Source organism: Molothrus ater, chromosome 3 (assembly GCF_012460135.2).
Source record: "Molothrus ater isolate BHLD 08-10-18 breed brown headed cowbird chromosome 3, BPBGC_Mater_1.1, whole genome shotgun sequence".
In the NCBI taxonomy this organism is placed as follows: Eukaryota; Metazoa; Chordata; class Aves; order Passeriformes; family Icteridae; genus Molothrus; species Molothrus ater.
The window spans coordinates 44,659,715-45,236,430 of record NC_050480.2 but is presented as its reverse complement, the minus strand read 5'-3'; the positions used below and the strand labels follow the sequence as shown (position 1 = coordinate 45,236,430).

Genomic DNA, 576,716 nt, shown 5'->3' with positions numbered 1-576,716 from the left:
TGTAAGGCATACATAAATATTTTGGGAAAAAATACATTATAACATTTAGCTTTGCCTGGAAAATTATGGTGCAATTTAGCATGTGTTTCACTCTGTTTCCCCATACTGACTGACAGTCACATGGATAGGCAGCATGCTAGGGATTTCATTTGTCAAGAATGTTCCTAGGGAAATCGATCTTAAGGACTGAGAAGCTCCTGGAAGCTTTTCATGCACTGAGGTGCCAAAAGAAAACAGGAGATCTGAAAACTGAATGCTGAAAGTGTTTGTGCTGGCAGCCAGCGTATGACTCAAAGTTTGCTGTTATCTTTTCTTTCTACATGGAGACACAGTCCTGCAAGGATTTAAAGAGCGCAGCTGCCCATCTCAAATTCTCTTAAGGCCAGAAGAACTTTGCAATAGGACAAGCACAGAATGGAGCAACAGGATGGCACTAACTGTAGGCCTGGCAGAGATCTGGTTAGTACAAACTGTGTAATGCATCCTTACAAAAATTCCCCCATGGCAAACTGTGTAAAGAAGCAACTGCTTGTGTGCATAGCACCAGTGAAACAAAGATCACCCCAAATTATGGGACAGAGTGCAGCTGTGTCCACCACTGAAGCTCACCCCCCCAAATATGGCTTGAAATTTGAACTGTAAGTTAAGCCACCACAATGGCAACTTGTGATAAAGGTAAAGGTGGTACTTTTGTCCAGAAGTTATCTCAGGCCTAGGAGGAGGTTAACAAAGATGGGGAAAAAGGATGTAGAGACACCTCGCACCAGTCAGATCACAACAAGCCCTTATGCTCTACCCAACTAGAAATGCCCACCAGGTCACTGTAATACTTGCTCTAATACATGCACCCTTTTATACAGTTGTTGACCAACTACAGCCACCACTAATGATAGGAGTAGCTGTGACCTGATGCTACCACATCTAAATATATAAATATAGAGGTATTTTAATAAATATTGATAAAAATCTTGACAGTGACAGTGCTTCTGAGGCTGGAGTGTGCTGCAGTGTATATGTACATATAAGAGTTACAGTTTTGCTCCTGCTTATCAAAGCTTTAAGCCTTGAAGGGCTTTGCTCTCTGGTAACTGTTTTCCACGCTATTCAGTATCAATCATTCTGCTACAGAGGAACAGACACCCTGTCCTTTCATGGACAACTCTGTTCTGCTTTGAAGTGTTACACAGTCTCTACTTCTAAAAAAAAGGTCTGATTTAAAAAACCCGATACACATTCTGTCATTGATTGCACCAGTATTTCCTTGTACTTATAAACATCTGCAGCTAAAAAATTGGAGATTGCCCCTAACTTCTCTTCAGAAACCGGGAAAAACTGGGATTAACCGGAGTCTTACAATAAATAATGTATCACTCATTACCCTTTTGGAAAATAAGGGGACTTGGATCAAAGCACTCATTTGTATGATATATTTTGGTCTAAGAAAAGCACTACTATTTATACTGAAATAATGGTAATAGAGAAGATTTCAGGTGACCAATGAGGATTTTTATGACTCCAAGGCTTATTTAAAATAATTATTATTTATTGCCACTTTAAAAAGCTTTTACAGCATTACCATGCCAGATTTTTCTCAAGGATCAACAAAACCATAAATATTTTCTGCCCTTTAATGTACATTTGGAATAAAGCTCCTCTGAGGATGCAGATACTATCTCAGCATCCTTACACTCTCTGACCCCATTCCTTCCCACCCCTAGTTGCCTCCTTGTATATGCACAGGACCTTATCTGTGGAAGAGTTTCCTCACTGCAGATGCTTTGATAACACAGAAATATAGGAGTGTATTAGGGAGAGGAGGGAGGCAAGTCAGAAAATGGCTGCAGTGTTTTGACCTGGATACAATAAGCACCTACACATGAAATAAAACAGTCATGAGAAAGTACTTTAGTCAGATTTCAAGTTTGGGTGGATTTCAACCTCCTCCATCCCAAGCAGTTACATACCAAAAGATTGTCCCTGATTTATATAGAGAAGGGTAGTTAAGCCTCTTTGTATTTAAAAGAATAAACTAATGTCGTATTTACTGCCACTTCATTGTTTAACAACTAGTTAAATTCTTACCTAGAAAATTATGTTTCTAGAGACATAATTTTCTGCTTCAATGGTATTTCTTTGTCTGGTGTGGGAAGATGGTCCAGCTTTCTCTCCTGTGCTACACATCATATGACCAGCCTGAAGACTGATTGGAATGTACAGAATTAAAATATTCTGATCCAAATCCATTACCTAACTGTCAATTACGCATAGGGTAAATGTCTGCTCACCAGATGGCAGATTTTTTTTTCTCCCTATTTGTATTCAAAATATAACCTCAGTTAAGGATACTTCTGTCTACCAATTGTATGGCCACTCACAACACAAAGGAAGCTCTGCTATTAGCCACAACATAATAGACAGAGCTTTCTATATATTAAATTAATCTTCTGCTCAAAATGGGAATCAAATCAAAATAGCAGTGTCAGAACAGACCAATGACTCCATACTAAGACACCAAAAAACCATAGTGACTAATAGCAGGGAGAGAATAAACCCTTGTAAATTCAGAAACTATTTTATCTCCTCTCTGACTCACTGATACCTTGTTTTCATGTTATCTATGATAGAATTTAGCATTTATGACCAGAAATTAAAAAATCATGACAATTAACTGAAAACAGAACAGGACCAGGTGAGGCACCATGCTTTGTCTTCCATATTCAAAAGTTATTTTGTCATAGATAGCCATTCCCCTCCCATACACTCAAGGAAGATGGTATTCATATCCACAGCATGTGAGTCAAGCCCTCAGTGACTGCAATGCCTTCTGGAAGCAGAGATTCAGAGGCTGAGGTAGGGGCTGCTGCTGGCTGTGCTTCCACAAGTGGACAGTTCTTGAGGCTGCAAAGTGAGATGAGGCATCACCTCCTCCCTAGCATCATGATTCTTTCAGATGGGGAGAAGAAATAAAGAAACTTGATAGAAGAAATTTTATGTGTTCCTGTGCACAGAAAATTACTTTTACCACTGGTAGAAAGTAGCAACCAATAGTGGTCTTAAATTGGAATAAGCATTTCAGCACTGCTCATTGGGATGGATTTTGCATGAATTAAAGGCATCATATGAACTATAGTCATTACCACACAGCAAGTTACAGAGGCAAAGTTTAAAAAAAATCCCAAAACAATGACAAAAATCCACCACCATCAAAAATACAAACAAAAAAACTCCCAAACCAACCCAAAAAAACCCCCAAAAAATACAACATCCCTCCCCCCCCCAAAAAAAAACCCAAAATAACAAACCTTGAAAAATTACACATATTTAACAGGTATTTCTCAGTGCTGTGGGACTCATTTTCTCCTTTCTTTCTATGCTGTAATTTATATGGCACCTTGTTTTGCAGAAATCTGAGGTAATGATCAGAAGCCAAATATCTTTCTTGACCTGGAAGAGGTTGGAACCTATAATTTATTACAACAGGTAAACAGAAATTTAATGATATTCAGACATGGAGGTGATCCCCTGGGCATGCAGTACAAGATGGGAGAACAAAGAAAAGCCAAGAATTTCTCACTACCTCTCTGGTGTCTCCTGGTTTTTCCTACAGTTGCTGGAGAGCTTCAGGTAACTCCAGGGGTACATTGAAAGTATTCAGAGCTCCTACCGTGAATTTCTCCTCAATAACCTGGGTACCTGGGGAAAACAATCATGCAAGAGAGAGCACATTTTCTCCTGAATAAAAAAAAATCAGAAGCAAAACACTCAAGACTGAAGATCTCTGAGTATACCCCAGCCCCATATGGCTGGAGTGCCTCACCTTACTGCTGGGAAACTCATCGTTCCCTGAACTCAAAAATTACTCCAGGGGCAGAGTCCTGCAGAGTTAGAGCTACATTTACAGCATATGCTACACAAAAGATTAAAAGTTAGAACCTTGCTTTTATTTCTATATTTTGTGGGTTTCTGCATAAAGATTTGAGGGGGGAAGTAGTTTGGTTTTGAATGAGTGGAATGAAGCAGGGCCACAAATCCCTACCCCAGCTCATTTTTAATGATATGCTAAATCCAGTTCTTGTTCATTCTGCAGTCTCAGCCTTAACTGAGAAGAATTACAGGTGGGCAGCACCAGTTTGATGAGTTCTTACTGCAGAATATAATAACAATATCCACTTGTATTCTAATGAATTCCCATTTATACAGTGTTCTCATTCCCAGAACTTCCAAAATAAAAACATGCACATAGCTCCCCCTTAATTTGTGCAAAATCCCCTGAAAGGTATGCAACAGAAATATGCAAATATGGCAGGCAATACAATGACACCACTGAGTGAAAACAAATAAATTAACATAGTCTTTAGCAAATCCTCTTACTTGGGCAAATCCTATTCTTTCAGACTAAGAAAATGTCTCCTTTTTTTTTAAATAAAGAACTATCTCTGAAAACAAAATGCCTCTGCAGGCATAAGCACAGGATTTCTTTTTAGTAATCACAACTAAATTTATTAGACCATTTTCTATTCCACCACATGTCCCACTGTACCTCCTGGCTGTTTTGCGAGCACCTGAGAGACTGGAGAGAATTACACTTTCAAGCCTATAAATTGCTTTTTCTTTCAACTCAGCTGGGTTATGATTTGCTTGAACAGAAAAATGCCCAGTTTGGAAAAGAGGAAAAAAATTAAAGAGACCCTTAGCAGACTCAGAGGATGGAGAAGAGACAGCAAAATCACTTTCTAAAAGTAAACCCTGGATTAAAAAAAAAAAAAAAAAAAAGGTTGTTTTCACCAGCTAAAACTGCAGCACACTGTTTCTGTCTTGAGGCAAAGCCAAGGGGATCTGTCTTCACCAGGCTTTCCTAAGGGCTTCTTGGGAAATTGGGAATGCTTCAAGGACGGATCCAAAGCAAGGCAAAGCAGAGAGCACACAGAACCTAGGGATATGACTCATTTATTTGGACTAAGTGATAAACTGTATGCAGGCTCCCATTTTAGCGTGATCTCCTGAGCAGAAATGTGAGCAGCTACACCATGGAAAAGAACTGGTGGTAAATGCCAGATTTCCAGAGAGCACTGGACTTGCTCTGCCCACCCCAGCCCAGCTAAGCCTGTGTCTGCACTGACAATTCAGTGCCTTCAGTAGGCATCTAACAGTACCTCTGCCACCAGCCGATAACCAAACAGGCTTTTACCTGAATTCAGCTTTTAGCTGAATCACTCCAAAATAACCAATTTCCCCTTCTTCCTCCTGGGCAGCAATCCACCTGAAACTGGGATAAGGCTGGAAGGCACTGAGGCTAAGTAAAGCTTAATCACCATTTTCATTCCCAGCTTTCAAAATATATGCATCTAAAGCCTCTAACACTTGGTAGAAATCTTTCAACCATGGATTTTATGATACACTTCCCAAGGACTTTTGCCACTAATTCAGTTTATTCTTAAACATACACACCTAGAAAAGACACACATATAAATTCTGTAAAAATTATTTAAGGCTTTTTTTCTACTTCTTGACCTATTTTACTCATGTTTAGACTTATTTGATCCACCCAGCCTTTGCAAAGGTTGCCAAAACATACCATAATACCAGAAGCAGGATAAAGCCTTGGACTTTTTTGCAGGCTTTTCTGTGACCTTGAATGTCCAAAAACTTGAACACCGTGTTACACAATGAACTCTTGACAGGGGAAGAATTATGAAAGAAATAAGTCTGTACTTAGACTTTGGACCTGTCTTAGAATGTTTGTTCTAGATTCTTACTCCCATTTTGGACGGGGAGAAACTCCAGCACTGGTCTCTGTGACATCTGCTTGTGTCAATGATGGGTAAGAGGCTGCAAAACTGTACAGATCTCTCACCCTTACCCGTGACTTTCATTACAAGTGTTTGGTTTTATACAAATAATGTTGCTTCTAACTTGTTATAAAAAACCTGTATGACAACAAACAAAACAGAAAGTAAGCTGGAAAATTACAGAGCTCTTTTGGTTTTGTTTTTTGGTTTTTTTTTTCCAAAAAGCCTATTCTCGCTGCTGGGCTTTTTTTTAAGAAAGATCTGAAATAAGACCTAAAATTAAAAAAAAAAAAAAAAGAAAAACAACTTTCACAGATCTAACTTATGAAACTTTGTTTACAAGAAATTAGAAAGAAATGTGACAGTTTGGCCATATTTGCTGGTGCTATAGATCTGAAGGTCAAAACCAACAACCTATCTTTCATTGCTATGGCAAAATGTTTCACTAAGCTTTCACCAACCGAGTCTTCGATACATATATCAGAAGAACTAAGAAAGCAAGACATGGTTCAAGTCCCAAGTTATCTAATCTGCTAAGCCAGACATCAGACCTGCTTTCTCTGTTCTTCAAAACTGTAAAAATGAGACTATAAATTCAAATATATATATATATGTAACTTTTATAGAATATATAATATGATCTAAAGCAAATAGTATTTATCAAAAAAATTACTATTTATGAAAAATAAAAAAGAAATACTACTATAAAGATAAATGTGATTGGCAATGCAGGTGACTGGCATTAGGTGAATACTGAGGAACAGTGTTGCATTGTTTTGGATGCCTTCTTTGCAATATTTGCTTTTACTTAACAAAATCTTTGGGACTTTATGATTTCTTTGTAGGGATAATGAGTTATTTTTTTTCTCCCTTGAGCAATCTTTTTCAATATTTGGTTAATTAGATTTTCTCCTATTTTGCATGGTGCATACTGAAGATAAAAAATGACAGAAGAAATACTGCCTCTAAAAAAAAACAGAAAGAAGAGAGAAAGGAAAGACATGCAAAAAGAAAAGAGAAACAGTGTCACTGCCAGCACTGAAAAATAATGACATCTGCAAAATCTATTTATAGCTTGTTGTTTAAGGGTTTAAATTATCTTCAGTATTTTTAAACCAATAGTGTACACATTTTGGTGAGAAACTCATAATTTGAAAGTTAATTTATCTTACATTGTAAAAAATGCTCAGAAAGGAGCATACACTTTATGAAAAATATGGCTGTACCTTTCACTTTCCAAGTCAAAGAGAGCACTGCTCAGAATCTTCCAGTACTGAGATCAGTGTAGCTTTACTTATTTCAGTACAGTCAAAACCTGACAGCAGGATAAAAATGCATTAGGTTCTAATACTAATAAATCTAGGAAGAAGACCCTGAAAAGAACATAAATATTTTGTTTTCTTTATATTCTTGACCACTGCACTCAAATCTCACATTGGTTACAAGTAATCTCTTTCATTATGTTCAATTTTTGGCATTTTGGAAATTACATTTTATTTTTCCTGGCTTAGGAACAAGGCTCAAAAAGAGAAGGAGGAAGAATTTTAACTTTGATCTTACTTTTCACAGTGCCAGACTTTCTGTCTCATCTATCATGCACTCTTTTCTTCATGTCCTCTGAAGATTTTCTGAAGTCCAGAGATCTTTTGGTTTTATTTGAAATTTTTATTTCCACATGTAGTAAACCTCTAAATTGAACTGAACCAGCTTTTTTGACAAAGACTTATTTCACCGATCATAAATATATTCAGTGGTAGCATTTTTGCTTAAGTTAATCTTGCCCTTGAACTAACTAATATTTTGCCTAGTGCAGTCAATTCTAAACTAAGTTAGCTAATTTAAAAGAAAGCAGACAAATAAAATATTCACATATTTTGTTCAAGTTGATAGATTCATATTTACTTGAAATACCTAAAAAGCTTAAATATGATACAGCTGGCCCATATCTAGTTAACCATAGTGAGATTTTTGTAGAAAAACCTAATTACAAGATAATATCTTTATAGGAGAGAGTTTAATGCAATACAAGGAGTATTATTATAAGTGAAGATAGAAAATTAACAGGTTTGGACTGTGCAGTACATAAAGGGAAATCTTTTGTCGAACAAGAATGTATACTTGTTAGATTTATACTTTCAGATAAGTTGCTTGACTGTTTCCCATCAAACACGGCACACACTAGTGGGTAAAGGAGGAATTCAGGCTTGCATACAGAAGGAATTCTTCCCGGATTTCAGTAAAAAAAAAAAAAAAAAAAGTTGCATGATGTATCTGGTCAAGCATGTGTTTCCCAGATAAACTATTCTTTCTTCTCATTCAGTCCTCTTTCATGCTGATGAAAGTTTTGAGAAGTATTACCACCTGGTCTTTTTTTATTGGAAATCCCAACCACTATAGCCACAATTAACCCATGTAGTTAAGAACATCTATGCTCTAAGCATCTGGTACTGTACAACTCCACAAGTGATGCTGTAAGCAACAGAGGCAGTCTTGCATGAGCAGTTCTTTCCTAAACAAAGAAATCCTTATCATGTATTTAAAAAGTCTCATTCCTCGGGAAAACTCTCTATTGCCTTTCCAAATCTGTGGCATTTGACCTCAGTTCCTGCTCGTGCTTTTTATTAGAATGCCAAATTATTCTATGTCCCTAGCACCCTCTTCCTTTTCCTTCAGGGATCATGTGGAACATGAAGAAAAGGAAAAAAAAAAAAGACACATCATCAAAAAACTAAGGAAAAAGAAAAGGGTCAAAGAAGAAATTGGACATGAGAGCTTCCAGCAGGAAAAAAAAAAAGACATTCTATCTATCAGAAATTTTAAAAGAAGCCCAATTACCAGCATCCTTTACCAAAAAATACTTTGTTTGTTTAGAGAAGCATACAGTAATAGAAATTGTATGTCCAGATGTTCACGCAGGGAATTCTAATTGTTTTTTAAATAAAGAAGGCTATTTGGGTGACAGAAACCAAACAGGGTTTGGTTCCAAAATAGGAACACTTACCTTTGCAACAATGCCAAAAAACAGTGTTTACATGTCTTTTTTTATTTGAGGTCTTTTAGGAAATAAGGGACACTTGCCATTTGCCCCAAGGATTGTCTGGAATTTAACAGTTGCCAGGTGCACAAATAAGAAAAAAAATTCCTGCTAGCATATGTTTTATATTTGCAATGTCACTGCTACTTGGCACATCTGGCCCATGTCAAAAATGCCTCTTTCTGATATCCCTTGAAAACCAGCCATCTGTGATGCAATGTGTAAGGAATCTATAAAATGACCAAACTTCATTAAACAAGAATGATAAGGAATTTTGTGATCCATGCATACATTTATCAATAGAGAGAACAGGACACATGCCAGCTTCTTCAAGGGGAATGGACAAAAGTACAGTACAAAAGAAAAACAAAGGAGCTAAACAGAATATTGCTAGAGCTTGCAAAGTATCAGTAAACCTAAGCAATATATCAGCCTACCCTTCACCAATTTTCCATAGCTTCCAGTTCAGATGACCTGCTCCAGAGGGCAGCTGCTCTAGTCCAAGGGCTGATCCTAAATGCTTCAGTGGGAATTATGGTACAGTACCATGTGAAATAATTCAGGGGTTACTTTCCTGTCACTGTTATCTTGGGTATATCAGGACAAGTGCATTTCTTTCTGATCCCACCAAATCCTTTGAAAATCAGAGTTTAAAATAGAATGTTCTACCATTCCAAGTGTTTAAATTACCCGGATTATTCTCACAGACACCTAAACTCTTAAATTTCTTCATCTGTACAGTACTTTGACTTAATTTTTAATATTCGGTAAATTATTTCTTGATAATAAGTGGATTTACTAATTTGAAAATTTTATGGCTAATAGCTAAATTTGTGTACTAGAGCAGAAATATTGTACAAGATGTCCCTATGGAATTCCCTATATTTGCAACAACTTACAAAGGGAAGACTTATCATTCTGTTGATGCCAGTGTGTCACATTCTTTGAGGACAAAATACACAATTATTTACACAAAACATTGACACCATCAAAGCCGCAATTATTCAAGAAAAAAATTTCTATTTCACATTGAAAACATTAAGATATAGTCCAATCTGGGATATTCATCCAGGATCAGTCATTGACTGCCCTCATAAATGTAGATGCTATTGTTTTTTCTAGCTGATCCATCCCCCACAGGAGGCACAGCAGCCCTTCCGCTCAGTAATCATAGAATCATAGAATTGTAAAGGTTAAAAGACCTCCAAGATTGTCAAGTCCAACCATTAACCCAGCACTGTCAAGTCAAATACTAAGCCATGTCCTTATTGTCACTAAATGTCACTATGTCACCAAGGCATATAATGCAGCTCATGCCTCAGGCTGTGCCCAGGGTTTGCCTGGTGTCATCCCCGAGGTTTGCTGCTTGTCCCACTCTGCACCTGCCAAGTTCTGTGGCTTCACTGCTGCTTGGCTTAGCTGTAAAAGTCATTCTTTGTATGAGAATAGCACCTACCAAACTCACCATCTAGAGTACTGAGTGACCTGGACTTTCAGACCAATGAAGAAATAATGGGATGTAAAAACCTGTAAGAAAAAAATGTAAAAATTACACCAAGCAGATCCTAGAATGAAGATGAGGAAAGCACTTACTTTAACACTATCTTCCTCTTGGCAAAGGACTCAAGATGCTGATTTCCCACTGTACTCTTTCAAAGAGACCCCACCATCAGCCTTAGAACACAAAGGACAGTGTCATGAGGAACATAACATCTGGGAAAGGGCTGAATATGACAAAATATGCATATCTATCTTCACTTACTTTTTATTGTTGAGACCTTTTCTGTGTAGTAACATTCTTTCATTTTGTTCTGCTTAGATCTGCATTAACAAGTTATCTCATTAGAATGTTTAGGTTCCAGTTATATAAATTCTTAGCCTTATATGTAAGAATTCCTTTTCTTCTTTGAATGTAAAAGCAGGCACAAGAAGTTATCCAACTTGAATAGATGTTAACTGAAATTCACCTTTTTGCATCTGTTGGCTTGGGTAACCTGTTGGGATCTGTAAAGTAGGATTGCATTAAATAACCATTTTCAACACAGTGATCAGCTGGAACCAGAAACTTATTTCCAGCTAATTCAAATATGGTATTACAGAAATCTCAAACTAAAATAATTTACAAATCAAGCGGTTTAAAGAAATGCAGTTGAATAGTGTGACTTAGCCAGCCCCAAACTTCCCAGCTTATGCCTTCACTTCAGGTACTTAAAGTCATAATTTTTGAGCTTCTGGTTATCCACACCAAGCACAGCAAGTATGGTTAGGTTGAATCACTTAGTTAATTGTTAAAATTATTTTTTTTATTGATAGACAGTGTGCTGGCATGAAAAAGCACAGTGCTCTTTACATTACAGTAGATTGGAAAGTGTTTGCCTTGATAGGCAGTAGGTAATTTCAAATAAAATCAGCTTTCTCTGAAGTGAACATAAACCATGAACTTTTCCCATCACCTTTACAATCTCCTTCAGATAAATCCTGAACTTTGTTTGCATACCATAATTGAATTGAAGACAAGTCCCTTTTTCATATCAAAACATATCTCTCCTGGGAGCAATCAAGGAGCAATTGATTACAAAGATCAGTGTTAGTTTATCCGCTACATGACGTGACTCCTTACACAAACTCATTGACCAACACTTGAGATCAATATAAGCTTTCTTCTTCCTCTCTCTGTAATTTGCAAGAGAGATTAGCAAGGAAAGATTCCCATAGAAATTGGTTAGTAAAACAGCAGGCAGAATGCAGTTGCATTCTTCCTTAACAATAATCTTTATTAAAAAAAAAACCCTTTCAACAGGGAAGCCTTAAATACAAACCCACTTATTGCAAAGGAAAACCTCAAGGTCTCCTCTTCCAGCAAAGGTCACAATCACCCATCATTCAAACTGTGACAGCCAGGATTTGTCCTATTGGCTTGAGCTTAAACCAGACACTGTGGCATTAAAAAAAACCAAAACACCAAAAAAGACTGACTCAAAATCAAAGCTCAGAAATTCCCTCCTAGATTCCCTTAATATTCGGCTTTGTTGCACTCTCCAGTTTCCAAAATGTGTGACCACAAACAGCAATCATGGCACCTGCCAGCTGTGTAGCACATCACACCTGATGATTTTCCCCGCCAGCAGCTCAGCAGGCTTGGCTAAGGGCTACATGCCCACGCACCCCCAGAGACCTTGCAGGTGTCTGACACCCCTACCTGCACCTCTGCTCCCTCACAACGAGGGACCCTTCTCAGCCTTTGCAGCAGCTGAACAGATCCTGCACCCTAGAGGGGGACTGCACAGCTCCCACTGACATCCCTGATCACCTTCCAGTTCCAAAACAGGGAAACAAGCATAGATGTGGAAATTGTGGGGGTGGCAAGCAGCAAAGGTGAATAGAAGGTGAAAAAATGCTCCTGTCTGCCTGGCGGTGAAATCAGCTCTGTCCTTGTCATGCTACAGTGAATAAAATAATCATTTAGCAGCATATTGGGGTTTTTATACTAATGCCATGATTTGCAGCTATGTTTAATGTTTTAAGATAACAATTAGACTGGCACAAAGTTAATAATTAAGTGTTATGGTATAAAATTGACTGAAGGCATTTTATTTGAACATAAGGGCAAAATGTTCAGTCTGTGACACCAGTTTAGCTGTGACCTCCAGTTATGAGCTTGAGGTTCCTCTGCTTGAATTTTCAAGAGTGCAAATCTTGAAAAAGAACAATTACATTGTGAAGAGCAAAGACACCCCTGTAAGAGAGGGAACACATGCTAATGCAATGCAGGGGGAAAAAACCCAGTGCCTCAGATTCTTCACTAGCAAAAGAGCGTAGTTGCATGGATCTCTGTAATCTCTTCTGTTTAGCTGCAGCCATTTACATCAGCTTCATAAGCTGTCAATATCATTAGCACCTCTTAATGTCCTGAAGGGTGATTGATTTTCATGCTATTTGCAAGTACAAAGAACTGCAGAAGCCAAGGTACTCACTGTGGCATCTGACCTTAGATCTGTTTCCAAGACTTAATGAATCAAAGATCACTGTGCAATGCATCCACCTAAAATCTACCAATCCTACCACCAGAGATGTTAGCAGTCAAATAGTACAAGATAAAAAAAAATACTAATTATAGGTACACTGGTGATTTGGTGTCAATGTCATTGTACATAGGCTTTTGAAGAGAAATGCCATAGAAGCAGCAGAATTTTTAGAGCAAAAAGACTGTAGAATGAGTGAGCTGTGTGAAGTACATAGAAAGAAAGGAATGCAAATAAAGTTATAAAGAGGAAGATAAGTGCTCACTGGATACTGTTAAGATTTACAAAGACAGATAAGCATCAGCTGACTCAGGTGTGTGACTTGATATGATTTTCAGTACCTTTTAATTATCTCCATAACATTAATTTCATAATCCACATTTTAAAACATTTAGAAAATTCTGGGCAAGTGGGATGATTCAATCTAGGTTTTTGTCATTCTTTTTTTAATTTTAGGATTCATTTTCCTTCCTATTTCTAGGATAATTGCAATATAAACAATCTTATGTTATATTTCTCCTGTGATAAGATTTCTGAGACATTTCTTATAGGTGGGGATTCTGTTTATGTGAGAGGTGTCACAAACACGGGACAAAGATCCCTTGCTCTAAAAAATTATCATAACAGCAGCTTTCAAGTGCACTCAAATAATAAGTGAATACTTTTTAAGAGAAAAATAAAATTCACAGGGGACATTTGTCCTCAAGAATTTGTAACACCTTATGAAAATGTCTTCTGTGTTCCACCAATCTTCATTACCAATGTGCATGAGTCTTTTTTAAGAGTCTTAAAAATCTAGACGAGAAAGAAAATGTGCACAGGGCATCCATGATGAGGATTAAATATTCTCAACCCAAACCATTGGAATAAATTTCAGAAGCTTAAATGAAAGACATTTACATGATGTGAGGATTGAAAGGTGAAAATTACCTGATCAGTAGTATGCATTTTAAGCTCAAACTAAAAGGTTATGTGGTTAAGTCAGACTGAGTTTTTTGCCAGGCAGTGTCCCAAGTCTTTCACACCAGACCATTCTGTTTCTCAGCCAGTGGAAAGAAAATAAACTAATTCAGACACTGCAGCACATTTCATTTCAAATTGACTGGTGATTAACTAGTGAAATATGTACACAAACCAGCCCAAATGGGCACCACGGTTTTTACAGCATTAACTGCTTCCCCAATCCAATTTATTTATACTGAATGAGAATTTATTGATCCTCAAGAGCTTATTAACATGTGAACAAATTAAGTGATGCATTAATTAACCCAAACACTGTAAAGGTTTCCAGATTGCCATCTCTGGTCTAGCTAGAATTAATTTTCTGAGCAGAGGCTTGTTAATGACAGATTATCTATAAATAAGATCACAAGTTTAAATAAAAGAGAGTTTCTCCAACATACAAAGTTTTAAAAATACAGAAATACAAATGCTACATCCAAAAATGTCAGTTATGATCATACCTTGAAATTCTGGCATTCATTCAGTATTTGTGTTATATAAACAAAACAGGCAACTTAATTAACTGCTTCTGGTTTCCTTAACACAAGTAAACCTTGGGTATTATATAATGTGAACATAATGCAGACCAACATAGAAACATACTGGTGGTTATTTCAGAGATCACACAGTCTGGCACAAGACTGTTCCAAACACACAGGTTTAAAATAACCTATGCCTCTGTCAGGAATCAGCAGAGACCCAGGCAAGACTTCCTAGCTCCATGATGTACAGGGAAGGAAATGGTTTCAAGTCCAAGTAGAGTAGGATTTACCAGAAAATTCACTCTCCTTTTGGAATACAGACCCACATTCAGTATCCATCACTGCTATATCCTTATGTCTCAATCTGCACAAGTCCTGCTGGACAGGAGCATTCTGCATAAAGTCACTCTGCATTCCAGGCTTTCTTTGCAAGTTTTTGGTGGATTTTTGGGGGGGGTTTTTTGGGGTTTTTTTTTTTGGTTGGTTTTTTGTTTGTTTTTTTGTTTGGGTTTTTGTTGTTGTTGTTTTTAGTTTATAAAAAGGTTACTCTACACTCTATGAGTAAAGACAGAAGAATATTCTGAAATAGGCAGTCAAAGACAAGTTGCCTTTCTCTTATCAGGCTTTCCAAAGAGCACAGTGCTGGATATCAAAGAGCATTTTGAACCTAAATATGTTTTTAATCAATGAGAAATTTAACATTTTTCAGCTACCTGTAAAAAAATCCAAGCCTTTTGGGTTTGTTTTGACCTTAAAAATAATTAAATTAATTCTCAAAGGTACAATCTTCATTTCAAATCAAACATTTAAAACCTTATTAACTTCAAATTTGAAAAATTACAGCTAGTTTTCTTCCCCTTTGCCTACCCTAAAAACTTGGTGAAATGAACCCCAGCTCACCAAACACAAGTTTGTGTTTCTTTATTAGGAAAGTGACACCTTCACTCAGTGCCACTGCCAATTCCTTGAAAATCTAGTTTTAAACATTGTATAAGGAGTTGCTGAGTGCTGAGCTCCACGGTGTGGGCTGAGCAGCTGAGACTCTTCTCCCACATACACAGAGGTGTCTGTGTATCATATGCATGCTTTAATCCAAACCTCCTGGTTCCCTGCCTCTCCCTCTCTTGAGCCTTATTAGTAGAACTTTTAGATCAGCTTCAGCATTACCTGCCAGCCAAGTTTCTGTACATGGGTTTTTTTCCTCATTCAAGAAAAAAGGAGGCACTATTGAGAACTGCTGGGCTGATTTGAATATTCAAATCCATCATGTTTGGAGGAGCTTAAGAGTGGGGGGGGGGGGGGGAATAGTTGACTCAATTTTACATTTATTGCTAAAAATATTAGGACAGATTCTGAGAGAATATGTGAACTAATATGATTCAAACAGCTAAGTTAGTGTAGTGGATGTGCTCAATCCCCTTAATCAAAATAGCCATAGTTTGGTACAGACTCCAAAGGAAGCGAAGGCCTGAGGCATAGCAGGCCAACAACTCCTCCAGAAATCCCACAAATTAATCCAGTGAGCAGCAGCATGTATGAGCTTGGAACACTGTGTGAACAGTACATGAATAGCAGATTCTTTTTCTAAGACTCACAAACAAAAAATGTCAGTAAACAGAGTCTAATGTATACCCTTCCCATGCTCTTTACTAGCCAAGCACTTTATCCCAAAAATATGAACAGCTGTCAATAATTGAGCCTTCTTTGATCTCTCTGAACAGTAGTGTGGATGCATGGCTGTTGTCTCCCTCACTGCTGGGACAATTCTTCAGTTTTGAGATTCCTTATCTGAGGCTGAGATCCTTCTTTCCCCAAGACAGAGACCCATTATTCACAACAGATCCTTGATAGGTTGCTGATAACATGCTAAATCAACACTAATGAAATTCATACATTTCTTCCACTAGATATAAACCGTTTTCCAAGTCTGAGACTAAGATTAGACCTAGCTTGACTTAAACTCTATCAGGAGTTTAGAAAATAAGGGGGTCTGCTCTCTGCCTCATGACTCAACAGGAGGGTGGGCCTTACCCTTTTGCATCTTCAGTCTGTGTAATTCACTCTGAATCAGTTGGTACCATATTGTCCTTTGTGTGTTTCACCCATGCAGTAAATTACAGGACCTTGCCATGGAGTTTTGTCAAGTCTCACTTTTATAAATTCATGTTAAAATTACTTTTGCTAATACCTTTGCTGGCAATCCTACATCACTCATTGACAAATATGGAGACCACTTACCTGAGAGGAAGAACAAAACTCAACAAAATTAGTAAAGTTTCTTTTTGTCAATAGTTATTCAAAACAGCATTTAGCCTTTTGGAGAAAGGTTTTTATGCTTATTATTCCATTGTTAACTAATTGGCTGCTTTTTTGACAGCTATTCTACTAACACCTTTATTAAGCACTCAAATGACAGCTGGATATAAGTTCAGCATTTTCATACCAAAATCCACCCCTGATATTTGCTTCCCAGTTCTAAGGGATTTCTATAAGTCAAAGAAAGGGTAAAATATTCCCACCAGATTTTAATGTTCCAAGGAGGTGACCAGCTGTGAAAACTAGGAAATAATAATTCTGAAGCAAGAGCTCCGCAGAGGAGTAAGCACTGTCATGCAGCAGCTGTGGTGAATGTCACTAATGGGGTGGGTGGCAGTGCCTGGATTTTGTACACCTCACCATGCACAGCCAGTGCTGAAGAGGTTTGGAGGTCATTGCTGCTCAACTAAGTGCCTGTGTTCAATTAGACATTTTTCAGTGACAGGGAGACAGACAGGTGGAATGAGTTGATTTAACTTTAAAATCACCACCCCACTCTGTGTGTTTTTAAGTCTGTTATTTTCATAGGTCCTTGCTTCCAGTGAGAAAAATGGATAGAGCTGGCATCTGTCTGGAAAGCGGAAGACTGGAAAAAATAATGTGTAACTTGTCTGAAAGTTTTTATGTATTGGCAGATTTGAAAGAAAGGAGAAACCAAATGAAGTTTAGTAAGCACTAAAATGACAAATCATATTAACACCAACAAGTCTCACAGCCCACTAAGAGAAGATCTAAAGGCAGAAAGAAGTCAGTGTCAAATCTCTAAGATCCTGTTGTCTGTTCTTCACACATTTCTGAGGCAAGGGAATTACTTGTGATTAGTTTTAATCTGTCTCTATTGGCTGAACCTCATTATTGGGACACTTCTAGTTTAGTTTAATTAAAAGAAATCTAACTTTCAGACTGTGAAACCATTCTTTGATGTGAGACAAAATACCCCAAATGGGGGGAAACATACAATTATGTCCAAAATGCATTTTTGGTTGAAACTAAAATGCTTATGGAGAATGACTGAAAATTTTCTGAGGTCTGTTGCTAAATTTTGAAAAATGATTGTGAATTCCCTAATATCAAATAAGTTTCAGTTTCTTCTTACATCACCACTGTTATCTTGCCTTATGACAGAAAATAATTGTCAAACTTAACCCTTTCCTACTTCAGTGATAAAGAATCTTTCTGAGCTATAGTGGTGCCATCAGGATAGTAGTACCTGATTAGCCCTCTTTCAACCTGGTGGCTATTTCTTAGTACTAATTTAATCACTTCCCTACAAAAACTTAAATTTTTAAAGGCCTTAAGCAGGTAGGAGATATAGCAACTCTAAACTGATATTGCTTCACTGAACCAAAGCCAGATAGAAGCTTGTCCAACAACAAATGAGTGGAATCCAGTGGGGAATTATTTCACAGATCTATGAGGAGTCAATTTATTGCATCCCTCGTGCAGAACAGTAATAGCTGCTATCAAAATATGATGCATTCTGAAAAATGCCAGCACAAAACTAGTCTCTGTTTACAGTAGTTTTGTTTGAGAATTGTTGGCAACTATCTACACTCCGCAAAATATAATGTTCAAGTATCAAGTGCCCCAGACGTAGGCTCACAGAAAGATACAAAGGAGAAGACTACATGATTACTGTTGGGTCTTCCAGCAGTTTTGATTTGTGGCAGCACTTTTGCCATTTTACAGTAAATAAACTACCTTAGTATCACAACAGACTGAGTGCTTTTGCTAGCAGTACTCATCTATAAGGCATGTGAAGTTCTCAGGGCCTCAAATCTTCATTATTAAATCCTGTGGGAGGGAATGCAGATGCACCTTTCCCAAGAGAAAACTAAGTGGTGTACCAGCAGGCATCTCTAATAGTGGCTGCAAGGAATAACAAGAACTGGCTTTTAACTGCAGATTTTGCAGATTGCACCAATCTTGATAAGTGCCATCTATGCTTCTGTGCATGAGCTCCTCCACTTCCCTACCCAGAAGGTGGAATAACAAGACAGAATGAAAGTTAAAGAACAAAGATATTAAGTAATCAAAGAGGATGAAACATCTTTTGACTGGTTATGTTTGGTAATTAACCTATATTGCTAAAAAATGACTGAGCTGTCTCCCTGGCAGTACATTTTGGAAGAGAATTGCTGGCCATGTAGGCACCTTTACAAACATTAACAGCCCATAAGGCCACAGGCAATTCCTGTGCACTCAGTATAGGCAGGTGAATTACTTGCATGAAGAGGGCTTGGCAATTTGGTCCATAAAAGAGAAAAATAATTAATATCCCAAAGTAATGAACTCTCAAGATCTCTCACAAAAATGTTCTACTGGATTCTGATTTCATTTGCACCAGTGAAAATTGTTCCGTTTGTGTCAGCAGAGATGAGAATATCTCTCTGCTGATTAGGACCCATAAACGTCCTAATGATGATTACACATGATTTTTTTTTTTGTTAAAAACATAGTTTTTCTTTGTTGTGCAATATTTCACTCTCAGGGAATCTGGATCTAGAGCTCCAGGACTGCAGGGACAATAAACCACAAATGCAACTGTGCTGTCTGCATTGTCTGTCTGTGTGGTGCAACTGCTGTGAATCTGGCATCCCTCCAAGTCCTGAGTAATGGCTTCCCAAGTGCACAGAGAGAATCACACTTAAAAAGTCTGTCTCTGCTAGAAAGAGCTGCTCCCTCACTCTGTTTGAAAGCCCTAACCTGCATATCATGGTCATGCCTCTGGCAGCCTTTGCTGTTTGCATAGATACTCCCTGCCTGGAGAACTGTGTCCAGCTGTGGGTCCACAGCAGAAGGAAGGCAGGGACCTGTTGGAGCAGGCCCAGAGGAGAGGCACAAAAATTAGCAGCTGGACAGAGCACCTCTCCAGTCATTGAAGTCTGAAAGAGTTAGGGTTGTTCAGCTGGGAGGAGAAGAGGCTCCAGGGAAGCCATATTGAGGGTTTTCAGTACTTAAAAGGAGCTATGGAAAATGGGGACAGGATTTTCAGCAGGGTCTGTTGTGATAGGATGAGGAGTATTGCAATTCCATAGCACTGCATTTGCATTTGAATGGCATTGATCTGACCACAAGGGCTTCAGACTTGTCATAGCATCCCCAGCAGAACTTGAGACCTACCCCTGCTCTATTCTTCTGCCTTTTGACATTTGCAATCAATATTTGCCTTGTTTGTTAGCCTGCTGCCATTGCAGTTCTTCCATTACAAATCCAGCTGTTAAAGAAACATTATTAGAAAAGATTTGCTGTAAATCTTACTTTTCCTAAGAGCAATCCATAGAACAGAAAAGCCAGACTGTTATAATTCCACATAGGATGTATGTTTCCCTTTTTAATTTAAAAAACTTGAAAGAGTAAGACTGATGACATCTCTATTTTTCCCTTTTAGTCACCTTTCTTTAAATTTCTTAGGTAACAGCATAGAGGTGCTGAAACTTTTGGCCAAGTTATGCCTCATATCCTCTCATAGGAGCATTCAAGAAGAACACAGCACTGTAAATTTTCAATTTTTGACCAGATGTGTGCTTGTCCCAGAGCCAAAAGGCACTCCTCACAGCCATTCGTGATGTGCAGTTGTCTAATGAGCTGGAGGTTCATCTCTAAATGGTTCATTTGCAGTGTGATCAGGGGGAGGCTGGTGCATCAAGTCGTGCTGCCATGGGCCACTGAGGAAAGAGGTGGGAAGGAACCAGCTACTAGACCACTGAACTGTTTGTACAGGCTGCATTTGGCCTGTGGCAGAAGTCAGCTGCTCTTTCCTGTGGCACAATTTGCAAGGAGAAAAAACATGTGAGTTCTCATACATACTATCCTCTTGCTAGTGTGAATGTTTATAATTCTCACCTAAAAGCTGAAACTGTGAATGCAATCCCATCGCACCAATGAAACCTTCTGGATCAACAACTTGCTCCTGCCAACAAAGTGTAAAATTCTGCTTTATGACAAACACAACAGTGTCAAAAGAGGCAGAAAGGCATCAGCAATTACAGACTTAAACATAATAGAGTAGGTAAATTTGAGATATAGTAAACTCAACAGTGAACAAAATCAGTGAACTAAATCCCCTTCACCTCCTCTGGTCCATCCCAGACAGGTGAAAAGAAGGGCATACAGCAATTTCTTCTTGTAAGAACCAAAGTGCTTAAAATGGTGCTGCAAAATTGCAGTGCACCAGTATTAAAAGTTCAGAAGAGCATCGCTGCGTACAGAAAGAACTAACAAATCCTGAGGGCTGACATAAACTGCGTAAGAACCAAATGTCTAAGCATTAGAAACACAGACAGAACTTCTGCTGTGAGCTTCAGCCTTTGAGATTGGAAGCAATGAAAGAGGAAAAGTATCTCTGTGTATTTGTCAGGCAAAAAAAATCATTATTCTTTGGTGTGATACATTCTTGGAAAGATCAGTTCCAGAACCTGTTTCAAATATATACAGGAAAGAAGAACCCCAAGCAGAAAAGTAGTATTATAGAATGAATAGGTGGATAGTGGCTTTAAAATTGCACTAAAAATAGAGGTATTTCCAAATTGCTTATGTTTTGGAATAGTGTTTAATTGAAATTTCTGAAAACAAAGCCAAAATAAAAATAATCTTCAATAATATTTTTTTAATATGATAGTGACTAATTTACAGAAACAAGGTTCTTAGCTTGGATTCAGGCAGTTTGGTCTGGATGACTAAAGTTTGTAGTCACGAAGTTGTGCATCAACAGATTTCCCCACCCACCTCCCATGCCTCCCAAAGCACCTGTAAAGTGGGTGGCAATGACTCAGTTCCACATCTTTGTAAATCAGCCTGAAGTCCTCTCCTTTTTCTGCCCCTTTGTCCCCTTTGTGCTGCAGATCAGTCAAATAAGTCCCTGGGATGCAGAGGAGTCCTGCAAGTGCACTCACAGTCAGCCTGTGCTCATACCCATCCTCATAAGAAGTTCTTGTAAATAATTGAAGAGATTAATGATGTGGAGTCTCATGCTCAGGAGACTCAATATTTAATCATTAATCTAACACATGCTTCACTAAGGCACGAGCCTATTAAAGACAAAACTTAAGAGGAATATTTATTGATCACTGCAATACTTCTGTGATATTTTTAATTGCTAGTTTTTCTTTGCAGTTATAGTCACTAGAGCTGTGAAAACAGCCAAGTAGAACTGGTAACACTAGTTCAACTAATTAAAGTTTAAATTCGTTTGATCTCCATGTCTTTTGCAGTTAATTATCACTCTAATACCTACAACAATAAAGTCAAATTTAATCTATGAATCACACTGGATTATCTCATGGTAATAACAGCAATAAAGGAAAATGATACACAGTGGGAACTTGGCTCTCAGAACCAAACAAGCTATCAGGAATAAAGTACTAATGAGTAATACACTTCATTACAGACAAAACACTACTCCCCATCAAGAGTACCATCAAATTATACAGTATTACTGACAATGGTATTTGAAAAGACATATCATAGACATGAAATCCTTCCAAGAAAAAGGGTTGAGTCATCTGTATGCCTTTTTGCTGAAACATAATTATTTCACCCTTGGAAAGCAAGGAGCTCTATAACAGCAAGAGCAAAATCTTTAAATATTTCCCTACATGTAGAGTGGATTATAAGAATCAGTGTGTCATGCTGGGGTTTTTTCCCTCTTTCATTCATATTTAATTTTTCTTTTTAACTCTGGGATTTCAGGCAGTTTATAGATTTTTCCCTTCAGAACAGAGGCCAAAACACAAGGTTTCCAGAAACTAAGCTGGTAACTTCCCACAGAATCAGACTCCATTTTGTTCATTCTGCAAGTAGTTTTATTATTTGGCAATTTCAGATGGACTATGCTCTACGTTCAACTGGACAGTGTAATATATGGTAGAGATAATTTATGCTATATAGATAGATATATGTGTGTATAAAATACTGTGAAAGTCCAAAGTTATGCCTTTGACCACTCTGGCTGGGAGCAGATTTCTATTCTCATTGTAACCAGTTCCTGGACAGCGTTAAGATAATATCAGGTCTGTTACCGTATGAATGGGACAGTCCCGGATCATCATAGATGATTTCCCCTGGCATCTGCACCTGGGAGATAGCATCTAAAACCTCCTGGACCATGATTAATGGAAGGTCTCAAGAAACTCACAAGACCTGCACCTGGGTATGATTACATCTGCGGTACTCAGGAACTGGTATCACTCTACTACATGTGAATACAGCCTCTGCCTGGATACTCAGACATTCGTCTGAGCCTCCAGATTCGTCTTTGTCTGTTCCTGCACATGTATGGATCCTGCTCTACATGTGAAGAGACACAAAGAAACGTGTGGTCACCTCTGCCTCAGGCAGAATAAACTGTCTATAAGCTGGCCGCTGGAAGCACTCGGGGTGAACTCCTGGGGACACACTGTCACTTTGTCAATGGACCCTAGCTCATCCAGTGCCTGCACCCGGGGCTGACGCTGTCTTGGCTGCGGTGGTTCTTTTTCGAAATTCTATTTTTTTGTTATCGATCCAATAAATCTTTGTTAAACTTTTCATAAACTTGGCTACCGATTTGATCATTTATAACAACAGCATGAAAGTACCCTGCTGCCTCATCTCTTGCTTTATTGCCCAGAGGTTGGGGTACTTCTAACAAAGAAATTTCAGCCTCTCAGGGCTGGAGTATTTGATCCACTGCTATCCCTGTGCTAAGGGCAGTCCAGCCATCACAGTGGCTAACTTATTTCCAACTGAAAAATTCAAGAAACTTGCTGATTAGCACGTACAGTTTTCACATCATCACTAGACTCCTAGGTCTCCCCATGCACATCCTAAGGGGACAAAAAACACTTTCAGAGCAGGGATCAGATTCATCACATCAGTTTGCATGATGACCCTGGCAGTTCGAAGCATTAAACAAGCTCCTTACTCAACATATAGCTTTAGATCACTTCTCTGGTGAAGGGCCTGGTTTTCCAGATGCATTACACCAAGCATGGCACAGGCCGGGCTTTGAATTCCACATGAGCACGTGAGAATCAGGGACCTTTCTCTTCTCTGCTGGGAAACACTCTACAATTGACTGTAAGATAAATAGAAGGCATTTCTTACCTGCTATAACTCATGTTTTATGACACGTTTAGAAATGAGCAACATATTGCTATTTAGGCAGCTAGCTAAGATAGTGATGGAGCCATCTCCATACTTATAGGGAGGCATTGACCTCAATTAATGAATTATACTTTAAGCCATTATAGAATACATCTCCTACTGTGAATTACCAAATTAATGATGTGCAAAAGTGACAACATATTAATTATCCCAAGAGCTCTGGCAATGTTAACGAGGCAAACTGAACATAGAGGAGAAGGTAGTATAGCATTTCTTTTTCTTTTTCTTCTGGGAATTACATTTTTTCAGGATTTGGCATAAGAGCAGTGATTGTGCAGATTGTTACACTGTTGGGTTATATTCTCTAATCACACTGGGCATTTGTAGGAACTGAACATAAGGAAGAGCATAAAAGTTGAACATTAGAAAAATGCCTGCTGAGCCCTTTCAGTGGGAGTTAAGAGAAATGACCATGGAGACTGGGATGTATAGAAAATCCACTACAGTACATCCCACAGGCCTGCCCTTTGGAAACAGATGATTGCCTTTACCAGTCCCTTGACTGCAGAGAAGCCAAAGATGGTGGCATTCCTCAGGTGCTACACCTCTGTGTAAGGACGAGGATCACCCCCCCAGCTTGTGGGAATTTATAGTTCCCCTCCTGATTCCCCTTGATTCCTTCTGAGTTTGTCCACTCTCTTTGGATGGGGCCTTGAATTCAGGGGAGAGTCTCATGGTGGAAGTTAAATATCAAAATGAAGGAAAATTGCTGCCTAGCATTTTGGGTTAAGCCCTTCTCCTATTTAATGGCTCCACAACCTTCTTGGGCAGCCCATTCTGCCTGACAACCTCTTCCATCACGAAATCCATCTTAACGTCCAGTCTGAATCTCTCCTGCCAGAGCTTGAGGCTATGTCCTTTTGTCCTGTCATTGGTTGCTTGGAAGAAGAGGCCAACCCCCACCTAGCTACACACTCCTTTCAGGGAGTTGCGGGGAACAATAAGGTCTCTTCTCCAGGCTAAACACCCCCAGCTCCCTCAGCCACTCCTCATACGGCTTATCCTCTAAATCCTTCACCAGGAAGGAAGGAATAAGTTGCAAAACTGTCACCTAATGAAAGGAAATAGAGGAATAAAGTAAAAATTGCAATTCTTTCAATTCAACACAATCTAAAGGTCTTTTCTGAACTTTGTGAAGCAAAACCAAAAAAGGTTATTTGCTAAATCCTTTCTCAGTTTCAAGAGAAGAAGATGCACATCAAAGACAAAGATCATCTCCAATTTTCACAACTAACTTTCCCACAGCTAATTATTCCTGCTAAGACAACTCATTACTTCTTTTGATCTTCTTGAAGCAGCAGGGACATAGCTTAATATGCATCCTTTTTTATCTAGAAAGAATTTAAATACTATTTTCTTGATCTATTCCCAGCTGATTTGGAAATAAAACTAAAATTATTCAAGGAACACACAATCTTAAAGAGCAATGTCATCTTGCATCAGAATTTGAAAAGAAAAAACAGCCAAAAAGATTACAGAATTTTACTGCATTGTGTTGTTTCAGAGCCAGCAAGAAGGATTCCAGCATAGGGAGCCAACATTTTTCCTTTTTTTTTATCCAGATCACTGAGAAAAAAGAGCAGAAAGCTAAGCAGCCCAGAGGGCAGCTGATCCAGACCATATGTGCAGCTGCTCTGTGGACACAATCTGGGGATCAGCAGGGCAGAGGGGCTCAGGCAGGGGCCAGGTTGGCGCCTCCTCCCTTCACACCTGCTCACCTGGCCAGGAAGCACCAAAATTTCCCTGGCTAGGTGAGGGAAGGGAGAACATCCTGGAAACCAGGGAAGACTGGAAAAACATGAGACAGGGGACAGGGCCAGTTGGCCCATCTTCCCAAATGATTTCATATGAAGGTTTAGATAGAATCAATAAATTATCATGAAGCACTTTGGATTTTGTGAGATTAGTATTTCTCAGCTTTGCTGAGGTAAGGAAAATGTGCAGGCTGAACAGGAAAAAAAGGTCAATGAGGACTGCAGTTTTCTTATAAAGCTTTAAATAGATTGGCAGAGAGTGCGTTCTAACTTCACTGCCTTAACAGCAAGTCTCTAAATGAAAAATTGTTCCTCATCACATTCATTTTGTGACATAAATGACACAGAGAGGACTGGGCAGGGAATTCATGTACTACCACTCCAGTATCTTTGAGCATGAGGCAAGGGGAACAGGGCTTACTTGGAGTCTGATTTTTGTATTGGCAGGAACGTCAGTTCTCAGATTCCCTGGAGAAGACAGAGAGGGAGAGGAAGGAAAAGAAGGCAGAGCTGTCTATCAAATAATTTCCTTTTTTACTTTGCAACCCTGAAAGTAAGACAACTTACCCTTGTGCTGGTCATGACTTCTGCTGCTTTCCTCTGCCAATATCCTGCCCTCCTGAAGTCTTTTGTCTCTGGACAGGAGGAAAACATCACCAGGATACATCTGAAGTCTTCCCTGTAGCAGGGCACTCCCATCAAGCCATGGGAAGAGACAGAAAAGGAATACAGTTCTCTCAGTAATGTCCAAACTGTCCAAACTGGACATGTCAAACTTGTTATAGTAATAGCAATTATATCAATAATTATATCAATGCAAATGTGCAAGAGCTCATCAGGTTTACTCTTAGGAGAACTAATTTAGAAAAATTAGTGACTGTTAAATTTGGGAAACCTGTAAAGAGAAAGAAAAGAATCAGCATACAATTTACCATGCTAGATAAAATCACATCCACATCTAAGAAAATCCATTAAAATGCTACTGATTATTACAGAAAATATGCAGCTCCTTCACTAATACAAAGAAAGACAGAAAAAGACTCTTGAATTTGTATGCTAATGAAGATAAATATACTGATGTGGAGTTATTTTTCATATGCTAGAAACCTAATATCAGATCATAATTATCCAGGGGCACCTCACTGTTCACACCTAGCATACAGAAAGCAGTCTCTTGTGACCATGTTCACAGGGGTTCTTGGATGAGGGAAGAGATGAGAATGTTGACTCCATGATCAGAAGGTTTGATTTATTATTTTATGAGATATATATATATATATACATTATAACTATACTAAAAAGAAAAAGAAGGACAGGTTTTCTCAGAAGCTAACTAAGCTAAGAATAGAAAAGAAAGAATGATAACAAAGGCAGCTCTCTCGGACTCTGTCCGAGACAGCTCGGTGCTTGATTGGCCATTAATTATAAACATCCAAGATGAGCCAATCACAGGTGGACCTGTTGCATTCCACAGCAGCAGACAACCATTGTTTACATTCTGTCTCTGAGGCCTCTTAGCTTCTCAGAAGGAAAAATCCTAAAGAAAGGATTTTTAGTGAAAAGATGTCTGCGACAGTCTCTATGTAGATAGACATGGCCACTGACAAAGAGGCTCGGAGGAAATTTAATCTAATCTCAGCACAAGGTTAATCTTCCAGTGAATGACTGCCACCTTGTTCAAATAACTCTTTCTCAGCTCTGGAGACAAAAAGTGTTAAACAGTATTATTTTATGATGACAGTTGCTCTTTTATAGTACCAAGCAATGTTATTTCTTTCCTCTCCATGCAATCCTGTGTTTTCTCTGTGTGAGCTGCAGAGCATATGCAGATCCTGACTTTGGGAGGTCAGGAGTCTGACATAATCTTTTTCTGTGGGAGGTTTTTTCTCAATTTGCATATGCTTTTATTGGTCTTTTTCTGCAACCCAAGTAAGTGAGTCCAATTATGGAACCCTGCTGTGATCAATAAACATTGGAATTGTTGCAAGTATTTGGGGAATAAGAGATGAGGCTTTCCAGCATGAAGTCTGTTCAAAACAGGAGAAAATGCAGTAGCTGAAAAGCCTATTTCTAAAAAGGAAAAATCTGTTTATTAAAAACCCTGAGATTTGAGACTTTGTGTTCTTTTTTTTTATTTCAAAGAAGTCACTCTTATGGCTGATGAAGGACTTTTTTCAGTGCACTTTGTATTTGTAAGAAATCAGGAACTAAGTAATAGGGACATCTAGTATTTGGAAGGCCATTTAAATGCCTTAACTTACACTGTAAAAATATATACATTTACAGCAAGCATATAACCCTTGTTGCTAATTTGTATTAATATTCATTATAGCTACTATAATGAATGTCATATTAAAAATCACCAAATTATTCAAAATTCTAAGGAAAAGACTTGTGTGAAAGAAAGAAATAAGATTTTTTTTCTGGTTTGTTCAAACAAACTCGTGGATGTGATCCATATGATCATGTGAAGTCAGTTGTATGGCTATGAGAGCCATATTTTCACTGTATTTTCAGGATACAGACTCCCTTCAAAACAAAGTCACAGTGGATCCATGGAATTGCTGGAACTCTCTCTGTACCGTACTTTTCACCTAATGGAGTGGTATTTAAATGAATGACTTTATCTTTAGGTGGACTTTATACCCAAACCCCAAAGTTAGTAGGCCTTTGACAGGTTGCTAAGAAGATATGGTTATCATTACTGCAAGCAGGTACAGTTTTAGATGTTTAAAGAGATAAAACACAGAAATCAAAAAGAGAAGAATTTCAAGCAGCACAGAGCTGCAGTCAGTCCCCCACAAAGAATCAATCCATCAAGGACAAAATCATACAGAATAAATGTAGATCAGCTTTGAAACTAATTCTAGTCCTCCTCTAATCCCTCCACCTACCCACCTGTGCACACACCTTTTCAAACTGCTTCTCCCACGTGGCCATGTATCACCTCTGTTAATGACATGAGTAAATCTCAGAGATGATAGCTTGGAATCTCCCTGATGTCACCATGAGCGATTTACTCTCCGGTAACGACTGGCAGCCAACTAGCTGTCAAGCTGTTGCTCTTGCTTTAATACAATGGAATAGGAAAGAACAGGCTTAGGAGAAATGGTTTAAATAAATCTCTCAAGTGTCATGAATACATTTGGTAAATAGATGACAGTGTAATGCATGGCAAATTATAACAGTAGAGAAATTTCAATTTGGGGTCAAGATCCTCACCCCAGTACAGTTTCAGTAGTGCTTTGATAGTACTGAAAGAAAAATTGCTCAACATGCAATATATGCTTTTAGCAGGGAATATCTCTAGCCAAGGTAATGATGCAATAAATCCTTTCAGCTTTGCTATATAGTTTGGAAAGTCCTAAGAAGGTATCTCCACTGTAATTCTAACACAGACTCAGGCTATCATCATTCATCTCACTGAGAATCCCAAGTAATTTTCCTGAGATGTGTTCTTAGACTCCTTTTGTGGGGCAGGAATCAAATGCAACAAAGAGTGTGCAATGCTCCCTTCGGGTCTCAACATCCTTCTGAAATTATATAGTTAAAAACACACTCTTCACTCTAATCTGCTATGTAGGGCAAGAAGACTTCTGTCCATTCAGCCATGATTTGAAGCAGATTTTAGAGCCTTCCCCCTTTCCTTCATCTCCCTTCATTTACTTCATCACTTTTTTGCAATGCCAGCAATCACTGATTGTGACACTACACTGAGAGCCATGAGGGAACTGATCCAGCTTAAAAATTATTTTTGCTGTTATTGCTCTATTGATATTTTTCAAACCCAGAGCTGTTCCCTGACCAAGTTTTTTATTTTGCTTTTATATGAAAGTTAAGCTACTCTCAACTTTTTACACAGATATAATATTCAGATAAATGAAATGCAATTTTACTCTCAAATCAATAGAAAATCAAAGGCTTAATAACAAATCAAACACATTACCCTTGAAGTTATATAAATATTGAGAAATAAAGAATTTGACTAATAGCTTAGCAGTGAGGTCAAATGTATTATGTGATGTATAGACCATGACCTGGGTACCCATTGCAATGCTTCTTACATAGATTTTAATCCTCACCCAATAAATAACTTCTTCTTGCTTCTGCCTCAGCCTTCTAGTGATATAATACTCCCTTTGAAGGTTCTTAATGAACATATTTGATAACTCTTACTTACCAGAAATCAAGGATGACAGCTTCAAGTTCCTCAAGTCTTTAAGCTATAACACTCCGGTGAATAACTTTTTCAACTACTTTCAAATTCTTAAAAAAAAAAAAAAGAATGATTTTCAAGCAGCATCCTCATCCAAAATCAACACTGAAAGGATACTGTTGTTCTGAGCTAACATGCTAGAAGGAGAGAAATCCCTACATATTCTGCTCAGTAGATTTCCCCACTTTCCCCCTACCCACAACCTTGAGGTAGATTTGAATCAGTGCATTTCAAATTAGGTATTTTCTGGCCATGAATGCGTCCAACTCTGACACAACAACAGAGAAGTATATGACACTTCAATTTGTACTCACCTGCCTGGGAACCTACACCTGCCTCAGTCATTTGCAGCCTGGAGAAATCTCATTAAAGACAGTAATTTTTTAAAAACCACATTTTTTAAAAAAGTGCAGTCTCCCAAAACAGAAAATGGTAGCATTAAATAAATTATGAATAAACTTCAGTGAAAATTGTTATGATCTATGATAAGAGAAAAAAGCTGTTTTTCATTCAGCATCCCTACATCTCTACATTGCCATAGGCACTGTGATCTGTCCCTTATGTGCTCTCTCTGCCTTAAATCCTGCATCCCTTTGCCTGGTGCTACTATGCTAATTCTGATGGAAAAATAGGCACGAATCTTAATCTCCTTGTCAAATCTGTCAAGGATAATAAAGGATTCTACAGCCTGATACTGCCAGATAGTGGCACTACACAAATCAGTGGAAGAGTGTGATATACAGAAATACATAGAAACATCATCCATCTCAGGAGCTTTCGGCAAGTTTTCACAAGAGAAATACACCTATCTTACTCTTGACCTGTTAAGTATCAAATTGTGGCTATTCTTACATTCCTAGTGTTCTCATGCAACAGGTCCAGGCATTTAAATCCTGGTTAAGATTGTGAATGCAAACTCTTGATCTCCTTTGTAAGTGGGAAAACAGACAACAGTGTCTATTATTCTTATATTATGCTTCAATGAAAGGAAAACGAAACATTTCATTGAAGTATTAAATCTAATTTGAATTTTAACTGTACATTGTGATTCTCTATGAATGTAGAAGCTGAGAGCTGATGGAAGAACAGGAGAAAGGACTTTCCTACTTCTCTTCCAATGGTTCTATGGATGATACCTGTGGGAGGCAAAAGTGTGATATCTGCTGTAGTATATTAAGCTCCACTTAATATTGTTACTAATGTAAAATCTACACATGAAGTCTAACAAAAACAATTACAAAGATGACAAGGCAACTTCTGCCTCTTAACCTGTGATGTTTACAATGCAGTTTGGGGAGAAATATTGACAGAGCACAGTTTTTCCAGGCTCCAAGACGTGAACTGACCTCCCCTGGGCCATACCGGTTCTCAGATGGTTTAGGTGTTTACCTCTAGCTCCTTTTTTGGCTACAGATACAAAGAGGCATAAAAAAAGTTTTAACTCTCCTGAGTGCCAAAGCCAGACTTCTGTAAAGTCTGCAGGGAGCCCTAGGGCAAGGTAAGGAATAAGGAAGAGAACAGGTCAAATGACAGTGAAAGGACAAACAAGGTCAAGGAATCAGCTTTCACTTGTGTGCTATTCAGGACTCTCTGACACAAATGGAGGGGTAACAAGCACTGTGGTGCAGCATGCAGCAGGCTGCAGCTTCCTGAGGGGTGGAAGAGCAAAGACACACAAGTTTTAGACCCAGCTCTCTTAGACTTTCTTCCTATGTTAGATGCTCTGTGATCTTCCACAGGGCTCAATCCCCTAAAGTTTGTCTTCTGCTGAGGAGCCCAGAACTGGACCCAGCACTCACTGCTGAGTAGAGACAAAGGACCACTTCCCTCCACCTGTTAGCAACACCATGCATTAATGCAGCCCCTGATGCAGTTGGACACCATTGCTCCAAGGGCACACTGCTGCTCATGTTCACCTTGCTGACCATCAGGTCAGACCCCTGCAATTTTCTTTACAGAGCTATTTTTCCATTACAACAGCATATGTTCCAAGGGGATTATGCCTCCCCAGATGCAAAACTACGCTGAGTTGTATGAAATTGCTCTTAAACCTGTTCTCCAGGATGTTGAGATCTCTCTCAATGGCAGCAAATCCACCTGGTGTATAAGCCACCCATCCTTCTTTTGCATCACTTGTGAACTTACTGAGAGTACATTTTGCCCCACTGTCCATATCATTAATGTGTACTGTTCCAGCATTGACACCTGGCAAGCACTGCTAGGGACTGGCCTCCAACTCATCTTTGTGCTGCTGGATCACACAGCTTTGAGCTTCACCATTCATCCATCCATCCAGTTTGCAGTCTACCTCACTGTCCACTTCTCTAGCCGTGCTTCATAAATCTTTTTTAATGTTGCACACACTTGCGCGTGTCCACTTTTTTAAAAATGTTACTTAACCAGGCCCTCTTCCACCAAGAGTGAGGCATGTTTCTGCCAGGATCCTAAAGGCCAAGCTTCACATTCCCAACCAGTTCTTCTGAAAGTGTAAGGTCCAGCAGAGCATCTTTCTTTATCAGATTCTCCATGAATGTTCATAAATTTTCCACAATGCACCACAGAAACCTCCTGCATTATTTGTGTCCTGTTGCATTGCCCTTTCCCTGGAAAGTGATTAAAGTCCACCAGTTGGCTGCCATATTTTACAGTTGTTAACCACATATGAATTTAGGCCTAATGTTAAGAGAGAGTTGTGTGCAATTTGTTTGCAAAGCCAAGTCATCTACAATCTCATTTCCCACCCTCCCCAAAAAAGCCCTTTCTGTTCGTTCACTACATCTTGGAATGAATTTTAAATTTCCTTGGATGCATTCAGTTCCACAGCTGCTGAGTTGCTCTGGCATGTACTTAATCATATTTATTGTCTGTGAAGTGATTTCTCCTTAAGGCAGGACAGCTTTGAGTTTACACACATAGGATAAGAAATTGTTGAGTGACTGCTTCATACCTTCTCACATTTCCCTTTGATTGCTTCGAAGTCTACATGAATATCAGCCAAGACATCATTTGAAAATATTGTCAATACTGAAATTTAAATAGTAGCAATCACTCTCGGCTGCCTGTTGGATAATACAGAAAATTTAAAATATAGAGATTGAATATGTTTCCACTAATGGAATTCAAGTGTCAGTCAACATTGGGGCAGGAGTGTTTAGAATTTTGAATTATACTTTTTACCAAAATACCAATCACTGCAATTCAGTCATATAAATATTTATATTAGAAAAATTATTTATTTTTATTTTACATAAATTTATCTTGTTTCCAATTGAGGATGAGCAAAACAGCTACAAAAATATAGTAAAGCCACCAGTCATTCTCCCAGGCTTCAGGGTGTGTTTGTTGAAGTGCAACACATCTTTATTGTGCACCACTGCTTCTTTTAGTCAGAAGGGAAAAGAGATCAGCTTTGCGTAATATTCCTGCCACCCCTGGATTTCTGGCCACCATCTCAATAAGGGCTTAAAGCCTTTACTGGCCTGAACATCTGCCTTAAGGCAAAGTTCATGCTCCTGTGGATAAAGCAGCCTTCTGCTTTCTGCCCTCTGCGGGTCTCCCCTGCCTTGAAGGGGAGCAGCAGTGATGCTGCTCCAGTGATGCTCAAAGCCACACCTACCTGTTTCACTTCCAGGAAGATGCTGACTCAGAGATTTATAGGTCTGGGAGAACCCCCTTAAGTGAGAGGGGAACCCCTGTGGTACATCAGTTAACCATTCTCTGGCTTCTCTGTTCCAGCAAGAAAATATATGTGACAGCTAAGGGATTGTCCTGGCTCAGAGCAAATTTGGGAGAGAATCCCCAAAGGGGCTCCAGTAGGTAAGAAGATTCAATCAGCCCCTCTCCCCAACCACTCCGGGAGAAACTACCTCCTTGGAGAAAGGTGGAAAAAAACTGTTTATTAAACAATAAAACCTAAACAATATTAAACAATAAAACACCTTGCCACTCCAAAAGAGATGACAAACTGAGGAAGTCCCCTCCCAGGTTGCAGCTGAGCTCACTCAGTCTCTGACCAGTCCCTCCAGCCCTGGAAATGCTGCAGGCCAGACCCAGCCCGGTGGGCCACAGGTGTGAGCTGCCAGTGCTCTTCTGGTGTTCAGTCCAGAGCAGGTTTCAAGAGGTCCAAAGAAAAGGGAAAAAAACCCCAGAGTCCAGGGAACCTCTCTGCCTCAGCTAGCTAAAGCTAACTAAAAGCAAAGGAGAGCTCTGTCCCACTCTCTGTCCATCCACAGATAACACAGTCAGGAGCAGGAATGTGTAGGAGGAGTGCAGTGTCTGAAAACAAACTGCAGCTTCTTCTCTCCCCCCTTCACTCCCTGGAACAAGGCTTAAAGGTGCAAAACTTATTATTCAGCATTAACAGAACGAGACAATTGGGGATAAAAGCATCATATAGTCAACCAAGGACAGGGATCAGACTAAGACCATTTCCCAGCACCTTGTGCCCTATTGCTCCTAGTAGTTTAGCTGCTTCACCAACAGAGTAGTATCTTACAAGGGACAACAAGAGTAGGAGAACTGGTAGCTCAGAAAGTGGAGCCTCATTACCATGAAAAAAGAATCTTTATAAATAATAATAATACTAAAAAAAAGTAGAAGTAAAGTAAACTAAAAGTAAAGTATAGATTTCTACTGTTCTCCTAAATGAGATCAGGCAATTATAGTTGTTCAATTCAGTCAGCACTCTAAAACTATGTGAGTTTCTCTCACTGGTCACAGCCAATAGCAAGAGTTATGTATAACTAAAGGCAGATTTCACAGTACCTTATTACAAGAATTCTTATGCACTTTCTTCCAGATTTCTGTTGAAATTTTTCCAGGTAACAGCCAAGAAAGAACTGTGAAAGAGGACAAGTGATTTTTTTTTCATTAATTTTGGGCTTCAAAAAAAGGCTAACAAAATCCCAAAAACACAACACTGTCAAACCCTACACTTCTGCTCAAATATGGCAGGAAAATAAAAACAAGACTATTCCACACTACTCTGACAGCTATTTTAACCAGGGCAGTTTTTATTCTGTAACCCAGCTGAATCTTGTCTCTCGGGTTCATGAGAAAGCTTTACTTCCTTCCAGAAAATAAAGACAGCTCTCTCCTTGCCTGGAGGCAAAAGGGATTAAAGAACAAAGGCACAAACCAAAAATCTTCTCTTTTGTTACTGCATCTCTGTTTATGAAGTGCAGAGGAAACAAAAAGAGATACCATTGGGGACGAAGAGAAAGAATTGCAGCTCAACAAGTTAAGCCTGCTTGTCCCCACCACTCTGCCTGATGCACCACATTTCATAAACTGTACTCTCAGACCTCCATTTTCAAAGGCACTTCAATAAACTCATAACTCAGGACTAGACCAGACAGACTAGAAAGGAGGCAGACTAGTTCCAAACTCATCATTAAAAAAAAACAACAACCTCTTGTCTGGCTTCAATCCTTTCCTTACTTCTGTTCATTACAGACACAAAATCTCAAACCTCCATTGCTGCACTGAATTGATGGGAGTCTATCCACTTGACAGCAAAGCTAGGATAAAGAGGTACCAAAATATATGTATGTCATTTTAAGTTTTTTATTTCACACCTGAGAGTTCAAAATTGATTTGGAAATTTGATTTCTCTTGACATGACAGGACCAACTGTGAGTCTGCCTCCCTACATAAAGGTCACAGGCATGCAGGATGCACATGCAACCCAGAGTTCAGAGCTGAAAGGCACAGACCATTTTGTCCCAGGGTCTAAAGGCTTCCACTAGCATTGACTGCAAGAGTTGGTAGCCATCAGCATGTGAAAGAATCAGCCACAAAAACAAATAATCACACTTTTTTTTTCCACATTGAAATTGCAGTACTTCCACCTGGTTATATCAGAAGGAATATTTAAATTTTACTGCTCTTGGTAATGTTCTCAATTACAACCAAGCAGGGTGCCAAGTTATTAGAATTCAACATTTGACATTGTGTTTGGAAATAATTGTTATTCATGGGTTTAGATTTAAATGAAGTCTCAGCAAAATCGGAATAAGAGCTATCTAAGTCCAGTAAACTGCCATGCAGCATATATTTGGAGGAACATATGTTCAGCTATAATTGAAAATTATTTCAAACATGTCTTCAGGTTACAAAAAAGCATTTCCATGGGAGGATAAACTGAATTTAAGCTAGTTATATACACAAAGGTAGAACCCTTTTAATTTAAGCTAGTTATATACACAAAGGTAGAAATCCCTATTTTCTTGGTTTTTTCTTAAGAAGTAAAATATTTCTTGTTTTTTTCTTAAAAAGTAAAACAGCATCCTTCTATAGAGGCAATGGTGATAGTTCAGACAGTGAGAGTATAACTCAGTCCCTGAAACACAAGGTCTGTTTGGAAATAACTGGAACCATGTGGCTGAAGACCAGGCCTGCCCGAGGATCTGGGAGAGGCACATGGCCTGCCAGAGTGGAGGCTGGACAACAAGCAGGATGCTTTAAAGCCACTGCTTTAAAGCCATCAAACACAGTGTTTAAGAAACTGAATCCCACCGTGTCTCTTATTTTAGTGGTCTTCAGTGGGAAAAGGGGTTTCAAAGTGCCTAAAGACCTCTTCTCTCTGTTTTCAGTAAACAATAAAGGATATAAAAAGTCCTTTGAAAATTAAACAGCAAATTTCTATTGACCTGAAAAGGCACTGGGTCAGTCTCATAAAAGCCAGTCATCTGGGCCATATTATTTTTTTAATTCTGATGTTGCTTCTTAGATTATTTGGCTGGATATTGCCAGTTGTCTTTGTTGTGAGGAGCAACATACCTTCAGATGAGTAACATCTGAACAGCTTTTCAGAGAAGAGGTTTGCAGGGATGAGTGTTGAGAGTAAAAAAACCCCACAATTACCAGAGTAGATGATAAATTTTCAGTTACTCACATTCATAAACAAAACTAATTGGCCAAATTTGGGTATTTTCACACAGTCTCTCTGTACAAGAATCAAGACTGGAAAGAGCAACTCGTTCATCTTGTCTGTTTCTGGCATTCACATGTGTAGTAAGAAAAGCAAAACAGCAGGTTGATTTGTCTGACTTTATCTCCTTATATTAATTTGAATTTTTTTTATACAGGAAAACTCATTAAATATTCCACATATGAACAGAGATAAAGAAAAACCTATAAATTACCAGAAACTGTAAAAACCATTTTTTTCACACAAAAAAAAATTACAAAAGCAAGGCAAAGAAACAAATACATGCCATACTATTTCACAGGTCTTTTTCCTCTGCAAAATATATGCAAATATTATTTATCCTTAAAAGCTGAAAAACATAGATTAAGCAAGGAATCTCATAAATCATCTCACATTATCTTAGGAATAATTTTGTACAACCATGTCTTGATCTAATTTTGAAGTCATTGATTGGACAAATGATTTTTATTTTGTGGTGCTTAAAATCTCAGCTCAGAATCCTAGCAGAATTGTAAGCCCCTTGATGCACATGCCTGAAAATGTGTTAAGGACAGTGCCTTTAAGAGATATTAGTGAAAAGGAAACATCACCTGGGTGGCTGAATATTGATAAAAACAAATCAAAGAAAGCCACAAGGACAACCATAACACCTTGCTTACTGTTTGTCTTCTGTGTCTTTAGGACTGCAGGAATAATTTATTGACTAAGCATAAGCATTCCAAGTGATCCACCCACCTGAGGCAAAAACAGATTTTTGAGGAGAAAATAAGGGAGCTGCTATCCTGAAGAAATACAGAGTAATTTATCTTTAAGAAAAAGTAATTTTAATCTTCTTTCATTCTAGCTCAAAACTAGAATCTTTAAAACTATTGTGGACATTTCAAGTTCAGTAGCAAAGGTATCTATCACCTTTCTTATCTGTGTCTACTTGTCCACACTGCTTGCAAAAGCAGAGATAGGCAATGCCTGTAGAGAGTTTCAGGGGTAGAGACTAAACAAATTTCTCTTTACTTCAGGAGCAAGATTCTGGCAGAGGTGGCAATAGATGGACCCATGGATTTCTCACAGAAAGTGAATGGATTAACTCTTATCTTTGTGGTTTGCAGAGTGTTCTGCAAGAGGAAAAGCTAAGGTGTAAGAAAGCAGTTCAAACATCTCCAGTAATTGGTCAGTAACAGACCACAGGTTGCAGAAGAGCAGCCCCTTACCTGGCCACAATTGAGTCACTTGTCAGCAATGACACTGTGCTTGTCAAAAAAGTAAGCAATAGCTCATCAGCACCAGCTTGCAGGGAATTCATTCCTTTGCATTTAAGATGTAGAAAGCTGAAGCAGAAGACTTGGACCATCTTTAAGAAGGCTTATTTTATAGAAATAAAGCTGGCTAATAAAATGTTGATCTGACAGCTCCTGTAGCACTAAGGGATTACTTTCATTCAAACATAAAAATGCTTAAGAAAAATGAGATGGACTCTCTCTCACATTTTTTTTACACGAGAAAAGCATTCAATGAATTGTCTACCTTTTATGAGACAGCCCTATCAAAATTGCCATCACTTTTTTTCTGTTAACTCATTTGTCTTTGGAGTTTTCTTCACTCCAGCTTTGTTTCCACAGAGTCAGCATGTTACCCTTCAAAAATCTAGTGACGCACTTTGACTGCTCTTCAGAAGCATATCTTGTAGAATCTCTTCAAAAAAGCCATCAGCAAGCTAAAAGATTCCCTGTGAAGAGAAATAGTCCATATTTCTCCAAGGAGACTAAGAAAGAATAAAAGAACCTCAAGCCTATGAAATTAAGACATAATTCTTTCCCATTTTATATGCCGTGCTTCATTTACCATGACCAGATGCTGCCATTCTAATCATGTGAATGAAATCATATTTAAAGGGAAAAAAAAAAGGCTAGCCAAAAATTTAGATACTCTAAGGTTGTCCTGGTTTCAGTACTTATGTGTTTCAAAAGGAGTGTGCTGTATCACAGCCATGTAACTTTGGAATTAAGTGCTAATCACAATGGGGTTAAGGTAAGCCATGTAATAAACAGCTGTCATGATTGGTCTGAAAGCAAGTGAAGCTTTAATCAGCTCCAAAAACTGAGCTCCCTGTCTATTGCTAGATAGATAACTAAAACTCAAGTGCAAAGGGGGTGACATTAAAATTAATATGCTAGAAAATATTTCTGAAGTAATTTTCAGAACAAAATTCCATGTCCCACAAAGTCATGAAACAGCACTACAACAATACTGGGTTATTAAGAGTAAATAATATTAAATAAGTTTTTGATCAGACCATTTTTCTAGTAAATGGGGTTTTTGTTCAATTTTACAAAGTATAAGGAAAACATCCCTTTCATTAGTATCTCTTGTTCATTAATTCCATGCAAATTGCTTTTTTTTCAGCCCAACACAAATTTTATATAAGGCCAAAATAATACCTGCAAGATTTTAATTTGTCTTCAAAATTTTCGTGTCCACACAAATGACACAACAAAATTCTTTAAAGTGCAATAGGCATCAGCATTTCTATATGGGGATAGGAAAAATAGAGTGTTTTACATTAGCAGTTGTGGCTGTGCTTGTTAGCATTAACCCCTCTAAATCAGAACACATTATTAGTCTACACTTGAGCCCACTTACCCCGCAATGCAGTAAATAAATTGTGTAATAGTATGTCTTATTAAGCTCCAGATTGACAGAAGCTTGTTGATATGGAGCACAGTAGCTTAATGGGTACATTTACAAAATCATTACAAAGCCACAAAGAACTTTCCAGGTGAAAGATCTTTGCTTCTTTCCTTTAATGTTCTACCAAACATCTGTTTCACCTGCTGCATGTTAAAAAGCACAGGTCTCCAGAGTGAAAATCTGTCACCTTACATATCCAGGAGGTGCCTTTTTTTCATTACTAAGCCTTGGCCTCAGACTCCTTCTCATGAACTCAGGGTGCCCTATCCTTAATTTCAGTTTTCAGTTAAGACACCTTGAAGTGTTCCTCACAAAAGCTCCATTTGAGCATTGCTACTTTCTTCTACAGAAAACAAAGAAAAAAACCACACAAAACAAACAAAAAATCCCCAACAAATCTCCACAGAGTGCACCACTTCTAGCAACACTGTTCCTTCTGAATCTGTTGTCTCACAGCATAATGGCCTGGGGATAGGTTGCATCTTACAATGTTCAATTAGGGTAAAAACTATAGCTTAATAGGTTCATGTGAAAGTTAACCATGTATAGCATCACACACACTGGGAGCTTTATAAGCACTTTAACTGCCTTTTTTTTTTTATAAAGTCCTTTCCTCAGCTGCAGATGGGCTCAGAATAATCTGAAAATCCCTGGCAAGCTGTTTCTTATGTAGTATCTCCTGCCTAGATGGAAGAGCACTTAGCAGATCACAAAGGACTTGGTGTCAGCATGTGCGACGCAGACATAACAAGCAGGGCTGCATGAGCTTTTTTTGGGAGAAAACAGTAAGAATAGAATTCCATGCTGACTCTTCAGTGGAAACAAGAATTTATCTACATACATGCACACAAAGTAGGATTGTGCATTTAACACCACCATTTTTTTTTTTGTTCATATCTCTATTTACTTAGTGGGGGAAAAAACAAAAAAAAGCCAAAAAGAAGATCTCCAGAGAGCAAATACAAGGATATAAAATCAGCTTCTGCTTAGGCTGACCTTCAGTAAAGATTTACCCTTTCTATTGACCATCCCATGCTGATAAGCTGGACTACCTAGCCAGCAAAAAGATGGCTGATATGAATAAGCACTGCTCAATTGCATCTTTTTCTACACACAAGATAGCAGACTCCAGGGGCACTACAAGATTCTTGATGGCCCTAACAAGGACAGAAAAACCAGAAGTGATCAAAAACTGACATCGTGATACAAACCCTTGCACTAAACAAAAGAGGATTTCATATCTCTCTGGAAGGTTTCCTAATAATCTCCTCCCTGTTAATCATCCCTCTCAGGGAAAATGAGCCAGAGTTTATTTTTTCACCTGGAGATTTCTTTCTACAAAATCATTAGCTGAAGATGATTTTTTCTGATTTGAAAGCAGACAAAGAAGAAAACTCAAGAAGTAGTCCAGTGCTTTATCAGGCTTTCCCTATTAATAAAATTTGCTCTTTAGCAGCTCCCATACTGTAACTTTGCCCTTATTATGAGTAAAAATACTATTTCAACACATTTAAACTGCTACCTAAATAACAGATAGAAAAAGAAAAACATTAAGATACATTTTTGGATGCTAGTTTCTAATTTGAGAAGATACCATCTAATTTACTACTTGAGTTTTAATTAGTAGAACCTATCCATCCTTCATTAATTTTGCAGCAAGGTATAAAGGATATAATTTTTTTTGCATTTAATGTTTTTTTTTAGTTTTAATCCAAGGACATAGGAAGTGGCAAAAGGATTTATCCTATGCAGTTAAAGTAAGTTTACTCTCTTTTCAGTGATTATTTAATTGGTATACAACAATGCCTGATTAAATCCAAAGAAAGTTGGTTACAGGTGGTACAAAGGTGGGCTACAGCTTTGCCAATGTTCAGTCTAAATGGACTACTTAATTTGAAAATTTATTAGCACTTTTTTAAATTGAGAATGTTTGATTATTTCTTGCTTTATTTGTTACTGGAAAGAGAGAAATGGTCAGCTTTCCCTACCTTTTCTCTTTATTGTCATCCAACTTCTCCAGTATATGCTGTCACCATTGACTTCTGTGTTTCCCTGTAGCATCACTCTCAGGAAATTCTCTATTCAGTAGACTCTGAAAATTTATTCTTCATTCACTCTTATCTTTCTGCCCTATTAAGCTCATGACAGCCATGTTCAAAAATAGGAAAGCATTGCACTGACTTCTGGCACAAAAAAAGAAGTGCTTGGCAAGAGATATGAAAAACCAAAGGGGGAATAACTGGGTAAGCAACAGGTTGGAGAGCTTTACAGAGTAGAGTCCCTGCCTCTGGCTAGGGGCCACTATCTGTTGTTCAAAATGCATTGGAGATCTGAAACAAGAAACTGGTGGCCAATTCTAGCAGCTGAGCAGTATGTTTCTGCCATTCACTGGCTAGTCATGTGCCATAAGATGGAAAGAGAAAATGCTTGTAGCATTGTCTCAAACTCTTCTTATGGTTCACAAGATCCTCACCAATCTAGCTTCAGAGGAAAACAGAGGAAAATCAGAAAATCATTTTCCTCATTGGACAGCATGGCCATGCAGTAGCAAGACAGCATGACAGTTAATGAGAAAGAGAAAAGGCTAATCTTTCACACTTTTGGTTATCCATATTATCTACTCTAGCACAGTCACAGAAACCCACAAATAAACTTGAATGAAAGTATGAAAGAAAAACATGTGCTATAACACATTATCTGTTCTAGATATTCTGAACAAATTTTAATCTGTTTTCCTTAACTTGACCTACACGTAGGCTAACTGAATGGAAACAAGGCACTCCTCAAAGGAGTGTAGCAAAATTACAAACGGATAACTGGGACACTGTAGCTGGTCTTCCCAGCACAACCGGGATCCCCAGAAGGTGATGCATCTGAACTGCCCAGATGCATCTGGCAGAAAGCAGTATCAGGGGCAGGAGGCTCAGAAACATCCTGCAGAGGCTGTTGGTAACATGTGCCAGCTCTCCAACATGTAGTAAGAAATTGGGGGACAACTTCAGTCTTAGGGGTATCCATGAAAGTACATCTTTGTGCCTTTGCTCTGTCCAGCTGACATATTCTCTCTCATTTTTTTCCCTTAAACATGATGCTCTTTCTTTCTATTCTTATTCTGCTATTGCTGATGTCATGAACTAGACTATAGCATCAGTTCAGTGACTAGAATAATAAGGCTTTACACATGAATGTGGGAACATTAACACTTGTTATAGTTAAGGTTAAATTCCACAAATGTTATGCTTTTAAGAAAAATAATGAGGGGAAGACATTTTGACAGCATCAAAACATTTTGTTTCAGCATGCAGAAAATAACACGCTGAATTTCAGCCTTTTGGAACACTCTTGTCATTTCAATGGATTTGCAAGAGTCAGAACAAAACATGTAGTTGAGGTTAAACTAAAATCCTTCAGTGTGACTAACAGCTGTCCTCCTCAGATTTAACAGTAAAATTTAAAGAGGATTTTGTATGCTATTTGAAATAGAGCTCATCTTCATTCAAATGTATATATGAAACTGTCTGTGCAGCTGGATCCAACTCTGGTGTTGCAGCTTTTGAAGTGCACCACAACAAGAGAAATAATGAACTTGGGAAGTGGACTAAGAAAGAAAAATTGAACTTTTATTTTAAGGCTGTTATAACATTATGTGTTTTGGTTTTGAGGTTAAATTAGAATTTTAAATGGTTGATGAGAAGGTAATTGTTTAAGTAAAACCAACACTGTAAGGAGGAAGAAACACAGGGGAAAAAAACTCTAGAAAATTGTATTTTAGGTTAACTTGAAATATTTCATTTAGACATGAAAGAAAAAGGTTGCTTTCATTTCTCTGTTATGTGACTTATTTCCCCACCCTTATCTTTTAAGGGAGCTGACTTCAATCAAATTTTACATGAAAGATGCAATTTCTAATGGAAAAAAGTCAAAACACTGTAACTGGCTTAGAGCTCGAAGGATAAATATTTGTACCTCAATTGCAATTACAGCTTGTTCTCATTCCTTTCCTACAGACAAATTGAATTTTGTCTGATTAGAACTGTGGGAAAACAGAAATGCTGAAAGAAGGTAATTTCCTCAAAAATAACTGAGAACTCCTGGCCTCCTTTTCTCGTTGCTCAGAGGCAGCAACACTCCCAGCTTGTCTGCTGAAACGTAATTTATGACATCTTCAACTTTGTCTTTCTTTAAAATAATCAAACTTTTACTCTTTTAGGGAAGGAGAACAGAGGAGCCAAAAATCCAGCAACAACAGGTTATTCATGTAAATCCAAAGAATGTGTGCATGTGTACTTCTTGTCATTAAACCTTGGAGCAGCTATGTGAAGAAGCTGCTTGCTCATTCTGCTTCCTCACAGTGCAGAACACCCAGCAGATCCAAGCTACCACTGGGCCTCATTACTTAGAGGGGAATCTCTGCTTTTGTTTCATTTCTACAGTAATCCCCATATTGTTTTCTGTATTAAGACCTTGTTCTCAGAAATCCAGATAACACCTGACAGAAAAATATTCAATGTTTTTTCTTTATTTTCAGCAATGCTTATGCATCTGGATTGAATCCCTGAGTCAATGCAAAAAACGCTTTTGGAGTATTAAATTTCAATTTTTAAACAAATATTTTTCCTAAAGCAGCATTTAATTTCTTTACAGGCTCTGTAAACCACTGTTTTTCTGGCTTGAAGCGTTCCTCTGGGTTGCTACACTACTGGCTGGTGGAAAGATTGCTCATTTGTCTCATCTTTCTGGAAGAAACACCACCTTATACTCTCAGCCACATTTTAACTCTGTGGTTTGGGTATCCACTTAACTTTTCAGTCCCTGCACATCCAGCTGTTTCTGCTGCGAAGAATTTACAGTATTTTGAAGTGGGACTTGTGTTATAATTACTGGATTAGATGCCCAAGTACAACGAAGATGCTTCCAGCATATCTCCTGGGAATAGCATAGAGACTGCTGCAGGTCATCCTGTCCCATCCTGTCCCTCCATATAATCTCAGCATATCTCAGATCCTCTCAGATCCTGCTAGATCAACACAGAAGGTATTTTTTACTGTAGTTCTCCCTCCTCACACTGCCAATGCAGGAGCACTCTGGAAGACCTGCACCACCGGGTTTTTGCTATTTGATGAGAGACCCTCACTGTAGAATAAGGCAGCTTGATAACTCTTAAGTCCCACAGCATGAATTCTCAAAGCCAAAAAACCCCACATTGCTTTGGTACAGTAAAGAAGAGAGTGGCAATTTAAAATTAGTTACTCCAAACAAATTTTAAATAGTACTTTGAAGAGGAAATCTTTTTATTGTTTCATGTGTTTGCTTATATTTCCCAGAAGTATTATTTGGAATTTTCTTGTGCATTACCATTACTTTAATATGTGAAGGCTTCAATTGTATATGGATTTCATTCTGATTGAAATTACTCAAAGTTTTTGAGTGTGAATATATGTGCATGTGTATAAAACTGAAAAAAAAAGGTAGGCAAAGAGAGGTGAAGTGTTCTGCCTTGATCATATAATTTATTCATAGTGTGTCCTTGTACACTAGCCATTCCTAACCATTTAAAAAACATTTGCCTTGGTCTTAGAGTCCTTTTGCACTCTGTTCCTTCACTACAAATTTAATTTAAGCTAACAAATTTGGGCCAAGCTTCCCTCAACAATTGACATCAGATGTTGCTGCAGAGTGAACTAAAGAAAAGAAAATGCACTGAAAGCCTTGGAAAAGATTAAGGCACAAACTTTTCCCATTGACATATATTTTACCTTCTCTCAGCAACTTGAACAGCTTTTAAGGTGAATGGCAAATTCATGACTCTAAGATAGCCATATAAGCTGTTTAAGCATTTTAGAGCAACTCAGGTTATATTTTCAGAAGCACTAAAACCATTTTTTTGTACCAAAACTCTTTGCCTTTGGGGTTTTTGTGTGCGTGTCCCCATAGACCTTGAAGGAGCCAGCACTCTAATAAGCAGACTCACAACAAATCCTTGCCTTTCCAAATTATTTAAATTATCTGCTTGGTACAAATCTTCTCAGTGCTCTTTCATTCACATTTCTTCAGGTATGCATGGATTTGTTTGCAGATCTGCCAAGCTATCCATACAGGAACATACCTTCCCATCCTTTATTTGCACTATTAGATACAGACAGGTTCCAGGTGCCAGTATCACCAATTGGCTGCTAACTCACATCAGCTGATTGCTGAGATACTAACTCTCACTTGTTTTCAAAAAAGAGAAAGGAACTTGATTTTGGATGAGGAGGTTGTTTTCAGTGAGAGTCCTTTTGACTGCTTGCTGTTCTGGAAGAGTCTGTGCTGCAGTAAGTATCCCCCAAGTGGCCATAACCCCAGGGCACACACATTAGAGGCAAGAGGGAAAGCAGCATGACTTGCAAATCCTACACAAACTGTTTCCTACACTAATGCTCTTCTAGAGACATGAATTAATTCTCCTTTCCTAGTCTCAAGGAAAAGGCTAACTTTTGTTTTTTCTCTTTTCTCTTGTATCTCAACTTTGTCATTAGGGCTACTGACAATTTCTCAGTTTTGCTTGTAAAAGGAAGCAGGATGATTGTTTTGAAAACTCTATCTAGTCTATAGTAGCTTTTCAGCTACTAATTTTCACAAACTGGTACCTAAACCAAGAGCAGAAATTTAATCAAATTAATTGCTCTGAAACTGATGTAATGAGTGAAGCAAGGTTTTCTTTAGTAAGTGCATAAAACAAAATGTCAAGAAATAGTGAACAGTCTCAATGATGAAAACTAAGAAATATTTTAAACATATGCTGGATTTCTCACTGAGATTGTTTTCTCTGATAATACTAAATGGTTTCACTTACCTGTGATTTTTGTCCTGATTATTAGGAATTGAGTTTGAATCTCTTATGAAAATAAGAAGCTAGAGTAAGATGGTAAAAGAGCAGGAAGGTAGAGGGGAGAAGATATTTGATCACAAGTAGAAGTGAAGTGAAAGTCTTTTGACTCTTATTTTCCAGGGAATTATTTCAAGGGTCAATATCCATGGCAGGCTTAGGAGACAAAATTTGAATTATAGGAAAGTTTAAAGTGAAAATTCAGTCCTGAGAAAAACTCTGATATGTCAACTCTTGCTTCTGTCCTGTACAGAAAGGGAGGGTTTTCATTGGAAAGCTAGCTGGTGAGAGATTAACAGCCAGTTCTTATTAGACTGAAATGCCATCTGATGCTGCCTAACCATTTTTCTTGACCATGCAGAACACTACAAACTGCCCTTAAATTTCACTCATGCATAATATAAATTTACTGCCTCAGTGACCCTAAGAGATTAACAATCCTAACAGTAACACTTGTTTGCCTAAAACACTGTGAAAGAATTCAAAACTATAGCCACTTTTGGAAACAGAAAAATAGGTAGTTTTGACAATTCTGTATTTTAGAAAAAGAAAGGTAATACAACAGAATTTACTAAAACACAGCAAGTTTCAATGACCATAAACTGAAACACAGGAAGTTCCAACTCAACATGGGGGAGAACTTCTTTAGGTTGAGGGCAGCAGAGCACTGGAACTGGCTGCCCAGGGAGGTCATGGAATCTTCTCCCTCTTTGGAGACATTCAAAACCCACTTGGACATGTGTGTCACCTGCTCAAGGTCACCCTACCTTGGCAGTGAGGTTGAACTCAATGATCTCCACAGATCCCTTCCAACCCTAACTAATCTGGAATTAATTGCAACAGAGGACTGTGAGATAATATTTCAACCCAGACCAGACTCAGTTTTGTGGGACATCAATTGTAAGTCAGACAGGAAGACAAAGGTCAAAAGAGAGTGGTTTTTACCATGAGTATTTGAGAATGGGGTGAGAAAGTGTCATAAGGACAATCAAGAGCACATTGTGAAAAGATTTATCACTGGGGCTTAGATGAAATGTCCCAGCAACAGTAGCAAAAACTTGAAGAAAGCTGCAATAAATTTCCTGAGCTAGGTAAGGTACTAAAAAGAAGATACTAAGCCAGGGAAGACATTAAAACCTCAGCTTTTAAAGGATAAAAAGGGCAGATATTTTTCTTTCTGCAGGCAGTGCTCTAAGAGCTCTCAATCTGCCAAGAGTCTCTCAGAGCTCCAGCAGTCACCACCTAAGATGATGAGGGCAAGGATCAAACAGAGCAGCCAGATCTGGAGGAGGAAGAGGATAAGATGCATGAAGAAATGAGGAATAAAGGAGGAAAGTGGCCAAGTTATTACAAGCAATAACAAATGTTTTTTTAAAGCATTTTAACTGCAAGGTTTTCAAGAAGGGTGAGGTTTAAAAGGGAATAGAGTAGTAGGAAAAATAAAACTGATGTGAAATGTGTTTCATTTTCAGGTTTTGTTGTGAAGACGCAGCACATAATTCTTTAGTCCTTATTATTACAGGTGTGAAAAGGAAAAAATCTTTTCCATTCCCATACAGCTGTGCAGCCTTTTGTCAAGGGCTGTGAAATAGAGTCATCATAGGAAATGAATGAAACAAAGAGTATGCCAGGACAAATGCAGAATCATAATCAGATGCTTAAGGGATCTGGATTGTCAGGGGAGCAACTTCAACACACTTCAAGAAAGCAGAAAGTAGAGAGACACATGAGAGATGATGTCATTCCCTGGGGTCCCAGACAAGCAACTGGTAAGATAATAGGGAGTAATTAAGGAAGACCAAAGTCAGAAAAGAACAGAAAGGAATTAGACAGAATCTGGGAAAAAAGCAAAAAGACCAGGCATATGAGATGTTTCTAGCATGGGGAATAAAAAAAAACCCTTTAGGTCAAAAAACAGAAAAAGTGATAGACCCAAGGAGTCCTATGGGTAGTGCAGAGTAGCACCATCACAAGAGAACTGGGCAAACAGAGCTGTAGGTGTCAGTGAGGACACTGTCAGAAAGGAGCCAGAGTCAGCACAAGATTGGTGGCAGGATCCTGTGGGTGAGGTGATAAGTGGAAGTAGGCATAGGGACATTTAGAAAGCAAAAAGCCTTTGCATCAGTTAATTTCTTTCAGAATACTGGAAAAATAACATGCTGAATAGAGTGATTTAACCCCCTATAAATGATGGTGGCACTGTGTATAATCAACAACTGCATCTACCATGCTAAGTAATAATTCTTCTGCATCAGTCAATAAAGAATCCTAAATTCACATAACACACACTAACTGTGCCCAAGGAACTATTGCAGTGTATCACATCAATATTTAACAGTCTAATGTCTCCCTAAGCAGGCATTGTCAAGATATACCCAAAGGGCCTCAGCAGAGCTGTAACAGCATCCTGTATACAAAATCTGTGGACTAAACATTCATTTAATAGGCTGCAAAGTGAGAGAATGTAGCAGGTACTGCCTATAACACCAGTCATCCATGGGTAATGGGAGAAACTTCCAGATTCAAACAAAACAGATTCAAACTAATGGCAGCAACACAATCATTCTAACAGTGCTTTGCAAACACCATATTGGGCACAAATTCGCTAATATAGCCTGAATTAGCTAACTGGTTACGTTAACTTGCAGTGTAACCACAAAAGAAAAAAAAGAAAAAAAAACAAGAAAATCCCCAACTTCACAGCATCATGGAGGACTTGAAAGGAGCCCTTGAGAGGGAAAATTACTAATTAATGTAGCCTTATCCTTCTGTTTTTATTTTCTGGAATGCACGGTGGTGGAAGAGATCATGCTGTATCATTTCCCCCAGTGAAGATTATTTTGTAATAAAAACATGCTCACTTTCATTCAGAAGCATTTCAACTTGCAATAATGGCTTCCAAACCTCTCCTAAGCTTTCCTCAGAAAGGAGATGCTATTTTGTAGGACATGGAAGTGGTACAAATGCAAAAGAGCTGAAAATAAAAACTGAATCTTTTTTCACTGAATTCCTGAATTCCTTATTTTTCACTATTAACAATTTGGCTGCCTCTGAAGTACTTAAAAAATTATGTTGTTTCCCTGATTATATATGTATCTCTATAAATCTATATAGCCTCTTATTCCTGCAAACAGAAACTGTACCAGCTCATACTGCAGGAAGGACATGAACAACATCCAGAAACTTCAGAGAGCAGTTTGAAAAAAAAAAAGAAGAAAAGAAGGAACCAGCCCATTTTCCCAACAATACTTAACCTAGATGAAATACACAGCAGGAGTTACATTACAGACCTAAACCAGCACCCTTCCAAGTAATCTCAGTGTTACTGTGGTACTACAGAAAGAGTCACAGAACAGTGAAGCTGCAGGATTGTGGTTCCAAATGGTTGGAGCCATTCAAACTAGACTTTGTGTCCCTCTCCAGCCAACCTCAGCAAACATTTTCAGATCATAAGATATTCTGAGCTGGAAAGACCCACAGGGATCATCAAGTCCAACTCTTAAGAGACTGGCACATCTGGGGATTGAACCCACAGGTTTGGCATTTTCAGTATCATTCTCTGTTTCTTCATGGAGAACTGTCATTCCAAGAGTTCTTTCAAACATTTGAAGTTGCACTTTGACAGAGGAAAGGGGGCCTACTGGGTTTAGAAATTTGAGTCAGATGTTCTTCAGAATATATCAAGTCCACGTATGTTGAAATCTCATTTCCAAACCATCCAGTTTTGCTCTCTTTTTTTCCTTCATATATCAAGTCCATTATATGCTGAAATCTCATTCTCCAACCAACAAAGTTGTGGTCTCTCTTTTATTTTCTTGTGAGCTCTTAGAATTCAAGATTTCCACTTACTTTCTACAATGAGAAACATCTTTTGAAAAAAAAATATTACTCAGATTCCCACAAAATCACCATTCCAGTGTTGAACATACAAGTGTCATGAGATTCCTGATAAAGCAAGAAATAGCAATCTCCTAAATGGCAAAGCCCAGATTTCTTTAGGTGCTACAGAGACTTAGATAGGTTTTATCTTATTTGTTTACCCTGGCCATCAAAAACTGCCTGCAAGCCTATCTCAAAAGATCTGCATACATCATTTATGTTTGGATTCATTTTCCATGACTTCACAAAGAAATGTAGTGTGGTTTTGGGTTAGGGTTTTGGTTTTGTTTTTTTTTTTCTTGTTTGCTTCATTCTCTATTTCTAATGAAAGGGTAAAGCAGGAAAGAAAGTGTGATTGTTTCCACACTTGAATTTATTTGCACAGACTTTATGCTTTGGGACTGCACAGCCAAGAATACAGAAGTACTAGAGAGGCCTCTGAAAAATGTAACACAGTTGCTTTTTTTTGTTTCTCTTCAACCAGCCTCTTCCCCCAGACCTCTGAGTTTCTTTAAGACTTTTAATTAAGTCATCTGGTAATAATTTTTTTTCTTTTCCTAAGTCTGTTCAATCGAAAATAAAAAATAATAAGCAAGTATAAAGGAAGATTCATCTGGTAGGTTCCTGCCACAGATAAACCCAACCATAGCCCAAATGATTTGCAAATGCTAAATATTTTCAAAAGTGAATGAGTAACCTGGGAGTCTGAGTTCCATATTTAAGAGACAGTTAGGAATCTTGCTTCCAGTGATTTCTGGTGAAACTGTAGGTACCTCTTTCTGCATTAGTAGTATCCAAAGCACAAATACCAGTTTTGCCAAGCTTACTTCTGCCCTGCCTGGCTCTGCCACTAGTCACACCCTCTATATCCCTGCTAGGGTACCTTTCTTCACCCAAACAAAGTACTATCATCCTTCCAGAAAATCCCTGATATGTGTCCCTCTGTCCAGGAAGTTTAAAGTAATTGCAAACCCCCTATAAGTAATTATGAGCATATCAGTGCCTATGCGAGTTTCTGTGGGAGATTTGCAAACCATCTTGCACTGGCCCTTCCTCCATGATTTGGATATATATATCAAAATATATATTTGGATATATATATATAGGGATATATATATATATAAAAATATTTGGATATATCCATCAAAACACACTTTTAAACTGACTTTCAAATAAAAATATCTATATCTGATGTCACAAAAACTTGACAAAAAATTTTTTTTGTAGAGGTTTTTGAAGGACATATTAATACAGCTCTCTGAGGGATGCTTGATAACAAGAACAGTTATAACAGCTGAGAGGAACCTCATCTGAATGGGAAGTTGGGACTTAAAAAGAATTCATATGAGGCAGCTTTACATTGTGACATAAAAGAGAATGACACAACAGCAGTGTCCTCTCAGACTGAACTTTCCCCTCAGAGTGCGAAGACTTGATAGCAGAAGTGAAAAGAAGCCTTAGTTCCCAGCACGCTTTCCCCCTCAGCAGTGTACTGAGCTATCACACCTCCCACAGGGATTCCAGAAGCCAGGAGAAGGTTATCTGCTCAAATTTGACTACTAATCTTTCTTCAGAAGCAATGCTTAACCTTTATTTTCTGAAAAATGTCTTAAAAGTAACACTTTATCAGCCCACAAAAACTGCCAGACTATCTAGAAGCACAACAATGAATATGTAACTATGATTTCTTTGATGCTGTGAGTGAGGTTTACTCCTTTTGAACTCATGGTCTCAGTTCAGGTCTTACCAGGGAAGCCAGCCTCACAACTGTGTGAGGTTCTTGTGCAGCCAACCCACAGAGCTGTCACTGCTTTAATGTCTCTAACACTTTCAAGCACTCCCAACAGATGAAGATCCTCAGCTATTTTAGCACAGCTGCCTGAAATACGTTCTGAAATACATCCTGAAAACAGAAATAGGACAAGCAGAGCCAAAGATAAAATAAATTATTTCACATCCACTGAAATCTGAGTAGATTTCACACTTTGAGTTCTGCACAAGGTCCTTGATAACACCAACAGTTCCAGCACAGGAAACCTCACAGTTACTAGCTGTCAGTGCAGACATAACTTCTTTTATCCAATGTCACAGCACACTTGTGAACCAAAGGTGAGCCTTGGCAAACAATGTCTCTAACATTAGGTTCTAAAGAACAATGGAGCAACAAAAAAGATATTTGAATACCCATAAAAAAGCTAATTATTTTTAATATTATGCTACAGTTTTGAAGCCCAGCTTTAACAAAACAGATAAGTATGCCTGGTTTTTGCTTGAGATTGTTACTGTTACCAAAATATGGCCATAGCAGAATAATGGCACTTAGAGCAGCTCCCAGTGGATATTTCTGTTCAGCAACAGATGTGTGTGTGAACATATAATGAAATGCTTAGCAGAGGAAGCCAATGGTACAATGAGGGACAATAAAAATAATCCACAACATCAAGAGAACCATGCTTCACTAAATTATGTCAGAGGACTGGTGCTGAAGCCAATTATGGGGCACCAGTGGAGCTGCCTCAGCGATGAGATTTAAGGGCCTGCATCTCAATTGCTTTGTGGTCCACAGCGCTGCTATTGCCAGCACAAGGCAAGCATGACATAAAGATTGCATAGCGTTTTTTCAGTTATACAAGACGATTTAAACTCCAACCCAAGAAGCCAGCCACCACTTCACTCTTCTGACATGACTGTGCCAAGTTAATCATTTATCCTGTCTCTGCTGGTTAACAGCAGGAAGAAGAACAACAGCTTTGCTCTTGAATGCTCTCTTGAATACTTGGCATCAAAAGCTCACATAAGCACAGAAATGTCAGATGATTATCCAGAGAAATTATGGCAAGGAGGGTGGAGAGCAAAATGTTGCTATTGTTTCTCATCTCCATTGGCAATAGAGAAGGAGAACTGAATTAAGTACTCAAAGAAGGAGGACAAAAAGGCTGCCACTTTGAAAAAAGGCAGAAAGCTCCAGATGGTTGTCACTTTCACAGAGCTGCCTCAGCTGTTTGTGACACATAGCCTGTGCCAGTGCCAAGCTGTCAGAAACACAGTGTGAAATGGACAACCAGAATCATAAATGAGGTCCTTGAATGTACACAGCGGAGTGTCAAATATGAACACTTTCCCTCTTGAGACTGCAGTCTAGTATGTCAAAGTACATACATCAAAGGAATTCCAAAAGGACGGGAAAGGGCAAAATATTATTTAACCCGTAGGATAATCTACAGTGGAAAACTGACCTATATTATTCATAGATTATCATTAGCAATTTTTTTGTGCTCCTATTTACATACACTTGCCTCTGTGTGCTCTGGCCCTTACAGATTTGATGGTAATAAGACTCATCTATAGCTTTTATATTTTTCATGGATTTTTTTGCAAATACTTAACTGTGATTTTCACACTGTTTTAAGAGGTGCAAGGGAAAGGAACAGAGGCTATACCCAATACGTCTTGACTGAGGGTTTCTGCAAAGAAAGTACCTACAAAATGGTTAATCAATGACTCATTCCATAAAGGAAAGATGTGATTTGCACCATTAAAAGGAGTAGTTCATCATGGCCATATTGGACATGCTCCTGCTCTGAATCAGCCACAGCAGGAGTTTTGTCAGGAATAATTACCCACAGGACTAGCCACAAAAAGCAGACTCATTTCATGGAAGTCCCCTAAGGATAATCACCTCACTGTGAATTTTGTTGACTACTCATGCAGAATGAATCTAAACAAGCATCTCAGTGAAAGAAGGCTCTAAAACTTGGTTCAAAGCTGTGAAATTAACTTGTCTTTCAGTCAGCTTTAAAATGACTCTTCTCATATTCAACCAAGGATGAAAAGAAATAATGTGAAACCCTAACATATGCCTATGGGACTTCTAGAAGGACTTTAGGGTCTCTATAGAATGGTAATTATGGTAGAGTTTCACATTCATTCAGAGAATTAAATATTTTCTTACTTACACAATAGGAAACATTCCGAATAGGTAGTAGAAACTCAAGTAGTAAACCAACATCACTGTAAAAAGTCCTTAGAAAGACAGAGGGAAGTCAGAAGACAGCACATCAAGCTTCAAACTGTGCTAAGGAGCAGGCAAGGCTGTCACTTCTCCACCTGGCTGATGACTGCCTTCCCAGCAGGAGTTTGTGCTGGGGTAGTCTGCACAGCAGTGTCTTTATCTCAGCCTCTCACTCTGTGTTAGCAAGAAAAAAACCACAATTGTGCGCTTATCGTTTGGGTATGACCCTGTTTGCAGACAAGTAAAGCTTGCCCAGGTGTGTACAGTCCATAGAACTCCAGATTCCAAAAACAATGAATTTCATGCCTACTACCCTTTTTTGCTCTCATGTATCCTACATACTGCAGAGCAGTCTGGCTGCTACCCAATTAAGCACTCACAAGAATGCTGCGCTTAAGTCTAAGGGTAATCTATGAGGGGGATATGTGCATACGTACAGAAAATATGTGATTAATTTCTTGAGGGTAATGGTGATCAACCATTCTTTTTTTGCCAGCAGACTTGAAAGCATGAATCTTTTCATCAGTCTGACTAAACCCTCTAGCTTAGAAGGTATACAAAATATGAGGAAATAAAATACAGTCTTCCTGAAGAGTCACACACAACATGTACTTTTTCTTAAATCATCTACCTGAATTAATAAAGTCATCTTTATGGTAACTTTCTGAGCAACAAAACCAGAAAACCCTTTAGCCACATTCAGTTCTGTTGTCAGCTCTGGTTCATATCTCTGGTACTATAGCAGTTCTCACTGCAATACATACAGAAATCATAAGAACAATAGATGACATCTGTCAGACTGTAGCGCCTTTGTCACATAAACCCAAACTGCTAACACTGAGGGAATTCAGTGTTCAGCAAACATGTTCTACAGAAAAGTTACTGTAGGATCAGGATTCAGAGTTACATGTCACTATAAAATGGGCTATCTGCCCCATGCACTAGGAGAAAAACTGGAAGATATACATCAGAGGATAAACCTGCTTTCTCAGGAGATTGCACCAATGACCTGACAGGGTATCTGTTTCCATCAGCAAAGTCTCATTCACTCATTATATTGATTCATGTGTCTCTCCTGAACCTTGTGCTGAATCTAGCACCTGTAATTTACTTTGAGTTTAATCTCTGGACTTTTAAAAAGCAAATCCTTAAAGAAAAAAAAAAGTCTATATACAAAAGGCAGCTCCTGGATTTCTAATCCAGGGGTTTTAAAAGATTCCCTAAGCTTATTCAGAGCTAGGGCAGTACAGCTAGGCTGTACTGACTGTTCACTACTTTTATTAGCAGAAGAATTTATATTTTCTCCACTCTTGCTTTCTCCAGCACCAGTATGCCTGTGTGTATGCAGGCACACACCTGTGCATGTACAGCTGGCAAAATATTTTCAGCTTAGAAGCTGAAATTTTAATTGTAAATGTTTATACGTCATTGCCCATCACAGCTTTATACATAAAGTTCAAAAAAAATTTTGCTATAGGAAATGAAATTATTTGAAAAAATTAAGAAAAGGGGAAAGAAATAAAGGTGAATTATTAAATGGCCTGATTTGTGGAGGACGTACTGTCTTACTCTGCTAAGTAGCATTAACAAATAATAACAACCAATAAAGATCAGCTAATTGAGAACAATACCTTTGTTATTTCTCAGCTGCTGAATGAAAAGTAGTGAATTAAATATACAGATTAAATTAAACACTACCAAAGAAAAACTTTATAAGAGCTGCAATGTGAAAGCATATGTAAACTTTCAAAATTTCATATATTCTTCCATATATCTGGCCTTTACCACTTCTAAATCATTCTCTACAGTGGTAGATAGGATCCCTGGTTCATAGTCTTTCACAAATCAATTTTTTTTTGCCTTGTTGCTGATGATCTAACAGGGACCCTGTCCCCATTATGCAATAAAATTATTCCCACTCAGGTGGAAACTACAGATGGAGCTGGAGCACTCAACCAGAGAATGGTATCTTAGGAATAACTCTAGCATGACATGTAAACTTGGCAGCTTCATTTGCGTTTTTGTGGGGATTTTTTTTGGTAGGACAGTCATGAGATCTGGCTCAGTTACGTGTAACTTCCATGTTCCCACAGAGGTCCAGGATATAGAAAGAGAAACACATAATCTCCTCTTCAGGCAGCTGTAAACAGAACTCACCAGACAAGTACAAATGGCTTACACTTGCACTCTTCATTAGGATTAGGAGATTCAAAAAAGCCAGACAGGAGCAACCTTATTACCACACTCTGGTCTTCCACCTAACACTTGGACTTTCCCTGAATTTCTCCTCGCAACAAAATTTCTCCTCGCAACAAATTTAATTGCTGTTGTTTGAGCCCTTTTTTTTTTTTTAATTTCCAGTGAGTGACAGAACACAGCAAAAGCATGTGTGAGTTGTTACAACAGTTAATTGACTTCTCAGCTAAATATATTGTCTGAAGTTTTCTTGTTTCCACTTCCATGTGCTGCGTTTTACCAGACAGTAGGGTCACCACTCTACCTCTGATATCATTATTTGTCTTTTATACCAATATAATCACAAAAGAAATGTTGCCACACATTCTGCTCAAAAATAAATTACATTTTAAAAGCATCTACAATGTCTTCTTTTTTATATAGAGGTATATTCTTCTTAGAATATACCTCTCTTTATACAGCAGTATATTCTATTCTTTGTAAAATGGTTTGAATTTTCATAGAAAATTAGCAAGAGCAAAAATCTATAAACACAATGATTGCCTCTTTCCTCAGAGCCAGTTTGAACTTCATAATCTTAGGAGTTCACAAAACAAGTCCAAAAGAACAACCAACTTTTTGCTTGTCATGTGAGAGTTAACCACAGCCACAGACCCTTTTTCTCCATCAAGGTACTATGGAGGGAAGATGTGGTGCTTATAAATAGTGAATGGCAAAAGAATTTTTAATATTATTCTTACTAATTTCAGTATTTCTTTGATGAAATAACAACCTGTAAGTTAGTACATTACAATTGTAGAACTTCTAATAGTTTTAGAACTATTGAGACAGAATGAATCAGCTTTTACATGCTTACTGTGCCTCATGATTTACCTCACAAAGCTCAAGAAGCAGTTACTGTGGTGCCCAGGCATATCATGGCATCACTTCACATATTTTCAGCAGATAGGGTTGGTCTGCTACGTTGCCATGGAAGCACCGTGTCTGGAAAAGTATAAAGTTTTTCAGGATTTGCTTCGTTTTCCCTGGCAGTTACAGAGCCTCATGGCTGGAATAAAATACCTTCTCACAAGTAGGGAGTTCACTCACACAATGAATTTCCTGCTGCTCATTATTTATCTGTAGAGCATTGGTCCAGGGCTCACAGACAAATACTTTGTCTTTAGTGCTTTTTGACTAAATTACTATAAACTTAATAAAACAAAAATATTTTCTTATTAGTAATATTTTCATACATCTCTGTTACCATTGTCCTTTGAAATTTGGAGGGAATGCTGTGAAATCATTGATGTGAGAAGCTACAATTATTTATACAAACAGTTGAATAGGAGGTGTCTAGAAGACATTTTGCTCCTTAAAAAGCAATCAGTAAACTGAATAGCCCACTGTTCTAACCATGGACTTTTTCACATCATATCCATAACTAGAGGGATAGATGCTCTCAAAAATGCAGAATGATGATGGAAGGAGCAAGCAAAAGCAGCACCTGAGCTGTGAAAGATAATTTTATTAAGAGAAACTTGACTGTCTGACTCTGCAATATTACAAACATGATTACTCTGAGGAAATTACTTTTTGTAATCATATTTTCTCATTGTAAGATTATTGTACCATGAAAGCCTCCTTTTCAAGGAGCTGAGCACAGTCAGTTTGGGGCTTTTTTTGCTTTGACTACTCAGGATAGAAGTACTTTTAGAAGAACTAGAACCTACAATAATCCATCTTCCTCCATACTGACCGCAGCAACCATGGCAGAGCCCCTTCTGATGAAGCTTTCTGATGAGGCTCAAAATGTTCGCTGAGATGGAGGAGATGGGGCAGGGGATGAACAGTGGAAGATCACATTCTTTCTTAATTTGGTAGGGCATAGATTAACACATCTAAAAGTTTTTAAAACCATATTAGTAACGAGCACTTGCATTTGCCTTTGAAAGAAATACTTTCAGCTGACATTTGAGGGGGTGTGTTCAGACAACCAAGTGTGAACAAGAAACTGGAACTAATACAAGGATTTATGCCTGGCTGTGAGAAGAGCTATTTGTCTGTCAGAGGTCAGTAAGTAGCTAGCAAGCTAGCTAGCAGATAGATAGATAGATGTTATCATAATTTAAGTATCAGCCTCCAAATGACATTTTTCCTCAGCTGTAACTTTAAAATAATAAGGCAAGAGAGAAGACAGCTAGAACACCTAATGAGGAAGCCAGTGGTATAATCTGATCAACAAGATCATAACTATACCAGATGCTATATTTGTCACAACATGTCATATCTATAACTGCGATCTCTGCCACTTTACCTGAAGCAACAGAATATAAACAAGTCAGCATTGTTCAATCATCAGGTCTGAGTTGGGCTAGTAGCATCAACTAAGAATCCAAAACATTTTTAACAAAGCCACTTACCAGATTTGAGAATTTATTCTCTTTGCGCATGTGAGAGGACTTGAAGACATTTCAACTAGAGGAGGAAAATTTTTTCATCAGGTCTTTTTTGCTCTTTGTGGGGTTTTTTGGACTTGGTTTTTGGGAAAGTGGGGGGCATGGGGGGGGGGGGGAAGGTGCTGATATCACCTAAATTAAACATCATCTGTAGTTAAATATATGTTGCCTCACTTCTTGCACAGTAATTGTCATTCATCTCTCTCCTGCTCTTGATTTTATTTCTTACAGAATGCCTTCATTTCACAAGGATCATCAAAAAAAATTTTTAGCCTGTGAAGATTTCTTAGCCTTCACATTGGTGGAAAGGTTTAAATGTTATTGGCCTGCTCTGGATGCAATCCTACTACTCTTGGAGGACTCTGCATAATATCTGAACTTTCCTCAATGCATCAGTTGAAAAGTTACTTGTGTGTAACTTTTATGAAATTTCTCCCTGCAGTTTCTATTGCCTCAGGGTTGTTCTCTTCGTTTTAGTGAGGTTCAGAAAACCTAAAGGGCAGGTCTGAGAAAAGTATATTCTGAACTTTAAAGTTCAAATAGTTTTTTGAGTTTCACATACCTCTACTCTTTTTTGCATGATTAAATTCTTCAAAATTCCGACTCTGTGCAGTCATTTACAGTTGTACAAAGTGCAGTCATGCTTCTATAGCAACTTGTGTAAATCAAAAGAGGCATAGCAAAATTAATTACAAAGCTGGATTTACACATGTATACTTCATCATATAATTTATTTACCAAAGGTTCTTATAACTGAAGTGCCTGGAGTATTATTTACCAAAAGGTCCTGTATGATACCAAAGGGAGCAAATACTTCTGAAAGGCTTTAAGTTTTTTTGCCAGGAAATTCAACAAACATATGCCCAAAAGAAAAAAAAAATTCATTTCACAGACATAATAGCATAGAATTTTCAAATTTAAGATATTACATTTATACCTTTTGTGTAAAGATATGCATCACATATCATAGAATCACAGAATAGTTTGGATTGGGATCTTAAAGATCAGTGAGTCCCAGCTCTCCTGCATGGTATGTGTTGTCCTCTACAATGAATACAGTCTTTTTTAAATATGGTAAAACCCAGATGGATATTTAAGGTGTTTGATTTTTACTTTTCTTGAAATTTCTACAACTTGAAAAGAGACATGCACATCTAAAGCACCTACACTTTACACCGAGGACACCAAAACAGTAAATCAAACAGTAAAATTATCTGAAGTGGCACACAAATTTGCCTCCTTTCCAGAGAGCTCTAGTCTCAACATCATAGCTGTCCTACAATAAGAAGGTTATATTCACAGTGAAAAAGCAGCATTTGTAAACATATGTAGGCATAACCCCAGAGAAAGCAAGCACATGCTAGGAGTATGTGTAAGATATGTGTCTTAAGGAAGAAAACTACAAATATGTGAAAACAGAGGAAGTAGTTTTTCAAAACCTTTAGTGGCACATCAGTTTCCATCTACTGGTATCTCTGTTCTTGAGTAATTAATACACTTGTCCTTCTCTCACAAATAGAAAATGGAATTAAGAACTCAGTCATTAAATTTACAAATACAGAAGGAACTCTACCATTCACCTCAGCAACATCCCCAAGCATATCTGATTTTGTACACTGGTGCTCTGCAACAACAAAAATTTTCAGCAGCCATAATTATGGTTAATCTTAATGGGATCCTTACTCTCTCACCCTATAGCTTCTGCAAGAGGTGACAAACTATAGCACTATGGAAACACACTCTTGCCAGATTCTTCAGCAGATGACAAAATTATGCAGTATCTATCTCCTAGTCTATAAGATACTGAAAGTGTGAGTTGTTTGTCTTCACATGCTGTTAAGAGTACACACTAGTAGCTCTACCAGTAAGCCAGGCCTAATGCAAATAGAAACAGAGATCTGTGGTTCTGGAATATATAGCTCAGCCACAGGCAAAAGTGCACTGGGAAAAAGGGAGACCATGTAAAATATATATGTCTCTTGAATTGTTGTGGTTTAGTTAAATTATTTTTATTATGAACACAGTGTTTATAGCCACAAATAAAATAATTTCTTCAGAGGGATTTGAGCTATAAAGGATTATGTTTATACAAGGCTTCCCTTTTTGCATTTAGAATTACCTCTAATTTTAATAGTGACAGGCAACCGCTCTAACTCTCATTATTTTACAGGTCCTTCCTTGTACTTATGTCACCTCATTATCACTTTCACTAGGCTAATGTATTAATAAAATTTAATCTGCAGCTGTGGTATGCAAGGGAATAATATTTAAGTTAAGCCATTATGCCATTTGTCCTTATCAAGCCTTTAAACTGAAGTGAATACAAGTTCAATCCCTTCATGTTTTTCAAGTTTAGATCCAAGGCCAAATCACGACACTAAAGACAATCTCTCAGATTAGAAACTGTGCTTACATAGGCTAGATATGAGGACCCTGAAAATTTTTGAAGATTGGTTTTTGAGTTGATTACAAGTAACTTTTCCTCTCTAATTTTTCATATCCCATTTCTCAAATATACTTCGTTTCAAGAATCTGCATTGCAATGGAGGAGCTTCTGGCAAATGAAGAATGTTGTAAATCATGCAGCCATAATGAAAGGTAAAGCTACATTAAAATTCACTGTGCTTCTCTGCAGGAATTTGTAGCAAAGATATGAGTAACATAAGTTGATAGGTGTCTGCACTAAAATAGTCTCTGCTGTACACTCATGCATTAATGGAGGGAAACAGAGTGGTGCTTAAATAATGCATACAGATTCTACAACTGCCCAGGACTGAAAATGGATACCAATACAATAAATCAGTTCAAAAATGAAGACAGGAACTGTAAAATTTCAAATCAAAACTTTGTCACAACAGCAGAACTAACCTATGTTCTGAAGTGAAAAAAAGAATTAACTGGACAATTATGAGTTCCCAGTAATGCATCTAAAATCAAAATATCTGACATAAGCATTAGGACTCACTTTAATAATACCTCAATGTCTCATGAGAGTAAATCTACTCCATTACCGTAATCCATGCAAGTGCCTAAGAGGTCTTTTACCCAGACATTGATTGAGCTTGACTTTGCTTATTTAGGAATGGGTCACTAATCAGCATTATGGAAATTAAGGAAAACAGAAGACACGCAGAAGACACAGTCTCATCAGGAAGGCTGTATTTTTGTATGTCCTCTTGGGTTTGTGAACTTTCAGTAATCCACAATTGTGTCACAATTTTCTCACCTTTTTATTCCACTTCATTTTTTTTCTGCTCCATTTAATTCTTTGTTGTTTCTCTTGCTTTCAGTTATACAATAAAGGAGACAGTTCTGCATGACAGGAACACAAATACACAGGAGTTAGTCACATCCTTGGTGTAAAATCATTCCACAGATTTCAGAAACCTTAAAAGGTCAATATTGTTTACAGGGCATCAAGATAAAACATGAAGATCAATAAACTAAGTACAGCTTCAAGTGCAAATAATTCAAAATCCAAAAGCACAGCAGAGAGGTGAAAGTCAGAGGCAGTGTTGAAAGGTGTATAAAAATGCATGGCAATCAGACTGGTGAGCATGCTAGCTGTGTCCAGCATCCTTCCTACTGGGGAGGAAGATAATTCAATTCACCAAGCATTATAGATTGCCATCGAGCCTTTGTGTGAGGTCTCAGTTTATGCCCTGAAGTGTGAACTTTGGTTTCCCTGATTTTATTTGGAATAATGTTGCTGGTAATAGAAACTTGGCATTCTCACAAATCCAATAGATATATTATTTTGATGATGGAAACATCTTCCAGTAAAAAATATCTATGTTATGCACTGTATAAGTGCTATAAAAAGACTGTGCTTTGTGACATGGTGCATTGCTACACATATATTCACAACTTTGAAATATACTCCTTGGATACATTTCACAGATATAGTTAATTTTTTTTTAATACTTTTTTTTTGTTAAATCTTTTATCTTCTCACCTCCCATGTCATAAGTCAAAGTTTTACAAGACAATTTTGTTTCAAATTCTGGACAACTTTGAAGAGTCATCCTTAAAAAAAATGCCTCTCTGATATATATTTTCTCCCTTACTCACTGTATATCCATGTGGTGGTTTGACAGGAAATATGTTTTCTGGGATGCTGTGGTCAGGCCAATGGATGCTCAGATTTTAATATTGGCACCTGATGTGGCCATTGGGACATTGGATCTGCCTCTGAGAACACGGGGCTAAAGCAGGGCTCTCCCCTGGGAGGCTCTCTTGGGTTCTGGTCAGGGAAAGGTTCAGAGCTCCCCTGCCCGGCTGCGGGCTGGGCGGGGCAGGGGCAGCCATGGGGCCGGGTGAGGCAGGCCGGGCCTGGACAGAAGGGAGGGGAAGGCCCCTGCAGGATGGAAGGGTGGAGGAGCACTGAGAGGCATCGGGCAGCCACCCCCAACCCCCCCCAGGAGAGAGAGAGAGAGAGCCTGTGCCTGTGCTTGGCCGGCCGAGAAGGAGAAGGGGGGGGTGTGAGAAGGTGCCCAGCAGGGCAGCCGCGAGAGTTCTGGACAGACAGAGCCTCAGATTTTTAACCCTTTTCTTGGATGATGGAAACCTTACAAATGCTAATCCTCCTGGAGCTGAATGAGAAGAGAGATATAGAGGAGATAAGACGAAATGGGTCACGAGAGAAACAGAGAAGAACTCGGGTGGAAGAGATGATGGAGTAGCTTATGCTGGACTCTTTTTGTGTAGCCATGGACAGAGCCATGTTTCCTTGTGATACAGAGACTGCATTCTAGGGGGAGGCAATGCCTCAGGACCAAGAGGGTTCGGTGTGGGTACCCCTCGGCCCCAGGGGGTGGAAAAATATGGGGGGACAGATGTCCCAAAGTTGAGACTGTGCCTTTTTGGAGTGGGATGAAGCATCCTTAAAAGTCGACCCTAGAAGCAGCTCTGATCCATGTTCAGTGGTGAGAGCGCTGGACATGAAAGAGGTCACCATTGGCACAAGAAGGACTCCTTCTCCTCTTGATGGACTGAGGATTGAGTATTCTGAAGGGTGGTGCTGGACTGAGAGTCGATGATTTAGGGGATGTATTGTATTGGGAATTTGGTGGGGAGGAGGAGGAGAGGTATTTGTGAAGTTTTCATTTTCCTTGTGTGTTTCTTTTTTTTCCTTTCCCTTGTAGTTTAGTTAATAAATTTTTTTTTCCCTAAGTGGGAGCCTGCTTTGCTTATTCCTGGTCACATCTCACAGCAGAAACCAGGGAGAGGGTATACTCATGGGGGCACTGGCATTGTCCCAGTGTCAAACCATGAAAATGCTTAATACTATATAAATAGTATTAGTATAATATAAATAGTAAAGAGAAAGGAATAAAGAAAGTAATACTTCCCTTTGGTGTGTAATCTCTCCCTGTCTTTATCTCAATCCATGGCACCTTGGTTATATTTTCTCTCCCCTGTCCAGCTGTGGAGGGGAGGGACTGAATGGCTTTTGTAGGTTCCTGGAATCCAGCCAGCATCCACCCACTCCAAGTTCAAACACAGCAATTAATAAAGCTTCATGCCTACCTTAGTATCTTTTTCACTGATCAAAAAGTGATGGTGCTGCCATCACCCTCTTAACAATGCTGGGTGTTATTAAACTAACATAAAACAGCTAACAGTAAATGTAGGGTACTTTTGCTCTTCAGTTTGTGGTTGCTAACAAAAAATATACTCAAGCTTTATATCATTTTGCATCCTTTTTTCATCCAAAGATCACACACTTCAGCTGACATATCTTGAGACAAGTGAAAGTACAGGGCATTTATGAAATACAAAGAGTATACACAGAATGCAGGGTGACAGTCCTGAAAATAATCACTTCTTTTCCCTTCCCAAGGTCATACATAGATAACACTGAGAGACTCTTCACTGGAGTCTGTAAAAGCCTGCTAAAGGGTTCCCATTTGCCTTTGTCAGGCAGAACTGCATTAAGAAAAAATACAGTGATAATTACCACATTCTGTAATTTCTATGCAAATTATATGTAAGGCTTCAAGTTGTTAGCTGAAAAAGGCTGAGGTTCTCTTTCGTTTTTGAGTCCTTGTGACAGAAGTCACCTGCAGTAACCAGGGAGAAACCAGTCTCCCACAGGTTCTGTCTTTTTTGCCCTCAAACAGTAGGGCAAACCTTGCTCTTTTTCTCTCTTGCATCCTCTATTGTTCATAAAACTTTTTTTTCTAGAAACTAAGAAATTAATTCCAACTGAGTATCAACATTTCTTACACATTTAGGGGAGGCAAGTTGTATCTTCACATCTTTTTATACAATTCATCATTCTTTAAGTTGTAAAACTGAGGAAATACAGGCTGCATTTTTAAAATCTGAACCATGTAAACAGGACATTAATTTCACTTGCAGCAAAAATAGTGTCTTTGTGTGCAAGAGAGGGGTGTTCAATAAAATGGATGATGACTATGGGCTTTAATAAGTCAGGAGAAATGAACTTTTAATGGTTTTATGCTAGATGTAATTTTTAAGCAGACAGCCATATCTTGAGGCAGTCTCTAACACTTCTATTCCAATCTGTTCAGTGTGTTCATCATCTGATGAAATTGGTTTAACACTGTATAAATGTTCTTCCCCTTTACCCCAAAGCAAAGAAGCCCTTAAATTCTGTCTCAGGCATTCAGAGGTAATACTGCTCCCCTTCAGCATAACAGAAAGTCATCTCAGTCACCTGAGTGAATGGTACCTACAACAAACATCCATAAAAAATTCATGACAGGAGCCATTTCTTCTTCCATGGTTGGTGCTCTCAAGAGTTTCAATCCATGTTTCTCCATTCAAGAAAGTCAGTTATATTCCCTGGCTTGCCCTGCAGGACAGCAGATGCATTGGACTTGGAATGCCCTTTCATCACCCTGAACACAAGTTGCAAATCTAGCACAGACAGGCAGTGACTCTTCCTGACAAGCACAGTGAGGCTCATGGGTCCAGCTTATCACATGGGCTGTGGAAGCTCAGCATGTTCAGAAACAGTAACTCACATGTCAAAAGTGTTGAAGGGAGTCTCACCTGGAAGGTGTTTGTCTAATAACATGTTTCTGGAAATGTCCTTTGACTCAGAGATTTGCCAAACCTGACAATGAAAACAACAAATGAAAGAAGCATTACCTCTTCAATTTTGTCTAATTCAAGTTCTCCAGAGGGGAGAAGAGCAAATAGGAACGAAACAAAACTAACATTCCTATAGTATGCTAAAATAGAAAGCTTCCTGAACAATTCTTTGTTGGCAGTGTTTAAGGGCACATCAGTTCTTACAGCTGGGAATCCTGCAAGTAGTTTTAATGTGAACATTTTAAAATAAAAACAGCTTCTGCTACATTTTAGTGATGATTTTCTGCTGAAAATGTCTTATTTCCAGTATTGTTCTCTTACCTTAAAGGAAAACAATCTTCAAAACTCTGATTTCTGGCCTTTACTGCTAACAAAAAACAACACTTTTTATTTCTTCCTCAGTTCTCCTCTGACTGCACATGAATATGTATTAAGGACAACTTGGGCTTTGTGTCACCTGGGCAAAACATTTCTCTCATGTTTTAGTTTTAAAGCTGATTCACTAAGGCTACAGGATATGGAATTGAATGACTACAGCTTGACATCTACAATATATGACTCAGACATCTGAACAATTAGCAAGAGGCTCATATTGAATGCAGAAGTGTACAGCAACTCTTACAGCCAACTCAGTTTCAGATACTTTGGTTGTCATTAGGTAACCAATCTAAACACACTTTCAGAGGTAGTGAGTAAGCAGAGAATCTCAAGCTCATGCCCTGTAGTTTTCTGAAATGGTCTGAGGTGTCTTGAAGTATAACATATGCACTCACTAAGAAAAGTTTCAATGCTTAAAGCATAAATAATGGGGATAACTCACTACACCATATCATGGTTTAAACTGAGCCAAGCCCAACGCAGCCACTTGCTCATTTCCCCACAAGTGGGATCTGAGTGAGGGCAGAAGGGTGAAAGGTAGAGAACACATGGGCTGCACTAAAGACGGTTTAATTGGAAAAGCAAAAGCTGTGCATGAAAGCTAAGCAAACAAGGGATTTAATTCCCTGCTTCCCATAGGCAGGTGGGTGTTCAGCCATCTCTCCAAACATCTACTCCTTGCTCCTTTTTCCCCCCACTTTATATACTGAGTGTAATGCTATATGGTCTGGAATGTCCCTCTGGTCAGTTTCAGTCACCTGTCCTGGCTGTGTCTCCTCCCAGTGCCCCAAGCAGCTCCAATGTCCTCACCAGCATGGCCTTACAGAAAGCAGAAAAGGCCTTGGCTCTGTGTAAGCCTGCTCAGCAATAACAAAAACATCTCTGTATTATCAACCCTGTGCTCAGCACAAACCCAGAACACAGCCCCATGCCCGCCACTGGTAAGAAAATTAACTACCGCAGCTGAAACCAGCGCGCACCACCAGTTCTGTATCCTAATTTATGGGAAATTGCAGTATCATTTCAGAGGCAAAACTGGTGCACCAGGAAGAGGGGAGGAGAGGAGCCTTATTTTATTAGCTGGTATGCTTGTTATCTAGCCTTATGCAACCTAAACTGTCTCTGCTCTCACAAAAATGCAGCTTCTCCTTGAACACCATGGGTGTCCATCCTATACCATAACTCAATCATCTCTTCTGTCCCTTGAGCCATACAAAAACATCTCCAGTTTCCTCTCAGGTCCCCAGAGCTTTGATAGCAAGAGACAGAAAAGCCAACTCTTAGGAAGCCAAACTAAAGATAAATCTAATGTGATATGTAAATCAACAAATGCGATATCCCAGACAATTTAATTCGTTTACCTTTCTCTGATTTCTAGAGAGCTTCTTATCCCAGGAAGACATCCACATAAAAAATAGCAAGGAAACTTCATACCGTAATATGACTGCCAGGACAGAGATAAACAGAAGAAATAAATGGTCAGGAAAGTAGAATTATGCACTTTGTGCTGTCAGGGTCAGGAGGCGATATACTATCTCTGCTGTTCATACTTTATCTGGCCTCTTAAAGAGGAAAATGGGCTGCAAGTCAAATCAGATGTTCATTTTCCCCTAAATGCAGGAAACACAGGAAGCCTCATAAATTTATAAGTTTTGATCACTACAGAGAAAATAAAACACATCATGTCTAAAAAGTGAAGATCAATCCTTCAGACCTGCCATTCTTCAGGAAATAACAGACCTTTCTTCATGCCAAAAACTGAGCCTTCTTGAGTCATTATAGAGTAGCACAGCTTCAGAAAAACTGAGGGGAGGTGGGCACTAGTCAGATGTGCATTGCTAGGAAAGGGAAAAGGTGAGGTTTGGTAATTATGTCATGTTCTTTTCTGCTCTAGGAGTAAAATGATATTTTGAGGAATAAACTGAATTATTAAAAAGAGCATATTGATTCAACCAGCCAAAAAGACACTGCAATATTCATTTTTCATTAACAGCTTTCTTAATATACTCTGTGACATATCCTAACAAAGGTGTTTATCAAATCAGCCCCAATGTGGGGAATTTTAATAAGGCAAGCCTTTACTATCACACAGATTACACCCATTTATTATCTAGTACCTCAGCCAATTTCAGTCTCTTTTCCCAAAACAATCTGCCTCCAGCTACTATTCAAATTTGTCCCTATAAAATGTTATCATGAATCTTGAAAAACTGCGAAAAACAAAGGAAAAAATAGTTTGGTGCCATAAGGATTGATACAATGACGACAAGAGAAAAAGGCATATTTGTAGCAGACAAAAAGTGTCATTCCTTTGCAAAGTCCTCTTGTACACATCAATATCTTTAACTGTACACACATGCTCAAATTCCAGTGGCTTCAGGAGGACTTTATAAGTTAATAATTGCTGAAATATGTTTCAGAACACTGATGATTTTAATCATATGCCCCAGTGTTTTACCAGAATCAGTTTCGTGTTGGTAAATACTAAAGTAAATACTATTGGCTATGACTTCCCATTTAATCCAATTCAAGCCATGGAAGGCAAAATGTAAAAAGAAAGAGTCTCTGGCTTTTTGCCCATGAAACACAGATAGTTCCAACAGCCACATTGAAATGCAATATTAAGGACTGTGTGGTTTCAGCTGTTAATAATTATGGTAGGTTGATGGCTTTATCTACTCATCCCTCTTCAAGATGGTTTTCTTTGCTAGCAAGATTGTTTCTCTGCCTTTCTTGATGAAATGAAATGCTATTAATAAAAAAAGTAAATTGACTGAATACAATTAAACAGAATGAGAGGACAAGAGGTGCAGTGAAAAGGACCCAAACATGCTGAAATGATACTCATTGAAATCCAGAAATCAGTTAAAGAATTGAAAGGAACAGGAGAGGAATTATCATGACATATATTATAGTGGCACAGTGGGGCTGGAGTTTGGCATTTCATGGGGTCTGCACCTCTGGTTTGGCTCAGGCCAGGCCTGGTCCTAGTGTCTCTTCTCTTGGCAATGTCAGGGCCTGACAGACTTGAGTGAACTCTCTCCAAGATTTTTGATCAGAGAAAGTGACATCTAAAAGATGACACCACAGAGAAAATCTGTACATACACCCACACATCTCTGTGTTTATCTATGTCTTTTGTTATCACTTCTCTTTGCAGAACCTTACCTTATTTTCTTTCCAAAGTTTTAACACTTGAAGTTAAGTGAATAAGTTTTTGGGTTTTTTTCTTGCCTGATGTAACACCTGAAATAAATTGAGTGATGTCTTTCTTGCACCTATGCCTTTTGTGGCCATGAGGAAGGCATCAGAAAGAGAAAACTATTTTTTCTTTCAGCACAGTCCAGTGTCCCTAAATATAAAATAGAACACTGAAAAAACCCACGGTGTCAGAAATAGACTGGTGAAAGACTAATTTCTGTGGCTGAAGAGGGAATTCAGCTTTCAGTAAATTCACTGTAACACCTAGGAAGTCTTTAGCAGATATGTATGTATGTATATATTTAAAAACTAGATTTGAGATCTGGTGTTTTAAATAAAATGACATTTTCATAGGACAATTATTTAAACTTTTAACATTTCTAAACCAGAGATAAATTCTCTTCCTTTAATACATACATTCTTAAGAAAAAAAAACATACGAGAAGGTAGGAGACAATAATTTGTCTCTATATCTAAATATTTCTTTATTGCACTTAATTACCGTCAAGCCATTTACTAATTTCCAGCAAAGGCTATAAATCCTTTCCTATTGCAATTCATGCCATAGCCCTCCCTTGCTTGCAAGTGGTCCACGTGCAACCAGGCAGTTAGAAAGGTGCAGGGATTTTTGAGTCTCTGCAAGAACTTCTGGTTCCTTTGCACTTAGCTGAGCTCAGAGAGCATTTTAACAGTCTGTGATAAGCATGAATACCATGAATGTGTGTGGGGCGGAAATAGGTACTTATTTATACTAGCAGAATCATCAAAATGTTCTTTTAAATAGTACCCAAGATCTTTGTGTTTTACAAACCTCTGAATAGCCAGAGTGGATGTATAAAGATTATTATATTTACATAATAGAGTGAAAATTAGTCCTTTCATGTCCTGACAATTAACAACTTGATATCAGCTAGTTCCTTCTTAATGAAATAAATTATCAAGAATAAACAAAAAAAAGAAGCTAGATTTAGTCGGAAACAGGTGGGGTGAGAAAAACTAGTGGTAAAATGAAAACATTTAAATTACAAGGATTACTCAGACAGAAAGAACAGACTTCCTGACCTCTGCAAATATTTCAGAGAGATTTCTGACACTGAGGAGAAAAAAAAGGTAAAATTTCATATACACCTGTGTCAGACTATGAAAGATACCAAAAAAAGAAAGGAAAAAGCAGCTTTCTGTTTTCACAGTCCATGGTTAATTAGCATTTGATTTTGAACACATCTCAATGACCACATCATCAACATTGCTGACAGATGAGTAGGGTATGATATATACAACCACTGTCCTATTAATTTTTATCTGAACTTCAAAACAAATACTCGCCATTACTCAAAATTTGCCATTTACTCCCATTTGAGTAAATTTCATATTGAATTTTATTCTTAGCCTGGAATAAAATAATGGCTTGGAACTCATGCTTAGAAAGCTATTATTTAAATAACTTTCAGAAATTTTTTTGGTAACAATGAGTTTGTTGGATCTAAGCCCACTGATGAGATGTAGAGAACATGTTAGGGAGTATGGGTATGAAATTGATATTGTGACCTTTACAGAAAAAAAATTCCCCTAGCCAAGAGCCTCAGAAAAGCCAAACTGAGAGCATCCTATCAAGATAATTTATCTGGTTGTATGCAGTGACTGATTCATAAAGATTCTCTGTTTTTCTTCCTCAGGACATGCATATTAGAGCAATATAAACTACCTCAGTATACTCTGACTTACTGCTGTTGTTTTAAACACCTTAACTTCCACATAATCTCCATTAAAATATTTTTAAATTCAGTATTTTGATAACAGATATTTGCTTCTGAAATTAATGTGTGCAATTTTATCTCTAGAGCTTCAATAACAATATTTTGAGTTGGTTTGCTTCTAATGTCTTGCAATTTGTAGTACTATTAGACAGTCAGAAGCTTGCAATACCTGCTTATGAGCATTAAAAAAAGAGGAAGATTTGGATTAATGTTTTCAAACTTCAGACTTATAGGAACAAAAAATTATGACTGGATATTTGTTCAACAGCCATGAGGCTGAGAAATATCTCTAACAAAGCAAGAAATTTGCATAGAACAGAAAATTTCAAGGTAGCTAGAGACAAGAAACACAGCATGTGAAGAGGTCACACAGCTTTCACCCTGCTGGGAAGCACCAAAGAACTCCATGGAGAATAAAAGATTGAGGATCACTCTGATGTCTACATCACTGCAGCCACACTTTTTTCTGTCCCAGCTAGCAAGCACAATGGAAGAGGAAAAATGGCCATAGGCTGAACACAAACCACCAGAGGCAGAAATTACTCCACATCAAAGACAATGTAATATTAAAATCAGCAATAGAAGGCTCTTCTTTGTCCACCCCATCAAAAACCAGCTGCCAGCTCCCTCTTTCTTCACACCCTACACAGGAACTTTTCAAGTGACTATGAGACTTGTCTTTCTGTACTTTGCAGCACTAGCACATTTCTTGAGTCTTTCACTTTGAAGGCAAACTAGCAGCATGTCAATCTGAGCATCACAGACAGGTCAGAAGAATCTGGTGCAGTAGTCAGGAAAATGAAAGCAGAAATGGACTGACCTCTGGCAATAGAGCAAGCACCTGTTAAAAGGAGATGAGCTCATGGACAGTTTATGAGGGGAGTATAATAGGATTAGTAACCTTGCTCTGAACCTTGCTCTCTCAGTAAGAACTGTTTCTCTGATTTGCCAGTCATCACATTTTGCCACTGTATATTCAGCAATCGCATATAAAAGCAACAACTTTTACTTTATAAATAGGGCTAAGTCAGGATTTTAAGGAGTGTATGCAAATTTTTGCTTTCTGCTTCAGCCTTTAAACACAGCAAGATGGAGGAGGCTGCAGCACTGAGTAAAATTTGATACAGCCACTGCCATTTGGCTTTATCTATACCCTCACATTAATGTTTCTCCCAAATCCTATCACTATTTAATCTCTCCTGATCAATGTGCTGATGCCATCTAAATTCTGATTGCTAACCTGTCAGTATCTCAATGCCCATTATCCACTCTCACAAAGGGTAAAACTAGCTCAAGCTCGCCTGTGATGCCCAGCTCTGCCCCGTGAAGCTGTTTCCTGAGCCCTGCTGACATGAGATGGTTGGCATGGGAAGATGTATGGCCACAGGACCTGGATGACGAAGTTCTCAGAAGCAGGGGGAGAACAGCATGTATTACCTATCTCTCCTGTTCATATCAGGAGAGATAGGTAATACTTTCAGTACACCAATGTGGCTGACCATGCTTTGAGATGTGTGGTAGGTGTCAGAGCTGAGGGTGGAGGGACCAGCGCAACTTAAGCACTGAGGCATGGTCTGCTTGATTCCTGTGTGGAAATATGAATCCTTCCCTAATAGGGTAGAAAAGTACTGTATATTTTATTTTAGCTTATTTTTCTACTTGGCATTTGTCGTTCTTCTATTATTTCTAGAGTCCCATATTGTTGTTATTAGATTTCTAAAGTCCATACCTCTTGGGTGTATTCTCATGGCTGCAGATCTTCACAGCACGGACTCTTTCTTCTGCATGCTGTTCTCTCAGGTCAGGGCTCCTCCAAGGCTCTCCCTGACTGGCTATCCCACCCCCTTTTATCCCAGTCATCTTCATCAGTTACAGCTGCAGCCCAATTAAGGACATCACAGCTGCAGCCCATCAAGGGCAACCGGGACCTCTGGGGCAAAGCTTCTATACAGATATTCAAATACAATACATATCCTCTACTATAGGCATTTAGTTTGCTCAAGAGCTTGGCTTAAATTTCCAAGCCAATTCTGTCGTAGAATACAACACTGCTCCATCTGGGAATACTTTAATTCTTCCTATTGCACTGAAACTGCATTTGCAACCTAAGTCACATGAAAAGATGGGGAAGAAAGAATTTTAAACCTTGAAATATTGCATTTTTAGACATGTACAATCACGACGCAGAAGAAACAATTTAATTTTTTATAATCATATTTTCAGATGTCTTTCTCCCATAAAAATATTTCAACTAGTCTTACTGTTATGCCTGGAGAGTACTGTATGTTTACCATATAGATTTATCACAGTGTAACTAAAAACATATTTTCACTTTCATTTCTTACATGCCAACAGTAGTTTTTACACTCAAAGTTATACTTATTCCACAAAACTGTATGGGCAGCCATAGTGCCATGACAGTTTATAAAGATTCCATTGTAAATTAAATTGAATTTCTTTTATGTTTTCTATAGTAAGCAGTAAGCATTTAACTTTGTTCTTAATGATCTTAATTATTCAGTTAAATAACTTCATATCTCAAGTTTCCAAAAACCCCCATAATAATAGTAAGACCTGGTAGTTGGTAATCAGTCATAAAACTCAAATATATTATATTTTTAAAAGCCTTTGATAAACTAACAGTTTACAGCAATTTTTGAAACTGAATTTTACAAACTGGCAGCCATCACATTGCTTTTTTTCACTTTCATTTGTATTTTTCCTCTACTGCTGAAGCTAAAACAAACAGACAAAACAGTCTATTATGACAACAGAACTGCTTAGCCAAATTTATGTACCTGAGGTTATTTAATATGTAAATGTATATTTATATTTATGCATACACACTCATAGAAGTGTGAGTGCTTGTATATCCAAAGATAACTCCATCAGTAAGGAATGGCAGGCAAGCTATTTATCCATAATTTAATTTTCTATATTTAAATCAGAACCACATATAAAAAATTAATCTGTTACTTAGTTTCAGCCCTCTCTCTTGTGTTTCTCTAAATGAAGCCTTCACAGGAACCAAATTTCTGGACCAAAGGAGTAAAAGAAAAGGGAAGGGAGGATGATATCCATGCTAGTCCTCACAAAAAGGAGTTGAAGACAAGAAAAACCTGGAATTATTATTACCAGAAGAAATTCTGCACTGCTCCCTCCCTTTTGTCACTAGACTTAATGAACCCATAGCATGAACTGGTTTAAAAGAGGCTGAAACAGGAGTCAGACTTTTGGTTATTTCAGCTCTGCTTATAAAACACAATAAAGCAACAGACCAAATGGCATTTAGTTCATCCAGAAAACCTTTCAGTCAGGATATATGACTTGCAGTTAAGCAAATACTCAGAACAATTTCCTCAAAGTGAAGCATTTAATCTACAGAAATGGAACTAAATATAAAAATGGATTTAATACAGCAAATGATCTACATGCACGTAATTTATCAAATGTATTTAATTTAGTGGGTTTTGTAAGCTAAGATGGAATCTAGGTGCTTAAGGAACTGTTGCACAGGATTTGCTCATCAGCTTGTTCCCTCAAACCATACCCTGATACATCTTTATTTCAACGCCTCTGGGACAGACCTTTCCATTTAAATTACTTTGTTCCAGAAATCTTTTTCTTTTTACATCCCAAGACCATAAATGAAAGCATTTAAAGCTCCCATGCCAATAGATACAAAATTTCAATGGTTTCAAGTCCTGCACCTGCAGGTGGAAGCTGAAAAGATATAGAAAGTTGAAGAGTTTCAGCAAACATGGGACAAAATTTCAGTAACAGCAGGTGTTTCTGTGGGTTGTGAAAAATGTGTGAGGGTTTTGTTTTTTTTTTTTTAAGTGTATAACTAAGTGGACTAGGCTGTATTGTCTCAATATTGTTTAAAACTTACAAAGTCAGTTTTTAGTCTGTGTGTCTTCTTAGAGGTTTCTTTTCCAAAACATGGGCCATCTGTGTATTAGTCACTGCACACTCATAAAACTAATTTCCCTATTTTCACAAAACAATCTCATTAAAAGCAGGAGAGTACAACCAAAATGGTAATTTCTATCACTTCAATGCCCTAAACCAATTTCAGATTCTTTCTACTTTTCTGTAAACACCACTTCATTGTATTGACTTTCTCTCGCAGTTTACATATTGTGAAGAACCAATTTCATTATTATTTATGCCTCAGCATATGTCACAAATCTGTTTTCTGACATGGGGTGAAAAATGACTACAGGGGCTGTACACGTGCTAGGACCCTCAGCAGGTGCCACATGTTTAGGGAGCATTTGGGAGAAAATCAAGGGAGGCTCTGTCTCTGGGGAGATTCTGCCTGGCAGCCCCTCAGGGGAGAGAAAACTTCCACAGCTAAGCTGCTAGTGACTTATTCCTTGGAGGCAGGAAGACCCCTGGATGCCTGGGAAAAAATTCCCCGGGAATTGAGCTGTGGGAGGAGCATTATAACATAAAAGCAGTGAATCCTCCTCCAGTCTGGACCCATAACCTTTATCAATAAACAGTTCTCAGATACTGTTTGCTGCTTCTGGGCTTTATTTTCATCCAAGAAATGTATCTAAAAGAATCCTCCCCAACTCCCCTTACAGCGGGATGTGACACATGTTCCAGCAAAGAGGAGTAAAATGAAATTTTCCAAATCACTCGCATTTTTTGGGTTAGACAACAGAACTATCCTTTTGGCATACAAATTGAGATTTTCTAGCCTCAAGAACTTATTCAAGAGCTACCTGAAGCCAGCAGGCCCTTATTAAATAGGACTTAGTAAAAATTGTGTTAGATTGATTGATTGATTTAATACCCAGAGATCTGTGTAAGTCTTGGGATTGCTGAGCATGGCAGTATTTCTCTAAAATAACTTATTCCTACAGCTAGGTCCATACATGGTTTAAGAGAAGTTACTATTGGTTCTGTCCCCTTTACAGGTCAGCAGGTATCCTTTCCTGAAGACTGGAGAGAGCCTTGAAACTACCTGCAGAATAAATGCCATTATCTATGTTGATTTTGGATTGCTCTGCCCCTGTTACTGCAGATTTCCATCTTACCTCGCTTACCTCACTGGATTAGAAGAAGAGTGAAGGAATATGTGACATTTCAGCCTAGTGGTGAGATCCACCAGCAGAAATATTGGAGTTGAGATCCTCCTATCAAGTTACATGCTAAGTGCTTACATCAATATCATGAATTGGACTATGGAGCTGCACAGATGCCAAGAAATGGACCTTAAGTAGGTGCTTAAGCCCTAGTGGGTACCAGCATTCATATTACATTACTGCTTCTGACCAGTGCTTTCTGGCTCTGGTAGATCACTCTCTTATATAATACAGCATTTTCGGTCCACAGCTTTCTCTGCAAAAATACTGCAGTCTGCTTCTCTCAGGACCATTAAATACTGAAGTGCTTTTAAAAGTTAGGTGCTGTGCTTTTGTAATTAATCCCTGGAATTCAAATCCAAAAAACTTTGTTCTTCATCCTATTTTTAAACCCTACGTCCTCAACAGAAAGTGTAACAACGAGGATGTTTCAACCACCCAAGATTGCTAACATAATGAACTACTGTTTGAATTTCTCTCAGAAGACCACACAGATGAAATCCTGTTCTCCTGAAAGTCAATAATAGTATTGTCATTTCATTACCTTTGGAGACACGGGCTCAAATGCACCCTTAAGCGAAGAAAAGAAAGCTCACTTAAGAAGCTCTTCACTTCTTAAGTGAAGAAAAGAAAGCTCTCACCATAAGTAGAGCTTATGGTGACTCTGAAAACAAGGGGAAGAAAGCAAAAAGATTTGGACTGAAGGAGAAAAGGAAGACATCTCTAATTTCTAATATTTAACTCATAATTCTAGTTAGTAACTCACATATGTAGTACATATAGACAGAAGTGGAGCTCTGTGGACTAAGGAGGGCCTAGGCAGTAGCTTACCCACGGCACACACATAAAAGATTGTTCCTGTGTATTTCCACAAAACTCTTCATAGAGAACACAGACAAAACTGTTTCACTTGTGAAAACCAAGCTGGGAAAGTAAAAGTGCGTGACTACTGTACATATTCTAAGATTTGATTTAATTGCTAGCGCGAACTGTAGTCTTTCTCCCTTTTAACAGAAAAATGCAGAGTTTGGAACTAGATGATCTTTAAGATCCCTTCCAATGCAAAACATTCTATGATTCTATAATTTTATAACCTGGACTTAAGCTTCCTACTCATTGAGTACAAGACTCTTCTTGAAGGATTTATGGTCTGCTCTTTCTTCAGTTAATCGTTCCCCTTTACATAACATCTGACCCTTGAAATTACATTAACATACCATTAACAGCACCATTAATATTGGTATCTTAATACAGAGATTAATGTTATGGAGTAGAATTAAAACAAAACTGCACTTCTCAGCATTAAATGTGTGAGATAATGTACAATTCAGCCTCATGCTGTGAGACCACAATCATCCTGTCACTAAGACTCAAAGTTTAGCAGTGTAAGGCTGCACTGGATCAAAATTGTTTAACTGTCACTCTTTTGTCAGTGATTTTCAAGGCAGATGGTTGTTCACCTATGTATGTTAAAACCTTCTACTAAAATCTGCTTTAATTATATCTTGATTAGGATATTTACTTCGTAGGAAACATACTAATGTGTTTCAGGGACAAATATATGAAGTCACATCCAAAGGGCAGGAATTCTTCATAATTCTAATTCTTTGGTAATATGCATACAAATAAACAAAAGCATTGATTAGTACAACTTTTATAACTTAGGAAATTTACTGTAGTATTCCTAATGTCCATCCAAATATCTTTTCTCTGAAATAATATTAAATTCCTAATTTCCAAAACTGGGCTTCTCAGATGCCTTTTCCTATTGGAAAAAAACAAAATCTTTTGTTATTTTGAAAAATATTGGTTTTTATTTTCCTTGGCTAATCTCTGATTTTAGGATTCAGAAAAGGTCAGCACCTTTAACTCCTTCTGGAAAAATCCATTTCTACTTTGATTCCTTTCTTTATCCCTTTCCTCCCCCCAGTTCTATCCAATTATTAAAGATATTCTTTCAAAAGCAACCTGTGAAAAGCATTATATTAAAAAAAAACAGTTCAAATAAGCCACATCAATAACAAAAGAGGAAGTTAAGTGTTCCAAACATGGAGCACCTTGTACTGTTTGTTCTGCAAAGTACTGGATTTTGGCAAGCTTTTGGATAATGTAGAAGTAGTAAGACCCAAGTCTCTTGGGTGGGTTTTTTTGTTGGTTTTTTTTTTGGTTTTTTTTTGGTTTTTTTGCTACAGCTGCTCAATAATTGATTCTATTTGCATATAACCAAGCTTTTTCTGAGTACATGAAAGCCAAGAACATTCAGAGAAGTCACCTACACAGGTTAATTTTTCTGTCTTGTGTATTTCATGCAGTACATTGTGCTGTGACATCAATGACCTTATATTTGGCATTCCTTATGTTCAGATGACAGAGACTGTGTATGTGATTGTGCCTAGCTTATATAAACCTGGTTTATAAAAGAACAGAATTAAAGCAAATTCTTAATTTCTTTGGTGAATGAGCAACAATATATTAGTTGCACAAATTTCAAAGTATTTAGTATTTGAAAGCTGCTATAAGTAAAATAAAGATCAAAGAGAACACTGGATTTGGGCTGCATTATCTATTCCATGGAAAGCATATAATTTTCTGGTGGCAACTAAACCAGGAACTTTTCAGGCACAGAAACAGCAAAAGTGACTATTGAAAAAATCATTTTTACATCTTTTGAGAACTTGGGAACTTTTCCTCATGAGGCAAATGTAAACACATAGTGATAGAACTGGAAAAGCAGTGTTTCAGCACAGTCTCTGAATGTCTGGTTCTTTCCTGAAGAATTGAGGTCCTTTTGAGAGAGAAAAGACAAGTTTAGAGAAAACAGTTCTCTTGGACACATGCAGAAGATTCAGGAAACAGCAAGCATCTTTGGCTTCCTTCCTTGATAACTTATGAATTACTATTTTCAAGAATTGAAAATACTCTAATAATTTGATAAATACCAAAGAGAACACAAAAGAGATTTCTATGCCTGCCTTTTGTTAGGCTGCTGTTTTGGTGGAAAAAGTTACTATTGGTAGGAAGTTTCCCCTTTGCAGTCATCCAAAAGAACCAGAAAGAGTTAATCTTTCACCCTGAAAGTGATACTGAACCACCGGTCCTTCACTGGTCTACAAGATTATACCACATAGATTAGATGAAATGATGATTTGTTGAAAAATAATGAAAATCTGCTCCAGGGTAGAGATAGAAATTTCCCTGCTGCTATAGGTAAATATGTATAAAGAAATGCTTGAAGTGACAGAGGCTAACAGAAAATAAGTGTAGCATCTTTATAGACAGGTGTCTCTTCTTGGAGGGAAACGACTGAGCAAAGACATTAAGTACAGAGAAGCAGATTCCTGCCACAGTATAGTGGGTGTATTTGCCATATTTACTGTGGGACTATCTGAAGCACTTCTACCACAAACCAACAGGCTGTCTTTCCATTTATCATTCATACTCTGCGCAATACAATGATCCTTTGTCATAATGAAGACAAAGATTTGACAGCTCTGTAGTATCTTTCATGTAGGTGAATGACAAGTCACTTAAATTTCACACTACTTAAACATATTGCATTTAGATAATTTTTGCCAGCCACTGAAATAGGGCCATATTTCTTCTTGTGCCAAGATAAAACTGAAATGGATGAAAAATCCAGCTTAGTGACCCCTTGATGCATAGTTCTCTGCCTCCTCTTCTCCACAATACAGTAACTGAATTGTGACATCTCTTCATTTTGAAAAAAATTTCTGCAGTTCAGCAGTTCTGCACTTCAAGCACCATAAGATATTTCTTGGAGAGTCTTCTGTTGCAAGTATCATGGGCCCATGATGGGCTTGTATGCATGATGGCAGAAGATTCTGGCTATTCACACACGACCTTGTCTGAGACCAGTCTCCTAGAATAACTTAAAACAAGCTTGCGGTGATATTTTTGTGCTTGAGAAGCTGGAATTCAGATCTTTGACTCTTAGATTTTCAGAATGCCTAAAAGTATTACTTTTCTATTTTTTCTTCACATAATTTTAAAATTTGCTTTATGTCTTGCACCTTTTTGACAAAATATGTTTGAAGCACATAATTTTCCCAGGTTTTATCAGACTTTTAGTAACAGGGTAAGTGTTTATGTTTCCTTTTCAGTGCTGTTTTTGTTCAAGTTGAATTTTCAATCTTTAAGGTTATTTTTATTTTATTTAAAATTACTTCAAAACTCTATGGATTTGATTTTTTCCTGCCATTCTACCTGTTTCTGCCTATGCTAAAATAGCAGCTAAAGGCAGGTAGCATTTGTTAACCCCTGCAAACCACTTTTTTTCATCCTGTTCCTGTATGACAGTTAATTATTTTACATCTGAATGGTAAGGGAATTTTTTTCACAACATACTTGTGAAAAAAATTCCCTTACCATTCCTCTCAAAATTCCTCAAAACTCCTCTCAGATGGTTACCACCCAGGTACAATTGTCATAGATTAGTCTTGGATTCTTTATCAGTCTTAAAATCATAAAGTGTTTGATTTCAGCAGGCAGTTTCTTTTTGTGTTACAGCATAATGTCACAGAAGAACATTGCTCCAGCAGTGGTTACAGATATTTCAGTTTGGAGAATCCAGAAAACAAATTTCACGTCAGAAAAAGTGTTGTTAAAACCTGAGAGCGATTTAAAAAAATTAGTCATCAAGATCCCTTTTCTTGATGGAATTTTGCAAACAGGGACTTAGCAACATGGAGTCACTGAGGAAAATTAATCCAAATTATCTAAAGGTGCTCCTTCTTAATGTTTTTTATATACCACAACAAAGACTACTTCAGGATAAAAGGGCCTTAATTAAATTTTAGTATTGTTATTTTCAAAGCAAATTTAAGTGATCAGCATTGGAATAATTTCTGTTCTGACTTGAGGCATCTATATAGGCATTCAACACTGCATAACTAATCCATGTAGAAAATTAATTAGGCTTAATTTTCCTGAATGTTCTCACATAAACAAGCTGACAGATATGCACTGAGCAAATCCCACTTCATATAAAATATCAGAGTTGAAATACAAGAGTGGAAATGCCTACACTATGCTCTCAGAGAGAGAACAGAAGAAATCAAGTGTTGATGGTTGCAGTCAGCACTGCTTGAGGAATGAGCAAGAAGTGGTTTATAAAAGCCAGTTCTGTTGAGCCAGACCCCACTGTCTCCAGCTCAGACCTGCTTCCTCACATCCTTCTGTCAGAAAAACAGTAAGAAATTTTGAATAAGACCTATCTTCTAACCAATTCCATTGGTAAGGAGAAATTTGAATGGTTGAAATCTACTCGGAAAGTAAAGAACAGATTCCTTGAAGAGACAAAGCAGAGAGAGTAAAGGAGAAAGCAAGCTTACACAGATGGAGTTTAAAGGGAAAAAGGTGACACATTGCTAGTAAAAGTAAGGTCTCCAGTAAATGGAACAGATTGAAGAGAAAATGTAACTGAGAGGTTAGTATTGAGGCTTAGGGATTAATTTCTTTCATGACAATTTGAAGACAGTCTGAAGTAGCAGCACATTGATTTTCTTCATGGGAAACAAATAGAGCACATTACCAAATTTACTGTCTGCATATAACATAAAAATGCAAAAGAGAAGAGGTATAGAAGAGGAATTAGAAGCCCAGCCTTCTATTCACCAGACCCGTCTTGTTGGAAGAATTCTAAAAAGTTTGCATAGCAAAAGAATGGACCAATCTCAGCTGATTTGTTTAGAAAACAGGAACTCATAGCAAAATAAATATTTAGGTTTAATTAACAAATTTTGATCACCTCATTTGTGATAGCATATTTAGTACTTCAAATTAGAGCTTCCTATTTATTATGCCAATGCTATTTAAAGAAGGAATAAACAAAAAATTCACAGCGAACTAAAATTTACAGCAAAGTATCTGCAAAACAAAAAGGGTTACCCAATGGCCCTTAGTGCAATACAACTATTTATTAGAAAAAAAAAAAAAGCAGCTAAATTTCTTTACAGAGTGCTTCCCCTGCAATGCAGTTGAGATTTTCCTTCATCCCAGACTACCAGAATTAACTCCAATCATGCCTTTATCTCGACCATCTAAAGAGAAATAACACAGGTTTCTAATGCTAAGATGCTTAAGATGAAAGTCTGTTTGCACACTAAAAGTATACACTGTCTAACTAATGAGGAAATGAATTTCTAGATTTAGGAGCACTTTTCAAGCAACAGGCTGAGGGTCTTATAACACAAGAAATAAGCAAACACTTTTTTCTCCCATTCAGGTTAGAAAGAGTTTAAATGTAAAACAGAAATCTGGATCCAGACTGTATCTATCCACATATCACCTATTAATTCAGAAGGCCATGGGCTCAGTTAGAGATCAAATATAGTCCATAAGTTGATTACATGAAGATGTCAACAGTATAATGACTTATAAGAACGACGATGGACCTCTGTGGCTCCATCCAGTGTTTAAAGCCACTTCCAGGCTAAAATAAGTGCCTGAGTCAATTGCTTTTATGTTGATGTGTCCTTGGGACTGACTTCCTCTGCAAAGGAAGAATTCTAGGCACATTCAGTGCTTAGAGTGCACAGCAATTAGAAGCATGAATGGTGTGACACACAAGACAGACTCTAACTCCTGTATCCACCTTGTGGGGACAATCTTTCTGGAAGGTGAAATATCATCAATCCTATACATCAGTGCAGGCTTCCTATCACAGGCTCCCTACCACAGACATTACTGGCACCAGGTAGCAGCTGCATCCTTATTAAACAGAAAGACAGCAAAACACTGCCCTAGGATTATAGCACCAGATGATACATTTTCAACATGATAAACCTCTAGGGGTGGCTAAATTGAACCTGGCAAACCTGAACAGACAGTTGACCATTGTAAATCTTCACCAGCTTTCTCTCTTTGTCCTGGGAGGCAACCTGGGAAAATGATGGTCATTCTACTGCTCAGAAGTGCATTACTTGTATTCTCACTCCCATGGGATTGCTGCCCAGCTGCTCACAATTTGCTCCCACCCATGCAGTCCAAATGACCATACATCATGCCATGGCTGTGAGTCCACCTCTAAAAAGGGTTTATTTCCATCATCTGTGTAATAATCCAAGAGATAGTGCAGAAACCTCTTTCCTACTTCCCAAAAGTTTGACAGATGAGCTACAAAAGAAGTGAGTGATGAACATGGTAACAAGTGTTTCTTTCTTTCACTGTCCTTCATTTTTCTAGAGATTAGATGGGAATGGTGACTGATGCTTTGATTACTGCATTGAAAATAATGTAAAGGATACCTAGAGCAGAGGGAGAGATGTTTGGGTTTTTTTTATGACCAATAAGCAAAACATGGTCACCAGAGACTGCAACTTTTCCTTTCTCTCTTAATTGCTGCTTAAAGAGCTAAAATTTTAAAATTTTATTTCTTAGTCACTAAAATGTCAAGGAAAATTATGCAGAAAATAAAAGCCATAGGCATCTAATATCTAGAGAGATTACTGGTGGGTTTTGGAGGTTGCAAAAATTCTATTCAGGAAAAATCCCTTCTGGTGAGGAAATCTCTTAGATTGATCCACAGAATGGATCATGATGAACTCTTCTTCCAACAAACTTTTAGAAAATCTCCAGAAGTCCGCTAAAGGCAAAAAAAACCCCAAAACCCCAAGTCTTTGGAAAAGATCCACATCCCTCCTTCATTATTCAATCATTGTCTACAGGACTGTTAAAATAGAATTTAACAAGCAGAAAGATGCATAGGATTGGTTTTGAATTTTTGAGAGAATTAACAGCTTGAACCAAAGCTGGGTGTACCCATGAACTGATGTCTGGGTTGATTCTTAGGCAAGGAGTTTGTAATAGTAGAGCTCTCCTTCTCCATGTTATGCTTGAGTTACCTTAGTCTCACTGCAGACTGAATCAGCTTTACTTTGCTTTCAACTCCTTGATTAAGTACAAAAAAGGTTAAAAATTCAGCCAGAGGCATATTTCTGGCAATTGGCAAAAAGTATGTATCAGAAATAAGACAAGATTAATCCTAGCTAAAAAGAGAATCAAGTACTTATTTTATGCTCATTTTGCATCCTAAGGTTGCATTTTTTATCTTCATTATTGCACTGCTCCCATTATTGTCTTAAGCACTGTAGGAATAATTGTGAGACACTGGTTTGTAATAATAAAATAAAAGTCTATCCAATGTAATGTGATGAAAAAAAACTTTAACAAAGTTATACCAGTTTATTTCAACTAGGGAACTAGATTTGCAGCTTCATCATCTTCTGCTCATTTACACCTTTGTGAGTGAAATGAAACAAAACTGAGCATACATGAAGACTTTGATTGTTTCCTTTTCACCGTTGGTAGAACAACATAGTTGAGAGCTATACCAACAAAGAGATTTAAGTATCTGAAGCAAGGGGCATGAAGCCTAAGCCTGATGTTTAGATGTCCAAAGCAGCTGCTCTTAATTAACAGCTGCTGAATCCTGGAGTTAATTATGTGTCTGCCAATAAATGACAGTAAAGAACTTGATGCCTACTTCTTCCTCATCAACAAAAGTCACACCAGGCATTTTCTCAGTCTCTTTCTCTGTACTCTGAACACCTCAAATATTACAAAGCACAGCCTAAATGTCCTTAATGCATTTAGCTCTTAGACAGAAACTAATCTAGAGAGACTTTACAAGCTGCTAACGCAGGACTCTGGAATTCATATCCTTGATAGAAGACTTCAAATTCCAGGCTCCAGGAGCCAGAAAACTTGAGGATATTACACAGATTTGGCACAATCAAATTGTGAGACTCCTGTGCAGACAAGCAAATGACACAGCTGAAAAGTGAGGTGGTGATAACTGAAATATCTGGTTCTCAGTTAGAGTCATGGGCTGGACAGCACAGACCCAGCAGCTACTGGACTTTACAACTAAAAATTCGTAGGAACTGGAAGCAGAGTTGTTTAGCCACTTTCATTGAAAATGCTGCTCACTTTTGCATGAAATCCCACTCTCCCCACACCACCTTTAAGACCTTTCCTAAATCCCAGTGTATTCCACTGAGACTTGCAGCCAAGAATACAATAGAAAATAGCTAGAGAGAAGCAAAATTATGTGAAACCTTCTTCCATATGAGTTTTTAATGCAAAGCATAATACATTTAAAGCATAGAAAACTAGAGTTTCCAGATTCCTCCTTCTCCACTTTCATCCATGGACTTTAACAATTAAACTAGGCAGCCTAGCTTTTCCCTGCTCAAAGCAATATCTATGTGTAGCAGGGCTAAAGGTCATAAAAATGGAAGATAATATATTTTAAGCTATTAGATCACATATGCATCTATTACCTAGGTAAGAGGAAAGTGAATAAATAAGATCTTAAGATCTTTAAATGTCTGCAGAATCAGAGAAAAGGGAATGTTTAAAAGTAAAACGCAGAAATATAATCTTCTTCAGAGACACAAGCACAAATATATATTTCATTAAATCTAACCTTTTGCTGTCTTCTAGGGAAAAGCCTTGTCTGGCTGTAACATTTTTTACAGACAGTAAGGGATGCCTAAGAATAGGCCATGAAACAAATATAGGTTTTAGCTTTGTATTTTTCTAAATGAAAATGACAATTTATAGGCAATAGCAAGTGGTGAAGGATGTCAGGCTTTGTTACTCTTTTCCATTTTTTTTCTTAACAAGGTAACTTTGAGGAAAATTTGCAGTAAGATCAGAAGGCCCAACCTAAATCACTTAAGCTCTTTAAAAATCACATTGACTGGGAAGAATAAGAAAGAAAAGGTATTTAAATTGTTTCTTCTATTTTATCATCAATACGTACAAGATTCTCAAGGCTTAGTAACAAACCAGATGGTTGTAAAATGAAGCATTTTTTCACCAGGCGCTTTTTTACTCTTTAAGGCTAATTGGCACTATGCACTGAAGAATTATCCAATCTCAAATTAGCCACTTCTGATAGCACATCACATCTGTTTGTCTGTCATTTTCGTGATACACTGGGATTGTTGAATAATTTGTTTACAAATAAGAGAACAATCTGTGCTAAAAGTTTTGCAGATGAATAGGGACATCTGGAGAAGAGCAGCACTGCATTGATTGTTTCAGAATAGCCCCAGCAGACTGAAAAACAAAAACCTTTGCAGACCATTAGCCAACAAGATGGTATGTCTTCACAGCTCTGTTAGCTTGAGGTACAATTTAACTGTTGCTCCAAACTCCAAACAATGCTGTTTTATTTCATTTACAAGTTGTGTTTCCTGCACTATCAGTGTATTTTTTCCCAGTTTCAGTCTCTACTCTCAGATTGATTTTTGTGAAATTGCCTGCACAGTTGCATGCTTGACTGGACAGAAAGCTAAGGGCCACTAAGAAATAAGATCTTTAGTAAAAAATATCTGACTTGGATGAAGGAAAACAAGCATCACCATTAGGCCATCATTGTTGAGATAAAAGAAACGTTACTTTGTACGCAGAGAAGGGAAATGAAGCAGAGTGATTTCAATATACTCCATGTTTAATTGCCTTTCATTGTAAGAATGATATATCCTTCTGCCTTTTGTAATTTTTTGTGCCACCTTAAACATTACAGCCCATCACACAAAGAAAGTGTATAGGATATCCTAGGATTTCTCCTTTAGCCAGTGTTTCCTTCAAATGGCACAGCTACTATTTTGTAAAATTAGCAGCAACATAAACCTTTTCTTTCTCCAGTTCTCTACTGGGCAGGTGGATATCATAGATATCTTCATATTAATTTCAGGATTCAGTTATATCGGATCTAGAAAAATCTCATGTAATAAAGAGAACTAAGGTTCATTTCTCATTCAAGAATCAGCTTGAAAATAAAATCAAGTTTGCAGAATCCTGTGGATACATAAAAAAGAAAACATGCTTACCAAAATGTCTGGTATTACTTTTATAAGAGAATGTCCTCCCATAAGTTCAGCTTGCTTTATTTTTTGGAATACTTCTAGTTACCTTGCACAAACTAGATAAAATTTGACCAGCAGGTATTAGGTGGGAAGGAAGTATTTGACATTTATAAGATGTACCACTAATGAAGGAGAGCATGGGAAAATGAGCAGAAATATCAGAAGCCAAATCCCATAGAATATTACGTTATTTTGAATTCCTCTGTTTTAAAATAAAAAATTACTACACATTACCATGTGTGAACCCTATTCTACCTATATCTGTGCAAGATATGGCTCCTTTTTTCTTCTGTCTATACACTGTGATTTTACTAATACATATCAGAAAATTTTGAGCTCTAACTCTTCTGTTGCTGACAGGAACAAAGCTTCTGAGCATGCTAAAATAACATTAGAGTCTCAAGACAGAAATTGAAAAGATAATTAAATACCCAGGTGTAGCTGTTCTGGGGACATGACACCACCAACCAGCAGCACAAAGGGGATTAATGAGCAGGATCAGATGCACTAGTGAGAGTAAGAAAACAGTATATTAGTGGCAAACAGTTCACACAATGAAATATATACAGTATAAAAGGCTGCTTGTCAAAAAAAGGAAAAAAGAAAAAAAAACAGGAAAAATCTCTGTGTGTCTTGGATAACCTTTACAAACCTGAGGTACTGATGACCTAGGAGAGCACTTCTACAACAAAGAGATCAATAAGCCCTTTTCCCTCATTTGCAACTAAATATATATCAAAGCTGATCCAATAGGTGCTAATACTTATCACTGTGTGACCTAACCAGCACCTTCATTCCAAAGACATCAGGAATTGAGATTTATGTGCTAGGCACGCTTTGAGCATTGAGAAAATCATTATCCTTGTGTTGATGGATGCACAAAATACAGAAAGCATAAAAACACAGGATGAAAGAGGAGAATAGTATGCAACTTGTATTTATCAACCAGATCCACTTAAAGCAGCACAACTAAAGCAGTTATGAAAAAGTAATTTTGTCTAGAAAACTGAGCCATCTTGCAAATAAAATGCAATAAATTCTCTAGTGGAAGAACATTGTGGGTGAAATTCACACACAACACTTTAAAGACCAAAAAAGGAACTAAGTGAAAAGTTACATGTAGGAAGAGCATGGATTTATAGTCACTATGCATAGGTGCTAATACACACAAAGAAGAGGAACGGTACAAAGGCAACAAGCAGGGGAATATGGAAAACTGCTTGTACTTTCTTTACCTATTCTAGAGTTAGGGTTCTTCTAAATTTATGGCTAGAATTACCATGAAGTCCCCAAACAAGCTCAAGAACAGACACCAAAGAGTTAGGCTGGACTGCAGGACTGAAGAGATCTAGATGAGGTAGCACTGGAGACAGATCATCAATTCACCAGTGAGGAGAAAGCTGAACTGCAGCAGTGTGGCTGCGAGAGAGTTGTCCTCTTCGGACATCCAGCTAGCTGGCCAGCACTGCTAGCAGCACGGGGGGCACTTGTCCCGACAGCTCGGCTTCAGGACAGCGCCCAAGGCCAACGCCCAGTGTTAGAGCTGTAGACGTTGCCTGGTGCAGGACGTGGCCACATCAGAGCTGCAACCAGCGGAATAAAGAGGGTGGACTCCAACTGCGGTTAATCCAGGCTTTCATGGATGCCAGGGGAACCAGCAGAAGAAAACCAGGAGGGAGGGACTACAGCAACTTTTAAAGGGTGAAGGATATGAGGGAGGAGCCAGTCCCTGGACCAATAAGAATACACTGGGGAGTGGGATCCAAAGCACTGACATGGGGAAAACACCAATAGGAGCAATATGAAGGAGGGGCCCCAGTCCCTGAGCCAATCATTCAGCTCTCCAGCTGGAAGCTTCTAGCAATAAAGGTGGGAGTGGAGAGTGATGGCAGGGTACCGGGGTGGGGTTGAGGAAAGGATACATTGGTTACTAAGACAACAGAAGAGGGGTCAGGGTAACTGACAGTAACCAGGAGAGGAGGGAGAACCGGGGCAGAACCACTACACAACAGGGGGAAAGGAACAGTCCAACTTAGCAGAATGCAGCACTGAACAAAGTCACCTGAATGGACAAGATGACAAAGGAATTGATGACTTGATGACTTAACTGGAGGTGGAGACAGACAAGGGGTAACCCCTTAGGGCAGTCAAGCAGCCAGTCTACTTTCTGGGTGTGCTTTCTGGTGTCAGACATGAACACAAACTGTTATCAACACCCACACATGCCTTTCTCTCCTTGCACAGCTGCAGCACAGCTGTTTCTGCTTCACTGTCAGCTTGTGAGCACCCCAGCAGCTCCCCTGACACAAGCCCCATCTGGAGTGGCTGCATCCTTGCCATGGAGCTACAGCAATAAGTGCAAGCCTGGGAGAGTGGGGCTAGTGCTGTCTGTCAGGTTAAAAAAGAGTAGAATCAATCTGCAGTGTGTATTTTTTCCTTGAGTGCAATCTTTGACACCGTTATTGCTTGAGACTTAGAAGTAAGGAAGATAACGCTTTATTTAGAACAGGACTCCAAAATTACTATTACTTATCAAATAAAACCATTTGACATCAAAAGGAACAGAATAAGGTACTTCTTTGTTTGATCAGTACTACTTTCTACAACTACTAGCATAATTTCCTTTAAATTAAGCAAAGCAGTAAATAACAGCCCAATACCAAGAATCACAGCTGCTGAAAAAATCCTGCAGGTAAGTCTATGTTTATTAGACAATCGTCTTATTTGCAGGAAAGTACTGCTAATAAATGATTGTTACAGACAGATAAAATTTTAGAGACTTAAAAAAACACTTTTTGCTGTGAAACTAATGAGATTGACCTGTAGAACACATAACAGTACTAAGGCTGAGTGGTCATTCTCCACTCTGAGAAAATATATATGACTTGAATTTCACACACAATAACGTTATATTGTTAAAGGAAAAATATTAAAATTTTAAAAATATAAAAATTGCCTATATTTCATATCCAAAATACTTCAACAAGATGGAAAACTCCCTCTTTTGTAGGACATTTTCTTGGTCCTAATTACTAAGAATGAAAAGAGCCACACACTTAGTAATTATAAAACTTCTAGCAAGAAAGGCACAAAATGTGTTATGCTTGTTTGCAAAGAGCAACTTCTCAGTGTCCTGCCTTTGAAATTATAATTTGCAACTGTTTCAATGCCTTCTTATCCTGCCACATTATGTTAAACTCCTAAACAGAGAGCATTTCATTCGTTTCAAATAAATTCTTGAATTACTTGTAGTTGTTAAAAATAAAGTTCAAGGTAAGAAAACTGAGATAATCCTTTCTCAAAACAACCAGTTTCCAGAATAGACTAAAAAAACAATACTTTTGTTGGCATTTCACAGAGGAAGAACATTACTATTGTTAAATTTAGGTTCATTTTACTCTGTAAGCTTTTATTCTGCTCTTCTCCTTGTCTTTGTGTAAGCACAGATTGAGGGTTTTTTTTTGCTCATGTTTAAATGTTGTTAAGAAACCACTGAAAGCTGCGAGTGAAACAGACATCAGGTAGTAAAAAGCAAACTAGCTTCCTGAAATGAGACTTTCTAAACCTACAAGACAGGCTGGAGCCAGTTTAATGGATGGCAGGCCATGTATCCTTAAAACAGGGACAAACCCCAAGTGTTCAAGAGCTGTTTCAAACACACCCTAACTTTTCCAAAAACTGCATCACATCTTCTGCTTTAACATTTAGCAGAGCAAGTACCATCAAGCCCCTGGTCATCACATCTTGTACTTAGGCTTCACTGTGATGAAAAAGAAAAAAGACCCCCATAATGACTCATTCTGACATCAGTCTAGACCACATCCCTCTGTCAGACAGACCAAACTCTGAAGAACCAATCTCCAATTCCACAAAAAAACCCAAGACAAACATTCAGTATAGAGACTTGTATCATTTGGGTCATGGACATAGAGCTCATGGGTTTGACATACTTGGTCATACAGTAGGCAGATTTTGGCAAGTAGAAATAGACATTCATACAACAGAACAAAGATGCTGCAAGTGTTTTCTAGGAACAAACACACCACAGGTTTGGTAATAAAAGACAAAAGAATTATTCTTGCATCTCTGTTGTTTATTGCCTAACGTTAGAAAAACTCACTCTCGCAACCTGTGCCATTGCTTCTCAGGTACAGGCTGAAGACAGTTAGTTTCTTAAATTTAGGAAAAATCTTGGAAGGTTCATATATAAGATTTTAATGAGCAGGAAGTTTGAGTAAAATCTAATCTCGATCTCACAGAAGTAACACAAAGCTGCAAACAAACTGAAACATAACTTCTACAGCCTGCACCTTTCTCATCTGATTGTTGCAAGCCAATGCAGATCTGTCAGCAGCTACTGCATACACAACCACAGAGAGAGATAACATAAATATCTTTTTGTTCCATTCAAGCAAAGATTGCTATTTAAAAATCAATGTACTAATATCTCCAAATTATATCCTTATCTTGCTAGTGGCTATAATCCTCACTGAAATTAAGCCAGGATTTGGCACACTAATAATCAATAATTAAGTAGCAAAGATAATTATAGAGTCGATGGGGAATATACAGAGAGGAGTTATTAGTTTATAAATTGATTTGCATTCTAAAAAGAGGTTTTATAATGAGGCTTGTGTGGCTATCACTAACAGGCACCTGGGACATGATCCATGACTCTCTCCCACCCTCAGATTTTAGACCATTACAAAGCAGAACACTTGTGAAGAAGGAAAAGGCAAACAGTTGTTTTTGCTAACAAGAGCGATTTCCAACCAAAGATGAATTCTGGCACCACCTCAAAAGTGACAGAAGAGTGTCATGAAGCCAGTGAAGCAATGCTGCCTGTCTTCTGTTTTGCCAGCGTGATTCATTCTTTCACTATTATCCTGGGCTGCAGCTGCCCTGTCTAATAAGGCTAATGAACTCTCCACTACTTCTCTCTGGCATTACTGACATACAGAATTGCACACCACTTGGAAAAAGTAGATCTAAAAATGTGTTGAAGCAAATGAATACATGTGTCTGAAGGAGCAGAGCAGGCATTATGCTCCTTGCTCTTCTCATTTGAACATTCCTTCTTGCATGTTTCAAAAGATTCCACTGGCAATGCTTTCAAGTTTCTCAAATTGCTAGTGCAGATCTTTCATCTCAAAGTTTCCACAGCATATCCACCACTAAAGTATCCATGTGTCTATATAAATATGTAAATATATATTCATCAAGGATTTAATAACGGTAGTTATAAACATTCACTTCAACACTTCAACTCAACTTCTGCTGTACAAGAAGTTGCAATAGTTTCAGTGAATATTTTCACAGATGTCTACTTCAGGGCTGGTAACTCTGTTGGGGGGGAGTGTGATTCCCTGCAATGCAGAATGGAATAAAGACTAGTTAACACTCACTATCTTTCAGATTGATGATTATGTGAAATCAAAGTGACAAAAAGGTTTGGAATTAGTGTTAAGAGCAACAATCTTCTCACTGAGCTATAGTAAACTGGAAGGCTGTTCCACTGACAGGGGAGAAGTCCTTGGACAGCTTGTTGGACCACACCTTTCCTGCTTTGGCCTGCCTTGAGGTCTGGCACTACTGTCCTGCCTTCTACCCCAGTCAGACAGAATTGAGAGCAGAAAGACCAACCTCAGTGAGACCTCAGCTGGTACACAAGCAAGCAGGACTCACAAGACAGCTCACTTTGTCTATCTGATTCCCAGTGGAAAAGTGCTACCATAAGATTAACTTTTGCAACAAATGAATTTCCAACATTAACACAGCAGCAATAAGGACAAGTTTCCCCTGTGATCCACTAAAATGAGCACATCTGATCTCTAAAGCCAAGACAACATACTTCACATGCAGAAAAAAGTACTTTGAAACACCAATATAACCACTAAATGAAGCTAGATCCATCTCTGTTTAAGGGCAACAATTTACTCTAATGCATGCAGACTAACTCAGCTTCTACTGAATTAAAAAGTGGGATTCATTTTGTCTTCAGTTAGTGCCAGCATTTGATATATTACCTCTGACCACAAAACTAGGTCTTTGCTGGTGTGTTTATATTTATAAAGTCACCGAAAGAGCATTTCTCTAAAGGGCACTATGTCAAACTCTCATTTCAAATGATTTGTTGACCCATTTTTTCACAGGAGAAATCTGATACACTTTCATAGAAGAAAGAAAGCAGAAACAAGATGGGGGAAACAAGCTCTAGGTTGAAGAGAGATGATGAGGATAAATAAATCTGACAGATATTGATTAATATGATTTGACAAACATTCACTTTTTTGAGACTGAGTAAGTAACTATTATTATTGCAGGGAATTCAAACCATGCAAGAGTATTTTAAGATAGAGTAACATAACAAAAAATCCCAGAAGAGAATGAGCATTTTCTTCTATTTTGTTATTGTGTTATTGACTCAAAACATACCATTACTTCACACATAAAATAAGATATAATAAATTATGATATTGTATTTTCCCGTGTGAAAGTATGAGCAATTGACGGAGAGCTATATGGTCTGAAGTGAATGTAAAACCACAACCAGAGAAAAACACCCTTGTCCAGAGGATGGACCGGATAATCTGAAGGAAGCTCCATAGATGCAGCCTATGGAGACCACTTGGCTCTTATCACCTCAGCTTAACTAAAGTCAAGCAGTCTGTAAAGCTACTTTCAGGCACAACTAATACAGAAATTCAGAAATTTCAGTTCATTACCAGGGCTTGGATTCCTGATTTTGGTGTGCAGCAGTGTAATCCAATTCCAGAAAAATCTGAAATATCTGAGTTATTGTTCTGTTAGTATATCCTGGTCTTTAGCTTGCCACTAAATTTGGTTTTGATTACCTCCGAGTGAAATCAATGGATACTTAAAGGAATTAGCATCCAAAGGAATCTTAAAGGAATGAGCATCCAAACTCTTAGGCACACTTTGATAAAATCAGCATCTTTCATCTGGTTATATCTATCTTTACATTCAAAAAATAACTTTTAAATTCTCTCTCTAATTTTTGTGATTTCTCATATTAATTTGTTTGCAATTGAAATAATAATTACTCATCTTTCAAATGCTTTGATGTTCTCACAAAGGAATCTGTACAGAAATAAAAATTCTTCATATTTCTCAACTCTTCTGACACTGAAAGCAAGTATTTTTATTAACATGACATTTCCTCTAGGGGCAATCACCTCTTATGTTTCATGATACAAGTAATGTTTTCATTCAACTTACCTGAGACTATGAATAGTATTTCTAGTGGGTTCCACCCTCATGTATCTGGTATCAGCCATATGGTAGGAAGGAATAATTACTGTTTATTAAGCCTACATTAATTACTGAATGAGAAAAATTTTATGAGATGCCATAAGGTCGTATACTTACTGCAGTCATTAATCTTCTTTGGGCATCTTTAATCAAGCAGTTCTAGCAGACCCATTAAAAGATGTTAGGCCTACTTAAATGCTTAAATTATTATGCAGATTTTTGTCTTTAAGAACCAATATGCTACTGAATTATTTTCACATGTGAAATTGCTCTGTTTTAAGCTCTGGAATCAGGTTTCCTTTATAAAGGTAATTTTTTTAATGGCTTCTAAATCTGTAGTGAAAACACCATATGAACATGACAGGCTGGTTTTAGAATTACTGTGAAGTATTCACAGCAAGAGCTCAGGAGTTGGATACAACATTTCTAACACAAAGAAAAATAACAGCAATCAAACAACTAACATCTAAAGTCCGTAGCCAAAGTTTATGGAAGAGATAAGTACAAATTGTCCAGTAAAATAGCCCTGAACTATTAAATAGAACAGTTTTAGGGGTTATTGGTATTGCTGTATGGTACTTGCAAAGAAAGTGGAGAATAGAACACTGCTGTAAAGGATTTTGATGGCACCTCTGTGGTCCTGAACAGAGCTACTGAAGACATTGACCTCTATCTTCCTGCTCTGCTACACTATGGCAGGAATTTGGCAGTAAATGGCTCTGTTACAACTCACATGTGCTACCAGTGAAACAGTCTGGAGGAGGCAGGTCTGACACTTGGTCACATGCTCTGTCCCACAGAGGGCGCTGCCTTTCCTGAGGAAGCTGCTGTGGTTGCCACACTTCCACAGGGAATTAATTCATCTGGTGCCACAAAATATCAGCTAAAATATCCGTGCAGCTACACACACAGGAATTAATTTGAATGGAAACAAGAATGCCAGGCATCCCAAACCAAAAAAGAAATTAAGTTAGTAAAAAACCTGACTTCCAAATGTCAGCTAAAATGTCTTTTCCTCTGGGCCCCCTAAGCATTTTTAGAGGAATTCAGGAGGGGACAATAACAGATGTCAATGGAAAGATCAGATCCTTCGAAGAGAAGTGTCATCAAAAGAGGTGAAGTATGGCTTCTATTCATAATATAATTCTTGAAAATGCATTATCAGCCCCTTTGAGGAAACTCAGCTAATGTTAAGCAAAGCACCCTTTTTATACTAATGAAGTTAGTTCCTAAGGCTGTAATATCTAGAAGTCATTACCCAAATGAGGTCCTCCAAAGGAACCCTACAGAAAGCAAGCAGGAGGAAAGGAAGAGAAAGAACCTAGGGGTAGTTGGGCCAGGCAAGGTAGGAGCTGTTGGATTGGTGATGAATATTGATATCCAAATTTTCAGACACCTTTAAAAGACTGACTGCTTGCATAAAGAGAGAACATAAACTATCAATTATTTTCCTTTTATAAATTGAACCTAGAATATTTACTTGCGACATTTTAGAAGACAGAGAAGTTCCATAAAATATTTAAGGTTGGAATTACTGTTACCCAGCAGCTGTGTTTTAATGGAAATTAGTTTAAAAACTGTTGCCAAACAGCTCAAATCCTCTTACAAGAGGAAAACAACACAGCAAGGAAGACAAGACAGTCACATAAGGGTTTGTATATTGACTGGTCATTTTGAATAGTTTGAAATCACAGGTTCACAAATAACAAATACAATCTCACCTTAACCTGGAAAGCAGTGGGGTTTGAAAATATGCAAATGTGATAAATATGTGTTTGAGCAAATAGAGTCATGTTTTCAGCATAATGCTTTCAAAAGGATTTAACCAAACCCTGACAGCATAAAGTCATATGAGTGCTCACTTGATTCTCTGTGTATGCTTCTGCAGTGCATGTGGTTCTCCAGCTCATGCTTTTCAAAAAATTGATGAGATCTTAAGAAATCATCTTACAGAGAAAGATGTAAATAATTCAGCATGCTTAATTTATCAAAACAAAATTGAGAGATGACTCAATACATCTGTGTGGGCATGAAAAATAGAGTATGCAAAAGTGCTTTAGAAAAATGAAGATATGCAAAGTATAAAAAAATTCTTTTTTGTTGCACTTGACAAAGCACCTTTATAAATAAGGTTTTAATTTCTATAATTGAGGCTAATCAAGCATTGAAATAAATAAGGAAGAGTTTGTTTCTGTACAGTCTGTTACCTTAATATAAAAAGTAGGATGTTTGAGAGATATGCTCTCTTCAAATAAAATTTGTTATGTGCACTGTATAAAACATAAGTCCATTCTATACAGAAACCAGAACAAAATATTAAATTTAGGCTCTTTCTTTCAAAAATTTCTGAAAGAATGGGAGTTCAACATTTTCAGTCAGGGTAATCTTACAAAATTCAGAGGCCACTCTTTCTCACAACCTGTCCTCCTTTAAAGCTGTCACTGACCTCCTTGGCTGGAAAAGGCTGCAGGAGGTTCTATTTAAACCAAAACAAGCAATTGAAGGAGCCAGCTAGTCTGAATTCATAAAACAGTAATAGTGTGCAAAGAAATCTAAATATATTTCATAAGGACAACATATGAAATGCAAAGTCCCACATCTGAATGCTACTATTTTCATGTTCAAGATTTTTTCACTTCTTTTAGGATTTTTAATGTCTTTTTCATATCAAGAACTGGGATCTCAGCTTTATATATATATATATATTTGTATGTGTGTGTATATATATATATATATATATATATATATATACACACACACACATCTATGAGAAAATCCACCCCCCATCAACAAATCTGGAATTTTTTAAAGAATATTAAATTAGCAAGTCTTCATTGCTTTGATACAACATAATATTTGTTAAGCAAAGCATGAAAAGATACTAAGCAAAAAAAGTGAATTTTTGACTCATTGTTTCTTCCCTGTCGCTTTTTTTTGAGGCATGAAAAGAATCTTATAGAGGGAATTTTATTTCATTGGTTTATATTTAAATCTTTAAGTGAAAATGTATTAATACCTACACACAGTTGACATTAACAGGAACACTATAGCCTACTTAAGACATGTTTTCATTGCAGCTGTAAGTATGTGATAACATTCCAAATTTAGTGATTGTTGGAGATAATAAAAAAAATTGGAATGGCTTTGGATCCTTATTTTCAATTGCATTCTCCTTCTTAATGTCTGATACACAATACATTCATTTAAGTGTTAAGCATGTTACTCTAAATTTTCTGTTCTAAAACTTTGGTATCCAGAGAGCGTTTAGCGATTACTAAATAATAATAAAAAAAAATTTAACAGAAATAACAAAATAATAAATACAGATATGAGAACATAAGCCTCACAAATTTTCAGGTGAACAAGTCATAATTCTGTTTTTCCAGGAGACAGTTCAACAGCTTTGTGACTGGCAAAATCCTTGGGGGGAAAAGGTTAACCACTAACAAAGCAAAAACATATGACACAGAAAAAAGAATTAGCGTTTGAAACAATGAAAAAGGATTGGGAAAAGAAAGCATTTGAAGCAAATTAACATACATTTGCTATTAAGTTTCAAGAAAAGGTAGGTAGTTCTGAATAGAAATCTTTTTTACTCTTTTGATAGTCAAGAAATTATCACGAATTGAAAATCAGTGAACAGGAAAAATACCAGAATATCTTTGCACAGCTTGTTGACAATTGGGAATTGGTTTCCACACAACAAACAGAGAAAGTAAGTATTATGTATCTGCTTAGACAACACAGTCATATATTGCCATTGTTTCTTAAGAATAAAAATATTTAAGAATATAAGAAGCAACAGTTGCTTTTAAAATTATTTTCTTTCTTAAACAATGGAGTAAAAACTAAAATCTGTATAACTGTGCCTCATTCTGCTCCAGGGTGCCAGGGTATTCTTCATTTAATTTACCAGACTGATCTCCCTGAGGTGTGCAACACCTACACATCAGGGTCCCCAGGAGGCTCTACCACAGACACCCCACTCTGGTGCTCACCAGGGTCTCAGCCTGAATGGCAGCTCACGTTCAGCTGGGAACTCACCTTACTCTGGGAATCAGACATTCCACAACTCAAATGGACTTTGAGTTTTAAATGAAGGGGAAAAATGACAACCTGGTAATTTCGCCATGATTTTTTTTTTTAATAAAATATATTTCTGTCACTTTCCTAAAGCAATTATCACATTATTAAAAGGACTGAAATTACTTGCAAATATCAAGCTTCAAGTTTTATACACACAAATTATTTATTCATTATTCTTATGAATCAGAGAGCTCAGGTTACTTTTGTATCTTTCTATCTTGTATTGTAGTGTAAAGAAGGAAGTTTTCATTCACCACATTAACCATTCACCACATTAACCATTCATCACATTAACAGATAAATTCTTCAATATCCTTTCCAAAAATGAAGAGGTCTCCTCAAGCTGCTCACTGTCATAAGGCCTAGAAGCCTATTCAAAACTCTCTAAGATGTATGGAAGGCTTGTACTTTTTCAGTGGTTTTTTTTCCAGAACTCTTTTAACAGTTGGGCTGCATGGTTCAATTATTTCATTTTGGTTACAAAGCCTGCAGAGCTCCCAGTGGGTAAATCTTGGTAATAATTCTGTTCTACCTGTGTCTGTAACAACCCAGAGAAGCTGAGAAGATAATTTTTATGTCTCTAATTCCCCACTGGTTGGTCTTTGCTGCATGCCTGGTGATGGCATGCAGTCAAGCATATAAAAGAGGCTTAGCATTTCTCAGCATGTAGGGCAGCTGCAATCCATCCCACAAATTTCTTCAGCCACAAACACAAGGCATGCTAGAAATACTGGCACAAAACAGTGCTCAGGGGTATATCTGCTCTCTATCAAATCCTGCTCTTTCTAAAGCTAGGGCAACACAAACATTTTCTCATTGTATTCTAGATTTATTTTTCCAAGTCCTGTTTAGCTAGAGGCTGCTCCCTGTTCTGCTTAAAAAAAGAACCATTCTAAAGAAGTCTAATAGAAACCCTGTATTTTAAATTATTTTCCCCAAAGAAAAAATAAATTTCAGAAACCTTATTGCTTTATAAATGAGTTTTCAGTTTTGAATGCTTTTCTCCACTTCTGTAGAAAACATCTAATTGTCTAAGTCATTTAATAACTATTCTAAGTAATTTCCTTTTCCAAAAAAGGGTTTTGATAATAATTAATGATCTTTTTTTCTTCTCTTGATTATGATCTTTTGTGAGTCTTATTTTACTGAATTCAGCTATTTATTTCTGCAACCCCATGAATGCATAGACATGTTTTATCCTGTACAACCTGTTATGACCAAAAGACTCCCTTACACGTAATTTGCAATATTAGTTTCTGATAGTGTTATTTGCAATTAATCTTGACAGGGCGAAAATTTGCATTTTTTTAAAAGAATGTTGGTCATTTTAGCTGCCTGTTCTTTCTGGTTTTAAGGATAAACAGTTTCATGCAGTGAATAGTAGTGTAATAGGTTACAGGAGTATATTTGGGAAACAGAATTTTAAAGACCATGACAGCTGAAAGGGAGCAGAAGAAAGCAGAAATGAAAGTTATTGTCAAATTTGTTCCCTAACAGCCTTCTGTTAGGCATTCTAACTCTTCAGTCAGACACACTTCAATCTCTTTCAAACAGGCACAGATCCACAACAATGGCTTTGTCATCAAGAAGTTATATACCCAGATTATTACCTTCCAAAAGGAGTTGTGCTATTCCACATCATGGATTAAAGTAATAAAATTTAAGTCACAGGATAACTTTGAAATTTTTTGAGAACTTAGAGATTTATTTCAGATTAAAAAAAAAAAGTTAGTTTTTAAAGCCTTTCCCATTGTCATGACCTTTCTAAATCATAGAGAACTTCTGGAGAAAAAGAAAGTTCTATACAAACTTTTAGGACAGATAATAAAGCACAAAAGTACAGTGGCTTTACTATATCTGACTAAATGGACGTGAAGCCCAGTAATTTGCATCCAAAATTAACTGACCCTATAACTGGAGGCTTAGGAAACATTAAAAACACTTTTGATATCTCTGTCCAACAGAATCAAAGCAGTCTTGCTTGGATAGCACTTTTGAATAGCATTTAACCCCAGGCTTCTACTCAGAGATGAACTTTGAACACCTCCAAGGATGGGAGTCCTGGACAACTTTTAGAGTGCTGCACCCTTCTCCTAGTGAAAAGATTTTTTTCTAATTTCCAGCCTTTATCCCGTGATCCACTGTTTGGTCCCCTTGTCCATTGTGTGTAGGGTTAGGGTTAGGGTTAGCACAACCAATTCCCATACATTCTGAGCAGGATACTCATGACTTTCTAGATTTCTGTTTCTTTTATTTAATTGGCATGATATTTTTCCAAAGTAATCTCTTCTATAAATGGAAGAATCCTGTCCAATGAAACTGCCCTTCCTGCAAAGCTAGTGCAAATGGCTCAGAAGATGGTTAGTCAAACCTTTAACAAAACTAAGTATGAGATGCCATTATTATTATGATTTAACAAAATTAGGCTTCATATACTGTTATACTGTTGACTTCCCCCCACTACTCCCTCAGAAAAGAATTGTCTTTAAGAACACAGAAACAATAGTTTTCAAAGGCTGTTCTCCTTGGAGAAAAGTACGAAAAATTTATCAGATCAATACAATCCTCATGAATTTTCAGAAATTAAGACAGCGTTTTCCTTAGAAATTGATTTCCTTTTGTGGCTGCAACATTATATGTTCTCATTACTCATGAGAAAATCTGGGAAATTCATTCTTTCAGTTAAACTGTAAAAAGACTCAAAATGAAAAAAGCATTTCTTCCCAACATTATTCTTATGCTTATTTTATGCCTAGAAATTAGACCAGATTAATTAATTTGAATTATATTAAGAATACAGGTATATTGCAAAAGCAATATACAGAAACATCAATCTTATCAGATCCCATATTGAGTAAGTTAATTTTGAATATTGAGGGTACTATATCATTTCACCATGTAATAACAGTGATTAAGTATTTAACAATATCTGTATGCACCCAAAAGACTTATTTTCCACTAAAAATGTTAATTCTTCTCTAATTAGTATTTATGCCAGAATTCCCCTTTTCCAGCTTGTCATACCACACATGTTATAATACAGGTAATTGTGTTTTCACTGCGATATAGCTTACTGTGCCATCCATGCATAGCATAATCAAAATATATGCAGTAAGTCTGAGACTTCCCTAAATATCATCACACACATTAGTTCTTCTATGTTCCTCAGCTGTCTCTGGGTATATTACTAGAATAATGCTAGTTTTCTCAAAATAATTCATTTTGCCTGCTCCTGACCCTTTACTACCCTGGTTTGTATAAGGTTTTGTGAGTTGGTTCATTTATTTTATAAGGGATTGCCACTTCCTGCTTTTATGATTGTTTGAAACTGTCATTGCTCCCATGCAACTGGACAGGTTTGTATAATTATTCTGTGCATGTCTTGTCCACAGAAGAGGGCATGTGACTTAGAAATATGGTACACTAGGTCCAGTTGCCTGAGCCACAATCCATCTTATCCCAATATCTCCCTGTTCAGATAATTCTGGTGCATCACTTAGACCCCCTGGCTATACTCTTTCAAGTTTCTGGAGCATGTAACAATTTACACAGAGTGAAGAAACTTTAGAGCATCTCAGGTAATAAAAGTAATCCAAACTGTGAGAACACAAATTAAGCCACAGCAAGATACAATGAGGATGCAAAGCCAAAAAAAGACATCAGTAGGGCTCTGGGGCATCTGAACTTCACCAGCCTACAGTGGCAAGACCACAAGCAGAGCAAATAAGCTTGTTTACTCCATCTAGGTCAACTTGGTCAAAACAACACCTGCACAGATGTTGCTACACACAAATAATGGTTAAACTGCAAACTGTATAATTGGGCCACAGTTTGTCAAGAGCTGCTCATATATGCAAAATGTTAACTATAAAACAGCCTTGTACAGTAATTTCCTTTCAGAGTTACAGTTTCTCATACTTAAATTGCTGCAATTGACCAATTAAGCAGCAACCAATAGGAGAATTTGACGTGACTTGTTTTTTAGCAATTCTCCCAGGCAGAACACTTAGAGCAGTATTATTCAGATTGCTCCTCAGAAGCTGATTTTAACCAGCCTTTTGTAACTCTGTTGTATTCCTACGGCAAGGAACCTATAGCCTGCATAAAATGATGTAGTTGAAATGTGCATATTAGTCTTGCATGCATATTAATTACTTTATTTTGTTTTTTTAACCAAGTAAGTCCAGATAAGAGGCCACTGTAATTCAGACTGCACAAAGATTCCTCACAAAAACATTATAACTAATTAGTAAGTAATTATACATGAGCTCCATGATGCATATAGAAGTGAAAAGTTTATAGATTATTGATTATATACTTTGGAGATTGCTATTAACACTCAGTACTGGAAAGTCCCTAATTTATATTTGCATGCTTTTTAGATGTTAAGGATCATTAAGACAAATAAAGATTTGGAAAAAGATAAAAGAATGATTTCCAGTCTGTGACATACAAACGGGTTTATGAAAGCATATGCAGAAGCAAAATTTGAACAAGAAATGGACTTAATATATTGCCAAGGACTACTAGTTAGGAAAATTATATTGTATTTTTTTCTGAAATGATCCAGGATTATTTTGGCCTTTTTATACTATCACTTCCAAGTACTGCAAAGTATGGGGTATTAACCTACTGATATGGGGCAGAAGTCTGAACAAATAGAAATAAAAATTGCCTCATTACAGTCAAGAACAATGAAAGCTAAATCAGGGAGAGACAAATTCCTCATTCTCTGGATGTATCTTTACATTTTTGTACTTAAATTATTATTAATTCTACACTTGTCTGAGCATAAAGAACCAGTGACGAAAATAAATTCAGTGTCAGTATTTCCTGTCCAAAGCTCATTCCGCCAGATTTATTTAAACACTGAGTGGTCTTCCAGATGTGCACAGAGCACTATGAACCACTGCTCTTTTCTAAAATAAGGTTATTATATATTATCATATTATTATTTTTAGTACCATTTTATTATTTATTTATTATTTAGGATTTCATTGTAAATTCCTTTAAAACAGATCAGTAGTTACATCAAAACTATGAAGCTACTTATTCTAATATAGATTGTAGATACCTAAAAAGTTCATAGTATTTTACTAGATAATTGTGAAGTAAAATGGAAGGAGTTGCATGGATACATTTAAAATAGTATGCAAATGAAAATGAAAAGTGTAATCCAGACAAAAAACCCTACAAAACCTCCCTAAAAAAGGTATAAATATATCTTTCTGCTTAAATATCTTGCAAATTTTCCTTAAGAAATGATTTAAGATATGTATAGTCTGAAACTCTTTTCGTAACCTAGCTTCTATGGTTTGGCGTGGCTTTAGAAAAGAAAAAGGATGAAGAAGTAACTAATTATACAAATAAAAGCAGCTATGACTTAAAAGAGAGAGATTGCAGAAGCTGTATTTATGAGCATAAATATTAGACAGATTTAAACAAGGAACATACCCACCCATGCTCTCTGTGATAGATGTCTTATCATTTGACAAAGATTGTTTTGGACACCAGCTTTATTTGTTTTGGCTAATGAATAAAAAAAAAATATTCTAGTTTAGAAAATATGACATCCTATAAATACTTCACAGGTGATTATGTATGTAAACTGAATTATTTAGTGCCTCTAAAAATGGCAGGAATATTATCATAGCTATAGAAATAAACATTAATGCAATTCCTAGTAGTAAGAGCTCCAGAACAGTAGGAAGATAGTAGAAATTAAAATATTGAACAACTTAAATAGCATATTAATGCTATTAGAATTAATCTTGTAGCCATGCAGTGGCCAAGGATATTATAGAACCATTATCTTCCTTTCAATTTTCTGTGATTGTCTCAGTAAAAAAAAAAACCACAGATAGGCTTCAAACTTTAAGGCACAAAGAAAGACACAATAACAGATAATCAGAAGAAGGTGTAAAAATTGTCAGTTCAAAGGGAGAAATATATAAGGAGGCAACAACTTCCACAAATAAACCACACTTCAACTACTCTTCCATCTTACTTTGTTTTTCCGTTGCCTTTCATTTCTTCATTCCTTTGCTGAAATCAACATGGATGTGCTGGGATCATCGGTTTTGGAGGTCTTCTCAATTTTTTTGACATTCAGAGATAAACAGTAAAAATTCTGTTTTTACTTTTTTCAATAAAGGGTGGGAGACACTTTATTTGCCCCTGAAAGTTACTGTTTTACTGACACAATCAGTAAATTTAATTAACAGCTGAAAAAAATTAGCATACACAAATGGATGTGTAAGTACAACCTTACCTTAAATATAACATGCATAAACACCAATTTTTTAAATTTCTTGGATCTAAAACTGTAGTTTTCAAGTGACATGTTATTATCACCTGCTCTTGTACATTGTGCTAGTATACAGCACACTTGTGTCAATGTTGATTTCTTCTGATGCAACTATTAAAGGCGTGAACTGTCTGTATTAGTTGGCTGTTTACATACAACACAAAAATTCAAAGAAATTGCATTTGGAACAGTCTCAGGAAGTTCAATAATTTTCAGTAAAATCAAAGAATTTTTTTCAACTTTGTCTAAGGCTAAAATAAATTTAACTGTATTAAATTGTATCCCACTGTGTGTATTATATAGTATGTGGACTGCTTGAATAATATTATCCTGTTAAAAGTGCACATTAGAGGGTTTTTTTGTTGAATAACCTGTTAAGATAAAGGCTCTCCATGGCAAACTTAGTGCATCAAACAGGAAATGCTACATTTCTGGGACTCACAGAAAGCCTACAGCCACTGCAGAGGGGACTGTATAAACCAGAGTCTGAAGGTCTGCCAAAGAAAGTCCAAATCCTTTTTCAGCACTGAACACTAATCCTGTAAACTCTCCTGACCAGCTCCTAGATGTAGGAATTTGCTTCTGTTAAAGCTATAATTGATTTAATAAATGAAGATTTTTCATACCTAAACTTACTGCACCACCATATAATCAGTTGGTCTCATCATAAAAGAAACCTCTATTGTTTAAGCCTGGCTTCACAAGTATTTGTTAAACAGCATACTGGATTCAACAGGAAGGATGCCTCAGGAGTTCTTTGACTTGAACTTGAGGTTAAAGAAACATGTAACATTTATTCTGGTATTTACCCACAAAGCCCATTTGAATTTGTTTTGAAGATAAAGGAATCTTGAAATATCTCTCAAAATCATTAGCTACATATTTTTCTACAAAACGTGCAAAACTTAAATGGCCTGTGTACCTACGCGTGTCAAATAACAATTATTCTCATGTTGTACATCCAAAAAGAAACATCACTACAACTCCTCATTTCTAAATCTTAGACACAAATCCCAGAAAGGCTGAATAAAGGTGCTTTATGAAGTTTTTCAAAATAGGGAGGAAACAGAGCTGTACTGAACAGTCCAGTCTGGGTGGAAGTGGTTTAAAAACTGAATATAATTTGTGGTTGCTGTACCTGTCCCTTGCACTGTCACCAGCCTGCCCAGCCTCTGTCTTCAAATCTTGCAAGTTTGAGAATTTTACCCGAGCTGTGAATAGGATACCAAATTCAGCAAAATTCACAGAACTGAAAGCCTAGCTTTTAAGAGTACAGCCTTAGCATTTTTAAGTGACTATACCCTTAATTGTAATTTTTTTTCTTTTTTTTAGTTATAACTGAATATTGATACAGAATTTTTTTTATGACAAAAATGGGACGTGTAAAGAAATGAGGGAGAGCAACAGAATAGCAAGAAGTCCAGCAGAGAAGACCAAAAACAGCACCAAAACCTTTCATTAAGGAAAGAGGAGCTTAATCCTCGTTTGAAGTAGTTGAAATTAATTTAGGAATTGATAAAAAGACTCTATAACAAAGACTTCAAATGCTACCAAAACCAGCTTGTTTCCATTCTGAATGTCTCTTTTTATTTGTAAAGACTGGCATTACAATTGAAAAGGACTCAAAATGGAGTAATGTACACATCATTGGTGTTTCATGATGTAACTGATGGAGTCCCTGAATGGATATTGCTTCAGCTTTGCTTTTAAAAAATAATTTAACAAGAAAATCTTCAACTCCACTATCGATCACAGGTGGCAGAAATGAAAGAAAGAAAAAAAATAAACTAAAATTACTGTCAAATTCATAACATATATTCATATTGTTGGTTGATGACACTTGTTCCAGATGTACAATAAAGCCCACAACACTTTATTACTATGGATATAATTATTGTGAATGTTTTTTCATGTTGATCAACTTGTTTCTGAAGGTTGTTTTTTGATTGTTTTAAACTTGCATAATAAACATGCAATGAAACATTTCTTGTTAAAGTGTTTTTTGCAGCTGTCTTGTATTCATACAAAGATTTCATAAAGTAGCAGTGTTGTATCAGAGCATTACCAAAATAAGAGCAAAAAGCTAAAGAGGAAGGTAAATGTGAAATGAACTTGATGAGAATAACCTAATCTTGTCCTGAGACACTCAAGTCTTGTTAAAAAGATGTGCACAATCAAATCCCTTCCTCCTAAACCCACCAAAACCACAAAATAAATACTAAATTGGAAGGGAAGACAAAGAAAAAAAAATTATGTCATCATGCACTCATCTTCTGCATAGCTCAACCCACATATAGTAAGGCACTATTTCCCCACAACTTAGTGTCCACAACAATCTTTTTATGGTGCTCTGTGAACTATATATAGTTCCTTCCAGGATGATGAAATAAACAGACCAAATGAGTGTTGCTACCATGTCACCCCATGTGTGATCTTTTAGACAAGGGTATCATCTGGCAGTTTCAAAAATAAGCTGTCTCAAGTCTCTACTTGTGTGTGCATGTTATGTATAGGGACATCTTTTGTCTGTGCAAGTGGTTGGTTTGGTTCCAAAGTTGCTGTAATTTTTCATTGTTCTTTACTCCAGTGTCCTCAAAGCAAATACACAAGAAAATAAAAGCGCAGTTGGGTCATTAAAAACAGAGCTTTGGTGCTCCAAAATGCACACAGCTTTGGGGATTTAAGAAATCTTTTAGACATTCCAAAAAGAGCTGGGAAATGGACATTTTTGTCCAGAAATCCTCATTTTTGCTTAGTTGAGCTGGTCTTCATATTGTTTTCGGAAGCAATCACCAGCAGGGAAAAACTCCCAGCATCGTTCTTGATACATTTTCCAAACATATGATTCCTGAAAAAAACACAGTTAAAATTATTTAACTTGATTTAATGAGAAATCATCAACCATTACTTTTTTTTCTCTTTTATTTATATATCACTTCACTTTTTTGATTCTGTGCATGCAAGGTTGTTGAACATCAATCTTCAAGAATCATGTTAATGATTTTGATTAGTTGAGAATAGCTTTTAGGTTTTTGTCACCTGGTCAAAAAGCACTATAGAAATGCACAGAAGAGAACCAGGTAGTTTATTTCTTTTTGCACATCAAGGAGCACTGTAAAGCTCGTTAAAGTCGGCCACAAGACAGATAGGGTACGTAGAATATTTTCTGTCATAGAAATTTGACTGAATTTCTGCATCAGTCATTTCGAAACACGTCTACAAAAAATACATAAACCAAAATGACCTTTATTGTCAGTATTTTCTGAGTCAGTGGCGTTCTTCCTTTCTGATTATTTGTTTGTGTAGGGTTCTGTCTCGAGACATTCCAAAGAATAATAAAGAATATGTCATTTTATTTCTATTTTAATCGCACCACTTAAATGTGGTTTTTATTATGAAAATTTCATGGTAGAAAAGACATAGGTTACACCAGTTACAGATCCATAGAATTATTTAGGCTGGAAAAGACCTTTTAGATCATTGAATCCAACCATAAACTAGTGCCAAGTCTACCACTAAAGCATGTTCCTAGAAGTTATGTAGTATGAAGTACGCTCAATTTTCAAATTATCACCTATCAATATCACAGTATCAAAACTGAATAGTTAGTAGAAACCTGTCTTCAGTGAATACAGTAGGACATACTGCCAAGAAAACAGAAAGTGCATATAAAAAAGACCTTCAAAAATCTCAGCATGAAATTCTCATGACACATAAAATCTCATACTGGACAAGGCTGAGATTTATGCAAAGAAGATGATTACAGCAGACGTGTCAGAGTTCAGAAAGAGTAAACTATATAGATTTATAGCAAATCATCCTTCTGACCCAAGTCTGTAGGGTTATTTATGTGATACTATTCAGTTCTTTTGTGTTTTGATCTGCAACACAGGAACATTTGCTTAGTCAGCTGAAAGACTATCACTAGGAAAGAAAAAGACTGTAAATGTCATACATTTATTGGTCACTTTTAGTATATTTAAAGGAAGTTGAAGGGGGCACCAGAAATCTGAAAGAATGGAGAAGAACACAGTAGAAACCTCCACAGAAAAGTTCACATATTTTTCATTTTAGATATATGCACAAGTTCTTTCATATGGACTTATTCAGGAATGTAGACATAGAAGATTATATACAGATAATAATAAAAGACAAAGACTATTAAAAAAAGGATCAAAAAAGAGAAATTAAGAGTGTTGCTTTCACAGAATACTTCAATGTTCTGTTCATCATTACTTTTGTTTGTATTTATATTTTGTGGAAATAACAATTTAAAAATACCACATTCAGATACGAAAAAAGGAATGGAAAGTGCTTCAGAATTGATAAACCCTAACATAAAGCAACCAAAGTCTTCAGAATTGCTTAGAATGAGAATTAGGTTCCATACCATACAGGGGCTATCCATCAGAAAAATCTTAGTTTTTCCAAGCCTGAATGATTTTTATTTTAGAATCAGCTGACATTAATAGAGTTGTTCAACCTACCTGTCCTGTATGCTCGGTTTCATCTTTGTTAATAAGATACATCAGAAAAAACCTACAAGCAAAGAAACAGCTATCAATAGAGTGGAAACATAAGGCAAACCACAAGGAGAGGGAAATTCTTCAGCATGTACAGTGATAATGCTGTTCATGGACTTACAAGTTCCAGATTTTTATCTATGATAATATTCTGAGAAAGATTAAACACTTTCCTGTTTACATTCACTGTTCAACGAGTTGTATATTAAAATGCACGATAGTCAGTTTGATTCACTGTAGTTAGCAACTCAGTTTAAACAAAGATTTTCTAAACTTTCTATTCCAAAACTTACAACAGACAACATTTTCTTGCCTATGAAAACCCACTTGGAAGCAGACAGAAAACAGTCATTGGAAATTTCTTCTTTTTCTCTTCCCACACTGAATAAAAAATGCTGAAGATATCTAAGAGATTTCTACTGCTGGAATTACAGGTTGGGAATATTTTAGTAGTGTACACAAGATCAACATGAGCAGAAAAGAATTTCTAATTTAAAAAAAAACAACATTAGTCTTGAGGGTTTGAGCTGACATTAACTGGGTGAAAATTTCAGAATTCCACTCATAAGAGACATTCTCTCCAAATATATGTAAAAACATGAAATAGGATCATGCACAGAAAGAAAAAAAAACAATTCCTCGGGCTGAGGCACTTTAAAGCAAATATGCTATAGTATATTATCTATTCAGTATTTATTAAATAGAAACAAAACCCTGTATGGTAGTACTTCCAATGTATTTTGTTTGCACAACCTGTTTTTCAGGTGGAAGGTTTCTATAGCCATGTTTGACTTTGCAGTCTCCTTATTTTGTGCATATACAGTGCCAGTTTAAAAACACAAAGACACAATCCATCCCCTGCTTCATACTGACAGCACTAGTATGAAATACACTCTGGCACTGGATTTTAATACACGAGAGGAACAGTATGATAAAGTGGTTGTAGACCTGATAATTGGCTTTATTTAGTTTAGTGGTCACTGGTGCTCTGCTTGGATTTTCCAAAGGTGGACCCAATGCCCTTGGTTGATCCCTCTCATGTCTAGTTCCTCATTACAGTTCCCTTACCTCCTTTTGTCCCTGGTTCTCTTAGTCAGCCTCAGCACTCCACACAAAATATTTTGTCCAATGCAAGTTTTTTTTGTCTTACTGCTGTGTTTGTTCTCTCTTTCCATCAGTCTCCAGGCCAGGTCATACCGCTCCTCTGTACCTTACACCCCTCATTCAATTTTACAATTTATGTGACCTCTGCAACCATATATCAAGTTCATTTTTACCTACAATTTCATACAAACTTCTCGTGCCACAACCAAGCTGGACAGCAGGATATGAAACTTAATTAATTAATTCCTTGCTGTCACTGCCCCAGAATAATATATTCAGAAAGTACAAGTGCACACCAAAGCCAAATAGCACTATTACTTGTGCAAAAGAAGTAACCAGGTACCTGTGGAGGCTGCAAGGATTGTGAGTTAGTGAGGAGTGCATTTTAGTGTACTCACAAATAATTGGCCAAGTTGTGCTCCTGTAGTGTGTGTGTTTCAAAGCCATGAGGCACTGTATCAAAGTAGTCATTTCCTATTCCACAGATAAAGCACTTCGTCTAGAAGAAAGAATACAGAGCACTTCAACACTACATAAAACACCTGCTCTGCTTTCAGAAAAGGCAAAAAAAAGTGACAATTTTCTTGAAAATGGCAATGCAGCATATATATTATGTGCTGAACAAAAAGGCTTTTCTTTAAATTATTCAGACTGGATACCTCAGTAAAAACACATGACTAGCAGCTTAGCTACCATCAGAATAGCTTCTTACTGTTTAAAAAAACAAATCTTTGCCAGCTCTAAGTAAACAGGTATCAGGAGACAGAATGGCATACAATGATCACAGCTGACTTTTTTAATCTTGAGCAGCACTTACTGTGACACAGGACAATATTTACCTCAATGCTTGTCCAGCTGAAACTGAATATGCTCCAAGTTCACATACAAAGTGAAGCTGGTTTGCAACACTTTCCTGACTTCTTACACATATACTTCAATGACAGAATAGAAAACCACAAAGTACAAGATACTTTCACACATATATTAAGCAAAGAAAATTACATCTGAGATGAAATGTAACGTGACAGTGTTAACACCCTGCTTTAGAAACCTCTAGTTTGAGGATCCAAAAGATTTAAATAGCCACAGACATGCAATTCATTATAATTCACATTGTATGGTATCAGACCATGTACAGGACTGTATTTTTCTCTTAGTTTGAAAAACCATCCACTAGCTAAATCATATTTTGACTGAAAACATATACTCGTGAAATCTGAAAATAGGTATGGTTCAGCAACTGAATGTTCTTACCTCCATGTCTTCCTTAACTTGCTCTTGCTGATCTCTTAACTCACCAAAAGCATCAATAATTAAACCTAGGGTTTAAGTTAAAATGATGGTTAATGTTCAATAACAATCGTGACAAAGAATATCTGGAAATCCAGGGATAATAAATCTCTAATAAAGAATATTAAAGGAGAATCTTTGCAGAAAGAATAGAAACCAATATACATTCTGAAGACAACAAAACCATGAAGAAAAAAAAACAAGTCAAAGAAACACCAGCAACATGGCTGGCAGTACCGTTTTGAATTATAAAATGGGACAAGTAAACTTCTTTTTATTCCTAGTGCTCTAATCTTGACTTAGTACATTAAGATATACGTGGGTTTACAGTGGCCGAAAAGAAAAAATAATCCTGTACATTTAACAGAGATGAGATACTTATTACATGGCAGATGCAGAGAGGCCCAGAGCTCCATGCCTCCTCTCTCAAGATGGTTGTCATATAGTACAAGGTTCCACTATTGGAGCTCTGACAAAAGTAAGGGGTCATTTGAGGGAGATCCAGAAAGAAGAACAAAAAGAATCACAGACTATGGCTCGCTCTGTAAACTGCTTATAACTTTCCCTTCACTTACTCCAATACAATTAATGACTAACTCCACAATGACTATTGACACTCCTGTACCCAAATCTGGACAGTTAAGGACTCTATTCTTCAGCCACTCACAAAATGAAGAAATGAACCACATGAGATATGCCAACTCAGGGTATAAAAAAATCCCACCCTCCCCAAGCCCTTTAAAAAAACCCTGTTACTTGAATAACAGTAATAACCAATTTACCAGAAGTTAAAAGTTGCCTTTTGAATTTCCTCATAGTGAGGGTGAAAGCACCCTTACTGCTGTCAAAATTATCCTAAGTTATCTGTCAGCTGACAGAAAGCAATGAGGTATCAGTATTTATGACAGCAAGTGAACCCAGCAAAACTGTTCATCAATTTTTCCAAAATTGAGAATATAATTCTGTTAACTTGTGTGAACTTTCATAAAAAAATGACCTTTAGGGCATTCTTGACAATATTTTAAAGCTATAGAAGGGAAACAAACAGGGGTTTAAGTACTTCAGGTAATATCAATAAACACAATTAATGTAAACATAATTTTAAAAATCCTTTACATGCCAAAATATGTAATCCTTGACATGCCAAGGTATCCATTATCCAGATTATAACAGTGAGAAACACTATCAGTCAAATAGTATCACTGAAATTCCAAAGCTAACTAATGGCAGCTAACTTTCCACTGTCATTAACCAGGCTATACTAAAGCTGTTTCATATCAAGCACTTTTTTACTCTTATACATTGTTCAGATAAGGAAGCATTGTACAAAAGAGCAATTTTATGTAAGAAAAGATTTAACCACTTAAAGCTATGGTCCAAGTTTCACACCACTATTACCAATCTGAAGATCTGCCAGATGGTCAAGAACTTATGATGTTGGCAGAGGGAATACTGACAGCAGTAGTGATTTTGTCCATTGAAGCTCATGTAGGATGGGTTACACTGAAGGACAATTTGAAGTTGTGCCACAAGATTTCTATAGGAGGCTTTTAGAAAGAGCAATGACAAGACAGAAACTGCAGTTACATCAGTATTCTTAGGGCAAAACATTTATTTTGTTTCTATTGATCCAGTTAGAGCCTGTTGATTTTGCAGAGACCCGGAAGAGCAGTGTATGAGAGTCAGTCGGGTGTGATTTTCTATATAAACCTATCCTTTGTGATCTGCCCTGCTGTTCTGTCTGATTCTTAGGTTTGTGATTACCACAGCATTAAGATTTTTGTACTGCTAAATAATGCTTTCAGTCCCACTGTGGGTTACAAAAGCATACCTTGGATAATTGCTAGCAGGATGACAATCACAAAGAAGAAGAAAGTGATGTCAAAGATAATCCGATAGATTTCATATTCGTCTCCTGCTGGATCTTCTATTTCATCACCAATTCCTCCTCCTGCACGTACTCCAACATACATATGAAACATGTAGCACTAGAAAAGACAAAACAAAGGGGTACAAAGGCTGTTTGCAGCTAAAAGCAGAAATACCCAGTGTTACAAATTCAGTAATTGGTAGAACTGGTCTATGGTCTAGGAACTATGACACGTCAAACCATCTTTTTCTCTCCTCTGAGGTTATGCATATTTCTGATGGAGGGGACATGCTACTGTGCAGTAGCATTTCTGAAGCTGCAGTATTTAATGTTCTATCAGGATGTAGGAGTTCAATAAGATCAAAAGTTCAACTACCAGAAGCTCAGCAGCACCCCAGGATTCATGCAAAATCATTTCAGCAGTGTAAATAGGAAATATCACCACCACCATAATCATCTCCTTTTCCAATTTCCCAGCTCAAAAGTGAATGATTTTCCCTGGTTTTAGTGTATCAAATTCAAATTTAAAAATAAACAACCCTCTTCCTCAAGAAAAAATACAACAAAAAAAACCCCACAACCAAGCAAAACATCTTTGTGAATGCTTGTGCAGAGAATTAGCCTGTGCTAATCACTGAAAATATCTGAGAATAATACTGGGAAACTATGATACAAAAAGTGCTATAATAGGTCTGTCAGAACAGTTGCCTGGGATGCTGACAATACAAAATTTCCAATTTTATCATGTTACAATTTAATAGAAAATTATGGTATCACTCTCTAGAGGTCTAGAGCAGGTGATTGGTTTTTTTTTCTTTAAGCACCTTTGCAAACTATAGGTAAAGGGTTCTCACCCTCTATCAAAAAATAGAAATGACAATAAGTAACTCCTAAAACCTCACCATACAAAAAAATCCATTCTTCTATTTCTATGACACACTGTCCCCAAAATCCCTTCTGTAAGAAACTGATATAATACCATACAATGCTGAGTGACCCTTGCCTGAAAAATCTAACAATTTCCAAAGATAATTTATACTCCAAGACTAAAAGGTAATTATTAACTTAATGAGTGAATGTAGTGTTACTTATTTAAAAGGTTTTGGTTTTTTATTTCTAAAAAGTTATGTATATTAATTTTCTTTTAAATCCCATTTCAAGTCTTAGTGTTTTTACAACCCTGATTTTACAGCATATCACATGTTATTCTAACTAATTCCTGTACAATATTATAGCCTTGTGGTATGAGAGTATTTTCAGAGAATTACAGAGCAGGTCAGATCAGATCACTTCATGAGATCTCATGAGATCTCGACTCCAAGCAGGGCCCACTACAACCTCAGAAAAAATGTTTTAGACTTTATCCAAGTCAGTTAATTCATACAACTTCCTAAGGATTGAGACTGTAACAACCTCTCTGAGCAACGTGATCCTTTGGCTCCCTCAGTAAGAACACATTTTTCCACTTTATGTCCAGTCTCCTGCCATGCACATCCTGTTAGGAGCTTGGATGGGTCTTCCCAATAATCTTTCTGCAGACACTGGGAACTCCTCTTACCCACCCTCTACCCTGAGACTTTCTCTTCTCTAAGCCAAACAAGCCCAGTTCCCTCCACCTCTTCCCACAGCAAGTGCTCCAGCACCTGACAGTTTAACAGCCCTTCACTGATTCACATTCCATTTTATCTGGTTTTGGTGCGCTGAATGTCCCAAACACAACAAAAATAAACATATACTACTCTAGTTTGTCTATTTAGTTTAGTTTATCTATTTTAGATATATCTATTTATTTTATCAAATAAATAGTTTATCTGTTTATTTGGCTTTTAAATGTTGTTGACTCTCTGGAAGAGATTCAATTCATGTTGCATACACACTGAAATACATGTACCATGATTTTTTTTACTTTTTTTTTTTTGAGAGATATTAAGTGCAATGCATCTTGGAAATTCTTTTTGGTTTAAACTCTACCAGTCATAACCCCAAAGCCTGTCACTGTCTTAGTTAGTATAAAATAATTTAAGACAGTTCTGAACACTGTAGTTACCGAACTGTCTATTAAAGATAACTGTGGCAATTCATCTAAGACAAACTGACAGATTTCAAAGCTTAAACAAGCCTTTAAGTATTTTCATTACCTATGAAAATGCTTGCCTATGAATAACTTGTTGAATTTCGAGATTCAGAAGTGCTGCCCTTCAGCCAGCTCAGCTTCACAGCTTGTAGTTATTTTGCATTTTTTGAACAGCTACAGCAAAGTACAGCACCACATTTCTTCTACTCCTTATAGAGGAGTTTTTTGAGTGTACACAAGATCTATCTATTTGTTGAGGATATTCATCATATTTGTCCCTTTGTTTTCAACTGCAATATTTCCTGCCTGCTGGCTAATGATATCACTGTATGAATTCCAATTAACAAGAAGGTCAGGACAAAACCATAACAGCTTGAGGGAAAAACAAACAAGCAAACAAACCAAACTAAAAACTAGAAAGCAAAAACAAGACTTACTGTTAGCATATCATCACATTTCATGTCTGGCATGTCACCATCTTCACTCTTGTTGTAGAACTTGCGGAAAAAATTGAATGCCACTACTGTATACAAGTATACCACTACTGCCAGTAATCCCACTGTTAGGACAAGCTGGAAGACAAAATTACAGAATGGGTGTAACACCACTATGGAATTGTGATTTATCTTTTCTTTAAAAAAAAAAAAAAAAGGAAACTAACAATAAACTGTATGTAGTAGCAGCAGGACAACTTTTACTCTTTATATGTTTTTGTAATACAGAGTAATATATCTTCATATTCTCACACAAAGATTGTGTATTTCCTTTTTTTTTTTGATCAAACATAATTAAAAAGACAAATTACACAGAAAAATAATTACAAAGACAAATCTTATGGACAAATAAAAATAATCATTAATCCAATTATTAGAATCATATGAATTCCCCAAAATCAGATGGAAGATCTGAAAATTCACTACCTAATATAATACTACTATCATCTAGTACATAATTAATTGAAATACAGTTATCTACTAATTTAATAGGAAAGCAACTTTTTTTTTTACATGTATGAAATTACATATAGAAAGCACATTGTTCCTAATGTTTTGATATCTAAGAAAAGCAGCAACAAGCAGTCCATTGCTCAACTGTAGCATCATTCTGATTTTGCTCTGAGCTTAATGGAAGCAGCTGGGAGGGAGCTTCAGTATTCTGTAAATTGATATTTCAGTTCTGTAGCTCCCAGACTGAAAAAGTTCCTTATAAATAATGCCCCCAGTTAATTTTCTAAAACTTCAGGACTGTTTTCAGAAGGGAGAATACCTTTGCTTACAAATCCTACTGTCTAGCTTCATCATCAACTCAAGTTCTAGAGCTCATGATGAAAGAACATTTCTGTTGTCAACCTGCAGAGCGCCTGACTCAAGTAATGAAGTGATCTTTCCTGTGTACTCCTTAAGTAAAAAACTGGAAAGAAGTGACAGTTGATACCTGTTTGCCATTGTGGGTAACTGATGACAGGATAGTTCGTAATGTCTTGAATCCCATTGCAATGTCAAGGAGATGAGCAGCAAAGAAAAAATTGTTGTAATGGCCAAGGACTGACATGGTCATGTACCACGCTAGGTAAAGGAAAGACTAACAGAAAAAACAAGTACATTCAAAATAAAATTTATGGCTTTCATCTTAATTCAAGACAATAAGGAAAAGTAAAAATTTCTCAAACATGCTTTTCTTTAAATAGAAAAAAGTTCTTTTTAAAGAGAGCATTTTCTAGATATTGAGAATTTTCTATTCATGTAACAATATTAAATCCTCAAACACAAAGTCAAAAAGATATGGGCAAAATCAAGAAATTCAGAATTTATACTATAAAACTAATTTTGGAATTTTTAAACCCTTATTTGTAAATGTCTCTACTGTAAAATAAAATCTGATTTAAATTACTTTTAAAAATAATTTCTAAATAATTACATTAAAATATTAATGCCCAATGTTAGCTAATGACAATTACAGAACTGTGCAGGCAACAAAAGGAATTTCATAATTAAGTATATTTAAGTAACCATGAATGTTAATTTCATCTGATCCTCTATCAATTAATTTTTATTGAACTTAAAGACAAGTACTTATCAGAGAAATTATACTTCATCCCTTAAAAAAAATACTAGTCCCAAACAAACACTGTTTACAGATCATGCTGTCTCTAGACCTGGAGGCTTACTGTTTCCACTTTTCCTGAGTACCTTCAGATTAGCCTTTCATTTTCCATCTGTCATAGTTCCAAAATAATTTTCCCCAACTGTTTTCCTTACCAGTAAAATAAGTAAATAGGCAAACGAATAATTGTAAGACGGAAAAATCATATGATGACTGAATTAAATTGCATTTTAACATTCTTGCTTATCTCTTCTTGTTTTTTTTCTTTTAAAGACTCCCTTTTTCAAATTATTGGAATAATTTGTATCATTCTGTTGCACATCTTACTATTGGTTTCAGTAATACAAATTTAGCAATTCAAGATATATTAACTATATTGATCTGACTGTGCTCCAGGAATATTCAAGTGTTCATTATATTTATGAACAGGAAAAATGGCACTTAGCATTTATAAAGTAAATTTTCTAATTCTACAGTGCAGTACTTTCTTATTGCTTCTAATAAAGCTATCAGAAATAGGGCAGGAATTGACCGAGGTTCTATTAACTACTACCAATGTAACTGAAAATATTTTGACAATGCCTCTTTAAGCTTTCAAGATTTTCTTCTTGTAGTAAAATAAATACATTCCAGAGTATTTCACACCTCTCATTGAAGCACTTTGCATTAACACGTGCTTAGTTCATTTTAGAACATGAATATATACATGTATGTATAAACTGAGAAACTTACATTATCAGTGAAAACAACTCCTAATTTCCACATCTGATACTTAACATCAATGGAATTTAGCCTGTAAAAATGAAGAAAAAAAGCATTTAATAGCAAAACACAACTGGAAAACATTAAACACAATCTGTAGGAAGTGCATTGTCACATAGCAGGAGTCAACAGCTGATCAATTTCTTCAAAAGCTGAAATACAATAGAACCTTGTTCTAATTCAGACTTTTACTCTGGAATGAATCTGGCAAGAAACAAAAAAGCAAAAATCAAATTCAAAACACTGTTTTGAATTCATCAGACCTATCGTTGATTGATTTCGAAAATGTTATCATGCATACGAGTGACATAAGCTGTCTTTAAAATCCATGGAGAAAAAAATATTTTATTTTCTTTTTAGTGCAACCCACCTAAGTCTGAAGTAGCTAGTCAAAAAAGGTAACCGAATTTGCACCCTAAAATGCCAATTCTTTACCTTAGTTATTATAGCATACCTTGAGTGACACAATTGGATGACATTAAAGACAGACAAATTTATATCAGATGAATCTCAGAGCTTGTTCAGAAAATTGACCCATTTTTCTAAGGATATAAGGAAAATCATTAATGAAAACAGGATAATTCTTACCAGTTAATGAGTTTTAACATAGGTACTTAGGAAAATCTTCTATTAATGTTACTTTTTTAAAAGTAGAAAGCATCTCATCAGATAAAAAACATTCTTTATTAACTGTAAACTAGGTAGGAAATACCCTTTTTATTGCACTGTGTCAAAATTTTGTGCCAGACACTTAACAACATCAGCAGGTGATACTTCATCAAGAATGTTGCCCCTTGACCATTACAAAAAAGAAACCACTGAACCAAAACAAACCAATGAGTTATATGGTGTCTGTCAGCTTTCTGTGTGTCTCAAAGACAGAACACAGAACAGATTATTTTGAAGTATCCTGCACAAAGCCTCTGTAAGGATCCACTAGGCTTAAGATTCCCAAGTAAATAATCAAAGGAGGAGTTATTTTACATTAGCATCCATAAGGGGAAAGGTTTGAAACTGAGATTCCTTTATGTGAATCAAAGGAACAGGCTGGGAATTTGGATGTTAACAGTGACTGTGCCTGCCTCTCAACCACAACAGCTGAAGTCCCTATCCACCTGCAGATAGGCACTTCTACTCAGACTGACAGACACATCCACACTTTTGTAAATCCTATAGTGTCATCATAGCAAGTACAAATCTTGAGACTTCAGGTGAAAAAACTACTGCAAGTAAAAGTCCTTACTTTTTCACTAGCCAGATATACTGTCACTTGAGGGAAAAGTCTACTATTTTTCCAGGAATAATTCTGCTCTCTGAGAAACTACAACACTAAAAAGGGGGTTACCCACTCCAGAATATTTTGAAAACCTAGGTCATTGTTTCTCATGGAAAGGAAGAGCAAGACCTTTTAAATTCTTCCACATTCTGAGGCCAACTGCATTCATTGTTTGTACACTTCATATTTAGGATATGGTTTCTCACCAACCTATAAAAACTTCAGATCTTCCAGGAGAAAATAATTTACAATTTTTCTATTCTTGAAAGTGGATGACTTATGGGAGCATTTGACAGAAGCCCTACTTATTTTCCAATTTAGCCTTATGTCAAAGCTTGCTGCAGATGCTTAAGCCTTATCTGCCTCTTCTATTGACTCTGACTAAACTAATGATCCCACAAACAACAGCAGTTAGAAAGGGAAAGAGAAATAACAATAGCACCCTCTGAAAATTAACTTTCATGTTTGTGTCTTCCACATTATTTTCTCAAATATTCTACATCCATGATGCATCTAATTTAACATCATCCACCCAAAAGAAGAAACAAATTCTATGGAAAAACAGCAGCACTGTCTCCATCTCAGTGTGCAAAATTTAACTGTCTTTACTGTCTAATCTACAGGAAAGCTCCAACCACATCATCCTTCTAAGCTGGCTACAGTTAAATAATACTGCAACATATTTAAATAATATAAATATTAAAATATATACATTTAAATAAATACACTTAAAAATATTCAAGGCTGCATCAATGAGCTGGATGGCTTTTGAAGAGTCAGTAAAATGCATATGTTTTTAATGCAGTATTATCACTGCAGAAGCTTTTGAAGCACGGTCACCTGCAAGTAGGGTGCTTTAAGTCCCTTGCAAAAAGACAGATGCAAATCCCAGGCTATCTTTCCAAAGGAAAGGGAGAGAAAAAGTAGGAGCTAGGGGTCAAGGAGACTTGTTCAATTGCATTGAAGATGAAAATGCTGCTCAGTGCACTTCCCTCCTGTGTTGTGAGACACAGCTATCTGGGCTCTGCCACCTCTTCCTGGCACAGGCAGAAGCATCAGAGCTGAAACTTACACCAGGTTGCACCATTCTCTATTTTCTTCCCAAATTATTGCAGTAAGGGATCAGTTCCAATGCTTTTTTCTACCTCTTTCCTCACTGCAAGGTAAATACATGTCAAATTTGGAATATGGAATATGTGTAAGTTTTAGTAGCTCCATTAGTATTCATTTTTGAAACTGTTAAAAAGTGGATGAACATACCTTCCTGAAGAGTATATTTTTTATGCGACTGGTTCTGCAAATTTTTATAATAGTTTTTTATTTTCCTGCAACATATTAATCTGTTATGAATATGAAATGACTCCTCCAGGGAGAACAGGAAAGATGGATGAGGTCATAAATTTTTTTACTGTATATAACATGGAGGAGATATTAGAGATGTTAAAAAAAAAAGCATCCTTTAGACATGATTCTTAAATTAAATATTTCATCAGCCTTGTTCAACTGCTTTATTCTGGTCTGTTTTTTCAAGATTATTCACAGAAACATTATTTAAATATTTTTCCCCTCATATTAGTATGAGCACACAGGGAAGGGAAAGTAGTTTTATTTTGGTTTTTATACCAATAATAAAAGTAGTAGGTTTTTTCCTAAACTGAAGCATGGGTCCTACTGCAATCCAGCAGGAGCAAAACAGCATAGAAGAAAGCAATCAGGAAAGTACTACTGCCACAATATTAAATTTTATTTAGTACTGAAATGCCACAGAGTCCTTGAGCTTTTACACTGCACCTGATTGATTGTTCAGACAGACTCCTGATTTATTAATATCCATCTTTTATAAAGATGGATAAAAGAGCCATCCTTACAAAATCAGCTCTTGCTTCAATGCACTTCTAATCTACCAGTAGTCTCACTGCCTACTTCTCATAATTCTTGCACACCCATTGATAAAATGTTTTTAGAGAGAACTTGAAATAAACCATTAAATCAGAATCTCTGTAGCATTAAAATTCCATCTGTTAAAATATGTTCTATCTAGTTGAATACCTTTTTATAATGCAGAACTGGAAAAAACATTTTTTGCAGTGCTTTATAAAAGCCTGTTCTTCAAAGGAGAATTTACTACTCTGAATTTCTAGGGGCTTCTCTTCATTTCCGTCTCCCAAATGATATATAAATGCACAGTTTAGGGAAAACAAGTTATAAAAGGATGTGAAGATTAATCATCCAATTCCCAGATTTTACTGGTCACTAGCACTTAAATTTATTTCATCATCTCCTTATAATCAGAACAGACAGGGCCATTTTTGCCCATTCTTTCCAGCAGAGCTGAACTGAGAACTTGAAAAGGAGATTCCAGACCAGCTGTGATGACACTATCCAAAGAGTGGGAATGTAATGTATTCATGCTGTGCACTAAACTAAATCTTCATACATAAAAAACCAGAGAAATCCTGCATATACATTGTCTATAATTAATTAAATTTACTGTATCACACAACATAAGAATTGATTTCTTATGCAAGTGTACGTGAGCAACAGATGTTTTGTCTGAATGACAAACTCGAATGCTTGATTTTAACTTACAAAAAACCCAACAAAATTTAAAAAAAAAAGAAACAAACTAAAAATCCCAATTACAAACTGTAGGCAAATGCTTACACAGCAGAAAAGGAGCTATCCTTCTTTGGTTTCTTCTTTTCTCGAGCATCACTAAAATCAAGAGCAGCTTTGTCCATTCCTAGTAATTCGCTGATCCTGTCACGGCCATAGAACTCACCGTATTTATCCATTACCTAAAGTTAGAAGGAATATTCAAAAATATTCATCAGTGGGGTAGATCAGCAGTTATTTGGCCTGGATCTGAAGACAAGAGGTTTAACACATAAGGAGCCTGAAAACAGTGCTTCATGATTATGAATGACATTGTCATCACAAGATCTTGAACATAGATTGAACATAGAGTTGTGGCAAAAAACAATTTTCAGTGAACTCAAACTAGGCCCTATCTCTTTCTAACAAAATTTAACATGTTTCATAAGTAATTTTCCTGGAAATAAATATTTACTTGCTTTCATTCTGACTGAACACACAGCTCCTTCCTAAATATTATCTGTCTCTTCTCATTTCAAAAAGAATAGTCAAATACAAAATTTTTTAATAACAAGATCATAACTCAGTGACTCCTGTAGGTGAAGAGGTATTTTGCCAGCTTTCTAATAGGAAAGGCTTTAAATATTTATTGATATTTTTTCAGATTTTTAGAGAAGCTTTTTTTGTAGCAAGCCTGGAAACACTGCTTCATTATATGTATTATTTTGTAGACTGAGGATTAAAATACAAATATATATAAAAGAAGACATTCATTGCAAGTAGTACATTTCAAGACAGTTGAATCATACAGTGCAGTTCCTCAGCCAAAGCTAAAGTCTTCCACACAACTTAAAACCATACTCCTTTCCTTTTGATTTGAGCCTTTCTTGACCATATACATTGACAGAACCAATGTAGAATGGTATTTTCTTTCTCAAGAACTCTGTGAGACTAATGCTTCCCCTTTGCTTTTACAGACATGTAGAAATCTCTACATAATAACCTAAAAGCTGAAAAAAAATTTCCATACCAAAATGAGTGCACAATTCAAAGGAATTTTTTGGTCAGGTTGACCTAAGATTTACAAAGCAGAAGAGCTAAGAGTATTAAAAAGCAGGTTTCCAAAATTATGATACAAGATTGGCATTAAAGTGTGAAGGAGGGGTAAATCTGATCTAATAACATGCACTCTCTCTTTTTCAATTGTGACCAAACACACTAAAAAGATTCTTTTTGCTGTAAGCTATTGTACAAGCATTAGATTTATTTCTTAAGAGCAAGCTGAGAAAACATTCAAAATACCATTTGTAAGAATGCTCAAGCCTAGAGGACTACAGTGGCACAAGGGCAGGCAAGAACCCAAAATATGGATTCACAGTGAATGGATGCTCTGCCTGGTCCCTCCCAGGGCAGCCTCAGGAGAGCCTCAGACCCAAATCTGAAATCCATCAAAATGAGTCACTGGTAAAACTCTCCAGATCATCTGTGAGACTAAGAGGATTACTGCCAAGGGATGCATACACTATGCATCCCATAAATGGGATTTTATTGGATGTTACAGGGTGTTCTCAATCTTTGCTTTCAAAGATTGAGAAAGGGATGGATTTAGGTGACTTGGGGAAGAAAAACCATGGGAAAATAAAGAGGTAAGGGACAAAAAAGGCCAGTGCATGTATATCCCTTTCAGGGAGTTATGGTTGCCTGATTATGCCGTGTGCCTAAATATCTCAATTTTTCCTGTCTTCTTATTAATTACTTTTTAACCTATTGGGTGAGAGACAACACCATTTTCTGTGTATGGAGGTAAATACATAAATATGGACAAGACATTTTACATAATTTGCATTATATGTACAAGCACACACAAAATTCTTCATGTAATTTCATGAATGTATTTGAATTCCTGTTTTATACAAAATCTGCATGTAGAAAAAGTTCAAAATATATTAAAAAATAGTTTTAAGAATGTGGTAAGGAATTCTGAGTATTTCAAAATTGTAAATATTGAAATCTACAGTGAATCAGTTATATTTCAAAGAAGTGTAGTCCATATTTCTCCCAACATGAACAGAAATATGCATTAAAATTTTATTTTAACCTCATAAATCTCTTTAAAAAGAAGCCTTACCTTTCTTTTCACAAACTTGTCCCAATAGTTATTTGGAAAAGACCTGAAGAACACAGATAAACAAGATTACATTTTAGACAAATATATACAATTCTGTTTCTATGAGTCGCAATGTGGTGGCTACCACCAGTCAGTCACTCATGAACATTCTGGAGTGAAAGTTGCCAAATGGTGTTCAGCCTACCATGTAAATGTGAGAAGCAGAGCAGAGCCAATGCCTGCACACAGGATTCTAGAGCAGCTACATCCCACACACAGCCCCACCAGGCAAAGAAACAGAGCTTTGAGTATGTGATGCAAAGCACAGCTCACTTTTGAACTTACAGCAATGCACAACTATCATCACTGTCCTTGCCAAAACAAACCCATCCCTCTTCCTTTTTTCTTTTATGAAGAGAAATAATTTTAAGGCAAAAATTTGAGAATGCGTAAGATTAAATAGTAAGAGTAAAAATGACAGTAAACATTAGCCTTGTAGGTGCCTGAAAATTTTGCATATCCTTGCTAGAAATATATCTCTAATAATTATTTATTTTAGACAAGATGGATGATAAGTATGTAACTGGGGAAACAGAAGAGTAATTACTTGCAGGGTTATAATGGGACAGAGTAAGTAAAAACTCACTGTGTGTTGATTACAAGTCTATCCCACTGTCCCTTAATATCATCCTCTGATGGCTGCTCAGTTATATATAGCCCATCAAATTCCAATTTCCTTGCCACTTCCTTTTCTCTCTTAAAAATAACCAGTGGAACCTGCAGTTGAAAGAAAATACAGGAATTATATAAAATGCACTGATATGTCTGCAAACTTTAAGAAAAGCTGGTTGCTATGAAGAAACAAGTATCAAAACTGAACAAAGCAAAAAATAGTACTTGAAAAAATTAAAAGACTTAACAATTCCCTAGAACACAGAAAATATATTGATACACTAGGGGCAGGTAATTCAGATTCATTAAACTGCAGTGTGCTAAACAGTTGTAAAAAGATGGTCAAAATACCTGAAGAGGGATCCTTCAAATAAAAACAGTTTTTCAGTGCCACAAAAGGATTAGAGGTAGTCAAGCGAAAGAGACCTAAAATATTTTTTTTAATCCTTCAAAATTCTAGTTCCAAATATTATTTTGGGATGGTATTTTTTGATTTCATTTTGATACCCAGAGATGTTAGAGGCTCCTTTTATTTGTTAAAGGATTTTTGAGATTTCACAGTGGGAAACAAAGTGTTTTGCTGCAGAGACCAAAGACTGTGAGCAACAAAAAAGAATTGTCAGCAGCTGAGACACCTAGCCAGGCTATATCTACAACCCTCTTTCATCAGCTGGATGACTTCAAAAGTACATTTCAAGAAGGCAGAAATAGTGGTCCAAGTTGAGTGAATTTTCCTAAGAAATGTGCTACCAAAAAAAAAGTAAACTTTTTACTTTATCCTACTCTTTCCTGGAACTATTTCACAGATCCCCAAAATTCACCCACCTTGCATTACCCACCTTGACTGCAATAGTAGTCAAGATTGTTACTATTTCAGTATACTCATGGACATGAATATACCGAAATAGTAATAATGAAAATCAAGACTACTCCAGCAATACAATTACATTAGATACAATAAAAAAGAGTTCCAACACTATTTTCAGACTGCTAAATGAGAAAAATGTAATGGATTTCATGCTGAGCAATATTTAGAAGCAAACCTATCATACACTGGCCTGCAGTTCAGAAGATTTTGGACTTACAGATCTCCAAAACTGAGACTGAAACCATATTTGGACCATATTTTGGTTTCAGAATTGGAAAGAAGTCAATGAATTAAGATAAATATTGATAACAATGTTTTTCCCTTCTAGTCAGAGAATAAATGTTCCAAAAAAAAGTAATATAAAAGGTCATAGTAGAAAACAAACAAAAAAGCATGAGGCAGGAGAAGAAAACATCTAAAAATCCAGAAACCTAAGCTTTCATGTTGCATGGCAACTCATGCAACAAAAGAATGTTTTAGTATCTATTGACCTGTAGGCATACTTAAAGTAGAGATGAAAATCAACACTAAAAGTAGAGACATGATGAACGTTTCCTTGAGCTACAAATGCAGATTGTGTCTTTTAGCACAGGACAAATTACTAGCCATTGAAAGAGGAAAAGAAAAATATTAATATACAGAGATATAAGGACAAATGAGCAGCTGGGTCATATCAAGGGTCCATTTAATTTAGCACTATCCTGCACTTTGACTTACAGCTTTTGCCCTGGAAGTGTGTAAAAATGGGGGAAGTACATGTCAGATACACTTCTCCCAGCTCCAGAGATTTATGAAATTTGGTTTTCTTAAACCACAATCAGCATTTTGCCAGCCGAAGTGGCATCTTTACTTTTCAGATCCCTCACAGAGATCTTCTCCAAAATAGTCCTTTAAAAGATGCTTAGGCTCCTGCCAAAACACTACCAGCAGAGTGTGTGTGTAGGAACAGCAGGCATCTTATAGAGCCACAATATGCAGCAGCAGTAGTCCAAAATGCTTCATTCTTTTCAAATGACCTAACTGACAGACTAGTAATGCAGTATCTAAAACTGTCATCTGTGTCATGTGTGTTCACATCTTGTCTTTGGCAGTCACAAGCAGCTTCTGAAGCAGGTTACTGCTGTAACTGTCTGACTGACTGCAAATCAGACTCTGGCCTACAGCCTCCTGAACAGACACATCACCCAACACACACTTTTCTGTGTACATTACGCTAACAACTCAAGATTTTTTTCACAGAGTGCCCCAACCTGCTTAAGCAGGTTGACTTTAAGTTATACTGCTAGACAGATTAGAAAGTTTAGACCCAGAAAAAAGAGTTAATTTTTTGTCTTACTTTCAAACAATAATACCCTATGATGCAGAAGAATGAGATGACTGTGTGTAGGATGGCCAAAATCCTCAGTGTGGGCTCCATGTAGCCACTGCTTTCTTCCAGGACATAATGCACTGCAATGACCCTCTCATCATCACTTTCCAGGATGTTCAACTTGGTGCTTTCACCATCAGATACCACAGGAAGCTCCTTTTCTTCTGTCACAGCAGATGTGGAGACCTGTTTAAAACAATATTGCAATATTCTTTTGACAGGAGCTTTACAATACTACAAGTTAAGTTGTTGAGCTGAAAAAATGATACCAAAGACAATATAACTGTAAAGAAACTTTAAAGAATTTTTGCTTTTGCATAAAAATGTCCAGAAAGAATACTTCAGCAAGACCTTTTCATCTTGTTACACCAGTCTGTGAAAATGTGCTTTTTCTTTCCTTTTTTTTCCACTGTCTGTCCATGTTACCAAATCTGGTCCATGATGAATTTTATCACTTCAAATTCAAGAAAAGGCACAGGCCTCTTAGAAGAAATGCTTGACAGTAGTCTTTATCATCACAGCTTTCTGCCCAAAAATTATTCAAGTCCAAAGTCTCTAGAGTTGCATTAATGTTACTAAAATCTTGACAATATCAGTGATATTCTAGGTAGCTTAAGACCATGTGACTCTCGGCTGTAAAAACCCTTTCAGGAGAGCATAATGGCACAAGAAAACAGCTCAACTGACATGGATTCATTTAAGTTACTTATGAAGGCTCAGCTTGGCAGCTTCACTGTACTGGGAAATGGAGCATCTGAGGCAAGGGTGTGCCTCTCAGCCTGCTGCCTTTGTCCTAGCACAATGCTCTGTCAACAGCTATCTGTGTACTGGAAATCTATTTTTACTTCACACAAACATTTCAGCTGTTACCATGTTAGATTTCTGAAGTGGTAGGATGAAGCAGGTATTTAACATGTTAGGCTAGGCAGTTTTACCATAACATATTGACTACAAAATCCAGATGTTTTCCAGTGTACAACTTAAATAGTTATATTTTTAGAAATTTACCTTATAGAAAAGAAGGATGAAGTTGATGGCAAAAGCAACAAATAACGCCAACATCCTCATGTTGTAAAAGTTTCGTGCAAAATAATTCTGAAAAGAGGACAGAACATAAATACACTTTGCCTAATAAAGATTCAACCATCATTAGTAAGTTGCTGCTGAGAGGGGTTTTTTTGTGGGTTTTTTTTTTCCCTAATGGAACTTTTTAATAGAATTATAAATATAAAAAAAAACAACTAACAAATATTTTGAATGATGTACAAGTTCTCTCCTACTTGACATGTGCAATAATGAATAAAGGACCTTTCATTTCACTCCATTCATAAAAGATGAAGGATTTCTAATTGCCTCTTACATATTTTTCATTATCCTCTCAATACACTTGGAAACAACACAGAGACATGACAATATAAGAGGAATGTAATAATACAGAAGTCTCTATCTTCCCTGTAGTTCAATATTCATAGATAAAGCAAATTGCTACTTTTACCAAAAAAAAAAAACCCTCTGCATATAAGTTTATCTTAAACATCTTCTATTCCTAAATCAACTGCATTTTTAACAGGCCAGCAAAAATTCACATGTGACCTGAGTACCATGAATAGAAAGCTTTTCTGACATTTTGATGCTATCAAAAGGACTGCAGAAATGTACCTTTTCCCTTCCTGACAACACACAAACCTTTACAGTACACGTTTTGAATATTTTAACACTCCTACAGGAATTCTGCCATTTTTCAGCCCTAATCATAGATGACTATTAGTGAAATATAAAATGAGACTATTAGAAAAAAATTTAGCTAAATTCACATGATTGCAATGGGAATTGCAGCCTAAAAGTGAATCTTAGTTCAAAAGCCAAATTTAAACACTTAATTTCTTAATAAGATTTTGACTGCAGCTTTGTAGCTTTGCTATGTTCTCATACTAGAAGTAGGCCATCCCTACACAATTATATATTATATACATAGCAAAAATGTACTTCTTTTTGCTTTGCATTTCACTCTGGTCTCAGAGAATATGAATGGATTTTAAGCAGCTATGGAGCAAATGTTATCTGATATTTTACTGAGAGACTCTCAGATGCAGTTTTACATTTTCATATGGTCTTATTTTCTACAGGTTTTGAAAAGCTTGAAAAATACTGATCTGCTATTTCACAAAAAAAAAAAAAAATCTGCAACATCTTTTCTTATTCACTTCAGGTTAAGCATTGTATCTTAGTTGATTGTTTTTAAAGGAAAGCTTGTAATTTCCCAAAGGTGTCTCTCAGGGAAGGAGAACTCCTACTGTTTCACTGGCTGCTTTAAAAATTCAGGATTTTACTACCATAAGAATGCATGGATGTTTTCCATGATACACAGGCATCTCTGAATGTCTAGGTTTGAAATAATAATGGTCTTCCTAAGAATTAATATCCTGTATACTAAGTTATTTGCGTGTTTCTTTTCTCTAATATTCCCATTAAAGCTTTTCTTCATTGTTCTCTTTAAGGACAATGGTGGATAGAAGAATGTGGTCCACCATATGCTATTTGTCTTTATATTGTTAGAATATTGTGGTATGTGTCTCGGCCAACAGATAAACATGTAAGTTAGATAACAACTTACAAGAAGTTTCTGCTGATATGCAATGATATTCTTCCAGAAAACTGATTCCTGAACTTCTGGTTCTCCATATCTGTGCGTATGCAGTTGTCTTAATTTCTGTTTCCCTTTGTCTTCCTTGGTTTTCTCTTCTTTTTCTCCATCTTCTCCTCTTAGGATAAAAACAAAGGCAAAATAGTATGTCAAATTAATAAAATTGCTAAATTAAAATCACACCCTGAAATAGACTTTTTTGTGAAAAACACCCTGAAATTCTGTCTTTTAATGAGGCTCAAGTTGCCATGACTCATGCAGTTCATGCACATGACAAATATCCCTCTTCAGTCCAAAGTGCTGGCAAGGGTGACAGTCTGGTTAAGGCCACAGATGAACTTACTGGTTCAGCACCCTGAAGTGGAAATGTTAGCTGGTAGAGGCAGGTAAACAAAAATCTGCCAACCTTGCTATCAGAGGATCTTCATAACTATGCAGCTGATTCTTGCAGTGACAAAATGTCTGTAAGCTGGCAGCTCTATGTCTGCATGAGTGCCTACATGTTTAAATGCTCCCCTCCAACCTCATGCACTTAAACAATCCAGTTCCCACAAAGGCTGCAGAAATCTTTGGTTCTTCTTGCCCTTACAAGTCAAACCTCAAGTTTTAAATTCTGCATTTCTGCCCACCTGATGAAGTCATAAGTACCCACTCCAGGAGGAGATGAAGTAAGATTTTGTCAGCATCTGGTGTGTGAGTATCACCATGCTGTCTCATTAGAGAAAGTCAGAGTTCACAGGCTGCCTTCTCCAAATACATGATCTAAAGAACTGTGAATTGTCTTAGAAGTTAATTTGAACTGTCAGCATGATAGATGAAAAGATCACAGAAGTCTATTTGAAGCCAAACCAGAGTGAGAGGCAACTTCTAAATTACATTATTTATTTCTCTGTTCCTATCTACAAACAGAATGACTGATGTCCAAAGCAGGCTCCTCTTCCTAGAAGACATTTGATAAACTTTCACTTGAAAGTTTGTCATGTCAGGAGTAGCTTCAGGGCAGCTAATAGTGCCAGGTACTGTACTCTTGGCAGAGAATACAAGTATTACTGCAACTCACACAGTCAAGCAGAGCAATCAACAGTGAATGACCTTCAAAAGTCAGGAAGACTTCCCCTCACAAAGTTATAGTGGCCAAGTTAGAAATTTGCTGCACTGGTTAAGAAGACGAGTTTTTGTTATGGACAAGTGCTTGTCATCCCAGAAGAGCAGTAATTATTAGAGTTTGAGACTAAGGGATCTTCTTAGAATTTTGACAGTGATAAATCAGATACAGAAACTGTACATAGAAATGTACACGTATCAGGAATCATAAAATACAGGGATGGAGATTCACAGTTTTAAAACCAAGCACTATATTTTGCTTTCCACTATTTTATTCTGAGCTAATGGCATTAACATTAGATTTTAACATGTCCTAAAAGGGTTTAAATTATTATTGATCAAATATCTTCATAAAGATGTCAGAGTACTCTGTAATTCATTAAAATTGTACTGGAATGTTAAGGTTTTGCAAAATGCAAATAACTCAAAACATGTCATAGCAAATGGGAGAGAGTAAAGCAGATTCAGTCTCTATCACTGATGGATATCAGGTCTCTGCAACTCAGGTGCTCTTAGAAAGTTTTCAAAATTTTTTTTTCCAGTTTTAAGATTTGCCAAGGAAAAAAAAATCAACTAAGCACATTCTAAAAGAAATTAAATAGAAATTAAATGGAGATTACAAAGGATGCTTCTGGGAAGGGAAATTATAGAATCATAGTGGTGCTTATAGGGCATTTCCTTGCAAATGTGCACAGATGAGAACTGTTTAAAAAAGCACCCCAGCCTAATTGGAATGAGAACTGATAGAAAATTAAAGGCAAAGGAGTACAAACAAACCTGAGGTTTTTTTCAGTAAAACAAAACACTTTTTTTTTTTGGTAGGATCAGAGGTTAAAGTAATACATACTCAGCTTTTTCAGGTTCTGATTTTGTTTCTTCTTTCTCTTCCTTTTCATCTTCTTTCACCTTCTCCTACAGAAAACCAGGATTAAAAACCATGTGTAAACATTATTATTATACAGTACAGAGTTAATTAAAAGAATACCCTGAATGCAGAATCTTAGGGGGTTTTGAGTTTTTTTGTTAAACAATGGAAAACCTGAAAAAATATGATAATTTGATTTACATGAATGAAGAGAGGCAATTTAGCATTGAATTAAAAGCAATCCAAAACAATATGTCCTTAGAGAAGGCTGTAGAAATTCAGGTTTGTGACATCAGAAAGAGTAAACACTAGTAATTATACATGGTTCTTTAAAAAAATAAAGTCAGAAAACCCAGAAAAGCAAAGATGCAAGTATTATTTCAAGACTACATTTAATACACGAAAGAGAGAAATAGATATCAGAAATAGAAGATACAATTACCTGGATTTTTTCCTGTACCTCGGGCATTGGGGCTAAGGAGGGAGTGCTCAGTAAATCACTCAAACCAGCATTTGGATTGTGAGGGATCAATTTATACTGTCCACCTTCTCGTTTCAAATCCAAACCAAATATATCTGAGAGTAGATCACTCTCTTCTGTTAGAGTCTGCAGATCCGTCAAGTCTTCTGCAGGCAATGCAGCTTCCGATGGTTTCCTCTCCCCTTCTTCTTCTTCCCCACGCACTTCATCCTGAGTGGGATCTGGCATATTAGCCAACAGTTCAGCCACCTTGATTTTCTTGGCTCCTTCTACTAGGCTTCCTCCAAGAAGCAAACTGCATATGATGCGAAAAAAGCCCCGGACAACACTACAAGCAAAATATAGTAAGCCCACCAAAATGCTCCAGTAGGAAGAAAACAAAGCCATGACCATGTCCTTCATGGTCATTTTCTTCACTTTTTTCATTTGTTTCTTTAGACTCTTCATGCTGAGCATTTTCATAAGAGTCATTAAATTATACTTGAGAGCTACTAAAGCTGACTTCATGGTCACGAGAGAGAAGAAACCCATTCTAGGATCTTCTTCCTCAGAATTATCTTTCTCATTCTCCTCTTTATTAGCTGACCTTTCATTCAGATCTGACTCAGAGATCTGGGCAGCCAGTTGCATTTCAAAGATGGTATCCTCACAGAAGTTAACAAAAAGCTCCATCTTTTCTTTCTCTCCACCTTCATTTACAACATCAAATATAAACTGTCTCTTTGACTCTTTTACCTGAGGTTTTTCCCACTGAGTCCGACTTGACTCGCTTATTTCAAAATAAACTCGTTCAATGCGCTTTGCGCTGCCCATGATTTCTATACGTCCGAGGAAAGGCTGAAAGTAATTCAGCACACTCTCTGAGAGCTCGAGGAAAGTCTGCAAGCGCGTATCATGGGGCATGTGCTCTGACAGGTTGGTCAGGAGAACAGCAACATTGAAACCAATGTCTTTTGCAGGCTCGTGAAATCGTTTCACAAACTCCTCGTAGTCCAAAGTCTCATTCTCATCTGTTTCAGCACATGACAGCAGAAACTCCGTTTCAGACTGAGTGTAGTGCTTATGGCTTTCCATTGCCCTGTGAAAATCCCTCTTCGAAATTATCCCTTTACCATCAGGGTCATACTCTTTGAATGCATCAGAGGAAGTCAAATCTTTCAATTTTAGGAACATATCAAAAAACTTCAGAATCATCTCCACATTGTTGGATGATTCCACAAGCATATCGACCATCTGCTTTCCAATAGTTCCATTCACAACATTACCTAGAGATAATGACAGGATATTAGAGATAATATCAGCAAATATTTTGGCAAAGAAAAGTGTATTATAATGATCAGTGAAACAATCAAAGAGTAAGAATGATAAATTATTGGATAACACCCTTACATGAGGAAGCTAGCTATGAAATCTGGAGTCTTTTACTATCAACTCTACCCTAAGACTTGGAAAAAATGTGACTAAGTATTTGCAATTACAGAAAGGAAGAATTAACAAGGCCTGTAGAGAGAGATCATACATTTAATGCAGTACTACAAGTGGGGTAGCATATAATAAATTTCCCTATAGTGCAGCACAGACAGATCTAATGTCGCTAGTTCACTAATATTTAGATGAGCAGCTCAGTAGGGTCCATACAGAGCACAGCCTACAGTACTAAGAATTTACTTTGCTTTTCAGTAACGTTCTATGAGCCCAAAGCCTGGGGAATCAAAATTTCAGGACCTTGAACATAGTCACTAGATGAATAAAGGCTGTTCTTTATGGATAAGATCACTACCAAAATAAATGCAATATATTAAGGTTGTTAATAAAATGACTGCCCAACAGTTTCATCCCCAGAATTCCAGATTTCAACTTAAATGTAAAAGCCATTTAACCATCTAACCCAAAAGATAAGTTCACAGAAAAAACCCAGAACTTCTGTTAGCTCCAGATTTTATAAAGTTCTGGCATTCAGAATTAACATAACCTATGTCAACTACCCTACTTAAATCTCCCATTTACTTTCAGACCTGAGAGGTCTTCTCACAATTGAGACATGAAAATTAAAAATGCAAAGAAATATAGAGCACTATCTCTCAAATGAAGAAAATTACGAAGGTAAAAACTTTGCTAGAACAACTACGAAAGAGATTTCACATTTTTACTACCTTCCAGCATAGACAGCAACATGACAACCATATCTTTCTGAAGATCCATTAATTCCTTCAATAGTTCAATTTGACTGGAATCCTAAACAACAAAACAGTATATAAATATAAATGATATATTGCTTTCTTTGACATTTATTATGTGCATGCATATTTCACCTTGTAAAAAGCAGACTTAGAAGTTAAAAAGCTAGAAGTGTCAAAAACGGTAATACAGTGAAAATATAATTAATTGCTCAAATTCTCACAGTATATTTACACCATCATCTGTTTAGAAAGAGTAATTAAATAAAGAGAAAACTGAATCTGATAAAAGATTTAAAGCAATAACTGGGTATGTCAAGGTCACAGATGGTTCTTCTGTAATGTTTTGTGTCAACTAAAATATTGTCACTTTTGGTGTCATCACGTTTACAGCCATGGAAAATTGTAAAAACAGCAACAGCAGTAGCACATAGAGCTCAAAGTATAACGTGATTCAAAATGAGCAATTTCATTATAGGTCACTGAACTTTTCGGAGCGAAAAAGAAAAGTTGAAATAAAATGTTAAAATATTTATTGATAAAGATCCATTAATATATCTTTAGACATGCAATTAAATTGATTTTTAGCCACTTCTTATCTCATTGGGTTTACCGAGTTTACTATATCACTTGCCTGGAGTCTGTCTGGATAGAATTATTCAACTACTTAATTACTTCCTCAGTGATACACTGCTATATCATGCCATTGATAACAAATACTTGAGCAATGCTGGACTTCAGTGAGTGGTACAACAAACTCAAGGTACTCTATGGCTGTGGCAGGATGCTTTGCCCTGATAAAGCTTATCTGCTTGGCCTGGAACCCAGTCAGGAGATAAAGCAGTGCAAGCATCTGTGATGAGCTACCATAGTGCTGCTTCTTAGTGTTCAATATGCTAAAAGGCTGGTCTGGCTTACCATCTTTAAACACACACCTGTCCCTTTGAAGTCAGACTTGACAGATAAGCTGCTGAACTGACCTAGAGGCCTATGACTGCCAGCCAACTTCTTTCTGCTATCAAAAATCCATGCCACTTTCATGGTTAGATTGTTCCACAAACTTGATGTATGTGGCATTTCTCCCTTGGATTTGGGACACCTCTCCACAGTTACTTTACAAGGATTGAGAGAAAGAGGAAGAAGTACACCACAAAATGGAGTGTGATAAGATTCATTCAACTCTATGTAATATTTCTTCTGCTAGCTTGCATATAATTGCTTTAACAGAATTGCTTTCATATGGTGTGCTTTGACAATAAGTGTTATAGTTGACCAGTGGTTTTAGTTTTTATACTATGTAGTAAGTAATTCTGGTTAAGATCTGTCTGTTCAATTTTTTTAATAACTAACTCATCTTTTATAAATTCATCATCATTAAAACTCGCAGGACATTGATTTAATCATACCTCTGTAATTCTTTAAATTTAAACTGTCAAAAATATCTGAAGCTAAGGAAGGGTTTACTTTCATTTAAACCCCTTTCTATGAAGGAGTTTAAAATACAAAAAAGGTTTTCTTTCTGTTCTTCAGACTCAAATAAAAAGATTTTATAATAAACATTGTCTAAAGCACCCACTCCACCATCAACAATGACAATTTGGATCTTGGATTGAAAACTGCATAATTTGGAAATAACAAGATTTTTAATTGATTTGCCCTCTAAGTTTTCATTACAAAACTTTTAACTACAAAAGTTATTTACAACCCAGATTGTCTTTGTTCATTTGGATTGAAAACTGTACTTTCTTTTTCTACCTTAGATTCTTAAGAATATTACTATTATCACATTGTTCCTTCCTGGTACAAGATAGAGAATTCAAATGCAAAAAAAAAAAAGGAAAAAAAAATAAAGTGCAAAACCCAAACAAAACAGTGATTTAATTTTCTCCTGTTAAAATCTTGCTTCAAATATTCTCCAAAAGTGCTCTGGAAACTCATGATTGAAAAAAAACCCCAAGTATTCAGTCTAGGCAGGTCCCTCTTACAGACCAAAGCCATACAGCAACTCCTTATAACTCCACTTAGCCACACCACTTTTGAAAACTGGTATTTCAACAGAATCTGAAAAACACATTGAAATATTCTTGTAATAAATATAAATGAAAAAAAGAGCCCATAACTATTCTGATGTTTCCTGCTAGACTCTATAAAGAGCTTTCAAAAGCCAAAAGCTTGAACTCCAAGCAAGAGAAAGAAACCATCATCATTTAGAGTGATGCATTTGGAATTATACACTTGGAGTGTTTCTGTCATCCCAGAGAACATCAGGAGTAAGTGCACACTCCTGTTGTGCACAGCTGCTGGGCTATCTTTGAAGAGGCAGGATGAGTATCGTTATTTTCTAGATTCAGTAATCAAAGATGCTGTGAAGCCATTCTGGGCACAGCTGAGACTATAAACTTGTCATTACTGTAAAAGCAAATCTTGCCAATAGCCACATCTTATTTCATAAGCAACACATAGCTACCACGTGCTTGCCTTACTGTCAGTAACTACTTAAATACCTCTTTCCAGTTTGCTTTAGTGGAATAGGAAGAAGCATAATAGCCTTCACTGTGGCCTACCCAAATACTGACTATTTTAAAATTCTTTAAATAACAAAGATGTTTCAAAACCAGAACAGTATCTACAGGCACTTTTAAATGCACTTAAGGAGAAATTCAATGCATTTATCTTGAAAATCATGTTTTACTGTGATGCCATTTGTGGGAAGAAGACTTCTATGTAGCCATAAAGAATGAGAAGTGTACCTGTAGCTCAAAGTCCACAAGTGTCAGCAAGCAGCCTACTTTCATCCATTAAGTTCCAAGGGCAGGAGAAAAATAATTCGATCAAGACTACTTCAATTTATGCAAAGAATACTTACATGGACACCTCTGGAGACAAATAATGAAATCTAAAACCTCAGAGACTTCAGAGCTGTATTTCTAAATAACACTTTCACAAGCTTATGACATTTTTCTCTAAACATATTACATTATGCAAAAAATCAGAATCAGTGCATTAAATTAAAATGTGTAATTCTTTTAAAAATTTAAGAAGTTGAAAATTGCACTTCTTAAGGATAGGATTCCTCACACCTCATTTTCACACTCTAAATAAGTGTCTCTGCCAGTCCCCTTCACTCTTTCTACAGCTTATGAAATGAGTACTCACGTCCAAAAGAAATTCACTCATTATAAGGTCTGACTACTCTCTACTAAGAGTGAAAAAGGTTTATATGAAAAAGGTTTACAGACATGTGTTGAACTAGGATTTAATAATGATGAATCAGGGTTCAGTGCAGGAGCTATCAATAAACATGATGGGTCCTGCATAAAAGGAAACTGCAGAAAACACTGTGAGAGAATTTTGGTATAGAAGACCAGAACTGAGAGTTCTTTTTGAATATCAGTGATATACTTTGTTTGCAGTTTGATCTAATCTGCTTTGTACCAGTGGCCAGTGATCCCCTTATAGGTCTGCTATTCACACCCGTTCTAGTTTTAAAATTTTCTCCCTCAATTTTATTGTATTCTATCATCTCTGGCTTTTATTTTTTTCTACCAACTGCTTTTATTAATGTTTGTTTCTCTTTTACAAAAATGCTAGTGACTTATGAAGGAAAAAGTAAACTAAAAAGATACCTGAGAGAGCTTCATCTGCATGTGGGCAAATACATGAAGGAAACCAACTACAGCATCCCACAGCCTGCTGTGTGCCAGACTTTGCTGATTACCAGTACACGGCCCCTATTGTTCAGGCAACATAAAAAAAAAAAGAAAAAAGAAAACCAAAGTTTTGTTTGAAAGAAATTCAACAAAAAGAGGAAGAAATACACATAAGTGTATAGTTTAGGGTTGTCCTTTAGAAACTCCTATGAAATATTAAACATATCTAGAATTATGCATTTAATAACACCACTGACTGTAAAAAAATAACCTAATAATTACTCCTAATAACTTGGCCTGTTTTAGCCAAGTCTCAATATACTAATTCAGACCCCCGAAGTGTGTAACTGTTTGCAACTTCAAACAATAAGTGCTGAAAGGATACAAATCTTCAAGCTGTTTCTTCTTTATGTAGTTCTGTAAATTAGGAAAAACCTTAGAGAAGGTTAAAGCAAAATTCACATAAGGGATTAGAGAATCAGTTTCCTGGTTTTCCCCCCAGCATATTGTAGAGCACAGCGCTAAAAAATACTTAAAGAAAATTCTAAAGAGTAGTGACAGTTATATACATATATTTCATTCTTTAGCTTCATATATAAACAAATGCACTAAAATAATGTTGAAGAATAAATGCATCTATATTATATTTCTATGTTATACCTAGCTACTTTATATCTTCATGCTAAATGTATGATGAATTTTCTTTCAAGTTCATAACATTCTGAGGAAATTAATTTACCTGGATATACTCTGTGAGAGTATTGAAAACTTGTTTTGCAACCTGGATGGCTTTGGAAAAATTTCTTTGTCCTTGTTCATCAATAACATCCTTCCCAGAATAATACCAATAGAAATCACTGATGGACTCCTAAAGAAAAAACAGTTGTGAGAAGCATAAAGAGATTCTGCGGCCAAACTGGCTCCAACTGGATATTCATATAGAATATATGAATATAAGAAAAAACAGTGTTAGACAGCTCTAGTTCTAGAATTTATTTAGTTTAAAAAGGCTTTAAATGAACCACCCAGTGATTCTCAAATACTACTTCAAGAATTATAGTTTCATCTCAAGGGAATCAATAAGAAAACAAATACAGGGAAAGAAATAACTTAAATACCCCACAGCAAACCTCAAAATAAAATAAATTAAAATTAGATGACTTGGTATCTGATCTTAGAAATACAACAACCGGCATTTTGAAAGGGAGTGCTCAGTAGTACTGCCATGCTGCATGCTGTTCATTAAACAATGTCTCTTTATACTGCCTGCTTGACACCTAGTCAATAGTGGGAGCAAATGTTGCTTTGTGTGCATGATTCCTCTCTCCATCTTCCCCAAAGGCAAGCTTATTAAATTTTCAACAAAGTAAGCAATGGAATGAAAATCATTGTATTGTCTCCACAACTTCTACAGAGTGCAAAAAGATAGAAAGCAATGTTGATAACAGCAGCAGTGTAAACAAAAAAAAAGAAAAAGAATTTTCAAAGTCTGGAATTCTCAGAGCAAATAAATGAATGGCTAAAGGGAACTTAACTAGAGAAATACTTAAAAAAAACCAAACCATAATATATTATCATGTGCAGTGATTTTCAGAAAGAAGACAATTATAGGTAAAAATTATGAACATTTATAACAAAATATGTTTTTGCACCATTCACATGCTGTAATCTGGATACAAAGCAAATTTTTTTCATTGATTTCTACATTCCTGTGACAATTAAATGTTTTCATATTAAAAGGATTTGAGAGATAGTTAAAAATAGATTACTGAAAGGGTTTTTAACGCACTGCCTTCTGCAGTTTTTTTTCCTTTTGCCTTTTTTTCTCCTTCTCAGAAAATGTGCTATTCTTATGCTTCACTCTACTCCAGCACATGGGCATTCATTTACAGTGCTCAGCCTAAATCAGAATACGGATGAAAAAGCAGCTGGCTGAAACTGAACTTGAGCAATACAAAAAGCTTCTCATTCACAGGGTAATTTCAGTCAACACCTGTGCTCAGGGACCCACTGAGCATGGCCCCATCTTCTGTGCTCTCCTTGGTTAACAGCCTCCATCACATTCCTGCGGATAAGGCCTGGAACCAGTCTTTCACACCTATGCTGCCTTTCACTCTCCCTGAACAAAGTAGCAATTCTTAAAGAACTACAGCCACTAGAGAATTTCAGCCTTTCTCCTCAGCTTGGTCTACAGGGACCAGAATAAGTATGATGACAAATAAATGTGTTCCTCTAATAAAACTTGTATAGAAGTAAGTAATATTTTCATCTATGTCCTCATATATAAATTACTTACCTGAACTCTCAATAAGTAATCCACAGTAGAAATGATAATATTAACAGTTGTGTTGTTACCAGTTTGAGTTCTCAGGTAATTCTGAAAATCTAAAAATTCAAATAGAATTTTAATTTAAATTTATTTAAGTTTTCAAACAATACAGAAAATTAATTCTGGTTTACAATGGTCTAGAAAAGTTTAGCTTAGAGACATGGATTGGATGTTCTTCTCTTTCCTTGTTTTTATTTTTAGTTGGGTTTGTTTGTTTTTGTCAATAAATCATTGTAAGAGTTTTGACATCTTATTGCAGAGATCACATACCAGTGAACTTCTAAAGCCAGAACCTTGTCTATATACTTCACCTGTAACTTGGTCTTTCTTTAATCTATTTATGACTAGAACTACATCAATATCAATGCAATTATACTCAGAATATATTTTGTTAAGTAAAATTAAATCAAATAATTACACAAATCCTGATGACTAAGTCAGAAATATGTCTAATGCCTAAAAAGGAAAAATATCCCTTTTTTTCTCTTTTCATTCCTGAAGAATGACAGAGAGAACACATAGGAATATACTTAATGATAAAAAAAAATTAAATTATGCACTTTTAATGTGTTCTTTTATATTTAAAAGATATGTCATTTCTTCAAGAAAGGTATTGTGTGCCTTGTAACTTCACATACAATTCAAACTGACATTAGTGGAAAACAGTGTGCACCAGAAAGCAGACACATGCCAAAGGACAATCAATACAACTTCCTCTTACATTTTCCTCTGAATCTTCCATGTCTAGAAGTTACAAACCACATACATTTTCCTATGTAAATTTAACTTTCCTAGTAGGTCAAGATCCAAAACTCATTGTTTTGGAAACAATTATCTTATCTAAAAAATTAGGGCTGTTAAAAAACACTGGCAACTTAATTCCACTTAAAGATTTTCCCTTTGTGTACATTCTAGCAGCTATTCCACCTTTCATAATATTTTATGAAGGCTGCCAATCCTCCAACAATTAAGAGCTTTTATCATCAGTTACTGTCACCTTGATTTCTCCTGCCCACAAACCTGAATTGTGTCCTTCACAAAGCAGCTGGAGGAAGCGGAAGAGGTCACAGGTGAACTCATCATCCTGCATCACCTTTTCCCCTGTAGAAAGGCCAGATGGAAGCCAGTTATCACAGTCTGCCAAGTAACACCTCACAGCCCTGAAGAAAATCTCCATAATTAATATTAAGAGAGAAGGAGAGAGAAAATTTATAACCACCAATCTATCTGAAGCACCTATGACTTGTGCTTGGCAGATAGTTATTTGGTTATAAAAAAAATTCAATTACAAAACTTAATTTTTGATTTATAAATATGGCAGCATGAGCTTGGCAACATTTTACAAATAATCCCTGATTTACATTCTTGTTTGACTTCACTGGGCATGGAGGCTGTGTCACATACAAAGGTTAGGGTTGGATCAATTTCCTTCCCATTCATCACAAAAGAAGGTACTTAAAATACAGAATGAGATTTAATCAAACAGTTATGGAAATAAGTCCTCAAGTAAACTACTATATTTTAAAATTTTCTAAAACAACCCATGAAATTTACAGCTATATGCACTGTCAAAAACTATTTACACTGAAATATTTGAGGATTTATTATCTGTCTGCCGCTGACACAAAGTAGAAGTGTCTCCTTTGACAAAATAAAGCAATATAAATAGAATGAATTAAGACCAAGTGCCAAAATGCTAAAATGCTTTGCTGAATTAGGCCCTTCAGTTAATTTCTTGGTAAACAACTAACATCCAAATGAATAAAGCTTCAAGCCTTCCCCCCCCCCTCCGCCCCCGGAAACAGTATACTAAAAAGCCCTCAATTAACACATCATTATTTCAAGTATATCAATACATACAGTTAACTTTGTACAGGGACATGAGGAGAAATAACCATTCACCCAGGAAAACAATCACAACTGAGGAAAACATAGAACAGCTTATCAAATGAGACAGAAGGACAACACTATAGGTGTTAAAGCAGTAAGAGCCACCTATCAAAAGTCAGAAAATTCCCATATAGAACATTGGGGAAGTATTTTGACTATGTATGCAAAGGTGGAAGTCACGAAAACTTCTACTATTTAACAATACACATATTTTTAATATATAACAAGTACTATTTTTAAACAAGAAAAAAAAGGAGGGATATAAAAATGTAAGCAAACTGCAAAACAGTTTGAAAGAATTTTTCTTTGAGGGGATATAATTTAGGCTCTACTAAGAGAAGACCTTTAGTGTGTAAATAGGAGACCAGAAAAGTGAGTAAAGACATTAAAATTAAAAAAAAAACCAAAACAAACAAACAAAAAAAAACCAACGAAACAAAAAAAAAAACCTTAGTTAAATTAACAATTACTTCCATGCTGTTCTACTGGTAGATAATTCTAATTACAATATCCACATTTACAGATTACTATGTTATTATAATTAGATCATCACTGTTTGGGCTAGATTTGGCTATGATCAAGTTAATTTTCTTCATACTAGCTAGCTGAAATGTAAACAGCATTTAGTGCAATTTGGAGTAAAAATGGACATGATCAGAAGTTTAACTTTACATAAAGTCATGAGGAATTATAATTTCAAGCTAATGGACTTATCAGTCCACAGACTGTGAATTTTAAAGTGAGAATCTTCAGTACACTAAGAATAGAAATCAAAAGCATTTTGAAAACTGATGTGAGTATTTTATAGTACATAATTTCACACTCTTCTGTTGCTCTCAAGACAAAGTTTGGTACTTAGGCTATATACCCCTAAGGCATATGCCAACATAATTTCTTGTACCATAGGGAAAGATAAAATGCTTTTCCTCCTAATTCTAGACATGTACTCAGGGCAGTCACAAAAAATACCCAATTGTTTCTCTAAGAATGAGTCAAATACTTTCAATGACATTCCATTACACTTTTCTGCACTGAAAATATAAGTACCAGGCACACAGTTTTTCAGTCACAGGAGAATGAAAGCCCTTTAATTTAATTAAACAATGGAAAATAAATTACTATTTCTGTCGGTGATGATGAACATATACATGCAATATAGGCCCAAGAAGATAAAAAGCAGGAGGGGGCTGGGCTCCTAGAAGAATATTATTTAATGTTACATGAAGATTCAGTTCTGCAAGAGTGTTTCATATGCTGCTGGCCAAATACCATAGTATACCAAGTATACCAAGTATACCAAATACCAAGATTTCTCAGAGTTAGTTACTTCCTTCTTTTCAATATAACTGAACTCCTATCACACCTAAAGTTACATGTGGGGTCACATGCTTTGTTGAACTAGGTGCAAAAATAAGAATTACAGAAAGCCAAATAATTGGTGAAGCCTCTATCACACACATAATGCTTGTAGCTTGACTGCTGAGATGGCAATGACTTTATAAAATAACTCATCAGGAAACTTGCTTGGAAAAATCAAGCCCATGAAAGGCTCAATCATCTATTTCTTGTGTATTAAAGGACCACTGAATCAAAGCTATTTGTAGGAATAAGACTACAGAATAAGTTACAGTTTAATATTTTTGACCCCTGTATTTCTTGCTCTTAGGGAGTAAAATATTCAAGAACAAGAAGAAAAACAAGTCTTAAGTTAAAATGTTATACAGATCCTGTGTTTTAGTACAATTACTGGACTTCGGGAATTTTTATTAAATAAAGTCCATTCATATTATTGGAAGGGCCTGGAAGTGTCTTTTAATTATCTCTACTGTAAATAAATCACAACTTGAACACAAGTTATTGCAAAATTCTTAAAAAGCAGAAGGTGTTAAGTGCAGCATTGCAAAAAAGCTGAAAGGCCTGTTACTTTCAAAAATATCTTTACATATTTTAAAATGAAGCAAAAAAAGCCCATCTCAAACCACCCGGCCACACTAAGATTTACATTTTCATCTTTACAATTTTTACATCTGATCAAAATCAGACAAGAACCAATGTTGGTATGGTCAGGAATTTTCATTTTCAGATTGTACTTACTGACTACAAGTGGTACCTCACTGGCAACTACAGAACTGAAATGGAGATCCATTTCTTTCTATAAAATTCAGGAGAGCAACCTTTGCTGCTGTGCACACAAATTCATGCCAGTTCATACAAAGATTTGCAAAGAATTTACTTAGAAACATACACACTACATATAGAATTATTTAGGTTGTTATGAAAAAACATTCTTTAATTTTTGTTGACATTGGATATATTCTGGCAAATATTTGTTCAGATGTTAAAATGCTGCCATTGCTCATGCTGTAGGTAAATGGGATGGCTGTACACACAAAGGCTTTAAGCCTGCAGCTTTTGCAAAATTGGCAGTTTATGTTTGTGATATACAGGAACAGAGGTATCATGTGTAGGAAACAAAAATAAAAGTCAATGAAAAATTAAATACATGGGGTTTTTTTTCATTGAAAGTGCATGTGTCAAAGTTCAATGATTCTCTACCTCTTTCTTGATTTTATTTTTTTAAATCGCCAGTGGAAAAGATCTGGCTTCTTTTGCTACTCAGAAACATGGGTTCGATGGTACATATTACAGAAATATAAAAATACTTACAGCTTTCAAATGTGAACAGGACTTTTTTATGATGCCTGTTAAGATCAAATCTGCCCCATAATAAAGAAGTGAACTTATTCTATCACAAGATCCAGACAGTACTGGGTTGGCTTGTGAATGCTGCATGCCTTTGACATCTCAACAATCTAATTCAAGTAAGAAATACACTTGTTTCCTCAGTGAGTGAAATTCTCTTAAGTTATTTATGTCCCCTTCTAAATGCAAACACTGATTCAAATACAGTTTTATGAAGGTGGAAAACACCTCTCCAATACAGGCTACAGTGGATTACACAGAATCTAAGCAACTGCTTTAGGTGTAATGAGGTTGGTGAAGGTCAAAAGCATATTTATTAGTTCCACATTATTAATGGCTGAAAATAGCCCTGATGTGAAAACCCACAGTATAGCTAGTTATTATATCACATGTACCTTTCAGATTGGTAAAAGTCCTTTAAGAGCTACTATCTCATTCTAAAACTGTATTTTATAAAAATAAGACTTCTGTGAACTTACAGAGAAATTAAAAAAAGACATGACAAAGTATTAAAAAATTGAACATTAAAAAAAAGCTTTCCTGAAAAAGGGGAAAAGATTTAAAATAATCTAAGTGTAAACATAACAAACATCTTAAGTTTTGTTCTTCATAGAAGTAAAACAACGCTCTCCAAAAGAGAAAAACATTGCACTTTCAAGATTTTTGTGACTCACAGTGAAATGGCAAGGAGTATGAGTGTTAAATGAAAAAACATTGCAAAATAGTAAGTATTTCTACATGTCTTTGATTTTGAACCCCCCTTTTTGGAAAAGGAAACAGAACAATCAAAACAAAATACATACAGAAGAAACAACATTGAGTACACCACAAAAACAAGTAAGAAACACATTTGCTAAAGAACCATCAATGTTGTTACCAGTGGGGGTTCCAGGGTTTGGAAAGGGAAGGTAGTACCAGTCAGAGGAATATCAGGACAAGGCACTTACGATGTGGACAGCACAAAGAAACAATTGGAATAGAGCAATAAATTTCACATCCATGTTGACTCAATAAAGGGCTTTCTATCTATTGCTAATGTTGGTATGGGACCAGAAACAAGAACTGCACACGAGGAAAGGTTGACTTTATTCCCATAAGTTTCAACAGTTTTTCTTTGACTTTGGGAATAATAGTTTGGGGCTTGTAGGTTGCAAAGTCAATGACAATTATTCATGAATGTGCTTCTGCAGCCGATTCTGATGAAATGAAAAACAGGCGAAAATGCACATTTTACATCCCATAATTTCCTTGGGAATCAATAAAATTATTTTTAATTGAGGATTAATTAAATATTCATAGACTAAGCATAATTCTCAAAAAAACAAAACTAATAAAAACCAGTACAAAAATCTTTCTCATCTTTGGTACTTCCTTTGTAGTATTTACAGATGGTAATTTACAGGATTGCAGACATAAGAGCTCAGATATCCTATAAAATCTAGGATACTTTGAAACTTCACTACAGGAGTTCCCTCACAGACACACTGGCTTGGCTTTCTTAATGCTATCAGGTATTAATACCAGTACCTCTACAGCTCTTATGTAAACTACTGTTCAATTAACTGAAAAAGGTGTGCTTCATAATATAAAAAAAAAAAAAATTACTATTTGAAGGTAGCATATTATCAACGAACATATAACTCTGAAAGGGAAAAATACAGTATTTTTTGGTTGGATTGGGTTTTCTTTTGTCTTGAATTTTCAGTTGCTGGATATTAATATGTAGGAAAAGATGGTATTTGCAAATATTATCCCTTTGTGCCAAGTAATCTTTGACGCAGTGATTACTGTATCTTGACACTGCTACTGCTCACTAACAAAGAAAAAAACCAAAAAAAATATCTTAATCCCTGCGGAGAATTTTGTTAAGTTGCCAAACAGAAAATTTCCACTGAGAAAACAAATAAAACGCCAGATCATCCTCCTCGCCAACAGTTGGCTAATGAAAAGACATCTGCTGTGTTGGAGTTCATTGTTTCTGCTGACTGGTATACACATTTTGTATTTTAAATTCTCTTTTCACATGGTGAACATCTCATGGCAACTGCTCCTACAAAGCTCTTCTTTTACTTGAAGTAAGGAAATTTTGAGGTATAGCAACCATAACACACCAAGTAGCTTTCAGAATAAGGAAGAGTAAACCTGTAAACAGCATTGATTCCTCTAAATGAGCAATGCGCCACCTCCTTCTTGTATCAACTCCTGACTGCATTAGATAAACCTAGCCAGTGGCAAGTCCTCTCCTCACTATCCACCCTCAAATCCTCACTGGATCCACCACTGATTCCTGTGCTTGCACAAACCAGTGCAGCATTAAAGCCACATTCAATACACAACAAAAAGGCTACAGGAGGACTAAAGCACAAGGCTTAGTATATGTAGATATTACTATTTTTTCCTTTTAACATTCATCCATTGCAAATATTGGGTTCAATAAAATGAAAACAAATAAAAAAAGAACAGGAAAGAAAAGTATAAAAAAGCTTGTTGCTCTTACATCTACTGTGTCAGTCACTGTGCAAATCCTGAGAAAGAGAGGAAGACCAAAATGGGAAGTTTGGATGTGTAAACCAAGAATTTCAGGATGAAAAATTGTAATATTAACAGAAAAATCACACTAGTTTAGCAGTATTACAGGGGAAAATCTAGTGATATTCAGGAGCTGTACAATGCTGACACAAAGCTAAGAGCAGGGAAAATAAGGAATAGGCAGTTGTTTTTAATAATTACCACGCTCATGGGTGATGACTGAGGAAAGGAGGACAGGACAATTAGTTCAAAGAAAAAGAAACAAGAAAAAAAGAAAAAAGGTGAGAATTTGTTTTAGGAAATACAAAATATAGTTAGTATTGGTTTTGCCAAAATTAGTTCTGCACTAAAAGAGAAACATCAAATAAACAGAAAATAAAAAAAATCCCTCAAATGAGGAAGCACAAAAATACTCTTAACATCAGTAGAGTCAATTATGCAGCATTTAAAGATATATTTATATTTGCATGCAAAAACAGTAATTTCTAGAAACAGAGGCAGAGGTCAAAAGAATAACGAGCCAATATCTTGAGAGTCCATTTCAGAATCCAACATTTTGAATAAGTTTAGTTATGTACTAGTAGAAATGTTGTCCAAAAGAACAAAAGGTTGTCCAGAATAATCTTCAGTAAAACATGAGAGTAATGGCCGAAAATTATATGCCAGGTAGCTGTACCAGCGCTCGATTTACCATCTTGTAACCAAATTTTATCCACATGGGTTTGCTTTTTTATCATTCATGTAAGTCTAGAAAGATTTAATCTATAATTTAAACTGTGAGAGCACTTTTGGAGATGCAGAATTTTTGACTGGCCTTGAAATCATTCAGGCAAATGTAATAGTTAGTGAAAAATCATTATTTAAGCAGTTGAATATTAAAGAAAAAGGCCGCATAAAAGACCTACAGGCACAAGGGACAATGAGATATGCAGTGTTGCTGGTATGAATTATGATCCCTCAAATGCAATAGGGATTATACAGTCAAGCTTTTTTACCTTGCTTTTAAGATAAAAACATGTTAAAAGGTTAGGTCACTGTAGGATTTAAACATAAAAATGCACTGTAAAAAATTCTGAATATAAGGGAAGAAAATGTGCTTCGGTAGCTCTATTAAGCACGCAAGAACGAACTTAATGTACTCAGACAATCACAGTAAAGGAGTAGTAGAAGAAAGAAATTGACAAGTGAAGTAACAACACCAAGAGTAAAAAGCCAAATTGGTTCAAAGTCAAAAGTAGAGTGAAAATTTTGCAATATTTCCCCAAAGACAAATAGAAAAAAAAATTTCAAAGAAAAAGCTTTTCCCAGACTTTTTCCCACAGAGCAGATAGATTTCCATCAACCTCTTATATTTAATTTATGGCTTAAGTAAGTGGTGTGGTTTTCAGTTCAAGAAATCAGGTGGGAATTTTTAATTTCATTCTATGCTGAAACTGGATGGGGACTTCTGAAATGTTTTACATGCATAAACACTGCTGTTCGTAACTGGAATATGTTCTCAATTTTACATGTAATGTCTTCACTTCTTCAAAATGATGAGAAAGAGTCCTCTGAGACCATTTTGAAACTCAACACATGCTAATGATTTACTGTTGACAAGGACTGGCTTAGGTGTGTCAATTAAATATAAATCACTTTTAGGAAATCTGTTTTAGTTCCAGCCTCTAGATATATATTTACAAGGTTCATAGAATCATAGACGATCCTGAATTGGAAGAGACCTATAAGCATCTTCAAATTCTAAATCCTAGCCCCACATGGGACACCCCAAGAGTCACACCATATGCCTTAGAGCATTGTCCAGACAAACACTGCTTGAACTCTGCCAGGCCGGTGCTGTGACCACTTCCCCAGACAGCCTGTTCCAGTGCCCAAACACCCTCTGGGTGAAGAACCTGTTCCTTATGCCTAACTTAAACCTCCCCTGGGTTCTTTCAAATTCAGCTTGCTTCTGCAAAACTTCAAAAAGATCATGGATAATTTCTGTTGAATCAATAGTACCTGATCCCTCTTCAGTCACCATGCCAAGGCCTTCTGCTTTGTTCTGACGTTCAAATGCATTTAGGTCAAGAACACTGCGGTGAGAAAAATTACATTTGTCCTGTGATTAATTAAATAAATGCAATATTTAATTTTGTGGAAGTTAAAAAGGATGTGTGATTTCACTGAAGTTTACAAGCATACTAGTATGAAAAAGATACATCTCAGTGGCTTGATACATATGTCTGTTACGAGACTACAAATCTCAGCTCAACAGCCTGAACCTGCTTTTGCCCTGAATGTGACCACAGAATTCAGCTCTGTATGACTGACCAAAAAAAAGGGGAATGTATGCATTTAGGATACACATACTCATTTTTAGGTGCTGTAAGGAAGCCAAGTTATTGACTAATTTTGTATTATAGCCCAATTCATACCAAGCAGCAAGGTCCATTACTGTCATTATTAGAAACTGCTATTATTAGTTTCATTTAGTGTTTCTCTCCTTCCACATTCTGAAAAACTGAAGCTGCCAAAAGGGAATATGTATCAACTAACCAGATTCAAGAAGGACAATACCTGACATATTTCTTTTGTGAACCTGTTAGATTCTGCCTTTCAGGGCTTTGCATGTCAGCTGGCCAGGGATAACTTTTGTTTACAAGCAAAAATGGTTATAAAAGTTAGATTAACACAGAACTATGACAGAACCTCTGCTGGCAAGAAACCTCACTGATTTCAAAATGAAACTTGGCCACAGATAGCATTAAGAAAAAAGAATACATAATTAAGAAAAAAGAATACATAACATGATACCCTGGACATAACAAGAAGACTGAATCACCTGATCCAGGGGGCCCCTTGTAGTCCTATGTTTCATGTTCACTAATACATCATTTACTGATATGGTTTATTCTTAGAAATTATGTAAAAAACATTTAAACACATACATTTATATATAGAATGAATATAAATAATAAATAAACCTGAATGAACAAAAAAGTCATAGTATCACCTCAATTTATTAAAATTCATCACCTCAATTTATTAAAATTCATCAATTTAATATGAAATTAGATATTTCATTACTTTTCTGAGTTCTAAGAAGTCTTATGACTAATTCTAACAATTAGAATTAGTTATAGAAAACCTGGGGTTTCCCAAAATCTTTTGTGTTTACTTAACATTGATCATCAACCTGATCTCTGCAGGATTACTGGATGCCTCCAGAGTTAAGGATTTGCCTCTGAGGAATGCTCCTAACTCTGGAGCTGTTTTCTGCCACATCTCAGGTAGACTCAAATTCTGTAAATATTTTTGGAAAGAGCTTTCTTACAAAGGCAGATCCATATCACCAAGATTTTTCCACCACGAGCATCATCCTGTCCTTTAACCCAAATCTAGCTCTTTATAAACCCCTAGTGCTGTTTGCAAGGACTATGTAGAGCATCATTCCAGAACTATAAATCCCATAGAATAAAACATACATGCAAAATAATAAATTTTTCAAGTTGATACTTTCTTACCTACAGGACTGCATAAGACCAGCAAGGCTCTGAAAGAACCCCACATCCTTTTTATCCTTGAGGTAGTCAAGCATTTTCTGCAGCAAGCACAAATAATTTATACAGAGAGTTAATATTCCTATTATAATAATAACCTACGTAACTTAAGACTATATGTATTCAATACTATTAGTGATGCTGGTGTTTGGAAATATCTCTTATATTAAAGACCCTTGCAGAGAAAAAAAACAGATATCAAATCCAAAAGCAACATTTCTGATCTTAGGATCCAAAGGAAAATTGGAAAGTTGAGCATACACCAGAAGAAACAGGTATACATGAGACAACTAAAAAAACCAAGAATTCTAACTGTACTACTGATGCTTTGATGTTTTAAGAATCTAATTTTGACTAGCAGCATCGCTACCAATCTAAAAATATGAATTGTTTCCTGCATTTTGATTCATTAAGTCTTTACCAAATGATTTTTAAAAATAGATGGTAGGATTCGAAATTTCATGATTTTCCAATTTAATATTATGACATCACAAAGAACTGGCAGTGGCTCAAGCAAATAATTTCTACACTACTTGTAGTCTTTCATGTCAGTTCCTAACAATGATAGCCCCTGAAAAGAACATTATTTTGGTTGCAGTCAGCAGCTTCACTTGGGACCTTAACTGCTCCCAGTTGTCTGCATACTTTAAACTGCACTGCAATAATTTAATAATGGCAGTTATAAACCCTTCTCAACATAGGAATCTTCAGCTAGTACAGAACCCTGAACGTACCCTATATCAGCCTCTTCACTTCAACAATGCAGGATTCTTTTAACATATCAGACTTGTCCACTGGAAACCAAATTATCTTACAATGGATTAGTTCTTCAGGATTTTCTCTGCTTTTATCAGCAAGAGTCTCATTGCACAAGCTAAGGACTTCTGAAGTTGTGAAGTTCGTGAAGACTGGGGTCAGCAATTTTGCTCTACAGGCTATAGGACAATGGCAATCTCCCAAGAAAGCCCTCCTTCACTAAGAATTCCTACAGAAGTAACTGATATAACATAAAATTTCTGCCTTTCACCTGAAGTGCAAAACAAATCTTTTAGCCATGTAAACAAAGAATAAATACCCATCAAACAAGCTACTTTTGTATACCATTTTGTGCTGCAAACAGGAGTAAGAGGATAAACAGTGTGTGACAGTCACACTACATAATTTGCTACTACAGCAATAATGACCATGGTATAAAGACCTATACTGGCTAGAATGGGTAGAAGAAACTAGTACCTTACCTGCTGAACAGTAGAATTTCCTCCATTCAGGATTGCAATTCCTAGCTTTAGGGTTGCTGCAACCATTGGCCCCATCTCACCTTAAAATATTATAAAATATATTTTTGGATCATATAAAAAATAATAATGTTTTATTAATTATTTTATCCATTCAATGAAATGTAAAACTGACCTATTTTTCCTTAATTTCTTCATGAGTGCCTACGGACATAGTGTAATGCATACAAAGTACACAGAAGAAGCAATATATAAGGCAGGAATAACTAAGTTCAGTGAATATAAATCATGTTTCAATCACTAGAGCATCAAACAGTTGATTTAAGGGTGGGCTCACAATGATAAGCTAGCTTTCAAAATTAACAGTATGTCCCCTCTGCATGAAAATCTGGATGTTTCCTTCTGGTTTATTCAGAAAATGACAGTGACCCAAGCATTTAACTACAGTAAACAAAATTTGTAATCAGGAGGTTTTAAAACATCACTATTGTGGAAACAAATCACAAAAGAAAAAAATGAAAGCATAAAACCTTAGAATAAGATGGTTTCTAAGGGTAAAAAAATCATCATTTAAAGTTCTGAAATGTTTTATCAAAGTACACCAATAAAGCAGTTATTTGACAAATGGGAAATAACAAAAGAACTTAAGTCCACACCTACTTCAGAACTGTACACATTCCAGAATTTAAGGGTCATTTTGTCATTCAGTGCTGCTAAAGCTATGAAGTAATTCACACATCCTCAAAATTAGCACTAGAATAATTAATTAAAACTACAAAAGAAACAATAATCGCATGAAAATCATTCATTATACTTTTCTGGATTAGCTGTCAAAAATTTTGAAATTTCAAGTTAATTTTGAAAGGGAATCTTAGAGCCAAACATGTGCATGTTGTGCTCAATAAGAAATAGAATCACTTCAAAGTTTACTAGAAATAAGGTTTAAAATTTAATCTACACACCAAAACCTTACCTTTACTTGCACTGATTGTCTGCAGAACCATCTCAGCAGCACCCCGATCATGCAGTCTGGCTTGTTGATACAGAAGTTTTTGCTTTTCCATTTCTTTTTCCTGAATAAAAATTCCGGTCATTTAACATGAGATTTGAGTTACTATCAATCCTCCAAAGGTTCTTGGTTTTCTCTTAGTATATGGGCTCTATGGCAACATCATGAACCATTTCAATACATACAAGGCTATTGGACAAATAATTAACAGGTTCAAGTAATAATCTCCACTTGGTATTTTTCTTGATTATGCTTTTAGCAGTTTCTCTGGAAAGAGTCATCTCAATTGTGAATCATTAGGTTAGTTCAAAGCCCATGTTCATGATATATATACTGCATGTATCAAACTTGCACTTTTGTGCTGTGTTTTTGTGCAACAGTTCATACTCTTAATAATCTTCTATAGTGTGACCATAACTTCATACTGCTCAGTATGTGACTCTTGAGTTGTAAGTCGTTGCTGAATACCAGAGTAAAAGAAACATCTCAGAATTTTTTTCAAAACATATCATTATATTACAATATAGATTGCCCCCCTACTTACAGAATATTTGATAGAATACACTGTGCTTTTATATTTTGTATTCTCTAGCGGCAACAAACAATACTGCATGGCGTTGCTTGAGCAATGGTGAAGTTTCTTTTTTGTAATTTAAACTACTACCGAAAACATAACGAGCATAAAGAGCAAACATAAAGGCACAGTTAATTCCAGAAGAGTTTCAACTTTCATCACGTTAATTGAAGTTTGCTGGAGAATTGAGGATGACTAAGCAGTATAAGTTGCAAAATGGAAGTTGCATAGAGCCCTATGACAGTGAGTCCATCAGATGGCGTGGTAAAAAGCTTACTCAAAAGGAACATGACACAATCAGTTAGTATCATGTCCAAAAACACAACGCCCAAAACATGTATGACCTAGAAGCAGGAACAGCTGCAGCAGAAGTAGCCAGAATGACAGCTTTGCTGCCATAAACTTTCCATCCAAGTTACGGAAAAAATACATTGGAAGATGGAAGAGGTTTAAAAAATGAAGGCTTGCTAAATAGAGGATATGAGTAATAAATTAAAAAAGAAGAGGTAAAAAAGAGAAATATGTTCAAATGAATGAAAAAGAAACCTTTAACTCAAAAGCAAACCAACACAGACATTTATGCTGTTACCAGAGAGTTCTCGCCGAGGCTGGCAAATTTGTTTCTTAAATCTTTGATAATATCGTGCTGCGGAAACAAAATTCATCAGGGTTTTTTTTTTCACACTATTAGCTCTCCTGTGGTTAAATTGTATCTTTCTTTTTGCTTTAAATTATGTGACAGATCTAGATGGAGGCACAAAAAGGAAAAAAAAATGGCAGCGTTGCTTTGTATTTAGCCATGCTAGGGTTTGAAAGTTTTGCCTTCATGTTTAAACCTCTTCCTGGGAGTTCAACAAAAACAAAACAGAAACATACACGCACGCGCACACACACACCACACACACACAAACTACCAGAAAACCATGACATCACAGGTTCAGTATAGCTACAATAAAATATTTTCAATTGCTTCAGAAGCCACTGAAAGTTGATCAGCCTTTCCTTTCTTAAAAACGATTTCCTATTTCTAGATACTTTTAGTTTTAGACCCAACACCTTTTCATCCTTCTTTCATTGCAAAATTTTCTATTCGCAAGCCTAACACCAGCTATACTACTTTCACTGTGCAACATTTTTTATAAGAATATCAAATATTTATAAGAATGCTTACAGTGAGGATGAATCTGCATAATCTACAGACTAACTTCTTGCAATGGCAGTATAGAAGAACAGTAGAAAGAGGCATTGCCAAACAGCTTAGCATGAGAAAAGTGGCATTTCCCATGGAAATCAAGATGTGTAGGATATTAGTAACAAAACAGACCAAAAAAGAAAACAAAAACCAAACCAATTCACGAACAAAAACACCACAAGCATTTCTCTTAGAAGCAACCATTCTTTGATGATAACCCATAAAGATCATGGTTCCTTCTTCGGCTTCACAATGCATTTTCACTGTTGCTTTCTCCCTGCCAGCTCAATACATATATATAAATATATATGTGATGGTAGCACTTACATGAAGAGGGCCACCCATTGCCTACAAAGCATACTAAATTAATAAGGTTATCCCCATTTCTCTAAGATGTGCTTACTGTTTACACTGTTATCTGTGCTACCAGTTTCAGCTTTTTGCACTTTATCCACTTGCTAGCCAGTTGAAGTCAAGAAACGACCAAACTAATTAGCCAATGATTTGAGCTTTCTGTCATTCACCAAGCCATTACAACAATAGCAAAAATACTTCACTAAATGAAACTTAATTAAAAACTAAATAAACTTAAAATAACTGAAGAGAATTAAAAAAAAAAACCAAAAAACAAAAAACAGAAAAAACAACCAACCAACAAAAACACAGAAGAAACATACCCCAAACCCCAATCCTCAATGAGGAACAAATCTATTTCATCTTGGATGATTTCCACTCATATAGGAAAAAGTTGACCACTTATAAATGTACATACATGTGTATTATAGACTTTTTCCAGCATTCTACCAAACCAAGGAAACATCTGAATCATATTCTTTGAAAGTAGAGGTCCAAATATTTTCTACTTCATTCTGTTTTTTGGGGTTTAAATCATTATGAGCAATCATACTCCAAAATAAATCAGGCAAAACCACAAATTTTAGTTTGTATTTGTAGACAACAAACTTGCTAAAACTAAAAAGAAACTTTAACTGAAAAAGAATTTCAGTTGACAACTGAAAGTCTTAAACTTTCTTGTAATTCATACAGAGACTGATTATTGGAGTCTCCCTTTGAGCTAGGACATATGGAGAGGTTTGTTTGCTGCCACCACTAAGCTCCAAAATACAGACCGCTGGCATAAGATCCTACTTTTACAGAGCTTTTGTTTTAACATGAATTCTGAAATTAAGTTTAAGAAAATAAAAAAAATATATAAAGAACAGGAATTGCTTTCAACTCAGCTATTAGAAGATGAATGCTTCTCCTTTGAATTGTCTTCATATTTTTTCAAGACTTCTGCTTAGTCTAGAAAACAAATCCTATTATGCAGGACTTACACTGGCAAAACATCTGTTCATTTCAATTTTAGGCATGCATAAGTATAAGCTATGTAATTAAAATATCAAGTACTCATGCATAATACTTCTGTACCTTTTTATATATACATATTTGTAAACACTTCAATCCTTTAAGTTCAATATATGCTGGTTTCTGCTCTATAAAAAAATATGATTTTTTTCCTAAATCCCTCTTTTGGAGTTCATCATTGAAGTATCACCGCTTGTTGTGAGGGTTTGGACTCAAGGACCTTTAAAGGTCCTTTCCAACCCAAACTATTCTATTAATAAATAACGTATTCTGTAGCAGTAGGAGTGATACCATATATTGGGTTCCATACAATCCATTACATGTAGGGAAAACTGATGAAAACCACATTTTTACATAGTTATTTGAATGTTTACCTTCTTAGAATTGATAAATTGAATATGGAGTCTGATCTTAATTAACAGAATAAATAGCTACTTATTGTAAAAATGTGGCATATGGACACTCAGTGGTTTATTCAGGATTTGTGATAGTAAGAGATACAGGTGACCATCTTCAAAGGGCTGGACCTTATTTGTATGTAAAGAAACATGAAAATTTTTGTCTGAGGAAAGTGACAGCACAATGTATCATTTTGTCAAAAAATTTGTGAATAAAGAAGTCTACTAAAAAGTTGCTACCAGTAACAGGAATGAAAAGAACTGACATAGGAAGCTCTATTTCCTCAATTTCTTTTCTTCCTGTGAAGAGTCAATTTAAATCAATTTAATACAAATGAGTTTAAAAATAAGAGCTAAATTTTGATTCCTTCTTTGAATTACCATCCTACAAGTATTTAGTGCACATTAATATGTAGGAGTGACTCAAATGCAGAAAATTATTTGCATTTATCTAGTGAAACAGTTAGATTTAAAAGAATTTCTTATCAGATGGAATCAAAGGAGACAGTGAGACCAACTTTACAGGTTGCTCAATTGAGCATCTGTTCAACAAGACATAAAGTTAACTTAGAGGCAAAGGGGAAGGGGCAAAGACATCTGTAATAACTAAAAGCAAATACTAGCAGGTAAACATTGACACGAGCATACTAACATACAGAGAACATTATTGTCACTTCTATTGTTCACACTATTAACCCAATTCAAATTAATTGTACAAAAGTAAGACTACCCTGCATGAGATATGAGCAACAGAATTGTCAATAAAATACACTCAGCATTTTCATCACATTCTAAGCTTGCCCAAATATCTCTATTGCTCTGAGTGCAAAAGGATCCAAGACTTCCAACACCACACATTTTTAAAGTCTAGAGGAGCAGTAGACTTTTAGCCCCAAACAAATTGAACAGTCACACTTTTCACATGGATACACAGGATAGAATAAAAGAACTGCCTTCAACATTGACGTTTGATCACTAGACAGAAAGAAACACACAAATTCACACACAAACACACACGCATCTGGTATGTACAGTTTCACATCTGCACAACTGTATGATGCCATGTATGAAGAAAGCAAAGGTTATTTCTTGTTGTGCTTTTTTTCCCTTTTAAAATACTTCACAGTCAGCAAGAAAAAATTTTTTATGGAGCATATAAGATTTAGTGGTAACAAGGTAATTAGAGTGATAGATATGTAGCATTTGAATAGCTGAATTATTGGAATGAAAAAAGAAGAAATTATATTATTAGATTCCTTATATATTTCCTTTGGGGTTTTTGATATGCACTTTGTTCAAAATAATTACAATACCTTTTAAATAAATTTTTGTGACCATATTCATCTTCCAGAATAACGCCTTTATCATATGAAGATGGAACAGACCTGTGCAAATTTTTGGAGGTGTAAGAGTAAAGTTGATCCTGAAATACATCATCTCTCCCCAAAGATGCCGGGGAACCTCTTTCTTTTGGGGTCTGAATGTTAATAGAAGGCTAGCAAACAAAATACCAAAATCCCCTTCCTCCTTCCATGGAGAAGGTTACAATTGCCATAGGAAATGAAATTTGAAGTTACTGACTGAAGTCTGGCCATTAGCTAAATCTGTGCATTTCAAATCTCAAGCAAGTCATCTTTACTTACTCTAGCTGTCATTAACCACAGAACAAATAACTATATTTAACCACCTCAGAACCAAAAACTAGCTACTCTACACACCATACCTTCTCCCAGAATATTAGCCTTGCAGCACCACCAGCAAGTGGCCTGAGTCAACAGTGGGAACTGACCTGCATGAAGCAGGCAAGTAGTCAGCTACATAGCCATGGAACACCTTTCAGAAACAAATGGTGAGGCTTTCACGATGACACACAAAAGGCTGAGTAAGAAACAGAGCCAATAAAAAAATTAACAATGAAGTTTCAGAGCTATTGCCTCTATGTTCTTAGAGAAAACATAGAACTACGAATCATTTAAGGTAAGGAGTATCTAAGGAGTTTCTGTCAAAAACTATAATGTGGAAGGCTGAGAACTCAGTTCCAAAGGATCTAAATCAGACATGAACTATGATTGATGCTCTCTCTGTGACAAATATTGGAAACAGAATTCTACCCCTACATCAGAAACTCGTCTCTGCTAAGATACAGAAGAAAAGTTCAACTTTCCCTTGATAACCACATAAGTTGTTTTACTAATTAAAATTAAGTTAAAACCAGAAACATAACTGATGCACAAAAGGCATGAACAGCAAAACAACATGAACAAGCCAAACAACACTCTGTTTTCCCCAAAACAGTATCACAATTTTACACGGCATATTCTGCATAAGTAATTCCTGAAATCTTTAAAGAGCTTGCGCACAAAAAGGGTTTGGTAGAGATGTCATGCTGAAACTGAAATGTTAAAAATTATATCAAGACCCCTTAGTTGAACTTATCCAAGATGGTGGGCCTGAAAAAATCACAAAATTAGACCCAGACAAATACACACATATTTTTTTTGTTTTACCTTGCTGCGTTGTGATCCTGTCACCTTAAGGAAGGGCAAGGACAAGAAGCGAAATAGTAATAAGAAAAAGAAGTCCAAATTTTTTTCTGCAGGTGACTGACCAAATACATACACAAAATTGTCTTTTGAACATACAAACACATTACTTAAACATAAGTTTCACAGCTACAGGAAAAATAATAAAGAGAAACAAATGAATAGGATCTTCTCTCAAGACAAAAAAATTGAACGCTAAACAAAGAACCCGTTACAATTTACGTAAGGAGCACTAAAAAAATTCTTACTGATAGATTTTTCATACACCTCAATGACTTCCTATTTAAAAATTTTCATATCTATAAGCATGAGACTTTTGATATCTAACAGGCATGTAGAGGCTAACTGCTAAGACCCTATAGGAATGAATAGTCTCTGTCAATGGTATGTCATATACTGCATTCCCAGGGGAAAAGAAAAAAAATGCAGAAAAACACGCTGAAATTTGGGTTCATAATGAGATATTTACCCAGAAACAAAACTTTATATTTTGAGGATATTACTTGTAACTCAACTGGACTTCTGAGTGATTGAAAAGAATTTAGTATTTATATTCTTTCTGATTTCTTTATACAGTCAAATAGGGAATATGTACTTAAATAATTCAGTGCTATATCATGTAGCATCATGTAGAAAACATACAGAACATTCTATGTCCATAAAACAATGGAGTAAAAGTAAAAATGACCCAAACCACTCCTCAATAATCAGAACAGCACAGATAGTTTTACAGCAAATCAATCCTTATAGTTAGAATTAAAAAAAATAATAAAAGTATTTATTTCATGTTTCTGTGTTTTAGTAGAGATATGAAATGTAAATACTAATTGATTTGAAAGACACAAGAGACACCTTTTAATGTCAGAATTGTAATATGCCAAAACACATTAAAATATTAAAAATATTTAAGAGCTAATTCCCTCAGTGCCCCTCAATAGAGACAAATTTCTTTTTATTAATGGAAAAAGAGAGACAGATCCCAGAGCAAACACAGGACAAGGACTCATCTCTTACACTTGTAATTAACTCATGTCTATATCCTTAAACAGTGATGATCACTAAAAACTCGCCATTAAACAGTAATAAATATAAAGCTCCTATTGTCAACACAAGCAAAAATTCTTAACAGTACCAATGAACAGAAGTTCACCACATTTTATTAAGAAGCACTAACACATATATGAACATAAAACTACTGGATGAATTATAGGTACTAAATGTAAATGACTATGGCAAAACGTAGTATTATGGTATTTTAAAAACGTGAACTAATACTAGGGCAGAATAATTTAAAAGATTCAGTCTGTTATTATCAGACTTTTAGACTAAGTTACTATCTGTAATACCTAACTAAAAAGTTAAATTTAAATGAGATAAATGCATAAGATCTACAAATTATTCTTTATTTAATCGTATGTAATACTGTGCATGTTTTTATTTCACTAATATTAATCTGGGGACTTATATCTGCCATATCCAGCTTGTGACATGCAGTTCACTGGCATAATAAGCTGCAGTAAGCCATGAACCAAAAAACATAAATGTCAGCTGGAAGCTATGAAATAATGTCTAACATGACAAGAAAAACAAAACAAGTATAATCTTACTTCAAAACTCTTCACTTCTTCTTCACCATCATCATCTTCTTCATCATGGCAACTCTGATACCATGTAGAAAGAAAACATTGCTGATAACTCACAATTTACAGATAACACTTTACAAATTAATTATCTTGATCTTCTAAACTAACTTAATTAAAACACAAAATAAGCAATAGGTATCAAACAAGTTACCTTTGCCATAATGTCAGCATAAGCCATATACAGGAAATCTTCTTCCAGTTTGCTGGTTAACAGACAGAGGAAAGGTAAAATGAGGAAGATTATTTACAGTAGAACTGAAGTGCCAAAATATTTTTAAATATCTTAAAAATATTTTAAAATAACTTCTATGCTCATAAATAATTACTAAAGTTTTTTTGGAAAATGAAGACTTTATTAACTTATACAAATAGAAAAGTATAGCCAGCTACAAATACAGTACTCATTAATTCATAAACACCTTCCAGTAAAGTGAATATAGTTAATTTTTAATTATACTTGGAATGTATTTCATATTCAGAATGTAACTGTCAATAGGGAACATAGAAGACAGAGGAGTAGTGAGCCCTGAACACAGTATTCATAGCTGTGGAAAAAGTCATATTAAAATCTCTTTACATACCACAAGCTAAAGAGGTTTGAGTGTAACTCAAACTCACCGTATGTTCATACACACAGTTTGGCCTAGCTTATGCAATCTCACTTGAAAAGAGACATATATAACTCCAAATACAGGAGTAATCTGAAAATCTGCATACACTCTGAAGTGTCTCACACCATCCCTACCATTTTTCAGTCAAGGCTGTTCGACTGAATAGCAGAATTAGTTGATGTAAAGGATCAACTCTTTTAAGGCTTTCATCTTCTTCTGGTGGTTCCTCTCCAGGTTTCTTTAGGGAAAAAAAATAATTTAAAAATATATTTAATTCTCTATAGTGAAAAATGTTTCACTCTGTGCAATTTTCTAAACATTTAATATTAACATAGGTAATTTTGATTTGAACAACCAGGAGGAAGCAACTTCCAAGCAAAGTATGACAAAATTGAACCCCGACTGTGTTTATGACCATGAAGACTTACAAAGATGATGCCCCTTGCAAAGCTTTGGATTTCTTCTCATAAAAATCAACTCTCTTCCCTAGATTCAGAAAACAACTTCAGTCTTACTCTGTTATCCAGAACTAGTGGTAACCACATGCCATCATTTATTATTACACTGTCTGTTGCTATGTTAACAAGCTTCATCAGATAAAAATGAGAATCCTGTTTCAAGTCTATGCTAGGTATAATGTTCACTGAGAAACTCTGAGAGACTTTGAGGGAGAAGAAATCCAAACCTGAAGCTTACCAACAGTTTTAGACAGCTCCAGTCTACCAACAACACTAATGCTGGCAGGATGTAGAATTTTAGGACATGTACAATCAATAATGTACAAAAAATATCAGATATCATTCAATAATAAATATAAATGCATAAAGAGGGTTCTTTTTTCATGTGGTTATTTTTTTTCAGTTTTAGGCAGCTTCAGTTGGCTTTCTTTGAAAGAAAATGTGGTCCTAAATACTAGAATGACAACAACAAAAGGAGTGTTCTGAAAAGCATCTATACAAATCTCTGACTTCTTAATGTTTGCCAAAAGACATTTTCAGAAAGCAACTTTTGCCTATCAAGTTATTAACAAAATTGCTTCATCCAGACACTTTTTTCTATGAAGAATATAGAATCTCAAAGAAAATTGGTTGAATAAAATATGCCCACTCTTTGCCCTTGTTTTCATCTAGCGCTATACTCCAAAATACAGATAAAAAAAATTCCATGCATTGATAAGACAGGATGAGTAACACATTATTATATCACCATATGTTATCTGTTAAGCAATAAGGATGGGTTGGCCACTTCAGAGATACGAGGAAAATGGATTGTTGTCTATTAAGAAAACAAACTTTGCATGCCAGAGAGATTCCTGTGGGAATGCTTATAGCTTTCTATGAATACTACTATTTCTATGGGCCTGTGAAGTCCACCTTTCTCATGCAGCTGTACCAAACATGACTGGCTGCAGCTGAGAATTCCCTTCAGCTGATGCCTATGCAAAATGGTTGTTCCACATGCCATTCTATGATGGCCATACAAGGTTCATTTCACATTTTTCAGTATGTGATAATATTTACAGTATCAATAACAAGACCAGAACAATTATGGATGTCTTCCCCTGCTCTTTATTTCAATCTCACTTAGAACGCTGACCTTCTCTTTAATTAACTGGCAGTATTCTGTACTTCATAATGTTATCAACCAGGATATCTCCTTAATGCTTTAAAAACTGATGAAACAAAAGGGCAGAAGTTGTGTTAATGTGTTACTAGTTTACATAGATTTATTGAAATTAAATGGAGGATCAAATTCACCAATGACTGAGTGAAGGAGAACACATTATTAAGCATGAACACTAGAATCAGTGATTTTCTGGCATTTCTGGCAAAAAAGTATGCTTAATATTCATCGTCTTGAGACATTTGCCCTATAATTATTTAAGTGTAAAACAAAAAGCTTTACCTGAATGTAACATAAGAGGGTAAAACAAATAGGTTGGGTAAGTTTTGGCTGCCGTTTCTAAATCTTGAAGACTTAAAAAATATTATTTTATATAATTTAATTGTATTATTAATATTTTATATAATCTAAATTTCTATTAAACAGATTGTTCTTACAATTTATTATGTCAAATAACATCCACCAACAATTACGTCAAATAAGCTTAAGTGTTCATATATCCTATTTATTTAAGCGGAAGGATTTTTACAATTAATAAAAAGTGCTGAATACCTTATGATATTAACATCAAACATAAAAATCTAGTTGCCTCAGAGGATTGATATGTTGAATCAGAATTAAGAATCAGCACAATTAAACTCCTCAAAAAGAGCACAAGTGAATTCTTTTATCCCTTAACTTCATAAGTGGAAGAAGAAGATTCACTTTTGTATAACAGACTTAAGGAGAGAAGATTCAGGGAGAAAAACTGCAAGTGTAAATTCAGTTCTCTGCTTTTATGTGAGGGAAATGCTTAATTCCCAAATCCCAGAAAAAGCTTTTACCACCAGTCTATAAATCACCAGGTTCTGGCAAAGGCAGCAGTAAAATAGCTTTGACTGTATTTGGTCCTTCCAATAATTTTTACTTAGCAGAAAAGAATGGTCAAGGTTCTCAGTATTGAGAAAGAACTCACTATGGCATAAAAGATTGTAGTGTACTAACTAGAGAGAGTTAAAGGACAGGGATCTAGCCTATGGTTTCTGGGTCCTGGATCAATTAATTTTCCATTTAATATGTGAACAGTCCAGAAACTTCAGACAACCCTTCAAGAATACATCAGAGAGCCCAAGGCTCCCCCTTTCTCCCCTTCCAGATGAGTTCTGCCACCCTAGCCTAGGCTGTGATTCCATCTTGACAGTTCAATAAACTTTTAATTCCTTGCTCTACCAGGGTATAGTTTCCCTAAGAGGAAACTTCACCAGCAACACAAACACATCTTTCATGACGTCTACAAAACATCCTGTGTCAGATCCACAAAGCTGAAACTCAAACTCTCACACTTCTGTGAGTGAGTGCTGTAAGGCAGCAAGAATGTGATGCAAATTTATCTAAAAGACAGATGGAGTTTAGTGCGCTCTTATTAACGAAAGGTGCAATACACGTCTCCTGAAGAGAGCAATGGAAACACACAAATCCATATGTTTGAGGAGTTAAAAGGGAATTACTGTAGGGTTTTTTCCTTTTTTTAAATAAAGGATGATTAAAAAAGCCAGGTCAGTCTGTTTCTGTCCTCTGAGAAAGTTTTTCACTCAAGCTACTGGTTGGCAAGGAGTTATTAATAAACTTAGCAGATATATGGGGTCATCATGGAGGTAAGGAGATAATCCTTTATGTCAGTGAAGCCAAATTACCATGCTGGGCTATTTCCTTACATGCACACACCTGCACAGACCTGCACATACACGCACACGTGCAGAGACCTATGTTGCTCCACTGCACACTCATGCTCCCAACTGCTAAAATAGAATTATTTTTGAGACTGAACCTGCACTATTTAAAACACTTGCATTGTGTTGGGATACATAAGGATATCAGTTTAAAAGGCTGTATACAAAGTAAACATTTGTAGAAGTCTCTTGTATTTTCAGAGTAAGAATAATATTGTTCGTAAAATAAGGATGCCACTAGGAATTAATTCTGCACATGTGCTGGCAAAACTGAACTTCCAAAGTCTGTCTGTGTTGAGCTCATTGCTGCTGATTTCCCTTTCACTATTTCGATCCTAATTTTCAAAATTGTTTACAACTTGGGTGACTGGTTTTAAGCATAAGCTTTAAGCAGTAAAAGCAGACTATTAATTTTTTTGCTAATCGAAATTTTATGGTTTTCTTCCTCTCTCTATTACAGAGAGCAGGCTCCCCTTACAATAAAAATACTTATTTCAGATAGTGTTCTGTTGGACCTCCCAGGGACTGAATCAGTTCCTAGTTTCTTGCCTAAGCTGTGAAAAAGCTACCTTTCAGAGAGACAATTGCAAAGGGATGAGGACCCCAGACTTAAATGGAAATCATTGTAGGTATTTGCAAGGCAAAAGACATGGCTCTAACACTTCACTACTGGGAAAAATCTTCATGTCCCTGCCAAGAGGATTCTTCTGTGAAGAAGTAGACTCTGACAGGTTCTAAGGAACTGACTGATCTAAGACTAGATTCCTCTAGTTTCATATTCTATCCTTTTGACTTAAATGGCTTTAATGTGGATTATGTAGTCCTCAAATACACAAAAGTTAGCTGCAAAACAGGAGGGAATAGGTTGTTCAAGTTCTCCACAGGGCAGAAGATAAGAGATAGGGGAATGACACCAATTGAGATGTAATTTAGGAAAAAAAGCTTTTTAAAAGGTTATTGAAGCCCTGAAGCAAAGAGCCTGAGAGGATTTTGGAATCTCCATCATGTGTAATTTTTAAAAAGCTGTCAAAGTGACTTGGTTATAGCTCATCCCTTTGGGTAGAGAGAGCTTAAGGGATTTCTTAGCTACTTCAGAGATTTATAATTATTACTATACAAGGAGAATGTTAATCCATAATACATTCCTATGACCCTTTTACCCAGACGTACTGCTAAGTCTTCTATCAGTTTGTCTTCAAAGTAGTGTTCTTCTGTTTCAATCCAAGATTTGTCATAGCCTTGAAGAAAGAGATTGACGGCTCGGTGTCTAAAAAGGAACATTTAAAACAAAAGCTGTAAACTTGTAAAAAGAAGTTTTGGCCAATATGAATTTCATTTAGCTTGAACAACTGTCCAGTCATTACAATAATAATTTAAAAGGCAAGAAAAAGTTCTATGCTAAAACCTATCACAGCACCCATTTAAAAAGAAAATTTACATTAAAATGTTTTATTTAAAACTGTGTCACACTAACTTGCTAAAATATAGTAATAATTATTTAGGAATAGATAATAAATAAAACTGTAAAGAAATTTAAATGCAACAAATAAAAATAAATGACCGCATTGGTGAGTTTCATGTTCTTTATATATAAAATATTTTTATAATTTTTAATACAAATATTAAGATAACAGAAATGGATAACTTTGGATTGTGCTCAAATAATTGCATTTTTTAAAGCTGAGGATTACACTTGAAATTAGAAATTGAAAATTTATTTTTTTGTTATTCTTTTCAGAAGATGGGGAAAAGTAATTAAACCTAATAAATAAAGCAATATACAAGCTATAATATCAAGTTTATCAATTACTGGCTTTCTTTTTTTTTTTTTTCCCTTTTGAACTTGCCAAATAGCTCTGTATGAACTGCAGTGGATTTGTGAAAGAACAATACAGCTCTTACCTTGGCAGATTATACAATGGTGCCATTCTAAAGCAGGCCACTACTGCTCTTTTCCTCTGTTTAGACAGCAGCTTATGCCACACTGCTTTTTTGGACCGCTGAGGATGCTCAACCTGTTACATGAAATACACATGGAAAAATAATGTGGCAATGTCCCTAGTGTCAGGAAACAGTAATATTAGTAAAAATGTTAGTTAACAGATAAATCAAGTAGAAAAGCAACAGAAGAAGAATAGATCAGAAAAAGGGTTCTAGACAGAGTTCAAGCATTCAGCCAAATCATAGAATCAGAAATTAGAAAATAAACTTAAAGCAAAAATCTCCCTTTCTTGGTACGATATAGATATTCTTCTTTTCACTTCATTCTACTTTTGCTATCTTTTATATAGCACACTATCATCAATAAGGCCATCTCTCAGGAAGCCTTAACTTTCAATGCAAAGAGCCTTCTTTCATTCCAGCTTTTATGTGTAGCTCTTCACACATGTACAGGTAAATTGTACTCTCACATTGCCTCAGACAATATTGTTAAAGAAATTTTCATGGATACAAAAAATCTTTTATTTGTAATATTTACCATAATCAGTTATGATGGGAAGGAAGTAACTTCAGGAAAGAGTGACAAGTACAAAGACTCAAGACTAAATCTTTCCTGTGAAGTAGCACACACAGAATGTACATCAAATGTACATCAATACTTCAAAATACTTTAGCTACATTACAGAAAACTAAAGCTCTGTCTTAAAATATATTCTCTTTCTGCATCTTGGCTCTACAGCAGCATGAGATGAAATAGGGTGTGCTCTATCTTTATCTTTTATGCCTTTACGGTTTCTTCTTCCACCTTTAATTCTTTTTTCCATCCCAAGAAAATCACTGCTGTGGTGCTGAAGAGCACCTGCATACTTCTGTATATAACCTGACTGGATAACTGGGAACCATGACTGCAGACTGTGCTACAGATCACTCCTTTCCCACAGCCTATTTAGTCTCTGTGACTTATTTCACACATCTTCCATAAAAATTATATAATTTGATTTAACCTATGCAGCTATTGTAGAGTTAAGGGGAATTGAACTTTGGAGTGGGCTGTTTGGTTTTTTATGGGTGGTTTGTTTCTTTTACAAACAACTACACTGCTCTGTGTTCCAACAGCATCAAAAGAAGCCAGTGGAAGTTAGCATTTCTACCCCAAAAGTCTTGCTAATTCTCCCTTGCAATAAAATCAAGTATTATATGAAAAAATGCAGTGACAATTCTGATATTTATGTAGACTCAAAATTCAATCCAAATTTGGTTATCAAGTTTAGTGAAATACAAAAAAATATTAATAGTTAAACAATGAACATTTAATTAAACAGACAAAAACACTGCCATTCAGTGAAATATAGAATTAAACTTGTAAGATTAAATAGGAGCAATCTTAAATAGGTTCTTCATAAAAGGTAAAATAGAAAAGAAAAATATTTTTTAAGAGGAAAGACAAAAAAACATTCACTGCAAACATGTTTACAGTCACAAAAACAAGTGCCAGCACTACTATTTAAAAGTCAGACAAATCCAAATATGAAAGTTAGGTAATTAGTAATATCTTCACAAACAATTATAAAACCCTCAATACTTTCCCAAAAGAAATAGCCTCGGCCTACGCAAGCAGATTTCTGCAAACAGTAAAAACAAAGAAATTAGGTCTGCATGGAAAGAAAACACACAGAATGGACTGGGCATTCATTGCCAGTGCAATACAGAAAACTATTAAAGTATATATGGAGAACAGAGTATTTGTATACAAAGAGCAAAGGATTACTCAAGATTGTCATAAAAACAGATGCAGTGCTCATATATTCACTAAGTTTTAAAGAGATTTCCCATTTAGGTAACAAAAGCTCCTGAGAAATAGGTGCAAGGCAGCCATTAAAAAAAAAAAAAGGCAGAAAACTTGTCAACAAGTCATTGTTTAAGTCTGATCAGAAGTATTGATCTTTAATGTTGATCTGGATGGGAATCCATCCTGTTCTGTACTATTGCTGGATCATCTCGGTCAACTTTGATAAAACCAAGGTAGAAGAGAAAACCTTTCCCTCCTCCCCCTCATATTTCTAGCTTTTCTCTAGTCTTCTTTCCTCAGAGCAAACCTATATCCTTTCAAATCAGCACCCATTCTCCTCTCTTGCTCTCTCTCAGAGGCAAACCATGATTGACAAGGATTTACTTCCATACTTCTATCCCTTTTTGCTTGCTCCCTGCATATTCAGCAACAGGTAAAAATTAGTGACTCCTCTTTATTCTCTTCTACAAAACTGTGTAAGGCTGTTGAACTTGCAGCAAATCCATATCAAAGCTGGCAAACTATATGAAGAAGAGTTGTGTGATGCAACAGACAGGACACAGATATTCAGATCAACACACCTTCTGCAGAGTGTGTATAAGAGCACATTCACATATCTCTCAGGTTCCTATTGACTGAACCAGTGACTTCCTGACAGTGAGGAAACTTCTTGACATTGGATCTGAAAACTTTTTGAACGAAACCAACTAATCTAATGAGAATGCAAGAGAACCTTGAATTTTCAAATGTTCTTTGAAAAGGAAAAAATAAAAGTAAAATTTATATGAAGATAGTTTGTAACGTATGGTCTGCAACCAGATATATTCATGTCTGCTATGAGGAACACCTTCAAGTTATTGTCCTGTTTTTTCACTACATGTTAAAAAGAAAAAAAACATAATAAATCTTAAGTGCATAATAGGGAATAACTCAAAGAAAAGTCACAAAAATAACTTATCAGCTAGTCTTTGACCTGTAAGATGTATTCATATAGGAGATTTTTAAACTTCATATTTTAAAAAATATGGAAAGGACAGAAAATAAAAAACAAAATTACATAAGTAAAAGTTATTGCAGTTCAGGCCACATAAGAAGCTCATATATTAATGCAAAAACCATTAAATAATACAACAGAGTTTTTTGCCAGATTCTGAAGCAACTTAAAGTTTCTGACTGAGTTTTTCAGAAAAAAATAATTCCTCCAACCTGCTTCTGCTGTTTCTTGAATGCAGCAAGGAATATATGAGTTTTCCATATTGGCCAAACAAATTGTTGGAGCTGCTGCAAATACACTGCAAGATAGATATGACCATAATACTGGACTACAAAACACAGGATTAAGCATGTAAACAGTAGCTATCAAAAGAAAGAAAAAAGATTATAACATTAAATACAGCAGGTGAAAGTACAAATAAAAGTGTGAATAATTTTATTTAGATTAAGAAGCAATGAAATTGGTAAAATGTGTCTAACCTGTTCCAGGTGAAACAGCACATTAGCTATATCAAGGACCCTTTCCACAGTCTTCTCTGGATCTGAGGAATCTTCAGTCCTGTTTGGCAAATCTTTGTAAAGTGCCATCTGCCATCTAATGGCAGGATCCTCAAGCTGCAGGAGAAAGATTTCACATGTCAGCAAGGCAAGATGTTCCAAACAGTTTAATTAGTAGAGAAACAGCTTCAAAGGTAAACTGAAACACTTTATATGGCTAATTTACACATTTACATCACCCATCCAGCATCCATTACACTGTGAGAACAAGACTAATTTGTGCAATGCTTTGTAAGAGCTTCCGGAAAACAAAGTGTTTTGGGTTGGAAGGCAACTTTACGGCCATCTACTTCCAACCCCTCTGCCATACACAAGGACACCTTCCACAAGAGCAGATTTCTCAAAGTCATGTCCAACTCGGCCTTGAATACTTCCAGAGATGATGTATCCACAGTTTCTATGGGTGATCTGTCCCACAGAACTAAAACACTAATAACCATACAAATAGCAAAAAATCATTGGTCAACAAATAGCACTGGCACCAGCAATGAATATAGTATTTGAGGAAAAGTAATGAGTATGAGGTACACAGACATAATGTAGTATACTGCCTTTCCCATTATTAAATGAAACAACACTAAGAGTTGCTCTATTAGTTGGGATTCTTGGTTTTCAGTCATGGAAATTAGTGGTATTGCTATTATTTACATCTATTTTAAAATTTTTCTTTAATTGTTAGAAAATCCTCATTTTACTGATTATTAGCTAAAAAATTAGAAGTTACTTTGGAAAACTGAAATTCAGATGCATTTGCTTATCAGCCTACAAATTATAAAGAACTTTAAGAAGCAAAACGGTTTTTACCAAGTTTTTCCCTTAACATTTAATTTTTTCTACTCCATTAATTTGTAATTCTCTGTTTTACAACTGGTGTTTTCTTTTAGGTTTGTTTTGTCTCCCCAGTCCTTCTGCTAATCAAGACTAATGCAACACACTTTGCAACCATTTACCGTGCCAATGACACTGATGACCCATTTTACTGAGAACTGTGGCAAGTGATCATTCCTGATTCTGCAGCTGCTGTTGCAGACACATTGGCCCAGATGGCTTGAGAACTCAGGGGGCTTAACCCTACAGATTTCCCTAGGGCTTGAACTCAACACTTACTTGTCTAAAATTTCTTTGTGAACCCAGATTTCAATTTGTGCTTGAGACAATAATGCTAATTCATCTCCTCAAAACATATTACGATATAAGGTTTACTCAAGTTCCAGGAATGATTAAAAACTTACACAGTCGTTCATTAATAGTTTATTACAACCTAGAAAGCCACATTTTGCAGGCATTTCTTCCACCTTTCGGCTTTTCCATTTCTTAACAACTGGCACATCCACAGTCTTTGTTTGAGCATTTGACTGGATCATCATGAATGGATAGTCCACAAAAGACTTTTTAATCACAGGTGGAGATGTCTTTTGATCTGAGGACTCCTCACATTCTATCAAGGTACAGCTTTTTTGTATAGGTAGTTTTCTAAGGGCATGAGTAGTTGGCATTTCAAGGTGTGAATTAGAATGGCTGGAAGAAGATTTTGGTGACTTGAGCTTCATCCATGTCAAAATGAATGCAAGTTTCATCATCAAATTCTTGAAATAAAAGGCTTGGTACTGAGTAACAGCATGCAGGCATGCAAGGAAAGGAAAGACAGAAACAGGGTGAAGACAAATGTAGACAAAGGTAGACAAATGCATGAAATAGACGCCATAACATTAATAGCTAAAGATTCAGAAGGATGATTCTTTAACAGTGTAGTACTCCAAAAAGGAATCTAGATAAATTACATTTTAGCTCTTAAATGTAAACAACAGAATGTTAGGTGTCTGTGAGAAGAAGTGGTTAACAGAAAACACCATTTAAAGAAAGAATATTGCTATGGTTGGAAGCAAACCAGCCTTTCAAAAAGCAGTATTTTTCCCATATTTTGAAAGCCACTTTACACAAACACCACTATAACTAAGTTACATATTAATTCATAGTAGAAAATAATAGTTTCAATTTATAAGACCACTTGGCCCTCATTCCATTATATCTGATTCAATTAGACAACAAAAGGGCAGTTATGCATGATGGCATCATTTTTTGTAACAAGAAACATCATCTTGACTGTATAGTGACTGAACCTAACAACATCAGAGAATTATGGAATAAATTGTATTGCAATTTGTACATAATTACTGAATTTAACTTTAGACGTTATACTTTAAGTAATTAGCTACACACATTTAGTGTTAACTCTAGAATGTGTCACTGATAAATCACAGTTTTGTCTGCAGTTAACTACTTGTCACATGCAGGTCTAAATCAGAGCTTTTAAAAGTTATTAAAGCAATATGTAAACAGCTGTAAAATAAAGCTAACTACAACAGCAGTTTAGTTTTGTTATCTATGTTTTATGTCGTTCTCTTTCAGATTTTCATCTTCCACTGGGAATTCATTCAAATATAGGAACTTCTACAGTCACTGATGAAAGGTTTACAATTGGAAAATCCAACAGTGTGATTTTGATTTAGCTAAAATTACTTTTGTCTTAATTATCAAGGCATTGTGAAATTGCATCAATCTAAGACATTTAAAAGAAATTTTATTCTCATGTGGTATAAACAGAGAAGATGTAAGTTGCTTAACAAGAGCAAACTTTTAATTGACGCATAGGAAGCTTCTGAAGAGAAAGCACAGACCAAGGTATTAGGATGTATCATGACTTCCAGCAACAAAGCAGTAACAGACAGAAATTTCTTAACAGCAGAACATATCACTGAAGAAACAAAACAGAAACTGAAGTAGTTAAAACAGGAGGGTAAGTGCTAAACAGCAACATCCCAGGCAAGACTTGTAACTGCATGGCTCACAAAATTACAATGTAAACATACTGAAAATGCCAGAACAGAAATATCTATCACTTTCACTAAGAAAACAGTATTGAAGTTTATACACAAAATCACCTCATGTTCAAAGGTTTTATGTTCATGGCATTCACATTGTTTAAGTACTGTTGCTCGTTAAGATCTTCAGAAACACTGCTTTCTTCCTAGTACTTTGCCTGTTTGTTTTCTGCTTCTCAGTATATAACAATATTTGCTATATAAGGATAAGTATTTCAAGGTTTTAGGATTTAACCAAATCTTTTGCTTTTGAGTAAACTTTTCTATGTGCAAACTCTATAATTTAAAGCTACTGGATTAAATACTTTTGCTGTTAACATGGCAGAGACATATGGAAAATATGATGGAAGAAAATTAATCTTCACATATTATTCAGGAAGAACCATCCCACTACCAGCTCATCAAAAAAAAATTATTACTGCCATGCACTGATTGCAGTGGAATCTAGACTTCTGAATGATTCTTAAGTAACAGTCCAGAAAAAACAGCACCAGATTTTCAAATCAGGTTTACTCTTTTGTGACCTTTTAATAAGCATAGAAAACAGTAGTTCAGTTTTCTCTTGAGGTGAATAAAAGATGGGGAAGGGGGAGGAGGTAGAGGACAATCCTAAGTAAAGCAAGATCCATTGGTACGATTCCACCTTTCTTCAGTAGCAGAGACAGATGCATAATTTTTTTACACTTCCATATTCTGGCTTCTTTTTCTTTATTTGAAGCATCAATAAAACAGTTCCATTATGCTGGCCATTTCAAGATTTTCCCCTAAAGCTATTCACCTGGCACTAATTGGAATTCAGTAACAGAAATCTATACTTTTTCCAAAATACCTTATTTTCCCAGGGCTGAAAAGCAGGAACCAAACTGAGAAAACTGGAGACTTTTCACTTTACAGACTATGTCAAAATGGCAGCTTTCTTTTCATTCACACTTCCAGCTGATACTAAGTAACTTTGAGCATTTTGCAGACTTTATCTCAAATAGAAGCAGGTGCAGTTTAAACAGTGATAGAACTTCCTTCCATCTCCAACTTTGTATTAATGGTGTGAATGGAGAGAGATTTGAAGGGCCATATATCATTGTATATAGTGCACATAAACACACATTAAAAACCTAACATTTAACAGTTAATATTAACAAGTTACTTGACAGAAGAGAATAAGGAACTACAAGTTATCCTAATAAACCAAGGCAGGTTGCCATTATACAGCGCCGACAAATGAATATAAAGGAAGAAAAATCAAATTTAAAAGCTGCACATAGATTACCTTGCCCTGAAGGTGAAGATTACTACGGATGACATCTCGTACTTCATCTTCAGTGTCTTTCTGCCAATAGATTACAAATCATATAAATTAAGAATGGAAGGTAATTAGGAAACGTTATGATTCATATCAATATCAACCTTGGGCTTCATAAGATGATGAATGAAACTGACAATGTGAAAGATTGAGAAATATATCAGAGACAAACCTTTTCTTAACCAAGCTTGCAGGATCAAGTACTGGATGTCATCATACATATCTGATCACAGCAACACACTAAATGCGAGCCTGACTTCAAATTGCTAACATACACAGACAGAAAGTTTGACCAAATAAAGTCAATAACATGAACAGAGCCTTTTATGATTTGAGTTCTCTTTTTTTGCAGAGCTCTTTCATAGCATCCTTTATAGGATTCAGTTCAGCAGTCCAATGATCCTATAACCCCCTAGAGTGTATAAAGTATTATAGCTTGAGAAAAGGAGTATATTCAAAATTTAAATCAAAGTATTGAACTGTGAGTATATACCCAAAAGAATCACTTCTGAAACAGTCTATCCCTACAGAAATTCTTTCATTCACATGAGAGTGATTAAAAAGAATTAGTTATATTGGGCACAGAAGTTAGGAAACAGCTAGTTCTTAATTTTATGAGAGTCACAAAATCAACCAGATTAGAAAAGACTTTAGAGATCAACTCCAACTAAATTCAAGCTTCATAAAAATATAAAAACCACTATTTTGCATTAAAAATTAGGAGAAAGAAATAATTAGTTCAAATACTGAATGCCATCTCCGTTCATATCCTATTATTCTGAAATACATCCATACTGATCATAAGTATGTTCAAATTGAAATGTTTTAAGCCATGAGGAAAATATGTAGATATAAACCATAATCACCCACTGTGCCCTTATAAAACAGAATTATAATCTTGATTCTCTGCATCAAGCTGTAAGAATTAGCACAGGGTGAAACATTAAAAAAATTAGATTAGTAAATATTTTTAACTTTTAGAAGTGCAAAAAGAGCACCTACCATGCTAAAACGATTTTTGGCCAGTGCAATTAGCTCTTGATCTCCAGGAGCACAAATGTTTAGGCCTATTGGAAGCAATCTCTTCAGTGCTGCCACAATGAGAGAGGTCTGCATAGAGTAGCGGTCACCTTTCGCTTCATCTTCTTCCTTTCCTGGTCAGAAACTGCTGCCTGCAGAATAAAGTAAAGATTAAAAAGAAACCAAATCCAATATTAGATAAAAGAATTTTACTAGCAACTTTGCACTTGTCTCTGGTTTGACAATTTCCTTATTACCTATACAGGTGTGACCTCATCCAGGGGAACTGGCATTTTAACATTGCCAATATTTTGTAATGTGTTACTCAAATGTCTACCTTTTGCATCTCAACCCAGTGTTTTCAATAGATTTCTTCACCAGAAAAAAAAAAAAAAAAAAAAAAAAAAAAAAACCAAAAGCAAATCTCCTCCCCTCAAAAAAAAATCAAACAAAAAAATTAAACAATAAAAGCTGCTTCTCTGGAATCTTGCTGACTCCTTCCCGTCACAAAGAGAAAAATATGATTACGCTACCTTAGACATCTTAGATTTGGTGTCACTGATAAGGAAAGACATGTTGTTGATTTCATTTTGTACCACAAAGTTCTGCTCTTCCCTTTTGAAATTCTGAAAATACACAAATCTCAGTTAGAAGCATTTATATGAGTCATCTATCTAAACATACCTTAAATAAAAGTACAAATTAAGTAGAAATCTGTAAAATCCACAAGTTAAGACAAGGGCAGTAAAAATTAACAGGTGATCAACAATGTCCTTGAATTTCAGCTTCATTTACATTGCATAACTCAGGTAGTCTATGTTTGGGGATTTTCTCCATGTTAGAGAGAAGGTAATGTTTCTCTAGCTATGAAAAAGATATGATAAAAATCTCACCCCTCCTCCAATTCAATATTAAAATATTGTACAGGTTTTCCCTTACTAATAAATTCATAATTCATTTTTCCCCATTATAAACTTCCACTATATTCAGGTACACAAGAAAATACTTAAATAAAATACTGAAATTATGAATATACAGGTGATTTCATTATCTGGTATCTACCTACAGTGTAATCACTTTTTGTGCACAGTGTTGTTTACAATAAATCTTACAGCCAAATTCAGGCACAAGTACTGAAGCTATAAGGTATCATGTTCCCCAGACTTGAGACAATTGAAGCTACAGCAAATAAAGAAATTTCATATAGACAAGAGTCCATACAAAGATCTAATGCCTTAAAGCAATTTGATTCTTTTGTGTTTTTAATTCTTTGTGCTCCAGTATTCACTGAATCAGGTTTTACTTAAGAAGTATCAGTACTTACTAGGTGGGACTACAAAAAGGCTATGGGGTTAAAACAATTGAAAAGAAAAAAATGGTAAGGATACAAAATGCAATGAGTTTAACACATTAAAAACAAATCCCAAATAACAAACCCATAACAAACAAACTAGAATCTGTAAGAAAAATATCTTTAATCAATTTACTATGTTACAAAAAACCTATCCAACTCTCTTATTTTCTCTGCCATTTCAAAAGTATTAGAAATGTGACTCATTAATATCTTCCCATCTGCAGTTTCACTTGTAATTAAATGTGTTTGACAAATATAACCACTAAATAACTGATCTACCTATTAAGAAGCCTCATTAAAAAGAAGTATTTACGAAGGAATTACTTACATGAGATTTTGACCAGTAAATGAAAACCTCAGCCACCATGCGGAACAACTCCTCTGCTTCAGGATTGGGCTCTTTGAGCCATTTTGCCCTAAAATTTGGTAAAAAGGTGAAAAAGGGGATAATCCTCATTGTCTTAATGCTTTGAAATAATTTTTCAACATTTTACAAGGATACAAGTCAACAAAACCAATAATATATGCTTTTAATCCTTTCTGGTAGCTGTGGCTTTTTGATGTCCTATTTCAAACCCTTACAAACCTTTAATATTAATCCTAATTCTAATCCAATAGATCTGGACTGAAATTTTGTTTTGTTTTCTTCTCAAAAAGCCCCCAGCTCCTCCTAAAAGTCAGAAAGCATTAGCTTGAGCAACTGCAAGATTGTCAGACTGAGTAAAAGCCACTTTAATTCAGTGCTAGGCACATCAAGGGACAAGAGGCGGTATCAATAAAAAGGAAGGTTTTATGAGATTCATTGACCTATTCCTCTCCACATACCTGTTATAGTCCACAAATCTAATCAACAAAGGGTAGAAGGCATAGAGGTCCCGTGCCAAAGTGGTGAACTCATCTAGGATGAGCAGTTCAGCCTCCGACATGTCACCTCTGCCTTCTGCTCTTAGATGTTCTTCATCCGATACAACCACTGCTGCCTTTTTCTTTAGTTTATCCATCAGTGGAAGGAAGTGTGTCTTTAAGAGCTGTGGCTTCGCTTTACTTATGATGGGCTGGGAAAACACTATTTAAGGCAATGAATATTATAATATATACCTGGCCACAAAATATAACTAAAATCTTTTACCTTTTCCCGCTTTCTTGAATCTTACTTCTATGCTACAGAGCCAAATCCTGCCCCCATTGAAATCAGCAGAAGTTTTGCCAAGAATTAAATGTGGTCAGGATTTCACAAAGTCAATTCACTTTGTCTGAGGGCAGAAATTGCAACCTCACAGACTAAGGCTGCAAGATCATAAAACTTGAAACACCTCTTTACTGGAATTCTGTCAGCATGGTATTTGTCTGCATAGTTTTATTGAGCAATGCCAAAGTTGTTTAATGGTATGGATGGATACAAATATAGCTACATAGCGCACGCACAAGTTTTCTCAGCTGCTGGCTCCTGGTTTGAACCTTGCTTGAGCGAAGGGGAGCTGGAAAGCATGCTCTGGTTATTTGAAAACCCATGGAAACATCTTGCCTGTATTTCTTCTGCACACTAAGTCTTGTATGTAGACACAAATGGGAGTGATTCAATTGATTCATTTCAGACTTGTCAGTACAAGCTTTTTAAAAATCTACTCATAATAGCAGTTATGTAAATTAGCACTTCAACTGGGCCCATTGGTACCAAACCATTTGTAACACACTGATTAAATTACATAGAATTTTAGGCAGTTGCTATCTATTCTTAGAGTGCATTACATTGCTAACTCTCAAAACACTAGGCATTCTGAATGCTGCCATGAATAAAATTACTAGTACAGTAAATACTGGAAAGTCATAAGAAAGTCTAATTGAAAAATTGAATCTACACCACTGAAGTGACTTTTCCTCAGAGATTGTAACACTGAGAATTAAAGTGTTTTAAAATTAATTTCAAGTGTTCACGAGATGATAGTCAATGTAACTATTACTAAAATGACATGAGAATTTCAACATTTCTTTGTAATGAATATATGTTAGATATATGCCTTCAAACCCAGGTTTTAAGGATCCAGCACTCATACAGAACAGCAAGGAACTGTATAATGCCTGCAAATGAAAATTTGCTATGTAATGAAAATGGGGCTAAAATACTATAGTCCTTGAATTTAATTTACTGCAAAAGGTACATGTGTATATTCTATGGAAAAAGAAATGTTCTAAGGTACTTCCTACATTACTTATAGAGAGATTAAAACACACTGCTTACACTGCTTTTTCTTTATACTTGGTATTTCTGGTTCATCCAGATCTGTATTGTTTAAAAATGTAAAAATATGAGTGTTCTTCTATTCCAGCTTTAAAAGGGTAAATACAGAGAGATTCAGAGTCTCTCTGTGTGTATATACATTCTGAATATACACACACATTTGTTTGATAGTTGATTTATTTTCACATCTTACCTGCTAGCCTCTTCATCCAGGCTCCTTCATCAATACCAAGGTTGTTATAGATGATTTTCAATATGTTACCCAACAGAGTGTTCATGTGCTCTGACGTCAAGGCTGTGCAACACATTTCAGCCTTGTCAGGATTGTTCTCAGGCCCATGCTCCCACCAGTGTGACATGTAACTACACAGCATAGGCAGTATGACTTCCATGATATGTGGCATTTGTGTGTAACGAATACCGGATTCTGCCAGTTCCACTATTTCTTCCATCAGCTTCATCAAGGAAGGAATGTTTGGGCAAACCTCTTCTACACTAGTTGGCAGATTGAGAACTGTTGAAAAAAAAAAATCAAATGTCAATAAACTAGGTCATAAAAGGAGAACAATTCTCTTCAGCTGCTATTCAATACAACTTCTCTTTTCTGTTTTCATTTGCATCCTTGTGATACAAAGGAAACATACCCAACACAACAATAAAAAACACATCCTTTCATACTGTTGAGCAATAAACTGTTTATATTACCAGTTCTGTAATTAAAATTTCTATATGAAACCTTCAACAATGTAAATATTGTGGAATGAACTCACAGAAATCAGATGCAATTTTCTATATAAAAAATAAACCTTAAATTTCAAAATCCCTTCCCGTGTAAGTTTTGCTGTTGAGAAAACAAATTGATACAATGAAATATCTCTCACCAATACATCAGATGAGACCTGGAATTCTAATAGAACAAACAGAAACCATTACCTATCCTAACAAATTGAGCAGATTTGAGAAACTGATTCTAGAGATGAATATGTGACTGTAAATGTTTACTTTTGAATTCATTTGAATTTTTAGTTCCTTCCTCTGAAAAGGCACTGCAGTTGCCTTGATTTTTGAGGCAGTTTCTTTCATCTACAAAAAAAATCTCTGCGAGCACAATCTGTAGCTCCTGCATGTTTAACATACAGACACATACCATGACATACACAGGTATCTAGAGAGCAAAAATTTAGCCTGCAACTTGTGAATGCATGTGTCTCTACCAGCATCCCACAACTCCTTGTTGTTGTTTTTGCCAAGCAGTATCTTCTCCTATTTAGAGCAAATATATTTTACACTGACATCACATAGTCTCCTTAAAGATTATGCAATTTGGACAAAACATTCAAATTTCTGTTAAAAGTCATGACAGTAGAGTGGACTTTATATGTATATAGTAAGCATGCATAATTTTTGATATTTTAAAGTTTGGATACTAGAGCTCCTTGGAGAAAAAATCAGTTATGCTCCCTTTTTTAAAAATAAAGGTGAAGTTATAAAATTATTGCCATTATAAACTGACATCTTACACAAACATACACTGTCATCTCGTGTGTCTGTAGTATGATACAGACTCAGCATATATGCAGAGCTGGTGAAGTTCTACTGCAACTTCTATTTATTTCAGGAACAATTTGTGCATGTGACCTTATTCAACAATCATGTTGCAGCATATGAAACATCAAGAATGGAATAAAAAGATATATGTAAATTAAACATACATAATGTCACTGTAAAATATCTGTACTGCCCTTTATGTCAAACAAAATTACAACCAATCTACATACTAGTCTGCTATTTTTTTAATTTATAAGGGCATAATATGTAATTAATATAGCAAAGCTATTTTCCTTCAGTTGCAAGCATGTTTTAGGGATCCAAAACTGTTTATGTAAACTGAGGAACCAAAGCTCCTGACAAGAATGCTTAATTTTATGATCAAATATAGAATATCTGAGATACTAAAAATGTGCAGTCTCTTCATTAATTAAATTCCAAAATAGTATTTTGAGAATGGTATCTCAAAATTAACATATCAGTAGCATTAGGAACATATAATGATCAGTTTTACCAGACTGAGAAAAGAAATTGATTAGAAAATTGATTTAGAAAGAAAGATTTAGAAAATAAATTAATCCATGAAATTACAAGAAAATTCTTGCATTATAAAATGTATGCAAAATCACACATCTTAAGGCAAGCAGCATTTATAGTGAAATCATGGTTTCATAATCATGATGTCAGTTTCTGAAATACCTGCTCTATCTCTTGCATTCTTGGTATTGTAGATTGAGTAGATATTATGCTTGTTCAAATGAGTTTCCAAAAAAGCCACTGGAAATGCCCCTGAGAAAGCAGCCAAGCACTCTCCTAGTGCTGATCGTTGCCTGTGAATTGACAAACACCATTAGTGACACACATCTTTGATCACAGAGCCACAGAATGGGTAAGGTTGGAAGGGACCAGCAGCGGAGTCAGCTGTTAAGTACTGACTGACCACACCTTGGGGTTGTGTTCTGAGATCAATGCATTTCAAAGAGAAGCCATGACATTACTGGGATCATCAACACAAGGACATGTACTTGGAAGAGAAGTCTAGCAACCCTCTGCTAATATATGAATGATATGTAAAGACATAAAATCTCAAAGGTGGCCTACACAGCTTATAGAAAATGAAAAATATACAGGGGAAACCAAAGTAATTATAAAAATGCCTTCTGTTCTATTACTTTCCTGTCAACTTTACTGACTGTATAATTCCTAGTATTAAGAAAAAGCCACTGGATAGAACGAGAGAACAAAATCAACTATCATTTTATCTAAGTGATATTTCACTTTTCTAAGAAATAATGATAATCACTTTTATGCTTAGTCTAGTATGAAAGTCAAGTTCTTCTGTTAGTGGAAAATTGTTTCTAATGATCAAGAGCTCTGAAATTTTATCACAAAGCCATTGCTTTAATATCTTCAACTATATGACATTTATTTGATAATCAAAATTCTTTGTGTCTCAAAATTTTAAAAAGCCTGCTTCTAGGAAGAAATAAGTGATGCCCTCCCCATCACTTCACTTGGGTTCTTCATGACAGCTATATAGTCTTTCTAATTTTCAGTTTAATTGATCACAGCAGAATTTAGAAAGGTGAGAAATCCCTAGCTGAGACCAAATCACAGATGTGACAGAAATTCAAGAGAATTTGAATTCAGGAGAACCATGAACTTTCAAGTTAAAAGGAAAAAAGACCTCAAAACTGACCTTGTGATTTAACAAGGTTCATCCTTGGTCTATAGTTTATCTCAGTCTTGAAGATTTTATTCTTTCTAGATCTAACTCATTAAACTTGATTTTGTTAAATCTTACTTCATTCCCATTATCACTCATACTGTTTTCTCCTTCCTTTTTTCCCCCTTTTCATTAAGTCTTCATAAGCAAAACATACATCCATCACACACACCTGAGAACAGCATGTGCTTTTTGATTTTGGTGGCAGACAATCACACAAAAATTATTGGTTATACTGATATATTTTGTCTTCAAAAGAAATCCTATATCCTTTATTTGCCGAACAGGAAAATAAATTAATTTTATGTCCTTAATGAAATCAAGGAGACCTTGATTTTCCACATATTTGGGGGGTTTCTTTACTTAAATTTTGGTCCCAAAAATTTTTCATACTGTTGCATGTGATACCACCACCAAGTAAGCAAGGGTATGTCATAGGGCTGCTCTAGAGTTATGTACAGGTTGATCTGCTCAAGAGTGTTACTTCCTAGACACTGAACTTCCTAGACTACTGCTGCCAATATCTGAAATGAATGCATTCTGTTTAGCTGCCTTCAGAACAGTGTTAGTCACTGCAGTGCAACTCTTCTGTTTTAAAAATTGAATATTTCTAGGTGTCTCTATTTTATGATCAAACATGGCTTACAAAGACCAAATGTAACTTGAAAGGCGGTTAGCAGATACAGAGGTATATAAAACAGCAATTGCAATGCCTCATTTACCTGGGTAACAGCTAGAAAACATACAGTGTTTTACAAGTGACAAAATTAAATTTAGGGTAATGAGAAAAAAATATACATCACAATTAAACATTATAGAAGGAAGAATATAACAACTCCTGAGCTGAATGACATAATTTTACAATACCTTAGTTAACCCTCAAATCAAGTGCTCTTCATTATAAAGTCAGATAATTTTAAATTTTTATTTTAATTAGGAAAAGTATTTTGAAAAACAAATAATGCAATATTTCAAACATATTATAGTAAATGCATCTGCTTTCCACTTAACATCTGAGCACATCTATATTTTCTTTCAAGATATCTTTCCAATAATACTCTTCTATATTAATTTCTGAACTGAAAATTCATAATGCTAAATATAAATGCAAATATTAAAAACAGAAGAATTATTTTCCTGCTTACCTCTCAACATAGATACTCTTGCTAGTTCCCAGAGCATATAAACTGGCCAATATTCTGTAACACGAGACCTGAACATCTTCCACTAAAGAGAAGAAGAAAACTATATTTACAAAGAGATTTTTCTTTGCAATACGTTCCCAAAGAATTAAAATAAATTATTTCAGACAATAACGGAATTAAAAATATTAAGCTAACAAAGGCAATCCACAGCAATTACCCACTAAATACAAAGTCTTTGGATGTCCAAGTGCTAGACTTTTTACTCGAAATTTCCATTTACTTAAATATCATGTTAATACATAAAATAGTAAACCTATTTCACTAGTACATTAATTTTATTAAATTAATGGCATACCAACTGCTCACACATGACACCTTTACAAACAGAATACCACTGTGCAAAATAAAGGCAATCCTGTTAAACAGATATTTAATTATTTTAATAACAGTTTATAATTTTTTTTTTCATTTAGGCACGCATAGCAGATAATAGCATGTACTTAATTTACACTTTAAACTTACAAAGGATTAAAAACAATAATTAATTATTTATTCCATATGAATACTTCACCAAAAGATGTTTTAAAATTATCAAGTAATTCAGTCATAAAACTGTAAGAGTAACCTTAAAAACTATTTGAAAAAATGCTTTTTTAGTGCAGTCTGCAGTAACGGTGTAACAACAGTGTAAGTACAATCAAGAAGGACAACACTCCCATAGATTCTTGCCATAGATATCTTTTGCAGTCTCTCCTACAGTGCTAATTTCATCCCTCAACATGAAATTAATGAAATATTGTGAGTAAAACAGGGAAAGACGGCATGGGCTGGGAGAGCCTACAAGATACTGTATCAAACTACAAGTCCAGCCCTTTATTGTACTGTGATTTGAGTTCAGATCATCTCAGAGTTCAGTGTTTTTTACATCATAATAGCAACCTCAGGTAGATTGACCCATCCTTGTACATGACCCACCCATGGAGTATACTCTAACCAGTACTCTCAGGTACAAGCACCAGGTCAAGACGCTTGTACAAATAAGATAAATCTTACTCTTAACAAAATGTAAAGAGAAGTTGTGTGTAAGAAAAATTAGTCTTTCTTCTATGCTCTAGACACAATAAATAGGCCCAATTTTAAATAATTCTTCTTTCCCAGTTCATGAATTCTAAATTTGGTGGTTTACACCAGTCTGATGTATGTAGAATAGCTGATTAAGAACACCAACTTAAGTGATAAAGCATTCAAAGCTAAATATTAAATTCCAAAACATGGGATACCAGAGACCAAAAATTATACAAGGCATGAACATGCTGATGACTGGAAAAGTGGTTTATGATGAACCAATTACTTTTTCTGGATACCATCAAAGTCTCTGGAATTTTACAGAAATAGTTTAATAAAATAAGTGGAAGTTTACATCTCATTACTTTCAGATCCAAGAATTCAAGTCCAAATTTTTGAAGAGTTCTTTTAGGGCTACTTTAAATAATACTTTTTAGAGATTCTAAAAGGAAAAAAAAATGGAGCTCAGTATTCTTTTCCTCCAAGTACTTCTCATGGATTTTCATAACTGAGTCTCAGAGTTAGCTATGGAGGGTAGGATTTCCCCCTTTAGTGCCATCTGGACACTAATACTTCTGTGAGTTCCTGAAATACATAAAATGCAATTTTTATGTGCAGGCTGCAAAGTCTGCAAAATTTTGGCTGCAAAATTTTGGGTTCGGGAGAATAAAGGACCATTGAATCCACTATAATCAGAACCTTTACAGAAATCCAATATCCACACTTTCATATACATTCCCTTCTCTGGTGTCTGAATTCTTCAGGGTCTCCTTCCACTTCTCCCTTTTCCCTAGAATTTTCAGAATTTAAGAAGCCACCCAGATTCCCCTCTAAACTGAACTGAGGTGCATGTATGATGTTGCAACACCATTCTTGTAGTATTTATAGATGGAGTAAAGACAAAGTAACTTACACAAAGTGAATTCTCACATGTGAAGAAAGCCACAGTAAATCTATGATAAAGTTATAAACAAAATTGATCCTTCTGACTTTGTAATCATGGACACATCTGCTTCAATATTTATTCAGAGTCCACTAAAACCTGCAGACTGTTTTTGGTCAATTGCTGCAAATGTTTGATTAAATCAATAAAAATTTTGTCAAAATGACATAGGATTTGTCCTTCTTTAATAGAATTGAGCATCTAGTAACGCTTACTGCATGACACTATAGATATTTTAATGGCACGGACATTCTGCAGACATATATATGATAGTATGATACATACGTATCAAATCTTCCCCAAACTGGTGCTGTCCAATATGCTCAAATAATGAAGATAGCACTGGCAGGAGAGCAACTGTGGTATAATTAATGATTTGTGTAACTCCTTTTGGCTGGTTTCTGCTGTGTGTAAACTGGCCTTGCTTAAGATTTTCCATCGTTTTCTCCAGATCCTCAGCAGCATTGTCCAAAAATGCTCTCAATGCCATCCTAACAGATTCCAGACCAGTTTTCATCACAGTCCTGTTTATATCATGCAAAAGAATGAAAAGGAAAATTATGTCATACAAGCATGGAAGAAAGCTTAGCCTTGGATTATATGAAATAGATAACTGAGATCCGAAGAAAAATATTTCATCTTTTGACATTGTAAAATCTCCTCAGAGCAGAATAACTGACTGAAAGCAAGATTCACAGGTATCCTGCAGAACACAAGGATACTTTATCTGTTTTCCTGCCAAGAAAATGGTCTTTCAGAATTTATAAAGTGATTCATTTGCCTTCAGAGAGGAAAAAACCCAAAAACTACATAACAAAAATAAGAATTAGTAAGTCTGTGATTTCTGACTCTAGAAAGAGAAGAATTGTCTCAGATTGAAGTTAGAAAATCTTCCTAATTAAAGCAGTAACATTTCTATCTCCAGAACAACGGCATGAGAAAGGAATGAGTAAAAACAACCACATCTGTTAAAATCAAATCAATAAATCAATAAATGCATTTATTATGTAACTATAGCACCATAATCAACAATATGAAGATGCAAACCAAGAGAATCATTATATGATTTAACTAGCTCAATTACAAAGATCCTTTGTTTAAAGAAAGTATCTCTTTAGGCATGTGTGAAATAAATTTAGGTGATGCTCTTTTGTAATTCAGTATCAGCCCAGTTCTTTTAGTCTGATTTTTTATTTTAAAGAGTGGATATGTACAGTTTCAAGAGCACTATCTTTAAACTTCCATGTTACATCCATTAATTCCTTAATCTCCATTTGGAGCTATTTTCACATCTCTACCAAGAGCTGAATTAGTGACCTTCACTTGTGTCTGTATTCTGTCTGTGTGATTGCATGGACTACAGATAATTTAAGACAAAAAACCCAAGATATTGCAAACTAAAGGCATACCATGCAAGAGCTGAGCCATATTAATGGCCATGATCATGACTCTACCCCCTAGCAAATGGAATATAAAACTTTTCCATAAAAGCAACTGCAAAGATATTGAGAAAGACAACTATATGCACATAATACAGACAATTGTTTTGAGACTTTATGCAAAGTGAAAAAATTTTCCTTAAAGTTTCCATGGAGGCAGTTTAAGCTATCATATTTTGTTTAAAAATGCAAAAATCTAAAAACCAGCTCTCAGCAGAGATGGCTGACTTTACAGCAAATGAAAAGCAACATATTACTCTCCAATATATCAATGTTGTCTCATCACAAACCTCACAATAATAGCTCAAGCAGCTCAATTCAACATAAAAGTAGCACTGACTTCAGGCAAAGGATTTGGGTTTTTTTCAAATTAGAACCTGAATTAATTTGCAAAAAAAACCACTCCTTGAGACATATTTACTGTGCATTTAACTCCTGAATTTTTTTATTAAACAGGGTAAGGAAAATAATAAACTATTTCTAAATTTATTTTGGTTCTGAGAAAGTCACATGATTAAAACCACATAAACTAACAGTCAGAAGTTTCTGGACACCACTGATCCATAATGAAATTTAAAGTGTAACCTACAAATACTATCCTGTCAAATCCTAGTAAATGTCCTGTTTTGCAATGGGAATTCTTTTCAGCACTGTAACTTCTCAAGTGTTGAAATTCTGTTGCCTTACACAGGTAGACCAAATGTAACTGCACATTACTTTCTTCAGTGATTTTCCTTGTACTTTAGAAAATACAATCAGTGTTACCTTGCATCCAAGGTCTGTCCCAGTATGTGAAGACAGTTGACTATTGATGTTGCATCGTTTCCTAGAGAGGGAGGAAAATTATCCACCAATTAAGCTGAGCATAGCACATAGCTTATTGACACACTCCTAACTGTACCCCTGGATTTAATGAAAGAATAAATGACATAGTAGAAGAGCAACTGAACTTCTGCATCATTTCATGTTAAAGAACATGCAGTTTTTTGTCTTAGCCTTGTTTACACAAATGCAGTAACTAGAGGCAGGAAAGCATCTCATAAAATAGCTGAGGCAGTCAAGATGGAAGTACTTAAATGTGGGGTTAATTAGAGCTGCAGCATATTTTCTGGTTTCCATTTGATTTCTCTAAGTTTTGCTTTAATTAATTCAAGTTTATCTGATTATTTATCTTCCCCCTCTCAGTAACATAAAAGCTATTAACTTTCCAAGTTGCTATTGCAACTTCCTGCTATTGCAGGAAGAGAACACTTATAAAAAATGTCATTAAAAAAGTCCATTCCCTGGTGTACCCCATAGCTTACAGATATTTATAGCTTAATTGGGTCCACATAAATAACAGTCCCTGAAATAATACACATATTCTATAATTATTTTTCCCATTTAAAAAGAGGACATACATACAAGAAGCCTTCTATACATATCTACATATGTACTTCCCAAAATGCTGCCATGTACAAGCCTCTTTCCTCTAAGATCACTTTTTAAATCCAGAACAGATGTATGCTATACAAATTTAAACCACAGCCTATTTTAAAATTTACTTTTTGAAACAAAATTGTGCAAAAATAAAACTGCCTTTTCTTGCTTTTCTTTAAATTTTCTTTATTAAAAAAAAAAGTAGAAACAAATCAAATGTTTAAGAAAGACTTCTGAAAATACTTCTGTCTGCATACTCTATTTTCTCACTGCTGGTTATTTCTTAAAAATACAAGTAAACATTCAAGTAAAATTAGTAATTGCTTCAGTGAAGTAGAGATTTTAAAAGATAAAGTGCAAGAAAGGTGTGGGAGGTTCATTGCAGCACTGAAAAAGTTGTTCTATGCTACCAAAATTAGGAAATACTGTTGTGGTGTTCATCCACAGCAGATTAAAAAACCTGGAGCACAACTTCCACAGCTGCCTCAGCCAGGCAGCCTCACCTTTTTTTCACTGGCATGTGTGATCATGCAATGGTAAAGCAAGCAGATAACAAAGCTGAGGCAACCTAAAAAATCCTACCAAAATCACTACCCCAAAAGACTAAGATTTTTTGTCAGATCAAACTTTTTTTCCTTATTATTTTGATGTTCTGGTGATAGGAATGCCTGTGCTGATGAAGAGAGTGCAGACCAGTGCTAATGACAGCAGGTATGGAGGGAAGTGCTCAAAGTACACCAGACTGTGTGTTAGACCACCACAGAATCATGGAATGGCCTGGGTTGGTAAAAATCATCTAGGTCCAACCTCCTGCTGTGGGCAGGGACACCTTCTATTAGACAAGGTTTGATCAAAGCCCCATCCAACCCAGCCTGAACACTTCCAGGAACAGGGCAGCCACAAATTCTCAGCAACTTGCTCCAGAATAGAATGGCTTACTCAAAATTTATACAATCAAGCTACTTAAATTTGAGAAAATATAAATTAATATGCTCAATTCACCAAAATTATTCACCAAAATCTTTCCATATCTACCCAGTAATACTAACGAAAATAAATCAATACATTCTTCCTCACGTACAGCCACAGCTCTCAAACAGTAAATTATTGTAGCCAAAATCTGCTTTCACATTGTAAACAAATAATGATTCTATGTTGAATGATAATTCCATAATCTTAGTGACACTCTCAGATATCAAATGTGACTAAGTTCACTCTGTAAGACATGCTTAATTTCCCCTTTTAACAAACTACTATATACATCTTAAGCTACATGACTTTCACTAATGATTTTCAGAAATGCAGCTCTATATTCAGAAGTACCATTCATATTCACAGTAATATAAAGTACCTATACAGCAAAACTATATAGAATTTTGATAATTGTTATAGCAAACTCCACACTATACATAAAAGTTATTATTGAGCAACACTTGCTCACAGAAGATGCCTTCAAAATGCACAAATAACTTTCTAGGCCCCAGGTGTGCTCAGTTAGGAGCACTTTCTCCTCTTCTGCACAGTCTCTGTCATTGCTGGAATAAGTGCAACTCTCTTAATCAGATTTTCTCACATCATGCAATTCACTTGCAGGGGAAGGCAAACTGTAAGGGGATTTTGACTTGAGTTTTTAAGTCCATAGTAAACAACCCACTCATGCTCCATAGTCTCACAATCACCTTGTCACAGTTCATACCAAAACTACTGTGTTGGCATAGATTTTGTAATCTGTTGTTACTGTAGTCTGGGCAAAGAGTTAAAAAACAAACTGTAGCTGTCAAATAATCAGCTGATCCTATCTGACTTATCTCCTAGCCTTTGAACCCAGCCAAACAACAAGAAATAAGCAAGCTGAGAAGTTGAATAGAAAAGATCTTTTCTTTAGTACTGAAGAAAGTTATATTGACTTAGGTTTTTAATTTCAACCATGACTCATTTTAGGAAAAAAAAATCTGAAAACCAAGTGCACAAATAACAAAAAAGATTTCCAAAATGTTAATAGCATAACTGAGCTAGTTCATTCTTTGAAGAAACAACGTAGGGCATAAATCAGAGCTTATGTGTAGGTTTGTGACATATTCCGCCCTCCAGAAAAAGATGCAACAATGCCACACAGCTGCAGAAATAACTCCATTCCTCCTATCATCTTTTGGCTTTATAGGCAAATCCTCTCAGCTCCTTCCAAAATATTTCAAAGCAATTATGCTAAAAAACTTCCAATCTTTCTTCTTAGTTTAATGGTTTTCATAATGGTCTGTAAAATTTTTAAACGCCACACTGCTGCAGCGAGTTCTTTCCCTTCAAATTGAATGAAATATGCCAGAATTGAGTTAGGTGCATGTTAACATAATCAAATTCTAATTCACTAGATAATTACCCAATTAGGTATGTTCATGGATGCTGAAGTTTGCACTGCATCCATCATTGAAGCCATGTATGCATAGGACGTACTATTCCAGCTCTCCTAGCACCACGGCATAAGAGAAAATTGCAAAGAAAATATGCCAAACATTGCATATAATGTATACACTTGATACAGACTTCAGATTGACTTCAATTCAGTGATTTTCACATGGCATAAGACAAACACCAAGCTCCTGCCAAGGTCACATAATACCAGAAAGAGGGTACACATGCGTATGTGGAGTCAAGCACATCTGAGAATATTCAAGAATTCCACAGACGATAACTAAGCACCTCAGCCCACTTCTAATTTTCCTTAATGACTTTCCAATAAAAATGTGCAGTTCTGATTGTCAAATGTTTTTCCTAAACTATTCAGAATAACATAACAAATCAGTAATTTTAATTTACTCATCAAAATTCTTCGATATGATAATGAAACCCAAATATTAGTTCAGACACAGAAAACTAAAAAGCCCCAATCAGCCCCCCCAAACTGAAAACTACAAAAGCTTTTTATTCAATCTAAAATAGTCTTTGATCTACCAGTCTAAACAATCGGTGGTCTGTGTAGACCATGCATTTCAGCCATGCAGCATGCAACAAAGCAGCACTTAATACAATGCAAAAATGGCAAAGAAAACCAAGTGATGGCCATGCTAGTATTTGTCAAGGGTCTCCTTACCAAACAGTGAAATCCTATGCCTGACAAGAACTCCAAGTTTGCAGAACAGGCTGAAGACAAAAGAAAAATAAAAGAGAAGAGAAGGGAAAAGGAAAAAAATAAGGGGGGGGGGGGGGGGGGAAGAAAGAAAAAATAACAGCTGATATATGAGCAGGAAAAGCAACATGATGTCACGCAGAAAGAATCAATTGTCTGAGCAGAATGTGGGACAGAATACTAAAGAAAGAATTTTCAAGTGCATATCCTTAACAAACATGGTTAAATAAGCACATATTATAATTAAAAAAAACAAACAAAAAATTAAAAGCAAAGCTAATTAATATAAAAGCGTTCTATACAATAACCCACAAGGAAATAACCATCAAAGCTTTAAAAAGTAAAACATGGTCATTGTGCTACACAGGATACCACTAACAATTTGAAAACACAAGGCAACGGAATCAAATTAAGTGAGGTGTGTGATGGCAAATGTTTAACTAGTTCAATTAGGATTTTGTAAACTTGAACACAGTAAGAATTTTTCTTCGAATAAGTTGTTTTTTTTTTTCAATATCACCTCTTACATGGTTTTAAACAATATGATCAATGATTTTGTTTTGCATGTTTGAACTACTTCCTGTGCTGATAAACAGCACTCCATTGAGAAAAAAGAAGAGTAAAATTTTCTGTTAATTCATAGAAGCAGGAGCAAACTACCCTATCCAAATTGACCTGGGCTCCAGATTGAAGTTGGAATTATATCAATCTTCAAGATCTGGTTTGGCATGAGAATTTTCACCAGGAACATCCATTTTTGTGGTATTATTTTATGCTGCAAACCCTTTCATCTGCTATAAATGACATGAACAATATCATGTCATTTTATTAAGCTACGTAATTAATAGGTATACTAGCTATTTATTAGCCTCTGATTTAAAAGCAAAAGATACAATAAGCATGTCTGCACAGCCTATGGATGAGATCTGAACATGTTGTTCCATTGACAGACAAGAGCACAGTGTCAAATGGAAACATTTATGTCCAGAATCACAACAGCCAGATTAATGTGGGATTGAATCCAGCTAATTAGATAATGCATAGTGATCCACTCTAGCAACAGCAACTGCTCTGTTTTAGAAATGAGCCTGCTTGGTGCATGTTCAGGGATCTCAGTTCACTTTTTATTCCATGAAGCAGACAGACTATATATTGTTTTATGAGGATCTTGAATCACCAAATCCAACAGGAAAAGATGTAGAGAAGCATGTTAGCATCACATAGATTTTGTGTCCATTCTGGAAAAGACATAAATAGCTCACCACTCCATCTTATGTTCTGACAGACAAATGTTACTCAACTGACTGTACCATTCAGCAGATGCTATGCTTTCACAAAGTGAGACTGAAACTATCATCTACAGTGCCTTTAGTTGAGGCAAATAAATAAATAAATAACTCCAAATTTCCAATACCTAGATTGATATTTAGAACCAATTTCATACAACTACAGTAGTTAGATAACTTGTAACTTGGTCTACTGGATGAGAAATTCGAAAAACCCAATCATGAAGAGGTTGGTTACAAATACAACAGCATATAATGCCACCACATTTCAGGAAGAAGTCTGACCCATATTTGTCAGCAAAATAGATCTGGATTTACTGTATTTTCTGAATATGGAATGGTTGTTGCATATGCCAAGACTTTCACTGCATTATCAATATCCAAAATTATACTCTTCCACAGCTTAATGAATGCAAGTTTATTGTCACTGGAGAAGGAAAGCAGACAGGAATTGCTCTTAGCTTAAAACAAATTCTGTGTTGGAGGTGCACTCAATGGAATTAGCTATTACTCATCCAAGATTTCCCTGCATCTGTTTTCTTCTCCTTGGCTGACACATCTGGATGGCACATAACCCAATCAAGTATGGCAGAAGCTCTGATCTTTTTGCAGGACTATAAGTTCTGGAATCTCACACAGCTACAGAGCATATGTGCATAAATCCTGAATCTCTATACAGCAGGTATGCTGATATAGCTGACATTTTCCAGAAGGAGGGAGTTTATTGGCATGACTTAACATCTGTAAAAATACCGTTATCCAGGACATTACAGACAGAAAATTAGCAGCTCATAAGACTGGAAAATTATTTATATGCATGCATTTCGATACAGTTTTTAAATCCCTTGAAGAACAGCATTGAGATAAGCTGCCAGTTCAGATTAGTCCATGAGATGATGCAAAGTCAATACAGCCATTACTTACTTGAGCTTAATATTGTGATAAAAACTTCACTCAGCATTCACACAATCTTGCAAGCCACGGTGGTCATGTCTGAATGACCACCAACTGGCTGTCAGCCTCAAAATGCAGCAATTCAATATTGCATGGGTCATGCCCAAGAACAGCCAAGAAGGCAATCATCATACATGCCCACGTTACAGGTACTCAAGAGATCCTGTGTGAAGCTTGTAATCCACTTTACTAAAGGGGAAATGTGGGTTTCAATTCAACCAGAAGTGAAATTACATTAAAACATCTTAGAGAGATGGTCTGCAAAAAAGAGTAACTTCAGAGAAAGAATCAAGTATTTCTGTGATAGTACTACTCATTACTATTTATAAAACTATAGAGCAGAAAGAATGCAACTCCCTTATTTTTATGACATGGACATTATGGACATTAATAACGATACTTATTGAAACTCGGCTACAAATAAGTTTGGCTTATAAATCTAACAGAAAATTTTGCAGGAACAATGATTTCAGTGTATACCTATTTCTAACAGTTAGGAATATCAGAAAAATGATACATAACTGTATAGCCTGTGCCACAGAATGTGCAAGTGTTTTGCTGTTGAATATAAGGATAAATTGAAGTTCCCTGCATGCTAAAATCATCACCTTTTAAACAGCATATAGTAACTCTGTATTCCTCTCCATTTTATACAATGAATTTTCCTAATGGAAAAAGAAAGTGAAAAATGCTTAATTTCTGTGTACATAAAAATATCTCTGTGCCTCCCACTTCTCACTTGCCCACATTCAACTGCTGCTCTTTAAAGACCAACACACATATGCATAGACATTAATATTATTTTAAGCTTTACCTTGTCACCATTTCTTTCTCTTTATTAGAGGCATGGCCTCCACTGCTGAGAGGCCTACTTGCTGAAGATAAGAAATACAGGCGATGATTTTTAAAGTACTGATCAATCAAAGGAAGCACGACCTGAAATTATATCAGAAAGAGTGGTTATCTCAGGATGTTCTTTACTATGTTCTGTATTATACTTTGTAGGTCACAACTAAAGACAAGAGATTTCAAACAGGTTTTCTGTCTTAAAACTTTTGTCTATTTGGATTTTTTCTTTAAATTTTCTCTGAATTTATTTAATATTCAAGGCATTTAATATGTCATCAAGTAAGGCAGCAGAAGAAATTACATTATCACTGGGACTTATGTGTGGGGAGTTTTTAGGAGGAGTACAAGGCAGAAAGTATCATTTAATTTTATCTCACAATTTAAGATTTTTCCTATACCACATAACCAAATACAACTATTGCTTTTTGGTCCTTTTAATGTAGGTTTAAAAAAATTCACCTACAACTGTCAGCATGCAAACAGCACTTATTTCTAGATTTTTCAAAATAACATCACTTACTAAGGGCTTGTGCCACAGAAGTTTTTCTGTTTACTTTCTGTGATGATTATTACTCAGTGCCCACTACAGGTGTCAGACAGCAGCTGATCCAAAACAAATGGCCGAAAAGAAAATATGGAATTGCTTCCTTTTTGGAGCATGGTTCACAAGAGAGTGGGATGCTAGCTTCTGAGTCAATCAGCTTGACAAATAATACCACATGGAAGTACTCTAAGGCATTGAAATAACAACTTACTGCAAAGGACACCAGAGTTAGAAAATGCTGCAAGCAGTCACATCTTCTTACTCATTAATGAATTCAAAAGGCATTTTAAATATGCAAATATCATACAGGATTTTATGTTTGAAAGGCAATAGCAGATTTTCTTGGTTTATAAAGTGGAAAATCATGACAGAAAAAGGAGAATTGTGCTGAGAGGAATTTCATGGCCGTCAGGAGGAAGAGGAAGGGAAAAGTGCAAATTCCTGCATCTGGGGAGGAAGAAGTCCAGTTACCAGGACACACTGAGAGCTAATCAGCTGAAAAGCAGTTTTTCAAAGAAGGACCAGGGGATCCTCAGTGGACAGCAAACAGACCATGGGCCAAAAAAGCAATCTTATTGCAAAGGTAGCCAACAGCAGTGTGGATTGAACTAGACAGAGTGCTTGTCAGCAGGTCCAGGGAGGACCTGCTAGACCTTCCACTCTACTCAACTCTGGTGAGAGCACATCTGAAGTGCTGTATCTGGTTCTGGGCTCTCTAGTACAAGAGAACACAGTAGGTTCTCTCAGACCATCAGGAAACACATTTTTACTGTCAGAGTGACTGAGCACTGGCACAGGTTGAGCAGAGAGACTGTGGAGTTTCTAACCTTGGACATATTCAAAAGATGTCTGACATGGCTCTCTGACAGTGCTAAGCAAAGGGTCCTTCCAACCTCAGCCATTGTTTGACTCCGTGATGGAGACGACAACACGGTTTTAAAACAAGAGAAATAACTACCATGACACTGACAGATACACAGCCGTGTTAATTCCAATAACTATTGCTCACATTAACCCACCTGAAGATTGTAAAAGAGAAAATTCTTCAAAATTAGACTAAGCCAGAAAACAGAAAATGTAGGGAGCTTCTGAATAATATCATATGAGTAGCTGCATATCATGGAGCAGGAAATAATGAGAATAAAAAATATAGTCTTGTAATCTTCCCACATCTATATTTCATCCCACGTTGTTTTCAAGCTATTTTTATTACTGCTGTTTTTAATTAATAAAAGAATGAATTTAACACAGAAAAACACCACTATAACAATAACAGTTACTAAAAAATATGCTCTCACTTCTGTTAATCACTATGTTGACAAAGAATAAGCAAAAATATACTGTACTTTGGCAAAAAACTTAATTTCTTGTTCATATGGAAATTGCTCTCCTTTGCCTCTGCTGCCACCATCTGCAGAGAGAAGAAAAATAAGTTCCTTGTTATGTATCCTAATTACAGTCTACTCTGCATTTTTCTCTAGGAAGTGTACACTATAAACAAATAATACTGGTCATCTTTAGATGTAGATTTAAGGCACCTCAAACAGTATAGGCACTAGTTAAAGTGGCATTTTATGACTTCCTCATTAGAGGAAAAGTAACAGCAAATAAAATGTATAAATAATAACTGCCCAAATCTTCATAAAAGTGTAGGCATCTCATAGTACAAAGAGACATGGATGTTTTTGTGAGATAAAAATCTGGTGTTGTGTTTATCTGTTCCTGTTACACGTGACAATTTGGAAACATGAACTCAGATTCTAATAACACACCTTTCTCCAGTTGTTCCCGGGAGAAATGGAATTAATGAATTTTCATTTCTTATTTATGAACTTGGTACTAAAGAACAAAATTAATGGTTAGATCTATTCAACTAAAATTAAAAATGCTTCTCTCCTCCCCTACCATAAAAAACAAAATCTCTTTCAAAATAAAATCTCTTACAGCTCCCAAACTATTTCTAGTTTATTTACTGTCTTCTTTCCATTAATCTATTGAGGGACTCAAACAGTATTTGTTCCACCAATGTTTCTAGTGTTTCAGTATTTAATCATTATCATTCTTGCAGTTAGCTCAAATTTATGTAATTAGGAATGATGAAGCCATGGTAATCAAGCATTAGCAGCAGAAGTAGCCTGGTGAGTTATCAAGACCAGACTTTTGCTACTGTAAGTAACCATGGCATATAATAACTCCTAAATTTGCCAAATTTCCACATTAAAACTAGATTGGTTTTTAGGTGAGTATTGATTTATTCAATCGCCCTGATGTTCCTGTTACTGTCATTTACAGTATATATCACTATGAGGCACAGTATATGTTATATGTCATTGCAACTCCCATGTTCACAACAGAAGCAGCATCTGGCCAGGTGTTTTTAGCTTTTACTGCTCATATAAGAAGATGGCTTGGGTCACCAAACTTTTGTATTTTTTTATCTTCACCAAAAGCAGATAAATCTTTCATAGTGTTGTTCACAAAACATGTGCTGGCTATTTGCGAAAGAACATTCCTATTGTGGGAGTTTGTTGAAGATGTTTCTCTACTCCCTTTTTGAGAGAAAATTTCACAATGGTACAAATGACTGGTTTCATTTGCTCTCTGAAAAAGGGATTGCATGTGAATAGTATTACTGTGCACACAATAGGGATTACATGTGAATAGTATTATTGTGCACATGTGAGAGATTATAATTTTGTGCATAAATGCAAGGGGGCAGATAGTTTTCTTTTACAAAGAATGAAAGTCATAAATTTTTGCTGAAAATTTTTAATCTGATGAATGAATATGGGAAATTGCAATGAATGGCAGGTTCATAACTCCAAAATTCATGATCTTCATCAACTACAGGAAATTAAAGGGAAAACTAATCCAGAAATGTATCAATCTTTAAAAAATTTTTCTGGTTATTTTTATAACATCTGAAATATTAGCTTATAATTGTTTTAAAAAATGTGCAAGGGGTACTATACCAAACTCCAAAATGTACTGATGGGCTTCATCCACATATCTTATAAGCTGCTGAAGGAAACTATAGGCAAAGCGTTTCTCAATGGAAGGCGTGTCTAATTCCAGGTCCTTAAGTCCTCTGTAAAAGGAAACAAGTAAATTTTTACACATACAGAAGGACTCCAAGTAGTCTTACCTCTCCATGTAGTCTGACACCATTTTTTCTAGTAATGATCATGTGCTTATTAATATAAGATTTTTTTTGTGTTTAATGTAAACAGCACTCTCACACTTAGATTTTGAGCAATTTGTTAAGACACAAGTAGATTTCCCAACCAGAAGTCTAGAAAAAAAATTACACTTGTCAATCAAAATAATCCACTATTATTATAATTTCTTTCCATTACTTGTAATATCTTACATTTCCCTACAAGGACTGATTCTTGGGTGAGGAAGTTTGGAAGCTGAAAAAATACTTTGATTTAAACAATCAAACTAGAAATAAATCTAAATATCCATCACTATGACTTTTCCCAAAAAGTCTGCTTGCAATCACTTTTCCAGCATGTTCCATCCATGTTAGTTACCAGTCTGACAAAAAAAAACCATCTTTCTACAAGAATGAAACTCCAAAGCATGAATCCATGTCATGGGATGACACCCCTAGCAACAAGCTGGCATTGACACAAGCCTTGTTTATGCAGGATCAGGACTTAATTGATGGCACATGAAACAGCTATTCTTAAATAAGCAAGGGAATCAGTCACACCTCATCTTCCTGACTTATGCACCAAGTTAAATTGGTACTCAGCTAGGCTGCAAGTTGAAAAAGTATACCTACTGCGTACATACAGAATAGAATTGCCTGTGTATTGCACATTTATGCTTTAAATTAAAGCATATGCCTAGAGACACAAATCTGGTAGACAAAATATAAAGGAAACAATGCCGGAGAACAAAATTCTCAAGTTTACTAACTAAGGGACCATTGAGAAACTTCAGACACAACTTTAGAGAGGGCCACCTGAACTTTGGAACTCCTAAGAGAAAGGGACATGAGAATTTGGATTATTTGAGGCAGCTCAATACACAAAGCAACGATAGACTGTACAGGGGGGAAGAATAAAAAGCAAAGTACAGAAGGGACGAAAACTGATTTCAAAACAGCTGGTCACATGTAAACTGTCAAATCAATTGACTGGCTGAGCCCTGTACCTTATCACTAGAGTTTGTCCTAAATTCCTATTAAATGCTTTCATAGCTGTATCTCTATGTATTATCACTCACTATTCCATCGGCTGTCAGAAGTAGATGGCAGCTATCGGCAAGACCAGCATGAGCTGGATACTGGGCCAGCAACTGGAGTCAGGCTTGGGGTGTAGGTGCCCCCAGGTCTGTGACAAGTGGGGTGAAAGAAAGTCTCAAGAATTAGTAGTTAGAGATGCCACAGCTTTGGGGACAGCTCTGTGAGCCCTACAGACCTTGAGGCCAGAGTGGCAGCTTCAGCAGGGCACTGGCATAAGTGCATTTGGTCGCAGCCATTGGAGTCAGACAGTCAAGGTCATAGAGCAGGGTCTGCAACTCCAGAAACTGGAAGTCCCAGCTTCCTGCCACTGGGGTGGGACTGCTGTGGTCTAAAAAAATTCCAGCTAATGTGAAAGAGCAGTGTCAGTAAGATGAGAGAGGGCTTCTGCACCAGCAGTTGAAGTGGGCCAGAGTGCTACATGCTTGGTAGGGGGCAAATGTTTCTATCTTCCCTGAAGCCATTTTGCATGGGGGTGAAGAGACCTGAATGGTCACTGTCAAATAAAGACTGTAAAGAAATGGGAGCAAGGCATATATGGAAAGCACAGTAGTGAGCAGACCAAATTAAAACATGAATCAGGCCCTTGTTTGTTTAGACAAGGTAGTCATCAAAGGTGCAGCAAGTACATTGCGTTAAACATCGTGGAAAAGGCTGCATTTAACCAGCACAGGAGGGTGCAGATGTAGCAAGAACTAGTAACAAGACTATGGGTGGGTCCCAGTTAATAGTTATTTTACCATCCTTCTTAGCCTTCCACTCCCAAAAAAACCCCAAAAGCCACTTTTCTCTTGTCTTTAACAGGAATAAAAAGGGTTATTACTCCTGAATGCAGTTGATCATATTGTCAGGGAATAAGGAAAGAAACCCTTGCTGTCTGACATCCCTCTTTGTACATCCTACTGCACTGAGAGGAAATAAAATCAATTATTACAGCTAACCTGTAAGATTTTACCAAAATTATCAGATTAACTGTGGGACTCTAGAAACAGGCTGGAATTCATATTTGATAGAAAAGAAAGGAAGTAGGCAGATTTTAGGTAGATGTGCAAGGCCAATTCACAGTGATTACTTAAATTGATCTCAGTGACTGTTTCGTTCACTTACTAATGTTCAAGTAATGCAAGGCTCAGATATGCTTTCAGCCTTTCTAGAGATTCTGATTTCCTAAGTCATGCTGATAAGGCAGAAAACATTACAAATTAATTAAAAATGTATTCATGCTACATTTAGAAGGTATATACACCATTTAAAAATGAATTATGCACGTTATTCAGCAGACTATTCAACTATTATTACATTTACACTGTGGATTGTTTAAAAAATAATACTTTAAATGAACTCAATTGAAATAAAGTAGTTGTATGTTTTAGAAATAAAACTGTCTTATCTTACCAATTGTCTAGAAATTCCTTTAGAGAGAGACATGTGTTTGAAGATGTGTATGAACCTGTAACTAAGACTTAATAATTCCATCACTTGCAGAAAACTAGTAAGTTTACTAACAGTTGGATGCATGGACACATGCCAGAAAGAAAAACCTGCAATATTGAGAGGGAAAGTAGAAGACATGCAGACATTCTGGAGAACTCTGTTCATACCTTCCAAAACCCCTGCTACTAACTTTGTAATTCATTTCTTCCTTACAATGTTTTATATGAAGGAGCTCATCCTTATTCCCAGGTATTGAAACATAAAAAATAATCACAAAAAAAGCAATAACAGAAACAAAAAAAAACCCACCACAACCAACCAAACCACAAAACAAAACAGAAAAGACCACTGAGGAAAACCTTCTGTGATATTAATACTGAACTGAGAATTACCTGGAGACAACATATCCATTAATCTGTAGAAATTTCAGAATATCCTGTGCTTTTTCTCTGTCCTTGGCTTTTTCTTTGGCTGTGAGTGTATCATAAGGGACAAGAAGGGGATGGTTGCCTCCTCCTACTATGGAGCATCAAGAGAATTAAAATTAAAAAGTTATCTGTTGACATGGTAAGTCACAGTATGTAAAAGTACTATCACAATAATACACAGCATGTTACATTCTAGTCTGAAATAACAACATACTTGTCTGTTTCTTTACACAAACCTTAAAAAATATCCAGATAGAAACTGAGATATGATTACATCTTTCTAACATATTTGCTGCAAGTACAAGCTAAATATGCTGAACCTATTGCAAAAAACACTTAAAGAAGAAAAAAATGCTTAACGGTTACAAACATCTATTACAAATGCAACTTCATTTAATGCAACTGAAAATATTTCATTAATTTCATAATACATAATTTCCTAAGAAAACCTGTATATAAACAAATATATAAGCATATATGAAGTTCTGCTTTTAAACATTCTAATAACAGGGTTCATCAAGTTTAGCAAGATACACAAATATCTAAAATATATTAAAGTGATACAGTTCTACTATATAGTAATAAATTAAAGACAGAAAATTAGAATACATAATTCAAACATGGTTCTCACTACTATGCAGCAAAATCCAAAGAATGCTGCAAAACCGCAGGTAAAAAGAATAAACTTCATTGTATTGCTTACTAAAATCTGATGTATTGATATCTACTGCATGTAAATATTTAATTTGGAAGGAAAATAACGTTTCTATTCTTAATATAAATATCTGCATAAAAAGCAACATTCTCAGAAGTTCAACTTCTGAATCACTATCACATAACATAACACAATAAATTCCTATTGCAACTTCTCTGAAACCCCAGGAAACTGTAGGAGTAATGATAAGATTTATCTCTGAAAAAAAGCCACTATAGAAAGTATCTAAAAATAATAATAATTTTTTAAAAGGAAAGAATTCCCTATAGAAAGTACTGGAGACATACCACTGGATATTTTTTTTTTTAAATGTACATATTCTGGAGTTTTCAATTAGTTCTGCCTGAATCTATTTAAGTACATGCAAAATGAAAACCGAGTGGGCAAGTCTGATGGTGGATTGGGTTTTTTTGTTTAGTCTGGATTTGTCTTAGGAAGTACAGTCTTTAACATTGGGATTGATTGGATTTTATTCTCTTATCACCAACATGATGTAATTGTACCACAGGACAGCTGAAGACAGCAAAATGCACATAAGTACACATGATGCCTTTTTTTTTTTTACATATGGGTAAAAAAATAAAAATACTAGCGTATGAATATACTGGAGAAAAACGCTCAGAATTTTTGAAGGCCAAGTTTTGCTCAGCTGACAAATTCATCTACTTTTCACATACAAAATCTGTCTATCAGAAGCCTTCAATCACTACAGCCACCTCCAGCCTTCCCACAGTGCACAACACAACAAACACTATACAGTATTCTCATTGAAACGCTTCTCATAGGCAAAATTCTGCTTTCAAAGCTGTGAAATGCAGTTGAAATATTGAAATATCTCATCTTTCTGTAGCCTATTACTTCCCAAACTTGGCCAATCCTGAGGCTACTTATCCTGAGGAAGGTTTTACAGAAAATGAATAATATAAAAATTATATAAAGGGGAAATATAATTAAAGGCATGGAAATATAAAGTAATTATCAAAGGTACTTCCAGATAGAATTGGGCTTTTTTATAAAACCTTAACTGATATACCTTTTCTGGAATTTTGTGAATTTAAGCCAACTTTAGTGCATACAATATACAACTAGACACCTTCAAATAAGGTAAAACCCTAGCTTCAATAATTTGCGACTGAGAACTTGTTTTCTCCATTTGCTAATATAGCGTTACCTGAAAAAAAATATCAGCTTTACTACAAATAAAGAAATGCTTTTAACACAGAGGAAAAACAGTAAATTACACAACAGATTAAAAAAAATCATTTAGGTAAGCAGAGATCATGAAGCACATGCAATTTTTATATGGAATCAAGCATCTGGTCTAGGTTTTTCCCCTTATCTGTTCAACACATGATAAGTGCAGTACTCAGTAAACACTCTTCAGATCTACCTGCAATAAAAGAAGCAATACAAATGAAATCATAACCCATTGGGTAATAGTCTGAAAGATTAATGCTAGCAGGAAAATGGATTAATGTGCTTAAATTTATTTACAACCTTTGAATTTCCTCCCCTTGATATATCTGGATTGGTAGACTACTTAAACAAGAGTTACAATGGGTACTATAAAAACTTTAGGCACTAAAAATCACAGTCAAGAATAAATACTTCACTGTTTCTTCTTTGTCAATTTAAATTTGCTGTTCCTTTTTCCTCTTTTTAATTTTTTATGAAATGCATGACCTAAGGTAGTCACAGAAAACTTAAAATATTGTAAATACATAGAGTTAACATTACCTTTTGCTTCAAGCTCCAGTTTCTTTTTCTTTGCCCATATGTTATGGTAGTTTTCAGCCATCATCTCAGCCATAGCCTTGGGAAAACGGAGAGCTTAGTGATGTGGGTTGCTGCAATGAATAACTCTCAAGAAGGACAAGTTTCTGGCTGATATTAAATAACAAGTTCTGTTCTCTGGGAAGTGTAATACAATTACACTGTAATGGTTCACTGGAAACAAGTTTTTACTGAAAAAATATTGTGTAGAATTTGGGTAGAATCAGCATGGGTATGAGTCAGGAACCTGGTGCTGAAGAAAGAATTCTTATTGCAGACAACAAGGAACCACAAAGAGAAGAATAGTTCTGGAAATAGTACTGGGGTGTCAGATGGGGGATTTCATTCTGAAAACAAGGCCAAAAAGAACCCTCTGAAGGCACTGTCAAGGGAAAGAGAGAGCAGCAAGCCAGAGCACCGAATCAACATTGTTACTGCTGTCTGTGGCAGATTAATTATAAACTCATGGATATAGCTTCTTCTCTGTGGATACTGTGCTCATTTGTGTGACCACACTATTAAAGCCACTGATCATTTAGAGCATAAATTAGTCCATATATTTTTCCTACAAAACAAACTTCTTCAGACCTGTGAACTAGAAGCTAGACACTGAACTAAACAAAACAGACAAGCTCTCCAGTGTCCACCTAGTGGGAAGCGTTTCAACATGAAACGACTTTTTAAACTCACCTCTGCTGTCCTCCTGTCTGTGTACACTCTATATGTAGAGAGTGGTGGAATTTACTGCAGATTTCACTTTACATTTCTTTCATGAACCTACAGAGACCTTCTCATCTTCAGTAAGGATTTTGAGTAATGAGTAATTGTATTTTCTCAATACCAATTTCTTTATTTGTGAGAATACTCATGAATTGAGCAAGTTTTCAACCATATCTTATCTGTCCACAAGACAATTTGTTTCATGAACATTTGTCCACTGAATAAATGACAATATATTTCTGTTGTGTATGGTAGGTGCCTTCTGTCATGCACACTCTGATCCTGGTATTTTGATAATCCAAATTAGGACCTTAAAAGGATGCACAGTAATCTGTGTTTTCATAGAACCTAGCAAAGCAGAGTGCTATGAAGATGTTTTTAGAGCAAGACCTAGCTGCTCACGGAGCTAGGATGTGACCAGGTGACTTAAGACCAAAATGAGGAGTATTTTGCACTCGTACAATTTAAGACATGGTCATGAGTCTTGCTAGCTAACCCTGAACTCCAACTTGAAAGGTATTAAACATTTTCTAAAATGTTCAAAATTACACATAGTTGATTTTTAAAACTCAGATCTCATTAATAGCCAACATGTGTATAAATTTCCTCAGTATCTATATCAGGACAATTAATAGCTGAAATTACATTTGAATTAAATTTGCTTAGCTTTTAATAACAGATTTTGAAGCTCATTTCAAAGAAGACCTCTCTTCATAGGGCAAATGAATCATAAAGCCAGCAAGCTCTGCCTTATAGCTAAGGGCTACAAAGGAAATATAAGTAATGACAAGAGTAAGAGGGTACAGCATAAAAAAAATAAGCAAGGGGCGAAGAGAAGTTCCAATGCCCTTTCTATGTGACTTGTGACAGGATGGTTACTTTCATCTGGGCTTGGTTTACTGCATCATAATATTATGATGATGTTCACATCATGAGTTGTTTCCTAAGTATTAAACAAAGTCTGCCAAGCCTTTCAACTATACTGAGTTTATAGAAACATTAAATGTCATAATTGTAAGAGTTTTTCTCATCAATTTAAGAACACAACAGTAGAGGCAGTTATTCAATTATCAATTTTATGAACTCTTTGGAATGATCAGCAATCTACTGACAGTTAATTGGTAGAAAATTCTTTTAAAGTTAGTCAGCAATCTAAAACTGCTACAACTATGAAACTGGAAACTGCAAGACAGTAATCAAGGAGTGGAAATCCAATGTGAGAATTTGTTTAGAGGTACAGTAGAGTATATACTGCACTAGTCAATTAATTTACTACCACTGCTTGTTTGCAATATGGCAAAGCTCAGTATGGGCAAAGTTAAGCCTGTGTTTCAGGACTCAATTGTAGTCAGCTTTGAACACCATGTTGCCATCACTAGACTGGTACAAACACTCATGCTAACTCATTTAAAGCTATTTAGAATATGCCTACATTACATTGCAATTGTACTCACAGGAAATTGGCAGACTGTAAAACCTAGCACCATACTCCAGCAAGCACCATGAAAAAAATTCTAATGCCAGGAACAGACCATCAACTAAAACATATGTTGGTCCAAATAACAGCAACCTACTGACACATCTGTCAAAATCCTACCTCCAATTCCTTCATTCTCTATTCTCATAATACTTAATGGTTTCTGATTCTCATTCCTTCAGATTAGAGATAAAGAGCGTTGACAAAATGCTTTGAAAAGATGGTGGAGAAATGAATGGGAAACAGAAAAATTTGATGCTGCTAGCTCTTCTGAACATGATTCTCTTCAAAATGGCAAATGTTCACAAGAAAATCAATCCAGAACTAAACAAAATTTCAAAGGTTTTCAACATAAACCATGATTTTAAGCAACAGAGGATCAGAGAGGAACAATGAAAAAGACCAAAAAGCCCCCACCAAATTCAAAGTATATCAAAATAGGTAATATTTGGTACCAAATTGTTTAAAATAAACTAGCAAAACAGGCAAAATTAAATTGTAGAACAAACCATAAGCATTTTAGGTGTTTTTGACTTACATGTAAGTCTCTGGAGAGGGTGACATTGCTCATGTCAATTGCTCGAGGAGTGTAACCATGGGCTGTATCTACAGAGATCTGAATGACAAATGTGCAAAACCAGGGAGTTACACAAGCATTTATTATGAAGAAGTTAACGCTAACAAGACACTGAAAGTAATTAGGAAATTTAAAGAAAAAGTCACTTGTAGATCTCTAGAGAGCAAGAAGATTTTTGTGGTCCAGCTGAAAATATATCAGGAGTAGTAAACTTCAGTGAGAATTAGGCAAAGGGCAACATAGTTTGTTCCCAAAGACAGATGGCTATCAGACACAAATCCCTTTCATTTAAATACAAGTTTCACTTGAACTCATTTAGAGTTTGAACTTACTGTAAACAAGGATAAAGTTATGATTAAATCTCTGCATTATCTGGAGATTCTTTTTTTTTTCAGCAATTTCACACAATCTAGTTTAAGGTGAATTCAGGCAAAAATCAAACTTTTAATTTAACTTTTCAACCCTATTTCTACATTTAAGATTAGAACCTATAAATAGTTCTCTTTTACCTTCTGTCCCTCCTCCCAGTCCAGAAAATATCACCATGTCTTTATTCTTTGTTTTTACTGTCTAAATTTGTCAGCGGTTTGCTTATTACACTGACACATGGTCAAAGGAGGATAAAAAGTGACAGAGGTTTCCTGGATGACACTGACACAAGAAGTGTGGCTAGAAAAGAGGCATTGACAGGCTCTCCTCTGTGGATTATGCAGTAACAGGTACCTCTTGCTTTAAAAAGAACAGTATCCAGGCTTTTCTTCCTATGTGTGTGACATTATTTTCATATGCATGTATATGAGCATATAGAGCCCTAAAAGTTGAAAGGCTTCCTTTCAAAAGGCAGTTATTATTGATAATAGAGAATAACACAAAGTTTTTAGGAAAATGGCTCACTTGACTGGTTTGAGATATGCGACGTGTCCGATTATACAGTGCCATGGAATCTCCTTCCCGTGTTCTTTCAATTCTCCATCCCCATGCCAGCATGGTTTTGAGTGATTCTTTGATTGGCCATCGATAAATTTCTTTCTCCTAGAAGAAAGTACATGCAGTAATAATTGTTTATGCTGTACAGAGCAAAAAGTAACTATTGACTTATTCCTGGTTATACTGAGATGCAAAGAAATGTGCTGAATTCAACCATTATGGCTCAGGGTTATTGAAATTATGCAAATAAATCATATAGATTTAAAAAGTTTATTTATCATTCAAGAGGTGGGGAAAAGAATTCTGGCCCTGCCGGAAGCTGATGATCTCAGGGAAAATTGTGTTAATAGCATGAAATCAAGGGTAAAGCAGAAATTATCAGGAGTAATGCAGTGTTTTATCTGCTACATGAACCAAAAACCATAATCACAGAATCATAAATAAGTCTGTTTGAAGAGATCTCTGGACATCTGCCTCTACCTTCTGTTGAGTTCAGATAAGGTACCTAACTGGGCTATCAAGATTAGGTTATCTAGGTCTTGCTGCATCATGCTTTCAACATGCAGCTGATTTCACCACCTTTTTGGGTGGTTATTTCAATATGTAAGCTCTCAAGATGAGAAGAATTTTTAGAAAGCATTTCTGCTAAAGAAGCTTACAGCCATCGCCCATTCTCCTGTCACTGTGCACCCTGTGAAGAGAATGCATCCATCCATCTTCTCTGTAACTAATGCTTAGGAACCAGGAAACCAAGACCATCTCTCCAGCAACTTTCTCCCCTTTAAGCTGAAAAAACCCAGTTCATTCAGCATTGCTTCATTTATATCAAGTTCTCCAGATGTCGTGGTTTTCTGCTGGAGACCAGACAAAGGCTAAACCTAAACCACTAAGCAAGAAGGCGTTCCTGTGTGACCTTACTGCAAAAATAGAGTGGCAATATCACATTTTGGTTTCACTGTAAGTTATGCCATGTAGATTCAGCTTTGTGAGAAAAAGTTTGAGTGGCCTATTTATTATACAATGAAACCTTTCTCTATCTTTTCAGGATTTTGAGAAAGGCAACAACCACACATTAGCGACATAGTGTAAGTATTTTTTTTCTTCAAACAATGAAAAGACAAGGCAATATATTTTCAGTGATATTTCAGCAACCATCCATCAAGCATGAACAAGTCCCTTACCTTTTCAGACAGTAATTTATATTGTTTCATTAATGGTTGCACTTTTGCAGATTCAGAAAATGTTTCACCATAGGTCCATCCATTGGCAAACTGAATAAGGATAAAATGGGGAAACACAGAAAATTATGAAAAATCCTTTCCATTGGTAGAAATTAACTGAATAATGCTTCTGCAGAGCTGTTCTCTTAAAGTTTCCTTTCTACTATTTTCTCAACCAACATTTATATTATTTACAAATTAAAATATTGATCATGCAGCATGCCATCTTTTTGCAAAATAACGATTACCAAAGCAACCATATGGATACATTTTTCTTTCAATTATTTTTATAAAGCAGAATACTGTACTACAGCAGAGGAACTATTTTTTTTTAACACTGGACAAACAAAACGCACAAAGGAATAAAAAGGATAAAGAGCTTATTTGATTTAAAAAAAAAAAATTCAGATCCATAAAACTGTAAAACAATAACCAAGTATATTTACTCAAAAGTCAGCAAAAAAAAATTATTAAATGATAAGCACTATTTTTAAATACTTATATGCATTTTAAAAACTTTCCTGCAAATATATTTCAAGAAAACAGTATATCTATACCTTACCTACATACCAACTTGTAACATCATGAAAAATAATAACATTCAGAATAAAATATTTTAAAGATGAAATTGATTCAAATAAAAATATGATTTTATTTTAAGAGAAAGGTAGATTTTACCTTTTCCATTGACCATTTGTCATGAGCATGTTCTGCATATTTGTTGATGAAATATTCTAGCTTTTCAGGGATTGTAATGCTGAAAGCGAAAAGAAAATCAACATTATATCACACAGGCTAAAATTTAATGCCTCTGTTGTAAAGAAAACTTCAAAATAATAAATAATGCACACACCCTTTCCTGTTTTTCACATACAGTTTGCTCCAAGGCCCAATTAAATCAAGAAGATATTGGAATTATTTCATGGGCACTGAATGACAACCACAGATGCTGTAGGAATTTTAACTTCTTTGAAACATGCGTGCAGGGGAAAATCAGTAATGAGATCAAGCACTAGTGCTATTTGTCCTGTATTTTCTTAGTATTAGAGCCATAACTACAACGTATAGTTTCAGAAATATGGTAGGAACTTATTGCACATGTCCATTATAAACTAAGTGTGCTAACAGTCTTTCTTTAAACATTATCTATTTTATATATTCCAAAAATATTTATCAAATATCAGTTGTTTACTTCATCAGCATTGCTACAAATGAAAGGGTATAGCTACTTTTGATCACTGAGGAAATAGTAATACCTTGCCCTCCTAACAAACAATTTCAATACAAGTAGTGTTAGAGTGCCATCTACTGTGAAATAGAAGTCTGGATTTTCAGTCTTTTTCAAAAAGCAGAAATGTAAAACCAAATTATGTCAGAGTAACAGTTTGCAAGAGCCTCACAGTCACACAAAGGTCAGAAAACATTCATCCAGCACTGTCAGCAGGTTTTTATTGTTTGTAAGATTGTATTTTGAGGGGAACCCTATTAATACTATAATACTTCAAATAATTTCAGAAATGCAATAAAATTACAAGCACACTAACATCCTATTATCTATACCTTCATACAAATAGGTCCAGTACTAGCAAGCAATGCAAAGCTGGATTTACATGTTAAAAGAATGTGGGATAATTTGGAGGTTACAATGATAGCAGCAGTTCTTTGTCTTGATACATCACAGAACTGCTGACTCCTATAGCAATGAAGTGACATATAATTTCAGTAATATCAAGTAACATTTTCTGATTTTTTCAAATCTATTCTAGCTATCTACATTTTTTTGAAATGACACCAGATAAAAACTCAATTAAATGATAATATAATATTCTTAAGAAAATTTGTTAAAAACCTTCATAAATTTTAGCTGCATCTTAGAAAAATGAATTTAAATGGTCACTGATGTCCTTTCTATGCTCCAGATTAGTTTATGACTTTTACTGCAGTATTTAGATGTGCATACATGTACAAACATGCTGTCAGGAAGGTGCCAATCTACTGACAGCATCCTGTGTGCTGAATGTTAATACAGGCAGAAAACTCACAGGGGCAAGTGAAGCAAATGTTTTACATCAGGTTTTTTTTAAAATATAATCCGCAGCCATGCTTCTGTAAGACTATTCTATACAAAGGGAAATGGCATGCTTGCTGCTGTCAAAAATCAGAGCAGAAAATTTCCATTCAGATACGTGCTTTTTCACGCTAGTATACTTTAAAAAGCAGGGCGAGAGTCTGGCTGCCTAGAGGGAATGAAGATTATTCTGTCCAATTCCCATTATTCATATTTAAAAGATTATATGAAGGCACAATCAAACAATTTTCTGTAGGTACACTGTCATTCACACAGATTGGAATTAGTGTCTTGACATATGTTAATAATGACAGGGATGATGTAGACTTGTCTACTTTTTCAGCTTCTAAGAGCATGCTGGTTTGTTTGCAGCAGACATATAAAGACAATTGGATAGTTCTATCTCCTGGGTAAAAATGCATTAAAAACATTCTAAGTGGACCAAGAAATTAATGATGTAACTTGCTAGCTATTGCTTTACTTGATTTAAAATAAATACATAAATAAAAATATTAAGATCTCCATTTTATCTATAAAGTAAGCATTCAGAAGCTTTAAATTCACATCATGCCAAACAACAGACTCCCCCCCCTCTTTTCAACACAGCATGATCAAAAAAACCTCCAGGTGCAAAAAATTCCTTACTTTGAGGTATCAACAGGTTGAGGATTAAAGTTCCCATCTGAATCCATTGAAGATTGTTTTTCCATCATATTGACATAATTTGATTCCATATAATCTGGTGGTAAGGCCCCTGCAACTGCACTCAGACAAGGCAAAGCCAATTTGAAGAGTTCTTGTTCATACTTCTGTGGAACACACAGGGGACAGAAAGTGAGGAGTGAAAGGGAACCCTCAACATCACCAGTGAAACTGATGCAGCGGTACATGAAACCAAGCAGCCAGAGAACGGCTCTCTTACTCAGTGTGAAACTGAGTTTTTGTTCTGAAAATAAAGAGAACTGACTTTCCAAAGCAGAAAGTTAGATGCAAGTCTTAATCTTGCTCAAGTAAATCGGAAAAGCGTTGACTTCACCGGTAGCAACACTAAACATTTTTCAGATGCCAGGAAGACAGCACAGCAGAGGAATATGCACAGCATTCCTTAACACTTAGATTTGAAATTAAAATCATGACATTTTAAATAGGTTTGTTTAAAATAGTCACAGAATGAACAATAAATACATATTATTAAACTACTGTATAGCACAGAACTGATTCAAGGGTGCTGAAAGTACAACTACTAAGCAGAAAAGTGTACAGATCTGTACAGATACATCTCAAGATTATTGCTTTAGTGTCATGGTTTTTTTAATTAGGAGATAATATCTTATACCTACATTAAATTAGAAGCTATAAGAGGAAGATTTAAACTCACTAAAGCCTGTATTTTTTTTCCTTCAAAGTGCATGATACAGTGTTGATATAAGCTGGGTAAAAACTACAGATTAAGAAAAAAGGTTACACAGTAAGGATTTTACAGTAATGGATACTAAAATTACTTACCTTTTGAGATAAAGCATCAAAAATACCCCAGAACAACTTTCTGGATAAATGAAGTTCTTCTTCTGAGGCAGCACCAAAGTTACCCCATCCACTTGGCAAACAATAATACTTCCAGCATCTTTCATAATGATTTGTCAGTAACTGAAACAGAACATATTTTGAAAGCAAATAGAAATATAACTGCTGAGGTTCTTCCATTCTGGCCCTCAAACATTAGACAGATGCTACCAGAAAAATTTCAACTTTTATCAATAAGCCATGTTGTCTATATATTTTTTTAATCACTGGTGCATATACACTCAGAATGAGCAGCTTTTTCATCTTTGCTTCAATACCATTTTGCAGAGCTTTTTTGTTTTTGGAAAATATTCCAAGTCACAGTCAGTAGAGAGCTGACATGATTTCCTTTTTTCAAGTCTGAACAAACTTCAAGTTGGAAAAATGCAGCCATTTATAACATAAATGTGTATATGTGCATAAAAAAAGACAGGAATTTAAAAAAAAAAAACATGATATGTAGAAGTGAGGATTTTGATAGCCAAAAATATAACCTTGATACTGCACTGTTCTTTTACACTTTCAACAGATCAGGAAAAAAATCCCAAAACAATACATGTAGTGTATTTATATATCTTCATATTTAAATATTCTGTTAATATTCATTTACTATTTAAATTGTTGGATGACTAAAGAAAAAATGCAGAGAAGAACTTAGATGCATATAAGATGTAAATAGACCAAAGTTTTATTATTTATGTAGAACCACATGAGTCTCAGAAATATGGACTCTAAGAGCTGAATGTATTTTAAAATATTTTTTAAAACTATACTCAATCATGTAATGGCCAGACAAGTTTGCTTTTTGACTACATGTGGATAATAATATATATGAATATGTTTTTAAACTTAGTCAAGAGAGTAAGGTAGGTTTAGTCTTAGAGAAATACCTGATGAAGCACTGAAATGATTTAAGAGGAAATAAAAACAAGGCAGTCCTATTCCAAAATGTCTGAACTATATGGAATTCAGGAACAGCATCACAGATTTGAATTTGCATGCTGCTTAAAACCTGAGGCAATTTTTATCTGTAGAAACCAGCAAATGTATTCACAGAAGATAGCACTGTATTCTGATTTGCCTTCATCATTTTCTCCTCTCTTCCCATTCAAAATTAGATTTTCAGATGTCTGATTAACTTACAGCTGCCTCTTTACATTACTATAACTGGCTTGCCAGCCCATGCCCGTAAGGAATGCACACCACAGTACTACAATATTTTCAAATCAGAAACACAGCAGATATGGGTAGGAGTCCCTTGTTAAATCACTGGAAATCAGTTTACTGTCAGTGAAACCTTTTCAAAGTTATAGGTCTATCTTCAGATAAAGATTCAATTCTTCAGAAGTATTAGCCTTTTTGGTAGGAATGGACAAAATCCTTTGCCCAAACTAACACCATGGTTCTCTTCACATCTGTACTCTCACAAAGCCTGACTAGCCAAAAGGATCCAATTATTATTTCCTTACTGGTCAGTTCAGCAACAAGGGCAGCTCACTGCAGTCATGACCCTTGGTATCATAAAATCTATTCTTTTAGATGAATAGATGTCAAGAAGCTGGGTTTTTTTCTTCCCCCCTCAAAAAAACAAACCCCAAAGCACTACAGCCATACAGGAAGTGCCAAGTTACTATTTGGTTTTAGCAGCACATAAAATGCCATAATGCATTAGAAGAGTCCCCTTCAGGGCAGTATATTGAATTATTGACTGTTTTTCTCACAAGCATGAAAGAATGGCTGCTCCAGAATCTTTAGTTTGATTGAGGGTTTCTGGGAGGGCATAACCAAATTATGAACTCCTTGGCAGGACTTCAGCAGCAGGCCCTGGTTTTGAGATTAACAATTTAAATTCCTCTTCTTTCACCAGAGTTGCAGATGTGCTGATGTGCTCTTAAAGCATAAAAATATATTAAATAAAAAATATTAAGTATCCAGTGCAAAACTGTGGTGGGAAAGCATTAAAAAGGACTGCTGAAAAACAGTAGAGAAGTTGTGGAAGCAAATGTTTATGAAAAGTAATGATGATGTCAGGAATCTTTAAAGAATGTGTCAGCTCCAAAAGGAAAAAAACCCTCATTTTTCTTATGCATTAGGAATCAGAATAAAAAGATACAGCTAAACTTTTGGGAGCTGAAAACAAAATGCAACATTACTACTAAACATTATTACTTCACAGATTTCCAGCCACCACCAACAGAGTCCTTTTTCCAAAAGCAAGGAAAACCAATGCAGAGGTGAAATGTAAGAGCACATACAAAACTGTCAATTGTTATGTTTTGTGCACTGGATTCTGCACCCTGACCCTAAGGATTTTTCTATTCTGTTTCCACATAGGCTGGAACAAACAGGAAATAATTAAAGGAGAAGCAAACATTAGACCCAGACTTCGTAGTTCCATATGGATGGATGTAAATCAGACTGAATTTCTCCCAAACCAACAGTTTATCCTTAAAAACAATGGTCTTAGATTACTGCAGAGTGGAAATAACAAATATTACAGAGAATCTTCTCCACGCAACTATTTTCTGTTGCATAAAGAATAGTGTTGAATACTAATATTTACTTTTACCTTGAGAGGCATCTTTGCATGTTCATTTAACAGAGGTACATCAAATACTAATCTCCTCAGCAAATGCTGCATCATGGAAGGCCGCAACTGCCTAAAAGCAGACAAACCATTTCAAAAGGGTGTACCAGCACAGTTTCATGTAAATAATTGATAAATACATTAAAGCAACATATCAGCTCTATGCTGTTAACATTCTTCAAATGCATAAAATAGTATTTTCCTTGTGGCACTAGGGGTCCAGAAGAAAGCAAACAAGTGTATACCAAAGAAAATATTCCGAACAAGCTGAAAATCAAATGCTTCAAAGAAGCCAAGAAAACATCTGATCTACAGACAGAGAAAACCAGGAAAAAAAACCCTGCATTTTGATAATGTGTATTAGGATCACTATGCTCATGAAAAAAAAGGTATAATGTTAATTTCTTGTAATATATCTCAATGACTCCTAAAATATCTTAGAAGCTAATGAAGACGTAAGAGCACTATCTCTTTAGATGTCTTAAACAAGACATGGCAGAGGGCACTAACTGGAAGGAGAGAAGAAATTGTTATAATATGAATTTTAGAGTGGCATAGACATTAAAGCTTTCCAGATAAATAGCAAAATCTGGTAAATTTTATTGGTTCCTATCAATGCAATGTATATATTGAAGGGTCATATCAAATACCATCTAATGTAATATATTTTTAGGGTATTTTTACAGTATTATAATATAAATGTCTGTAATTTCTGAGCACACAAGCACACTATTAAAAAAAAAGTCACAGTGATATACTAAAAAAAACAAAAAACAAATCCTCTGGTGAACTGAAAGCCTAAATGCTAACTGTAATTAGAAGCTGAATTCATATTTGCCTAGTCAGCTTTTCATCATTGAGCCTGTGGATTTATAAAATATTGGATAATAACCAACTGGTTTTGACCTGCAGACACACAAACAAAATCTGTCACAAAGCTGTTTAGTGGAGACATAACAATACTAGTCATTGATTACGATTTCAAATGGAACACACCATAAACAAACCTCTACATAGAATTAGATAAGTTACTGAATATAAACCAGAAATCTGCACAGCTAAAATTATTTAAATGGCAATTCAGTCTATGTATTACTCTAGAGCTTTTTCTTTTTGCATTCTCGTAGTTAATCACCAAGGCTTTAATTTAAAAGATTTGGTGATGGTAGAATAACTGAGGACTGAATGAATGAGAACTGAGGAATGACTGGTAATTAATAAAACTGCAAATTGAGTACAGTATCTTAACAACTATCACAATCATCTTACAGGGGGAAAAAAATCCTAATCTATGTTACTGGTGGCATAGTTCTGCATTCCTGTATTATAAATATCAACGATTGCTTTATCACTTAGCATTTCTGCGCAGCCAGGAGTATTTTCTTACCCACAGATGGACAGCAAACACTCTTCAATAGAATCTCGCTGAGCTTTGGTAAGAGAGCATCCCTTTGAGAGTCTGTACACAGTGTGCAACAAGGAATCAATGAGGGAAGCATGGTGCTCCGTGCCAGCAAACAGGGGAGCACATCTGGTCAAGAGAGGCAAGACTGCTGTGCAAAGGTATCGATTCAGAGCCAAAGCCATGTCTGTAGCACTTAAAGCAGCCTATAAATTAAACAGGACAGAAATTAGACTTGTCTCATCAGTGCAGTTACAAATGAAAACAAATTGTTTTTGTCCTACAGTTGTAAAAGGGGAAATTTCCAAAACACAGAAAGGAGGATGTGATACCTACTAGAGTTAGATGCCTACCTTCTTCTGCTGCTTTTAAAGTCTCATAGAAAAGTTTGGTTTTGTTTTTCATGAACGAAAACAAAAACAGTAAATGCAGCCATTCAAAAAATTATTTTCAAGATTATATTGAAAAATGTCATAATTGCTAAACAGAACACTCCAAAATCAGTTACTATAAGTCAGTATCTTTTTGCTATGAACAAGGCCAAGTTCCATGTGAGTTAAAAATCCTCACCCGCTCTTTCTTAAATATCTGGCAGAAAAGGACCTGAGGGTGTTGGTGAACAGCTGAACATGAACTTGTGCCCAGGGGGCCAAGAAGATTGCTGGCATTGTGGTTTGTATCAGCAATAGTGTGACCAGCAGGCCAGTGATCCTGCCCCTGTACTCAGCACTGGTGAGGCTGCACCTTCAGTCTCCAGTTTTGGGCCCCTCACTGAAAGAAGGATATCAAGGTGCTGGAGTCTGTCCAGAGAAGGGCAATGGAGCTGGTGAAGGGTCTGGAGGACAGGTCCCATGAGGAGCAGCTGAGGGAGCTGGGGCTGTTTAGCCTGGAGAAAAGGAGGTTCAGAGGAGACCTGCCTGAAAGGAGTCTGTGGTGGTGATGTGTCAGTCTCTTCTCCCAAGTAATGAGACAGAACAGGAGGAAATGGCCAGAAGTTGCAAAGGGGAGGTTTAGATGAGGTATCAGCAAAAATTTCTTGACAGAAAGGGCTGTCAAGCATTGGAATAGGCTGCCTGGTAAGTGGTGGAGTCATAATTCTGGAAGTGTTCAGAAAAACAAAATATATATTCCAAAAAGTGGATATGGCACTTGAGGATATGATTTAATGGTGAACATGATGGTGGTGCTAGGTTGACAGATGGACTTCTTAATCTCAGAGGTCTTTTCTGACCTTAACAATTGTATGATTCTATGATCCTAAATAACAACATCATTATTTTCAGAAAAAACTGTTGTCATAAAAGGTCAAATAAGAAAACCAAATTTAATGTCTTAGCTCTCATAATAGCTCTCTAAATCTAAGTTTTCTGGACCAAGACAGCTAAAAGAAATTAGATAGAAAATAAGACTCACAGGAGGAAAAAAAAAAGGCAGCAACAGTGAGGAGGAACTAAAATAGAAATGTGGCAATTTTCTAAATAACAGTGTAGGTGTCCCTAACAAATGCACAGAGATGAATGCTTTCTGTCTATCTCTGGAAAGAGTCTCCCAGTCACTTCTTCCCTGCCGCTTCACTGGCAGCTCATCTGATTTGGATTCCATAGCACAAGCTCAAAAAGTCTCCTGGGGGAAAAGCATTGCATCTTTTGTAGATAAGGGTATCACTGCAAGTTCTTAAAAAGTGAGCATTACACTGGATGATGCATCTTGAAAAATTATCAAAGCTCAGAAGAAGCAACATGCAGTTCAGCCAGCATTTGAGAAACACAGAAGATGTGAAGACATCAAAAATGCTTTTCCAAGGGATGAAAAATTCTGTAGTGTTCTATAAGGTAAGAGAAGCAACATAAAAATAGACTGGAGCCCTTACCGTATCTAATGAGGCAGCAGCACGAAGGTCTGGCAGAAAGCCAACTTCAAGAAGGTGTAGAAGAAAATCCTGGTCCTCAATTCCATAGACCCTGTCAAGGAACAAAACCATGGCTGCCTTGTGATCTGGGCAAAACCCCGCAGACATGTCAGGTTCCACCACAGTACCATCTAAAAGGAAGAAATAAGACTTCAGTGACAAGGATTCTCCTTCATCAGCAGACTAGGCAGTCATGCTGCTACTTGACAGAGCCTTTGAATCTCTGTTAACACCTAGGCCCCATATTTTGGTTAGACAAAGGAAATATATTTGCAGTTAAATCAAAAAGAATGCATAAGACAAATTCTACCCAGAGACCTCAAAGGCCCTGCATGCTTTTCTGTTTATGTTTTGTATATTAAGAGATTCTTAACAGTTGATATTCTAAATGCTAAGTACCTAAAACATAATAATTAACCCACATAACTACCTAGTTCTCAGCAGAAGCAGATGGAAAGTAAAAATTCCAAGAACGCTACATCAGAGATCCTGGAAATGCAGCATTGGTAAGCATATCTCTAATGTATGACAAAGAATTAGGAATGTGCTAACAAGTCCTATATATCTTAAAACTTTCAAAATATCTGAAAGGAATTCCTTGAAATATTTTAAAACTTTGTTACTTCCATTTTGGAAAAGAAAAAAGCATTTCTGTATCTATGAGCTGCAGATTGCTACTGAGATCTCACCTATAGGTCTATCTCTATTTGGAACATAAATAAGTAATAGTAAAATAGACTGATTGATCTTTTTATCTCTTCCACTGTAACCTACTGGAAAGTTTTGTTCTCTGAGTGTCTAAACAATCTGGGTTGCATTTATAATGTTTTCTCTCCAAACACACAAAAAAGCAGAGGTTATCCCTTTCCCTTTTATATAGGTGCTCACATAGCTCCCACTATTGCAATCAATTGCATATCGGCAGGAAAAGCAAAGAAATGCATTTGCCTATGAATGTCACACCTATCACTTCACCATAGTTGCTGGAGAACAACTCTGGTGTCTTAGTAAGATCTGCTAGAAGCAATTGATAGGGTTAGAACAGCAAGAGCTAAGGACTGTTTTACTGAGAAACGAGACTGCAGTATTGTAAAATAGTTCTAAGATCAGAAAGCATGCATTTTAAAATTTCTTTTTAAAGTTGTAATAGATTTTCATAATTCAATTTAACAGGATCTATATCAGTGATTTAGGGGTACACAGAATTGTTGACTACAGCATGCAGAAAGATTTTTGAAACACGTATGAGATACACATGATCTGTCTTTTAATTTACATAATAAATAGCTGAATTTCCATATTTTTTTAAATGCTGAAAAAAGTATGGCTGTCAATATGTCAGTAAATTACAAATCATAAGACTAGGATGGGAGAAAAACTGCAGAAAAATCTTACCTTTTGCTATGGTTGGCATGTGGAAAGCAATACTGATTACTCCCACCAAATCTTCAAGTGGAATCAAAGACCGTAGAATTGATCTGATTCTAATGGCTTCCCCTTTACCAGCATGAATTAGCTAATAAAAAGACAAATAAAAATGTAGCAAGATCTTCATTTTATCTTCTGTATGAAAGAATAACTGCTCTCAAAATTGCATTATAATTAACAATGTAAATTTCATGCAATCTGCATTGATTTGCTGTAGTGTGAATGCAAATGTGCAAACTCTAAAAATCTACATGTTCGCTTATTAAATAAAACTAAGTTCATTTTCAGAACAGAAATTAGGTAAAGCTGGTGAACAAAGCCTTAAAATGTAGCAGCATATGGTGGGAGGGGTGGGAAGGAAAACAAAAGCAGATTTTCAGATGGAAAAAATTAGGGGTTTTGTCTTAGTCAAATAAGACACTTTCAAGTATCTCAATTGTTTGTTTTGCTTTTTAAAAAAGGCAGCAAGACAGGGAGAAAACAAGACAATTTTTTATTCAAACGAAACAGGTATTCATACACTGACCTTACTAACTACATATATCTCTTCTCTCTCAAGTTATCTATCCCTGCACAAATCTGATACTGATCTATACTAATGTATATTAATTAGGGCACATTCCAGGGTGAAATAAGAAACTATGTATAACTAAATTTCTGAAGAATAATAATGCATATTCAATCATAAACAACAAATATTTTCAAGTAGTTTCAATCTCTAACATAATAAGAGATAAAGTTTTTACAGTGTTTCTAATTCTTTGTATCTAATGCCTGAAATAGTGACACCTTTTCTTTGAGAAGGTTTGTTGGTGTGAATAGTTTTTGAGATACTGATGCGTACATCCAAGTATAATGCTTATCCCTACATTTTAAAAAATGCCCAATAATATTTACATTTACATGCAACTTAAAAAGTCTATTTAAAATAAGTATATGAAGAATAAAACTTTAGTTTATAAAAAATACATCACTCTACACTATTCCAGCAAATAGGGACATTTGAGGAAGTTTATTGTCACAATGGACAGTCAAACAAAAAAAAAAAAAAAGGCAAGGGAATAATTCCTTTAAAAAGAAGAGCTTCTGAGGATTTTTTTCCTGTTGTCAATGATTAGAACAGGACATTATGTCCACTAAGATACTGTGTGGCCATACCACTGCTTTAATACTTGATAGCATGAGGTATCCTATCCTATACCTAATACCTGAGAAAAAAATGAATGGCAAACCTGTAACCTGTAAAACAAGTATGTGTTTACTTTACTTTCCAGTGTATGAAGAACATAAAACTTACATGCATTTCAGGAGCACAACGTCCTAAGAGATCAATCAAGGCAGCATAAAAGGTCATTATTGCATTTCCCATGTGAATAGTGTCATCTTCTTGTTCTTCTATTTCACTGTAATTAGGTAGATGTTACAATAAACAAAAGATTAAAAAAAAAAGAAAATGTTTTTAACAACAGTAATAAAGAAACAAAATTTTCTCATAGGTGTAACGGCTTACAGAGAGTGGCTTCTGTCAACAAATGGACTTACAGACAGAATGTATTTTGTCCCTAAAAGATTGCAGCAACATCTCCATTGTAACCACTGGTACCATTTATCAGTCTCATTTTGCATCAGTGGATTGACTCTTAATGGAATGAAAAAGAACAAACAGAATTCTAGAGATATCTTAACATTTAGAGAGAGTTACTTAAATTAATAGTGAAGAGGAAGCACTGTTTAGCAAAAGATAAATCTCTCTCCAACACAGAATCCAAGGAAGAATGAACTGATAATTCAGGTGTTAAAACAAAGTAGTCATTTCACATCTAATATTATAAAACAAATAAACAAATATTATGACAATGTAAGCAATTCTACTGCACCTACAGGGTTTTACTAGATCCATTACTTGGGGAAGGCCCATCTCTTGTTCGATCTTCTGATATTTGTATTGCCTCCTCCATGGCAGCAAGCAACCCATTGCCTCCTTCTCCTCTTAGAGCAGGACCAAAACACTCAGGTCGGCGAATAAGCAGTCTGACTACAACATTAGCATTCTCCTCCACACTCTCTCCTACCACACAGAACAAATATCAAAATGCAAGATTATATCAAAAAGATGTCTGAAATATTATCAGAAAAAAGGCACACAAAAGAGCAGAACACATAAATACTTTTTACTACAAAACAGTTTAAACATCACAACAGAGTTACATAAACACACATACTCCTCTATTACTGCAATGGAATGAAAAAAAAAAACAAAAACATGTTTTTATTCAAGATGTATTCAAGAATTAAGTATGTACTCAAGAATTAACTATGTGGTAAAGGATGTTTAAAGCACCACTGAAACTACTGAATTTTAGTAAAGATTCAGTCACGTGCAAGGGTTAATGAGGGGACCAATATAATTGCTTGGACACTAAAACTGGACTATCTAAATTTTCATGAAAAGATAGGGCTTTGGCTCTGTATCTACCATGATTTTATCACAAAAAGATTTAGCAAGCTCTGCTCTACTTCCAAAGGAGACATGGGCATTTCAAAAACCAAAGCTGGATCCAAAAAATGGGGCATAGGTCCACAGGACCCTAAATGCCCATTTCACAAATCATATAAGTTAATGTGTGTCTTGAATAATTCTACTCTTTCTGCAGGTTTTTTTAATTCACAGTAACTTACCAAGTTAGCTTGTCTTACTATTTAAAATTATAAACGTATTTGGATATTGGAAGAAGTTATAAAATGTTTAGCCATCTACTCTACCGTTGCAAAAAACAGCAAAACGAAGAAAATCCAAATATCTTTCCCCTTCAACTGGATTCCATCCGATGTCCGGGTAGCCTTTACAAATCAACAAAGGACAACTCTGCAACCCACATCCAGCCAAGTAGCGAACCACCTAAAAGCAAAGGTGGATGAAAAAGATACTAAATGTGAAAAAGAAGAGAAGCGCAAATTCAAGGGAACCCTCCTCATACATTGTGAAGATATGGTATCCTCAATCTCTTATTCCTGACAAAACTGTATCATGCTCTGTGCAAATCTGAAGAGCACCCTCTTTATTAGCTCACTTTTCTAGTCTTTTCTTACTCCTGCCATGAACTGCACGACCTACTTATCTCAATTTCATCCTTTGTCTCTCTAGAATATGCTTCTCTACCTGTTTTCTCATTTCTCTTGCAACTCTGAGCATTACAAATTAGTCAGTTTTGCAATATCCTCCAACTACACACCATCCATAATCAAAAGCATATCTTTTCTTTCATGAAAAATAAAAGGTCCACTCTTTCATTTTGACCACTCATTTTCACTTGCTTTTTTTTTTCCTTTCTTTTTTAAATGCACAGCAGTAATTACAGCAGGAATTACGCTCCTTGTAACTCAGGACTGTAGGTTCAGTAGTAGTCTTCAGTTGGCCCTTTCCTTTCTGAATTGTAAGAATTCTAAGCACAGCCTATAGCCAGTTTTGACAGCTTCTTCTTGCTGAGCACTTATAAGAATGGTAAGACTGAAAAATGTCCTTTTAAATACAGACGGTCCATCTTCCGATTCCAAGAAAGGAACATCTGCACTTTTATTACTTCTGACAGATGTTTTCCTTTGAAGATTATATAATTTCCAGAATTTGAGGTCTTCAAAAAGAAATTAGATATTGCAATTCCTCTGTCTTTTCTTCAGAATGAGTTTTTAATGTCTACCTTGAATCTGTCTTTCCATTATTTAGTCTGCTTTTTTTATCCGCTACTCACAGAGTAACTATTATTCTAAACCTCCTTGCAGCAGCAATTTAGACATACTGCACAATTGTCACAGATTCTCTTGAGTGTTTCATTCTTTAGTCTAATTAATCCAAATTTCTTAAACTTTTCTGGAACAGGTTTAAATGTTAGGGGAAAATACAACAGATATAGACAGATATCTCTACGAAAATTTGTCATATATTGTAACAAGTTGTAACAAAGCTCCTAGTAACCCTTATTGCCTCATGTCACCACTGCATATCACCATTCAAAAGAACAACAATGAAAGATTTTAGCAACCAAGTTTTGTTGGATATGGACTCCACTACTGCAAAATTAAGAGCTGCCTTTGAAGCAATTCCTTCTGGCTACAACTGTGTGTGTAATCACTGCAAACTCTGTTCAACTCTTCAGACCACCAGCAGAAAGAACAACTAACCAGGGTCTCAGTCTTCCCCTGAAAAGTACCAGAAACTCCCATATGATCTTGGATTTTGCTCACTCCAAGAAACGGGTATCTTCTCTTCTCCATAGGGGAAAAAATTGCTTGATGAAGAGGATACCAACCTTCTCCAGATCAGGCTCCCTTAAAGCAAGAGCAAGCTCATTGTTATCCATTACAGACGCTGCAGCAACATCTAAAGGAGTGGACCCTCGCATAGAAGGAGAGGCTGTTAAAATAACATTTAGTTTTAACACCAATTTAATAAACCCCAACAAAGTCACAGAAAATGCATTAACTTTTTTTAATAAGATGCAACATTTTGTCATTAGTTAGGACATGATTATAAATATATAATTTATAATATCACTTTATAATACATCATCACACACTTGCATGAAATTTGACACTGATATGAAATGAAAATACAATATGAATGTTCAAGCTAAAATCAGCTTGTCTTGTGCATTCCTCTTCTCACCATATACTTTAAGATCTCATTCTCATTTTCCTAACTGACATAACTCTGTTTTGAGGAAAATGCAGTAATGACTGTATGTCTAATACATGGACATGCCACCAAATGCATAGAAATAGAAAATACCTTCCCACTTTAAAATAGAAGATTATAAATTATGTAATTTTTTAAATGGCAGTAAATATAGCATTAGAAAAATCTAAGGTTTTCATATTGACTCTCCAAAGGCATTTGATTTGGGCTCTTCCTCTTCAAAAAGATTTTGAGTTTACACTTCTGCTCTATGCCTTTACATTAAAACATTCATGATCATTTAAAAAATTACCATGATGATTCCTAAATACATATATATTGTCAATTTCAATTACAAAATTACATAAGGATAAATAAATTTTCTCTACAACATTTCAGGTGAGCAAAGGGAAGCAAACATGTTAAGAAAGTTTCAAGGTTCATTTCTGGGCATCAAATCATGCATCTAATCAAGCAAATGAGCTCTGTGTTTCTCCTACTGCAATAGCTGTATACTGACCAGTATACAGAAAAAAAACCTAGGGGTGCAAGCTTGTGCAGTGAGAGGTAAGCCGTAAAGAAATGCTGCCAAACCATATCAATGATTCTCCTTGCGAAAACAGGAATATATTCTGTTACTCAACATTAGCAGCTAACCACTGAGTCTCTCTAAATGTTCAGGCATATACAACAAAGTGTAGTAAATTAGCTCAACTTAATGCTACTGTCAAGGGAGCTGTTTAGAGCTATCAATACAGTTAATAAAGATATTTTGCACCAGAAATATGAGAAATTTCAATACACAGTGAGTAAATAGAGGGATGAAGAAAGATACAGGTGGTTTTGTATATAAATCAGCAGGATGTTTGAAATTTTATTTTAATACTTACCAAGGCCAACACTGCTGTTTTCCAATAAATAGCTAAGATGATCAAACATAGCTTTTTGATTCTGCCTGCTGATGCGGCAAAAATAACATAGAAAACGACAGCAGTTTGCCACCATCTTTGGGAAAGTGATTTCCTAAGAAGCAAATAAAAGCAGACTGAAGTTCAAACTAATACAGACATACAACATGCAAAGGATCATTTTATATAAAGCCTTCTAACATACTAATACGTAGGTGGTGTACTCATTGCCCCCCAGGGATATTAACTGCTTAGGTTTCTCATTGGAATCAACAGGACTTTCACGGGTAGATAGCAATACCTTGAGTGTCAAAGATCACGGTGGCTTTAAAAACTAAAGCTGAGATCACCCACAGATTCTAAATTCAAACATGAAAGAAGGTGTATACTCAGTTTCATAGAGTAATACTGATTTGTTTTTTTAATTAGTTGATAAAAAGATCTCCCCTTTAAAACATAATAAACATAGAAAGTGCTACAGTTTTTTCTTTAAAGCATCTAAAATTACAATGCTAATAATACCTTCCTCTGGAATGGAAGGACAGATTCTTCTAAAAAACTTAGTCAACTGTTATGTTAATGGAAATTAGTAAGAAGCTATAATCCCAGTACCTCCAGTGACAGGTCAGAGCATTATTGGAAAAAGCTTTGAACAGCTCTACTGTAAACCCTCTGTCTTCTAACAGTGAAATGCTTTACCTTGGATTCTCCTCCACCAAGCACATTCACCATCACTTCCATGACAGTTTCATGCATGCCTAAAGCTCTCATGAGATTTGGATGTTGGTAAAATACTTTATTATTCATGATGTCTCTACAGGAAAAGAAAATTAAAAAACGTTATGGACAAGTAGTTTACCTATTAAGTTATTTGCAAAGCTGATTTACTGTGCAATTCTTCACCACCTCCTGAAGTAAAAAATTACCTCAGGGACTTTTCCCATTGAGTTTCAATCTCGCCTGTCTATTTTCTATGCACACTATGGAAGAACGTGACCTTTATTTTCCCATATTATAGTTAGTGCATTAATTACCCCTTGATTACACTGGAGTAGAAGAGTTTTCTACTCTCATTAGAAATTCTGCTCAGATCTAAAGCTATGTTCTGACAAGAGCATCATCAAAACTGCTATATTATTTTATATTTTAAATTCAATCATGCAATATTTTTTGACACAAAATGCCTTTTAGATTATTAAAACGTGAAGACATTTGCTATCTGCCATCGAAAGCAATAAAAAAATCCTAGGGGAAAGAAGTATCCAGCTATCTTCTAAGTGTCAAAACCAGAAGCTGCACAAATATTATTCACAATTTACTGTTTAGCAGAACTCTTCTACATATTTAATCAGAACAGATTTTCATATTTAAAATCAGACTTTAAGATCATAATGTCAATATTTTATTTGACATGGTATAGCCAATAAAAATGTCCAGTTTAAAGAGTAATTAAATTTCTAAAAAATATAATTAGTCTTGAAATCAAATAAAACCCATCAATAACTGTGAAAGCAATTAGGCCATGGGAGAAAAGGATTAGCAGGTCACTAGACAAAATACTGTTGGCAACTGTTCAAATTTCACTGTACATTTTAAACAGTTTTGATTTTTTTTTCTTCCTGACCTAAAACTCCTTCTCTCTCAGGCAGGGAAAATTCAGCGTCTTAAAAGATGAGTTGTGAAGAAGACTATTTGACACTGAGTTTTTTGACTTCCAGTAATTTTTTCCCTAAAACCTAAAACTGAATTTCACATCAGTAATGATGCCTCCAAATGCTGTCTCATCTCCTTTCTCCACTAATGCTTCAGGGTTGAAAAAGGACCTCAATGGTATCAATCTTCCAAGACATTCTAAACTCTTGGTTATCTGCACCAGCTTTCTTTTACAGAAAGCAGTACAGAAAGTCAAAATGTCACCTCAAGGGCTGGCCAGCAACATTGTCCTACTTTGCAAATTACATCCACTTTCAGTGTTCTGTTTAACTGTGAACTGCATTATAAAATGTCATGCTTAGGGAAAAAAATCTTAACTGTATTTCTGAGGAAACTGAGTTTTAAAGTAGCATTAAGTGATACTTCAATTTCTCAGCTGAAAGAAAGGAATACCACTCACAGCGAAAAAAAAAACAAAAACAAAAAAAAACCCCCCCAAAAAAAAAAAAAAAAAAAAAAAAAAAAAAACAAAAAAAAAAACAAAAAAAAAAAACAAAAAAAAAAGAAACCACCAAACAGGCATTTCTGAAAAGGCATTGGAGCTCAGTTTAGCCTAGAAAAGGTAAAAATACCACAGCTGGGTAACTTACAAGTTAAACAAGATATTATGGAGACTACCAAGAAAGGTGACAGGAAGAGATAGTGACAACAGTGGCTTAAGTTATACCAGACTTTCACGAATCAGCAAAAAAACCATTAACATTCAATATATTCAGAAAATATTGGTTCTTAATTCACAGTAGAAAACGTTGAGGAAAAAAATGTATAAGAACTAAACACAGAACACGACATGAAAACCAAATGTAGTAATCACTCACTCATTTTAGACTTCCTAAACTGGAGTGAAATCAAACATTTTCAATCTGTATAAAAAGGTAGATTTGGAAATGCCAGTACTTCATGTCTCTTGACAGATGCCAAACTCTGCCTTTTGCCAAAGCCTTACCATAAGTATTCCAAAGACTTCAGCAACGATGAAACACTGATGAGACCTGCTGGTAACCTGAGAAGTAGGCATTGTTTATAATGACAATGCAAAATCATGTATAGACATTTTTTGGATATTTGAGGTTTCAGTAAGCTAAAAAGCAAACAGGAAAAAAAAGTATTTTGCACAACAAAAGCTTCTCTTCTGTTTGCATTCCTGACATTCTTTATATAATGCTGTTTTTAGTTTTCATTGCTCTTGCTGACTGGAGATTTTCAATAGATCACAGCTGATGCTTAAAATCAAAAGACATCTCTTTGAAAAACATGAGAGAAAAAAAACAACTAACTTCTTTTGTGCTAGAGACTATCATGTTTGCTTTACTATTTCCTCCAATTGACCTCTTTATTAGCCTATACTTCACTATTATTAATCATACAATTAGGAAGAATAACAGTGTGTGAACTACTTCCCAGCTCAAACACGTTATCTACATTTAGTGCAATAAAAAGGACAGCATATGTACAACAAAGGATGGATAAGCACAACTCCATTAACTGACTGCTGTGGGAAATCCTATGTGTCAAGAGCCAATAGCCAGTGCATTCATAGAGAATGGGTAGTATTCTTGACAGGATTCTTCAGAGTCATACTATTTAAAATGCATTAATAAGATAGGTTCTGATATCATAAAATATTACATCCATCTTTTCAACTTTTTTCAGAAGTCTTACAGATGTCAACCACTTTTCCCCTCATATGATGCCTATAATTCTGCAAAGGCTTTATCTTACTACTGAGGATATACTGCATAACTGAGAGCAGTGCCTGCATTTATACCCATATTCAGATTCAAACTTCAGGTGCAACCTTAGCCATAACCACACAGCAAATAACAAAATCTGTAAATAAAGAGAAGTTACACTCCAGTTATTTACCCTAATCCACGAATCATAAGCTTCTCCTCTTCCTTCCCCATTCTGACACTAAGCAAAGAACGGATTTGGCCAAGGGATGCCAAAAGATTGATGGTGTCTTCCACAGACACGCTATTTATGGTGTAGGTCTTTGGTAGGGCTCGAACCAGACCACCAATACCATCATACTGGCGATGGAGCAGCACAAACATGGCCCTCACTAACTCCGGGTCTTCTATCACTGACTCCTGGGCCCAACGCACCATCGTGTCTGAAATCAACTGCTGGAGAGTAGCTGGGAAGAAAATAAATAAATCACAGAATTACCATTAATTGTTCATCTCCCTACTGCTAGTCCCTCAGAACCCACTATGCAACCTGAATTTGAATTAATTTAATTCCTAAGAAGCATTTTTTTCTAAGCATTTTTTCAGCAGTCTATCAAAAAAAAAATAAAACCGCACGAGAGAAGCAGAAATATCTCAAAACCAAAAGCCTATACTAAAAATTAAAATGAAATACATAATATTTATGAAGGTATACAGGATGCTCACAAAGTCACTAGATTTATTTCTGTATATTGCTTTCAATATTTTTCTATGAATACAGGTCTGAGTGCTTTTTTAGCCTATTATGAAGTAAGGCTAATTATAAGAAACAGTTAACATAACAGTAAGGCTAATTATAAAAAAAATTATACTGGTAGCACATGTAAATGATATTTATTTACATGCCCAAGCTCTGTATCCACTCAAAGTTTTATAATGTACACATCAAAATAATTTAACTTATTCCTTTGCCGAAGACAAAGGCCTTTCAAAATAAATAAAGACTCTAATATTAAATAAATGAGAGATCATCATTTGCATATTCCCAGTTCAGTCTTCAATGCAACAAGAAACCTGTATCTGGTAGTGCCACTGATAATCTCTATTAGTTGGGGTATATGTATGTTTGGGAAAGATATGTTGATATAGACAAGCTGTGTAATTGCAGTTAAGGTAATTCCAGGTTAACTCAAACCAACAAACAAAAAGAAAAGTAATTAAAGAAAGATACTGAAGAAATAGGAGCTTACAGAAAATAGAATGTTCAACAAAAAAGGGAATTCATGCTAATAGAGGGAAAGGAGTAAAAAAAAATAGCAATAATGTATTTCATTGCTACTGTCCAGGCACTGCACTATAGGTATTTCCATTGATATAGAGTATAGCATTTTTTAAGAATAGAAACACTTTTAAAATAAGGTGTCTGGGCTGATACTTCAGAAGGACTGAAATAATTAAATAGCAAGAAGGGACACAATCCAGTTTTTGGGTGGGTCAGTTTGTTCTGGTTTTTTTTTTTAATGAAGAATCCTGGGAGCAGGCAATCACTTTGTTCCTGTTTTGATAACTGCAATACTGTATTTCAGTTATACTGTGGGTCTATTTGTTTAATATAATAGTCTTTCTACTAATATGAGAAAGAGAGAATCAGGTTTTATAGAGCTTTTATACTTACTATGAGGAAAAAAAGGAAGAGATAAGATTCATCATGAGATTCTGCACAGACCTAGCCTCTAATTATCACATAAAAAATAAGGACATTTGAAAGTGCCACATACAACAAAAAAAGGGGAAAAAAGATAAAAATAAAGGCAACACTGACAAATAAAAAGATATATAAAATTTAAATAGTCAGTTGGCACCAACTGCAGAACTAGGATGCCACTGGCAGTGATTCTTATCAAGATAAAAAGGCAGAAAATATCAGAAAATGAGAATAGCAGTTACAGTCAGCAAATCTTGAATTTTGGGTTGGGTGGGGAGGCTTCTGCTAATTGCAGTCTAATGGCAGATTATTTCACATGGTAATCTTCATGCAAATACTGATTTGAAGCTGCTGCAGCTGAGGAAGTTCTCATAAAAGAGGACCTTGCTACAATTATTAAGTCTATACTCATTCTATTAAAAGCAAGATATATTCTGAGAAATTTATGAGCCGACAAAGGATATGGGGCAAAAGTGCTGCTAAAAGAAATTTTCCTCTACATCCCACTGGGAAACAAATCTGCCTAATAAATCCATCTGTGCTTGTTTTGAATTAAGCTACAAACTTTAAAGTGCACAGCTATTTCACTAAAAATACATGTTGTTTGGGCAGAAAATGTGTGAAGAACTTCCTGGTCTGCTTCTTTTTCCCTTTTGTAATTAAGTTGCAATAAACTGATCTAATTTTACTTACAGGATGTCTTCTCCTCCTCATCAACTGTCTTCTCATCTTGTTTCTTCTTCAGATATGTAACTTTTTCCATAAGATATAGGAGGCGACCCCTAATGGTTGAATCACTGTTGCCATCCAAGGTTCCATCTTCATCTAGTTCAATTCCTGAAATTAAATAAATGCACCAAGTAGTGAAAGAATAAAATTAAGCAAGCTACAGACCTCTTGTGTGTACAAACATAATTAAACTGAACTGTTGCTCTGCTCTGAGTTTTATATGGGACATGCTTAATCAGCATTTGGAACAAGTATAGAACAGACATAAGTGCCAAGCAGGAAAGTACAGATACCTGGGCAATTTAGTGTATAACTTGTGTGATGTTACATATAAAACATATAATAAACATATGTCCCCCTTATTCACTTTTCCGCACTAACACTGATGCCTGTGTTTTGGACATACGTAGCCCAAAAGTGTAGATAAAGTCCCAAGAGATACAGTGTGATTGAAGTGATAGTAGTAAAGATTTTTAGGTAAAACATATAAAAGAAGTGAAAGTAGAAGTGTTACAACAAATACACTTTCCAGTGATCAGTCAGAAAAAAGTAGCCACCCTCACAATACAGTGCTCTTTCATGGCATTACTATAACAAGCTATAAAAATGTAAAAAGAATTAATGTGAGGATTCAGAGAATCAGAACAGTTGTGTTTGCAGTGAGCCTTTAGATTCCAGCCTCCCAGCTCAAAACAAGTCCAACTAGGGCAAGCTGCCCAGAACCATGTCCAGTGAGGTTTTGAATATCTCCTAAGGTGAAGAGACTCCACAACCTTTCTGGGCAACCTATCCTTGAGTTCCAGCATCCTATAGTAACAAACAAATAGAATTCTCTGATTTTCAACTTGTGTTACCAGACATCTCTGAGGAAAGTGTGTCTTAGTGTTCTAAACTCCCCCTGCCCAACAGGTATTTATGTACATTGATACCACCCCCCTTTGAGCTTCTTCTTCAAGTTAAACTCCAGTCCTCTCATTCTCTCCTTGTACAAAAGATAGTCCAAGAATTTAACTATCTTTGATGCCTCCTCCCTGACATCACTCCAGTATGGCCATGTCTATCTTGTACTGAAGACCCCACCTTTTGTGCAAAGCTACTTTCTAATTTGGTTCCTATCCCGTCCTTGCTGCAGGAGTTATTCCTTCCCAGGTGCAGAACTTTATGCTTCTCAATGCTGAACTTCATGGGATTCCTATCAGCTCATTTCTCTTAAACTTATTGATTCATGCATACATTGCAGAGGAATTCAAAATCTTGACCCGCACCTATTACTCACACTAAGTCCAAGTAAAAATGTCATTCAACCATTTTCTGGATTTTTTAGTTTCCAAAATAATTTCTGAAGTTAAGGGTTTTGTGGAGAGTTCTTTAGCAGTCTTTAATTTTATAGGATGTTTCTTCATGACACAACATCATTCTTCTAAATTTATTGCATCTGGTTCTAGTTGTCTGATTTTTTTGCATTAGATACAACTCCATTTATATTAAAAGTTATTTTGTTACACTTTGTTGTAACAGGGCAATTGACACTACACTACACTTCAATGATCATCAGTAAATTCATATTAGACACTAAATCATATTACAAAATTATTTGGATAGTAGTCTTCTCTACCAAACTAATTAACAGTAAAGACACTGAAATGTCATATCAATTGGAACACAGGGATGGTCTCAAATTACCCAAATGAAATGTCTGTTTTTCCACAGTTGTGCTACTCCCTGAGCTCTAGTTGTGCTTTTTTGATTTGCAAACTTTCAATATATTGTCTCTGAACCATTCCACAAAATGTGAATTCCCAAGTGGTGGCTGACTAAGCAAACATTGGACTTAGGATGTGTAACTGTTTTACTTATTGTGCAATACATGGAGTAATTAGTTCTGCTCTATGATGATGCACCCTCTAACCCACAAAATTAATTTTCTACTTGTAGATAATACAAATTTCTATTTTCCCCTACCAGAAAAAGGTAATGAAAAGAATTATGGTAAGTAATTTGAACAGAGGAGAACGATGGAACACAACTAAAGAAAAATGGAAAGAATCAAAAGATAAACCTTGTTTTCCTTTCAAATGTTCATCTAAATTATTTATTTAATCTGCATTTCCTGTTACCAAACACAAGAAAAATATTGAAAAGCTGGAAAGCATCAAACAATGACCCATTGATGTCTGTACTGCTTGCCCCATAAGGACGGAATGAAGGAACTGAGTTTGTCAGCCTGCAAAACAGGTGCTTATAAAACAAAACATACAACATTCCCTTCTAGTTTAACCAGATAAGGATAAGGATCTTTCCTTGGTTTTGACTGAAAGCTAATTATTTTTATTTCATAATAATTAAAATGTTTACAGTGTAATTTACAGACTATTCAGTTGATGTTTCTTACATAAAATTTCTTATTAAAATTGCTTCTAAAGCTAGTAAAATTTATAAAGTAAAAATATTCAGTAACAAGACTTACCACAGTGTGTCATTAGGTCTTCATGGAAATCCAAGAGTTGATCCCGAATTTCTTCAGGGCAAGGACAATCATTTTTATCATCTTTAAAGTTCAGCAGCATGTTAATCTTAGAGAATACAAAGAAAAGGCAAATTACACTGATCTCCAAAAAGAAAAACTTTAAAATCAAACAGAACTCTGCAACATAAAAAGCAAATAAAGTGCAACAAGAAAGAAACTGTCCACTGTAAGCTGTACCTGCTCTTGAGGAGGGGATCGGAATTCTTTTGTTTTCCTAGCTGTCAGGGCAGCAGACATATTCAAGGCCTGCATCACTTCATTGTACCGAAAGCGCTGATTCTCTTGGAGCTTGGCCACAAAATCATCAGAAAATGCAACAATGGCCTCTATTCGGTGTCGCACTTGGCAGTCACACAGGTACTGGAGTAGGTGACACATCTGAGAAAACAATGTTGTAAGAGACATGAGTTGGCAAGCCAAGAAATATCTTCTGCATATTAGGCAAGTAAGGATGGATTTCCTACAGCAAGTTACTATCAAATAAAGTGTCTGGATCATTTCATACTGTTATTTACTACACGTAAAGCAATCTTACACCAGGAATATCTGACATCTGCAAGGGATTCATGTGCCTCAGACATAACTAAAGCAACAAGAGAATGGATTTATCCCTTTCTAGGGAATTTCTTTTCTGTTTGAATCCACAAAAAGGAGGAATTCACTATTAATGGCATTGAGCAAGTAATTCTTTTTAATGAAACCATAGTTGCTTGTTCTATGCTGAGCAAGTTTATATCATCAGAAAGATACTAAATCTTCTCATTTTCTGTAAGGAAATTACATCTCTATTTAACTGAAAACTTTAATTTCAAAATGCTTTATTCCTTGAAAATAAATAAATTACCACATGAAAAAAACAGGAGCTATCACTATCAAGACAGTATTTTTACCTGTAATTTAACAGGTTCTGGAAGTTTCATCTGAAGGAGTCCTTCCTTTGGCATTTGCTCCCCTCTGGTTTCTTCTTCTCCTTCTTCTGACTTGAGCTCATCTGAACTGAACTCTTTCTCTGAGAAATCAATTTCATCCTCCTGACTCATTGCTTCTTTGAAAACTCGGGGCTCAATCAACTGCAAGATGTGTTTCAGATCCTCATTGTGGAAGATTCCCATAATTAGGAGGGTATAAAAGAGCTTGATGAGAGGAACAAACAGAAATTCTGTAGAACCTCCAACTGGATCTCTGACGTGGAGGCTTCCCTCCTGGACAGCTTCAGTCAGCATCTCTATGGTTTTGGCCTTCAAAATTTCCAGAGGGAATTCAGGACTGAACTGAAAGCATTCACTGCTAATGCTTACAAAACTCGGAGAGGAAAACTGCATTCTTGGCCGTAATGAAGTGCTGAGTCCTATACCGGGAAGGCCGTGTTTTTTGTTTTCATCAGGAAACAAAGTAATACTCTTCGTCTCATCTGTCATTGGAACTATAAATTCATTATTCATCATCAGCCTGGCAGTTGCATAGGTATTGAGATGGATGTCAATGAGCAAGTCATAATATCCTGCACGTAATAATCCTGGCATGTATTTATTCTCAATAGCATAGAGAAGCTGAGATTCATCCACATGGCTGCACAGAGCATGGGCCACTCGGTTGTTGCCTAAAGCACAAACAGCTGAATACAATCGGAGGGTGTGGTAGTGAAATTTCAGCAATTCCTCTTGTTCTGTCAGCTCTAAAATATCAATTGTTCTGGGGAGAGGAAAAAATAACACAGTAAATCACATAGGCAAAAATGTCTTTTTAAGGGATTCAAACTTCTCCCTAAGGATAACAACAGCACAATATCAGTTCCAGGGATTACATGCAGCTTTCATGTGAGAAATACTGTCAATGTAATAATCAAGACTAATAAAAAAATTTAGTATCAAATTTATTCAAGTCACTCCTAAAATCATTACTTTAACTACTTTCAGTGGGAAAAAAATGCAAATTATTTACTTAACACAGAATATTTTTTTATACTATGAACAAGAATTCACGTAACTGAAAATTAGGGTTTTAAAACCAGTTGGAGTTAAGATATTTATATCATTTACTGGCTTTAAATCTGGGGTGCAACTGGCAACAGACTAACTAGTATATTTGAAGAAGGTTCAGTGTTGGGGTTCTTGGTGACTTTGTTTTCAGTTTAGGAACTGGCAAAATGCTCAGAAATTTGGGTATCAAGGAAATCACAGAATTAAATTCTTCAATTGTTTCAATTAAATTTAGAAAAATTAAGGAAACAGAATAATTAAATCGGTCACAAATCTTGAAAAATCTCAACATAACCAGATTTTTGCTTATTTTACAGATTATCTTTAATAATATATAAGCAGTGTTTCTTTAATTTACTTTGCAAATCTACATGTACTATTGACATGTTTGGAGAGAAATTGGGAGAGGTTGGAAACAGAGTAAAAGAAAGGAGATTTTAAAACACTGAAATTTATATAATTCTTAGCATTAATTAAAACACACCGTCTGTATTTACTTGTGTTATAAACACAGAGAAGACCTTGGGCCTTTCTTACATAGATGGAATTGTATGACTAGGTTCATAATTCCAACATAATTCTGGTACAGTACAAAACAAACATCAACCTGTTTTCCTCAGGAATATGAAGGGCCATGAACTGCAAAGGATTCAAGCACTGTATCATCCAGCCTTGACGTTCACTGATCCGAGACACGTCCACCTTCAAGAAATGGTTTGGCACTCTGCTCCAAAGCACATGAGTCAGAAACTGGACATGGAGACGTGGGGGACATTGAGAGACTGGGTTCTTGTGTTCACTTTTGAATAATCCAGCAGATAATGGCATTACATTCTGGAAAATTCCAATGGAAGAGACAATCAGTTTCCTCATCCTTACCAAACACTGCATTTCTTTTCCAGAAATATACTCAACATATAGTAAAGTCATTTAAAACAGGAAATCAGCATTTTCACTAGTTTTTAAATCAAGCAACAGTTGGAAGATTAGCAGCAAGACAGCATTTTCCATATTTGTTTATTAAGAACTTGACTGCCACATGTGGTTACTTCCTTGGACTCCACGGTTTTTTTTTTAACCTCTTCTGATTTCTTAGACATCCAAGCATCCAAAGAAAGACAGAAAAATTCAGCTCAGTTTTCTTGTGCTCTGCCTGAATGTACTTTAAAAATTATTTTAAAACTCTAACCAAATTCTTCGGATACACCAGTCATCCATTCTCTGTTTGTAAAACTAAGAGATTTGCTTTACCAACCCAAGTGATTTTGTTTCACCATGAAAGACAAGACTCAGAAAATTCTGATTAGTTTCAACCCTTTTAATTCAATGTACTGTATTTTAAATTCATTAAGTATTGAAAACTGAGTTAAGAATAAAAACAGCAATAGTGCAAACGCTTGGAATCATAGAAATGTCCCAAATACAAAGAACACATCACAGGAAATAAATGGCAAAAATAAAATAAACTTATTTTGTATGATTTGTCAGTCCTAAACCTGCACAAAACCCAGCATTATTTACCTTTATTCTTCCCAATTCAAACTGGAAAACATTGGGGCTTGTAGCTTGAGCAAATACAGCAGGAAACAACTTTGTACTTGGTTCAACCTAGATTAAACAAAGGGAAAAATTACTGCCGTAGCAGTGATGATTATTTTTTCTCTACAATCTTGTACTAAAGCCTCCAATGCTGCAGGCTAAGGATTCAGTTTTCACCCTTCTTCCTGCAATACATCCTAAAAAATACTCACCTGATAGTACGTGCCTAGCTCCTTGCCATTAGCTGTGAAGGTCAGCAGGCCACTGGCAGCATCAACCAAGCAACCAATCTCCAGACCATTATTATTACGTCCTTGTCCAGGGCTCAGGCTCTCTCCTGCGCACACCATATAGCAGTTGCTGCGTTTTATACTGAATGTCAAAAGATAAATTTATTTATGAATTGTGTGCAAAATTCCTGCAACATACTAAGAACAACCTCGCATGGCTTCAAACATACAGGGCCTTGTGGCTGAAAACAATGGATCACATCCTAACCACTGCCAAAATTCAATGAAACATGGACATCATAACTGAAAGAAAAATAAAAACTTAAAATGACAATGTATGAAAAAGTCCACATCATTTGTAAAATACCAAAGATGAAACTGACTTTGTAAGTCAAAGTTTTAAATCATTTAATGTTAAGTATAAGAAAAGCTTCTGGTACACATTATAATCTGAAGTGCTGATACGAGCTCATGTACTGATTTTGGCCTCACAAGTTAATATTTACAGGATTATAATTTCAAACTATATAGAAAGCTGCACTATTTCACTTTTCAGTACCTATTGATTTGACTAGACTATTAGTTCACTGTTTCTTCACAAGCAAGAGCACATAACAATTAACACTTTTTCCTACTACTGCTGTTTTAATTATTCTTTCTACATCAATCCAATTACATTAAATGGAGTGGATTTACACCTTATAAATTGCAAGTTGCTTGTATGTGTATAAAATACAGGTCTTTTTAAGCAAATTGTAACCAACCTCTCATGAACCTTCCCTTTTTCATCTCCCAGTGTTACTGTGACGGTACGCACTCTGTCCAAGTCAAAGCTTGTGTCATACTGGTGAAAGTCTGATGTAATCCAGCCCACCCAGACATTAGCAGGTTCTTGACCAGGAAATATTCTCACAGAGTAATAGTACTGTTAATAAAAAAATAATATTATCAAATGTTAGTGTTTGTTCCCCAGTGTATCAGTTTGATTCAGAATTTGCTGCCCTAAATCTGAAAATGCCATCTTATTTAAAAGTAGCGTAGGCTTGTTCAAGTGCAATTCACCAAGCAAAGCAACAAAGACTATAGACACAAACCAAAACACAGCCAACAAAATATGCATTTTAAAACAAAAAAATGGACAAGATTGAATATGTAGCTTATATGCTTCTATTGAAGGCTTCTGTATCATAGCATTGTAAGCTGTATTGCTACAGCAACTATAATTTTTATACTGCAGGTAACTCATTTTCTAATATCTTTTAGTAAGAGAAGAAGACATTCAGACAAGGAGTGTTTGTTTTCTTTTGAACATTGAGGAATCAGTGCTTATGGAGCTGATCTTGTCAGAGAAAGATCTAAAAAGCCTGCAAAAAACTTTCACTAGGAATTCCATTAAATAAATGGAATATATAGAATTCCATTAAATAAATGGAATTTATGGAATTACATTAAATGAATGGAATTTATGGAATTCCATTAAATAAATGTTCTGAAGAATTAGTAGAGATGTTTTCAAATGGTCCAGAACACTGACCTACTAGTTTAATGTACCTTTTCCAATTTATTCCATCATTCTAAAACTGTTTAATTGTCCTCTTTTATGTCTAGTGTTATCAACAGTAGTTTCAAATACAGATTAAACCAGTTTATAGGTTTTCATTTGGAAACGGCTTTAGTCTGACAATCAAATCAAAATAATATAAACAAAACACTCTCAACTTAAGTAGAAGTTCAGAACTATCACAGACATTTAAACTGAAAATTAGACTGTTTCTGGAATTCTTACAACAACCAAAAAAAAAGTAAGTATTAAAAAAACTCAAACTAAACAACTAAAAACCCCCAAACAGCTAAAACATCAATCCTATATTACAATACCGTGGAAGTTTGCATCAAATAATCATAGTCATCCCTATCATCTGCTAGCACATCCTCAGTAAGCCGTGCAGAGTGACTCATGCTATAATCTGGCTTTGTCCTCCTGAGCATAAATCTGCAATAAAAAAATTAAAATTAAAATATCTACTAAAAGCCCAATCACAAAGGCAAATTATTCAGAAAATAGGAAGAGACAAGCTTATTCTTAAAAGCACTTAATTCTGACCTTAAACTGTATACTCAAAAGTTACTTGACTGGTTTGTCAGACATGAGTGGCATTTTCCTCTACTTTGAGAAGCAGAAGGGGGAGGAGTGGGAAAAGGTAGCAAGCTACTAACCTTTGTTTAAGACGTGAGGGCTTTTCTTGAACATAATCTTTATGGTTATTCAGCTCTGGTTTTGTGGCATCTTTTTCTCTTTCTGTCCGGTCAGGAACTAGATGACCATGAGCCGTTTTCATTAGAACCTCAAAATCAGAATCAGCATCATAATCCTCCAAGTCATTTTTTGGGCCAAAAAGACCAGAGCCTGGTAACCCTCCTGCAGCTGATCTGGAGAACACCTCAGCACATTCAATGGGCATGCTCAATCGAAAAAACATGACATCTGTTTTACTGTTCTGTGAACCAAAGGATTTCTGTGTGACCTTCAGACAGGGGCAGCTGTCTATGGTGCCATCAATTCTCATCACCTATAAAAGATAAAGATGCAGTTTTTTTAAAGCTGATGCTTTTTCTGCCATGTAAATATTCAATTTATATTTCCACAATAAGCATCCATGACTTGCAAAACCTGCAACACCATGGTGTCAACAGTCTAATGCATTGCAATCATGTGCTGCCATTTTGAAGGGAAATAAATACTATGAGAAGTGGATGGGTTTTGTTGCTCCATTATTAAAATTTTTAAAAAGTCACAAAGAAATTATGCCTCTCACCATAACTCTTAGCAACATAAATCCAACTCTGCCCAGAACAACACAAACCAAGGAATAAAAATCATGCATGGACATATGAAAGAACATAAACTGTTTTTTAAATACCACACACCAGCTGAAAAAGAGTTCTTATTGTATCATTTCAGAGGAATTTCATGGCAAACTTACAAGGCATGAATTCAGTTCCATCAAGATGCACAACTGATTGAGACATAAGTGTTGACACAATTGGCTAATAAATATTTATTATAATCAAAACCAATTAGCTATGGAAAAATTAAAAAGTGTGTGCACTAGAACACATGGTATTTGCTATTTCAAAATGCCCTGTTTCTGGAAGTTGCTTACACAGCTCTCACTGCACAACGAGCTCTTAATGAGGACATCTTGTATAATTTGTCTCTCAGATTGTCACATTAACCCAGGTCACAGGTTTTGTAGGAAGAAAAACTACCAATCAAACAATTACATTCTTTGCAACCCTACTGAATGTAAGAAATTTGTAACAGGTGTAAGATTCATCCAAAATTGGGTCAACATATCACATTTAAGTCTTGTTTGGAAGTACAAAAGTAGAGACATAACTCAAACATATTAAAGTGTCTAGAAACATTTCACTAGGATCACAAACCTCAATATGTTCGTGGTTCTGTGGCACTGGTAGAAACTGAGGAAGCCTTTTACTCAGCCATATGGTGATGTCTCTGTTTGTATTAACAGCAAAGGGTTCATACCCTTCCTGTAAGCCACATATAGTGAAATATTTTAGAGTGCTGACATCTTTTCCAAAGTTCATTCTTCCCACTTGAGATGGGCCCAGGCTGCACACAGGTAGAAATCCTTAAAACAAGAGGAAAAAACACATGGGTTGTACAGAATGAATATTGGTGAACTGCTCTCTTCCGTAACTGAACACAAAACCATTTGTGGGAAAAAAAGCCAAAAACCCAAAGAGAAAACATTATAAAGGTAAGCAATCATCAACAGCATGTCACATCTTGCATGTCATCAAGTAATATATCTTAAACATAATTCTGAAAATAAAAGCCCTCTAATAGTCATGGATATTTTTAGGCAGCACCCAACCTACTCCACAGAGTCAGACAGCCAGCTCTTCATTAATCTCTCTGCTGAGCCAGCATAGTATTGCCAATTTTACTTTAAGTCTCACTACTTTTGGTATTCCTCCTAAAATGTCATTATTCATTGTACTTTGAGAGAATCTTACTTCAAAAGTAATACAGTGCTTGTCCATGCAGCTATAATAGTGGAAAAAACCTACAAATATGCACAAAGTGTATGTCATAGATTTCCCTTAAAAATAAAATTAATATATTTTTAAAATTCAGACAACTCTGGTTCTGGAAAATGAGAACTGACAATATGAAACCATAGCTTCATGAAACTTTAGGTATTTTGATTTGGGACTATTTTTTCTGTCTTACCTTTTTCTGCCATGTAAATATTCAATTTATATTTCCACAATAAGCATCCATGATTTGCAAAACCTGCAACACCATGGTGTCAACAGTCTAATGCATTGCAATCATGTGCTGCCATTTTGAAGGGAAATAAATACTATGAGAAGTGGATGGGTTTTTACAATTTTTTTTGTCCCTGATTACTCAGAATGGGCAAAGGGCACTTTCCCAATACAGCTGTCCTGCAGGCACATTTTTATTTTTCTTTATCTTGATTTCAGCTTCACAGTCTAAAAACCTAAGAAAATCTTTTATTTCTTCTATTTGTTTTCATCCTGCTTTTTTATTTTCACAGCTATAAACTACTATGCAGATTCACATGACCTAGTCATTAACAAAATGTTTTCTATCAACAAGAAACATGAAGTTCTGTTCAGTGATTCTGAGTCACATGAACATAACAGGTATTGAAAAATATAAGGAAAAAATACCAAGTAGTTCCTCACTTTTCTTTAGGCTGCCCAGATTAAAAAAAAAAATGTCTATTCTTGGTGTTTGTTCTTCAGAGACAAAGCAAACTCCAGAGCACCATCTACAGGAATCATTGTCCATCAGATAAATTATCAGCCTTCAGCACAACTTTTGGAAGATTTTACTACACATACACAAGACTTGTCATTGTTGTTGTCATGTGTATTTACATTAGACATGATAAATTTAATGACATAACACTATTAGCCATAATTTGAAGTCCAGATTTTTATCTTCACAGCTTGGCTCTTAAACGACAAGGCATCAACTCCTCAGATAACATAGCTATAATAGACAACATGATAAATGTCAATTCTGCTACTGCAAATCTAGAGATGGACAATAATGCAAATATTTTCCAAATATTAAACAACACATAAATAGGAAAATCAGTTTTACATATAGAGATATGTGCCATGATAAAGCCTAGCAGCTCTAGCAGGGACAATTTACTAGGCTCACTGTTGAGTTAAAGGAATCCACAAGCTGTTGCATAAGTTCCTAAGCAGAGCAAAATTAAAATTGTTTTCAATAACCTTAAAATTCTCATTTCATCACCCAAAAACCAGTGATTCTTCTACCTTCCTGTGGTTTCATAAAACCCCCAAAACTCCCAGATAGATTAGATGTGAAGCAAGTCTCTTAAACAGACACACATAAATAAAATGTAATAAAATGTAAAATAGCATTTGACAGAGTCCCTGAAAGAAAACAAAGAAACACTCCTACACATGTAAACCTGTCATTGATGTTTTTACTCAATGTGGTGTGTCCCATGAAATTTGCCAAGGGAGGCAATGTGAAATCAAGATGACAGTCCCTCTCACCAATGCAGTTCTCACTGATAACAGAAGGCACTGTACATGTAGCTGATTCTTGAACATTATTGTAACTGTGGCTCTTTATAAATGGAATATAAACACCAGTCCCAGTCCTGACCATGAAAACCTTACTTCCATCTCTGGTGAAATTCTGCATCAATTTGCCAATTATTTAGTTGTTATTTAGGTCTTTTAGGGCTCTTCTCTACATGGTAAAGACAGAGCATCTCATAGGGGGTGTGCTGTTAAGACAGCTACATATCTTTCTACAGAATAAAAATGAATTTCAATGGCAAACTTTGAATGGGTATCCAGCCATTTAAAATATTATTATTCACAGATACCATGTAACCCTTGCAAGCTGGAGGCTACATAAAAATATAATTTACCCCTAACCTGGCTCCTCATCTCCAGATACATAACTAGGCTATGGAGCAAATTTTATTTCACTGTATGAAACAGCAAAAAGATTTAAACACTATCCCAAGAAAAGTAACCCTCTAGCACTGTCTCTCACACATAGCAAAAGCACAGGACAACACTTTCCATAATGTTCCCTGCTTTCAAGAATACAACATGAACCTCCTGATTCAATCTGTCAAACAATACAGTTTCTGCTCTCAGAAATCATGACTCAACAAAATAAAATTTGGGTTGTACAAGTGTACCTGTTCATATCTACAGTCAAATTTATCTGCTACAAATGCATAATAAGACGCCATTATGTTTATCCATTTTACTACTGAGATGATATCTCTTAAATAAATTCATCTGCCATAACCCAAAGAGCTCTTCTTGTTGGTAGTACAATCCAACACACAGCACAAGCTGTATTACTTAGCTGGCAGAGCATCATACCCCCTTCTCATTGTTCCTAAGTAAATTAAATCTACAGGACTGATTTACTGTACAGCTGCATCAGAAATTCTAACTTTTTTCCTAAAGAGAAAGGTCCCTTTTTGCAGCAATAAAATATGCACATGATTCACTGATTGAAGTGACCTGCAAAAGGTCTCAGTGTTGTTAAGCAAGAGCCAGCAACAAAATCAAACTACAGCCAGCCTTCCAAAAAGAAAAAAATAAAAAAACCTCCATAAATTTATTTTGGGTATTTCATATGTGTGTTTGCACATACACACTCAATAAATACACAATTCAGTTGTCTTCCCTTCCCCTCTCCTTTTGCCTCCAATATTTATGTATTAAACACCCATAATAATTTCAAATATAGCTTTGGAGTTATTAAATATAAGATCAATCAGCACATTCCCTTGAAAATTAACTCGGACATCTTATTACAAAGGCAAAGCTCTTTCCTACAAAAACAATACTAAAGGAACTTAATGTGAGTTACAAGGATATTGTGGAAAACCTGAGATGTTTGACATAAAGTCTCTGACATGGTTACCAAAGCCTTCAAGCTCTGTGCCAAGCCAAGAACTCCTTTAGCAGAGAGATCTGTTTCAATTTGGACCTGCAGCTAGAAACAAGCACCACACAAAGTACACCACTGTGATTTCATCAGCTTGGAATAAATGCAGCCTCAGAATTTCATGGAATTTGAGTTTCTTTCAGAATCCCCTCTTCCTCAATGGGAGTATACTAACTAATAACTGGAATGCCACTAAAATTTAATTGCACTGAGATGATTTTTTTTTGCATACAACACTAACAGCAAGCCAGTTCTCATATCCCTTTCCCTCATCATGCTACCCCAGCATCTAAGGAAATCCAAAGGCAGTAAAGTAACAGGAACCAGTCCAGAAAATTAATGGCAATTATGTAATTTTAAATAAAATACAAATATTTCTGGTTCCCAATGTATAGCAAAGGAAGGGAAAAAAAATCTCCCAGAGTACTCCTGAAAGTAAAATACTCTGAAATCCAGATGAAAATAAAGTGGTTAAAATTCAAAGAGTGAATTGCCTAATTAAGAAGTATGAAATTCATATCTCCCATGGGAGTAGGGTAGGGATGAGTAACCCAACAGTAGCATGTGGAACTCTGATTCTTCAAAAAATTTAACTTTATCTCTCAGCTGCACCTGTATTGTTTAATAGATGTATAATATGTATGGCAGAATATATGTACCTCCAAGTAATGAAAGCTTAAAGCTTAATTTTTTTTGACATTACCATAGTTCAGAAGTTTTAGGCAGTTAACTTACAATTTCTTACTCCTTTTCTGTTTCTATCTGCACACAGGTATATAATTAAATTTATAAACAAAGATACATCTTTGGTACAGAATCAATCTGCCACCTGAAAAACCTTCACAATCTTCGCCATCTTTAGCAATCTCTTAAGTTATGTCTTGACAGTAAACTAGCACCTGCTTGTGGATGCTGAAACCTGCACCAAGACCCCTAAAATAAGCACAAAGCTCAGTCTGCTGGTTTAGAATTAAGCAGAATATTTTGGAGGATAGTTTTGTATAAGCTGACTGGATCAGGTGTCATTTCTCCTCCCAGTGTTAAAACAAAACTTTAAAGATGGTTTAACTCACTACCAGTTTCTCACTAATTGGACAGACACTTGGTATTATTTCAGTACTTCATCTAGATAAAATCTGATGTCCTTGCCCCCCATGGCAGGTGGGTGGACTAGGTGTTCTTAAAAGGTCCCTTCCAACTGAAACCATTCTATGATACATTCTATAATTCTATTACATCATATGGTGATCTACTGCAGTGAGGATGAAATATTAAAAGTCATGAATCTGTCTCATCAGACACATCCCTGAAAAACAGTTAAAGGGTCTCACAACAAAAGACAGCCACAAAGATCACTAGAGGAAAACCCCTTCCTCATTGTCACACCCAGCAAATTCCCTTTCCAAAAGGCTAATACTAATCACATAGAAAAAAGGACAAGTCAGGGGAGGCAGGGTCAGGGATGAGAACAGGGAGATGAAACACAAAAGAAACACACTGAAGTGAAGTCAGAGCAAAAACCAGGCAATAGCAAATTAACAGCATGATGTATTACAGTACTTACCATCAGCAACCTCAAAGTCCTTGAATGCAAGTTCTGAGCCTGAGTCATCAAGCAGGATTTCACCATTTAAGGTGAACATCATGGTGTGCTCATTCATGTCAACCATACATCCAACAACATCTCCTGCCAACCAAGAGCGGCCAAAATGCTCATTACCTTGATGCCACCGCTGTGCCTGAAATAATTAAAAGCATTTAAAAGGAAAATAGTGACAATGTATGTGTTCTTCTCATCTTCATGGGTAGAACTAATAATTAACTGCCTCAATTAAGATGGCATTAAAATTAACACTTTCACAGAATATCATTCCAAAACTGTGTCTGTGAGTACTCCAAGCTGACTCTGAATATGGAAATTCAACAATTAACTTCTTGACAGCACCCCTCATGTCAGCATTATAAAGCATTGTTAAGAGAGCTGATAGAGAAAATTGCTATTTCAACATTTTAGTAAAAGGTAAGAGTATGGTTTTGTTTTCTGCTGAAGCTCCATGAAAGACTTTTAATCACAATAATATGCTATCAATTACAATGTTTAATAGCTACTCCACAAACCATTTTTAAGCAATTGCTTTTATTTACTTTAGCAGTCTAAAAATTCATTACTTGCAAATAATCTGTATTTTTCCCTTAAGTATAATTTTTAAAATATTTTGTGCAAAATAAATTAATCTTTCTCTCATATCAGATTTTGGAAAGAATAGAACTGTCTGTGAATGAGACAAGCACTGGGTTTCTGATAGATTCCAGAGTAGCTGAGGGCATGATTCCTCTAACTGACTTTCAAGTCAAAGACTGAAAAGGCTTTCAATGGGGTCTTGGACTGGAGTTCAAATAAATTAACATTTGTTAAGAACTATCATAACCAAGCACAGGAAAAAAAGTGCTAATAACCAATAACAGATAGGATTCCTATTCAAGTATTTCATCACCAGTAGATGTTTATGTTCTGTATCCATCCTAGAAGCTGTATAAAACCAATGAACCTTTCTTGGTATCTTGAAGGTCATTTTTTTTCCCAGCCAAGGAAAGAACCCATTAAAATCAAACACAACAAAAATAGCTTTATGGACTGAGACCTAAACATCAAACCCTAAGATTCAGAAGGCAACTATACAGCTATTCCAGTAAAAATAGAGGACTCAAGTGGTTTATGTAAAACACTTTACAAAAAAACTTTCCAGTTCTCATTTCAAGGCATCTTCTCATGCAACACAGGAATAGGAAATAAATAAATTCCCACACCATAAATAAAATACATCTGGAGAACTTTATCTTGGTGGGAATATCCAGGAATTCTGTTGATTTCTGTTACATATTTTAACAGCAATTAGGAAAATTAATTCCAATACCAGATACAAGAAATAATTTGACAATGAGTCATCAGTAGCCTTAAGAACAATTAAGGTTCAGACAGCAGTTGCACTTGTCCTCATACAGAAATTAAAAATGTCAATGAGTCATTTAATCTATTCTGATGATAGTAATATAAAGGTTTGTTTTCCTACATATTTTTACTACTAGATTTAAATTGGTCTTTTTTTTTGTGCAGAGTTAAATTTGAACAAATTTTAGTGGTTCTAACATACTTCATTTAAGCTGTAAGGATTTCTTGGAAAACCTAGCTATACTCTTTGGAAAGCTTACATTTTTACAACTACTTTGGCTCAAAGCTTTCCTCAAACACATAGTGTTAATAATCTTAACCATATTTATTCCCTAATGGCCCATCTTATAGAGAGAACAACAGAGTAAAACTTGAAAAGAAATTATTCATAGCTAATTAGAGCTCTGCCAGTATTTTGAATTTGATTTAGCCACTTTGGTTATCAATTCTTTATATATAGTGTAGAAAGAAACATGTGAATTTGTGAAAAAACATTATAAAAGTGCCAGACCTTGCTAATTAATTTTTCAGGTGACACTGATTCTATTTATTCTGCCTAGACCCTCAAAGACAGAGAAATAATGTCATAAAACATCAATGAAAGCAGAGAAGGCAATAGAGGCAATGATACATGGAATGAGACACAAAAACTAAAATTTTTGCAGCCACTCATCTTATTGCAGATACATACAAACCTTAAAGCCATCAAAAACAAAAGCTTCTTCATCCGAGCCAAGTTCCTGATCTGGCAGACAACCAGGCCTGGTCCAGCCAACTCTCATGTCTCCTGCAGTAACCGCCTCAAACTCAAAGTACCACTTCCCAGCCTTCACTGCATAGGTCTTTTCTGTACGGAAGATCCTGAACTTTTCCATCATTCCACTGCACACATCCAGTCTTGTTGCTAAAAGGATTAAAAAATAAAAATAGGTACAAAGGGACAAAAAAAACCAAGGCAGAAAGTACTGTTTTCAATTACTGACAAGAAATATTGAAAGCAAAAGCAAAAGGAATCCCTTTGATTACAGACATGAAAAGAAGAATGTGCCTGCAAAACAGCCATGCAGGGCAAGTGTCCTTGCCCATTCTGGGAATCAAGGAAAAAAAAAAACCAAAACAAAACACAAGAAACAAAATAAGACAAAGAAAGAAGTTGAAAATCTGAATGCAGCTACAAATAGATGACTCAAGGATCATTCCAATTCTTTTTCTCAGATTAGGGGGAAAAAAGGCCAAATGCATGGATCTTTTCCCACAGATTTGTAATGTATCAAATAAAGTCTGTGCAACATTTGAAAAGTCAGCATTCCAGTTTAATCACCACAATTCCACTTCTCCCTGAGTTTGTTATAAGATCAAACTTGTCTGCACGTACTTGCACTTGTTTGTTAGGCCATGCTAAGAACTTCTCCCTTTCTCTTCTATTTTCTCATACACATCAAGGTCAACATTTCCAATATCACTAGGACAGTCTATAAAATTGCATCCTTCAGAATTAACCATCACTTCTCATGCCACCATGCCTGACTTCAGTTAGGTGAGGTTCATTAAGTTTCCTCTAAGCAACACATCTCTCTGCCACGTAATTCTTTATCAGTAAAATTTTCTCTTTGATAGTCTATGCAATTAATGCCTTAAAAACACTTTTGAAGACCCTTAGTGCCTCACCTATACAGATGAAGCACTACAAAGCATGGTACCTGAGAAATTGTTTTCTTTTTGGATTCTAAGTAAGAAAATGCTTCCTGGAGTCTAATCAGTCCCAAAAATACAGCTGCTGTGGGAAACCAGTAAAAAATTACAATAAAAAACCCCATAAAAACTAATACTTAAGAACTTTGTAAAATTAATGTTTAAGTAAAAATTGATTGGAGATGCAGAACACCACTAGAGGGCTCTAAATCCCTTAATAACAGCATGAATTTTGGCTGATGAACGACGATCCTTCTGACATGTTTTATTCATCTCCATAACTTGAGAAGCTCATAAACTGCAAAATCTAAATCCCCAAAATGACTAAAAAAATCTTTTGCTGAATACAATTCCAGTCTTTGTAGAAGACTGAGTCATGGAGAAAGACCTGTTCGTGGGATACTGTTCTGCAGTTCCTTTTCTCTGGGAATTTTGCAACAACCTTGATCACACCTTTCAGATTCAGGGATTGCACTAGTGTTCTTTACATTGCATTACTAAATCCATTCACAGAACCAGCTCAAAAATTCTAAGGAAAAAGAGAGTGGTTTTCAACAGTCCATTCCCAAGGAAAGGCAGCAGCATATGGTTCTCAGAGCTGTAAATGAAAATGAGGATTACTATTGTTCAGCAGGATATGGAAGAAATTGTGGAAAAGGAGTGTGCTCTCACCCCCTCTTCCCTACACCAATAGACAGCCCCTATATCTTCACAAGAGTCAAAGGTCCCCTGTACCAGCCAACCCACCTTCTCAGAACCAAGCAGAAGTCATGCTGTGGTGGTTTAACAGGAAATATGTTTTCTGGGATGCTGTGGTCAGGCCAATGGGTGCTCAGATTTTAATATTGGCACCTAATGTGGCCATTGGGACATTGGATCTGCCTCTGAGAACACGGGGTTAAAGCAGGGCTCTCCCCTGGGAGGCTCTCTTGGGTTCCGGTCAGGGAAAGGTTCAGAGCTCCCCTGCCCGGCTGCGGGCTGGGTGGGGCAGGGGCAGCCATGGGGCCGGGTGAGGTAGGCCGGGCCTGGACAGAAGGGAGGGGAAGGGCCCTGCAGGATGGAGGGGTGGAGGAGCACTGAGAGGCATCGGGCAGCCACCCCCGCCCCCAGGAGAGACAGAGAGAGAGCCTGTGCCTGTGCTTGGCCGGCCGAGAAGGAGAAGGGGGGGGTGCGAGAAGGTGCCCGGCAGGGCAGCCATGGGAGTTCTGGACAGACAGAGCCTCAGATTTTTAACCCTTTTCTTGGTGATGGAAATCTTACAAATGCTAATCCTCCTGGAGCTGAATGAAAAGAGAGATATAGATGAGATAAGACGAAATGGGTCACGAGAGAAATAGAGAGGAACTCAGGTGGAAGAGATGATGGAGTAGCTTATGCTGGACTCTTTTTGTGTAGCCATGGACAGAGCCATGTTTCCTTGTGATACAGGGACTGCATTCTAGGGGGAGGCAATGCCTCAGGACCAAGAGGGTTCAGTGTGGGTACCCCTCGGCCCCAGGGGGTGAAAAATATGGGGGGACAGATGTCCCAAAGTTGAGACTGTGCCTTTTTGGAGTGGGATGAAGCATCCTTAAAAGTTGACCCTAGAAGCAGCTCTGGTCCATGTTCAGTGGTGAGAGCGCTGGACATGAAAGGAAGAGGTCACCATTAGCACAAGAAGGACTCCTTCTCCTCTTGATGGACTGAGGATTGAGTATTCTGAAGGGTGGTGCCGGACCGAGAGTTGATGATTTGGGGGATGTATTGTATTGGGAATTTGGTGGGGAGGAGGAGGAGATGTATTTGTGAAGTTTTCATTTTCCTTGTGTGTTTCTTTTTTTTTTCCTTTTCCTTGTAGTTTAGTTAATAATTTTTTTTCCTAAGTGGGAGCCTGCTTTGCTTATTCCTGGTCACATCTCACAGCAGAAACCAGGGAGAGGGTGTACTCATGGGGGCACTGGCATTGTGCCAGTGTCAAACCATGACACATGCTCAGTCTTTCTTTGTAGCATATCCTTTCCAACAGTGGGAGGGGAAGAAATTCTAGGGTTATGCAGCAGGGTCACACTCTCCAATCTTGGCAGATTTAAGAGTGAGACCACAACATTTTGCCACCAACACTGTCCATTCCACTGAGGAACATTGTTCTACCTATTCAGCAATCCAGCCTTGCTACATATTCATGGTCTCAGTAATGCCTCATATTTAAGTGTAATTTAATGGCAGTATCTCATAAAACCTAAGGATCAGAGCATGCATGTGCTTTGGAAAAGAAATTCCAAATGGTAGGTTCCCTGTGTACAAGTTGGACATGAGTTTTGTCTCCTGCAGAAATGCTTTACTAAAGGTCTGTGGCCTAAATGGGTCAAAACATAACCACTATCACTATATGAAGAGGAAAAAAATAAGGTTTAGACACCTGAGGAAGACCAGGAAACTTAAAGGCTCTAACAAACTATCTAATTATAGACTTGCAGGTTGCCATTCACAGAAATTTGGTTTGCAATCATTCATTTTAGAAAATTTCATCTTGTATCTTTAAGTGTTTAAATACAAGACTGTACAAAAACTGTAGAATTCTTCATTATTTGAAGTTAAAATTTTAGGAATATAAAATTCACATCTACTGAGTTTACAGAGTTTTTTTCCTATTTTGTCTTGAAATAGCAAATATAGCATTAAATAAAACTATTCCCAAAAAATTTGTTGATTGGTTTAAATTTTAAATAATTGCTTTTAAATTTAAAAATGTTACATTTTGTAAATATTCATTTGAGGCCACAAGACAAGGAAAGGAAACAAAAAGGAAAGAAAGAAATTAAGATCTAAGAGAAGAGAAGATGGAGAAAAGCACCTATTATATTTGGAAACATCTATTCAAAATGTTTTATTGGACCAAAAAATTCAATAGCACAGTGGAAAATTCTAAACTTTTTTTGAGAAAAAAACTCAAAATTAATTACCATGATCTTGATCAGGAGCTTCCAAATTGTAACCATAGCCTAGAAGGGTGCGGACTGCTTCCCGAAGACTGTCTTTGTTGGACTTCTTTGTTCGATCATCCAAAAGAGCGTATGGAACAAGGCGAGGATTCCGTCGGTTTTTCACATCCTGCATTAGTATGAAAAACCAGTTCAATTTCAGGAACTCTGCTTTTTATCTTACAGACAAGATTATTCTTCAATAACACCATAAAAATTACCGTTATACCAATTGAAATCATGTAACTTCAAATATGGCAAGGAATCAGAGAAAAATAGTCTAGAAACTACAAGACTGAATTCACTAAAAAAAGTGACACACATAAATAAAGTTCTTATTATTTTACCTGCTGCAAGTTTCTGTCAAATTTACTTAATACAGTAACAATACAAACCACAGAAACAAGGACAGAGCCAAAGAGAATGACAGAAAAGTCAAAAGCATTATATTTCATAAACTGTTTATAAAGCAGCTACCATAAGAAGAAACTTGTTTCTAACTAAAGCTGACATTACTATACCATAAATATACAGAATGCCCAAATAGTAAATGTGATAAAAACAAAAGAACAAAATACCACTAATAAAAAATAATAGAGGTGTGCAACACTAATTAATAAATTACAGAATAGATAATAAATGCATGCCTTACTATAACAACTATTTAAGACATGTATTTTTCAAAAATAAAGGGGTTTGCAAGAGTATGATTTATGTGTTCCACGTGTAGAGTTTTTGCAATAGGTAATTGAACTAATCACTCTCCAGCTGAAATGAAAATATTAGTAATGTTTAATCTTTGAATTTTAGGTTTATTAGAAAACATTGCTTAGGTTTTCCTCTACTGCAAAATTATCTTATTTGAAAGCACTGTTTAACTGGATTATTTAAGTGGCTAATCTAATTTTTAGTGACTAACAGAATTGTTTTCTTGTCTGTATTGTCTTCTCACATCCTGTCAGAATTTGTTGGCAATAAGAGAAGCCATGCAAAAAACTCTCTGTGTTTTTCCTAATATCTTTATTTATTAAAAAAATTACAGATGGACATAGCATAGAAAAAATAGCTGCTGTTGTCCAAAACCAATGCCTATTATTTTAAAAGACAGTGTCTACAGTGAAAGTACCTTACTTCTTTTACAGCATTACAGATCTCGTTTTAGGAACATACGTGGTTTCAATTCAATCTTTTCAAGAAGAGAAGAAATGGAACATCCATTCTGAAAAAAATCTTTCAGGCATCTTTTGCTACTCTTTAAATGCTTAGATGAGGGACTATCTGCCTCTTGCCTTGTCATAGTGAGCAGATACTGAAAGGTTAATTATAAACCATCTTGCCTTGTCATAGTGAGCAGATACTGAAAGGTTAATTATAAACCAATGCTTGATGAAATCTGTCCTACAAGTTATTCCTCTAGGAGAAGAAATATTAAGGCATTACCTACATGCTAAAAGTGCTAACAGAAAGATAAAGGTAATGCATTGCTGGTGACCCAAATTACAAAACCATATCAGTTCTAATTCTATTTTGTGGAAAGGACAGTGGCAGGGCCAACACTAATACCATTTGAGGGATCCACTTTTCATATTTGTTCCAAATTCTTAAGCTGACATCCTACTTTATCCAATGTTTAATTTGGTAGATGTGAAAAAGGGCTGTGTCCTTCAAGCAAATGCTGAAGTAAATGTTACGAGAAATTATTATTTTATATAAGAGTATTCACATTAACATCTGAGTTAATGTTAATTAACATCTGAGTTAACCTCAGATCATCTGAGGTGATGCAACACTATCAGTTTGATTATCTGTAATTGAAAGGACACAAAAAGAGAAATAATTTCCTATTAAGCATTCTACATCCAAAAAACATTGTGAAATACTGTCTTTAAAAATATGAAAGTTTGGAACAATAAATATGTAACTTCTTATCAATGATATAATGTTAGACTAATGCATTTGTAGTTGCCATAACAACCATTAACACAAATTAACATAAAGGCAATCAGCTGATACCAATGTATAAAATGAAATATAGTATAAGTGCTTTTAAAATGGCTAAGCACAAAATGAGAGCAAGGAGAGAAAAAAAAAAGGAATACAGAAATTTAATGTATTATACCAACTTGATTTTACAGATTTTTTTCCTTGGATCTAATTTAATAACATTGTGACCTTTTTCACCTATTCAAGACTGTGGCTACATCTTTAAATTTGAATGTGAGAAAAGATTTTTCTTTTAACAACTTGGTTCTTTTTTTTTTTTTCTTATTACACATCTATTTAAATTTTGAATGTGTTAATACTTTCTGGATTAAGCACTCTTATTGTTATATTCATCATAAGTTTTAGTGCTAATGACCTTCTGCACCTCTCTGGTGTAAGTGTAGAGAATGATCCTGTGCAGTGATTGAGCTTTGCACATTCGCAATCAAGTCAACAAGAAAACTGATTAGCTAAGAGCGGTAATTTTTACTGAGTACATTTCCAAGCAGTACAGAGACTGAATTCCTCCTACTCAATACAAAGATGTTATTGTAGACTGTTAAAATAAGTTTGAACATTCAACCTAATTTTTTAAAGTTTTTTTTTGGCCAGAATTTTCCAGATTTGACAGTCTAATGATTCATCAGAAGACAATTTGGTACAGAGCTTGTCTGGCAACTACTTGTTAATAGACTAATGGTTTTAGTTGGGTAGCATACATGATATTTATATAATTCTTTTGTTTTGAAGTCAGAACCTATCATATCACAGAAAAAAAAGGGGAAAAAGCCTATGACTTTTATTACACAGCTTTGTCTTCATTTCACGTGACAAATATCCATTAATAATTTAGAATTTAATTTACTTAGGAAAACATTGCAACCATAAAAAGTTGGGATGCCTGGCAGATTGTGCCCTGGATGGAAGTAATAATGTTAAATGTCAGTGATATAGCACTGACCATGAAAAGTCAGTATTACTTTTCACAGTGTACATGACAGATTCTGATATACATAGCAAATGACAAACAACTATTTGAATGGGAACTCATACACTTTTTTGTAGGGTATATAAGGATGTCAATTAGGCAATAATTGGTCAACAATGGGCCAATTTAACTGCAAAAATTTTTTAAACTACATGTAGCTCTTAAAAGGAAAATAACTACAGAAAAAATACCTAAACACACACACCAAAACATATAAACAAGCCTCTTAAAACTTCCATGACAGGTAAAGAACACTGCTGCAAAGTAACTCCAAGGAAACACATGTCAGATGTAAAGTGCATTCTTTTGTTCAATGAGTCTGTGACGTGTCTATAACTGATAACTGATCTTGAGGCACTGGACTTACACAGACAGGTAAGTCTTGGAACTTGCACAGACAGATCTCATGTAAGAATGAAATGAGGAATGCCCATACCGTCTACAGCAGTAGAGAAAATCATAGTCAAATTCTACAAACAGTTCTAAAAGAACCTATTAAGAGATGCAGTTGTAATACAGTTTTGTGCTTTAGCATTTATTCAGTAACAAAAAACAAAGCATCATATAAACCTCTAAAAGACATCTGAAAATAATAATGTAGTTTTCAGAGTTATAATTGCTGTATTGCAAAGCTGTGCACTCCTGGACCTTCCCAAATCTCTAAGAAGTCCAGGAACAGCACAGACCACTTGACTAAAGGGAATAAAAAGTCACCAGAAACTTATGTAGATAAGTGCTAAATAGAAAGAAAGATAGGAAAAGACTGAAAAGTTAAAACACATAGTAGGAAGAGTGCAGCAAAAATATGATAATTAGTTGGGAACACACATTTTGTGATTTAAAGTATAAAAGCTGTACAGATACATATTCTGTGTGGTACTAAAATGATTTTGTTCTCATAAGCAGGGCTGTTAAACTACAAGCACATAACAAATGTATTTCAGCACATGTCCAGTGAGACAGACATGCTGCTGTTCTCTCAGCTCCCTTTGCGCCATTAGCAAACCCTCATTCCACAGCTGTGAATTGATTCTGCTTGCTGTTAGATCTCCACCAACACCCAAAATCCACACCTCTCACTATCACAAAGATTTCTGAGCAATTGCCACAACAAATGCTACAGGGCAAGCTTGCCAGCAGTGCTGCCAGAAAACCAGTGAGCCACCATGTGCATGTGCAGCATGGGCACTGCCAGCAGGATCATTTACCCACACCATACCTTTCATGCCTCGCTAGCCAGAGGGCTAGCTTTTCCACACCTATCATAGCAGCTTGTGTTTAACCAGAAATCATGAAAATAAAAAAACATCTTATGGGGGAAAGGAAAAATACAATTGTAAATTGGTATTTACTACAGAAGTAATTTTCAAACTCCAGAGCATTAGAACCAGAAAGCCCGACAAAGCTGTATTCTTAACAATGTTAATAATCCAAATGCACCTAAACAAAGAAGAGGTTGTATTCCTCACCTGGAATACAACTAGCAGCTGAGTTCTAACCTTGGAAGTATGTGTATCCTTAGCAATACATGTACAGCTTCTGCCATCTTCACTGAGAACCATAGCCATATGGAATGCCTGGCAGAATGTGCCCTGACTATAAATGGAAGGAACTAATATATCAGTACAAATCATGTAAAATGTCAAAGTGAGGTAGCATAAGTGGTTTTTACAAGGACAAGATGCTGGCTTTATATATATTTAATGAAAAAATAAGCAACAACTTGATTTTTCCCACGCATGCATATTTCACCCAGTCTGACTTTCCAGAACAATGCCTCTTCTGCATTGCAGGCTTAGGCAGCCTGAGAAGACCAACACCTGGTCTTAATTGATGAATCCATATACTTTCCATACATCTGAAAAAATAAGATCTTGACTTTAAAAGACCAAAATATCTTGCACTTTTGGGCCAAAGAGAAGTAAGATTTCATATAATTGCTTAGCAATACCAACTGACTATTCTAGGACAGGAACTTCAGAACATCTTTTTTAAGATGTTTTTCACAGAGCAGAAGGAAAATTTTAAGTTGCCAATATTTATAAACAATTGTTAAAGCTGGGAGATTTTTAATACTTTTTCTTTTTTCAGTATAAATGGGGTTTCTGACTGTTAGCTTTTCTAGCCAGACCACAATGCAATATGAAGAAAAAGCAAGATACCCTTTGATTAAGCTATCAGGATATGTGGCAATGTATATAAGCAAAATATGAAAGAATCTTTGCCTGTGATCTCTACAATCAGTGGGGAGATCTAGGTGTCGTGTATTCAGGAAAAGGGACGAGGCAGGCAATGTACTTTAAATTTTTGTCATTTGCTTTCTGATCTCTAAGCTTGACTCTTTTCTTTTCTGTCTTTCCCTTACTTATATGGATGTTGGGATTCTCCTGTATGCATAAAATCACAGTTTTATGAATGTCAAAAAATACACTAAGTCCATGGATATGCCAAAATATACCCTAAGTTCATAGATAAATTTATATGAGTTCTGAATATTTTCCATTAGATTGTTTTCCATTATCTTGTTATGAAAAATTCCTTAAAAGTAACCAAATGAAAAAACTCATGTAGTTACAACAGAACTTAATATCAAAATTCATAAAGGTAAAAAAAAAAAAAAAAAGCCTTCTCTCATAGCACGAATATTTTAATTCACTTACAGCAAGTGCTTTTTTCCTGGATCTAACTCCTGTATCTGTCCTTGTACATTTACCATTTCCCCAGTTCCAAGACCACCAACTTGCAGGTAATCATGTTCTCCCTTAAAGGGACACTGTCAAGTATTTTCATACTGATTTTTCTGCCTCTTTTTCCTCTTACTCTTGCTACTGAATGTGTTCTTTTAAGCAGAAACACATGTTTTTCCTACCTGTTTCGCTCATACTTTCTCCCTTCATGGAGCAACAAACTATGAGTCTGTGCTACCAAAAAATACTTGTTTAGGATCAGTGTCATCACAGCTGTCAGGACAGTTCTGGGAACAAGATTTGTTAGCTAACTTGTGCTCCCTCTCCTGGCTGGCTCTGCAGTAGCAGAACAAAAATACTGTATATAGTCATGCAAAAAATGTAATTTGTTATATCTTGTTAAGAAAAAAGCCTGACAAGCAGTAGTGGATTTAGAAAGAGGAAAAGAATCTGGAAGTTGGAAGGCATTTTCCTCAACAGTTTTTAAAGAAAGAAATAGTTTGTACCTTAACTACTTGAGAGTTTCCCTTTAATTTTTTCATTTTATATAATCCCAAAATGATGAGGCTCTCATACTGAACAGACCTACTAGATTATTCAATTCATCCTACAGCCACAGCACGATTGCTGTTCATAATATATTTCCCAGTGATTAATTCATCTACTTTAAAACATCTGTAAGCTTCTTTCCCCTAAGAAACTATTTTACAGCTCTGCAAGATCTGTTTATAGTATTATACAGCACAACACCATGTCACTGTATCACTCCAGTACCGAAGCATGTCACAGTAATATGAGGGGATGACAAAATGTAGCCCATGAAATAAACCCATTGGAGTCAAGCAGAAGCACGTAGCAGTGTGGATAACACCTAGAGCAAGCAGCTTGCCATGTGATATATATGCCAGCTAAATGAGAGGCATCTCTGCACTGCACTCAGAAAGGAGCATCTTGCCCTTCTGCTCTCTTCTCATGGGTTTTAATAAATGGTATTTGTTATCTGTATATTGTAAGCACTCTTGAAACTGAGCTATTGGTCTTTTTACCAGAAGAAAAAAAATTATTTGAAAGAGAAAGATTACATAATTAAGAACAATTCAACATCAATATCCAAAGCACAGCACCTTCTGCAAGACATACTATTATTGAAAAAGGTCATCATCTACCTGTTTAATTATCCATGAGACTGTGGTAACTTGTCTGCCAGGAATTAGGGAGTAAAGTATACTGTTGACCTTGTAAATCTGCTTCCTGAAGGTCATGAATATTTCTGAGCTCTTGTCCACATTTACAATCATATTCTGCTGAAAGCATAACTATGACACTGCTCACTGCACCACTACACTGCATTCTCAACAACAGTGCACAACTCAGCACACAAAAGTCTTTAGTCAGTGAAAAAATTCTTGGGTGTTTAAAGCATAAGCACTCAGGACTGCAAAACCCTCCAATTGATTGTCTTTCCAACTCCAAATGTGATCAGTTTCATAGGCACTTAAGATTTTTAGTTTTAAATTCTCCAGACTCTTCTCAGCATGTCCATACCTGTCTTTGTCTTGATAAGGAAGAACAGTTAAATATTCATCATATATACCCAAGCCCAGTCAAGATTTAGAGCAGAAGCATTTGCCTAAGACTCTTTCAGAGCATAACCTGGTAGTCAAAAGAGTGTGTATCAGAGTGTGTATCAGAGCTTGATACACACTGACTGCTTAAAAAATATCTGAAAACTTAACTAGAGGTTACCATTCCAATAACGTTTTTATACAAAAAACTTGTCCTTGGCCATCAGAATGGAAGTAGATATGTAAATCCTATTTGTCTAGACAAACATCTTTGAGACTATGGAGTCAATCTTTTGAAACTCTTGAAAAATGGCTAATGTACCACTCAGTAATTACAAGGCTAAGGGGTTTTAAACAAAACCTCTAGCTGCCATGAGTTTTCTTACACCAGACTATAAATTTTAATAAGTGAACAGAGATTTAATTTTCATGTTAAACTTCATCATCCAGCAAGTAGGACATTTATTAGGAAGGGAGCCTAGGGAAGGCCAGAGTTCCCAGAGTTTCCCCCAGGAAACTATCTTAGGAGTCAGTAGATAAAATACAGAGAGCTGTTCAGCGAGTAGATCAGAGTCCTCTCCTTTTTCCCCTCTGCTCTTTCCTGGTGGGGCTCAAAAATGTCTTCTCACAGGGCTACAACATTTTAGGTTCAACAGTCAGTTTAGTCTCTTTCCCTAAGCACAGTACTGAGAACATAAAACAGACTTCACGATTCTTCTGAAGTGTTTAATTTTAGGATATATCCCATACTAGATTTGTCTGATTAATGTTTTTTGGGGTTTTGGGATGTTTTTTAAAACCCAAGTTGTGGCCTTGAGAAAATTCACTGCCTTTTGGGAACCACAATAAAACTAATGATTTATGGCTATCGCATCACACCTTGTCAAATGCAAAACCTTCTATATCAACAGGCACACCAAAACATACATAAAGGCAGTTTATAATAAAAATATTGTGAAGATGTAAAGGAGACATTTTTTCATTTCCACCCACACATCTTTTATGTATTATTCTGAAACCAGTAACACTGGGAAGGTCTTTGACATCACCATTTATATATGGCTTATATATGTGACTTTCCTACCTAATACCTCACTAATTCAGAAAACATGCAATTTAACTGCAAATTCACTTCAATAAATATGGCAAAATTATTTGTGGGTTTTTTCAAAGATATACCGATACAAAGGGTAGGTTAAACTGTCTTGAAGATCTAAGAAAATTTATTTGCTAGATGTGAGTCATAAGATTAGATTTTCCCAAAGCTAGTTAGAAATACAATTAGCTAAGAGATGCATTTGACTCCAGAAACTTCTTAACTTTATCTTAACCAATAAATTCTGTTGCAAAATTAAATTTAATTTTGGGCTATATCAAGTTCTATCCAAGTTGTAACCATTTCCCAACTTTCATTTGTTTCAAAGCTTCCAGTTGGCAAGGTCCTGTATTGAAAATGATTGGCTTCTGGAAGAATAAAAAATATGGGAGACATGGTATAAATTCTTGAGTGCCTTCTTCTATATATCAAAATATTTCTTTTGAACATACAGTTTTTCATTCTAGAAATGAATTGTGCACTGACTCCATAAACACAGGATTGAAATTTTGAGTTCAAAAGTAATTAATCCCCTCCCCCTACCTGACAACAGAAAACCATCACTTCCAAAATTTCTCATGATTCATGCTCCATCAGAAATGTTAACAGCACTTCAAAAGGCCACCTCTTACTTAAAGGTGCAGTATTAGGGAAAAAATTGATCCTGGGGAAAGCAGGGGAGTTGCACAAACACTGAATTATCTTCAGTGTTTTCCTAGTAGAGAATATACATATATTCCAGTCTGCAAACAGAAGAATTGACTCACTTTCTGTCTAGATCCAAATAGAGAACATAGATTTCCTAAATAGCTTACAGAGTAACACGACAGCTTCAAAGTAAGATACTATAATGAACAATACTGAAATGCACATATGCAGCATATTTTGCCACATAAGCATACCTGTATGTGATGAGGTGAAGTGCTTAACTTAATATATAAAAACTCAGATTATTTTATTATTTTACACAAAAGTTCTGCAAATAAAATGAATTTTGGTGCTGTAGAAGAACAAAATTTGAAATATGTGGCACTGAAATGTAAAACTCAAATTTTTGTCAAAAACAAGGAAGAGAGGGTATGTACCTACAAAACAGCTCCAACTCATTTTTGCAAAAATAATGACCTTTTATTCTCAGCACAAAACCATGAAAACTCTTTTTCCCCAGGAGTAAATTGTCCTAAAATTTCACTCTGAAATGCCACCACACATTTATTAACACAAATGAAGAGACCTTTCTGTATATAAAATTCACAACCAATCACAAAAAGACTAGAAAATCTTAAGGGAAAACTGATGTCTTAGAAAATACTAAATTAGGCTCATGGTATACCCAATTGACTGATTTTATGGTTTTTAAAGAAACCAAAGAACCTGAGTTTTGCTTTTAGTAATCCAGTATGTTTTTATTCTTACTCTCCTCCATTGTAACACATTGGGATAACTACCAAATAGTATTTATATTCACTGGAGCAGAACAACTAAAGTAGGACTGGAACTTTGAGACTGACTTAACTATTCTCAGTTCAAGGCATCTGCCAAAAATAAAACATACCAGCAAAGTTATTACTAGAAGTTTACATTCTTATTTTCCTGGATAAACAAAATTATTCAATTCTCAGATCTGCAAACATTTAAATGATTCCCCTAGTGAAAGTCAATATTTACATATCCTAACGTACTGGAGAGCATGTTAGCTTCCTGCATGCAATTTTCTCACCCTGAGATTTAGATAACATACAAGAATACACCACCAAGTTTTTTAATACTGCTTGTAAAAGAGTCTCATACTGCTATTTAGCAAGATTGCTTTAAATTATGTTGGGGTTTTGTTTGACCGACAAACTTGCATTCACTAGCTGTTTTTTCCTGACTGTGTGTCACCATTATTTCCATTTGGCTGTGAAATATCTCAATAGATAAGTGCTGTTTTAAGTGTCTGAAGTTAGCACTTACCTGCTGGATGCCATATGTCCAGCCTTGCCTTATACGGTCCCTTGCCCAGACATTGTGAGCATTCTCTGCTAGTTTATCCACCATAGCTTCTTGAGAGGGGGTCAGTTTGATAAAACTCAGATCCATGGGTGCTGGCTTGTATCCACTCAACAACTGATAGCTGTTGAATAAAAACAGAACTTGCAGTTAATTTTTTTTTTCTTGCTGAAAAGTAAGAGAAACCACAAAATAAAGAAATAACATCTATGCAACATATCTATATAAGTATGATATCTGCCTTTGAACATAAAGAATAATAATTTAAATTTGATTACTGATTTGTTTTTGATTTGATTCTGTTTCAAGCTAATTGCATCGTGATGGGATGAAGTAACTGGTAATGAAAGCTACACAAAATGGTCTAAACTAAAATTGTTCTTAAACTATTTTATTAATGCCACATAGTCAAAGTAGTAGGTTAAGATGCTGTTTATCTAAATGCTTATATCAACAATATTATTTCTTCCTCTGAGCAGATGACAATACTTATTAAATTCTATCTACTTCCTACTGAAACAAGAAAATATATTCTTCCTGTTGCATAAAGGGATGCTAAGAGACAGAGCAGGTCAAATGGCTTACTCAAGACCAGTTTTGAAATCCACCTTAAAATGTTTTCATAATAATTCATACCTTAACTCTCCTTCAAATCATAGGAGCAAAGGCTTAAATTTAAGCATGACTTCAGAAGAGAAAGACAGCTTCCTCACTTTTTTTAACACTCCTAGGAATGCTACTTTTATAAAGTAATTCCCTTCCCATTAATTATAGAAATCTCCTACTTTACTTATGAGCAAACCTTCAAGAGAGGACATAAAGCATTAAAGGTCTTTTCCAACTTCTGTGATTCTATGATTCTATTTCTCCTTCAGCATACAAAGCACTACTTTGGTTGAAACAAAAGGAGTCTCTAGAAAACAAGCAACAGCATTCTCTCATTGAAATTTTACACCCTGGGGTGTATAAAGAATTACTAGTTTAAATAATTGCTCAATTATTTTCTAAACAATTCTGTAATTTTCTTTATTTGTACTGACAAAGAAGAACCCATAAAATTAAACAGTATTTATCCCCATTTATATCCTAAAGTATTCAAATACTTTATCAATCTTAATTAATTCTTTTCTGTAACAACCATCTTAAAAAACAGACAAATTATTCGTTGAAAATAATAATTTAAAACAACCAGGTATTTAAGAGGGATAAATAAGAGGTTGAATCTTCCTTCAAAATTACCACAATAAAAAGAAAAAGTTTAGGCTAGAAAATAACAATTCAAGAACATCATTCTAAAATCAGCCCTCTACATAGTTTCCAATCTGCAGGTTTCTATTACAGCAAGCCCCCACAGGAGTTCACTGCCCTCAGTTACCTCTCATCAGATTTCTGTGAAGTCACTTCAGTGAGATGAGTAAAACAAGACAGTAATGGAAACAGTGAAACATATGGAATTAGCACACTTGTCAGGTTGGCAATTACTGTGCTCTTTCCAGTCACACTCCCCTGCACAAGCTTTTAAGAATACAGCCACAATGTTTTCCTTTCCTTTTTGCTAGTTTTTTCAATCCATTATATGTGAGGTATCAAAATTCTAACTTTTTATGTATGGTATGACTTCAGGTTTCTACAGTTATGATGGTTAATGACATTAGAAAGTCTCAACATTATTGGACTTCTTATATTACAAATTATAATTTCTTCAGACTTGAGATTTAGCTGCAGTTTTTCAAAAGCAGGAAATTTGATTCACTTGAACAATCTTGCAAATGTACATATACTTCTGCCCAGGAAATTCAGAACAAAAATACAGAAGGCCCTAGATATCTTTTCTTCTTTGAGAGATATACAGTTATTTTGGGATACCGAAACTGAAGAACAATTTGGGGGGGAACTTAAAATAATACCCTGCTTTTATTCCCATTCATTCTGGCAAAACCACCACATCAGGGATTCTGAAACTGTAATGTCAATGGTATGTAAATCTGTGCATTATGGTAGATACCAAAGACTTGATGGTCCAGGTTCTTACAGCTACCTCGTAGCTGTCAAGTATTACCTAGAAGCCTGCAGGGATCTTGCCAGAATGAGGCACAGGCTTTTGGCTCACAAAAGGAAGAAAGAAGATGTGCTTTAGTTAAACGTGCTGGAGGTTGTTACACTGGCCTCAGGGACTGCATGTAACACAAAGCTATGGGTCAGTGAAGGATTGCAGTGAATAATGGAGATATGCAATATCAGAGGAACAGCTGTTTCTGCACAGAACACATCCCTGCAAAGAGCAATGAGTTGCTACTGGTGGCAGGAACACAGCAACCAGCACTTACCATTGCTCTGAGTCATAACCAAGGAAACTAAGTTACTGTCTTAAATTCAGGAATAACAGACCATGCAGAAGTTCGCTCCTAGTAAAACAGTGGCATTTACCTTTCTGACTTTTTACATATTATATAATCTTCCTTCATCCCCTGGGCTCAGGTGTATGCTGGGCAGTAAGGCTGTCAGATAGGAATAGGAAACTAAAGTTCCATTATCTCAGCTGTATCCAAGATCCCAAGTTCTTTATTCCCAAACTCTGTGTGCGTCTACTGGTGCTAAAAAGCCAGGGCAACTTGGCTGGGCCATGAGAGCTGGTTTCAGAGCTGTGGTAGTAGAGGCCACTATACCACACCAGGCTAAGCCCAGTCCTACCAATGCTGATGCCAACATCCAACATCACTTGGAAAAAGTCAGATGATTGTACTGGTTCTCTACACCTTAAGTCATGGCCATTTGAGAACTTTCAAAAGGGTCACCTTTAAATATCTGCAGCACTGTAAAATACATTGGCAAATTTACTGTAAAAATTCTTTACAAAGCCTCTGTGATACACACAATATATAAAAGAAATAAATAACTGTGAATGTCAGACATTACAACATAGCACAAAAAACCCTAAAATTTGTCTACACATTAGGTGACAAATATCTGGAAGAAAAATTGTGAATTATGGTTATGTGAAAATTGCTGAATATTCCTGAGAATACATGCATGTACATGCATGCCCAAGAACTAATAAAAGTAGAAGTGTAAATATTGAATTGTTAAAATAGAATTCACTTAATCCACACTGCCTAACAAGAAGACACACTGAACTTACTTCTTTGGAAGTTTCATTTTTTTCACTTTTTCTTCAGCACGTTCATCAGCAATTCCAACATGGCAGCCTAATGCCAGCAGGGTTCTAGGGCACAGAAATCAGAGATTAATTACTGATAATGTTTTGATATTTAGAGTTCCTACTGTTTATAGTCACACTATAGTGCCTACAAATGGCAATATAAAACAAATGAGACCAATGGAAATTATTACAGTATAATATGGAAAGATCAACACCAGCCTTTTTGTATATGTAATAAGCTTTCTGATAGTGTTAAGAAAATGCCACAAGATGTTCCAAAAAATATGAGTAAGGTACTTCAAAATGTAGTATCATATAGTATGTTTAATCTATGAGGTATCAGTTTGAAGATTGCCCTTGAAATATTATTTCTGCCTTATATACTTATTCATACTGCTTACATACTCATACTGCTTCATACCCACATATTTATATGTTTTGTTACTTATGTCACAGTCATAAAAAGAAAAAAGGCATAAAATATCACTTATCCTTAGAATGTATCTTCATTCTGAAGAAGCTATTATTTAGAGATTTCAGTTGGATCTGAATTTTTTAGGACACACTTCTGAAGAGAGAATTCACAGCAGAATGCATGATAAACATTAGGCCAAATGTGTCATCTTATTTGATCTAGACAGTGTGTCTTGTACCTACCATGAGGCTCATACTACAGAGATACTGAACCAGCCCATTGTGGCCTGAATCTGCAAAATTCAGGTCATTTCAGAAAACAATTACTATTTATATAAACTTAAAACAGGGTCAACAGTATTAATTGGGTTTCTGATTACTTCAGACTTCTTGCTTTCCTTATAGCCACACTGTTCAGGGCATAAATTTTAAAATCTCATTTGTCTCCAGGACTTGATCTGTAAAGTATTAATTATTTGTTCCTGTATCTATAGTCAATGTTGGCTTATAGTCTTTCTTAAGTCTAGGTACATTGATAAAATATTGACATTAAAATTAATAGAAATCCTAGACAAAAGTCAGAGACTTAACTTTGGAGTCAGATGAGAATTTTCTCAAAACCTGAGGATGATAACCATATTTTTAAAAGAAACTGATTACACAAGAAATCACAGGTGTAAATACCTTAGACTCCATTCCAAATTTTCCTGAAGTGGAAGAAAGGTGTCAAACAAGGTTTTTATTTGTTCTTGCCACTAGCTAAAATGATATTTTCTAGTATACTTCAACTATATTTACTGTTCTTGAACTGACTTGGGGGGGGGCAGGGGGGGAAAGAGCATAAATACTCTTCTAACAGTATTTCTTTTGGCAGATGAATTGTCTGTTTCAAGGAGATTCTTGCAGCATATTTTTAGTGCTAGCTACATGAAGTAAGTCCTATTCCTATGGACTGTGAACCCTGATTTAAAACTAGACAGTAGAGTCAGAAATGAGGAAATATCCAGTGGCTCCTTCCTGCAAAACACACTATCTGCTATGAATACTCCATGCAGCTAGACTTCAACTGGCATAAACAGTACATGATTCCTATAAAGCTATCACCAGCATAAGTAGGAGAACATATCTAATAGTGAAATGCAGTACAGAGGAGGTAACCTCTGGTAACCCTAATTTTCCTGTAATGTAAGCCAGGAATTATCTCTACCCAAACAAAACAAATTCAAATAAGACTGCCACAGGAGGATAAAATGACAGACTGTACTGGCAGAATCTGAAAGACCATTAAAGCTCTTCAAACCTAAGTAAGAAAATGAAAAGTGGCTGAATGTAGCTCTCATCATCACAATGGTAGATGTAATTGTCACACAAAACTGAGTAAACACACCAAAATGGGAAAGTCAGTCCCAAAAAATAAGCAAGAACAACCAGAAAAATATGCAAGACCAAACAATAAAACATATATATGAGCATGTGCAGAAACAGTATGAGCAAGCATATTTTAATCCCATGACATTTTCAGAGGCAACTCATTCCTGCATCTTGACATTTCCTACAGTATGTAATTTTTATAGCTCATAAAAGTATTCAATCTTACTTAAAATAAACAAAGATCCGAGTATATGAAAAATAAATGTTGTATCAGATAATATGACTTAGATCTTCCTTGATTTCTAACTCTCTCATCTGGCAGCAAAACTGACAACAAACCACAAAGGAAAACAAGATTACAGTCAGCATTATTCTCCATGTTTTGCAACTATTTCAAGTATGCAATTTAATGCAAATTGTAAAGAAAATGATTAGAAGTTTTAAAATAACTTTTTCTTTCCTTTTCCCCCCCATCAAGATTGACAGCTAGTAGACTAGACACATCTAGTACAGAAATAGTCAAAATAGGTTACAATTCAAGTCATCATCTATGGATCACCTAGAACTGATTAGTTCACTGATTTTTCAACATTTTCAAGCATGTAGAAACAAAATGAGTAAGAGGATCCTAAATCCCTGCACAACAGATGTCTACGTGATAAACACAACGCAATACTACAAAATTAGAACTTCATTTATCAGAAAACAAGGACTAATCCAAGGAGGCAAGGAAGACTAAGTTCACTAAGCATACACATTTTAAAACCCACTGAAGGACTGAATGCTTTATATTTTGGATATTATCCATTTAATGGAAAGACTTTTTCTCGAGTAAGCAATAAAATTAATTAAAAATGAGTAATCCATAACATGTATGCTTATAAAACAAAAACTTGGGGATTTTTTACAGGGTTAGATTAAAAAAGCACTGGATCCTGAACCAATAATCATCTACGGAGTTATTAAATTTGTTCAATACTTAGTGGAACATTAGCAGAGTGCATTTAATTATGAGGGCATGATTTTTCTGCTGTTTGAGCCATATTATACAGAGTATTCTAGGAAAATATCTAACCATAGTGGAAGTTAATGACATCATCTTTTGTAGTTTCATTAAAAAGGAATAATCTATTCTGACTCCTTAGCACATTGCTCTGCTGATGAGAAATGCTCAAAAACTTCCCTTTAATTCTAATATCTACCCATAGAAAATTTTAACTTATTTTCTTGCTTCCAGTTCAATTTCTCTCTGAGTGCTTTACCTCTAAATAATGGCAAGCTATTAGGGTCATAAATATGACCCTAAGTACTCAGTTTCACACTGAGTAATTTATTTACTGTGGGAATGGTAGATCAGTAAATAGTGCAGAGAAGCTGGCCTGAAAAGAAATTTGCAAGAAGTTGTAGAAGGAATGTTCTACATAGCTTTCCACTATGAGGATATAAAGGCCTTTTCTTAGGACAGTATATTGCACCATCAGTTTACATGGCAAGGATTTTAATATAGGACAATTTTTCACAGAAAAGTAAAATCACATGCAGACATTCATCCTTTGTAATCTCTCTGAATAGTAAAAAGCAACTATATTCTAACAGGAAAAAAAAAGAAAGAATAGACTAGAAGTATGGCTGACTGGAGAACCACGTCTACCATCAAGCGTTGATCAGTTTGAGAAATATTTCTACATGTTGGCTACATGCAATCCTACATATGGGAGAAATTACTTACACTAATAGATTTTTCAATTAATTCACAGCAAAAAATTCACACCTCCTTGACTGAAAAACCTGAGGTGAGGAATTGTATCCTTATAAACCACAAAACTAGATTACTTCAACAAACCCTTTAATGTCCCATTGAAATTTGCTAGCATTCCAACTGGAGAGCTTCCATGACATTCACACATCTAACCACTCATCCACAAAAGGAGGGAATGCCTGCTGCTGTTTATTCTGTGGCAACATGCACACTGACACAGAAATAGCTGCAAGGGGTCCTGAAGCAAAGTTCTTAATTTAAATATCTATTGAGTGTCAAAGTGTGTTTTATCAATAAATAAAATTGAAATAATTAAACTAAATTGAATAAAATCAAAGAAGCAAAGATTTTTTTTTTTCAAACCTTGGATCTATTTCTTTCATCCTAGATAAAAACTGTCTGAATTTTCATTTCACAACCAGCATTACAACAATAATTCTAAAAAGACTATCAAAATCATTTTCAGTGCCAAATACATAATTCATTAATGTATCTCACTCCCTCATTTGCATATTATTACCCTCTCCTACACATCAAATTTTAATTCGCATCTCAATTTATAATTCTGGAAACTGCATCTTCTTACAAAACTCTAAATTTCAAAAGTTCTAGCAACTTACTTCAGTGTTTCAAGTGACATTTGCAAGTTATAATTTCTTTCCTGCTCCGGCAACTTGGAGAACTCCACTAAGCATGGGTGTTGTCTTTTGTTGTCGTCTCTAACCTGAGAAAAAAGTAAAAAAATAAGCTTAACATGCCTCAAAAACTAAAAGAAATTTAAAACTAGTCCAATCCACAAGGAACTTAAAGCTGATCCTGCTAGAAGTACTCAAACCGGATGACACCTCAAAACAGAAAGTATTCTGTATTCTCAGAGCATGATCAGTGTTCAACAAGGCAGAATTTGCATTTGCAAATAAACTTCAGATTTGCATATCTGAAGTGGAATAAATGTAAATTTGTGCACGCTATTATACAGATGTTCACAGGAAATATGTAAAGTTCAATAACAGTGCAATCTATATTGTTTTAATATACAGCCATAAAGTAGCATCTCATCTTCAACCCCATGTTTCAAAAATTCTACATCCAGTTTGTATAAATATGTTGACACAGATAGCACTGAAATCCTTACCCAATGAAAATAACAATGTAAAAGAAATCTTCCCCATATCTTACTTCTGAAAATGTTTGTTTCTCAGTTATTTCTAGTACATAGAAGCAGAATATGACTGTTAGGAAGTCACATATAAGTGGAACACGAATTTACTTTTAGTGTAGTGATAGAAGAGACATACAGACTCTAATTTACAAAATCCTACATTTTATAAACATGCAAATATGATCCGAAACATTTTTAACCTCCTCTATTTTACAAAGGTTTAATCTAACACTAGGCATAACCTAGAAAGGCAGCCTCGGAGGCTGTGATAACCAAGCACTCTATAGCTCATCAACTTAGCATCATAGCTAGAGTTTAGCCAACAACATCTACTATGTCTTGATAAAATACATTAGTTTGAAAATATTAACTAAAAGACCCCAGTGCAATTGTTAACATCTGCCCAGTAACATTTTAGTGTCAATCTTGTAAGGACCACAAGTTCACCATTTATACTAACTTTTAATGGTTCAAAGTGGAAGTTATTGAAAAATAACATTATTGATTTTCGATCAATCAGATAATTCTGCTGGAAAACTGAATGCTAACAGTTTAAGTTAAAAAGCCTAATTGTTACAATTTTTCAAAATTGATATTTTCACTACTACTTAATCTAGTTTATTTAATGTCATGAAAAAAATCACATTTCTCTATAACATTGCTGAGTAACGTTGCTTTTGCATTTTGATCCAAGCACATAATTCTCAAATTGAACAGCAGTCATTTATTTATGTTTTGGACTAAAAAAATCTTTACAGTCTCCAGGGGGTATTTATCTTGATTTGATAGGATTAATGTTCTTGGACAGACAACACAAGCAATTCAACTGTCAAACACTTAAAAAATTTAATAGATGGTAAAATGAGAAATGTCTTTTACTAGCAGTGAAAATGTTTATTTACAGATTCCTAAAATCTTTGGTAATCTGTATATTAAAAAATTGAGTATAGTCTCTGAGTTTAGATCTGTGTACAGCTAATTTAAGTCTTGGATGTCAGGTATTTTCCTCAGAAATCCAAATTAATTTATTTCCCCTAGTGACACTATTTCTGTCCTACAACTACAATGTATAATAATTCTATCATATAGCAAACATATTTTGTCGGTTACCTTGTAGTTTCCTGTTTTTTTATGAGAACAAAATAAAAATCTACTACCTTGCAAACAAATTACATTAGTGGCAGAACTCATCCATCAATTCATAATTTCTGTGGCTCATTTTAAATGTGCAGTGACATTGAACAGAAAAAAAGATATGCAGATGCATCTGATTATTTCAATAGCACACATATTCAGAGTTAAATTATTTTTCTACATTAACTTGCTATTTTACTTTGTTACATGCATAGAATGCAGTAGTAATAGGACATGCAATAGTGGGTATCAGTTTGGTGATACAACATACAGATCTAATGATGCAGACATGTAGGAGGAATATAAAAGTCTACAGCAGAAATTTTTGATAATCTGGAGGATCATTTTAAAAGTCTGTCTATTAGCCTTTAAACTTTTAGACAATGAAAAAACACCACTAGCTACTACATACAATGCACCTTGCTCTGAAGTAAAAAGACAAAATCTAATATTAGAGGGCTTGTGTGCATCTAACCAAGCTAATTTCTGTGCCATGCCTTCCCCCACTACTTAGTAACTGCAGTGCATGAATTCAGATAACTAGAATTGGCAACAGTGGCTTAAATGCAGCCAATACAAAACTGGGAGGAGCTGTTGACACCTTGGAGGGCCGGGAGGCCCTGCAGAGAGACCTGGACAAATTACAGGCCTGGGAAATCACCAACCCCATGAAATTCAACAAAGGAAAGTGCCAGATTCTACACCTACGGGTGGGGCAACCCTGGATGTATGGACAGACCAGGGAATGAGACACTGGAGAGCAGTGCCAGGGAAAGGGACCTAGGAGTCCTGGTTGACGGCAAGCTGCAGATGAATCGGTTGGAGATGAATCAGTGCCCTGGCAGCCAGCAGGGACCAACCCTGTCCTGGGGGGCATCAGGCACAGCATCACCAACTGGGCAAGGGAGGGGATTGTCCCCTCTGCTCTGCACTGAGGTGATCTCACCTCGAGCGCCAGAGTCAGTTCTGGGTGCCACAACCCACAGAAAGTCATGACACTGTTAGAGAGTGTCCAAAGGAGGGCAATGAAGATGTTGAGGGGAAGGCATTTGAGGAGCAGCTGAGGTCACTTGGTCTGTTCACCCTGGAGGAGACTGAGGGGAGATTTCATTGCAGTTACAGCTTCCTCAGGAGGGGAAGCAGGGGGCAGACACTGATCTCTTCTCTGTAGTGTCAGTGGCAGGACCCATAGGAATGGCTTGAAGTTGTGTCAGCAGGAGGTTTAGGTGGGATATTAGAAAAAGGTTCTTCACACAGAGGGTGGTTGGGCACTGGGACAGGCTCCCCAGGGAAGTGATCACAGTGCCAAGCCTGAGAGACCTAAAGAAGTGTTTGGACAACACTCTTGGACACAGGGTGGGACTCTGGGTAATGTGCTGTGCAGCGTCAGGAGTTGGACTTGATGATCGTTGTGGATCCCTTCCAACTCTGGGTATTCTATGAAACTGATAAAATCATTTGTGAGGAACCAGTATGATTAAGAAATCAACCTCCAGAAAATGATCAGCATATGCTCTATCAGGATCCCAAAGAGAGTGCATCCTACCACAATGCATTAAAGCAAGGTAATTGAAAATGTTCAACACCTATTTTCATTTTGAACATAACTAACTTTATCACTTGGTACTTATCATATATGGTTTAAATAGTGTTCAACTGTACAATCAGACTCTCAATATCTAATGGTACACTAAGAGTTCCTGCAGATTGCTGCACAGCTGGTATGATTACACCACAATTAAAATGTTTTCACACATTAATTTAACTGAGGTTTTGCGTTTGGTTTGGTGGGGAAATTAACTACAACAAAATCTAGAGATCTTCTCTAGTAATCATATATTTTTAAGTACTGCTGTATGCTAAACCAAATAAACACCTATGCCCAGTTATCTTAAATCTGCAACGTGAACTCCTCAGAAGCCCAAAAGCTTTTTAGTAACAAAAATAGAATACATACATGTTTTTACACTTATATTTAGTACATACAGCATGTTTCTATAGACTCTTCACAGCAATATTTCTTCATAAAGCAGCATTTGGGAAATAAATAGTGAGCATAATAACATGATCATTTTTTACTGATGGAATGTTGAAAGAATTTTTTTTTCATACTCCATGAAAAGTAGGAAAGAGATAAGAAAATAGTTATGTACAGCACCTAATACAGACATGAGACTGAAGAAGTGGAGAAAAGGAAAGCAAAAATCAGATTTAATGGAATTTTCTATAGGCAATACTTATTTGGAACTTTGAAAGAGTCATGTCAGCACATGTAAAGAGAACCAAGAATAGCTGTTTTCATTGGCTTATTCCATCAGTCAGTTGAACATCTTGCTCCAAGAACAAATAGGAGGTGAAAAATTCACTATGTGCTTTCTGTGCTGACAGTTAGACAGAAAATTTCAGCACCAAATTGTCGCAGACATCTTTTATGAAAAATCCTTTCCTTAGGATTTTTTCTCCTGAGAAAAAATGAAGAGAAGCTGAGAGGCCTCAGGAGCAAAATGCAAACAATGGTTATCTATTGCTACGGAATGCAGCAGGTGGATCTTTGATTGGCTCAAGTTGGTTGTTCATAATTAATGGCCAATCACAGCCCAGCTGGCTCAGACAGACAGTCCAAGCCATGGGCCTTTGTTATCATTCCTTCGTATTCTATTCTTAGCTAGCCTTCTGAGAAAATCCTTTCTTCTATTCTTTTAGTATAGTTTTAATGTAATATATATCATAAAATAATAAATCAAGCCTTCTGAAACCTGAAGTCAAATCCTCGTCTCTTCTCTCAACCTGAGACCCCTGTGAACACAGTCACACTAAATACCTTTAATACCAGAATGTTTGTTCAGAAATTCCCAAGTCCCATTGGTTTCCACATGCTTTTGGTAGGATAGTGTTTAAAACCTTACTAATTTTGGGGGCAATGATGAAAAATGCAGTTCCATTAGTACATTGAAACCAATGTACTAAATCATACAATGCAATTAACAGAAAATTAAGTTGGAAGGTACATACTGGTCCATACTGCCAACCAAGTTCAATCTTATTCATAACCCAAAGCTCATGGATGTTCTCTGCTAATTTTTCTCTAATCCTTTCCAGGTGAGGAGGCAAAACAATCTAAATAGAGAAGAGATAAGAGAGGAAGAGGCTATTACAAATAAGTTGCTTGACATGCCATCCCAACATTCATAACAGACAAGCTTCATACAAACTGGATCTCAATAAATCCCAAGGAAAAAAAGCAAGTTTGGGACAAGGTGCAAATTCAAACAAATGAAGTAAAATAGGCATGTAATATGTATGTGTTTAAAAAGGAGAATGCAATCTTTCCATTGCCATACCTGGCTAGTATCTACAGGAACTGGAGTGAAAGCTGCTTGTGAGAGAGAAACAGTGGGACCCAATAGGTCTCTTGTGTAGCTACGATCCTGTTTGTACTCTCGGCTGTTCTCCACTTTCAGCTTCTCTTTTGGCAGGACAGCTTCAAAGCATGGAGCATATCCAGGTGGAGGAAGGAACTTGAACTCTCCATGGCGACCTCCAAGCAAGAAACGAACCCTGTAAACATCAGAATTACTTTAGATAACCAAGACACTTCTGGTGGAAAGCCTAATCAGTCTCTAAGCCTAAAGAATATTAAATTTTTTAAAAAGGGAAAAAAAAAAAGGGGGGGGGGAATGTCAATGTTGCAGCTTCTTTTCATTGTTTACAGTTCAATTTTCTCTAACTGCTGGTGGTTTATGATGTAGGAGATTGAAAAAACACAGAAAAAGTAAATGATTCTTTTTTCTAGTTAATTTTACTTCACTGAAGACATTTTAAATCACAAGACCAATAATCTTTGAGAGACAGAATAATCAGTTTACTCAGCACACCTATAAAGTAAGCAGCAGCCTTTTAAGTCTCCAAAGGCAGAAATTAAAACCCAGAGTAATCAATCAAGGACTTCAGAACTCTCTCCATTGAGGAGGTCTCCATTCAAACTCATTTGAGAAATGAACCTAAAACCCTGTGGTTCTTTCTTTTCTCTCACAAAACACTAAATCTTCAGGACACAATACAAAATCTCCTAAATTTCCTTCCCTAAAACTTTTGTCATATTAATAGAGACTCAGGGGAAAAACACATTTAATGAAAAATGGTAAATATGCCATGGCCCTTTATTACGGCAAAAAGCAATCAATGAGGTAATAATGGTATAGCAATGACATAATACCACCATGACATAGCCATGGCATAATACTGAAAAATCTTCCTAGAATATTGCCATCCAGAAGGAATCAAAAAACACCCAAAAGACTAGCCTTAAACCAAAAGAATTTTGTGTCTTTTCTGTTTACTGAGTATCTTACATGATTTTTGTTAATGCTATACCAGTAACCACTCAAAAACTGTATGCAGCACAAAAATAATATCTGTCAATAATATCTCTGATAACAGAAATAAAGCATGCAGGTTTATAGTTTTGCATTTTGTAGCATGCAGATCTATGATTTTACTACATTTTCTCTCCTGTACTATCAAAATCAAAGTCTAAAGGAGTGTATTCTGCATCTGGAGCAAAGGATGGGTGTGTGCTCTGTGTGATAGCTTTTAGCTTCTGTGGTATCCTTTGAATGATCCCTCAGAGAACATTGCTCCGCCTCCAACAGAAATCAACTTTCAGCCTCCACCTTTCTATCGCCAGTCCTAATAATGTTGGTCTCCCCACTGGAACAGCACAAAACCTTTTTTAATACTATAGTTTCAAATTGCTCAATACATGGGAGCAGATGTTTGGCACCTCAAGTGTGACTTGAAATTTTACAAAAAACCAATACAGCAACCAGAATACAGATTGAATTAGTTTTAACTCATGCTGCAGAAGAGGAAGTGAATGACCACTATTTCTTAAGGTAAGTGCAGATAACGCCTCTTTTAATAATAGTTACTACCTCATAACAGGTGAATTAGGGAAAATATATTTTTAATATCAAAGGCTGATGCAAAATGCTGCCCTGGAGTGAATGTGTAGCAATGTATCAGCAAAGAAATTATTAAGATATTTTTAATATATAAACCACCAGAATACGCTGGTGTGCTAAAAAGCAACAGATGCACTGCGTCTTCACGACTTCTTTGTAGCTCTCACTATTCAAGAACTGGAAATTTGCCAAAAAAAAAAAAAACTTGTCAGAAAGAGAAATGAGAGCAGACATCCTGGGAAATATTCAGCATATTGATCTATACAGAAAAAAAACCCAAAAACCCAAAAAAAAAAACAAAAAAAAAAACCAAACCCCCCCCCCCCCCCCCCCCAAACAACTCCATGGGATGCTAACTTTATTCCTGCAGAGAAGCTGACAACTGGGAAGAAGAGGCCATCTATGTTGAAGTTTTCAAACATTCCTTGAACTGGCTGACCATTTATTCGGAAAGAGATGCTGGGGGCACTCAGGTCCAAACAGCAGCTAATAACATCATCAGTTCTTAATAGATGTTGGTTGGGAGAATTTACTGATCGTGCTACACAACCTATGGAAGTAACAGAGACACATTTAGTGAAACTTATGAAAACCACACTGGTTTTCACAGCAGCCTAAAAAAGAGAAAAACATCACTTTAGAGCGTAAGCACATTAATACACAAATATCTAACCTAAGACATCCAAGACCTGGTTTTAAGCTGGCAATATCGTGAATAGCAGCATACAGTCATATCAAAACAGCTCTCATCATTCTGTCTTCAGACCTTTATTCAAGCCACATCTCCAAACATTCAGCTTAATCCTTGCAAACCAAAACAAATAATAAAATCAATAATAAAACTCAATTACATTTAATGTGAGAATAATTACTGATATCCATATAAAGAGTCAAAATCAAGAAAACAAGATTTTATTCCTCACATTGCAACCATTAGTACCTAATATGAAACCTAGCATACTTTTCTAGAGAATGCTTCATTATTTAGACAAAGAAAACTATTTCACTTTGAATTATTTATGGAAAATTAGGTACTCCCTGTTAATGGCCATATCATGGTACCCTTCCAAACTTTTATGAGAATATATGCTATTCAGTTTCATCATCAAACTGCAAACCAGCATTTTTCAGCAATATACAAAGACAGCTGCATTTTGAAGACACATATATTCAGTAATATATGTATGTTTTAATCAGTTTTTATGAATTCTAGAGGATTATTCTATCTTACATCAAGTGTACACAAGCACACCTGCTTCTCAAGAGAAACAAGCTATAGAATTCAGAAGTAGCAAATGTTTTTGTCTGAAATTTACTGACATCTACAGTACAAAATTTTTGAAAAAACATGGAAGCTGTTTGAAAACATGTCTACATATGTTTTCCAAAAATAACTTATGCACTGTCTGCAAGAGATACTTCATGATGCATACTAAGAACAGAGCACTAACTTTTTAACTAGGGCGTCCAACTTTTGTAAACATGAAAGACTTAACTAGCACTACATTTCTAGGAAGAAGCTGAAGGCATGTGATTTTATCAGAAGCAGAAATAATGAAATCATAGTAATTTTTCTACAAGCTAATTTTCATGCACGTATCTCCCTAACCCCCGAGGAAAAAGAAAAAATACCAACACTTTCAAAACTCTATATATGAAAAATGACTTGTGATACTGCCAGATGAAAATATCACGGCTGAGAGTTACTATAAAATAAATCACAGAAAGAAACAATCAATAGTAGGGATAACAAAACACAAAAAAAGCTACCAATGAAGAGTGGATATTTCATTCCCCTAAAGAATACTACTTGAGACCAGATGCCTTTTTGACACTAAAATTGTGGCAAATATAGGCTATGGAAATCAATGCATGCTGACTGCTAACAGAAATATGTATTTGTCATTGATGAATATACAGTATAGCAAATTATCTAAATGTCTTTTCTGGCCCTAGGCTTTAAGGATCTGTGAGTTCCACTTCTCCATAATAGGTTATTTCAGGACTGAAGAACCAAACGTAAATTGTTTGTGATTCTTGTACAGGCTTGGTCCAGAACAGAAATTTGGGGGCAGAAATTATTGTTGCTATTCATTAATACAGTAAATGTTTCATGGTAAGAAGGTTATTCTTAAAATGCCATTGCAGAGATTATCAAGACACAGCCTGAATTGTGGAAGCAAAAAAAGGCCATTATTTTCAATATGCAACAACTTAAAGTTCTTCCATGTTTGAGAGGTATGTATGTGTTACACAATATTATCAGCAAAGAAAGGAGACACAAATCTTTTCAAACCTACCAGCCACATCCATAACAGATGAAAAAAATTGCAGATACATTTGTGGTCTGACCTATTTTTTTTCGGGAGGACTTGAGAACCACAAACAACAATTTTTTGTGTTGTTACATTTCTCACTGAAAAGTTTGCAGTGGGTAGAAAAATAATTTTGATTTTCAGTTAGCCTTTGTTTCCTCCCTAAAAGTAACCTTAAGTACAAAAGCTATCTTGGTTAGCTCATTATTTTCAGGTTCTTCTGTAATAATACTTTTTCTGTCAAACTCAGTCACGACACTTGTAATGAGACCATTAATTATGTATCATTGTTCCAAAGTAATTCTCACTACATACACGAGGCTAAGTAGCAGCTTCTTGCCTAAGATGCCACTCCAGTTGATATGCTATTATTTATTAATAAAATCCATTGCTATTTTGATTGCAAAGTTCTTTTGAAATGTAAAACTACATTAATTTCCAAGTATCAAGCTTCAATGCCTCAAAACTGCAAAAACTTTGGATGAGGGAGCTGACTCTCTAAATTATCTCTCTTGTCTGCTAAGGTGCTTAAGAAAACCTGCTCGTAACTTTATAGTGGAAAGAACTGCCAATCCAAAAAGCCTTTCACAGTTTCCAGGCTGTTCTCTAGTTCACCACTACCCAATAATCTCTCAAAAATCAAAAGAAAAAAAAAATCTTCTCAGCAAGGTGAAATCACAGTTAAATCTCCTTTCAGAAAGTTCAGGACTGTCCAACTGTAGGACTACCTATACTAAATTATATCTGGGAATCTTTTCACAAAAGTCAAAAATTGGGAAAAAGATTAAGAAAAAAGAGAACAAGCTATCATTATTCTGATTTTGCTAAGCTAACCTTGTCTGAAGAGAGAATAAGGTATTTGTGGAATCAAGAGTAAATAAAAATGCTTTAGATACTCAGTTCGGCTTTCTCTAAAACTAGAATCTTCATGCATAAATTACTATCAAGAATTGGATCCAAAGTAAGCCAAGAACATTTTAAAGATGAATACCTGAGCAAATATATCACATGCAAGCTAGGAATGTTATTCTGCAAGTTTTGCAGTAATCAGTCCTAATGTATGCAAATAAAACATCACTACATAAAAAATACCTTGTTTTAAATGTATGGCAAAAAACATATTTTAAAATCTTCTTCACCTCTAAAGTATCTCTGAACTTCTAAAGACTCATAATAAAAATCTGGCTTGAAAAAAAATGAAAAAAAACCCAAAAATCTAAAATGAAGAGTCCTGTTACTTAAATCTCTCAGACTGTTCTTACACTACCACAGAGGAATTACAAATCCAGATGACTGTTTGTTGTACTTCAATTTTTGCAGCTTTGAAGATTTAAATAAGATTTTCATAGTTACCATGAACACACAGTCCCCCTATCCACCCACTCCCCAAAATCCCAGGCTGAAATCTAAATTATTAGTCTACCTGCATTACTTCATACAAACCAATTTTTTTCAATGGACATTGTCAGTTTAAATCATATTCTGATATAGGGTACTGTTTCTGTATATTTCAAGTGTCAGCTGAAATAAATTATTCACTTTGCTGCTGTTAAAACCAAATTCACTGGGATTGCAAACACAATTATAATGTTTAAACAAAAGTAATCAACAACCACAAAATACCCAAGAGAATACCTGACCACAGATGTAGACCATCAAAGCCATAGGAATATAGGTCATCACCAACACCATTTCCTCCCCATTCCGCTCCTCCCCCTGGGTAGGGTGAGTAGCCTTCTGTTGAAGCCCAGCCTACTCGCAGGTGAGTTGATTCTGCAGTCACAAAGGGCTCTAGATGGTCCACCATAAGTTCATAGTACCATTTTCTGTACTGGGCTGAGCCTTCACTAATCCCCAAGAAGATGTTGGGTCGCATGCTTAAACAGAAAGAATAAAAGTAGTTATTAAAATCTTATCTCATGGATAAGATGAACTGCTGGGTACTTTTCATTGACTGAAATTTCAAGCTAGTTTTGTGTAATTAAAACAACGGAAGTAATTTTACTTCACGGAAACACTGGTTGGAAAAGACTGCAAGGAGCATCTGGTGCAACCTCTCTTGATGAAAGCACAGTCAGGACAAGATGGCCCAGCATACTGTCCTGCTAAATTTTATACGTGCCCAATGTTGGGTAATCCACCATTTCCCCAGCAAGATTATTCCAATGAATGATTCTTCTCATTCTGAAAAATGTTACTCTTTCTCCAATCAGAATTTCCCCAGGAGATACTTGTACCCATTACCCTTTGGCTTTTGCATGTGACTCCTGGCTGCACCTGTTCCTCTAACTGGAAAAATGGAAAAAAAGAGGTAGCTTCAGTTCCAATACTTTTCACTTGCACTCCCAAATCTGTATAGTCCTTCTTGATTCTACCAGGTTTCAGCTTGCTGTGCCATTTATGCCCCCTTGAGAAGAGTAACAATGGATGGCAATCTGTGTGCTGAACAAGCTGAGGCACCCTCTAGGCAACATCTTGGACATTAGTTCCCAGAAGGCAGTATATTTAGTTATTTATTCATTCATTTTTTCTGGTGAAAAACGGTCTATACATTTTAAGTTAAAAAAATGTGTGCTTCAGTAACTGAAACAGTATTCTCACTCAGATGCAAATAGTAATTTGTTTATGTGTTTGAACAATTAGTAGATGTTAAATCCTGCAAAAAAAACCCCACAGCTATTCACCAGTTACCAACGTAAGTGTAGTAAGTACACATTGTAGGTTTAATTTTACATAGCAAACTGCATTCTGTAACACTTATCCATTCAAGAGAGTAACATTTTAAAAGATACAAAAGTGAAGAGTCATTCTATTTGAAAATTCTCTTGTACCCCTTCCTTCTTTGTTCCAAGTCCTGTATAACGCAGTAATTTGCAGTGGTTGTAGAAATCCTTAATATCAATTTTATGCTCTTACTGCTGCTGGTTTAACAGTACTTCACAAGACTACTTTAAAAAGGCAAGCTACTACTGTACTTATTCAATATCTAGCTGAAGAGCAATATGTAGAGTCATATCATAAGGTCATGAGGGAGGAAGAAAAATGAAAGAAACCTATGCTTTTCTAATCTGATTTTGGGGATAATATTGAAGATAGACTCACATACCAAAAAAATCTCTCTTCAGGCAGTCATTTCTGTGTCAGCTTTGCACTAAGACATTCAATCTTGAATTAAAATCATAGAGCACAGAAGCATCCAAAATCAATACTAGTTATATTTCTTCAATGGCTGGTTACCCATATTGTAAAAAATCTTTTAAATTTCTAGACTGAGTGTATGTAGTCTTCACATTCCTCCACTAGATTGGGTTATTACTTGTATCAATATTTTCTTTCTCCATTCATGCTGATTAATCAAAAAAATTTTAGCTCTAAGCTAGTCTCAGTGTGCTTTCTGGTAGAGGGAATGCAGGGGGGGGGAAGAAAGGCTGGTATGGGTAGCTAAATACAAGTCAGTGTAAAAGCAGACTCTACTGATCTGGTTGCTTATCAAATAACAAGTTTTATCAGGTAAGACCAATACACTGTCCTTCTAGAAGCACATGGGTTGTCTTTTGCCAAATGTTTAAGTATAGATACTATTCACATTGTTCCAAGATAAAAATTTAATGTACTTAAAACCAAAATGTGTTTGAGAAATCTATCTTACAGAAAATTAATATTATTTGTAAATTATTACTCTTTTCAGCCTAAACAGAGTAGCACCTTTTTATGCTTTTGCCCAGACTTCACAACTTAATCAACCTTATCAGCCAAATTCCTCTTGCTCAAAAGAGGCTTGTGAATAGAATTTTCCATGAAAAACTATGTTAAAAAGCAATATCTTAGAAAGTTCCAGTAATACCCTGGAAAGTTCTTTTGCAAATATTTTCAGATCAAAGTATACATGTCTTTGTCTAACACTAAATTTCTTCAATGATTCCTTGTTCTTATTGACCTTTGAAGAAAATATTTTTTTTTATAACTGCAAGAATAAGAATCTTCTCATTCACACCTTTCTGATGCAAAGCAAAAATATGGAACAACTAATATGCTTTTCTATCACCTTTTCTGGGAAGGACAAGTCTGTGTTCCTTGTAGAAGATCCAAAGTCATCCCAGAAGCTCAATCACTAATTGCAGAATCACCAAGGCTGCAAAAGACCTCCATGATCATCAAGTCTAACTTTTGATCTAGTATCTTCATGACAACTAAACCACAGCACTAAGTGCCTCTAAGTCGTGTGATTTCTTGATCACTATCAGGCATGATGACTCCACCACTTTCCTGGGCAGCCTGTTCCAATGCTTAACCACCCCTTCCATGAAAAACTTCTCCCTGATGTCCAATCCTCTCCTGGTGCAGCTTGGAGCTATGTCCTCTGGTCCTGTCACTGGTTGCTTGGGAGAAGAGGCTGACCACCAGCTGGCCACAGCATCCTTTCAGGGAGTTGTAGTAAGTGATAAGCTCTGTCCTGAGCCTACTCTTTTCCAAAGTAAAAAAAACCAGGCTCGTCAGATCCAGATCTGTGCTCCAGATCCTTCCCCAGCTCCATTGCTGGGCACCAGACACACTCCAGCACCTCACAGTCCTCTTTGTAGTGAGGGGCTCAAAACTGAACCCAGTATTCCAGGTGTGGCCCCACCAATGCCAAGTAAAGAGAGACAATCAGTTCCCCAGATCCTCCTTATAATATACAGTGTAGGTTTTTTATGGTTTTCAGCCTCTAGTAAATCTTACACACTCTGAATTATAAGTACTATTTCTGTATTTCCATTTTCATTCTCAATCAATGATTGAGACTTTTAAAAATAAACAAGTTTGAGATAGAAGATCCCACAGATCTTCTCACAAGGCCACATTCTTTGGCCTCAGCATCAATTAAAACTCTCGAAAAAGAGTATTTATTATTTACTTAAAAATACTTGTAAATGATACTTTACCAATTTAAGATGTTACTAGCTTCATCTTGTTATTAATGTCTGCTTGAAGGTAGCTTCAAAAGTGAAAGGAAGGGTGAAGGCGCTCTCTAAATATTCTGCGCAGTGATGAAGGTGTTTAGCACTAAATTCTTAACTTTGACCAAAGAATCATAATTTTGACCTCAAGATCATAAATATAAAGGCAATCACAGGACATTAGCTGACAATACTTTGAATCCACAGCTAGATCTAGACCATAATCTTTAGAAAAGACTACAGCTTTGCAGGCTTAAAGTAGTTTAGGGCAGCTATAGTTTGTGACAGCTCTCACTGAGCCACGTTTCAAATTTATTCACTACAGCAAAGGGAATTTAAAATCCTTTAAAGAGGATTTTAAAAAGAATAACAAATCACAACAAAAGTTTTGGAAGTAAAAGAGATTTTCTGTAGTGACTATTTCTTTTAAGCTCAAGTTGGGGTTTTTTTCTTCGTTCATAGATAGAGATTTTTTTCTTTTTCTTTGTACCTGCTCACATGGTTGACAAGGCGTGTCTGTAAGAGCAGATCTCTTCCTGGCAGGAGATTATCACAGATTAGATGTTGATTAGACCGCACAGCTACTCCATGACAAACACACAGGGAACACAAAACATCCAAAACCTGAAAAAGAGATATTTTTTTTAATCTTAAATACTTTTTCATTGTCATGGTTAATTACTTCAGGCAATGTAATACTCTATACCTTGTTAATGACATGTAATTTATCCAACACAGTGGTTTTATTGTAGAACAATTCTGAAATTCCCCTAACATTAAAACAATCTTCCCACTTCCCTCACAAATTGTTATGTATCAATGTTTTTTGCCAAAAAGAAGGTAATATTTCTCTTTGCTTCTTCAAACTGCTTCTATGCATTTTTGGATAAGTTTTATTTCTCATTATCAAAACAGCATTAAAGTATTTGAAATTAACTTCCACACAGAAAAATGAGCTTGCTTTGTTCATCTAAATATACTTGTTTAGTCTTTACCTACCTTATGGTTTCTTCCATGCTTGTCCAAAAGACAGATGATTGATTTAATATGTCCTTCCTTAATAATGTTGAGAGCTTCTGGGCTTTCGACCAACACACAGTGTAAAACCTCTAGAATTCCTGGGGGGGGAAAAAAAGAATTATTTCATCGATGTGCATATAATGTCATAACTATACATAATAGTTAGCAATCTGTTGCTCGTGAACATGAAATAGTTCCAAAAATCATCGTGTATGACAAACAAACCCAATAAAGCAGCAGTTACTGCTATGAGGAATCATCAGCCTTAAAACGTTTCTCTGCAATGGGGAAATAAAACAAACTCCCAAAATGTGTACTGGACCAAATCAGCACCTGCTTTGGGATCTTCTGCCTTTGGGAAGGGAAATATTGTACATGTAGTTCATCGTTATCTGTTGCTATATTTGAGGCCACAATGAGAGAAAACATAGGAGCTGAAGGAAAGCTGAGAAGTAGCCTTCAATCTAGAGATATGCAATGCATATTAGCAATGTACAGCTCTCCTCATTCTGTCTTCAGCCCTTTATTCAAGCCACATCTCCAAACACTCAGTTTAATCCTTGCAAACAAAATCCATAGTATGAGTCTTGTGCTCTTTGCCATGCCCTCTTTCCATTCAAGGAAATTGTAGCGCTGCAAACTCCCCTTCATGTGGGAAAAATAGTGGTTTTGTCTGATGGTTCTCAGTGAGAGTGCTCTGGCTCTTCTTGATCCTTGTGAGGAAGAGAACATCAGCTGCTACAGATAACCTACACTACCATCACCATTTATCCCCATACTATTTATTGGTTTTTCCAGAGGTCTGAGAGACATAGGCTGTCATCACTAATAAACAGTAGGGATTAATCAAGGACTGAAATGTAGAAAAGGTGAAAGACAACAGATAAGTGCTCATTTGATTCATCCAGTTAACAGGTTTCAAACAAAGTGTGTTGATTAATATATTTGTAGACAAAATAATGCATATACAAAGAGAAAACACATGTGGGTAATGAGCTAAGGGTGAGCTCCCAAAGTGATTCCATAGCCCTGAAGGTTTAGGCACAAGAAGTCTTAATGATAAATAAAATAACATACTAAACTTCATTTTGGCAGTGGTATAATCTGTGTTGCAATAGATGTGCACTTCCATTACTCCACCATTCTATGATTCTATGAATACTGTCAGTAACAATATTGTTAAAAAGGGTAAAAACCTAAAAGTCATGAGAGCCAGCTAAAAGAGCAGATGCTCTGTAGCAACATAGCAGTAGCACAGTCCACCCAGCCTACAAACTAGATGAGATCAGGGGTAAACCTAGGGAGGTGAGAAAAGTGTTACAAAAGGATGCTTAATCTAGAGGGGTAATCTAGAACAAGATTAACAATTTTGTGCGTCACAGTGATCTGGGAATTCACAAAAATCACCATTCAAAATTGTCATTCAAAACATGGTAACTGGACATTTGCCACCACTCATTCTAGCACTGAAACATATTTATCAATATAAATAGTAATTCAGTATTAAATGACACCCCATAAGTGTGGCAACCATATCCTTGGAATTTTCTGTAGGTAGAGTCATAACCTTTTGTCTTAAAATAGTACACAGGATTCATTTTGTAGTCTTAATATTTTCACTAACAGAATTAAAAATCCTTTGAAGATGTAAACATTCAATAATAAATGTATGCTATAAATTAGGTCCAGCTGCCCAAGCACCTCCTTGAATTACTATAGCATCTGAATGCTAATTACCAAATATGCTTTGTTCCCTCTGTTTCAGCAAAAAAATTGCATGTGAGTGTTCAGACTGATTCACTTTTAGATTATCTATATTAAAGACAATCAGACTTGTCCAATTTCATTGGAGCTACTCAAGGCAGTAAAGCAGTAAGCATTTGAATCTAATATAATTAAACAGTATGATATGCAGAGTTCATAGTAAAGAGAGTAAAAATTTTGTTAATGACTAACAGATGAAAGGAAGCATGTATATTCAGGACTCCTCTAATGTCATACTATAGATACTAGAATAAAACACACTTGGAAAAAATCATTAAAACCTGGTTTCATCTGGTTCCAAAACCCTTTACTTAGAGGATAATTCTGTCAGAGATACTTCCCTGTCCAACCATTCAGGAGCTGCTCTGGCAGCCACTCTTGCACCACAGCCCCTTTAGAGCTACACACCCCACACTTACACAGTCAGACCAAGTTTCCTTGCCAGCTCAACCCCAAGTTTTTCATAGCAGAATCTCAGATGCCCCAATCCTTAAAATAATTTCATTATGGTACAATGACTAACAAGCTAACTCCAGCTGGGTGCTACCAAGAACAGATCCCCAACACCAGAACCTGAGATTATCACAGCTGGTTAGAGCATGGTGCTAATACCAAGTCTGTGGGTTCAATCCCTGTACAGATCATTTATGTAAGAGTTGGACACAGTGATCCTGTTTGGCACCGTTCAACTCAGAACAGTCTGTGAGTCTGTGGGCTCCTAGGCTTTTATACCCTTACAGTCTAAGCATGCAGAAATCTGGGGATCCTTGGCTCCTTCTGTGCCTATGAGTGTCAGCTGCCTGGGCTACAGGTTACTTTGCTGTGCTAAGAGTCAGCAGTTCAAGGCTTCTCACCTCACCCAGAGCACAAGCAGCAGCTCAACCGCATGCTGCAAACAGAGCCTCCTGCACTGAATGTATTCCTCAACATTAGATTATTAACTTGCTGTATTCTATTTTTTTACCTGTGTTTTACTGCCTATAAAATTATAGTAAGGCTAGTTAATCCCATCTAGAATATATTTCAAAGTGAAAGACTAATCTAATCTTAATTTATGGATTGAAGAGAAAATTGAAGCATTTGCATTGCAGCTGTGTGATATGTCACTTCTAACACGGTCTACTCTCAGACATATTTCTACTTGAACAGATAGTAATTTTCCTTGTTTTGCTTCAGTGAAGCTTGGGAAATGAATCAATTCCTCATCTAATTTGTACAATCAATTCACTGTTGCTGTTTATATGTTTAATGGCTTTGTTCTGTTTTCATAACACTTTTAGTTCCAGGACAAGAAAAAAGTGAAAACAGGAATTTTATACATAATAGCTGGTAGCATCAAATCTTTATTGCAATACATTCAAGAAAACACATGCAGGAGACATAGCTGACAACTTTAATGTTGAAGGTGAACATTTTGATGTGATTAACAGAATGTGGTTACGGTCTTCCTCATAAACACTGTATCTTAGAAAAAAAATTATTTTATGTGAATATATGTATCCAAGTATTCTTAGTTTAAAGGTTTAATATAAGCCAGTATTTCTCCCTATTGAAGGTCTATGACTGCAAATTACAACAGTGAATACCCTCAGCCCATAAAGCTTAAAATCTGGCAAGCAAGCATCCCACAAAAAAAAAAATCAGAAAATTACATTTACATATTAAAAGCTAAACCTACTGTGCCTCTCAAGATAACAAAAGGACAGCCTAATTAGCATCTTTTATAACTGACTCCCTCAAAACCAGAAAAAAGTCTTTATTATAAAATCAGTTTTGGAGGCAACATAGAAGTTATGTTACCAATACACATGGGGATGGAGTACAAGTGGCCTAGTTCCTAGAAGAAAACTCAGAACAAATGAGTATTGCAAATATTAGTACATTCAAACATTAGTACATTCATTCATTAGTACATACCCTGAATGTACATTAGTACATTCATTAGTACATTCAGAGTTCTTGTAGCATGTCAGGAGGTTCACTACCCAGAGCAACCAGTATCAGAATACTCTGCAGTTTACAGAATGCATCTCATACCTTACTATACAATCATAAACACAGCACTTTTAGAGCTGTCATAAAAAATTTCATCTTGAACCTCTAAAAGCTGAGCAAAAAGTTTTGCATTATTTCTGAAAGCCCTTACCCTGAGAGTTTCAGATGTAAAAGTTGGTCTTTTAGGAAATAGTTTCACCATTAAGATCTTGTGATATACATTGAAATTAAGCAAGTTGCAATCAAATCCCATGCAAATGCATAATTGTGAGATCATTCTCCTTAAATTAATGCTGTCACATGAAAGGTGGAGCATAGTGGAAAAATAATTTAACCTATGAATTTGACATTTTTCCTATGTCTGTTTCAGTTTAAATTCAGTTACTCAAATGCTCAATAGAGCAAGGAGATCGCATCATCTGCAGAGCAGGTTCCCCAAACAATAATGTAAACCAACACAAATTATGTTCAGTTATGACATCTGTTTAGTTAGGATCACCAACCCTAGTGTACCAGCTGCAATGACAGGATGATCTGCAAACCTCTAACTAGACACCCATGCTATAAGCAGCCATCTGTCTGAGTCACTAGCTGAGAACTAAAGTAGTGATACAGGCAAAGACTCTCGTGGTTCTGTTGCCTCAGCTTTTGAGCTGCTCAAGCATTCAGAGCATAAATAAACCAGGCTGAAACAGATCAGGTGCATGCCAGGAGTAGGAAGTAATCCTGCAGTAAAACAGGTCCCCTGCTCTAAGGCCATAGATCTGCATTTAAAACATGGAAGAAAACTCTGCAAAAGTACTTCCATAAAACATTGCTGTCTGGGGGGGCTTACATGGGCAAATGCTTCAAAGTCTCTATACCACTCTCAGCCCAGGGAATAAATGACTTTTAAACTCTCTGCTTGCCCCAAGAGTTGACAAAGGGAAAAACCTGTAAGAGGAGAAGCATCAGTGTGTAACTGCTCTTTACAAGAGCAATGAACCACTGCAGATCTTGTCAATCAGCTAGTGAATGCTGTGCCAGTTTACCCTCAGCTCTGAGAGGGAGAGCACTCCTGCCACTGACATTTGACAATATTTTCCCATGTTGTTGGTCAGTTCATCTCAGGAACAGATTTATGGCAAATAAACAAAATGCCTATGAATGTTTAATGACAAAGCTGAGGGGAATACAAACACCTCATTTACTATAGGACACATCTGTTCTCACTGCTGCTGATCCACTGAATTCAACCAGGGTAAGAAATTTATTAATGCATGCCAAATGGTGACCTGCACTGAGACAACTCCTGGAACTATGTGAAATACTAAGCAATAGCAGGGTATTTTTAATTTATTAATGCCACTGTAAAAGGCTGTGCTCTGCCTGTGACTTTTTTATGTTTACCATTTTCTAATGTAAAACAAAGAACTTTTGCAATGGGGGACATATTTCCTTCCCGGCCTTAATATTTCAAAGACTCCTGAGCACACCATCCATCTCTGGCAGACACATGACTGAGGACGGGAAAGAATCATACAGGGAATGCAATTTCACTTCCTGAGGACAACTCTTTATTCAATCATTATGTTCCTTCCAGTTCATGGAATAAACCAAGAAGATGATGGGAAGAAGTTACAAATATGTAACTGGAGAGGTATGTAACACTGTTATTGTAACTATATCTCCCACTGGTTTGACTACAAATCTTCGTGGCCTTTCAACTTACTCTAGCACTATTACAAAAAAGAAGTCTTGAAAGGGTCTCAAGAAGGTACCTTCCAAACAAATTATAAAAAGTACTATATTTAAAGCAAAACAGACTCAGCTGCTACTGAAAAAACAGTTCTTGTTAACTTTAAATAGAAATTTACACCTCAGGAGCAAAAGAGGTGATTCAAAAGGAAATGTAAATGTATTACAAACAGGTAAACACTGTTAGGCAGAAAAAATTACATCCATTCCATATGATTTCTGTCATATTTAGTTTGATGCAAATCTTGGAAAACAAGCAGACTTGCAGAATTAGAAAAAAACTCAATACTAACTTACACTATTGAACAGCTATTTTATCAAATGCTTTGTCTGAATTAAAAGGTAACACTATATCCAATTGGTCAAGGAAATGGCAAGACTGCCAGAACTTAAAGTAGAAGTACAATTGAAATCAGTATGTAAAAAAATGTTACAAATATAAATCTCACTTTATTAACATAATTTATGGTCTCATAAGAACTTCATTATAATTAGGCTGAACAAGTATATTGCCAACTTTAAAGAATTTAGAACTGGTCAAATAAGGAAGTTAAAATACTAAAAAGCATACCAGAAGAGGCTTCCAGTCTTTCTAATCTGCTGATCAACCAATCAAGAGATCCAGAAAATTGAGCACAGTTTTTACGATTTCCTCGAATCAGAGCCGCTATTGGGAAAAGAGACAGAGCGAGAGAGAGAAATTAAATCAAAGTTATAAGTGCATTTAAATTTAAATAATTCCTCCTGTCTTCTCTTGTCAGAAAGGGTCCAGTAAGATAGAGTCTTAAGCTCTAATTACTGATGTTTAGATTTAAATTTAAATAATATAAGTGATAAAATTCAGCATAAAAAATACCTTTTATATCAAGTTGACCTTTAGAGAATTATTTGAATTATTTTGGCTCTACAATCATCTCAATAATCCATACAAAATGCTCTACATGAAGAAGCCCATACTTACACCACAGAAGTCAGCTGCTACTATAGAAACAAGTTTCTGTAAAACAGTATCCTTGTAATGACAGAAAACATTGCAAAAGCAGAGCATGAGAAGCCAACAACATGGGTGACAAATACAAATTATTTTCAACTGTTACAATACATTTGTGCAGGAGTAATGAGGAGTAAAACAAGATATATGTGTGCACACACAGGCTCTCAGAGAAGCCTCTGCTCTACTCCAAGAAAGGACTGAGGCACAAAGATTTCTGTTCAGTGTGTGAAACAGCACAAACTGGTTTTCTTAAGCTTTTTTTTCCAGTTCCACCAACAAATTATTTCAACCTGAAGTTTCTGTGATTATTTCCAGGAGCAGAGACTTCTGGTCCGGCTAAGAGACAACGGCCTCTTAAAATCTGTGTTTTGTTGTTGCACAAACTCACTGTAGTATATTTTTACTATGTTTTTATGCTGCTTTATTTATAACAGGCTAAACTTATTTTAATGTCATATATATCTTGTAAGTCTCTATCAGCAAAGAGGAAGAGCAATGTTGGAGCACTGACAGTTCTGTAAACTGGCAGTTTCCTCACCAGTTTTCTGATGAGGAAAATGAAAACCTAATAACAAAACAAACAAAATCCATTTTATTGCTGTATTATATAATAGAAAAAAATATGCACCCTGTAATCTTATACCTTTGAGTAATCACGACCACAGTTATTTGAAAATACTTGGAAATCATTAGAAGGGGAACATCTTGTTAAAACACACAGACCAGAACTAAGGAACACCTGTTTCTGACAGTGACTTTTTTATTGGTTATAGGAAAGCCACACAATCTCACTGTGCTTCAGGTAGGAACATAAAATGAAGGCAGTAACAGTTCAGTGCTTAACACACCACTAAATTTAACTTCATTAATAGCAATGAGACACAGATAGTTTCATAAATGCTGCTCAGCACAAGTTTGTGAAAGGTTAGTATTCATTGGTTAAAGCTATGCATTCAATGAGGCACACAGACACTTTAAACTGCAAACAAAAAATAACATCCTACAGTTGCTTTTCTTATTGCCTACTACTCCAAACAAGACCCGCATTCAGTTTGAAAGAAATAAAAACCATGATGTGGTCAGTCAGACATTAACATCACATCACTGCACATACTCTTGCACATTCTTTTGTAATGCAAAAGGATCTAGTACAAGTTCACAGTGAATGTAAGTATTTGTAATAGAGAATGGACAGATGCTTTAGTAGACATATGTCAATTTTTTCTAATTGAACGACAGTAGACTTCAATTGAATATAAGGAAGTATTTTTTGCCAGTCAGGGTGGCTGGACTAGCTGATCTTTAGAGCTCTCTTATGACCCAAACCATTCTAAGATTATATGATTTTTATATGTGAGAGTATCCAGTCTCAGCATCTATAAATGCCTTCATTCTCATCACAGTGAAATACAACACAACGTCAATGACATGACAAAAGACATGAATTCTGGCATTACAGTTTATTGTTATTTATGTACAGACTCAAAAAACAAAGTACTGTTTTGCTGAAGCAAGACTGAGCAAGCAATATCCATTTGTCATCCATGTAATTACTGTACAGATCCAGCACTATTCAGAACAGAGCAATGTACAAATTCATCATAGCCAGATCAAAGCCAAGCTTCCTGAGCATTAGCTGCCAGAAGATAATGCAGTTAGAGAAGTAACATCAGAGGACAGGAGGGGCACAAAGACTGGGAAGTCAACAAAAGCTTGTGTTGTCTCATCACTACAAATCCATGGAAGCAATGGTTTGTACAAAACAGGCAGACTCCTCAGAAGGAATTTTCTAGCCTTGCCAATTGGAAATCAAGCCACTACTCTCTCCAGTCTGCATTGTGCTTAATGTAACAAGAGATTAACTGAACTGTAACAAAAAAATTCAACTCTACCCTACATCTTTGAATAACCAAACCACAGAATTTTAGACTCCATCATCTACCACCTACAGCCCAAAAGGTCATCATTTGATTTAATGGAGATGTTCACTCTCTGGACCTAGTTTGGATACTTTAAAATGTTTATAATTCTTGACACAACCTCTTTAATTGATTGTCAATACACCAAATAACTACAAATTCAAAAATCTTACCTAATTTGTAATCTAAGTTTCTAAACAGTGGAAATTTTTCTGTACTACAACAGTTATGTAGTACAGAAAAAATTTTACTTTTTACTCAAAATACTTTACTATTTTGAGTTAAAAATATCCAAGTAATCCATAATATGTCTTACCTAGTAATTCATACAAAGAATTCAGAATAGATTTCCATGCTTCTCCAGCCTCCTTCCCAGCTACATCTGCAAAGTGAGCTGCACTGCTGTATACATTCAAGCGATCAATACATTCAAGAACAAGGTTGATCATACCCTAAAAATAAAAAAGCTTATATCATCAGAGGAAAAAAAAAGTCATTTTAGACGCAAACACAAAAGATTTCAAAAATCTAAGAAAACAAAACATGATAGACCAGATATGCAAAACTCAAGAGTATGTGCATGAAGTCAAACAACCAATCCCAACAGAAAATTTTCCTTGATGGAGGTAATAAACATCTCCCATTTAGGATGGTCAAATTAAAGCAAAAATAAACAGTATTACCGACATAATTTTAGGCAAGATTTTATTCTGTAGGACATTTAGGCATCTGACGAAGTATAGGCAACTATTATTACCAGAGAAATAACACATGACTATTAAACAAAATGCTTAAAGAATGCTTAGCAAACCAAAGCACCCTTCTACATCAAGAGATTATAACAGAAAGAATTGATTCACACATAAGGAGAAAATTATGGGTAGAGTTCAAGGCACAATCTAATCTTATTAAAAAGGGAAAAAGAAGTAAGGCCATAAATGTATTTCTCAAACATGCAGGAAGAACACCAGATCTAGAGAGATTACAAATGCAGCAAATAGTTTGACTCTTATAGGATAAAAAAACCCCACTGCAAGCATAATCCATATTAGACATCAACACTACAGATACTGTGAAAGTATACTTGCAGACAATGTAGTAGAAAATCAGGAGTAAAACTGAGAGAAGTACCTCTTCTTGGAAGAGGTTCTGGCGATTCTTCAGTGCTCGGAGCCTGTTTTGTTTGTTTTCATGCTCCAAATGTTCATCAGGGGGGTGAAAGTAGCCAATCAAGTCCTGAAGGCTCAGACTGACTGACTCAATTGGCAAATCAATGGTGGAAGACTTCACTTTCTTGCTGAGAGAATCAAGGCCCCTGCAAGAAGATGCAAACTCTCCTGAGAATTGAAAATAATTTACTTTATCATTCAAACTATTTATTTAAAAGCAAAGTTTGCTTAGATGCCTAAGCTCACTTTCTTTCAGCAGCTTGTCAAAAATTCTTCATATCTGCCCATTCTCCATTTAACAACCTAGTCTTTCTTTCCCAAACAAAATGTGAAAGCATGAAAAATGTTATTTCTGGTAATATTTTTTCAAATCCAAAAAACTCATTTTAATATCCTACTTACGGATGTACCAGTTTCAGAGGCAGAGCAAAAAAGGAAGAGAAGTTTGTAAACCAGTACAAAACATCATGAAACTGGAATGGATGCAAGTTAAAAAGACCAGTCCTGCGGTGCTGTGGAGGGTCCAGGCTGCCCACGGAGGCTTTCAAACACATCTCTAACCTACTAACCTGTTTTTAAGGCCTTTCAGTGTGGAAAGATGAAGCACTTGTACACACACTGTCTCAGCACTTCATTAGCTTTTTTGTTTCCCTGATATCCAATTCAAGCTTAGCCTTGCTGAAGTCTATGAACATTCTCTCTTAGAAGTAAAGGGCTGACTATTCTTATCCAGGTTGCACCTGCCCCTTGCTCAGCTGAATCCCTTTGCAAATAATGCAAAGTTGTAAAAGGATAGCTACAAAAGTTACCTTTAAAACTTAATTTTTTTATTGTGAGCATGTTATCCAAAGCACAATTTTTCTACTGACTTCAGTAGGAAGAACTGGAACAGACACATAAAAGAATAATTTTCATCCTCTTCAATTGAGCTTTTTCTTCTTGAAGTAACATCCTGCCAAAACTAAACTGCTAAACACTGCCTTGGACTCTCTGTGCACTCCACAAAAGTCTCCACTGTAATTTAGCAATATCTTGATTTGTAAACCTTATCATTAAATTGCCTTTCTCTGTCTTTATCTTTTATAGCATTCTTAGAAGCTTCTATGAAGGTGTATTATTTACAAAGTGACCTACGGCTTACATTTCTTTTGTATTTCAAATGTCATACTGTAGACAATTCTCCTGACAGGTGATTTTGTCCTCTTTTTTTTAAGTACCTTGTAATATGCTTTTCAACAAATTGATATGTCTGAGTCTTTGTCTGTGCCCTTATTTAGAACATGTTTGCTTCAGGTCACCATCTCCCACATTGTATTTTTCTTGTGGCAAATGAGTTTTTATGAAATTCTTATCATTCCATACAGTCTTACTGCATATCATTCTTTTTCTAATGCAAGCTACACTGATGAAAGGGCCTTTCATCAATTACTGAAATCACAAGCATTTGAGAATTAGCATTTTATCAGCATTATTTAGGAATAGGAAGATAAATGCAAATTGCATACATCTGACAGGATTTTTAAGTGGCTAATCACTATAAAATTTTCATGTTTCAAAATATTAAGGAAACAAGTAGCATTAAAAAGGAACAAATAAGCAAAGTGTAATCTGCTGGTAGAAAGAAGGTATCATTTTAAATAAAACTTCTCCTTGATACTATGAATTTCTTCAGTATATTTGTGTTTTTACAGATCTGCAGTTACACAGCTATCTCACTCTTCCAGGTTTTTCAAGGAAGATCACCTTTAAAAACCTTTAGAAAAGAAAAAGCTAATTTATGCACCACATGACTTAAAGCAAATTTTGGCAGGGAAAAACCTCTTTATGGTTTGTTTGTATTTTCAGTATGTTTATGCATTTAAATTAAGATTGAGCAATAAATTAATTTTAGAAGATAGAGAAAAAAAATTGACCAGTATCTGCTGAAGTGCTCATCTGCTGAGAACACAAAGAATTGACATAAAGTCCAGTCTGAGAAGCACTGATCTATTTTTTCTGAAGGATAAATTGTTCCCTGTTGTGTTAATGGCAACTTTGAATAAAACTAAATAGAAAAAAAAGTGATGAACAGATCATTTTAAAAACACACCTTATGAATCTGTTGAAAAGGAAGACTGTACTACGGATCACACGTGCTGTACGGGATTCCTCATTCTGAGATCTGGACAGTGTTAAACCATCATCCATGTGCCCTTCATGGTGCATTATTGCCTGGAAACAAAAGCAAGAATCAGTCACTGCAAAATGAGACATTAAATAAGAAGTCTGAAAACTCATATAGGAAGGCAGGCTAGGAAATTATGAAGTCACATAAAACAAAAAAAACAATTTTATTAAAAACAGATAATTCATGGTTTAGTTTGTCATGTCCAAGAACACACCTGTACTGAGCCAGCAGGATCAGTGCCATAATAATTTCAAAGTTACAGCTTTTGCAAACAACATGCTTTGTTTAAAAAAAAACAACTGAGGGGTTTTTGTTTGCTCTTTGCCTTTATCAACACTAAAAGCACTTCCCTTACAGAGCAGCAAATCCCTAAAGCAGAAAAGGTCACAACAGATATTCTTTACTGGTCCTCATTTCTAAGGGTGCCACTGGTCTTTTCTGATCATGCTTTGAGTCATTTCCAATAACTTACAGGTTTTTCATGTCTAGTTATCATGGCTCTAATGGACTGGATAGCTCAATCCATTCCACATAAATATTTTAAACTTCTGTTCTGTATAGTTCTGCTACCTAAAATAGACATGGAAAACACTACAGTGTTAAGTTGCAAAAGAATCTTTTCCCTACTTTATGATTCTGAGCTAGCATTCAGCTTGGCTGTGATTATTCTATAAAGAAATCTCTCAGGACTCAAGACTTGAACATTCTAGCCCTAAAGGTAATACACTTACAATGTGAAAAAAATACTCTCAACTAAAAGCCTCCTCAATCCAAACTACACTGAAGAGAATCTTAACATATTCTATACATTGTTACTAATACTTTAGTTTGAAATCAAATATATCGAGATGTATCATTATTTCTGAGATAATGTTAACACACAGCCTTCTTCAGGTCTTGAGTTTGAGAATTCAGTACACCACTTAACTTTTCAATATGTGACTGGAAAACCCCAGTCTTTCATCTGGCAAGCATGTTTAAAATACTTGAAATTCAGAAATTAGCTGGTTCATGTAGCTTCCTTCACTTCCCAACCCCCCAGCCCCCACCCATCCTATGAGTAAATGAAATATATTCCTGTTTACAGCCTTACCTTTCGCTGCAGAGAACCCATCCTTACAGACTTTGCATCAGCAGACTGGTATGTGAGCCACAAGCCTGTATCTACATGTTGTATGAAGCATATTGAATCCCCATACTTTATTTCAGGTGCTCCCATTCCATCCACCTCCTTTCTTGTCCCTATGTCCAACTTTTCCTGATGAAGAAAAAAAGGTATATATGAACAATAACCAATGTGTTAATATTTGCATAAAAAATTAAATATTAGAAAATTATCCAGAACAGGACCTGAAAGAATATTTGAGATCATTCTTCAAAGATATTACTAAAAAAAAATAGGAAAGTGTAACTTTTAGACTTTAAAGACAAAGAGAAATATCATGAAAAAACCTAGCCTGTTAAACTTGAAAGGCTGTGTGTATTCATTTCACCTGCACAGGAAAGAATTAGGATCATAATTGATAGTACATGATATTATTGAAACATAAGAGCTTGCAAAACAACCCCAGACACATTGACTCCCCTTAGATGTACAAGGTATTAATCTCCACAAACTTTTCTTGAGCATTTGTGGTTTTTCCCAGCCTGAAAAAGATGAGCTCCATCCAACTGAGAGATGGCCTTTAACCTGTCACTGCCCAACAATGGGCTCAGTACTTCCTGAAAAAAGCAATCTATTTCTGCATGATTGGCCTGCAAACTATTAATGGCATGACAGCACATCATTCCAGCTGGTGTCCTGTAGAGACAGAAGTTGTTTCAGGAGAGGAAATGCAGTACCCCAAACAGCTTTTTGCTTAATTCTCCTAAGCAAAAACTACTTCTGAACAGACTTGTATGGACATACAGCCCGCGCATCCTGCTTCCTGGCAGATGATCCATTTAATCTCTCCAAAAACAAAGTTCAACTGGCAGATTTACCTTCTTGGCTGTACATTCTGTATGCAACATAAACCCCTTAACCAGGTACAGCTTCAACATTCTGGGCTTCTCCTGATCAGCAGGAGATGACAAGCATCTTCCTGCAGCTACTCAGAGTAATGTTACAAATAGTGTGACAAAAACAACTTCTTGTTCTACCTGTCTACCATCAGGATAGATCAGAAAAGTGATTACTTCATACACATTTACCCCTGACAATGCGGGAAGACAGTTTCACATAAAAGTTGAGAAAGATTGGGGTTTGTATATGTTGTCACCTTATTGCAGGGGTTCTATACTGTTGTCATCTATTGCAAAATTTTCATACCTTCTTGGTGTCTCTCCCAGGCAGCTCCTAAGAGCACTGACTCTTCTTCACAAAGCAACCAACCAACCCACTCTTTTATAGCACTCTTCTTCTCATGGGTTACAGCTGTGGCCTGTTGAAGTCAGGCCTGTTCCTAATCTCTGATAATTGGCCAGGCTGCAACTTTTTAGGGGTAAGATTACTTTGTACACTATCTTTATTTTTCTTATATTCTCTCTCCCTACATGTATGCAAACAGACAACAATCTCTACCTTATTAAAGGTTTTTTTAAAGCATTTTTTAAGTAAAGGGAAATGTCCTGTAACTAGATTTTCAGCCTGCAGTCATGAACTCATTTTGAAGCAATTGAAAAAAAAAGTAGAATAGTATGGAGGTGAAATTCTTATTATTCCTTTTCATTATATTAAATTTTCAGATATAATATAGTCACCAATTCAGTTTGTTTTCTGATTGTTTCTGGATACAGATGTTAATTTCACTACCTACTAAATGACTTTCAGCACTTCTTAAGTGCTGAAATTCTTATTAAAGTCTTGTCCATTGATACATTGTAGTAATTGATTTATTAATAATCTGATGCCAATATGAGTTATTGCGTGCCTCTATTTCCTTATTAGCCTATTATTTTCTCATATAATTTCTCTAAATGTTGTATTCAATTCTTTCAAAAGCTAGCACAAATAACCTGAATGTATTAACAGTAGGAAATTGAAAAGCTACCTATAATATGACATTGCAAACAAATTATGATGTGGGAAAAAATAAATTAGATCCTGATTTCGAGTTCCAGTTTTTTGAATTCCCTTTATAACTAGAAGATACTGTGAACATATACTGTACTTCTACATTGTAAGATTTTCTTTTTTTCAGGTCTCACAATTAATTTCTTTAGTTGTGAATACAAGAAATCACAAATTTTCTCATAAAGCACTATAAATAAGATGAGGGACTATTCATTTAACATATTTTTGCATTCTTTGTTAAAATCTACTGTAAGAGAAAGTGAAGGGGTTTGATACCGAAATATTAATTCCAATTAGAATTAAATTTAATTCGCATAAAAATTGCAGTGCCAACAATTTGTCAAAGAAGATCTCTGTTCTCACTGATGTATCTCTGTGTGTATATTTAAAGCTCAGATTGAAATTAATCCCATTAAAATGAGCTCTGCAAAATAAACGTAGTAGCCAGGAAAGCTATTATATAGTGTCGAAGTTGAATTACATGTAGGAGAGAAACAAAAGACTAGAGGATGATGTGGGGGCAGCAGGCATTACACCAGTCATTTGGGAGCTTCAACACATTGAGCTTTTTGTGGGAGCGAACAGGAACCACAAATTGTTTATAAAGGGGAAGATTTGAATGGAGTGCTCAGTTCACATCAATAAACAGCAGGTAGTTGAAAAAGTACACACAATGAATCAATCTCATTAGCTACAGCACAATAGCTCATCAGCAAAAATGAGGATCTGAAAAATATCAGAAATCACCATGTTGCTAATTAGTAATGGTGCATTGGCACAGACATTACATGGTACAAGTTTCCAGCCACTCTCTTACCACATATGTAACCTGCCATTACTGAACCATCTGCTAACTCTTCCTACATTTTACAAAGAAAACCTTCAGTTTTATTTGTAATCTAGATCCATTCTCTGATGCTAGCCTTGTCTAAACAAGGATCAAAAATCTTCATTTATTACAATGGACCAAACAGCAACAAATGGGTTTTGCAACAGTCTGTAAACCATCTCAGTAATGCAAACCAAGAATGCATTGGAAATTAACAGGCTTACTGAACAATAGGCCAGATTTTCTACAGAAGGCTGTTCTCTTTATAAACAGTGTTTATTCCACGCATACAAGAGCACAAGTCAATCTTCCCACTTCTGTTTGGGGCTAAATGAACAATTTTTTAAAATTATTTCATTCTAATGTTGAAAAATTATTCTATGAAGTCTTACCTTAACCACTATTTCAGTCTAATGTTTCTGTTTAATTCCTTATAACATTCCAAAATGGATTACCTTGATTAAGGCTTGTCCTTTCAACTTTACCTCTTGTCATCCAACCTAACCCATACTCTCTGTGGTACACATTCAAGACTGGTATTTTAAGACCTCACCAACTGCAAGAAACTTATTTATGGCTGCTTTTTAATTTAATATAATTTCCATTAAATTTTAGAAGAAAAAAGATGAAAGAAAAAGCTGAAGGCATAAAAATACAAGCCATAAAATTTTATTAAAATTGATGTGTTCCTGTCCACTGGAAAAGAATACAGACAGGAAAAACAGACTTGGTACAGAATGTACAAACATTACTAAATTGGTAAAATTACCTTATTTCAGTGGAGTAGTGATATTAAAACAATGTTCTTTATCAAAAAGAATCAATATTGAGTAAATGGAAGAGAAAAAAAATCCACAAAACTTGATCTCTTCAAACAAAATGTATTAAAGGAGCCGTATGTTTGGGAAATAAATTGTAGATATCTGTGGACATCCTGTGCTGAATGAAGCAGAACTACTGGAGGAAAAAAAAAAGAAAAAAAATATTTCTGAATTTCAGATTCTTGAAAGGCTAATATGTCGCAGACATCTTTGATGAAAAATCCTTTCTTAGGATTTTTCCTTGTGAGAAGATGCAGTTTCAGCAACCAAAAGTAAACAATGGTTATTTGCTGCTGTGGAATGCAACAGGTAGACCCGTGATTGGTCTCCTGTGGAGAAAAAAATCCTGTTTGGATTTACTGACTACTCATGGCAGAGCTGGCTCTTGCTCTCTGTCTGAGACACACATCTTTGTTATTCATTCTTGTCTATTCTTAGCTTAGCTAGCTTCTCAAGAAACTTTTTCCTTTCTATTTCTTTTTAGTATAGTTTAAATGTAACATATAAAATAATAAATCAAACCTTCTGATCATGGAGTCAACATTCTCGTCTCTTCTTCATCCTGAAAACTCTTGTGACCACAGTCACACTAATATATTTTGCATTTAATGATAATTATTAGGGTAATATATGATAACCAGAGAACAAAGGCTGATTACCAGAAAGAAAAATTAAGTGACCGTTAATTAAGCTCCTTAGAAAGCCCTTATCTTCTGGGTGCTCTTTGGAAACACTTTCTGATATTTTCAAGCTTTCATAAAAAAAAAATAAAACAAAACAAACAAACAAATAAAACCCTTTAGCTTTCTAGCTCTCTTCTGGGCTACTTTTTAAACAAAGCACTGGCAAGGTACTGGCAATGTTTAAGATGATGAGCCCTTGCAAAAATAGGGTATAAAAATAAATGTTGAGCCTCTATACTTGCATGTGAATCTTCAGGTTTGCAGGTGATACATTTTCAGCAGTATCTCTGCAAACATGAAAGCTGCTTTTCATACAGAAATTGAAGTTATCTACTCACATGCTTGAAGGAACTGATTCTTTAACACTTTCCTCTCCCTTGTTTGTTTTTGCCTATTTAAAGCAAACTTGCTATTGTGCAACAACTGAGAGCTTCACAATTCTTCCTACTTCTTTCCAGCTACTGCAAGGAAGAATTATGACTGTGGCAAGAAAAGGGATGAAATTTCAATAAGAAAGACCCAGCTACTTGAAACACCCACAGGTTTTTATGGTCTGTACTCAATAAAGATGATTAGGGGCTCCCTCTTATCCATGATTAATTTTTTTGAGTGCTAAGCACATACAACAATATAAATGAAAGTTTGGATGGTTTGTTCAAACATACTCAGAGGAAAAGAGATCCTAAATCTGCATACCTTCTTTACAGAAGCCTTTCTAGCACTCCTATAATTTGAATTTTTTTTTTTTTAATATTCTTTCCCAGAGAGGGAAGGCACCTAAAGTTTTTGATAGCCTAATAAAGTGAAACATGACACTCCTATAACAAGTCCCGAGCAGGAGACTGAATCGCAGAATGGGTCAGTTGGAAAGAACCACACTGAGTCATCTGGTCCAACTTCCCTGCTTAAGCAGGGTCATTCTGAAGCACATGACACAGAAATGCATCCAGACTCAATTCATCTTCAGCAAAAGATTTACTCCTCCTCCTCCTCTGTGGTATATCTATAATTTCCTCCAGGTAAGTCATTTGTTAAAATTAATATTGATATCCACAACATTTACATCAAATATGATCTTCCAGACTTCCAATTTCTTTGAAAATCCATATTTAAACAGCAGTATGATTATATTTGTCATGTGCTGATTAGCTTATATACCCCTCTTAAAATTCTCTCATTACTTAAAGAATTGATTACCATAACAAGTTTCTACCTGCCCCAGAGCCTTTTGTCTCTGCTCTGCTCAGCATAGGATTGGCCACTAAAAACAAAATAAATGTTAACATTTCATTTTGAGAATGGCAGAACAAAACCATTTCAAAATATAAAATCTCAAAATAATTTCAAATGAGACTTCCAAATTCAGACTGGGAAAAAAGAATAAAAAGAAGAAACTTCAAATACAACATCACCTAGTCTCCAAAGCACATGTGTATGTGCTACATAAAAAATAGAGACAAACCACCTTATCCATTTCAACAGGTGACTGACATTCTTTATTGCTAAAAATTCTGGCCTTCGAGTATTTTTTGGACTAAATAAACAATGTAATAGTATATTGTTCCACTCTTTTTGGAGCAATCCCTGCTGACAACCCATCTTAAAAATCAGTGAGTGAATTATTCTACTCCTCTTGCTTTCAAGTGTTGAAATCTATAGTAGCTGCAACAGGAAATTCCCAGTATGGTTGCACTGCATTGTCCTAAAATATTTAAGCATTTCTATGATTTTCTAATTGGTTTCAAAAAAGATATATTTTCTGGATCTCAAAATCATCACCTTAAACTAGAGGTTCTTTGTAATCAAATTGCAAAAGGCTATATGCCTTCTTTTGGGTATCTTTTCTTTTCTTGTCTTTCCAAGCAGGCAAATAATTAAAATATATATATAAATTAAATGGTACGAGAAGTTATTGTATAATTCTGTTTACTGTTACTTTGTATTTTAGAAGACAGTTTTTACAATAACAAAATTATTGTTGGAAAATTTTCAGACAAAATGCTACAGATTAAAAGTATGAGAAATAAAGGATATTTAAGAATTTATCAGAGTATTATTTACCCACTACAAAAGTACTGGTTTAAACTCAAAATGCTTATTGAAGCTGTCAAAATGAAAAGTCAAACTCTGGTAACTTCATATTAGACTACAGTAAAGTATCTGCTGAGAGAAATCCTGAATTTCCCATTTAATTTCAGTAACTCACAATATTATAAATTTTCCTATGTCAGACAGCAGATATAAACAGTGAAGCAGCAGAGAAGTTAATTAGAACAACAAATGAGAAATGAGTATACTGCTCAAAAGTGGGAAAGCAGTACAGAAAAACCTCAACCCAACCAATGAAAAAACAACAAAACATCAAAATATAACACAGAAAAAAAGAAACTCACAAACAGACAGACAGCTAACAATACATAGAGAATGTAAGGTAAAAGAAGCTTTCTATTTATTCATTATACTGCACATTGTATTCTCTAATCAGTTTTTTAATTTTTAATAATTAATGCAATCACAACAAACAGAAAGTATCTTAATCTTGCTTTCTAAAGAGATTGGAATTACTACTAGTAACATCAATGCTGCACTGATTCCATACCTTGGAAGACCGAAAACAGAATGCTGTAGATTTTACATCTGCCTTCTCTTTGTCTGTAAGAAGAAGACTCTTGTCATCCAGGAGACTTAAATATTTTCCTGTTGTTATATGTCTTAGCCTGAATGGCTGTCCCCATCTAATGTGGCTTCCACTCCACCTAAGAGAGTCAATAAAGAAACATTTATTTCAATTGTTTTTTTTTAACTACAGGCAATAATATTTTAAAGTAAAATATATTGCCAACTAGTTGCTACAAAATATAAAATTTCCATGTTGTATTATCAGCAAGAAAGTGGCTACTTCATGATTATCCCAAATAAAACCATTCTAATAAATAATCTTAAGGTCTTCTTAGCACAAGCTGTCTTTGTTCAGACTGAATTCCTCTTGAGAGAAGGTACAGACCGCCTACAGGAAAGGAGGCTTATGCTGTACACAAAGAGTTTAGATCTGCCAGTTCCCTCTCCAACATTTCATCTACCAGCAGCTGCCATTCTTCACTCTCCCAGAGACCTTTTAGCAGTCAGCAGATTTTAAGCACACTTTAAATGTTGTGCAAAATAAAATGCCTAAAAAAAATAGAAAACTTCCTAAAATAAATACGATAAGTTATTAAGCAAAATATGGCCCAGGTTCTTCATATTCTATAGAAGGAAGAAAGGCAAAGCTTATCTTATCTAAGCTCCCCAAAAATTATTCACCTTAAATTACAGGTCATAGCTTTCCAACTTCTTGCTGTAAACTGAAAATTCAGCCCTGCTGCTCCTCCTGTTTAATTCCTTGTGTAGGGGCTACTAAGGAGTACGTACTTCACAAAGGCTTTTCAGATTGGAAAACTTTCACAACTTTTTCTAGTCTTGACAGAATTTTCTTCAGTTATATATCTGCAAAAGTTTGCACTTCAGATGTATGTGAATGCTGCATTTTGGAGAGGAAATCATGTATTTATTCTGTATATCTATGTATATGTTTTTGTATGTATCCACATGGAAGTCTGAAAATCCCTTTAGCTAGTACTTACACAGGTTTAACTTAAATTCATTTTCCCTGACACACAGATGCAGCAGGTTAAAGCACTTACCTATTTAACACCAACATCCACTTGTTTAAATGTGTCTTTAGAGTTGGCCATACTGGATGCAAAGTATGCAAAACCAATTTGGCAAACATTTTCAAAGTGCATTTTTAAAATGCTTCTTTTTTGTAACAGGATTTATTACACTTCAGTGATTAAACTTCTAAACATTTATAGTTATTGGTTTTAGAGAGAACACAAAAATAAAAAGGTTTTTTTGCCCCCAACTATTTATTTTTTTTAATCTAGAATCTATTCTGTTTAAATTGAGGGAGCTTTGAGGTAGAAGGAAATAGGAAAGCTTTATATGTTAGAAACACATTTATCTTTTTCTGTCTTCTGCACAGCAAAGTCCACATACTCCACAAAAGGACATCTGAGTCCAGTGTTCTAGCATAACTTCTGTTTCTCCAGTCAGTAAAATGTCAGGTCATGAATCTCAGCTATTGTGTTGCCGAGTCTGGTAAATTACATCGGTTCTGCACCTTTTATATTACAGGTCATGCTGGGGAGCTGCCTTTTCTTTTGTCTGATTCAATTTTCTTTTGGCCCCAATAGCTACAGACCATAAGAAAAAAAAAAAAAAGGTAGCATAATTGAGCCATGCTTCTAGTTCATGCCTGCAGGATAGGAAAAATACCAATTCATGTGCACTTACAAAAAAGCCTTTTGAGCAGGAAGTATCTTGTGAAGCCATTTCTGGCTACTAAAAATATATTTTGCAGTGTGTGAGCATGAACTCTGCCACGTTTTGGGAAAGAAAGTAATGCTGAGCAATAGTATTTGGTGTCCCGTGGCAGGGCATCCCAAGGGCATCCGTCCACGTAGACTGCCCAGGCAATTTTTTATGAGAGATCTCTAATAATGAACAGAGCTGAGGGAAAAAAAAAATTGTTCCTTTAGAAATATGCAGAACCCACAAAGCATATCTGCAGTCATTCTGGGAAGGACTACAACTGATTGAGAACTTCAGGCATGCATACACAAAGCTACAAATTGAAGCATTTGCCTGAATATTAATGGACTGCAATACAGCAGTGAACATATATGGCAATTAGAGTATCATACTGGAAAATAGTTTGGTGAGGGAAGTGTAGGGAGAGAGTGTTATTCTTGGGATTTTATTTGGTTCTTTTTTTTCCTGGTAAGAAAATCCTGGTTTTTAAGAAGAAAGACAACCACTCCCTTTGTAATAATTCTTAGGACAATTCTTACAATTTCTTTCAGTCATGTATGTTCAAATGTTTACCCTTCAAGAGTTTGTATACAATGCCTGTCAAAGTGATATATATGATGGTCATAACAGAAAGCTGTCATTACTTGAACCCCCACGTAACTCCTGTACTGCTTATTAGGGAAGTAAATGCCATGGGGAAAGCAAAAAGCCAGAGATCCTTCCAGTTTCATTGTTGTCATCACTGTCTCAAGGTCCACTTTAGTCCAAAGGAAAAATCTCACTGCCCTATCACTGACATTTAATGTCATCCTATTAATAAAATGCACATAGAGAAAACAGCATCATTGGAATGTAACCTTTTCATAAGCTTCTCTGATTTAATCTCTAAAGAGCAATCATTTATTCCTCACTAGAAACTTTATCATGAGCACATATCTTAATATGATTTAAATGCAGTTTTACACTGCAATTACCTTAACAAACAAGGCACAATTCCTTACTATTACTCCAACACTTCCAATAAATCATGATTGAATTTTTTCTTTTAAATTTTTTCTTTTCTTTTAAAGTCTTCCAAATGACTTAAACAAGCTGGGGGAGGAGTGTCACAAGTGATTTTTATTTTAAGGAAATCAATCCTGTTTTTCTCATTTATGTGCTAAAAATGTAAATTGTAAATTCACTGACAGCTATAACAACTTTAAAAAAATAATCAAAACACACATTCTCTCTCTAGGAACTTGTTTAATATTCAATGAAAGTCATATAAAGCATTTTAAAGGACTATTTTAGTTTTATTCATCTGGATTTATAATTATGCTTTTGATTTTATAGGATTGCTCTTACTATTCAAAAAGTGTCTTGCCAAATGTCCTTCTTTTTCTGAGATAGATTTTACTTACGCAACTCTTAGAGTCTCTAGTCGCCAAAGGGAACGAGCATGAATGGACACAGCACCACCTTCATAATGGACAGTTCTGAAAACCAAGCAATGGCACAGACTAAATGTTCAGCAGAATTCATCATCATATGTGTTTGTTCTTTTAACCACATCTCTCATTTTAAGATTGTCAAAACAATTATTGAATTTGTCAGATTCAAAGGTTATTAGATTCAAAACCCAGTCTTGTCAATTAAACCTGCAGACTTGGTTATTTAAATTTTGTTTTAATTGTCCTTAGCATCCATAATTGTAACATTCATACTAACAAGGTTTATACAGCATTTGCTTAGACATTTTTCCTAGTGTTTTAGGGATAAATAATCCAGGGGAGAAAATAGTACCATTAACCTGATAATTACAACATTTCTAGATTCTAACAAAAACTGAGTATCAAGTAACGATTAAGATTTGTGAGCATTGCATGTATCTCCCAGGAAAGGTAGTGTTTTTTCAGAGCTTATACTATTAAAATAACTGCAACTTATGACACTGAATTTTGAAGATATACTTATTTAGCACTTTATTTTAATACCATAAACACCTACGATATAACAACCACAGTGACACAGTCTTCATACAGCTCAGATGTTAACAGCTTCTTATTTACAAACTTTTATATGTAATGACCTCTCAAATTCCTGGATATAACCAGAAATCTAAGTATCTCTAGAAAAACGTCAATTAAGCCTAAAAAATATATATTTTTTTCCTCCATTATTCTACACACAGATAAGTCATCTATATTAGATGTACAACATGGTTAAGACCTATGGTAACCAAAAGCCCTGAGCAGATAACACTGTTTTGCTTCAAAATAAACACTAAGGAAAGTGAGCATTGCCATTCTAAATTTAGGGAGCCATTCTTTGATTGTGTCCTGCCTGTACCTATATTTCTGCCCTATGACATGGACAGAATTTAAAAGCCTAGGCCTTTCCTTTTGGGAAAATACATAAAAGAGTCACTTAAGCAAAGAAGTGATGTCACCATGCTTATCAGATCAAGCATTTCAGAGAAGACTACCAAACAATGGCCTAGTTTTATAGATCCTGGAAGAGCTAATGTTTTGAGTAAATGTTGTGAACTTCAGTCAAGATCAGGCACCACCAAAAACAGCCAGCAGCATAACTTAAGGGACTATTAATAACAAAATTGTAGGCATTCCCCATTCTTTGCTAAAAGCAATTTTTGACAACTACAGTTTTGGAATCAAGTACATACTACTTACTAGGCTTTACCTTTCAAAGTCCTCCTGTGGATATAATACAGAAGGACTGAACATTTAACACAGAGGAAGACCCAGCATTGAAAGAAATGGTTCAAAACCAAAAGAAATAAAATATGTTTCTCAGAACTGTTAAGCATACATGAAAGTATATATGTGCTAAAATTCATCTTTGAATGAACTATTATGGAAATAAACACTCCCAGACATTGTGAAAGAACAAAGACGAACCATACAAGAGCAAAAATTAGTCCAAACACAAAATAAATACATCTCATTAAAATTACAGAATCAGAAACACTGAACATTCATGACTCCAGGTATAAATAGAAACTACAGTACATGTTCCAGATAGCAAGAAGTTACAAGAAGAAGTTGAATATAAATATGTACAATATTCACCCCTTGACCTTATATCCACTATTTTCTCCAAGTATTATCTCAGCCATTTGCTGCAATGGTTTGTGATGCTAGGAGCAGCTAGCAAGTCAGTCATTTCCCTCTCACTGAAGGAAACAAAATTCAAATGCAATCTTATTTTTAATTGAAATTTACCTTTATTATTACAGTAAAATGTAATTGCTAAAGAACCTTGAACTTAGCTATTTCTCTGTTCAGATATTCTCTTTGCACTTCAGGTATTTGTTTAAATTCTTCTCCTGCAGCTAACAGACCAAGACTAGATTTATGTGGCAATATCTCAAGAATAATAGCTCAGATGTCACCCTGGTTGGTGGGTTTGGATTGAGAGTGGGAGGATGTGGGTCGTTTCTTTGGGTAGCTTGGGTGGTGGTTGTTGGTTTTTTTTAAAGCTGAAACATTCTGATTACATCCTGGCTTATTTCAATATGAACTGCACTCAGAAAAATGCATTTGGAATCCTTGCACTTGCATATTGCATAATGTGTAATTTAATTTTATTCAGCAGTTTTCAAGTCATTCATTATATGAAAAAATCAGGTGGAAGCAAAGGTCTAATTTCATAATAATGTTTCATTCCTAAGTTGGTACCTTTTTACTTTTCAGAGGTTAAGTTCTTTCTCACAATGGAAATCCCAAAGCTGTCACCAGTTTCTCAGTTTGATTATCCTTTTGAAGCTAGTTTTGGATTACATATAGTTGGGTCATTGTAATGCTAAAGATCTAAAAAACCTCCCATTTTACCCTTAAAAGAATGGCTTCTCATGGATGAAGTAGTTTACTTTTACATGACTGTCTATCCAATTATTTTTTTACTTTCTTCCTTCAAAGCGGAGCTATCAGTCTTAGAATGGTCAAATAAGATGAGAAAATGGGAAAGAGATAGAAGAAATCCTAAATAAAAACATATGAGCTGTTTACTAGAGGAAATAAAAATGATTCTAAGGTTGTCTGTTAGTTCCATATGAATGACCAGGTATGGCAGCAAGAGAGGGAGTAAAGGCTAAAAGACAGTAATAGAACCTTAAAGACAAAAGCCAAAGAGGCAGAAGCTGAGCCTCAGCAAAAGAACAAGTTACAACAATCTGGAGGACGACTGAAAGAGAACTGGTGACTGGAGGGCTAGGGATAAAGAATCACTAGAAGGCAGCAAAAGGAGAAGCCTGAAAACTAGAATAAAAGATGAAATGGCAAGACATTGAAAGAACAGGAAAGAAGATACATGCCACACAAAAAAAAAAAACAAGGCACAAAGCATTAGAATGGGGTGTAAGCCCTTGTGTTTTTAACTAGATACTGTCTTTGCTATAGAAAATATGATTAAAAAAAGATGAATAAAAGATTTCTTCAATGAAGGGCGAGGCACTTTGCCTTTACCATAACAGCATGCATGCTGAACATCGTCCCAAAGCAGATGCATAGGTTTATAACCCATACCATCTCAAAAGTTTTTATGCTAAGGAATTGGAAGCTCATTTTTAGTTCTTTTCATAAAAATAAATGTAGTAAATTACTCTGAGATTGCTCAAACCAACTTCCTTAGTACTTGCTCAATATATCATTATTTGATGCGATGCACCTAATTTTTTTTTTTTTTAATATACTTCTGATGACAGTCCAGTGCTGAAAAGGAAGGATGGTTCAAAACATTTCAATTTTTCTGGAAGCTGATACTAGTAGGTCATATCAGGTACTGGTACTGCTAGGTCAAAGGAAACATTGCTTTTAATGACATGAAGTAATGCACAAAAATTCTCTGACTATCTAGATTTACTACAGATTTACATTGACAGGATGAAAAAAAATAAGAGAGGACAACAATCTATGAGTCAGTTTTCCTCAAAGCTTGGGATACCTTGTATCTTCAGAGCCATACCCACCATATTGATTCGTGACATTTTTTTCTATTGTTTCCCATGCATTTTATCCATATATTCTACATGTATAGATTAAGGATATTAACCACCTTAATTTCAAAATAAAGTATCTATAAGCAATTCAGAACCTTTGAGACTTTTCAGTAAATTTGTATTATTAACATTCTAGTTAATTAGTTGTTATGATTAAGCCATTTTCTGGTCTGATCTATGACTGTAAGTTGAATTTAAAACACCATCCTTTTCCTGACTATGTTGTTCATCTCATTAATTCGCCTTTATCCAAACCTGAGCTGGGAGTGGACATGGCATTTTTCTCCCCGAGTCTGGGTTGGGTTGTGTGTGCAGCACCACGGACAGCGCCATGGCCTTGGCGGGACCGGGTCCTGCTCTCCCCGGCACCCTCTCAGCGCTCTGGTCCAGCTCTCCAAGAGGGGATGCAGGAGCAAAGAGACAGTCAACATCAAAAAAAAAGCTCCATATCTGAATCTATCATCTTTAATTTCAATAATGAATTAATTACACAGGTTTAAAATAGACTACCACGTGTCAACCCCCCTGGAGAACCACTATTGAATTTATATTCTTATTAAAGTATTGTTCAGCAGAGAGAGGGCAATCATTTCACCGAAACTCACTGACTACAAATGGGAATTAAATGAGGTTAAAAGAAGTTAGATTAAATGACAGTTTTTTGATACTGCTGAAGTAATCTTGGTTGAAGAAACTGCAAATCCTAAGTTCCACACCAAGAAAATAATTGAACAAATCTCAGTTGCTTGGAATGAACCAGGGCAATATAAAGAACAAAAGTGTACCTAGATCACACACAAACGAATAAATCCAAATAAAATGTCAAAGTTCAAGTGAAAGAATTTTTTCCAGTCCTCTCAATGACAGGCAAGCCTGGTTTTAGTTTGAAAAATCAGTCATGAAGATCTCTATGTATGTTTGCAAAATAATTTTTAAAAGCACAGCCATCATTATTCAAGGCTCAAGGGGTGTTTGGGGTGCACGGGAAATGTTATTGACTTAACGCTGATTGAAAACTTTCTGAGTTCACATTTTAGTGATAGATCATGCTCCACACATGCTGGATCCCAAATTTTCTGAGGTACAACAGACCTCATTAGTGCATAATGCCGTAAGAAAAGGTGTCAGAGAATGGCATGGAAAATAACCAAGGGATTAGCTAAGTCATACTGATTTTGACCGTCACTTTAAAAGCTTGTCCATCCCTGAGACTAACTGTTCAATGTAATTTACAAAAGCCTTAACATAATATTTTCACCCAAACAAAGTCTCAAAGGTAGGAATGGTAAAACTGCTTCTGAAATTGGGCTACGTTTATCCCTTCCTCCATGAAGGCCTATTCTGAATGGATGGTTTGAGAAACTGGAGTCTGCTCCAGCCCAAATGATACTTTGAAAAGCCAGGAGCACTTTTCTCTCTGTCACAGGTAATTTCTTTCCATAATAAAATATTTCTGAAGGGTCCAAATTGCACTGCAATCATCACTTTAAAGCACATATTGCAAATCAAAATGCAATTTAATTGCAGAGGAAACCCTCATAGTTCCTTTCTAGACTGGGAACTGTGACTATAAGAGCCCTACTTTTGTGAAGTATTTAAGTTCTAAAAGAATATGAAAGATGGTGGTATAATCAAGAGCAAGCTCCACAACCCAATCAAAAAATAAAAACCCACCACATAATTTTGATTACATAGTTCTACTACCTGCCATAAGCTTTTTTGGGGACATCTATGAAAAAAAAAACACAGAAAACCAACCAACCAACCACCAAAAGAAACAAACAAACAACAAAAAAAAAACCCCAACACAACTACAAAACATATCCCCCCAACACAAGAAAACAATCCAAAACTCTACAGTCATGTCTGTATTTAAAACCAGCTTACATTTCTGCAGGAAACTAAAAATAATACACATAATACAACTATGTCAACAGTGTAAAACGATTTCACTTAATTGAACTGCAGAAAGAAAGGGGGGGAGGGAACTGCTGACTGATTAAATTGTGATAAACTTATTATGAATATTTTTAATATATTTTTCAGAGATTGAACCAATGGAAAGCAACTTCACAGAAGCACTTTAATATATACATGCTCTAAATAACAACTCTCATCATAATTAAAATAAATATATTCATTCCTTTGATATTATAAATTCAAAATGAAGGCTTGACATTATAATTACCAAACAGGTTTAAAAAAGAAAAAAAAAAGTCAGAATTTTAACAGGAAAATATGTCAAAGGAAAGCAAAGACCATTTCAAGGTACCTGTAATACAAAAAGTGATTTAAATCTTCTGCTGGATAATCATATATGACCCTCCAACCAAAATAAAGGTAGTATTAAAAATTAACAATTTCTCCTCTATAAAACTGGAGGGAGGTGGTAAAAGAAGACTATATAATCCTTTATTAAATTTAAAAACCATACATAAATCAAGGAAACTGTGGTGGGTTTGCCTCATTCCTACTGACAAACTGCGTATATCAGCTCCTATGATGGGATCTACATCACAAACCACACAGACAGAGACTAAAGGAAAAGGAGTCAAGATAAATATGGATTCCCAGCTACTGTGCTGCTGCAGAAGTTTCCCCTGGCTTTGAAGACAGATGGAAATCAAAGTAACCACCTTAGCAACACCAAACTGATAATATAAGGCCTTCTCTGGTCTGTCTGTATCTGTTTTTCACTCTACCTGGAAATGCTTCTGAAATTTCACTTAAAGAGCTACTCTGCAAAACTTGGTCTAGATTGCTAGACATAACTGAGACACTTTGAAGAGTAAAAACACAGTTTAAGGATTCTATGCATAAGGTTTAAACCAGCTGCCTTAAAACAGCAACATACCTAACTAGAATATGCAGCAAATTGTATTTAATTCAGGGAAAATGCATGTACTTGATCTTTTGTCTGTTCCTTTTTTTGTTCTTTGGCTGGGCCAGTGAGTGAAGACTACCAGGGTGTATTTCACCCTGCCTGTGGCATTTTTAAAATAATACCGCTGTATTCCTCTACTGTAATATCAAGTAAACCATCATATTATGACAAACTTTTTCATTTGTACTGCTTCCAATTAGAATGTTTTTTGATTACAAAGCAAACTTAATCTAGCAATTTCACAGAGCTACTACTTAAACCTGCATCCTAAGGGAAAGTTAGGTTTCTGACTCAACAGCAAAGTCCCTCTTCCACAACATGAGTCCCACCCACCTTATAAGGATCACTGTACCACAATCTAAGGCCCACATGGAGGGACACACAAGCTCAACAATTAAGCAAGGAAACACAGCACAGACTCAGAAAAAAAACTGAGATGCAGAAAATTATTTTATAAGCTTTTTATGTGACTCCTTCTGCCACTGTAGTAGGCCTCCTCCAGTGTAGATTTGGATGATCTTGACTCAGAGGAAGCTTTGTTAGGTACTGTAATCATGAAGACAGTGCCTGCACTGTCACTGCTTCATAGGCCTCCACTGTGCCAAGTGAGAGTATCAACTCTCATATGTACAAGAGCATAAACATCTTGAAAATGCGTGCTTTAATTTGAACTCCTGGTACTCATTGAAGCACTTTTATACTTGAAACTTTTGCAATTGTATCAATGTTCTAAGAATAGAGTAAAACTAGTTATTTTTGGACACTGCCTAGGAGGATACTTCATGTCTAAACTATTTATTTATTCCCTGAAATAGATACCAGGTGATATTATAGAATAAAATCGTTATTTTAGGATTGTCTGATCTTTTATCTATTTGAAAAGGCATAAAGAGGAAGCCTCTGCAGAAAAATAAAAATGAGATAGAGGAATTAGTGAGTCATAACAGGGATGGTACTTCCAGTGCTCCTTTATGCTGTCATCTGCAGAGCAGACCTGCTCTTCAGGTGTATGCTGGAGCAAAACAAACCAAACAAAATCACAATCTGTCTTCAATCAGACTACTTCAAGAGGCAATGACAGGATGATATGAAACTATTGTACTTCAAACATATCACACATCATTTTATGCCTCATGTGCAAATGTTACAGAACTGAAACTCAAATTAAAGAAAAATAATTTGTCTTAAAATTTCCTACCTGCTGAAATTACACATATATTTACACATAATTCTGTCAGACGTTGAATCACAACCATCAAAATGATGCATGCATACATATTCAAAACTGAAAGGAGCCACAATTTATTTTGAATAGGCAACAGTATTAATTAGAGATAGAATTAGAGATGTTTTAAGCAATAGCTAAAATTACTAATAATTCAAGAGGAGAAAACATGGGTCACAGAGTGATTATAACTAACTCCATATAATTAAAACTAAACATAGATTATATTCTAGGTTTATTAGTTAAAAATACTTTTAAATACTTCAGAAAAATAGAAAAATTGCAGAAATGAGACTACGGAAAACAAACAAACTTATTTTTTATTTTGCTTGTTTATCAAAGAAAGTCCTGAAAAACTGTACATTTCAGAAGATCAAATCTGCTTTTAAGAAGCACATAGAAGCAATGTTTCTCAGAATTGCTATGAGGTAAAATAAAGGCAAAGACATACATCCTATTTGTTGCCTAGTAGCTCTGCTTCTTTTGGGGTTTTAGACAGATACGAGAAAGGCATAAAGAAATACAGAACACTGCAGACACCACAGAAAGAAATACAATTTTCTAATTTGTTTACAGGCACTGCTCTGCAGATTAAGAATTTAACCATATTCTTACCATACTATAGGACAGAAAAATGCACCATGCGAATGCACAAGTAGAACAAATCAATTTTTTTCTTAATTTGCAACTTCACACTCCATTATTGTGTTTTACATATGATGTTAGGCTTGTTGAAAAGAGACAGATTTTTAGTGTGTTCTTAAGCACTGAAGTTCATTACTGAAGTGTTTGATCACCCCATAAATCTGAAGTTACTCTGCAACTACATTTTTTAAAGGAATTTTGCAGGATTTAGACTGATGTAAGAGCAAACACTATAGCATGCCTATTAATTTATCACCTTAAGTTTTCCTGTTTCAGGCTGAGAATAATAATAGCAGTGATCAAGGGGTAATGATTCTCACATGGTAACTAAAATTAAAACCTGAACAGATCACATTTTAAGTATCAGCATTAAAAACTATTTTATGCATTCAAAAACTATTCCCTTGTCTGAAGTAAGAAATATCCATGAAGTGTTGGTCACCAACTCTATAAGAAAACTCTGAGATAACTTCATTTCTCATTAACATTTAAAAATTCATAGAAGAATTTTGCGATGAGAGCTTCCAGAATCTTGTCCTTATCTTTAAAAATGAGAATAAATAAAATAAAAAACACATTTCTATTTGCAAACCAAGAAAACTCATTTTGATGAGTAAGTTAATGAATAGCACTTCCTTTGTAATGGAAATGAAGCTATCTAATACGCTGCATTAAGCAAACTATTCTAAAATACCATTTAGTAACATTTAGCAACATTTAGCCTGAAGGTACAAATAAATTATACCACACTGCCCTACTGGAAAGTTTAGGGCATATGCTATTAGAGCAAATAAAGAGGACCGGTGCAATCACTCCACTGAGACATGCCACTCACTGAGTCAGTCTTCTCACTATTTTGATTTCTTAGTTAACAGAGAGAGACACAGACCAGGTTGTCATCACTACTTCCACTCCAGGATTCCTTGAGTCAAGAAAATAACAATCAAGTTCTAGACTGCCATGACAGGTAGACCTGAGATTAATCCTGCATTAGTTGCTTTGAAAGATTGGGCAGTATTCTTACATACCCTGTCCTGGGGAACTTTTTGTAATTACAGAAAAAAACAGTAATGAAAAACCCAACATATTTAATTCACAGTGCTTTTAAATCAGGAAAAGGGACAATAATTTATCAAAAAATCACTATTCCTTTTACATCTGGTAAGTGAAGTCAGACTTGAACAATATGGAAAAGAAAATACAAAAGGCTCATATCCAAAGTTTATCTCAACAATTCTTGTTCTTATGAGTAATAAATATCATCACAACATCTCTCAAGCATCTTTACTATGACTGACACTTAATTCAGCAAGATCATTACTATGATTCTGTTATAAGCTGGAAACCTACCTTCTTTGTTCTTCTCCGTGTTCACCCGAAGGCACTGTCAAACATTCATCCATGTGACCGTGCAATAATCTCAGAACATCCCCTCCTATCAGGTATCCTTGAATAAAGGGAGAAAATCGAGTTCATTTCTCTAAATACAGTAACATGTGCAACTACAGTTCAATCTGTAATAAATACTATCGGGTTGATTTCAGTTTTTTCTGTTTGAAATTTTATATTATTTTTTTAAAAAAGAGCCAGAAGGGGAAGATATCTCATACTCTGTGAAGCCAGTTACATTAGAACACAGAACATTGCCAAGTGAAAAAAGCTCCAAGTCAGCAGCTTGGGAAGGATGGATCAGGATAAAGAGAAGCCACAAGCAGGGAATCCTACAAAGTTACCAAAACTCAGAAAAAGACTGAGCCAACCAAAACAAGGAATCAAGTACTCCTCTCCCAGATTACAACAGTAAAAGTGGGAAACTCTTGCATCTTACCTACTCACTTTTCATTTTATTTAGGGTAAGAATTCTAGTTAAAATACAAAATCAAAGACTTATTTAGTTAGTTCATTATTTTTAAAGCACTTTTTTGGAGTATTTGGAAGTTCTCTGTGAGAAAAATTTCTGGAAAGATCCACTCCAAACTCTACTTCACAGAAAGTTCAAAACAATAATCATGATTTATTTGGACACCAAAGGGAAACTCCTATATTGCAAATACTTCCACTGCATGTGCAGGTTCACAGCCAAGCACTTTGCTTTACAGTCTACAGGTGTGTGTGTTCACAAATTAAGGCATAGACCATTCACACAGCATCATCACAATATTTGAAGTCCCAGGACTTAGCAGCCAGAAGCTGAAAATATGGCCATAATTTGAATCAGTAAAGACGTTAACAAAATAGATCTTTTTTCATCAGTCTTTTTGCATTAGAGATGTGACATTAAAAAGAAATATAATTTAATATTATTCTACAATTATTGTATTATAATCAGCAAGTGAAGAATCCTAAAACTTCGTAGGTTTTAAGCACAATTCCATGGTATTTTTTAGTCTGACAAGCTAAATGTAAACATTTCTTTGTTTCCTTCTCTTCTTGCTAAAAACAATTAATATCAAATTCTACATTTCAGGGGGATGCCATAACATAAATCCTTGGCTCTAGTATTACAGCAACAAGATTTTTAAAAAGTCACACCTGGAATTATATTTTGAAGCAATGTCTACACTAACAAGTAATGCTGTGAAGTAAGACAGGTCTTTATGGGGAAATGGTGTTGAAGACCCTTCAGTCACACTGAACACCTTTCAAGAATTTATTTTGAAACTACATTACATCTTTTACCTGAGTATATCAGGTAATATTTGAGGATATAATTTTTAAACCTTTGAGATCAGTATAAAATTGGAATTTATGTGGCAAATTTTAGCACTGATTTTTTAAATTTATGATTTTGACACAGCAGGGTATTCCCAGGGAACTGTTGTTACATACATTGCTTTTTACATGGATCTGTGTCAATATAATTCTATAATTTAGGTTTTGTCTTTAAAGTGACCCCCATCTACTTCATCATACAGAATTAGCAGAATGACTTGATTTAACTCTAAAGCTCTGTTTTGATTGAAACAATAAATTGACTTCTGCATAAGCCAATTTTACAGAAATGCATGTAAAAACAAATTATTTTCTTTGAACTACCTCCAATATCCTAGTTCATCTTACAGACTAATTATCCATTATTTTCACATCAAAATAATTTCATTAAACTGAATAGTTTAATTTATTAATCTATTTTAATGGGAGTTTTTGATTAAGAGAGGATATTGCAGAGCAGTTATTCCTATACATTCATATTTTAGTTATCAATATGACAAAGCATTTTACAGATACTAACAGAAATAGGTTTATTTCCTTTTTCTTTCTTTTTGGGGTAATTTTCTCAGGCTTTGCTGCTGTTTTACAGAGGACATAGAGATAAGGCCTTAGTGTGAGATTCACTCTCCCTTCACCACAAGACTGGATTACAGGAACAGTTGCCACTTTTTCAAGATTAAGGCCTTAGCTCTAATCCTTTCTGACACTAGCCAGCTGAACTTCTCTAGAAAACATGCTTAGCTTAAAGATAATGTCTGTATCTGAGCAAAGTGAAAATGGAAAAAATAGCAACAAAGAGCAGGCACATACACAGATAAATGCACAGCTACAAAAACTGTATTACATCATTTTCTCATTATTTCCTGGGAGTATGAGTACATAATATGCCACTGTGTCATTGTGGATTTCTGCTTCTCAAAGAGACAGGCAGGTCTCAGTAGTGAAGTTCACCAGGCAGAGATGTGGAATAGCAGAAATCGTGGTCTCAGCACATGAACCTTGCTGGGATTATTAGCAAGAATAACACACCAGTGCTGCCAGCAGTGGGAGGACAAGGAGAATGGAATTAACAGAAAGGAGCAAAAGGAAAAGGTCTTCTTTTCTCATTAACAGAAAGGTTTTCTCCATAAAGTTTAGGATATTGCCAAGCAATGCACTATTATTTTTTAATAATGGTTTGTGCTATAAACCATGTCAGAGAATCTGTATGTGCAGAGTGATTCTCATATGTAAAAACCAAATGGCTATATAAAAAAGAGATGATGGCAATGGTCTCCCTAATATCTTAATTAGCAAAGTTGCAAGAACATCCATAACTGAGTTTTAAAATATGCCAGATAAAAAGAATTGATGTGAAATTTCAGACTATTGCCTCTTTAAAAAACAGTATCCAAAAATCACACAAAATGAAATGACCTGAAGCTTTAACCTTCTTTAGATTCTATTACAACACCCACTCAAAACAGTTGGTCTGCAGGAAAGCAGAAATCATTAAGCTTTACATTGTGACAGACTTTTCAGAAAAATGTTGTTCTTGTCTGTGGAACCAGTATGGCATAAATTCAGGGATCCTTGTCCTTTCAATGTTAGAAATTACATTAAAACACCTTCCTAATTCCTAAAGAAAATAAATAGTTCTGGAAAGCTATTCTGCTTCTGTCTTTACCCTCCTCTTGTTTTTCTTCCAACCATATGTTACCCATAAAACTATTTCCCATATTCAGTCTTAGGATTTCACATCCTGCTTCCAAGCCTCTTGCCCATTTTTTACTCAGTCTCAGAAACATGTAGCCATGACTGCATACATCAGAATAATTTGAGATAATATATTAAACCAGGACCAAAAGCCATTTCAAAAAACATATTATGAATGTTTTCATATCTTTAGCAAAATGAGATTAGAATGAGCTGTTTGGAATTCAGCAAAAATACATAGAAAACTATCATTGTTACTTTCAGTATAACCTTCCCTCTGTTTTCAGAGAAATATTCAGGGAATATTTATTTATTTATTTAGCTATTGTATTCAATGTTTACATAGGACAAAACCACTCCAACACTTGGTGTAATAATTTTATTTTTTAAGTATTTAATTTACTATCAGTCTTTAATAATACAAGTTGAGTCAATCTTACCTTGGGCAACTTCACTTCCTGAACTGATTGGTGCTACACTCCAGAGCGTCTGCTGGAAGGCTGCATCAACATGTAAGCTACCATTGCCATAAGAGAGATGCTAGAACCAGGAAAGAGGGAGGCTTTTATTTGAGGTTAGTTGAAAATCTCATTACAGTATACAAAAATAATACCAAACATTCTCTTGTTTCTTTCAAACATTAATTGTTCTCATTGACTGTATAAGTAAATACAAAGATCGACCTGGGTACTCCTCAAGGGACATTAGAAGTAAAGCTAGAATAGTAAAGCATATTTGCCCCAAAAAACTACAGGAACAGTACAGAACAGAGTCAGCTGCTGGGCATTGTAGACTTAGTGAAGACTCTGAAGAACTAACTGTTAAATGCTGTGGGGTTCTTCCTCTAGTATTCTTCCTTCCACATACAATGGGAATTTCCATGAGGTTTGAATATTGGGATATCACCCTAATCTGCATTTCAAGAGTAACTCACCACTTGAATTTTTCTTGCAGGCCACTGGCTTCTTAAAGCTTCCATTAGGTCAAAGAAATTACATAAACAAACTACTGATTTTGTAAGTCACTTAAGACAGTTCACAAAATACATTCTTGAACAAAGTTCTCAAGATCCAAGCAGAACTGAAACAAGTAAGGCTTGTAAGGCTCACCTCCTACCTATGCATTCAATGGGTGCTCTTTGGCTGCGTTACTCCCTACCTTCTGCCAACGTTGCAGATCTTTGCCATAAGTGCAACAGGTGCTGTCTTTTCAGAAATTCTGTGTGTGAATTCCTCTTAGTTCAGTGACATGGTCTCAAAAATTCTTATCTCAAAGCATCTTGTATTGCACCTACGTTTGTCCCTCCCACACTATCAGCCACTTCTATTGTCAGTGCCAAACAACATAACCTTATGGAAGATTATGGAACCAAGCATTCTGTGAATAAGCAGCTGTTTTGAATCATACTGCTTATATTACCAGGTACTAATTTTTCAAGTGCAGTAATATTTAGATGCTTTTATCAGAATTTTATTTTATACTACTGGAAAGTAACTCTGTTTATAGAGTAGTATTGGTCTCTGTTTCCAAATGTTGTGACCAACATTAACAAATTCTGGGTAAACTAGTTAATGATACGAAAGACAAAAATGTCAGTGGAAGTCAGAAGAGCATAGGTTCTCATGACACGTGCAAAGTTCTGTCTTCCTGACTGCACACCTTCTGGCTGTACAGAAGTACAAGAAGTAGAACATCAGCTCATTTAGAAGGGTGCCATAACAGCTAATAACCTACAAAGTAAGAGTTCTCACAAAAGCCATGTTTACACTGCACCAGTGCCACTCAGCACATCATGGAGAACATTAGTGAACAAACAAGTTCTTTGCCTTTTATTCTTCACTTACTGCAGTTATATAACTTATAACATGGTTATAAGTTATATAACTGCAGCAGGCCATGATGGGAGATTAGGATCTGCAGCACAGCTCCAGTTCTATTTTTGCCCTTTGGGTCTTTATTTTGTTAGGGTTCTTCTAAGATCACCACATAGATCCAGTTAGTGGCAACCAGCAATTCAACCAAAGCAGGAAAATTATTTTTAAGGAAAACACTTCATTCAGGATAGACAAAAGAGAAGGAGGAGAACTCCTCTGTCATCTACAGCATCAACAGAGCACTTCTTCTAACTGTGTGCTCTGTACATGTTAATTGACTTATTTTCACACATAGTAGTATCAATTGAATAAGTGTTACATTTTTATAGAGAGGACACTGAACAAAAAATACATTGCTGACATCTCTCTTCAGAGTATTTGTACTTTTTATCCATTTATTGGATTCCAGTTCCAACTCTAATTCAGATGTCTCAAGGTGAGTCACCAGTGAATTATAACTTTAAAAAATATAGTTCAAATGATACAACATACGACTTCCAAAGCAGAGTATGTTCTGCAATTCCCTTCTTATCCTCACTTCCCTAGATTCCTTGCAGCATCCTTAAATTTACAATTGAGAGAAGGGGTCCTACCATTTACAATTCGATAAACTATGGTGTTCTGGCAAGAAATTCATAGAAAACGGCAAAAGGAAGCTTTTGCCATGTAGAGAAAATACATTGTTAAGGGATTTCCAATAACTCAGTTATGTCAAATGCATTGAAAAATCCCGAAATATTAGAGATGCCAGTATTTATCCTGGCATTGCCTAAGCTTTTACTGCTATATTCTAACTATCTAAATGTTGTTTTAAAGCAATCTGCTTTCTGTCGATAACTTACTGGAGTTTACCTGCTTGGTTTCCTACTTTCAGCACAATGAAGCTATCAAAATGAAACAAGTAACACGATGTCCAGGTCGTGGACATAACACTCAGACTGGTGCTGAACAGCCTCCAAATGTGCTACACAGAGATTTGATTGCTGGCATATCCGTGCATCTGGCAGAAGTTTGCCACTGTTGATGAAGACCAGATGCATAGCATGTCTTTGGGTATATAGTAGCATTTGAAAAGCAGAAATATGTTGGGTTCAGGAATCTTGCTGTCCAGTCTAATCTCCATATGGGTCTTCCCCGCTACAGGCAGGTTGTCTCAACCAAATAATATATTTTCTGCACTGGTCCAAATTCAAGCAAAGAGGTAGATTTATCTTCCCTGCTGATAGACTGATAATCTCCTAAACCAGCATTTAACCCATAATAGGGTTTTCAGATTTAAATAATGGTATTTTATGAATATGAGTTATCACTACAGTCCACACGCAGTTTAACTCAAGGATAAAGTTCAAGACCCATCTCTCAGAATACTGCAGGTTTCCCAACTGAATTTAATGACATATTGTAAACTCTATACTGCTCTGCAGCAAAGGAACACAATCATAACTCTGTCCCTGGGTCTTCAAAATGAACACAGTGTTTTTAAGCTCACTGAAGAGCTTGGGAATCAGATGGTAATTTCTACAAGAACCCTCCAGCAATGATTGCTGCAGCATAGCTGCACTTACAAGAGCTCTGAATAACTAGAGCTTTTAAATTTCACAGTCTGCAAGAAAGTTTCTCTTCTCCAAAACATGCACATGTGAAAAGACAAAAATATAAAGAATGGAAAACTTTTGCTTCAGGCTTCCTCTTGGCTAAGGTGTGCCAATATTGATAGTTCATCTAGCAATATTAGCTGCAGTTTGATAACTCTGCCTTCAATCTCAGGCCATTTGAAATAGCAAGAATAGCTAAAATATTATTTACTGGTAGATTTTGAAAACTATGTATAAAGCATTGCATTTCTCAGAATGTTTAAGTACTGCACAACCACAGCATCAACCACACTCCTTCAGATTTCTTAGTACCAGCTGGTGCAGAGATAGATGGAAGCTATTTCCTTTCCTGTACACAGACACTCTGACAGCCCTTGATTCCTGACTTAAAATTACTACACTGATCCCAACAGAAAAGCAGTTTCAAACTATTTAGGCACCTATCCTCAATTGACCCAAGAACCTCTGAGATGTTCCAAGTCTTGGACAGACACCATTCCCACAACAGGTGCACAAGAATCTACTTGTATCTATAACTAAAGAAAAACAAAAAAGTAACAAAACAAACTATATTCCTTTACATTTTTAATTTTTTTTCTTTTTTTAATTAGGAAGGGGAAAAAATTGCATCAAAAACCTGATGAATTAGCAAACTTCAGTAAAAATTCAGAGGTTTAACTAAATACAGTCTCTAGAAACAAAAACACTTTTTAACTTCCTACTTATGACATGTCATTTCTATTAAAATTTATTACCTGAGTAATTTAAAAATTATTCTGTTACAGAGCATTATATAGAAATATTCAAAATAAATACAAATATTTATTCACAAGAAAAAAATATATTGGACAGAACTAAAAGTAAAAAGTGCATCTGTGTGAAATTTTTATAGAATTAGGGGTTTGTGCTTATGTTTTATATTGGCAATATATTTATATTCATTGAAACATCTATGAACGCTTTGAAAAAGTTTGAACAAAAATGGGTAAACTTACACTGCTGAACAAAAAATTAGAATCTAAATTTTGATTCAAAGTAGGCAAAGCCCAAGAAATTTTCAAAGGGCTTAACGTACTAAAACAATCCTGGCTTCTTTACGTTTCTCCACAGTGCTTAAACAGCTGGCCCGCAAACCCAAAAGCAGAGGGAATTTTTTTCATTGATAAAGACAGAAAACTACAGCAATGTCCTAAACGATTCCAACTCCTTCACTCATCATAAATTTACCATCACTAAAGGGAGAGTAGAAGCTAAAACTCACAGATAATTGGAAATTTGCCATTACAATGAAAACCATCTACTCTGCTACCTCATAGCTGAGCATGGGTAAGTGCAGATGCATGGCAGGAAAAGCATAAGGGATCCATGGAGGGTAGAAGGAGGCAGTTTGCATTCCCCTCTTCATAATAGCTTTCCTTCTGCACTGGATCATGAAAAGCCTGAAGCACATCAGCTACTGTGCTTCCAAACAACAATTTGCATGATTAGTCACAAGAGCTTTCATTAACAAAGCATTAATTTTACAGAAGCAAGCATTAAAAGTTAGGAAATGTCAAAGTACCCTATGGAAAAAGAATGGCTTCTAGTGAACAGGCCCCTTTACAGTCTCCAATGGCATGATATATGATGTTTTTGCACATGTGCTGCCTCATTGTATATACAGGATAATGGAGCTCACTTTGTCAACAGCTGCTCAGTGCTTTGTTTTCCCCTCAATCTTCAATTTGCAGCCTCATGCTTTATTCAATATAGTCAATTCTAAAAAGCTTTGAAAAGAGAATTATTAATTTCCACATAGGCTTTTCTCTTGCACCAATTATAGTATTTCACAATACATAACAAATATTAATGATTTCATTTTCTCAAAACCCCAAAGAAGTAGTATTGTAGTCCATTTTCCATTGCGGAAGGGAGGTACAGAGATTAAACTAAGAAATTTTCATTCATCTAGGATGCTGAGGTTGAGGTGACTGCATTATATGTAGTTTATTGGTCAAGCCACATCTAACACTCACCTCAGCTGCAGGTATCAATACTGAGCAACTCTGAGGTTTCAACCTCTAATAGAAGGAGGAGATGCAAGAGACACAACTCCAGTACGGAATATTCCCAGTAAGGGATGAGTAGTGACCACTTGAAAGTTAGCCTAGTATACAAGAGCATCTACTCAGCAAATTCCACAGCAGAGCCTGGTACAGAATCTAATTCTTCAGGAAAATAATTGTACCAATACTCCAAATGCAATTCCCAGCTTGAAATTTCATCTTCAAAGTTGCTTCATACTACAGCTCTCCTGCTACACAATCCTGACACATCCATTGAACTTTTATCATCACCAAAATAGCATTCTATAAAAAGCCAGCGTGACTGTATACTTAGGAGACGTCCTAAAAATATACCAGTACCAAAACTTCTGCATTTTTGAATGCCTGTAACTTTTTTAAATGTAAGAAAATTATTTTTATGTTATCATTTATATGTAATTTTCCTAAATTGAAAAAAAAGGTCAAAAACAAATTCCACTATTACAGTTCTCTACCTGTGGTCCACATGGGTAACTTGAAAACCCTTTTTCAGACATTTTGTTCTTATACTACTATAAAAATAATGACAGGAATTGTCAGCAAACCCCATGCAAGTGCTGTGCCTTAATACAATGGGTTTCCTGGATAGTTGCTGGTAGTAATCATCTAGTTTAATGGGTCCAGGCCTCTCTCACTCTCTTTTCCTTTCCAAATCTTTATCCCATTCTCACTAGAAATTCGTGTGAGGATGGCGAAGCACAGGGCACAGGTTGTCCATAGAGGCTGGGGCTGCCCCATCCCTGGAAATGTTCAAGGCCAGGTTGAATGGGGCCGTGAGCAACCTGCTCTAGTGGAAGGTGAACCTGCCCACAGGAGGGAGGTTGGAATGAGATAATCTTCTAGGCTCTTTCCAACCCAAACATAGAATCTACAATTCTATGTCTCCCATTTAGCCAAACCTGCTTCCTGACCTAATTACAGCCCACATTATCATCCAGAATTAGGACCTCCACCTACTTCAAGAAGTTCTCCTTAGACTTACAAAGCCTACTCAGGGTCTTTTAGCTTCTTTTTCTTGCTCAAGCTCATCTTCACCACATCAGCCAGCATTAGACTTTTTCCAGAATCTCACAAGAATCTCAATCTCTCTCCTAACCCTCAATCCCCTTTTCACTTCTTGGCTTCTCTCTGGATCTTTGTCCAGCAGTTTTGTTCTCCCAGAAAGTTCATTCCTCTGCAAATCTCTCTTGTCATCCTTCATTTCCATTCTCATTCCACTGGTTCTTCTCTCAATTCCCTCTGCCAAAACAATACAGTTTTTCTATCCTTAATTTTGAGCACAACTTCAACCAGTGGGTGCCTACTCTTCCCTTGTCACCAGCTTCTTGTCCCAGACAATTTGGATAGTCCCTAACTACCTGCCTACCTTCAGTTGACAATCTTTTCAGCCACTCATCAAGTCCCACTCAGTTTCCCTCCTTCCCAATTCAGTCCCACTCCTGTCACTGATACATCACCTGCCTTTTGTTCCTTCTACTTTGTCACAGCTTCTTCCTCCACATATCTTAAATGACAGATCACCAGCAGCACACACAACACTGAGTTCTCAGCTGTCAATACAGTGCCTGGCTTCATTCCTGCCTTGAGCAATCCATTTCAAGGAATATCTGCTCCCACCAGGGTTGGCATGTACGTAATTATTCACTGTAGAGGGAGTTTAAACAGTTCATTAACACACAGGAGGTGCTAGCTTATGTAAAATAGACAAAGTCATCAGACTTCTACCTACTCAAAGAAAATTTAAACACTCTTCCCTGGTCATGATCAAGCTCCAGTGTTTCAGGAGAACATTTCTTTACTAAGTTGAACCAGGGAGAGACTTGTTGCCTTTTTATTCATTTTCTTGGGTTTTTTGTTTGGGGGGTTTTTAGTTTGTTAGTTCATTTTGGTTTTTGGGGGTTTTTTATAAGTTACCAAGTAGTACACAAGGAAATTACATCAGTTTTCTTAATCATGTGGCTTTGTTTTCATTCCTGTCTTTGATCTCTTCTGGATGAAATAAAAAAAATTATCTCAGACTGATTATAAAGGAAAAAAAAAACAGTAATAGATGCTACTAATTCTAGTAAGTGACTTTTTACATCACATGTACTTGATTATAAGCACTTGGAAGCAGGACTCCATAAGGCAGAGCAGCTTGACAGCCTTAATTATTGGAAAGTCCTACCAGCCTCCACAATAACATTTCAAATCATTGTATAAAAACTCCATGGGAACTGCATTATGATCAGTGTAACAGAGCAGCTCAACACTACCTTGGTTCCACTAATTTCAGGTTTGCTTATGCAGATTAAAATTATGCTTCACAAAAACCTTTTTTATATTTTTTCAGCAAAGAGAAACAATGGAATTGTGAACTTACACAGAAGAGAGTAAAGTCCAATACTGAGTTTCATGCTTTTAGAAAAAATGTGAAAGGGAAGAATAATTTTCTTTTTATGTTTCAAAAAAAAAACCCTCACACACTGCTGTTTCCTGATACTACTGCACCAAGAAGCAATACATATACTTGGAAGCTGTTCCAAGCATATGATGACAAGAGAAATAAAACTAGGAGCTGAAAATAGACAATTTATTTGACGCAAAAGGATACAGAAGTGGTGCCTTTGCAATATTTAGGAACCTGTCCTCCTTTCCAGAAGTAATGGCATATATCAACTCCACCTTTAAAATAGATCAATCTAATTTGGATGCTATCATTTTTGAAAGGGAGCTCTGCCATCAGTTCCCAATTAATTTCTTATTAGTTGTCAGTATCCAAAAAAAAAAAAGTCATATCAATCAAATAAATGCCAAGGCTTGTTCACAGATCTGCATAATGCAGTTGCAGCTCAGCATTGCAGTCACTGAGACAGTAACTCAGTAACTACATATAAACCACAGGGTATATACAACTGTTGTATTATACTGAAATCTGTGCACTGTAGATTCAAAGCTGAGGGGTTTCTCTCTTACCTGATTTCTCAGCCAGAATAACACCAACCTGATGGATAACAATTTTCAGTTTTTTCTTCATTTATGCATATTGTATTTCAGCTTCATGTCTAAGGACTTTTTCTTGAATTTTGCTTAAAAGCTATTTAGAGACTTCATGAATTTGAAAGAAATTGCAGCTAATTGAACTTCTAAGTTATTGGAAATTGGAAATATTGAAAGCAATCAGGATATGAGTTAACAAGAGGCATAGGCAAAGCTCAGTGCTGAGGTAGATACTACTATGTACAAGTTGGGGAAACATGCTGGAAATATCACATCTGTTCTTTGTCAGGCTGTACTGCCTCAAGAAAGGAAACATAGCAACCCAGGCTTGAGCTTAACTGGTGGCAATATTTATAGCAGAACATCTTTTTGCTCTATGCTAACAGAGTTCAGCAGAGCCAAGTTCTCCCTCTGAAGTATTTGGCAATAGCACAGCTCAGACATTATATAATGCCACAAGCACTTATGTAAGTGCTTCTCTTCAGAAATGCTACACAGCATAATAAGGATCCAAAATCCCATTGTCTAGGTAGATAATGAGAGTCAGAAAGTGAATGACTTGCCCTAGGACATTGCTGTGAGTCAAAATGCACCTCTCCGGACCTTCAGCTTGTAATTTTAACACTGATCTTCCTATCAGTTTAGTACTTGATTGGTGTAAATAGAAAGAAAACTCTTTGGGGAAAAAATTAGAGCCAATTGTCCCAAAATATTTCATTTTGTGGAAAGAGGAGAAGGGGTACTAAAGTCTTGATATTTTCCTAATACTTAAGAGTGTTGGCAACCAAATGAGTTCTAAACAAAAATCTACTGATTACACTGAGATCATAAAGTGTCAAAGTCAATGTTAAATTAATTAAGCTAAAGCCAAACAACTGGAAGATGAACTTCGGAAGCTGACATAGTTCTTCTCTCCTCTTGCATTACACAAATTCAACTAAGAGCTGACTACATTTTGAAAAAGCCATGCCCTGTGAATGAACTCTTTTCATTTGTTATTTTTACATGCACATCTTTGCCCCAGGATGCTTAACCTATTTGAATTCATTCAGAAAGAATTAGCAAATTACTTGAAAACAGAGCAATACTGCAATATACAAAGGTGACATCCCAGTCCTATTCCTAACAGCATATTTACATAAAACATTTGATGGAGAACTTACATTTTCCTAAGATTTTAATTGTAGAGTATGCAACATACATAAACCCAACCCTCAGCATCCTGATGGATGTCATTTTCTGTCAAGGAATCCATATGAGGAATTCCACTCCCTTAGAAAAAGCACTCCTCAACTAGATTCAACAGAGCTTATTTGGTTTCACTATTGGAGCAGATTCACAAAAATAACTTCATCTCTCTACAGTCCTAACTTTTGTAAAGGATATCAGTTGTTACATTCTTTTAAGAATTGTACAAAATAGCAGCTACAACATGACACTGCACTCAACATGTAAACAATGAATTGTGAATATTTCCAAACTTATATCCTTTGAAGTTATTTTGGAAACAGCCAAATGGATTAAGACAAACAGTTTAAGACAGAGAGACAGCTTTCATGAAAAATATTGATAACTCACTGATTATTCTTTATTGACTTTTTCAATTTTCATAAAAACTTCTCTGCTTTATTGCCAGTGCTAATATAATTACTGCATAGGTAGCAAAGCCACAAATATTTTTATGATTGTGGAGCTACATAGTTTTCCAGCTCTTAATCTAGTCTTGAAATAATCTGATCATAAAAATGTGTGAGTGCATGTTAGAGCAAAATTAATCTGCTGAATCCTTGCTCCATCTTACTGTCAAACCAGAGCTATATAACTGAAATAGGCTTAATAACTATTCATTAAAATCTAGCTCTAAAACACTTTAAGAATGTAATACAGTATTATTTCTCTCTGCACTGAAAATATTATTTATTTTTAGTATATTGATATTTTGCATGGAACACGCAGTACATGCATTAAATCCACATCTTAAGGAAAATCAGTCTCTGCAGACAGAATTGTGCTTCTTGATGTATAAAAGTACACGTGACAGCTTTCAGAATCAACAGCTGAGGCACAAACCCTAAATAATAGGCTGAGCTGAATATTACTAATTAGAGGCCAGGACGTGCCTACACAGAGACACAATCTGGACCAAAATTCAACTTCAGCAACTCAATTCAGCAATTCAAAGAAATCCAATGTCTTTGAATAAAATCTTTCCATTAATTGGATTTCTCAAAAATTCAGTCCACAAGAAGTTGTTTTTTCACTATGTGTAGTTACAATTGTCATAAAAGTAATTATTTAAAATAATTTTTAAATGAAAAGATGACCAGAAAGTTTTCAGAATATCTAATTACAAAAAAAAAATTAAATGAGCTATTGAGCTTCTAATTAGAAGTTACAATTATGTTCTAACAATTGTATTCTTATTTTCCTATGTGTTTCCAATAGAAGGGAGAATATTTTCAATTTTATACTTGACATCCTATTAAACTATTCACTTTGTTCTTTATTAAATATCTTTGTTCTTATTTAAATACTTTTTTTTAAAAAATAAAAAACTCATTTTAAAAAAAGTGAATTATAGAGAATAGACTTTAATGTTATATGCACATCTCATAGAATCATAGAATACCCAGAGTCAGACGGGACCCACAAGGATCATCAAGTCAAACTTCCTGTCCTGCACAGCACCATCCCCAAGAATCACACCTGCACCCAAAAGCGATGTCCAAACTCTGTCAGGCCTGGTGCTGTGACCACTTCTCTGAGGAGCCTATTCCAGTGCCCAACCACTCTCTGATAAAGAACCCTTTTCTAATATTCCACCTGTCATGGTTTGACAGGAAGTAGGTTTTCTGGGATATGCTCTAGTCACCAATAGGTGTTCAGATTTTAATATTGGCACCTGGTGTGGCCACTGAGGACAATGGATACGCCTCTGAGAACACAGGGGTTAAAAAGCAGAGCACTCGCAGGGGAAGTTCTCTTGGGTTTCCGCGAGGGAAGCAGGTCAGACCTCCCCCGGCCCAGCTGCTGGCTGGGTGGAGGAGGGGAAAAGCCATGCGGCCGGGAGAGGTAGGCCTGGCCCCAAGGGTGGAAGGGTGGAAGAGAGAGAGCACCGAGAGGCATCGGGCAGCCCCCACTAGGAGACAGAGAGAGAGAGAGAGAGAAAGAGTCTCTGCCGCCTTAAAATTTGATATCATGTCCTGGCAGCCCGGCTTGCAGAGAAGGTGGGGGGGAGGTGGGGGGGGGCGGTGCACGGAAGGTATCCGGCCGCTTGTGGGAGTCTCCGGGCGGGCAGAGCCCGAGTTTTTAACCCCTTTTTGGACAATGAAAACTTTACAGAACGTTGACCTTTCCTAGAAGAGAGATAGAGTTGAAGATGAAGAAGGAAATGGGCAAGTGTGAGAGAGGTCTGGGCAAGTGAAAGATGTCAGGAGAGAAGAATCTTAGGTGGGAAGAGATGATGGAGTGGCTTAGCTGGACTCTTCTTCTTATAGCCATGGACAGAACCATGTTCCTTGTGACACAGAGACTGCATCCAGGGGGAGGCAATGCCTCAGGACCAAGAGGGTTCAGTGTTGGTACCCCTCGGCCCCAGGAGGTGAAATCTGGGGGGGACAGGTGTCCCAAAAGTGAGACTGCACTCTTTTTGGAACGGGACAAAGCATCCTTAAAAGACGACCCTAGAAGCAGCTCTGGTCCATGTTCAGTGGTGAGAGCACTGGACATGAAAGGAAGAAGTCACGATGGCAATGATCTCCGGGCAGTGCCACGAGTGACATGGAAACACACGAGGTTTCAACGGTGTTTCCAGGGGAAGCCCATGGCACAAGAAAGACTCCTCTCTCTTGATAAACTGAGAATTGATTGTCTGAAGGGTAGTGCTGGACCGAGAGTTGAAATTTGGGGGATAGATGTATTGGAAATTTGGTGGGGGGAGAAGGAAATGTATTTGTAAGGTTTTCATTTTTCCTGTGTGTTCCTTTTTACATATAGTTGTAGTGTAGTTAATAAAGTTTTCTTTTCTTTATTTCTAAGTGGGGGCCTGCTTTGCTTATTCCTGGTCACATCTCACAGCAGAAACCAGGGAGAGTGTATTTTCATGGGAGCACTGGCACTGCACCAGCGTCAAACCACGACACCACCTAAACCTCCCCTGACTCAGCTTCAGGCCATTTCCATGGGTTCTGTCACCAGAGAGAAGAGATCAGTGCCTGCCCCTCCTCTTCCCCTCTTGAGGAAGCTGTAATTACAATGAGGTTTCCCCTCAGACTACCCCAGGCTGAACAGACCAAGCGACTTCAGCTGCTTCTCAAATGCCTTCCCTTAAGGCCCTTCAACATCTTCATTGCCCTCCTAGATGTGAGACAGATTTCTGACAAACTCAAAACACGTCCTCAATAAAGAATCTTTTTTTAAGTTGTTGGGCCAAATCACTAGGGCTGATTTTTCAGAAGCTTTCAGCAAAATTATTTTCTTCTTATTTTCACCTTCTTTTTGCCATAAAGAGGAGTTCAGGCGTTTACTACACCAAGAATAAAAAGGAAATACATCTTAAAGTGTTGACCTGCTTCCTTACAGAACAAATGGGAGATCCTTTTGTGAAGAAGAAAGCTGTGTAAACCAGTGATAGCAGCTAGTCCAATAACTTGTAAAATATTTCAATTATATTTAATTATTATTTCAATTATATTTCATTTGACATGTCAGCTCTATATATTACATTGTACATCATTTCATGAACCTTCTAAGCCCACAAATCCAATGTACCTACATTAGGTATCCCAAAATTTTGTACAAAGTTTTAAAATATATGGTAGTGTTGTTAACTTAGGAACACTCACACGGATTCTACACATCTCAATCATGAAATTTGGAAATTATTTGTTTTTTCTGTAATCACTTATTTTCATCTAAGCCAATTTTTAAACTCCTATTCCACTGCTGAAATGAACAAAAATTAGATTAGCCATATATCACACTTTCCAGACCTTCAGTATGTTGTTTTGCAAAATATTATTTAAGAAAACAGTTTAAGAACCGAAAGTTTTACATTTAGGAGGTGGAAATGTATGCCAGATTTTACTGTAAAACTTTCATTAACAGCCTTTTTTTTCCTGTAGAAGAACCACTGTACAGATCATTTTATACAACTTACCAAATATCTTTCTGAAGAGACACTGACTAAAATCAGATCATCTCCAACCCGCACTTTTTCTCCTTCTGATCGTTGTTTGGAAGCAGGATGTATGGTCCACCAGCAAGCCTCACCTAGTGTCAGGATCGAGTACCAGCAAAGAATGAAACAAGAAAGAAAGAGCCCAATGTTACTGATGTTACTGTCACTCTTGTTTCAGTCTTAAAAGTTCCGATCCAGTTTTCACTGGGCTAAACCAAGTGTCCATGTGTTTTCCATAACTGGTATCATTCCTGCATCACCTTGTTGGAAACTCAGCTCTAAAATAATGCACATAAGCAAAAGAGTAACTGGAACAGTCACTCTGAAACAGTGACTACTTCTTCCAGAGTTGAAGAAGGTGATGGCTCTCTGTGTTCTCTAGGCAACCTGGTCCAGATCACTTTTGCTAAACAATTCCCTGTCACTTTCATTACAGATTCTGGAAAAAACATTGAAGAATAGTCTACTGAGAATTTGGACAAAGATATAGAGCAATCCATAACTAAGGGCAATGAAAATAAGCATTTACATACCACTTAAAATAATATTTGAACGATCACATAAATCCAAACTCAAATATGTTCTTCAACTTTTACTGACTGTTAGTGCCTCTAATCCCCCAGAACATGTGCAAATACTGAAGTCAAAAATTCTGTTCCCATGATAAATCTTGTTTTCAGATGGGCTTCTTTAACTAAAACCATGCTGTTCAGAAAAGAACTCATCTGTGAACTGTTAAATTGTTGCAGCTTTTTACTACTCCTATCTAAAGCAAAGCTTTACAAATCAAGCAAATAATCTAACTAAGCCATTCTTAAGACTTTTATTTTTAGACTGACAGCATTCTTCATTATATAGTCTCTTAAACTAGTGGTTACCTGTTGTGTCCTCTTGCAATCCTACATCAAATGCCAGCTTATCCATTGATGATCGAGACGTAGAGAGACAGCAAAGGTACTACCAAAAGAAAAAAGCATACATTACTTTCTCTGCTCACTTCAAATAATATAAAAAGCCATCAACTACTAACACATGATTAAATATTCTTAGATTATCCCCATTAGTTATTACCAAGAACATGTATGCCTGATAAGCTGAAGTGCACTCAAGGAGTCTTGACAAAAATATGTGTTCTAAAATAACCTCTCAGTCTACCCAGGTTATCGTTTCACTGAGATGGGAATACTAAGAGTGGAAAAAATGTAGTTGCATCAGATTTCAGTTCCATGAAGCCTCACTTTTAGGTTAGGAGTTTGGAACCTGTATAATTCATCAGAAAATTTCCAACTAAGACTTCTGTCCAAAATACATGTAAGAAGAAATCTCCTTTTCCACTCAGTCCCTAACATGCTCAGATTGACAGCAAGGTGCCAGCTGTAGATTCAGTCACAGCTTATGCAATATGGAAAATCCAAGAGGAAAGAAATGAAAAGTCACCAACTCAGACTGACAAATGGAGGATTCAGCACTATGGGAGCCAGACTTAGTTTTGGCACTTAGCCAGATACAACCAGCTTGGTTTTGTATTTCTAAGCACCTATCCTTCATAAAGGTTTCTAGGAACCACAGCAAAATGCCTCTGATGTGAGTAATTCTCCAGATATCAGTAAATGGCAATATTCTGGGCACTTTCAAACATAACTTTCATACAAAAAAGAAATCACTGCTGCTCCCAACTGATGTAACACAGTTACATACCATGCCGCTGTAGGAATGGCGCAGCAAGATTGCATGCCCGTAGAGCAGTGTTCGATGTCCACCACCTTGAGCAGACTGAAAGGCAAACAGAAGTGATATACTGGTATGTTTTAATAAAATGGAGCCTTTTGAGAAAAAGAAAGAAAGACAGAAAGAAAGACAGAAAGAAAGACAGAAAGAAAGACAGAAAGAAAGAAAGACAGAAAGAAAGAAAGACAGAAAGACAGAAAGAAAGAAAGACAGAAAGAAAGAAAGACAGAAAGAAAGAAAGACAGAAAGAAAGAAAGACAGAAAGAAAGAAAGACAGAAAGAAAGAAAGACAGAAAGAAAGAAAGACAGAAAGAAAGAAAGACAGAAAGAAAGAAAGACAGAAAGAAAGAAAGACAGAAAGAAAGAAAGACAGAAAGAAAGAAAGACAGACAGAAAGACAGAAAGACAGACAGAAAGACAGACAGAAAGACAGAAAGACAGAAAGACAGAAAGACAGAAAGAAAGAAAGAAAGAAAGAAAGAAAGACAGAAAGACAGAAAGACAGAAAGACAGAAAGACAGAAAGACAGAAAGACAGAAAGACAGAAAGAAAGAAAGAAAGAAAGAAAGAAAGAAAGAAAGAAAGAAAGAAAGAAAGAAAGAAAGAAAGAAAGAAAGAAAGAAAGAAAGAAAGAAAGAAAGAAAGAAAGAAAGAAAGAAAGAAAGAAAGAAAGAAAAAGAAAGATGGATGAAAGAACACTGTGTACTTTGAGCCATCACTTGTTTGGTAAAAATATGTTCTAGAATCTTGAATCCTTTTTCCTTGTGCTGAAAGGAGTTCAGCTTAGAGGCTGAACTGCCTCTAAGAGCAGCTTTGATGTGTGTCATGCTACCCTCTACAAACTCACCTATTGTTAAATGGCTTCATATTCACCCATTTTTCCTACAAATTATATCTTTCCAAGACAGATGGTATGCAGAGGGAGATTTTTTAATATTCTCCTTATTTTACCAGAGTAATGTGGTCTTCAACCACATTGAAGACCATCAACCTGCAAATTGCTTTGTCCCACACTGCTTTAATACTATCAGAGAGAATTCTTTATCTGCTAGGATAGGTAAATGTTCAAAGACATCCAAGCTAACTCAACAGTATTTGGGGGTTCTGAAAATTCAGAATCACATCCAAGTAATTCTTCCTCTTGAGAAATAGCATAAATCTTGAGTAAAAGAAAATTAAATTGATAAAGTTCACTTGTATTCCAAGAAACTACAACCATTTCCCCCAATATTTTTACTACAGTTTCTATTTATCAATAATCAGTTTAATCACTCATGAAAGAATAAATAAATTTTGTTAAGGCATGAGTAAGCCTTCAATTTCTTCTGAAGATTTATGTATTCCTTATGCTGAAATGCAGATGACTAGCACTGGACAGGAGCAGAGACTGTCTGACAAGACATTGTCAAGAGCATAAGTTCATACTTTGACAGAATAACTCATGTAACATTATGCACAGCACACTCTCCAAGAAGCAGTGATAAGTAAATATTTTATGAGTCTATAAATGTGACAACACCATAAGCAGCATTACTCTTTCGTATAGGAATCCTATATTTAATTTAGAGTTTAATTTCTTATTATGGTATTTATATCCTTTCTTTTACCATAGAATACTGATCTTCTCTTTGACTGGAACATCAGATTCATTACAAAATACATTTTAAAAAATCATACTGTCTTACATCTCTGGCAGCTACATTTCAGTGCTGAAGATCAATTTAACTGAATGGCTATGATAGCAACACACAATTATTTCCCTTCCTTGTTTATTTGTTGTCCTTCTTTATCTTTTATGCGTTAGCATTTATTGAACTTTTAATTACTTGGTCAAGGAATAAAACAAGAGGGGTAGGTGGTGAAGCACCAAGCACTTCAAAGGTAACAATTTTAGCATTTTTAAGAAACTGCCAAGAGTTTCTGGCTTTTATGTTTATTGAGAAAAGAGCAGCTTGATGGACACAAGGTACATTTTGACTGTCAACAAACTGCATAGTGGCCAAAATGCAGGGAGCCACATTGAAAAATCTCTTTGGAAGACTGAATGATATGAATTTTTGCTAAGAAATAGTCAAAGTCATGGAGTTTGTCACAGGCACAGTCTTGACAATAAGATATGAAGACTTAGCTCTGAACTACCATTAGCACCACCACTTTTTCCAAAGGCACAAGGAAAGAAAAAGGCATTTGATAATACCAGGCCCACTGTGCCAAAGATGAGCACTGAATGTCTGCTACTCATCACATTATGGAAGAGAGAAAAAACTGCTGTGAACACACTGCCCTACCAGCATTTCAGATTTATCTGCAAACTTTATCAACAGCACACATAGGTACCCAAGTAACAAAGTCAGTAATACAAACAAAACATCAAAATTTCACCAGTATTTTTATCAAAAGTATTCTATTTTACTATCCCATAAATTAGATATCTAACGTAAAGATTTGATTGCCTGTTGCACAAAAGCTGAGAACAGCATAACCCACAAAATCACAGCAATATTAGCTTGCCTTTACTTTGGCTATATTGATTTGTCTGTCTAGCACCTATTTTGTTAAATTCTCACTTGTAGCTGAACAGAAGAAAGGTAGGTTCTAAAAAATTCAAACACTTTTGAGAAAAATGGAGGATTTTCCAATCCTCTTTTTTCCAAGAGGATTAAAGCAATTCTTTTTAATTAGTATTACTTTGTCCATTAGAAGAATGCAACCAAGTCTGCAGTTTGTTTCTTAAATGTAAAAAACATTTACAGCATTTTCCACTTAAGGGTTTCTGAGAGAAACCCTTTTTCTGAGAAAAAAACATTCTTTTGGAGACAAAGGGAAAAGATGAAACAGAAAAATACAGAAAAGGATAGTAAGCAAGGATGGCTCCATGAAACTGCCTTCCATTTCGGAGCTTGTCCTCCAGGACTGTACATACCTCTAAGTTCATTTCCTATTTTAACAGCTCATTTCATAACTACATACTCAGCATTTATCTTCATGCCAGAACCAGCACAGCAAGTAGCTGTTGGACCATGATTGCCTACTGAAATACTCTTTGATTTTTAAAATTATCTGTTCCATTTCCAGCAGAAAACTTTTAAATTTTCTACATTAAAAAAAATTAAATTTAATAACTGGACTTCTGTGGCAAAGATGCTACATTCAAGATGATATCTGACGCTAAAGTTTTACCAAATTTACTGTAATATTGCAAGAATAACATTTCAGAAGACCCTGCAAGTAAGAATACTTGGAAGCCACAATGCTGACTAATTCAATCCATAATGCCCACAGATTTTTGCACAGATGTATGAATGGCATTATAATGCAAGGCAGTTACTAACAACCACGTTATTTATCATGAGTCTTATTTTCTTTATGTTCAAAATTTCCAATTTTCAGAGTAATTTCCAAGTTGAACAATACATTCATAGTTATTCTTCAAATAAAATCAAGCTGAATAAAAATACATTTGTTTTCAAAGAATAACTTATCCATTGAAATACTACAAGCTATTGTATTCAGGAGTGTCAATTATATTAACACAAAACTCTTCACATTTTATTCCCCAAGAATGTGGGGTATACAAAAAAGTTTTCAGAACTGGCAAACACTAAAGATAATCATTTCAGATTGAAAGCATACGGGACTGACAAATTCACACTGCTTGTGAAAACTTCATGTAAACTGCCCATCTCTAATGCAATATTTCTGCAGCTGGAATACAAGATTAATTTGGAGTCATCTCATTACCCAAAAGTCATTTCTAAAGAAAAGGCAATTTAGAACAGAACAACAAGAATTAGAGCTGAATAAATTAGCATTCAAAAAATATAAACAGCTTTCAAATTCAATACAGTGGAAGACCAGGCGATGACAGATTATTAAGATCTGAGCTGTTTAATTTGATGAAAAGAATGTTATCGTAAAGCAAAATCAAAAATAATAAGCTAAAATTTGGAAATATATTTTCCATGTTTTCTTAATAGAAAGAGGATTAAAATGCCAAAAAGCACTCAAAACCTACAACCCGAAAGCTATGTAGTAAAATGTGCAAATATAGAAGGAAAAAAAAGATCAATTTTACCACAAATACCAACCCAATATGGAGTAAGTTATGTTATACCTGATTCAACCACCCCTTTGTAGGAGTGCAACTTTGCACATACATGACTGTCACAGGCACAGACAGACATGTAATCCATCCCCTCACAGACCAAAAGACTCACACAACAGCACCTGCACTACTGTGCCTATGGCTGCACTGCTGCATTCCTGGACATACATGAGAAGCTGCAGGATATTAACCATGGTCACATGAATACATGTTTTAAAACCATTTGTGCTTTTGGGAACCTCACAATGAGACCTTTTAGAGGATGGTGAATAATCTTGTGGCATCCATGATTCTGAGTCAGCCATTGCCCTTCCATTCTTTTTATACTAACAGCCTTATGTCTACTAGACAAAAACATCCTTTAGACCAGTGAGAACTCTACTGCAAGCAAATGCTGATTTTTTAGCTGAATTTTCTTCACAGGTCTGCACAAGCTTCAAATGTGTGAGAAAAGAGGAAAAAGTTCTGATCTTCAGGGAGGTACCAGAGAGAGAACCATGTAAAAGCATTTAGAAGTATTTAAATAAGACAATTATTTAAATGTTTTGTATATGTAAAGAAAAAGCTTCTGTAATGCTATTATTCAGAAATAAAATGCTTAAGAAAGCCTGACAGTAATTACATTTAACACATGATTATTCAAACAAGTCTAGTCACCCACAAAAGCAATTTAAAAATACTGAATGTGTCACACAGGAACTGATTCACACTCCAGAAACATTCATACAAAATAACATGGCAAGTTTTTTAAGAAGAATGTAAAGGCTTTTCCTGCTTCATTCCATGAGAGATCCATATTACTAGAATGGAGTTACTGATGTGCTATATGGAAAATGACAGTACAAAGACTAAAGTGTGAGGAAAAATAGCTCTGATAGACTTCAAAAATATTTTTTTAAAAATCAAATGAAAGAATGAACTACATCAGTAAATCCTTCAAAACTGCAGTCCATACAACTTACAGTTATGGTATAGCATGCCTTAACCACAATCAGCTGTACAGCCTTGTATTTCCTCTGTGCCCCAGATCCAGCCCTAATAGTCTAGATGGAACTTATGACCAACCAATATTGCTTTTAATGGGTTTCTAAAAAATACTACACAACTGCTTTCATGGCACTGAATATGGTAAAGTGGTGGTAAAATAAAAGAAGCGACATGCGCCCCATTTTTCTTCACAAGTGTTTTTCAAGGCAACTACTGTAAGACACCATTAGAAGTTTCAAATATGACTATTAATGGTTGTTTCATATGTACATTAGAATAAAACAATGTCCTTTAAAGGTTTGACTACTCACACTTCATTAAAATGGAATATATTGACATTGGCCATCTTGAACTTAGATGCTGGAGACAACAGCACATTAAACATGCGACACCAATACTTCCATAAAAACACTTGCAAATATGAATACAAAAGGCATCATATTCACCATCACAAGGATGTTGTTTCAAGTTTCATGGAGTTCAGGAGCTTTTACTGTTAGAAAACCATGAAGTTATTCAAAAAATACTTCTATTTCTAAATCTAGAAACTTAAACTAAATGCATAACCAGAAGTATGGAATTAAATACAGATTAGCCTACAGTTACCTGTTTTGAACCCTTTTAAATGTAAACCTACCACCACTACAGAAATAAACCAAGCAGGATATTGCACCCACCACTGATGGAAATGCTAAAGAATTATATTTACATAAAAAAGGAAATGTTCTTCCAGTGACAAAATCTTTTCCAAGTCCCTTCCCCAGGACCCACATTGCAGCTGTGAATTCTTTCATTCAAGAGAATTGATTACATTCTGAAATTCTGGGTTTGATCCATTAGAAAGAAATCAAATAGGAAACCCGGGTCTGACCACATTTACTGGCATGAAAAAAAGCAACCATGTATTCTGAGCAAAAGTGTATTTCAGTGTATTTCAGACTGGTGTTCCCAGTCTGAAACAACCTGTGTCATGATCAGAGATGTAAGGCTGTTGACATCAATGCCTTTATCAAGATGCTGAAGAAAGAAACAGTGACTGCACAAGAAATGTGTTTTGTTTATATAAAATTCTTTGCAACTTCCTACATTTAAGCAAATTAAAGCTTTCTATTTAAGCAACTTGCAAGAAAATAAAAATTATTGAAAGGATGTGGAATACATGTAAATCTTGAAAATTTTGAATCCTTACTTAGAAGAAGGAAAACCCCAGATGGCAGAATTAGTCATGAAGTGAAAGGAATCAGGAAATTAATAAAGGGACCTGGGAGGGATAGGAGGGAACAATGTCCCACAGTTTAAAACCATCCCACCATGATTCTACGCATAAATATCTGAATGACACTACAATAATTTTTGTAGAGGAGATGATTCTCAAAATATTTCCATAGCAATGTAATATCTATTCACCTATTGATTTCATTATTAATGTGCAATTTCTCAATCTGTTGTAGACCAATGTTGATGGAGGGCAGTATTTATCTAAAATCAGCAGTGATGCAGTTCTACAAGCTGCGTAGAATAGGAGGCCACAACAGGCAAGTGTTCAACGAGACCTCTTGCTCCCCACAAGTACATACTGTCTAAACTCTTTCACTCTGAACACAGCTTCAAATTACTAATGAGAACTTCTTTCTGATACCAAGCAACAGCCAGCTGGAAAACACAGGAAGGCTTGTTCTCTTAATACTACTATGATCAATTACATGAAAAGTTGGAAATGAAAAGCTAAAAAAAAATTTTCATATGGTGGGTTGACTTTGGCTAGATGCCAGGTGGCCCCTAAGCTGCTTTGTCACTTCCTCATCTCAGCTCCCATCTTCTTACAGGGGAGAAAAAGTAAGATGGCAAACAGGAGAGATAAAGCAGTTTACTAAAGAAGAAGTGAAAGGTCATGCATGTATACAAGGGAGAAAAAAATTTATTTGCTACACCCCATCATCAGGAAATGTCTGGTCACTTCTCCAGAAGCAGGACTTCAACATGCATCATGGTTGCTCCAAAAGACAAATGTTGTAAACAACAAATGCCTCCATTTTCTCCTTTTCATAGCTTTTATATATGAGTTGACATCATATGGTATGGAATACTCCTTTGGTAAATTTAGGTCTAGTGTCCTAGCTGTGTCCTATTCCAAGATCTTTCTGACATCAGCCCACAGATGAAAGGTGGAATGTTGGAGAGACAGTGCTGATGCTGTGCCAGTGCTGCTCAGCAATAGCCAAAACACTGGTGTGTTATCGACACCAATGCAAAGCACAGCACTGTGAGGGCTGCTGTGGGGAAAACAAACTCCATCTCAGCCAGACCTAATACACTTGATGACAAAACACTCAGATTAATGCCGCTGAAGGCAACTAAATAGCCAGCAGATAGAAAAAAGGCCCTTTTGGTCAGTAATTCAGCCTACCTAAAATCTGAGCATTCTGCTTGTGGTTACACAGAGAGTTGAGGATAGCCATGGCTCTAAGTCTGGCATTTCAGTTTTGCCAGATGAGTGCCAAGCAGAGTCCAGAAAACCCAAGCAGTGGTGAAAAATAGAGTGTGTGGAAACAGTCTGAATCACTGCAGAATTTGTGAAGTAACCCTGGAACAGAGCTAGAAGGCTTGCGAGACAAGATTAGTCAGGCAAAACTAAACAACTGATGCTTGGAATACTAACACTGGGAAATTAAATCTCTAGCAACATCAGAGAACTTGAAAATACTGCAAGCAGTAAAGACTAAAAAGCTACAGAGACTAAGCCAAGAATTTTTACATCTTCTTCTTGCTCATAGACGTATACATTTGTATTTTAAAATCTTGATACAAAACAGACAGAATTTCCTTTCCAAAGTTACAGCATCCAGGCCCAGAACCCTTGAATTCTTCTATGGAAGAAAACAACAATCCTAACCCTTTTGCAATCACTGTGCTCTCGGGTTGCTGTTTCCAGTAGTTGGCACCAAACAACTAGAATTTGGTTGCTTAAAATTTAAAGATACAAAGTAAATCAGTTCACTGACAGGAGGCATCGAGCAAATATTCCCTCACTCTGCTCCTATCACATAAGAGCAATATCAAAGGGTGAATTTAAACAGCCTAAAATCCCTTTCTTTGTCTCACTGTAGCCTACACACCACATTACATGAAAACAAACAGGAAGTTGAACCTCTCAAGACATTACATATGCAATACATATTCATGTCTTGATACTTTACTCTTAAACCACTATAGACTTTCTGTGAAATTCACTATCAAACAGCAAATGCTGAAAAAATTCAGCCATAGAGATTAGTATGATTGATGACTGCTGATACCTACTCCCAGATAATGATGGCCGCTGTAACAAGAAAAAAAAGTAAGAAAAAAAGCAAGAAAAAAGCAACAAAACAAACTTCTTTTATTAACTTGATCAGCAGTTACCTCTGATTTTGTGGCAGGCCAAAAAACCAAAAGAACTAGAAAAAAGACTTCAGCTAAACTATAGGTTTCCTAAAAATGGCTTGAATCTAAAGCTGCATCACAACATGTAATTCTGTTCTATATAAATATCACATAAAAATCTGAATTTGAATAAATCAGCTGGCCAAAAAAACCCTATAAGCGTGTCTTATTCACAGAACACAGAAATATTTTACTATCTACATTAAAAAGATTGGGATAATTAGAAATTATGACAAATACTTGTGCCAGCACCATGCTAAACGATCCCAATTTTGCTAATATTGACCTGTTGGAAGGCAGAATTAGAAACACTTCAAATATACTTCATTATTAATATTTTTGACACTACATTTATGTTTTCACTTTCCTAGCAATGGGAAACATCACAACAATGAATAGCAGACACAGCAGTAAAAATTCATCAAAAGTAAATAATATTGATTGTCTGCTTCTAGATTTATATGTAAAACAAAGATTTATATTTATGGGTGAGGCAATACTTCCATTACAAATGCCTACTTTCAAGCACTTCCAGTGTTTTGGAAAAGAAATCACCCAGGAAGATAAAATTTATTGATTTCTCCTTTAGCCTACTGAGGATTTCTCTTCTCCTATTCTCCTCCTCCTTATCTGCATAGAACATAGAAGAAATAATAAAAATCTTCCTGGTTATTTTAGAGCTAAATAAGTGGAGGAGGGAGGCATTTTTCGCAGGTTAAGGATCGTGACTAAGCTTTTTCTGTTGTTTAACAGTAAAAGGAATGTGAATCATCCTTGTCACTCAAGAAAGAAACTCACAGATAAAGAATAAGAGAGCCGAGTGGGAAGAAAAGATGGATCAGCAGAGGAATCATGCTAAGAAAACTCCTCTGACATCATTAAATCCAGTCCTTAAAATAGAACTGCTTATCTAGCTAAGAATTGCTCACTTTTGGAGAGTGACAGTGAAGCAAGACCATACCATAGAAAAGAAAACTCTTAGGGGATGAAAATCAGTAAAGAAATCAGTTTATATGTTGAATTGGGAATAGACTGGTAATTAAAGTAGAAAATGGATAAGCAACACATTTTGGAGAAAACTGCAGGTAATTGTTATTAACAATTATTCAGTTATTCAAAATGCTTGGAGGTTCAAGTGCTTTGTCATATTTTTAATGAGACAAAAAAAAGACAAACAACAGCCCCAAGAAACTGAGCACCAGCAAATGCCAGTGACAGCCCCATCCCAAAAATGGGCATCCAAATGGGCATCCCAAATGCCCAACCACTCCACAGGTGAGACACAAAACCATCCAAACAGCATTACTGTGACAGAAGAAACAATGTGCTGTCCCTGCTTTCCAAAAAGTTTTACGGTAACTTCTTTTATTTATTCATTGTGTCAAGACTTTGTATTTACCATGTAATGCTACACTGCCATTGAAAGGATTAGTATGAAGTGAAAATTAGAGAAAGCGGACAAAAGTCCTTTCTCCACAGTCTGCCTTTGATCCTTCACAATCATAACCCCAAAACAAACCAGAGTCATCGTAGTTTCTAAATTCAATTTTTTAATTCAGTATGTTTTATGTTCAAGAAAGTGAATTTGATGCTGTTGTTAAAAATTAATAAATAGAATTCATTAAATTGTAGGAATACATAGGAAGTATAATACCAAATGTTTAACTTCCTTACCTTCATCATAAATTTCTGTAGATCCATGAGAAGGGGAAAAAAAAGAGAAAATGTGAAATGAACATTTGCTTTCAGGTGCATAAAAATGGGATTTGTTTCCCCTGAAAAAGGGAGTAGGATACACTCACTAGAAACCACATTTAAAAGGAACATTTATCATTGCAATTAACATAATTATAGCTCATGCTAGAAAGCAAAACAGCTACTCTGAACAAGACTTTATCCTTTTTTTGTTGTTGCAATAGTTTTTTCAGATTTTTCTTAACTTGAAATAATATAGCTCATGAGACTCCCTTTGCTTAAAGATTAAACACAGTACAAGCAAAACAGGAGCCATGTCTGATCATCTTAAACAACTTGTTCTGATGAGTTCCTAAAAAGTACAATGTGAGTTGTTAAATCCTGCACTCAAAGTGCACTGCTGAAGAGCAACACCATTATTGTAGTAACATATTGTATGCAAATGCAAAATAAATTAAGAAAAGTTAAACATTAGTAAGACTTCATGCACCGGTTTAAAAAAATTAAGTGCCACATGGCTGATGCTAGAAGATTATGGAAATTTTTAGGTAAATTTTCATGAAGGTTGCCTAAGAATAAAAGGAGAGTAATGTGTTACATGCAGTGATTTTCTTTTCTTTGTCAGAGATTTATGGCCACCTTTCCCCTTTTGACCTCATCAGTTCATGTTCTGATATCACAAAGGTTGAAACTGAGGACTGAAGTTTGTCTCTATCCCAAATGAAAAGATAATCTAGCTGGAGAGCTTCCAAGCAAGGCTGGCTGCTTTCATTTCGTATGTGCTTTTTTAAAGAGAAGTATCTGTTCTCAAAGATGTACAAGATGTTCGAGCTAAAAGAAAAAAAAACCCTATAATCTAATAATCTTAAAATGTTCAAAGACTTCTCTCCTTCTCTTCTTTTAGGGCTATTTGGTTGTTATCAGTATAGCTTTGTAGTTATCACAGAAATTTTGCTGCTTTTACTGGGTGGTTCCAGAAACTAACCAGGAATCTTTGCTGAGCTTACTACAGTGGGATGTGTGTAAATTCATTACTACATAAACAATTTATGTAGATGATTAATTCAAATTAATCCTTTCCGATTTGTGAAAGTCTGTATTTGTCAATAGAGACTTTCACTTGCCAACATGCTGTCAGTTTATCAAGGACATTAGATCTATCAAAAGACCTCAGTTTCTTCCAGCTGCCGTTCATATATAAAATTTTATTCTGTGAATTATATAACCCCGTTTTTTTTCCTCACATTACAAGTACAATAAACAACAGTCTTGTAAAATCTTCTGGTTCTCTTTTTGATAATTTACTTAAATGCTTGATTGTAATCTTTTAACTACCTTCAAATTAAAGTGAATAATTTGTATCTTCTATTGATTACTAAAATGATACAGCAGGTTCTTGTGCTGAATTTTTTGAAGGACCAGATATAACAATTCATTCTCTTCAGCTGAAGTATTAAATGAACTATAGCAAATGCAAGAGAAGCAATTGTCATCTATTTGGGTCAGTCATATCATGTGCTTTAGAGCTGCTTTGGTTCCTTAATAATTTTTAAGATAATTTACAGATGATTCTTAGAGCTAAAATGTGCTATGAATAATCCCCACAAGAAACAACTGAAAGACAACAGTGGGTTAGGGCAGTTTGAACACATATCTATCTATCTGTCTGTCTGTCTATCTATCGCTTTAAAAAAACACCATACTCTGAAATGTTATCGCAAATACTTAAACATAACTAATGCCCACAAATGCAAAGCAAATGCCCTGTGAAAGTTCAGGCCAAGCCTGAAAAGTTACATATCATGACCTGTGAGGGCCACAGCTGCAAACAAATGGCCAGCACAGAGGCTTCTGGACACTCCTGTCATGCTCCCATCATACCGTTCTGCAAGAACATTCTCCAAGATTTTTAGACCAAATCGCTTGCTAGCTAAATGAGAATGCTTACTTTAACTCTTCAGCTTAGGAAGAAAAAAAGAGAGAAAGAAAAAAACCAGCAGAAATTATGTACTTTATGTATGCAATAAGCTGTTACACAAGAAATATTTTCAACTCATTCTCTGCAGAGGGCAGAACTTCCTGCTCCTTAACACTTGTTCTGTGTGTCTCAGAACAATTGTTCACATAAGCTTCTGGACTAACGCTAGCAATTCAGAATGCATATATGAAAATTAAACAGATAGAACACACATATAATTTCAAATTTCTAAAGTCATTCTAACTTCCTGTCCTGGTTTTGTCTGGGACTGAGTAAATTTTCTTCCTAGTGGCTGGCACAGTGCTGTGTTTTGAATTTAGGATGAGAACAGTGTCAGTAACACATATTCTAGCTGTTTCTAAGCAGTGTTTATAGTAAGTCAAGGACTTTTCAGGTTCTTTTATCACCCTGCCAGGGAGCAGGCTGGAGAGCACAAGAAGCTGGGAGGAGACGTAGCCAGAACAGCCAGCCCAAACTGGCCAAAGGGATATTCCACACCATATAGAGTCATGCTTTATATACAAAGTGGGGAGAAAGTTGGCCTGGGGCCACTGCTCAGGAACTGGCTGGGCATCAGTTGGTGAGTGCTGAGCAATTGCATTGTGCATCACTTGCTTTGAATATTCTAATTCTTTTTTCATTAAGATTATTATTGTTTTATGTCCTATTAAGCTGTCGTTATCTCAACCCACAAACTTTGCTTTTTTTCTCTCAGTTCTTGCCCTCATCCTATTGGTGGTTGGGGAGGCAGTGAGCCTAGCAGTGTGGTGTTTAACTGCCTGCAGATTTAAACCCATCAGTCTTTCTGGAGCCCAAAATGGGGCACAAAGGGTTGAGATAAGAATAGATCTGACCAGAGCATGCTATAAAAATTATTTATAAGCATTCCTTTTATTAGTTTATTAGTCTCTGGTCACAATGTTGACTTTTTTACTCTCAGAGTCCATGGAAATGTAGAATCATAGAAAGTTTAGGGTTGTAGAGGACCTTAAAAGATCATCTAGTCCAAACTCCCACAATGAGCAGGGACATCTTCAACTAGAACAGGTTGCTCAGAGCATCATCCAATCTCACCTTGAATGTTTCCAGGGATGGGGCATCCATCACCTCTTTGGGCAACCTGTTCCAGTGTCTCACCACTCTCATCATAAAAAACTTCTTTATATGTAATATAGAATGACCCTTTTTCAGATTAAAACTATCACACCCATCCTATTAAAACCAGCCTTGATAAAAAGGCCATCTTTCTTACAGCTGCTGTACATGTTCTCAAAGTTGAACTATGTAACATATCTTACTTGTGGTATATGTTCCCTGCCATGCTGTTTATCAGCTCTGGGGGCTGGATTAATGCCATTATTTTGTTGTATTTTGTAACACTGCATTAGGACAGGTTAAATTGAGGGTTGTGAGACTAACCTGGGGTTGGTACACAGCATTGCTACCACTTCTGTATTACAGGAACCATCTATTAGAAATTACTAATAATTACATTGTTTATCTTTACTTCAAGGAGAGCCAATCTATGGGGAAATACCTTCTTCCATCTTCCCCTTCTCCAGGCTAATTACAACAGTGCTTGAGAATTTTGAATATTCTCAGGATGTTCGAACCAGCATGTTCCTATTGCTAGAACTCCTGAATGTGTTTCAGGTCTTGTTTAAGGTTAAACAACTATTTAAGAATACCACCCAGAGATCTGTGCTGAGGCTGGATAGTGATGAGTGGCAGGGTGTGTGGGATAGAATACACAAGTGCCTAGGACAATGGTCACCTCCAACATTTTGCAATTACACCTCTGAACAAGTGCAGTATACTGAGAAACTAGTAAAATATTTGGAAAAGGTATTCTGTCATCCTGGTGATTCCAGAAAGACACAAATCACATACTTTAGCCTGACTCAGGCCTACTGAGCTCTGTTCAACATTATTCAGTACCCTCAAGGGGCAGAGAAGGTCTCTGGATCTGATGGCAAAAGGACAGGCTCTGCAGCTACCACAGCACTGGCACTGCAGCTGAACCAAAGAACCAACAGATGCCAGTGTCAGTCTTCTCAGTACACAAAAAGAAATATTGGAAGCAAAAGTGAGGTAAGTAAGGGATGAAAGAGCATCTTCTAAGAGGGAGCAGGAGGAAAAAATGAACAAGGCAGACTATCCCAAAGCAGGGCCACCATAAGAACAGGAGGAGGGAGAGAGGCAGACACTGATAAGGGAGAAGAAAGAGCAAAAACTCACAAATGAGGTGCAGACCACTGATCTCTTTCCCTGAATGAGCTGTGAGATGTGTGAAAAGCCTTCAGCTAGTGTCTAGGTAAGCCCATTGTCACCTTCCTGCTCCTATGTTGGGAAAAGGGGAGCAGCAGCCCAGAATTAGAGGGTCAGGAAGCAAAACAGCTGGGATTCCTTTCTTTGATAAACAAAGTGGTTGGAAAAAGGGTATAGTCCTTAGGTTCTGAAGGCAACTTCTATACGATGTGAAAGAAAAGTATCCCTTCAAGAAAGATATTATATGCCACCTAGGCAAGTGGACCACCACTGAGAAAGGTATCCAGTACCTGAGGAAATTAGCCATGCTGGAGGTGGATGAACTAGCTGGCCAACTCCAGTAAAATGAAGAAAATCGTTTTTCCTTTATCATGTCAGCTGTGGAAAAATTGGTCCAGCAGCACAGAGATCCAACTCCCCACCTGTATGGACCAGTAACTCAACTATTAGGAGTAAGCTTTCCTCTGCTCAAAAGAGAGGACACAGTGAGTACACTCCACCCTAAAGTTTGACCTGAGTGACCACAAAGAGGAGAACTAAGGAGGAAAACCTGCCTCAGTCCTAGAGGCACAAATATGTGAGTTGCAAGGAAAAACAATCACAAATGGGGTTCTTCCAGGAAAATTGCTGGTCCAGTTTCCTGTGGGAAATTCCCCAGAGCAGAAGGGCTGATCTTACTCTTAATTGAAGGGACTTCTGATTCATATTTACAAGTGAGTAGTCAAAACTAGTGCTAGGACTACAAGGACCTCGCCCACAGAAAGATGGATGAAAAGGACAACTGGACTTTTCTGGATTTTACTGGGACTGTGTGGATCCAACGGTTTGTCTCATCAGACCCACAGTGATAAAATGCTCTAGTATACATTAGTATACACCAGTTTTAATACCTTCAATTCCCATTTGTATTTCTGGAGAGACAGGGAGATCCCAACAATTGACTGTATTGGAGGTCGAAGTGAGCCTGACTAGGAATGACGGGCAAGAGCAATCCACTGTGACTGGGTGAAGGGAGTGAGTAAGCAGTGAGTACAGTAAATCCTGTACAAGTGAGACCAATGCAAATTTGATGACTAGATGCATTGAAATTACCACTTTGTCCTTCTCTTGTTAAAGAAATCAGTGTCCTCTAATTTGCAATGCATCTCTTCAGTGTTCAATTTTTTCAGAAGTTGTCCTGAGAGGTAGGACTGGTGATTGAATGTAACCAACAACAGGATAATCATATTCCTCTCATTAAGTCTTCAGTTGCATATGCTATCTGACCTTTCAGGGACAAATGTGAGTGCTTAGCATCAAACAAATATCCTCATGAAGAAAATGCACTGAGCACTCAGCAGCTGGAATACCTTACTGGCTTGGAAGAGTACTTGAAAAAGGAAAAGCAATAGAAAAGCCTTTGCAGAATTTCAAATCATTATATTTGAGGAATATAACACCCATCATTCTATTCATCCTCCTAATTACTTCCTCCTTCTCAAAATAAAGCAGATAATTGACATTTAAAGCCTACTGAAGGCTTATCTGAGCACATTTAGGATGTGTTTTTAATATAAATATTTACAGTTGTTTGAGGCCATTATATTCCTTGGCTCCTTGGACAGCTTTCAGGTAACTTACCACTTACTATTCTAATTTATCATAATTTCACCTTAATTCTTGAGCTTTCTGGCTAGATGCAAAGATAAAAAATATTATTTCTATTTTATTTAGAATTTTTTAATAGAAAAGTTGCCAAAAATCCTTTAATTTAGAGATCATCTCCTGACTATATCTTTTGTGGAATTCTTATAGTATTCCATTTGCTCCGTAAAAATATTAGATCTTTACACAAACTTATCCAAGAAATGCTGAAAACAAGTAAACTGAGACACTTTGCTGTAATTCACAGAAATTACTATTGCTACCTAGAACACAGCTTGAAATTCTCAGCTCTGTAATATGGACTGAAGGAGAAACACCAAAGAAACCCTAGCATGCATTTGGAAATGTCACTATTTGATTGAGATAAGTTTAAATACATATGCACATAGATTTCTTTTGAAATTAAATAGTGTACATTAGAAAATGTTTGTATCAGTTTATTTTGCTGATGTGAATTAGACTTGGGCTGCAATTAGCATCTGCTAAAATATACAATACTCTAAGAATGGAATTACAGATGTGGTTGAAACTATCACTGCAGGTGTGACATTTTAAACAGCATTTCCATAGTCACTCCATTTTGATATGCCTGTTCACTTCATCATCATACAGCATTATCTCACATTTTCCTTCAAGACATGTATTAGAACTGAGTTCTCAGTACATGAAACTGAGTTAACACTGCTCATATTACTCCCTACACTGAGCCACCTCTGCAGTCTATGTTACATCTAAAATTTGAATGCAAATTCTTTATATTTGAGGATTAAATATTTGTGCACAAATAATGTATTTTCCCACAGCAATATGAAAAGTCAATCTATATTTCAGCAAATTAACAAAGTGTGAGCAAGAAATTATAAGAAAAAATTGTCCTTATATAATTCACTTAATGCTTGAAAATCATACTGATTATTAAGTACTGATGTGCACTTAATTACTTTAATAGAATTGAAGATGTATTACTTGAATAATTTGCCTTGATGAAGCCTTGTTTTGTGGCTCACTCCAGCCTCCACAAGAACCCTAGGTTGTTTCCACTAGTCAAATTCCATTTGTTATATTTATCCAGTCCACACTATCAAAGTGAGAATTTATTCACTACTTCTCAGTTTAGAAGTCTCTGTAATGAAAACAATTCTTTTGAAAAGTGTCTAAAGTGGGTGTTCTTACTCTGCAAGTTTCTTTTCTCCAAAGAAATTGAAAATCAGCTTCACTAGTGGCATAAAGCTGAGCTAACATACTTACTACTTGAAGAGAAGAGAAAAAAATTTATCATTACCCTCAGCAGAAGATGTTTCTCTGTCTCAAAAACTGAAGACAATCGTACGATGTTGTAACTAGCATAGCTTTGCCATCAGCCAGGATAAACGTGAGAATTCTTGTACCTTGCACTTTGTATTTAAGAAACAACACACTTCATTTGCTTTCAGGTAAAAAGCTCTTCAGAGTAATCCCTCCTGAAAACAATAATTCTGGATGGCTCTTAATGCCAAATTTTCAAAATAATTTACCAACTAGATATAGTTAAATGTGTAAAAAAGGCCAAATTATTACTTCACCAGAGATACTCAAGGAAATTTCTTATCCTTACACTGATACCTGTTGTAGAGCTAAGCAGTTATCCTGAACGGCAAGGCAGACACACAGGTGCTTTTATGAGTGCATTAGTCCTGTTGTATGCAAGTATACAACACCTCCCTTGAGATCACAAATTTGCAAGCACATTGCTAATTCACAGAAAAAGACACTATAAAATTATTTCCCTTATTTCATAAATACATTAAAAGAGAGAAAGTGTCAGGGAGATTAAATGAACTCTTTTCACTATGTGTTATTCAGTTTCATCTTACTGCATTACTGTCATTTTCTCTGTAAAGAAAATACATTCAGGGTCTTCTAAATTTTGGTTCAAATTTAATAAATCCCTTTGATCAAGTGCTGGGGGTTCCCCACCTTGGTAGTTTTATAAAAAGCCGAAAAGCCTTTTTCAGATATGAAATGGGAACCAGGATGCCTTACTTCCACTAGGTTTTACATTGGGCAAGATTCTTTAATCTATTTGAGTCTGCACTGAAGCAGATTTACAAGTCTTCACTCATACCTGCTCAGAGACAAAAGGATGAAGCCAAGAGTTCAACAAGTATCTTAAAGCCATTTAATTTGTACCCAGCTTCAACTGAGAGCACATCCCTTCAGTAGAATAATGATTTTGGAACAAAATCACAAGAAAAATTATAGTCACTTGACAGAAGTACACAGGAACTGGAGTAATTTCTTCTAAAACTTTTGTTAGTACACTTCATAGGCTAGAACAGCTCAGAAGTGAACGACTTTAGCTTATCCTTTGAACAGCATGAAACTGCCTACAGCAATTTGCTCATTAATTTGACACAAAGCTTCTCTCTGGGCTTGGGCTTTAAGGTTTCCAGAGATAGATATAACTAAACACACTTGCATTAACCTTGTGTGCGCTATGCTGGGAAATGGCTTATCAAGAAATACATGTGTTAGAGTGAGGTGTCTACCCCTGTGAGCATGCAGCTTTACAGCAGCCAGCTTTCTACTGCATTAATTCACTGCACTTCCAGTCCACCATAAGACCTCTGGTAACACTCTGGAGTTACAGAGGGAGTTAAAAGCTGCTTTACAGGCCAGACTGGAGCTTCATGAGAGAGAATAATTTCATGTATGACAGTAAAGCCAGTATGCACTCCACCCCCACCAGAGAGGTTGTCTGGATTATAGAATCAGTCTACTAGGAAAAGTCTTTACCCAATTTAACTTGGAATGACACATTTAGCTTTGCTCTCATGGGAACCAGTTCTTTTAAAAATGGTTTAAGGACACATTTTGATGAAGCAGTCTTTCTGAAGCAAGATTTTGATGTTACTAAGTTCTGAATTTAAAAACAAACAGCCAAAAAAAAAAACAACCAAAAAAAAACCCAAAACCAAACCACCAAAACAGCAGATCTGATTTCTATTTATGCAAGTAATACTACATTTTCCATTAACAGATTATGAATGCTTCAGTCAAAAAAAAGCCACATCAGTGTCACAAATAAAATACTGGCAATAATATTTCATGTGTTGTGGAGTATGAGCAGAGGTGCCTGTATAGTACTGAGCGTGCTTTTTATTGCCGTTTTTTCTCTTTATAGCAAAATTCTTCATAGGAATAAAACAACAGAATCTAAAGATGCATAACCAAGCTTTCTCAGTCATAATTATAAATTGGACAAAATGAAAAGAAAACTTGACCATCAGTATGTCTTAAAAACACTTAAAATCAATTGTATAACAATTGATGGTTGTCATAAATACTAGATCCACAATATGGATAATGCTGTCATAACTGATACAATTAGCAAAAATTAATACTTAACTGCATTTATTGTTTAATAAATATTATAAACATCTACCTATTTATGTGAGATGACACAGATATTTTTGAGTACAGTAGAAACAGTGCAGAAAAGCCTAAGGCACTATTTAAACAATGTACTTACCTACAGGAGTCTCAGGCAAGCTCTAACTTGAGTCACTACTTACTACAAAGATGTAATAATCACAGATTAAAATTCTGTAATTTCTGGCTGAAATAAAATGAGACCAGTGCTATAGTTATGTTATTGGCCATATTTCAGAGGACACCTGAGGGTGCCTCTGGTCATGTGCAGCCCAAACTAAGTAATATGAAACCAAGGAGACCTATTATAGTCCAAGCTTTCAGAGAGGCCTCAAATATTTTCAAGGTGAACAAACAATTCTACATACATTTTACATCCACTAACTCTTACATAACACTGGTGTTAGAGATTACATTGAAGAAAAACACACATAAACATGTCCCACGGAGGGGAGTTATATCAGATGCCCAAACAAATATGTATGGTATACACAGACACATTAGGAAAGGCCTTAACAACACATTAAGCAGAGAATTGTGCTTTATTTGCTAATATCTAGGAAATATTGCTTTTATTCTGTAGCAGGTATTCTGCATCACTATATTTTGTATATTTGCAGCTACACACAGCATCACACATTATTTATCAGTATTAACTATCTTACTGTCATGCAGTTTAAGATTACAGTGTCTATACTGGAAAAGACAGGGTGGGTTACAGAATGGAGTTATAACGTTAGACAGCAGGGCTCAAAACTGAAAGGCAGTAATCATACATTTATATTACATGACTCTGTGATCAAATTTAAAGAGATAAAAGTCACTGTGGGAACATGAAATTTGGTAGGACAATTCAGGAGTGACCAGATTTTACATGATCATGTATTTGCCTCTTTTTTTAGTTTTTTTGAGCCGTGCAAGTTGAAGGGTCATGAACACACAAGGTATCAAAACAGACAGGTTAGACTCAGTGGCAACATGAAACATTTGGGATCAAGTGAATAAAAGACAGAATCACATACCCATTTTTCCACATCAACTAGCTGTAGAAAGAAAAAGCAAGAAATCAGTAAATCTCTTTCCTTAAGTACAGCATATCAAAGTCTATTTTGAAGTTAACATTTCATATTTTCAGAAATGTATCTAGTATGAAAGAAAATGTGTTCTATTCTATAGCTTCTAGTAATGAAGATATTCTCCTGGCATCTTCTCTTTAAAATGCCAATACCTCACTTTCTGTCTTTATTTTGTGGAAAGCACTTCAAATTCTAGAAGTCAAAAGTGTCCCTCTAAAATCGGATAACAGGCAGCAAAGGAAGACTGATGCTGAATTATTTCCACACTGTATTCAGTACCAACCAGTCAAAAATACAGTATCCTACAAATATAGAAGAATATCCTACAAATCGTCTCTCCATTTCCTCTTGAGTAAAGCTCTGCCATTAGTGAACATCATTCACTTGAAAAGGTTTCATTGCTGCTATTCATGATTTGTCATTTTAAAGAATGTTATAATATTAAAGTTAAAATTAGGGGTACCTGTAAAACCCTGACCCTACAACCTGCAGCATATGAGAATATCTTGCATAAGAACAGAGAACAGCACATAAAAATGTCATCCATTTCTTCTACAGGGAAAGTGAGAATAGCTCCAAAAGCTTAAGGTTTTACATTACCAAAACTGTTTCAGGACTCATTAAGGAAACAGATTTTAAATTACTTTCTCTAAAAAGTCTTTGGACTATTTTACAGTCTCAGATAGGATTGATAATATCTACTAGAACACAATTCAGTTACTAGAACAGTTAGTATGCCTATTAAATACTTTGTTGGCACCAAGAGCAGCATATCTGTAGCAGATTGCTCTCTGGACTTTGCACAGAAAATGCTGCAGGATATCATGCCTTCAGTGGTTTTACAGTATTCACATATTGACCTTTTGTTAGCAGATGCCACATAAAAGTTAAATAATTTAAGATAGCTTAGAGAAAAGCAGGAGCAATTTTCAAAACCAGTAATATCTGGATGTCAACTTGCTTGTGAAATTACTGTAATAAAAGGCAATGTATTTAGTTCTCATCTGTTAAAATAGCTCAATTGAAAGTGAACTTTCTCGCTTTTAATATATATTTCAATTAAAGAGCAGCTTTATGTTTTTGTTCAGTGCTACACAAAATTCTGATTTGCCCGTATTTATTTTCTTAGCAATCTTTACTGTGACTTTTGTTATCAACCACAGCTGCAGAAATGCCTCCTCAAAGACATCTAAATGTATTAAAACAGATACAAGATAAGAAATTATTTGATAAGATGTCAGCAAGTTATAAAAGTAAGCAATGATTTAAATCTAAATGCAACTACACTTTCTTAAAAGCAACTACACTGTCTTAAAAAAAAGGAGCAAAGAATAGCCAAGTTAGATTTATGTACAAGTACTTCTTTTATTACCCTGCCTTTGATACATCCTTTGTGTTGCTAAAATTTTATACGCTCTGAAAACAGCACTGCAAGCAATTTGCCTATGTGGCAATGCTAGAAAGAGGTGATGCATGCTTTATTGCCCTGCTTTGAGAAGAAAGTGCTGTCCCAAAGCGTAAGTGAACAAGGCAGCCTCAACTGTTATCAGAGAACCCACTCAAAGCTCAACAGCCATTATCAGTTTCACAATTAATTGCCTTATAATTGCTGAATTGTCCACTTACTTTATTTTTATGGACACCAGATAGCTTCGTGAGTCATGTGCAGTATTTTCCAAGTTTTTATACACTGCACACACTAATTCTGCATTGGTAAATTCATGTTTAAATAGAATGGGTCTCAGGACAGCCACTTGAATCGTGCATGTACACTTGTCAAAGCATACAGTTTGACACCTACATGGGAATGATTATGAATTTATCCAGAGATCTGATTCTGAAAGTGTGATACAGTGCATAGCACAATAAGATCCTCCATATGTAATTACAGCTGTATTTTATAGGCCTTCTGCTGTGAGCTTTGTCAGAGCCCTCCCAGGTCTTGCTGTGCTCCTGTTTCATCTGTGGGAGAGTCCTTTGAGTGACTCAAGTCACAAAAAGACATTTCTTTCTTACAGGCCACTTTGACACATATTCTAAGACTTTTCTGTGTAACTTACTCAAATAAAATTTTGTCTGCTTTTGGAACCTATTCTGGAAGACTCGTGACCTTGTCATTTAGTATCTCCCTTGGAGGAGGAAAAAGGCATGCTGGAATATTATATTTACTCATCTGGAAATTTCTAGGAACACAGGTTAGGTAAAGATAAATAAGATTACTCATATCCAAGAGCAATTGTCCTAATGTACACAAAATAAATGCAAAGCTCACATAAGCAGAAATTAAATGGCTGATACCTCAGTCTAGCACATGTTTCTAAGATCCAAGCTATGATTCAGAAAACAAGCAAGCAAATGCTTCACAGCACATCTAAATACAGATTCTGTTTCACACTGACACCTCCATCTTTTGTCTGCCTTCAAGACTAGCAGCCACAGGGACCCTTTTCCCTTGGATTTCCCAGTACCCATCCAAATTCAGGAAACACTAAGATTCAAAGCTTCTGTTGCTATATATGCATTGGTCATTAATCCAAGGGGAGAAGTGAAAAAAAAAACAAACCAACATACAAAACAAAACAAACAGAAAAGTCACATACACACCAGAGAGTGAACAAACAAGCAAACAAATTCTAACATTCTCTTCCACTAGACCACATTTTATTACCTCTCTTTTTTGAAATGCTTAATTTTCTTGGACTTGAAATTACCTGTTCTACATAAATAATTCAGGTTTTGCCGACTTGTTCACCTGTTAGGAGGTGTAGATCTTTCAACTAGTCTAGGATGGTTTAAAACTCAGGATGGGCTGGGGACATAGTACAAAGGGACTGGCAGTCACTTCTGAAGTTACCTCCCGCTGTGGCATCTCACAGTAATTGCTTCATTCCAATCATACTTTACATTAGACACAGTCCAAAAGAACAGTACCATCATTTATTTAATAAAGCACGGGAATTTTTGCCTAATCAGAAAAAACACCCAGATCCCTGGAATTCAGTAACATTTTTTCATCCAGCTCATTTTGTCTCCTGACCATTAAGTCATATTTTTTGGAAAAATAAAACGTTTACGTATGTATATACTGATTTTTTTCCTCTTTTTCTTTACCCAAAGAGTATCTGGATTTACAACACTTCCTCCAGCAGAGGATGCAGGATCCATATTATAACATATATACCTCAAAGGCAGTGTGCTACTTAGAAAATTTTTTTTCCTCATGCACCTGAGTACTCAAAGATTTTCTGGGGGAAAAAAGAAAAAAGAACATGACCCTATCTAACACTGGATATCATAATTTAGTGAGTACATTTCCATATGACAATTCTGAGTACAGGAATTATTATCTTGCCATGAGAACATGAGAGTTAGGAAAAGACCGAAGGATATATCATGTCTGGGATTTATTTAGTGACTGTGAGCTACTTATACTACAATAATCATTTTACAGAAAGCTACTAATTTGAGCTCAAAAGAATTACTGCTAGCAAGTAGCCATCCACCTAAGTTAATGAGTAAAAATTATGACACTTGAAACTGGAGAGCAGTGGATAATAAAATGGTACAGCACCCATATATCTGGGCATCTAAAATATACAAGTAGTGCCATAAAAATAAACCCAAGGATTACAAGTTTTGTTCTAAGAATCAAGCAAAAGATCAAAGATGGCATTTAGAATGATGAAATAATCTCCCTCCTTGAACTAGAAGAGAGCACTATACTACAGTCTTAATACTTCCCTTAAAATTTCAGGTTGCTTTAGTAAGAAGAACATACAGCCAATTATTTGGCTAATAATTTACTGCTATGCTAATCCAGAAAACTCAGATTGATCTGCACTTGCTGACTCCTCTTCAGGGGCACATCAGAGCTCCAATCTTTTCAGTCAAGCTTTCATTTTAAATGCATTTAATCCAAACTAGAAAGCTGGTTTTTTTCATCATTTTTTCCCAAGCACTGCAGATACCCAGAACTACACTAACCAGACATAAAAGCCAGTTAAAAGAGCAGAAATGTTATTCTGCTCCCCCAACTTTCTCTTTATCATAAGGAGCCATGAACTAACTGCAGAGAAATAAAGAGGGATCTTGCTGGCATTATAAGGAGTTTTTTTCATTTTTTAAATTTGACAGAAAGCAAGATCACAGAACATGTGCTGAATATCCACTAATATAGAGGCATTAATTATGAGTGCACAAGCTACAAAGTAAGCTACTTTAAGCCATGAAAACATCCTCCCATTCCTAATTCTGGCTTCTGTATTCTGTTTTCTTTCATCTCCTTGAGCAGCACACAAAAACACTAAGGAATTTTATTTCACAGTGTATAGGAGAATCTCAGCTGACTCTGGATAATCACATTCTCTACAACAATTTATGAGGACTGCCATGATAATTATAATATATTGCCATGATCCACACACGGGATTGTGACTGAAATCTCAATGAAGAAATGTGTATCATTCACTAGTAGATGTTATACCTTCCCCTGCACTTAAACTCATTTATCTTAACCAAACTCTTATTTTAAAAGTTGCTTTTTTTTTTTTTTCCATTTCTCTCTTGTGGAAACTGAGAACATATAGCAAAATCTTTGTCTAAAACTTTAATAAAGATAAGCAAGGTGAGAATAAGTAGAATTGAACTACATTCCAAATTGAATTGTATTCTTTACTTCTATTACAACACTTGATTAGCTTCATCGACACCTTGACTTCCTGAATTTAATATCTAACAAGCTAATTAATGATATGCCTTCTGTTCCAGCCCAAGGCTGTCTTTCAGTGTAGGTTTTTGTCATCAAGACACTGCAAGAGCTGTGCTTTCATGTCTATTTGCTTTAACTCCTTCTCTGCATGTAACTTAGATCAAAAAATGTTACTGGTAAACAAAATAACTTCTCTCCCCCCAACATCATTTTCTACTGACCATCACCCTAGAAAGAAAACTTTGAGCATATTAGCACTCCAAGGGTCATGGTAAGGCCAGAAAAAGGCTTGCTGCTATCTATGTCCAAAATAGGAAACTTGTCTAGGATAATAAAAATGTTTTATTTCATGCCAGGCATCCTCATCCCAAACATGGTACATACACTAAAGACGGGCCCATGTGCCAGGCCAGAAGTATTTGTGTGTCACAATTCTGTGATTTGAAATAGATGCCGATTTTATTCCTGTCCTTGCTTGACCCTGAGGATAAGCAGAGTGCAAAAACACTGCGCCTGCCATTCTTGATCTTTTCCAGTACTTGCAGTTGATCAAAGTGCAGTTGATCAAAGCCAAGCCATATTCTTTTTGTGCCTTATTTGAAATGGCCTGCTAACAATCACTTCGGCTGCTAAATAAGGTGCACGGAGGAGGAGATGACAGTATGTGTTTCTCTTTAAAAGCTCCATGCTTTTTTTCCCCACTGTTTTACTTCCAGTTCCTGTTTGCAGTATGGCATCACTAAAATGTGTAGTCAGTATTTTAAGTAGAATAAGACTCTAGCTCATCTCTTCATAAAGTTTTCTACTGGTATCAAGTATGTATGTCCATCTACATGATACAAAAACCCACACAGCATTAAACACTAAGATCTTCTTCCTCTCCTTCCTCTTCCTTCTGTCACTTTATTTCATTGCAATAAGAAGCACTTGATTCATGTAAACTCAAAAGCCTGGGATGGCCAACCTTGCAGTAAAGACAAGCTAAAGTTGTTGGACATAGCAAATCTGTCCCTCTTTATAACACACCACCATCTGATAAAGAGTTACTCAAATCATTTATTAAGAAAATTACTGAGCATTGTTATTTCAAGTGAGTTATGACTGGTACCTGTAGCCCACCCTTAGACTAATGAAAAAACTCAAAGTATAGAAATAAAAAACTATAACTTGGCCCTTTTGCCCAAAAGTTTGATTAAGAAAATTTTCAGGTCAGTAATAGGGAACTAAAACAGCTCTGGTTTGTTATATCAAGAAACCTCTGGTTCATTTCTGCTTCTTCCTTCCTACATGTGGGGGTTCTTCTGGCAAACATTTGAAAATGAAAACATTTTCAGCCTGTCATATTCACAGCTGCTGTTAGCTTTCAAATAGGTTATTAACTAGGCTACTGTAGTGTGAATCAGAGAGCTTAAATTTTCAAGAGTGCATTTAACTGCCAATCTTCATACTTCTTTTTAAGGAAGTACCTTGGTAACTTGGCTTATTCATTAACATACAGAACACTTATTAAAAGAAATGGGAGGTGTTACCTCTTTCCACTGGCATGAGAGAAGAAATTACTTCTGCCCTCCTCCCATGCTGAGAAAATGACAAATCTGCCAGCTCTCCGTGTTATCTTGCTGCTTACTAATACAAAGTAATTAATGAATTCAGAGTTCCACAGCTGGAGATAGGTGATTTGAATATTCAAAAATCCACCAGCTACAGTTGCATTCCTATCCCAAAATGGCTCCATTCTGTCTTAGAAGCACAGGAAAGCTTTTCAGCTCTGTGAGGACGCACACATTTTCCCCATCCCTTAAACACAGAAGGATAACTATACATGCAAGACACTTGCATGTGATGATTCCTTCACACAGCTCTTCAGATCAGAGGATAAGGGCTTCACTTTAATCCACAGCAAAGACTATCCTACACATGAAATTAGACAGCAGTTTGCTGGCCAGTGGCACAGAAAACAGATTTTAATAAAACAAGGCACCAGGAGGAGTGATTAATCAGCCATGACTGGATGATTAGATGGGAGTTAATAAGCTCATGATGCAATTTAGCTAGAACATTGCCTTACCAATGGGTATTTTGCAGACAGCATTTTCCTGAAAAATGAAGTTGTCAACTATTGGAGTAGAGGTTGTGAAATTAAATTTTTTCATATTACAGAAACACTTCAGCTTTGAATTCATACACAACGTGTGCAACCAAATGCTTTCATTCTCCTAATAAAATCTGACGTAGATTTATGAGTACACAAGTCTGAAAAAACTCCTAGCCTTAATTAAAATGCTTTACCATAATATTACTGAGACTTTTAAATAAAAGATATTTTTGATGTCTATTTTCTCTTGTTGTATATGAGTTATTTTTGTATCCGTTTCAGTGCTTCTCTAACATAATTGGATTGGAGAGTAGGGAGAGGAAAGGGGAGGGCAAGGCAAAGATTGTGATATTTGGAAGAAAATACAGACATTCTAGAAGTAATGTTACTAAGGAAGGAAAGAAAATATGGATATTATTGTCAGTAAGCAGACAGCTCTGTCAGTAAGTCAATCAGCTCTGCACCAAATTTAAGCTCTCCTGTTAGTAACAGGAATGAGACAAAAATGTATAGAAACAATCAGTCTCACAAGATAGGGAAAACCATGCAGCAGAGCCAAAAAATCACAGTATAAATAAAGGAAGTAAAAGCTATTAAAATAAATTAACAAAAAAAAAAGGAAAAAATGTATATTGACACTAAATAAACAGATACCTGTTTTTAAATGTTGTACTCTAAAATCAGTGCAAAAATCAGTGCCAGGTTTATATTAGAAAGACCATTAACTCAATAGTAGTCCATTTATTTGGTTGTGCCAAGGTGCAGAACAAATGAAACCTTTAGCTAAGCACTTCCCACAGACTGAAGTCTTCACTCAGACATGAGTGAATGTTATGTGTTTGCATCACTCCCTTTAATAATCACATTGACAATCCCATTTTGGCTCTCTGAATCTGACTTCGTGATTAGTCCAGTCTTGCTCTCAGTTTGAAGTGATCCAATAAGACAAAAGAAAAAGAAAGTGCTGGGAATGAAAAATCCAGTCAGAATTAGGAAGCGAAAGAAAGGAAATTTCCCTTTGTGGAATGCAGTTGGACGATAAAAAGGAGATCGTTATGAACCAAAATTTCCCAACTGTTTTAAATGCAAGCAGAATAAGCATGTAAGAAAGAATATAGAAAATGCTTCCTACTCTACTATATTTAAACCAACAGGTATATTTGCAGCTTTGAATCCTCAAGAGATTTACATGTCAAGTTACATGGAAAGGCCCTAAACACTATCCCATCCTATCTACAAAAGGTTTCAAAGAGTGACCTGTGGTAAAAGACATTGTGTATAAGACGCTAGGGCGAAAAAAGAAAGCGGAAGAATGAGAATAAGAATAAGAGAGATTTCATGTAACAAAATAACTTTTGTACTTCACTGATAAACTATATCAAGCAGAAATGATCAATTTTAACCATGTAGATCCACAAATCAGATTATTTCATTAATCTCTTGCTTAAGCTTTTACTTGTGTTAAGGCATAATTTTTCTTTACACTTTTTACATCAAAACAATAAAATCTTGAAGTGATCTATGAAAATTATTCTAATATCACTGGGAAAAGTTGGAAAAGTTACTGGAATTAAAGAAGAAATCTCAGTAGAAAGCTTATTGCATGTGCTATTTCTTCTCTCAACTCATACCATGGCATACATGAGTTGAGAAAGGACTCAAACTGGGTATGGTCAGACATCTGAGGTACAAAAAGGTTGTGCAGTCTCAAAACTCAGCAAGTCTGTGTTTTTCCACCCAAATCTCTCAGTTCCCTAAAAATGTTTTATTTTATACTTTGCAGCATCCTGGAATACTCAGAGTCACAAGAAGCACTGGAGTCTCATATTGCTTGCAGTAACACCAAGAAAGCACACAGAAAGAGAACTGTGGTCTTCTGGGCACAGGCAAATTCCAGCTGCCTCATATGTCCCTATGAAGATCTCCAAACCCACCAAGAAGCTGTTTCTTTAGGAGAAAAGGTTTGTATTTCCCTAAGTAATGTACCTAAAAAATAGTGGCATATGGCTGAGGAGAGAGAATATGAAACCCCACCTGAAATTTCTTGGAACAGCCAAAGGATTTAATCAGTTACTGACATTATTAAAATCTGGGCAAATGCACAAGTTCTTTTAAAGAAGCCAAGCTATACCCAGTAAATCACTTATATTCTTACAAACAAACACCACCTGGAAATGGAATTTTACAGGAAGAGCAAAACGCATGAATACCTAGATAACTAAAATAGTTTGTTGCCAAATGACCTACATATACACTAGACTATGTCAATTTACTACATTAACTAATCACCAGTAAGAAAAAACAGGATTTCCAAATTTGTCACTTTGCTTCTGCTATTTGCTTACCGTTATCTTGTGACTCATCCCACTATTTTTTAAAATAGAAACATCTTTCAAAAAAAGTGAGTGTTCTGCATATTTGTCAACAGACTGTCAGCTATCAAAGGCTGCCTCAGGAGTGGAAGCTGCATGTACCACCATCATTACAAGCACAATCCACTCTATCAGCAGTGTCTGCAGAAACAAGCATTACCTACATTACCTAAAATCATATACAACAATACAGGACTCCCCAAACTGAAGCAGATGACACCAGCCAACGTAATTAGAACACAGGTTTACTAGCAGAAGCCTGAATACCCTTTATTCTTGTCAAGTTTCTTTTCTTTGCTCTGTTTACTTAGAAGTACATCACTTCCATAAAGAAAAATAAGGCTTGAGCTTTCACCCCTATCACATAAAAAAGGAAATCAATGTCTTATCTATTTATACACAGAGGGAATAGCTATTATTTAAAAGACTATAGGGTTAGTTCAACTAACTGTTGAACTAGCAAATGCTAAAAAGACTGTAGCCTAGGCAGAAAGAGGAGACTGTAGGGGAAAGGGAGGACAATTTTCAGAGTTCAGCAATTATCATGTTTGTAAAAAAAAATATTTATGGATCAAGATCAAAAACCTAACTATGTGGGGATAAAACTTCCCTTTCTCACTTACCATGTACTCTAAAAAATAGGTCTCAATTTTCACTGGAAAAATGAAGGACAGGTGCATACAAAGAGGTCAGGAAGCATCATAGAGAGCACATCCTGTCTTTTTATATGTGTGTGTGTGTGTGTGTGTGTGTGTGTGTACATGTATATTTATCAGGCATGCTTTTGAAGAGGAAGAAGTCAATCCAGACTGCCTGCAGGAACACAGCAGGAGCCTTAATTGCTGCTGAGATCCTGCAAACACTCAAAAATGGATCCTCCTGGCGTGGGACCCACTCCCCACCACAAAAGTCAGAGGCAGCTCAGCAGGTTGGATGCACAGGATGCTGCAGGCAGGGGCAGCTCCCTTCCCTGTCCCCGAGCCTGCAGTTCTGACTGAACCTTGAGAGAACAAGGCTCTGTTCACAAGAGTGGCCACTCAAACACTAAAAAACTAAAATCCAGGTTTAGGAAAAGCTGAGTGATCCTGACATTGAGGCAAACTCATGGTCTATAGGTGGATGATCCTACCACTCAAAAAGGTAAGTCAGTGCCCCTGTGAAGAGCAGGGGTTGACTGCTCACTCAGGTTTCTCTGCTGTGCTCAGGTCCCAGATTCAGCTACAGAAAAGACATGTGGAGGCCAGAGACAGAATCTCAACTCTGCCTACAGAGCTGCTCCCCATTCCCAGCCTCTCTCTGTTTAGTTAACACCCCTGGTCTTAAACCTCTTCATTTCTTTCACTTTCCTTCCCTCCACCCCCAGCTCAAGTGTTCTTACCATCCTGATAAGTAATTAAAAAATGGTAATTCTCTATGATAAGAGAGAAACAAAACATAGGTATTTTAACTTTAGACCTGAAATAGTGTAGCTCTCACACTGCAGTAGTATTTAGATACAAGACTCATACACTCACCTGCTTGGAAGGCTTGTCTCATTATAATCATTGAAACAAACCATTTGCTGACTCTCCAACAAAACATTACAAAACCAGAAACCTTCTGTGTGAATCAACACTACCAGAGTCTCTAAGGAACAGGTGGGCATCAAAAGAAATAATTTCTCCACAGATTAATGGTTGTTCCAGGGAGAAGTGAAATAACACCTGTTCCCACTAAGCCTATTATTTTTGCTAAGATATCATAGATTTTCTCAGTGATGCAGCTACCATGGATTCAACATTACTATTGCCCTGAGTAGATGCAATTACATACATGCAGATGAATCCTCATGCGGAACATCCCTATCCAGACTTGCTCAGCAACAGAGTTCACTGACAGCAGCAACAAACTGTGCATGTTTATCAGCAAGTGACAGACACACCACACCACAGAGGCAATATAGAGATGAACCCAGCCCAAAATCAAATCCTTCCCATTTCCTGTTCAAGACAGGAATCCAGTCTGTTCAGTCCTGCTCAGTCTCACTACACCAGCTCTATCTCTTCTTTTAATGCCACCCTTGTTGGTGTTGCTCAAGTGTTACCCCTTTGGGGAGGACAATTCACATCCAAACTTAAACAATATGGGAGTCTATGATGCATATAGAGCACCATTAGAATCAAAAGCACCCCAAGGTGCTGAACCCTGCAGGATAAGGAGAGCTGGGAACAAACTCCCATTACAAAAATCTTGACTGAATTTGAGGATAAGGGTGCTCTGTTGTTTTCTCTAATTACCACAGAAGGTATTGGTAACTCCTGATGGTTGAGCACACTGAGCACATTTCAAGAGGGAGACTCCCATGTGTAATCTCCCAGCTCCAGCTGCTGAGATCCTACCAAGCTGTCTGATAGGAGTCTAGTTTCTTGGTGCACATAACTGCAGAGAGAATTAACGTTTTCCACACTGCCAGCCTCTGTAGCACTGCTATGCATTTCCTACACTGATAACATTTTACACCACTCACCGAAATATTCTTTTAATTTGCTATTATAAGTCAATGAGTTGGAAAAAAGGATCCTTCCTTTTTTAAATTTTGAACCAACCTAGCAAAACATTTCAGAAGCTACCCTTATAAGAAGCCATTACAAGACAAATAGAGATATGGAGAGCTTTCATATATATTATGAGGTGTTTATTGAGTATAAGCAGTTGGTTTAAAAACATTGAATAATTATTACTTCCAATCTCAATATAACTGGACAAAAGTAAATGTTATGTTTTCTTTAATTTAAGGTCTTGGGCTTTACAAATAATTCATCTTACAGCTGTGCACATTACAACAGAGAATACCAAGTCTGAGTATCACTTTTTCCAGGCCTTGCCTCAGCTGAGAGATTAATGTAAAACTGCACTTGGTACAATCAGTAGTAGTAGAATTGTAGCAGACAATAATCATATATACCATGAACAATTTAGTATCTCAAAACACTTCTGACTAAGCTAAAGTCTAAGATTTTGATGTTTTCAAAAAATTATGCTAACTTTTAAAAAAGAAGTAAACAAATTTAAGACAAACAGAAAAATGTCACTGTTTTATGATGCAGCCTTTCACATGTCCATAATCTTTTTAACATCAAATCTTCCTCATGCAAAACATAGATGAGAGTGTGGTCACTTACTATATTGTTTCATTCCAGCTTATTGTGCAACCATTGTACTAAATATTGATTTAAAAAAAGTCTTCCAAACACAACACAAATAAATCCTATTCATTTTATGATATTCACTACTGCAAAGGTAACCTCACAAATATTAATTCAATTTTCACAATAAAATATTTTCACAATATTGTGAAATATTGATATGTCACAATATGACATACTAATAGATTTAAAGAATCTACTAAAATCAATGTGACACACAAAGCAGGCAAGTTGGTCTGATATGACTAGGACCCAATTTCTAGCACTATTTTATGTGTAGCTTTCATCAGCTACAGTCCTAAACACATGCATAAATCAGTCCTGAGGTATGAAGACTAACAAAATCAGAAAAAAATGCAAGTATCAATCACTGCTTAGCCTATTGATTCCAACTGCTTATCTACACTAGCCTGGTTTAAAAACTCAGTATGTTACTATCTATGTTGAGACATCTGGTAGAATTAACAAAATTAATGGTTTAGGAGACTATCTCAGCTTTATATAGGACTGAGCAGCAAAACTGAGACTCTTCAACATTCTAGAACAGCATCTGAATCTGAGGATTTGGTGGAGTTTATCTTTTCATCATTTTGCCTAAATAGCCTTTAGTACATCAATTCCAACTGCTGATTAAAAAAAAAGGGGATTTGATTCTAAGATAAATTTAACTGTATCATTTTCAATTTGCTGTGCTTAAATTTCATCCCAAAAAACCCTCAAACTCTTTCAGGAATTAACTGGGAATCTTTACTGAAAAGCATCAGCATGTTGCCATACTTTATTTTAACAAGCCATAGCTTATAGATGGCAGAGGGATAATACCTTTAGAATTTTACCTATAGGTAAAAGACATAAAAAAAACCAATCCCCTTCTTTATTCATCCAAGGTAGAAAGACACACACTACACCCTGAGTTTCTCATTCTAATCTATCTGCCAGTATTTCTCAGCTGTCCTCATGGCAGCTCAATACATAGAAATGCCAGTTTCAGTGACTTCTACATTGCTTCTATTCAGTCAGCAACTTTTAGTCCAACTATTTTCAGTTTGTTCCCTAGGATCACATGGAATCTGAACCAATTCTGGTCTATACCTCACTTTTCCATTCCGCTTCAATGGCAGAATTGAATTTGCTACAGTTCTCCCTAAGTTAGACTGCAACAGTGCCAGAGTGCTCCACTGAGTACTCATTCCACAATCAGATTTTTCCTTCCATAACCAATGTTCTTCTTCAGATGGGCTGGGAGAACACCCAAAAGTATCAAACAGAAGTCTGCTTCCAGCTCTGAACCTGCAGCTCTCTGGAAGACCAGCCCTCAGGAGTTGATACGGGCATGGACAGAGTTACACATCTTCATTACCAGCCACGAGGACAGGATAGAGCTGCTAAGCACAGCAAATCTTCAAGGCATGCAGTATTAGAATAGTACAGCTGCTGGGCAAAAAATATTGGGGAAAATGCAGCAAACTGCACACTGAAGTGTTCAGTAGATAATACAGCAACTAAGATCAATTTGCAGGAAACTAAAAAGGGATTTAAACCTACATTTCATTGTGCCTAAAAGTAAATAAATTTCAAGTTTACTAAGGCAACTGAGAGCAAATTTTCCCCCTTTATAATGAAGTCTAGAAAGACAAATACAAAAAAAATACTTCAAGTTTTCTCAGAAGTAAAAAAAACCAAATACAGTGTGATTTTCTGAATAAGCACTTAAAATAATTTCAATATAAATTCTAGAGAGTCCTAAGCTCTCCTAATGTATTCTAGTACCTAGTTTATCATGTCATTCAAAACAGAAATTGTAACTACTTATACATTCACCTTCCTTCTACAGGTGGCATGCAAAGAAATCCTTACCTATTTCACTACTGCGCTCTATTCTAGTAAACAATCAAAAAGCTGACACTTGAAAGGCCACAAAAGCAGCTGAGGGAAATCCACTGGGTTCCATTGAGGATAAGTGAGTTTGGTGTATCTGTCCTGCTGGAGTCATTAAAACATAATTCCAAAGGAAACACATTACACTCCAAGAGCAGATGATTTTACCAGCAAGCAGTTCATGTAGCATGAAACCTACCCATTAGCAAAGGAATTGAATGTTCCAAATACTTTGCTGACAAAACTGGGGGGGAAAAACCCCCAAAAAAACCCAAAAAACCAAACAAAACAAAAAAAGCCGGAGGAGTCTCAATTCCTACAAATACCTGAACAAAAAAAAAGCCCGTGCATATACCTTGTGTTGGGAGAACAAAGCACGGATCAACAAACAGCAGCTCCAGAAGCTCTCACCAAAATAGATGTCTCTTACTCTACACCCTCCCAATGATATGAGATTTTCCTGTGGATGTATGGTACAGCAGAAGAATTGGAATGGTTCGGCACTCACCAGTCTTCAGGTAGACCAGAGTGAAAAGAATGTTTTACCACTGCTGACAAAAACTAATTATATCTCTGTAAAGGACAATTTATTAATAGAGTTCTCAATCACTCCATTGGGATGGTGCAGTTAAGAGCAAACCCCTGTTTGGAATACAAGGTCTCCCATCTACACACAGATGTACAACACACTGACATGTGTACACCTGTATTTATATGTCACATATAAATACACACATAGGTATATCGTCTATTCATCAGGTATGGCATGTAAAATATAATCCAAAATCTTCACATTTCAGTGGTATCATTGATTACAATTATCATGAGGTACTATAAAAGACATAACAAGGTGGAAAAAAAAAATATATATTATTTATTTTATATATATATATTATTTATAGAATGAAACTGTTTGATATATTTCAGAAAACACAGGCAAACCAAGTGTAACTCAGCATAATAACAAGAATTCTTTTTTCCAGCCAACACAGATGATAGATGATTTTGTGCTTGTCCACTTACAGAAAAATTTCCTTTAAGTGCCAAACTAATTTAATTTCCTGTACCTAGTCACTGTGCACAAAACTGGTTTTTATCTCTTTGAAGAAACAAAAGCATTAGAATAGAATGAAAGTTCAAACTAGCCCCTTTTTATATAAATACTGAGGGTAATGGTGTTTGGAATACTCAGATTATCCCATTAGAAAAAAATAATTCATATTTAATCATATGAAAAACCCTCTGAAATACATTTCAAAAAATAGTTAGTAGCAATGGGCTTTATGAAGATTACTTTCCACTTAATTTTATTTTGCACACTGTGTTGGCAAATTTTTATCTTAATACCTTTTGTCAGGCAGCATGTTTGTTTGAGGATTATTTAAAAAGAAAAACCTTTCAGACAAAATCTTAATCATTTTTGAACCAACTGAGACTAAGTAAATACCTGGCATTCTTCCATGTCAAATATGTCTGGATACCTTTTCTTCTGGACACCCTTTTCTACTGGGTATACAGCAGCACAAAGGGAAATAATTCTCCTTGTTATAAAATGTGAGACAGGTAACAGCATACAATGTACAGGTCTGTTGCTTAACTTTCACGAAAAAGTCATTTAAATCTCAAAACTGAAAGAAGCCACAAAATTATAAATCCCTCCCTCACACCTGAAACCTGGCAACTTCCTTCCCATGTCCTTGTGACACCTTTTGTCAGTGAAAAAAACCTGTGCAGAAGGTGCAATAGCACAAGAGCAGTTGATGGTAAAAGAGAAAACTCTGCCTTCCTTTCCTCTTATAGGATATATAAAGTTAGATCCCTTTCTCCTGCCCAATATCCATCATATCTGAAAGAACTATCTAATCCTGTTTCTAATGTTGTTCATATTGTCCAGAAATTGCAGAAGTTGCTGGATTCAAGAGCACTAATGGATAGATGGCCAGGCTTCATTTCTTAAGAAAATTAGGGAAAATTTCCAGGAACTGATTTGATTATGGCATTTAATCACTTTTACTTTAAGAAGAAAGTACTACATGATAGAGGTCTTGAATCTAGGAAAGGAAGATGTGATTTAAATTATTTAAAAACAATAAAAAAAATCAAACTATCCAAAAAGATAAAGGAAAAAGAATCCGAAGCAAAACACAGTTCCAAGAAGTTGCAATGACCATTCCTAAATTACTCCAGAAGCAATGGATTCACCTTCTCAGGTGAATCACTCCAACTAATGAGCTTTAGTGAAATACAAGGCACTTGGGTCCAGAGAAGGTTCACTGGAAATAACAACCAGGCTAAGAATAGATGGCCTGAATGCTTTTTATGGTCTTAAATGCTTTATAAAAACATAAGGGCTTTCATTTTTATCTTACATCTGCTTTTCTAATAATAAAAAGTTACACTAAGAAAATGAGCCAAAAATATTACAAAATAATACCTAGGCTGTAGGTCGCCCTTGTTTAGGACTGTGCACCTGTAATTCTGCTTGCCTAACACACCATAGCCCAAACTATGTGATGATACTCCTCATTATACAATTATTTACTATTCCATCTCCACAAGATTCCTCCCTTTTTCCTCATCTATTTCTGGTTTGTTAGTTTTTGGTTTTTTCTTTCTTTCTTGCTGATGAACTGATGAAAGTGGTACATACATGTAGCACTCCACACCCCAGTAAATATAAAAAAAAATACCTGTTTAAAATGAAAAGTGAAAATAATGCTACCTAAGCAAATAAACTAGGTTGTCATTTTATTTTTGAAACTGAAACCATTCAAGCAAGCTATGAATGTCAGTGTTTTAATAAATTGTCAGAGCTAACCATATTATTTTACAGGGAAATGATGAAACCTCAGAGCACAAAATAACTACTCAGTGCCTAGAAGAAACAGAGCACTTCACACATTCTTTCTTAGGAAATTTCAGTCGTTTTCCACTGTTGCCTTTGATACATTTAGCTGGTTCAGAAGAGTCAAGTAGGAATACTCAGACAGATGGATCACTGATCTCACAAAGTATGGAAATTCTCATTTTGGGACTCTTGCACTAAAAATGTAGGTGTTTATTGCAGAGCAAACCTTGCACCTTTAATGCACACTAATTGAGAAATAGCAGTAAATCCAGTAAATGCACACAGTTATTCTTTCTTAGGCACAAGAAAGCTGCTTATTGTTCTGACTCAAGTCAGCGTGAGATTTTGTTCATAGTACTCAGCCATTACATTACTGCTAACTTACCTGTTATATAACAAGAATACCTATTATATAAACATATCATTCAAGAGATTACACAACACAAAAGGCAAACCAGGCACTTTATAAGCACAGCACCTTAATGATTTCTAATGCAATGAAAAGTAACTGAGAACTGAAAAGACATCCTTTTGCAGGATTCTTTCCACTAGAAAACTGAGGTCACACTGAAACCAGTTTATAGCAACAATTTCTCAAAAAATTGCTATACTTTCTTCTACTAAATGAAATGAAGCACTGTTATTTTGATAAAAAGAATTGATGCTTCTCTAGGAAGGTAAGAGTGCTTCAGGCAAGACAAATTACCTCGTATCTTAAAACTTCTTTTAACAGTTGCTTCAAACAGATAAGAAGCTGTCTATATAAGTACCTGGCCTATGACTTACAAATATAAATGCAAAGGCAAAATTTATGTATTTTTCATAGAATGCACATACAGATACCAAATGTCAGTTCTATTAATTTATCAGCAAGTACATAGTCATTCATTTTAGTACCATCTTGGCTTTCAGAGACTTTCTAAAAAGAAAAATATAGACATTGAAAACATGACCTTGTGTTCATCCACAAACCATTATTTTCAAGATTGTTGTCCTCTAATATTAGTATATTAATATGCAAGAGACACAAGCAGATTCCTAATGCCTTTCTATAGAAGCTGTTGCAGTAGAAATATATTTATGATTTACTGAACACCATCTCTCTCTGCTGGTACAGCTGTAGCTCTGTATCTTCTCCTAGTGTTGGCATTTAATAGGTGCTGAGAGCACAGTAAACTACTTTGTAAACAGCCAAGAGCCACGTAATGACCACACTCAGAACTTTGCTTTATCTTTCCTGTGCAGATCTCAGAAGACCTTTGAGTACAGAGCACTGTAGACCAGAGCAGCTGCCATCAGTGTTATTTAGGCAGGGGTGTAAGTGTCCAGAATTCTGACTTTCATCGTTATGCACAGAAAACATCAGCAATTTTTTCCAGAAAATACCAGATTACCGCCAAACATAGTATGTCTCATTGGTCAGCGTGTCCTACAAAAATCTTTTTCTACTCACATCAAGTGCAGAAAATAGTCCAGAACTAGTGCAAATATTCCACCTAAGACCCCCTACAAAGCTCTCTTAAGTCTGCCCTGTTCCCAGCAGAATACCTGAGCTCACATTGTCTAATCATTCTGCAGAGGTTTGTTCATTCTCCAAAGTTCTCCAGGTGTGATCTCTGTATTAAAAGCAAATATTCTCCTAATACATGGCCCCAACACTCTGCTAAAGACAGTGCAAGAGAAAATCTGCAAGTTGATTTTTTGTTTTAAAGAAAAGTTTCAGTAGTTCATATTCAAAAACTGAATGCTTTTTCATTCACTGCATTCTACCCTATAGCATTACTTTATCACGCATTCCCCTGTACTTCCTTTAGTTCATGCCCTGCTCACATCTGTTGGGAATAAACATAAAGAAAACTGTTGCTCTACTTTACGCATGTTGCCATACACAGTTATCACTGTACATCCTGGGGATTGGACTGTGATTTTTGACATTATGCCTTTGTATGTCTGTTCTTTTGATTTTATTTTTTCCCTGTGAATTTGCTTCTCCTGGTTTCAGTATTCACAAGGGGAAGAGGGATTTAGAAGTCTGTATCTGCTTACTCTGGTACCACCTCTTCTCTCAGATATGCTTGTCATTCTCTTGGAGCAAATTGTCACTGCAGAACACACTCTGGATCATCCATGGGACTGCTCCCAGACTTAATTTCCCAAATACCATTTTCAGTCTAAGTGCCTGGCATTTCATGGGACTGACTACTTTACATTAGTTCGATTTCTTGAGGCATCCCCATAAATATCAGAGTCACGCTTTTCTCCTGCCAGCTTTCTTGACTGATGGACTTATGGTTAACACCTACTTGTCTTTTGCCTGTATAACTCCTATGTTTACAGTCACTCTTCCTCAAAAATTAACAGGATTTGAGCTAGAGCATAGCATTCAGATGAACACTATAAAGTGCATATGGAACACTCAATTACAGCATAACAAATCAAATTAACTGCACTGCAGGGAACAGCAATTACACTACTATGATTTATTTGTAAATAACTATTTGTTAATCAAAAAATTAATTCCTATTAGAAATAATAATAATAATTCTTATAGGATTTAAGTAATTCCTATATCCTTCATTTTCCAGACTGCTATTTCTTGTCCACCAAGCTCAATAATATTTTATCTTCAGCTTAAAGGTCTGCCACAGCATATTTTAGATCAGAGCATACACATGAATTTGATTATTTCCAGACACAACCAGCATACATCCAAGTCATTTTAAGACCTTTTGACAGTCTCACCCAATATAGGCAGGAATGCTCAGAAAGTTTATTTGTTCAGAAGAAGTGATCAAGCTTTATATGACACATTATGAGATTTGCCAAATTAAAACACCCTTGTAACTCTATACTGACTCACAGCACATTGAAATTGCGAATTTACAACTCTGGCAAGCTTCAGTGGACACTGCAAGAGCTTATAATTTCCAAAAAAACAGACATTCCCATAGCAAAGGAGGAAAATTCAGCACAATCATGCTATAAGCATGTGACAGCCATGAAACCTGTGGTCCCATACGAAAAAAGTACTATTTTGCAAGATAAAGAAAAGTGAATATTTAATAACTTACCCCTTCTGCCTTTTCTTCTGTGTTAGCCAGCATTTCCTGGAGGGCCCGTACTGACAGAGACTGCTCCAGCACAAAGGTGCAGATAGACAAATCAGGTGGAACATTCTAGGCAAAAGAAAACCATGAGATCACATTAGTAACACATTTGCCACACTTTCCAGTGGCTCTATTTTGCCTCACCATCCATGGATCTGAAAGATCTAATACATCTCTGAGGCTATGAAATCCAGCCACATACTGGGCTGCAACAGTTAAGTTTTAGCCAGTAAAGGGAAGCAATGCTCTGCTCAGCATGTGCAAGGTGATACCTGGGGAATCTAAAAAAGATTTAGGTCCCCTCTAAAAAAGAAAGAAATTCTCAATAAAAGAAGAAACCAACGAATTTCATCAAGTTCAGCAGATGATCGCCATGAATGTCAGGGCTAGTGCACTCCCCCTATGTGTCTGCAGAGAGGAGGAGAGGGATCTTGCAATTCTCTTTAAAAATCTAATAGTGATTACAGGGGAATAGAGGTAGACTCTTCTTGGAGTGGTCCTTGGAAGGAATAGGAGCAGCAATACAAATTGCACAAAGAAAATCAGAAAAAAAAAACCAACTGGGAGTGGAAAGGCTCCTAGGCAAAGCAATGATGGCTCTGCTTGGACATTAGCACATGGAACACATGTCCCAGACATTATGCTCAGATTGTGAGGAAAACCAAATTCAGTCTTTAGGCTACTGGTAGTTAGCCAGAGCTCATGATTATCATGAAGGTCAAGATGAATTTTCATAGTAGAAATAGTGGACACCAAGTATCAATGCCAAGTCAGCAGCTTCAAAGCCTTGCGGGGAACTATACTTCACTACAGGCTGCTCTAACTGGGATAAAACTAAAAAGTCTTACAAAAATTATTAGTTAACTTGACATGCTTGAAATAAATATCATTGAACTATTGAAAAGTTAATTTTCCAGACTATTATAAAAATTCATATAAAATTGAAAGAAGTTTCTAATAGCAATGTCTAAGTTGCAAAGTAGCAAAGTAAAATTAGATTTTATGTGGGGATCTTTTCTTCTGTTAATAGAACATGCAACTCCTACGCACCTTTACTTGCCTCCAGAAATTCTTTGGCATCCCTTCTCTATTTTCTTTTCATGTTAGTTGCATATTTTAGTTTAGGAATATTTTTATTGACTGTTGGAATTCAGTTTTTTACACCCTGAATTCTTTTGCTGCTAAAGCTGTAAAACTGCACACTTACTCAAACTGTGTACAAAGTGAACAGGCGACTTCCAAGGCCAAATTGTAAAAGTTAGTTGCAAAATCTTTCCCCCCCATACAAAAGTTTGTTTTCTCAGAATGCCTCACAATCTTACTAGCTTATTATATTTCTGTTCATCCCTACTAAACACAGCAATTCAGGTCTGTTTAATACATAATAGATATTTCATTATTTTCCAATACCTATATTTCAATGAAATTAATGTAAAATTGTACTTTAAGTTTCAGCCAGATAAAAAGGTTTTAAAAGCATCTTCTGTTGCATGGGTTTTGACTGACTTATGCAATGATACTTTGGCATGAAATATTTTTTCAGCCAACTCCTTCAGAATTAGGTCTCTCATTATTTATCAGTGTTCTTGTTACCATTTTTCTTATATAGCTAGTCAGACACTACAACAGTCCTTTTAATGGTAAGACTGGGCCAACAAACAACCAATTAGATTGTCTTCAAAACATCCTTGTAATGTAAGTACCATCACAAGCCCTTATGTTACGAAGGAGGAAAGAGAGCACTCAGAGATCTCAGGCTGCAAGGTGCTGCTTCTACTCAGTTAACATAAGGACATTTTTCCAGTCTAGAAAGCCTCACAGCCTAAGAGTGCAGCTCGCCCTCCAGTCTGCCCAGTTAAACTGACAAACAAGAGTACAAACAAAAGAGAAAAGTGTGCTCAGAAATGAGTCACTGCATCTATAACCAAACCAAGTCTCCCTAACAATATTCCCACTGTTGTTGCTGTTATTTAAAGTAGCATTTTTGCTGGCAGAACATGTCTCACACATACAATTTTGGACATATCAAATGTTTTACTATTGAACCTACCCCACAGGTTATATACTCTATAATATCGAAAATCCTGCATCATTCCAAACACTCATCAAACCAACATATCTAGGACACTTTTCCTTCATCCATTTAATTCTCCTTTATGTTCAAGACAGCCATGAGCACTTCCTTTCCTACCCGTTAAGACTAAGGCATGAAGTCCCAATGAACACTTCTCAGTTATTCTCATTGCAGATGAGTAAGGAACACTTTTTGCTGCTCAGGAGTAAAAAAGGAGAAATGTATGAGATGTTTTGCTTTAATTAAGTGAAAGAAGTACTGTGTTCTTACAGTCTAGCAAAATGTTAGAGACTTTTTTTTCATGAGGCAAAAGGGAGAGCACATTATCCCACCTCGTCTTCATTGCATGAATGCCTGGGTACTTGGTGGCCCTCAGAGAGAAATGTTCTTCCCTTAAGAGCTTTGGAAAGATGCACCCACTGAGGCTTGCAGGAAGCATGTGATTTAGACCAACTTCTCTGGCACTTCCTCAGCCAGCTCTGCTCTACTGAAAATCCAACAGGCACGACTGCATCAATCCCAGCACGTACAACAATCAAAGCATGGAAAAACAGGAGACAGATGCAGAACTGCCAATGTATTTAGCTCAGTTACAGCTCTGCTCATCCCTCTACGCTTTATTTCAATGCTGATGCTTTTAACGCTATGGATTTAAAGAATGAGGCTTTGGGCCTCAGACAAAGACTGAAGTTTCCTCTCTTGAATAGCCCCCTCCAAAGACAGTAATTCCAAGTAATTTTAAAGCTGTCATTTAAATATAACAAAAATTATTCACAAGTGTCTTTTCCATCTCTTCAAAGCATAAAATAAATGTGAGGAAAGAAACCAGAGTCAGACCTCTGATTATCTATCTTATTTTCTGTCAAATTATCTCACACACAGACAGAGTATGGCATATGAAAAATAAAGGTATTCTGTGGCAGTCTAACATTCTCTACTGAAAAATATTTTCATGCACAGTACACAGCACATTTTAGTACCCAGCCTGGAGAGCAACTGCATATTCTAGAGGCTGCAAGGAAAACTTGCATGAATTTGTTTTCAACATCAGGCTTTTTTGAGGACAGGTGAAATGTGTTGGCAGATATTTCAGTGACTGCTTTGCTAGACTATAAACACACTATTAAATATTTAGTAATTTTAAAGAAAATATTTTGCTACACGTCTAACAACCCACAAATGCACTTTTAATAAACATCAAAATTACCAGGTTTTACTAACAGTTAAATGGTAACGATACATCTCTATTTTGATAACAGAATACAAACTATAACCCCAAACACTGATCAGCTCAAAAGCAGAGGTCTCATCAGATATAAATAACCATATTGGCAATCTTCAACCTTCTTTTCCACCAATTTTCATCATATTTATATTTGCTGCAGTAACTTATTAATTGAAGACATAGAAAATTAATTCATATTCCAAAGCGGAGATTGGTTTGTTCTGTGACAGAGCATATAATGGTCTTGGACAATCCAGGGAATCTGTACCACTTCAGTTCATATGATCAGTGGAAAATTCTAATAAGCAATGGCAGTATTCAATATAATTTATTTTCAGTCCATTTCTGACACATTTGCAAAATCAATCATACTTAAATGGGTTTGACTATAAAATATACTCACTGACTTATAAGATAAATAGTAGTAACTCCAGTTTATCTCAGTATTAATTAAAGCATTACTGATTTGGCTGCCAGTTTATGTTTAGATTTGCCCTCTTATCAATTTTTCTTTTTAGAAAATCTACTCAGTCATAATTACAGCCTAATATGCAAGTAGTTCAATTTTTTTAAATGTTATTACATAAATAAATAGAAATTGTATATTACATTTCAAAAGGACACTGAGTACCTCTAGGAGAAAAGCAATAAATTATTATTACCTTTTTCTATTGTTCCTTCATCACGGCTTGTAATAGCCCAAAATCAGCAAAATTAGAGAGGTTAAAATAAATGTAACGGTCATCTGGAATTTTTAAGGCATACCCATTACTGAAGTAATTACTGGATTATTTAGAAAACTGGTGAATTCCTTATTCTTCCTGTCATTTTAAACTACATTTATTGTGGACACTAGTTTTCTGTAGTAATATTTGCATATTAAACTACGCTTTACTCTGTGGGAGGCAGATTTGCAAATTAGATAATCATACCCTTTATTAAAAAGGAGTTTCAAGTAAAGCTTTTAAAATATATTTCAAAATAACCCTAACTGCATTCCAACCCACAGGTGAATCATGGGTACTGGATGTATTAATTATCCTCAGTTTAATTTTCTAGAGAATTTCTATTTACACACTCCAAGGAAAGCAAGAGGCTGAGACACAAAACTCAGTGCTGTTGTCATTACTCTGACAATCACACAGTGCTAACAAGCCACTGGAATGTAGAAGCTGCTCAAATAATATGTTGCATATAATCTTGTGAATGTAAACTGAACTTCTGCCTCTCATAAATATTACTACAAGACTGAAGGATAATAAATTGCATCAGCAAACAGAATTGTCTCTCAGAATAGGCAGCTTCACCTCAGCTTTACTTGCCTTCCTAGATATTTACAAGCTTCTTATTTTTCTAACCGAATTACCAATTAAATGGACTTGGAGGTATTTCGTGTTTAACTGTATACTGAGAATTCACACAACAGTGCCTAATCAATCATCTAATTAAGCAGCCTGATGTCAAAAAATGAGATGTGAGTGTTCCTAACTCTTTTTAATGCTAGCACATTTACTAGATGCCTAACCTCAAGAATCCAAGTAGGAGGACTCAGAAAATTCATTTTAGTACAGAATTTAAGCAAAACATCTGTAGTCCTATTTGTGGGAGTAGTCTGAAAGAAACTGAACCAATTAGCTATTTTCAAGTTACATTTCAATTTATACATCTCTATCTTTCTGGCAGCCCTTTCTATTTAAATGAGATTCTGTCTGGTGACAGTGATGAAATACACTCAATATATAACCAAGGAAAAACTTCTGTTTCTAGGACTCTACATAGAAGGCCCAGCTTTCCTTGTTTTCAAGCTTGTCATCGCAACATGCACACAGAACAGAAATATATGGGTCTGACAAACCAAGTCCCGTCAGCCAAACAGAATGAACCATATTCATCAAATCCCAAAGCAGAAAAGACAGAGAATGAATTATGAGCCTTACAGTTTCAGTTCTGTAGAGTGCCAAATAACACTGTCCGCTCCCTAGAACTCCTCCAGGAGCAGTGTCAAGCTTCCATGTGTTTAACATGAGCAGACTGTGAAGGTTGCCTGGACACCTCCTACAGAAAGTTTGCTATCAGCTGCTTCTGACAACTTCAGTCTGAAACCATCACTTTCTGTATGAGGCTTTTATAGGACATTCCATCCCAAGCAATTGTCTCCCTCAAAAGCAGAGAAATTTTCAGCATTCAAAGCTTTTCATGTTACTCTACCTAAAACTTGTAATGTCCTCATGTTTTTGGAAAAGCAGCTTGACAAGGAAGTGGCTTTTTGTCACAAGCACACTTTTCACTTTTTCTAGGAAATACTTCAAAAATCTGGGCATTTTCTACTTCCTGAAAAACAACATTGTCACATAGTGCAAAGTTCTTGTTAACATCTGAAAGCTCAAAAGTGTCCTTTTTGCACGGGAAAACTGTTTCAGCTGTTTCAGGAGATAAAACTTAGAAAATGACAGGAGGATAAAATCAGAACAGGGTCTAGAATTAAAAAAAAAAAAAAAAAAAAAAAAAGAAAAGGAAGAAGGAGACAAACACAGGGAAAACCAGCTAGTGGTGGAACTGAAGTCAGACAAAAATACATTGCAATCATTCCACTTGCAAATCTTAAAATACAAGACAGGTCCATGTCCTCAGTGGTTCTCTTGAATTGTGTTGGTTTCCTATGCCACATGCTGATCTCCTTGTTAATCTAACCTAAACAACTTAATTTTCTTAAAAATACTCTCTCTGGTCACATATATAAAGTTTTACCATCTTGTCCAGATCCCTGAGTAAGGGACCATAAGGGAAGCATTAGATTTAATAAAACCAGCAGTGGAAGAAACCTTGATACACTGAGCATACTTTCTGTTGACACATCAAACACTCTTCTACAGGAGTTTTTGTATGATTACAGGGAGTTACTAGTTTTTATTCTCTATTAGTTTGCACAGAAGTGAAGACAAAACTCCTTCCCACTTTCATTTTCAGAGAGTGAAATGTCATTTGCTGGTCACTGTGTAGCAGAGCTCATTGGCAAAGAAAATTGTGTGTGCCTGAAACTTAATCTGTACAAACTTGAAGGCATAGAAGGAAACCGCTACTTGGGGTTTTTCCTTCTCACAATCTTCTTTCAAAATCCCTAAAAAATCTACTTCTACTTAAGATATTCTTACTAAAGTACAATTAGAGTATTTTCCTTTATGCTGAAAACAGAGCTTCATCTTACAATTTTTCAGTTTTTGCTCTTTGGAAATAGCTTTGATCCTGAAATCTGTCAAAGGTCTTGAGGCATTTTATTAACAGAGCAGACTATCTTAATCACTTGGAAGCTATAATTCCTGGTAAGGTATTTGCTTTCTGTATAGATTAAGGGCTGCATACATTCCATCTTTAAATGGATAAGAGGCTTTTTCCTCTTACCCTCCATCTCTTCCCTCTAGTCTCCTTTCTAACCTAAGGACATAAGTCCCACATATCTACATTACTGAGAGCTGTTTCCTTTTTATCTCCTTTTTGAAAATTTAAAAGTCTTTGCAACAGATAGAAATGATATTAGGTAAGGAGCCATACAACTACACCTCAGCATTGATGGATAAACTTGGTCAATCAGCTCAACTTCCATCACAACATTTGCTGCTGTAGCCAGAAGCTTAGATGAACTTAATTAATAGTGTATCACCCTAGTGAAGTGAAAATGTGTTAATTTTTAAGGTAATTAGGAAAATTTCATGCTGATTAATAAAATAAGAAAAGCTCATAGGATCAACAGCACTACAGAGGGTCTAGGCACACATCCAAATTAAAAACATGGTTTGTTTATCTTCATATTAATGTTGAAAATTCTATCTTATTATGCTAATCTTATGTGTATAATTCAAAACTTTATTGTTCCCTTTTATTCTTAGAGATTATGTTGTATTTGTAGCTACTGCAATGAGTAATGGAAAAATCTAGGATGATTATTATCATGGGAGGGTACTGTTGCTTTAGAACCTGGAAGGAAGCACTCTACCCTTAATTCTTGCAGCATCAGAAAGATGACCTTTATAAAATACTATTTTGTCCCTCTCTGAAAAACATATCAGATAGCCAAAAGGAAAATCTTCCTAATCCCTGACTAGATTTAATATAAGCCAAACACATTACAGCAGTCATATTTCTAAGTAGCAACCCTGTAACCTTTCAGGATCAAACAAATAGGGCAGACATGCACATGTTTTGTGCCTGTAATAAGTGAAACAGCCTGACCTGTGTCAGTGGAAGTTCTTGCCCCTGCATAATAACCAATAGGCCATTATTTGCTGAGATTCTCTTACTGTTAAATTTATCCCATATCTGAAATCTTCACAGTAGAATTTTCACATTTAAAAGTACATCCAAATAACATAAACACTAGTCCTCCCAGAATACGAACTGTTATGAGCAATTCATCTATGTTGCAGTAAACATGAAAAACTATGTCTAAGAAAAGTAAAATCTGCTTATTTATCTCATAAATTGTCAACTAAAAAACATAAGACATCAAATTTTAACTTTTAAGGATTTTGTTGTAAGTTTTAACTATTATATTTTCCATTGTACGTTGCTGAAATCAGTGGTCAACCTGTGTACCTAAGAAAATCAAATATTGCTCAATGGGGCACTGGGAGTTTATGCTCTGATTCACCTCTGACTTGCCCTTAAATGAAGGAAAGGAGATGCATCATCAGCTCTCTCCTGGGCAAGACAATTTAAAATTATATTTAAAAAAATACATCACCTTAGAAGATATATACATCCACCTCTGAAGTGTAAAGCAAATCAATTAGAATCATATATTGAAAGTTTTTTAGTAAAAAAAAAAAATCTATATTTAATAATGAAGTTCTTGCAGTTCAAGAGAGACTCTAGCAGATAATTTGGGCCAGGGACAGAAGGATTTGAAAAGTCCTAAAAACAAAGACTGCCTGCCAGGAAAATTCCTGGGAATTAAGGGCTTATACTGACAAGGTTCCACTGCTGATAAAAAGTGCAATAATACTTTCAGGAATAAATATCTCTTTGGGAAAAAAAAGCTAACCATGCATACTTAGAAACTGCGGCTTATATCTAAGTATATAATATCTAAGTATATAAAGCCCCCGCTTGCCTGGGCATGGCACTACATCTGAACATCCACTGCATGATATGAAAACAAACACTTGTTTTAGTATACAGCCCTATTAACTACAAAATCAAATAGAACAATTGCAAGAGTAATTTATCCTTAATATTCAAATTTTGTTCTTTCTTGTTCTGGGGTGCCCAAATATTGCTACTAAGCTTTAAGATAAAACCAACTGCTGCTTTAAATAATTTTTTACTTATCATTCAGTAACACACAGAACAAACAGCTTCCACAAAGTACTGTCTAGACAGAAATACCCACACGCATTTCCCACCTGCCTCAGAAGTGAATTATGCAAGAAGCAATAAAGCAAGAGGCTTAAAAATTTAGATATGGTAAGGACAGTCTCAAGGACCTAAACAACCTGTGGACTTTTTTTTCCTGATACACTTGAATACATGTTCAGTGAGGAGTATAATGAGGAGGAGTATAACAAGTTCACAGATTTCACCCCTACATGAGAGTATGGCATTCGTTTAGATCATTGACCAACCTGGCGTTTCCTCCTTTATCAGAGAGTCAAGATCTTCTTCTTCAGAATTTCACATTCTGACATCAGATAAAAAGATAACTACAGAACTTTTGCAGACACCTATTACACACAAGCACATATCATTTTCTAGATGGTTCTAATTTTAATTTGCCAATAACTTAACTTTCAACTACCCAGGGAAAGGTTTCACTCCCTTACTCAGGTCCCTGTCTATGCTGGGGTTTAAAATAACCTTTCAATTGTCTGGTATTGGTTTATTTTCTAAAAAACAGACCAAAAAAAATCCACATAATTGTAAGTTCTTCAAAATAACCAATTTTTTTTTCATTAATTATTCTAAGGAATTCTCCTTTCTATAGACAAAAAAAATTTAGTAAGAATTATGTAGACAGTTGTGTGTATCACCTCCATGATAAATTAGGCAGAAACATGCAAAACAAAAAGGAATTATTTTGCCAATTTGAGCTAATGAAGACTTGCAGAGTCATTAATCTATGATGCATTTTTCAAATGTATCAGCCTAAAGAGGCTTAATTTATTGTTAGTGTACTTCAGACCAACCAAATCAAATATGGCACTCAAAGCTTATTAAGCTTTATTCTTAAAACAGCTAATCAAACTAGGCATGTTTCTTATTTAAAAATAAGACCTTATTGCAATTTGACTTAATTTCTATTGGCCTTTTTATTTGCTAATACTCAATCAACTTACATACACTAGAAAGAGAAATTCTGTATTGACGGGCTTTCTAATTTATTGAATAATGGGCACTCAAATGGTTTCTTAGAAAGTCAGTTCGTATTTCATATTGCACTGAGCAGAATATTTGTTTGCTTTCTGGGACCTCTGTCCAACCTTCTCATGCAAGTCCTGTGTTAGCCCTGTTTCTTTTTCTCTCGCAGTACTCAAAATGTCACGGATTTGCAATTTTCCTTCATGTAGAAATAGCTTGTCCCTGCTGTTTCCTTTAAAGATCAAGACATACCTTGGCTGTTTAAAGCATCTTAAACTATCAAAACTAATTCATCCTACATTATCTAAAGCCATTTGAACAACTCTTTATTTTGATTTGCAGTTCTGTCAATTATTGCCTTATCGCCAGCTGTAAACTTTGTACTGTGCAAATATAATTGGTCAATACTAGGAGAAACACCAAGAAAACAGGGATGTAAGAATTTCAGGTTATCATTAAAAGACATTTATATGTGGGAGAGAAGCAGAGTTTGAAGTATTAAGGGAAGATTGTATCAGATGTTTGAAATCAGCCCAGTGACATTAGTTTCCTGATTTTTAATCACATGTAAAAAGTCACTGCTCACAAAAAGGCAACACTTTTGTGCGAGGTGTCTTCGTAAATATGCCAAGACAAGAGTACAAATACCTGGAAGATGGAATAAACTTCCCACTACTAAATATATTCTTTATATCCCGTAGGGAAGAAAAAGAGAACTTGGAAGGAGTTAAAGCTCCATAATATCCATTAGCATTATTCACATATTCACATTCATCTCTATTATGTACAGGTTTTCAAACAAACAGCAGACATTCAGCAGTTATTCAGAAACAATTAAACACTCAGGAAAAGCAGCCTGAACTGTAACCTTGAGCATTTACACAAAATCTTCAGGCGCATAATAACTTATTTTACCATCTGGCCTGAGTTTTTTTAATGCAAAATAAAGCAACTGTTCTTTTGTTTGTGAAACCATAAAAAGTTAATCTTGTATTTGTATATGGTAACCCAACAGTCAGCACTAGGAAAGTTACTAAAACAATTTGCATTTGGGTTTCAAATACAGGGTCACAAAGCATACATCTTCAAACTCCAAACTACTTCCACTGGCCGAACTTCGCTCATCCAATTCAGACTATTTATAAACTAAAACTCTCAATTTATTGATGAAAATATTCTTTTTATGATAACAAATTACAGCATTTGTCAGTTGCTACAAAAGCACAAATAATCTTCCTCCTTTTTCATGGGGAAGTAAACAGGAGGTAAAGTCTAAAATCTTAAAAATCACAACCTAAAAGATCTGTCTCAAAAAGTCTTAAGACATAAAAAAATATTTTATACTCTTTTTTCCATTTTGTTTCGGATATGATCAATATTAGATACCTCAAACACAGATTTTCTCATTAATAGGCCACATTTCTTTGCCCTAATTTCTGAGAGCCCATTGGGCTAAGATTATTCATAAGAGTCTGCTGGACCAAATTTAGACTAACAGTTCTTAAAAATACTGAGTACAAAGTAGCAATACCATGACTTAAAGTGCAAAGACGGTACAAAGCTAATTTGGAACTGCTGTTTTAGACAAACGTTCATCTGAAAAGCTTAAAATAAGCATTTATACTTTTATGTGTTCTTAGCTTGAAACACAGATTTATTAATGTTTTTTCAGGTTTTCAGATGTGTGGCTACATATCAGTCTAATTAAAACTCAAATGACTGCTTTGTAACTACTCTGCATGTACTAATGAAGTACATTTCACTCTAACCCTTCAGAGAAAATATTTAAAATGCTGAGCTCCGGGGGACTTGGCAGAACATGCCAGCTGTGCAACCTTGTGATGTTCAGTTTCCCAGGGTAAGGCAGCAAGCCTGAAGCTTCTGGGGGGAGCTTGCACTGAAAAACCAGCACTCAAACTCCCATCAGACATGAATGTACCCAAATAAGAACTCCTACCTCAAAATATTTTTTATTTCCTCTATATATCACTTATTTATCTTTCAAGGACTTTCTTATTGTATTTTACTACAGTTACTGCATTTGGTGAAGACGAGTAATCTGTTTGTAGTCCTTAACATATAGTCCCAAGATTATTAAAGAGTCACAAGGTTTATATACTAAATGGGGGAAAAGAAAAACCCAACCATCAGAAGCCATCAACTGTGCACTTGGATGAAGGCACTGCTTTGAACAGACTGTTCAAAATGCAAATAGATAAACCGATCATGCAATGACAGCAACTTTCCTTTTTACTAGGAACTGAGCTAAAAATGTTAGGACTCAGGAAATAAATCACAGCAAACTGGCAGGCTTTTAGAAGCCTGTAGAAACTTACCAAACCAATTACAGGACTGTACACCACATATCTGACTTCATTTGATCACAGTGTTTGTGTTACAGCCATATCTCAGGCAAGATTTTTCAGCATAATATCTACTTCTTTTTACATTTTAATCTTTAAGTAATAAGATGCCTAAACAGTTACTGGGATATATAATTATAAAGGAAAATTGATTTAATGGGATTTTTCAGGTTTTCTTCACTTATTTTAGACCAAAAGTGGAATTCCTACATCTGTTCTACAAAAAAAAAAACAAAAAAAAACCACACAAATGAAAACAAACACCAAAAAAAAACAAAAAAAAAAACCCTACACAAACAAAGAAAAAACACCCAAAACAGCCACATTATATGTGGGTTTGTAAACATTTAGGGTTGTTTGTTTTTAACATACATTTAGATAATGATGAAAGTTGCAAACCACATTTCATCTGGAGAAATTACAACTCATGTTTTGTTCATTAAATTTCATAAATTTTATAACTTTGGGCTAAGTTTCTTGAATGGATGGCCTATGTCACTAATAGTGTGAAACAACTCACTAATATTTTAAAAAATGAGATTTTGAAATCTTTCTTGCATTGTTTCATCAATAGCAGACATGATGCAAGCATAGATATCATATGTACTATCCTTTCATTCAGTGCCATCACTTGGAGTATTATCATCAACTAAACTGACCTACAATATTACTTTGATTCTATCTTTCAGTTTTTGTCACTGTATGTTCAGGTTACATGTCATGAACTCTACCAGCATATTTAGGAATTCAGAACTTTCCTTTGGAAGTGTTTTCCCAGGTGCTTTATCGATTACAGTGTTACATATTTCTAAAATACATTTTGACTAGAAAATCCCAAGTACACAATACATTAAAGTACATTTAAAGTTTTATAATAAAACTCCATGGGTTCCAAATAATTAGTATTAAGCATTCAGGGTTATCCCCAAAACCAGAAAACTGGCCTATAATAATGTCTTACTTTTAAAAATATTAAGTAAGTGAGCATCATTTAAAAAGAAACTCTTTTCCATTTATGAATGTAGTTTGAAGATAGGAAGAGTTTTAAATTCAAATTTTGTAGCAAATAATGCCTTATTAAGCTAAAACTCAATGTATATCTCAGGCAAAACTAGATTTGATAAAAAAAATTTCTTCAAGGTCAGAAATAATCGATTCCTGTGTGAATTTAAAACTTCAAATATCTGCTTCAACAGGAGATATAATGAAAAATGAAAATACTAAGGTTTCACAGATCGGATCTATGATTATTACACTGTTTAGTCTTTGGTGACCTGCTTGATATCACACATTTTGTTTTCTTTTTAAAAACTACCTGAGTTACAGGTGACAGTACAAATATTCTATATTACTATACCTAGGACCAATGCCCACAATATTCAGCTGACATAAAAGCCATATTTCTATTGCTGCTTTACAGCCATGGAGATCTGATAGTGTTTTTCACAGTCCAAATGTTTCATGTTCATTTCAAATTGTTTAATTTCCATCTCAATAAACTTATGTTGGTTTCTGGGACTAATTGCAAGGATCACAATCAGGTCTGATGAATATAACTACCCATCTGCATTTAGGCTCAAAATTCATACAATAGTTACAAGAAGTAAAAACTGATTTGGATATACATAAATAATAAAGATAATTTTCAAAAATTTGTAAACCCTATGTTGCATAAAACTATATAAAATGTTGTGAAACACACTGTTTTTATTTACATTACTCCTAGAGAGCATTTTACTGAGAAAGAATGACTCACTGAACAAAATCCTGTCTGATCTACACCTATGAAGACTTCATCTACCTGTGTCTAATTTATGTATGTCAAGTAGGCCAAGTAATGTGCAAATATTCATAAATTCTCTCAATTTAAATTATTTAAATCACCCGTTTTAGTCAAAGTTGGCTAAATGGAGTCCTCTGAACATAAGATTAAATGCTATCTTTATCATTAAAAGGGAATAATCATTTTGGCAATATGACACAAAAGCAATTTAAATGGCCCTAGAGGTGCAGCTACAAATTTTTTTACTTATTAGAAAAGGATGAAGTGGAAACTCATGTACAGAAATGAACCACAGCAATTACATTAAAAAAATTCCACCAACCACCTTACTAAATGACATATTCAGAGAATGACCCAATGTAAACACAAGCAAACAACACTAATCTAATTTCTGAGGACAAACCAAACTTTTGACTGCTCAAAAAGTATCTGCTTGCATCCATATGTTAATAGACACCACATGCTTTTTTATCTATTTGGATTTACACAATCAAAAACTGTGCACAATGCAGGTACTGTTTCTCAGCTGTCAGAGAGAATTTCAGACTCAGTCTCTCTGGAGACAGATTATTTGTCTTGGCCACTGAGAATACGTTTGCTGTAAAAGACAAAAAAAGAAGGCAACCCTTGCCTTCAGATCTTACGCTCTGGAAGACAAACAGAGAAAAGATTTTTTTCTCCCAGAGGCAATCAGGGTACAGGAGTTCAGGCCAATGTCCCACCATTCAGGATGACATCCTTCTCCAGACACATCCATACATAATTTGACTGCTGGCATGGACACAGCTTGCATAAATACCTAAAGAATCATACTTCCATGTAGCCTGGTCTGTGCCAGGTATAACCGCCTCCAGTCACCCTCCCCACATTGTCCTCTTCCCTTTAAGCATGGCCACCTGTCCAGCTCCAGCCAATTCATTTGACTAAAAAAAGGGCAAAGATAAAAATCTAATTATTTTTATTTGTCAGCACAAGAAGCAATATGTCACTCTTACCATCAGGCTTTTTTTCTACTTCCTTACACAACAGTAGCATCTAGGGGCCAACAAACAACAGAGCATCACTGACATACTCTGGATAATGCAGTCAGAATTCACAACCAACTGGCATACACCAAGTCTGAAGAACCATTCTGCTCTGATACAGAAGAGATTCTTCAAAAGCAAAATGGAAAATAAGTTATCAAAGTCTTCCATTTGAAATATCTCCTTAACTTTACAAATAGAATTATTATCAGTTTCTGGACTCTGCTCTCAGCACTGAAACTTAGTATATGTAAAAAAGATCAAACCATAGGATCACACACTGCACTGCCTTCTTGCCTTCTTCAAAAAGTTAAATGAAGGCGAGAAAAAAAAAACACCAAAAAAAATTGGGTGGCCTTTTTAGACCTTCAAAAACCCTCACTATGTTATCCTCCCCTCTCTCAAGTTCAAATTAGAGAGACTTCAAGAGGGAAAAAAGCCCCACACATAGTTTTTATCAGTACTTTTTAATGATGTAAAGTAGGGCCATACCTCAGGGCAGAATGAAATGAATAAGAGTTTACCACCTGCCATAGAAACAGGAAAAAAACCCAAACCCTTATGCCATTTAGAAAAGCCTAACTTAGTTTTCAGTGTTCTGCTCTGCAGTCATTCACAAGGGATCAACACCACCTTTGTGACTGACCCAGAGCTTCATATTTTTCATTCTGCACTATGGACAGGAATAGTTTTCAGAAGCTGTTAAAACACAGTTCCACCTTGTTTCCTTTTCAGCAATCTATGCACTATTTAAGTCTAAAGAAAATTTACTTCACTAGCAAGACAACATCTTTTAATGAAGAGACTTCCTCCTATGACCAATATGTTTATATAAAGAAAGCAACAACTAACATTCAAATGTAAAGAAATAGATCTCACTGATCTTGAGATAAGTTAATTCATGTTTTAATAAAAGGGATGAATTTAAAAGTACAGCAAGCAATGATAAAGCAAAATTACCTATAGACATTTGCCTAAACAGAAGTTTACAGGTCTGCTGATTTTGGCTGGAGTCGAGGTAATTTTCTGCCCACTGGCTGGTACAGGGCTGTGTTTTGGATTTGTGCTGAACACGGGGTTGATAATATAAAGATGTTTTTGTTATTGCTGAGCAGGTCTTGCACAGAGCCAAGGCCTTTTCTGCTTTCTCAGTTTTACCCTTCTGGTTCTCTCCCTGGTCCCACCCCTGACCCCACTGGGGGAGTGAGCGAGCACTCTCTGTGGGCTTTGGTTGCTGGCTGGGGTCAAACCATGACAATGAGACTTTTGCCTTTTTTTTTCCTGAAGACAGCCATCCCTTATTTTCTGCTTCATGAAATAAAAATTCATGCTATATATATGACAAAACTTGCTGAAGAAATAATCACATGAGATGAGGAAAGTAAGCATTTTAAATTTTGTCTTCAGCATGTCCTCCTTGGGTTTTGTTCTTGCTGCTACAGCTTTTTCAATGTTAAAAATTTTTGATGGTTTATAAATCTAATATTGTTATACACTTGACACTTCCAACCTATTCCTAGAAGATCTCTTTTGAGACAGATTTACTTTGAAATTGGTAGAAATTGATATAGAAATATTTTTTCTTGGGCTACTACACCTCTACAGATGAGGTAGTCATGACTCTATCTTGGGCAAGCCTGTATGTTTTATATTCAGGACTGTCTCCTTGTAGTAAAATTACACATAATTTAGACCTGATGTCTTGTTTATCTCTTATCTTGCTCTTCAGTATATAGGGTCAATTAGTGCAAGGCTGCAAATTGCTCAATGACAAGACCTTTCTGGTCCTCAACCAAGCAGGCTGAGGTCACAAGGAGTTGTGAGGGGACATTGCCAGGACAGCAGACTCCAACAAACCCAAGGGATATTCCAGACCATATGACCTCATGCTCAGGAGGGAAGATGAAAAAGGAAGCAGGGAGTGATCAGAATGACAGTATTTGTCTTCACAAGCCACCATGATTCACAGTAAAGCCTTGCTTTCCTCAGGATGAACACCTGGCTGCTCATGGGAACAGGTGAGTGAACTTGTTTTACTTTGCCTATTAATCTTCTGCCTTATCTCCCAGTGTTATTGCTGTACAGAGATAAGTATTAATAGTCCACTGTTAGCAAATTATTTTATCAAGATATATCTTCAATTTGACCATTACTTAAATAGTGTGAGTTATTTCATGATCCTGGGGCAGGAAAGTGCACACAAAGAAGTTGTGCTAATAAAACGTCAGCTACACCGTGAGGACCCACATCCTGAAAGACACTGGAGAAAAGCACAGCACAGCAACAAGCATTCTCAAAAATGCAAGTCCAAGATGATAGCTGAAGTCTATTAGCCTTGATCCTTGCCTGTAAATCAGATGCTCCACTTCTATTTGCATTAAAGGGCATCACAATCCCACTCTACCTGGAAAACAGTCTCTAAGACATGCATTTTAACAGGCTCAAGAATTCTGTTGGAACTATTTTCAGATTATCACACCTCTTTGAATATTTCCTATGTTCCTCCTTATATAATGCAACAGTAACATTCTACGGATACAGACATGAGGGATAAAAAATAAATTTATTTACTGTTATTTATAGTCAACTTTGCTTTAAGGATTTGATAATTTTATGGCTCCCTTAGTATTTATATCTACGAATGACTTCAGATGAGTTCATCCTAGCAACTGTCAGCCCTCAAAAATTAAAACACAGATGAGCTGCATGGGCTTTCTTTTGTTTGTTTTTTTTTTGCCCCAAGCTCATGAAGAATGAGAAGAATACAGATTGTTTCATAAAACAAGGAGAAAAAGCAGCATCAGCAAACAAGCATACAAAATTGATTTAAAATCTACACTGTATTCCTCAAAGACAGGAATATTCAGGAGTTTTATATGGGAAGAGAGAGACTAGATCTAATATCCAGACCTACTGGATGATAAGAAGTTCATTAAATAAATCTTTCAGGCCTCACAGGCAAATAGAACTACAACCACTTCTATCCTAGGACATTTTTATTGTTAAAAAGATTCATTTAAAACAGAGTAGCATGAATTACTTCATCAAGATCACTGCTATTATAATGAATCATTAATATCCTAGTGAAAAATTTATTATTATGAATAATGCATTCAAAATGATGAGACAGAAAATGAAGCATTACTCTGTGAAGTATCAGAGAAAATCAAAGTGATGTTATGAAAGCTGGCAAGATAACCATCATTTTTTGTTCTAAATCTTTCTAGATGTCTTTTCAGATGCTTTACCTTTATTATATTTTCTTGTTGAATATTTATATTTTAACTAAAGAAAAAAGTATGTTAAACAACATTCTTTCCTTTCTATGAAAAAAATGTCCAAGTATATCCATTTCTTTGTCCACAAAACCAGTTCTGCCCTCAGGAGGCCCATTTTTGTCTTCATAATATTTATTTGAGCATATGTGATTGTGAAACACAACCCCTTCTTTGCAATAAATAGCATAGTTATTTTTGAAACTATCTACTGCATATATACCACAGTTAGAGGAGGCTTAGATAAAATGTGTTAGATGAGGCCATTTTGATAGTAGCACTATGCTCAGATAGGGAATCAGGTCTCAAAGTAATAACCATTTCAACATAAATGACACAGAATAAAAACTTGCTACAAATATAATAATCGCTTTCTTTTCTGTGAAGTTAGAATCAGAGCAATCACCTTGTCTCTCAATTTGCAATACACAAGTTGCTCTGTGGCTTACTGCAACTGAGTTCAGACAAGCAAAATAACAAGCATATTATTTGGGGTGGTCTTCTGCAGCTAACTAGTTTTAAAGTAAATTAAAATCAATTGAAAACACCACACTAGACTCCAGCCAAAGGACAAAGGAAAAATTATTCATTTAATGGGCATTAAATATTCCTTTTATTCTTGATAGACTTGATTTGTCCCTTCTCCTCCACAGATTTGTGTATATTACATCAAAGCAAGCAATGTTACAACTATTGTTGCTTTGTGACATGAAATGACAATTAAAACACTCAGTGGTACCTTAGAATTTGATGTGGATTCCAAAAAGCAAAGCCTGTTGCCAAATCCTTCTGCAGCAAGACACAATTTCTGTTGCTCCTTGTGAACGGTTGCAGTGCACTGCAGAACCACTTCATCATCCTACCAAAAAGAAAAAGCAAAAAGAGAACTAGGGTTATGTTTCTGACCCAGTAAGACTTATGGAAGCTTTTAGAAAATAATTGTTAAATGCACAAACTGTTTTCCCTGAACACAAGCAGAATCAAACCCCAGCATATTTTTTTTATTTTGAATTGCAAATGTGAGCAAATCAATTAAAAGAATTTTTTCTGTTTACCTATCCTGGTAATAAAAGTCAGAGCAGGAGTTTTATTTTAACTACACACAAAGTACACAGGAATTAGTATTTCTTTCAGAGGTCAGCCATACAATGCAAAGAAGTAGAAAAGCTTCAAATCAGTTAATTGATGGGTACCATATACATGTGAATTAACTTGTTTGTGTATATACTGCATGTATTCTAGTTAGTGCAACTTGCTTAGAAGGTTGTAAAGAAATAAGGAAATAAGGAAAAAAATATTCTTCCTATCTTCAGAGTCATTTTGTACAAATAGTTCATAAATTAGTGGTTTTTGCACTTAGTTGAAAAGCATAATCTTGTATAAATAAAAGATTTTACTTCCAAAAAGCTAGTGCCTATTCACTGCTGCTCCTTGTAAAAGCTGTGGAGAGAACTACCCACAGTTTCTTAACAGAAGGAGGTGTGGTGACTTGCTGAGACCTTTGCAAGCAAGAAAGACTGTGATAGAAGATAACAAAAGTATGATGACTAAGCAGAGTGCTGAAGCTAATCAGAGAAAGTACTACCACTATCTTATACTGAGTTTAATAGACTTAATGAACTTTTTTATTAAGTGCTCTGTGCTTATCCTAATGTGCAAGCATATAAAGACAGACAGGAAATACTCAGAATTAAAAGGGAAAATAAGTTATTGGGAGAGCTGTCCCATGGCTCTGCTAAGTATTTCAAAGAAAGGAAGGTCTAGGAGAAAGCAATGATATCTTGTACACAGCAAAGCAAACAGTGTGTTCCTTAGTCCTTAATATGTATTAACTAAAATTTTACAAGACTATTTACTGTGTAGTAATAGTAAAAGATCTTATCAACAAGCCCTAAAAAACAGAGGCAGACCCTTATTTAAATCACAGTTCTTTTAAGTAACACAATCAGCAGCTTAAGAATCTCTGTAGAAATATGGTTCCAGTTAAAGAAGAAATTGTGTTGCAATGAATCTATTTTCTAGCAAAGATTTTTTGTTTTAGAATAGAAAAAATAGCATCTCTCTATGCATTCTGCCAATTCATTTATGAGTTTCCAATAATAAATTTCAAATTAATTACTATGAAGAGGACATATTGAACACTGTAAATAAAATTCAATAAATAGAACAATAGAACTACAGGATGAAGTGTGCAACTGGAAGCAGGCTATGACTTGAAAAATGCATGCATTAAAGCAGGAATGTTTACCAAAGGAGTTGTTCTTATAGGCAGTTTGCTACAGAGGGACATTCAGAAAAGTTCATCAAATTAAATGAACGCCTGAATTTAAATTGAACTGAATCATTTGAAGCCACCCATAAACATTTATCCTGAATTAAGCTAGTTTTTCATTTGTTCCATTTACTTCACACAAATAATTTAACTAGACTAAATTAAATTGTATCTCAATCAGAAAAGAACAGGAGCTTACATAGGGTTTAATCGGACACTCGAAAAAATTAATTTCTGCTACCCTTTTTTAATTGTTCCCATATGTAAAAGGTAAGTGTAGGTAAAGCAATTTTCCTTGTATACCAGCAGAAGTGCCCATGCTGCAATCCACAGTCAATTGTAGAGGTGAAAAGTAATAACTGCTTCCAGTCAGGCATTAAATCCAAAAAACGTAAAACATGCATACGCTACTGGTGAAGCTCACAACGTAAAATCACAGCTAACAAAGAAAAATCCCTGAAGGCCAATATCAAGGATGGAAAAGACCACACATACAGACCTAACAGCTTTGTTGTGTACTCTTTGTAAAGCTAAATCTTTTAAAACCCAGAGCATTTGGGGGGGAGAGCAAGTTGTTGGTTGTGTTTACTTTTTAAAGCACTAAATTACTATTTCCTAATCTTAATTACATTTGATTAAAATAAAGTTTCTTTTCAGGTTAAAAATAATGATGTTAAGATTGAAGCTATAGAAATACACTCTCCTTCTTCTTTCTCTTCCTAGCCTACTTCTTCCTGAAGTAACCACCCCAGCAGAATCAAAATTTCAGTAACCCTGTCACCATTGTCCTAGAATTGTCTCCACAAAGCAGCGCTAAAGAAGATTCGAACATTGTACCTCCACAGCCAGAAGCAAACAACATAATAAGGCAACTTTCTACTGAAATGAACCACTAATTTCGTTTTGTATTGCCCCATTTTCTACCATTGTAAGCCAGGTTTTTAGAGAACATCTGAAAAGTGCTCGACATACCCCATCTACAAAAATTATTGCATGCTGACAGCAGCAAAATATAAGTTGGTTTGGAGCAAGTCCCTAACATACTTAATTTTAGTTAATGATCTAATGTATTATACACTTCCCTGTAAACCAATTAAGCTCAATTACCAGGCGCACATGTATAATGCAGATGCTGACTGCCAATGGATTAAGAACAGGAATACAGCAAATGCTAAATTTCTTGACACACAAACTTACTCGATACATTTTGCAAACGTTTTTGTCTTCCTTCTCTGTGCAGTGTGTGGCATACACAGATTATTTTGTTACATACTTGGCAAACAAAAAAAAGACATTTTATTAATAAATGCTTACAAGTTAATGAAAGTCAATCACTCTCCCATACCATTTTCCAAAGTTTGCTTCAGGGTTGGTAGGACATGTTCATTAAAACAAACTAAATTTCAACTCTGTTATATTTTCTTTGTTTTCTATGGAGATGTTCACAAAAAATGTTCTCTTAATTCAGGCCTCAGAGTCACAGTGTTGTGGAACTTACTGTTCTAGTCCAGGTAGTGTTGAAACAACTGGCACAGAGGTTAAGAAAGATGTGATGCCATTGTCAGATCACATGAAAGGTAATTACAGATAATGAGTGTCACACACACACAGAGCTCTAAGTTACTTTGCATTTCTGTGCCAATCATTATAGAGTTGTCTAATATAGGCTTCACATTAGATTCAGTCTTCCAACACTTACTGACTATGTGTTCAGAAGATTTCCTATAGATATTCAACTTGACTGTGCTGCAGAATTATATTAAGATACATAATTCCATTACATTACATTTCTTTAAAGCAGACTGGTAAGTGGGCAACCATCTCATCAGTGTTTTTCTAAACTGTTTTCAAATCAGGAAATGATAAGCAGTTTCAGTATGAAGAGAGCTAAATTTCCTTATCTTAAGTCACACCACCAAAGAGACCTTCATTGAAGGTCTCCTTGTTCTTATACAAAGAACACCACAATATGCATCATACTAAATGTCTATTAAAGAAAAATATCTTTCAGATATTTTTACATCTTGAATTATGAGATGTCTCAAACTGGCTCATTCCTTCCTATTATCTTCTGATATTAGATCATCATCGCTTTTCCTGTCAGGTCAACATAATTCATAGTTCAAAGGGCTGTAACTGTAGCCTTCAAAAGTTAAGCAAATACATCAACTCTCTTCACACATGACTGAAAATTCAAGGTGTAAAAGGCAATGCAAAGTTCCTGACCATAATGCTGGTGGCTTTTAAACACATCTGAGAACATTATTTAATATTGCAGCAAACTAAACAGACAAAGATCTGAGAGTTCAAGAAACCACCTTCAAGCACAGGTGTCTAATGCTAAAATGTAATCACTTGTACAAACTTTTTATCCATATGGAATATAAACTCTTGGACAGAGTGTTTCAAGACATGTAGAAGTCTGTGCATATCTGTGCATAGCTGCACTGATGATATGAAGTGCATAGCCAAAAGAACAAAACCTAGTCTTTTATCGTACAGTTACAGGTCTTTGTAATAGATCAAAATAACACACTTTGACAAAAATAGCATGTCTCAATAATTTTGAAATAAATGAGTTTAGTATATACTTGATTTCATTAAAATGCAAATAAAAACCAGTATCTATATGAACTTCAAATTTATTTTAAAGTTCATATTCAAAACACAACATATTCAAGATTATACAAAGTTTCTCACAGTCTTGAAAAAGCTTCAGTACAGCTTGGAAGAAAGAGCAGTAGCACAAACCCAAAATCCCTGCAGTCTTTTCCACTGACAGGTATTTTTACTACTCTTGTTTTGCTGATTAATCATCACTTTGGTAAACATCTGTCTGTTTCCTCCATAGAAATTTGAAATGTTACTATTTCCATCCCAATTCCCTGTCATCATAGCATCTTTCACTAGTAAGTCCAAAGACACTGCTTTGTCTTCTATTTTTCCAGGGTGTGGATACTGAAAGAAGAGGCATCTCAAGAGCAAGGGAAAGTAGGTCCCAAAAACCACACAAATTCTGCGCACACAATTATCAAATGTACAAGGAAATGTCAGTCACTATAACAACAATGAAGCACAGTCCCAGGTGTATTACATTTACTGCATCTAAGTGTGAATCTAACTTGGGAAGCTGTCCATTTAGTTTAGATACTTCAATGAATGATTCTTCTATCCATTCTCATTCATGCTTCAGTTCACAATCTGAGGTGCTTCATGACACTAAGGAATTCAGAAGAGTAGTAATTAATCTCCATCCCAAAGATATGGATGTGAGGAGCAAAGAGGATACTATCTAGCTACAATAACAGAGCATGCCCACAGGAAGACAGAACTGGCACTCACACTGCCCAGCTGACTGATAACCTGAGCCAAAAAGGTATTTCCCCCCCTAGGTTTGAGGACTGAAGCACCATCTCTATGAAGACAGGACTGGAAAGTTGAGCCTGTTCTTCCTGAAGAGAAGTTGTGTGGAGACCTCATGGCAACCTTCCAACATCTCTATGTAGATATGTTTTCGTCATATTGTTCACACATATATGCATGCATATATTTTCTTTTAATAGTCTTACTATGTCCTATTAAACCCTGAAAATTGTCATCTCCCATGTAAAGTCAGTTCTGACTAATCCTTAACCTTCTCAATGTAGTTCCATTAAAGAACAAGTGTCTGGCAATTCCCACAGGTGGGCACATCTACAGTGTTAGTACCTCTTCAACATGGATGTATCTGGGATTTAGAGGGTGGAGTACTTGCTGTGGCATTTTCCTGGAAACCTGATACTTGTCGGTTTGTTTGGTTGGGTTTTTTTAAAATACCACATTCATCATGTTTGTTTTTATTTTATTTTTATTCTGCACATTGTAGTCCTTTAAGCTTTTAATCATTTCACATACTTCTATAACTTCTGAATTCATTCATATCTGCTAATGGTTTAGTGGGGAGTTAAAAGATTGAATAATTTCTTTTTTTTTCTCCATTCTCTGGGAATGCAAAATACATTTTCCTACAGTATGTCATTCTCCTGTTTTACAAACTATCCCATTACTACCTCCAAGTGTTTTACTTTATCCATGCAAGAAGAGCAGAGCATTGGAGCCTCTACTCTTGCTACAATCCTCTGCAGAAAAAGGTGAAGACAAAGTAGCAATATATTACAAGTAATACATTTATTTAGAAAAACTGTATGCTACAGCCTGAGGTGCTTTAACTCATCACATCATGACTACGACGTTTGTGTTTCCCTTCCATTTCATGACAAAAACAGGCAACCTTTTCCAAGTATTTTCCTTTATTTTAGATTTTATACTTTATATTTTACTTCTTTGCAGAGAATGCAACAAATAACACATGAGTTATTACTAATCTAAATAAATTTCTGTGCTCTTCACAATCTGATTATACATAATTACCTCTCAAAGATATAATGCTGACTCTGTGTTTCTGTGTCCTGACAATATATCAATTCTGAATAGAGAACAGAGAGTGTCACATTTACAAAATTCAACATTCAAAGATTAAACTTTGTAAGTTATGCTTGTACATTCAAATTCATTCTGTTGTTTTTTATGACAAATACTGCAGTTAGTGGAAGGTTCCCTCAACTTCCATATGCTATAAATCAGGATCTCAGGACAGACTTTATTTTAATATCTCAATTTTTAATAGGTCACAGAGGCAGAGTTCTGCTTCACTGCGTCCAATTTACTGTTCAGCTGTGCAACTGAACGGTGCAATGGGAATAGGTGCCACACATACTTTAATCTATTATTTTGTAGATTTACAAATAGAAGTTTAGCTAGTACAAATTGCTTTCTGCCTAGGGAAACTGTAGAATACTTCTTGACTTACAAACTTCACCTCAACTTCCCTTGTCTTGTTGGGATAAACACTAGATTACAGAGCAGAATAAAAGGTTTGAAAGAGCTATGGGCCATCAAGCACAAGACACAATTGCAGACAACCATATGCTATATGCTAACAGGATAATAGGGTCCACAAATCAATCCCCTAACACGATCCTAGACATCTGATCAGAAAAAAAAAAATAAAAAAAAAAATCAGATGTGACTTTTTTTATGCTAGGCATCTGAGTAACATACATAACATGCTTTGAGTCTTGACAGAAGTCCTACTGATTGCCCCAGAGCCTTTTCCTTCTGTGATTTAGAAGGTAAAAGGCTACAACAGAGAAGTCAAGTAAAAAGTTAAGATGGTGTTTTTCCTTCTCCAAGTCCCTGCAGACAACAAATAGAAACCAAGATTTATAAAACACCACGTACATAACATGCAAGAACTGTGATCTGCAGAGATTAAATAGCTTTTCAACAACTCTACGGAGGACAGCAACAGAACACTCAGAGAGTAGCGTTACTGTTAATTCTATTCTTGACTAATCAGCCAGTCAACAAACTACCAAATTTTAAATACCACTTTAGGACAATGACTCTAAAGCTTCTGGCATCTGAACACAAAGACTGTGACAGAAGTAAGAAAAGGTGACAAACTTCTGATTACTCTATCTGAGCCTGAACCACAACTACACTCTCTTTGGTTGCAGATCACCATTGCAATAGTGCAGTTCAGCCATTTTGACTCTTCATTTTGCATAAGGGAAGGACAGAGAGCAAAAAGACGAATGATACTTACAGGAGAAAAAAAAAAGGAAAGATTCAGGAATACTGCTGGGATGAAGTCTGCTTAGGTGGTGGGAAAACTTGGCAACACTGGTATTTTTGTCACTAAAACATGGAAGAGGGGACAGGTTAAACTGGTTCTTAATGAATTAAAGAAATAAGCATTAGACAGTTGGGGAAAAGTTTTCAGAAAATAAAGCATTTTTATAGACCTGTTTAGAAGCCTAATCATTATAAGACTGCAAAAACTGCACAAGAAAGCTTTTTTCAGGATGATTTATGCATAGCTGAACTTGTCTTAGGATGAGAAGAGGAGATGCCTTTTCTGGTCACGCAATTCTAACTGGTCTGAACACATTTAATTGTACAAGTTTTAGTTTTATCCTGTAGGAGGAGTAATTTCCTAAGAATTCAACCTTATTCCAATGGAATCCTCCTTTGAGAAAGAAAACCCCAGGCAGAACAGATGGAATTCCAAAGGACCAGATTAGCTGGTATTTCTCAATACAGGACTACGAAGCCAGCTGCTAGTACAATAACCATGTTACCTCCTCCTCCTTCCCCAAAAAGTTCTAACTTAGTCATCAAAACAATTTGCAACATTACAGCAATGTCATAGCAATCTGCAGGACTAAAGACACATGGCAGAAAAAAAAAAAATAAAAAGGAAAACCAAACCTGAAGAAAATAGCCCATGTTGAGTCACATAGATTCCTAATCTTTACTTGTCAGAAAAAGTCTTCACTGAAGTAATGACACAAAGAGCTTGTCTGAAAGCAAATACTAAATACAAGGGAAAAAACTTGTTACACACCACATGAACAGTGTGATGCTATATGGCAAAGCAGAGTTTATCTGGGAGCTGTGCTTCAACACTGCAGAGTGTCTCAGACACAGTGCCCATCCTAGTCTGTGCATTCCACAGTCACCCAAGGGAAATGAAAGGCATGATCAGAAGGCAATGAACAAACAGAATGCACAGCTCCAGCACAACCAGGTAACAATGCACCTTGTGTGCTCTGAGAGGTGCTCCATGGAGAAACAAGCATAGCACTGGCTTTGGTCTGGCCAGGGCACTGCTGTGGTGTTGTAGGTGACTGTAACCTTCAGCTGCATATGCTAGCCAGACACCTTCTCAAGCAAACTACTTACTAGTGATAGCAACGTGCACACAACACTGAAAGCAGATGTTCTATATACACATAATCCAAATGCTTCCTCTCTAGTTCTTTTTTCCACTAAGTCATCATGAAATAGTGTCAAATTTAGTTTCAGCATTCATGTGCATGTGCTAGCATGTTCTTGATTGACTTCTGCTGTGTCTGCTAATGATCATATTCCCAAATAAGATGGTTCATTTTATTATTTCGCACCTTCTGTGGTCCTACAGCCTTTAAAAAATGCCAAGTTCAGCTGTCAATGTCTAATAATATATTTGTTTGTTACCATACTTAGCAATGGCTAACTCTGCATCTGATAAAGTTGATGGAGTGGTGGAAAACATCTGCAATGAAGTGTAGCTACTAAATTAAATACAAACATCTGGTGAGCTGATTTCAGCTTCTAACAGCCTCAGTACTTCAAATTTATCTCTGATGTAATTCACCTATTTTAGGAATTTGGTAAGAATCTATTGTGTTCCACCCTCACTCACTAGTTCTAGGCTATGCCTCTTCTGCACTCAAAAGTGTGATCACAGCATGGGAGATCTCCATGCTATATTTGATTTTGCTGGTGTGAATAACAGTAGCAGTAAAGACAGAGGTGAGAGCATGCTAGAAAAGGTGTCCATAATATTCTGCAGGCAAACACAAGATTATCTCTATTATCTGAGTCAGTTAGGAAGGTAGAAAACTGACTTTAACAAATATCAAAGACTTAATAACTCCACAGCACTCAATAGCTAATAAATCCTGAGCCTCACCAGTATCTGAAAATGCTGTATCTGAAAATAATCACTGAAGCGTTTTCATTTTACAACACTTTTCTGAGAAATACCTCATTAATCTCAGCTGAAAAACAGAGGCACTTGTTAAAGTAAATAATTTGTTCAAGGTCATAAAATACTGAGACTCAAACTGAACAAACACACTTTTTTTTCTGTATATGGAAACTAATGAGTTCCAGAGCAAGAAGGCTCGAGGAACACACCTTTCATGAACCAGGTCCTCTCACTCCAATTCAGACTGTGAAAATTTCCCCTCAACACCATCCCTTTCATTCAAGAATATATGAGAAAAGGTTTATCAGCCCCCAGTCTTGGATCTTGTGAGCTGTCTCAGGCAGCTAAGTCTGTAATATGACCATCTGCTTGAGTCTGCACATTCCATCCTAGTTCACATTCTCTTCCCTTCATCTTTCATCGGCAGTATTTCTTGAATTGTTCCAATTCAGTGCTCTGACAAGCAGATATTTTTCAGCAGCCCAATCAATCATGCGACTTTCCCCTCCAATTCCCAAAAACTCACCTATCATTCTGTTTATTTTTGAAGCAGGGGCAAAGATTCATTCCCATCTTCATCTGTTTCAGCCATGTAACCCTCCGTCAATATTTTCCCTGCTTTAATTCTGAAACTGCTGTAATTTATGAGATTAACCCTTTCACTCCACACATTTGCTGAAAGATACTTCATTTCCATGAGAAGTCTATCACCTTTCTGAATTCTTCTTAGAGCACATCCATTTTTAAAAATTCTCTCAGACTCTGCAGAAGTTCACAACTTCTCCTCTGAGCATCTTTGATTTATGACCTATTCTTTCCTGTAGACCATTAATAAAATCATTAAGATGAGATGTGGTACCCTCCCATGAACATGTTGAAAGAGCTATTGCCAATATTCCATCTCTACCCAGCTTAAAATGCCACCAAGGGCCATCATGTAGCTGGACCTGAACCATATTATGAAACCCCAAGCAATCATTACACTGAAAACCCAGTTCCTAGACATCCTCACTATATAATCAAGTGTAAAACAGATTTCCATTTTCTCATTAAAGATATTGGTTGTACCATCAAAAAAGGGACCAATATCCACTGTCTCTAAAGAGAGCTGCTGTTCAACATTTATCTCTTCTTAACCTGCCCCAATGTACCTATTTCGCAAAACATCGATGTACAAAATAAAAACTGCATCAGTCTTAAAACACAACACTATAAACTTTATATCTAAGAAACTATAACACCTAGATACCAGGAAATAAATGTCTTTTGTAGGAACAGTGCAGCTGACAGGAAGAACACTAAATTGACAGAAGTGGCAGATGAATTTCATTCCCAGATCTCCCACCAAACTTCTCATTTGTCAAGTTACTCCCCTGTGGTTAAGACCTTTTTCCCAACTTATTGGTTGTGTTTAGCCTTTTAAAAAAGGACTCAGAAGAAAAAGTCTCTATAAGTACAGTGCTAGGAAAATATATACAACACAATAAAGCAGCTGGAAGTCTGCTTGGTGGCCTTACCTGCAGCACCCTGGGACCAGGCAAAAATGAATAGGTCAGAGGCTTGGTTCCAAGGCTGCCTGTGGCCTGCAGCTGAGATATTTTTCCTGTTTAGCACAATTATCATCAGGTTTGAACAGTACTCATATTTTGCAAAATCATATTATTGAAGTCTTACTACTCTTCTCAACAAGTAAAGAAGGTAAAAAGAGGTAGCAGGATAAATGTGAACTGATATATTGAAACAGCAGTGATTAGTGATATTGACTACACCCAGTGACTCAAGTCAGAGATACACAACAGCAGGAGACCACTATCCTCCTCTGAATATGGAACTCTTTTTATGAATTAAATTCTTAATTTCTTATCCAACTATCCCTGAAAAAAATTCCATGGCATTTACCTCTGGATTTCCAGATATCTCATAAAAAATTATTCTTCTCAGGTGTACTCTGTTATGCCCTCATTTTCTAACCCCACCACTTTAAAACTTCAGTTTTAAAAGCCCCACTGATACTTCCTCTACCTCAGTTCTAGTGATGCACACACAGTTGACCACACTGAGCAGCTGGAAAAAAAGGAAAAGTGTTGGCCTTTCCATACACCCAGGGTTGTCACTACAAGAAAGACAAAATGCCAAACAGAGGACGCTTGATCTTGATCTCATTTAGAAACAAATATATACCTAGGATATTACAGTTTAGATGTATATTTTGTGACAGAAAAAAAAACAATTTTTGTTTTGGGGGGAGGATGTTCTACCCATAATACCAGGTGCCAACCCAGGCAGCAGCACTGGGATAGCCAAGGATGTGAAGCCTGCTAGGCAAGGTTGAGAGGGCCCTTTTTTTATTGTCAGGCATTTTAAGTCTTAGTAATGGTAGTCAACTTTACAAGGAAAGTGTTATCAGGAAAATACTCTTCCAGCCAGGAACCTCAGACCATATTGACAGTTCTTTTTAACTTTACCTCAGTTTTGAATCACAGTAGTTAGGCTGTATTTATTTCACAACTTTAATCAAGTTATATGACAAGCCACATCACTGCAGCCCTGTTTTAGTGAACTCTGCTTCAACAAAGATGCTCTGGACAATAGTAATTGAGCATTTTATTTAACTTGCCAGCTCTACTTTTGCCACACTTTTATGATAACAGAAAGCTTGAAAAAATAGTATTTTGTTTTTAAAATTATATTTCAAACCAATGCAATATAATCCATAAAATTGCCCTGATATATCCCAGGAAAAATATAATTAAGTAAAAACTCATTGTTTTATTTGAGACATCATGACATATATCATGATCACATATCTTACCTGGCAAGAGCTCTCCCTAGCAGCAGTTTCTCAACCACTTATGACCCATTTACTCTGTATAATGTAAAAAAAGTGTATAAGGGCTGTAAAGTGACAGAACTCTTTCCTAATAGCAGTACGGAAGATGATACATGGAAGCAACAAGATGTAATAGGCAAGGTGTGAAAATAATCCCAAAATATTTTGACAGGAGCCAAGTGCTCTAGGTGGCCTCTAGGCTTGCTGTTTCTGACATTAATAGGCTACTTCTTGGCAACTCCTGAAATGCCGTGAAATAGGGGATGAGGAGGCAGATCTGTGGCATCCTGAAATGACACATCTCCAGCATCAACACCTTGAAAATTCAAACACCTGAACAGGTCTTATCTGCAGCATTCCCTCCTCGAACAGAATATATTTTCTATTTTACACCGAAGCTGACAGGCAGGGTCTGCCAAAGGTCAGATTTCTGTGGCAGGATTTAGGTCCAGATCATCCAGCAGCCACATAGCCATGCGTTTTAGTGAGCATAGGATATTGCTCTGTACTCTACCAAGTGCTGCAACTTGCTACTCTTCGATCAGTACTGGAGAACACCATAGAATGCCTCCTCCAGAGAAGGATACGGTGTTCATTTTGTAGCAATTGCATTGCCATTCCGTTTCCATTTTTTCTTATAGAATGAAAAGTAATTTTTGTATTCAAAGACTGAAAGATTCAGTGCAATAGTAGCATAGGATTGACAATTTCTGCATAAGAAATGAAAGCACCCTGAGGTAGAAGACTTGGTTACTAAAGACTCTGTGAAGGTATTAACAGAATAGTAAGCAGATCCCCATGCATTCTGTGCAGATCCTGCCTTTTGAAATAGTAAAAAATTAGGGTTTCCTAAAAGAATTTTTCTTTACCACAGTTTTCAGGGTACTCAGTTATTTTATCATTTATCTTGAGTCCTTCACAGTCCTCCTGTGGAGCTGAACAATTCAAGGAAAAGCTGGAAGATTGAAGCAACACACTGTATACTGCTAACTTAGAAACATTAAGGAATTTTCAGGCACACAGGAAAATGGCTTTCTATCACCATGTTCTCAAGCCAGCAGGTAACTCCTCACAGATTTTAATCAGGTGCAGTGACAGAAGGCTGCAGTGAACTGTGAGTCCCAAAAATATGTTATTAAGCAGGTGCAAAAATACCTTTCAGGCTTGTGTACATGTTGCAATGTAACATTCAGAGACAGCTCGATTTTATTTCCTGTTTATTCCCTTGAACAAACTCACCAGCTATTGTACATGAGCCAGTGAAATGGAAAATTATCATCAAGAATATTGAAACAGCAGGAATATGTTTCAGCTACTTCAACTCTTTCAAATGCTTCAACACACAGAATTGTGCACAAGGACAAACTTAAACCTATAAATCATTAGTTTATATTTGTATATTCATGTTTTGTTCTTTCATACATAAAAATATATATTTTTTTTACATGACATAGGATAAATTATCTGCTTCACTCTGCTCTCAACTAGGAGAAAGGGCAAAAAACCCAAACATCAACAAATTCTTGCCATGTCTGTTTATACATTGGAAATAATATTTCTGTATTACATTATTTTAAACCCTACATTTTCCCCACCAAAAAAAAAAAAGTAGATTAATAATGGCTAAAAGGAAAAATTCTCAAATACTGATTTCATGATCATATGCTGAATGCCATTTTTCCCATTTTTCTTTAGAATAAGAAATTCTGTCATTGCTTCCAGTGTACTTTGAGAATACTGGGACAGTAAAAAGTATCATGTTATCACAGGAGCTGTATCTGAAATACTAGAAAACCTTCCAGAATATGTCAGAATTGCTACTAAAGACAATAGAAAAATAAACATTTTATTTCTAGTATAAGGCTCTATGTATAGCTTTTTTTCCACAGGCTGTTCTTTATCAAGTGCCACGCTTGCTAAAAATCACACTATTAGTTGTAAATCAGAGACATCTGAGAAAGAGAAAAGAACATTTTAACCAGGGAATGGATTTAGAATAATGGCTTCAATCTGAGCCAAAGAAAATCAAGGCTGGATCTTTTAATGTTGGGCAGTTTTTCTCTAATCTTCTTCATTTGTTACATGGCTCAAGAGCTGTGCTGGAATATTTTTAAATTTTAACTCTTAATGTAAGATATGTCTAACTCACAGAATACAACATAATAACTCGTATACTTATTACAAAGAATTTCACTTTTCATTACTACTTTTGTTCTTTCATTTTAACTGATGCTTTAGCATCTATTATTAAAACAAAGACATAATCCACAATTTCATGGAAGTTTTCACAATCAAACACAGTACATTCATGTAAGTTCATTTTGGGAAACAATTACATTTCAGTGCTTGTCCTCTAAACTCACTAACTGTAGTGTTTACCTTAACAACTTTTAAGTATGGCAGCGAAGCTATGCTGACAATCATCTGTGTACCAAAGAGACTAAGAACCATGAGCCCTTATGTGCTTCTTTTGGCTCTGCTGAGTCCATCTGGTTCACTGAGCCCCTGCAAACCCTTTAGACTAGGATGTACCACCCTTAAAGCACCTAAAATCCACTCAGCTCAGTCTGTTTAGCTACATCTGTCACTCACAGCTACTCAGCTTCAGCTTCCTTTGCAGTGGATGGCAGGACATCAGTTTTCCAGAAAGCGAGACACCTTGTGAAACCAGGACTAAAGAGAGCCCTGGTAAACCACCCTCTGCAGGTATCTACTCCTCTCCTTGGACTGTCTCAATGATCAGCTTAGGCTGGTATGACCAACACTTAGGTGTCCCAGTTTAAGTGAGGTGAATCCCAGCCTAAACATGCTTATTTATAGTAGCCAGTCCACGAAGAGGCAACAGGGAAACGTTCACCTTCTGCAGAAGACTCTTGTGTTTGCAGTGAAGAGGGAGGATGAAAACTAACTCACAAGAGCTGAAGGCATCAAATGGCAAGAAATGTAGACAAGCTTTGCATAACTATTGAAATTACAGCTGTATCTTAGCAGCAAATAGCACAGCGTGAACTGGATCTTCACATTCTTTCGTTTCCTAGTGCCTCAACCAAATCAAGTAAAGACCAGAAGAGTACTTGGCTTATTAAGTTCAACTTGAATCACATGCATATCTGGATATTCAAAAGAAACTGTCATTTATTCCATCTCTACTCACAACCCCTGAGTCCTGGGCCACAAGGTCATTTTCTCCCCAGTTCTGGTATTAACTTAAAAGCACATGCAATGCAGCCTTCAGCCCCCAAACAGCTAAAGGGTGGCCACAACCAACATGATGGCAACCTGAATAAATCCTGAGGCAACTCAGGATTTACAGACCTCAGCTAGTACAAACTGTGAGCCAGCCAACTCTCCAGTGCTCTGTCAGCTGCTCCAAAACATTTAGATGAACCAGGAAAAGCATATGAAAATTTTGTGAAGAAAATATAAATTTTGTGAGGCTTTGGCAGTCCAGCTTCCACCTAACTGGTTGTCCCAGGGTGAGGAGCGGAATTGCTGCAGTCAGGCTTTAGGCATCTCTGTCCAAGCTAGTGCCATTAGGAAAGAAACCAATGTGAAGGCAAAAAAAACCACCTGAACTGAATAGCTGGCATAAGTCCTGCTGTACTTCTCATGTTAGGTCAGCATTACCAGCTGTCCTCATGTCCAATTTTTATGGGCAGGAATAAGGTAATAGAACTAAAGTACAGGTCAGCAATCACAAATTTTCACAGTGAGTACCACAGTAGAAAAGGATATTTAATGAAAGCTGGCAAGCCTGAGGCATGACAGAGCATGCTGGTAGGATTACAGTCTACAGACCATGGAATAAGATTAAAGTATGCATATGTACATACACACACATTCACACATACACATATATCATTAGCAAATCAGTATTGCTAGCAGTTAAAACTTAAAATTCAAGATTTCTTTTTTGACTTGGCTTCCAGCTCCCAATAATTCATCTTAAGTAATGATAAGACATAAAAATTTTGTATTTTCCCCACATGCTGTCATAAATTTTAAGAATATTAATGGCTAGGTAGAGATTTTCTTGACCCTTGTTGAACAGGCCATCGATCTCAATACTGCAGAGGTAAAAAAATATGAAAAAAAAATCTCTTTGGAAAGAAAGATATATAGACGAGGGCAGATAATTTGAACCACAAACTTTGCTTACATAAATGCAGCTTATTCTCTACTTCAATACCAACCTCCTTTTAGGTTCACCCTAAAGCCCACATTTGCTATTGAACTAGAAAAATGGTGAAAATTAAAGGAAAGTGAAGCCTATAGAATGAAATTATATAGGCCTCTTAGTGCCCTACCACCTGAAAACACTACAGCATGCAGGAACTAAATCAATTTAAAGCAGTAGGTCTCTAGCACAGCATAGACAACCCGACAGAACAACCACTGGCCTCAGTGCTCCAGAAGGGAACGGCTGCTATGGTTGCCCAAGGAACTGCAAGTGAATTGACTAAATACTTTTCTGCTATGGACAACACAAATACACAAAATATGAAACAAACTTTTGACATCACCATTACATGGTTTATTGCTGCTGCTGACTCAAACAGGCAGGGTCTGCATTTGAATTGTTCTAAAAGGGATATTATTTTTTTCTGAAATGCTCAGACTTGGTCTTTACTTAAAGGTAATGATGATTTTAAGAGGGCTTTTTAGGACCTGAAAGGCTGAAATCTGTCACACTTAACTAGGAAATTAAAGCTTATATTGATGCAATGATAAGAATAGTGAGGCAAAATCACAAATTGCAAAAATAAAAACTGCTCAGATGCTCCAACTCAGTTTTTGCTTTCTCAAGAAATACAAACATTAATAATATAACATTGTAAGACTGATTATATTTATTATATGACACACTGAGAAGCTTTCTGGAAGGTGCTGCTTTTGGCAGAAACACATTGCACTATATCACATTGCTAATGGTAGGTAGAGCCTAACAAAACCAGACTTAAATCATTACTAAAATATGGAATAACAAACTGAAAATAATCAAGGTGTGCCTTTACAAGAAATATTCTATTAAAAAATAATAAGAAAGAGAGATACATAGATTACAGTAATATGTTTATTTAGATTTATTTTAGCAGCTTGAAGAATATCCTCTGGTGACCACATCTGTTTAATTTACCCAGACAGGTCTACACATCTGTTCAGTTCCACTTTGCAGCTTAAGAGGAGGAAGAAAAAAAGATAATTTTTTTTTTTCTTGGTTTGACTTGGTTGGGTTTTGACATTTTCCAGTTAAGCTAGGGCTGGTTGGAAGGATTGTCCTTCAACATTCAATTCCCTTTAATTCTTGCAATTAGATGTGCTGTCTAATTTTTTTATCAGAATGCAGCTTCTAATAACATTTACACAAATTCAGAATGCTTCCAAAAATCCCGAAGTTTATGCCTATGTAGTTTCACCATAAGCAAAATATTTTGTTAAAAAACCAAACCGAAACAAACATTAATATTTTTAGGCTTTATAATGGTCTTCTCCAAAACACATGATTCAACTCTCTCAGTCTTATCTCCAAAAACCAAAATCAACTTTTTTCAAGTCCCTCTTCCATGTTCCTTCCCATTCTATTCTCAAGTCATGAAATAACAGTCTATAAAGTTTCTAAAACAGAGAAAAATACCAGACCAGCAATATTTCCCAGAAACAGAGTTAAGTAACACCATTGAATTAAATATTTAATTGTAGCATGCTGATCAAAAAGAAAACAGATCTTACAAACCTACCCAGAAGTACAAGGGCAATAAGCATAAACATTAATATAAAGCAAATACTAAGAAATAACACAAAAAACTAGTGCAGAACACCCTTGCCTAAAACACACTGATTCTCTACATGACTTGCCACAAAGCTTAATGACTCTAAACATACAAGCCTTTGTTTTGTCCTGCTTATTTGATTGATACACTTTTCTAACTGCCAAGAAACTGTCCATAACTATCAATTCAATTACCATTTTCAAACAGGTAACACCTGGAATGATCTTGCTGCATCAGATGTGTTCCTTTCTCCAAAATAAGGTATATGCTTGTGCATATAATCTGTACAATAAAGTGCCAAACTCTTGATTTCTCCAGTCAGGCAGAGCCTCGACTCCTTGTGTCAAGCTTGGATCCCTCACATGCTCCTCAGACATCCCAACTGGTACTCTGTCCTGGCTTTTCTCAGGAACATGTCTCTGCCACTGCATTTTTCTTCTGTACCAGTTTCTCCAAGCTTGTGCTCCTTTGCATCTGAATTACCAAACCACTCCTCTCGCCTCAACAAACACATTCTCCTTCAGCTCCTAACTTGGTAAAATGAAAATATAAGAGTTTCCTTAAACTTTTGCTTTGAGCCTTCGTCACCTTTTTCATCACCTTCTTGCTTTTCCTCATGGCAATTTTTATGTATAGCCTAATTCTGTTATTCATTAGAGATGGTCAAGGAATGTAGTACCTGGTAAATAAGAAAATTATTGGGGAGTGGGGTCTAAGAAGGGCTAAATAGCAAATGACAAATGTAAAATCACTTTTACATTCAAGAAAACTTCATGTAATTTCACACTTTACTGCCTTCATGTAGCTTTTAGGAAAATTCCATAGCGCTCAAAAAAACACTTGTAGCAGCTTTCTGCATTACTGAAATCCTTAGCATTTATTGGAAACATTTTGTATTAAAAATCAAATATAAATTCCTAATTCCTATGTAAAAATAAGAGTTTATGTGCAAATAAAGCCCAAGCATTTTATTTACTGTTATTGCTGGTGGCTGCCTAAGAAGCTTTTACAGTTTAAAAAGTTTATATAATTTTTCTAAGTGTGCTTAAGCAATCTCCCTGGCAAAGCCAAAAAACAAGTTACTTCTCCAAGAGTAACTACACACAAGTTAGATGCCTTTTGGGGGAATTTAGATCCTTAAGAACCATAGCAGTTTTAAATAGATATTTGAATGTGAAAGTAAATATTTACATAAAAGCGGGTGGTTTGTGCTTATGCAAAATTCCTATTAAACCTCCAACCAAATATGAAAAAACACATCCAAAGATGGAGAAAAAACCCTCCAGAACCTCTAATTTGCTGGGCAGATCTTGCTATTTGGCAGATCTTTCCACACAGACACAGTCATCACCTTCACGTATACCAATTAGCAGCATGTATCCAGAATGACAGGTGATTCCCAAACAGTCATAAAGGATGTAGGGCCAATAAAAGATCACTTGTTATTACAAATTAAGACTAGGCAAGTCCTCAGGCATTTCTAAAGGACACAGGAGGAAGCTACACCAGTGCAATGCCTGCAGCTCTTGTCTCATGTCTTGCTCCAAATCCCCCTTTCACCTCAGTCTGCCTCTCTCGTCTCCGGAAGGCAGCGAGCATATGCAACTACACGAGGAGGGAGGAAAAACACGCTGCACTGCAAAGCACCAGCAACACCAGAGCTTGGGAAGATCCTTCTGTCTTCCACACCACAGCTGAGACAAAATCAGCTGCAAGATTGGCTAATGGAACTACACTCATTTTCTCCCTGTGTCATGAATACAGTGTGATACTGAAATCCTCCTAAAATTTATGACTAAAAATGGTTTCTCAGACAAAAAAAATAAAGTGACCACTTTTTCTAGGTATTCCTGGAATAGGAGAGAAGTAAGCTGACTTCTTTATTTTTAAAAGAATAAAAAAAACTTCTTTTTAAAGAGTAGATTTATTTTGAATTTAACCAGTATTTGTTACTTTCCCTTTCTTAAAATAGTCTTAGAGGGGAAGGGGTTTTTGTGGGTTTTTTTCAGTATGAATGTTCATTTGTTTTTATGATTGTCTAAATATTACTGCTGGCTTCATAAAATTTAATTAGAATCATATTTTCCCAATTTTAACAAGTTGATGTTCCCAGGATAAACCATAGATTATTAATCCACTGTTCTGCAAATTCCAAATCTATAAAAAATTGTGAGGGGCTTTTAAACTACAGCCCGTGAACATTGTTTATTCTGAAAATAAAACAGCTTTGTCTTATCTACTGCTAAATCCCACAGCCAGAGGCCCCCAAAAGTTTAATCACAAGACCTTCTCTATAGAGTACAGAAAAGAAACCATAAAACCAAAAATTTCTTTTTCGTAGGGCAAGCAGGATGTTCTTCTTTTCTTTACAGTAATTACAATATTGAGCTTATTTTTAATCCTAGAGTTGCCTAGCACAAATTTACAGGACTCCATAGAAATTAATTTATTGTGAGTAACTTTTCCTGAAGGTTATTTAAGAGAAACAGACATTAAAATCCTTGGTTTCACAAACTGTACTTTAAAAAAAAAAAACTGCCTTTTAAAAACCCATACATAATTTTCTGTCTTGCATAAAAATTATAAATTTTAATGAAAATTGAAACATTTCATTCAGAAAAAAAAATCCTTGTAACATTAACCATTTTGAGGTAAAAATGTCTTCAGAGATATTTTTGATGAGCTCTGATACTATTATAGGTATAAAACTGACCTCCAGTTAAAAGAAAAAGAAAATTCCATCTGCTTCTCAAGAGCTGGAGATGACTCATTTTTGCCTCACCACTGCTGCTATCTTTTGGCATAATCTCCTATATATGTGTTAAATTTAGCAAATCTCTCAGATCTCCAGATAGAGAAAATGACTGTGATTGCATTTAGTTGTTCAGGTTTTGCCAAATTCTTACATGCCTTCAGTTTTTAAACTTGTAGAATGCAGCCATTCAGCAAAGGCATATATAATGAAGCATTTAATTCACAGCAACAAGCAACGCAAGAAAGAATTTTTACTATTGCTCCGGTCCAATGGCTGACTGACCTGCCAAGAGACCTTTAAGATGGTGTTTCATTGTTTGGGTTTTTTTAAAAAATATTTTCAGGAGCTCTATTAACAATCTATTCCAGTCCTTGGCAGGATGAATAGCCATCACAGAGCACAGAAGACAGATAAGCTGCTTAGCTCCACTTTTCCATGCTTCTACTCACAGAGTCAAAATTCAAGATCCTAATTCCTCTCCATTCACACTGTGAACCAGGATGGGGGAACCCCTTCCTTGCTGAGGATCAGGCAGCTCTCTCAAACTATGTGCTACCCCGTATCTTCACATTATCAGAGTTACTCAAACACAGGGTCTTTCTCCAGCATAGTGAGGACACTTCTATTCAGACCAGCATTGGTGGCAAGTGCACAACTAAACACCTCTGACAGATCTTGGAGAAACATCCACACTGAATTCAAGGGGCTGCAATGGGCATCCCTACTCAGAGCTACAGAAACGTGAAACCAAGTCAATCGCCTTGACCTTTATCTGTGTACCAAACAAAAATGGAACTTAAGCAGCATACCAGATGATGCTAACAGCAATATGACCTCTATGTTGTGATCATATGCATAAAAGAGCTACTTCCATTCACTTTTAAATCTGTAAGTAAAACAACTGCCAGATTTCATACCATGAAAATTATTTAAGTGTAAAATTTAGGGTGATGTCCTTTCTTATTGGCACTGAAAATCTGCTAAGGTCTCAGATTTCTTACATTACTAGGGTAAGCTTATTTGCTTTTATTCAACATCATTAAAATGAGAATCTAAAGAAAAGCTGCATCAGTGGTGAGCTATGATAAGAAAGCACTTTATCATACTAATGAAGTTGATGCTTTCGTGAGACAGTTGAAATCCGAAGCAGTAAATAAACAATTAGCAAAAATGCTGGAATAGAGGAATTAATGGGCTGAACAAGATGCACAGAGTCTCAAGAAAATAAAAATATTATTGATCTGTAACCATGCAGCTCTCAAAGTTTGGCCCCTGAGAAATTGGCTTCCATCAGTAATAAAGAATGTGGTGAACTATAATTAAATTACTTAAATCATTGCACAGTAACAAGATCCTCAGTATTCTATTGAGTTTGAAAGCAAATGTCTGTACTTTAAGCTTGTACATAAATTGTGGTAATCATATGAATCAGCATTATGTAGGTTGTCTCTTTTCAAATGTCTTTTTAGACAGAGATCAGGTATTTCTTAAAAGTGACTTTACTGTTAGGAAATCTCATCCAAAGGCCCCACATAGGGTTGGCAATGTTCTTTAACTATGCAGGAATACACTGGAGGGAAAAAAATTGAAAAAATAAAAGCCAGGAAAAATACTTGAACTGATACCAGCAAAAGCAATGAACTACCTTTCACTGCAATAATCCATAAGTAAATTAGTAATTAGTAAATTAAAAGGAGGATATCACCCTCATATGGCCACTTGAAAAGCTGAAATGCAGCATTTTCAGAAGGGGAAGGAAGCCAGGCAAACTCACTGTCACTACATGTAGGATTCAGGTGACTGGCAAGTCAGTTCTGTTAATAGACACTGGACTCTGTCCACAAAATGCTAATGGGCTTGTCCATGCACACCCTGACATTACTCCCAGCAGACAGCTGAACACTGCTTACATTGTTAGATGAACTGTGTTAAGCACAAGGATGTCCCCTCTGACTCTACAGGCTGCTAATCGCTGGAGGCTGAAGGAATCTTCTGGCTAAGCACCACAACATGACTGCACTGTTCAACACCAAACACCCCAAATTGGAGTTGCCTCAACCTTACTGTGTTTATTTCAAACTCAGATCTCATGACTACCACTGGACCTTAGAAACGCAGCTTTGCAAATCTCTCCTTTGTGCTGTGTTATAAACTTCTGCAAGCACTGAAGGGCAAGAAAATACGACCCTTCTTTTTTGTAATTGCTGGAAAACAAGCAGATAAAGTCAAAGACAGGGAGACCATTCCACGCTGAATGAAGGGTGGTGAGATAGAAGCCCTAAAATGTCACTTAATGTATTGATACATCTTCTTCTCTCTTTAACGAAATGCCTAGGTCACCACAAAGACGCTCATTACAAAGGACAGAAAGGCAAACCCTCATTTCCATCTCATTAATGTACACATGACATCAGACACCAGCCTGGTGACAGTCATTCCCGCAGCCAGCTTCATGGTAATAACTCCTTAATGGCATGCCTCCTTTCCTCCTGACAAGACAAGAAGGCATTAAGAATACAGAGTAGTTTGGGGGACAGGAAACTGTAGCTGTTCAGTCCTACCTAAACCAGTCACTAGGGACAGTAAATGACAGATGTCTTCTGATAGCTGCCTTATGAGCCCAAAATAAACAAAACCAAAGAAGAAACAAACAGAGATAATGTTCACATCTCAAAACAAAGGCACTACAGCTGTCAACTCCAGGCAAGGCCTTATAGCTTCTACAGAGATGCCAGTGAAAGAATTCACACTGATCCTCAGTTCTTCCAATACGTGCAGAATGGGCCCTATCAGTCAGGGCTCAGGCTTTGCACAGCAAATCTCGTACAAATATGTCCAGTCCTTCCAGACCTGGCTCTCTGGGTAAACCAACTGTCTCTCCTTTAGAATTTTACACCTTGGTTCTAGCACAAAATCTGAGCTATATTACTGTAATAAATAATCCACATTAAAAATAAGTTACTTTCCAATTCTCCTTGTATACTGGTAGAATAACAGGTGGCTTCTTCACATTAAAGGAACTAATATCCAGACATATTCCTCCATCTAACTCCTACATCTACAATCACAGAAGCCAAAACAAACACAAAAATAAAAGCAGTTCACCAGAGTTGTGGCACTTTCCTTGGACTTCCTTACATTTCAGACTGCCCTAGTTTAAAGAGTCCCTTTTTACTTCAACCAAAGTCATACAGGAGGTAAAAATTCTTTTAAAAAATCCACAAACTTTCCTTGTTGATGTAATAACATGGGAAATAGAGGTCAGGGATTAATACACTACTTACTGATTAAGGAGAGTACAATGGAGAAAAATATTCTTCAAAGCACAGTAGCTGGAAGCTTTAAGATATGTGGCCACATGACCACTATCCAGCAGCTACAGGAATGTGTCACAAAAACAGCTTAGCAAACTGAGGACACCATACATCCCAGGCCTGGCTTGCTATAGAAGGATGCTATAGACCCACCTACAATCAAGGATTCTAAAAGATAACACAAAGAGTCTTTTACAAAAAAAAAAAAAAAAGAAAGGAAGAAAACTGTGAAATTCTAAGAATAGTGAAATTTAGGGTGGCAGAACAAGAAAATGCAGGAAAGAGAGAATATTTTTGTGTTTTCTGTCTTCTTGTCATTCAACCCAGTCACAAAATAGGGGCTATGCAGAATTAAGCATGTTATGGAAGACTTTCCAGTATGCTTTCTAACAGCTCCTCAGGCTCAGCATAATTAAAGATTATGGAGAAATAATTTATATATTCTTTGCAGAAAGCCACAAAAGCAGGAAATTATCTGAAGAGTCTTTTGATAAATTTAGGTCTTGAAAGTCGCTGAAACTCAAGACAAGACTTACTGCTTTGGTAGGGTAAAAAACTCACAACTTAATAAGATAAAATTTTAATTTTGAAAGGGCTTTTTCTCCCTTTTTTTTAATCACCACCCTCTTGCAGCAAAAAGGAAACTAAAATAATGACTGCAGGCTTTTAAGCATGGTTATAGTTTAATGGTAAACCGTATTCTCTATTCTAGAACATGCACAATAACATGCAAACTCTTACAAATGGCAAAGAAAATTACACTGGAACCAATGTAAGCATGGTAGACCATTTCTTTTTCCATCTTTTCACTCACAGAAAAAAAACAGATCTCCTCCTCCTCCTCAAAATCAAAGTGCTTTAGTCATTTTTGCTATTACGCAAATTTAACATTAAACTGCCAAACAGCAGACAACTCTCAGAAATCAAAACAGTATTCATATGCTAAAAAAAGTCAAAGAAAAATAAAAACTTCTACTTAAAGACAGAGGCCAAGTACAGATTAAAACTGCAACTATGTGAAAAATCATATACCGTATTATAAATTATTAAAATAGTACAGAAGGAAAAAAGCTGAGGTGGAATTGGAGAGGAAACAATCCTGGTTCTTCAGAAGACAACAACCACAATTCCAGGTGGAAAATCCCTGACATCCAGCAGTCCAATGTATAAGAAATTCATAATGAGACACCTGGATGGAGGATGGCTGTAATGTGGGAACCTCTCTTCTTTTGATTGAATTAGCAGATTCATTAATTTAAAAATTGTTGGGAGATGGTCCCTCCTCCTTACAAGAGAGTGGACTATCTGTGGAAATATGTAGACTATGCTTGGATAACTGGACACAATTAAAATCTATTAAACATAACTGTTTAGGTAAATGTCTGTGTTAGTTAAGCAACAAAATGAGCAATAATAAGGACACAAAAATAAATGTCTTTCTTCCAATACATGCGTAACAGTCTGCAGGATTTTGATATGCCAACCAAGCAACCCAGACAGCTGATTTGTCTTCAGCAATTCATTAGATAATTCTAGAGAGCAACCTGCCTGTGATATACTGAGTCTCTTTGAAGGATTCTGAAATAAAGAAGAGAAGACAACTCCAGAGGCCTGGGTTCAAAGAAGGATTTAGCTCTTCAGTGTTTACATCACTTCAAATACATGGGAAGTTAGTGAAAATATTTTGCTGAGACTGGGCTATGTGTAACCACAGGTGAAAACAGAACAAGGCTGATGGGAAACCATAAATAAAAAAGTCAGTACACAAACTTCAATGAAGTATGCACACAGTCATATATCCTCACAAGATCATGCTTCTCTGCACGTCTCTTTTCCCATTCACATTAAAGGGCTTCTGCCTCTCTTCTCTGAAGCAACTTGAGATAAAAGAAATAAATAAGCAACATTTATTACGATTGTTGTTCTATGAACAGAGTTCATCAACACTTTAGGTGGTTTCGGCATGAGATTTCAGACATAGCTTAGCAACAACAAATCTCATACTTAAGCTGGCAAAACCACCATAATAAAATGCTCTGATTCATAATGCAATTTCCAAGGCACTAATAGTGGAAGTAAAATTTTCGCTCTTCAAGACCATCCAGTTGTAAGTCCTCTGTATTAAGTATGATTTCCAACTAATAAACACACTGAACCAAAATTTGAAACGGTATTGTAAATATTGTTAAATGCAGATAGCTGAAAAGCAGAGCTCATTTTCAAAAAAAGGACTGTGATTAATTTAATTCTTTGTAATACTGACTACAGACAAAAACAATTCCAATAGCTTTAAATATCCTGAGCTGTGCAAGAATGTTTTTCTGAGTACACGAAGGAAATAAAAATATCTATTTTTTCCTACAATAACCCAAATTATTTTTTCTTTAGTCTCCTCTAGAGGTGATATCCATCTCATAATCATAATGAGTTAAAATGAAACTATACAGAAGATATATTTAACTCACATCTTACCTTGTCAGACAAGTACAAATATTCTAATACTTGTATTCCTACCCATTTCTGGGTTTTAGATTTAATCCTAATGTATGCTCCAAATAAGTAGTACTACACTAATAATATAAAGTATTAGCTAAAATATTGAATTATTGACATGGAAAATAATGATTCACTGTTTCAATATCAGAACATACCAGCATATGGGAGCAATAAATAGAAGCAATTATGTGGGTTTAATGAAAAGAAAATATATTGAGTCAGAACAGTAAGTAAGTAAGTAAGTAAGTAAGACTGGCATAAGTTAAAAGGTACTACTCAAATTCATCAAAGTTTTGAGATTGATTAAAAGAATAAGTTTCAAATATTCAAGAGTTCAAATTTATGATAACTACCAGTATTAGGCCAAACCTAATGTTTCAGCATAATCACAGAGCTACTTCATCTTACTTTGTATGAATACTTATGCAAAAAGAATTACATGAAAAACACACTCAGAGCACAGGCATTTTCTATACAATGATCACTTCCATTTGTCATTGTTCTAATTTACTGTGAAGTAAAAAGAAAAAGAAACTTGTTCATATGGGTTCTTTGACAGAAACACAGATGACATTTTGACCTAAGAAGTGATACCTGTCCTATCTCTTGCATATTTTACATGAGTACCACTCACAAAGAGAGAGGCGCACACATGAGATGGTTCAAAATGCTGCAGCAGTAGTGGTGCCAAAGCTGGATTGAGAGGAAGTATTGCAGCAACCCCACGTACCGAGGGTGTTCTGCAGTTGTGGGAATTTCCACAATAGGCAAAAGCCAGTGTTGGCAATGGAAGATTTTGACTGATGGTTTGCAAAGTCCCAGGGGACTGACAAATAATTCCTTCACTGAGTCTAAAGACTGCAGCACTAGGCAAAAAGTTAGATTACTTATAATTTGGCATCGTGGTCACCATTCTCTTTGCTACTTTAGGAAGAAGGGGAGTGTAGGAAGGGTATTTGAAGACTACATTCTGTTTCTTAGTTGTAAACTGAAGCTAAGGACCTCCATGGCAGCATTCACCAAAATGCTTAAAAATCCTTGCCCAAGGCCCAAGAAATAGGCTGTCGCAATGAAACCATGAGATAAAGCGGAATAAGAGGAGATATACAAAGGACTGGGGAAGTCAGGATTAACCAGGAAAGCAAGTCTGACCTCCTGCAATGTCAGCTGATCAGCATCTGCAATAGTGAATAACAAAGTACAGGTAAAATTTGTAAGTGCTTGTACAACAGTATTAGAAGACTAGAAATGTTTTAGATAGGAGACTTTGATCAGGAGATTTTATGTGAGACACAAAAAACTCAATATGCAGATGCAGCAATTTTTATCTCTCCACATGCAGTTTGGACTAATGTCAAATCAGGACAAGTTGAATACAATTTTTTGATGCAGTGACTGGTTTCTAGAAGAATTAATCTTAAATCCCCCAAGAGAAGCTCTTCAGGCTTTATTCAGAAATGAAACTAATTACTTGTATCAAGTTGTGAGTGGGAAAACACAATGTTTAAAAGTAATCACAACAAAATTAAAAATAACACTGAAAAAAATGAATATTCCAATAAATCCAGTATAATGATATTCAATTTCAAGAAAAGACACAAATAGAAGTGGTACAAGAAGACAAATCAAATGAACAAAATCCAAAAGGAGTGGTCAAAAAAAAAGCATGAGAGAATGCAAGCATGAGCTATTCAAAAAACAATGCGCTAGATGACCAGATAAAACTGCCTAACATTTCTAATAGAAAACAAAACAGATGGAGACCTTCTTGGCTCAACACAAAAGTAGAGATTATCTCAATGAAAAAGCCAACAGTTAAAAAACATGAAAACTCACACAAACAGGGAGAGGAAAGCACATGAACCATGAGAGATCAAATATACAGAAAATAAAGGAAAAGTGGAGGAAAATTCTAAGAAATCCTTGCAAAGTTTACAACAGACTAAAAGAAATACTTCCCACCCATTTTAGCAGTTGTTGGAGTCATGGTTTTTTCTCTCTCTCTTTTTTTTTTCCTGAGATGTTTTTTTTTTGATTTTGAGAACAGAGTCTATAATTTCTGGAATTTCTCACAGGATACTGCATAGGCATATAAGGAACCTAAGGAATAACAATGTCATGTACAAGGACAGGTTCAGGGCAGACCTGCTGGGAACCAGCTCCGATGAAAAGGACCTGGGAGTCCTGCTGAGCAGGTTAACCATGGCCCTTGCAGCCAAGATGGTCAATGGTACCCTGGGGTGCGTTAGGTACAGGGTGGCCAGCAGGTCAAAGGAGATGATCCTGCCCCTCTACTCAGCCCTAGGGAGTCTCCATCTAGAGCACAGTCTCCAGGGCTCCTCAGGTAGACAGAACAGTGGTCTGACCTAACAGAACATTTCTTAAGGAAAATGTTAAAATAAAAACAGAAAAGTCTAGAGTCTTCATAAAAACAGAAGACTGAAAGTTAAGAGGTCACAATTACTATGTTCAGAGTATAATAAGCCAGTCCCTGATGTAATGAGCTTCACTTTGTTACCTAGTTTTTGGAAATGCATCCAGCAATGTTCTTTTCTTGATTTCAGCTTTTTTTTTTTTAATGAAGAGAAAAATCAGCTTTGTGTATTTTTCTGCCCTAAGATGGCAGAAAAAATTGTGGTAGATCACTGTCAATTCAAAATTAATTTAAAGAACAAAATAATCAGAACAGGGAAATATCATTAAAAATAAAAGCAGTAGAAAAGCATGCTACACAACTCACAATTCAAATATTTGTTACTTAACATTAATTTTTTCCATGAGTAAGCAATTGTTGCTAGTGTTTGCTATGCATTTGTGGTAAGGGAAACAAAAGGGTCCCCAAGGCAGCTTCTTCATAGGAACATATTTGAAGGGTAAGTGATCATTAGTAATAAAAGGGATGACATTTTTTTCACTTGTGTTATAAATAATTTTCAAAGTGACAGTTTCTCTTAGAAGGGCATCAGTGTTCCTGGAGATACAGGATTTTTCCCAGAAACCAAGAAACTATTCTAGCAAGAAGTACCAGAGTTATTGTCATAAAATTAACATTCACCTTATGTAATCAATGCAAAATCAGACAGCCGAGCTAAATGAAAACAGACTCCTTTACATGCTGCATTGCTCCAACATTAGCTTTGATCACATTGCACTTGAAAGGTGACAGATGAAAAAAATAATCTCCCACTACAGTGTTTGCTCCTTCTCTGGACAGTCGTGGCAGTCTGTGAAGGGATCATAAAGATAAATCTGTTTGTGTGTATGTCTCTGCTTTTCCTGTGTGCATCTCTCCATCCCAGCTGCCTCTGGAATCCATCTTGCCTTATGCTTGGGACATAAACACATAGCAAGAGCTGGATTTTTGTTGTGCATCTGTGCAGTGTGTAACACAATGGGGATCTGTAGTATGATACATGTCTCCAAGGGCTACCTCTCTATAATTTCCCAGGGTACAACTACATACACCAAGACCTTTCATGACATTAATAGCATTTGAAATGTCTCATCATACTGGGAAGAGGACTTTTAGGACTAAATTATCACAGTCCTTTAGCCCCCAAAAATGAGAAACAAAGAGATTCAACCTAGTTTTTCCTGTTCTGCCACCCTAACTATCCTTCCCCCTGTGAGAAAATTGGTGGAAAATCAAAATAGTAATTTTATTCAACCTACTCCTCAAAACAAAACACACAGTGTAAGCTCACAGCATAAACATGGTCTGCAGCCAGGAGGGAGCAAAACAAACTTGGCTGCCCCTTTTCCAGGACATGATAAAAGCTGTGTCTCAGTCCTGACTGTGAAAAATGCATGTATTTTATGATTGGCTTTTCGCAAATATTAAAATTAATATTATATGTGTTGTGTTAGAAAGTAATGCTGTATTAATTCTCTTAAGTACTGTGTTAGATATAGTTTTAGGTTATAAAAATTGTTAAAATAGAAGCTATGCTATGTAGGATACTTTTTTTAAAGAAAGGACTTGCACCGAGATAGCAGCCACAGGACACCTAAATCTTCCAGAGAAAAAGAATTTATTGCCCTCTTTTCAGAAGAAACGAACTTCTTCCCGCCTCGAAGGCGCTGTTAGGATTTGGAGGAAGAAGCTGACGATGACCAGATAGAATCATGTATTTGAATGGAATTTATGCCTCATGTATGAAGTGTGTGAATATGCAACCGGCTGTTGCTCTTAAGGGTTAATCCTTTGTTAATGAGGGTCCTTTTTCAGGCTCATGATGCCCAGAAAAAGGTACCCGGACATCTGTAACTCTTTGTTTTTATTGTCTCATATTGTCCTAATTCAATTTGTCCAAATGTCCAAATTGTTATTACTCTAATTGTGTTACTATTTTTTTAACCATTTTATTACTATTAAAATTTTAGAAATTTTAAAAGCAAGTGATTGGTGTTTTTCACACTGACCAAGCAACAAACAACTTATTCAGCAGACAAGAAGCACAGCTGCCACACATACAGAAGCAGCAGCTATCCTTAATCAGCTTGATGCCCTTTTCATTCAGTATTTTGACAAAGTAACAGGAAAAAATGGAATTTTTTCTATTTCACAAACACTATCACAGGAAAAGGGAGTGAATGCCAATTAACTCTTCAAATACTACAGTAGCTGAAACAGAAAACGCACATACAGAGAAGTGATGGCTTTCTGGCTAAGGCAATGGACTATTTTCTCCTTTCAGATGACAGCAAATATTCTGTCTCAGTTCCTTAACCGTAGAAATATTGGCCCCTTATCTTATGGGGATAAGAATGCAGTACATTAATACATCATAACACTGTTGTCTTTGCAAATACATAAAACATTTTAAAAGATGACACTGCTACAAAAGATGACACAACAGGGCCACCAAGGCCATCCATAACTTGCCAAAACCTCTAAAGTCAGGATTATGTTTCACATCTGTCAACTCAATCAGCTTGGTCAAATAAGTAATATAAAAAAGTGAGGTATACAAAGGATGTAATTAAACTCATTCTTTTCTTTCATTCTGAAAATCTTTAGTTTGGGACTTTGTGACACAAAGCTAATAAAGGCTCTCAATCATCCTGTACTGGGAATTACATTAAAATAATGACACTTGATTGCAAATCTATTACTAAATCTGTTTAGAATAATGTAAATCTGCTGGGTCAGCAATCAATGCTGGGTCTATCTGCGAATTCCATGAACAAAGAATATCCACAGCACCCTGCTTGGCTTAGACTAAGAGAGCCATCACTTAACAGGTTCCACTGCTCGTATTGGTGTTTTTTTATGCTTTCAACTGACTTGTTTTATGCTTCTATCGGAGGCTTTTGGACTTTTCATGCAGCTTTCCATGAAAATTTATTGCAGAGAGTACTGCCCTATTTTGTCCAAGTCCTCACATGGATTGCCTACCTACAGGAGAAGCACCCAGACCTGCCTCTTGGGTTTTATCAAAAGAGTCATAAACTCTTTCTCCTTATAAATTTGCAGAGAAGCACTGGTCAGGGTCAGTCAGAAATCACTTTCTGTCAGGCCAGAATTCATTGCCTTAATGGTACAGCTGAGTAGCAAAATTTTGCATGGTAGTATTCAGCATGGGTGAAATACCTGCATGAAGCACTGAAAGACAGTCACAAAGCTAACAATCAAATAAAATATTTTCAGAAATGAATTTTAGTGCTTAATCCATACTTTGTATCATGTAACATTAAAAAAACAATAGGTCCGGTAATAGACAAGGATATAGAGTAGGAAAAGCACTACAAGGGATTTCCTGGATCAGTGAATAAATCCCCTGGTGTTGCCTGTATCATATCTTATTACTTCCTTAAATTCTCTCCATCTTAAACACATACTTTCTCTTACACAGATCTGAAATGAGAAGCTAGTAATTATGAAGATTAGGGAATTTATTAAAAAATATATTTAATTTTATATAATATATATGGTCACATAAAAAAAATTCTCAAGGTTCCATAATTCTGTTTTTTCCCTCCCTGATGTATTATTCCTCTCAGAACAATTAGATTTACTTTTGGCCTTAAAACTTTCCTCCACTAAGAAGCTGCTGTCTTCTTATTTACCTCATAAAATAAATTCTCCATCATACTTTCCTCTTTCTCTGCTTCATTTTGCTTGCAGTTTCACTAAACAGATTGATTTTTGCTAACAATTTGCACAACAGCATTAATATTTCTCTGCTGGGAGATTAATACTCTGAACAGAACACACAGAATATAGATTTACAAAGTTAAAAGTGCAAAATAAATCTGGATGAAGTGCAAATTATCTTTTCTACTTCTATAATTTTAATGGCATAGAGAAATTAAATCCATGTCAATATTTAATATCATTATACAATTAAAAAGCTGAATTAATAACTTTAATATCACAATTATCACGTCCCTGCTTTGGGATACTTGGCTGAATCTGTAATCAGGTTTGCAAACCCAAAGTACGAGATCGGCAAGGTCAATGACAAAACAATACATGCACTGTTTTAGATATAAGCATCTAGCACAGCTTTTTCCCTTCTCATATCCCTGGATGTATTTACTGAGTAACTGCAAATACTGCTTTTCCTCTGCTACAACCTGCAATCAAAAGAAGAGATATTTCAGCACTCCTCACATATCAATAACATTACAATTTGTTGGGGTTTTCTTTTTCAGAAAATCAAAATCCCAAGAAACGTTTTTCCATACATCAAACTTTTTTTCTTAATGCCTCTTAAAGGCTTTAAGCTGCCTCACAACTAGCTTGAACATTTTATTTGCCCTCCTTCATAACACCTAAAAAATCCAGCCACTTAGATTGCAGAACACTTCATTTCTTCAATTCCTCCCAATATCTCTGAGGAAAAAAAACTCTCCTTGACACATTGTTCAGTTTATTTTTCAAAAAAATGGTTTCCTGACATCATCTCAGTTTATACTAAAGGTTATCTGATAGAACATGATACTGGTGTATGCACTTTCAAAGAAAAACAGATTTGGCTATATTATAGAAGTATTTTTCCACCTTATCTAGCAAAAAAAAAAACCAAACCCACAACCTGATTCCCTTCTGTCTGGCATGAAAGGCTCCATAGTTCATATTTTTGGCTCCCCACCTTGGTTTAGTATTATTACATGTATTCCAAGGCTATGTAAGAGACACGCATAATATACAAACAAACCTTGGGAGCATTATGTATAAATCCTGCCCATTCAATCTAAATGGAGCAGTGACTGCAAAACAGCATTTGCTTAATATTCCCCACGGTCTTTTTTAAATGGTGATAAGGGCAGATAATAGCAGCAGGCAGGACATATGTTATAGCTCTATAGAAACAAAAGCAATTCACTGGAGAAAAAACATGCCAGGTAAAAGGCAGATTCCAAATATCACATTACTTTCTAAATATTATGATCTACATAGTAACCTTGACTTAATTAATGCACATAAAATATTCCAAATATTATATCAAAATGAAGTACAAAATTACAATTAGCCTTACAGAAAAGCATAATTTACATAAAATGCCAAGAGATAGTACATTCTCTGTCCTCTGTAGCTACAGAATGTCTAAGGCACAGGAAGTAAAATTCTATTGCACATTATAAGCTTGTTTGTCAGTTCACAAAATATGTATTTCTTTTCAGTACTGAATTTGGAGAGTGGCTGCAAAGATTTCCTTTCACTGGATGTTACAGGGAAAACTAACACTGTTCATGTTCTGCTTAGCAAATTAAATTAAAAATAACTACTATCATTATATTTAATTAGTACTTCTGATAGTAACACTATTAGAGACATCCATGTCTTCAAGCAGTCAAAAACCAACTAAATTATACAAAAGGAAAAAGGGGGGAAAAACATCTCCTCACACAAATCCGTAACAAGGTAAGAAACAAAACAAAAGAACACCAGCCACCGTGACAATTATGAGTTTTCATCCATGCATATGGTTCCTCAGTGAAAGAGCTGTGGACCATGAAACAGACAAAAAAAAAAATCCATGTACACTGCAGGATGCTCAGACAGATTTCTGTCCATGGCAATAACTTCCTGAAGCCTTCATAAACATTAAACTGACTTCAAATGCAAAACAGGTCAATGATCATGGAAATTCTTTCTGCACCAAGAACAGACTAACTTTTATAATGTAGTGAAAAAAAAAGAATACTAAGCGAGAAACACTAACTACCAACTACCACATTTCCCTTCTATAGTATCCAACATTTATGCATTGCATAGAAAACACACATCTGTCCAATATTTTTTTAACAACAAAACTGACAGACACCACTATTCAGCCCTGTTGAAGGAAAACCTGCAGAAAAGCAGTGTCAAGAAATAAAGGAAGCTAATAGACAGAGATCATCAACAAGCATCAAATCAAATTCAAATCCTAAAAAAACCAAGCCAAGACGGATGGAAGTGCATTGCTTCTCCATCCATATCAAATAAATTTCACCATCCCCATCAAAGAATTTGTCTTTTTGATATTCACCCCAGACAGCAGAGAGTTGCACTGACCATTTATATGCAAAGTTTTCTCCACTAAAATGAATCTAAAAGTAATGGTCTAATATTAAATAACTTGCATAAATTTTCTAATTTGTCGTCCATTTCAAAAAGAAAATATAATCCCTAAAAGTGGCCTTACATTTAAGGGCAATACCATTTTTTATAGCTAAAAAGTGGGGAAACCTGGGAAAAAAGGTCAAATGTCCAAGCTCTGAGAAATGGCCTGATTTTAGTAGAAAATTATAAATACTCAGTAATCAATCCATGATCTTCTGCTGAGCACTGTAAGCCTCTATTATTAATACCTTACTCCTTACTTACTCTCTTACAGCCTTAATCAGATGTTCTAAGGACTACTGGAGAACTTCAGCCAGTACCTCTGGGAATCACTTTATGTCTGTGCAGTAACTTCTTCCAATGAAGTTAAAGCTCATTAAAGGATATATTGCATATAAATTCCTCACATAAATACATATTCCTCACATAATTGCTAAAATTTCCAGATGTCTTGTATGCAACTGACAGGGAAGAGCAGTGGTTCCACAGTATAAACTGTTGAAATGCAAACTCTGCAGTTAAAAAACCTACGTGTCTTTCATTAAAGGCTATGACTGAACAGTCACTAACAAATTTTATAAAATTCTGATACTAATATGCACTGCTGTGCATTTTGAACTCACCTTGTGAGATAAAGTGCATACTTCAGTTCTTTGAGCCTATCACACTAGCAAAGGAAGAAAGAGAATCAGAATTCTTTCCTCTTCAAGACAAAGGCAGACAGAAAATCTCTTTTTATATTACCAGTCTGGATCTTCAAAGCTAGATGAGACAGCAAAATTTTGTGAATACATTCCCACACTCAGCACAAAAATAAAAGTGATGTGAAAATAACGTGACCAAGAGTTTTATTGCATTCCAAGGATTCAATTTACACTTGTTTAATTATTGATAACAGTAAAAGACTTCAAAAAGCTTGGAATTTGAGTCCCCCCCCACCATACACTTACAAATAGATTGAGCTGTGGTAATATTTTGTCATACTTTTCCAACTAACAAGAATAGAGATGTTTCAAAACTGAGATAAATTTATCTGAAGTATATTCTATGTTGATTTTGATTGGGTTACACACAAGAGAACTGCAATTTTCAAGTGTTAGAGAAATTACTTTTGTCTAGATAAAATATCAACCACACAATTATTGAGGATTCATGGGTGACTTTCCTGGTTTTAATATGAGAACCAGCTACCACACAATCAAATAGCTTAGACAATATTCACAAATAATGAAATAATCATATTGCAATCTAGTTAATTGCAGGCAGGAAGCAAATGCTGCAACATTTGAATTACCTGAGTGATTCTATATCCATGGGAGTAAACACACACAATCTGATGGGATCAGAGGGTAATCAAACCACTCCCCATCTGTGCAGGGCTATAGCCATGCTCCAAGTTTTCATTCTTAAGTTCAATAGCAAAATACTTTTTACTGCAATAATAATAACATCAGAATATCTTTCATATGGTTGTTCAAACATTGGTAGTATAACTGAGAATCAGGAGATCATATCAGAAGCAGATCTGTCTGTTAGAACAGGCATGAAAAACACGATTTCACATCAAATTGGGCCACTAAAACAAGCAGGAGCATCAATTCCTCCAGCAGCCCCAATTCTCCCCTTGGGCTTTAGCTCCTCTTCATCCTGTCCCTTGGCCTCTTCCAGTTCCCCAACCTCTGCTCACCCCCACCCACACTGCCCCCAAACAGCACAGCCATGGAGCACTGAGCACCAGGGTGAAACAGCCCAGTGACAGAAGGAAAACAAGGGACAGAATTCAGTGACCACTACTTTAATCAGCGGCAACAACACGGGCACTTGAATCCTTGTAGCAACCCCCAGAAGGAGGCTGGAAGGAAGCAGTTAGGGCAGCATAAAAATACTGCCCACCAACCATTCCCCCTCCCAAGTCAAAAGACAACATTTTTCTGTCTTGTTTGTTTCCAGCAAGGTAGAAGCCAGATTCAAGGCACATGTTTACTCTTTAAGCTAGATCAAGAAAAACTTTTGCAGAAGTACTGACCACGTGTGGGTTCAACCAATGTCAGTGGAAGCTGTAGGCAGGTCTAAAACCTAAATGCAGAGACTCCCACAAAATATGTTCAATTTTCTTCCTCATGCAATGGCAGCTTCAAATAAATTAATCCTAATGAAAGCTCAAGAAGAAATAGCATGCTAAAAAGGTACAACTATCTTCTCTTCTAATAAAACTTTCTGCACCATTAGACTTTTGCCAGCCTCTTCACAAAGCTCTGAATTTTCCCTGAAAGCAAATTACAACCTTATAAAGCCATCTCATCTGTACACATTTGCTTTGCTATCTGTGCCCAATAATGACAATCACTGTAAAATGCACCAAACAGCTTCCCTTGGCACACAACAGTATTCACGTAAGGATTCAGCAGGGCTCCCCACCAGATGACCAAAAAGTGGCCATGTGAGATGTGACTCAACACTGCCACTACTCACACAAGCACCAGGCTTTCCAGTGCAAAACAGGAGGCACTTTTTTGACATGAAATAATTTTCCGTCACCCCATAATAACTAATGTGTTACAATTAAGCTTTCAGCAAATTCCATCTTCTACACAAAACCTGAAGGTCACTTTCAGAGTACTGGCACAAGATTATCATTATCATGCTGACATATTTGTCCATTGTTTCTTTTCCTATTTTTAAATTTAGACCCCTTGATGAGGGACTATCTTCACTTTCTCTATATTTTTTACTCCTGAAACATTATAGTCCTGGGTCCTAACAAGAACAGATAGAAACATAAAATAAAAGATAATAAAAGAAGTGGCAGGACAAGAGTACATACATGTGTTGCAGTAAAACTCTCTATAAACAGTCTCCTCTAAAAAGATGATTGAAGGTTTAAAATTAAAAAACAATGAACATTGGCTCAAGAACTCTGAAAGATATCTCCCCTACCTGAATTTAATCAAAGGGGATGAAACATATTTTGTAGACAGCTATTACGTATCATATCTGGCCTATTAACATGCAGCTCATTCTCATTTGGAACAAGGAAAACATTTCATATAGGGTGAAATTTGTTTGATTTTCAATGTCTACATCAAGGTAAGATAAATTCCACCCAAGGTGATCGGCAAATTTTCAGGAAAATGATAGTAACTTTTAGTAGGTAGACTACAAATTTTCATTTTAGCATCTAAACTCTCCTTAAAGAAGGGTGCACTTGTAAAAATTTTGAAAAAATCAGTTTATCATTTGCAAATTACATTAGAAATAGAAATCTCTAAAACTCTTTGGGACCTAGAGAACATCACACATGAAAAGGAAAAAATTTTAATAAAAATAGCTAAAGGAAAAGGAATTAGCAGGCTAAGAAGAACTTTGATTCCTTGTTAAAATGAGTAATATCTAGAAAGTAAAATCTTTAATTCTTCTGCAGCCTGAATTCTCCAGTGCTACCAAAAATTGTGCCCAAAACAGGGAAAAAAATGTTATTACCTTCAGTTATGGTCATGATTAATGTTGATACATCATGTCATTGCTTATTTAAACAAAGGTGCTTCAGGCAAACAATTTTCCTGACATCCCATGTGCTCAAGACTGAAGAAGTTAATCATCTGTAATTAAAACCGAATTAGCATATACCTGGTCCAAATATTAGAATAATGTTAACACATACATTTTATTAAAGCTTTCTCTTCTCTCTTGAAATAATTCGGCAGTTGTGTACATGGTTGATCTTCACCATCGCATGGTTTTGCCCTCCTTTCTCCAGCAGAGACACAAGAGACTCTCTGTACAAGAGAACTAGGATAACAGTTTTATATATCCTTGATGGTGAAGAAAAATGGCACTATTTCGCAATGCCTTTTCTAAGCAAGGTCAAAACATTTGAGAAACAGATTCGAGAACCAAGGACATTTAACCCCTTACAGCAATTTGCAATAGTTAGACTGCAACAGCTTCCCTGAAAATTTTACTTCCACAAATAATTCAGCCTTTTGTAGGTTGTAAAAACATATGACAAAACTTGAGCAGATATGAAATACAACATCATTTGCTTAAAGTTCACAGTTTCTTAAATTAACTGTAAAACTTCCTTAATCCAAGAATCAATCCAGTTTTAAAATACTTTGTTATCTAAGCCTCAGAGCAATTCATAGCCACAGACAGCACTGCCACAGAAGATGAAACAAGAGGTACTGATTATGATCAATTTTACAGTCTAAAGCTGATTTTGAGACTTTCACTATAAGATGTCCCAGCCTATGGAGAACTTGAACAAGTAAAATGAATTTGCTACTCCTCTACTCCTCGCAAACACAGATACAGAACTAAAACCTTAGTTAACAAGTCTATACTTTATTATTTTCAGCATTTCTTACTACAGAAGGTGCGCTTCAGGAATGTCTAAGACAGAGAAGTGATTATGGTGAGTCTCACTGGGATGGAATTAACTCTCCACAGTGGCCTATGCAGTGCTGTGTTCTGGACTTGTGTCTGAACTGGTGTGGGAACAACAGAGCAGTGTTTTAGCCAGTGCAGAACAGTGCTTGCACAGTGTCACAGTGTCTCTGCTCCTCATTCTGACACCACAACAGGCACATCAGGGACAGCTGAGCAGCTGGAGGGGGCACAACCATACCAGCTGAACTTACCTGACCAAAGGCATATTCCACTTCATGCAATGGCACACTCAGCCATAAAAACTGAGGGATAACCTCTCTCAAGCAGCCATTGCCTGGAGACTCACGAGGCCTCAGTCTGATCTGAGAGGTGGTGAGATGGCTTTTGCATCACTGGGGCTAGAAAGGGTATCCCACCTCTTTTCTTTACTTTACACTCCTACTAGTTTGACTCAAGTTTTTTTTCTTGTTTTTGCTTTCCAATTCTCTCCCTTACCCCACTTAAGGTGGGGAGTGAGCAAGTGACTGGGCTGGTCCTGGACAGCAACTAAGCCACACAATGAGATTTGGGGTTCATGAAACAGTCTTTACATTGCAGACACCTCCAGTTCCATGGCATCTGTACAAGGTTTTCTGTCTTCAGATTTACAATGCAGTAATATTGCATGCCTCTCTACCATACATTAAGAACCATATCAAGGGTACTGTCCGACCACCCTTTACCATATGTTTCATTACTTTGCATAATGCATCCAAGCCATTTCTTAGAATGCAAGTGTGCTAATGGATGGTCATGATAAGCACTTAAACTTCAGTGCTACAGTTAGCAAAAGAAGGATCCTTAAATCATTGCCAAATTGCTTTTTATATATCAGACACTGTCTGCATTTGAAGTTCTGTGGTTACAGTACTTGTTTTGTATCTGTACATGAACTTCTTTCATTAATACTATACTGAAGTGGTGATAACAGCAAATCAGTCTTACTACAATAACTGTTTTTCTGTATAGTTTTTATAGTTTCCCATTGCTTTTCTAATACTAAAAATCTAAGGAATGTTTCCTGATGAAACCTCCTCGATCAGGAAAGTACAAAAACATACAGGCTCTGAATCATAAGCAGTCTCTCACTTGTGTCTTTGCTAACTTTCATCTGCCATCACTCTACTAAATTTCTTGGGCTGGATTAACCCTTCTGGAGATCCACTTTTTTTTATTCACCTTAATTAAACTGAAATCTGAAATACATGGTTCTTAGTAAAGAATATAGAGCATTTTATTAGGTCTGCCTTCCAACAGTGTTTGTGCATTTACCTCATTCCAAGGCAAAGAAAAAAAAAAAAGAAAATCAAGATCACCATAACAAGATGAACTTCACACTTGAACATAATGTACTTTTCACAGATGATTCATACAAATAGCAAAGGAAATACTGTATGACAGCTAATTTATTTTTAATAAAGACTAGATTTTGTACCACAAGACGGAACCTTTTTGTGGATTAACCTTGATCAAATGGTAAGTAAACACCAAATCCACTGCAGTCAATTTTAAACAACTCTTGCTCACACAAATTGACATTATTAATGAAATGTTTTTAATATGGATTCTGCCATCTTTAATCTGAAAATCATTGTACCTACTGTACCTACTGACTTCTTACACTTTAGCCATTGTTTAATCCAGTAACACATTAGTGTTGTTAAGTGATGTGCAGGATAAATACCACTCACAAAAAGCCTGGGTGTTACTTCAGAAAATTCTGGGTTAGCAGGAGAAGGCAAAAAGCATTTGCCAGAACAAAGAAACAGCAAAAACTTGCTATATAAGATGCAGGACCCAAAAATCAGCAGAGAAACTCAGATCTCAGCTCTTCTCTCTCTGCACTGATACTCCCACCCTTCCAGGCTTGATTCAGTCAAATCCATATTGCCATCACCTCTCCTACTCTGAATTTTACTTTCTCCACAACAGAGACATTGCTTTCAAGGAAGGGTGAGAAAATATTACAGCTGCCTCAATTTTATCCTCCCAGTTTCCATATTATGAAAAATTAATGTATTGCAACAGTTCAAAATCCTTCCTGAGTTTCTAATCTCAGATGCTAAGCAATCAGATGACTCTCAAAAGAGCATACCATGCCTAAAAAAAAACCCAAAACAATAACAAAAAATGAAGAAACAAAAAACTCCCACAAACATAAACCCTAAAAGCAGTAAGCAATCACAGAAGCTCTTCAGATTAAATACAGATAAATAATGGAAAAATAGAGTTCATCACTGTGCAAAAGACTTCACATAACTTTATTGTTCTGAGATTTTAAAGTTAAATAGCACATATACTAAATGCTAGTAAGGACAATTTCAGTGTAAACATTTATCCATATTTGATATGCAAATATAACCGTATATGGGCTCTATTATAAGACTAGGAAAAAATACTTGATTAGAAACTTTTATTCTGCTCAAAGATTAGAGACAATTTGGGATTAAATTTACTGACTGATGTTCTTAATTCTCTGCTAACCCAAAGGATAGACAACAAAATTACAATAAATCCTCGTGGCCATGTAGCCTGTGACGTCCCAAAATATGTTATGCTACCTTTTATGCTGTTATTGTTCACTGTGATGCTGCCATGCCCACAGGACACAGGCTAAGAAAGCAACAAATATCAGAAAAAGAAAGCAAAGGAAGAGCAACTGAACAGAGAGCCTCAGTTAACAACTAAAATTACATCCCTTGCAGTGAAAACCAAATATTTGTTACATTGCTAACTTCCTTTAAAAATTGAAAAACAAATCTGACTACCGCAAAATTTTGGACGATCTCTGCTTTTTTCACATATTGCACTTTTGATCAAATACCTTATAAGAATCTTATCAATAGTCCTTCAGAAAGAAATACTGGGGGGGGGGGGGGGGGGGGGGGGTGTAAAGATAAATATTGAAAAAAATTTCACCTAGTTGAATGTAATCCTACATACTCCATCCACTAGCACATTAAACCAATAAAAAGTTAAGCAAAACACCAAATAGTCCAAACTACAGGTAACTAGCACAGTCCTCTTGCATTTACTAGCTACATTCTTGTTTATTTGAGAATACCTACATGCAACAATTTGCTAGTAGTGAGAAATACCATCCAGGACCTCAAACTCACTCACTGCTTCTCTGCTATGCTGATATTGCAACATGTATTCACAGATTCTGAATGACTAAACAGCTTGCTCCTTTTTCAATACATACATCTACAAATGTGTTTAGTTTCCACTGCTCCTTTCATCTCAATTTCACAAAAGCAGCTGAACTCACTTGTTTCTTATGAAGGAACATCATAGAAGCATATAATTCGCTATTTGGGCACCTGGAATTGTCATTAGGAGATAACAGACTGAAGTTGGCAACAGAATTACAATTTTTAAATATTAAAGCTACAGAGAGATTTTTAAAGAGTGTAAAGTCTATCAAAATAGCCATCTCTGTTTATTATCTATGCTACATTTCTGACCACACAGGAAAATGAAACTCTGCCCCTCTAGAAGTTTAATACCACCAAGTGTTTGTATAATTTTTTTTACTAAAGGAGTAGTAATGTGGTAAGTTTCATTTTGTTGTAATAACATAAACCAACCTAAAAAAAAATCTTGCTAAATTTCCTAGTATGCTGCAGTGATATACCAGCCTGGGCATTATCAAGAAAAAAGGTTGACAGACATAATAATATCAACCAAAACAAATTTTGAAGTGTTATAAAATTATTTACATGAAACCCAAAATTTTCTAAATTTACATAAACTCTATTCATAATTTTCATAGTCTCCATATAAAGAAATACACAGGCACAAAACTCAAACATAAGAAAACAACAATTAGATAATGTTCAAGTATAACCATAAAAAAACCCCCAAAAAATCCCACATAGACTTTCAGAACTACTCTTTCAAGATTTATTTATTGAAAATGAAATACAATTCTGAAAGTCTATGGGTGCTACAGTTTTTACAACTGCCACAGCTTGTTTCTCCAATATCACTTCTATCCTTAGTCCAACAAAGGCACTACCATCAAGGCTTCTAAAAATCATGTTCTCTTAATACTTGTTGAGAAATTGAGCCTTTCAAATGAATATTTTCTGTTGATAAACAAGACACCTTGCTAACAAAGGGCTAAATATTCAAGGGTTCCTCTGCAGCTTTGAGCTTCTTCATGCTGATGGGAATTACAGAAAAAGACCACCAATGTCTCCACACACACTGTGGCAAACCCTAGGATCAAGGACTTGAGGCTGAAACAAGTTAGCATTTGTTAAAGGCACTCTAAGTACTTGCACCCAGCTCCTGCTATTTGTTACTTGCGCTTTGAACCTGCATCTTTTGAGAGAGCTAAAAGAAGAGAGTAGAAACACTTCTTTGGAGAACTACAGAAGTGCTGAGTCAAAGCTTGCAGTCCAATCAGTACTTTGTGTTACCAGCCCTTATTCAGAAACTGAGAATCATTTTTCGTAAGACTGCAGACTAAAATACCTCTCTACCATCACACCACCAAATTTTGTTCAAACAGGGAATATCCAGAAAAGGTCAAAATCTCTAATTCTTAACGTACCAACTTGTGTGGTTTGTTAAGAGTATGGGAGCATCTGACACAGCCATAGCCAGGGGCTAATCCAAAGCCTTGCTGGCAGCAATTCTAGGCAATTACTCAGCAAAAAAGCAAAGGAACAGACAACTAATTCCACACCAAATGTTACCCATATTTTAGTAGCCAGGCAGAGATTTGCATTACACTTTTTTATTATATAAGTTATATCAACTTGTTGGTGGAAAATGAAGAAAAGCAAAGGAATTCAAAGTAAATTCAATACACAAGACGTAAAGAAAGGCAGGATACATTTCCTTCTGTTTCATTAAAAAATAAAGCAATACTATAGCCACTGTGGCTTGCTACTGAACCCAGATTAAGGTTGCAAGGAGCTGGGGGAGGTAAGACAGTTGCAAAACAATAACATTTATTTTCTTGCACAGACAACACAGATGAAAAATTGTGAATTTAGCCACAGACCAAAAAGCTCTTTCATACACTGTGCATCTCTCTAACTTAATCTGGGACTTATAACATTGCTCATTTCTGCTCCCTTTATTCTTTGAGATGCAGCAGTGGAATGAAGCTTGGTTTATCAGAGCAAAGCTCCCTGAAGACTTAACAATGCAGACTGCATCACCCGCAGCCTATTATCACTGCAGCCGCTTGACACAAATACATTCAGAGGCTGAACACTCACTGCAGGCTTTGGATACGGTCATATGCCCTCTAAAAGGGAAAATCAAAAGAAAACAAGACAAAACATGGGCTCTTCTTAGATGTTCATCTTAAGAATAAAGGAAAGGTAGAGAGTTTCCTGTGAAAAAAACCATTCATATACTTTACTGAAAAAAGTTCTAACTGAATATTGCTGGACAGAAAAATTATGTAGGTGCCACCTTATTGCAATTATATAGTTAAGAAAAGCATTTAAGCATTGTCCTCACTATTTCTGCTGCTTACCTGCAGATTTGGACAAGAAAAGCAATTTCTAGGAATTAAACTGGACACAAGCAGCCATTAAAAGAAATAATGCAATCAGTAACTTTGCGTATGTAAAAAGAATTAAAGGTATCTAGTTCTCAGTGCATTTGCATTCAGATTACTGTTGTATGACATTATTTTTCCTCTGAACAATTAAAAATTTTTCAGCAGACACTACTAAAGACTACAGATATCTGATCCTGTTAAACAGTGCTTCCCAGAAATCCTTTTGCTTAGAAGTCAGCTGAAAGATTTCCCATGAATATTTAGACAACAAATTTTTAGAGCAAGAATTTTAAGGCTGCAGATTATGAAGGGGAGGAACAAGACAATTATGTAATATCAATATAATTCTGTCATAGAATCAGATTCATATAAGTCACTATCAAATAATACTAATATTCAGGGCAGCCTAAGTATTTATTACAAACACATCTTTAATTTAGGAACACTTTTTCTACTCATATAAAGACCTTCAGTAAAGCAGCAATATGTACAGTGTTCAGTGACTTCATTTCTGACAGCCAAAAAGAACAAGATTCCCTCTTAGAGGCGCTGGTCATCTAATTTAGGCGATTCTCAATTCTCAATTCATGCACAAACCAATAAAGAGATGATACACTATTATGCAGGACAAGTACACAACTAAAAATTGCATGGTTACTTCTATTAGGTCTGCATAACTTACATGACCCAATATTATTTTTTTTAATTTACTTCTAAAGACTTGCAGCTTTTGGTAAATGGAGATTCATAGCTTCAAACAAGAATGTTCAAAGAAAAGAAAGGAGTGCTGCAGCAAATTCCAGTAAAGGTTTCCTGCAAACCTCTACAAAGGCACTTACATGTTTGAAGCTTGAACAGCAACACTGAAGTCCCTTGTGCATGAAGTCAAGCACAATGAAAATTTCTGCAGAACCAAGATGGTACCAGGCAAGGATGCAGGAATGAACTAACCAGAGGGTCATGGAGCACAAGGTTTAAGGATCAGAGATCTGAATGGATGTTTGTTTTGCAGGATAAACTCACTCCTTTTATCCCCATTACTGTACATCACTATACTTAACTCACACAGCTGCCATAAGGGCTGCAGCTTTCACGGGAAATAATACAACTCTACTCACATCATCAAGGTAATTACATTACCTTTAATGTCATTATCTACAGTAAGAAAATTATATAAAAAATTTAAATGCCATGAGTCTCTCATATTTTATGAATAAATTATACTGCAATAAACACCTTATTATCAGCATAATTGTACATCCCAGAAAGGCAAACACATAGCACAGGAAAATTAAGGAGCACACATTTAATGACTATTTAACTTCAAGAAAAAGGATGGTTTGTTTTTCAAGGCATTTATTCTTAAACTATGGAATGTAATAAAATATTGGAAGAGAAAAACAGTACATGAAGCTGTATTAAAGTTTTGACTTAGTTGTTTGTACATAAAAAGAATGAAGTTCAATTTCAAATTTTTTAGCTTTAAAATATCATTTTTCTTATGAAATAAGGCTATAAGGTGAAGTCTTATGACCAAGCATATTAAAATTACGCTCAAATTTTAGAGTCTCATTCTAGGCAAGTAACACTAAAAAGTCCCTACCACAAATTAAGAGGTAAGGCTAAAAACGGCCTGTTCCACTGAGGCTTAATATCTGTTCCTGATAGATGAACAAAAACAGTTGTCAAGAGAAGTAAAGCTCCCTAGTTTCTCAGTGTGAAGCCTATGTGGATTTTTGTGGGTTCATAGGTTTATGAAGGTTAAAGTCTTTACTAACTAAATTATAAAATTTAATAACATCATTTTAAGAGGCATCTCTAAAATAAAAGACTGCCCTTGAATACTATAAACCTTACTGGCCTACACTGTAATGAGTCAAAGTACTAAAAAAAAGAAAAAAGTGTAGTCAATTATACATGGTCATATTTATATGACATATATAGTGGCCATAGAGCTAGATTCAGGGAAACCATACTGTAAAAGCTGTCATCACAATGAATATGTTGTATTTGAAATGGATGAGAGTCACATAACATGACAGAAGAGTTGAGGGGTTCCAGAGTCTGCCAGATCAATATCCTGGGCTCAACTTGCAGCTGCTCTTGAGTGCACACTGAAATTGATGAGATGCTTTAATGTCAAGAAGGAAATTATAGAGTCAACTTCCCATCTGCTGCACACTGAGCAAAGCATTTGAGAGTGTTGGTGCTGATCACCACAAGTCTCAATAAATACAAATAAAAGCTTTGGAAAAGAAAATTTATTCAAGTCCATGTGTTATTATCTGAAACCCAGGTAAAGGTGACAAACAAAATTCCTTCCCAGTAAGCACAACCACACAAAGTTTTAGAACCCAGAAAAAATGAAATGAGATGTCCAACTCAAAATTTGTATTTCCTGAGTGCTTCAGTTATCTGTTTATTTTTTATGTTATGAGAGCTGAAAAGTATTTGCCAAGTGCTGACTTACAAAACCAAATGCAATATTTTGAAAATTAGCACTAAAATTATGGACTAAAAATCCTATGCCTATTTTTCCAATTAAAACTAAGAGTCAAAATAATGCTGAGGTAAACTGCCTTTGAGGATTTTCAGAGCACTTAGGATTATTTCTGGGTTATTACACAGGTTGTGAAATAAGACACACAAAAAATGGTTTTTACTATTCACTCCATTTATAACTTAACCTTGTTAATTTAGGCAAAGGCCACCTTTTTTTTGGATGTCTCACCTTTCAAACTGAAATGGGACAGAGTCCTTAAAAGAACTCAGAACTTTTCATTTTAAGACATCTCCAGAAGAGCTTAGCTCCTGTACATACATAAAAGAAGAATAAAAAATTATAATTCAAAAAAAACCACCCACAACTCTGAAAATTATTATCCAACATAGTTTGATCATTTTGTTTAATTTACCTGAAAAAATGACCAATATACATACATGTTACACAACAGTACTGTGATGTAGCTATAACTGGCTAAGAACATAAGGTAAGGCGAACACATACAATGAAAGAAAACAGTGAAAAAAAAGCAGGGATTGTACACACAAAATCTCATTTTCTCCCTGTCTAGTAAGTTTAATAGGGCTAGTGTAAGACTTTGTATCTCCTCTCCACCCTGATGAACTTAGGTGCCATATAAAATATTTTCTCACTGCCCACAATTCTTTTACATCACATAGTATTTTTCTATCTGCAGTTGTAGTTAATGTTTAAGCATGTTGCTTACTACAGCATAGCTAAATTTTACACAGAGACCAGGAATATCTTCTGCACACTTTACTAAAGCAACATTTCATTGATGACTTGGCAAAAATAACCCATTTCCAATTATACTTTCACATAAATTTAAATTACACTTAAATAACTGAAAAAACTTCAATTGGCTAAATTAAGCTGCATTACTATAAGAAAAGCTGTGTTAAAAAATAAACTACCAATTGAGTTCTCTTCTGGAATCCATCAATCCTTATTTCAAAACTTCTTGGAGGCTAATTTGACCACCTGGAAATGTCTCTTGCACTACTGAAACTCATTAGCCAGTGTCTTGCCAATTAATATTCTTATTTATACATGCCTAATTCTCACACTTATGTATTCACTGTGTTGTACATCCAACTTAAAAAAAAACAAAGCTAAAAAAAGCAGCATGAAGAAAGTCACTTCACAGATACTGTGCAGCACACAAAGTATCCAAAGCATACAGGCATCTCATCCACATGAGCTCAGGCAGTATAAATCTCCAGGCTCAAGATTTTCCAGCTACTTATTGGAAAATTACGATACTCATAGGACATTCTTTATTCAAATTGTGAATTTAAAAGACTGAAAATTGATACAAGTGAAATGAGCATACCAGCTAGATCTTCTATGCTTTGCTTTAATAACAATCTCTTTATGCATACAGATTTTACTTAAGCTACAATTTCCTAAATTATTTCACTCCAGAAATCATATTGCATTCTAATAAGGTTTTCTAAAAGTCCTGCCTCATCACCACTCTTCTGCATTCCCCACCATCTCATCGACACAGCACTGTAACTACTGAAACTACTGTTGATAGAGCAGCAAAAATCAGATCAGAGAAATGCTTTTGGGGGGTCTGTTAGTGACCACTAAAATCACAATATGGACAAGTTTTGCCTATGATGCAAAAATAAAGGCCTCAATTGATTTTATCCTGTGATCATATGTTTCCTAAGAATATGAAACGCCTCCTACATATTTACTTTTCAGAGGTTACCTGAAATACTGTCAAACATGATACAGATTCTGGCTAATAAATATCACTGCACCAGGCAAGGCACAACAGAAAAGCAACTCAATCCCAGAAGGCTCAAATCTGCATATCAGATGGAACAAACCAACAGATGGAGGTGAGGTGGGCCAGAAAGATGAACAGATCAAAGGGGTGCATAAAAGAAAATCAGTACCATTGCATATCCACCCCCTCCAAAGCTTAAGGAAAAATACACACAATTCTTTTCAAGCTATCAAAACATGCAACTTTCAGGTCAGGATTTTTGCACTAAAACACAATTTTCTTTTCTTTGGGGAAAATGGGGTATTATAATAAAAATAATAATAACAACAGCACCAGCAACAGTACCATAGAATGGTTTGGGTTGGAAGGAGGCATCTACTATCTTGGCCACATCTACCACCTCTCTGGGCAACCTGTTCCAGTGTTTCATTCTTATCACAAAAAATTTCTTCCTTCTTGCCTTAACAACAATAATAAACAATCATCACACACAAAGCCTTTGGTATTACTTGAAAAACTTTCCATTTTCTTTAGGACAGCTGAAGAAACTTCCTACCCTCTCTGCCTAGAGGCACCCAGGGATGCTGGTTCCCAACTGCACACCAACTGAACTGCCCCACTCCTTCACCAAACCTAATGAATTCCTGGACTTTCCAAGCCCCTTGCTCACCACTTTGCAGCTGAACATGCTGGGCTGGCAGCATTCCTGCTTTCTTGCATTTCTCTGCCTTTTTCTGTCCATGGGGCTGCCAGACCCACCAACCAAGCATAGTGTCACATGGGCTTGTTCTGCCAGCTGCCTGGCTTTACAGCAAGGCACACAGATTCTCTAGGATTCTGTCTTCAGCTCCTCTGAATACAGAAAGAGCTTAAATTTCAAGTCACAATGAAAGCTATAAACTTTCAGCAATATCTCTTTTCCTCATAAAGGAAAACCTCACTTCTTACATGACCCTGACCCTCTTGTCAAGATGCAAAGACAATCTTCAGACACATTTCCTTTCTTACATGCTTCAAAGACACTGAAGAAATAGTTATATAAATACAGAAACAGTGCTCTAATCCTCAGCTTCCAGGCATTTGCCACTGCGAGTCACAGCTATCTGACAGTCTGCAGAGTGCTTGTGAGCATCATGTGAGCCCTGGCAAGATGCACCAGGTCTCTGCATCTTGCCAACATGAACCTATGCTAGGTGAGGAGCTATCTTGTGTTACATCACTGGCCACTGCAGTCAAAGTCTTGTTTTCTGGCTCCCCTGATTCTTCTCCTTCACTGTGTCTTAATTCTGTTTTTCTAGTGAAAAACAGTTTTTCCATTTTGCTTTACTAAGTCAAAAAGTTCTCTATATGTATTTCATTTAATGTCTCTTTCATTCTTTCATTTAACTTTTTTGTCACATTCTGGAAGGAGAAATCATCAGTAGAAGCCTAGATATTAAATACAAGGCTACAGAAATGTAGCTACAGAACTTGCCCTAGATGACTGCTTCTTCAAAAAGAGACTTTCAATATCCATTATATTCATGGCAGTAAAATGAACACGTCCCTCCTCAACTAAGAAACAGTGGTGAGAGCCACAGCATAGTGTAACTTGAGTTTAATGTCCAGAAAGGGGGCTGGGTTGGGTGTAGGGTGACAAACACCCACAAAAATAAATTAAAATGCCTACCTCTCTCTTTTTCCCTGAGGTTTTTCTGTGCAGGTTTCTGGGTGGTTGGGTGGTGGGATTTTGGCTGGGAGTGTGTGCTTCTTTTGCTTTGCAGCAGCTGCTTTTTTCATACCCTCTAAAACACTTTGACCTAATACTCATCTCTTTTCCCTTGCTTCCTCACAGTTAATCTAGAGAAGATTATAAAAGCAACAAGGATGTGAATCTTAATCTTTTTTGGACAATACTGGGGAAAGGAGCTTATAGATGAAGTTTTCTTAGTACAACAGAAAAGCAGTCTGCTCTGTAGCAGGTTTTAGGCGGCTTCCTTAGAAAAGGCTGAGCACATCAGATCTCACAAGCTAAGAGTAAATCCTGTCCACCAACATTTGAGCACTGCTGGCATGACAGAGCTGTTACAGCAGGGAAGATTAAGGATTCTGCAGATGGCACTCTTCCCCCTGAATCAACACAGATAATAATGCCCCAGAATAAACTTTCTGAGCTCTTATCAGCGGTGTCATTTTTTAATGAAACATTAAGAAGAAAAAGAGAGTTCCATCTACTATTGCTAAGCATCAGTTGTATTTTACCCTTCACCAAAGAAGAATAATAACATTCAGGTAACACTTAACTTTCCCTTCATGAATTCGTTAGCTTATCACCACTGTCCTCTGTCATAACCCTTAAGTGCCAATTACATAACTGTACTCTGTTCAATAGATATTTATACTGCTTTCTTTGGGTTTTGCACTCATATGGCTAGATAAACCTCTAGTCACAGCTAATAGTTACACATCCTAAGGCAGCAGCAAACAAAATTCCATCACCTTTTAAGGACTACAAAATGGCATCCTTGTTAACTGGCTGAGAAGAGCTCTTCCAGCTATCAGCTGCATCCAACATTCTGAGAGTCACTTCTTGTTTTGCTGTTTCCTGGAGTCTGTCCTAAAGGCTCAGTCTAATGTAACTCCTGAAGAGCAATACAGCAGAAGAATAGTTCTGGGAGGAAGAGTAAGAAGCTCTACATTGTAAAACTGGAAAATCACCAGATTATATAAGTCATTCACATTCTTACATAAGCTTAAGTAACCAGCTGTTAATAAAAGTGATTTGAAAGTGACACAAAAAACCATGAAAAAATACTCCTATCTTCAAGCTTGACAGTATACCTTTAAATAAGGTAATAATCTTCAATAACTACATCCTTATAAATAGCTCACGCACATAATCTGTGTAGTCCACATATAATGCATAACATTACTCAGCTGATCTGTAAAAGAATACACAATATAATGTTTACTCTTGATTTAACCTCATATAGTCAAAAGAAGTTTGTAGAGACCACCACTCTGTTTCTCTCATTTCCTCTTCACTTTTGTGCCTTTAAAATGAGTTGAAAGTTGTCAGCATTTTGTCAGTAATAAATTGTCAGGACATGCTAATTTATATATCTATGTCTGAAAGACTAGCATAATACTTTAATAAATGTAGCAAATCCTTTGCCAACAACTGTCACTTCGTTATTATTATTATTATTATTACTTACAGGAAGATCACTCTTCATGAGTAAAAAACAAAACAGATAATACACAGGAACCTCCAAAAATTAATTTATCAAATTCTATTAAAGGCACACAAGACCTTACACCTAAGAGTAAAGAATTGAAAATCAGCATTCTTTTTCAACAGGTCTCTTTCTGACATTTTCCGTATACATGGATATGTGTACATATACATCCTTATCATCTATGGGATTTCTTCAAGGACTTTACAGCATCCATAAGGAGCCATGACACACTGTACTGTTTTTCCAGCTCTATACCCTGATAAGAAACAGAGTTCTATGAATTCTGCATTATATTTTCTTTTTTTCAGACGCTCCACTTTGGGTTAAGAGGGGAAAAAACAGAGCTGGGGAGCTCAAAGAAAAGGAAAGGCCTAAATGGTGCATATTTGGTCAGGGGCTGTCACTGTCTTACACAAAAGTTGGCTTTTGTTTTTCTTAGAGATGCTAAGGAAAATAAGGCAAGGCATTCAAGAACAGAGGGGAAAAAAAAAAAGGAAAGACACATATACATATACCAGCCAGTCTAGTTTGTCTTTTTGTTTTTTCCCTGATAAAATAACTTGTTGAAAGTAATCAATATATTACAAGTGTCAGAGTAATCAATATATTACAACAGCCAGAGTCAGATGTATATGGTCATTTTTATATAGGTTTGTGAATCCATGCTAAGACAGCTGAGGATGGACTGCTTCCCAGGCTGCACTGAGGAAACTTGTGTCATTTTGGGACTGCACATGTCCATGTGAAGTTTTTACTGCCCACAGTACAGCCCTCTCAACCAACTACAAATGCATGAGCACTGCATCCATAGCACAGAGATACAGTTTAAGTGTAAAATACACATTAAATAGAGATTTCCTAAAGAACACAATAATAATAAAAGAACATCCTGCTTCCTCTACAGAGCTTACAGCAAAGAGTTTCTCATTAGAAGGTTTGCATAATAAGCAAATCAACTGTGCCCCTACTAAATGATGGAGTGCAATCAAGACATCAATCATAGAATGGTTTGCATTTCTTGCATCCTTCCATATCTCCTTACTCTTGCCACTGTTGGAGACAATGCCAGAGCAGAGTCCCGACTCATAAGTTTGGAAGAGCCTGCACTAGCTTAAGTATTTCAGCCTGCTAAAGTTCACTTTAAATGTTGGCATGCCCATGAGGCATTTGTCACCAACTGACAATTACGGATCACAGTCATCTAATCTCATTATTTCCTCAGTAGTTTGGAATAAAAATAAAACAAATAGGAATCTTACACAAAAACTGTCTTCAGGATGATAAGCAAAGTACTCCAGATAACCCTAACAATCTGAGCCTTTGTTTCCATCCTTGCTTCTAACATCACAGACATCATCTGAGAATATCAACCAACCTACTAAGGTCTACTTTTACCATAGTTTTCTTTTGCCCTTCATCTCTGTATCCAGAAGCAGCATCAAGTCCTACTCCTCTGAGAATCAGAAACCATCTTCTAATTTCAGGCTAAGTTTATTCAGGGTCAGTTTATTCCTTTTGGTTTTAGTGTCAACATTGTCTTTAACTAATTTTTATTCCTCTCTGATGTTTATATCCTCAACATTTTAAAGGCCACAATCTAAGTTGCATTGTCCTAGGCTACACAAGTCAAGCTCTCCCCAGCCAATTTCCCTTTGTTATAACCAGCCCATAGTCAAATTTTTCAGCTTTTAAACAAAAGGGGAAAGAACTACAGTTAAAATTACAGAACAGTTCTCATCAGTGACTTAATACAATAGTATGAATATTATTTTCTACTGGAAATATCTTTTGTGACATATCCTGTATTTGCATTTCCCTTCCTCATAACTACATTCCATTACTGGTTCATACTGAGCCTTATAAATTAGGCAATTTACATGCCTTGTGCTGGCTTGGCAAAAAACAAAAATCGAATTTGAAATATTTCTTCTGTGTCTACACTGCATGTGCAAGTGTGTGAATGTAGTTCAAGATTTATTCTTGTTATTTTTATCATTACAAAAAAAAAAGAGAAATGCAATTTTCTCTCCATATGTAGCACAGTATATTTCCCCACTTCCATAAGTATTTCTGTTTTCTCCAGCTATGAAACTTTCAACTGTGCAACACCATTTACACTCAGGTCTGGAATTAAAAGAAAATAATTGCAGCTACCATCTTAAGTACATTGATAAATTGAGTATTACTGGAAGCACAGAAATTTCCTGATCAACTAGCAAGAAGTAACTTAAAGGCTAAAAGTTTAAAACAAAACCATTTGGAGAGAAAATACAGATTTTTTTTGTCTACAAATAAATTAATTCTGCATGACCAGCAAACCTTCTGTTTTCTCCTCATAGCTCACCAGCAACACTGCTTCCAGTAACTTTCCTCAGAAAGAAAAGCCCTCAGCTGTCTAGTGGAAAGTATTCTTCTTTAGGAAAACTCCCCTCCAGTTTTGGGAGAATACAAACAGCCTTTAGGACTTTGGGAGGCAAAGGCAGACCCGGGAAAACTACTTTATATCCAAACATTACGCTAGCCTAATAAATATATGGTGCTACAAACTGCTCCTCTACCTTGCATGTTCCATGCAACTCCATCAGCATTTTGCCAATAATTCATGAATGCCAACAACAACATTGCTTACCTCACAGTGTTTTAAAGCAGCCAAAAAAATGAATAGGCTACCAAATGCCAACCATGTGCATGCCAAGACAAAGTTCCATGGCTGCCAGGGCCCAGGAGCAGTGGGAGATCCTCATCAGGGGTGTAGCTCTAGGTCTGGTAGCCAAGACTCATCCCACATCCCAGCCCCAGACACTGGGCACCCCCCCAGAGTCAGTCCAAAGCTGGGCTGGGATGTGGGCCACCAGTGAGCTTGGCTCAGCATGGCCAGTGGCTGGGCAGAGCAGGGCTGGGGACAGCTGGAGACTGACCCTGCTGCAGCGCTGCTGGGGGGCTGGCACAGCATCCCAGTACATGGACAGGCTGGGAGGGGAGCCCTGAGGGGCTGTGCAGGGACAGCAGTGTCTGAGAGTGTCTGCAGGGCCCTTACAGTGTAGGCAGACATAAATGAATGGATTTGTGGTGGGATGTTTTCAAAAAGCTGAACTCTTCCTGATCTTTTCTTCATAAGGCAGAGGATCTTTTGTTTCTGCAGTGTTGGTTTCTCTCTAATTTAGTTTCTCTTTACTATTCACATGGCTCCTACACAACACTGGCTGTGGAATCACTGAAGGATCATTCACTCTCTAAGTGTGGAGGTTCTTTATCCTTTTCATTCATTTCTTTACAGGAGAGAAAGTCCTTCCACCTTATCCCCTTTCTGCTATGTTCGAATCTTATCCTCTAAAGCCTTCCTCACTTATTGTCCTGGAATAGCTTCCTCCAACTTTTGTTTTTCAATCTCTGTTCACTTTCTTTATCTTCCTATTGCTTCCCTTTTTCACCTGCACCTCATCCAAAGAATTTTTCTCCAATCTTAACATTTTCCTGTTCTTCTCAGCCTACCTGCTCCTCATCTCTGTCTTGCTGATAATCTTCATCATGTTTCTTTATCTCTTTTTCCTCATACTTTACTATTCACTGACAATATCTTGCATTACAATGGTGTCCAAAATTCAGGGACCATAAAGACAGAGGAAAATGTTTGGATGTCTAGTTTTCTAGTTCTTTTATTCCCTGTCTGCACTGAGAGTCAGAGAGAAGGAGAATGAAAAGTTTGCCAACCGTGATTCTAAATAGATTGGACCACTAAGTTAATTCATCTGCACAGTTTTGTATTTTGTTTGGTTTTTTTCACTGATTTTAAAGGACAAGAATTGCAAAAGAATTTCAGAAAGAAAGTGATCAATTCCCCCTGCCAAAAGTTGCAAGTAAACAAGGATTTAGAAATTTAAAAGAAATTACTGCAAATTCAGCAAATGCCAAAGACAGAAATCTCAACAACATAAGTACCTTTTTATCACAATTACACTATTTTTAAAATTTATGCCTTCATACATAATCCACTCATCTTCTACTCATGTAGATTCTCAGAATTTACTTCTTCTCCACTCTTAACACTGCAACTAATGATGTATAGGTACATGCATTTTTGTCGCAGTCTTCTCATTTTTCTTGGGTATTCAGTAAGTTCTCTCATGCTAGGCATTAATTTAGTTCTCAAACACTATATATTTTACTAATGATAAATTGATGATACACTGTTCTCTGGATCGTCTCACTACACTGTCACAGACATCCAGCAGGGGAGGGGAAGTGGAGCTGGGTAGAACAGTCCCTGCTGCAGGGCAAGCTTTAAATAAGGATAAGAATATCCAGACAAGAGGCTGGCTGCTTCTTTCTCTCTCTCTACTTAGAGAATTTAGAACATACCTCACTAGGTACCATACAAGCAGCATAAGCACTGTCCCAGGCATGACCTGCTTGCTATAGCATTCACTGCATTCACAGTAGTTGTGTGCTGAGGGGCTGTAATTCAAGCTCCATTTGATTACTGAATGCAAATGCTGCCAAGGGGATACTTCTCCCATTATATTTCAAATGGACTAATCCAGGGCTCTCTCTTATTCAAGAAGTAATTTCATAATCCTCAAATTACCTCACAGCTTTACAGCTTTGCCTGACACACTTTTTACGCGTGCAATGGGACACTGCACTGAGCTTGTCTTCCCCTAATATTCCATGGTGAACTTAAGCAAGTTCTGACAGGAAGATAGAGCAGTTCTGATGGCAACCCTTCCAAATATCTAGGAAACAATTGCATCATTGTAGTCTGGGGTGAGAAAGATCCTAGCAAGTCACATGCTCAATGACCAAGGGGTAAACTTCCTATTCTGATTTTTTAATACAACCATCCCTCTCATAATGGTGACAAACTACAAATCCTAATTCACCAAATTACAGCACAAATGCTATATAAGTGCATTTCTGTTAAAGTTTTCTAACTCATGCACATAAGGTATGTTATGAAGAGTGTTAGAATTTTTCAAAGCTATAGAAGCCACAAATGCCAAATTTCCTACTGCTCACTCTTTAGAGCAAAGGGAGTAAAGACAGAATGTATTCTAATTAGACTATATTACAGAGAATTTCTAATACAAAGACCCTTCTTCGAAGGATCTTGAACACAATCCACTAAGCCTCCAGAGGTAGGCTCTGTACAAATCAATCTTCTCTCATTTTCAAATGTTCTTTTCCTTTTAGCTGTACTGATTTTCTGAGTGTCAAGACTGTGGCTAAAGCCAAGCAATGACTAAGAACTCCACACTTAGAACTTCACATTCATCTGCACACCAGCATCACACTCTTGATTTCAGCAGAGCTCCTGAATACTGCAATTAAAAGGAAGCTGGGGTTTCTAACGAGGGTAGAGAATTACTGGAGGTATTCTTAAGGGAGACAATCCTGAGCTAGGCTGGCAAGGAGCCTTGCCTCTCCCAGCAGGAACTCAGCAAGAGGAAAGATGCTGACAGAACTTGCCAATGTAGCTGCAAGAAGAGACATCAATTAATTAGTCCTATTTCAAAGAGAGGTGCAAGGGAGCTAGGTCATCATCTAGTCTTTCTGTTTGAAATGGAAAAACAGGTAGTTTTGAAAGAAAAAAAAATATTAAAGTGATCCAAAGAACACAATTATTGTCAAGCTCTGAGCTTGATTCTCTTTTCAGCTTTAGAATATTCAGGTCACAGAAGGGCTCTCCCTGCTCAAGAGAACAGTGCCTATGGTACAACGGGACCAAGAAATAAAAGTCATGACTGAAGGCAAGTTTTAACCACAAGACATGTTAAAAAAGAAGGGAGTGAATATGATGATTCCTCCACCACACTGGGATACGTAAGACAGCTGAACTAAGGAAATTTAAGAAGTAAATATATGCCCCATTTATGTGGCACATACACATGAACCTAACATATGCTGTGCAGAATATCAAACTGTTTAACTGAACAAAAACTTTACTAATAAGTATAAACATCTCTGTCAAGATTTCTCATTCCAGAAATACCACATATCTTACTCAAGTAGATGATTCTGCCTTTTTCAAAGGCAGCACTGTCTCTTGGATATTCTTAGGCTTCAGAGACATAGCGTATAATGATTGTCAGAGTAAAATGTTGCTTTCAAGTTATTGTGTTCTTGCTTATATCTCTTAAGTCAACATGGAGGGAACAGAAACAGCTAGTTTCATGTTTAATTAATAAAAGAGAGAAAATTCTGTTTTGGGACTTTATTTTCACTAGAAATCTTTGATTGTAGTCAGCTGAATGCAAATTCAACGTGTCTGAGTATGATAAAGAAGGACAAGGCCCTCTGGCAAATGAAATTGCTTTAATCAAGACTCTAGTCTGGTAACAGATGCAATTATTAATATATACAATTATGCACTTCCACCAGCAAGGCTTTTAGGCATTTTTATACTAGACTAAGAGAGAGAAAATAATTTAAAAACCCACCCCAAACAAACAAACAAAACAACTTCCAGAAGATTTTGAACAACAGTCGAATAATCCATATGAACACAAGTTGCATAGCCTTCATAGAAACAGATTAAAGAAGAAATAATTTAAACCTCCATATGCCCACAGAAGGAGAGAGCACATTCACTGTCATGACTGCTTTGCCATTTCAAAATGCCTACTAGGACTGAGAAGCTTTTTTACAAAATGGGTGTTTGAATGGGCTGCCCTGAGAGGTGGTGGAGTCACCACCCTTGGAGACGTTCAAGGAAAGACAGGATGTGGCACATCACTGCCATGGTCCTGTTGACATGGGGGTGTTCAGTCAGAGCAGTCAGAGGTTGGCCTTGATGATCTCAGAGGTAATCTCCAACCTAACTGATTCTGTGAAAAAGCTTCACAAAACTCCACCATTCCAATGCCTTAGCACTTCCCAGAGCTGCACAAGAGTGGTCCCTCTCTATTACCACTATTTGTAGCTGTTCTGCCACTGGTTTCATACAGGCTCCACTTTCCATTTCTACTGACAGTCTATCCAGAAAACACAGTTCTCAGGGATCATGCTGACATAAACATCAACTAAATCTTACCATTAAGTTCAATCCATACTTTTCTAATTAAAGAGAAATACAGATCTATCAAGAGCATTATAAAGCACTGCAGCTGAGAGCATGCTATCCACCTTCCATTTACAGAAGCCAAGGTATGTAACATTTCCTAGCCCAATCATGCAGCCCAGTGCTTCAGACAATATTACCTCATTATCATATATAAATTGAATAATCAGTGATATTTGAAAATCAAAATATTACCTATCTGTTAAAATTAGTCAATAAAAATGAAATAACTCTTTTCAGTCTCTATACCTCTTCCCAGTTTCTTACTAAAAGGACTATAATAAAGGTCTGAATTACTGACTATGTCTGGAAAACAAAACAACTCATTCTTGTTTGTATCTTAGTGATACATACCTTGTATAAAACTTAGTGATCTTAATGTATGTATCTTAGGGACAAAATTCTTCTATCGCTAAGAGATACTTTATGACTTAGAGTAAATTTGTGAATACTTGAATACTGCTTTTGAACCTACTGTAACAGCAATGACAGTCTTGAAAAACAAACAAAACAAATCCCACCAACACATTCAGCAAGATACTTAAAATGATTAGAACCTTTCCTGGTATTTCTCATGTCTCATCATTAGTTATTCTGAATCTTAACACCCTGTTATCTTGACCAAAGTTCAGTTCAGCACTCAGATGGTGTTCCTCTAGAAACTGAGATAAACTGTAGCATATCTGCTATTTGCGAGCCTGGAAATTCTCTAGAACCACTTACTATTTTTAAACACATTCTTTAGATGGAACAAACTGGCAATGGTGTCATTTTTTCCCTAATGAAAGGCAATATCCAACAGATTCTGACTGTCATGAACTCATGCGAATTGTTTCTTTGTGACAAAGCCATCATGAAATATAGCACATATATTTCTAGGTTATACATAGCTCTTGGTGATTGTCTCGGGAGAATGAACAAATCCAATACAGTGTATACTTGGGAGAAAAACTAATGAGAACTTGAAGAGTGAGCTCCTGAAGAGAGTCAAAAACAAACAGCATTCGTTCTTGCCTATAGTTTCTTTATAGGTACTTCAATAATTGAGTGATTCATAATCCATTATCTCCTACAATATGAATACTCGGGTTGCAGACCCTGCCTATTTGAAGAATAATTACACTGTAGATTAAACCTAATGAACTCATGGAAAAACAAACATTAAAAAAAGAACTGCAGGACCTTGTGCAGAGCTCTGCCCAAGAACAGTAACACAGGCTATTTGGCCAAACAGGAACACTGGTGGCCACTGCGGCTGCAGTCCAGTAGCAGGTAGGAGTCACCACAGGCCCAGATTCAGAACACACTTGACAGAGGGCACTCAGTACTTGGCCACAGCATCTGGTATTATGCCTAGCAGGCCTCCTTCAATTCACACTGCCAGCTAACATCTTCTCTAAGTTCAGCTTTCTCAGCTTTATTCAGGTCACTCTCATCCGCATGCCAGTCTCATCCAACACTCAGCAGTTTTACTGACTGATCTGGCTGCACCACAGTGTCATGAGGGCTGCATTCCATCTGCTTCCCAAACCTCTCACTGGCACAAGGCATACACACACTAGGAGTGGATAGTACGAAGGTGTAGATTGACAGAAGATTTCCAGTACTCCTCCTCATCTATGATAACCAGAACAGACAGGTAGCAGTGAGTCACTGGATTTGGGATACTGAACTAGCATTTCACTGGGATTTGCAGCCCTGCATACTGTCAGAGCTCTGTTTAAAGGAAAACACCTGAAGACATAGTCTTTGCCTCTCTCAAAAGCTACCTTCTAATTCTGCAGTCCCTTGAAATAGTTTATTATAACCAAAGAAGAAACAAAAATTTGAACATTTCAAAATGAAATGCTGACATTTCCCAGCTAGGGGAAAAAGACACCTCCTAGTGCCCATCCCTATCCTCCACTCCTAAATATTAATAGGAAAACATCAGTTTCAGATTACAAGCCTGGCTGACTTAAGTATTTTAATCACTACTGAGCTTACTCACATAAATACCTGCATTCTACTTCAAGCTTACCTGCCCATAATTTAACCTATTCGGTAATAAGGTTGTTTCTTATCACTTACCTGAAGGGATAAGATTATTTTACTTCTCCAAAGCAGTGTTGCATGAAGGCATTTAGTGTTTTCTTGTATCTGACTGCTATTATCTTTACTGAACCCTGATAGAAAGAAGTAAATGAATTCTGCAAATAATCTATAAATAATTTTATGATGGGATTTGAAAAAACACGAAGGATATACTGCCCAGATAGTGACTTATTATGTTTTTGACCTAAGGCTGGATGAAGTAATGCATCACTGAAAATATAACTGCATCCACAGTAGTTTTCTAGGCTTTTATGTGACTTCAGGAGCTAATAGAATCTAACTGGTTTTATCTCCATAATGCCATTTGAACAGATGCAAACTGCAAGAAACAAAAATTTGCAGAACCAGTCAGTTAATAGCTTTATTCTATTAAGGAAGAGTAGAGCTCTCATTAGCCTGCCATTGTTTTTTGTTCTGAAAGAAACGAGCAGTATAATTTGGATGTAATCACACTGGAATCATTTCAGCATTTCTCATCTCATTTTTTTATCCCTATTGTACAACAGTCCTTGAGGGTGTAAATTCATTAAAATTTACCTTTGGAAACTCAGCAAGCAGCTCTCTCTCTCTCAAAACAGAGCTGTCTTTTCATAGAATCATATAGAATCATTATCATTAGTACATCTATTCAAGAAGTGCACCCTGGCTTCAAGCAAGTGCTCCCTTAAGTCTACTGGGCCTTGAGTAAGATTCTAAGTGGGTTTTCTGAATCAAGAAGCAAGGTTCCCAAAACATAGTTCCCAACAACAGATTTCATTGACAGAAATATCACAACATCTTCTGTAGATCCTGGCCTACTCAATTTACAAATCAAAAATCATATCCTTGATTAAGAACTAAGAAAACTTCCAGTAATTTATTTTTACTTGGACAGATCCACATGCAAAGAGTGCTGTTTAATTGTTCATTTTGTTCACTGCTGTCTCTGCTATGCCCCCTCCTCTCTATCAGACAGGAATGTTGGACAGATCAAATCACTGCAAATCCCAGAAAGGACAACTAACTCTTAAATGCCATCAGGGATTTCACCAGATTCACATTGCAGAGATCGGCAGTCTGTTCATCAAATATTCAGCAAAGCAAAGCTTCCAACCCTGCAGCTCTTTCTTCCTTTTTTTTTTTTTTTTTTTTACTCATGGGCATCTGTCTTTCAAAGCTCTCCCAGTCCAGAGTTTTTTGCTATGCTTTCTTGTTGGACATTTAGGAAAGAAATTCACCTGTGGCCAAATTGTCTCACTTCTTTTAATGCTCAATGCCTGAAAACTTGCAGAAAATAAAGCAGTCCTATTGCATACAACATTCTGTACCGCAGTTTTGTCAAAGCACTGCTGGAACTTAAAGGGCAAGTGATGGTTTAATAAAAGAACAATAGAGTTATTTATCTGATTGTTAAATATATTTTAAGCAAGAGGCTGAATGTATGGCATAAGAAAATGCTAGAACAGCTCTTCTTAATACCTTGAGTACTGGAATTCTTTCTGGTAATTACATCAGTCCACAATTATCTTGACACAAGCCTCCAATAAAATCCTCGTAAGAACAAATGCTCACATGAGAACATCATGTGTCTATACATACTGGGTGGGGTCATCAATACAAAGATATTCCTATATTAGTTTGTGCATACACTCTATCATGCTATTTTAGAGGTAAATTTCAAAATGTTATTGACACCATTGGAAATGCATTCACACAATAGGAAAAACCTTTTCCAAAGTCCCCCTAAAAAGAGATGATGTAAAGTCTTCATGTCCAGTGCTAAAGTCAAAAGAAACAATATAGATGTACTGTACTTCAATAATTACATTTTTCTCATTAAATAAGAATTTCACAAGAACACAAAAAATAATGTTTCTCTTCAATTCATTGTGGAGACATGGCAGATGTTAGAATGATTGATATTAATTCTAGGCTTCCATTCCCATTTTTTCAAGTCTATTCATGCTCCTGCTATTTATTTTTCAGTGGCATGCAATTTTTGACTAACAAACTCCAAAAACTAATACCATGCAATGGGTGAGAAAATTTTTAAAGAAGTAAATTACTAGATTCAAGATTGACTTTCACTTCACTATAATAATAAATATTTTAACCCATCCCCAAAATAACAGTATCATCTAATAAATTCTGATATTTTGACGTTTTGCAGATTTAAAAGATGCATCTACACGCAGCTACACCTTCTAAATGATTTTATGAACAAGTGAAGTTTTGCTCATTCCTACCACTAAGATTCCCATATAAAGTCCTCATTTGAATACTGATTTTATTCCTTCTTGCTGCACAGATTTGGAAGTTACGTGGGAGAACTTGGGATGAAAACTTAATGTCCTCCAGGTGAACCAGAATGCAGGCAAGTAATCTACCAGAATATAATGGGTGCTTCAATTTCACTCTCAGCACCCACTGTAATATACATCTGTGCTTCTGCTGTCAATGCACATTTATTATATGCTATATATTTCCTCCATAGTACTGAAAGCAGAAGCATTTATCTTCCTTCCTACCCTTTTCTAAAGTAGAGGAAATCAATACAAGCAAATAAAGAAGTTAATCAGATTTTTTAAGGAATATTAGCCTTCAGAATTTTCACCAGTGATCAATTCCATTAGTTTGCTACAAAGCCTAGAAAATGAACTATGGAAAGGAAAAGGTATTATATGATAATTACCAGTGAATAGACTCCTGACAAAACCATGTATCAGAGATAAAATGGAGCCATGGTAAGATGGCTGGAAGAAAACCTAGTCATGTTTCTACATCAAACCCAAAATGATTGTAAGTAAAATAATTTCAAAGGTCCACAGATACCACTTATGTCAGCTTTCTCACTCTACAATTAACTTTGAAAAATTTTCATTTTGGCAAGATATTTATTCCTAAGGAAAAAAGTAATTCTTCCTGATGTGAAAATCTCAATCATTTTTTAAAAGCAGTAGACACTTAACATCCAGTTTAGTCTTTAAAGTTTGCAACCATTTTTGGACGCAACGCTAAAGAATATGAAGCAAGTGTCTTCATTTAGAATTAAATTTCTTGGAAAAAAAAAAGTCCAAACCTAATATATTTTGTTGAAATCAGTGTCCAGGAAACACAAAAGAACAATAATAATGAGAAGTGTCCCTTATTGTCCTAGTGGGTATGTTCTCTACTCAATCATTCAAAACCTGAAAATATAATATTGTCTAGGGAAAAACATACTAGAGTAACTATTTCCTACATCCCTGAAAACTTTCTGGTAGGGATGGTATCTGAGCTAATATTAGTCCTAACCATCATATATCTAAGATAGAATTCAAATTCTAGCTTAATGAAATAAAACACACAATTACCTACTTGTTTTTTACTTCAGCAGCATAGAAATCAAGTGAAGCAAAAACCATTTGAAAACTGAGTCCAGAAAAACAGCACCACCTTAAGTGTCCAGTCTCTAGAGAAGCCCTGCAGTTCTTTTTGCTGCTAACAACTGCAACAGCTTCTCTCCGTCAGTCCTCTCCTGCAGCCTGGGTACCAGCTGGACTCAAACCCAGGACAGAAACAGGTGCTAAATAAAGGGACTTGCTACTCTTAACAGTAGGATGAGTTAATGTCTAGCAGCTGGCAGTGCTAAAGAACAGATAAAGGAAGCTTTGCTTTTACAATTCCTTCAGGGTTGGCCAGAAGAAAAAAACAACACAAAAACACCATCTGAAAAACTGAAATAGCAATTTATTCAAAAGCTACTTAATTTAGAGAGGTTTTCTCCCATTATTTATTGGATAAAGAAGCCTACCACAGCTGTCCATCTAACAAATCATTTGACTACTCTTAACTGTAGCTTACTCTGTGGTAAACTAAGTTTTCTAGTTCTGCTTAATTATTTTATCCTCCCTACTTTTAATATCTTTAATCCATTTCATTCTGTCTAAAATGTGAATTGCATGCTCTAAAGATCAGTAACTAGGCTTTTTTTTTCCATTGCTTTTAAGTGAATCACCTAGCACAAAGGGGGCCCACTCTTACAGTGAGGTTCCCAGTAGTTACCATATTAGAAAGAGTAATTTTCTCTACATTCCAGATGGCAAGTATCCCAGTGACAGCCAGAGTCCTTTTAACCAGCACACTAGGGTGAATGTAATGATTCTCTTGGGAAGCATTTCCTGTAAAATGTTGAGAAGTTGGCAGATGGGACAGAAGATTTTAAGACTAACTTTTTTACATGAGTCAATTTGGACAAATTAGAGATGCTATGAAAGCAAGCTCTCTGGAGGCAGAGAATTTCTAAAGATCTCTTCCAAGAGACAGTCAAAGTAGCCAGGAGTTTGTGGGGGAAAAAAAGATAGAAATGAAAATTGAATTTATAAATCTCTTTGTTTGCCTTGGAGTTTTTTTTCCGTCACCTGGTACTGCTTTGGAGTAGACAGAACAACAGCTTTTAAATTTGAGAGTTTTATCTTAAACATCTAGGAGAAAGACCTAAGCTAATTGTATAAAAAAGAACCCCTTAAGACTCACTGTTTAACCTATCAACCTCTCATCGAGCAAAAATGTTGTTACAATACACAACAAATACTTGCTTAAACTAAAGCGTGTGGAATAGAAAACAGAAAAACTGTTCTTAAAAACACCTATTTCTTAGGCAGTCATCTAAAAAAAATGCACCAATGAACAAAGAGGTAAAGTCTTCAATTCCATCCCATTTACTCAGCTTCCCCTTACACAAACTTGGTCCACATGTTCCAGAAGACAAAGACTGCTAGAAGAGACAATGCAGAGAGGCCCTACCAAAAGGCTTGAAGAATTCACCTAATGTTTCCACACCTAAAATCTCACTTGGCACATATTACAGATTTGATTTCATCTCTAAAGGTCTGTTGCTCCATAAATCAGTACATGTACTGAGACACATGTCCTTTAGTTTTTAATCCAAATCTGTGTTAGAAATAAAATTGGTTATTTTATTTATGTTAGTGATGCTAGAGAGTAATAAAATGCTTCCAAATATTCATCTTGTTCACCCATTGTACCATTTCTTAGAAAACATTAGAGCAAAGTCTGTCTTTAAAAATGGCAGGGGGTTCGCATATTAATTTGCAGCAAATGTTTAACTTGCTTAATTACTAGAAAACCCACCACAATTAAAAAATGCAAACAAGTTCATTTCCTCTGACACAGCATAGGTATTGGAACTTACGCTTTCTGTTAGGGCTATAAGCCTAACTGCTGGATCCATGCCTCGTAATACTAGAAAATAATGGACAACTTAATCCACAGTTTTCTAGTACCAGGAATGGGAAATACAAGGCACACTTCCATATACCAGATGTAAGAGTGTAGCTACTTGCACAAAAAGAGATACAAATCTTAAATCTCTGTTATCCTGCACCCTGTAAATTGTAATTTACACTTATGCTAAATAAGTAGAAACGCTTACACTGCACTTATTCTACACTTACTTTCTGCTATGCTAATGCCTCCAGCAAGGTGAAAGGGAATGAAAGAAATTTTAACAAGTCAATCTTACATTGCCAAGTGTACATGGAGATGCAATTCCTGTAGATATCTTTATTTCTCAGAGTTAAATCAAGTTACTGTACCTTTTATATTTCACCCATAGTCAAGAAAATTATGTAGAACCTGCCTTCAACTGAAAACACAAATTAAAAAAGCATGAAGAAAAGGATTGTAGATAAGGTAGCAAGAAGGAAAAAACAGACCAATGCACTAGCACTGATTTAACTGAAGGGAAAGAGAAAGGGAAAAGAGCTTCTAATCCTATTCAGGAAGCACAGACTTCTCAGAGGGCCAAGCTGTGCGTAATAGCTGTAACTGCTCCAATGGACCATTCTATATGTGTACAATTACCATAGCATTAGACAATTCCCTCTGGATTTTCTGCAATTAGTATCACTGCATCCTTTGTCTTATACAGATATGGACTACAAAGCAGTTGTTAATTAATTTTATGAGCAAATATCTTCCCCCCCCCCCCCCACGAATGAAGTCTTGTAACAGTGCAGAGTGAAAGATGTTCAATAGATTGTTTTGCCTCTGGTGCTCAGTACGTGCCCCGATGTCTTGCCACCTTTACTGCACGCTATTCCATCCACCAGTGTATTTCATATTTCATATTCTTACCCTGCCAGGCAGACAGCACTCCAGCACTTCACAGCTTCACAAGCACTGCAGAATCCCATGCAGAAGACCTCCAAGGTAAAATGTCATTGCCTTAATTTGCAAACAGGGAAAACCAACTGAAGGTAAAAATGACCTGCTAATTTTGAGCGTCCAACATGCATTGCCTGGGGGCTCTGCTTTTGGAATACTTATGATTAAATAACAATTTACATGTTCCAAACATATCCCATTCAGGATTCTGTGAGCACTCAGCACTTCTCCAACTCAGATCCAGGTATTTCATATCCGATAATCAAGAAAACACAACCATCTATGAAAGTTAGTCCAAATAGTGCTCAGCATTACACAGAAGGGGTGGAGGAGCAGCAGCTCTAGCTACCAAAACCTGATGGTGCACAGTTTCAAAATTCCCACTGTTCAGGCCAGGCCTGCACTCAGAGCAAACAGTCAAGCTCTTGGACATCCTAGAGACAGACAGGATTTAAGATGGAAGTCACAGTCTGGTACAATCTGAATTCAAAAAGCAAATAATTAATCCTAAATTTCCTAGCTGAAGAGACTTAATCCAAATTTTTGGATGTATGAAAAAAGGCTAGCAATAACTTTAATTTACCAGGCAAGCTGTGACTTGGTCTGATGGCAAAGCAAACCATAGGATATTGCTTATGTAAAAGCAAACTATACTTATATAAATGTAGCTCCTGCTATCAGGGATGTGAAATTTAAATTACAAATCCACTATGTATCTTCATTCTAGTTGGGAAAGGGGGAAATAAAAAATACCAAAAAAATTAATTTACAAATTTTTGCACACACTTACACGATTTTTAAAATAATCTGATTATAACTCAACCTATTCTAACACTGACAGAAGAACTTAAAAAACAAATTTTAAGAGCTTTCAGGCAGTCTTCACAGACATGCAGACAGAAAGCCAAGTTTATCAGTGTCCCTGTTCGTGCCACTGATGGTTTTAAAACTGAAGAAAAATCACCATTTTGTGCAGGATGGGAACCCTGGATTTTTCTTGTTTACACTGTGTATTTGAGACAGCTGAGAGCTGACAAACAGAAATATACAGCTTTGGAAGTCGTGGGTTTTAAGGCAGAGAGAACTCAAATCAATGCTGCTACTCTCGAATTTCATGATGTCTCAGCAAGCACAGCATGTTCAAGAGTTACAGAGGGCAGATTCAGACAACACAGTCTAAATGCTGCTATTCTTCCCACAGAGGTCACAACAGAGAATGTCAATAAACTTTTCAAATAGATTCAAGGGCCTGAAATTGAACATATGAAAATCTTCCTTTGGAATTAATAGGTTAGACTTGAAGTCAAATTGAGGACATACAATCAAAAGATAAGTGCTCATCTGACAGCCTTTAAGCCCTTAGCTGGTCAATAAAAGAGTTGATCAATAAAATTTTTTAATTTTATTATTCTTCATTTCTTACAACCAGATATCAATAAGACAAGGCCTAATAAACACCTAACACCTAGTTAAATGGATAATAGCTTTCATTATGGAAAGAAGAACAAATCTTTGAAAGTGCCACTGAAGCCCTCAGCATGCTAATTTATGCAGAGTGCTTGAAGGAGACTTGATAGACCTAAGAATAAATCAAACTTCAGAATCAAAACTGAACAGTATCAACCCATGCTGCAGTATATTTGCCTCCTCTGTTCATGTCATTGAGGGATTCAACACTGGAAAATCCAGTCTCAGAACAGAGTATATTCCAACATCACACCCCACAATAATGCCTGGAACCAAGGCAAAGTAAGCCCAGGGCTTGGAAAAGAATCTTGGCGTTCTTGGTTTAATATTTGTTGACAGGAGGAGAAAAAAAACCATCCTCATTTATGTCAGCACCTGACCTGGACAAACCATAATGCAACTGCACTGAAAGCAGACCTGAAGGCAGAAGCCTGATTTTATCCAGCCTTGGTGAAAAGACACACTAAGCATATCCTTTGCTGAAACACACTGTAAAGAATGCTAAAAAGCACTAGCTTGTCAGTTAAGCAAATAAAGGCTCTTTGCAATGAAGAGACACGTCTTCATCTCCCCAGAGAGAGGAAGCACATGACATAGGACATTTGAGTTTAGCCTAGGAGAGCAGACTTTGTACAACAGCTGTTGACAACTTGGGCAGCAAAGGAGAAATGACTTCAGGCTTGGTGAAGACTCAGCATCATGAGATACAGCAAAGGGATGCTCTGATAACGTTAACATTTTGTAAAATTTGAAGTAGCTTATGAATATACTATTGCTTTTAAGACATAAGAGTCTAAAACTTTCTCTGCTTCAATCTCTTTTGGAGGGTTTCACAAAATTTAAATCACCGTATTATTGATCCTCTCTATGACTACAGAATGCTGTTGGCACTTTGATCTCAAGCTATACTGTGTGCCCTGATCACAAGAGAAAATGAAAGAAATTGAAAAATTAATGATAAACCAAGCACAGTACAAGTACAAAGATGACCATGGCAAGGAGTACAATTTTTGAAAAGGTGTCCTTACATTACTTGATTTTAACCCACTTCTCCAGCCCTAGCCTAGCTTAATTCACTGATAAAAACTTGAAGACCATATTGATGTGCATATTTTGAACCTCGACAATTTCATGTGTGCATATGCATGCACCTAATTTTAAGTTAGTGCATGCTGGCAAGTTGCAGATGTACTCAGCCCCCATAGACATTTTTCACAACTGACACAAGCACTCATGCACATCTGGGAGCTTCACACTGACATGAACTAGGTGAGATCACCATTATGTAAGCAACAGCAGAAAACAAATCTCCAATTTGAATGGATTTATTAAATCTGTCATGAAAACAAAGTCCTACGGTTTAATGAGCCCAAATATACAGTGCAAGACCAACTCCTATAAGCTCATTCACTTTCTATCTGTGCACCTAAAAATTGAAAATTGAACCAGTTTCCAGCCTTGCTGTGCTTGCCTCTGTTAACAGGCACTGCTGGGGCACATGCAGCATGTCACCACCACTGCCTTCAGGCTTGCTTGTGATATTACAAATCAAAATCAATACCACAGGCTTTAACAGCAGTTGATTGATTGCTGCAGAGATCTGTAGGACAAATAACTAAATAAAATTTATATAGTCATGCAACTTGAAAAAAATCCTACCTTTTCTTTTTTTTACTATGCTACATAACCCGAATTGTGTTGGCACATTCTGACACCTGCAAAAACACTGTTGCGCCCTACTCGTGACAGATGACATGATTTTTTAAAGATAAAAAGCACATAATGCATTTCTTCTGAAATACATAGATGATATTTTAATTATTCCAGATAAAGAGAAAATGTAAACAACCTGAGAGATGTAAACCAGGAAAGAAAAGAAACCCAATATTAGCCCATTTACTTATATCTAAAAATTTAAAATAGTACATCAATGATCCTTATTTGAGAAAAAAAATTATAACAGCAATTAAATGAGAAGTTATTCTATTTTGTGAGGAAACTGAAAAGTTAAGATAAACCATCGCTGAATAATATAAGAAAACTGAAACACTGAAACAATAAAGAAATTACAGGGGAAAAAATGCCCCAAACCACAATTTACAACTGGATAAAAACTAGAGATTGTTCTAAAGGACAAGCTACCTCTACTACAAAATCTTGAGGTAGAAAAATTTACTGGAAGCAGCTGAGATACACATACAATAAAGGATATGGGAAGTGATTGTGTCTATTTAAATATAATTTATGGTGAAGCCACTGTATGGAAAAACCAACTCCACACAGAAATAAAACTAAACCTGAGAAGGTAAAAATGAGACTGCTGTCATATCTCACAGAGAGACTGCAAGTATTTGTACCACTGTAGGTTATAAATGCCTTCTAAATTTATCTTTTGGTAATTAGACATCACCAGAGGACAAATAAGGGCTAAAAAGTCACAGGAAAAGAAAGCATGATTTTTAACTGTGAGGGTAAATAGCCACAGGAATATATTGTCAAAGGAAATTACTAATTCATAACAGAATATTATCTGCTTAGGGGTTTGGGCTTTGTTTTCAAAGAGATGTGACTTAGTTTAGCTGTTCTGCAGTGGACTTAAGAGTAGTCACTGAATATTCAACCTTAGACAGATAAGATGACCTATGACAGAACAGTGGAATCACTGGGCAAAACTGCCTTGTGCTAAGATGGGAAGTGAGACCAAAGAGCAACAGTGGGCTCGGCTCTGCAAGCCCCAACAACCCCAGCAAAACCTATGAGGTGTCTCAATTCAAAGGCGCTATGGCATTCCCAGAAAGAATTAAAAGCTCAAGAGACAGTAGAGGCTGTTTAGGGAGTGCAGGCATGGCAAACTCTGCCTACCATAACCACTTTTAGACAGATCATACATATTCAGGGTTTGACTTTAAAAAATGGTAGCTACAGCTGCCAGTAAAAATCAGTGAGAGCCTCCAGCATCAGGCAGTTCTGAGATAGCATCATCTCAGAGAAGATAACACAGCAAAAGCCTCAGTGTGAGACTGTTTCTGTCCAAGGTATAAAGCACAAGTCTCACAGGCTTCTGGTGAGCAATCCAGGCATTCTTAGCCCAGTTCAGAGCAATATGGCAAAATCTGTCAGAGCTATTACATTGTCCTAGTATGTTGTGGTTTAGGAATGGTTCTCTCCAATTCGGTGCCCCCACCAGGACTGTTCAAGCCACACTGCCTCTCTCGTGCTCCCCCACCTTCCCCTCCCTCTCACCCCTGCAGTGGAATGGAGAGGAGAATTGGAGGCATATAAGGCAAATATTACAGGTTAAGAAAATAACAATTTACTGGAAACAGCAATGAGATAACAAAATGAACAGTAACAGCAAAAATGCTGAGGACAGAGGGTATAACAAAGAAACAATTCACAGATAAACCCCCTGATAATGGACAAATACCAGATTTTTTGGCTTCCCTCCATCATACATATTCAACCTGACAAGAACCTTTTCCCCATCCCTGGCAATGATGTGAGGTGGTATAAAAAAACCTCCAGGTCCTAGTCATGTCCCCTCCTGGCTACTGCAAAAGTTGTCCCTGTCCTGGTCAGAACCAGCACATACTACAAAGTAAAACTGAACTGTACTGAATAGTACAGGCCAAATCAGACCAGAAAAACAGATAACTGTTTCTGTTAAAAACCAGAATAACAGATAACAGATAAAGTTTATGCTTTTACAGAATAGCAACTGACTTCCATTCATTCATGCAACACTCTTCCCATGAGTTCAACAGAGGCAACAGAATACTTCATGGAAAAATAAAGGGAAAAAAAAAAAGATTTTATGTTTCTTATGCAAGGGAATACAGGAGGTGTTTCCACAAAACAAACCAGTGGACAAGTATACAGCAGCAGCAAGAAGCAAAAAGCCAGAAGAGGATTTCTAGGGAAACAGATAGTGACTGTTTGTTACAACGTATTTCTGTTTGTTCACCCTAACACATGAACTACATTATCTACTTTACAAACAAGCTATGGGTATGGTTTCACATGGGGAATTGTTTTCTTTCTTTATTATTAAAAGCTACTTCCTCAAAATCACCCCTGCTCAGTAGTCACTTTGTCCCTGATCAAATGACACAGTTCATTGTTTTCCACAGAGGCAGCAGCAGTTTAGCGCTGAATTCATGCCTATCCTCCTGAAAACTTGGCCAAACCTTTAAATACTGCAGATGCCATTTGGAAATGAAGTATTTATTTCTTACCAACAGTTCTTGTTTAAATGAAGCAATAATGTAAATGCATGGTTCTCCCTATTAGCCTAAGGACGTGAGAAGTCCATCTACTGAGGAGGAGGGGAGTACTTATAATCCCTCAGGGACATATGCCTCCCATCTACAAAAATACATTCCAGTGGGTAAAAAAAACAAAAAAGGAAACAAGTTAGGGGCCACTCATAATTCTGTTTCAGATAAAGAAGTTTAGTTATAAAAACCAAAGCTGAAATGGCAATAACACCCTCAAGGCCAAAGCTGAAGACTTTTCTGCTCTTATACCTTAATAATTAAAAATAATGTGCACTTTTTCTTGCCCCTAAACTACAATGAAATATGTCCTTTCCAGTAAATACTGCTTTTGAAAATGGAATGGAGGGGCTCTGAAGAAACTTAACTTTAAACCTTATATAAGAAAAAAGATCTACTACCAAACTTTAAAAACGAGGCTTTCTTAAAATCATAACTAAATGGAAAACTAAAAGTTAACAATTTTTTCCGCCTGAAATTAGCACTATTTTTAGCCAACCTTATATTTTTCAGTTTTCGTCCCTCAGGATCTCCAAGTGTTAGGGGCCATCAGTGAAAGGTAAGAATTAGTGACCTCCACTCTAGAACTTCAGAAGCCCAGAAATGCTCACCACTCAGCTACCATCCTCAGAACTTCAGAAGCCCAGAAATGCTCACCACTCAGCTACCATCCTCGTACTTACAGACACTTTTATTTGCAATGCACAGCTAACACCACAAGCAGCTGGATTTTTCTCGCTTCCCTAAATCTTTACTGTGGGACTTGCAAACCATGTCTGCTGCCTGGATGGAAAAGGAGCAATAGAAGGAGCAACATCATTTTATTTGCTACCTGAGGACATTCTCTTCATGTCGTTTCTAACCTCACACTGGGAGCTTCAAGAGCCTTCATTTGAATATTTGACTGGGAGGAAGTTCTCATCACAATTAAATTTAAGCATGTGGAACAGCAGTAATTATTAATGTTTAGTTTTAATGGAATTCTTATTTCTTACCGTTGTTACATTCAAGACAGCAGCCCACTTTGAACATTAATCAATTCAATAATCTTTCAGAGTTCCTTTTGAAAAAAATATCCACTTTATTGAAAAGAGTATTGAACTGTAAAAGTCAAATTAAAAATATCTATACTGCTGTTTGGGTTTTGCTTGGTTGCTTTTTTAAAACAAACTGCAGCTAATGGAATGATAATTTTTTATCATTTTTCACCTCTAAGATTTACTTTGAGCACTGGCAGTAGCTAATACTTTCCAGCACTCAAAGACAAGATATAATTGCTAAGCACCATTACTGTAAAACTATATAGGATGCAAGAATAGACTTAACTTCACCATTTTACCTTAACAATAAAGCATTTAGACTGTAAGTTTGTCCTCCACCCTGACTAAAGGGTGAGCATTTAGCTGTAGCATATTACAGATTGCCTGTCCCTTCACAGCACCACATAATCCAGCACCTGTTCCCTGTTTGCTCTGCTCACCTACACATGCATGAAGGTCAGGCTTTGAATCCCTTCTCATCCTGCCAGTCCTCAGAACACAGGAATGCCAGGGGGATAATAACGGATGTATCTCTTTTCCTGCTGTGCAAAACAGGCAGCCTGTGCAACCATGGAAGATCACACCTTGTTCCTCCATCTGGCCACAACGTTGCCCACAACTATCTGACACAGCTGCTGTTGACTTCTTATGTTGTCCTGCTAAAAAGAGCTGCATACCACAACTTCAGGTTTCTTAAGCTCCAGCTTAACCACATCTCTCTCAAATATATGACAGCAGCAACTTTTCAAAAGGGCAAAGGAGAGGGTCAGCAATTAGAACCCCAAATAACATACTGGTGCTTAGTCCATACCATTTCACTTGAGGCACTCTGATCCTCACCCCCCCACCCTGCTACAGTAGACTGGATTTCTGTGCCCAAGCTGCATCAGCTACCATGGCCCTCTCTGTGCACTCCCAGAAAAGCTTCTGTGGGCTTTTCAACACAACCCCCATTTCAGGATGCAGAGACAAAAGTGTGCAGCACTGCATCCATGAGGAAAAATATTTCAGTACAGCAATGAAAGCACAAAAGCAAGTAGCAATTATCTCAAATCAGGTGTAAATCATAAGCATGTTTGACAATATTCCTAATTCCCCAAACACCTTTCCCAACAGCCACAAACAAGAGACAAAGAGGCTGCTGCTAATACAAAGGGTCAGGAAGCCCCCAGAATGCAGGCTATACACAAATGCAATTGTTAGGACTATAAAAAGTCAGAAAATCTGGAACTGCAAAGCCTTCCACAAACATACAAATTAAGAACTACAAAAAGGGAAAAGTGGATGGGGAATGTGAGATTTCAGAAAAAAAACACAAAGTACCCCACTTACTGGTAAAATAAATCCCACTGTTTTTTCAACAGTTGATTCTGTTTCAAGAGTGAACAACAGATTTAAAAAAGTACTGAACCTTTTGTACAAGCTTACAAAAAAATCACAAAAGTTGCAAACACATGTAGTACTATTTTCAGTTATGATTCACAGCCCTTTCTAGTACCAGAACTAGAGATTATCAATCAAGAGTTACACACAGAGGCTTCAAAACAAAAAGCAATGCTTCCTTACTTAACATCCACTACACCTGAGGAACTCAATTCGCTACCAAATTCAGTGTCACCAAGCCTGAGACTAATTCCCCCAAGAGACACAAATTGCTACGGGCTGACAGCACACAACAAAGACAGGGAAAGTATATTCTTGTCCTCTTCCCTTTCTGTTATTGACCACTACTGGAGATAAAATACTGAACTAAATGAACCCCTTGACTTTCAATTATTCCTTCAGTTATTTTTATGCTGCTATATAATCTGTAGTAAATACATAAATACAGCACCCCAAAGCACTGCTATTAAGGACAAAAGCAGCCTAGCCTATTTCTCTGGGAGGACTGATGAAGTGTATAATAGATATATAGATTTTTGGAACACAATATGATAGCAAGAGTCAAGAGTTTTAGAATAGTCCTTCCTTTCAGATAGCAACGTCTGCTTTGGACTGGAATTTGCTTTTCCTGAGTAAGACAAACTTCTGGCACTAAATCACAAGTAAAAAATGCAGTCTTGCATAATTTCTTTTAATTATTCCTTTTAAGGCATCATTTTTATATTTTAAGACTACAGAAGGCATCTTTAAAAAAGACTAAAAAAAAACCCCACAAAAATATAAACCAGTGAGAGTAATTGAATACAGTTGTTACTACTATTTTTAAAGTGTCTTTCCATCACCTGATGTGAACTAAATACTTTGGCAATTTTATGTAAGGCATTTTAACTGTGAGTCATCTGCAACTATGCTCTTGCATACTAAATAAGCTGAAAACAGTTGGTACTGCATGCTGACATCCCCGTTTTGCTTAAATCTTCAGACTCCATCTTCATATGGTATTTCTGCTCATTTTAGAAACAATGTATTACACATTGCACATCTCTGCTTCTGTTTGCCTTTCTTATTCACTAGTACAGATTTGCATTCCAATTTCAGGTGAGTCATTAAGTCCAGTTAAAATGCCAGCCTTGGTTCTCAACCAGACTTAATGGCAACAACAAAACCATCTTTTGTTCTTCTTACAACCTAGTAATACCTTGAGAAGACATCTGTGTAGTAACTTGACTAGGACAATAAAGTCTGGCTAGAGGAAGATCTGGCTAGAAGAGCATCCTTGAACTGTACTGAAACAAAATGTGAAAATCTTGAGCTATTCAAAGCTTACTAAAGGCAGTTTCCACAAATTAAACAAATCAACTGAGCTAAACCACTCAACATTTTTCTTACTCAAGTTTTTAACTACAAATTCACTGCTCTACCAGAACACAAGACCCAAAACCTGTAAGGTCTTATAATTCATTGTTCTTTCATTATTTTGTTTGTACCAAGAAATCACAATCTCAAACAAATTTAAAAAAAAAAATCAAACTGAAATATCACAGTTTTCACAGAACAGACAGAATAACCAGATTGTAAGAATTCATTACCCTCACTTGAAATATTTAATCCAGAATTTTCTACAATAATCATAATATACTGAAGTTCAAGAAGGGAAACAAATAGCTAACTACAATTCAGGATTTTAGAGTCCAAATTAACAATTTAATTTATGCTAGCATTAGGGACCTTTCTTCCTTGCATATGTCACCATGACTAAGGATGGTCAATCCTACGTTCAAGAGCAACCTGCAATGTGCTTTGACTTCTCATCCAGAAGGCATCATGTATTGACATAATACAGCAGCAAGGAAATAACATGTAAATAAGCCAACTTTTAAGTACAACTAAAAGCCAGACTGACCACCTATAATATTGGTACATATATAACATAGGATGAAAAGCAATTCTATGTACATGGAACACAACACATTTCGTAGGTGCACACAAAAAACAAACGTAAGAGTTAAAAATTACCTCCAAAGTCATCTCCTTGAAAACATTATCTGAGAATTCCTACATTTATTCAATTCTAATTACAATTTCTTTTTAGACACTTCAGGAAATTCCAATTTTTTTAATCAGCAGACAAAAAAAAACCCTCCACCTTGTTAGCCTAGCTTCCTTCTTCTAATGGTTACATGAAATCAAAAGAAATAACTTTTGACAAACAAATTCATAAAGACTATACAGATGCCAAAGTTCCTTTCAGGTTTTACAGTATATGGATGGAGCAGACAGAGCTTATCCATTAACACTTGAAACTTTGGATAGTTAAATGAACAAATTGTTGCTGTTTCTGCCCATTTATGTAAAACATTCTACTCAAGTATTATGTTATGTAAGGATGCATATGCTCCCACACCACCCAGTACAGGAGGGCTCAACACTTCCAGGTCTCTAGGATGCATGTTTTACAATTATTATTTGGCTGTGCAGTTTTTCAGAATAACTGCCATGTCCCCCTTTCATTTTTTCCTTTAAGAATAGCTTCTCAAAAAGAACTTCTTTCTAGTCTTTTTAGCCTATTATGCCATGAACACAGGAATCGCAATGCATTCTACTTTAAATTGAATATTACCATTAAAGACCAGGCACTATGCCATGAACACAGGCAATGCATTCTACTTTAAAATAAATATTACCATTAAAGATCAGGAACTGTCTCAAACCAATCAGGCAACCACAATTTAGAACTTTCAACTCAATAACTGTGATGTATCTTTTATCCAACTATGCTATTATTAGAAGTATTACACATTTTGTACAAAGACATCATCATGTTTCTGATAACAACCATTGAATAAGTTGCAAATAAATTCACCTTTTTTGGTTCAGTCTTCTGTCCAGGAGGCCTTGACTCTATGCACTGACTTCCAGTATCCTCCCACATAATGTCGGCATTGTATGTCCTCATCTTCAAAGGCACAGCCCTCCAATTCTCCATATTCGAATTCACCAGGAATCCAGAGGAGATTGGAATGAACCCCAAGATATCCTCAGTGTTCCTGGGCACACTACTTCATTTCCCTATCCCTTGGTCTCATCTCAGAGTTCCTCTGCTCTTTGAGGCAGGAATTGTGACACACTGCACATTTGTACAGTAGCACAGCGGCACCCTTGCCTCAGCTGAGCCCTCCAGGCACTACAAAATGCAATCAATAACAGTAATTAATTTTGTGCCTTGTTTCCCCTTTTATCCAACTGTGTTGGTCTTTCCTCTGATAACTGAATATACATCATGGCTCCTCATGTTTTGTCCCATTAAGAAAGATATCTATTGTTCTCCTCTCATAAGACCTACCTATACCGAATTGGTATTTTTAAAGCAATTGGTTCTCTTTATTCAAATTCTGTCCCAAGATTCATTTCCTTCAGATAAACTTTCATTACTAATTTAAGGTAGGATGCACTACTTCAAACTTACAGTTTAAACAACTAAGAGACGAATACAAGAAGTGTTTCGTAATTAAAATACCAATGTTACATGGAAAATTGTTTTTTTCAATATATATATATATTATCTCTTATCAAACTAACAGATGACAAGTACAAATCTGAAACCACAGCAGATCTTCCACTACAGATTGGGCCTTCTGACAATGGTTTAAGTTATTTCAAGATCCCTATTGACATTAAACACAGGAAAATGCACAGAAGAAACATTCATGTACTTTCACCCATACTCATAAACACATACACACCCACACAAGCAGTCAAGAGTCCAACAAAGCCAGAGCTCTTTTGGCAAGACAAACCTCAAATGAAAATTAGTGTTTTGTGCCAGCACCAGTCATCAACAATTTCTGTGTGTCAGTCTCTTAAACACTGAGTACCTGTTCCTAGACAGAAAATTCAAGTTCTTTCCACCTAACTATCTCTAAAATGACTATTTAAGAGCTCCCATTATGCAGCAGAGACATGAATGTAGAGAAATCACAAGCTACCTGTACTATTTTAAGTGACTACCAACAGGACACTTTGAGCAAAAATAAGTCAAATTTGGGTTAAACCACAAGCAGGTCATCTGCACTAGAAAATCACATCACTACCACTTGGTTGCTTGGTCAACCAGGACGGCACCATGCAAGAAACAGTAAAACATCTCATGAAGATGTTTTAATGTTTTAGTACTTGTCTTAGTACCACGTTGAGCACTGAAACAGTGCCAAACAAAGCCAAATTTGTTACAGCTTGCCTGACAGCTTAGGGACCTCATCCTTACCCAGGAAATTGACAAAAATTGCTTCAGTTTAGAACCCAAAACATGAAACTTCCCTGCTTCAGGTTAAAAGTCAGATTGTGACAACTCATAAACTGGACTTAGACCATTCAAACGGTGGAGGAAATCCAGCTTTGCAAATGCAAAGTGATGCAATGTATCTGCAACTATCTGAAGACTCTGAATATCTCTCTGCAAAAGACACTCCAACATTTATTTCTCTCAAATCAAAGCTGACTTAAGCACTTTAAATTTTCTATCTTCTTATTTACATATTTGCAGAAATAATTCTGCTTATTCATTGTGGCCATCAGATTAATTGTGCCTTTTCATTTCTCTGATAGTGATGAAATATTTCACATACGTATTTTACATTTTCTAAATGTTCTTTCCTGTAATCTTTTTCTTCTCCTAACAAAGTCTCTTCTGAGGATATATATAGCAGTTAGTTACTGCTCTTAAAAAAATGTAGTTAGCCTCCTAATGAGAAATACTCATTTTTTCTGTTGCTTTCTAGGTGTTGTTTCTGGAAAATAAAGAAAAGCCACGTGTCAAGAGGTCTTGTAATTCACTCCAATGTCCAGAGCTGGAACAGGGTAGATATGGACTGACAATTGGAATTCTGACCCTGTAAGAGTACTCTAATCACTGACCAATTCAATTCTGCATGTGAACAACTTTTCTTAATTAAGTTTTTCTAAAATGGTACTTTTATGCATTATGAAAAAGTCCTATAGTCATGTTATAGGGCTCAGTACATGATGTCATAGACATTTCATGGCGTCTTGCTCGGACCAATACAGGTTCTAAAACTATTGGTGAGCCTTGAGATGAGACAGGCTGAAGTCCAAAAATTACTTTTTTTATCTCTCTCTAAGTGGACATTCCAAACCCTGGAATAAGTTGTTGCAAGACACTGTGAACTGCATTTGTGGAGAGCTCAAAAGCAAAATGGACTAGATGATCTTGAGAAGTTCCTCTCAACCCCACTGGTTCAGTAAAAAGTCCAAAAAATGTCAAATGTTGCATCACTAATAATTTTGACTATTCAGACTGCAATAATCACCAGGACAACCCCAGTTCAATTCAAACACCTGTTCAGTCCCTTGGAACAGCCAAAAATCAGCAGGAAAACAATGATCATTATAATCAATTTGGACTTGATCGTTTTGATCAATCAGTCTCCAGACAATTTACAGGGATTGGAATGTGACTTCATATTACAGATAGAAATCTGGGCTTGAATTCCCACAGTGATATGCATTTTACCAAATCCAGTTTTAGCAGCAGAGGTAGAGGAAATAATGATTGCATGTCTTGGTTTAGCTGAGGTTTTCAATACCTAATGAGGGTTGTGAGGATTGTTCTACTTTTCAACAACACTGTACTTAAGCTGCTTCTTCAGAGGATGAACTTGCAAAAAACAGAAGCCAGATTGCCTTACCCAGTGCGCTGTCAGTTAGACCACACACTGTCTCTAGCAGTAAAAATATATTTTGTCATTGTATCCCCAATCTTCACTCATAAACACCGATACTCATAGACGTGCTTTCTACAGAGATTCTTCGCCAAGTATTAGGATATAGTGGCGAGAGCTCATTGTAGACTAAATTTTTTAATATATTTCAAAGATCCCAAATTCCTTATGCAATAAGTAGCCTGAATCCATAATACTTGCACCACGGGTGATCTTTATAGCCTCTAACTAAACAAAGTGGCACTTTATTTCTCAGTTTCCTGGACCCCAGTATCTTTCAAGCCCTCCAATCAGATTTCCCTCCCTGACACAAAGAAAAAGCTAAACGAGAGAAAATGAATATCACAATATTTATTGTTTAAAAATCAATCCATATTTAAGTAAAATAGTTAAGAGAGCAGTCAAAAATCATCACATTGCTCATGATTTAGTTATCTTCCAAAAAAAAAAAAAAACAAAACCACCTTTTTATTCTTCATCTTGCAACCTCCAAAACTAAAAAATTGCTTGATTCACTCCTTTGTTTAACCTAGTTTTCCAGCAAAACTATGCCAGTTGAGCTGTGCAACTAATGCATTGAAATGTATCAGAAAAATGCAATAAGATCTCTAATGGCCAAAGTCTGCAGAATAAAACAAAACAAAACAAGAAAACAAACAAACAAAAAGCTAAACACACACAAAAAAAACTCCACAGTTCTCAGGAAGCTCAGCAGTTTAACAGCTCCCTGAAGCAACCTTAAAAATATAACATGCTGTTAAAACAAATAAAAAAGAACTCAAAACCCCTCAAAAACAAAGCCAGAATCTACAAGTAGTACTTCCACATAAGAAAAGTCTTAAGTTTAAAACAATATTGGAGAGAAGAGTTACACACTGCATTGCAAGCTGTACCACAGTTTCATAGATGTCAAGTTGACCAAAGAGGTGGGAACTCTGTCAGCTAATCTCTACTAATACTGTTTGTCCCCTGGATCATCTCCAAATCTCCTAACAGTACCTTCTGTCAACATCCAGAATCAGCTCATGAGCACCACATTGTGCTGCATCAATTACAATATTTTGAATTGACACATCTCTGACTGTCAAAAGCTCATGATGGACTCTGTGCTAACTTCAGCTAGGAATGTGCCTCCCTACAATTACCAACATTCTGCAGCATTGGGCTCATCACAATGCTCTGGCTTTTGTATGCTCCTTGCCTCTACTACTTGTTAAAACTATTTCAACATACAGCATGTAAAAATCCAGTTCTTGGCACAACTGACGAATCTGAAAACAAAATAGGCAAACAACAGCTAAGAGCAGGAGTCACCATCCCTAGACTGGATATTAAAAGAATTACTATTGATGTAAACAAAGTCACACAACGAAAACCTAGTGAATTCTAACACTGCTCATTTTCTCATCTGAGTTCTCTTGCACATCCAGAGGAAAAAAATCCTTGGCCACCAGGAGTTGTGAACTCAGGAGCTTCTGTTAGGGCTGAAGTAAAAGGTTCATGTTTCCAGCTGAACCTGACAAAACTGCCTTCCATAGACCAGAGGGTTGCATGGGAGAAGCACAATCCATTCCTGATGAGCTTTCTCTTCCTGATGAGAAGTTTGAAGCTACTGCAATTAAAAGCAAATGGGGGATAAATTCCTCCTGGAAGTTAGCACCAAATCTGTGTAGTCCAATTCTGACCTGTTTTCCATCCTGCAGGATTGAGAGGAGTGATGTAACTCTTGTCTGCAACAAGATCTCCCTCACCTCATAAGGTGTGGGAAAAGTAGGTATTTTGGGCTACCATCTAGACCCGTAGTATCGAAGTACACCCAAATTCTTTTCTATTCTCTGACACAAACTAATGTCAGAGAATAGAAAGATTTAGTACAGCTTTCAGAAAAACATGACCAGCCTTAAAAAATGTAGTCATTTATGATTTTACTATGCTGTAGCTCCTTACCAAGAAACACAAATTACAGACTAGAACTTGCTTTCCACCCTGAGGAGAAAAAAAAAAAAGAAACCTATATTTGTTAAACTATAAAACTACTATGAGTTTAAGAGACAATGCCCTTATCTCTTTAGGGTATAAAATCTTTATTATGAAAATATATTACACTTTAAACAAATGTTAAATTTAAATCAAGAAGTATATTAACTTTTACTTCAGCAAGAGTTGGGTTAGAAGAAGAAAAGAATGTAGGTCAGTTTATAGCAAGAGGTTGTTTATACATGCTTCAATTTTTCTCAAAATCATCCTCTTCAAGACAAAATGCTACCATTTTGAGCTCACCACTCCAGCTCTTCACAATGAAAGAGATACATGTTTTAGAAAGAAAGTTTTAATTCCAGATATGGGTTAGTTTAGACACAAAAAAAGATTCCAAAAACCCCATAAACAAATCAAAAAGAACCAAGAAAACCAGAAGAGAGAACAAGGCTCATTTTTATACAAGTATCACTGTTATCTGAACTCTAATAAAATTAACTCCAGCATTTAAGGAGAAAAAAAAAAAAAAAAAAACACCACAAACTGCTATACAGCATTTCAAATAAGCACAGTCATGAGACCATGCCACAGTTTGGAGTAATTAGTTTCTGATAGAAGTTTCTGAACAAGATAGCTGGAAACTGTAGAATAAAACATATGCAAGGGTTCAAAGAAAGTTTGGTTATGTGAATGGAAAAACCGGTAAATATGAAGAAACTCACAGACTATTTCAGCAGGATAGAAGCTGGAAATGGTCTGTTACCAGATACTGCCATGCAAACCATGTGCAATCAAGAAAACTGGCTGAAGTTCTTTCCACTTAAACCTTGCAGTTTTACTGGAAGACAAAAGCTCAAGTGCTGGACTAGGCAGATTAGACAAATGTGAGCAGAAAGCATATTCCTATGCCTATATATTTTTTTCATTATATATTCTGCTCCAATCCAAGTGCAAGGCAAATCACTCAGATGAACTCAGAAAACTAGCAGATGCATTTTAATGTTTACCTGATCTCTACAATGAATTTGAAAGTGCACATAATTTTAGCTATTTCGCCACTGCCACAGTTAATATATGAGGCTGAAAAAGCAATGTTTCACAGCAAGAGCTCAGCTCCACAAAGGGCTGATATTCCTAAAATGGACTTTCCTTACGCTTGCAGACACCAAATAAAAACCACAGGTGTACTGCTGATGTTTCAGAAACTTTGTGACAAGATAATTTCTTACTTTGAAGTATAATTGATACTTTCCTCAGTAACTAAACAAAAGTAATTGCAGTGGTAAATGCTTCAAGACAAACAGATCTCACAACCTTGTAATACAGACCCAGTAAAAAGATATATTTTTTAAAGGTATTAATTAAAGTACGACATGGAAAGTGTAAAAAATAAGTAGTAAGAAGCAGCATTTTTGCATGTATCTAGCACCTAAAAAGCAGTATTCCCCCACAGCATAGATAACTTCCTGAGAAAATGAAACAGTATTTGTAATCTCAAATTCAGGTTAGAGTTGACTTCAGGCTCCATGGTGGACATAATAAAACTTATGCTGGACACAGCAAAAGCACACTGTTAACAAAAAAACACGCAAGTGCAACTCTGCAAGAATATTTATCTTCTTAACGAAGACATCAGGGAGATTTGTAGAAAAAGAAAAACCTTACTTTCTTCTCAGAAAAGAAAAGTACATGAGGGATTATTATCTTTACTGAATTGGACAAGATGATATATCTGAGTGGCAAAATTGGAACAATTAACCATTAGATGTAAATATTTTGACAGACAGTTAGCAACATGCACACAATTTTAAACTAATTTTGCAAAAGCCAGGTCACACACTTCTGGCACCTAAGGAAGATTAATAGTAATTGTGTTAAAATGGCAGACAAGGACATGAATTCAACACATTTAGGCCATTACATACAACACAACACAATTAGTGTATGATTCAGCTCTGGTTAAAATCTAGAGGAGGTTTGACATAAACATCAGTGAGAACAGAACCAGACTTGTAAAAAACATACATGGCCATATAGAGACATCACAGTCATAGACCAACAAATCATTTTCATTTAAACATTCACTGGAATGTTTAACAGATGAAGAGTAGATTATTCTGCTAGACAAATACTAAAATCAATTAATTTACATTTGATTTGCAGTATCATTTAAGCAAGAGGTAAGAGAGACAGGTTTTTATTTGAAGCAGTCTTGTAATAGAGGATTTGTTTTTAGGCTTCTAGCCAAAAAGTGTATTTGTGCCATAAGTATTTTCTTCCAGACTTTTGTTAATAGAATAACCTTTAACAAGCTGTTATACCAATCTGCCTGTTTTATGTATTTCTTTCATTGAAAAGATTTATTCCTTAGGCAAGAAAAATGAGATCCAGCTAGAAATTTTGAAAGGAATATAATTATTTTTTTTCAGCTGATTACTCTGTAATTGAAAGGTATACAGTAAGGTATACCCATTTTATTCACAGAATTCCTTGTTTCTCTGCCCCTCCCAATAAAACAAATTACTAGGGTACAACCACTAATAGCAAACCGTAACTTTTGAGTAAGAACTTACTACAACAAAGTGCGCTTCCCAAGCTCTAGATGTGGTTCCAATTGTCACACTGTAATTCTGTAACAGACATAAATCATCATAAAAAAATTCACTCATCAACAGAAGTTATAGAGGTACATAAAGAAGTAATTTTGTTAGCTCCAATAAACCCGCACAGTTCACCACCAATTAACCTCATTCCTTCATTGAATATGTGTTCTGACCCATGTTAGTTTATTTTGTTAGTAAATCAAAAAAGTGCAGCAAGGCCTTCCTGTGTAAACAGAAGTGCAAATGCCATGCATAAGAAATAAATGTCCCCCATCAAGTTGGGAAGGTTGAGCACTTCTCATACACCATATTAATTGGATTACTTTACAGGATTACAGCCTCAGAAAACTGATATAGTAACTCTCACCTCGAGGTTTTCCTATCATCAGCAGAAAGTACCTTTGTGCAGAGGGGCAAAGTAAACTATTCCATAAGTCAGGCACAGGATGTGTGGAGCTGATTTATCAAGTCTGAGGGACAGCCCCCCAAAACAAACTGGTTTTGAAGGGAAAAATATTGTCACTGATGTTCTTTTATCTTTACAGCTTGTCAAGAGAAAAATAAACTGTAGAACAGAAAGCAGAATAAAAAATGGGCATAAAATAGAATGCATCTAATTCTGCTTCAGTAACAGATTTCTAGTATAAGAAAGGAAGAAATCCAGAAAATTCAGCTGCAATTGCAGCTGACATACAAATTATGAGATAGACTCCAACCAGAAATTTCAAAAGAAAAAACAGCAATACATTACTTCTGACATAATCAGAATAAAGTGATGCTTGTAACATTTTCAACAGAATAAGTCAATGTTGCAACTTGATATACCTTTAAACGACATTCATTTAGTTTTCAGTAGATTAAACAAGGTATGAGAATTCCAAGGTCAGATGGGTGAAAAAAAAAAATCAAATATGCTTTCAGTTGCTTGAAGCCAATAAACAAGTGGAAATATCCCAGTATTTTAAAATGCAGTTATACAGTATTTTGCTGAACTGAGCAACACATCTCACCTGGAAAAAGATACCTCTATTCACCTTTAGGAACATGAAAATCTAATTCTCACTACCTAATTGCTCATTTTTCACCTCCCACTCATGGAAAATTGAAGTGTTTCTTCTTGCATCTAAACTTAAATAACACTTTCTATGCAAAAGCTGGTTTGTTGGTTTTTTTTCTTTTTTTTTTTTTTTTCTGAAAAGCCAGGCAACAAACTATGCCTCTCCAAAGGATGACAAAGCTCACCTGCAAATTATGGCATCCCTCCCTCCTACACTCCATCCCTCTCCCTTTCTAGACAAATTCTGTTCAGTTGAAATTGAAGATTTCAGAGTCCTTCAGTTCAATAAGATGAAGCGTTCCAGAGGTGAAGCATGCAAAGGAAAAGGAGGAAGGAAATGCAAACTAATCATACATCAAGACAAATGATGTTCTGAATACATTTTACTGAAATTCTTGTGATAACTTACGATATCTTAGTAAACTTTGTGTGACATTTTTAAAATACTTATTTTCTTGTTCTGAGAGAGCAAAAGAACAAAACCTTGACCTTTGTCAGACCAAGAGTAAATTAAAAAAAAAAAACCAAAAAACCTCATAACTTTCTATCATTTTGAATGAATTCTTAAATTCATAACTATAGACAATAGCAAGTCCTACCACAGGCTTAGGGTGAAGCTGTGCCACACTTAAAATCAGGAAGAGCCATCAAACCCAATACCGGAAGAGAAGGATCTCAGTGGCTCTGACAAGACCAAGGAAAAGTGACAGGGATTAAACAAAGTTTTGGACTTAGATCTTGAAACTCCAAAGAAAAGTAAGTTAAAATGAACCAGAAGATAGGGCAGAGAACAAACACAGTACCCTTCTTGTAAAAGATACTGCTAACAGATTCCAGAAATGGACTTGGAGGCATAACATTACGATATTCTGAAACAATCCAAAATGCAATGTTTCTTCTGTAGGATTTCAGGAACCTTCTCAAATCAAAGAAAATTTATAGGATATTTTTACAAGAACCCTGGTCAGATCAAAATGAAGACCAGGCCTCCACTGATTCTTCTGCCATTGACGTCTAGCAAAAGTAGTAACTCTTTAAATACATAATTAAAATACATAATTACATGAGACTCATTAGAAGTGATTAAAGACTAAATAATAAGGCTGACATATCTGATCAGGCAGTCAGACCATCATGTAAAGACCTACTGAAAAACATCTTGGGGTATTGACTCATCAATTTACAAACTTACCCTACTGAAATTCAGTTAACAATGATGACATTTGAGTTTTCTGGATTTACCTGTGCAGCTATCACCCTCCTGCAATTACTAAATAGTAGACTAGTGGTTTTTCTTTCACTTATAAGCTTTTCTGAAGGACCCAAGACTACATAATTCCAAGACTACAATAGACAAGGCACACTGCTGACATAGGCGGCTGAGCCCAGCAGAGCCTGGTGGAGCTGGTGTGGCACAAAGTCAAAGCCCAGCAGACTTGGCATGGCATGGGATAAACCTTCGTTTTCTGTGTTAGCTGGGGTAGAGCAAAAAAAACCAAAAACCACATTTATTTAATACAAGCTTTTAAGAGAAGATTAATCCAACTCTTAAGCAACAAAAAGCTATTAAATTGTCCGTAACACCAGAAGAAAGAAAGAAATGGGGATGGAGAGAACTTACTGAGTATTTCCCTGCATCACATACTGTGAATTTTTTTATTTTCCACTTGCATGGAAAAGGGAATATGCATTCTATCTCCTGGTACTTGCCATAAAGACTACAAACACACATAACTATCTATGCATTAGCATTGCAAAATCCACTTCATAAAGGGGCAGAAAATAGACAAAAATATGAAGTCGTAAGATTGACACTTATTTTTTGGCAAATCCCCAGTGTTAGGAACACACAGAATTCTTGTGACTGTTGCAGGGCTAGGGATTCTTATCTATCTGTACAGGTATTTATGTTGCTTCTGTCCCCATTGGAACCAAGTGCTTTCACAAAGGCAGCCTAAGGATGAAGACCATGTGTCTGCAGAGAAAGTTTTAACGATCTGGCTTGTGCTTAGCATGTTAGTTCTAACTAAATTATTTCCTAGTTTCACAACTAGGAAATAAACACACAGTAAGTGATGTTCAAATGTTTATCAGCATGGCTACATGCCTGATGTACAATGAGGATCAGTTACCAGTGAATGGATCCTACGATCCAGAAGTTTTCTGAGTCTTACTGCAGATCTATCCAATTGCCTAGGCTTACTCTGAAAACTCTGAAAACTCCACAATTCCATTCATTCCTCCACCTAAATTTATATACAAGGAGTTCTGCTTGCCCATCACAGGAATGAAGATGTGCATACACCACGGGAAATTATGTGGCATATTCAGCAAAGGAAAATATATTCCTCTTTCTGAAGCCAAAGAACGCATCCCACACAAATCCCAGGTACTTGTTTTTTCCAGCTTTGCCTGGTTTAAAAGGAAGAAATATAGCTGTAAGAGACAGCCATTTCTGGCTTGATTCCATTAATACAACTCCACATTCTGGCAAGCTCCAGGAAAACTCACAGACAGCCAATGCAAATTTTGTGTTGCTTTCTTTCATCATTCCTTTGAAAAAAGGATTTAAGCAGAGATATACTTCAAATTCAGTGCACCCAGTTTTCACATCAGAATTCCAGAGAGGTTTTCAGAGAGGTAGAGAGATAAGGCATGTCAGTGTTTGACATTTGGTTCTGCCAGCTAATATCCTTCAGATGTTATTTCCCACAGTCAAGTAAAACACAACTAGGTAACACAGGTCTGTTGTGATGCAGCATTATTACTCAAATCCTCTGGGAAGCCATCTCACAAAACACAATGATCTTGTCACTCCATCTCAGTGACAAAAAAACTTGTCCTGAACCAAAATGTCATTCACATTAAAAATTAATTGACCCACGCATCTTACAGAATGGTACCTTGTAGATTTTTGCCAAAGTCCCTCTGGAAGTCTAATATACTTTTTTTCAAGTACATGACAGTTATAAGGAAGTCATTCCTGACTATGATAAACATTAAAGTATGCCACAACACTGAAGGAATGACATCATCTTTTTATTTACAATTTTATGTAGTTGCTAGTGTGAATGTTCTTACAAACACATCAATATTACTTTAAATCTGACCATTTCAGCACTGCATTTACAGAGGAATTGCAGCTGTCACGTAAGTTAACATGTAAGTTCATGTTATGACACCTTACCTATCATATCTTTCCCTTTACTAACAGGAGGCCTTTAGACAGCAGTTTGTTTTTATTTAGCAATGCTGAGAAGCTATGAAAAGCTTCTACTAAATCACATGCCTCAAAAACATTTGTTCCAACCTATAGTAGCTGAGTAACATCACTGGGCTCAAGAAGCAGCAACACATTTGAAGAGTTTAAGCCCTTCACCTCACAAGTTGCTCCATGGTTATTATAATTAGTTAATGAATCTCACACTTAATAACAAGGGACTACAGTATAAAACTACACTGCAGTAAAACCACATGGGAGCTCTTGCTAGTCTTTGTTAGGAAACTGGGGTGACCTCTTGTGATGGTGCAGGCAGTGCCCTTAAGCTGCTCTATGTCTTACAAGGAGAACAAAGAAATACCACAGCTGTGCCTCTGATGGTCACAGGATATTGCAGTAAGTTCCATATTGCTGTTGGTGCCTATAAAAAAGGGCTTAAACTGTTATCAAAACTAGTTCCTTTATGCCTTTCCTCAGTCACTGAGATGCATCAGGCAGACTCAGAGGTACTCCATTTCCAGAGTGGTCCAGACAACACAGCCACACATGGCATAAGTGCCATATACCTGCAAAACATAGTACAGGTCTAGCAGAATACAAACTGAAGACAGAAAATGATGCCAGGCTATCCTAACTTTGCTACTGGGAGAAATTCCAGAATACAACTGTGTCAAACAAGCACAGTAAGAAGTTCAAATTATTTCAATCACCCTGGTAAAATGTGGTCATTTTACAGTTCAGTTATGGATGTATTATTACCAAATGAAAGAAATTTACATCACTGAAGTTTTATTAGGAAGTATAGGAATATATGCACTTCTTGATTTTCCTTCTGACATCCACACAAAGCTTCATTTCAGTCAGATCAGGAAATTTAAGCAAGAGCATAGGGGTAATTCAGAAAACAATACCAAAACTAATGCAGATTTTCAACACAAATCAAAAATCAGAAGAAAAATATTTCTGTCTTTTTAGTTTAATCCCCATACTTCCTGAGGTCAGTCCACTGTCAGTACTTCTCCACACAGCTTCCAATTTTCTACCTTGATTCAGAGAAATACTTCAATAAATCCATATCCCTGCTAAAGAAAGATCGGCTTATTTTCTTGAATTAGAATCATCCTGTGCACTTTGCACACAGCATGTAAGAGGAAAATCCACCTTTAAAATATTCCTGTAATAATATAGCACATAAATACAGAAGTACAAGTCAGACATAGCTCTCATGCCCATCCTAAATCTTGGGTCAGAAATAAGTGGTATTCTCTCTTTACAGTCTGTCCACATTTTAAGTTCCTATGATGGATTCTCCTCAGGTCTTCACAATTCCAAAAAGCAGGATGCATCAAAACATCTTCAGACTCTGACAGGAAATGTAGCTCTGTCTCTCAGAATATCAGTCAGCCAACTCACAGGGCTATCAAGAAACTTCCCTGGTGGACCAACTATTAGCTACAGAGTTTCCCCAGCTGCCTTCTCACACATAAAAACAGACAACTTCCAGATGCAGAACATGGGACAAGACAGTACATGTACTAGACAAGTGATTTCATCCACTAATGTAATCTTAAATTTTATTCCAAAATTGGCTTGGCAAGCCAATTTTGGAATAAAAAAAATTATACCTGAGAGGTTCACATGTAATCTGCAAAAAAGAAATGGACTGCATGTCCTAGCCAAAACCCCTTCACTACAAACAAGCTGTCCAGCACAATTCCAAAATAGAATTTGAGATCATATTCAGTATCTGTACTGCAGTGCAGTGCCTTAGAGAGGAAGGTACAAATGCTGCAATCTCAGCCACGCCATCCTCACATGAGCTGTTAAACAGCTCATGTGCCAGTCCCTGGTGTATCTTCAAAAGTCACATACTGACAAGTACAAGAAACACTTTTTTAAATAAACAAAGGATTTCGAAAGTGGGTTTTGGCATTCTAATTCTAAAATAGCTTCTAATAGCCAAGATTGCTTTTGAGCATTTTCTTTTTGTGCATTCTGACAATTGTATGTTTGATGACTGCAGCTACCAGAATCTCACATATTTTGATAAACCCCTTTAAAAGATAAGCAGCACATGAAAAGCAGTGAGGGATTTAAAAAAAAGAAAAAAAAAAATTTTCTGTTTCACTGAGAGACCTGCATAATTCTTCTACTGTTGAGTTACATATCTTAAAATAATCTTCAGATCTTGTTTCTTCTGGTTCCTTTCATGTCCTCTAATTCCATAGAATCTTCATGTAGGATGGCATGTAAGCGCACAACTTTTAGTCAGATATAAAGTGGCACACATTGTTTAAATGCTGCTCTAATGAGGAATATCTGGAACAGAAGAGACTCTGAAATCACAGAACTGCTGTCCTTGAAATGTGAACACAGCATTCTTCATTTCAAACTTCTCTGCCATAAACTTCATTCTAAAACCCTGCATTGAGTGAATAAAAATCTTTTGCATGTCAAACAGGAATAATAAGTAATGTTTAAATTTGTTTCAAACTACTCTTCCAGTGTTGCAAAGCACACTTACACTTTCCACTGGCAGTAACACTCCGAACTATTAAATCCATGTAGAAAATAAAGCACCACAGAACACATTCACACAAGCAAGAGGTTCTGCTTTACTGCTAGCTAATTAAAAAAAAATTGAAAAAGGCATTAAAAGAGAGTGCAACATAGAATGCTAGCATTCAAGTCTTTAAAAAGAAAAAAATAAAGAGATGCAAAGAGATGATGACTCCATCGGTCCTGGGGAACATGTGCTGCTCACGCTGATTACACCCCTGATTCCTGACAGGCATGGTAGTCATCACTGCCTCAGAAGACAGTGAAAAAAAACATAACCCTGTCAGCCCTACTTCAGCATGTCCTGTTGGTGTCTCCTACCATAAACAGCTGAAAGCAGACCTGCCTCTAATTTAAGAAACTCCACAACTCTAGAAAACCAAACTGGCATCAGGAACGTCACAAGATCAAATAGCTAAACTACACATTTCCCATCACTTTTAGGTACATCTTGCTCCTCAAAGTCAGGAGACCTTTAAAAAAATATAAGGGACAAATACAGGCAATATTTTTTTGAAATCTTGCAATTGGTTTTAATCCTCTCACCAGCTTGCTACCCCATTTCTTGCAAAGGCCTTCCCTTATGGGGGTTCTGTGTCACAAAAAACAGTCCTTGCATGTGTATATTAAAGAAGGAGCCTATGCATTCAGGGGAAAATATTTTCCATTTTCTCCTGGAACTTGAAATTATTTTCACTCTCATCAAATTACACATCCTAATAAAAAAAAAAAAATTAAAAAAAAACCCAGGTGATTTCCGTATTAATTATGAATATTTTAGATTCTTCACTGTAAAGACCAAATAGTGAAATCTATGTTACATATACCCTTGATCTTTCTAGTATTATAAAATAAAAAACAAATTCCCCTACAGGGAAGAGGTCCTGCCTGGACACACAACTAATAAACACACAGCAGGATACTTGTTGCCCTTCACTTCTCCTGCACAGTACGTGTTTATTCCGTGGGAGAAGTCAGGAGAATGTATATCCAAGCCTAAAAAAGGCCACACATAATACAAGGTCACCTCCACCTGGAGCATTTGGCAAACTAATGAGGGACATCCCTGTTTCCAGAGAAGCAAGTAATTTACAGGAATACAAAAGCGCTCCTTGAGGAGAACTGAACAGCAGAGAGCTGAGCTCCAGTCTGTCCAAAGTTGTCCCAAAGAGTGTAAGCTCTGATGCTTCCAGAAATACAAGGCATTAATAGGTTGTGTTCATGTCTCAGAAGTGACATATCAAACTCAAATTGTTCCCAAAAGAAACAGAAATGTATCCTAAGCAGCAGAATTTGCAGGAGGTAATGCTTAATGCCACTTTACAAAAACAAAGAAGCAAGTAAAGAAGAGGAATCATTAGCTATATAGGAATGTGTGAAGAAGAGAGAAAAATCGGAATTTCCAATAAACATATGGCAAAAATACAAATTCAGTCTAGTAGCTTCATGCAAATAAAGGGTATTTTTAATTGAGTAAAATCTCATGTGCAATTTTAAACATTAAAAAAAAAATCAGTGTTTACATTCCAGAGTAGCCTCTTAAGATTTTAGGAAGTTTATCAGGTCCTACCAAAAAACGAAAATATGAAGAGCACTGTTTACAGGTAGTAGGCCTACAGATGTCATCCTCAAAGTATTGAAAGCACAGAATGCTTTTTGCTTGCATACAGTGTTATTTGAAACGTTCTCGTTTATCTACAAAACATTTATGAATCCATCTGTCCCCAATCAGTATTTTAATAATAAATAAAAAGGAAAGCTGCAGTAATTACCAGGGTAATATCAAACTTCCAATGCTTTCTACCAATGGCATGCAGAAAGTTGCACACATCTAATAGCTTTAGAGACCACTGATCCAAGCCTTCTAACAATAAAAGTGGAAGACTACATAAAAAAAAAATCACTGACTTTTCCAAGTAATGCTCATAACTTGGACAAAGTGGAAGGAAAAGAAGAGTAAAAATCACTGCTTACACACCCCTACAGATTATAAGGGTTTCTCAGGCCTTTTTGATTAAGCTACACAACATGCCTCCCCAAAGCCTCAGTTTACCATATTCAAGGTCATTTTACCACTGGTGCAAAATGCTAAACATTTTCAAGTATTATCTAAGACTGGGTTTGCCAAATCTGTATCAAGCCTGACACACATTATCAGGAGTGCTGTTTTACATAACATGCTGCTGCTGTCAGGTGCTGGAGTTTAACATCACTGTAGATGTGCTGAGCTGTATTAGCATGCTCAATGCTTCTCCTTCCCTATTAAGCATTCAGATAACACGAACTAAGCTTAACATTCACGCCTGCAGTAAGGCTGCCACGGTACAAGTCTTCCAAAAATCTTTACCAGTGAAAAGTAAAAACACCCATAAATTTAGATGACAAATTTTCATTCACAGAAATATTTTTCTGTTTTGTCTTTAGGTGTTAGGCAACACTACAATACAAGTCACATAATGCTGACAGGAAAAAAAAGTTGCCGATCTTCATGACAATGTTGCATAACAGCTGTATTTTCTGTAAAAGCAGATTTTCTAAGAATCCTCAAACAAATTAAAAAAAAATTAACACTAAGGTATACATGTACTATTGTGCGGTTTCTGATAGAAATGGAAGACAAATGAGAACCAGGATTCTTAATGCCGCAAACAGCACATGAATATGTTTCACATACACTATGTTGCTTTCTTTCCACCCCCATTTAGATGTATTTTCTTACAAGCCACTGAACGTGAACGTTTTCTAAATCAGACTGTACTAAATAAAAGGGAAGTTAAGCTTTATCCTACAGTCTCAGTGTTTCCAGCTCTACTTAACAAATGTCTCAGCAATTTTTCCTCAAACTGTGGCACGGTTTGTATACACCACCATTCTAGATGCAGATGCCTATCTGTAAACTTGCTAGGATTGTGCATATAAAAGGCACTTGGGAGATGGCCGAGAAGATAAATAAAAGCATTGCTTGAAGAAACATAATCCAGATAAGCATTAGATGCAGCAGTCCCGATGCAATAATTAAACGGAAGGAAGAAGCGCTCTAGCGCCTTAACATGCTCTGGACCGAAGTAACGAAAGGATGCGCACGCCAGAAAAAGCCGTATTAGTCCGTGCCGGGTGAGGAGAACGCCTGCAAGTTAGTGGGAACCTCCGTGGGGAGGGGACAGGGTGAGAGAGGTGGGGTTTTTCCCCAAGCCTATTTTTGCCAAGGGAGCGTGATTGCAGTTTTCGCGCTGGGGACGGCTGCTCGGTTAGTCCCTGCAGTAGGCGCACACATCGCGGCCGGGAAGGCAGCGCGGAGAGGTGCGCTGGGAAGGCAGCGCGGAGAGGGGCTGCTGCTGGGGAGGCGCCGCTCGCCCCCGCCCGCCCGGCCCTCACCCTGCCCGGGGTGCCCCCGCCCGGGCCGAGCACGGCCGCCCGCCCCTCCCGCTCCTCCCGGCGCGGCCAGCCGGCTATCGCTCCCCGCCCGGCCACGGAGCCGCACGCTGCCAGGTGGAGAGGGACGGGGCCGGGGCTCCGGAGCCCGCTCCGAGCTGCCCCCGCCCGGCTCCCACCCCGGCCGGTCCGGGCGTCGCCCCCACAGCCCCGGCCCGCCCGGCGCCCCGCCACGGCGCGGAGGTGAGGGAGGCAAGCGCGGCGCTTACAGTTCGCAGGAACTGGATCTCGTCCTCGCCCTCGCCCCCCTCGGCCATGGCTGCCCCTGTCTCTCCTTCTGCCGGGCGCTGCTCCCGGTGCCCGGGCGGGCGGCGGCGGCGGTCGCTCCCCGCGGGCCGGCGGCGGCAGGAGGCTCACGGCCGCGCCGCACCGGGCTGGGGCAAGTGCGAGGGCGGCGGAGCCGGCGGCCCCAGCCCGGCCCTGGCTGCGAGCGGGGTGCGGGTGCCCGTGCGCCTGCAGCAGGTTGGCAGCGCTGCCCGGCTGCCTGTGCCTGCCGCGGGGAGGGGGATGCGATTAACCGGGGGAGGAGGGGAGGCGGAGCTCCGGCCCCCCCCGCCGCTGCAGGTGATCCGCAGCCCGCTCCCTCCGCACTCCAAAGGCGCCGCCCAGCGCCCTTGCCGGCGCTCCGCGGTGAGGCGGCTGCGCCCGGCTCGGGGGGCCGCTGCCCGACCCGCCGTCACCTTCACGGCCCCAGCCTCGGGCTGCCTCCGCTCCTCCGGGAGCCCGGGGGAAGGCCGGCCGGCCGGCAGCCTGCCTGCCTGGGCACGGCTGTCCCGCAGGAGTTAGGCGTGATGTGCTGCAGTCAGAGATACCCGGGGAAAGGGAGGACTAAACGGCTCTGAGCCAGTTATTTTGGCAGCCGACTGCACTGTCGGGGAGAAGAGATGGAAGGTACAACATGGCTTCAGCGGGTGTTGTACTTGAACCATCGTGTGAGTGAGCTTAACCCGGGGTAAATGTAAGGCTTTAAAATACCATTTCCTTGAAGGATAGCTACCATGTGTTTTCCATAGGGTGAAGTCGAGGGTTGCCAGGGAATAGTTCATCTTTCATGAGTATTCGTGCAGATCATACGTTTACAAGGACACCTATGGCCATCAGGGAGGATGCTTGGCCTCCAGAAAGAAGTCTGGCAAGCCAAAGAGCCACCAGAGTACTAACAGCAACAGCACTCTGAAACACGTGTATGGCAGAGAGCCTCTGTTAATGCAATGCAATGGTCATGAGGGGAGGACAGCAGGCTATCTCAGAAAAGAGTAAAATTAACACTAGATCATTGACATAGTGAAAAGTGTGCGGGATGTATAACTGCAGAAGGCTTCTCAAGGACCAAAACTGGCAAACATAATGAAATCACAATTATTTTGCTAAACAGACTGTGTAGCTAGCATAGCAAAATACGTGGAAAGTGCTTCCAGAGAAGTTATACCCATAATCTGTAACTTTATGCTGTTCAAGGACATCATGAAAAAGTGCAGCAGTGTGAGATTTTATCATTATTTCCAGCAGTGGAAAACCTGTTCGTCTGACAGACTGGAAACTGCAAGAGCCGTCATGACCCATAAGACCTCTAGAGCAAGCAATGCACAAATGTTTAATATAGAGGTTCTGAAGATGAACTCCAGAGTTGTGACAGCTTAAGATTTTCCTCTGTAATATCCTGGCTTCAGTTACTACTGACTTCAAGTGACTTTTACCTCTCAAGATTAATATTGACTGAAAACTTTTTTTTTAAGAATGATAAAATAAAGACTTTTTTTTGATGTTGTTCATTCATATTTCACTCAAACCTCTTAAGTATCTCTTCTCCAAATTATTGAGACTGAGAGAAATTTATTGAAATAGACCCCACTTATGAAGAAAAGTCCTGAATTTGGATAAGTTTAAAAAAATAGGTTTCATGAAATGGCCCCGAACAAAAGTATTTTATCATACTATCCTATCACTTTCTCCTGCTCAGCACACAAGTCAGTTTCAGTACAAGTATTTGTATTGAATGTGTTTCATATGGTTGTAAATTTCAGTTCAACTGGTCAAAGTTCTGGATCATAGAACATCCAGGGTACTTTCCATAAGGCTTTGAAGATGAGTATCAGATTAGATACCTTTTTTGTTTGCTGCATGTAAAGCAATGACATTATAGAGAAAGGAAATTTTAAAAAAATAGTTCACTACAACATCAGTGCCTGAAACATTTTGTAGTTTTCAGCACATTATGACATCATGGAAGTTGTTCCAAGAACTGTGGAACTGACCATACCTGGTTTCTTGCAGATTTAGAGCTCATAATTAGTTCTTACCTGGTTTCTTATAGATTTGGAGCTCATAATTAGACTCCTTGGTGTTTATGAAGACGAAAACTCCATCTGAAGCTTTTTCATGCTAGGGCAGTAATATTTCTTTAACACACAGTTTTGTTGGTGCGTGAGTGAAATATGAGTGAAATGCATGCTGCAGTTGTTCAGACCAAAGAGTGTTATCTGGTATCTTCTTTACCCATGCATCTGTTCTAATGAAATGGCTAGGAGCATGTATGATACTATTAACCTTCTGTGAAATTGCTGGAATTTTCCACTTAGTTCAAAAGATATTATGCAGTAACAGAGACACATGCACCATATCTTGCCACATTAGATAATTTACTTAGGAAGTAAAGTTAAAAATAGTAAAGATTCTTCTAGAAACTTTCTGAACAGGGTGATAAAGGCCTAATACGGATGGAAGTTTCTTGTTAAATTACTCATCAGGGACAAATATTCATATGTGCAGTACACATAGAATATGTACATGTGCAAAATACATATTAAATATAGTTCCAGCATTTTAGCTAATGTGAGGTTTTAATCAGCAGTTATGGTTAACTGCACTGAATAATTAAAAGTGACTGATTTGTTAAAACAATGGAAAATAATAGTTAAAAATGGAAAAACATGATCATTTCTATCATAACAGGAAGTAATGTAAAGTTCACAGAATTATTTCTTAGATGAACTAGTGGGAAAATGAAAGAATGAACATCCTCCATGGCTGATATTTACAGGTGGAATTCAGGAGAATTGCATATTTTGTGTGGGTGAGGAAGAACAGGGCTCCCTGCTCCAGGACTGGAAGTCCCAAGGTTCAAGATGCCAGTCAGCCCCATGACAATTCACTTTGTGTTCCCCAGTTACTTGATCATTTTTAGTCTATATTACATCTCATCATACCCACAATTTTCCACAACTTTCCACAATGTTTTCTGACGATTTTTATCTCTGATAACTGTGTTTCCATAGAACAAATGCAGAACAAAACTTTCTACTTCTGTCAAAACAATCCTGTACTGGTTTATGAATTTAAAGATTCTAACACAACTTCTGAAGCTTAACAAAAAGTTTTCCCAAGAAAACTGGTGTTCCAGCTTCCAGCTCCAGTTTGTGTTTTGTTAGCCATCTAGTTGTCTTGCATGACATGCATGTACTATGTCTACTTCTTTTTCACCCAATCTAGAAGCAGCCTTTCAAATTTTTGGTCCAGTTCTCCCATCTGCCCATGTCCGTGCTGTCTGTAATTGCCACTACAACAGATACTTCACTTAGTGCATTTTCCCTTTGCACAGCAAGGGCTTCTTGTTCCTGCAAGCCTAGATTATCAAGGCAGCAGCACTGTGAAGATCCATAATATGCCCTTAGCAATTTTCACAAAAAACCCAGGTTTCTTTGTGTGCTGCAGAGGCAGTACAGCAGCACCAGCATGACAGCGCTTCTGAGGTATCATAGCAGGACTCTGAACTGAACATAAATTTACACCATTATAAGAATTTTAGCACTTTCATTTCATAAATTTTAATCATCTAAATTAAATATTAGAAGAAGATTCATAGGTAATTTTTTGTGCACACACTCAAAGTAATAATCTATGCGAAACAAACAATGTTTTCTATTTATAATAATAACAAGTATTGTGAACATTCAGTATTCAGTAACATGAGGGGAACTCCCAGGTGTTTCTTTGTTTTTTATAACAGAATATACTACCACACTATTTTTTCTTCTTGGGAGCACAGAATAAGATAATGCCAATAGGAATTAAATGGGGCAGTTACTGTCCTTTCTTCTTGGTGCTGCTCTTTCTTGCAGTATGTCAGACTTTTCAGCCAAATATCAATCTTGCAAACATGTTATTCCAAATACTGTAAAACTAGCAAGATGGCATGTCCTATCACATGTCATAAATCAACACCCTGTGGTCAATGAAATTGAGTCAATGTAAAATCTATGCCAGTTAGGTCCCAAATGTGACTTAGAAAGAATAAAATTAGTAGACCCAATTCTGCACAGAATTTATAAGATTTTATTGCAGATAAGCAGAGTTTAAGTGAGAGTAATTATGTCTAAGATCACATAGTTATATACTTGTCATGATCACCCTGGAATTCAATAATATACTGCATTATCTTCAATTAGTGTTTATCCTGAACCCATAAAGTACAGTATAAGTGTTAATTACATGTCTGTCATCAGGTACATGTTTTGTACTCTATATATAGCCTGTATGCAAGGATTTATACAGGGATACAGTGCTATAATAAAATTTAGACAGCAAAGCTTTTCCTTTTATAAAAACCTCAGTTCTGCAGCTACAGAGCTCATGTCTAAGTGTAGTTGGGAACATGGCTGGAAATTACACTTCTCACCTAAGAACAAGAAACCATCACTGTCTGAAGCACCCTTCCTGGCAAAGCTAAAAGCTTTTAATTTCTCTCTTCATTATTTGATGGGGAGTTGTGGGGGGAAGGGAGGGGGATTATTAAGGGGGAACTATGGATCTTGTTGGTTATCTTTTGGGGGAAAACAGTTTGCTTGTGTTTTCATGTTCCTGCATCCTTTTAGGTTTTTATTGCTCTTCTAATCCTTTTCTGTGTACTCTCTGATAAAATCACTGGAATCTATGGTGTGGCACAAATCCAGAAGAAGTGGTTTTTTGAAGGTGGCCTTTTTTCCCCTCTGGTCATTTTGGGTTTTGGGGGCAATAACATATTATTTTTCAAAAAAAATGTAGTTTAAATTAAAAGAACACATCAAATAGCATCCTTAGAATAGAGTTTCCTGGTTTTCTCACTCTTGTAACAGGTTATGTCATTATGTAACTATTCACATGTACTATATGACTATAATGTATATAAGGATATATCTATCTCACACTTTTATGGATAAATGGAGATGTTTCTGGTGCCTTCTTCAGCTTGCATTCTTGCAAATGAAATATCATCAGTTTTTAGCCAGTGAAAAGGAATCAATAGGAAGGTAATTCTAATTTTGTTAATAATTTATGTTAACCATACGTCAGTCTCAAAAATCAATGCTTTTGCAAATAGTTGGAGAAAATCAGCCCTTCTAGGTTTTCCAAAATCTTTTAAAGTAAGATTCTAGATACTCCATGTTCCTGATTTATTATCATTGAGTTAATATCTGAGGACTTAAATAATTCCATTATTATTATAAAGGCACAACAAAGGCAGAGAAAGCCTTCCTTCTTATTAATATGCAGCAATCCACTGTACAATTTTCCAGTAAACTTATAAAACCAGAACCAGAAAAATTTCATCCCCTCTCCCTACCATGACAATCTTTGCTGTAAAGTACAGTTCTGTGATATTTAACAACTCTGTTTCTAAAGAAACAGGCAGTTTTCTGGGAGAGATTTGAGTAGCCATAGGGCTAATCTGAAACTTCAGTAATGCAAATAATTGTTAAGAGATTTGTCTTCCTCAAAAAAAAAAAAAAAAAAAACAAACAAAAAACCAAAAAACAAACTTGTTTGAGAAGGCATTATATTCCCACTTTCATTTCCAAAAAATGAAATTTCAGGAATACAGCAGACTTGCATTTTATTTTTTCTAAAGAGATAAAGAATACTTTTTCCTTGGCTGCTGAGACAACCAATTGTAGGTGGAGGAAGGATGAAGGTAGACAGCACAAATACTAGGAACAACATGAAACTGCTGCTAGGATTCATTACAGTTATTAATCAGACAGTAGCTACCAAAGGTCAAAGTTTTTGGCAGGTTCTGGAGAAACAACTAATTCTTTTGTCTTTAGAGGCAATAAAAAGAATATTCTTCCATGGGGAAATATTTACATTACTTAAAATGTTTATAAATTAATGGTAAAAGAATTTGGTAATCAATGCAAAACTCAGACTGACCATTCTCCAACTGGATATCTTTTATGCCAGCAGGTGAAATGTATTTTTCTCATAAATGTTATGTGAGGTGATGATGTGGTAGCCTGGAGAAGCTGCCAGAATAAAAAGGGGGGGAAAGGAAACAAAGAAAGAGAAAGGGAAAACTTTCAAGGTCTTCCAGTCATAAATATTGAACCTGTGTACCACAACATGGTTAAAGTAATGTCTTAATTTTCACCTTCTGTCTGCCTTTCTAGTGCACTTCTTCAAGTGTATCATAACATAAAGCCCAAGATTTGAATATTCACACAAGACACAAAACCATCTAGCATTTAAAACTAAAACTTAAGCTGGTCATAATGCGAACATCTTATTTGAGTTGTGATTATGGCAACACAAGTGCAGAACTACAACTGTTACCAGGCAAACTATTCACTGTGGACAAATTATCAGAATCATAGAATATGCTGAATTGGAAGGATCATCCAAGTCCAACTCCTGAACCTGCGCAGGGCACCCCAAGAGTGCCTGAGTTTTGTCCAAACAGTGCTTGAACTCAGTTAGGCTGGTGCTATGACCTCTTCCCTGGGAAGCCTGTTCCAGTGCCCAACCACCCTCTGCATGAAGAACTTAATTTAGCTTTTTTTGAATCAAAAATTTTGTGCCAAGTCATTCACCAATATATTGGTTATTCAGCATTGTTAACAAAATATAGGGCCATAGTTTTCAGAGGTATACATTTGGGTTTTTCCTTAGAATACTTCCCACAGCTTCTGTGATGTCTGTGGTGTCATGTAAGTGACAGAGTATCGTTTCTGCTGCCTCACTGGGTGACAGAGTCAGAAGGACAAGCATTACATACCGTACGTAAGCACAAATAACACTGTGCACATGCCAGTGCAGATAACTGAGGAAAAAAATAGATGTTCCCCACATACTCCTCAGAGAAATCTGTAGCAAGGCTACTTTTTCCCACCGTTATTCCACAGGCCAGCATAAACACAGGCTCCCAGTTTTCACATACAGTTAATTATTAATTTCTTTAACATAGGATAATTACACAGGTTACATAATTTGTTTTTCTTTCTGATTATTATGAGTTTATTCCAGCCTTCCTTTAAGTTATTCTAATGTCCTCTACATGAGCTATTCTGCTTGGAAAGGCATGCATGAGCTATAATTTCCTTTTGATGTTAAAAGCCACAAATCTAAACATCATTACGCTATTGCAGAGGAAAAAATGTTTGGCTCTTAACTCAAGATTAGTCTCTGCAGCCATTAAGAAGTGAAAGCTCCATGGAGGTAACAGAACCAAAACCACTGAGATTACATTCCAGTCACAACAAGCACTTAACTGTTGTGGATAAGGTATCTGGGAAATGATATATAGTAAATAACTGACATTCACTTGTCTGTTTCACTAACATGAAAGAAAATAGTCATTAACACAATTGTAAAGCAGAAAAAAATAGATTAATTTCTTGAAAAATAATATTTATTACAAAGGAGTAGCAGAATTCCTGAATAGGAGTCTTGTATCACACTCCAGGAATAAATTAAGACATTAACAGTACTTACAGCATTCTTGCTAGAGCACAAAACTTATATTTGCTATGGTTCAGTTACTTCTATAATTAAAAAGAAAACCATTTTCTGAAGCTCTGTGAGGAAACTATCTTACATAAATATTTAGTTTAGGTACCTAGGATTTTATCCCATAGCCCTAAAGAAATTCCTCACCTCTAGAAACTGGAAACACCATCTATTTGTGACTGTTCACTGAACTAAATAAGGACATATGCTGAAATGTACCTAAATCAAAATTTATAGAGTAGAATGTGCTGAATTCTGAAAAGGAAGGATTTGGGGGTTTGTGTTGTTATTTTAAAGACAGATATATTTTGCTATGCTGAACTGGACCTAAAATCTGTGAGAGCTATTTTCTAGTCAGCTTCTGTGGCAAGCAAAGAACTGATGCAAATGGAAACTGTCTAGTTCTTCCCTCATTTCCAGTCATAAATTTTTCATCTTGGTTGAATATTTTGTTCAGTTAATTTTTAAATGGGTTTTCCTGTTTTATGTACAAAATTCTAACTTAATCTTACTTAAAACCCAATGACTCTTGTTGGGTCAAACAATACACAAATCATTAACTGTTTCAAAAATATTTTCTACCTCTTGATTGATTTTCTACCTCTTGATTGATTGGATCATTTTGTACCATCATGAAAATCTTAGATGTGACTATTTGGTATTTGGTAGAACTGCTCACATAATTTTCAAGAATACCAACTTCTTCCAGACCTTACTCTTCCTGTTCAGTTCTCCCTCCCAGTTCTTGGATTCTGCTGTACTTCTTGTAGCTGAGACTGATTCCACAGGCAAAGTTCCATGACATTGCCCAGAACATGGCATTTTAAAAGAACAGCTCTTGCCAGTTGCATGGGTATCTCACCAAGCGACCAGTGAAAACCAGCTGAACTGTTTCCTTTTTGCATCATCTCAAATTCTTAACTAAGCTGCTTCTGCTTTCCTGACAGCAGAGACTAATTTTGTAGTCACTGAAACAGAAGGACAATATTAGGTAATATATCAGGTATTTTCCATCTTTATTACTGATTTTCTCTCTTTGATTTTAATATTATTTAATATTAATCATATTATAATATCATAGTACTGTAGAATCTTTCTTTTCACTCCTTTTAGTGCACAGCTCTTTTTCAATAAACACTGTGCAGCCCATTAAGTCTGTTTATATGACACTGCATTGTGTGCCTTAGGATACAGCAAAATAATCACCTAAAATCTGTATCCATGAAGTAACGATTGAAAAGTGGTGTTAGTGAGACACTCTGAGCAGTATGATTTTACTTCATTAAAAGCAAGAAAATCACTCTTACTCCACTTAGGTGATCCACTTAAAATCATCTTCTCTTCGAGGTTACTGAGGTCATTTCAATAGCTTTGGAGATTGTATAACTCCAGTGCAGTTGGGCTAACCTCCTGGTAATCGCAGTGTGAAAAGGGCAGCTCAGGGCAGGATGATTCGGTCTGAGCAGAGTGAGTGTTCTCACACTATGGCATGACTGAAGCATCATCCAGTTCCAACATTTCTAACAGGCCAGCATATTCCTCAGCAAGAAAGGGAAACTGCACTGCAGTGTCACCCACCTAGAAATTAGAGAAATCCATAAACGTACAGATATTTATAAACCATACATAAGTAAATTGCCACACGTCATTTCAAGGCAGGCATGGATGGTTCAGTTGAAAAATGCAGCTTTACATTAAAGCAGAACCCCAGGCTTTTCTGTATATCATAAATAGAGATTTTAATTGTCCAATTAACATTTTCTTTTTTAGCAATGCATCATGATTTCCAGCATTAACAGCAGCACTACGGTTTCTCTGACAACTCTGCCTAATATGCTTATTAAATGTTTTTTAAAGGCTTGGTTTCATGCTTCCCTCTTAGCATATATAGTCACTAGCAAAAAAGTGGGTGTAAAGCTCCCCCACAACAGACTGATAACATTTTACACACACACATTATCCAGATGTATATCACTACAAAGCAGCAGAGCATAAGGATTTTATGCTTTGGAATAATACTGGTAGATTTTGAGCTAACTGTTACAGGAAACTATTAGGGGCTCATAAACAATTAACAATGGGACACTCATGTTTCTGCTGATTTAGCAGAAGGCAACAATTTGCTGGTGATTCACTGCTTGTCTCCTAACAGGAACACATAATTTGCTAATCCATTTCAGTCCCTGCCTAGTGATCCTAAAGGATTATGTTAACATTCTTCACCTATCGTAGCACACAGAATAGATATAATGAGAGGACAAATACACACTGATAAGAATGTAGGTATACCCGTCAGCATTAAGTGAGATGGAGATCTCAGTACAAATAAAGCAGCACCAACTGCAACATCCACTCTGAATTAGACTTTAGGAGTGACAGAACTAAGACTGCTTTTCTCCTGTTGCAGAAATGTGCTTTTATTGCTGCTCAAGAAGACAGATCTTTCCTACTGACAGATGAACTTATTTTAATTAAATCCAAGCAAGACCATAAGGGAGGAAACTGTTTTAACAGATTTTTGCCCAAATCAAGTGACACTAGCTTTAGGATCAGTATTTCTGCAGTTATATTGCTGCTGCCTACAGTCTCTTCACCCCAGCTTGTACGATCAGTAGTTGGTTGTTGGGTTCTTCAGCTGTATTCTGATGTCAGATTGCATAGATATTCTGATGTCAGTTGGCTACAGGGGAAAGAACTGTGACTTTTGCATGCCGTAGCCCCTGCACTTTGGATCTGCTCTCAGAGTTCATAAATACAAATTTTCACAGACAAGATAAAACATTCAAATGAAACATTAGTCCTGGCTGAGGACAAAGGAGGGCATTTAGTGAGTCTTGACATAAAGTTCTGGCATTCAAATAGTCACACTGGTAGTGGTAGTTCCTCTCCCATTAAGTGTGATTCCCCATTGTCCTTTCAAATGTTATTTTTGCAAGATATCACGGTTCTGTTTCACTTGCAGGTTCCCACAGTCCCTGAAGTTTTATCCTTCACTACTGGTCCAACAAAGAAACAACCTAGGAACAAAATATATACTGGATTTCAAGGAGGTAACTATTTGTAGTGATATTTCCATTCATTTATTTTCCTTCGTGGAAAATAAAAGCTTGTGGTGCTTTTAAAACTTCCCCTTCTGAGCTCTGCCCATTCAAAGTGCAAGTGCAGTACTATTTAGTACACTTGAACTGACACAGAAAACTAGCTGCATCAACAGAGCTGAGTTTATTTCTTTCATTGCATATGGCAACATGCACAGCTTTAATTTTTACCAAACTAAAAGCAAAATCCCTCAAATTTATGTAGTATACTTATGCCCCATGCTCCAAATAGTGGAGAGCAAAGTCTTAGATCGTACTTACTGTATGCTGAATTTAAAAAATGAATGTTAGAGGAGATTCCTGCATGTGGAAGACATCTTGGTTTCTGATTAGGGCTGGGCAAAAATTACTCTAAGCACATTTGACTTATGTCTAAGGTTATGTAACATTTTTTGGTATTGAATAAAATTGTTCTTGCTAGTCAGAGGTACAAAGTAAGCTTTATGAAGTATCCAGGGTAGGACACTAACCAGCCAGATGTCCAAGTGGTTTGGTCATTCCCCAAACACATTTCGTTCTGTCAAATGATGAGAGAAGTATATTAAGTTTGATAGAAAAGAAGGGAAAAAAAGTCTTTATTTAAATATGACAGTCTATAACATCTGGATTAAGAGTTTCAAACTATCCACTTGGTTTTACAGTAAAAATTAAAATGCTTTGACTCTTAACTAGGGGGGCAAAAAAAACACAATAAAACACATTAAGCAGAATAGTAAAGGATTTTCCTTGGCCTTTCCCTACAGTCTTTAGGTTTTTACAAGGGAAAATTTTACTTTTTGTGAAAGAGAGCGCCAAAATTACAGTTAGTTGAAATCAGGACTACTAAATCAGTACTACTTCCTTGTAGCAAACCAGACCCCCACAGCAAAGGGGAGCAAAGCATGGGAACTAGAAAGGAAAAATAACTTCTATTTCAACTCACTTGCCCTTGGAAAAAGACAGACCCAGCACATGGTCTTATCAGCCACTCCAAAACCTGGCAAATTCTGAGCAGCATCTGATGACTACAATGCTGCTTTTAGCTGCCCTTTTAATCATGGGTTCATAGCAGGGAAACAAGACATGCCACAGCCTTAATCAGCTAAGTCACACATCCTAGGAAAACACTCACACACAAAGGTCAGAAAAAGACCTCTAAGAGGAGGGTAGAAAAGAAAACGAGATAGGAGGTGATGGTGAAACTTAGCTGTTGTGTATTGCATAGATTCCGCTTGGTGCCATGGATTTAGCTTAACTCAGGGGAATGACAGCACCCTTCAGTCTCTCCTCAGAGGAGGGGGGCAGAAGATCTGTCAGGATTAGATGACAACTGTCCATCAGCCTCATCTGTCCCTTCCCTTCATTTCAATATCTGTTGGCCCAAAGAACCAATGATGGGGGAAAGATGGTGGATGTACTTACGATGTTTAGTTATCTTAGGAAGATCTGTCACTAATGTATTTTGGTTTGTTTTTACACAATGGAGTATTTTACATATTCTGCTCCCTATTATTAAAAAGAAGAAAAAAGACTTAATCAGACATGGCAAAATGAAGCAGATCATTGGAATTGTACTAAAGGAAACACAAGCTGAGATAACTGTGTCATTTCCTTAAACCCTGCAGCACTCAGTAACTGCCTTTTTCAAAGTACAAAAGCCTGTTTTTCTCAGTTTTCTTAGATTATCAGGTTTGCCCTTGAGCACACAGAAGTCACTTCTTTAAAGTCCAATTGGATTTGCCTTAGATTTGTTCTTGATCCCACAGAATCTTGACATAATAAAGATTAGATCTAGAGATAATAAAGATTTTCAGCCATCCCAGTATTATTGCCAGTTGCAGCTTCCTTAGTATTTTGCTGAGATTTATTTGTATCTATCAGCTTCCTTCAGGATATTAATTTATGTAATAGAAACTGTATTGGAAATTTTAAAAACTAGTTATCCATCTGAAATATCTATAAATTTTTGTGCTATTAATTCTTCTTAGTATGCTAAAACAATCCTTTTAGGTATACATAATTTAGGATATTATTACTAAGGATTCTGCAGAATGCATATTAGAATTTTGTTTGCACACACAGGGCCTGTTACTACAACTCATGTTCTTCTGGGTGGCTTTGTTATGATAAGACTGCAAAAATAAGACTTTTTAATGTGACAAATCAAAAGATATGTGAACAACTTTTTCACTCATATGCAACTGAAAGTATACAAGGATCAATTCATGTGCAGAAAAAATGGCCCAGCAATTGAACGTGTCAAGAATAGACAAGACATTTGACTTTAAAAAAACTATATAAATACATGAGTCCCATCTTTTTGATCAGAATATGAATCACACAAACTACATACTCCTGAAAAAGCCCTCTCTCACTACATTTAGTGGAATAAATCCAATGTAGATTTCTCAGGGAAGCTGTGCTCCCATCTGTGGTGACATTAGCAGCTAAAAAAGATCTCTTCATATGCTTGCTACCCATTTTCTAAAGTGAAACAGAAGTCACTCCATGAGGAGAAAAGGCAATGTGACAGGCACAAGCAGGTATGGAGCAGCAGGTTACGTCTGTGGGATGAAGGGTTGTGCCCTGTGGGGAAATGAAGCAACAGGGTCTGCTCTGGGCTGCTTGGAGCCACACCTGCCAGGTCTGTGTCTCAGTGTGGCAGCAGAGAGTTCCTGCAAGTTCCTTCACAGAGCTGCTTCCCACAGAGAAGTCTGCAGCAGTGACAAGGAGAGCAGTTCTAGCCCTGGATACTCAGTACACCTGGGACTTGTTTTTGCATGCCATCCCAAACATACAGTGCTTGGACTGCAAAATTTTGTTAATTTAGGAAATTTAACTACACATTCAGTGTAAGTTGGAAGCACATGGATACACATGACTGTAACAGAGCCATCGCCACTGAGGACAACCAATGCCATAAGGGAAACAGCTGGTACAGGAGCATCCATAAGAACATTGCTGCATAAGCACACTTAATCCCATTATAACAAACAAGACTTTTATCACAAGATGAGAACTTCAAAAACTCCCACTGTCATGAGAGGAAGACCAAGAGACCCAAGAGGATATCAGCAATGCATTACTGATCAAAGAACAACTCATAAAACAGTTTATGTAGGTGATGCAATTTTGTAATTCTTAACGACAAAGCCAGGAGGAGGTTCCTTGCCCCAACAAACTTGAATGATTGCTCTTAGTGTGTGCATCATAGGAAGCAACAGTAAAGCCTGGTGCTAAGAGCAGTTTTTGAAGCAGGAGGTATTTGACAGCAGGAAAGTGTGAAACCATGCCTCGTTTGACTGTGGAGCTGTACGCCACGTGCCAGAGGAGGAACAGTAGGGCTAGAGAGACACCAAAACAACAGGAGAGATAAAAGTGAGTAAAAGAAGGTTTGATAATTTCAAAGGGTGAGGAAATCATAGAAACTTAGATCTGAACACATATTTTGCTTGCAGGATGAGTTTCATTGTACAGATGGTTAATATTTCATCTCAAAATAAAGGCCATTACACTGTATGTGCTGGGCTTCTGCTCAACAAATACATTCTGTTTCTTTCCTACTCCCATGAATTTCCCATTTTTATTTAACATGAATTTTAAGACATTGGAGCTTACATAGTCCCAGCCACAGATCCAAAAGTTATGGCTGAAATGTAGCTCCAAGCTGTTCTCTGGCCCTCCTCCACCCAGGGAGAGCTCTGGCTAAGTACAGAGCTATAAAATTTCCTTTAGGTGACCAGAAGGCTTTTATATTTGTGTGCCTCCTGACTGATAATCTTCTCCACACACTCATACATGTATTTAGGGGTGGCAGTAGACATAAACACGAAGAGCTGAAATCTGAAAGTCTGCTATGCAACTGACCGAATGTTTCCTACTCAGTTTGGTATTTGCTTTCCCTTTCAGTGTTATTACATAAAACAACCTTATAGGTTTGATTCCATTTAGTTGTCAGCTATAGTGGATATTTTTAGTACAAAAATTTCAACACTATCTTGAAACAGTGTTAAGCTAAGGACAGACAGTGACATGGACAAGTGTAACTTGACTCTACTTTTCTAAACAATAGAGATACTGAAATTGAAGGTAATGTCTCATGTTGTAGCTGTTTTCAAACTAAAACCACCAAGAGGAAAGGAACACAGTAAACATCTTTGAATATACAAACACTGTAGAGAAGATGACAGATGACAAGTTTTTGAAAGATTTTAAGAAACACAGATGTGGAAAATTATCATCTTCTAAATAATCTCCTTATCCATGACTACTTCTGTGTTTGTCTCAAGTAGCAGTGGCCTTCTTCTCATATCCACATGCAATTTGCTAACTTTTGGTAAAAGAAAATATTTTATTTCATGCCAAGCCTATAACAGACACAGAAAAGAATCACAAGAAATAAACTAGTGCTATCCAGACCTCTGGTAAATTTTACAAAGATGCTGGAACCCAGATGGGTACATCCAGTGATGCCTGCACAAACACATGAATTTCTGATAAAATTTAAGCAATGTGAAAAAAACCCCAAACTTTAGTTCTCCACTGCCCTTCACAGTCCCCTGAGCCAAAGCAGCATCCTGAGAACAAGCTGCAGGAGATAAAGAGATCCTTTCTTTTTAAGAGCTCCCCACAGTGAGGTGAATGACAACAGTTTTTGTTTGTAGCCTGAGAGTGGATGAAGACTGACAGAGGAAATCTTTATCTCTAAGGAGATGTACTCTTTTCTTTTGCTTTAATGAAAAAAAAAATTAGTCCTGTTAAAAGAAGCTTTTCAATGCAAAGCAGACTTACTTCCTTCAGTCATGTTATTCAGTATTTAAATAACCAGTTTAACAAGAACACAAAAACCTAATTTCAGAACTGGATATCAGGTGGACATGCAATTAACAGCCCAAAGAGAATTACAGTCTGAGCCTATTTAAAAGACTGTTGTGAATAAGATGTTTGACTGTCCTGTTTCTTTTCTATTTGGACTTATTAATAGCCCCTATCTCAGTGATTCTATCTAGGTAAAGGGACTATCAAAGTGTTCCTTTCCATTTTCAAAAGGTATTTTCTAGTATTGTCACTCTGAAGCTTCATATAACCATGTAAAATTTTTGCTTACCTATCTTTACTATTTTTATAACAATTGCTGTTTCAGAATGCCTGTTTTGTTCTCCCACTCAATATATCATTATCCAAAATTTGATTCTACCACAAAGGCCATTGATTTTTAGTTTTTATGACCTTTAGTTTTGTTTCTGAATTGTTAGTGGTACACATATATGTATCACCACATGCTAAAAAATTGGTTGTTATACTCCATATATAATAAGAATTGCATCTAGTTGAACAGGTATTTTTAGTGACTTGTTTCAAAATTATATTAGATATCATTTTGATTAGAAATACTAACTTGTCACATAGTGAAGCAAGAACTATGTTTGTCTGAAATTGAGAAGATGGCTGGCTATATATCCAATTTTCATATTAAATCCTGTCCAGTTAGCCTTCAGAGTAATTTTCCTAAATTTGAAGGACTATATGAGAAGAGGAATACCAGGCTTCCCAGGCAGAATATTCAGCACTTTTAGCCTATCGTGTTTTGACTTTTACAAGATTTTTTGTTAATAACAGGCCAAAGTGAGGGTTCTGTGTTTGATTTACTGTTAGTCAGTTTAAATATATAATACTGTAGAGACAGACTTGAACAGTAAGGATGCCTAGTCTTCAAAATTTGTTAAAGACAACACAATTATAGCCATGCATTCACCAAGACAGAACTTGATTTGTTTGGATTTTATGCCCTGTCTTTGACTTTCCAACTACTGATGCATAAATGCATAGTGGGAAGCCTCTGCAAATCTAAATTCTTAAGGAAAAAATCTCATTGCTTTAATTCTCAAAAGCTAACTTTAGCATATTAAGTTTTGCCTCCTAGAAAACTTAAGTGAAGCCTCCTTATAACTCCATGAATCTAAGAGTTTCTCCTCTTATATCTATAAATATTATTCAGAGGTCTCAGTGTGACAGTGAACAGATTCTGATGACTAAGCTAGCAAGAAATGCCTGTAGTGTTTTTCCTGATCTTGTCTTTCTAAGAGGGCACAAGTCAGCAAGAATATATTAAAGAATGGAATTGCAAAATTCAAGAGAGGAAAATTATAGCCAGAGGTTTCCCCCTGTGTCATTGTCTGCAAGCACATGAGAAGAATCATACTATCCATAGATAACAGGTATTTCTGAAACAAAGTCAAGCACCATCTAAAGACAGATATTTTAACCCCACAGCCTACATGGCTTTCTAAGAAAGATGCAATTTAAATCAGAGGTAAAGGTATTATGCTGAATTAACTGATAAGGTACCCTCATCTTATTCTGTAAAAGAAATTAGAGTAACTGATTATTTTAATGGTCTCTTCTGATCTTAAAAACCATGAAGGCCGTGCCTGCTTTTTTTTTCTGAAGTTCATCATCAAGAGTTCAGTGCCTCCTGATATTTTTGGGACAAGTCCTAAGATAATACAGATATTGCACAGATTTTCAAAATTTAGAACATTCCCTAAAACTTTTGAGAAAAAGAAAATATTGAAAAGCTAGCCATACAGAAAATTTAGGTAAGAGGATGAATGTATTAACAAGATTTTTCATGCACAGCATTTGTCTCTTCCCACTGCACTTGCTGTTTTGCTAGCTCTTAGTGTGTCCATCAGGCTGGCAATGCTCATGTAAACTTGTTTTGCAGCAGTTCAGTTTTTAGCCTTGCAGCTTGGGGGGGCTGGGAATGTTTCTCTATTTATTCTCCTCTACGAACCACAGAGCCCCTTCCAGCACATAGAAACTATTAGAGTGATGAATTATCCATTCCCTCTGCTCCCAGATGTAACCATCTCAGTTACTCGTACAACTAAATATTTGTTGTCATCTCACATTTGTGAGTCTTCTACTGTGGCCAAAGTTGGAAAGCAGCAACATATAAATCAAAAGCTTTAATTTTCCATTCCATATGCCACAGTCTGCTAAAAGATCCAAAACAGACTGAAGTAGCTGTAAAGAAACACAGACCTTACAGCTCTGGGTACAAGACAGCAAATGTAGTCTTTCACCAGACCAGTTAATGTTGTGTAGGCCTTTTATAACAATTATTTGCTTGGAAATTTTAGTGTCTCAATTTTATTGTGCTGAATGGAAGAGCAGTTCAGCTGCTGTTCTGAATCTCTCTCCAAATAAGTATTTTTCTTTCCATAGCCCATACAGGGAACCGAGCACAGCTACATTGCTAAATTGGGTGCCCATAGGCAGCGTGACTGCCCTGTGCTCAGCACAGCACACACTGCCATCCACAGCCAAGGCAGCCTTTTGCCATTTGAAGCAGACAGCAGAGCACACTCTCCCAGCAGGCTTCTCTCATGCACTGGCAGAGTTTAATTCAGCAGAAACCTGTGTGCACTACATGCATCTGCCAGAAAGTGCTCTATGGCTTTTACTCTACATGGCCAGCTGGGAGCCCAGGGAAACTTCATCTCTCAGGATAATACAAGGTCCAGGTGCAGCAGTAGTCTTAGAGACACCTTCAAAGCAAGGTGCCTGTACCTATTTTTCCTAAGACACAGTTCCAGGAGGATGGAGAATGTCTGGGATAATGTCACTGTGCTGTAAAATCACTCTTCCCCCAGCTCTCACCTCTGCAAGCAGCCTACGATGATGTATGAGGGGAAACTTCAGGCTGGAGGAGAAAGAGCTCAGACCAGACAGCAGCATGAAGAAGGTAAAATACAGGAAAGGGAATAATAGTATTTAGGACCAAGGATTAATATTTTACAAGGGATCTGTTTTGCTGGGCTGCACTTTCAGCAGTAGACCTGTGAGCAGTTGTAGAGCTCCACCCTAGGCTCTGTCTATATTCCAATTTCAGCCCCACAGTCTTCCCTTGGTTCATTTCTGTGGTGAGGAAATCCCTAAAAGGGAAATAATCCATGCTTCAGGCAGCCCCTGGATGAGAGCAGGATGATGGGGTGTAGGGCATGGGGATCAGTCTGGATACAGCCCCTCCATCAATTCTCTCTTCCCCTGAGTCTGCCTTCAGCCTGTCCTCCTAAGTGTCCCTGCATATGACAAGGAGGGAATCCTGCTCTTTGCATGACCCATGGAGTAAGGACACAAAGCCACTGAGAATCATCCTTTCAGCCCTCAAAAGTATGCAGAACAGCAGCAGATGCTGCTTGGGGAAGGGATTCCCCTAGCAGTAGCCCACACATTCTCCACTGCCCAGGAGAATTTAAGCCCAAGATGACCCTCCCTGTCTATTTAACCTCTGTCTCCCCCTCCAAGAATTCCTTCCTTCCTTCCTTCCTTCCTTCCTTCCTTCCTTCCTTCCTTCCTTCCTTCCTTCCTTCCTTCCTTCCTTCCTTCCTTCCTTCCTTCCTTCCTTCCTTCCTTCCTTCCTTCCTTCCTTCCTTCCTTCCTTCCTTCCTTCCTTCCTTCCTTCCTTCCTTCCTTCCTTCCTTCCTTCCTTCCTTCCTTCCTTCCTTCCTTCCTTCCTTCCTTCCTTCCTTCCTTCCTTCCTTCCTTCCTTCCTTCCTTCCTTCCTTCCTTCCTTCCTTCCTTCCTTCCTTCCTTCCTTCCTTCCTTCCTTCCTTCCTTCCTTCCTTCCTTCCTTCCTTCCTTCCTTCCTTCCTTCCTTCCTTCCTTCCTTCCTTCCTTCCTTCCTTCCTTCCTTCCTTCCTTCCTTCCTTCCTTCCTTCCTTCCTTCCTTCCTTCCTTCCTTCCTTCCTTGTAAGTATGCTTGATGGACTCTTTCTGCCATATGCTAAAAGGACACTTTTTTTTTTTAATGAACAAAGTAAAATGTCAGTGACCTGGACTTTCATGGGAGATTTAGTTCTTTTTCCCTTTTATTTGGGTGCCATTTCTACCTTTCTCCCTTTGCTGCTGCTGGGAAGAGGGTCAGGGAAGTGGTGTGAAATGACTGGGTTTCTACTATGCTCCAAAGTACAGTCTAGGGTGCCTTCCTGTTGTTTCTAGAAAGTTATTCTGCATCTTAAATTCCTATGGTTTTTCTCCATGCCTGGGAGTTTTGGATTGCCCTTTGGTAAGTGAGCAGAGAGATATTTTGGGGTAGTAGTCCTTTAGTCTGGCCAAAAATAAGTACAATTAAGACAAAATAAGGGAAAAAAGGGACAAGTTTTTGCCTAAAATTAAGTGTTGACAGAGCCACCACAATGTACCATCCCAGTTACAAGTTTCAGATTTTGACCGTATTATGTCATTTCTCTATAGCACAACAGAGATTTCACTATGTGACTCTTGCAGAGTAATTGCAGACAAAAAGTCTGATATCTTTCAGTAAATTAGTTGTGTTAGAAAATCCTTAGTATATCAGGACTTGGTGGCTTGTTGATCAGGCACTTACCGGAGTATAAAAAAAATAAAGGTCTGTCTTTCATTTCCTGTTTGATCCACAGGCTCTTGCCAGCCTTGCTCTGCAAGATGGGGAGGAGGAAGCAGACTCCTCTTTGACACAGCCTGGGAGACAAATCCCTGACTCCAGCCGTAGCTGCACCAGGAAAGCAGCACTGGTCTTGGCAAAGCTTCTTTGTGCCATACAGAGCAAATTTCTTATGCTGTTGTGCAAAGCAGAGCCCTGCCCAGCTGGTGTTTGCTAAGTCACAAAAACATGATACAGCTATTCAAGACAAGGGTTACAGAGTTTTGTGCTGAACGTGGGAAGGATGTAGCTGTCCCCATTGAAATATGGCTGCTGCTAACATTTTGGCTCTTGTGAAAATCACTGTGCTCCTGCACTCTTCCATGGCCATATTTGGGCAGGACTTCATTTTAGATCTTATCAAGAAGTCTTTCTTGCCACAAGAAAAGATTTTGCAAAACTGTCAAAACTTTTGTTTCTACATTTACTCCTTCAAATACTTCAGAGCTTCTGAAGGCTTTCATTTTCAGTGCTTAGAATAAGTGCAATGCAAGAAAGTCTTGACAGCCCAAAATACTTCTTTGCACAGTACTTCTTGCTTTTATAATTTATAGCCTGGCATGTGTATTTTTACTATGCTTTTTAATTCATAGTAATGCCATAACTTAAAACATGGTCCTTGGATGTCAGTGGTTCAACATGAATAAACAAACTGGAGCAATAAGAATCTAAGTCAATTATCCTTTTAGTCAAAGAAGAGTGCATGTCTGAACTGTGGACTTTTCAGCCAGATGTCATTACCACTCTTTTCAAGAAAGCACTTCAGATTAGTTTGAACACCACCAGCAAACCAGGAATATGAACACTGGCAGGGTAAGCTAGGTGTCCTGTCAGTAGCATTATACCTTCCACCTCAAAACATGATGGTTTCTTTTGCCCTTTCTCCCACATTCCTAACCTTAATTGCTGTGGAGTCAGGGCTGCCATTTAGCAAACTGCTTGAGCTATGCATTAACATATATTTAAGATGAGACTCACTCCTACAAAATAAAAGTAGTCCTCATACCCTGCCCACCTTGTCTCTGCATCTCCCTTGAACATTCACTGTAAGCAGCTGGATAGTGAAACAAGACAGCGTTATTTAGGTGCTTTGGCTTCCCAGGCAGTGTGGGGAGAGGGTCAGAGTTGCAGGCACTGAGGTGGCTGAGGCACCTTCCTGCAGCCACGAGCACTGGAGCCAGCAGGGATGAGTGGGGAGGCTGGGGACGGGGCCAGGCAATGACAGCAGCAGCTCCCAGGCACGAGCAGCACCAGTAGGTCACTGGCAGGCTTCCACTTAGAACAGCCCACTGTGCATTAGTGCAGTCTAAATAGGCATTTGGCAAGCCTCACAACACCTCATAGGAGAGCATCTCACTCCTTAATGTCATCATTAGTTCTGCACTGAGCGCATCCCTTTTCAAGGAGGAAACAACAAAGAAAGGCACAATTCTTGACGCAACAGTGCAGAGAAGCCTCAAGAGTTGTGATTTCAGAGGACAGACCTTGCTGACAGCTCCACTGCTTTCTACAGGATTACTACAATACAGTGAAAAACAGAAAAAGGAGAGTCAAAGCAGTCAAAAAGGAATATAAATCTGAACACAATCTGATCCAACTCAGTCCCATGTTAGGTATTAGAAGTAAATCTTGAAACTCCCAACAGTTTGTCTCCACTACTCAAGAATAAGCTTCAAGTCAATCTTTCACAGAATTCCATTATAAGTCATGGTGTTGCAAAAGACACGTATATGCCCAGTTTTAAGAAAGAGAAAACATAAGTGATTTTAAACTGTGTGCAAAGAACCTACTAAACTACTATAGTAATGACATGCATGGGAATTAACATATCCAGTCTCAAAACCAGAAGGTTTGGAAACAAAGGAACTCATATTGCATTTCTCTGAGGTAACTACTAAAATATTACAAAGGTGTACAGATAACACCATTCAAAGGGTATCTGTGAAAGTGTGTTAAAAAAGTGCTTATCTTCACAATTTGTCTATGGATATCTCAAAACCTTTATTTCTAGTCAGCTAGGAGGAGGTTCAAACTGTTTATCTGACTTCCACATGCATGGTACATGCATTTATTTTATTGCTTGCACTCTGATGTGCTGATGCCCAGCAGCTTCTCAAATGTGTACCTGATATCACAGTGCTTTCTATAAATTTGTAATATTTATTACAACATCAAGAATGATGAAAGAAAAAAATATATAGTTGCTGTCAGCTCAAAGCAAATCTATTTGGTTGATGGAGGATAAGAATTCTTCAGTAAGAACCTTAATAAAAAGTTTATATTGTTTTTCCCATGTGAACAGCATCTCTTGGTAATTATCCATTCCTATATGGCACTTGGATCCTTTACATAATCAAAAGTTGTGAGACTAAGTTCCCACTCCAGAAGAAAAATTAATCACTTCACTTAACATTTCTGTGGCAGAAGAGGCTGGTGCTCTCCATTTCACATGCAACAAAGAGTATAATTGCCCACAAAGCATGTGAAGTGTGCTGAGCTTTACTCAAAAGGAATATTGTATAAAAGCTGTAAACTCTCAAGCTGAATATAGAATTCTCACTCTTTCTAAAGACTATTCATGCTGCTTCGCACAAGCATTGATGATTAACTACACTGTGCTCCTCCAGCTCTCCTTTATGGAGCATAAGGCTGTGCTTGTAGGATGGCACACACCTGCTAAATACATATTTATGGAATGAAAACCAACCTGAGTGTTCACTGTCCTTACCTCATGTGCTTACATATATACTGCCCAGTTATCTCACTGGAAGAATGAAATATTTTATGCTTATATGTAATTTTTTCCAGCAAAAAGTTATTTCTTAAAACTATTGTGCCTCTGAAAATATAACAAGCTCAGCAATATTTTTTGTCTAATAATCTAAAACCCACTGCTCACACATTCTAGAATTCAAAAAGGTATGTAGAAGATTTCAGACTTTGGGATCAGTAAGAATTTTGCTGGCTAATAAAGCACAACCTTGAGTACAGTATATTTGGCTTCTACAGAGTAAGTGGGTAACTGTATTCAGCAACATTTCATTTTACTGGGAAAAGGCAGCATGGTTGCTCTCTACCAACAGAATATATTTTAAAGTCAGGCCAATTGCATTCTAAGATGGATCAGGTTTATATTATAAATTGGAGTTCAGCCAATCATTGAGTTTTGACAGAAGAATCAGAAGATTACAGGAACTATATTATCTATGGGTTTTCATTAAGGAGCCATATCCATGGGTTTTAAAAAACCATCTTGGGGCTCAAATTGGAACACAAATTACAGGCTGCTAAGTCATATCTCAAGTGCTCTGTTGCAAGGTTATCCAGCAGTCAATTCCCCAATCCTATAAGCAGCGGTATCTTCCACACTGTGCTGCACTAGTTGCTTCTACAGGGAATGCTTTCATGCACTATTGCAGCTACTCTGTGGCAACAGCTGGTTAAGAATCTCAAGAATTGAGAATAAAATTCACACAAACTATTAGAAGAAATCAATCTGCTTTGTGTGCTGACAATTTTCTACAGTAGCTTCACAGTAAATCAAGAGGTGACATATGGGAACTGGATTTCACTGATCCCTAGCCATCAGACAGGATGAGTCTACATCATTCTCCAAGTGCACACTTGGCTCTCCTCCCTGCATACATTTGGGCATAGGGCCATGCTGAAGCTGAGTGCACCAGAATCTTGATGCATCCTGCAGTCTACACTCAGCCCATCACCCCTTGCAGCAGTGTTGCAGGGCAAATGCTGACCCATTTGCACTCAACAGGCTGAAACAAAGTCTTATCATTCATAGATTCTTTTGGTTGTTTGCGGTTTTTTAATTGGCTGAAAGCAAAAATGCTGAGGTCTAAAACCAGGCTGACTCCTGTTCTTATCTCTGCCATTAGAGTGGTACCAAAAAATGTTAATCAATATAGGTATTGGTGTTTTATATAAGTTAATACTGGCTTGTCATTACCAGTAGCCATCTAGGAATGATTTGTTTGAAATATTCCCTTGCAAAGACAACTGTTACAGTTCCATGTATATTACATAAGTGCATGTGAAGAGTGTACCAGTTAATGGAAATACTAACTGGACTCAAGTACCACAGACTAGCCTGGAGATTAGCATTTAAATTTACAGTTTTTTGCTGCTGGGTTCTCTGTGCTTGTTTTAGTTGGTTTGTTTGAATTTCTTAATCCAAGACTCACAACCATTTAAATATGTACAAGTAGAGGCCCTAATGACTGCAGTCTTCAAAAATTAATTAAAAACATATCAGAACTTGTTGTGTTGTGAACTCTCCACCATACTGTGCAGAACTAAACCCAGAAAGTGGCTCTTGTGGCTATGAAGGATGGAAATGTATCATCCAGTGACAGATTACGTTTCTTAATCCGAAACATTTTCCTACTTACATGGCTGTTTTCAGGGACTGACAAAGCAGAGTGTGACTACTGACTACTACTGACTACCAGTCAGCTGTACTGGGTAGAACTAGCAAATGACCAAAACAAGTATACTTAAATAAAGTGCCTAAAAGTTCAATAGCAGAGTTGGACAAATCTCACATTTGATAACATGGGATTTTCAGGACTTGAACAATAATCTGTGCAGGTACCTGCTGTCCTTCAATCATGGCCATCACAGCATCAAGCTTAGGAGAGGCTCAAGTGTCTGGACAATGTTCTCAGGCATATGGTGTGATTCTTGGGGTGTCCTGCACAGGGTCAGGAGCTGGACTCAAAGATCCTGAAGGGTCCCTTCCAACTCAGTATATTCTATGATTCTATGATTAAATAATGGCTTTTACCCAATACCCATAAACAGGTGTACTCCTTACAGCAAGGGAAAATATCTTCCACCACAGATACTAAAAAGCTTGTAATGTTTGCGACATAAATATTTGAAGTGCTTCAGTTTTTGCTTCTGAGGAAATAGCCATGCAGCCACACCCACAAAATGTCTTATGGAAAACTTATTTTAGACACAAAATCAAAACCACTCACGTTTCTCCTTAAGCTAATTTTGGACTTTTCAGTCAAATTAATGCAAAGAAATACATTTAACTTTAGCAGCAGTCTCATGTTTAATTACCTCAAATCCTGTCATTATCACCTTTGCAGTAAATTCAGTGATTCTTACCTGGGAAAGAGATAGGAGCACAGTTCAGGCATTTCTTTTTCTAAGCAATCAGTGAATACACTGTTACAAGCTCTGGAATATCAGGCCTCCTTTGGTAAAAAAGAAATCCCTGTAACCCAACTGCACTGAGATAAACATTTACATTGTTCACACACTTACTTGGTCCACCTAATTTTCCAGCACTCTCAACTCCTCAGTCAGCAGTTGTCTTAGGAAGATTCCCAGGTACAATAAAGCTGAGTGCAATGCATGGACTCTTTGCAAATGCATGGTGGCATTTCCTACAGAAGATATGAAAACTGCTAAGTATGACATCCAAGACACTTGGCAAATACACATGAGTGAAAGAGAATTGTAATGGTCTAGAAGCCAAGTAAAAACTCCAGTGATAAGACTGAAAGCAGCAGAGGCAGCAGAAATATGATGAATTAAAAAGAAAAAAGTTCCACAGAAGTATAGAGCAAATAAAAGTACCATAAGGAAATGAAAAAGCTGTCTCAGTTTACTTATAATCAAGGTATATTTTACTGACAGATCAAGAGACCACATGATAAGATGTCTTATATAACATTAAGAATTTCACCTCATTACAGGCTTCATTTGAGCTACAAAAGCAAGAGATTTTGTATACTTCATGCTGACAGTTCTGGAGAGAAACTGCAATAAAATTCTCAAATTTATTCAGATTGATTAGCAATAACCATACTGCAGCAGCTGCCTTGCCATTGCTCAGCACTTTGTGTGCACGAACAGCACGAAATATGTGACAGTACTGTGATTTTCCTGATATTTGTAGAGTTACACAACATGAAACATATATTTAAGAGGAAGTTAAACTAAAAGGCAGCTCTTGTTTAAAAAATGGCCAAGTGAAACTCCAAGAGTATATAGAAAGTTAGCACAATGTATGTTCACAACTATCAAAGACTCTGGAGTTCAAACTCTCATTAAACAATATTTTTTAAAAATCACAAGATTTAAAAACACAAAAATATTTTTGGAGTGTTTGCTAATCTTCATGTGCTGAACCAAGGCACTTTAACACCTTCCATCACTCAGAGTACGGAATAGAATCAATGCCCATGTTGCTGGTTCTGTTAGGCAATCTCCCTCAAGCTTCCCTGAGATGGCTAGCTACCATTAATCACACTGGACTGGAAAGCTCATCTATTCCTGGCTTGATAGGGTAGCACTTTGTCTCAGGTAAGTGCTTCAGAATGAGAGTAAAAATTACTTTCAAAGTCCCAGCCATCTATTTCAATGAAGCTGAGCACTGAAGGAGGTTTAACAGCTCATCCTGTTAGTTCTCAGGTATTTTCGACCGAATATTCTTTCCAGATTACTGCACTAGGACTGATCAAACTGGTGTTTTGGAGAGATAGTAATTTCTCCTGACACTTTAATAGCAGCTGGGTCAGCACTAGAAAACCTGCTAAGAGGTGTTCTAGCTCACTTCAGCTCTCAAGCAATGAATATGACACCTGAAATGCTTGATCAAGAACTGAGAATAAAACAGCACCACAAAAAGTCCTCTCAGTGATATTCACTCCCTCCTCCAGCATACTTGTAGCTTTGAGAAAATGCAAGATATTTGGTTCTGTTCACTAAGAAATAAAAAATGTATCAGTACCTGGGAACTTTTTGAGGAAAAGCAAGGATTTTATGATTCAAGAACTTGAATCATTTATCTCCAGTGTGGTACTTTAAACTTTTGGACAAATAATCCTGCAAATGCACATAAACTTCAACAAAATCTATGTGAAACCCTTCTTGTGGAATAACCAGAAATTTGGACGCAGTAGCGGGTTCCAGTTGAGGGAGACAGTGACACAGAAAGAGGCAAAGCATGCAATACAATGCCTAATGAAATACTGCTGATCCAACACTTCAAAGTCTAAAATCTTCATGTACCCCTAGCTGACTGCTCACTCCTGTCTTACAGCAGTTTCAGCTAATGCTTATCTTTAGAGACAAGATGATAATTGCTAAGTACCCTGTACGCTCCTACATCATGTTAAGTTTTTAATGTCTTTCTTAGTAGTCCTTATCACATGCGTATATCTGGTATTATAACAACTGAATCAAAACTTCTATTCCTTTAGCTGCCCTGAGAGGTGAGGAACAATATTTGGAAGAAATAAAAGCAATAAACCCAAGTGCTTACATTTATTTCCTAAATAAAGAACAAACAAAGTCATGCTTTTGTAAGTAGCAAATCCTTGACCACATGAGTAAAGTTGTTAAGTGGTGATAGTAAAATCTGATCTTATGGGCCTGAGAGAAACAATGTGTTTATGTGCTCTGCATTAGTATTCTGAAGAAAGCCATCTATTTGGTTACAGAAACTAAACAAGGCCAAAACTGTACCAGCAGATAATTAGTGTGAAGCCAGCCATTACAAATGACCGATTATGGAAAGAGGGCCTCGTGGAGCGCTTAGCAGGAGATCTCACGAGTAGCAGCTTCCTGAAATAAAAGCAGCTGAGTACAGATGAGCTTGAGACAGCAGCTGAAAACAGGCCCTGACCAGGCAGGCAGGAGCACACGTTGTACTGATGCACCTGCAAAGGACAGTTTGCTAAATAAGTCCTTTGGCCGTACAGGGCAGCGTTTCATCTCCCTGACTTGGTGTCCCACCGCCACCCTCATCAACAGAGAGAGACAAGCACAGCTGCTCTCACTAGGTCACAGCAGGAACAGAGGTACAGAAGGAGTCCACCAACCACAGAGAACTGACACCTTTTCTAGACCTCATATTTCCTCTCCACTTCTGAACCTCAGCCTAGATTTCCAACTGATGGCCGGATCAAAAGGAATAAAGTTGTCCACTTCCTGGGAAGAAGCTATTTGGCAAGAACCTTGATGAAATTCAACAAAACCTGAAAATAATATGTATTTTTAGTTAAAAACACAAACTTATAGCATTCAGAGGCCATTAGAGAACTCTCAGTCACATCTCCACATCTGTATTATGAAGCCAGAGAAGGGGAAACGAGTACAGATCAAGCATATAAAGAAGCAAAGTAAGAACGAAACATCCCCTAAAAGTTGCACTCCAATAGGAAAAATTTATCTTTTCAACACCTTGAGTAAGGAAAAAAAATCCATTACACCTACACACCCAGAGCCATTTTATCTGCTAGACCGAAGGAATTCTTGGATCAAAATTGCACTGACACCTACCTATGTGCAGCTACAGAGCTGATGCAGAGTTTTAACTTTTGAAAACGGTGGAAAAAACTGGCTAGTTTGTTTTCATGTCTCCCAATATTTTTCCAGAGTCAAGGAATGCCAGTGTCACTGAAAATCCTCTCAGAAACAATCATGTAAGTAATGAATCTAACAACTTCAAAATGGGGGAAAGGGTGTTATGACATGGGCTATCCTTTTTTTTCAACAGCTTCTTACTTAACCCCAGAACAAGTTCAAGACCTAATTATTATTTCCTCCTCCTTCTCCCATTCTAAATGTGCAAATACAACTCATCAATCCCAAGTATGCATTAGACTTATGAAAGCTCCTTAAAAATTATTCTCAAATTGCATTTCCTATACTTTGATGTATACATAAAAATGTTTCCCTTATTTTCATTTACTGCAATTACTAATATTGTGAATATCTTGGTCGTAAGAGATTTACATTCGCCATAACTTAATCTTTCAGTTCTTCCCTGAAAAAACTGCCTGTTCTTCTGCAATTAAGTTACCCTCTGTGAATCCCACACTACTCTATCTTCTTTTGTCATATGTAGTACATGCATAGAAATTTCTGCAGCTAGTGCAGCAAACTTTCCAGTCTCATAAATCATTTTTATTAGCTATTTCTAGAAAGCAGTGATAAAGCCTTTTCAATCAAATTATAAGTGTTTTGTAACCTGAGTTTTTAGTCAAGATAAATTTTGCTTCATAAAATATTTAAGTAATCAGCTGCCTAAAGAATTTTAAAAGCGTTTGTTGTAACAGCAAGGCACAGATAAATTCTTTACTTCTAAGTAGTCCATACCACTAAAATACTTCCGTTGAAATTACATTAGTTTTATTTAGTTTTACTAGCAGCTTATTATTAATTGTGGGCTTAAAACAGCACACTGACAAAGGATGCAATTAACTCACATTTTGGTTTTCTTATCTAGATGAAAACCACCATGTAACTAAAGATGCAGTTAAAACACAGGGAATAGTGTATCCCATTGTGTGGCCTTCTCGTTAGTATTTTAGGAATGACTGACATACACAGTATAAGTCTCCCATAGGCAGAGCTATCAGCACCATTTATTAATATTATCCAATGTTTGCCAGGTGAAAAATCCTCTCTTTCTGGAACAGTAACTCGTTCAGACATAAAAGAAACTTTTTAAAAAGACTCCTACAGCTTAATTTTGGCAGAACCTACAGAGAACCCTGACGTGCAGCTATAGAGGAGGACTACTGGAAAAGGAGGAAGAGGAGGCCAATTTGACAGGAAGCTGGGACAGGAAAGACCATGAGCTAAGAACTAATATGGGGTCAGTTTGAGTTTCCACGCTCCCTCCACATACTTCGTGCTCTTTCTGTAGGAAGGAACAGCAGAGACGACCCCACCCTGGCCTGGGATCATTCCCCTTTGCCTGATCAGGAGCTGTAGGCACAGGACACACCAGGGCAGTGAGGAAGAAAACGACGCCTTTCATCCCACAGTCATCAGGGCAGCTTCAGGCCAGCAAGGATAATTATTAGCTTGCTTTTGCCATCCTGGCTGAAGCTGAATCACAAAGCCAAACCACCAAGTTTGGTAATCTCAGCTGAGGTCTCCTTTGCACAGCTATTTACGTCAGGCATGCGGCATGGTCAGAAACTCACGAAATTCAGCCATGCTGGTGTTATTAGAACAAACATGGGGGCAAACTCCACTGGGTTTTCAGTGCTGCCTTTAGCTGGACAGTTAACAAATGCTGGGTGAAAGCAGGGTGGATGTGTTTGCATTCTGTTCACAGTGCATCTTCATTTGAAAACTGGCAACTTCAGAAGCCTGACAATCAAATGAAAGAACTTAGTAGCTGGGCTGAACAGGCTTTTCTGTGACAAGACCCTGATAAATTGAGGGCACAGGAATCCATTTCTCAGTGACTGAGAACATGTGCTACTGTTTCTCTAAGGGAACCACCCTCCTGAACTAATCAATGGATTATTTTCCATTTTTCTTTTCCTGTTCTTCATTTTAAGACCCTGAATCCACTTTTTCAAGGCATGCTCAGGTAAACGAGACAAAGATTTAAAAAGGGAAATTAATGACACCCAGTCACCATTACTAGTAAACAAATCCTTTTAGAAAAGGCAAGGCCTTCATAGGCCTCTCACTATTCCCCTCATTTTCTGGACATGACTTGTGTTTTAAGAAGCAGAAATTAATTGAAAGGGTGCATAACTTTCACACTATTAAACAAGAAAGCAGAAGCTTCACAAAAAATGCAGAAATACTTGCAAAAAAAAAAAAGAAACAAAAAAAACCAAACCTGAGTTTTAGGGGTTTTTTTGAGACATGAACTGACCTTGATAGCACTCTCACGACAAAATAAGCTGCACTAGATTCTTCCCAGGAGTAACAGCAGCACTGAAACAGACCTGGTGATGAAGGGGCAGGTTTAAGGGTAGTATTCCCTCCTGACAGTCATAAAATTTATGTGCCTCAAAACTTAATCTCCAGGCTGCTGGCCTGACTTACAAGAAAAAAAAAAAACCCAGTATCCAAACTCCATTACTCACAAGAACTAAACCAGAGTAATTTAAAATGCATTCTAAATTTTCCATCATCTCTTACATCTAGAAACTTTGTTAGTAGTATTTAGAAAAGCACTGCAAAAAATATTTTATGCATTCTAAACTTGTCTTTCAAGTAAAACAGCCTTACCTGGTACAATTATAAGACTCTTTTGCTTCACAATTAAACTTAGTTCTGGAGATAAGAATGAAAATTTGTCTTACTCAAAATGTCAACTGACAATTTAAAATAACAAAGCTTTAAAGTAATTGTTCTTTATAAAAACATTTGCATAATAACAAGGAGTAATTATTCCAAACAGATTCTCCCAATGACAATTTTTTCAGGCAAACATGAAGGTTTTCTCAGTGTGTGATGCCATGTGTGAAGGGCTAAAGCAACTGCACTCCATTGAAACCCTCTGCTTGTACACCAGGTAACACCACCACTGTTAGACAGCAGGGACCTCCTGCTGCCAGCTGTACTCACTGAACTGGCTGCCACTGATTTCAGGAAAATAAATCAATAAACAAACCAAGCTGAGCAAGTCAAACTTTGACCCCATTCACACAATAAAATTTTCAGACTAATAAGGTACTCTGCTTCCAAATGTAAGAATATGGAAGAGTGCCGGAGAGGAGAGAGTCCAAGCATTAAAATGATCAGCAGAAGTGCAATTACCAAAAACACAGCAGAGAGGATTTCAATTTTCATATGCTGCATATTTCAGGAACAAATAATCTTTTATATTAAGAACATTTTACTTTATTTTTGGCAGTCTAAATGAGTGTTCTACTGAAACTGTTCCCACTACAAAAATCAGCTGCTCAGCAAGGACTTGTGACAAGTCCCTTGACATGGAGGGAGGCAGGGGGAGGGGAGATCCATTTAGAAATTATTTTTGTAAATCATTAAAGGATGAGCCATTCTAAAAGATTCAGTTAAGAACATACACAACTACTTTAAAAACCCCATAGCAGCCTCTGTAATTTCAAGTTCATGGTACAAGCACATATTAATTTTGACATTATCTGTTCAGATTACTGCACACATTTTATTGTTGCCATTTAAAGAATTCTAATAGGATAACACCATCTTTATTAAACTGCTGATACAAGATGATTCTTTCAGCATAAAGTTAGATGAAGACATTACAAAAATTATGTAGCTATTAATAGACTGCAATAAACTATTAAAAGAACACCTTCCTTACAATATTGGTCTTTTGTTTACAATTAGAGACCAAAAAATGAGGGGGTTCCGTCCTAATATTTTACAAATTAGCATTTAAATAATACTTGAGACACATTTCAGAAATTATTGAAAGCTATGAACGATTAGCACACTCAGTTAAATCTGAAGAATAGTCTTCAATATTAGCTGTTACATATGACAGTACTATTTGCTTTTAAAATCCAGTTTTCTAGAAAGTTAAAATTTTGTAATGGTCAGCTCCAAGCTTTCTAGCTGTCTACAGCAGCAAATATGCTACTCTCATAAATTTCATGTACAAATGATTGTTTATGTATTAATTAAGCTTGACAACATTAACTGAAAGGTAGGAAGTGCCAGTACCCTTTATACAGAATAGACAGATTGTGACTTGCTGAAAGGAAGAGGAAGCACAGAGAAGACAACTCCATGGGCTCTGTCATCCCATTTCCCAATACAGATCTCTGATACTACTCCAGAAGATGGTATTATTCTTATAGTTCTACCATTGAGAACAATGTGTATTCCCAAGCACAAGACTAAACACCGAGCAGATGATTTTTAAAAAGGAGATCTGTTGTACTTCAGTTGTTCTTGATCACTCAGTATAAAACATTTTGTGACTTTGCAGAAGAATTGCATCATATTTCTGTCCCTGGACTTGCCAAAACACACTAAAATAACAGCAGTCAAATTCTGTTCTATGCATATCCACAGCCATGGGAGAGAAATTCTTGCCCCTGATTTCAAAATCTTCCAGAGAAAAGGAAAGCTTTGCAGTTCCCCATCTCATCCTACATCTGCTTTCTCTGCTAGAGTCTTTGTGAAAACATAAAAATAAATAAAAGTATGCTGCTGTGACTGAGAAACTAAATACATTCATGGTCCCAAGCCAAGGGCACCAGGCAGACTTGATTTGAAATATTAAGTTCCTTGATAAAAAATTTAAGACAATCAGACAAGCTACTGGGGTGGATGGAAGAAAGCTGTTTCCAGTGGGAAGAATTTTCTTGCTCCTTCTGGCAAACATGACCATCAAAAAAGGAAGTTCACCCACAAATATCACAGTTGTTCAGTATCATATCCCAAAATGGGTTCCAGCCACTTCTCCACCTCTGCCACAGACAAATTTTTTCTCAGTGCATAATCTTCAACCTGCAAAGGATCACAAAATATGATGAAAATTTTGAAACACCAGCTTTAAATGTTTACAAAATTTTTAAGACATCTGCTCATAAGATGATTTTGAATGCTCTAACACTGCTACAATTGATGGTGTTAGTTACCTGATCTTTACATATCTTGCCAACAGCAAAATATTTGGAATTGGGACTGGAAAAATAAAGGCCAGAAACTGCAGAAGCAGGTATCATTGCTAGTGATTCCGTTAGAACAATTCCTGAAAAAGAGAATGAGGATTTTATTATTCTTTGAATTAAGATTAAGCACAAATTCAGAGCCTTTTTTTATGCTGGGTGACTTCAAGCAAACTCAAAAAAAACCAAGCAGCTTTCAGATGAAAGCTGAAACCAACCCCTTTTTCCACTTAATCATTAAGAAAACTTCAGAACTTTAAACATACCACAGACTTTCATGACAATTACTGTAGAGTAACTCCATGGTTTGAAGGAAAAAACTTGGACATTTTGGCAAATGAAGTTTTGAAGCACTGAAAATTATTTTTGGAATTGTGGAAGTAACAGTGAAACATCTGACATGCAAAATGTAAGAAGAAAACAAATGGATTTAATCCCTTTTTAAAAATTACCATCTCAAGGTTCCTGCAGACCAGGAAATACTCTACTGAATTGACTTTTTTTCTGTTTCTATCTGGAATGTCTTCTTACCACCATAAGGATGCCAGAATTTTTTTCTGTGCAGCAGAACCCTGTTTGCATGCAATCTGCTAATTAGGGACACAACTCCTCCACCAAAAGCACTGGCAATGTTTTGCAAATTCTTCCTTGAATGAGGCAAAATAAGAATGGGAATAAAAAGGGGAAGACAGCAATTCCCAGAAGCACTTCAGTTTAGCATTCTATGTAACTCTGCAACAGCCAATTTATTCTTTGGTTGGAATTTTGATTTCACATAAAAAGCTGTTTAAGAATCTTAGCAAAGCCAAGTTACCTGTTGTTTCCTCAATGTTTGCAAGTTTCCACATGGTGAGTTTTTCTGTGTGGTCAGGTTGGCTGGGATATCCAGGGGCAGGGCGAATTCCCGCATATTTAATTTTGCGTAGGCCAGAGAAATCCAGCTGCTCGCTACTACTGTAAGCCCAGAATTCCCTTCGAACTCTTTCATGAAGCTCCTCAGCAAATGCCTTGGAATAGAATGAAAAGTTGTTTTTTTTTATTTTTTACTTTGTACAGACTGATGCAATAGCTGATTGATTAACAATGATAGATGCTTTCTCGCATTCCCATTTTCGTTTTTAAGAGAGCTCTTAACATAGGTGAGACATTTGAAAGAATTAAAGTTCACATGAAACACTTATTTTGCTAATTCAAGTATGTTAGTTACTTCTCTTATTGGTGGATGTGCTTTTTTGATTGTCCTGCTTTAAAGAGGTAAAGATGTGGACAAGAAACGCAAAAAGATAAAATTCATTAACCTATGGTAGCGACACTTCATATAGCACTGAGGTCATTAGGTCTTGCCTATCTGGGTGTCTCGCCCAGGTCTAGCTATAGAAGGCCACATCATTCTTGCCTCCATGCTACCATCAGATACAAGCACGTGCTGCTGCTCCTTTTAGCAGAGGACTTTTCCTCTAGCTCAAACTGGGCAACAGCTTTTCTGAACTGCTTCTGCAACCTATGTGATTTTACCAGCACCAGTTGCCCCTCAGGAAGAATTTCCACTTCAGTAAATATCTTCAACAACAACAATAATAATCATAATTTCTGAAACCCTGCTATAGCTTGAAATCCCCAGCTAGAGCTAGCCCCACTTGCATTGTACTGAAGTGGCTCTAAGTTTGCTGAAAATTGCAAGGAAACACCTGATAAAACCTCATACCTCTGCCAACCGATCACCAAGAGCCTTCACCATGATGATGTTGTATTCATCCTCCTGTTTCCTAAATTCACTGCATAAATCATCTACACCAAAGCAGGCCACTGCAAACAGGCCTAGGTAGTCACAAATGCCAGAATCCAGTGGTGCTATGAAGTCAGAGAGGCAGTAATATGGATCTGTGCAGGCAGAGTCCTTTTCAGCCTAAAGTAACAAAATCAATGCGATAAATCAGAACACCTTAAAATAGATCATTAGTGCAGTATTAAGCTAAAGACCAGCATTTTTAAGACTAAAGGGCCTAGGGCATTTCTGACAAACACCTAACTAGTCTTTGAGCCATGGAAGCTTTTCTGTAGTTAAATTAGAAGAAAACCACCTCTCTTACTCTGAGGATGCTTGGACCACTGAAGAACAAAACACCAAAGAAGAGAGATGCAGCACTGAACACACAGTGTTGGGATGCTTCTATTGACAGGTACTAAGATTTAACAGCTAATACTGCAAAAAAATTATTACAAAGTAAGGAATAGTCTTGTGCCAACAGCTGGGTAAGAGGAGGAATATTTCATCTCTACCCTTAACAGATTCCACATTTGTTAACAAAACTGATGGCTGATGTGGAAACTGAAGAATTCTCCAGCAATTCCCACTGTAGAATGGTTATGGGTTCATAACCAGTCCTTATGCTACAAGCTATGTGCTCAATAATCCAGAAAAACAGTGCCCAGGATGCAGACTTTTTACTAATCTCACAGAAGCCCAAACAAAATGTATGTACGTATCAGTACTGGAAAGTTGAATCCTAAGCAAAGTTTGAGTGGGTTTATGCAAAGGGAAGGGGCCCAATGGAAAAGGACCTTGAGGTGCTGGTCAATATCCAGCTGAACAGGAACCAGCAGGGTGCCCAGGTGGCCAAGAAGGCCAATGGCACCCTGGGCTGCATCAGAAACAGTATGGCCAGCAGGACCAGGGAAGTGATTCTTCTCCTGTACCTGCCACTGGTAAGGCTGCATTTGAATACTGTGTTCAGTTTTGGGATCCCCAACTGAGGAAGAACCCTGAGGTGCTGGAGCAAGTCCAGAGAAGGGCAATGAAGCTGGTAATATTTCTGGAGCACTCATCCTATGAGAAGTGGCTGAGAGAGCTGGGGAAAATGAGGCTCAGGGGAGAACTTACTGCTCTCTACAACCACCTGAACAGAGGCTGTAGCCAGGTGGGGGCTGGTCTCTTCTCCCTGGTAACCGACAGAACAAGGCAACACAGTCCTAAGCTGTGCTAGGAAAGGTTTAGGTTGGACATTTGGAGGAATTTCTTTACAGAAAGTGTGATCAGATGCTGGAATAGACTGCCCAAGGAGGTGGTGGAGTCACTATCCCCAGAGATATTTGAGGAACGGCTGAACATGGCACTCAGTGCCACGGTCTGGTTGACATGGGGTTGTTCAATCATAGGTTGGACTCAGTCTCAGAGGTCTTTTCCAACTAATTGGTTCTGTGAAATAGGGAACTATACTGCTCACTGGATCCTTTTCCAAAACGGAAGAAAGGTAACAGAAAGAGGTACCCGAGCACCCAAAAAGAAATGTTGAATCATAGCAGTATATTCATTGTGGAAGCATGATTGCTATTTAAGAGGTGGCACAGTTCTTGTAAATCTTCCCAACTTACAGAGAGAGTGAAGTTATTTAATGGCTGTCACTTAGCTGAAGAGTGATTATTTTAACCTATGACAGTATTTTAGCAGTGTGTTTCACCCATTCCCAACTGCATCTTAAAAGCAAATAAAACACTCCTACCCCTGAAAAACAACAAAAAAAAATCTATTAACCTGCAAAGTTACAGAAAGTACCATAAAATTAACAAAATACCTTTTTTCCCCACAGGTGAAATTTATATTAATTTTAATGTTCATTTGCAATTTTTAGAGCTAAGGAAAATATTACATGCATCTCTAACTTTTAAATTTGTATCACATCCTTAATTAGCATCAATGTCATGGATAGAACTCTGTGTACTAAAAGGAACATTTTATATAAGAAACAGAAGACAATTATTCTCTTCTACTTTGCTCTGCTGAAAACTCTCTTGAGTTACTGTATACACCAGGCTGGAAGAGATGCAGCTAAAATACATGGGTTTAAGTATTAACACATTCAAGCAGAATTCTTCACCTAAAGTAGAATCCAGTGATATTAGAGAACTAAGGTTCATTAGGTTCTAATTTATATTGGAACAAGATTCATGTGATTAATTTATACAACATACTGCTTTAGGACATCTTAAAATTGAAACAGAAAATGCACAACATATCTGAAGATGTCAAACTACAAAGCATTTTGTACAATTATTACAATGCAAAATATTACAATATAAAGACCTGGCTCATCAATAACAGAATCTTGTTATAATTGAAAGAAATGACAAGACAATGGCTGCAGAGAAATTACAACAATTTTCTACAGATTTTAATAAGGCACTTCTATTACATTCCTGAAATTCAGGGGGAAGAAAAGTCCCTTAACAAATGTGCTGTCACTGTACCTGTTGCCTCAAACCATAAAATTTTGCTATTGGTTCTGAAGATCCCACTGCCTCTTCTGCAGCATACAAGTGGATATCATCCTGAACACTTCGAGCTGGCCAGAACCCAACCACACCTCTGGCTTGTAATTTCTTTTCATTAATCAATGTTTTAAGTAGATCTTGAGCATCATTATAAACTCTCTTTGCTTCTTCACCTATTAAAAACAAATAAAAAAAGAAATTGCCTTAGAAAAAGAATGCTTTCATAATTGGCTAAATAGATTTAAGAATTGTTTGAAGACTGATTCATTTTCTACATAATTGTCCAATGACTGCAATGATCTGTCAGCTACAGCAAATAGGAAGATTGCAGTGCGATCACAGGGCTGTAACAACATATATCTTAGGGAATAAAAAAGCCCAAACAAAACACAAAATGTTTCAGCCAGCACCTAGTAGAGGAAGAGAACACAGAGTAAAATGAGCAAGAGACCCGGTGCATGTACCTACATTACCACAGTGCAGCAGACCCAGAACATTGCTTTCAGTGTCACCCTGGCATTTTTATCACCCATTTCAAAGCCTACTGAATAGCTTCAAAAGGAGCTTGCCATTTTCACCCACAGATACATTAAGTGCTCAGCTGACATTTTCTGTTAATAGAATACTTCCCTGTGCTTTGGCAGGTGAATGCTAAATAAGATGACCAAGCATTTTTCCACACTTATTTTTCAGCCTTACATGGCAACAGTTGGTTCACTAAACCTTGCTTTGAACAACTTATTTCAGTGACATTCTTTGTATGTATTTGTACTATTCCTAATGTATTTCATTAAACATTTGGAATCTCACTGCAGCACACTGGGCCTGTTAGAATTCGTTATATGACGTAAATGCAATTTCAGTACTCACCTACAGTTTTATCATTAAAGATCTTAGGGAAACTCCGGTTGGGATACTTTCCCCTAAGTTGCCAGACGTCAAAGAAGGGCTTCCAGTCAATGTACTCTACCAGCCTCCTCAGGTCATAATCTTCAAAGACTTTTGTGCCAATGAATTTTGGTTTAACTGTAGGAAACAGAAGTACAATTGGACATGATGAAAATAATTTAAAATTGCTTTAACATTTGCAGTGTAACTGATGTCCAGCAGCCTCCACCTCTGCAAATGACCTCTTCCAAACTAACTGTCCTAAAATTCTCATAGTCATATTTTCCCAAGCCATACCATAATCCACAGTTACAAAGAACCCAAAAAAAAAAGTATAAAAGGCATATAAAGTTGAAATGGAAAAATTAAGGCCTTTTGTTCTTCCACGTAAATAAACAGCTTTTAGCTGCTGGACTTTGGAACTTATTTTTATGTAATTTCTAAGAACTTTTGCACATTTAGATGCACACACACAAGTGATAAAGCAAGATGGATCTATCTGCGTAAAGCCAGAAGCTTTACACTTGTTTTGTCTGTACAATACTTTGTAATGCATTAAGCAAGTTATTGAAAATTAGCATCTTGTTGAATCTTGTAAATGAAATGACAGAAAGCAGTGTTAATGTCACTGCAGGATGCAACCTGAATGCTGTTTATACTTCTAGTATAATTTAAAAAAAATAAAACAGTACAAAAACTGATGGGGGAAGGGACAGGAAAGAGTGTAATGAGGCATTTGATTAAAATGCCATGTTACAGCATGTGTTCCTCAAATATGGTACGGTAAGGTGTGCAATGTAATAAGCCAGGCAGATAGTATTTTCAAAAGCTGTCATTAGTGTTTTCTTTGATTATCTGTTGTGATGGGTAACTCATTGTTTTGGGATTTTTTTCAGTTACATTTATTGAATATTAATATATTTTTTAAATGAGCTGTAAAAAAGCAGAAACAGAATGTTAAAAGTAATGCAAAAAAATCTCTGTTTAGACAGATACCAATTTACTTATGCTGTTACACTGCTACATTCTGAAGTTTAAAGCATATTTGAATTAAAAATACAACCAAAATAATCACACAAAATACAATAAAGGCACAGCAATCACAACAACATATAGCTGACCTGGTATGTGGCCTGATAACCAATCATTATGGAAACCTTTTCTTCTAGCTTGCTGTAGAGACAAGTATCTTCTTTCCTATATAGACATAAAGGTTCATTTCAGAACACCACCTTTCAGACTCAAACTGTAACTGCAGACTTCATGGTAGAGTTTTACTCAAAATACTATTCAGGATAAATCCAACAACAGATAATTTCAGCCTCAACAACTCTGAGTTCCCAGAGTTGTAACTCTGTGTAAAGTAAGATTACATCACAAGCAGATCATTACTTTTGCCTGTATAATGCTAATGAAACTGGCCTACAAGATTTCTGGTTCCTCTCAACTACACCAGAAGTTCTATTAATACTTCACAATACACTAAAATACAAGCAGAAAATTATATTCTCCTACTGCTCTGATCACTCACCTAAACAAGGCTAAGACATTAGGAAAGCAAGGTGGTTTAAAATTCTCAATAGAGTATGGCTCAGAACCAGCAAAAGCTACCAGTGCCATTTTCACTACCCCAGCTGAAGCTCCAAATATCCTGCTACTGCTCCAGGAGAGCACTGGTCTCCCAAGGTTGATTAAGATGACATGACTGCCAGCTCCATGGAGGTCCTAGATACCACTGATTAGCCATTGAGGACAACCAAGAATTTGCCAAGCATGTATTAAGAGTCATGCGGCAAGGTCTTAGAGGCTAAAAAATGTGATTTCATAAGCACTTTTGGAAGTTTTCAATCCATTTTACTGCAAGTTTTAAATCAAAACAAATATACATGAAGGTCTTCACAAGGAGCTGAACAGTAAGAGAACAGCAAGTTATTCATAATAACTGAACAGCAAGTGCCAACCACTTCAAACAAGAAGATAATCAATTATATTTGTACCTTGAGAGACTCATAGTGTTCTTGTCTAATTTCTTCATATTCCTCTAATATTTCTTCAAAGAAATCATCCTTCATACTGTCATCTAAGAGCTGGGAGCACTGAAAAGAACAGGGAGGAAAAAGCAGTAAGTGTTACACCTAGTGTAACACACTATGGGAAAGACAGAATATAAGTTTCAGACTAGGCAACCTGTCTTTTGGACTCTCTTAGCAACACTAAACTAAACCTTACCATTAATCTGCAACCTCCATTTAAACTAGCCGCGTTTAGACTACAATTATTACTGAGATCTCTGCCCTACTACACAGGTAACATTAGCAGAGCGAAGTTCAAGTCTGGCAAGACCTGAGAGGAGTATACTCCAAAACTTCAGAGACTGAATAGTCACAGAAGCAACACAGAGCTTGGCCTACTCTTTACCACCATGTATTTGCCAGCTAAGACCACCCATTTCTCTGAAAGAGAATTCATCCCAAAAAACTCCAGCCACATGTTTCTCAGTACGAATGTTGCTATCTAACTTCAGAAATATATTTAAATTAGCCAAAACAGCAGTACACATAGAACTCCATAAGTTTCACTACAAAACTACAGTCAAGGACTCAGTGAATGTCACCCTCACTAGAGTAATGGACATCTAAATGAAAGTGCCCAGTGACAGCAACTGTCACAAGCCAGTTGAGAACCATGTGGCAGCACAAAACAGCTGAAACAAGTGTAATTTAGAAACTTGTCTCTGATGTGCCCCTTTTAATTTTCTGCCACAACACTAAGCCTTAGAGGAAAGGATGAAAGGGACAACAGAAAAACAGGGCACATATCTTTTCATGGAGAAGAAACTAGAATTTAGAACTTACAACCACAACACTCTTGGATGCATCCAGGACGTGAACTACAGGTGCGCTATATCGTGGGGCAATTTTAACAGCTGTGTGTGTTCTTCAGTGAAAAAGAGAAAGAGTGAGCATTTTACAACTAAAGCAAAAAAACAACAAACCAAACAACAACAACAACAAAACAAAAAACAAACAAACAAACAAAAAAAAAAAACCAAAAAAACCCCCAAAAAAACAACAAAAAAAAAACCCAAGCAACCGACCAACAAAAAAAGCAGACAACATCCCCAGGGAAATAAATCCTGACTTAATGCACAGACCAGAACTTCAAACGAAGAAATTCATTCATCCACCTGCTATCCATGAATCATTAAACACAGATTTTTAATAACAGGTATATAAACATTTTCCTTCAAAGAGTATCAGAACACTTCATGAATAATGTGCCAACTCACATTCCCTCAATGTCATACCAGCTGAATGAAAATCAGCAACTCATTAGTTTTGAGTCTCAGAAATCAGTAAGAATATTCCAAATTAAGCCTACCAAGAACTAGCCATTTCTTTAATCCTTTTTGCTCATCTTACATTTTTTCCTCCCGCATGCTAATTTTTGGGTCTGTGGATTAGCATTAACCTAATTCAGTGATGATTATCCCATTTCTCAATATCAGAGGCACAAGTTCCTCTATACACCTGAACAACGAATTCTGCCAGTGGCCAATAAATATTACAAACTTGCACCTTGAAGATGCAGTGAACTTTGCATTGAAACTATAAGTGCAATGAGGACAGACCCTTCTCTTCAAAGTCTGTCAAATTATGAGACTACTTGCTGAAGCTACAGAATATAGACTGTAATAGATCTACTACAATATGCATTGCTCTGATAAAGAAAGCAACACTGCTAACAGTTTCTAGTGATGCAAAAAGAGCTCTGCTTAGTCCTACCAAAACTCTGCAAGCAAGTGTAGGAGCAAAGATGTTATAGGCCTTATAATTTGCTTTTTTATATACTAAGGTCAAACAACATTTCTAAAATTAAATTTGAATCAGAGCCCAAGAAGCAATCTTCCCTAACAAAGGTAAGATCCCCCTTTTCTTCAGGTTCTGTCAAATATTTAAAGCACTTGGATATGGAGGTTTACTCATGACTGTGCAACACAGCTGTGTAAACAACTGTCCAGCATCCCCTGAATGTGCTTCTAGGAGATGCATTTTTGATCTTGGCAGCTCTATTTTTTACAAAAAGGTATCTCATCTGTTTTGATAGGAACAGACAGAGGAAACAAAAGAAGACATGGTCCTAAAATGGCACTGTATCAACCATTACATGCTAACTTTTGTATTTTTTTGAAGTAAATTTTATGGCAATGAGAATGTCACCATTATTTCTCAGCACCTGAATTTACCAAAGTAGCATAATATGAATGGAAAAATCATCATTACTGTAAATTATGAAGAAACTCTCATTGTGTGGATTCTGGAGACTAAATCCAGCCTCCCTCTCTCTCTCTTTCAAACTAACCTCACTATACACTCTTTCAAGTACTCATGATCTCCTTATTCCAAATAACAATGCCTATTTATTATAGTGAAAAAAATGCAGATGGTTCTTCATTAGCAGCCTCTGACATATACACAACCTTTAAGAATGCACATGGGAGGTTAAATTGAAGACTAGGAAAGTAATGTAAAATATACATTAAGAATCCAGTCTTCCATAAAGAGTACCTTTACTGGACAGTATTTTATAGACACTGCATTGTATCTGGGCATATGTGCAAGTATATATTTATATATAATTCACATGAATAAAATCAATTTTTGTACTCAAAAGTATACATATATCCTTTAGTAATTTCCATATTCAAGGATAAAAGTAGTGCAGCTTCCCTGTTAGCTACATTCCTCTCTGCTAATAAATTCTGCAGAATTGTTTGATGCTGGTTATTTGACATCAATTACTAGGCCAAAATGCCCTGAGTGAAAAAACTGAAAAGAACTGAAAAGGCTCTCCTACGACCTCCACTTAGAATAAAGCCTTCCCCTCGACTCCCCATATTTTTGGTGGGGTTTTTTTTGGTTTTTTTTTGTTTTTGTAAGAAAAAATCCTCCACGTTTGCTGTCAGTATCAAAGCAGCAGGAAGAGGCTCGTATGGAAAAGGAGAAAAGGAACACAGGAACAACAAAGGCAGGTAGTGATCCTACTCTCACTGTCTGTCAAATGATGAGATGATTTGCGAAAGCCAAAAATACAGAATACAGTACGTGCTGCTCTGATAAAGAAAGCAACACTGCTCACAGCTTTTAGTTAGACAAAAAATGACCTCTACAGTCTTCTGAGCTGTCACCCCCTCAAGTATATTGTACACAAATCAGTCAGCAAAGCGTGACCCACGGCTGTTATACGTGCCCAGAACACATCTGCAGAAATGCTAATACTAGGTGTCACTGAGCTGTCAACGTGGTCTTCAGGAAATCACAGCAGCTGTATTATTTCATTTGAACAGATCTGAGAGAACAAGCTTTTAACAGCTCAGTCCATTGAAATCAACATGGTAAGTACTTCACCAGCAAGCAGTGGGGCTTTATCCCCTACCAGCCTGCCTGAGCAGCACTGGAGGCTCAACACAGTCATCACCGCATTGAACAGTGATCCAGGAAAATACAGTAACTTCCTTAAAGATAAGAGCTCCCTGATGTCAACTATTTCTAGTCTCAAAATCCTGCATTTTTAAAATGCTTTGGTGAATCAAAATAGATCATCCAACCCCTCAGAAGAACAGGACTATATTTATTTCCATATGAGCAAAAACTTTTGGAGAAAACACAGTACTTCCACATATAATATATACTTGCAAAAATTAAACATTTAAGATGTCCATTATTTGTTATGTACTAACTAGATTTTACCTCAATAATCTAGGACTTCTGAAACAAGAAATAACAGTCAATGTTAGGGTGAATACATATCAGTATGTGTGTTGCAGGAAAATGAGAGAAAGGGGGGAAGAAATGGCTATAAATTTTCTTTTTCATTAGTTAACTAGTGAAATAGTTTATATATAATATAATACTGTTTATATATAATAATAATAATACTGTTTGCATAGAAGCTGCCCATCTTCCCAACAGAGATGTCTTACTTAGAAGTAGTTGCTCCTCCAATGAGCAAAGGAATCTTTATTGCCAATCTCTCCATTTCCTTGGCGACAAAAATCATCTCATCCAAAGATGGGGTGATGAGACCAGACAGGCCAATTATATCTATTGCAAATTTACAAACACACATGCACAAAACTTTTAGCCAATCCATTCTAGAAAGACACAGAAATTACTACAGAAAAGTTTATTTTATACATCAGATAGCCTCATGCATCAGATAGAAAATAATGAGATGAAAAGCAGGATAGTCACTAGTCTAAAAGGGATGTTTGACCCAATTAGAAAGTGAAAGCTTTCCAAGAATGATAGCAATTCCAAATTCCCAGTTTAAGATATTTCTCAGTCTTCACAGTTGCTGAACACCTACTGCTCTAGTTTCAGCAATAAATAAACAGCACTTTTGATTAGCAAGCTCCAAGTCTCAGAAGTTCAGCACTGAAGAGGGAAATAAGACAAAATAATTATAAGTTCTGCTCTTAGAAACAGCAAGTGCTTACAATCTTCACCATGTTTCACACCATTCATCTTTTCCAAGATGTAGTAGACTATTCCAAAGCAACTGCAAGTTGTATCAGGAAGTTCATTATTTATTAGAACAATTCTTTCCTGATTTCACACTCACTGATCTGGCAGGCCAAATGCCAAGTTCTTTTTACTGATTTAAGACCCAAAAAGAAGTTAGTTAGACCTTTTCAAGGCTCCATTTATCCATCTGTAAAAGAAATACACTATCTCTCTCAGAGTTGTCCATCTGATACAGTGTTTCAGCTCCTCAGGCTAAGTTTCACAGAAGTGCCAAACGATAAATAATTAACATGGTTAAAGCTGAAGTTCTGATTTCTCTGAAGATAATCTGATCAAATCATAGACAGTATAGGAATGCAATAAGCAGCAATAAAAATGTGATTTAAAAATCAAACAATTCAGAAGTACTAATGAAGTCTCTCTATACCTGCTTTGTTTTCAACTGCAGCTCGTAATATCTTATCACATGGTGTCATGACTCCTAAATCAATAACTCTGTGGAAAGAAAGGAGATGACACAAGATCTTTTAAATAGCAAATCAAATTTCTGTTACAGGGCAAATACATTCCTCTTGCTGTAAACAACTGACCTAAAAATAGATATTAAGATTGAGATGTTTGTTTGTTTCTCTTAAGACTATTTGGGAAATGCGGGAATCTTTACATAGGAAATACCTCTGGGTCTGGTAAAATTTTCAGTAAGAGTTCCAGATGGCATAACAGTTAAGAAAATTCAAGTGTAAGAGGAGCTTTTTCTTTAAAATAAATTTTTGTGGTTGTACTAAGTCTGGATGAGATGAGTTAATTTTCTTCACAGCAGCTGGTATGGTGCTGTATTTTAAATCTGCGGCCAAAACAATTCTGCAAATTAAAGTTTAACTGTTGATGAGCAATACTTTCACAGCATCAAGGCCTCTTCTGTTTCTTACTCTACCACCCCAAGAAACAGACTGTGAGTAGACACAGCTAGGCAGATGACCCAAACTAACCGAAGAAATATTCCATGGCACATGAAGTCAAACTCAGCAATAAAAGGGAGAGTAAGGGACACAGCAGGGGTTAGCCATATTTTGCTCAGGAACTGGATAGGCACCTAGTCTGTCCATAGGAGGTGATAAGGGGATTGCATCACTTGTTTTTTCTTTCTTTCTCTCTTCTTCCACTTCGTCTTCAGTTATTACTTTTCTCCACCCACCATTTTTCTTGCTTTCTTTCTCCACCCACAATTTTTCTTGCTTTCTTTCTTCCTTTCCTCTTTTCCCATCTCACTGAGATTGGCTGGGTGGAAGTGAATGAATGCTGTGTGGTGCTGAGCCACCAAATAGGCTACCCACAGCAGTAGCATTTCTGAAGGCATCTGGATAATACAAAAATGTTTTGTGGACATCGTATTGTCACTGTCATATTTTTTGGAAAAATCCCTTCTCCAGGATTTCTTCTCCTGAGAAGCTAAGAAGCCTCAGAGAGAAATGAAAACAATAATTATCTGTTTGCTTCTCCCTGTTTTACTGCTTTAGAATGTGGTCTGGAAATTGTTTAGTAACAGGTGCATGTTTGATTGGTTTCATGTGAATTGTTTTTTACTTGATGGCCAATCACCATCAGCTGTGTCAGACTCTGAGGAGTCAGTCACACGTTTTTCATTATCATTCTTGTTAAGCCTTCTGTCTGTATCCTTTCTCTATTCTTTAGTATAGTTTTAGTATAACATTCTTTTATATAATGTAAGTACATAAAATAATAAATTAACCTTCCAAAAACATGGAGTCAAATTCACTCATCTCTCACCTCATCCTGGGGACCCCTGCAAATACCACATTATATCTTACATCAGGAATATAAGATGATTCACACCAATCTTGTTTGCCTTAGTAAAGCATACATTTTATGAAACAGGACACTGAACTTCCCTTTCTAGCATTTTATTGCTATTAACCCTAGCCATTGCTAAGGTTTTTATTTCTTCAAGTAAACCGCCCCAGCCTGCAGATTTCACTCAGCCTCACTCATATTCATGGTGACAGAGAACACTATGGCTTCCTTTCAGTAAATCTAAATAAAGCTCAAGAAAGCCTGAATCCAATCAACAGAATTTCAAGAGGAAATTCAATGGAATATAGTGCATATATACAGCACTGTTACTGACTTCAACACTTTGTGTTTTGAAATAAAGGGATAATTTTGGCTCTTTCCAGAGCAAATGACAACCCAAAGTCAAAACTAAACTAAAGGAATGAACAGTAAGACTGAGTTCCAAAACCAATTCAGCTTTGCACAATGTCTGACAGACCCTTGAAAAAAACACTGATGGGAACATGACCATTCATTCCAACACTGATGCCAAGCCTTCTGCACATACACAGGCCATGAAAGACCAGACTTTTCTTGAAGTTCTAACTTTTGAAGTTTAGAAACAGAATGAGAATCTCATCTCTTATTTAAGAAAACATACCTCAGCAAGTTTTTAAAACCTCATAGTTAACAAACAACGTGAAAAACACACTACAAGATTCATTTGAATCTTACAAGACTATTTTTTCCCAACACAAGCCATATACAGTATTGCCTACTGCAACTGTCATATCTGATTTCTTCAGACATTACAAAAACATCACAGTTATTATATTTAACTGATATAAAACAAACACAAAAATTGATGTTCTCATCTATATTCCAATTGATGTTCAACTGCAGAATCACCTCAGATGTTAATTTATTAGGAAAAACAATACTCAAGGAGGATGCAATACTCCCTCTTGCCCCCCCATTTAGTAATACCTGCTATGATCTGTGTTCCCAATCACAACCTGGGGAACAGAGAACAATTCCCAAGAAATGCCCAGTTCTGTTATCACCACAGCTGCAGCTACAGAGAGGTACTAATTACTGACCCTTCTACAGTTGTGTTCTCAGCTACCTGATGTCTCTTTACCTGAAGTTGTTGCAGCCCAGAACAACTCCCACAATGTTCTTGCCGATATCATGTACATCTCCCTTCACAGTTGCCAAAACTATTGTACCCTGGTAAGGATCCTGGAAGTTGAAGTAGCAAGAGTTAAATTACTCAGAAGCCTTGGTATGTTTGAACACATCCTTCAACACTGCAATGCTAATCCACGACCCAGACTTCTATTATAGTACTGCAAAGTGTAGTACAGATAATACAGTAAGTATTAAAAACCATCTTAAAAGATCCAGGTAATAGAAACTTGCACATGAATTATTCTTTTAAAATGCATGGATGTTACTCAAAAATCTGTGTTTGAAAAAACAAAACAGCACATAAAACCATTTCAGATCTGGATAGCATTTTTTGCAGTGCAATAACTGAACTCCTGAGGTTCTTCTGCTCCAAATACACACCTTGCCAATAAAGAGATTAAATATTTAGAACAGAAGGGCATGAATACTTATAATTACATGTCTGTTTGTGCATCAAGATCAATCTTTGATGCAATGCTGAGAAAAACAGGATATTAGCAAACTTAGAAGAGAAATTAGAGCAATTCGAAAAAGCAGAAGAGGCTCGTTTTTATGCAACACAAATAACAACGGAGTTTTCAGTGCAGTGATCAGGCTACTTCAGACTACCCAAGCTGAACAAACAGGCTGAAGAAGGATCAACTTGAAGAAAGGAAGCTGTTCTGTCACAAGCAGGTCCTAGGCTAGATGGCATTCAGCTGGACAAAGGGTGCTGCCAGCAGCACAACAGTGGAACTTCCCACAGCGGTTCTCCACCAGGACACAGGACGTGGCAATATCTCTTTAGTTGTGTAATCACTGCTGTCATTTGGAACAGCTCCAGGCTATAACAGTAGTATGTCTGAGCTGCTGCAGCATCAGATGCCAGTAAGCAACTACATAAATTGCACAGAATTTAAATAAAGTGGAAATCTGAGCATATTGTATGTGAAACTATAAAATATTTTTCCAGACAGTATCTCATCTCCTTTGCACATGGCAGAACTGGATGACTGAACTCTTCTATAAAGCATGTTATATTTCTGGACACATAGAGCAGCTCTCTATTTCATGAACCTACATTGCTTTTGTAGTTGCAATATTATGGGTTAAAAAATCTTGATGTATTATCAAGAGTGACATTAGTATTTTCCTGTGGTTCTAACACATTTGTTGAATAAAATCCCTGGATTTACACCAATGTTGCTGTTTACTAAAATCTAGTATTTCCCCAGAGCTTCTGTTTTACACAAGGCCAGAGAACAGAGGAAGCAAAACGAAGGTCTGTAAGTCAGCCATCTCAGTAAATCAACAGAAAATTTTGCAGCTGAAAATATACTGCTGGGGAATGGGGTAAGAGATTAATCAAGGACTGGGAGAAGAACAAAACATGCTGGCCCACATTAGGTATCACATTTAATCATACCTAATAATTACTGATGATTTCATTAGTGATTGATACAAAAGAAAAAAAAATTGGATTTGCACATAAGAAGGAAAATCTTTGCTGGATAGCAAACAACATGGGAAACAGCACATACCACTTTAAATAAACCCTATTTAAGGCACACTTATTTCAACTGTCTTAAGCAAGGAGGTCCTCAAGTTCTGGGCATACATCCAACAGGCCTTCATTGTTTTTCATCTTTGATAGAGATCCACAGCCACAGCTATTTATCCTCAAATGTCACTATCAACGCTTTGCATTTCCTGGCAGTCTGTGACTAAAACTGTCCTGGAGGGTACAGTGGCCTGGGTAACATCAGACAGATCAGTTACCAGAGTCTGCAAATCTTTTTCCTTCAAGCCAATGTACTTTGGGAATAGATGCAGCTGTTTTATCTCTTTCATTGATTCTCTATATAGTAGCATGTCTTTTTAAGAGGAAGGAACTACATCCCATGCCCAGCAGAAGGTAGAGAAGGCAGGATGACAGAATCCCTGCCTTTTTCTCCTGCTCTCCTCAGCCACACAGAGCACCTAACTCACTCTCTTAGAGTGTTTGCTATCTTTTTTAGAACATCTCAAATTCCACTTCACATCTTTCTAGCCAGAGAATTAAGTGCCAGAGGGTTCACAGAAGATCCTAATCCACTGTTCATGGAATCAATGGGGTAGCAATTTTAAACAACTTCAAACAGCATCAGAACAAAACAGAGGGTGTGAAATACCAGCCCTGTTGTCTGAATTAAAAGAGAACAGCATGAGCTGGAGAGAGATGATGAAGTGAAAGGTGATTTGTGACAGCCAGAGAACACATTAACTTGAGATACAGGAGAGAAGACACCCTCATATCTGGAAAGAGCATGGGAGAAGAGACAAGGCATTTTCCTTCTTTCATGAAGATCAGTCAGATTTAATTATCAGGCTATTTTTCTTTCCAAATTATTTCCTGTATTTGTTACATTTGTGCTGGACAATCACACAACAGATACACAGCAAATACATTGTAAGAAGATATCAAGGAAAGAATTAGGAACCATTAAAAATTTTAAAGGAGAATTAGAGAGTTCGCCCAGGGCAGAAGTATTACAAGCAAGTAGCAAAATCTGCCATAAAGTTAGAATAAATAACACCGAAATTAAATGTCTGTAAAAACACAAGAAATTAGTAACATTAGCATAAAGGGCTTACAAAGGCTCACTGGCATAGTTCAGAAAACTTTGTGAACTTAGGCACACACCAAGCAGAGTTCCACAAAATCATGAATTTCAAACGTAATTCAAATTTTGACTGAGATTGTCAGTCTCCATGTGACTGCATCAACTCTCCAGCATAATAAATATAAATAGCAACAAATAATTATTATATTTTTCATAGCACTCTATGAAAGAAATACAGCACAAAGGAGTGTATCTTGCCTCTTCTTCTGTGCTGCCTTGCTTGGCTCTCCTTTCCTCTCTTTCTTTTTCCATATAGGGAATAAGGTGGCCAACTGCTTTCTTCATAACTCGAGCAGACTTTATCACCTGCACAGGTAAAGGTGGGGGCAGAATAAACAATAAAGACAAGGTATAGGAATAAACCCAGTTTTACTTTAGCTTTCTCATTCAGGCAGTAAATGAAACCTCATTTGCAGCCCCAGGTGGCAGTTTTCAGATCACTCTGTGGCTGCAGGCTGCTGACCTTACTGGGCTAAGGCTCTACACAAAACATTTCTTCCACAGTGCAGCTTCCCAGACCAATCACAATAGAACTGAAAGCTGCAGACAGACCCAGACTTGGAAGGTGCTAAACACAGCAAATTTTATTTGGGCTTTTACTCTCTTGCACTTTTCATGGCCAAAGACTTAAAACTGCATTTCAAATAAAGCAAAAACTCTCAGGAAGAACAGAAACAAACAAAATCATACGCATAGAAAGTTGAGTTTCAAAGTAAAGTAAGAAAATGACTGCTTCTCAGCAGTACCTGAATTTTTGCAATTCCTACATTTTACAATGCTAGTTTTTGTAAAGTAGGAAAATATATGACATTATTTTCTCATTACCTGAGGTAGAAACATCTTTCCAGCACCAAAAAGATCACCAACAATTTTCATGCCATTCATCAAAGGCCCTTCAATTACATTTAGAGGTCTAGGGTATTTTTCCTGGTTTAATCTTGCTTCTTCTGTATCTGCAATGACATACTTCTCAATGCCCTGAGGAAAAAAAAAAAAAGAAGCTTTTATCTTGCTAGAAATACAACTTTTATTTAGTTGCCTTCTCCCAGAAAAACCTCACAATGAAAGTACAAATAGATACTGTAGATACTGATAGTCTTTAAAAATACCTCAAATGTGTATTGAAAATAGTCTTTCTTCCTTTGGTTCAAAGGAACCAAAACACTGCAGGTCTTAGGCAGATAAAGCTACTCACAGCATTTCCCCAGTATTAACAGATTTGTTCATTTTTCTTAACTCTGTCATCAGAAAAACCCAACACTCAAAAGGCTGCTTCCTCAGTCCAGGTGCCACTCAGTGCAGTACTACTGAAAGACCAAAAACAGCCCTAGGAAGTAAAAGGAGTGTGTTCCAAAGCAAAAGCTGCATGTTTCTACCAACACTAGTGGAATAAAATATTAAGGGTTAAAGACTTCAACTTCTGAAGCTTAAAGACACACCTCTACGATAAGTTTTCTCTAGTTTTCTCTGTTATTGAAATTAAATAGATCAGTTGCCTTTATTATTCATTGTTAATTAATAGCTTGTGAAAAAATGGTAGCTGAAGAACTTTTAAAGGCAAATATGTCCCTTAAGGTCTGAGCTGAGCTCATGGCTCTGAGCTCTGATGGCTAGGACAGTTTTCCAGCGAGATTACCTTGATGAGAGCATATTCCAGCCTTTCCTCCACAGAGCCTTTACGCCACTCATCAGTCTGTACAACTTTTTTTCCTCCTTGGGCATGATTCTGAAAAGAAAAGACATCCATAGGAGCTTGCATGCATAAGAGGTACAATTATGGACTTCACATTCAGAAAACCGAGGATATTTCCAAGTAGTGACTCATAAAATAATTTTAGACTATACAAAAGGTTTATATACATGCAAATGATGTTGCAAACACCTGTGATGTAATACATGCACCCAGGGTGTCTACATCCCAATAGGTATACACCTCAATGAAAATATAAACAAAATATTTTTTTTTAAAAAAGAGAGAGCAGTTTGACAAATTTTGCGCTCATAAAAATGATGACATGACTAATCCTAAGGGATTTACTTCTGGGAACATATTTTAAATTGATTCCTGGCCCACACATTACATTTAATTTTAAAATTCTAATTAATTTGGCACTAATTCAGTTTCTGCTGGAATAGGTTATGTTATTCCATATCACAGACGTGTTTTCATCAGTCAGCCTACAAAACTACTGTTTGTCACACACATAGACTGCCCCAAGCTACCACATATCCTCTCTGTCTCACACTCATACTCCCCTTGGCTATGAACACAGAGGCCAAAAAGGCTTCATAGTGCAAGAAAGTTCACAAGCACCCACCCCAGGAAGACTCATGGAAGAGCACCTTATCCAACACACTTCAGGCAAGTAATTTCTTTTCCTTACTCAGTTATTAGACATAATCTGACATCTCTCAGGTCTTATGAATTTCCTATACTTTTGAGTACTCATCAGCAAGTTTTTAAAGATAAAGCCATGGAAACAAGACCTCACTCATGGGAACAGAAAACAGAACAGATTCCATTCATGTTTATACAAATATTAGCTAACTTCACAACTTCTCATTTCCTAATCTTATTCCCCTCAAATGTCTAGATTGTAAAAAGGAATGAAGGAAGGAATAAAATGCTGCCTGGAGACAATATACACTTATATTAATTATTAGTTATATTAAAAACCTGACTGGACATGTCCCTGAGTAACCTGATCTTGGCTGGCCCCTGATTTGAGTAGGGGGCTTGTAGCAGATGATCTCGAGAAGTCTCTATCCACCTCAGGAATCACCTTATGTGATTCACTGAAATGATACCAAGTGCTCTTCAACCTCTGGCCAGAAAGTTTAACAAGGGAACCACTCCAGCCTAAAAGCAACCCATGACACTGGAAGATGGACATGCAGGAGGAAAAGCGTTCGAGAATGTCTGCAGTTACATACATCATAGAAAATGGTTTTTAATCTCAAACTTCAAACGAAGACTGATTCTCTAAATCTGCAAGGAAAAAGTTCCTCTTTTTTGCCACTAGACTATTTCACTCCCTCAGTAAAACTACCACCACTAATAAAAGCAGATTTTCCAACAATGGCTTCCCAAACTTAGAGACCTAGGACTCAACATCCACTTTTATTTCTACTTTTAAGGCTCCATTTAAATTCACATTCAGCCTTCTGCAGAAACAATTGCTCAAGTAATCCCTTTCTAACGCTCCCTTTATTTTTTTTCCTCTTTAGGCAATCTTGAATACACCAATGGTGCAACTCAGCTTAAACAGACAAGATCCCTCCCAGGTGAATTGCTTGGACACCAAGAACACCATCTGGAATAGCCTAAGCACAAGGGATAAAGAGAGTCTTCCTGTAGTAGTTTTTAACATGTCACCACTCTTACTATAAACCATGCACCACCACAGGGCAAAATACAAACCAAGTAAGGCTCTGCGCAGAAACACTGTCTCCAGGAGCTATGAAAAGGACATGCAAATCTTCTTGTGCATTCAAATCTAACAGCCACCTAACCCAGTGAGATTTTTTTCTGTATCTCCCATTCAGAACAGAATTTCACCAGTTACCTTACTGTCAACTATAACTTTTGTCCTTTATCACCACCATCATTAAAACATCTCAAAACCACTAAATACCTGATCCTCTATCTTGACACATCACATGAACTGGAAGTCTACGCAGAGCCACAAATCACAAGCAACTATTTCACTTTTTATATACTCCAAGCAAACCGTTACCACCAGAGAGAGAGGTTTACTCTTAATCTCCCACAGTGCACTTGTCATTAAAATTCAAGCACCAAGATCAGCTTGCTTATGAGTTGGCCTTTTCTTCTGGTATTTGTTGGTTTGTGAGCATTTTTTTCGGGGGAAAGTCTGATTGGGATTTTTGCTTCTTATTTTTTGGGGGTTTGGTTTTTTTCCTGTAGAGAATGCCTATGCATTCAGCTTGGTCTCCTGAAGCATATGAAGAGCTCTGGCACGGGCTCTTCCACAGTATGAAACTGGAGAGGTTTGATCTATCACAGATTACTCATTTTATTCTGTGTTAATAACTGAACCACTTGAAGTATCACCAGGAAATTTTCACACCCACAGTTATACTGACACATGCAGTTTATAGGCTGTTTTACCTATCACCTGCAGGGAGGTGGTAAGGCTCAGGTGCTAAGCTAACTACTGTTCAAAGCTTAAAACTGGAAGTTACCTGAGCATAATGTAAAAGTTTCTCTGTTGCATCAGGATCTTTGTTCCAGATTAGATTCTCACACAGCTGTAGCAATTCCTTGTGGATATCATCATACACAGGCAGATTCCCAGCATTCACAATTCCCATGTCCATGCCATACTGGAAAAAAACATAGAGAATCCTCCAGAAAGGCTGTCAGACATAGCACTGCACATCTGCCAAGTGCAAACATATGGAAGCCAAAAGCACATCATACCTTAATTGCGTGGTAAAGGAACACTCCATGCATTGCTTCTCGAATGGCATCCATTCCTCGAAAGGAGAAGGACAGATTGGAAAGACCTCCACTTATCCTGGCTCCTGGCAGTGTTTCCTATAGGAATTGCACACAGATTTTTAGAGAAGTGCTTTCCAAAAAGGAAATGTAAGAAAGCATTCAGTTCATAAAACAATTGGCCACTGAGTTCAGTGCATTGCCTATGTACCCTTTCTCTTTTCCCTGTTCTATATCCTTCTAGTTACTCAAATTCATAAAGATCAATTCAAATCTTCAGGAAAATTTACAAATAAAGGAAACATCCAGCAGCTACTGTGGTTTCCATTGTCACAGGTGCTATTCTGAACACAACAGTTCTCCCACTGCAGCATTCCATATTTTCTCCATACAAACCTACTTTTGGCTCTTCCTGTCCCCACTCCTCTGGAAACAGGAGCAGCCAGTTTGCCTGCTTGCACATCTCAGAAGCAGGCTGCCGCTGAGCAGCCAAACTCAAGGGTGCAGCCCTGCTTCCAGGGGCCCTGTGGTGACAAAGCAGCCTGTGGGGTGTCACCCCTAGACAGCTACTGGCAGAGCATCTCCACATCTATCAGGGTGTCTTGTGAAACACAACAGTGCGGTTTCCTTGGCTGCATGCAGGTGACGTTCCTTACTGCTATACTTCTTTACACATATTTTGTCTACATAAAAAGTCCGGTTGCCAAACAAATGCCTTCCACAGAAAAAGGAATTTTACTGAAAAAAAGCACTTTTCGCACACCTTCAAAGAGGTCCTACTAGCTTGCATATAAATGTGATCGTTATCTCATTTAATTAAGCTAGTATATTTACAGTACAGCAAATGGACTGAAATATATTTATAGAACTATCTGAAGTTGTTCTGCTGGAAATACAGCAATATTGGGGAATGTCTGGACTTCAGAAGAGTAGTCCTGCTCACTAGGCTAAAATGTGTAACATTTTTCAGCAGTGTTTTGTTGTTGTCTGAAGGGGGGTGGGGTGTTTTTTCTGTTTTATAGGCGTTTAGGGTTTTAAGTCATCTCAGCAATACACTTCAACTTAAAATAACCTTACAACTCACTTTTATGGTTTTAGTAGCATTGATAAAATTTATGGCATAAAGGTTATGTTCTTCCATTCCAGTTCCTATGGTCAAAATATTAGGGTCAAATATTATATCATTTGGGTTGAAGTGCAGTTTTTCCACAAGGAGATGATAAGCTCTGGAACAGACTGCAATCTTGGTTTCTGTTTCTGTTGCCTAGTGAAGAAAAAGAATTCTGACATGAAACTTATAGACCACACAAAAAATAAACTCTCCAGAAATCATTTACAGCTCCAGTGACTCAAGACAGAATGTGAACATCACAAATATTAAAAAAGGATTATACATAAGAATATTGTACTTAAAATATCACCACCCCAATACCTGGAGTTTTCACTCAGTTTATAAAAAGCAATCTCACTGCCCAATGTTTCATCATCCTATGCAAAGCCTAATATGTGATTTTTGACATAACTAAATTAATTCACAAAGATTTCACTCTCATGAGAGACAGTTTCTGAACTAAAAATATCTTTTATGAAGGAACAGTTCAGTATGTCTGAATAGCAAGAAATTCTCTTGAACTTACAGAGCTCCACTTAGATCAGTACATGGATTTTTCAAACATTTGAGCAGCATAAGAAATACTTACAAATTAGGGTCAAAACTAAGGTCATAACTGCTTAGGTTATACAGAACATGTCCAAATCAACCATGTAAATGAAACAAAACAACTTTGTCTTGAAAAAGAGGAAGAAAGCCTTACACTTCAGAAGAAAAAGACTTCTCCTTTAAAGTGACACTCACCTGCCCCACTTCATCAAAAGCCATAACAACCACAGCTGCTCCATACAATTTAATTTTCCTCGCTTTCTCCAGAAAGTCTTCCTCACCTTCCTTTAGACTGATGCTGTTTACAATGCATTTCCCTTGGCAACATTTCAAACCTGCTTCAATCACTGAAAAATTTGAGGAGTCTATGCATAATGGCACCTGTAAATAATAGAGAAGTAAGCCAGGAGAATACACAGAAGTTATGAATTACAGTTCTATGTGCTGTTTGTCCATTTGGACATAAAAATGCACACAACATTAGTAAGTATTTATGAAAAAATGTTTCCACATTATATTCTGAGATTCACTTTGCTTTAAATACAAAACTCCAAGCAAATTTATTTCAAGAGCTTCAATGGCAGCTCCATCATATATCATATAGAGATCTCTACTTCTCCCTATAATATCTTGTGTCTCTGATTTAGATACTCATTTTTAGAGAAAGCACATTGCAGAACTATTTTTTTAAAGCCATTCTATATCCATAGCAACTTTAAGGTTTGTGGAAAGCAATACCATTATGCACTGCTAACATATACATTATGGCTTATAACTGCTCCAGAATGAACCTGCATTCAGCTTTTCTAGCCAGTGAAAAGGACTGGCATATATTTATGTGAAAACAGACAGAAAAGCCTCTGTTTCACCCAAAGGCCTTCCCTACTACAGTGTCACTTCCTCTCGGGGGACAAATACACCTGCCTAAGCACATAAACTGGTTTTTAAATGAAACGGTATCAACATCTCCTGCATGCAATTTACAAGTCAATAACATGTCCATTATTGTGACTCAATTACAACCTTGGCAATATCAGGTTCCGAAGAAATGAAGTTACAAAATCTGGTCATTGCAGTGGGGCCGTCCAACATCCCATCATCCATATTTATGTCAAGAATCTGGGCCCCCATCTCAACTTGCAATTTGGCTACACTCAGAGCTTCCTAAAGAAGAAAGTCAAAAACCAAAACAACATTGAGAAGAAAAAATCCTAGTTATTCTCAGGATAACATTTCATTTCTGCAAACTAAGCATGCAGTCAAAAATTTAAAAATTTGTAAGACATCCTATAAGAAAATAAGGAAATGGTCTGTCATGTACAACAATACAAAAAAGTTGCTGATATGGAACAACCTATAATTAATTTGTTTAGAGAACATGACATCAGAGACCTGATGTGCTGGTAGCATCACTGACTGTAGAAAGTTGGTCATATGCTTAATTGAATAATTTAAGATTTGCACGGTAACAAAGGCTTGTGACTGCACAAGATGACAGGAAAATACAGTCTCTGTGATAGCATGAAATAAGGCCTTTCATTACAAGCTCTGGTGTTTTGCAACAGGATACTTGATTTTTAAAGGCTGTTCAACATTTTTGCAAGCTGCATAATAATCACAAGTGCTAAGAAGGAAAACTAAAGCTTTTCCCCCAGCCTAGATAACTATCTGAACACCCATGTCTGTTCACTTTCTCTTTTCTGTCATTCTGCAGAGTCCCTAACAACCTGTGTTTAAAGGTCTCTTCATTTAATAAGCCTAACCTGCTTCATGACTTCTACTAGCCTAATAGTCAGACTTCCAAAAATACCAACGAAGGCTTTCATTCTGATTTGATGTAACATCAGAGTATACTCTGGAAAAGAGTCTCAACTCTCAAGAAAAGTCACCCTGCTATTTGTTTCAATGTTACAGCATCAATTCACACCAGTAAAGAATGAGTCTTCCGGCCTCTTCATTTCTGCCCTGCAGTAGTTTCAAGAAAGCAATTACCCTCTAAGCATCTTTTTCTGTACCACTGCTCATGTAGCATGTTGGACTCAGAGATCAAAGTAGGTAGCAATTAAATGTAATCATAATGCTGAGCCGAACTGGGGAAGTGAGGAAGGGGAGATAGAGTGAGAGCTGCACAGTGCCACAATCTATCCCAAGTCAGATGTTCCTCATAACTTGAAATAGGGGATTACACCCACCTTTTTCCCCTCTTCTCTGTAAACCAAGCCCCTACATGCAGCACAGACCAGGACATTTTCTAATCCATTACCAGCTGTATAACTAAATTAAAAATTAAAAGTTGCCTGTAACACTTGTCAAAAAAATTAGAAGTCTTGTAAAGCCCTTCTCACAGTTATTAGTAACTGGCAAGCAGAGAAACAAAGAACAGAGAAAAAATAAATCCTCCACATTTTCTTACTCTTGTAACTGGTGTAGAATAGTGCTTTGTGCCAGCAAAACAAACAGTAATAGTGTAATGGAGCAATAGAAAATCAGAGCATCAGCTATAAAGATTATTTTTCTTATGAGATTATTGTTAATATGTATACTTCATAATTGCCTGCCATGATGAGTTTAGCAAACTTCCGTGATCCTGCAACATTGCAGCGTTCACCAATATTAACGAAGTTGGTGTATGGCCCAATCCTGAATGGCTCCAGACCTTAAAAAGATATTTTTGAACATATTTGTTAAAACAGAAAAGAAAAAAACTGCGTAAGAAAGACACAATCTCTTTTCTGAACTGTAAAATAAAGGTCTCTCTCTCTCTCTGCAAATAGTGATTTCTCAGTACATCAGTGCTCTAATGAGTAACTAGAAAAGCAATGCAATGAAACAGCTGCCAATACATACACCAAATCGTCTGTTCTTCCTCAATGACATTCAATAATTTACCTGACCCACAAAAAATAACAACCACCTTTTACAATACAGAAGTTAAGCTACGATTCTTTGGACATCTGTGCGCATGTCCTCTCAACTTTCAACTATTTTACCTCATGCATGACACCCTGCAAGAAGCAACAGCCCATTGACCAACAAGGGCAGCTCATAACCACATACCCTAGTTCGGAGAAACAAGGCCAGTTGGGCCCTTGGGTAGCAGGCAATGCAGAGGCAAACAAGCTCTACAGCAGAACCAAATAAGCTAAGGCATGACATCCCAGGCCAACCATGATATATTTTATTTATGCTAAACTGATGTGACCTGAGGTTAAAATGCCCGACTGAAAAGATGGTACTGTTTTATTCAGATACATGGCTCAAACGCTTAAAAGAATGCCTAAAGTGTGGAACATACAAACAAAACATGTTCTAGACCTGGATATATTGCTGGAACACAGTCCCAGTATGACTGAATCAGCATCTGAGGTGAGACAGGACAGCCCTCACACAGCTAGTATACAAGGATCTCATCCCAGCTCTGCCAATAACTGTAGCCAAATTACCTGGTCTCTCTGTGTTTGACCCTCCCTGTTGTAAAGTGAAGACAAAGATACTCATACACCATTACAACATGCCTGAGACTTGCAGAGTAAATATGCTGGCTCGATTATGTTATACAAGATGGCAGCAAAAATATTCTACTACTCCTTTAAGCAAAACAGTAAGATTTAGATGTGGTTACACGTCCATAAGCTTGCTGGAGTCAGGTAGAACCAGACATTCACAGCATTGTTCTGATCAGCAGAAAACAGCCAATAAATTTATAAAGGAAACTTGCATTAGTTATGAAACTAAACTGTTACACACTTTACCTGACAGCAGCATGCATCCTTGAGAGAGAGAAGGTGGAACACGAGGCTTACAGAATTTCACAGCTTCCGCAATTTTTCTGAGTTACAGAAATAAGAAAGTTTTCAATTAAAATTAAATTACTCCAGACAAGACTCAAACAGCATCTATACTAGACATATAGCTACATTTCCAATTTAGCCCTGTAGAGACAAGACTAATTATGTAGTTTCACTTTGTGAGGCCAAAGGCAAAAACATACTCCCAGAAGATTCTAACATAACTTTGCAGGAAATATACAATGCTGGATGTTTTTAAAGTACAGAATGATTTACAATGGGATACTTGAAGGATTTCAGAATCAGTGCTCAACCACACTGACTCTTACCATATTCATGACTTGCTGAGCTGAGCAACTGCTAATGACTGAAATACCAAAACCAACCAAAGAAAACCCCACAAAACCCCATGCAAACAAATCAAACAAAATCCCAAAACCAAAACAAAAACAAAATCACCCTCTACAAAAAAACAAAAGCAAATACCCAAGGGACAAACATTGCTCTCTATTGAGACACACTTCTCAGATGCCAGAATGACTCATGCTGTTCATATTCATTTTCTCTTCACACTAGTCAGGACTGACACACAGTGTCCTCTACAAGTTTACATGGCACTTCTTCCCAGTCTATATCAGGGTAAAAATTAATCACAACAGTCCTTTCTTTTTTGAGTTTAAGTGAAAAAACGAGGCTTTCCCGCTGACCTACTTGCAGAGACAAAGACATCCAATGCTCCTGCTTAGTAGTCAGGACCAGCACCAGCTGTACAGCATTCACAGAACTTCTGTTTAGGAATTTCCCCAACAAACACACACACATCCCTTCCTTCCATCTACCATCAAAGGAAACCTTAAGTTTCACCTTGTGGCTAAGATTGCAAAAAAAGAGAAAGAAGATACAGCACAATAAAGGAGAGAAATGAGGAGTCTATTCTATTCATCAGTAGAGAGGGAGAAGTAATTCCAGAACAATTTTAGATGACAAAACCAAAGAGGTTTAATCCTTGTCTGAACCACGCCTCAACTCATTCTTCATGATATGAACAGGTTCTTCCCACTTCATATATTGCTGCTACTGGCATTCGAGTGATCCACCTTTTCAGGAAACTCTAAGACAAGTCATGGAATATTGTGCCAGAGAAGCAGCACTTAAATTTACTTTGCAGTCCAGAGCTGTAGCACATGAAGTACCTGATATGTGCTGGTGTGGTACCACAGCAACCTCCAACTATGTTGACCAAACCATCCAATGCAAAATTCTGTAAGAGGAAGGAACATTTTGTTCAGAGTTATTAAAGCTATGTTATATATACATTTATTTATTTGTTTTTCTCCACATGTGAAGCAATTCAGGGTGCTCAGAAGAAAAATACTAAATTAAAAAAACAATTTGCACTATATTGTCTCTTCAGGATTTGTTTTGAGATTGGATTCCCAAGGCTAACCAGCAATTTCAACAGACAATTTCAAGAGACTACATTTGAAACTGGCCTATTTATACTGTGTTCTTGCTGACACACTGCAGTTTCAGAAACACAGTTTTATCTTGCACAGATCCAGTGGCATGGGGAAAGACCCTGCTCTGTAACACCCCCAACATCAGCAGTTCCTGTACACACAACTCTGTAAAATTGTGCCAAGTTCATAAACACCACTCAGCTTTTTGAACAATTCCCAAATAGAACAGTAAGAACACAGGAGTGCAATGAGTAACACGCACAGATCAAGCAGCAGGAAACCTTAGCTTAGTACATGGAAGTAATTAAGGTTTTCAGTTTCCTAAGTAGTTTTCCTAGTGTGATACTTCAAATCACTATCATTGAGCAAATTGTCTATAAACAATCCAAATGACATACATAGCTATCTGAAGGAAAAAAAATCCATCCCCAATATTGTAACAAGTATGCACAGGATACAAGCAGAGTTCTTATCTACTAGTAGATCAGATGTGACATAATCAGAAGTATTTTATACCTTTATATGCTTGGCAGTCACTTCTGGAGTTTCATCATAACCACCAAAAGTATTGGGAAGACCTTAAAACATAAATTTTTTTCAGTATTACAATTTGTTTAAAGTCCAAAAGAACAGAACTTAATTCCATAAAAGGCACATTTAAAACAGCTACAATTGTATGAGGACTAAAATGCCTCATCACCCTTGCAATCACTACTCAGCAGATTATTAATTATGCAAGAAAGCATTCTGGATTCATTGTCACAGAACTAACAACAGTTACTTTCAGCAGTTTAAAATATTCTTACTTTCTTTTTAATAGTAAAATCAATCATGTTTTTAAGCTACTTCAACTCTATTATTGCTAAGGAGATGGAACAGGTTAGTTACATTTCATGTGCCTGTAAGCATAGGAACATGGGCACCAACACACCTGCGTTGGGGTAACAGATGATGTAGGCGCTTGTACATTTTCCAATTGTTTCAATGAATGGACGCATTTCAACTGCCCCTAAAGCACAATTTAAGCCAATACTGGAAAATAAATTTTCAAAAATTATGTTGAAGTAAAAACACCTTTTACACACAGAACAGATAAATGTTAGTGCTGGCAACTGCTAACTCCCACAATCATCTAAAACAAAACCAACCTGATCTCCAATTTCTTTAATCATCATCATCAATACAGCATGACTGTGCAAAAGGAGAACCCTCAGATGGAAGAAAAGCACAAGAGGGAAGGGGGCTGGGCTGAATTGAACTGGGAACAATAAATCAAGATTTCATTTCAAAATCCAGGAGGAAAGTGGCAGCATTTTGACAGCAACTGCAGCAACACGACGACTCTGTTTTCTAGGTAAGAGAGAGAACAAGTGGAATGAGAATGGCAGATGGGAAAGGAGTCTTGTGCTGCAGGAAAAAGTATGAAAAAAGGCTGAAAAGGCAAGACCTGCTTCAAGATGCTAACTCATAATTTCCTTTACAAATTATACATAAATTCCGTCAACTTTGGAAGAGAGCAAGTGCCTCCCCCAAGAAGCCTCATGGCATCACTAAGCTTGAGCAACTGAATCTGCTACATCTTACTAACCAAGACAGCACTACAGCAGAAGAATTTTTCGATTAATAAGTTTCTAAACAATTTTACCAGTATATGAGATATAATAATATTTTCTTTTATTCAATGACAGATACATAAATGAGACTTGCACTCAAAATATCTCCATTTGTATTAAATACAGAAATTTCTCTTGCAGAAAGTACATAGATATCTTTTACATGTTTCCTGATCTTTCTGCACCATTCTAGAAACCCCCTTGTGAGCACTGCAGAACTCAGAAGGTGTTCATAGAGCTGCTGGAAGAGGAAGACATAAAAAAAGCTTTCTCCTTTCCTGGAATAACAGTCTCGGGGAGGATGCAAGCTAACCCAGTGAAACAGGAATGCACAACAGCCACATCTCCCAACTGACTGAGCTCCACAGGCAGCCGAGCTAATTAAGTGCCTGTATGCCCACTTAGTTTCACAGAGGTCAAAAGCAGAAAAGTCCCACACAAGACTGGGAGCATAAAATGATTTTTGACTTTTCCTCCTGTTTCCAAGGAGTAGGCAGGGCATTGGTAACTCCGTAAGTAGTAGCAATTGCAGTCAGATTTACTTGTTGAACAGAATGAAAAACTGTTGAAATCTAAGGGGCTCACAGCAACATCCAAACCAAGGATCTTGAATATCACAGTCACAGATCAAGATCAAATAACACACAAACCCCTTCTCCAAATAACTTAGGGGTGAGATGAGTAAGGATTTGGTTGTTTCTTTGGTTTGGTTTGGTGCTTGAGGGGGGAGGGTATATGTTTTCTTAAACAGCAACCTCCACCTTCAAAGTGCTTACTCTAATACATCTTATACTAGCCAGAAAATTTTGAAAATAACCTTTTTTTTCCTCACATCAAGATTTGATGTTTACATATCTTTAAATCCATCATACAGATTCCCTGGGTACAAATAGCAAGCCCAAGGAATAGGCAATTCATTACAGCAATGAGGTTCTGGAATTCATTTCAAAGTATGGGCTCCCCCACCCTCAAGATTTTCAAAGCAAAGCAAGTCCAGAACAGTTAACAAGCCTGCCCTTATCAAATGAGGACAAATGCAGTGTATTTCCTACTCTTAAGTCACTCAATTTACTAGCTTCCAGCTCATACTCCCCACACTCCAAACTGCCTGAATTATTACCCATTATAGGAGTTGCTGACAAGTATATTCATGAGCATGACACAATCTAAACATTACTTGTCAGAACTGTACCAAAGACATGCACATTCATTCAGAAACAAAAAGTAGCTCATGTGGCCAGTATCATTCTCCTCACAGCACTCAACATCATGCAAGAAAACATCTGATAAAAGCAAACTGTTAAGCATGTCATAAAAGCAAGCAGCCTTGAGGCAAATAGCTGATATTCTGTCCCTGCTACTCTAGCGTAAATAAGCATCACACGCCCATCTTAAACATCACCTCCCTCTCTTGCTCATTTCTCCACAGCAGTCATACATAAACTCCTGTGAAAGATAAGGCTGCAGAGCCCTTTGGGACCAGAACAAATCCACATTATGGCCCAAAATTCAGTGTATGTCTTCTTAATGCTGCCACAGTAGAAATAATCATAGGATCTGAAACAACACATCTGAGCATCATTCATGGCAAGCAGCTTGACACATATCTTTCAGCACTTATTAAGTACAGCTCATGAGTTTCTCAGCTACCACTTCCCTCATCCAGACACAAAGTACACATTTTTAAGGGTGGGGTCCAAACCAAACTGAATTAAGGATGACATATCACCCTAATTGGGGCATACACAACCCAAACAGAAACACATGAACATGTATAACACGATTCCTAGGATCCGACCATTAATCAGTTTTTTCACAACCCTAAAGCCACTCTGCACCAATTTGGCCACAGAAACAACATTAAACGCAATCTGTTCCAACCACTAAAACCCTTCTGCTACAGTGCTGTATAGTAGCCTTTTCACAAATGAGAAACAGGCCTCAAACATTGAGATCCATAAGACAGCTTTTATGAAATATGCTTTATTAAATTCTTGATTTCTGCTCCAGTGCCCTTCTCTCTTCTTCAGAAGCAAGAAAGTTAGAGCAAAATTATCTGAGACAGACTCATGCCAAATATGGATCACGAGGCCGTGATGCTGAGAGAAGAAGTCAACTACCACCCTGTTCCAAGAGGCTCCATATGTTACTTCTGGAACACCGTCTGGTCTGGGAAAGTGGAGCCTCAAGGGCAGTCAGGAAAACTGTGAATGCAGTCTTCTGCTTCTGCATCACTGAGATGACAGATCGCGTGGTTTAGCTGAAATTTTGTTGTAAAAACAAACAATGGCTCATCATAATGTGAATGGTGTGCACTACTAACAGCGAACTAAGTGCTTTCAATTAGAATATTCTAATAAAAAAACATCTATTTCTGGCTTTTGTGTGAAGAGACCCAACCTGAGAGTGAAAAAAGGTAAAGAAGGAAGTGAAGACAAGGAGGTAGAACAGGGCAAAGCAACATAAAAGAGTAGATAACCAGGGGATGGTATTTAAATGAACATGCAAAACCTTGCACAATGACCAAATCTGACACATTAACCATTTGCACAGATCTTAACCTCACATTTATTTGAACTTTTCTGCCTGGAGAGAAAAGAATTAAAATAAATTGAGGCATCAGGAGCTCTTAAAAAAACCATGCACATCCTTGAGAAAATCACTCAGGGCACATTCTTCTAAGAGTTCAGTAAAAAGAACACTGCAATAGTATTTTATGCTTTGCTCTTTCAAGACACTCTAAAACACTCTCAGATGGCACTGCTTCCCTCTAAGAGAGACAAGTCCTGCCTGTACCAGGGATTGGCTCTTGGCACAGCCCAAGACAGTAGGAGATGGCAAACTACAGTTTCAGATTTTGACCTAATTGTGATTTCAGTGTAAACACAAAGCCTCAGATTATTTAAAGCAATGAATTAAAAACTCAGCTTTCTTTGGAAACATAATTTCTGTTGAGGGAATGATCAAAAAAACACATTAGCAATGCACATGATTATGTATTATTACAATTTGTATAGCTTCCATTTAGCTGCAAGCAAGGGTTAAAATAGAAAAGAATCCCAATCTACAACTAATTAACAAAGAGAATGAATGATACATTTCCTTACCAAAGTGGCTTACTGTGGGAAACACTAATGACAAATGCCTCTCCTGTCTGGCCAGAGAGGGTACGCCCACTCTTATCCACAATAGTTCCGGAAACCTAAATATCAATTGAACACAGAGAAAGAAGAATTAAATGCACAACAGAATGGAAAATTAAAATGGATGAACTGCTGTTATTCCAAGTAGAGAGACCTGTGCTCCACTCAAAGTGATGAGGCACAACTCAAACAGAAAATTAAACCCTTTTCACCATATAAATGTTTAAATATTTTTCTAGGAGAAAGAAGACTGGTTAAAGGTTTTTGTCTTTCCCTCTCTCCCTCCTCTGAGTCAAGGGGTTAAGTTAGAAATGTAGTTAGCAAAGATCGTATATTGTGATTAGAGCTTAACAAGAAAATCAGTCAGTACCAGGTGGGGATACCTGAAACAAGGTTGGGAATGACAGGTGATTTATGAAGTATTGTAAGAGTGCATAAGCCATAAATACCACTGACTTCTAAAAATGAGAGCAGGTTTGGACTGTGATGAGCAAATCAAGGAGCCCTGCTGACTTGACATAGGTGAAGAGTTTACCATAAGGAAGATGTCTTACTTCCTCCCCAGAAGCCCACCAACCCAATTAAAGAGGACAATTGCGTGGCCATAATGGATCTTCAGCTGATTATAAAACAAAGTGGGCAGGTAACGATTATTTATTATGTGTCCTTAGAAACCGCTCAGATATGTAAAACCTTTTCTGTATAAATACAGAGCAGGAGCCTCAAACTCCTCCTGCATGTCTTTGGAAAAGATTCCACATGCTTCTGGAGCTGTAATAAATACCCTTCTTTTCAACTTTAACTAGTTGGAGAGTTGTTATGTCTGTGTTTCACTTCCTCGGGGGGGAAGAAAGAAAACAAAAAAAAAGAAAAGGGAGAAAACTACTCTGAACCATCCAGCAGCCAGGCAGCATGAGTACCATGGTATCATTCTGATGGCAGCCTCTGAACAAATCCACAGGGGTTTTTTGTTTTGGCAGCTCTCAGTAGTCACCTTCTCCTCACTTAATCCCCATTTAAGTTATTTCAGGTCTCAGGACTGCTATTAAGTTGTTTGGTGGTGGTTGGTGGGAGAGGTGGGTCTGACCTTAAAAAGTTACTCCTTTCGCCACAAGGGAACATCAAATGTTGCAACTTAGTAGTGGAAGTGTAAGTTTTAACCTGCATAATCACACTTCTTCAGCAGTATACAGAGAGATGTGCAAATAATATCTTGACCTCAACTAACTATGAAGTCAAGAATTCGGGAGGCATCTGGATGAGCCAGGAAAGGCTCCTCAGATGTCCTGGCTCTGGCCAGGATAAGGTTAATTCTTGCAGAAGCCAGGAGGGGACATGGCCAGGACAACAGTTATACCCCATCATTGCCAGGTGTGGGAGAAGGGAGACCCTCCAGTGAGAAGGGGCTCCTTCCAGTGGCACAGGGCGGTGGGGTAACACCAGCTCTGAGCCGGAGATTTGGGAGATGCTGGTCCCAAGCCAGAGGGAGCACCTGCATGGCTGCAGTCAGGTTGAGCTCCAAGGTGAGCATCTTTGCATGTGAGTCACTCACTCTTTTATACACTTCTGTTATTAATATTGTTGCTGTTACTGCTCCTTTTCTTATTTCTGTTTCCAGTAAACTGTTCCTACCTCAACCCCTGATCTTTGCCTTTTGAGCTTCCAATTCTCCTCTCCCTCCTGCCGCAGGGAAAGAGAGAGGGGAAGAAAGTGGGGGAGCAAAAAATGCAGCGCATGATTTGGAGAATCTCAGTGAGGGCACTGACTTGCAGAGTACCATTCCTACACCACAACACCAGGTATAAAAGCCTTTTTTTCCAGAAGATGGAATGGGTTTAGAAGACTCCATGCAAAAGTAAATCCACTATTTACTCCAAAGCATGCTTTCATATTGATGCTACTTCCTGCCTTCAAAGTACTCAGTCAAGAAGGGTGATCAGCGGAATCTTAGAAAGCTGTGCTAAGGGTTGTAACTTCCCAGGATAACTGAACAGGGAACAAAGAATAAGGAACCAGGCTCAAGGACCTCTCTGTTCAGGGCAAAGAAGACAAAAAGTCAACTCAGAAAACCCCCTGTGCTAACTGGCCAAGTATAAAATTGTGTACACAGAAGTTCTACACAATGACACCTCCAAACTAGTCTTTACTGTTCTAGAAGCTAAATTAAGTAACAAAAGAGACTTTTATGAATGAAATTTCCAAGCTCACTAGCAGTGAAGCAAAACATCAGAAACTACAAAGAAAAAAATGGAAAAGGCAGAGAACATCACTAGGCTATCACATAATCCCTGATGTCTGCACTTTGAAAACTGTGCTCTATTGTCATTCCACTCTGGCTTAAGGAAATAGAAAACAAAAATGCAACAATAATGAATGAACCAAATAGAACAGCTAAATAGAAGTGGACTCATCAGGCTGAAAAAAAGATGACTAAAGGAGGCTCTCACAAAGGACTAGAAATGCCATGACTACGCAGCAAAGGGAACATAGAACAGCTGCTCATTATCATTCTCAAGAGATAAATGACAAGACACAATAGAAGTTATCAGGTGGACAGGCCAAAAGTAAGCAAATTTTCAAACCAGCACATTCATAAGCTGTGAAAGTTACTGGCAGATTATTTTGTAGATACCTTGGTCAGTTTGAACACAGATGCAAGGAAGGAGTAAAAATATTCAACAAAAGCCTACAAACAGACATCAACTGCAAATCAGAAAGCCTGGACTGCAAACTGTAGAAAACTGGAAGAATACATCAGAACTATTCCTTTTCTGTATTTCTTCCAATGCATTCATGAGCAGCAACTATCAGAAAAAGAATATGGAGTAAGACAGACTTTTCTGACTTCAAATGGCCACTCGTTCTACTTGAAAATATGTCAGAATTTGCTTAATTTCCTCCTTGAAGCACTGGTTCCTATCGCCCTCAAGACAGCAGGCCTGAAAAAAACTCCATGATTAGATCTTTTCTTGTGGAAATACACAGAATGAATGCACACTGGAATAAAGTCATTCCTTAGACTATGGTTTGATATGCTGAACAGAGCTATCCAAGGCTGATTTGACAAAACTGTAAGAGGTTTTATTTTCACAATCATGTGGAAAAAAGTACATTTCCAATAAACTCATTACCTTCACTTCAAAGCAGTTTAATCAACTGCCATCTCAGCTAGTTCACAAATGAAGCTTAAGGATATGTAAAGTATTGAAATATACTTACAAATATGGGCCGGGAAGCATATTCTTCCTCAAACAACATCTGGAGTGCAAAAAGAGCTGCCTACAGAAGAATATGTTGCAAAACATTAATGACGTTTTGAGAGTTCTTCAGATTGTTCATTTCTTTTTGTTTCTATGGGATTGATACCCTTTTTATTTATTTATTTATTCTATGGCTGTTTGTGCAACTTGCTAGATCATACTGCCTGCCAGAAGTTACTACACTCAGTAAGTTTTACCCTTACCCCCAGCATCTTCCAGATGTTCCACAACACATACTCTTTTGGTAACGAGTAGAAAGGAAGCATCACAGGGAAACCAAGTAAGACCAAGACTACCCTGAAACCCAAATCACATCAGCACGTGGTTCCCTCTCTCATCTGCAGCACAATCCCCACCCCAAATATGGTTGTATGTACTCTTCCCAGTACACATTCACTGCCCTTGAGTATGGTTAGACACGTAGTTTCCAAAGGGTTCCAACCACCACAAATTTTACAGTAAGAGCTGCAAATGTCTCCTCTGAAGGTCCTGAAAATGTCCTCCCTCCTCAGGGTAAGAAAGTCACCCCTGAACATGCCCTTAGCATTATGTGAAGCCTACAGGCTCCTAGGCAAACCTCCACAATGACTGGTCAGATCTGCAAATGGCAAGTGATGTCACTGCACATGTTATTCAGCCTGTGGCAAAAATCTAAAGAAACACTGTGTAACACATCCAGCCACTTTTCCCCATAAAATCGTAAGACAGTTTTAAGTACCCTAACAACTTCACCCCCTGTGCTGAGCAGTTATTAGATAAAGAAAGAGGTGTTTAAATCCCATGAATTGTGGCATATTTCAACATTTTATTCCTTCTATTTTACCCTTCTAATCTTCTATTCGAAATTGTTCTTTCTTAAAACTGATGGCAGAGTTCTCCCCCAAAAGACACCTTTTAATAGAACTGCCTTACAAGCCTTCCCACACCTGAAACCAGATTCACTGGACATTCCCTCTCCAGTGGGCATCACAAGCATCCCTTGGACAGACATGCTTACAGTGAAAAATACAATCAGAACTATTTGGAGATGATGAGCAATACAGTAGAGCTTCTGGGAATAACAGGACAGCTGGCACAGACAGCCAGAAAGATACAAATGGCACATATTAAGAGAAACCTTCTGGGAAAGGCTGATTAAAAACCATTTCTCACATTCTACCCACTTGCTATCAACTGAAGAGTCTTTTCATATATGTAGGAAACAGTAGCTGATAGCTCAAAGAATATTATCCTGAATTTCCTTAGGTAGTAGACCAAATACTTACATTAGTGTGGTAGGGTTTTTTCCCCAGAAGTCTCACCTTAGCATTGGCGGTGTCAAATATGGTTTCCACCAGTAAGATGTCAACTCCTCCATCCAAAAGTCCTTTGGCTTGCTCTGTATAGGCTTCAACTAGTTCATCAAAAGCTGTAAAACAGGAATGATAACTTCATCTGGAGAAAAACCTTTCAAGACTACTGCCTAAGTCAAATAGCTTGATGGCTATAAATACTTACTTATGTTCCTGTAATCTGGTCTCTCCACAGATGGTGACACAGAGAGTGTCCTGTTTGTTGGACCCATGGCTCCAGCAATATATCTCCTAATTCCTAGACCAAGACACAGGAGGGGAAAAAAACCCTAAATTATTTACCTCTGGCTTTACAGTGACAGTCAATGTAAAATACCTCAGAGGACACTAAGGCACACATATCATTCAAGGATGAAGAACTATAAAACAGGAAACTCTTGTCTCAAATCTAGAATTTAGTCAGCACAGGATCATCCAGCACAGCTGACTTTTTTTGTTTCAATCCAACAGGATGTCCAATATATACTCACAGGACAGAAGAACATTTCTGAAAAGGTCAGCTATCTCAATTAATTTTTCTTCTAAGAATTATTTGTCTCTAACACAAGAAACTTCATTTAATTACTCTAAATGCACAGCATAGTACTGTTCTGGCATTTTTCACTACATAACCTTATTTGAATATTCTGGCATGTGTCATAAAAGCCCCACTCTTTAAAAGCATGTTCCAAATCTTACTTTTTTATTGCATACTATGAAATCACATCAGCAAGGTGCTATCTAAACAGCAGCAGCATTGTTAGCCTGAAATACAGTTTGATTGTAGAATACAAGCAGAAATGAGTCTAGAAAGACAGCATCATCTACAGCAGTGTAAAGGAGCTCTAACCCTTCTCACATAATGCCTGGAAGGCATCTGTAGAAATGAAATGAAAATACTAAGATTATTAGTTGCCAAATAAAGTTAAACTACTAGACAAACACTAGGATTAACTGGTAATTCACATTTACCTACAATCAGCTATTCTAGTTCTGGAGTACAAAGACTTCTGCTGTACAAATCTAAGGAACTTCTAACAGTCCCTGCTGAATTTACTTTCTCTAAAACACATCTGAAGATCTATATCACCTGCAGTCTACACCAGGCAGGCACAGAACAGCTGTGCTGAACACCTTAAGGACCAGATCCTTCAAACATAATGAAATTAGTGTGATATAAACAGAGATATGAAATTGTTGTTATTGTGCGTAACTTGCAAACATGCACAGTGTCATTTTATGTCCCCATAATGTAAACCATCAAGTTATCCTCTAGTTAGTGACATTTCAAAGACAGCAGCATTGTCAAAACTACAAACAAGTAAAAAGTTAAAATAATACTAACCTGTCTGAGCAGTTACAGTGTCTGCTGCTTTTCTGGCCACCTGTGCAGAGACTCTGTTTAATCGATATGCCTGGAACAATTACAGAAAATTACTGAGCAACCTTTAGTTCAGTCCAGGGTAACTCATCCTCAAAGAAACACGACACTTGCATCCAGCAGCTTGAAGTACACTCCAAAGGTGCCAAGCCACACAAGTACGTATCAGCACTATCAAGAGGCTTCAAAAGGAACAGCTCAATACATCTCAGCAACAAAGTTACATGGCAGGCTCATCCTGCACATGCCCCGGCCTACAGCTGCTAATCATAAAATTTCATTCTTTAAGGTAGTAAATAAATCCTGCTGAGATCAACAGAAGCTGAAAGACAGGACTTTGATGACAAAATTAGCCTACTCTTAAGTCCACTTTTTATTCAAGTAGTGTATTTCCAAGTATTTACTTTCACATATTTCCCATATAATATTTACTTTCCATATTTCACATGGAATTCTCAAAACAATACATAACAAAGAATAGGCACAATAAATGCAAACTAGAAAGGACTTCTACATACATCAGCACAAACAACACATAAGAAATATCCAGGAAAAAAGCAGTTCCATTGTGGCATTGGTAAGTTAGAATGACTGAAGCAAAACATCCCTGTTCACAGAACTGAGAGATTCTACGAATGCTCAAAAAAAATCTAGGACTGATTATTATTGCCTGTACCTCTGCCAACAAGAAGCACACTATGTCTGTGACACAGCAAGTGCAATGTCCACAGCAGCAGAAAGGAGCTACAATCCCATCACATGGCTCAAGAGGCAGCATGCAGCCAAGAGGCACAAAACCAATGAGTCCTGGGACTAAGCTAATCTTGGCTGCAAGCACATAATTAATATTTAATGTGTAAATAGTTAAGCATTCTTACCAAATGCTCAAGGCCGTAGTCAGCCTGTGCAACTCGGGTGCTGCTGAAAGTGTTGGTTTCAATGATGTCAGCGCCTGACAGCAAGTATTCCTGCAAGACACGAAAGAAACAAAGCCTGAGCTATGGAATGCAAGTAACCCAACTACTTTGTCTCATCCAGCTGACAAAAGGTCACAAATAATTTCCCAATTCAAATCTGATCACACTTTAAAGGCTTTATTCAAAAGCAGAGGGCCAAAGCAGTAGAAGTGTTCCATGTAAACAATTTTCAGAATTTCAGTGCCAGTCACACTTTCTATTAACAAGTAACATTTATAGAGTCACCTCTGCCACTGGAGCACATTCTAGATTTCTGCACAGGGATATGGTCAGACACAGTCCAATCACCTTCAGCAAGCAAGGGCTGCTGTGGGCAGTCTCAGAAAATGCCCAAATTAAACAACAGAAAAGATTAGAAAATGTAAATGTTCTGAAGAGATTTGTACAGGACAAGAGCAAACTGGGACCAAATAGAAGCTTAGGAGAATTATGTTTTATGCAGATCTCATTAAAAGTTTAACTAATGACAGAGATTCACAAAGCATTTAAGACTTCTACTCCATTTTCGTTGTCTAATTCCCACTGAGTAAACTGAAATCAATGCAAACTTAAACGATTTTTCAGATTCTAGCCTGCATTTGTATAACCTTTATCAGTTGCCCTTTTCCCTAACTCATCTTTTTGATCCCTTTAAACCCTGGCATGATCATATTCAAGGAAATTAAAACACTTGAACTGCTATTTAATCAAAAATACTGATGCCATCATTAAACATAAACCTCTCAGATTTTCCTGCAAGAAGCAGATGAACTCATTGAGTTCAACAGTGCAAAAAAAGTCTTGATCCAAATGACAGCTGAAAATAAATTTGTTTTAAAACATGTTTTGCTGCAAACAAATATGCTTTCTCTGAACTCCTCTTGAAAAGACATAAAAATACCTACAAATAGAGGTATGAAAATATACAAGCTCTTAAATGTCAATCAACAATATATTAATTTTCTGAAAATTATCTAAACATGTTAAATTATAAAAGCTCTCCAACTTTCCTGTCTACAAATACAGAAGGAAATAACATACTCAAAGCAGGAAGGTAATTTTTGCCTTTGAAAATACATCACATCTCTAACCTTTGAATCTGACTTTGCCAGCCGAGGCACAGCTAACATTTACTTTTTAAGCTACTCATATCTGTGAGATCTAACTCACTAGGTCATTTACAAAAAATAAAAAAATATAAAAACTCACCCAAACAAACAAACAAAACAAAAAAACCAAAACAAAAAACCTAAACAAAATATTTCTTTGTAGAAATATTTTCATCTATTATTGCAAGTTCCTTCTGTCCAGTTCTCAGAAGAAATAACCCCTGGTAGCTCTAAAATATGAAGTCACTACCCACTGCCCAGAAGGCCTCTGACCCAATAGTTGCTGCAGGGATGGGGACCACAAAAGACAGGTTTTTCAACACTCCTCCTAAAGCACCTATAACTGGCCATTACAGAGATACCAACAGGTTATTTGGTTTGAATCAATACATATATTCTCAAGTCACATCAATATTGCTCTGCTAAACCTGCTAAATTCAACTGTTAAAGCAGCTTACATTATTAAAACCACAAACTATTATAAATTCCAAGATTCATGAGCACTACTGCTCAGTTGAATTCAATCTACAAATACCTCCTTCTGAAATTTTTATAGGTCGAAGACTGATTCCTTCCAGCTCATCACTCTTAAAATCCAAAGAATGGCAGTTAAAACTTAATTAAAAACTATAGATTACTTTCCAAGTTTAACCAACATAAGCCAAATATGATTCTCATCAATGAAATACAGGCTTCAACTGAATAACAAATAGCTGCAACACCATTCAAGCATTCCAATTATTACAGTAAGACCTATGAATACCTACAGCTCAATAAATAGACTTAGGAAGTTGTTTTTTAAAGTCTAATTGAAGACAGGAAAACAACGAAATCTGTTTGCAAATTCCTAATCATCAGCAGATTAGACTGTTTTATTCTGTGGCCCACACATTAATATTCTAGGGAAAAACAAGACTGTGGAAGCACATATACTCATTAACTACACAGGCCTGCTTCAGGCTGCCACATTTAACAGCCCTTCAATACACAATTATAGAAACACATCTAGAATTCAGATATGTCCTACTTAGATGCATCTCAAGTGCTAGCTGAGAACAAAAAGAGAAAATAAAAATGAAATAAAAAAGAATCTGCAATTAATAGAAATACATCAGGGACATAAGTCAAAAAGGGATTTAAAAATAGCACTGCTTGGGTGACATCAGAAAGCAAGATAAAAATGCTGTGCTCACGCAACCAGAACAGTCAAATCTGCTCATTCTTTTTCACATGGCTATCTAGCTCTCTCTTCCCTATCCCCAAAGGACAGTGGAGAGCCAGGAGCCTGTGGTACAGAAAATGGGAATGCAGAGGCCAAGCTCTCCCTCTTTCTCTTGTCAAGAGACAGAAACCAGAACCACCTACCTTGTGTATGTCACAGATTATATCAGGCTGAGTTATACTCAGAAGGTCATTATTGCCTTTCAAAGGCCTGGAATGATCTTTAAATTCATGCCCTCGGAAATCCTCTTCTGTCAGCGCATGTTGCTGGATCATGGTCCCCATACCCCCATCCAAAACCATTATCCGCTCCTGCAGAATAGATTCAATTTCATCTTGCACTCTTTTCTGGGGATCTGCTGGAAAAAGATAAACCCAATATTTAAGTCATTCTGAAATTCCCTATCTATACACATGGACAACTTGAGTTCTTCCCATTCAAGAATAAAGTAATCCTCTACTGAAATCAGACAGTAACTGGTTTACTTCACCTGCAGTTCCAATCACCTGATGTGAGGTAACAGCTGCATCTATCTAAATACAATTAGGCTCAATTGGTCCTTTACCTAAGGACAGTCACCCACACAGTCAACCACAGAAAAAATTAACAGAAGTTCACAAGGGCAAACATGAAAATCTCTACATAAACTAGTTTCCAAAACTGAAAAGTGTGATAATTTCCACCCCAGCAATGTCTGAACAGCAATACAGAGCTGCCTCTTGGTACCAGACACCAGACTATAAGTGGTACACAAGCACAAAGCGGAAATTAGTAAACTTCATTAAAAAACAAACAAACAAACAAATACCAACATCTACTCTAATTGCCTATGTCATAATGAGAAAGAGAAATAAACTGAGCAAACAAAAACAATTTTTCAACTGAGTCGTAAATTCCCTCAGGATTACAGTAGTAAATGACAACTTGACAAACATCAAGATACGCCAACAGATAGTATCTGTTTTTACAGGCTTTACTTTCTTTTGCACAAAAGTAACAAGATACTCTTTTCCTCATAAGTAATGCCAGAGGAAAATAGATCAGGCAAATCACATGGTTAATTTTAAGACATTGAGCAGGGTAAATCTAACCATGACTGAAACAAAACACTGTAGACATTTCAGCACTATCATTAGAAATGAATATGCAGTACTGCTTCAAGATCCCAAACACAGCCCATCCCAAACATTAATAAAAAGCTTAATCTGAGGCATTAAGAAAACAAACAAAAAACCCAAACCAAAAAAACCCCAAATAAAACCTCCAAGACCACAGCAAAAGTAATTCTACTTCTCCCCTTTAGAACACACACAGAATCATTTCAGAATGCAAACACACATACAGAATCACAGAGTGGATCAGGTTGGAAGGGACCACAGGGGGTCATCCATCCCAACCTCCCTGATCAGGCAGGGTCATCCTACGGTGCATGACACAGGATTGAGACCAGGCAGTTCTTAAAAATCTCCACAGGGAGACTCCACAACCTCTCTGGACAACCTATTCCAGTGCTTGTTCACCCTCACAGTGAAGAAGTTCTTCCTCACATTCAGGTGGAACTTTCTGTGCATCAGTTTCTGCCTGTTGTCTCTTCTCCTGTTGGCTGGCACCATCAAGAATTGCTTGGATCCATCCTCCTGGTATGCCCCCTTTAGATACTTACAGGCATTGATAAGATTGTACATATAGCAAAATAACCAAAAAACCTCTTTACCAAGAATGCAAACTATAAGAGTAGGACCCCACAGATGTTTCACAAACATGTGAATGATGTGCTATTCCTCATCTGTTTCATTCATTCAGCTTCATTTTACTCTTAAAGACTTGTTTTGCGTTTAGGTTATGAACTGTCATCAAAGCCCTTGTAAAAAAATGAATGATTTCCAAGGCACAAAAACATCCACACGTCTCATTACAACATAACTTACTACTACACACAATGGTACTTAAAAATCACTGGCAACTGCTAACTGATTTGACTTTTCTTCCTTCTGCACTTGTGCAATGCATCTTCTGATGTTTTGACATCAGTACTGTTAAAAAAGCCATGTGCTGGAGAGAAGCTGAGGCCATGAGGAAAGCATTACAAGGTTACATTTATACCAACGCTGGAAAAACAGCTCGAAATCAGAAGTAGGCTCAGCATGAAGAGAAGCCAAAGAAAATGTGCTCTCTAACAAGTATGAAGCATTTGAAGGCAGATTAAAACACCAAAAAGTAAGCCACCCTTGCTTCAAGTTGAAAGTTTTAACACCACACAGACAGGCTCAGCAGGTTCTTACATAAGAGCTTAAATCTACTCACATTAAACCATCAAATTATTCATGAAAATAAAATTAATCCTTGAGCTAAAGGCTTTTAGAAGCAAGACACGAAAAACTGTATCTGAAAGCAGTGCAGAGTCCTAATGGAGTGTAACTCATGTGCTTCCAAGAGCCACAGCCCAGTGAGACACACAGGCACTGAAGCTCACTGGTGCTTTAACAAGCCTCCTGAGCGAAATCCTTGGCCCTGAGAGCTGCATCCCAGGCATCTGAGACAGGCTATTGGAGTCCTCCCAGAACCAGTCCTGTTTTCCATAGGCTTTAACTTATGTGCATCCCAACTATCTCACCCACACTGAGAAGCAAAGATTTACCCTTTGGCTGAAATCCTGAACCTCACCTGGTCCATCTTGTTTTCTCTACTGCTTGCCTCATGGAACAGAAGCAATGAGCAGCCTATGGTTTTCTGCTCATAGGAGCACAGATCCTGCCTCATTGCTGCAAGAGCCTTACTCTGAAGTTTCAGATCTGCGCTTCTTCAGCAGCATCTCAGAAAGTTGCAGGAAATGTCGTGAACGGCGGAGGAATTGTAGCACACAATATGCGTGGATGACAAATCCCAAAGTTTATTGAAAGCTCACACATATTTATATTGGTGTTAATGAAGCCATACATATTGCAAAAGCTGAGCTCATTATTGGTTAAAGCACACTTAGATCAACCACACCTACTTCTATGCTCTAATGATTATTTTGTTTCTATGTTTGCATTCTTCTAGCTTCTCTACCTAGGATATCTACATTTTCTGGCAAGCGATTTTCTCCCCCATCTTCCCGTTTCAGCGAAGGTCACTGTGACCTTTGCCAGTGATTGGACACCGGTTACATAATCCCCAGCTTGTTTCCCCTATCCTTATCCATCGGTATCACATCGAAATGTCCTTTCTCAGCTAACCAATTATCCAAAAAGCTCTCTACAAGGAAACAGGGTGGGAATCATGAGGGTGGCCATCAGTGCTTTACAGAGGGATGCAACAGCTCCAAGTCCACCAAAACCCAATTTACCTGTCCTGGCTACGGATAACAACAGACTCTTCTTCCAACAGGAGCATGCACTACTTGTCATGCCCTGGAATATTGATGGTGCAACTTCAAGCTGAAAACAAAGTTTGCAGACAGGTCCAAAAACACTCCAGAAATCAAAGAAGATGGATTCAAAAAGCCATGCTAGGAAGTGCTGAACTCCATCCTTGGAACAAAAGTAGGGAGGAAGCTGGGAGTCAGTTCTACCAACAAGTACCATAACCTTAATTCAGCATTCAGCTCAAGCAATTCCCCTCTCCAGCACAAAGAGGGTATGACAGAATATTACAAAATGAAAGAAAAAAAATGTTTGGACAAATTCCTAAGCAGGGAAAAATCAGGTCAGCCTTTTCTTTTTTGCTGATTTTGCTTACATACCCTGCTCTTACTGCTGCTCAGCCAGGAGCTGATGAAAATTTTGTTTAATGAAGGTTACTGGTGAGCTTTGGGAAATGGATATCCTTTTCCATTCAGAAGTGTCCAGGAAAATAAGCTGCTTCTCTTGCCATAAAAGAAAACAGAAGGAAACCAGCAGCGGTAACAGGACCCAGGACCAATTACCTTGATTTTACACTCTACTGAAACTTAAAACATAGAGCCCATTACCACAGAGTGCTGTAGGGCTGGAACCAGTTTAGAGGACCAAACCAAATGAACAAAAATAACAGCACTGGCCTAAAAGTCAATGGGATACAGAATGCAAAATAAAAAATCCTAATTCCCAGCTTCACTTCCCCAAGGTAAACACTCTGTCTTGAAATCATATGAACAAGGGAATGACTTGTCTACAACAGAGAAATTATCTGAGTTACAAGAACTTCTACTCCTTGTAGAGTAGCTGTTCACCCCTACAGTCATTCACCAACAATTATAAACTTCTCCCAACTGTAACCTTTCATTTTTCACATAGTAAGCAACTAAACAGTCAGGGAATAAGGCAAGACAATGTTCCTTCATGTCCTTATCCCAATTCAATCACATACAGACCACATGTGCAGAACCGAAGGGATGTGTGTTTTCCACAAAAAACAGGACTTCAAAGATTGCAATTTACTCTAAACCAAACTTTTGTGATGCTTGCAATGATTCTCAAAAGGTACTGCTTTTTATTATTGATGCGCTTCCATTACAAATTTATTTTTATTATAAAATAGTCTGGTATAGAAGTACTTTGAAGAGAATAAAGGATTACAAGTTGTTTCCAAAGCTCTTCTAAAGGAGCAAGCCAACTGTGACAGTATTAAAGTGTTTTCATCACATTAATGTGCCAGAACACAAGCTGAGGAACTATGCAGAGAGAGAGGCACCTACAGGACCCGCTGTTTCCTAGGCTGACCAGCTCCTCTCTTCACTGGAAACAGGGCCTCTCTATATTTGCACATCCAAATTCAACAAATCAGTATTCCCCCCAACAGCTCCAAGCACAAGTCTGCCCATCATTCAAAAAATTACTGTGCAGCATGCAGAATTTACAGTATTAGTACCTAGAAAGAATGCTCTTGCTATCAGCCTGCCACAGACAGCTCATGAGAACTTCAGCATTATTTGCTACTCAATTAATTTAATTGTCTTCAACTGGATGCCCTCTGGCAACAATAAGAGCTTCATGAACTGTAGCAACAGATGTTAGACAGGTCCTCTGCAACAGTGGGCAGCAGTGCCCTGTTGCTATGTTTGTTACCCAGCCTATCCAAGGAGAGAAATATTGGATCTTACCACTTCACCTTGGGCACTTATGTGCACCTTGCTAATACTTCCATGTTGGCAGCTGTCTTATGAACCATTCAGTTCTTACAGAACAGACAGACAAGATACTTACGTACCCAATGCATTTACAAAGTCAGCTTGAGAGGCAAACAACCACTACAAAAGTCACCTAATTTTCAAAATAGCAGTGCCCTGTTAGCTGTGCCCACTGTCTCTAGCTAAACATGCAAATCCTAGGTTTAGAAAGCTCCCTGTGTTAGAACCACGATTGTTCATCTTCTGACATTAAACTGTCCACAACAGATATTCATTATAGGCAGGACTCACAGGGAAACAGACCTGCATGGCCTCACTTTGGGGGACGCCCTGCCCCTCAAAGTCTCCTGAGGAACACTGTGCTCAGCTTCTCCATAACACACTCCTGAACCCAGGTCCTTTGCCTCGCTGCCAGAGGGACACACCACCACCTACTGCCTCATGCCTGCTCACTGGGGCTCCACAAATACCCCCGTCACGCAATCTGTGCTTCTATGCAGAACTTCTCTCCCACTGCCACCGCTTCTCAAGCTGCTGCCACAACACCTTCACACTTTCCATTTCAGCCAAACCCATTTGGATCTGCAGCAGGGCAGTCACTAGCCCACAGCTGGACCCCAAGTGGCACGAGAGAAAGGGCAGGGCAGGGCAGGTCATGTCAACATCCTCTTTGCCAGAGGAACCTGGAGAAACCTCAGGCCATAGAAGCTGGCTGTGGAATTGGGGCCGAGCAGGACTGCAGGCCTGTTTTCACATGCCAAGGGATGCAGCCCGAGCTGAAGCACAAGCTCAGCACCAGGCACTCCCTCACGAGTATTGTTATAGATGGATAATGACAATATTGGCTCTCACAATTAAGGGATAACTACTGTGTGAATATTAAGAAAAGCTTTAGTGATGTATAGTTATGTTACTGTAGTTTAGATGTCCTCTGTTTTCCCCATAGTGCCCTTTTCCCCCTGTATTGTGACCATCAGACAGCCGGGGTTGTCTAGGTCAGGTAAAAAGAAGGGAGGGACACACGGGACAGTTGGGAATGGAAAAGCTTGTTGCTTAAGGGGTGGCAACACCTCATCTCCAATCAAGTTACAGGAACGCAGTCTCCACCGATAAATTGCAAGGAAGAGCTGACTGACAGACTTTGGGAGGGGCCAGGGCTGGCTGATGCACCGCCCAGGGGTATAAAAGACTCAGCATCCATCTTGAAGAAAACGGGCCACGTGGTACCCACGAGAGTTTCCAGCGCTACGAATTTTTCCTTATATAGTCCTTTTGTTGTATTTTTGTCAAGGTTTAATAAACCTATTTAAATTTTCAAAGTGAGCAGTTGCTTCTCACAAGTATTAAAAGGGGAAGTTCTTGGGATCTCTGCTGGCCGCAGCACCAGTGAAAGCAGCCACTGACAGACCAGTCCATTTTAAAACACCAACGCCAATTAGGAGCTGTAATTTTACTTATCCTCCCCATCCAACGACTTCTGTTTAACCCGTGAAATGACACTTTTGACTCAAGAGTCCCGAGCATCTGGAGCACACCCAGCCCCTCCCACCCAGCTACTCTCCCGGCATAGCTACGCCGCTGGACGGGTCGGTGCGGGTACCCTGGAGGTCCCTCCCAGCCCCTCCCTGGCAGGATGCAGTTGCTCCAAGGGGCCGGCACCAAAAAGCGCCCTCACTCATTCTTTGTCTCACTCACTCACTCACTCCCGACACGCCACACGCAGCTTCTGCAGAAAAGTTACACGCGGTGCGTAAGTGCCGCCCCTGCCTGCACCCAGCCGCGGGCAGCACCAGGGAATGTGAAGGGCGGGCGCGGCCGCCGCCCCCTCACAGCCCGCCCGGCCGCCCCCGCCGCGGTGCCCCCGCGCCCCCCGGCGCTCGCGGCCGTTACCCGTCGGCCCCGTGGGAGCCATCGCTGCTGCCGAGACGTCACCGCCCGCGGCCGGGGGCCCGCGCGCCGCCCGTGACGCACGAGCTCCGCCCCGAGCGCGGGGCAGGCAGCGCGCGCTGCCCCTGGCGTGAGGGCAGCGGCGGGCGTCTGTCGTTCGTGGCCGATAGACAGACAGAGAGACAGACGCACAAACAAACCCAGGCGACGCGTTAAATGCCCCGGGGGGAGGGATGATTTTGGAGCCAGGCCGAGTTCAGTAAAATTGAGTTGTCTCTCATGGCGAGGAGAAGTGGGGCGGGGATGTGGTGTAGGGGGATGATTCTTTCAAACTCAAGCAAGTGTGCTGCCACTAGAGACGAATGTAGCGTTGGGAGGAGGCTTGTAAATAAGCCTTAGGGAAGCTGGAAGCCAGACGTGCCAGTGATGGATGGATGCACGTTACTGTCACGTAAACCTGGAAGCAAAATTATACTAAAGAAATCAAATTTAAGTCACAGTTTTCTTGACAGATGAAAAAAACCAAATGTGACATATTTTTACACAAGAGTTTGACTTTTGGTGGTATATCCTTTCAACTGCTATGTGAGGACTCACCTTCTAAAAGAAACAAATATTCACAGAACAACACTGCAATCACCACACTGTGTACAGAATGTACTGCCAAGAGTTGGAGTAGCTCAAAGGAATAACTGATCCTCTCATTTCATGTTAGTAATTCAAGTGCCAATAACAAGCCTGGGGAGCATTGTCATCTAAACAGGTTCAATGGTGAAAATATGAAAAGAAGGAAGCCTGTAAAATGGAAGCTAAACATTTACTCTTGAATTTTCTTTTGAGACACAGAAACAGTGATTACAAACTCCTTTGGGTCCAGTGTGATGTAAGAACTTTCATAATCAACTGTCCCTTTGGTCAATAGTAAATCAAGTTTATTTATTTATTTATTTGTTTGTTTATTTATTTGTAATTAGTCATGTTTAAGTAACATATATATCTCGTTCATTTTCAGAATAAATGCTGGCAGCCCACAGATCAATTTGTAATAGTCAACTTCAGTTGTAGGAGGCCATGATCCAGTTTTGAATGACGGGAGACGTTGGAGAGCAGACCTTACCTGTCAGCAAACCACTGCAGTGGTCAGCCTGAGCTCCTAGAGCAAAAATGTGTCCCAACATTCCAGTGTAAGATGTGGTTGTTGGGAAACCCATACTCTTTAAAAACCTAACAACAGAAGTGGAATACACTAAACAGAAGCAGAAATTAGGTATTCCTAATGAGTGCCTAGTTTGATCCCTAATACACACAATTTGCATATTTTACAGAGGTAGGCAATGCTTTGAAAACATTATGAGATGTTTTGAGATTTTAGGGGGTGCATTTCCTTGCTTGACTTTTTGACAGCTTCCACCCTTTTTGTCATGTGACATAACACAGTGAAAATTTCCTCTGGCAGCAATGCAGGTTACAAAGCTCACTGTCTACACAGTTGCTTTGTGGTGACAGATCTTTGTACCACAGTTCAGCACGTCCTTGTGCTGATGCAGTTGTTTGTGTAACTGCTGCAAAGTAGGTCAGTGGGGAAAAAAAAAAAGCTGCAGATTTGAGGGTGCATTTGAAAAGGATCATTTC

At 36.6% G+C, this 576,716-nt stretch overlaps 2 protein-coding genes across 6 annotated transcripts; both read right to left on the bottom strand.

The window, feature by feature from the left end:
- Positions 1 to 106,388: 106,388 nt before the first annotated feature.
- On the bottom strand, positions 106,389 to 492,108 carry RYR2 (ryanodine receptor 2). The gene is given in 105 exon segments (XM_054514420.1): positions 106,389 to 107,675; positions 109,315 to 109,366; positions 110,853 to 110,953; positions 111,709 to 111,773; positions 113,576 to 113,732; positions 116,126 to 116,260; positions 117,123 to 117,269; positions 118,524 to 118,584; positions 122,494 to 122,627; positions 124,553 to 124,595; positions 125,178 to 125,308; positions 127,408 to 127,626; positions 128,449 to 128,535; positions 130,055 to 130,202; positions 132,036 to 132,100; positions 132,496 to 133,799; positions 134,688 to 134,769; positions 138,338 to 138,442; positions 139,101 to 139,229; positions 140,658 to 140,746; positions 141,711 to 141,791; positions 149,814 to 149,887; positions 151,319 to 151,395; positions 152,593 to 152,672; positions 153,563 to 153,662; positions 159,638 to 159,661; positions 161,281 to 161,334; positions 161,468 to 161,519; positions 162,062 to 162,165; positions 166,430 to 166,526; positions 167,162 to 167,274; positions 170,463 to 170,597; positions 174,690 to 174,749; positions 175,725 to 175,855; positions 175,858 to 175,894; positions 176,276 to 176,368; positions 177,425 to 177,512; positions 177,922 to 178,162; positions 179,529 to 179,849; positions 181,583 to 181,713; positions 183,755 to 183,836; positions 186,048 to 186,286; positions 187,967 to 188,027; positions 191,709 to 191,758; positions 194,799 to 194,920; positions 196,724 to 196,788; positions 198,350 to 198,465; positions 201,456 to 201,582; positions 203,944 to 204,019; positions 206,715 to 206,792; positions 207,648 to 207,785; positions 208,862 to 208,951; positions 209,579 to 209,657; positions 211,614 to 211,777; positions 212,475 to 212,615; positions 215,101 to 215,191; positions 216,506 to 216,726; positions 218,391 to 218,560; positions 219,825 to 219,945; positions 221,155 to 221,260; positions 221,739 to 221,925; positions 222,621 to 222,756; positions 224,165 to 224,268; positions 225,420 to 225,552; positions 226,137 to 226,251; positions 229,017 to 229,290; positions 231,222 to 231,365; positions 233,725 to 233,830; positions 233,962 to 234,162; positions 234,675 to 235,476; positions 236,371 to 236,597; positions 237,285 to 237,371; positions 237,515 to 237,674; positions 238,297 to 238,457; positions 239,411 to 239,525; positions 239,750 to 240,102; positions 240,980 to 241,188; positions 246,118 to 246,292; positions 248,199 to 248,407; positions 252,138 to 252,285; positions 262,431 to 262,590; positions 265,606 to 265,689; positions 269,791 to 269,894; positions 274,479 to 274,583; positions 274,808 to 275,024; positions 276,788 to 276,980; positions 280,381 to 280,622; positions 284,173 to 284,306; positions 284,682 to 284,800; positions 290,770 to 290,865; positions 293,428 to 293,563; positions 294,243 to 294,426; positions 296,370 to 296,491; positions 297,541 to 297,705; positions 304,435 to 304,591; positions 307,589 to 307,663; positions 317,289 to 317,385; positions 320,786 to 320,885; positions 334,036 to 334,148; positions 334,935 to 335,013; positions 335,755 to 335,829; positions 356,318 to 356,338; positions 376,529 to 376,633; positions 395,400 to 395,519; positions 491,924 to 492,108. Coding segments are annotated over 105 exon segments (14,877 nt in total). The 5' UTR covers positions 491,972 to 492,108; the 3' UTR covers positions 106,389 to 107,579.
- A 31,740-nt stretch (positions 492,109 to 523,848) lies between these two features.
- On the bottom strand, positions 523,849 to 575,154 carry MTR (5-methyltetrahydrofolate-homocysteine methyltransferase). 5 transcript variants are annotated; one of them, XM_036380498.1, is made up of 33 exons: positions 575,088 to 575,154; positions 568,252 to 568,466; positions 565,700 to 565,789; positions 564,786 to 564,855; positions 563,607 to 563,699; positions 563,411 to 563,517; positions 562,069 to 562,128; positions 558,814 to 558,908; positions 555,025 to 555,125; positions 554,610 to 554,671; positions 553,827 to 553,894; positions 552,598 to 552,674; positions 551,389 to 551,501; positions 549,869 to 550,009; positions 549,041 to 549,226; positions 548,270 to 548,449; positions 547,168 to 547,284; positions 546,930 to 547,070; positions 544,360 to 544,449; positions 543,549 to 543,701; positions 542,922 to 543,029; positions 540,032 to 540,132; positions 537,527 to 537,594; positions 536,556 to 536,676; positions 533,428 to 533,509; positions 532,570 to 532,668; positions 531,694 to 531,769; positions 530,555 to 530,710; positions 529,661 to 529,857; positions 527,121 to 527,321; positions 526,230 to 526,422; positions 525,386 to 525,498; positions 523,849 to 525,254 (listed from the first exon to the last, which is right to left on the bottom strand). In XM_036380498.1, exons 1-33 carry the CDS (start codon positions 575,107 to 575,109, stop codon positions 525,162 to 525,164), a joined length of 3,789 nt encoding a protein of 1,262 aa, XP_036236391.1. In that variant the 5' UTR covers positions 575,110 to 575,154; the 3' UTR covers positions 523,849 to 525,161. The 5 variants fall into 5 exon arrangements, with proteins under 5 accessions (XP_036236391.1, XP_036236392.1, XP_036236393.1 ...); XM_036380499.1 differs by having other exon boundaries at positions 568,252 to 568,463; positions 575,088 to 575,118; XM_036380500.1 differs by lacking the exons at positions 558,814 to 558,908; positions 562,069 to 562,128; positions 563,411 to 563,517; ... (3 more) ...; positions 568,252 to 568,466; positions 575,088 to 575,154 and adding an exon at positions 555,242 to 555,443.
- Between the last annotated feature and the right edge of the window lie 1,562 nt (positions 575,155 to 576,716).

Excerpts from the sequence above, each read along its gene's own strand:
- MTR (XM_036380498.1), bottom strand. The coding sequence starts at position 575,109 with ATGGCTCCCACGGGGCCGACGG. Across the intron at positions 563,700-564,785 it reads CACTGTAACTGCTCAGACAG|GAATTAGGAGATATATTGCT; the intron begins GTTAGTATTATT and ends GTCTTGGTCTAG. Across the intron at positions 553,895-554,609 it reads TGACTGCCAAGCATATAAAG|AATTTTGCATTGGATGGTTT; the intron begins GTATAAAATACT and ends TTCCTCTTACAG.